Source organism: Ammospiza caudacuta, chromosome 3 (assembly GCF_027887145.1).
Source record: "Ammospiza caudacuta isolate bAmmCau1 chromosome 3, bAmmCau1.pri, whole genome shotgun sequence".
NCBI classification, from domain to species: Eukaryota; Metazoa; Chordata; class Aves; order Passeriformes; family Passerellidae; genus Ammospiza; species Ammospiza caudacuta.
In genome coordinates, this window is record NC_080595.1 from 115,413,122 (window position 1) to 115,925,117 (window position 511,996).

At 44.2% G+C, this 511,996-nt stretch overlaps 4 protein-coding genes across 6 annotated transcripts; 2 read left to right on the forward strand and 2 right to left on the reverse strand.

The window, feature by feature from the left end:
* The first annotated feature begins 1,613 nt into the window (after positions 1 to 1,613).
* PINX1 (PIN2 (TERF1) interacting telomerase inhibitor 1) lies at positions 1,614 to 63,432 on the forward strand. 2 transcript variants are annotated; one of them, XM_058801918.1, is made up of 7 exons: positions 1,614 to 1,739; positions 7,958 to 8,067; positions 9,799 to 9,891; positions 10,211 to 10,289; positions 14,048 to 14,140; positions 16,639 to 16,715; positions 60,513 to 63,432. In XM_058801918.1, the coding sequence occupies exons 2-7, from the start codon at positions 8,035 to 8,037 to the stop codon at positions 61,113 to 61,115; spliced, it is 978 nt and encodes a 325-aa protein (XP_058657901.1). In that variant the 5' UTR covers positions 1,614 to 1,739; positions 7,958 to 8,034; the 3' UTR covers positions 61,116 to 63,432. The 2 variants fall into 2 exon arrangements, with proteins under 2 accessions (XP_058657901.1, XP_058657900.1); XM_058801917.1 differs by having other exon boundaries at positions 1,629 to 1,648.
* Positions 63,433 to 69,336: 5,904 nt separating this feature from the next.
* SOX7 (SRY-box transcription factor 7) lies at positions 69,337 to 73,755 on the forward strand. The gene is made up of 2 exons (XM_058801900.1): positions 69,337 to 69,568; positions 71,524 to 73,755. The coding sequence occupies exons 1-2, from the start codon at positions 69,343 to 69,345 to the stop codon at positions 72,438 to 72,440; spliced, it is 1,143 nt and encodes a 380-aa protein (XP_058657883.1). The 5' UTR covers positions 69,337 to 69,342; the 3' UTR covers positions 72,441 to 73,755.
* Positions 73,756 to 188,205: 114,450 nt separating this feature from the next.
* On the reverse strand, positions 188,206 to 206,217 carry PRSS55 (serine protease 55). The gene is made up of 5 exons (XM_058801524.1): positions 206,163 to 206,217; positions 205,061 to 205,250; positions 203,828 to 204,075; positions 200,784 to 200,932; positions 188,206 to 188,493 (listed from the first exon to the last, which is right to left on the reverse strand). The coding sequence occupies exons 1-5, from the start codon at positions 206,215 to 206,217 to the stop codon at positions 188,206 to 188,208; spliced, it is 930 nt and encodes a 309-aa protein (XP_058657507.1).
* Positions 206,218 to 208,407: 2,190 nt separating this feature from the next.
* On the reverse strand, positions 208,408 to 448,854 carry MSRA (methionine sulfoxide reductase A). 2 transcript variants are annotated; one of them, XM_058801816.1, is made up of 6 exons: positions 448,712 to 448,854; positions 359,837 to 359,905; positions 334,997 to 335,116; positions 306,269 to 306,373; positions 291,404 to 291,510; positions 208,408 to 209,208 (listed from the first exon to the last, which is right to left on the reverse strand). In XM_058801816.1, exons 1-6 carry the CDS (start codon positions 448,851 to 448,853, stop codon positions 209,044 to 209,046), a joined length of 708 nt encoding a protein of 235 aa, XP_058657799.1. In that variant the 5' UTR covers position 448,854; the 3' UTR covers positions 208,408 to 209,043. The 2 variants fall into 2 exon arrangements, with proteins under 2 accessions (XP_058657799.1, XP_058657800.1); XM_058801817.1 differs by lacking the exon at positions 448,712 to 448,854 and adding an exon at positions 430,974 to 431,378.
* Between the last annotated feature and the right edge of the window lie 63,142 nt (positions 448,855 to 511,996).

The window sequence follows — 511,996 nt, forward strand, 5'->3', positions numbered from 1 at the left end:
TTTCCTATTCTATTCTTAGCCAGCCTTCTGATGAAACTTTATCTTCTATTCTTTTTTTTTTACAGTATATTTTTAATGTAATATATATCATAAAATAATAAATCAAGCCTTCTGAAACATGGAGTCAGATCCCTGTCTCTTCCCTCATCTGAAGACCCCTGTGAACACCGTCAGAAACAGGGAACTGTAACATAAATCCAAAGGCAGAGAAGCAAAGCAGTGGAAAAAACTGAGCTGGGGAACTGTAACCCAGATACCATCCAGATGGGAGGATGGATGGAGAACGAGCAGTGGGAAATCTGTCCTGGTCCTCTCCTTGAGGAAAGGCTGGGGAAATGTGGCTTGTTCAGTGTGGAGAAGAGAAGCTTTGGGGTGACCTAATTGTGGCCTCCTAGTACCTGAAGGAGAGCTGGAGAGGCACTTGGGACAGAGTGGAGAGAGAGGACACAGGGAATGGCTTTCCACTGCCACAAGACAGGGTTAGATGGGATATTGGGAAGGAATTCCTGGCTGTGAGGGTGGTGAGGCCCTGGCACAGGGTGCCCAGAGAAGCTGCAGCTGCCCCTGGATCCCTGGAAGTGTCCAAGGCCAGGTTGAAGCAACCTGGTATAGTGGAAGGTGTCCTTCACCAGCAGTGCCCAGAGGGCAAAGAAGGCCAAAGTGATCCAGGAGTGCACCAAGAAGAGCATTCCAGCAGGAAATGCACAGCCCTCTGAGGCACATCTGGAGTGCTGTGTCCAGCTCTGGGCTCCTCAGGGCAGGAGGGATACGGTGCTCCTGGAGCAGGCCCAGCAACAAGGATGGTGAAGGGCCTGGAGCATCTCCCTCGTGAAAAACGCCAATCACTTGTTTTTAAAATTTTAAAAGTTTAACAGTTATAAAATGGTTATAAAAAGAGCAATGTAATTAGAATAATAAAAAATTTGGACAATTTGGATTAGGACAATATGAGACAATAGAAACTAAGTGTTACGGACATTAGGGTATCTTTTTCTCAGCAGCACAAGCCCGAAAAAGGACACACATTAACAAAGGATTAACCCTTAAAACAACAGCCTGTTGCATATTCATACACCTCATACATGATGCATAAATTCCATTCAAACACAGGATTCTGTCTGGTCAGTGTCAGCTTCTTCCTCTGAATCCTGACGGCGTCTTCATAGCTGAGCGAGGCAGGAAGAAGTCATATTCTTCTGATAAGGGGGCAATAAATTCTTTTTCTCTGAAAGATTTAAGTGTCCGGTGGCTGCTATCTGGTGTGAGTACCTCATTCCTTTCTTAAAAAAATATCTCACATATATAGTTTCTGTTTTAACATTATGCTATAACCTAAAACTGTATTTAACACACTATTTTAAAAAAAATCATACAGCATAACTGTCTAATATAACACATATAATATTCATTTTAATATTTGCGAAAAGCCAATAATAAAATACGCATTTTTCACAATTAGAATTGTAGCAAATTTGCAAACTTTATGTTCCTTCTTTTAAAAAAAATTTCCCTATGGTGGCCGCTGCGCTCGCCTGTTTTAAAACTTTTTTTTAATCAGGCGCTACTCTCGCCGCCCTTTTTATGCGCCGGCAGTCACGAAAGTCCCCTGCACGTAGGAAGGCCCCCAAGATGGCGATGCTGGCAGAGCGTGAGTGCCCATCCGGGTGGGAATGCTGCGGGAATGGGACGAGCCGGTGCCTCGGGAGCGTCCTCAGCCCCTCCCCACAGCCCTGCCTGAGGTCTCCGGGCCGCGCTGCCCCTCCCGGTGGCTGCGGGGGGGGGGGGGTCCCAGGGCCGGATAAAGGGGTTCGGGGGGTTCCGGAGTTAATGCAAGGAGCGTGCAGGGACTGGGGGAGGTGGGATGAGGGGTCCCTCTATCCGGGAAATGGGGTTCCCTGTGTCAGGGGAACGGCGTCATGGCGAGGGGAGACCCCGGGATGGCGGGGAAATGGTTCAGGAGCTCCCGATGTTGAAGAAAGGCGGGAATGGGGGTCCGGAGGGGCTCGGTGTGGGATATCTGGGGGTCTGGGAGCGGCAGACCCAGGCTGGGGTGGCAAAAGGGGCTCAGGAGGTCCCCGATGTTGGAGAACGAGGGAATTGGGGTCTGGGAAAGGCGGGATGGGAGTGTGGGGGATCCCAGAGGAAAAGGGGGGCTGGGGGGCTGAGGCAGAGGAGGGAAATGGAGGATCTGGGGGCTGGAAAGGCAGGAAGGGACATCCACAGAGTCCCAGGGTAAGGAAAAGGTGGGGCCTGGAGGATGGGAGGGTGGAAAAGCGTTACAGGAGAACATTGGTGCAGAATTGGGGGTGCGTGGGGGGTTCTCTGTGGGGTCTGTGTGTCCCAGGCAGGGCAGGAGCAGTGGGAATGTCCCTTGGACACCTTTAGGGACAGGTTGTCCTGTCAGTGCTTGGGGCCATCTCTGGCTGTGTGTTTGAGGGGAGACACCTCCAGCACGGGGTGTGGGTGCTGAGGACACCCAGGGGAGGTGGCAGGGCCAGGTGTGGGTGCTGAGGACACTGAAGGGAGGTGGCAGGGCCGGGTGTGAGTGACACTGAAGGGACATGTTAGGGCTGTGTGTTGGGTGCTGGAGACACCCAGGACATATGGCAGGGCCGGGTGTGGGTGCTGGGGACACCCAGGGGAGGTGGCAGAGCTGTGTATTGGGTGCTGGGACACACAGGGGACATGGCAGAGCTGATTGTGGGTGCTGGGGACGCTTAGGGGATGTGTCAGGGCCAGATGTTGATGACACTGAGGGGACGTGGCAGGGCCAGGTGTGGCTGCTGGGGACACCCAGGGGATGCAGCAGGGCTGTGTGTTGGTGCTGGGGACTCTGAGGGGTGGTGGCAGGCCAGGTGTGGGTGCTGGGTTCAGTGCTTGTGTCATTTCTGGGGCAGAGCTGGAGCTGAGCTCCCCCTGTGCCAATCTCCAGCTTTTGGGAACTCTCCAGAGGAGGATTTGAGTTGGGGAAGGGTCTGGAGGGACCAAATGAGCAGTGACCAAGGACACTGGGTTTGTCCAGGAGGGGACAAAGATCAGATGTTGGGGGTGCAGAAAGAGGGGGTTGACTGAAGAGTTTAAAAGATGATTTATTTCAAAATCAGTCATGGAAGGGTGAGACTGTGAGGCTGTTACATCCAAAGCCATCACATCAGAAACCATAATTCTAGTTACAATGCCTTTTATAAGGCATTTATTATCCACATTTCTGATTTCTTATCCAATCAGCTGCTTCCACAAAGTTCATTAACATCTTCATAACCAATTGCTAATTGGCTAATCATTTTACATGATTTCCCCCAATTTATCATTTTCTATCCATAGAAAAAGATAAATATCATATCTATCATTATAGATATCAGAAATATCTATCTATCATTTCTGTCACATAACTACAGAAACTTACTCCTGTATCTTCTACTTTTTATCAAGTCTACAACAAGTTCTATTGTTAAATTTGAATTGTTTTCTGCTACCTTGCTTAGCAGAAAGAGGGGGTGGACTGAAGAGTTTAAAAGATGATTTATTGCAAAATCAGTCATGGGAGGGTGGGACTGTGAGGTTCTTACATCCAAACCCATCACATCAGAAACCATTATAATTCTAGTTATAATGCCTTTTATAAGGCATTCATTATCCACATTTCTGATTTCTTTTATAAGGCTTTTTATAAGACTTTTATAAAGCTTTAGTTATCCAGATTTCTGATTTCTGATTCGTTAGCATCTTCATAACCAATTGCTACATTTTACATGATTTACCCCAATTTATCTTTTTCTATCCATGGAAAAAGATAAATATAATATCTGTCATTATAGATATCATAAATATCATTTATTTCTATCATATAACTACAGAAACTTACTGCTGTATCTTCTACTTTTTATCAACTCTTCAACAAGTTCTATTGTTAAATTTGATTTTTTTCTGCTATCCTGCTTAGCATATTTGTTCACTTATATGAAGCCTATATCTACTTGCTGAAAACATATTTCTGCTTAAACTACAAATCTTTATTCTTATTTTGGGTCTGTTTCACTACTCTAAAGCTTTAAACCTTGTCCAAGGCCTTAAATCAAACTCTGTGTCCATATCTGAGCCTCAGAGCTCCCCAGGGCTGCAGCTTCTGAGGGACAGCTCCAATTTCTGTTCCCTGGGACAGGGACGGGGCCAGCAATGGCTGGGGCTGTGTCAGGTTTGGGTTGGAGATCAGGGAAGGGAGGATGTGGGGCACTGGAACAGCTCCCCAGGGAATGATGGCATTGCCAAGGCTCCAGGAGAGTTTGGGCAATGCTCCCAGGGGGGATTATTGAGGTGTCTGTGCAGGACCAGGGGTTGGACTGGGTGATCCTTGTGGGTCCCTTCCAGCTCAGGATATTCCATAATTCTGGGAATTTTGTTGAAATTTCCCTGATATTGGAAACAAAGAGCTTCAGTTTTGCCTCTGAGGGGATTGAGAATTTGGGCTCCCCATTTCTGACAGGACACCCTTGACCAAGAGCTCAGGGTCTGGTGAATTTCTTTGCTGAGCTGCAGGAAATATGGACAATACAAATAACAAATCTGGTGTACAGTGGGAAATAAAGGTGTGATTTTAGGGAAACAAATCTGCATTTGCACATGGACTCTTAAAGGTATTTTCAGTGCAAACTTTAGTGTAATTTTTTCAGAATTTGTTAATTATTTTTTATTGGACATATCAATGATAGAGCTATTTGTAACGGAAGGGAACCTTAAAGCTCATCCAGTTCTACCCCCTGCCATGGGCAGGGACACCTTCCACTGTCCCAGGTTGCCCCAAGCCCTGTCCAACCCAGTCTTGGACACTTCCAGGGATCCAGGGGCAGCCACAGCTTCTCTGGGCACCCTGTGCCAGGGCCTCACCACCCTCACAGCCAAGAATTCCTTCCCAATATCCCATCCATCCCTGCCCTCTGGCAGTGGGAGCCATTCCCTGTGTCCTGTCCCTCCATCCCTTGTCCCAAGTCCGTCTCCAGCTCTCCTGGAGCCCCTTTAGGCACTCTCAGGTCACCCTGGATCCTTCTCTTCTCCAGGTGAGCACCCCCAGCTCTCCCAGCCTGGCTCCAGAGCTTTGTCCTTCCTGTGCCCCCCAGACCATCTCTGGGCACACAACAGGGGCTTGGATGGGAAATTTCATAAATTAAAATTAAAAACATGCTCCTGGTGTAGAATTCATCTTGGAAAAGGGATTAGTAATGGATCTTTTCCAGATCATAGAATATCTGAGTGAAGGAGTTGTCCAGCCCTGGCACAGCTGCCCAGAGCAGTGAGGATTCCCCATCTCTGGAGGGATTTAAAATCCATGTGGATGTGGCACTTGGGGACATGGCTCAGTGATGGCCTTGGCAGTGCTGGGGGATGCTTGGACCTGGTGATCTCAGAGATATTTTCCAACCTCAGTGATTCTGTGATTCCCTAAAGAAATGTGGATTTTCTCCACTGGATGGTGCTGCTCTCCCAGAGTTCCATCACTGTCTGTGGCATCATTTTTGAAGCAGCCCAGAAAATGTGTGTTGAATTAGGAGCTGAATCTTGTACCCGCTTTCCTCTCCTACTCTAAAGACATCAGTGAACAAATTTACGTTTCTGATAAATTATTGACTAATTAGTGGATTTTGTTGTTTGTTTGGAAAGGAGAGATGATTTTATGTTTTCTGTACACAGCATGGAGCTGTTCCTGGCTTTCTTAAATACTTCTCTAAAGATGAAAGCAAGTTTGTTTGGGGTTTTTTCACCCTATTTAAAAATCAGAGCATGTTAACCTGGCAGAAGCATGAGGATTAATCCCACAGTGTAGCTAAGAAGGTTGCAATGCTTAGATTGAAAGTGCTGGGAAAGTAAATGTCTCTTAATTTCAAGTTTGATGCCCTTGTGCTTTGTTACCAGCAACCTCCCGGGAGTAAAACATCTCAGGGGCTTGTCCATAGGGAGAAATATTCAGGAAAAACCATAGAAATTCACTTCTGAAGCTGTGATTGAAAAGAAGGGCAGCTGCTCAGCTGGGGAATGTAAGATCTGCTGGAAGCCTTGAACCAGAGTCACTGAGGCTGGAAAAGGTCTCCAAGATCACCAAGTCCAAGCATCCCCCAGCACTGCCAAGGCCACCACTGAGCCATGTCCCCCATGTCCCCAAGTGCCACATCCTCAGGGCTCTGAAGTCCCTCCAAGGATGGGGACTCCACCACTGCCCTGAGCATCTGTTTCAATGTCTGACCAACTTTTTCATGAAGAATTTTTTCCCTCATGTTCAATCTAAACCTCCCCTGGCACAGTTTGAGGCCATTTCCTCTCCTCCTGTCCCTTTTCTCTGGGAGCAGAGCCTGAGCCCCCCCCCCCCCCCCCCAGCTGTCCCCTCCTGTCAGGAGTTGTGCAGAGCCACAAGGTCCCCCCTGAGCCTCCTTTTCTCCAGGCTGAGCCCTGTGGTTCTCCATGGGGCAGCAGGGAATCCCAGTTTATTTGGGAGTTTAAAATCACAGACCACACTGCTGGTTCCCCATCTTTTCTTGGCACCACGGGCTGGGCTTGGAGGAGCTGCTGCTCTCAAGGTTTCCTGGTGGGAATAATCACAGAATCCCAGGATGGTTTGGGGTGGAAGGGACCTTAAAGCTCATCCCATTCCACCCCCTGCCATGGACAGGAACACCTCCCACTATCCCAGGCTGCTCCAAACCCCATCCAGCCTGGACTTGGACACTTGCAGGGATCCAGGAGCAGCCCCAGCCCCTGAGGTTAATAAGTTGTTTCCTGTACAGAAGTGAACCAGGCAAAGGTTGGATTCCCCTCACAGCCCTCGGGCCTTTAACCCAGTTAAAAACTGTTTAGGGACCATTTGGAGCTTCAAAGTTTCGGAAGTGGGATAAAAAAAGGTCCCATCTTAAATTCTGACAGTCTCAGTTCCTTAAAAATGAAACAAAACTGGGCAAAAAATGAGTCAAACATCCCTGTAATATTCAATCCCTCTGGCCCAAATCCCAAATCTTGTCTTTTAGGGAACGATGACTTCCTGATTGCATTGAAAACACCTCGTTGGATTTGGCTTCTCCCTGCCTTGTGTGGCCTTGGGTTAAAAAGTCATTTTTGATCCAGCATTTCCCATGGTGTTTAATGAAGTTTGTGATCTTCCTGTCTCCCATTCTTTGTTTGTCTTGTTTATTTAGGTTCTCTTCCTGCCTGGGCTTAGGTGCACACGTGGAGTGACTGTTTAACTGGGCTGGCTGCTCTTCCTTGATTTCAAGGAAGCTGTTCCTGGTGGGAAAGGCAACATGTGGGTCTGGGAATCTGTCATTTCTATAGGAATCCACATGGGACAAAGGAGCTTTGATTCTTCTTTGGATCTCTTAACTCCTGCAATAATTTCTGGCAGCTTTTCAGTTTCCCCATAAATCATTTTTGAGAAATCCAAAAGCTGAAATCCCAGAGTTTTCTGTTCTGTCATTCCCTTTCTCTGATCATTTACATAGATTTTTTAATTTGGCTTTTATTACAAAACTAAATATTAAAATTTCTGGGTTCTGGTTAAAGGGAGTCCTGGAGAATTGATTTTGTTCAGAACTGGGAAAGCAGCTTCATCATTTCCTCCTCTGTAGTCTCCATGTTGAAGCCAGATGTAAAACAAAATTGGAATCAATATGGAATTCACACCTAAATGTTAATCCTTAAAGCTTCCCTGAACTGCAGCTCATCCTGAGGGACAGCAACTTCCACAGCAATCCCACTTTGGCATCTTTCCATTAATAATTAATATTTTCACTGGACTTTTATTGTTGTTGTTGTGTTGTTTCATTTAGTAAAATTAACCCCCAAAATATAACGAGTCTGACATAAGTTCTGGGTGGTGTTTTTTTTACAATGAAGGGCAAAAATTGGACTGATTCAACACCAAGAACTCTCTGGGAATGCCACTAAAGCCTGTTTGAATTTTCCTTTCCTGCTGCAGCCAGGAGAAAGCAGAAGTGGTCTGTGGATCCACGGAACAGCGCTTGGAGCAACGATGATTCCAAATTTGGCCAGAAGATGCTGGAAAAGATGGGCTGGTCCAAAGGAAAGGTAGGGTCTAAAGGAGAACAGTGTAGCTGAAGGGTCTAAAACTGCCAAGGGACAGTTTTGATTTATTCTCTTAAGTGCACAGGAAATTTGAGCAGTGATAGATTTCTGCACTTTGTAACAGTCTTGTTTGTGCCTGTCCTGCTTTCCAGTTTCTCTCCATTCTTTGACAATCTGAATTCCCAAGTGAGAGCAGGAATTGGAACATTTAATCAGGTTAAAGGTTTTAAGCTGCCTTTAAACCCTCAATTCTCTCCCTGCTTTTGATACTCTTTAACTCCAGGACCTACTTTAGTCTTTCAGTTTTAAGATTTTTTTTCTGATCTGTTCCTTGAACCCCCAAAATGCCTTGAGCTGTGTCCCTTCCCAGCTCCAGCCAGGACCTGTGGGTGAGGGGGCTGGTTTCTGGCACTAATAAAGACCTCCAGATCAGCACAAACACCTGCAAACTGCAGGTTTAATTCCACAGAGGTGCCTCAGCAAAACTTGGGGCTGCACATCAGGGTGTTTAGTGACAAGAATCCCCACAAAACCCCCACTACCTTTAATTATTCTTCTAAATTTCCTCTTCCAGATTTCCCTTAAAAGGCATAAAATTAGGATCATTCTCAATTCTGTAAATGCCTTAAAACCTATTTTTGTATTTAAACTGTTGCCTCAGTTATCTCACAATGTTTCCCACTCAAGGTACTGGATCTTCCTGGCCAACAGTTGTACAAGAAGGATTTATGTCTCCATTCCATTACAAACTTGGACAAATGGAACTTTCCCTTGATCAAATTAAGGGGCAAAAGCCCATCTGAGCAGTGAAATTAGGCTGCTTAGCACCAATCCTGTAAATGGGGAATTGGGTTAGGAAAGAATGTGTGGCCAAGTGTCCTGTTTGCTTCCATACTTTTTGGTCAGCAGAAGTTTCAAGGCAAATTTTCCCCTCTATTGACCAAATGAACTCTTTTTTGTTTGTAACAGCAACAGCCTTTTCCAAATAGGCCTCATCCCTGCACATCTTCCAGGGTGTGTCTGCAGGGCTTCTTTCCACTGCAGCACCATAAAAATATTTATTAATTCCAACACATTTGGTGATGATTTGTGACAGATGAGGCAAAAAGCAGATCAATACCAGGAACAAAGTTTTAAACCCAAAGCTTTGCCTTTTAATTTTTTAGCCTTGACCATACAGTTGAGAAAGATAACCCTGGACCTGAATATTGCTGAATATTAAACAACCCCAAAGTTGTTTGCTCCAATATTTTCATCCACTTATGAGGTGGAAGGAGTTGTGAATGCCCTGCTTCTCCCCTGCCTGCTCTCCTTCCATATAAATTTGGTTTGGATTGTGTGCTCTATGTAGATCTGCCTCGTTCCCATTACCCTTCCCAGTGACAGACACATTTTTGGGGTGAGGCAGGTTCTCCTTATGTAGAGTCTTGTTTGAAAACTGTAAACAATTTGGGCTTGCATAGGAATGTCAGGTGGCTTCCTGATTAATCACCCAGCCACTTAATGTTGTTGCTATTTTAGTGTTTATAATGCTTTGCTGGAGGCTTAAGTAGTAAATTTAAAAAAACTTTGTGTGTTGTGTGGTAATGCCTGTGAATGAATTCAGCTACAAGCAGGCAAATTAACAGGAAGTTGTTATTTTTTTGCTGTATTTCCTTGTGAACTGTCTCACAATCCAGAAGCTCTAATTGCTGCTGTGAAATCCTTACATTTTTACCCTCAAATCCTCCTTAGGGTCTCGGGGCTCAGGAGCAAGGAAATCCAGAACACATCAGGGTTAAGGTGAAAAACGACGTGCTGGGATTAGGAGCTACCATCAATCACGAGGTGAGCACGGCACCCAGGGCAGGGAATGGATCCCATTTCAGCAAAAGCACAATTATTTGAATGGAATATTAGTGAAAACTGTAGTCACAGCTGCTGGTAGCATGTACCAAACAGGATCGTTTAGGATTTCCAAGACAACCCTTTTAATTTCATTTCACTTTGGGGTGACCGTAGGGGCTGTGGTTGGTGTTACCACTCCCACCAACAAGGATTGGATATAGCCAATTAATTTAGTTCTAAGAGTCTTAATATCTGTTTTGTAAAACTTGTGTTAGTCCTGAAGACTTCTGCCTTGTATTCATGTGGGTGATATTTACAGGACAACTGGATTGCTCATCAGGATGACTTCAACCAGCTTCTGGCTGAGCTGAATAACTGCCATGGACAGGGTGAAACAGGTAGGTTCATGCTTGGCTCAGTCAGATGCTGGAAGCTCAGCAGTGTTTCCATTCTGTATCTTAAAAAAGTTCCTGAGGCCCAGTTTGTGATGCAAATAATATTTTGGATAAGGTTGAAAACTCCTTCCCCAAATCACTGGGAAACAAAGGATGTGTTGCCATCCATGAGCATGGATTCATGGATCTCATTGGATCACTTTTGCTCTCAGCACTCAAAGAAAGGCTTTTTCTTGAGGAAAGAAAACATAACATGTTTAACCTGTTTATTTCATCCAGGATCACAATATTTGGGATGCTTTCCCTGGGCTGTACCTAGAGGAACATTTCCTTCATCCAGGATCACAATATTTGGGATGCTTTCCCTGGGCTGTACCTAGAGGAACATTTCCTTCTTTATAAAGCACCCAAAATCTGTCTGAGGGCTCACAATCACTCAGCACTGCAATGTTTTGCCTTCCTTTTGCTGATGGACTGTCACACTTGGCTTCCATGCTCCAGTGGCTTCTTAAATACCTCCTTTTCCTGTCCTTGGAGAGCTGCTCTGTAGCTTTTGCCTCAGAGTTCTACGTCTCTGCTTTGAGTGTGGCATAAAGTGATTTTTGTAGCCCTGGTGTTGAGCACACAAGTGGGAAAACTTTCCCAAAAGGGCTATTTTTAAAATCTTCTATTTTTGAAAAGCTTCTTACAAACTGACCTTGCTTTGTGCAAATGAAGTTAGGAAGTTGTGGTGGGTGTGAGCTTAGAGAAGGAATTGGTTTATCACATGATTTATCATCTCTCCTTTAGTTAAATGCAGTTTAAACTCTGGGTTTGTGTCTGAACACCTCTCTGGAGTGTTGTTAAACCAAAGGCTCCTGTTTGGACACAGCTTGTCCTTGTGCTGCTGGGGCAGAATTGCCAGATTAGTGAATTTAGCAACTCTTCATTCATTCATTCTTAACCTTTGAGCACTGACTTTTCTACGAGAGAAAAATGTAGAAGGAAGAGGAGGAAAACCAGTTAGCAAGGAAGCTTTCTAATCCTGGAGTAATAGGATTAAAATTTTGAGCCTGATGCCTCAAAACATCTTCTTGAACTTGCTGTGCAAGATGTCCTTGTGAAATCATGAGGCCACCCAGGACTCAGTGCTGTCACTCAGCTCCTGGAGAGGTAGGAGAGCATTTCATGGGGAAATTCCACAAGTTCCTGTCTCCCTGGAGAACTAAATCCTGCCCAAGTTGCAACTTGAGCCCTGGGAAGATCAGGGAGGTGGAACTGGTGGGAAACCTGCAGATGAGCAGGGAGCCAAAATGCCGAGGGCCGCAGTGAGTCAGCAGAGGCAGGTTCAGGGAGCAAGGCTTGGCCCTGAGCTCTGCTCCCTTCCCTGGGTCACCTCATGCAAAGTGACCCTTGAGAACTCTAATTTCTCCCTGTTTCACTCAGTTCTTTTGGTTCTTTTAGGAGGTGGGACAAGTTTTCAAACACTGAGAACAAATTTGGGTGCACCTTGGAAATTCCAGGTCAGAGTCACATTCGGTGATTTACAGAAAGGCATCGCTCTGAAACTTGTTTTTTTGGCAATTGTTGAAGCTGGCAAAACTCATCCAGGAAAAGACTCTCCCTGCAGCTGTGCTGCAGGAGCAAATGTAACATTATTGGCCACCCTCCAGTTTCAAACTGCATTAAAAGTCAGCTGAAAAACTTCATTGTTCTTAAAGAACCGGTGCAGTTGCCAGAGCTGGATTGCAATTAGAGGTTGGAAAGGAAGGGCCCCGTGGGGGTTGATGCCAACATTCAGATACCCTCAGTGTCTGTAGCTTTAGCTGTCCTTTCCTTTTTTTTTTTCCCCTAGCTGGGCACTGAGTCAGGGCAGGTTTAGATTAGATTAAATATTAGGAAGAAGTTAATCAGCTGGTGGTGAGGCCCTGACACAGGTTGCCCAGAGAAGCTGTGGATCCCTGGAAGTGTCAAAGGACAGGGCTTGGAGCAACCTGGAAAAGTGGAAGATATTTGGGACTCCGTGGTCTTTTCCCACCCAAACCATTCTATAATTCCTGGCTTTTTTGCTGGGATCCTCTGTGGTGGTGACTGTCCCTTTCCCATGGATAAAAAGTGGGAACAGGACCCTGCAGTGCTTTGGCACATCCACCTCGATCACATTTCCTGCAGAAATGCCACTTTGGTGGCTTTGTTGCCCCCACTAAATTGCTTTAAAAAGCACATTAATACTCCTGCAGCACTTGCTCAGTTTGTCAGAGGATTTTCCAGTGCCTGGAAGACAGGGATGTATTTCCCTGCCCACTGCAAGTGCCAGCACGTTCTGTAGTGAAGTTCCTCCCTGCAGGCAGCAGGCGGTGCTGCTGCCCCTTTCCCTGTAGGAATAACGTGGAGGAGGAAAGCTCTGTGGAAACCTTTTGCTGTGTAATGCTCCTTTTGCTACCAGGAGATTGGAAACCAGGCTCAAAGTGCTGCATGGCTGTCAGGATATTTTAGTTGTGATCCTTGCTTTTCCCACAGACCCTTTTTATTGAGGATTTTTTTGTTACAAACTGGATTTGCTGGTCCTTTCTCTTCCCATTATTGTGGGAGAGTGGGTTTCAGCCTGCTGGCCCTCACCTCTCCCACTGCAAGCTGGGGATTTTAGTTTTAGTTCAGGGATTTATCAGCTGGCACTGCCTTTCAAACAGGGAAATGCTGGAGTTCCAGTGTCAGAAAAGCTTGGGCAGCAGAGCTTTCCGGGGTGGGATCATGTGAAAAAGGTGACTCAACTTGGCCCTCAGGGTATGGGTTGATTTCCCTACCCATCCCACAGGCAGGAAAAAAACCACCTCACCATAGTAACCCTCTGTGGAGTTACAGAGCAGAGACTCCTGTGGTGCCTCTTTTCAGGACTAGTAAGGCAGTAATTAACTGTACAACAGGTTAGTTCTCTCTTTCTGGCAATGTTTTGTAAATTAGCAGGTTTTGTGGCTGCAAAGAGAACATTTGTACCCCCAAAATAACCTGCCACAGCAGAGGAACGTGATCTCTGTGCTGTTTAATAGTGAGCTTAATCCTTCACGTGGCCTTAACCTGCTCACAGTCTCCCAGAGTAGTGCTGAGTGACTCTGGGACTGAGCCAGCCCCAGAAACCATTCCTAGAGGACAGTTTAGATGCAGTCCCTCTTCTGGAAGCCTGGAAAATGAGATAATAGGGATGTGGCAATTTGTTCTAGCTGGCCTTAGGGACAGAAAAGCTTTGTCACCATTCAGTTTCCTTACACAGATGCATCAGCTTATGTCCAAATAAAGGTATTTTGTGTAGGGTTAGAAATGAAAATCCTGTGCTTCCCCCCTTTTTATTTCTGCTCAGTCAATATTTCTAATGTTTCTTACATCTTTCTCAGACTCTGATGCTGGAGGTACTCTATGAAAAACATCGCTATTATTATTTTCATACCACAGAGATGGATTTTCCTTTGACCTGGAGTACCTGTATCTGCCTTTTCAAATTACATTTATTGGAAATGGGAAAGAAAGGGGATGGGGCAAAAAAAAATCAAGCATTGACATATTTCAGACAAAACTTAGAGTGCTTTCTTCAGTAATACTTTATGATATGTTGTTGACTGGATTTTGAGAGAGGGCATAGGGTGGACTTGATGATCTTTGGGGTCTCTTCCAACCTCATTATTCTTTGATTCTGTGAGAAAGTTAATTACACTGATGTTTGAATTTAGTGCTTAAGTGCCTCTAACAGAACTGGACCTTCTTTGCTTGGGATTTGGTTTTTTTTTTAGAGTCCTCAGTGAAAAAGCAGAAAAAGACATTCAGCCTCGAAGAAAAATCCAAATCTTCCAAGAAACGTGTCCATTATATGAAGTTTGCCAAAGGTAAGAGGAGTTTTGTTGTTTCATAAGCCCTGGCCAAGATTAGAACAAACCCTGCTCAAGGTGATCTGTTGCCTTGTGCAGTCTAAATTTGGCAAGTAAAACCTGGGTTTAGAAACACTCCCCTGCAGCTACTTGCTTAAAGCTCTAATGTTGCTGTTCCTCTTTATTTTGGGCAATTTTGGGTGGCCTTAGGCTGCTGATGTTGGGAATAAAACAATTCCCTGGTGAAGGAACTGAATAAAGGAGCAGCAAATATTCCAAGTGGGCAGGGATGGGAGCAGAAGGCAAAGGTGAGATGGGAGTGACTTGGGCATCTGTGTGGCACTAACCCTGCAATCCCCAGTAACCCCTGCTCAGAGATCATGTGGATGGGATCAGGGATCAGATTAAACCTGCGTGAAGGAAGAGGAAAGCCCTCTTACATCAACCAGGTACTTCATGGGATAAATTAGGGCAGCCAGAAAAACTGTCAAGAATTTGTAGAGTTTAGTAATTTCTTTTTTTCTTAGAGTGATGAGATTATTTCAGTCAGCCCAGGTTCTGGCCCTTGACAGTTTTGAGTCCTTTCCCTTTTGCTCTGTTCCCCTTTCACACGGTGTGTTCCCATTTCAGGGCATGGATAGGATCAGTTTCCACTAATGGCTGATTTATTAAACTGAAAGCCCTGTGTAATGTTTTCTGACAGCAAATGCCTCTGCTAAAACAGAGCTAATTGATACCTGAATGGAGGCCAAATTTTCATATCAGGCTTTGAGATTTTTGGTGAAATAATTCGACCTTGAAGTCCAAGCTGTTAACATGAGCCTGCCACTTTATGACATTAAACAATTAAATTGGTTCAGGGCTTGCAAGTACAAAGGCCATGGCCTGTGTGAGCAAAGAGGATTTATTTTGATTTGGATTTAACCTTTTACTAATTATAGAGGAAAAAAAAGAACTGTCTTTTGAGCATGTAAAATACAGCTCAAGGCTTTCATATTCACAATATCCCCAATTTATTTGGTCACATTTCCACAAGGCAGCTTCTCATTTGCTTGTACCTTCTGTGGCTGACACAGGGAAATTGTCCTTTTTCAGGGAAAGAGGAAAAGTTATTTGAGAAAGGCTCATGGTGTCATGGCCCTTGTTGTTGAATCCAGTCCTGCTTCCTTTCAGACTAAACAAGACAAGCTCACACAAAAGGGGGAGAAGGGAACAGCGACGGCACCGAACGCGGCTTCCGCTCCCGGGGCTGGTTTGGAGCCTCTCTGCTGGAGGAACAGCCACCCCTGGGTCTGGGAAATACACCCCAAGCTCAGATTAAATCAGCTGCTTTTCCAGTAGCTGCTCCCCTGCGATGCTGCAGGAGATTGGGGCTGTGAGCTGAGCTGGTTTTCTGTTAGAGGAAAAATGGGGGATACGTTCAGGGGGAGGCACGGAAAGGAAACATAGCTTGAAAATGGGAGCAGGAGGAGTTTAGGTGTCACATTCCAAGCCTTGGCCAAGAGAAAGCTGAGAGCAGCCCCAGTCGCTTCCAGCTTGCTTGGACAAGGCCATTTTGAGGCAGTGCAGTGAGGCAGCAGGAAGCTGGGGAACACTTGCTCCTCTAAGCTGATGTGTCTCTTTACCCTCCAGGGACAGTTAAGGATCCCAGAAAAAAGAAGAAGTCAGATTTGGGAATTTTTTGGGTTTTTTTTTTTTTTTTTGTGTATTTTTTTGTTGTTGTTTTTGTTTTGTTTTGTTTTGGGTTTTTTTGGCCATTACAAGATTCATTTTGAGGTCACTGATTTTCAAGTGATTGAGACCCCAGCAGAGTCTTAACAAATTGACCTGTCTGGGTTAATTTTCTTCAACTTTTGCTGACCTTTTCCAAAAGAATTTTCTGACAGAGTCAGTGGACAACTCAACAACTCATGCACTGTGCAATTGGCTAAATCTTTGCATCTCTCAATCACATCACCCTCTCCTTGCTCCATGTCTGATATCCAGCTCACCACAATCAGATGGCAATAATGGCCCTCCTGGAAATCTTTGCTTCACCCTTGAAACACTTTTGAGTTGGAATAACAGTGGGTGGCAGAGGTGGAGGTTTTGCTTTACAGGAGCAACATCAGAAATCAGAGAAAGGTCCCCACTGAGTAAAAATGGATTTTTTTTTCATAGGATTGAGAAGTTGTAACTCCCTAGTTCTGTCAGAAATGGGGAATCCTCATGAGAATTCAAAGATCCCAATGCATACACACATTTTCTCTTGTGTACCTTCATTTAGTGGCCTTGGCATAGAACCACAGCATGATTTGGGTCTGCAGGGACCTTACAGTTCATCTAATTCCACCCCCCTGCCATGGCAGGGACACCTTCCACTATCCCAGGTTACTCCAAGCCCCATCCAACCTGGACCTCCTGATTTTTGTTTATGTCCAAGAGCAGTTCCTCTCTGTCTGTGGGTCACACTGTTACCAAAATGCATCCTCAGGTGTGAAGGTTTTGGGTTTTTTCCCTCTCTTTCCCCCTTCCAGGTAAGGATCTCTCATCTCGCACTGAACAGGACCTGTCCTGCATTTTTGGGAGAAGGCAGAAGAGTGCCAAGACCCAGGTAGACAAGAATCTTCACCTTTCTCTTATTTCCTTGTTTATTATCCCAATAACAAAATGTCCAAATGTCTTATGCCAATTTGTTTTTTGTACTTGAAGTGCTGTGCTTGAATACTAAGGAAATAAGAGTAAATTTAATCCCTGTTTTTGTGGATTACCATGATATAACTTCTTTGGAGGTGGAGAACTCCAGTATTTTAATTTTTTAGTTGGAAATATACATCACAAAGAAGAATTTTGCTTGACCTGAAAGTCAAAGGTTGGACTTGATGCTCTCAGAGGTCTTTTCCAACCTAAATGATTTTGTGAAAGATCCATGAATCTCCAAAATAAAAATTGACATTCAGTAGCAACTGGGAAATCTCCACAAACTGCTCTTTTTTCACAAAAATTGGGAAAGGCTGAGTAGCTGCAAAAGATTCAGAAGTGGCCTGAAAAGTGATAAATATTTGATTAGAAGACCTTTCCCTGGACTTTGGATAATGAGATCCAAGTTTGGACCAGTTTTTATTTTATTTATGTGTTAATTAGCATTTTCACTTGCAGAGCACACACCAGCTCTATCAGTGGATAAAATAACTGTGACATGACCAACATATCCAGAAAAATTCTTTGGAAAAAATAACATCTGGAAAAGCACAAATGAATATATTGCAGGAATTACCCAGTTAGTTCCAAGTTCTTGAAAATCTCTGGTTTTAAGGGAAAGATGGGGCTTGAAATGGAGTGGAAATTTCTGGAATACCCTGTAGTGTGTGACACCTTGCTCCTTGTGCTCTTGGAAGTTGTTGTGGAACTTCACTGCAGGTCACTGGGAGCTGAAATAAGGATTTGGGAATTTGTCTGTGAGAGCTGTTGGAGCTGGGATTTAAAGGGACAAACTGGGATTTAAAGCAGCTCAGCACTGCTGGGGTTGAGGGAGCAGATTTTGCCCACTCATGAGTTGTCTCAAGTAGTTGGTATTGTTTTCTCTCTATGTTCTACATCTTTTGAAATTCAGAGTTGGAAAGTTGCTTCTTCTGGGACTTTTTCCTGCAGATCATTTGCTCTTTTGTGGATAAACACTGCAATTCACATGGATTTTATGAAGGGTGTCGAAGCTTGTGCATGTTTTTGCCAATCCCTTGACAGATGCAGCGGTTGGCTGTGCAGATTTCCTGAAATGGTTCAACATTCTGGCAGAAAAGTCACAGACTGTTCCCTCCTTAGCACCCAAATTTCCTCATGCAAATCCAGGCAGGAGGGCACAGAATTTGGAGCTGCATTGTTGTCTTCTGGGGAGGAAGCCAGAGGCAGCACAATTGCTTCCCCCAGCTGCCCCTTCTCCTTCTCTTCATGGATCAGAGATCTGTGGAGTTTGCACAGAACAGAAATGCATTGCTCAGGCCCTCCAGCTCTGAGCAGTTTCATTGCACTGCACCCATGAACTCTTATGATCCCTTCCCATCATGTGCTGGGGCCTGCTCCTTAAGGTGGCACTGAGGGAAGTGCCCTGTAAGGCTTTGCAGGAATTCTCTGTTTGCCTTCTGGTTTGAAATTCCTGAGGAATTTCCTTCCTGCAGGAGCAGGAAGGTGCTGCCATTCTCCTGGAATTGAGTTGTTCCTACATGGAGATGCGGTAGGAAGGGCCCTGATGCCCAGCAGAGCCCTGGGTTTTCCTGCAGGTTGTAGTGGGCTCCAGTTCCCTTCAAATTTCAGCTCCTACAACCCTGGGCTGCTTTCCCTGGTGACAGGATAAGGATTTCCACACTTCCAGAGGAGCCAGAGCTGCTCCTATCCATGAATCTGATTGCAGGTTCCCAGCTGTGGGTGCAATGGAGATGATCCATGGAAGTTCCCCTGTTGATCCTGGAAAAGCTGGAGCAGTGGCCACAGGAATCTCATGGATTTAAAATGACCAAGTGCTGGTGCTGCATCTGGATCAGGGCAACCCCTGGGATCAATCCAGGCTGGGGATGAAGGAATGGGGCAGCCCTGGAAGAAGGACTTGGGGTGCTGGTGGGTGAGAGCTGGACATGCCCCAGCCCAGAAACCCCTGGAGCTGTTGGAGAGAGTCCAGAGGAGGCACCAGGATGATGAGACGGATGGAGCAGCTCTGCTGTGGGAAAGGCTGAGGGAATTGGGATTGTTCAGCCTGGAGAAGAGAAGCTTTGGGGTGAGCTAATTGTGTCCCCCCAGTACCTGAAAGGAGCTACAAGAAAGATAGAGAGAGACCATTTACAAGGACCTGGAGGGACAGGATACAGGGAATGGCTTCAAACTTACATAAGACTGAGTTGGATGGGATATTGTGGAGAAATTCTTCTCTGCAAGGGTGGGGAGGCCCTGGCACAGGGGGCCCAGAGAAGCTGTGACTGTCCCTGGATCCCTGGAAGTGTCCAAGGCCAGGTAGGATGGGGCTTGGAGCAACCTGGGGTGGTGGAAGGTGTCCCTGCCCATGGCAGAGGGTGGATCTGGATGATCTCCAAGGTCCCACCCAACCCAACCCATTCCATGATTTTTTAGCTTGAAGTTCTGTCTCTGAGCCTCTTTCTGAGGCACCATCTCCCTCCTCTGTTCTCAGAGATGCAGTTTCAGCACACATTTGATGTGCACTGAATGACCCCAACAGAGCTACCATTTCACTCTTGATCTTTTGACAGAGATTTTCATCTTAATTCTTTTTCCCCTATTTCTATTTGTTTCAGTCTGGGATCACAAAAACTTGAGTGTAACTTCGCAGGAAAATGCAGAAGCTGCTTTTTACAGAATTACAGAATTGCTGAGACTGGAGGAGACCTGGAGGTCTCCAGAGGAGTCACCTTCTCAGAGCAGGATCAGCCATGGCAACTTTTTCAGGAGTTTGTTCAGACTTTTGATTATCAGCCTTCCCTAAAGCCTCCAGTTTAAACCTATGACAAAATTTCAGTGGGTGGATAAAAGAGGTCACTTAAGGGGCAGAAGAGATCATGGAATTGTTAAGGCTGGAAAAGACCTTTACAATCCTCAGTTCCGAGCCTGTTCACCACTTTGCTATGTCTTCATGTGCTATAGCCATGTGTTTCTTGAACACTTCCAGGGATGGTGACTCTTCCACTTTCCTGAGCAGCCAGTTCCAGTGCTAGACAACGCTTTTCATTAAGAAATTTTTCCTAACTCCAATCTAAGCCTCCCCACTGTTGCACTAGGTCTGGCTGGTTGGCTGCTGTCACACCAAACTGCCTTTAGAAGTTAGGAAAAGAGAAGAAAAAAGCAAAACAGAGGGAATTCCATCTGTGCTTATGCCCCAAGGGGAATTAGTGGGAGAACTCAAGGCTCAGTGATGGTCTCTGGACCAGCAGGATAATCCTCTTCTGAAGAAAATCTTGTCCAAAATCTATCACCCCTGAACCGCTGCAGTGATAAACAGGGTCTCAGCAAATGAGATGTCATTGTTCCAGTCATTCCTGTCCACTCTTTTCAGTGTGGTCATTAGCAATCCTTCTATGATCTTGACTGTGCAAGGAGCCTTTGGCAGGAGATGCTCTGTGTGAGCTGAGTCTGAGCTCTCTGAGCTGTGGGGCTGATCTCAGACTCCCTTTTTATCTGTCTCAGTGGCCAAGGATTGGTCTGGTAATGGATCATTTCTCTGGTTCCACACCAGCTCTGCAGCAGTGAGTGGGGAATGCTGAAACTTGGATTATCTACCTTATCAAAGGAAGAGGGAGTTGGCCAGAGGACTGTAAAGATTGCAAAAGAGGGGAATTGCAAAGGATGTGGAAGGAAAAGCTGTTTGCCCCTGAGGGTCAAAAGAGTTTCTCTAGAAGTAATAAAACTACAGTGCTGTTGTTTTGATGGTTCTGGGATATGTGTTACTAATCAGAGGCAATTGCAACCTTTAATTCTCCTGAATGTTCAATGTAACAGTCCTTTTTTTAAAAATTATTTTTGATAAATCATGTGTCCAACTCAAACCTCCTTAATAAACTACACAGGGACCTTTGTTTAAAACAGAAAAAAAAATACAAGTCAAAAAAACGAGGTGGGGAAGAAAACAATGGCTGGGCTTCAGAGTGGACCTAAATTGAAAACGTCTGCAGTTTTTCCCAGGGAGAGCAAATGATCGAAAATATTGAATTGTAATTATGATGCTCTCTGGAGACCTGCAGTGAGGACCTGTTTTGCAGGCTACGATCTGCCAGACTTGTTTTTTTGCCACCACTTTTCCCCGTGATTTTCTCACTTGCTTAGGAACAACTTGGAGCTGGGGAGACAGAAAAACAAATTCCATTAGTTCCTATCTGGTTGAACTTCCTGGAACCCCCACTATTTTTTTTTTTTTCTTCTCAGAATTTCCTTCCTCCATCCAGCTGTGTTTCCTGATGGAGCCTTATCACTGGAGAAAATGCTCCTGAGTGAAGCTGAGGATTTGGGAATGAGTTGCAGACGGTCCCAACTTGGTTGCTGAACAACATGATTCTGGCACTGATTTCACTCTGGGGGCTGGGGGGAGCAGCTCTGATTTGCTCAAACCCCTGTTGGAGATGCATAAAAACCTGAGTGTTTTGCATCCATCTCACACATGCATGGCTCAGGCCATTCTATGAGTAATCTGCTTCCTCCAAGTTTGTGTAACTTGGATGGAAACCTGCGTAAGTTCCCTTCAGCCACCCAATCCAAGTAGCCCGAAAGTCTCAGGCTTGCAGTGATTTCTTCCTTGTTAGGCATTAGAAATGAAACTGTCCACCCCTGGTGCTTTTTCACTTTTTTTTTTTTTTAATCAGGAAATTGTCTTCTGACACATTTTGCAGAACTTCCTCAACTGATTTATATTTCCCAGCACTTATCAGAAAAGCATGTTGGCTAATCTTAAGGGACATAGCTGAAAATCCATTAAAGTCTGGCTTTGCCCTGGGCTCCCTGAAGTTATGGGTGAACTGATACCATTCCTTGCACCTCAACTTTTTCTCTGCAAAACACCAATCATGATATTGGTATTTGTGGGGTTTCACAATTGTGAGTTTTAGGCAAGTTGCAAGTTAAATATTTTTTTTTTTTTTTTTTAATCTGTGACCAAATTTGTTGCAGGGTTAGCACATAAATTAATTAGCTGCACCCTTCTTTGGCAATGCCAGGGAAGGGAAGAAAAAACCTGCAGAAGAGGAAAATGAGTTACAAATTAACACAGATTTTTCACTGTTCTGCTTTGGAGACCACAGTTAGCATGAGGTATTTGGGACTGAGAAGCAGAACAGAAAAAAAAATACATCAAAAACCTGGAGACAGTCCAAAAGGATTTAGTAAAATGGGAGACAGGGTTAGAGGGCATGTCCTAGAAGGAGAGAGTGGAGGAACTGGATACGTTCATCTCAGAAAAGAGGCAGAAAAAAGATGACCTCTCTGCCTATAAATACCTGGGGGTCACGGGGAGGGAGGAGCAGAGGAAGGGAAGGGACAGTAATCAGAGTAGGCAAAAGCCAGGAATGGGACTGGGGGGTGAGAACTTCAATTAGAAAAAGGAAGACTCAGACTTACTCTTGAGCAGGCTTCCTCACAGTGATGTCAGCAGGGCACTGGAGGAGTCTCCTGAGGGAAATCCCAGCACCTCAGTGAGTGACGCCAAGAAAAAAGATGAGTTTAACACTTTTAGACCCGTTGGGATGGGCAGAGATGGATCAGTTTAAGTAAAAGAGCTCCCAGAAGCTGTTCTGTGAGTGGCTCCAGTACTGAAGTTGGATTCCTGTGGTTGTGTTTGGATTCTTTGTGGGTAAAGGAGTTGAGCTCATGCAGGAATCCCTGTCCTTGTGCATGTGGATCTCTTGGCCTTCCCTGTTCAGTCATGAAATATTTTAGTCTTAATATCTTTGAAACCTCTGCTGCTTCAACCAGCATGTTTTACTTGCTTCAGAATTTTAGTCCCAAGTGGTAGGACAAGGGGGAATGGTCTTGAGTTGAGGCAGGGGAGGTTCAGATGAGATATGAGGAAAAATTGTTCCCTGTGAGGGTAGGGAGGCCCTGACACAGGGTACCCAGAGAAGCTGTGGCTGCCCCTGGATCCTTGGAAGTGTCCAAGGCCAGGCTGGACAGGGCTTGAGCACCCTGGGATAGTGGGAAGTGTCCCTACCCATGGAAAAGGGTGGAATGGTTTAAGCTCCCTTCTCACGCAAACCATTCTCTGATTTTTATCAAGGGATTTTTACAGCTTCTGGAGTATTGCAGGAACTTTGGCCTCTCCAGTTCTGCTCTGCACCCCACCATGGACTCTTTAACAGCCAAAAGGGTCAAAAAGAGGAGAAAAAAACAACTCCAAACCAGATTCTGCCAGCACTGAGCAGTGCAAGTCATTTTCGGGTGCCTGAGGAGCAGCCAGGACAGGCTGGTGACACAAAGTGACAAGGAGGACAACAGGACAGTACAGCTGAAGGGCTAAATCACAGAACCACAGAATGGTTTGGGTTGGATGGAACCTTAGAGCTCATCCAGTTCCAACCCCCTGCACAGTTGGTATAGATAGAGCAAATCTGGCAGCACAGACCAGTGGAAAGCTGATCTAAAGCCCTGTTGCTTTGAGTTGGTAACTTGCAACATCCTACATAGCAAATCAGAAAATTAATTAGGCTCAAGGTGTTAATTTGGGCCATATATTTAATATTTTTCCATGCAGATGAGAGTGTTTCAGGAACACCAGGAAGAATTTCTTTTACCCAGCATTCTGTCCTAGTTGTGCTTTTGATAAAAAAAAGAGGAAGAGCAAAGTATTGATATTTTGTTGCCTATTCTATAAGCACCTTGTTAATCAACTGGAGGATAAATTATTGCTGTCCAGATATCAGGAGAGAGGGAGAGGAGGAGATATCTTCCAATCTGGAATTAAGGGTGCTTTTTCCTCCTCTCTTCATTGGAGAAGTCGTGCCTCCACATTTGTTCCTTGGGGGGGTTGTTAAGGAACAGAAACAAAACTGGGGGGAGCTCTTTTTGATTTATCTTCTCTCCTTCCCTTTTGGTCACTTCCAGAGGCTTAAAGAGCCAAGTTGGCTTTAATGTGTTACCATTAGAGACCAGGCATTAGCTGGAATAACCCATCCTGCCTCACAGTGAAAAATATCCCTTGATTGGCTAATTAATCAGTCAAAGGGGAATGACATGGCCCTCTGCTTGAGGGACTCTGCTGCACAGGTAAACAGGTCATTGATAAATGGTTTACCCACAAATTCATATATCAAGAAAACTTAGTCATTTTTTAACTACACTTGGTGTGAAAGCTGTGCTGTGTGTTTCTTGGAGGTGGATTTTTGCTGCCTTTGCTTTTTTTTTGCATCTTGGAAGCTTTTAGGCTGTGGGAGTTTGTGAGAGGAAAAGGCCAATCAGAACTTTGTCACAATTGGAGTACTTCTGGGTGTTTTTTTGGTTTTGTTTTTTTTTTTTTTTTCTTTTTCTTTTTGGAAGAAAAAAAAAAATCAGTAATTTTTTTTCCCCTCTCCAAAAGAGGAAATCATTGACATGGCTTTGTGTTGAGATTGAGTGGGTCTGAAATCAGGATGGCTCAGTTGCTTTTGTCATTTAAATATCCTGAGGTTGCTCAGTTGGTCATATCCAGTCCTCAGGCACTGCATGGACAAATAAATATATCCATAAATGGATCTGATGAAATAATTGGGGAAAATCTGTGGTGTAAGAGGCAGATCTGTGTTGGTAGAAGGCTTTAACTGAGCTGATTTCCTATTGGCTTTTGGCATTTCTGTGCTGGACCTTGTCATCTGTATATTTTATAACACTTTATCCTGCAAAGGTGGTTCTCCAGTGGGATTCTTCACTGAGATTTAGAGAAAAAATGAGGGAAAAAAAAAAAAATTAAAAGGGGAGGAAGGAAATCCAGCTCTAAATTAAATTGCATAAAAATGTGATTTAGAAACACTTTTATCCATGAGGTAAATAGGGTTAAAGCAGTGGAATCATGTAAGGGACCACAAAACAATGTTTGGCTTAGCTACTTAACTGGGTGCTCAAAACAAATCCTAATTGTGCTTTTTTTCTTGCAATTGTCTCTTTTTTTCCTTTTTTTTTCTTTTTTTAACTGTGTATTATGTGAGAAAGTAACACACCAGTACCTAAGAATATGGGTTTGGCTTCTAGGGAATAAACCTCACCTTATTTTTTGTCCTATGTAATCCCTTCCCCCCAAGCAGCCCTTGCCATGAGCCTGAGCTTTATAGACCAGCTTTGTTTTGTTTTTCCTTTTAAAAATATTTGTCTGATCAAAGAGCTTTCCTTAAAAATAAAAAAAAAAAATTGAAAAAAAATTGCAGTGCAGCAGTTGAAAACAAGGAAAAGTACCTTTTTTTGATCCTATCATAACAGGATTTGTATATGGAAGTGTGAAGTAAGCAGGTGGCTTCCTGTTGATTTTTAAGCCAGGTGGGCAAGTTCTTGATGATGAGTTGTTCTCCCTCCCTGCCCTCTCCTATAAGTAGGAATTTACTTATTCCTGTGTCTGGAGGAGTGGAATTTGGGCTGACAATTTGTGGGGATAATGCTGCTGTGGGAATGAGAAGGAAACAGCAGCTTGGTCTCTCTCAAAAATCAGGGATTAGGATACATTTTATTACCTCCATCTATTCAAGCAGCCTGCAAGGACTGGGTGTTCACAGCAATCTGATTTTTGCTGACTTAGTGTCATTAAATGGTGTCTAACCTTCCTCCAAGGGTGTCTTCTGATTTTTGCCTCATCAAACTGGTTATGAAACTGCTGGTTGGTTCAGATGGGTTAAACAAACCAGAAGCTGGAGCAAAGGAAATGATTCAACCTGACAAAGTGCTTAAAATCTGAAGAAACAAGCTTTTCCACTCCCAATCCAGTATTTCAGCTTCTCTGCTGGATCGTTCTTTCTTCAGCTGTGAAAATTTGCTTTTTTAACTCTCTAGTTAGGAGAAATATCTGGTGCAGGACAGTAACTTGGTGGTAATATTCCCCACCAGTGTCCAAACTGGTCCTTTGTCTCTCTGAGCTCTCTCCAGCTCCCTGGCATGTTTGCAAACTTGGCCATTTGAATTTAGTTTGGGTTTATTTGAGTTTTCCCAAGATTAGGACAAGGTTAAGAAATCCATTGTATGTTTTTCACTAAATCTACAGCCTCCCTCTGCAAACCACCATCAATCCCAGTGTGTTTCCTTGCCATTCCTCTCTATGGCAATGATGGTGTTGCCATAGAGAGAGGGACAAATGTGACAAAAGTGATGATTAATGTCATTAATTTGACCTTCTGTTAATAATTGTGCATAACCCTCAGCTAAGGAAAGAGGAAGAGGATGATGGGGAAGACAAATCATGCAGGGGGAAGGTGGTGCCTTCTGTGCTCAGGTGGCTTCAGCATCAGCTTTGAAAGATGTGTCCCATGTCAGGATCCTGGTGATGAGAACTTGCTGTTCTCCCTCATGGGATATGCTGTGGGAAAGGTCTCAGATTTGGAATTAAGGATGAATATTGTCCTGGTTTGATTTGTTGAGAGGAGACAGCAGGGACTTATGGACCTGTTAGAATGTTAAAGTCACAAGGATGCTCCAAGGGCTGGAGCCCCTCTGCTCTGGAGCCAGGCTGGGAGAGCTGGGGGTGCTCACCTGGAGAGGAGAAGGATCCAGGGAGAGCTCAGAGCCCCTTCCAGGGCCTAAAGGGCTCCAGGAGAGCTGGAGAGGGACTGGGGACAAGGGATGGAGGGACAGGACACAGGGAATGGCTTCCCACTGCCAGAGGGCAGGGATGGATGGGATATTGGGAAAGAATTGTTCCCTGTGAGGATGGGGAGGTCCAGAGAAGCTGTGGCTGCCCCTGGATCCCTGGAAGTGTCCAAGGCCAGGTTGGAGCAACCTGGGACAGTGGGATGTGTCCCTGCTCATGGCAGGGGGTGCAACTGGGTGTTTTAAGGTCCTTTCCCACCCAACCCATTCCATGATAACAACTGAAATCAGCCACAGAAAACTCCAGAGTTTTGCTGAGTTGGACAGAGTTTGGATACTCTGCTGAAAAGATCCCAAAATTTCCATGCATGCAGCAGGGTCTGAAGTCTTCCCTGCATGGATTAAGGGATGTGATCCATCTCTGGTGTGTAGTTTGTCCCTTCTCTTTGGGGACAGTTGGTTGTGCCCAAGGGTGTTTGGATTTGCAGACTCACAGCCCTACAAACTTAGTGGGTGTGGGGAGTAGAGGCTGGAACTTGGTCTGGCTTTGGAGCACGAGGTGCTGCTGTCTGTGATCATTAATTCCTCAGAAATTTTTGGTTGTAGTCTGGGGATGGACCTCCAGAAGGTTCTGCTTTGATGATCCTGGTGGAAAGTTCTGGAGTCCCTCAGGATCCAGAATTCACAGGGTGGCTTGGTGGCATCTGGAGTTAAAAACCATCATGTGTTGGATAAACTTTCAGCTCCCACAAAAAGTCAGGATCAAAGATGATTTTACCATAATAGTAGAGTGGACAGAGGCTGAGAAGTGTGCCTGCCCACAGCATTCAATTTTTCATTTTTTATTTTCTGGGATTTATTTTAAACCTGCTCTGTTTCACCAGGAGCTGACTTTTTCCAAGTACTAGGAAGTGTTTTTGACAGCAGAATCCAGCCCAGCTCAGGGTAACACTGATCCTGTGTCACCTGTGTGGTACAGGTTTTTTTTTAACAAATGAAGGGAAGATCAAAAATATTGCATGCCCTAAAATCCTGTTTTCCAGAATATTGAAGAATTTAAATGTCACTCAGTGTTTCAATACTTGAAAGAAAATTATTTATTCTCAATATTTTTTACAAAGAAATATCTGAGCTTGGGAGCAGAAGAAAGTTTCTGTAGTACAAGGTAGTCAAAGGCTAATGCTAATTAGGAAATGTTTTCTAGTTCACAGAAAACACAATTTCTTTTTCTTAAAATTTCTAAAAGAATATATTTTAATTTCAAATTGTCAGCTTGTGTATTTTGCAATGGATATTTGCAGTTACAAAAATAGTAATTGCTACAAACATCTTGCTGTGGTCAAGTGCAAGCTTGAAGGTGCTTTTTTATTATTCATTAAACCATTATATCTCATAAGGGAGTAAAAAATCTTAGATGAGGGAAGAAATCAAGCAATTTTATTATTTTAGGAAACCCTTTATTTATATATTTATTCTTTGATGTCTCATAATATGGATATGGGGTTTATGTTTTGTGGAGAAAAAGAGGAACAGTTTAGGTAAATAAACACAAGGTTTTTGTTGGTTCTCTCGAAATCTCATCTACTGCTTAAACTTAAAAATATTGAAAAAGCGCCAAACACTCCAAGTGCCTGGAAAAATTCTCAGGTTTCATGAAATATTTGTGAAGTCCTCTGAGTGTCAGTGGATGTGGAATTTCTCTCCAACTACTAATGGCTTAAACCACTAGGAAATTTAATATGAAATATGTCAAAGACAACATCCCAAATTCTGTCTTGGTGCATTTTGGGGTGGCTGATTGTCCATGTCTCTGCTGTCACATCCAAGCAAAAACTGTTCCTCCAACAATTCCCAAATTATTATAGAGCTTCAGATCTTTATTGACTTGCCTGGCTCAGCTCATCCCAGTATCAGCTCCTTAATCAGTTTGTAAACACCACATTTAGCCCAGTGGATTATTAAGTTTTCTAAATATCTCCCTTTTCTAAGGACTCAGTGCTGTGTAGCACCAGCTCAAAACTCCATTTGTTCCATGAAGACCACCCTAATATATAAATGACATAAATTATATAAACTTCCAGGTGCTGCTCAGCTCTAGTCTGGGGCAGTGATATAACAAAACACGTGACTGTTGAGTTATCCAACTCTCAAATTGCTTTCCCCTAAAAATATTTCTCCTCCTGACTTAAGGAGTGAATGTTCTGTGGGGAGCAATTCAGCCTTGGCCAAAGTGACCTAAATTCAGCCTTTCAATATCTGTGTCTGTGCTGATGCTGGGAGCTTAAGCATTCATTTACATTTCATCTTAAGAGCAATGAGAATGCTGGGCCAAGCTTTGAGGTGATGAGAGAAAATTGGGTAATCCTACACGTCAGCAAGCAGCTGGAAGAGGAAGTTTTTTGTTGGAACTTGCACACTGAGAAGGCACAATGTCCCTGTTTTAACTTCTGCTTGCTAAGCCTCCTATTAATCACTGCTTTTGAACTCCTCTCTGCCAGCCCCTCTGGATTTGGAGGATGGGATTTGTCTGTAGTGGATCCCAGGAATCTGGCTCAGGAGTTGGTTCCCTTTCACCACTTGCTGTGCAGCCTTGGGTCAAGTTTGCATCCCAATTTCCCAGCCATTAAACCTGAGGATTATTCACATGGTATCAGCCTAATTTGTGTTGTGTGTGGTTCTTCATGAAGTGCATTGAAATACTGAGATGATAACTGAGAATTTTGAAGTGCAAAGTGCAGCATCTAAGTTTCTCCCAATGGTTATTTCTGGCACAGCTGTTGGAAGTGTTCTGTGCTTCCCTATTTACCTTTTGAACTTTACAGCCACGGCGCCCATATTGTGGTTTTAAGACATTGCAGCTTAATTAAACTTTCAGAGAGTCCTGGAGCGTGACTGTCTCCAGCTTTCCTGAAATCCCTGCCGAAGCAGGGCTGTTTACATAGAATCTGGGTGGGAGAGGGGTGCTGTGCTCCAGAGCATTCCCTGAGGGCACCGCTGAGGGTGAGGGTGTGTAACCCCAGAGATTTGTGGATCTTGGGAAGCTGAGCTCAGGCAAGAAGTGCAGAAGCATCTCACCTGCAGGAGTGTTTGTGTAAGTGGTCAAGTGGAGCAGCAGCATTTTTGGACAGCCAGGACTTTCTGTGTCCCTTGTGCTGCTGATTCCCTGCCCTCCTCTCATTCCAGCAGTCCCCTCTGCCCAGCCTTTCCCACCTGCAGCACTGCAGGCTCAGGGATTTTTCCCCAACAGCAGGGTCAAGTTTTTTTCCCTTTTTTTTTTCATAAGCCTGGTGTTTGTCAGTTACCAAATGGCAAAGGAATGCTGTGTGTAGCAACTGTGATGGATGTGGTCCAAAGGCAGGGAGCGTGGCCCGTTCCTTTTTCCGGCGTTGTCGTAGGGAAATGGGCGTCTCCAAGAGACGCCCAGCGCTGAGCCCTCGCTCCGCAGCTCCGCCGGCCCGGGGCTTCTGATCTGAGCCCTTGCTCCTGGAAAACAGAGCTTTGTCACTCCTGGCAACTGGCTCTACAAAAACACTGATAACAATAAAGGGCTCCCTGCCCAGGCCAGGCTTGCTCTTGCTTTCTGGGAATCTTCCAGCTTAGAGGAGATGCTGCCCCTCTGTTTTAACCCACAGTGGGTTTTTGTAGGGCCCTTCTGCTCCCAAATTCTCAGACATAAAACCTTTCAGGGCTGTGGCAGATCCTCTTCCAATCACAGAATTTTGAGTCTTGAACTCCTTTCTTTCCTGTATCAGCAGAACAAATTGCCCTTCACCTTTACAGAGTGTCTGAAGGGATGGGAACTGTTCACGCTCTCAGAGGAAGCTTGGGAAGTAGGAAAAGTTATCTCAAGTTCATGTCAGGCAACAAAATATTAGAATTTTGCCATGACATCTGTAAAGCACTTTTGGTACTAATTTTCCAATAAGTTTTTATTGTTGAAAGTTTTGGACTGAAAGCTACAAAACTCTTTTGTCCTAATTAGTAACTGATTTTTCTGGAACCTAGATTGTCAGGCTGTCAGACTCTATTTTCCTGGGTCTGAAGTCCTTAAAAGAAAAGATGAGGTTGCAGCCAAGGGGGAGTTGTGGGGTTTGACACCACTTAAGAGCCCTGAAAAAAAGCACCTTCATGTGATGCAGGAGATGCCCACTTGGCTTCTTGTTTTGTCCTTCAGGATACCTTGTTGCTGTGGAGATTTGCTGATCCTGATTGATTCAAGGCAATATTCTCCAATTGTTTCAGAGTTAAGCTAAATGCCTGAAGGAGAGGGAGATTAATCCCCACTGAGAGGTTAAATACAGTGATGTAACATCTAAGAAGCAGGGGAAGAGAAAAGCTCCAGTGAATGGCCATTTAACCTGCTTAAGGTGTGAGCTGTGCATTTGAGGGTCACCTCTCTCCATTGGATATGAAGATTTGAGACTCCACATGTAAAGCTTCCACTAAATATTAAATATTTGTTTTGAGCTTTAGGTACAAAGCTCTTGGTTTATAATCATATATTGCAAATATATAAAAGCTTTATATTATTTTTATTTCCGTATAGATACTTAGCAAGACAATATGCTTTTGACAGTTTCTGTCTTATATTTTTGATAGAGCAGAATGATTTGGGTTAGAAGGGACCTTAAAAAATCATCCCAACCAACCCCCTGTCACAGCCAGGGGTTCACATTTTTATTGCTTCTAAAAGGATTCAGTCCCAGAACATGGCTAGGACTTAAGGAACATTGGAAGGGATCACATGTACAGAAATTATTCTGTAGATTAATGCCACTTCCTAACTTATGCTTAGATAAATGATCTTTCTGTCACTTCTGATTGCTTTCCTTTCCCAAGTTCTGCAAATAAAAATACCTTTCTGTAGGAGATACAAGCAGAAATCCTTTTTGAGGCAGGAGTTTTATGTGTCCAGGAATTTATAGGCACCTTTTCCCCAGTGTGCAGCTCTAAATCGGTACCTGGCTCTTATTTAGGAGGGCATATTATTCACTTTCCTCCAATATTTGGGAAAACAGGACATGCTGCTCATTTGAAAATCATACCAGCTCCTTTATCACTGCCAGTCACAGTCAGCAATGCTGCATTCCCAGCTTGACACCAAGGAGGAGGTTTGCCCTGAATAAATAGAGGAGATAAATGGTCTTTCTGTTCCTCAGAGGAATTTGGGCCACTTCTCAAAGTTGGTGCCAGGAGTACAGTAGCAGAGTGGCATGGTTAAAGTTAATTGCCCTCAGATTTTAGTTAAAAGTCTAACTAGCTTGTCAGCTTTGAATTTATATTTTCACAGTTCACTAGGGAGTGATAATAGGGAGGCTTTGATGTAGCTGCCTGGTTTTTGCTTTGTACGAAATGCTCCCAAGTTTAGTAAATAAACTTTTATTGAGAGGGGGCAGGATTGACAGCTTAGAGCCAGCCAGGAGAATCACAGATATCCCCTCACTGAGGGGTAGAGGGGCAGGAGGACATCGGGGCTTCGTGGCTGGAATGCCAAAGGAGATTTTCGTGGAGCACTGTGCTGAGCTCTCTAAGAAACAGCTCATCAGAGATTTGTTAATTAGGTGTCACCCGAGACTTGCTGAAACAGTGAAGCTGCATAAAGCACAACCTAATTAACTCTTTAATAGCCCTGGAATACACTTGCCAGTTCCCTCCACCAGGGAAAGTAAGGAATGCTGGATGAATCCCCTGGGGCTGCCCAAGGCTGTCCTGAACAGCATTAGAGAATAGAGAGACTGATTCAGAGCTTGTAACAGAAGACTGTGGTTTCTAAACCAAAAAAAGCCTCACCAAATTAATTGATTACAAAGATGTTCATTCTGGCTTTAACTGGAAGCAAAATATGTTTTCTTTTTTTTGTTGTTGTTGTTTTTTTTTTTAATTTAATTTCTGATGACTCTTGCTCTATACTGTACCTCTGCCCTATAGCTGGGTGGGAGGGACCTGAGCCGTTCAGTCATCTTTCAAGTACAGAAGCAAAAAGGCACATTCAAAAGCATTTAAAGGATTTGCTACACTTTATTCTAATATTATTATCTTATTCAAGGTTACCTAATAATGTCACTCAGAGGGTGCTGAGGCCCTGGCACAGGTTGCCCAGAGCAGCTGTGGCTGCCCCATCCCTGGAAGTGTCCAAGGTTGGATAGGGCTTGGAACAACTTGGGATAGTGGAAGATGTCCATGGCCATGGTATGGGGCTGGAAATGGATCATTTTTAAGGTCCCTTCCAACCCAAACCATTCTGGGATTCTGTTATTGGTTAACTTTTTAGTCACAACATTATTGGGGTTGATACCTTCCAGGCAGCTGTTCTCTGGTTGAAGGGCAGATCAACTCCAAGAAATTGGCGTGCTTCCCCTAATTCTTGCTAAAATCATTCTTGGGACACGTTTTAATTTTAATATATTTTTAATCCTTTCATATTAAATGAGTAGGAATAACTTAACTCTCCTGTTTCACCTGGTGATGTGTGATCAAACCATTGAGCTCTTTGGAGGTGCAAGTGGTTTCCTTGGCTCTGCAGCCAGGGTGGATGAATTCCATTGCCAGGATCTTGCTGCCATACAAACCTTGTCTCAGTGGGCTGCTGGTTTTTGTAATCTTTTTTTTTGAGCTGCTCTTTTCACTGCAGGTGGTTCTGCAGAGAGAGCTGGCTGCATTTGGACACAGAGATAAACTTGTGCCTTTGTGCCTGAGCTTACACAAGCACAGATCACCTGCTGGCCACCAGGAATGTGGTCTGATCTTGTTCTGGCTGACCCCAGTGAAAATGGGAACTTGCATTGCCAAAACTATTGGAGCATCCAGTGGCTCCAAGGAGTCCAACAGGCTGCAGACAGGTTTGAACCGTCTGAGTGGGAAGGGACTTTATTTTTTTTTTCTTTCCTTTTTTTTTTGCAAGCCCTGCAATACTGATTTCAGCACTGCCTGGCTGGGGCAGAGGAAATGTCAGCTCCTGGAGGAATAGTTGGAGCTCTGTCTGAAGGAAAACTTGGGGGTTTTCCACTCTTAAACCATGAGAGTAAAAATGTTATTTCCTTCAGAAAGTTCTTAAAGGAGCATTTGGAGAAAATAATCCATTTGAAAAGCAAACAATGAAATAGTTAAATGAAAAAAGCCATTATTGCTTTTACATAAAATCATGGAATCACAGGAAGGTTTGGGTTGGAAGGGACCTTAAGTTAACCAGTTCCACCCCCCATGGGCAGGGACACCTCCCACTATCTCAGGTTGCTCCAAGCCCCATCCAACTTGGCCTTGGATATAAATTTCCTCCTAACTGGAAAATTACTAATTTTTAGTAAAGTGTATGTTTGAGTTTTGGTTGAACTCAAAATTCTGGATTGTTTCACAGTTTCTGCCTGGTATCATAAGCACTGTATTTGAAAATTATTTGTTTGAGGGAAGGATGTTGCCCTTGGGTTTTTATGGCAAATTTTTGATAGACATATCTCTCTAAATATGCCTTTGGGCTGTCTTGAAAATACTTGATAAATACAATTCTGGAGTCCTGGAATGGTTTGGATTGCAGGGACCTTAAAGCTCCTCCAGTTCCACCCCTCTGCTGTGAACAGGGACACCTTCTGCTATCCCAGGTTGCTCAGGGCCTCATCAAGCTGGGCCTTGGATACCAATTAATAAAATCCATCAAAATTTTGGGGGATTTTCCTTTCATAAGGATCCCATACAAAGAATATTTAAACCTCTGAGGTTTTCAGTGCTTGTACTTCCTTCAGGCTGGAATTGCAAGTTCCCCCAGAGAGGTTTTGGGCTGCTTGTGCTGGAGTTGGTTGAGTGGATCAGGCCATGTCTCCTAGAGGCCTTTATACAATGCCCTTCTTGTACAGTCAGGAGTTTAAGGTTTATTTCATCAATTTTTCTCCTCTCTGTAATGTCACTATTCCACATATTATACTGAACCTCATTCAAATACCAATTTGTGTAAAAAAAAAAAAAAGTAAAAAACACCAAACAAAAAGTCCCCTAGAAATGCTGAATCTGAGCTTGATCGTGTAACTCGACTCTCTCCAACCCTACAATGAGATTATTTAGACAATCATAATTGTTAATTACATAATTATGTGCTGTTCATTTCTCTGGAAATGGTACTCACATCATGAACAGCTATTGAGTTTTTTGGGGTTTTTTTCATTTTGGGTGTGCCCTTGGTCTTTATTTACTACATTCAATTCAAATGCTGTTTAGAAGACAGGATTTGGAATATTCTTGCTAGGAGTTTGGGAATATTCTTTCTATGTTGTTTACTGCAGTTTTATCTTCATCCTTTCTGGTCTGGGAGTGGTATCAGGTACTTGTAGAGGACAGTTTGTTAAGTGCTGAAGAACAAATCAAAATCTGGAATTTGGGTCCAGCTGCCCCACAAGACAATGTAGATGTTTACTGATTTTAGGTTTGCAGGTTGAGATGGCTGAGAACTCAGCTCTTTCTTCAAATGTTTGAGTTTGAGCCCAAATTCACACATCTGGAACTGAAAATTTTTTATTTTCACTATCAATCTCTGGTGAGATAACTGAAGTACTAAAGAGACAGTTGCTGATGTCAGCCCTGCTGTTTTGCTGTTCGTTTGTCATACATGGGGATGCTTTTCTCATCCTTCCACATACTCCTGGATTAAAGGAATAAGCATTACTTCAGGTGATATTATTCATGACAGCACAGTGGGAAGTTATTGTTTTATTAGAGAAGCAAATTATACCTCAGGGAAATATTCTGGTCATATCACCTTCCATTTAGAAGGCTACTGCATATCTGACATGTCTGCAAACAAAACAGACAAATTTGGATTTTTTTTCCACTATTAAAATCAATTTTTTTAATGTATTGACACTTCTGCCTTTTTTGGGAGGGATTACAGTTTCTTAGATCAGTAGAGTCAGCTGGCTCACAAGGAAGGGATATAAATACCTGGCTGGGATCTCAGCCTCTGGAGTTGCTCTATTAATTCATGCCATCCATCTGGGATGCTGCTGATGGATGTCACCTTGTGAACAATGCAGGTGGGAAAATGGAGCATGAGAGCTTCCCAGACAGAGTTTCCTGTAAAAATACCAGGTGATATTTTCAGAGGCCTTTGGCTACCTGAGCATAAGTCCTTGTGTGTAATACACACAAGCCTGGTGCTTGTCTGTGTGCCTGGAAGTGCTTGTGAGCACAAATTCACAGCTTGTGCCTTGCTGGCATGTTTTATTAGTCAGATCCAATTGATGGCACTCACTGGGAATTCTCTGTGAGCATTTCAGAGTGCTCCATGCACAGATTTGAATTGCTTATACTTTCATCAGGCTGGAATTGTGTGTGTGATTCCTGGTGCATCCCATGTGGTGGTGTGGCCTGAAGGTTTCTGGAGTCTGCAGAGTTCCTCATTTGGGATGGACAAAGGTGCTCAGGTACAGAGGGATTCTGTCCCTCTGCCCCACTCAGGTGAGACCTCACCTGCAGAGCTGCCTCCAGCCCTGGGGCCCAGCACAGGAAGGACCTGGAGCTGCTGGAACAAGTCCAGAGGAGACACCAAAATATTTAGAGGGATGGAGCAGATCTGATGTGGGAAAGGCTAAGGGAATTGGGCTTGATCAGGAGAAGAGAAAGATTCAAGGTCACCTGATTGTCCCTTTCAGTCCCTGAAGAGAGGCTACAGGAAAGATGGAGAGAGACTTTGGACAATGGCATGGATGAATGGGACAGAGGGAATGGCTTCTACTAGCAAAGAACAGGGATGGATGGGATAATGAGAAGGAATTCTTCCCTGTGAGGGTGGGGAGGGCCTGACACAAGTTCCCCAGAGAAGCTGTGGCTGCCCCATCTCTTAAAATGTTCCAGGCCAGGTTGGATGGGGCTTGGAGCAGCCTGGGATGGTGGAAGGTGTCTCTGTCCATGGCAGGGTGTGGCACTGGGTGATCTTTAAGGTCCCTTCCCACCCAAACCATTCCATGATAAGTTTTGATTCCATTTTTTGACTATTCAGGGCTGTGCTGAGAACTTCTGATGGCAGAGGGGAACCGAATGGTTTTCAAAGTCACTTCCAACCCAGTCCATTCTGGGATACTGTGATTCTGGGATTGATCCTGTGATCAAGCAAAGCACTTTGCTTGATGCACTTGGGTTGCACAGAGAAAAGCATCTCTGTGTGTTTGCTCAGTGGTCTCTTCCTACTCTGGTTTCCATGGTTGCAACCCAAACCTTTTTCGAATTTCCCACCTTACCCACATTTCTAGCATTCCAATCATTGTTGATGTTCTCATTTAATATGAAACATGTCCCAGTGGCAATGTAACAATCATACAGAGACTTCACTGAAATACCTCAAAATACCCATTTTTGTGGATGCACAAACCATTTTCTTGTTATGAGTGTGGAGTATTTTAAGAATAGCAGAAGGAGGAGTATCTGTGGGTCAGGTGGAAGTTTCTTGTGCCAGGGTGCAAAAGCATCAATGATTTGTCAGTATTATGAGATTCAGTATTCTCTACTGTGTTACATTCCTGTGCCATACCTTGTCCTTTTTTCCAGCTCTCCAGCCTGAGCTCTGCTTTTGGGGTGGATCAGGGCAGAAAAGGACAACTTTGTGTTTCTTGGAGAGCCATTAAATTGACTCCTGGAGAGGCAGGAGCTGTCCAGGCTTTCTCCACTTCAGATACATGTTATCACACATTAACTTATCTTGATTAATTCTGCAGCAGATATGGGAGCAGTTCCCTGGAGTTCTTGTGAAAATGAGAGGGACCTGCTATCTCCCCATCATCCTCCCTCGGCGTCAGAGTGTCTGTCTCTGGCATGACTGGGAGCCAAGGGAAATTGCTTGACATCACTTCAATTTCTGAATCTCAGTTTGGCACTGGGAAGGTGAATTCCAAAGCCAGTTTTATCCATTGGATGGTACAGATCATGTTGACACACTTCCTTTGCTCCTGGTACTAAATCTTCCAGGAACACTTCCCCAGGTGAAGTTGCAGCAGCTTGAAAAATTGAGAATTTTCTCTTTTTTACCCCTTTTTCCTCCTCTGTTTGTTTTTTTTTTTTTTTGCCAGAGGTGGGCAGATGCCACTCCTCTCCCATCTAACCCCTGACTATTTCTGAGCATCAAATTTTGATTCTGGTCACTGTAAGTTCCAGATGGTTTTCCCAGTCTGAGGTAAAACCTCTTCTGCGTAACACAAGCAAATTAATGAATTTTGGATAGAAAATCATATTTCTAAGCCATGATTTCAGTATCATATTCAGGTAATAGGTCTGCATGTCTTCAAGACAGAATTTATTAAAACATGTCACTTTTGGCTCATTTTAGTTGATGGAAGCTTCCTTTAAAAAAAAATTCAAATAGCCTAGTTTCTGCTGGGGAAGCTTTCTTCTGAATTGAGCATGAAATGCTTTTTTTTTATTCAGAAAATCTGTTTCAGATGTGTTTCAGACTTTTCCTTTGATCAACAAATAACTTGCCAATCAGCCTATTGAAATTCACTTTTCCAAAGGAGACCAAAAGAAAATTTAAAAAAAATGTTTTAGGAAGTTCATTCCAAGTTTTGCTTCTTCAGACAACACCTCAAAGCCACTTTACCAAACAGATTCCCCCTGAAATGGCTGGTGTCTGTCTTGCCTGTCTTTTTGTCCTTTTTTTTTTTTTATTTTGGCTTTTCATTCTTGTTGTTCTTTGACAAGATTATCTCAGCAGTGTCAGAAAGGACCTGACTTACCCAAAGCAGCAGCAGTTAACAAAATCCAGCCTCTGATCCGGGTTTTCCTCCCGAGACTGTGCTGAGTTTATTTTGCCATTCTTGAGAGGTGGTTGCTTTTCCAGTCAGCTCTGCCTTTGATATCCCAGCTAAGTAAAGCTGCTAAATTTGTCCTGGCTGTGTTTTCTTTTTGAGCATTTTCTGGACAAGTGTTTCAACTCTTCCTTTCCTGTCCTGTCTGATATCCAGGGATAAACACACCCAGACACACAAACACACACACACACACATGCTGGTTTATCCTGAATCCTGGACTCAGTGCTGCTTTCATGTGATTAGAGTCTTAAAATACTTCTTTCATTCCAGTTTGAAGGAATATTTGACATTTTTGATGCCATCACTATAATTCCTGTTTTGCCCAAAGAGCATTATATCATAATTTCCTTATTTTTGTATTATTTCAGGAGGTTTGAGTGAGGAATTTTTTCTTTATTGTGGTAGAACTTAAAGAGAAATGGCAGAACAAAGTTGGAGAAATGCTGAGATCTCATGATTTGCCTTTTGAATTTTTTTACTCAATAGCAGTAGGAGTAACATAAATTTTGGTGTGCCATGTATACAGAAAAGTGTTTTTCATTTATTGGAGACGCTAAGTCATGTTTAAGGGTAAAATGTATCACCAACACAATTATTTTAAAGCAAAACTTTAGAAGCTTCTTTTAAGGAGGAGAGGGAGCAGGAACTTCTAAGAGGAACGTTCTACTTTGCCTAAAATGCCAATAAATTGATTATTTCTTCATTGACCTCTGTTCATTTTGGGTCTCCATATGTTCTTCTGTATAGATACAGAGTAAACTCTTTCAATCATCTGGAAAACTAGTATATTTTTGGATCTTGTGTGCTTTTAGAAATGAAACTAGACTGTTCTTTTAAATGTCTCCCCAAACACCTTGTCCTAGAATGAACTGATAGCAGAAATAAGTCCAGAATTTGGGAATCTTGAAGTGCTCAAGAACTTTCTCTGCCCTGTCACATCCATGAAGTCCTCCCCCAATTTTTTGGCACCCTGTGACATCTGTGACATGGATTTAACAGCTGCTGCAGTTACATGGGAGGTGTTTTCTAAAATTGTTTCAATTTATAAATTGACAGTGCAGACATGATTTCAATAATGATATTGAGGGCTGGGAAGGAACACAGGAGCAATTCTTGATGTTTCTAAAACAGCCATTTGGGAATTATATGTGGGTATTTGCTAGATGGTTTTTGGTTTTTTCTACATCAGTAGATCCAGGTGGGGCTTTGTGGAGAGCTGGACACTTGGTTTCCATCTGGAACATTTATTTATCACCTTTATGTTCAAGTCTTACTTGAAGGTGCCTCCTAAAATGATGTTGAGTCCATCTCACTTATGCCTGATGGTGTTTCAACAAGAAGTAACTCCAGTTTATAGAGGGTGGAGGCTGAGGCACCCATAAATTAAATCCTATGTGGGCAGGAGATGGAAAGATGGGAGATAACCCAAAATCCTTGGAGGCTCTGTCTAGCCTGTCCTCTGCACACTAAGAAAATGAGGTGGCAGGAATGAAGGAGCATAAAGAGAAGGAGGGAGCAGAAAAAAGAGAAGGAAAAGCAGAAGAAACCATGAAATAAAACTATTAATTTATAGAATGGGCTTTGGAGCAAAGGAAACCATGAAATAAAAATATTAAATGTATAGAATGGGGCTTGGAGCAACCTGGTCTAGTGAAAGGTGTCCCTGCACATGGCAAGGGGTGGAACAGGTTGATCTTTAAGGTCTCTTCCAACCCAAACTATTCTGTAATTCCATTATCATTTCCATATGAAGGGAATGTCCTTTTGCCAGCTAATTGGTTTTATTTGCAAGGGGAAGAATTCTCATGTAGTAAAGATTATTTAAGTTCTGAGATATCTTTTAAACCCTAAGTCATCCTGGGTGTGTCACAGTAGGTCAGTTTACACTGAGAATACAGAAGATTTTAGGTAGTTTTCAGTACTCTTAAAAGTCCTTGCACAGTTTTTTTCCCAAAACTTCAGCCTTTTGAATTACAGTTATGAGAACTAATTCTCTTTTTTTTTTTCTTTTTTTTTTTTTTTGTCCTCCTCTTGCTTAAGTTTAATTTTTACTGCCAGCCTTGGTGGTGTCTGTTCTGGAGAGTAGCAGGAAAAGCTGATAAGGGCATAGGACAGAAATCTTTGTGCTTATCTCCCTGCAACACATGGAGTTGAGAGTGCATCCTTTTCCTGTCCTAGGACAGGAGACGTAAACTGACCATCTCCTGACAGCAGGGACTTCAAACAGAGCCTCCAGCGTCCACAGGGTAGGAATCTTCTCTCAGCTTCAGAGGCCAGCTAGGTGAAAGTGGGTCACTGGCTGTTTAGAAAGCTGGGTTAGTGCCAAAAAGAATAAAAATAAAAAAAAACCCCACCACAGTTCTGATAACTGCTGGGTCAATAGCCATCTCTGTAGATATTGTGGTGATTTTTTTCCCCCAAAGGGCATAAATTCAGCCTGACTTCTAATTGTTTGTTTAGACTTTCACCAGAAGGTAAATTAAGTTTAAAAGTAGGGAAAGAAAAAAATGTACTCCAAAAGAGTTTTGTAAAATCAGAATTTTGCTGTCAGATTTGGAACAAAGGTCAGACAGAAATTGTCCTCACAGAAGGGGTTATTTGGACAGTGTTGTCACAGATGAACATTCTTTTATGCATTGTCTTTTTGATAACAAAGTGACCTAAAACTGAAGGGTCTGAGCAGAGGGAGTGGGAATTGGAGCAAAGAGAACCTTCCACCAGATATGTCTCGGTGTGCCTGGAGCTGTGCCAAGCCTGGGCTGTGACTCCAGGTTGGGAACCAATTCTTGGAAAACTGTAAACGCAGTTAAGAATTGGCTAGAGCAACTTATTTTTACACTTAATAACAGTTTGGGTTCATTCCTAATTTTCACCATTAAGAGAGGCACAGAAAGTTCCAGCTCTTCTGGCTCCATGTGAAAATCTTCCTCAGTGGCCAAAGCCCAGGAAGAGAAATGCGGGAAGAAAACCAGGAGTCCCCAATCAAATATTGGTGCTGAACAGTTTGGGACAAGCTGCTTCAGTGCTTCCCAGGCCTTGGTGTCCCTGCTGTAGGACAGCCCAAGAACTCCATGGCAATGCCAAGTTCAACACAGAGGATCACAATGGCAAAGAATCTTTGGAAGTGTTTTTCTTTTCATTAAGTGCCTGCCTGGCAGCCTGACCCTTTCCAGAGTGGCTTGCTCTGGAGTCTCCCTTCAGGGGAGCTCAGCACCAAATCTTCATTTTCCCAGAAATCCTGGGACTCTGCAGGTTTCCCAGCTCTGACAGCAGCTCCCATCAGCTGAAGGTGCAGCCTCATTCTCTGAACATTTATTTATTGCTCTGACATTGGCAGGCCTTGCTGAGGCAAGTCTCATCTGCTTCATATGTTCACTTGGAGACCTCACCAAGGCTGAAGAAACAGCGATGATCTCATCCTTTCCCTTTGTTTCAGGATTCACAGCAGTTCCTCCAGAATGATTGATTTGTTGTATTTTTTTTAACAGTCACTTCTAGTAAATGTGAGGACTGGAGGAATTAGTAGTGTTAAATCTCAAAGGTTTTCAGCTCTAGGCTGGGATTTGAGGTTTACTACAGTCCTTAATCTCAGCTCGTGGTCACATAACTTTGATAAAGGCTGGCTTTGAGTGGAAAACCAGTTAACTTTTATCTCTTCCCTCCTTGCAGTCTGATATTCCTGTCCCAGAAAACCTCAAATGACTTCCCAAATGCAGCTCAGGCAGTGCAGAGCAGCTCTAGGACCCTTCAGCATTGGGATGAATGGGATCCCTGGAGTCGTGTGATTAATCCCATTATAATCCAAACTTCCTAGTTCTCTTCCAGTCCCTGTGAATCAGATGCAAATTGTACCCTGTGGGGTTGGCTAATCTTTCATCAATAGCAGGCTCCCAGCTGCCTCTGCAGGTCTTTTGGTATTTCCAAAATCATCCTCAAACCTTTACACTGCTGTTCTTCCACAACTTTCTGCTCTCCAGGATTCACATTATTGTCAGCTCTGCTTTAAAGACAAAGCACAACTTCTGGGGAATGTTGTAAAAGCTTTTCCTAAAGTGCTGTGAATCTGAGACCAGGTTAAATTTGCTGAGATTTAGGCTTTTCTGCAGTCTTCAAACTAGTGATGGACTAAAGGCCAAAATTTTAGATTCAAAACCCAAATATAGAGATGCTGAGTTTTCTGAGAAGCAGAGGAGCTGGAGCTGGGAGTTCAGCTCCCAGCTTACACCCACATCCCCTTTTCTCCAAGGCAGGAAAACTGGGAACTGGTTTGAGCACAGAGTGTGAAGATCCCAGTCTGGGAGGGAACATTCTTGTACACAGCTCACCCTTCCCCTGGACTTGGCAAAATGAGCTCAGCTTCCTCCCTCTGAATCACTTTTACCTTCTGCACTGGCACAGAGTTGCCTGGTTAGGTGGTGAACTGGGGTAGAAGATGCAGAGGCAGAAATTAGAATTATGGAAAGTTTAGATTGGAAGGGATCTTAAAGATGATCTAATTCCAAATCCCTGCCACGGGCAGGGACATCTTCTACTATCCCAGGTTGCTCCAAGCCCCATCCAGTAACTCTTGTGTAAGAAATTTGCCATTTGCTGTCAAGCCTGAAGAAAAATTCTGTAGCTGTTGGTTCTGCAAAAATTTCTGTCCTTTTAGAAGGACCCTGACCTGCAACTGGAATTTATCCCCAACCTTCCACATCACTTGGCCTCCGCCTGAAAGGCCACATTACCCAGTAATTCCTGCTGGATATTGCAGAGGCTGTCACTCATCTCTGGAGCTGCCCAGCAGCGTGGTAGGAGCCGTTGTTACGTGAGTCCCATCAGCTTTTCCGTGCCCCGGGACATTTGGGAAGCAAATCCCACCACCTGCCAGGGATTTCAGGGCTGTCAGTAAATTCCTTAGTTCCTGGAGAAGTGTTGCCATGGAAGGTGGCCTTTTATTCCTGTTTGTGCTGGCTTGTCTGCATGAGTGTCAATAGCAGCATCAGACTGGGCAAAATGAAACCTGTCAGTAGCTGCCTCCCGATGTTAACGTTGGCAGCAGCTCCTCGGAACTGTTGCAGGGAAGTAGCTCTGGTGGCCAAATTCTTTCAAAATTCAGAGATTACCTGTTTGAATGGTTAACTCCTTCAGGAGAGCTCTCAATCCTTTTCCAAGCTGGTTTCTTTACATAGGAGGTAATTTGGGAAAGGATCTAAGAGTTCATGAAATCCATCACCTTTCCTCTGAGAGGGATCAGCTCTGCTCATGTGAGTCTTGACAGATGTATTGAAAAATCCCACTATGGTGCTCTTTTACATCAACCCCACAGGCTTTGCACAGGCTGTTGTGTGCCTGACTAAACTGGGAAAAGCTTCTCCAGCTCTATAAAAAATGCATCTCTGCTGCTTCTGTTTACAATCATTATTTCTTTACCACAGGGAGTAGAACATGGAGGTGAGACCATCGTTCTCTCCCAACCTTTGACATTCATGTTGCTCCAGGTATCATAAACCCCAAATCATGCATTCCTGCCTGTGTCCCTGGTTAAGGGTTTAATAGCTGCTGGCACTCCAGGCAGAGATGAGGCTGGCAGATTTTCAGGTTTTCTCAATCATCAAGGCTAAATTACCATTTTTCTCCTTACAGTGAGTATAACCTGACCAGCCCTCAGTGTGAATCATGGCAGGCTCAGACTCTGAATCTGTAGTCTGGCATCTTAACCATTACTGTGACCCTGAACCAGCAGATTGTTGCTGTGTCTGACCTTTCTTCTGAACATATTTTAGGGAGTTAAACCGGAAAAGACATTTAATATTGTTTAGAAAGTGTGTGAGGGAAGAAGGTGGGGGAGAAGGTGGGTAGGGCAGGTTGAAAGATGAAGGTGCTGGAGCACCAGGAGCAGCTTGGGGAGCTGGGAAAGGGGTTCAGCCTGGAGAAAAGGAGGCTCAGGGGGGACCTTGTGGCTCTGCACAACTCCCTGAAAACAGATTGTAGCCAGGTGGGGGTCAGGCTCTTCTCCCAGGGAACAAGAACCAGGATCAGAGGAAATGGATCCTCCATAGAAGTAAATTCCCTCCCTAATTCTGCTTGGAAGTGAATGAGGAAACCCCCTCTGAATTTCTGGAGACAGTGTCAGGAACCCATCCCATTCCAGCCATATGGACTAGACTGAACCAAGTCTGGCTCCTTCCACCCTTCCAGCTGTTCTTTAATTCCCAAACGTGGCCTTTCAGAGGATGTTGAGCAGGTACCTTCACTTCCACGTTGGGGAAGCAGTGATGCCCGGCTGTGCTGGGTGGGCTTTGCAACAATTACACTGTTATTAATTGAAAACCAGCTTGAATACACACACACAGAATTTGTAACAAGAATTCCCACAGCATCATCCCATGGTGAACTCCCTCTGAGCCCGAGCAGAGAGATAAATCCAAATTTGTGCTTTTTAACTCCTAGAGATGTGCAGCAAACAAGGGGAAGACTATTAGGGAATGAAGAATGTGGTCTCTCTCCAGGGAGTTTAATCTGCCCTGGTGACTCCAGGCTTAGCAGGAGATACAAATGGTTCTGTTTCACTGCTTTGTTTTAATGTTGATTTGTTTGTAGTCTGCCCGAGGTACTAATTGGTGTTTTACAAGTAGAAATACAAAGGTGTCTGCCCTGAAGAACTCACTAACAAAAAGCACTGCAGCACCGTCTTAATGACAGTGAAATTTTCTGCCTAATGAACCAATCGCTTTGATAAAATCTCTACCTCCTGGTGAATTCCCTGCTTTGATTTCCCCCTCGACTCCCATCTCCTTTTACACCTCACTTTGTATTCTTTTTTCCACTCTGCTTTAAATTTTGGGGGCGGTTCTCACTCTAATCAACATTTTACAGTGCAGCTCCTGGAAAGAAAGTGAATCACCTCTTTCATTAGGAACAAACGACACAGGGCTGATGTTGCAACTGTGGATATTTCAGCTGAGAAAGTGGAAGCCCCTGGCCTGCCACTGCATTTTAAGAGGATGGTGGCCTGTCATTAGCTTTTAATCCCTTCAACATGCTGCGGTCCCCAACAGGTTGTAACACGGATGTCAGTGCCTGCATTTGCAATGCTCATACCCAGGATAATCATTGAACAATTCCTCCTCTTTAGTGCTGTGCTGGCTTCTTACCACCTATGACTTAGCATGGATTCTTGCTTTTTTTTCTTCAGGAGGTGTTGATTGCTGCAAAAAATAGTCATGTTAATGGTTGCCATCCTCACCTTACTCTCACTGCTTCCATTTGGATGTTTCCACTTTTCCAGAGGTGATTTCCTATCTGGAAGAGGGTCTGTGGCTGTTTCTTGTCTGCTTCAGCACCAAATATTATTCTAAATGGTCTTTAGTGGTCATTTATACTGTTGTTACTGTTTTCCTGTTTCTCATTGAGCCTCACTTCCACCTTAAATCAACACCTCCTTTTAGCACAAGTCCTGTTTGCATGAAGGTGGTGAAAAATGTCTGAGAAATCAGATTAAGGGTAGTTGGAATTAAAGGTAAATAGTTCTGGCACACTTGATTTTGGGGAGCTTTGGACCAATTGGCATTATAGGGATTTCTTTTTAACCTCTATCTGTGTGATGTCTTGTTTTTAAAATTGTCCAGCTTCTTTTAGATATGATATTTTAGGCATGCAAGAAGCATCAATAACATCCAGCAACAGGGTGGATGAACTGCTGAAATACATCCTGACTTTTTAATTTTATACTGTTTCATAGTAGGTTCTATTTTACCCATGTGCATTTTTTTTATTTATGAACACTGAATTATTTTGGTTTTATTTCAGCTGTTTAAAGGACTGCGTCATTTTTAGCCTGACTTTCAGGTCAGTTAAAGAATAGATGTTTTGTTTTTTTTTTTTTTAACACTTACTGTCCTTGGAAGTGTTTGGAAGACATGGATGTGGCACTTGAGGATGTGGTTTATGGGTGAACATGGTGGCACTGCTGGATTGAATTTTCCAACCTTAATCATTCCATGATTCTGTAATTTTTTTTGTTCTATTCCATCCTCTCTCACTGATTTGAGGCACAATCCACAGGCAGACAAATCTGATGTTCCTACTCTTTGTGAAAATAAATTATTGCATGAAAAGGAAAGACAAAGCATTTTCCCAGCTGGGTTCAACTGTGTCATTCGACATCAGAGAATCCACATGGAGGTGGATTAAAGTGTTAAAAACTCCATAACCACAGTTACATCTTCTATCAAAACCTGTTAGAAGCTTTATCAGGTCCAGGATTATCCAGCCACAATATCCAAAACACAACCATCCTTTCCTAAATGAAAAACAGGGCTCCCACCTTCGATCAGCCATGACCTTCACCTGTGCTTCGAATGAGTTCTTGGAGAACTCCATGGCTCCACCCTCCTGCTTTTCTCAGGGCATTAAGTGTGGGGTAATGAAGGGAATGAACCTGAGCTGGCATTGCTCAGTCACTGCAGGGATCTGAGATGGGATGACTTGGTGGTGTTGGGACCACCCAGCTCTGGAGGCAGCAGGAGGGATCAGCTGAGAGCAAAACCAAGGAAAGAGCAGGGCAGTGGAGGATTAATTGGAAGGAGGCAAAGCAAAATTAGCAAGCAGATTTAAGGTGGATTTTAGAGTGTAACTGGGGGTAAGCAACATCTCTTGAAGCTTCTGTGTTCCTGCTAAACGTGGGGCCACTCAGGTCTGCTGGATGAGGGAACGCTCCCCATCCCTGGAAGTGTCTTAGCTCAGGTTGGACGAGGCTTGGAGCAACCTAGGATAGTGGAAGGTGTCCCTGCCCATGATTTTTAAGGTCCCTGCCAACCCAAACCATTCTGTGATTCTTTATTTCCCTTTTTTCTACACTGTTTTAGTGCTCAGCATCGAGCAAGAATTTCTTTGCTCTTTGCAAAGAAATTTGCTCTTTGCTCTTCTCTTTCTTTGCTGGCATCTGGTTTTTTTCTCTGCTTCAGGACACTTAGAACTTCTTGCTGAGCTCTCCTGAGCCTTCCATGATGGATTTGAGACCCCAACCAACAGCACTTACCTCTCAACAGAACAGCTTCTCACAGCTGAGGAACAGGAGCGGTCTGGGGACAGCCAGCTCCATGTTGGGCTGATACATCCCTGACAGGAGGGTGCAGCCACGTGGGGTCAGGTTCTTCTCCCAGGTGACAAGTGACCAGAGGAAATGGCCACAAGCTGCACCAGGGGAGGTTTAGATTGGATATTAGCAAAAATGGAAAGGGTTGTCCAGCCCTGACACAGCTGCCCAAGGCAGTGGTGGAATTCCCATCCCTGCAGGGATTTAAAAGCTGTGTGGATGTGGCACTTGGGGACATGGGTCACTGGTGGCTTTGGCAGTGCTGGGGGATGTCTGGACTTGGTGATCTCTGAGGGCTTTTCTAACCTCAGTGATTCCTCAGACCGCAGAGCATTAGGAGCAAACGAGACGTTGGGAACAAATTGGTTTTCCCTTTAATCTGACGTTTCCTCTTGAGTCTTCATTTTGCTGCTTATTCCTGGAGCAGTTTGCTGCTGATCTGTGATAAGCATCCCATTCCCACTCCTTTTCCAGAGCTCCTGTGCCAGGAGACTTTCCGGCTTGGAATGCGCGCGCTGCCTGCGGGGTCGCCTACCTGGCAATTATTTGTATTGCTTTGTACCCACTCAGAGCCTTTAACCTGCAAGTCCCTTAGGGCACAGATTCTGTGTTTTGTGTGGTTCACTGGGCAACCAGAGAGCTCTTCACTCCCCTCAGGGCATTACACAAAGTGTTAATAATAAAATCCTAGGAAATCTATCTGGAATTGCGGGCACGGGGATTTTCTCGTTGGCGGTTTTTTGCATTGCTGCAGAATCTTTATGCAGTTCCATAAAGCTGGAATGAAAGAGAAGTGAGCCTTTAAAACTCAGCCAGGTCAAAACCAGGGATGCAGTCATCACCAAAACAATAAAAAAAAAAAGGGAAGACACCTCTGCTCTGGAGCCAGGCTGAAAGAGCTGGGAATGTTCACCTGGAGAAGAGAAGGATCCAGGGAGAACTCAGAGCCCCTTCCAGAGCCTAAATGGCTCCAGGGGAGCTGGAGAGGGACTTGAGACAAGGCATGGAGAGACAGGACACAGGGAATGGCTTCCCACTGCCATAGGGCAAGGATGGATGGGATATTGGGAAGGAATCCTTCCCTGTGAGGGTGGTGAGGCCCTGGCACAGGTTGCCTGGAGAAACTGTGGCTGCCTCTGGATCCCTGGAAGTGTTCACAGCCAGGTTGGATGGGGCTTGGAGCAACCTGGGATAGTGGAAGGTGTCCCTGCCCTGTCACGGGATGGGATTGGATGAGCTTTAGGTTCCCACCCAGCCCAAACCATTCTGTGATTCCATGAAAAGCAGAACAGAAACACAAAGGTTGGCCATGGAAAGCAGCCCAAAGGCAAAGAAGTCCAAGGGTGGATTTGAAGGTGGAAAATGAGGCTACTTACTGTCAGGAGAAGAATTCAGTGTAAACCCAAGAGCAGGTTAGACAGATATGGATGTGAAACAATAATAAATCAAATATTTTTACCTTTAATGCCTGGGAGATCAGGACTCTATTTCCCATGAGCAAAAAAGCTGAGATAAGATCCTGATTGTGAGGCTACAAAGTGGCTCAACATTATAGGATCAGAGAATCACAGAAGGGCTTGGGTTGAAAAGATCCCTAAAGATCGCCGAGTTCCAGCCATTCCATGGCTTTTTATCAGTTTTGAAGGACAAGACCTCTCCTCTTGGACATTTAAGACTTCCTTTACCACTAAAGCAGACCTGGGAAATTTCTATCCTGTATGTGCTGATCTGAGCTGTTCTCTCCTCAAATGACCTAAGGTTAAAGCAGGTGAGTTGTTTTGCAGGTTGGCAGAGCCAAAGTTGTGCCAGGGATGGCAGATTTCACCAAGTGACCATGAGGATCCTTTGTCCCAGGTCACAGCAGACGTGCTCTGTCTTGCTCAGGCTGCAGGGCTGGGTGAGACATTCTGGCACTCTCAGGCTCCAGGGATTATCCATTAGTTTGTGCCAGCTGCTCCATTACAGGTTTTCCAGCTGCTTTGTGGCTCAAATGTGCTGTTCACTTTCCTGTTCTCAGTGGGGATCACCTCTCAGTTTGGTGTTTCTGGACAGGATCAGTGGTGGGTGGATCTAAAATCAGAATTTCAGAGTGTGGTCATCATTGTTGACCTACTCAAGGCTGTAAAATGTAGAGATTTAACCACATACTTCCCCCCTCTCCTTTCCTCAACATTATTCCTTCTCTGTACATTCCAAATGCCATCTTTCTCCATCCCAATAACCATTCCAAACTGATCATTTATCCTTTTCTTCCCCTTCTTCATCTTCCTTTATGCTTCCTTGGCTCCCCAGCAGCATTCTGCTTCAGCCTTATTAGAAACCTTTGTCTAATTGCTTTGGGACCTTATTTTTCAGTATTGAAGGGATACCCAGGATTCATAACACTCCTTAGGAAGTGTGCAGGGGCCTAGAAGAGCTGTCTTACAGTAGGAAGCCTCAGGAGTTGGAAATATTTTATTTGCTGCTGAAATAAGAGCGAGTTTTTAGGCTTTCCCTGATAATTGTTACCATTCCCTACAGGCTGTTGTGGGATGTGTGGATGGAAACCCAAGAATAGGTTCTGTCCTTGTCTCCTCCAGCAGTTTTTTTTTCATCCTGAATGATGTCATGATGTTGGTGTTGCATCTTGCTCATGGTTACAGTCATCCTGTCTTTCCTTCCTTCGGTGCTCCCGTTGCCAGAGTTAATTTAGAACCAAACTGTGTAAATACTCACAACTGGTCGTGTTAATGAGCAGGGAAAAGCAGCAAAACCTGGAAATCCAAATAAAGTCAGAACATTTTATATCTCCTTTAAAACACAGAGTTCACCTTTGCTTTTGTGCTGCCTTGGAGGAGAATTTGTGCCTCCAGGAACTTGGAAGCTGCAAGCGAGCACGGAACAATGCAAGTCTCTGCAGAAATGGGGCTGTGATAACTTGGCTTTTTTGGCCTACATTTCTCAGTGGTTATTATTTGTTAATTATGTTGTAGAGTGCTCACAAGTGGGCTAATTGCTTCCCCAGAGAGCTTGCAAGGAAATGATGGACAGAACAAGGGCAGGATGTTACACATCTCAGATAGCGAAGAGGGTAAGGTAGGACACGGGCAAGATGGGTAGGGAAACACTTGGAGCAGCATTTTGAAGCTGAGAGGAGAAGAGTTGTGTTGGTTTTTGGAGGGGAGGATGAGTCCCAGTTGGAACTGATCTGAGGAGCTGATTGTCAGAAGAGTTGTTTAAGGAAGCATCGAAACTAAAGGCAGAAATGAAGAAGAAATGCAAGAATTTATCAAAGAAAAGAAAAAGGCTGCAGAGAGGTTGTACCTGTCTGGGTTGTAGTGAATCCTTGAAAACAAGGATAAGATCTTTATGAGCAGTAGCCACACTGCATGAGTGATCTTCCTTAAAAAATAAATCCCATTCCTCAGACCAACTCTTTTCTTCAGACCATTATAGATGGGAAAGAAGGAAAAAAACCTGCATATACAGCCCTGCTGTTGTATTTCAAATTTAAGTCTCATTCTTGCTGGTTTTGTTTCTGCATCTTTCTTTTATCCTTCACAGGAGGGTATTTATGGTATTTAAGGTATTTCTGGTCTGTCCTGCCCCAAATTGGGAAGTTCTGATTCATTTCCCTGTGCTCTGAGTCCCCCTTTGCACCTGCTTAGAGGAAAGGAACCAAGCCTGAGGAAGGCACACTAAAAAGTGACAACAAAGTGACACAAGGTATTTCTCAGGCTCCTGGGCCACTGCTGGTGATGAAAAACAGGAAATGTCTTTCTGCTTCCCCAGAGATCTGAGCTGGTTTGGATCCATGGATCAGCTCTCCCACAAATCACTCTCACATCAGAGGAACAGAAGAGGCTCAAGTGTTGATTTTCCTTTTGAGAAGCATTTTCTGAGGGGAAGGGGAAAGGAGCAAAGCTTTGGTTTAAGTTACCTGCTTCAAATGCTCCTGGAAGCACTTTATTTGTACACAGATCTGCTTTTCTAAATTTATTATTAGAAAAGAGCCAGAAGAGGAGTTTGACATAGGCAGGTGTTGTTTTCAGATTTCAAAGCACATGCAGTTTCCTCTGCCAGAAGCCAAAGCTGTGCTGCTGTGACTGTGCTTGCTCTTGGAATTGCTACCAGAACTCCTTTCTCTCCTCTGGGTGCTTCCAATGGTTTTTATTCCATTCTTGCTCTCAGCATCGCAAATCTTCAGAGCCCTCATTGATACCTTTGCTTGTATTCACAGTCTGGCTGGCCAAGCCCACTTGTTGCTTGTTTTGGGGTTCTTCTCTATCTGTAGAGCACAGGAAGAAATCCTGAACTCGAGAATCAGCAAGGGTTTGGTCTCCTGAATTCTTAATAGCAGTTGCCCATTCCACACACATTGCAAAGGGATAATAAAAAGTGCCCAGGACATGTGGAGAAGGCTTGGATTGCTTCTGGGCATGACACAGTAACCACAGAACTGGGGACAGGGATAGAGATGACTGTCCTGGACTCTTGAAGAATTTTTTAGACATTTAGAGTCTGGATTCAGGATTAACAAAACAATCTGCACTGATTTGCATCCTGGGCTGATCCCCAGTGTGGGCAGCAGGGGAAGGGAGGATTCTGCTGCTCTGCCCTGCTCAGGTGAGACCCCACCTGCAGAGCTGCCTCCAGCCCAGGGGCCAACAGCAGAAGGATGTGGAGCTGCTAGAGAGAGTCCAGAGGAGGCCACAGAGATGCTCCAAGGGCTGGAGCCCCTCTGCTCTGGAGCCAGGCTGGGAGAGCTGGGGGTGCTCACCTGGAGAGGAAAAGGATCCAGGGAGAGCTCAGAGCCCCTTCCAGGGCCTAAAGGGGGTCCAGGAGAGCTGGAGAGGGACTGGGGACAAGGGATGGAGGGACAGGACACAGGGAATGGCTGCACACTGCCAGAGGGCAGGGATGGATGGGATATTGGGAAGGAATTCTTAGCTTTGAGGGTGATGAGGGCCTGGCACAAGTTGCCCAGAGAAGCTGTGGCTGCCCCTGCATCCCTGGAAGTTTTCACAGCCAGGTTGGACAGGGCTTGGATCACCCTGGGATAGTGGAAGGTGTCCCTGCCCATGGCAGGGGGTGAAACTGGATGAGCCTTAGGTTCCCACCCAACCCAAACCATTCCATGATTTTTCTCTGCCCACTCCTTTAAAATACAGTATCTGAGACTCCTGGTGGTTTGATTCCTCACACATCTGTCACAAAAGTGCTGGGTCGGGGCTGTGTTCAGTGTCCCAGCCCCAGCTGCACATGAGTGGAATTCCAGGGTTATTTCCATCCTTGTTCATCTGGGATACCTCTGTGAAGGATCTCAGAGCACCATACAAACACTTTATGAAGCTCTCAGCCCTGCTCTGAGTTTCATGCAGTTGATCAGGCATGTTCTGTGCTTTGATAACCTGTGCCAGAGCTGGAGGGAATAACTTCTCCAGGGTTTCCCAGCAGCTGGGAAGAGAACTTGGGAAACGTGACCTTCCCAGTCCTGTGCTTGCTTTGCTGGACTGCACTTCCTCTGTTATTCAAGGTGAGAACAGAACAGTTAGAATTGATTTAGGTGCTTTTTGGGGAGATGAAGTCACTGTGTTTGGATCTCTGCTTCGTGCCAATAGAGAGATCCTAAGGGAAATCTCTCCTAGTAGTTTTGTTTATATCCAGTCTTAGGCACAGATGTAATTTGCAGGGAAATGTGAAGGAAGAGAGGCTGTGCTGGCCTCAGCAGAGGAGCTGGAGTGGAATGAGATGTCACAGGGATATCTAAGTGTCTCTCAAGATATGAAAAAGATTTTCTCTGCCATGTGCTGAGGTTTTTTAATTCATTCCTTATGTGCTTTCAGCCTTCTGCACCTCTTGGGAACTATCCCATGGTGTGTATTCCCCCTTAGCCTCAGCTCCTGGACTTTTCTCTCTGCCTTTGTTGTGCAGTAACTTCAATAAATTGTGTTCTTTTTCCTGAAAAGTGTAAGAACAGTAGGAGGAAGTGTATGTGTGTGCCCTGTGGGACACAGTGCCAGGATTCCCAAGCTGCCCTTGGAAATACAGGTGCTGTGGCCTGACCAGGATCTGCTCAGGACAGCTGGAATGAATCCCCAGGACTATCCTTGCAATCACGTCCCTGGCCAAAATTTAATCCGTTGCACTTTTGCAACCCTGTTGTTTCCTGTTCCTCTGGTGTTTGCAGGCTGGAGGCAAAACCTGGCTGAGTGTCACAGCTTGATTGTGAAGCTCCTGTTTCACTGATGGGATCAGGCTGGGCTCCAGCTCATCCTGCACCCCTGGAAATGGATTGTTTGTGTCACAAACAAATGGCATTTTGCATACCAGGACTATTCAGCAAGAGAGATAGGGGTTTTCTGGTGTGTGAATTGTAAGAATGAATGAAAATTGCTAAAATTGGCCACTTGCTGAGGTACAGGATGAGCTTTTGACAAAAATATAAAACAGAAGGACGAGACAGGCTGGGAGAATTTGGATGCGGTTTTAATAGAAACGCATCACCACAGAATTTAAAACTGAAATAAAAATGGAATCAGCAAATACAATGCAAATGAAAATCAAGCACCTGTAGATTGCTGCAGTGGGGTGAAATGGGTGTTATTAAGTGGTGATAAAACCTCCTCATTAGGATGTGTTGCCACATCCAAGGCCAGGCTGGATGGAGCTTGGAACAGTCTGGGATAGTGGAAAGTGTCCCTGCCCATGGCAGGAAGGTGGAATTGGGATGGGCTTTAAGGTCCCTTCCCACCCAAACCATTCCATGATCCTGTAATCACAACAGGGATATCCTGAAGGATGGTAAAGCCTCTGTCTTTGGAGATTTAATTCCAAAAAAAAGGTTTAACTCCACTAAAAAAAGTGGAGCTGGTCTAGCACTCACAGTAGTTCTGCTCCAGAGGTCAATGATCCTATTAATAACCTCCAGATTATTTTAGGCATAAATATACTATAATAAAATTCCTCAGCCTTTTGATTGCTAGAGAAACAATCTGCTCTTTTGTAGTTGCAAGTGTAGCAAAAATGGATCTTCATAATTCCATGGAAAACATTTTTCCTTGTCCCCTTTCCATTAATTACTTCCTTACCTCTCTTCTTGTCCTTGCTGGGTTAGAGACAGCCAATGGCTCATGTGGAGTGTAGAAGTTAATATCAACTGCAAGTTAATATCAACACAGCTGATGTTTCAATATATTCTGGCACAGAATTTATTTTAACAGTCAAACAGGAAAGTGCTTCTCTGTAGTTATTGGAACTTGTCCTTTTAACAAGTGTCATGTCATCCAGGTATTGGACATTCAGGATTCTCATTCCATTTCCCATCAGTGGATTCATTGTTCTATTGGTACTCAGGATAAATCACAGTAAAATCGAATGAATATGTGGCATGTCCTGGTGATTACACCACCATGGCCAACAGAAGTTGCAGGAGATCTGAATTTTTACCACTTTTGTCCAGGCTGAGAATCCCTGCTTCTCATCTCTTTCATTAAACCCTCATTTATTTTAACAGGCTGCCTATGGAAGTGGTGGAAACATCATTTATTTTAACAGGCTGCCTATGGAAGTGGTGGAAACATCATTCCAGGAGTAATTTAAAATATGTGTGGTTATGGCACTTGGGGACATGGGTTGGTGATGGCCTTGGCAGTGCTGGGGAATTTTTGGACTCAATGGTCTGGGATGGATTTTCCAACCTTAACAATTCCGTGATCCCCAGGAGGTCAAATTGCGTCCCTGTTCAGGTTTTTGAAGTATTACAGGACTGAAAGATGCTTCTGGAGTCCAGATCTTGCATTTTCCATTCCAAGCAAAAATTAATTCCCCCTAACACTTCCCTGGTAGCTGAGTTGTTTTCAGTGGTTGAGACTCCCAATGATTGTTAAGGCTTCACAAAGATACTGATTTCTCCTACTGGCAAAGTTTTCCTGTGGGTAATTTCCACCTGCTGCTTGTCCTTTTCCTCATGAGCACCAGGGCAATTGTCCTGTGTTCCCTCTGCATCAGCCTTTTCTGTATTGGGAGTCTGTTCTCATCACCTCTTCACAAGATGCTGTCTGCAATAAACCAATTTTAATCAGGTAAATTAAAAGCATTAGAGCCTCCTGGGTACCTGTTCTGATGCCAGAATCAACTGCAGAACTGCTGGTATGTGGCCTTATTTATGCATGTATTTATTTTAATCCTGCTTAAACTCATCAGGCTACAGGTCTTTGTTCACCCTCTCGCCTGTTTGATCCCAGTCCAAATGTTAATGCTTGTACTTAGCTCGAAGTTGTCAGCTCCTTAAAGCCAAACTCTGTCATCCTTGATGTCTGCAAAGCTCCAGAGTGACTCTTCAGGAATCATCTGCAGCCATTCCTGGGATGGAGAGATACAGGGATGCCCTCAGCTCTTGCCTCTCAAGTTTTGTGCACTGCATGAGGGTCCTACCAACCTCTCAGTGAGGATCTGAAGCAGCAGGAACAGAACAGGATTATTTTAATCTTATTGTTACAGTTTCTCAGCAAGGAAGTTGGTAAGAAAGGCGGAACAGCGGTGGCTGCAGTTTAAAGCTGAGTGATCCTGTGTTTTCCATGGAACTCAGGCTCCATGTGCTTCATCCAGCCCACTTTTTGTCATTTAAGTGAGAGCCTACTGAAATAGTTTAGCTTTATTCTGCCTTTTTGCTCATCCCTTCTGGACTTTGCCTTTTGTGTATTTTTTGTGAATCAGATTTCACAAAATCATTGTGAATTAGTACCAACAAAGCAGAGTCGTGTGAAATTACTGGGCTTGAGTAATAGTAGTTCATATGTAGCAGACAGAGATGGTATAAGAGATTATTTTATTCCCCTGTTTTATGATTTTAAGTGTGAAAAAGGAAATACTTGAATTCTGAAGAGGAGGGAAACTTCTCTGAATTAATCCAGGCTGCTTCTCTTGCTCCTGTATGTTGCCAAAGAACCCTTTGCTTTGCACATGAGTTCTGTCTCACTTTCCCTCCCAGGGTAACATGCAGGTGCAGCTCTTATTTTTGAATATTAATTATAATAATCCCAGAATGGTTTTGGTTGGAACAGACCTTAAAGCTCATCCCATTCCTATCTCTGCCATGGACACCTTCCACTAGACCAGGTTGGGTTTCAAACCCATTTGATTTCATGATGTGTGTAAATCCTTCCCACTTTTGGCTTCTTCTCTTCTTGTTTTCACTGATGTGAATTCCTTTGATAATTGTCCATATCTCCCTGTTTTTTCCTTTCACCAAATAACTGAAAGGTGCTCTGAGAGTGGAATGCCCTGGAGATGCAATCCTGATCCTGCAGGATTCAAGGGAACCAGGATTTCCCTTTGTAAGTTTAGTGTACTCCCTTAATGATTTAATCAGCAAGCAAAGAAAGGCAGAGAAAAACACGGTGGTACATGGAGTGCTTTATGTCCTTTAGATTATTTTCCATACATTTCACTAATTACATAAACAGATGATATTTACAGGGAACTTCTGCCTGTAATTGACCTTCATCTCTTCCTGTGCACTTCCCAACCTCTCCTTGAATTTTCCTATTGTTTCCTCTTACTCATTCCACATTTAACACCACGTTTCAAGCAGTCCTTTTGTTTTGCTTGGGACCATCCTACCAATTCTCTATTCCCCATTCCTTTTAACTTCATCTCAGGCAATTTTGGAACTCATGGCATGGACAAACATAATTTCCAAAGCCCAGTCTTCAGGTTTCCCTCCAGTTCCAGCCCAATTGCTCTTTTCCTTTTACTTGATCATCTGTTCTCTGGAGGAAGAATATTTCTTTCTGTCTTTTATCTGGTGAAAATTTTGTCTTTCAGAATATTTGGCAGCACAATCCACTTTCAGGGATATCTGCCTTATTTTTCTTTGAATTTTTTCTCTGTGTTGGGTCAAGCAGGGGAGGAATTACATAAACTTTGAGGGGTTAGAGAAAACCCCTGGTTAGAGTTCAACAGTGTTCCCATGGCTACTGGGACAGGTACACCACAGAAGCAGGAGTACCTTGGCATTTAACAGCCCTTCCAGGTGATTTATGGTTTTACATAAGCTTTTCCTAAACTCAGAGGTTTTCTAGGGTTGGCACCTCTTTGCTTGTCTCCATGCCCTGTTAATTCTGTGCTCAGTGGCCCGTGGTTATTAAAATTCTTATCAATAAAGGAGTTTCTGAGCAAGGTTCTTATTTTCTAAACTCGTACATACTTTTGGAACTCCTCTGCTTAACCAAAGGAACATTTGTTTTATGCCTAATGTACTTCATGAAAAGAAAGAAATGTGTAGAGTTCAAGTAATATTTGCCTTCAATTACAGTAATTAAGTTGTCAGGACTTGAAGTCACCAAGGCAATGAGAAAATCCTTTCCTGGTTGGCCAGGGAGCAATGGGTGTTCTGGACCCGAGTGTGTTTTACACATTGGGGTGGGGAGGGAAACGGTCCTGGCTGAAAACCTGGGAGTCTGTTTGTCCTTTTGCAATCCAGGGTGTCAAAGTCCTGCTGTGGGGGGAAGGAAAATAACCCTGTTTGCCTGGGCTTCAGCAGGACCAGGGAAGTGATTGTCCCTCTGTGCTGGCACTGCTGGGGCACCTCCAGTGCTGGGGACAGCTCTGGGACCCTCCCAACAAGAGAGACCTGGAGGGACTGGAGCATGTCCAGGGGAGGGAACGGAGCTGGGGAATGGGCTGGAGCACCAGGAGGGGCTGAGGGAGCTGGGAAAGGGGCTCAGCCTGGAGAAAAGGAGGCTCAGGGGGGACCTTGTGGCTCTGCACAACTCCCTGACAGGAGGGGACAGCCAGGGGGGTCAGGCTCTGCTCCCAGGGAACAGGGACAGGAGGAGAGGACAGAACCTCAAATTGCACCAGGTTGGACATCAGGAGGAATTTCTTCATGGAAAAAAGTTGTTAAACATTGGAAGGGGCTGCCCAGGGAGGTTTGGAGTCCCCATGCCTGGAGGTGTCCAATGAAGACCTGTACATGGCTCTCAGTGCTTTGGGCTGGGTGACAGGGATGGTCCCAGGATGGAGTTGATGGTGTTTGAGCTCTTTTCCAACCTAAATGATCCAATGTGATGACATGGGATTCTCTGCTTGTTGGGTTAGGTCTTACTAAAAAAAAAATTAATATAAATATAGCTCAACCCATTTATCCTTGTAATTCTGTCTTGTTAAACTTCTGCTGCAGCTCCCCTTTCAAAGGTAACCTGTGTGGATACATCCTGTTTTTCCCCATGTTCCACATCCCTTTTCAGGCTTCTTTGCCAGAAGTCAAATAGTTTCAGTTACTTCATAACCCTTCAGGAACACTACAACATATCCCTACAAGAAAAGTCCCTAATTTTGATAAGTGCCCACACAAACATCACTGGAATCTCAAGTGCTGCCTTACTTTCGTTCCACTGGAATAGCTCTCTTGAAAGCAGATGGATGAGGAAATCACCACTCATAATGCATCACTAATGACACCAATTTTTGCATTCTTGCTCATGGGAGTAAAGGTTATGGATGCATAAGGAACCAGATCTGGAAAACCTTACTCACAAACCCTAATAAACCCAGCTTCAGCCAGCAAGTTTAATGATGCCCTCAAGAGAGCCAGGTCCCTTATCTGCAGCATCACACAATAACTATAAAATGTTGAGATAAGTGGGGTTTTATCTCCCAGCTCTTTGCTGGCCTTCCCTGAGTATCAGGTTATGGCAAAGTGGCTGTGAAATCTGACTGCTCTGATTTGGGCAGGCAGGATTCAGGATGTGTGGGCAGAGTGGATGCTCTTACCCATCTGTGCATTTATGAATGGGAAATCAGGGAATTATCTCTGACTGTAATCTCTGTGGATCCCCTTTCCTTCAGGAAGGGGTTGTAGGGCAGATGTTGGTGAGGATTCTACATCAGCTTTTGAGGATCCTTCCCAGCTTTTCCCATCCACAGGAGGTACCTGGTTCCCTGTGGTTTGTACAAGGCTTTAAAAAACAATTAATGAGCTGAGGGAGCTGGAAAGGGGCTCAGCCTGGAGAAAAGGAGGCTCAGGGGGGACCTTGTGGCTCTGCACAACTCCTGACAGGAGGGGACAGCCAGAGAGATCAGGCTCTGATCCCAGGATGAGAGGGAACAGCCTCAAATTGTGCCAGGGGAGGTTCAGGTTGGACATCAGGAGGAATTTCTGCATGGAAAGGGTGGTCAGGCATTGGAAGGAGCTGCCCAAGAAGGTTTGGAGTCCCCACCCCTGGAGGTGTCCAAGGTGTGACTGGATGTGGCACTCAGTGCTCTGGGCTGGTGACAAAGTGGGGATCAGTCACAGCTTGGACTCTATAGTCTTGGAGCTCTTTTGCAACCTGAATGATTCTGTGATTCTATGAAAATTTGGGACATTTCCAAGAGTCATTTGTGACTTTTGCCAAGCAAAAGGCTATACCACAAAGGCTTTGTTTTGAGTGCTTTGGTATGTATGTGAACAAGCCTTAATTTCAGCTGCCTTTCTGGTTTGTTTCTTTTGTAAATGTCAGATAATTTAACAAATTATACATTTCCATCTTGTGGCATTTGTTGCTTTCTCAGTCAATTCTCTTCATGCCATCCATAACATCCAGCTCCAGAGCTGTACTTTGCTTTCAGTTTGGTATTTCTTAGTTTGATATTTCCTTTCTAGAAAGGAGACTCTTCACCTGCAGCTGGAGATGAGCAGCTCTTTATTTCATATCTGTAGAAACCTTGTAAGATGTAACCTGTGATGTTGTTTGTGCCATCTGATAACGTGTGATCAAATGGAGCCTGTTTAAATAACAACATCTGGGACACCCTGACAGCAGAGCAGCTCTGAAACAAACATTTCCAAAGATCAGATAAGATGGGAGAGATGCCTCAATGCTGGATTGCTCCCTGGATTACAAGTTCTTTGCTGAAGAGTTATTCCAGGCATGGGATTTCCTTTGTGCCACAGGCTAATGGGTTGCAGTGGATCATTTTTCATGCTGGTTTATGTCTTGCAGAGACATGTACTTTGTAAAGTCTGTGTAATGCACTGAGTATGGCAGTGGTAGACATGAGTTATGTAGGAGTAGGTAAACTAAGGAACTCAAAACAACTGAAAATTGGCTTGGTTTGTGTTCTCTTGCTGCCTTCCCTCCTTCCACCTCTTTTCCCTAAACCTACAGCATCTTTCACATTAAGGGCTGCCTCACTTCCACCCAAATCTGTACTTTCATAGTTAATTTTCAAAGCACCACATTGCTTTTCAGTATTTTCCTTATTAGTGTGCAAAAAACCAGCATTATGTTTAAAGCCATGACTCCTGGACTCACTCCTGCTCCTCTGTGTTCTCTTGCAGGAGGATATTGCTGATCCTGACTCCCAAGAAGAGGAGAGGAACAAGTGTCTCTCCAGCCCTGGAGATGGTTCCAACACAGTGAAGAGTGCTCTCACTGTCCAGGAATATTTTGCCAAGCGCATGGCAAAGCTGAAGGGATCCCAGCAGGAAACAGAACCAAAGGTGGATCATTCCAGCCCAGCAGCTGAAGAAGCTGTGGAGCCTTCAGAAGAGCTGGAAACCAAAGTCAAAAAGAAAAAGAAGAAGCAGAAGAGAGATGATGAGGCAGAAAGGACAGAGGACTGTGAGAAACCAGGGAAAAAGCCTAAGACAGGGAGCTTGAATGGAAAAGAACTGGATGATCCACTAGATGAATGTCACAAAAGGAAAAAAAAGAGGAAACATAAAGAGGAGAACGAAGGAGAAAACATCAGTTGTGATGAGAATACAGGCAATGGAGAAATTTCTGTGGGAATGTCTGAGGGGGAGGAACTCAGCACAGAGGAGCAGGAGGAAAGGCAGAAGAAACGCCACAAGAAGAAGCACAAAAAGCAAAAAGAGGAGACAGGGGAGTGTGGGGAAGGAGCACCCAGAAAGAAAAAGAAGCACTGCAAGAACATTTAACCCTTTCAGGCTCAGGGGTGAGTCTGTGTTGTAGGAGGCTCTGTGTAAACACAGCACCAATCCAGGCTTGGACACTGCTCCAGCTCCAGGTGGATCTAAGCACAGTCTGGATCTAAACTCAGACTGGATTTAAACTCAGACTCTATCTAAACCCACCTTTTCCAAGGGAAAACCTGGTGATGGGCCAACAGGAGCTTCAGTCCATGTTCAAAAGGGATCCACATGGAGGATCAACACATCAAGACTGTGAAAGGCAGGGAATGACTTTCTGCTGCTTCACCTGACTGTGTTTTTCTCAATCCATGAAAAAAAAATTAAAAATCACCCTAGTACTGCCTTTTTTATTAAAATTGTTTTCACTTGTGAGAGCCCAGCTCTGCTTCTGGAAGCAGGAGGGGGTTTGCAAAGCTGTTTGTGTTTTTTCCTTGATTTTTGAAAAGTGGTGTCTAATTTTTACATTTATCTCTTTTTACATATAAAATGAATGTTGTTTCTTCCCAAAGTGCTTACTCTGATTAAAAGTTTGCTCAAAAAAGTGTCAGCACGTAAGGGTGAAATAAAAAGACCTCCCTGTGCCTCCAAACCATTGTCAAACAGTTGTAACTTTGCACCAAAGCTAAAGGAAACATGTATTTACCTTATCATTTAGTAACCATACCTAAATCTTTGATTTCCAGGCAATATTCAGGATCTCTTCACTGGTACCTCTGAAATCCAGAAAGCTGCCTTGGATAAAGCAAGGCTTTTTCCTGAAACTGGGAGACCAATAGATTTTAAAAGCACTGTCAGATTGCTGTTGCCATTCACACATTGAAAACTTGCAATTTGGATTTATAACCAAACTAGAGCTTGTTTCTCATTGTAAGCCTGGAAATAAGGAATGCTGGAACTGGGCACTGCCACAAGCAGTTTTGTGGGAGATCTGAAGCATTCAGCATGAATTTTGGCATTTTAATGTCATTTAGAGCTGTCATGAGAGATGGGTGGGCTTGGAAGTGGTGGAATGGGAAGAAGGATTCCCCTTCCTGGTGTCCTGTTCTGATATTTCTTTGGCCACAGCAAACTGACAGCACAACCCTGAAGACCAGAGAGTTATCCTGGCAGAATCCAGAATCCAAATCCATGAGCTGCTCATTTCATCCAGGCCTGGCTGGGTTTCATCAGTGTAAATATAAAACATCCCATTGGCTGCTCTGCTGAAGAAAATGGGTACATTTTTATATTGTCTCAGCTCAGTGGAGTTGCTTAACACGGTCTGAGGAACATTGTCAAGATGCAGATGTTAATAGGGAAAAAATTTCCTTAAGCTGCCTTCATTGTGCAGTGGAGGAAGCTCCATCTGCAGCACCCAGACCACATGGATGGTTTGGTTGCAGCTCAACTCTGGTTTTTTAAGATCTCTTGGTTTCCAAAGCACCTTTTTTTCCCGCTGCCTTCAGGACATGCTCATTCACTGCAGCAAAATGAAATTTCATTTCTTGTATAGGAGAACAAGATGCCTTTCCCTGGATTTCACATGCCAGGGATTTTAACCCTTGTTGCATCTCCTTTTCAGGCTGTACAATTATTATTCACCATAATCTGCTTGTCCCTGGCTGCTTTAAATGAAATACCACCAAATACCATCAGTTATTGTCAAACTGGGAGGAAACTCCATGCTTGAGGTGAAAAAAATCATCTTCTCAGTGAAAGAAGACAGCAAAATAATGTTTTATGTTAAACTGAAGCATCCCTCCTGATTTCTTGCTCACCACAAGTTGGAATTTTTGTTATTAAAATCCAAAAGCCTGATTGTTTCCAATTATTATTTTTTAACTCTTAAGCCAACGAAACTTTACAGCCTCTCTGGGATTTCATTTTAAAAAGGTGCTACTCAAGGAATAAGGTTTCCTTCCCCAAATACTGCTGGGCTAGTTTGTTTGTTCCCTCTGTGAATTTTCATGTGTTTCTGTGTGCTAATTCTTGTGGGTGCTTGGCCACATTCCAGTGTCAGTTACAGGAAGAATAAAACCAGGAATAAACCTTTAAATTTGTGCTGTTGCTCCTATTAAATTCAGGATACCCAAGACTTAAATCTGGTTCAGATGGAAGTATCAGCTACCAATGGAAGATTCTCTATTTCTGCAATAAATACACAGCACTTTACCCTGGGAAATGTGGAATTTTAATGTGCCCCAAGCTCTGCATGTGGTTGTAGGAGGGGAAAATCATAATAAATAAATAATCATAAATCATAAATTGCTTGTATTTGACAGAAACAATTGATTTAACTGCTCTGCTCTGTGTTTGTGGTCAACATTACTCAGTGAAAAGCTCTTCTTACCAGATACTGTCCAGTGAAATGGATGATTGGAACAAGAGAAACATGTCTCAGAGTAATAAATTACATATATATTTTTTGTTTGTTTGCTTCTAGTGGGTTTTGAGTTCTGTTTTAACCCAACTCTGGGTTTGGCAAGAAGGCCTTTTTTAGAAAGCACAAGAAAAAGAATTACGTCAGTGCCCAGATGGTGGAATTAGCAGAATGCGAGCACAAAGGAGCGACTTGGTTTCATTTCCGCGAAAATCAGACTTTGAAACTCCGAGGCCTTTTGTTATAAATTCATCCATTGTCCTCACAGAATGAGGTGGCTCCCAGTGAAATTACCTGGACACCATGGAAAATGAGAATCCCCTGCTCTGCTGTCGCTCCACAACGGGGAATGAGGCGCTTGCAGCACAGATATTAAAATGTTTTCAGTTTTGGTAACCCCGGGTCAGCAGTGACTGGAGGAAATTTTCCTTTTTGCTTTGGGAACGTTCCAACACTGGTTCTCCTGAGCTCTTCCATTCTTTGCAGGGATAGGGCTGTTCTTGGCTTTGAGGCTCGGAATTCACTGCGGGATCCACAGCCAAGGACATGATTGGCAAGTGGAGTGTTAGAGCAGCAATAATGGAGGTTGAATTGTGCTTGTAAGCACCTGCAGGCACCAAACCACCCTGGGAAGTAGAGACCATGGAAAAATAGTCTTGGTACCACTGTTGGACCCAAATCTGCATGAACTTTGTGGGCTTTTGGAGTTTTGTCTGACTGTGGAGCTTTCCTTGGAGCCAGGGATGGGAGATGGCACTGGAGTACCTCAAGTGACAGCCCGGACATGTGGAAAAAGCAGAATTCCTTGAATTTCCTCCCAAGATGTTCCAGCTTTGATGCTTCACACAGCTGCTGTAAAGCAGAGGTAGAATTGTAAAATCATGGAATCATTAAGGTTGGAAGAGCCCTCTAAGACCATCGAGTCCAACCATTCCCTCAGCACTGCCAAGGCCACCACTGACCCATCTCCCCAAGTGCCCCGTAGTAACAACCAGGGTTTTTTAAGGCATAAATGCAAGACACCATTAAAGATTTCAGAACCACCTGTGCTTGTGTTTAAGTGAATTTGAGTGCATTGGGATGCAGCTGCTTTGTGACTTTTGTGAATTGAAGAGGCTGAAGGCTGTCCAGGGAAGGGAGCAGAGCTGGGGAAGGGGCTGGAGCACCACGAGCATCTGAGGGAGCTGGGAAAGGGCCTCAGCCTGGAGAAAAGGAGGCTCAGGGGGGACCTTGTGGCTCTGCACAACTCCCTGACAGGAGGGGACAGCCAGGGGGGTCAGGCTCTGCTCCCAGGGAACAGGGACAGGATGAGAGGGAACAGCCTCAAATTGTGCCTGGAGAGGCTCAGGTTGGACATCAGGAGGAATTTGTTTGGAAGGAGCTTCCCAGGGCAGTGTTGGAGTCCCCATGCCTGCAGGGATTTCAAAGCCCTGTGGATGTGGCACTTGGGGACATGGTCAGAGGTGGCCTTGGCAGTGCTGGGGAATGGTTGGACTCGATGATCTCTGAGGGATTTTCCATCCTAAACCATTCTGTGGCTCTGTGGAGTGTTTGGGGACAGCTCAGCATCGTGCCCATGGCTGCAGTTCTCCTTTCAGCTGCCCTGGTGCTCTCTGCCTCCAGCTCCTCAGCTCTCAGCAAGGACAATTAGCTGCATTCATCAGTGGAATTAACCAATTTTCTCCTGTTTAAATACACGAGACTGAAGGTGTTGCAGCATCCACCTTGAAAAGACACAAGTTACGTCACGAAACCTCCAAACCTGCCAACACCAAGAGAAGGAAGGAAGCTCCAAGAAGAGAGGGAAACCACACAAAGTCTGCTGGAAGCACTGCCCAGCATCACACCTGGCTGGAAAAAAAGATCTGGGAATAGTTTTGGATACAGGGTGAGGATTGTGGGCATCCAAAGCCATCCTTTCCTAATTCCCCCTCACTCCTGGGCAGGAACCCCCAGGAAGGATCTGAGCTCAGAGAACTTGGGGCAATAACCAAGACTTTTGTTTATGTACCCATTCTATCCAATAATAAACCAATTTTGTCTTGGATCAGCAAACTTTAGTGAGGTAGGACTGGGAAATGCAGCACAAATACATAATTTGTGGTGGCAGAAGTGGGAATATTGTAAAACAAATGGAAGCTTCATTTCTCAGCAAGTCAAAATCTGCTTCTGAATCACACAAATACATTTTTTTATCTTTATCCATCTTCATAAATTTAAAAGTGTAAGAGGGAAACTCCTCCTAGTTCCTTTTAACCTAAAGGCACTAAAATATATATTTTTGTAACCTTTAAACTGCATTTTAAAAGTAGTAAGGGCAGAACTATTCAGCACAATGTTGAAAAATTTAGCATTTCAAGGGGTAGGGGAGGGAGCTTTTCTGCATTTTTTTGTATAATGGGAAAGCTCTGGGATTTTTTACCTAGAAAATAAATGGTCCAGGTAGCAATCCCTGGGGAAAACCTGGTGGAATCAAGGAGGATGGGCAGTGGGCAGAGTTGGGAACTGCAGCACTGAGGGAATCTTCTGCTGGGAACCCCCAGCTCTCTCTGCAGAAACTTCCCTTGGGAGCCAAGAGTTTCATCAATAATTAAGGAACATGTGAATATTGAGCTAATTTAGGATTTGCACTTTCTCACATATTTTAATGTCCCTGAAGGTTGGTGGGGTGTGAGATGGAGGGGGGGAGTAAAACTAAACCCTCCCTTTGCAGGGATAAAATTCCAGATGTCGGATCCACCCCCCCCAAAAAAAAAAAAAAAAAAGAGGGATATTTTTAAAGAGGTGGTCGTTCCATATAGGGTTCAGCCACTCATTTTCTGCCTGGCCCATGGGAGTTGTTGCCACTGTTCCCCATCCATGAAAATGGGGGAGAACAAAGCTTTCTTCCCCCCTTTGTCTGCTCCATCTATTTTCGCTCGCGGCTTTTTCGCCGTAATTTCCCTGTTCCCAAAGCCCTGGGAGAGCTCTGCTGCTTCCTGTGCCCCAGATACAGGTGAAGCCTCGCAGCAGAGAGGGGAAGGTGAGCACACACACACAAAAACAAGAAAAAAAATGGTAATCCCGCAGTTTTTCCAGACTAATTACCCCGATCCGGTGGTAATTAAGAGGTGGCATTTTCACATGGCCCCAGCCTCCTTTATGTAACGTGGGAGCTTCTGACAGGACAGGTTTGACCAGCATTTTAGGCAGGGTGCAGAATGAAACCCTCCTTACTAATGCCATCAGAATGCCAGGTGCTGCAGGAAAGGGGGAGAAGGGAAAAAAATTGGTTATTAATAATAGTAGCAGTGTTTGCACTTAAAATTCTGTGTGGGGGCCCTGGGAAGGGAGGAAATCCAAATGAGGAATATTCTGCTGGATTTCTTTGTGCTGTAAGCACACAGGAGCCCCAGATTGGGTCTCAGGAGGGTCTGAAAAGCCACAGAGTTGACCCCTGTGATGCCTTTGAGAGGTCAAATGTTACTCCCAGGATGTGGAGGGAATAATGAGGATCGGGAACACCCAGAGAGGTGCTCTGAGAGCTTCCAGGCTTTGGCAGCAGAGGCAGGAGAGGGTGCAGGTCCTGTCCTTGCTCAGGGTTTTTCCTCTCCCAAACCTATCCACCCATCCTGCAAAACGTGGAAACAGTGCAAGCTGGAAGCAATCCTGTAAAAGGCCTCAAGTGGAATCCATCCATCTCTTTCCTTTTCCCAGAGAGGGAAATTCTGCTGCTACTACTAAAAATTCCTGGCCTCTGGGGCCTCCACAGAGGTGTTTTTATATTCATGATAGCCAGGTCCTGAGCATCCTGAGGGTTAAAAAGTTAAAGTGAGCCATGCAACATATTCACCATACCCAAAGTACCATCCTGTTCAAAATGAAACCTTTGCAACCCTGGCAGCCTCCTTTACAGAGCACTTCCACCCTTCCTAAAGGGAGCTAAACAGAATTAAGGTTTTCTTCCCAAAATATCACTGCCAACCTCTGCAGCAGCTCCAGCCTGCAAAATGCACCCGGTTGACCTGTGCAGGGCAGGGTGGGGAGTTTGACATCCTCCCTCCCTGTCCCATCCCGGCACTTCAAGGCGTGAGACAGGATTTTAGGAGAGATCTGGAGCTGCTGGGACAGAACAGGCTGTCCCCAGGAGCGTGCCCAGCTCCAAACCCCAGATAAAAGGCAGCTCCTCCATATGTGTGTGTGTGTGTGTGTGTGTGTGTGTGGAAAGGGTTTATAAATCTGTCCCGAGACCAGGAAATCTCCTGCGCCTTTTAGATTTAAGAGAAGTTGCCTTCCTGTTGTATTCCCAGATAACAGCAGCTCTGATGGAGCCCACTTGTAAATAGCTTAATAGATTTAATCAGTTCCTTTGGAAAATGTTGCTGCTTCCGCAGGGTTTTAGTTCAGTCCCGGGGAAAAGCTCGGGCAGGGCAGCCGCTGCTTCTGCTGCGAGCGAAGCTGGCGGATTCCAGCTCTCCTGACCCCAAAATCGCTGCTACCCACAAGAAACCAGAACCATCCCGCTCCTGTGCAGAGGGAAAGGGAGAGACCAGGAAGCCCAGGCGGATCCTGCCCGGCTCACATTTACATGAGCTCTCTCCATCACTCCTAATCTGACAAGAGTCAATAGGAACACCCAGGCACGTGGGAAACCTGCCCGAACGCCCCGGCCTGGGATCCGCGCCGGGGTTTTCCCCCCTGCCTTGGGGTCAGATGGGGCAGCCTCGGCCAGCCCCATCCTGCCCATCCCAAAACTCCGTCCCGCTGCTTTTATGGCAGCACAGAGAGGAAACCCACGGTTTCCCTGCAGCCCCATATCTGCGGATCAAAATCATACAGGAATCCAGGCACCAAATGCATTCCCCAGCGCAAATCCCCAAGGGCATTTTCGGTGCCATCACCTTCCTGGAGATCCTTTGTCCTAGTGAGAGGAATGCTGCTTGGATGATTTTCCCACCCAGTTGGGGTTAGTGGGGAACACCGTTGTGTGGCTTTGGGACTTCCATCCCATCCTGCCTTTTCGGGTTGGAGCAGCATTCCATAAAATGCAGCAGCAAGGAAAAGATCCTTTGTCTCCCAGTGTCCAGCGGGGACCGACTGGAGATGTTTCATCCTCTTTGAGCTCCATCCCTGCCTTGTTTTCCCCTAAAAGCTCCCTTAGGAGTCTGGCCAGGCTGGACAAGCACCCACCAGCATGTTCACTGTGTCCCAGTTTCCATCCCATACAAAGGGATCTGGAAATTTGGGGTGAAAACCCACATGGGGTGGGCAAAGCACAGCCTGGCCCGGTGGTTTAAGCAGAAGTGGGGAAAAGTTGTCTCTGCTTGTGGTATCTGTGCCTCGATTTCCCTTGGCAAACAGGGTTCCTGCAGCTTGTCAAAGCCTGGAGAGGGGACTTTTGCACCCCAATGGGATCTTCCTTTCAGTGCCATTTTCCTTTTTCCCCCCAGTTTTCAGTGCCTTTATCGCCTCTCTCTCTGTGTTACCCCCCAGCCTTTAAAGTTTGAAGCTCTCTGAGGTGCAGGAGGGCAGCGGGGCTGTTTGTGGGCGGGACATCTCCAGCTCTCTCCTCACTCCCTTTCAGCGAGCAAAATAAAGAAAAAATAGTAATAAAAGAGGTGGAGGGGGGAGTGGGAAGGAGAAAAGGGGGGTGCAGGGGGTGCTGCTTCCCCGGGGGGGGTGCCGGGCAGAAGGGGTGGGGAGAACTTCCCTCGCAGCACCATCCCGGCCGGGGCTGAGGAGTTTGCAAACAAGGAGGAGCAGCGAGTCCCTTCGGTGTCATTGGAGGAGGCTTTTTCCAAGGAGCTCATAAATACGGGAGAGGCCGGGCAGGAGGCTGGGACTGCGCGGGGACCCCGAGGGCAGCGCGGCGGGGCCGGGGGGGCCGGGGGGGCCATGGCTGCGCTGCTCAGCACATTCCCCTGGCCGGAGCGGCTGGAGGGCGACACGGGCGAGGGGCTGTCCCCAGGGCCACCCCCCCGAGCGTCGCAGGGCGAGAAGGGCTCCGAGAGCCGCATCCGCCGGCCCATGAACGCGTTCATGGTGTGGGCGAAGGACGAGAGGAAGAGGCTGGCGGTGCAGAACCCCGACCTGCACAACGCGGAGCTCAGCAAGATGCTCGGTGAGCAGCGCGGGGGGCGCGGGGTTGGGGAGGGGGGAAATCGGGGACCCAGCCGGGCATCCCCGGGGGTGCAAACCCTGCCCGGATCCGGTGGGAGCACACGGGCACCCACTCGGCAATCCAGGGGGGATTCAGTGCCCAGGGGCACCCAGCGGAGATCCCTGCGGGTGCAAACCTTGTCCGGATTTGGTGCCAGTGAGTCCGGCAGGACATTCCCGGGGGTGCAAACCCTGACGGGATTCGGTGACACCGGAGATCCCTGCGTGTGCAAACCTTGTTCGGATTCGGTGCCCATGAGCCCAGCAGGGCATTCCCGGGGGTGCAAATCCTGCCCGGATCCGGTGGCACGGGGGATCCGACACCCACCCGGGATTGGGATGCACACCCTGCTGGGATCCAGCGCTCCGGGCTTGGTCCCCAGGCACCCACCTGCGGTCCTGGGAGTGAAAACCCGAATTCAGTGCATTGAGGTGGGGATCCAGGCACTCTCTGGCCGTTCCTGGGGTGCAAATCCCACCCAGATCCAGCGCCCCATGTTGGTCACCATGCGCCCACCCGGTCATCCCGGGGTGCAAATCCTACCCAGATCCAGCGCCCCGGATTGGGAATGCTAGCTCCACTGGCCATCCCTGGGGGTGCCAACCCTGCCCAGGTGGGGACCCGGTCTGGCACGCAGCAGGAGGGCACGCCTGCACCTTTCTGGGTGGTTTTGGGGTGCAAAGCCAGCCCGGGTGCAGCACTCTGGGGCTGCAATACCTGATGGAGTTTAGCAGCACCATGCACCCACTCTGTCACCCACGCGGTCCGGTCCCACACTCCAGGTGTGCAGCCTCTCCTCGGGGTGCACAGCCCGATGGTGTCCTGCACCCCAGGGCACAGGCACCCTGCCACCCCTCTGCTGCAAGCCCTGAGGGTGCTGCCCTGCTCTGCAAAGAGGGACCCCCCCCCCCCCCAATTTTCCTGGCCTGTCCTTGCTGTGCCACTTTGTATTACATGGCTGGAGGGGGTGTGTGTATATGTCTGCTGTTACTTTTGGGGGATCACATTTTGAGCACACATTTGTTTCCCACTCCCCATCTACTATTTCTCCCTTCCTCCCAATCCCCATTTTGATGTGAAACTGAGAGGGCAAACCAAAATTATCAGCCCAGGCAGCCTGAGAAAGAGCTGCCCGAATTGCAACAGAGCTTTGCTGCCCAACCTCTTATCCAAAGTTTGTGTTTCCCTGGACAGTTCTGTGGTGTTTTCTTTGGTGGTTTGGGTTTTCTCCTCTCTGCTTTACCATGCAGCATCTCAGCTTATTAGTGTTATTTTTGCTGTCTCAGGCCATGGGAAGGCATCAAAGGCTTCGATGTGTATCCTCATTTCTCCCCCTTACCCTGAGGAGCAGCCTGGGACAGCCTCACTGTGGGATAAAACCCCCCCTACCCAATGCTGCTTCTCTGTGCTGTGTCTTGAGGACATTTTATTTCAAACAGGGAGGCACGAGGTCATAGGATTACAGAATCATGGAATGGTTTGGGTTGGAAGGGACCTTAAAAAACATCTAATCCGTAGGCAGAGACACCTTCCACCATCAAGACCAGCTGTCACAGTGCCCAGGTCTCCTTGTGCCCTGCTGCAAGCCCTGGCACAAACTGGGGCACCTTAAAGGACAGCACGTCCTGACCCTCTGCTCAGCCAAGCACAGCCTTGGCTGTCCCTGCTCCACAGGGAGCTGGGAAAGTTCGTCTGCCTGGATTTATTTACTAACTCCAAACCCACCTTGTGTGGGTACTTGGGATGAAGGGAGTCAGAGACCCTTTAGCAGCCTCGATTCCCTCCTTCTTCTCCCACCCACTCCCACCACATCCCTCTGCGGGGGTTTTTGGGATGTGTCCTCTGCATGTGCCAGGTGGGACACTGGGCACCCTTGGGAGGCTGTGGGTGCTAAGGGAGCGTGTCCTCCGTTTCAGGGAAGTCCTGGAAGGCGCTGAGCCTGTCGCAGAAGCGTCCCTACGTGGAGGAGGCCGAGCGGCTGCGGGTGAAGCACATGCAAGATTATCCCAACTACAAGTACCGGCCCCGTCGGAAGAAGCAGGTCAAGCGCATCGGGAAGCGGGTGGATCCCGGCTTTCTGCTGGGCAGCCTCACACGGGGCGACCAGAACTCTGTGCCGGAAAAGCGGACCTGCAGCCGGGCTGGGGGGGACAAAGAGGGCCCGGGTGAGTACCCCCCCCGCCCGGGGCTGCCGGCAGTGCGGGCGTACCGGGAGCCTCCAGGCAGCAGCGGCGGCAGCAGCACCAGCGTGGACACCTACCCCTACGGGCTGCCCACCCCGCCGGAGATGTCCCCTCTGGATGCCATAGACCCCGAGCAGAGCTTCTTCTCCTCGCCCTGCCCCGAGGAGCATCACCGCTCCCACCTGGCCGGTGCCACCTTCTCCCCACCGGAGTTTGCAGGTGGTTCCCTGCCCTGTGGCCACCACGCACTCAGCCCCATGCCACCACAGCCGGCCACCTGCATGATCCCCCCGGCCTCCAGCTGCCCTTCCCTTCCTCCTCCTCCTCCCAGCTACTACACACCCGCCTTCCCCTCCCTGCCCCCTCCCAACCTCCATGCCCACCTGGGCCAGCTCTCCCCACCGCCCGACCACCACGGCTTTGACACCTTGGACCAGCTGAGCCAAGCGGAGCTGCTGGGGGAGATGGACCGTAATGAGTTTGACCAATATCTCAACAACCCCGGCCACGGTGACCACCACCACCACGGAGGGGCCTTGGCCAATGGGCATATCCCAAGCTCTGGCAGCTCCCACAGCTCTGAGAACAGCCTCATCTCCGTCCTGGCTGATGCCACAGCCACCTACTACAATAACTACAGCGTGTCTTAGGAGCCCAGCCGGGGCCGCCTGGAGCGGCCCAGGAAGGACCCGACACTGTTCCGAGGCGTTGCTCCCTCAGGGTGACCGAAGCACAGGGCCCTGGAGTCTCCTCGGTGCTGTAGGTAAAGGATTTGGGTTGTTGGGTCACCACCGTGCAAAGCCTGGAGTGCTCTGCTCCCACCGTGGCCAGGGGCACTTCCCGATGCCAAAGCCCTTTGGCCAAGTCCCTCTTCCAAAGCAGGGATGCTCCTGGGAGCACTGGAAGGCTGCCCTTCATTTTGGGGTATCCCCAGCTCTGCTTTGGAGTCAGGAGTGCTGCAGCACCCCACAAACATCAGGTCTGAATTCCCCCTGGAAGGGGGAAAGGCAGGGATGGGAGAAGGGAAGATTTTGGTGAAGGTCCATGAGCTGTGTTTGGGTTCTGGTGGTGGCATTGCTGCCTGACCACCCTGACCTGCCTGAGCACTCCAATGGGGATTAAAGCCCACATCCCCTGTCCCAAAGCATGGACTGGGGGTTTCATCCCTTGGGAAACCCCAGAGAGGATGGGACACCAGCCAGGAGAGGGTTGAGCCTGCTCTGGAGTGGGGTAAGATCAGGGCTTGGAAAGGCAGGATCCAGTCGGCATCCACCCCGGATGGGAGCAGGTCCTGGGATGAACATTTTGGCCAAGAGGTGATGATGTAGCAGACACTTTTTTTATCAAACATCCTTTGAAGGGGAAGGCTCCGTATTTGGAGCCACAGTGCCCAATGCCTCTCCTAACTCTGGTGTTTTATTGCTTGTAATAAAGCTGTACATCGATTTATTCCTTCCATTACTCCTCCCACCCCCCCCACCTCGGATTTTGTATTGCTTGAGTTCTCTTCCTTTCCATAAAAATGAAGCTTTATTTTAAATCAGTTATATGACATGATTAATCTTAGTGTTTACTGTATGGCACTTGGTAATGATTAGTTAGTAACATGGTTATGATTTCCTGGTTTCAGTCCCCAAAATGTATTAATATTAATTGCAAAGAAAACTTTTAAAAAACCCCCAAAAGTTCACTGGTTTTTAAGCTAATACATTCCATCTCTTTTGTGTGACTCTATGCATTTTGAATGAGTGTAGATACGAGTTTGCATAAAATATTTAATTTAAATAAATGTTTTTATATGATGATTGTTCAATGATTTAAATTGCTGTCGCTATTGACAACAGTTTTCAAAACAGAAACATTTCCCGTGCAAGTGCTATTTTTTTATATTTTTGTTGTCATCGTTGTTGTTGGTATTTTCAGCCAAATTTTTCTACTTCCATTTTTTTATAAATAAAACAAAGATCTGTGGTTATCTTTACAAATTGTGGATTGCTTTCTAACAAACAGACTCAGGGCATGATGAGTGCTTACCCTCACTTTTCATGGAGTGTCTTGGAGCTCAGGTCACTGTGCTGGCCTTGATCCTGCTTCTGCCATCTCTCAGATGTGATCTTTGTAATCCTGTTTCCATATTACAGTGAAGTGAGGAGCTTTGTCTTTGGTGTCTTGGTGAGCACAGATGATGTTGCCAATTTATGGAGTGAGTGCCAGTGCCTGGAGCGTGGGTTTTAGCTGCATTTAAGTTCTCTTTTCTTTCACAGTTTGGGTAATTCACCTTTTAAGGTGCTCCACAGTGTGGGGACCTTGAAAAGAGTCCTCATTTCAGGTGTAGATCAAGGCAGTGAGGTCTCAGAAATATGTGGGGGTCAAATTTGGGGAGGCACATGAAGATGATGTTGAATGATGGTCTTCAGGCCTGGCCAGCAAAGAGAAAACTTAACCCATGTTGTTGTGGAAAAGCATCACAGCCTGCTCTTGCCAGACATTAAATCAGGCTGTGTCCCTGCTGTCCTTGAGGTTAAGCCAGGCACAGAGAATCCCAGAGTTGTCAGGGCTGGAAGGGACCTCTGGAGATCCAAGCCAGGGTAAACATCTCTCAAAGCAGTGTCCTCCCAGGCTGGGTCCTCCTGCTTGGCCCCAAAAAGTGGAGGAGCACGTTTCTTAGTGCACTTTATGGTGATGCCACCTCTGTTTGGTGGCTGGGAGGGGTCTTCAGAGGTCACCCACCCCAATCCAACCCAATCCTGTCCCTTGTCTCCCATAAATTACGTCACTGATCCACAAACCCCATGATCCCAGAAGGTGGAGGCTGTGTGAGTATTTGAGGAGGCACAACATGACCCTGTCCTGTTCTCCTTCATCCCCCACTTGTATCCCCTGGATTCAGCTCTCCCATCCTGCCTCTTCCTTCTTCCATCTCTCAGGCATCCAAATTCACCCTTGGTCTTTCCTTTCAGAAAGGAAATGGATGCCTTGGGGTGTCCTGCCAGCCCCGGGTGCTGTGGTGGCTCCCTGATTGGGTAGGCTCAGCCCAAATGTGACTCTTCCAAGAGGATTTTGGAGCTGGAGGGAGGGAGGTACCAGGATCCTGTTTGGCCTCTCTGCCCAGCAGCGTTGATTCACGTGGGACCATGCCAGGAGCAGGAGTGGGGCTGCTTTGCCCTTCTCCATCTCTCCCTGCAATCCCTGTGGTGCCCCAGGCCTGAGAGACAGCAGAGAATGGTGAAACTGCCCTGGGAAGGAGGCTCAGCTGTCCCAGCTTCCTCAGAAATTCAGCTCTGGGTATTGCCACCAGCCTGATGTGGTATGTCACATTCTTATCCTATAGGACCCTTTCTCCAGGACATTGGCTTCTCCTTCTGGTCCTTCTCCTTATTCCCATGCTCTGAGCAACGATGGGATCAAATACACAATCCTATGGGCCTTTTCCCTCCTTGCTTTCATCCCATGCAGGGCTGCTGGAAACGAACCCAGGGTCTGATTTCCCCAGGAAAAGGGGTTTCTCCACACACCCCATCCCCAAGGAACCCATCACGCCCGGATGAACGGAGATCCCCGCCAGCCAAGCCTGTCCCCACTTGCTCAACCCAGAGCCACGTGAGGAGAGCTGGGAGCTTGTCCCTGTGCTCTCTGCATGCCAGGAACAGCTACAGGCCCCAACCAGGAGCTGGGGCCCCCCGAGGGCGTTGGGAGCCGCAGCCAAGGCGAGGTGCGGCTCCCTGGGAGCCACGGCCGGATCCGGGCACACGCCCAGCGCCCGGAGCAGCCGGCTCCCACCTCCAGGACACTGCAGCTGAGAGCAGATTCAGGAGCTTTCCATCCCTCTGGGGAGATGGAAAATGAGGTACTATGGGTCAATCCCCCCTCTACCCACAGCAATTTTTTCCCTGGATCCAGGCACGCACCCAGCACCCAGAGCAGCTGGTTCCCACCTACAGGACACTGCAGCTGAGATGAGATTCAGGAGCACCAACCCTTCTCTGGGGGGATGTAAAATGAGGTGCTATGGGTCAACCCCCTCTACCCACAGCAATTTTTTCCCTGGGAGCCACATCTGGATCCAGTCATGCACCCAGTGCCTGGAGCAGCTGGTTCCCACTGCCAGGACACTGCAGCTGAGAGCAGATTCAGGAGCACCACCCCTTCTTTCCATCTCCGGGGGGATGTAAAATGAGGTGCTATGGGTCAATCCCCTCTACCCATAGCAAATTTTTCCCTGGATCCAGGCACACACCCAGCACCCAGAGCAGCCAGCTCCCACCTCCAGGACACTGCAGCTGAGATCAGATTCAGGAGCTTTCCATCCCTCTAGGAGGATGGAAAATGAGATTCTGTGGGTCAATCCCCTCTAGCCACAGCAATTTTTTGGGATGCAGGGCATTGCTGCAGGGAGCAGATGGAAAATAAGTGGCTGGCAGAGGTGGGAAGGAGTGGTTTTTCTTGGAGAGTGGGCATCCATATGAAAGACTGCTGGCCATCACCGTTTATGGATGTTGGAGGGTGTCTAGACCTCAAGCAGGACTTGTTCTGCATCAGTCCTGGGCATGTTTCTCCTCCCTCCCCATCCCAAATCCAGGAGCCATGGCTGTCTCTGTGCTTGCTGAGGAGTATTGTGGTTTATGGCCTGCTGTCCCCAACCTGGGAACGAACAGGAAAATCAAATCAGGGCTGCAGGAAGGGATAAAACAGCCTCACACCACACTGGGCTCCTGCTCAGGGGTGTCAGCTTGGGCCAGGACAGGGGTACCTCACTGCCATGAGGTGAGCAAGGTGTGGCTCCCTCTGCCCCTGCTGTCCAGTGGCCTTGGCCAGTCCTTGGCCCCTGTGGCTGTGCAGGTCATGGTGGGAGGCATGGGGAGCAGGGATGAGGTCACCTTCCTGGAGATATGGAATTTGGGCTGGTCAGGAGCTGCCTGCCCTGTGTGTCATGCCCTGGGTAATTTCCCTTGCATCCCTTGAGCAGGTGTTGACTCCTCTGTGCTCTCTCTGCTTGTCCCAGTGCCACTGGACAGGGGTGGGCTGTGGTGACAAACAGCCACGTGGATGCTCCATGCCTCAGTTTCCCTGTCTGTAAAACAGAGATAAGTCTTCCTTCCCTCCCACCCTTCTTCCAACCAGTGTCAGGACATGACCCGTCTCTTCCCCAGAATTTGAACAGGACCATGTGCTTGTGCTGCCTTTAGCACAAGGCATCCCTGCCCTATTTGAGAGGTCTGGATTCTGCTATGAAATCAGCTGGGAGTTAATTTTCCCTGATTTTTCAAAGCAGAACCAGGTGAGGGAAGTAGAGGCAGAGAAGGGGGTGAGGTGACTGGACGGGGCTCACACTTCAAATCAGCAACAGAGCCTTGAGAGACACATCCAACTCCCCCAAACCCCCACATCCTAAATCCCTTTTTCCCCCCCTTTTTTGCTCACCTTCCCCCTCCATCCCTTTTTTTCCCCCCACCCCACCCCAACTCCGAATCCTGCTGCACCCCACGGCGGGGAGGGCAGGATCAGACCCTCCCTCCTGTCTCTCTCTCCCGAGGAGGGAATGAGACAAGCTGCTGAGTGGTTTCCTGCCCAGCACTGCCAATGGGAGCTGCTTGGGGTGCCGGGAGCAGGGGAGGATGTATCCGGAGCTGAGTGTTTCCTGGCAGATAAGGCCAACCCCTCCTGCCGGATGTTATGAGTCCAGGTCCTACCTCCACGTTTCAAGAGAAGGGGCCGAGGAAAGGCTTGGATGTTTATGTCAAGGAAAAATAACTTCTCCCTCTGTGTACAATCCTCTGGCTCCCCCAGGGCTACGTGCGGCAGGGTAAATGCTGGGAATAGGAAAACGGGCGAGGAGGAGGGTGATGGGGAGCAAGGAGGGATGTGGGCAGGCTGTGGGTCTCTCCCTGCTTGGGAATGTGCCAAAGAGAGGATGGATGTGGGGAGAAGAGCCTGAGGATGGATAGTGCATGGTCAGCACTGTGGGGTCAGGCTCATCATCAATCCAGAGTCACCGGGGCTGACCCCCACGTGTCACCCCAGTGTCCATCTGGAGCAGATCCAGGCCCAATCAGAATTTCTCCTCATCCTTCAGGTGAGCCCCTTCGAGGCCAGAGCCAAGGCAGTCCCCATGGCCAGAGACCAGGGTTATCCTGACATCCAGGGAATCAGAGATGCTGGCAGAGGGAGGCAGAGTTGGGTCTGTGCAGTGGGTATGGAGGGAAAACACGGATTTTCTCCATATTTTTCGTAATGAATAAGTGGAATAATCCAATGCTGGCCAGAGCCTCCTCTTTGACTTGTATCTGTGCTATCTTAACACCTTTCTGGGAACATCCCCAAGGCTCAAGCCTGTGCTCTGTGCACTGCCTGAGGGCTGGTGCATGTCCAGGGCCACCTCTGGATGATAAAAGGAACATGGAAACACCTGCACTAGACTTAGATTGATGAAAAAATTAGGATAGGGAAGACTCTCAGCCCCCAGGCATTACCATTTCCACTGAAATTAAGCCCGATTCCAGCACAGCCGTGCCCAGGCCACAAATCCTGCCCCAGGCCCAGGACAGGGGAAGTGAGAACATTCCTGGTGAGGGTTTGGATGTGATCAATATTTGGATGGGTCCTGACATTGAACAGCCTTTCACGGCGTTTTGTCTTCATCACCAAAAAGGAGAAATTAGACAAAATCTGGCAATCTCCTGTCCAGGATGATTAACAAGAGCTGAGCTGCCTCCTACTCCCATCTCAATCCAAGAGGGACTGCTGGAGGTCCCATTCCACACCCAGTGGATCCAAGAGAGGACTGGAGGACAAACTGAGAAGAAAGTAGAGAGGGAAAAGCCCTGTTTTTCCTCCTTTGAGCTTGAGGAGCTCAGGGAAAAGCCCTGTTCTTCCTCCTCTGAGCTTGAGGAGCCCATGAGGGCTCCCACTGATATCTGAAGGGCATCCAGGGAGGGCTGCTGCCTTCAGGGAGAATTTTGGGACAAGAAGCCTGATGCTGGAGCCCTGACCTGTGCCCTCCTCCAGTGCCCCTCTTCCCTGAGGCCCTGGAATTCCCCCTAGTCCCATCCAGCCAGGACACCGCCTCAGCCAGGCCCGAGATGTTGTTTCTTTTCCCTTTGATTTCCAGGAGCTCCCACTCGGCCCCCAGAGCTCCACGGCAAACAAAACATCAGAAGGGCAGGCCTGGCGGTGCAGGAAGGAAACTGGCTCATGTGGGGCTGAGTCACGATCCCGCTGCTCCTCCCGGCATCCCAGGGAGCGGGATTGGGATCGGGGATCAAGGGATGCCAGGTCCCACCGACCCCTGACCGGCTGGGGCACCAAAAATCCTCCTGCAGCACCATCACCATCACCCTGCTCTGTTTGTTTTGATAAATAAAGAATGGCTTGTGGGCTTTTTTTCCATTAAGTTGCAGTGGGAAAGGCTGGATTTGCTTCCCTTTTGAGGGAAAAGTCTCCACACTGCCCATTTGGGCCCTGGCCAAAATTCAGGGAGGCTGCCAAAAAGCTGAGTTTAAAAGAGGCTCCTCAGCATCCCTGACCTGGGACCAGCTAGGTGATTTTCTCCTCTCAGGGCCAGACTTCATGTCTAGAGCTTCACATGGCTGTGATTGACACCACTCAGACATTTCCAACTCTCCCCCTCAGATTAATGTAGATTTAAAAAAAAATTAAAAATAATTCAAAATACACACACACACACGCGCGCGCACACACACACACACACACACACACACACACACACACATATGTGTATATATATAATATATATAATATGTGTGTATATATATAATATATATAATATGTGTGTATATATATACCTAATATGTATATATATATATATATATATATATATATATATTAATGATGAATACTCCCAACTCTATGCCGCTCATTTACTGGAGATACCAAACATAATATAATATAATATAATATAATATAATATAATATAATATAATATAAATATATGGATAAACATAAATATACAGATAAATATAAATATATAAAATTATATATAGCTAAATATAACTATGCATAAATATATAAATATAAACACATACAGGAGATATTACATACATGTACATATATACATGTATAAGAGATCCTTGTCTATATATATATATTAGAAAAACTAGTTCAAACTTTTTAGCAAGGCCAGTCATGATAGGTTAAAGTGTAATTGTTTTAAACTAAGAGAAGGTAGATTTAGATTAAATATCAGAAAGAAACCTGGTCTAGTAGAAGGAGTCCCTGCCCATGGCAGGGGGTGGAATGAGAGGAGTTTTGAGTTCTCTTCCAACTCAAGCCATTCTTGCATTCCATGATTTTATGATTTTATAAATATTTATGCATGTTCACACAGAGGACATAGGACACATGGCCTAGAGACAGCAGCATCCCTTGGTCTCCTTTGCAATATCTCTCAGCACAGTCTGGTGGAACTCTCAGTAGAGTCCATGTCTCATGTGCCCTATCAGGGTGGATATCAGGGAAAGGTTCTTCCCCAAAATGTGTTTGGGCACTGCCCAGGCTCCCCAGGGAATGGGCACAGCCCCAAGGCTGCCAGAGCTCCAAGAGCATTTGAACAATGCTCACAGGGTGGGATTGTTGGGATGTCTGTGCAGGACCAGGAGTTGGACTGGATGATCTTTGTGTGTCCCTTCTAAATCAGGATCTTTCATTATTCCAGGATTCTGTGATTTTCACCCTCTTCTGTGCTGGCCAGGGAGAGGTGACAGCCTCTGGTTGTGCCCCGATGGCCTGGTGGTTCCAGAGGCTCCAACGCCCTTCATGGATGCACCTATGCAGGAAAATGAAAGGATCAGCTCTGAACCCCACTGGTCCATCCTCTCAGCCTCCCAAAAGAGGATGGCAGCACCCAAAAAGTGTCCTGGGAATGATCTCTGGCCTTTGCTCACCTTGAACCTCTGCCACTTGGTCTGGGCCAAGATCACCCCCAACAACTGGAATGTCATTGGGAAGCCTCTGATCCTGTTCCTGTTCCTTGATGGGCTCTTCTGGAGCATGGATTTGTCTGCTGGGCTTTTACTGCCTTAGATAACATTTCTGCTTCCCTCCTTCATGCCCAGGGAGATGGAAGGTGTGTTGCAGTTGCAGAACTGTGTGCTCCAGGACTAGGAAAGGCCCTTTGTGCAACCTCCCTGCTCCTTCCAGGTGCCAGGAATTGCAGGAGAGCTGGAGTTGCAGGAGTTCCCAGGATGTGACAGTGCATTGGAAGACACTGGTGGATCTTGTGGTTGCAGGACCACAATGAACTTTTCTCCCCCCTTGGACAACTCTCAGCTCAGGCAGATTTGGGTGCATCCACTCAACATTTAAATTTCTGCCAGGTTCTTTCCCAGTGACTGCACTGGGAAAGCCTGATCAGTGATTAAAGGTGGGATTTAACTCTCAGGTGTGCCCAGCTGTCTCCACTCTGATTTGGAGGTCAAATCCATCCTGGTGCAGTTTTCTCAATTGGTTCGAGCATGATGCCAATACTGCCATGGTTGTGGGTGTGATCCCTCTGTGGGAAATTCCCTTAAAACTTGGACTTGACGATGCTTGTGGGTCCCTTTCACCTCAGAATATTCTGTGATTCTGTGATTCTCACAGAAATGCTGAGGTTCTAAAGCACCTCTGGAGATCCCATATGGGATCTCTGATGATCTTTTCCTAGATGGAGGCCTGGCTTGGAGGCAGAAGGAGGTGGGAGTCTCCTGGGGTTGGCTGTCCCTCTCCGAACGAGCATGGCATTCCAAAATGCCTTTTCCTGGTGGCCTGGAGACCCTTCACTTGAAACAGAACCCACATCTCCACTAACAACACACAGATTGGGTATCTCAGTACCATGGTCCCATAGAGGATCCATGGAGGTCCCAACTCTCCCAGCATCTCCCATGCCAGAGCTCCTCCCAATCCAGGCTCCTCTTCCCTTTTTTTACTCAAGGGAAAGAAGAGAAGGAAACCCACACCACCCTGCCTGTCCTCCATCCCCAACCTCCTGAAAAGCACCAAAATCCACTCCAAGGGAATTTCCCCAAGGCATGGGGCTCCCCTGTAAAGGACCTGCTGTACTAAATGACCCATCAGACCTTCCTCGTTGCTCTTCCCTGCTGCCTTCCTGGGTTCAAAAGGTGATTTGGGATGACATGCTCTGCTCCGCATGAACTTACCAGCTATTGCCAGCTCTTGCCAGCAGCGTGACGAGACACCCCTTCACTGTACATTAATTCCAGCAGGCGTACGGCCCAGCAATCAAAGTGCCTCATTAAACTTTAATTAAATTTCCCAAGTGATTTGCTCCCGGGCGGAGAACCTGCAAGGCAAGCCCAAGCAAGTCTCTGTGTGTGTGTGTACATGTGTGTGAGTGTGTGAGTCTGGGCTTTTGGGGTCTTTTTTGGTCTTTTTTTTTTCCCCAAAATGTTATCAACATCTCATGGCTGGGGTATGGAATAAAGCCAGAGGTGGAAATGCAGGCCAGAGGTGAAAATCCAGGTCAGACTAGGGAGAAAAGCCAAACTGAACAGACATTCTGCTCCTGCCACTCCTGCTGAGTGCTGATCTCCTGGAAGGAGAGTCTCCAGGGCCTTCTCTTCTCCTGGCTGAACAATTTTAACTTTCCCTGCTGTTCTCCTGGAAGACCAGGAAGATTTTGCACTACAGTCCTTTTGTAGGATATAGAGACAGGAGATAGAAAGGTCAGGAATTAGAATTCAGCCTCAGATCAGTTCCCACAATCAAAGCTTGGCAAAAAAACAGAGGGATGAAAGAATTCCAAAGTTGAAATGGATGGAAAACAAAACTAGATCTCTTTCTATCAAAGCTTGGTGAAAAACCAGAGGGAGAAAGGAATTCCAAATTTGAAATGGATGGAAAACAAAACTAAATCTCTTTCTATCAATGACAAGTCTTAGGATCAGAGGGTGAGAGTTAGAAGGGACCTTAAAGACCATCCATTTCCAACCCCTGCCATGGGCAGGGACATCTTCCACTATCCCAGGGTGCTCCAAGCCCTGTCCAGCCTGGCCTTGGACACTTCCAGGGATCCAGGGGCAGCCACAGCTTCTCACATGAACCTGTGCCCATCATCCGCCTTCGTGACCAGCTGGCCTGGTCTGGTCAAAACTCTTTCCAGAGCAAGGTGGCTGCACCTGAACACCCCAGGAATGGCCCTTGGGCCATGCTGACTCCTGGGATCATTTGGGCTCACTCCAGCAGACTCAAACCCAAGCCAGGAGCGCAAACAAGGGACGTCCAGTCCACATCCAGACATATCCAGGTTGTCTCTGTCATTTCCTGCGAGCTGCAAGTTGATCTCCAGATTCAAATTCCCTGAAGGCTCCAGCAGGAGCCAAACCCAAGGCTGTGTTCAGGGGACTGCACAAAACTGACCCAGCACCAACTCCACAGGTCCCTGTGCTGGGATCCTGCACAAGGTGAAATTTCCCTGTGTTTTTCCTTGGGCTGGAGTGGATGGATAGCAAACAAAAGCAAATACTGGAGCACTTATTCCCATCGAAAGAGGCACGAGCACAAAACCCAGTCACCCCCTTGAAACTTGGAGTGAGGTGGGGATTTCCATGTATTGCCTGTGCTTCCAGATCTGCAGATAAGGGTACAGCTGGTCAAACATTTTCCATTGATGATTTCCTTGCAGAAAACATCCTTCTAAGGAAAAAAAAAGGCCCTGTAACTTAAAGAAAACTTAGAGTTTAGATTTGTTTCCCTTAAGCACACTTAAAAAGAAAGTGCATTTTATGCAACTTTTCAGGTTTTTCTCGTAGAAAATAAAAATAAAAGTGATGAGGGATGAGTCAGAGTGAGATTGTTTGATTTTTTCAAAATGACAAGATGTATATTTTTTTAGTGTTTTTCATAGCAATATGCAAACTCTCCCAAAACATCCATAGAAAACAGACCTTTTTTTTTCATGTTCTGTGCTTTTTCTTTTCCATTAGCTGTATTTACCAGTTTCTTGGTCAAGTTTCATCCTCATCACCAGATTCTACCAGTCTGAAGACCTATTTAGTTTTAAGGGTCAGAATAGATGATCTTCAAAAATCCCTTGCAGCCCAGTAATTCTGTAATTTAAACCCTTTCTACTTTAATATTAACTATATTCAGGTGTATAACTGTGAGTAAAAACAAGAGATTTTTCAATAAAATTGAAAGATTATTACTCTCAATTAAACAAAGATAAAACTGAAATAAAGAAGATGATTTTCACTATAAAAAAAGATTTTAATAAGAACTTTTTTTTTTTTTTACAAAAGGCAATTTTTTTTATTGAGCATTTAAAGATGAGAATCTCAGCTGGGAAAACAACTGGGATTTTCCAGTTATTTGTTGCTGATTTTGTCCCTCCCTTCAGTCAAATAGGATAAAAAATATTATTATGAACATTCCCTATTTTCTAGAAATAGGGAATATTCATAAAAAGTATGTTTGGAAGTTGAAGGGAAACAGGGATCTAACTCTGCAGCCTGCATTATATTAATGGAAGAGAATAATTAGCAATGGAACCAGATCTCTGCATTTACATGGTTTTGCTCCTGCCAGCAAATCATTCCACACCCTCTGCCATGTCCCTTAACCCCAGTGAGCTCTGTCTAACCTGTGAGCAGTGCTGGGATGATAATTCCTCTCTTAAGGGACCTGGGAACATCTTTTATTCCCTGCAAGACCCTAAAGCGAGCACAGGCTCCAAGGTGACACGAATGAGTTGGAGAGAGCTCGGTGTCTTGAGGGAGAGATGATTGTAGGAATAGGCTGAGCCCTGGGAGATGAGGCTGAGCATGGAAACATTTGTCTGGAAAGGCAAATCCATGGCAAAACCCTGGCAAAAGCCCAGCCCAGCCCACTGGGGAAGTGTTGGATAAACTGATGTGATGATTAAGCCCAACATTCCCTCGATGCCTTTTTGGTGGGGAATATCTGAGACAGCTTAATTAGAGGAGGCTGGAGGAGCCTGATGCCCACTGATTCCACTTGGAGGCTCATTCCTGGGCTTTTTTTTCAGGCTGGATGTCCAAAAATGAGTCATGTCCCGGGAATGGGGTTAGGGGGTGAGACCAGGAATTGACTGGGTACGCCTCGTCCTGCCTAGGCATGAAAAATCTTTCAGGGATCCTGTGGGATGAAGAGGAACAGGTTATTGTTGTGCAAAGTGCCTGGCTACCTCTCTGCAGCCTTTTGCAATTATAGGTTCAGTAAAAGTGTGCAAAAGAGTAAAAGTGGAGTCTGCATCATTTGTGAGTTTCTACAGGAAAAACTTGCAGGAATGAAGTCCCCAAATCCTGCAGCTTTGAGCACATCTCCCAGCAGACAAGGAACAATATTATTTCTGGGGAACTGAAGGCCAGAGAGCCACCCCCTGCTTCTGATTTGTGCACAGCATTGCTGAATGCCCCTGCAGTGAAAATGGCAGGATAACCCTCAGCATATGTCTATTGATCACAATTTTGGAGGTCTTTTCCAACCTTAAGGATGCTATGGATTCTGTGAGCACAGAATAAAAGGCAGGGTGCTGTTTTTCCCACCTAAACTATGGAAACTCAGAACTTAATCTCCATTAGTCATCTAAATATTCTAGGGAAAAGTATCCCTACCTATGGTCTTTATAGTTTCTTCCAACCCAAACTCTTTTATGATTCTATGAGTTTAATATGATTATTTCCTGCCCCCAAAAAAATCATAATATTAAAGATTTTAGGATGGTACACATATTTTGCCTGTTGGGAATCAACCTAGGAAATGCAAACTCCCAAAATCTGCACAGGAATACACTGGATTTGTGCTGGTTTTCCAAGAAAAAAACATTTCAGTGCCTTTGCTCTGTATCAGACAGGACAGGAGTGCTCCAGCACTGTGGCCTTGGGACTTCCTGGTTTGCTGGAAGATGAATAAGCAAAAAATCCAGGTCTCAGCTAATTTAATTTGCCTCTAGTCCAAGAGGAGGACTGACAACCTCCAGATATGATAAGGGTATTTTATACAGCTATTTTAAAATAAAACAACTTGTCCTTTTGAAAAGCAAAAACTAAGAATGTTGTCCTTACTCTATTTTTCAATTTTATTCTCCGGAAAGTATAAAGGGAAACAAGAGCTTGGATTTCTCCAGCTCCAGGCTGTTTCCTGCAGTTCAGTCAATCCCAACAACACACAAAGAGCCTGGCAGCCTGTGCCAGGGCTTGACAACCCTCTCAGGGGGCACATTTTCCTAATACCCAATCTAAACCTCCTTTCTTCCCAGTATCCCATCCATCCCTGCACTCTGGCAGTGTGCAGCCATTCCCTGTGTCCTGTCCCTCCATCCCTTGTCCCCAGTCCCTCTCCAGCTCTCCTGGAGCCCCATTAGGCCCTGGAAGGGGCTCTGAGCTCTCCCTGGATCCTTTTCCTCTCCAGGGGAGCACCCCCAGCTCTCCCAGCCTGGCTCCAGCTCTTGGAGCATCTCTGTGGATCCTCTGGACTCTCTCCAGCTGCTCCACATCTCTCCTGTGCTGAGAACCCCAGAACTGGACACAGTTTAATGAGCCTCAACCCAGAGACTGACTATCCTGCCTTTTCCTTGCAGGAAAACATGACAGATCAGGGAATGAACCAGAAATGTTGTTTTTCTACTTCTCACTAATTTCCTTTTTCGTCCAAGTTCATCTGAACGTTGGCTGCTGGAAGCTTTGAGCTTCTTGTGCTCCAGCTGACTTTGCTCTTCCAGCCTCTCGCTGGAGATTTCCCTCACTGGAGCAAAGCAGGAAGAGCCTTTGTGCTCTCTAAATATGAAATAATTTAGGGTGGCTTAAAATTCCCATCTAATCAAAGCCATACACTGTGGTTACAGCCATTAACCTCAGGATTTCTGTTAAAAAACCCTTCTAGAAAGGGATAATTTCAAGGCTTGCAGAGGGAATACCCAAGCAAGTATTGGGTATTGGGAGCTCTCCAACCCCCAATTTTCATTGCTCCTCACCCACCAGAGCTTCTCTCAGTCCCCCATTGCCCCCTCCACTGGTCCCTGTGTTTGTGGGGATGTGTGAGAACAAGATTTGCCTCAGGATTTATTTTTGAGTATTAATTTTTCTGTTACAGGAGAAGTGCAGGACCAGTGTGAGAGCCCAGAAGGCAGTTTCTGAAATTACCCCCTCAAAAAATGCACCTCCAGAAATTCATCAGGAACTTACAAACCCCTCAAGGCTGTGCTTTCTATCCTCATTTCTTAAACCGAAATTATTTTTTTTTAAATTGCCATCTCCCCACCTCCTCTCCAAAAGGAGTTGTGGAAGTACATCCTGGCTCCTCTGCAGGACTTTGGATTGTCATTAGCATCTCATGCATTATTCAGTGAGCTGATTATGAATGAATCAGCATAGATCCCTCCCCTCGGAAGGCTGAGAAAAGCTGCAGCTCTGTCAGAATGCCCCATGGCCCTTCCTGACCCAGCTGGCTGCAGAGGGAGATGTAATTTCTTAGTGACGTTTAATTAAAATTTAATTAATTTGTGAAGAAGCAGTGGATGTCCTGAATAGATTTCTATTTCAAAGGGAATGCTTGAGAATTGGTGCCCTGATCCTGTGTAGTGCTGGGAAAGTACTTAATGGACACTTTTTTATTAGGACTTCGAGATCAGTGGGGCAAAAAGCAACCTAAAGGAGGGTTGGATGTTTGATCCATGGCTGAATTTGTGTTATTTGCAAAATAAATAACGGATGAATGATTATTTAGCATCTTCTGATTAGGAACATCACCAAGAAGCAAAGATCCCCTCCAAGTTATAAAGCCTGGGATAAAGTTCCCCTAAACCCAGCAAATACCACAGTGAAATCCAGCTGCTTTTCCATTTTCCTCTTTCCTCCCTCTCAAAATTCAGCCTGTGACAATTTCCTCAGCCGGAGAGCTGATCCCCGTATTGAATGTGCTGAATGGATAAAATCTGCAGCAGCAACAAGTTGTCTGTGGGATTAATTTGTCTCTGGAATCAACATTATGCAAACGGGACCCACCCTAATTTGTGTGAACAGGCTGTGTATGTTATCTTATGATTAAACCGCTTTGTAAGCATCAAAATATCTCACCTGGCTTCCCTGAGCAGGGTCTGATCCAGGACAGGATCTTCCCTTCAGCTCTGCTCTGCATCTCCAGCCTGATCCTTAGGGCTTAGAAGGTCCCAGCACTTTTTTTAGGGAGAGGAACCAATTCTGGGTAAAGTTATAAATAAGTGGCATCTTAATTTTATTTTGGAGGAGCCCTAAAAGCCTGGCGGGCAAAGGTTTAACCAGCATCAGCACAACCCCCTGTTATCCCTCTTTAGCCGTGACCACCTCCCAAACGTGGGTGAGGTGGGAAGAAAACCAGAATATTGTGCAAAATTCCATGGTAGTGTAGCACAAGTCCCTTTTTTCTCTGCATTGAGTGCTGGAGATGTTTTCTCACCCAGCTGTTTTGTGGAAATCTTTTGAGTTGATTGATGGAGCCTCACTGATTCCTCTCATCATTTGCTCTCTTCTCATTCTCCATGGAGGCACAAAGGGAAAATGGATCATCCTCATCCTTCTCTTAGCTTAGATCTGATTCCTGCCTTACATGCTTCAATTCAAATAAGAAAACAAATCAAAAATACCAAAAATATGGATATGGAAGAGTCCAAGAGGAGGAGAATCCTTATTACTCCTTCTGGAGTGCAGTGGGGTGTAACAGAACAACACCAGTGTGTCAGAGAGGACTTTTCTCCTTTTTATAGGAGGCTTAGGTGGGACACGTCCAGAAATACTGTGCCTGGTTGGAGACTTCCCAGTTTTGAGCTTTTCCACAAGGAGGGCATTGACAAACTGAAGAGAGTCAGACAGAAGGTCAGGGCATTTACATATATTTGTATTCATATTATTTATAATTGTATTTATAGTTATATGTATATTTCTGCTATAAATTATATTTATAATTTATATATTTGTATTTATATGAATATATTTATATATATTATTTATAATTATAAATTATATTTATATTTGTATTTTTGTTTTTGTTTTTTATATATACTGCCATGTTTAGGGAAACAAAGAGCAGGATTTAGAAGCAGAGGCTGAGGGATCTGAGTTTGTTCAGCCATTGGAGGGTATAGAGAATATAGAGTCAGATTTTCCTTGGATATCCAGAGTAAAAGGAGAAGAGACAATTGGCTTTAATAGCAAGAGCAGAAATCCCAGTTAGACATTAGGGGATTGAAGAGAATAAAAAATGGGAGGGGTGATCCAGAGATGCTACAGGGGGTCTCCATCCTTGGAGATAAAATATTGCTGAGTATGACCCTGAGCAGTCTAATTTTGAACTTGCATCTAACTTGGAACTGGGTTTTGGATCAGACACCTCCTGTCTGTGAGGAGCCTGGACATGGCTCCAGCTGCAGCTGTCCTGCCCAGTCCTGGAGGTGAGGGAAGCTCTAAGGAAGCTCCCACCAGGCTCCACGGTCACAGGTGATGTCCCCAGGTGAGGGAAGCTCTACTAAAGCTCCCACCAGGCTCCATGGTCACTGGTGATGATGTCCCCATGACCACAGAGAGCCAAGTTGGGGCACACCCTGTGCTGTGAAGCTGCTCTGTTATCTCACAGGCAAACAAGGGAAGTGTTAACTTGGGATTATTTCTTGGCAGAGTGTGCAGGAGAGAAAGAATCAAACTGATGATGGTTTTAAATGGCCCAATAATGCAGATACTTCAAGGCACTGAAGGACTGAGTGGGTTCAGCCTGAAGCCATTAACACAAGAAAACTGAGGCTCTTGCAGGGGGAAGCCCTCAGGATACTCTTCTCTGTCTGTATCTAAGATACTCTTATTCAACAACCCACAAACCAACAGAGGCAGCATAAAAAACCTTCATTGCAATATCTATAGATCAAACAGTGCCTCTTCCATTCTCTGGGACTTCATCCACCTGACATGGTTTGGACATATCCATCCTGTCAAGTTCAGCCTTCAAAACAGGGTGGACCTGTGCTGACTCCTGATCCACACCTGGGATTTGTTCCTGAGAGTGGTGCAAGGTCATGCTGAAACCCTGCCAGGGATTTGACACTGGGTTTGGAGGTAGCCAAAGTTCCCATGACTCAAGTCAGCAGTCAGGTTATCCATGCACAGGCAGGACACACTGCAGGGCTAATTAATTCCTTAAAATTACCAGTGCATTCCTGATGATCCTCAGGGATCACCACTGGAAGGGAGTAGAAAATGCTCCATTAAGAGTCATCCCACCTCTCATTAAAGAGTTGGGACCACTTCAGTGGAGAGCCAGAGCTGGGCAAGGTGGTGACATTTGTACAGCACCAGGGGTGGAGGCCCAGCAGATCAAGACATGGGGTTTGGAAGAGAAAAAGTGCAAAGGCAAGCCTTTGTTCTCTGAGTAAAAAATGCAAATGCAAGCCTTGTTCTCTGGGAAGAATCCATCTGCACTGAAATTTGGAGCAATGGAATAGCCGGGCATCTGCAAACTCCCCCCAGCAGAGCCAATTTCTCTCCTCTGGACAGACTGTAATGCCCAACATGAATATAATGATCAGCATCAAGTGAGGGGTTGAATTCTGGATTTATTTTAGTGATGTAAACCCACAGTAGCTCCTTCATCTTCACTCTGATCAGATCAATGCTGCTCTGATGGAGAATCTGTATCCAGACCTGATGCCCAAGCATATCTATAAGTCCAAAGCAATACAAGATACAAGTAAAATCAGTAGCAATATTTTTTACTGCCATACAGGGGGATAAAGTCTCAGGGTTTTTAATTAATTTTTCATTTCTGATGAAATGAAAGAAACAATGAAATGAAAGAGACAATGAAATGAAAGAGACAGAAGGTCTCTCATCTCCTGTGTTTGTGTTGTGCAGCGCACCCTTGCATTTGCTGCACCTTGTGAATGTGCTCTGAAAAGGCTGGGACAAGGAAAGGAGCTGGATAAAACCCAAGACCTGAGTGCAAAACTGGAGTTAAAGAGCCAGTTTAGCCAGGAATCCCCACAGAGCTCTGTCTGGGAGGTTTGTGTGTGTTGAGTAGAGCCCCACAGGTACCCAGAGTTGTGCAGGGGCCGTGGGCAGGACCCCACCAGCCCAGCACCACGGGGTTGTTTTCCCTGCCACTCTCAGATCCCTGCTTGGCAGGGCACAGATGGATGTTGTCATCCCTGTTACAACACAGGGAAGCTCTTCACAGCTCACTGGGAGGTAGGGTGAGGGCAGGCAGGATTTCATGCCAGTGTGAGCACAGCAGCAACCCCACCAGACTCGTTCTGCTGGGCTGCGCTCCCAGACGCTTCACCCAGAGCATGACTGCTCCTGGTGTCCCCAGCAACCACAGATCCAACAAACCCTTCCCTCCTGGGCTTATCCCAGCCTGGGGCCACTCTCAGCCTGCCATGGAGCCTTTCTGCCTGTGTTTACACTTCCTCTCTGAAGCAACACTGGATGGTTTGGGGTTAGGACAAGAGGACACAGATTTAATGTGCATCAGGGAAGGTTTAGGTTGGACATCAGGAATTTCTTCATGGAAATTGTGACTGGGCATTGGAATGGGCTGCACTGGGAGGTGGTGGAGTCACAGACCCTGGAGGTGTTTAAGAAAAGACTGGATGTGGCACTCAGTGCCATGATCTGGTTGACAAGGTGGTGTTTGGTCGCAGGAGGAACTCGATGATATCAAAGGTGTTTTCCAGCCTGGTTAATTCTGGATTTGAAGGAGCCTTCAAGACCATCTCATTCCACACCCCCTCCACCTGCTATGGCCTGGATTTTGGGCTGAACACCCCACATTCTTTATGTAAAACCTCTCTGGAGGCATCTTTCCTGTCTGCTCTCCCCACTTCCCCTCACCTCAGGAGACACAATGAGCAAACAGCTCATGCTGGACCACACAATTCAGTCCTCTATAGGCTTGAGGAGCTTTACATCTTCCTCACTGCTGTAGCAAAGGACAGCACTGAAGATGCCAATTCTGTTTGCAGTGGCACCTTTTGTGCTTGGGAGGGGTCTTCAGGCTCTGCAAGAGGCTTTGGAGAAGGTGCAGCAAAGATCTGGAACCCCATTAGAAAATTATAGTAGATGATCCCAATGTATTTTATTTATCCCAATGTATTTCATAAATTACAGTAGATGATCCAGAGTAGCCACTCTTGAGTACTTCCAAGGAAAAAGAAAATAAATTCATTCCTGAAGGTGAAAGAAAAGTGAAAGGGAGGGGAAAAAAGAGGAAAGAATGCCTGGGAAGAGCAGAGTGAATTAGCTGGGAGAGTGGATTTTGAATCTCAAAAGAACACATGGCCCATCCTGTAACATTGTCATGTTAGGAAGTTTTAAGACATTTCCCTTTTCAGCAAAGCCAGGAGAAATCCAAGCCACTTTCCCTGGAGCTGTCATGTCCCACAGTTGTGATTAAATCTCTAAATCTCATCCCCTGAAAGTTTTTCCAAGAGGACCAGAGTTGGGTGGTGGGTAGGGAAGGAACTTCCACTTTGCACACAGTGTCATTTCCTTGGGGAAGCGTTTCTGCCCTGATTCACATCCCCTCCAGCACTTGAGGGCCTGAGCAGAGCCAGATTTCCTTTTCCTCACGGTTCTCCACCCTCTCCATCATGCTCCTGGCTTTCCTTTAATCTCCAGCTTTTTCTGCTCTCTGAATCCAGCAAAGTGATGATGCTGAGAAGAACAGTCAGGGACAAGCAGTGGGTTAACAGGTCTGTAAAAGCTGTTTGACCACAATCCCAGGTCTGGCCCAAACTGGTACCAAAACCCATCCCTGATCCCAGACAGGAAGCATTCACTTCATTTTGGAGGAAGTTCAACACTGTGGGCATTGCCAGCCTTGACAATTGTTGACAGGACCAGAAAATTTCTACAAGCACTGGTTGGTTTCCTGGTAGAGACGTTACCTTCCTGTCCTGTATCAGCATCTCAATCCTAAAAACTGAGGTATGAAAATTCTAGAGTGAGCAAATTGTGGTTGTCATCACCCATCCTCTCTAAATGAAACAAATCTGTTGTGGTTTTAGCTGAATTCTGAGATTATTACCCACCTCTCCCTTCCCAGCCTCCTGTGGTCATTTGTGGGACAATCCCAGAGAACACAGGACATGCTCCAGCATTCCCCAAAGGTATCTTCAACTCCTATGTCCTCTGGTTAACCATGGCAGCTGATCAGGTGAGATGAAATAAGAGTCTGTGTCCCAGGTTTAGAGGATTTGCTAAAGCATTCCCAGCCTGTGGCACAGCCAGGAGAGCACCAGAGCTTTAAACTTCCTCCTCATCATTTCCATCACTGTATTTTGGACATTAAAGTGTTCAAACAAACAGCTCCTGGATGAGTGGGAGAGGTTTTCCCATGTGCTGACACGACAGGCCAGATCTTCAGTTTAAGATTTAAGGAAGTTGCATCATTCCTCAGAATACAGAGATTTCCACATTTCTCCCACCTCCACCTCCCCTGCATGGCCTGAGATTTTTCCCAGCAAATATCTCGCCTAAGAAAGATCTCCATCTACTCTTTAAGTACCTACAGCTTGGTTGGGTGAATTCAGGCTGATGCAGCTGAAATTGTGGGAAAAAAAGAGCCATGAAAAGCTCTGCTTTGCAGAAATTCCCTTTGGATTGAAGGCAAGGCCTCAGAGTGGAAGTGTTGGGTTATGGCTACAGCAACGAAACAAAGCAGCTGATTCCTGCTGGAAAATTGTATCACCTGAGGAGAATGGGAAATACTAGGCTGGCCCATGGCTGTATTTGAGTGCAGCTGCAGATTGGGGGTGATCCAGTTGAGGCCTTCCAGAACATGAAGGGAGCCAACAGGAAAGATGGAGAGGGAATTTTTACAAATGCATGGAGTAACAGGGCGAGGAAGAATGGCTTTAAACTGCCAGAGGGCAGGATTAGACGGGATATTGGGAAGAAATTCTTCCCTGTGAGGGTGGTGAGGCCCTGGCACAGGGTGCCCAGAGAAGCTGTGGCTGCCCCTGGATCCCTGGAAGTGTCCAAGGCCAGGCTGGACAGGGCTTGGATCAGCCTGGGATGGTGGAAGGTGTCCCTGCCCATGGCAGGGGTTTGGAAAGAGATGAACTTGAAGATCCCTTCCAACCCACATCATTCCATGATTCTGAAGCTCTACAAGATGGGAAATGAGTGCTGGAAGGCACAAGGAGCAGGCAAGGATGGAGCCCTTTAAAGGCCGGGGGCGTGGATGTTGCATCATTAATCAAGTCCCTAATGCTCTTAGTGCTAATCCATTAATGCCTCAGCATATAAAGCAGTTACTCCTCTCTTAGACCAATTTTGGGCCCAAGGGGATTAGGATAGAAGGTCTCTCATCTCCTATGTTTGTGTTGTGCAGCACACCCTTGCATCTTGCTGCACCTTGGAAGGTGAAAAAATGCAGTTCTGAAACTGCATTGCCCATTGTATGTGCAACTGTGGCAAGGCCAGACATTTATCCTCAGATGGCTCCCAAAGCAAGGTGAGACCCTGATCTCAGAGTCCCCCACATTGAGAGCATGGTCAGGTTGCATCTGCTGCTCCTGTCCCAGCACCCAGAGATGGAGGCCTGAGGAGATGGCAGATGATGATCTCCAGGTGAGATGAGTGCAGCCAAGGTTAGCAAAGCTCCAGATCTCCTTCAGGCTCACCCAGAAGAGCTGTTGCTGATCGAGGGTTCTGCTCAGACCACTGTGAGGAGCCTGGGGGTGCTTTTAAAGAGGGGCCCAGGCAGGAGGTGAGGTCTGGAAGATGCTTGAGCATTTCACAGTTGTCTCTTACATCTGTGATTGGCCAAAACAAGATAATAGCACTGTCCTGCCAGTCAAACCTCCCCACAATCTGTGTTTTGAGACCAGTGCTTTTGGCCTCTTACTCCTGATCCATCCCAACAATCCCACCCTGTGCCCCAGAGCATTGTCCAAACCCTCCCAGAGCTCTGGCAGCCTTGGGGCCCTGGCCATTCACTGGGGAGCCTGGTCAGTGCCCAACCACCCTTCTTTCATAGCTTAATGCTTTCATACAGCTGCATTTCAGGACAAAACACAATTTTCAGGCTTGTTCGGCTTTCAGGTGTTTCTATTTTTATAAAATTCCAGAGCAAATTAAGAGCTCTCTCAAGTGACCCTGCAAGGCTGAAGCAGGATCTGTGTTTGGTGAGGAAAGAGGAGAGATTTGGCAAAGAAATTTCAGTCTGCTGAAGCAGGATGTGTGTTTGGTGAGGAAAGAGCGGTGACTTGGCAAAGAAATAACTTCAGTCTCAATGGCAAAGAGGAGTCTGCCTGCAGCTGCATTTCTCAAGTTTCTTGATTCTCCTCATGCAGTCCTATACAATAGAACCATGGGATGGTTTGGGTTGGAAAGGACTTTTAAAGTTCATCAAGTCGAACCCCCTGCAACAAACAGGCACATTTTCAACTAGATCAGGACAGTCTTGGTAACACTCATGCTTTTAGATCCCCTAGAAGTTGGTCCCACACCATTGAGACCATCTGAGCAAAGCAGTCCTTAAGTGCAGTCTGCCTAATATGGTACAATTCTCATGTGTCACCATGCACACTGTGAGAATTTAATTTTTTCTGGAAATTATTTTTTAGAGAGCAGAAACTGATAACTGGCACAGGGAGGTCTAGGCTTGTTCTCTTTTCCTGGGCAGCACAGTCACCTCTTGATGAACACCTCTGGGAGGTTGAGGTCCTTTCACTACATGGAAAATAACTCCATGGGGAGAAAGTGAGGCCCTTTCAGAACAGAAAAACACAGGAGGAGGTTAAATACTGCCTGGAAATGAGGTGCTGGCTCATATTCCTATGGGAACTAAGGGGCTAAGTGATTTCCCCAAAATAATCCCAGTAGTAGCACACTCAGTTTTTCTGAGTGAGACCCAACAGCCTTGGTAATTTCACTGTTGAGTGTAAAGCCTTTCAATAATGGATTAGAAACAGGTGCTAATCATAGCCAAACATAAGGAGGGGTTTATGGGAGTCAAAGGGATTAGGTTCTCCCTGTGTGTCAGTCAGCAAATTTCTCCTGTCTTCTGCTAAATTGCTCCTCGAGGGGCAGGAGGTGTTTAGTAGGGGAGGAGGGGATTAGAAAAGGAGACCCCTGGGTTAGTTGCTGCTGTTGTCATGTTCACTGGGTGTTTGAGCTCAAAATCTTACAGAATTCTTTATCTGGGGAGGAAATAGGGTCAGAACAGCCACTGTGGTGAGGAGCTGGGACCTACAGCTTTAATTTATTAAAAAGGCTGGAATCTAGGTTAGCAGTTATGCACTCTGGTTCTTCTCTCCCCTGTAGATTTTACTGGGGTTCAGCCTTGAATTTGAGCAGTGGTCCCTGCAGGAGTTTTTTTTCAAGCCTAACACATTTTCCAAAATGCCTTTTCCCCCCCTGCATTCTCCCTTAACACTTAATAAAAGCTCCTCAGCCACCTTCGTGGGTGAGTCTATTTTCATTTATGCCTTGAAGTTACACTGAGATTTGCAGGTAAAATAGTCCAGGGAGGTTGCCAAAATGTAATTAATTATAATAAACAATTAATTATTGAGACGGTCTCGGAGGAGAAAAGTGCTGGAAATCCCACTCTGAGCAACTCTGTGTAATCTCCTTTTGGAAAAAACCCCAGTCAACCACAGCAGTGTGAGGTCAAGCTGATCATGTGTAGCTTTAGGTGATGAAGACATTGCACGGGGTAAAGCTGGAGAGATTCCCTCTGTTCTGATGATAAACAGCCACCAATCCCTGGGGAGATTTAACATGACACCTGCCTGCAGTTACAGCCTGCAATGTGTAGAATCCTCGCACATGGCTGAAATCAGCTCCATTTTTTGGGTCTCAGAAGGGATGGGGTGAGGAAGGAGGTGGGAGTGCAACGCACCAAGGGAGAATCATTTTACACCACAGTTCTTGTGGCCTTGTCTTTTGGGGTGTAATTTTGGGCCAATCATGCAGAATTTCAGATTTTTCTCTGATGGAATTTAGATTTTTGCAACTATTGAATAATTGCAAGTAGCCTCTGGCCTGTCATTAGTGGGGCAAGAATTACTGTAATTCAGAGCTGGCTGAGCTTTCCCTGTTTCCCCCTAGAAGAAACAGAAGCATCTGAATGTAGGTAAGAACTGAGACTTTTTATTTACAGCCACACCTCATTTAGGATTATAGGATTCATTGAATAAACTCAAACATTGAACTGTTTGTGCTTCCACTGCATGTGTTTTGCATCTGATGATATTCCTCCTGGATGAGAGATGGTCAACAGGGCCTGGAAAATGGTTAAGCTCTTTCTAAAGTAGGGATTCCAGGGCTGTCTGTCCTGCCCTGGAAGGAATATTACCACTTGTTACCTGGCTTGGAGTAACCTGGGATGGTGGAAGGTGTCCCTGACCATAGCAGGGGGTGGAACAAGACGAATTTTAAGGTCTTTCCCAATCAAAACTCTTCTTGGATTCTGTGATGGCTGTTCTGTGCTACAGTCAGTTTTCCCTCTAGGATGAAGAAAGATTTTGCAAAGTGCTTATCCTCCTAAATGACTGGGCATGATGGGAGGATGCGCCCATCTCATGTAATTCCAGCTGTCCATTCCAGAGGTCAGTATCTGAGCAAAAATCTCAAATTTCACTTATTCCCTGAACTGATGAAGTCATTCTTTAGGGTGAATCATGGAATCACAGAATATCCTGAGTTAGACAGGACCCACCAGGATCACTCGGACCAACCTGACCCTGCACAGACACCCCAAAAATCCCATCCTGTGCATTCCTGAGAGCATTGTCCAAACACTCCTGGAGCTCTGGCAGCCCTGGGAATGTCACCATTCCTTGGGGAGCCTGATCAGTGCCCAGGTGAGAATGAAGCCTAAGAAAACACAAGAATTTTGGCATGGAGGCATAATCTGGGATGGGGATGTTGAGCCTGGCATTAGGACATTGGAGTCTGCACTTGGCCTTACTGTGGGGAAAAATACAAGAATGTGAAGATGCCTCTTCTCCATTGAAAGGATGAAACCAATGAAGGAAGAAAAACACTCACCCTCACCTCTCCGGTGTTGTTTTTGTCATTCCTCATGGCTTATAATACAATTTTAGAGTCCCTGATGAAATATTTGAAACTTTGTCCTGGGCACTGAATTTTCCTTTTTGTCATCCATGAGAGTTTTTCAGGTCGGGAAAGGCTTTTGCATTCACTTAATCTGATTTAATTATTGCATATCAGAGGCTGGAGACTTAAAACATGGGCTTGGTGATCAGAGAAGGCAAGAAAGCCTTTGCCAGCAGGAGCCAGCTTTTCCCTGTGCTCCAGCTCCTGGCTGGAATACACATGGACAGAGGAGGAGGAGGAGGAGGCACTGGGTCAGGCTGCTGCTCACAGTGATGCAAAATTCTCCATCACCAAACCTGCATGGGGAACAGGGGGAAAAAAAACCCCCCACAACTTTAAAACCTCATTAGCTAATCATCGTCACCACAGATGGTGCCCAGCTGTAAGCTCCTTTCTGCTCATCCTAATCCCATTCCAAGCAGCTCCCCTTGGCAGAGGAGCCTGCTGGCTTTGTTATCTGCAGAAGTGGCTGAGCATGGGAGCACCTGGCACTGGGGAGAGCTGCAGGAAGGGGAGAGATGTAAAGATTTAGGAAGGGAGGTGGGGGCCCATCTCCCTGTGCAGGCAGGGACTGAGCAGAAGCATCCCACCCTTCACTTGCAGAGGAGCAGCAGTCAGAGGAATTCTCTGCTTGGCTTTTGATCTCCACAGTCAGTGATCGAGGAAGGCCTGGCCTGGGATGGATTATTGACCTGAGCAAAGCTATGTACCTGGATTACATTTGTTGTGGTGAGTGGAACCTGCTTCAATCTGTGCCTCTACGAGCTTTTAAACCAACACTGGGGAAAGGAGTGACGAGGGAGGTGCTGGAGGAGTGATGTTAGTACTACTTGTCTTTTTTCAGCAGCTCTGTCATCCTTTTTAATCTGTTTCTTACTAGGAAATTGAGGTGTTGTTGGTTACGTGGGAGACATAGGTGCCTGTGATCAACAGGAATTCTGCATGCAGGGAAAGGTTCTGATGGGAACAAGCCATAGCTGGTGGCTGTGCTTTGCTCTGTTGAGCAATGCAGATGTTATTCCTGGAAAGCCTCCAAGGGCTGTGTTTGTGTTTTCCTGGGAGGCTTTGCAGGACTCTGGGTCCATCCTTTTTGAGGCATTTCCCAGGCAAACAGGTCTCCTTTCTGACCAGAGCTGGATTCTGCTTTTCCTGATGGAACTTGCGGCGGCCACTTAAAGCCTCTGCTGCTATTTAGGGACAGCAGGAGATTGAGTGGATCAATCCCATAAGAAGATCCATGCTCCTGTGCACAAAGAGGGGACTCCTGACCATTTTAAGCAGTGCTGCCCAGGCAGGGAGCCAGGTTTGCTCCAGGCCCTGATGGGAGAGATGTCACTGTCACCACAGCCCCAGCTGGAGTCTAAACCAGAATTTTTGCTCTGATTTTCTCTGTAAGAACTGAATAACCACAAGGCCATTTTTCCCCTCTTCTCTTTTTCTTTTCTTGGCAGCCCCTCAGTCTCTCTAAGCACAAACAAAAAGGGGGGGCCTTGTGTTTTTCTGGCTAATGTGAGTCTCAGGTCATTAACCCTTGACAGTTCTTTAATGAATTACTATTAAAAAATGAATTGATTTCTTGGGCTGAAGAGAGATTCATACTGTTGGTCACATAAGGGTAATTTAGATCATCAGACATGACTATTTGTATAGAAAATGGCATTGAATTTCATCCTGTAGCTCTTTTGCTTTCTAATCTCTTCACATTGTGTGGAGAAACACATGGCAGGACTACATTAACTGAATTAATACAGAAGGGGAAGGGAGAACTGATATAAATTCACCAGGGGGCCACAGGTCAGCATCCCACTGAGCTTTGAAGAGAAGAACCTGGCAATCCATGGATGTTTCTGCTGAAAACCCAGCTGGTTCCACCTGCCTGTTATGGGAGGATGTTTTCTGGTGGCCATGCCCCTCATCTGGGAATTTCTGCACCTCTGTGACTCTTCTAGGGTTTGGATCAAGATTTGCTTTTGAAAATGTGAAACTTGAGTAGGTTCTTGGCCTGGCTGCAATCACTATGAACTATTTGTTGTGCTGGTGATTGTTTTCTCTTCATCTTCCACATCTTCTACTCCCCCCAAATTGCTCCTTACAGCAACTGAGGGCACAAGATGGCATTTACATCTCTTACTGCTTTTTTGATTTTGGGTTTTTCCCCCCTGCTTCATTGGATCTCCCTTGGCTCTCCTTTGGAACTTCAATAGGTCTTTTTCTCCTCTCTTTTAATTTATTTCCCTGTAATGCTGGCTGTCTTCTTATTTTGCTTTGAAGAAACACAAACCTTTGGCCAAGAGGTGAGTTTTATTGCTATCAGTTGTTATTGTAACTGTAATTTGTGCCAATTAATTTAGAAGAGGGACAGACTGCACATTTAAGTATAAAATGACATTTATAAGTCTTTGTGGTATAAATATATTTTAAATAATTTTTGAGAGATAAACAAGGCATCTTTTAATCTCTTCCCGTCACAGTGTGATTCTTTCCCCCCCGCCAGAAAACAAAACAATCTCTTTTTTCCCCATTTAGTCTAGTTTTAAATAACCTGTGGGAAGGGGCTTCCGCTCCCTCATTTGAAGATTATTCCAATCTCAATGACCTCACTTGCCCTTTTCTCAGTTTTATCCCATCACATCTATTTTTACCCTCTTGCTCCTCTGCACGCCTGGGAAGAGGAAGAATTAGAGCCTTAACATTTTTGACTACTTAGAGAATAAAAAAAATACAGGAGAAAAATCAAGACCCAGGTGCCTGGCTGCTGCCAGAAATATTCCAGAAGAGACTTGATTTCATCTCTCTGTGCAGTGCCTCCATTCCTCAGCTTCCCCTCAGCCTAACTTATCTCCTGGCTCCCAGTCACTCCTCATTGTTCACTTCCAAGGGCTGTGAGCTCTCAACAATGGAGATCCTACTTCTTCCTTGGCTCTTGGCTCCCTCCTGCCTGCCGGCTCTTGAATTTTCCCTTGGGCATTAGCTGGCCAAGCAGTGTATATTTAGTTCTTTCAACATTTTGTTTTCTCCCTCCTTCATCTCACCAACCCCTCAATCACTCTGCTGGTTTTCCCCAAAACCTCCCAAAATTGGCGGCATCCTGCAGGCTTGTGGTTGTCCAGCACTTCCCTCAGTCTTCCTCCTCCTGCAGGGCATAGAAATTGAGTTTGTTGCCTGGCTTTTTTCAGTGTTTCCACTGATGCTGGTGCCCTGGATGGTGTGCTCAGAGGGAAAAGTGGGCTATGGAGAAGGGAGAGCAAATCATCCCATGGCTGTTTCCAAGCAGCTCACCTGGAGACAGTGGAATTGTGTCAGATATTGGGTTTGTGTCACTCTTTGCTTTTATGCAGAAATGTAAATCAAAATATTGCAGCCAAGGGGACAAAGGTCATGTTCCTATTGCTGTCCCAATGACCAAGCAACTGGTACTGACCACATTAGTTGATCCACCAGAACCTCAATTTTCCCTTCAACCTGTCTGTCTTCTGTGTCATGCTCTGAGAAAATGTGGATACCCAATCCTGGAAGTGTCCAAGGCCTGGTTTAACAGGGCTTGGATCAGCCTGGGATAGTGGAAGGTGTCCCTGCCCATGGCAGGGGGTGGAATGGGATAAGCTTTAAGGTCCCTTCCCACCCAACCCGTTCCAGGATTTTATGACTATCTCTTAAGTTTCTGTCTCCACAGCTCCGAGATGGGGAGGCCCAGAGCCCTTCAGGCTCCCCAAGTTTTTTGCAGTATGTGCTGGATCTCAGCTGGGTCTCAGCATCCACCATGTCCTTGGAAGGATCCATGCAGGAACTTGGAGAAGAGAAAGCTCCAAGGAGATGTTAGAGCCCCTTCCAGAACCTAAAGGGGCTCCAGGAGAGCTGGAGAGAGACTTGGGACAAGGGCCTGGAGGGACAACTGAAGGAAAATAGATTTAGAGTAGATGTTAGGAAGAAACTTTTAGAAGTGATGATCAAGAACTGGCACCGGTGCCCAGAGAAGCTGTGGCTGCCCCTGGATCCTTGGAAGTGTCCAAGGCAAGGTTGGATGGGGCTTGGAGCAGCCTGGGATGGTGGGAGGTATCCCTGCCCATGGCACGGGGTGGAACAGGATGATCTTTAAGGTCCCTTCCTACACAAACCATTCTGATTCCACAGTCTGAACAGGAGGTTCAGAGGGCGCCTCATCACTCCCTCCAACTCCCTGACAGGAGGTTGCAGTGAGGTGGGGTCAGGTTCTCCTACCATGACTGCGCTGAGAGGACCAGAACAAATGGCCTAAAGCTGAGACAGGGGAGATTCAGATTGGATATCAGAGAAAACAATATTTTCACTGTTTGGCTGGTCAGATGTTGAAAGGGGCTGTCCAGAGTCACCATCACTGGGGGTGTTTAAGAGGCATCTGAACTGGTGGCACTGATGTGGTTTAGTGGTTTAGGTGTTGCAGTGGCAGTGCTGGGCTGATAGTTGGACTGGACCTTGAAGGTCATGTCCAACCTGGCCTTGAAGACTTCCAGAGATCCAGGGGCAGCCACAGCTTCTCTGAGAATCCTGAGCCAGCTCTTGATCAGCACAGCCAAAAGTTTTGTCCTAACATCTAATCTAAATCTACTTTCCTCCAGCTGTCCCTCCAGGCCCTTGTCTCAAGTCCTTCCCCAGCTCTCCTGCAGCCCCTTTAGGTACTGGAAGGGGCTCTAAGATCTCCCTGGAGCTTTCTCTTCTCCAAGTTCTCCATTCTCCCTGTATCCATGGGTCCTTCCAAGCAAGACCTGGATGTTAGCCAGCAGAGGGAGGTTTGCTCACGCTGTGGCACCTGGGGAGCAGAGGTGACTCTGTGTGTGCTCAGGCCTGATCACAGCAAGTCTGCTCCTGCCAGCAGGCCTGGGCCTGTGCTGCCTGGCTGTGTCCATGTCCCAGTGTGTGCACTCCCCATCCAGCCTTGAAGCACTGCTGGAACCCAACCGACCAATAAATCTGTGGAAATTGTGCCTGCTTGCTCAACAGATACGGTGCTCATCCCAGAGCCATGTTGTGCCAGCTCTTCTCTTTAAACAAACATGGATTTTTTTATTTTTATTTTTTTATTTTTTTTACCCAGGTGTAGCTAGTAAAGCTGTCAGAATTAGAAAAGGACTCTTTGCTGCCTGATGGAATCGTGTGTACAGATGCCAGTTAACCTCCAGTTTCTGTGCTGGGTTGAACTGGGTTGTTGAATTTGCAGGTCACTCTGACATGAGAAGAGATGAGAATGTTGACTTTATGTTTCAGAAGGCTGATTTATTATTTTATGATATATATTATATTAAAAGAAAATTATATACTAAAAGTATATATTAAAAGGAAATTATATACTAAAACTATATTAAAGAATAGAAGAAAGGATTTAATTAGAAAGCTAGAAAGGAATAGACTGGAATGATAATAAAATCTTGTGACTGACTAGAGAGTCTGAGACAGCTGGACTGTCATTGGTTATTAATTAAAAACAACTACATGAGACCAATCACAGATGCACTTGTTGCATTCCACAGCAGCAGATAATTATTCTTTAAATTTTGTTCCTGACGTCTCTCAGCTTCTCAGGAGAAAAAATCCTAAGGAAAGGATTTTTCATAAAATACGTCAGTGATGCTGGGTGATTCTGGGAGTGACAGCAGAGGAGACCCTGCCTCAGAGCCCAGAGCGCAGTGCGGCTCTGGCAGGTAACAAAAATAACCTGCAAAGCTGTAAACTGGGTAAGGGGCTGCAGCCCCAGGAGTGGCTGAGGGAGCTGGGAAAGGTTAAATCTGGAGTAAAGGAGGTTCAGGGGGCACCTTCTGGCTCTGCACAACCCCCTGAAAACAGATTGTAGCCAAGTGGGGGTCAGGTTCTGCTCCTGAATGAGAGGGAGCAGCCTCAAGCTGTGCCAGGAGAGGTTTAGGTCAGAGAATAGGAACAATTTCTTCTCCCCACAGGGTTGTCAAGCCCTGGCACAGCTGCCCAGGGCAATGCTGGAGTCCCCATCCCTGCAGGGACTTAAAAGCTGTGTGGATGTGGCACCTGGGGACATGGGTCAGTGGTGGCCTTGGCAGTGCTGAAGGAATGGTTGGACTGGATGATATTTGAGGGCTTTTTCCAACCTAAACGATTCTGTGACCTAAATGTAGAATATTTAATCAAGAGGTATTAGGAAGAAACACATTTGCAGCAACTTTTGGTGCTAAAACTGCACCTAAGAATAATGAGGCCACCACAGCTGCTTCAATAAGTTACAGCACTCTGGTAGAACATTTTGTCCTACTTCTGGGAACATTCCCAGCTGCACCAAAGTTTGTTTAAAGTTGTCCCATACCAACTGCTCCCAGGTTTCTCTTGCATTTCGCATTCTTTCTGCATTAGAGGACCAGACTTATTCACCAGGTGTCATCCTGGATTCTTGACTGCACAAGCCAATCTCGTGTCACTGAGATGTGGCCATGAGGCCTGGCAGGGAGGGAGTTCTGACTTGCCCTCCACGAACACCTCAGCAAGCCCATGAGCACATTTGGCAGGTGCCCTTGCCATTTAAAGTTCAGGCAAAGTGAACACTGAAGTCAGGAAAACGTGGCCCTTGGCCAACCCATGGGAAAAAAAAAAGAAATCAGCACAGATAATCCCAGGTATTTTTTTGCTGTACTTTTCCAGATCTGTTCCCATACTGCTGGCAATCCACTCACCAATTTCAACACACTATCACTTTCAGGCTTCCTCAAAGACATGCAAAGCCTCTTAATAAAGAATCTTGCTATTCCTTATCACATTTGCTTTTGAGTGAGAGGCAGGACCAATGGAACAGCATTCCCATCTGAATCCAGGTCAGGATCAGATATCAGCTGGGAAATGGTGGAGTTGAAGAGCTGAGTGATCACTGCAGTGTTATATAAGCTTTGCTTTAACTCCAACATGTTTTAGAAGATCCGTGATTTTGGGATGAGTTTGGGGCCAGGGAAAAGAGGTGAATGACAGCAAGGACTGTATCTCTCCCTAGACCTTCACTTGCTGCCCATTCCCATGGTATGAAAACAATTCCTGCTCCATGGATTGAGAGGTGTGAGTGGGACTGGCCAACACTTGCAGTCCTCAGGACAGGAAGAGAAGAAAAAAATCTTCAGATCAGCTGAGCATGGTAAGGGCAAAGGTGAAAACATGGAAAAAAGCAGGAGGTTAAGCCCTGGAAGGGGCTGCCCAGGCAGGTGGTGAACTCCCCAACCCTGATAATGTTCAATGAACCACTGGATGTGACACTCAGTGCTGTGGTCTCCGTGATGAAATGGTGTTTGGTGACAGGTCTTAATGATCTTGGAGAGGTCTTTTCCAACCTAACTGATTCTGGGATTCTGTGACTGCAGAAGTGAAGAATTTTATAGGCAGGATTTTGAATGGATCTAGTATAATATTGTGAAAACTGATATAAGTTTATGTAAGCTTAAGTTACTCAGAAACAGGTGTTATACCAGAAGAGATGGCAGGGAGTTTGGGAGCAATTTCAGCCAGGAATCTGTAAGATTTGGCAACATTCTAGATGGGAGTGTTGTGTGTGAAGCAGATGAAGGTGTTGAATATGACATGGAGGTCGTGAGCTTGGGTGTTGTGTGAGTGAGGGTTATTCCAGCAGGGAGAGAGGGGCTGTGCTGGGAGATAAGGAGCTGTTCCTTTAGCTGTGATAAAAGGATGCCCAGGGATTTCATCCAAACCCACCTGGATGAGTTCCTGTGTCACCTGCTCCAGGTGACCTTGCCCTGGTGGTGTGGTTGGACTGGAGCATCTCCAGAGGTCCCTTCCAACCCAGATTATTCCGTGATTCTGTGAAAAGCGTTGACAGGGCCACATCTGGGGAAGCTCAGGAAGGAAAGGAGAGACCCAGCAGTGGAGGGTTGCTCCTGACACCGTGAATATCAAGGCTGTGGTCACCAGATGACATCACAGGGATCACAATGTCAGAAAAGAGGGAATGAGGATGAGGAAGAAGCACCAGGACATTCAGATCCTACCCTGGGGTGAAGGCAGCAAAGCAGAACTGTGGTGGTGTTCATACGGGTCCCAGGATGAGGGAAGAAATGAGAATCTTGGCTCCACGTTTCAGAAGGCTGATTTATTATTTTATGATTTATATTATATTATATAATGTTATGTTATATTATATTATATTATCTATACTAAAAGAATAGGAGAAAGGATTTCATAAGAAAGCAAGCAAGGGAAGGAATGGAATGGAATGGAATGGAATGGAATGGAATGGAATGGAATGGAATGACAAGAAAATCTTGTGACTGACCAGACAGTCCAAGACAGCTGAGTGTGATTGGCCATTAATTAGAAACAACCACATGAGACCAATCACAGATGCATCTCCTGCATTCCACAGGAGCAGATAATCACTGTTTACATTTTGTTCCTGAGGCCTCTCAGCTTCTCAGGAGAAAAAACCTGGCAAAGGGATTTTTCAGAAAATATCATGGCTACACAGAACAAGTGTCAAAAACACAGTGTCCATTGCTATGTAGGAGAAATGGATTTCAACTACAGCTAACATGGAGGAGCAGGAGCAGGAGATGCCTTTTTTAGCTGTTTTGGTTTTAAATCACAAGTTCAAATGTGGAATCTTTTAAAGACCCCAAACCATGTCTCAATATTACATTTCTATTCTTTTTCAAGCATTCTTTCAAATGCTTTGAAAGAGTAATTAAGGGGAAACAAAACTTTTAATTTAATGTAATGTATTTTTTTTTACTTTCTCATCTCTCAAGAATATCAAAGGAATTTGAAGGGTCAGCTCAGGAGGAAATACAGTGCTTTTGGGGGGCTTTTTCCCCCTTCCTTCTCAGTACTTCAGGTGTTCACTCTCAGTAGTCCTTTTCAATTCAATTTAAAAAATATTTTAAACATGTTCTTTGAAGGGTTAACAAGGAGCCATTCAAGCACTCATTTCTCATAATTTAGATCCAGGACATAGGGAAAGAGACTCAACAGATGAAGCAACCTTATTGTAACCCTCTGTGTTCATCACCTTGAACTTCTTCTCCAGACAGTGGAGAGAAACAACAGTTCTAAGACAGAGTTAATTTGAAACTTCCAGGGAAGGATTAAGGATGTGGAGCTGCTGGAATGAGTCCAGAGGAGGCCACAGAGTTGCTCCAGGGAGTGGAGCCAGGCTGGGAGAGCTCGGGGTGCTCACCTGGAGAAGAAAAGGATCCAGGGAGAGCTCAGAGCCCCTTCCAGAGCCTAAAGGGGCTCCAGGAGAGCTGGAGAGGGACTGGGGACAAGAGATGGAGGGACAGGACACAGGGAATGGCTCCCACTGCCAGAGGGCAGGGATGGATGGGATATTGGGAAGGAATTCCTGGCTGTGAGGGTGGTGAGGCCCTGGCACAGGGTGCCCAGAGAAGCTGTGGCTGCCCCTGGATCCCTGGAAGTGTCCAAGGCCAGGTTGGACAGGGCTTGGAACAACCTGGGATAGTGGGAGCTGTCCCTGCCCATGGCAGGGGGTGGGACTGGATGAGCTTCAAGATCCCTTCCAACCCAAACCATTCCATGGGTTGAACACAGCCTGAAGGACATTCTATCATTCTGGTGACTCTCAAGGAGAGCTGCAGTGACATTCCTGGTCACATCCACATCCAGCCTCGAGTACCCTGCCCAGCAGGATTTATTTGCCTCACATTATCCATGCACAGGCTGATCCTTGTCCCAGTTCCCTGGATGCACAGGATCCCCCTGACCCTGTTTAGGGTTTGAGCAGTTGTGGGACAGTGACAGTGTTCACAGGGGTTTCAGGTTGACGAAAGAGACAAGAATGTTGGCTCCATGTTTCAGAAGGTTTGATTTATTATTTTATGATATATATTACATTAAAACTATACTAAAAGAATAGAAGAAAGGATTTCATCAGAAGGCCAGCTAAGAATAGAAAAAGAGAGAATGATAACAAAGGCTTGTGGCTCGAACAGAAAGTCCAAGCCAGCTCACTGTGATTGGCCATTAATTAGAAACAACTACATGAGACCCATCACAGATGCACCTGTTGCATTCCACAGCAGCAGATAATCAATGTTTACATTTTGTTCCTGAGGCCTCCCAGCTTCTCAGGAGGAAAAATCCTAAAGAAAGGATTTTTCATAAAAGATGTCTGTGACATGGGACCATCGGACTGTACAACCCCACCAGGACATTTTGTTCTCCCAGAAAATGACAACCCCACCAGGACACTTTGTTCTCTCCAAAACATCTGGAAAGGAGTGTTTGTGTCAGAAATACCCCCCATTGTCCCACAGCTGGCAGCGGAGGGGAAGCATTGTCCCTTCTGCTCCTGCACAGTGCCCGAGCAGAGCAGGTGTTCAACCCCAAGGGATCCCCTGAGCTCTTGCTGTCTCATCTGATCAGAGAGTCTGGCACTGGGATTCAATAGATGGGGGAAATTAAGAACAGTTTAATTGTGCTGAAAGTGTAGGCAAGCAAAAATCGCAGAAAACACCACATTTAGGTTTTGGCCAGGGTACCAGTATTAGCAATGCTACTCTGCATGAGAGGTCAGAGTTTTGCTGACATGAACTAAAATAGAGGATAAGTAAGAACTGGAAGGATATAAATCTTGGGGGTAGAGGAAAAGTAGCAGAAAAAGCAGGACTAATAATAAATTAATAAGGAGGACAATAATTCAAAAGGGCTGAGTCATTGAACACCTTAAAAAAAATCCCCTGAAGAAGAAAACTATAAGAGAGTGATTTGGACAGGATTTGAAGTAAGGAAAGAAATCACTATAAAAAATGCAATTGGTAAAGAACAAATGGAGGAATCCTTGGAAAAAAAAAAAATGGAAAGAAGACAGATCAGATTTGCTGATCTTGACAAGTTGGATGTTAGAAAATGAACTGAGAAACCAACTCTCACTTCCCAAAGGCAGCTGATGTGAACTGGGATGAATAAAGGAGAAAAAACTGGGATAATTTCCCTGATAATTTTTTTCTTCCTATTACCCAAAACCAAAAGGAGTCACTCCAGGTGAGAAATTGTGTCCTATAATACAATGGAGCTAATGTTGAGGCCCAAATAAGAGTACAGCTGCATGGCAGAAGAATTCCAGACAAAAGGCCAGATAAACAAATTATTCTAGAGAAATTTGACTCTTTCTACTGTTTATCAGATTTTATGCAGTGCTGGATTTGGCTTGGAAAATTATTTAAAAGCATTTTTAGAAAGAGATATTGTTGGATGAATAAATGCTGTCCATGGATTCAATAATACACATTGAAAAAGTGAGAGAGAAAGGATATATGTGTTGGATTGTGAAGGGAGCTGATTTGATTTAATATATTGTAAAATAACTTTTTTTTAAGAATGTAAAAGACACATTAATAAAAATCAGAATTGATAATCATTTGGAAGGAGCTGAGAGTATAAGAAAGGAAAGAGAAATCATATAAAGGGGCCTGGAAATGTTAACAATGGTCAGAAAAATGAGATCTGTACTGAGGAAAAAAAAGCCAATGTTTCATTCAAATGTTTAATAATCTCAGGTAAATGTCTTACTGGGAGTGGAAAATAGGGAAATGATGGTGGTGTAGAGGAAATTGACTCATGCCTTGTGGAGATGGAAACTCTGGGATGCAAATGGTTGTTGGACATATGGAGAACCACATGCTGAGCTCCAGAGGTCTGGGCACTAAAATGTCTGTGTATTTCAAAAGTTGCCAGTTGTCCTGAGGAAGGACTGGAGTGGTTTTTGTGGAAACTGGGGGAAAAAGCCTTCCAACCCCTGCAGTTTCTGTAACCCATGGTGAGTTCCTTCTCCTTATGTACAGCCTTAGCTGCCAGGCCAGCTGCAGGTGCAGACTGGAACCTCTCCAAAGCTCACAGGGACTCTCTCAGAAATCACCTTCTGGGTGGCAATTTCTAGGCAGGGCTTGCCTCAGGTCCTGGGTTTTGTGCATATTCCTGGTTCTTCAGCTTCTCACTCCAATCACCTGGTTTGCAATCCTGGATGCTGAACTTTCTCAGCCTCTTCCACGATTCCCTGTTACAGAAAAGAATTCCCTCTTAGAGGAATTCCCTGTTACAGAGGAGCTCACCAGCTCAGGAGAGCTCAGCTCCTTCTCTACAAACTCCTTGTGTGCTTGAGCTTCCTCCTCTGAGCTGGAAACAGCCCTGGGAGGAGAGGTGGGAGGTACAGGAGCCACCTTGTGTGGCTGTAATTAAAGGACATCCCTACCAGACAGTCTCCATGGAGAGGAAGAAGATCTGCTAACATCTGCTCAGACCATTCCTGATCTTTGTAATCCATGTGTGTTTTTGGAATCATGTTCCTTTCATGTAATTAATTGTACAATTTCAGGTTTGAGTTGGGCAAGATGCTCCAGTTTTGCCATGCTCTCTCCTCTCTCTGATGTGATGAATGGAATCAGGAATCAGAGAATCTCCTGAGATGGAAGGGACCCACAAAAGGCATTGATCCAATTCCTGGCCCTGCCCTGGACTCCTCCACAATGTCATCCTGTGCCTGAGAGCGTTGTCTAAATGCTCCTGGAGCTCTGGCAGCCTTGGGGCTGTTCCAGTGCCCAACACTCTCTTGGAGAAGAACCTTTTCCTGATATCCAACCTAAACCTCCTCCTGACACAGCTCCAACCATTCCCTCAGGTCCTATCCCTCATTATTAGAGAAGAGAAATAGCACCTCTGTTTATCAATTTTCTAATAAAAACATGCAGAGCAAGTTGGACATCAAACATCACCTCAGAAGGAAATACCCAAGTTATTTTCCCCAATATTGCCAGAGATGTGAGTAAAGAGCAGTGCTGATTGCCTATAACAATATTTATGGGAAGTGCCTGGACCAGCACTAGAAACACCCTGTGAAACAAAAGCTTTGTCCCTGATCCTAGAGGTATTTCTGCCCTGTTGCTAGAGCTAAACTTTGCAGACTCTGAAACACCCAGATGTGGCCATTGCTGTTGGATCCTGTCACTGGGGCTGTGTCCCAGCTAAATGGGCTGCCCAGGGAGGCATTGGAGTCCCAATTCCTGGAAGTGTTCAAGGAATGACTGGATGTGGCATTCAGTGCTCTGGGCTGGTGACAAGGTGGGGATCAGTCACAAGTTGGACGTTTTGGTCTTAGAGGTCTTTTCCAATTCAACCATTCTATGATTGAGGGTTGTTCTTTCAATAGACCACAGGTGGGTGTTGAAGAGCAAGTGGCAGAACTGGCCTGTCTGCCTCTAGTTCATAAAACCCTCATTTTCATTTTAGGAAAGAAAAATCCTACATTTATTTAGGAAAAGAAAACAGTTCTCTTTGAGTTAGGTCTCGTTTGGTGGGAGACTGCTTTAATCTCACAGTGGACTATGCTTATCAGCATCCTGGGGGAGATGTCACAGTGTGATTAAATAGAGGGACTCTGAGATGGGGACAGCAGGATGTGTAGGGAAGAGGTAACAAACAGGAATCACGGTGTCCCTGTTCCTGCTCACCAAAAATCACAGTTTTTGAGGTTGGAAAAGCTCTATAAAGACCACCAAGTCCAAGCTTTAACCCAGCACTGTCACTAACCCATGGGCCCACACATCTTCGTGTCTCCTGAACATTTTCAGGGATGTTTACTCCATTATTTCCACAGGCAGCCTAAGCAGGAAGCAAAACTCACCACTGAGGAGTTTGAACCAAGTCTTGGTTTAGAGCCAGTCCTGTCTGAGGTCCTGATCCTGGAACAAAACCTTTAGGGCTCAGTCCCTGCTCTCTGAACCAATACCAGGAGTTTGGTCCTCAGCTTCATGAATGCACCTTTTATTTGCATAGTGAAGCCTCCTCTTGCCAAAGGAATAACCACAGAATGGTTGGGGTTGGAAGGGAAACACCAGCTAGTTCCAAATCCCAACCTCCAAAATTTCTCAACTCTTGTATTTTATTGCATGTTGAAGGCACTCAGTTTCATGATTTAAACCCATGGAAAATTAGGTATCAACTGTAGAGACCTTGTAACAGAATAAATACTTTAAAAATAAGAAACATTGGGAAAAAATACCCTGATTTTTCAGCAATTTCAGTAGATTTTCTTTCTTTGCACCTGTTGCTGATGGCTGTAAAATGAACTAGGTAATACATCTAGAACAGCAGGGAGATTTTCTGTAGATGAATCTGATCCCTGAGACTAATTCTTATCCTCCAGAAGGCTGGGCTTCTTTATTACCTGGGTTAAGTGCACTGTAATCCTTTGCTTTGGAGGTTGCACTTGGAAATGAAACTTGGGTTGCTGTGCTTTGAGATTTGACTTGTTTCAAAATTATATGGACCCAAGTAAAGAAAAATAAGTACATTCTTAAAAAAAAAAAAAAAAACAAAAAACGAAACTAATAAAAAAGCCTACCTACCGTTTAAAAAATTACACCAATTCCTTACACCACCAAAACCCAGAACAACAAAAACGCCACATGTGTAAATGAATATTTGAATTTTTAGAAGGAAATCCAGTGATCACAAAAGGGAAGAGCAAATAAGAGCTAAAGAAATTTGAGGTGGAACATTCCATCAGATCACAGAAATCATCTCTGATGACAGAACAGTTCAGGTGGCAGTAAAGGATGGATCACATTAAATTGGCATTTAGGTGGATCCCAATTGCCACAGGAGCCTGACCCAGCACAGGCAATCTTTGTAGAAGCTGCCTTGCCTTTGCTAAATCACAGAATAAATTAGGCTGGAAGAGATTTCGGAGGTTCTACACTCCCAGTCTCAGTAGATCAGATGAGCTTCGAGTATCCTCAGACTTGGGTCTACCTCTGATGTCCCAGCCTCTGATCATCATCACAAATTATTTCTTTCTGCTATCAAAATAACATTTTTCCTGCTGCCACTTGTGTCTGCCATGTCTTAATGCTTTCTTCTTCTGGGAAGAGTCTCTATCCCATACCCACACCATGCCCAAGGCAGTTATAGACAAGGATGGGGATGTTTCCAAGTCCTTCTCCATGTTCAACAATTCCAGTGCTCTTATCATCTCTACCCACATCATGAACTCCTAGAATCATATATGGGAGACCTTCAAGACTACTTAATTCCACCCCTCTGACATGGGCAGGGAACCTTCCACCAGACCAGGCTGCTCAGAGCTCCATCCAACCTGCCCATGAATGTTTCCAGAGATGGAGCCTTTACCCATCCATCTACCCTGCGAATTCCAAACAAAATCCCAGAAGAGAAGGAAAAGAAATTAATTATATATTCCAAACCCTCCTAGGAAATAGTTTATGAAAATGTTCTTAGCTGTAGATACTGTCAAATCGAAAAGGCTTTTGGCACAGAAGGCAGAGTTTGCATCTCCAGCTTCCTTTCTGATCCAGCAGTGAGGTTCAAGGAATGGTGTCAATCCCTGGAATCTCCAACACTGTTCCTACCTGGAGGTGATTTTCCATGGGTTTAAGTCCAGCTCTGACAAGGACCTGGGTGAGGAAAAGTGAGGAATGGTTTAAGCTCATCCACCCATGGAATAGAATGACATCTCCTTCCCAAATAATGAAAAACTTAAAGCCCTTTTGATAACCCTTTCCAAGTAATTTAAGTAACAAATTATTTGAGGAGAAAACATACATTCTATCCATTTTAGTCTCCTTTTTCAGATAATTATTAAATATTCATAGGGAAATGGGTAATCTGCTTTCCAATTCAATGCTTTTATCTTTTTATGAATCAAATTTCTCAAAGTTTGTAATTTTCCTTACATTACTTTGTCTTGGTCAGACCATAAACACTCCTTGTTAATTAAGATCACTTTGATATATTAAAAATATTTTTCTTCATCAAAAGGAGCATGGAGCAAATTGAAATGAGCTTTTTTTAGAAAAAAACATGGTTAAATCTTCAAACTGATTCATCTTCCTAGCTAGAAACTCTCACCTGCTCTGGGAAAAATTCCACATGAAATCATTTTGTTTATGATTTCTCTGGAAGACAAACCTGGAGTTTTCAACAGCTGCATTCCCAGTGTTTTGGTGATCTGTAAATTTTTCTTCTGTCTGAAAGAAATTACTTTGCAGAAGTAGAAGCTGCAATAGCTTGTATGGATAGAGAAATTTCCAGCAAAATTCTGCACCCTGATAAATCAAAAGAAGTCATAAAAAATTAACACTGGGACTGTTCAGGTGAGAGGAAAGACACAGATTTTAGTATTAATGAGCTCATTAGTGAGATTAATGAGCTGTCACTGCTGGATGGAGTGGATTCTTGATAATTTAAAGTATTTAAGTCAAGTCTGGAATCTCCTCATAAAGGTCTTGAACAGTGGTGCTGAATTCACGGAGTCACATTCCCTGACAGCTCTCCTGCCTTGGCTCAGGCACCTCCTGGATTCTTCTACTTCTTCTACATCCCCAGCAGAGAAAAGGAGGGAAAAAACTTTCCAAGATAAGAGCAGTGCAAGGGACAGAAGGAAAAGGGTGACGTGAGCAGATGTTAATGCTGCAAGTGAAGGGGCCCTCCAGGAGAGCTGGAGAGGGACTTTGGACAAGGAACAGGAGGGACAGGACACAGGGAATGGCTTCCCACTGTCAGAGGGCAGGGATGGATGGGATATTGGGAAGGAATCCTTCCCTGTGAGGGTGCTGAGGCCCTGGCACAGGGTGCCCAGAGAAGCTGTGGCTGCCCCCGGATCCCTGGAAGTGTCCAAGGCCAGGTTGGAACAACCTGGGATAGTGGAAGATGTCTCTGTCCATGGCAGGGGGTGGAATGAGAGGATCTTTAATGCCCCTTCCAACCCAACCTATTCCATTAGGTTTTGGCTAAGAGGTCACACAGCTCTGTGTGAATTCCAACAACAGAGGTTTGAAGTGTTGAGAAGTCCAGGACTTCCCTGCCTGTTATACTTCAGTCTTCTCAAGAGTTCATTTCAAACTGTGATGGGAAATTGAAAAACAGGACCAGCTCCATGGCACAGCTCTGAATGTGTAGAAAGGCCTCCATGAGGGGTTCCCATGGATGGACTCCTACAAATTTTCCTGTAGAACTGTGATCTCTTATACCCAATGCAAGACTAGAAAAAGATGACCTTGGTCCTCCGGGTGAAGGATCCCACAGGAATGGCCTCTGGACCCTCAAAGATGTGTCCACAGCTGGAAAATGCAGTACAAAGAGGACTGTAACAGCTCCTACACTGACATTACATTTAGAAGATTCCTGTTAAGGATCTGAGATGTAAACCTTGCTGGATTTTTTCCTGCAGGATCCCCAAATCCCTGCCCTTGTAATAGAAGCCCTTTATGACCCAGATGTCCCTGCATGTGATTTGTTTCTACAAAGGAATGTGCTCAGTGCTGGGAGTCAGAGAGGTGCACGGGCTGTGTAAGCAGTGGAATCACAGAATCACAGTCACTAAGGGTGGAAAAGACCTCCAAGATCATCAGGTCCAATCTTCAAGAATTCCAGTCCATGCAGAAGTGAGATTTCTCACTGATTTTGCACCTAAATCAATCTGATTTTTTGTTGTTGTTTCCATATGTGTCCTTTTTTTGCAAGTAGGAACTGAGAGACAAAACAGGAAGGTTCTTACAGGTGAATTATGACAAAACAAGTAATTTCCAATTATTTGTCATTCATGTTCTTGTCTGTCTGTATTTCATGCTCAAATCTCAGTGATCCAGCTGCTGAGCATCATTCTGAGAATGTGACTTTGCCATCTGCCATAAACTTGAAATTTTGGGGTTAGGGAATCTCTAGATTTTCCTGTTAATATTTTCCTGAAAAAGTTTTTATGGATCTCATCCATCCCTGTCCTGAGTAAGGGATTATCATCCAGGCGAGAAGTGACAGATCCATACAAACCCTTCAGAGCCATCATCCTTACTCCAGTCCCACTTATTTCCCTGGAGTCCAAAAGAGAAATAAGATTCCAAAGCATTTTAATGAGTGGGTTGGATCAGGAAAGTCTTCCAGGTCCCTGCAGGCCTTTATTTAAGAGATGAATTGCATTTCCAGTTGTACTGGTGTGATTTCACAACAGAGTCAGATTTATGCTGGAGTTACATGGCCACAAGGAAAAGAGGGATTGGACAAATTGTGGCTAAAGCCCCAGTGGATTTGAGAGCCTTCTCCAGCAGCTTAGGTAGCTTTTCTTTCTATCCTTAGCAACACAGCCCTGCTTAACCCTCCAAGCTGTGGTCAGTCATTTTGAGGCCAGTTTGATTGACAGCAGCTAACCTGTTAACATTTTTCCCTGCCTTTTCCAGTGTGTTTGATCCTGCAGGTGGCTGGTTGGATGTGTTGCTTTTCTAAATTATTATTATTATTTGGTTGGTTTTATTTTTAATCCCTTGGATGTTCCGTAAGGAAAAGTCATCTTGAGCCAGGGGGATGAAGTGTTTCAATGTAAGTACAAAAAATGGATTGAGACTTCTCTCTTTTCTCTAAAAAGGTGCATTTGGGCAAGATTAGCATTTTCCTCTGCAGAAGAACAGTAGCATTCCCTTCCAACTCTGACCCTTCAAATGGGTAATATTAAACTTCTCTGTATAGGAACTGTTTATATTTTCTTTTTTTTTTTTTTTTTGTGGATATATGGCTTTGTAAGAGCAGATCTGACAGACTCTCTAGGCTGGGGTGGGTAATCAGCTCTATCACCCAAAACTCAAGGAATAATATTCCTTTAAATTAGTCATCCCATAACAATCCTATGAAATTATTCCCCAAGAAAAATAGTATTGGGAAAGCGTGTTATCATTTGTTCTGTATTTAATTTTTTTCTGTACTTCTGACAATATTTTTATAGTATATTCTGACAATATGATTTAAAAACTTGAAAAATGTACAATAAATCCTTGGGAAGCAGTTTAGATTTCTGGGAATGCAGTCAGCATATTGTGGATCACCATTTGTCCAGTGACTACAATTTGAATAATGGCTTTGTTTGGAAATGATGCTGCGACTGTTTGAAAGCTCCAATGTGGGGCTTGTGGAGAAAATTTGAACACACCTTTCTGGAAGCTGATGGAAAATAGAGAAATGAGATATTTTTTTCCCTGGAAATGATGAGTTGTAGTAATGGATTGACCTTTAACTGGGAAATAAATAAGTGAATAATTGCTTGGTGAAATGTGTACATGGAAAGAATAAATCATACTGAAATCTTTGGGGTGTGCCTGGATGTAAAAAAAAGCAGGGATTTGTCACAATAATGGTTTTTCAAATGGTGCCTAATGTCTCTTCTCACCTTGCTGAGCTCAAACTTCCATTTATTGCAGCGTTTGCCATAGTACAACGTGCAGAAATATTTTACTTGAGGGCACTGTGGTAGGCATATAATGGTTTTGTTCCAAAATGCAGAGAAATTCAGCATTTACAGCTTTTTGAGTGCTCCAACAGTGACAAAATTCCCATTAATGGCAGTGGGCACCAGATTGACTCTCCAAAGGATAAATTGTGATTATCACAATTATTCAAGCTAGAACTTCATTCAGCTGCTGCAAGAGAGATACCCAGGAGCAAACTGAATGAACCGTTCAATTATAAATACATTTACTGTTTTCTAATTCATTTGTGAGCACTAAAAGAATTTCCTTTCTTGTAAGATATTTTTTGAAACTTACCATAGAAAACTGATACCAACTAAGAACAGAATTTGGAAAATAAATTTAATGTAGGAGTTTGTGGCCAGAACCCCCTTCTGCGAGTTGCAATTCTACTGATTCCTTATTAACAATTCAAATTATTTCCTATCTGTGAGCAGATAAATGACCTGAAGATGACATATCTAAGTGCCATTTTTAGAGTCTCCATTGAAGTCTGAGTAATTAACTCAGAGTAAACTGGAGAATCACTGCTTGTTTCATGAAATAAATATACTGTGCTCTTTGCAGCCAATATTTTACCAGTTGTAAAAATAGTGTTATTTCTTTTATTTTTTTTCATGTCAAAATCAAGTTGTCTTCTTTTTGGGCATAATAATTTCAATCCACATGAGGTATGAATTTTTTAGCAACTAGCTTCCACGGCAATGGATTTAATAAGGGCAAGTAATAAGGAGTCTTGTCTTCATCAGGACAGTGACATTAAAACCACTCGTGTTCAAAATGTGGCATGTAACCACCAGACTGAAATACCAAAATCAGTTTATCTTTTAAAAATTGGGCAGATTATCCCAACCAATCTCCAATTACCCACCCTTTAGCAGAACCAAGTTTTGTAGTTCTATTTGATGCCTTGTGCTATTTGTTATTTGTTTGTATAACTGCCAGAAATTTTTCATCCAGAACTCAGCACATTATGGCATGACCTGTTCTAAAACCAGACTGCTCTGCTGCTCAGTGAGCTCAGGACTGATTGTGTGCTACAAAATATAATCACAACATGAAGAAATTCAGCTTTGTTTTGGTTTTTGTTGTGCTCCAGTCCACAGGGTTAAAGGGTTACATGAGAATCTCAGTGCTGTGCTTGTAAAAATAAATTCTAAGTAATCACTGGCTCTGATAATTTCAGAGAAAACCTCAAAAATATAAGCAAGGAAGACACAAAACTCCAAAGGACAACAATACACTTTTTGTGGGTTTTGCTTGGGGTCTGACTCATGATTTTGTGCCTCTGGGGTGACTGACAGTGGCTGGATTCCCACTGGAATCTGCAGGACCAGGAGGGTTGGACTGTGAGGAGCAGGGTTATGGATGCTCTCCCTGCTGTGCTTCCCTGTACCTGTCTGATCCATGAATTCCTAAGAGCCCTTGGTACAATCTGCTCATGATGGAGCTGTTGTGAGGAGCACACACCAGCAATCAGGCTCTGATCCTTCCTAACTCCAACAAACCCCACTCTGTTTTTTCCCTCTCTTTGTAGTTACCTTTAAGCAAGCGGGATGACTCAGGTGCCTGCTGACTACCTGTCAACCACCAGCTCCTACAACTATGAGCCACCCCTGCCCTCCGTGGCTCGGGCCAGCACCCTCACCAAGGTCCCTCCAGCCAAAAAAATAACCTTCTTCAAGAGTGGAGACCCTCAGTTTGCAGGAGTCAAGATGGCCATCAACCAGCGGAGCTTCAAGAGCTTCAACGCGCTCATGGACGACCTCTCCCATCGGGTCCCGCTGCCCTTCGGGGTCAGGACCATCACCACCCCACGAGGAATACACTGCATCAGTGAACTGGACCAGCTGGAGGATGGAGGGTGCTACCTGTGCTCCGACAAGAAGTACGTGAAGCCCATCAGCATCACCTCGGGGGGACACAGGCCGGCCCAGCCGCGGAACAGTCGCCCCTCCAGCACCATGAGGAGAGCGGCTCAGGAGGGCAAGATGGAAGATTATTCCACACCTTTCACCCACCACGGGCCCAGAATACCCAAGAAAATCACTCTGGTTAAGAATGGGGAAAGTGGATTTCGGCGTTCCATCATCCTGAACCGTAGAAATGCCCGGAGTTTCAAAACGCTCCTGGATGAGATCACGGAGATCCTGCAGTTCCCGGTGAAGAAGCTCTACACTATTGATGGGAAGAAGGTAAATATCTCTGGAGCTGGTCGATTGCTCAAACAGGAGTCATCACGTTCCTCATGATGTAAATCCTTTAGCTCATGGGTCCAAAAGTTTATCCACCTTACCTTAATCCTTCAGGCTTTATCACATTAATCACTTGCCCATTAATTACACAATAGTTTGATGTAGAAGAATCTTGTTGAGCCACTCAAGAACTTCATGACAAATATTGGTTGGAGTCAACAGGAGGTTTAATGTTTTGCAGTCAGGCATAAACCCCCTTCTAGTTATAGAGTTTCTCACCTTTTTTGGGAAGCATGTCCGAGCACAGGTTCAACTTTTCCATACCTGATCACTGGGAATTCAACAAAATAAGGTGGCCCTTAGGTAGCACCTTGTGGTTGCACAGCTCCCCACAGAACAGGGTCTTGTTCATGATGTGGGATCCTCAACAGAAACAAGATAAGATAGCCAATGATGATAGAACTTCATGACAAATATTGTTTGGGGTCAATAGGAGGTTTAATGTTTTGCAGTCAGACATAAAACCCCTTCTAGTCATAGAGTTTCTCACCTTTTTTTGGGAGGCATGTCCCAGCACAGGTTCAGCTTTTCCATACCTGACCACTGGAAATTCAACAGAATAAGGTGGCCCTTAGGTAGCACCTTGTGGTTGCACAGCTCCCCACAGAACAGGGTCCTGCTCGTGATGTGGGACCCTCAACAGAGACAAGATAAGATAACCAATGATGATAAGATAAGATAAGATGTGGTGGTTTCAGTTCAAAACTGGGCAGAACATAACAGATGATAACATAACCAACTAATGCATAAAAAATTAATGTTTGAGTGGGATCAAGACACACTTTTCTATTGATGAATTAGTGAATCTGCTGTGGGGGAAATTCTTATGATAAATTCAAGGCATGGCAATCCCTTCATTCCTCTGTTCCCAAAGGAATTTCTGGACAAATTTGAGATTCTCTTGACTTCTTCTCCATCTCTTTTTAGCTAATTAACCTTTACCTCCATTTTTTTGAGAGGGATCCCGTGAGTTATCCTGACTTGTCCCTGTTCCTGCAGTGAATGGAGATTCCCAGCTCCTTTGCCACTTTTCCCACCTTTACAGGGCTGAGTGCCAGCTCCTCAGTGATAAAAACACAACCATTTGTGGTGTCACTTTCTGAGCCAGGTGACCTAAATGACCTGGGTTAAAATGGCCCATTATCCAAGAGGGGAAAAACGCAGGAATATTTTGCAATAAACTAATTTTTCACCTGGCACAGGGAGAGGAATGTGCAGTAGGAAGGAGAGAGGGAGGGGATAATTTAAGCCATCCTTCCTGGTGGAAGCCCTGTGTCCTACCACAGAACTTTCTGCTATTCTCACCAGTCTGGAAAGAGCTTCCAACCAAACCAAATGCACCTGCCAAGATATTTTATAATCTATGGAAAACTAACTTATTTCGCCACTGATTTCTCCAGTTTTCAAGACTTGGACTCCTGCTCAGTCCAAGATGAACATAATAATCTTGTGAATGGATAGCAACTTCCTCTTCTTGACTTTTTGAAAATTTTCATTGATTTCTCTAAAGAAATGTTCTGCTTTCTACTTCTTAGTACAGTCTTAATGTTCCCCTTGTAATTCCTAAATGAATTCCCCACAATTTTCCTTCTAGTTACTATAAACACCAATATTTTAGGTGAGATATGTGTTAAATATGCAGTGTCTTGACACAATATCCTCAGCTCGATGTTCTTGGAGGTCTTTTCCATCCTTCCTCTGTTTTGCATCAGCAGAAATATGGGTGTGGGTCAAACACCATCACTTAATCTCTCCAAGGACCCTTCAGATTCTATTTTTTTAGTATGAAAATTTTCATTACTGTTTTGTCAATAAGGAATTGATTTTTATACCTAAATAATTCAATTTTCACACCTTTAATTCCTGTGCAGAATATCACAGTGACAAGGGGTCCAACCTCAGCAACATCATCATCTTCCACATAATTAGATGTGTGATTATCAATACCTTTCCTGGGAATCTTTTACAGTGAGTTTTTTGGCCATTATTAATTTTAGTAATTTACCACCAGCTTTCAAACTGTTCACTACTGTTCATTTAACAACCATTTCTATTAGGGCTTCTTGTTACTCTAGGCTTGGGTGCAAAGCATTTAAACCACAAAAAATTCACTCTGTCTTGGATTTTCCAATCTTTTTACTTTCACATGTATTCTCTGTTCTTCTTCCAAGTTTTTTTTGTCACATCTCAGCTTCAAGACCTCTGTTTCTGATACAGAGTTGGTTGTGTCTGAGTTTTCACCAGATACAACTGTTTCATTGAAGAGTCAAAACTGGGAGTTCAGCTGACAGTTTTGAGTTTTCCTGAAATAACCTCCTTCCACTGATGCTGGACTTAAATTTTATTTTAATACTTAAATTTGCATTTTCTGTTAAAGACAATTGAAAGAATCTTCCATTCTTCCATGATCATTCAAAGGTATCTGGATGTTTCATATTTCTTGGATGTTTCCTTTTTTCTTGCATTATTCTCTTTGAAGAATAAATAAAATTCTCTTTAAATAATCTTGTAAACTTCTTTTATCCCAATTATCTATGTAATTTTTTCCCCCATGACTTAGCACAGAGATCTTTCTGAGAAAGAGGGCTGGGATTGAGTGGAACAGTAACATTTGATATTTATTCCCATATTTTGACAGATTAGCAGAATAATTCCTAAGCAATGTGTCTGGACAACTGATGGATTGACTTCATATTTGACTGGCTCAGAATAACAAAATTCACACCATTTAATAGCAGGTTCAGAATGTCTCTTTTCCAGCCAGTTTTTCCTTGAATTCTTGAAAACCAAACACAAAAAAAAAAAAAAAAAAAAAAAAAAAGGGGAAAAATTTCCTGTCCTATATGTTAATCAATCTTTCATTAGTGAAAGAGATGTTCATAGACCTCAAAGTGTTTGCTCTTCAATCCCCTTTTGTTTCTTCTACTCTGTAATTCCAGATCTGAGCTTAAATCCAAAAATGAGTTAAATCACCTCTATCCCAGTGGCTCTCTTTTCATCTGCTGCATTTTAATAGTTTCACCATTTTATAGAGTAAATTCAGGATGCTTCAAGATTACAAATCTTTATGTGGGTACAAGCTTGGACACACATGGAACAGGCTTGTTTTGTGTTCCTTTCACAGAGTACTGATTTGAGAAAGTAGAGAAAAGGGATTTGTTCCTTTTGTAGTCCACAAATTTTTCCAGTACCCCTCTAAGTTTAATTCAATCATAATTCAAAGTTAAATCATAGAATCTGAGAATTTTAAAGCCCTGATTCCCACAGAAGTACATCCAGTTTGGTTCTATTGGTATTTGCATATTTGTGTTTTCATTCTAACTCCTGAAGGCTTGAGTGAGGGTAAACCAGTATTTTGAATTCCTAAATTTCAAAAAGTTGGGACTAGGAAATCCCAGTCCTACTGAAGAAAGTAGATGTGAAGTGTTTGAACACTCATTTATAATGGGCAAATAGCCCATTTTCCCAGATTAACCAAGATTTTTCTTGCCTAGAAATTTGATGACTATGGGACTGGAGAAAAATTTAGTTCAGTTTTAGGTAAGCAAAATCAGTTAAATTTTCAGCAAGAAAAGAAGTGTAAATCATAAAGTTTTTTTCAGGTCAAGACACTCTTTGGTGTTTTCCAGGTGATTAACTGGAAATAATTGGATTAACTGCCCAAATAGAGAATTTGTTATTTAGGTTAACATTGACACGCAATCAACTGTCCAGTGAAACTCTGTGCACTGGACTTTTCCCACTAAAATACAGACAATTCTGGATGTAATTCATTAATTAATCTAAATCTGATTGTCTTACAAGGCATTTGGGATGGAGGGGACATTTTGCCTTTTGAACCCTCTTTATTAATTATAGAACAAAGGAAGAATGACTGAGACTAGTAATTTAAGCTAGGCCCAAGTTTTCATACACTAGTTGCAAGTATTACAGATATTTAGATATTGGCAAACACAAGTATGGGACTTTACACACATTAGCTGATGAGATGGTTGGAAATCACGTATTTCCTAGTTTATACTGAGAACACCAGTTCTACACTAAAAAAAGAACCAGGTGTGCAGATATCTCACGAAAAAGAATAATTGTAGGTTATCTTCTCCATCAAATGACCTTTTGACTCCATTCTGGGAAGTTTTTGTACCACATAGTGGCTTCTCTTCCTCATGGTCTAAACCTCAGGAATGCACCTCTCTTCAGATCCCAACCACCCGCCTCTGGAGAGGGAAGGATGTCTCTGGGGGCAAAGAGACAGAGATCACAGAAAGGGCAGAAATCCTCCCAGGCTGTAAGAAATGACGTGTAGGATAATGAGGCAGCGAGAGAGGATTTCCCTTACAAATGGCAATTATCCAGGGCCCACCAGCTGAACAGCCATTAAGATGTTGTTAAGTCACAGGAACCCAGCACCATGACTGTGTCCAGGCACAGATGTCCTGATTCCTGAATCACCAGGCCTTCCTTTTACTGGCTGCCCTGAATTAAAACAAAAAACCAAACCAAACTCTTCCTTAAAATCCAACGTTCCTCCTCACATGGCGTTCGAAACCACACTGTGAGATGGCAAATACTCTACATAGTTTATGGCTGCTGGTGGCAATTACCAAGAGCAGCTCAAATGGGATTTATCAGCCCTCAGAAGAGTTTTCCAGGGGATGTGGCCAGTTTTATGTTTGTTGGAGTGAGGCCAAGGCTGAGATGTATTTTTGTTTGGGCTCACTCAAGGCTGACCGTAAGTTGTTACATTGAATGAGTGAATCTGATCCGGTTTTGTTGTGTGGAAAGGTCGAGTGGGAGACCAGAAAGACTCGATTTTGCCTCAGATTCTGCAAGTGAGAATGTTGCAGAAGGAACACTGTGTGCCACTGAGTTTCCTTGAGGGATCAGAGAATTCCTGTACGGGTTAATCAGGGAGCAATCACTGGGGAGGAGTTAAGGAATGTTTCCTCAGGCACCACAAAATGGGGACTGTAAAAAATTAGTTATTAGAAACTCCTTGGGGTAAGAACCCCCAGTTTTCTATTTCTGTGTTTTTGTTAAATTTGGCATGGGCTACACTTCAGCAAGACTAACCATTCTGGGACCATCTTTGTCAAATCAAGCCATCTTTGACCACATCCCAGTCTTGGAGAAAGACAAAATGGTCCAAATGAAGTGACTCCTTCCCTGGTGTATCTTCCCAGTCTCCAGCAACCTGTAGGATAAGATCTTCAGCCCAAAGCAGCACAATGAGCCTTCGCAGTTATTTCAGTATCCAGGAGAGTACCAGAGCACAGACTCTGGCACCAAATGGCACCATCTGTGGATAATCACACTTTGTAGCAGACAAAATAGGGTCTAATTCCCACAGGGGTGGCCACGTTCAAGCCACTTCTTAGAAAAACTCCCTGGTGTGTGTTAACTCCCAGATCTGCCCAGGAATTGTTTGGGAGAGTGCCAGCTGATCCAGGCTTTAAATGCTCTAAAAACCACTCTAAAAAGAGTGGTAGAGGCAACTCTGTTCCAGTGCCCTGGATCCAGAACTGATTTCATTTAGCAGTAAAGACAGAACTTTTATTTTTAGATTTTACTAGCCAAGCTGGTGGCCTAACTATTATTGCTGAGTGGTTCTTGATAATGACTGTATTTACAGCGACCTAGGGGTGCAAGGCCAGGAAACAGGCTTGTCTGACATACTTCCTGACTCAGATTTACACATCCATAGAGCCATTCCTGGGACATCTGTAGGCTGCCCGCAGGCATCCTCTCGGCCACTCATGTGGCTTTCTACCAAGATCATCTGTCTTAATGACAGGTGTCATCAAGAAGCTGATGGAAGTGCAGGAGGAAAACGGGATACGTGGAGGCAGATAAGCTGGTTTAAAATGTGGTGTGTGTATATAAACAGTGGGAGAAGCGAGTTGATAATTTGCCCCCGTGGGATCGTTAATTTTCTGGTTGCCTGTTGACATATTCACTGTGACATTCAGTTTCTGTGCTCAGGTATGAAGGATTGCAATGAATTCCAGCCCCTGATCTGGAGCAAACTGTTGTTATTGAGTGAGCTGTGCCACTTTTCCACCCACCACGTGTGTGACTCACGGTCTAAAAACAAACCACAGGTTTCAGGTTCAATATTCTCTGATTCCATGCCAAAACCACAATGACTCCAACGAGATTTACACAAGCGATCTGTAAACCTCAGCAAAACTTTCCATGAACCTCATCCACAAGAAGATTCGTATCCAGGTGTGTTCTGTGAACCTTTGAGATGCCCTGAGATCATCTGGCCAGGTGCCTTACAAGGCAGAGTTAAAGGGACCCCATGTTTAGCGACTTTCTTATCTAACATCCAGCAAATCTGATACTTTCTTATCTACCATACACCAAATGCAGATGATTCCTTTAGCCTGAGGAGGTTTTGTTCTTTCAGTAATAATGGAGTAAAGTGTAATTGCTTTCTAATCCTTTTGAATTTAATCCAGGGCAAATACATTTCAAATAATGTTATTGACTCATGGAATCATGGAATATCCTGAGCTGGAAGCGGCTCCCAAGGATCATGCAGTCCAACTCCTGACCCTGCACAGGATCCCAAAAATCCCACAGTGTTCCTGAGAGTGTTGTCCAAACCCTCCTGGAGCCCTGGCAGCCTTGGTGGTATGGCCACTAATATTTCCTAATTTTTCCTAATAGCAATTTAGGAAATTCTACCACTCATTTATCTTGTCCTTATGGACTTCAATTATCCAGCCAAAAGTTTCTGCCATGCTATGGGTACCTCCTACAGCTATTTTTGGCATTTCTGGGTTTTCCACAGAACAAATGATTTTGTTTTCAAATGCAAGTGATTATTTTTTTTAAAGGAATTTAATTTTTATAGGTACAATTTTGTCACATTTAGGTTTTTTTTTTTTTTCCCCATCTTAAACAAATTTTAGAAAGTACTTAGAGGAAAATTATTTCTATACTTACCAACATATAGAAGATTAGAACTCTGGAAAGATTACAGACAGTTAATGAAGAAACAAAACACCCCAGACTTATAAAAGGCAGATTGGCCAATGCAACAAAGGGCACAAAAGTGCATAAAAGTAATTTTAAATTGATATAAAAATCCTGTATGTGGGTTTTATTTATGAAAAAAAATGTATTGAGCCAATAAAAACAGCTCTGTGTCAGTAACAGGTAAATTGCTGCGAAAAATCAGGGTTCATCAGAAAAAGTTGTGTTGCAAAATATATTAGGAGGAATGTGAAGCTTTTCCTGTTGATGGTTCTCTTTATAGTCCAGAAAAGGAGCACTAAATAAAAGTGGACTTCAGGAGAGTTAAGATTTGTCAGCATGATCTCTCTATTTATTCGTTTGCTGAGAGTACAAAAAATAGCAGAATTCCACCCTCTCCTGGAAAAACTGTGAATTTTCTGTAAGTACTTTCAGTAGAAATCGCTGTTTCTTCAAAGAATTTTCATGGGGAAGACTGTGGGGTTTTTAGTTAGGGAAATTAGGTTTTACAAATGCAGACTTGGGAGTGTTTAGCCAGTAAAAGGAGAGGAAAAGATAGGATTTTTACATTTGCATCAATTTTCTCCTTCCTTTTGGGCCTTGAACATGAAATTCAAAGGATTCTGCTGCAACTCTTAGCAAGGTCTGGAAGTAAAAGTAAAAACCTTCCCACTTTTCCCATTTGTATCATGGACTTTGCAAAATGAGAGTGAAACCTGGACTCAATAACAAAAAAATACTCAATTAAACCAAAATTTTCAGCTGAATGTGTCTCTCTTTGTGCCCAGAGCTTCTGGAGATTTTACCCACGGTGTTTGTGCTAAGAGACATCCAATATGGCAAGACTATGGATCAATTCCCTATGGATCTGTGAGCTTGATCCAGGAGGGCTTTTATCCTCAATCGCATCTCCTAGAGATAATTGGAGCACAACTGTGTTGTCCTTCCCTCCTTTCCCCCACAATTTCCTACTGGAATAGCTGCTCATCCACAATGCAAATATTCTCCATATGCAAGGAGTGAGTTTTGACAACTTCTGGTCATGGGGAAAAGCTTGAACTCCCAAACTGGAACCTTCCCACTGACTCAGCCACCACAGGGCTGAGCACAAGAACCAAATGTTTCACATTTTTTAAGGCACGTCAATTTTTAAGCTAATCCTGCCCCAGGAGAGGATCAGGGCAGGCTCTTGGGGTGGAGTGGATGTTACTCTGAATCATCATTTTCAAAGGCTGGTGTTGGATGGACCAGATTTAATGAACCCAATGCCAAAGGGGCAGGTGGGGACTCTGATTTCAGTCAGAAGGTGAAAAACATCAGCAGCAAAACTTTTCTAGAAAGGCTGTCCTCTCTTCTCAGTTGGAATTTGCACCTTTAACAGCAGTTTGCTCTTTCTCTGGCTGCTTCACAACTTGAACACTCTCAGACCTAATTTTGAGCTGGCAGGATGGGTGGGGACAGAAAAGGCCATCAAAACTTGCCTATAAGGCCAGGGCAATGTGGACAGAGGCAGAACTGGTGGCATCCTCACACAAACAAAACTTCCAAACTGAACCATGCTAGAAATCACTTTTCTTCCCATTTATATCCTCTTCACATGTTCCTTAAAAACAAGCTTTGTTCATGCCTTTAATTTCCCCATCAATCCTCTTCCCTTCCCCTTTTCCCATGAGGTGTTTCTCTTCTGCTGCTACCCAAGTGATTTCCAGTAGCCACTGATTTTCTGATAGCAGTATTTCTCTTGGAATGATGAAAGAGTTGCTCATCCAAAGTATTTTCAGGGCAAAACCCAGAATGTTTATTTTAAATGTGTGCAAAGTGTCACACAGAGGGAAAAACATCCATGAGTACTCCAGGAAAAGCTGCCAGCAGAGCAATAGCTACACATGATCTTTGCTTGTACTTGACTGAGAAAGCAGAGCAGGGAATTATTGCATTTTTCCTCTCTCTTTCATGTATTTTACTTGGCTCATTGAGTGCTTCATGGCCTTCCAAAACTCTCATTTTTTCATGGATCTTTACACTGTGGGCAAACCTGAAATCTGAACAGGTCATGTCTGTAAAAATCTAGAAGATGCTGATGTTTGGAGAAATGTTGGAATGGCAAATTATCTTACATTGATGCATTTCTGCACGTGGAGCACTGGACTTACACATATTCTCATTAAATAAGCATCAAATAAAGGTGGCAGCTTGTAATTACAAGAGCCTTGGACACTGGAATCTGTCCTGATATATGCATCTTTCTTTGGTAAAAGAAGGTTTTGGGATGAGTCTTCCAGTACCTGAAGGGAGCCTGCAAGAAAGATGGAGAGAGACTTTGGACAAGGACATGGAGTGACCTGACAAAGGGAACAGTTTCAGAATGACAGAGGGCAGGGTTAGATGGGATATTGGAAGGAATTGTTCCCTGAGAGGCCCTGGCACAGGGTGCCCAGAGAAGCTGTCCTGCCCCTGGATCCTTGGAAGTGTCCAAGGCCGGGTGGGATGGGGCTTGGAGCAAACATGGATGATGGAAGGTGTCCCTGCCCGTGGCAGGGGTAGAACTGGATGATCTGTGAAGCCCCTTCCCACCCAAATCATTCCATGATTCTGTGTGGCTCTGGGGATCTGATATTCAATTAAGTTTAAGAAACCATGTGAGTTTTGATCTGGGAGATGCAAGGGATGCTGTGTGCTCTTTTCTGGACTATAATTTGGATGCTACTATTTCCAGAGGATTAGATCCATTTCCATGCAGCATTTCCTCTCTCCAAGTTCAGTATTGCCTCTTGTTCTGTGCTCCTCCTGATGACAGGGACGAGTCTTCTGACCCCTGCTAAAGTTAGAGAAAGAGAGAACAAGTCATGCACTTCCTGATCTCTTCCTCCTCCTTTTCTTCCACTACTTTACTAATTTGTATGTGGGCATGGAGTGGCAACACCCCATGATTCACCTTCTGACCACAGATTAGCCAGCCACTCCCCAGGAGAACCACTCTTTAATTCCTCTGGTGCAAAGTTTGGGGAAGGGAAGGGCACATGGGTTCTTTGCATGAATAAAATGCAAAATTTATTATCATTAAACAATGCATCGGTTCAGAGCCTGGATTGGATGTGGCACATCCACAAAACAACTGGACTGTTCACACTCCAAGGAGGTTTAAATGGGAATGGGAGACAAAATGGAGCAGATGTAAGAGCTCTAGGAAAGGAGGCAGTGAGACAGCACAGGACATGGACTCAGCCCATTAGCTTGTTCCTCTGTTTCCAGCTTTTCCTGTTTCTCCCATGCATTTTTGCACTCCTTATAGATTTGTCCTCTGAACCATGTCCTGCATTATTTCCAGATTCTAAGTCTCAGATGTCTTTGGCTGGCTGGCAGCCAGCAGAGGCAGAGCAGGGGTGTGTCCTTCACTCTGCCTTCATCAGAAGCTGACATCTGTGCTCAGCTTCTGAGGTGAGCAAAGCTGAATGGTTCTTCTTTCTCTGGGAAGAGCCAGAGGGTGGCAGGTTCTCCACAACAACCAGCTGCTTCTGTATTTTAGAGGTGTTATGTTTGCCTTGCTTCTGTATAGGTATTGATAACATTTTATTATTAATTGTGTTGCAGTAGCAGCTCGAGGTCCTTGCTGAGATCACAGCAGTTGGTGGGTCCTGTACAGCAAAATTCATGGAGACAATCCATCCTCAATGGATAGCAGCCAGACTGCAAAAAAAAGGAGTATTTCAGAAGAGAGGATGTGTTTTCATTTATACCTCACTTGTTATGACCTACCCAGTGTAGCTAAATGTCTGTAAATCATTTTTATCAAAAGAACATTGAGATTTTTGAACCAATCTATAAATGCCATGTCCCACTGGGACAGGGAATTCCTCTGGTGGGGGATAATGAATCATAAACCATAGGATGGTTTGAGTTGGAAGGGATCTTAAAGATCATATTGCTCCAACCCCCTGCCATGGGCAGGGACACCTTCCACTAGACCAGGCTGCTCTAAGACTCATCCAAGCTGGGGTCTTGTCCAAACCTTCACTCACAGCATCCATAATCCTCTTGGATCCTGATCCAGAGTCTGTGAAGGTAACCAAAGTTCTCTCCCTCTATTACAGTGGGACTTGGATCAGGTTTTACAGTCAGATTGAGAAATTTTATTTAATTTTCAGGTATTACACAATAAAACTTTTATGGGAGTCTATTCCAGCCCAGCAAGTGCCAACTTATAGAGACTGATCCCATGAATTTTTGTGGATTTTTGTCTCTGATAATCCACAGCCTCAACTGTGACTGAGTTACATCAAGGGAACTCCAGAAAGGCCCTGAATGGATCCTGAGTGATCCAAAGCAACTCTTTGCTAACCCATCAAACACCTTTATCATAAGCCATTATTTCTCTTCCATTTTATTCCTAATTGTTCACTTCTAATTAAAATATTCTTGAGGTTCCCATGTTTCGGGACTCAGCTTGCAAATGAAGATACCTCATTTTCTAACTTTATCAATGTGGTTGATGATTCCTGTTGAGCTTTCTGGTCTCATATTTATCTTTTATCCTGTCAGCCATCCTCAGGCACATATTGGATACTCTAGAACATCTCAAATTGTTCTGTGAATCTACATTTAGACAACTGAGACGATTGACTATGTCATCAGTGAGAATCAGGCATGTCCAAGGGGAAATGTTGACCTGCATCAGGTGAAATTACCCGTCTCCTAAAAATATTGGCTGCTCTTCACCAAGTAGCCTTGATTGTAGATGATGAGTTACAATCCTGTGGGATGAATTAATGCAGAAATATTAGAGCAGGGCATTCTCTTCTCCATCACATCTCCTTCAGGTGACCACCAGATTTTAAAGATTTACAATCCATTACCTTTGGGTGTATTTTCGCTAAATTGTGGTGGGATTTAATACTGTTTTCTCTGAATATCCTAGCATGGTTGCTCAGGAATCTTGCTGTGGCAGCCTGAGGGAAGTAGGGAATCTGTTTGCCAGAAAAATCTGAGGTTTTACTATTGCTTTAAAATCATAGAATTACATGGGCCTCAGCCAGGACACACCGAGTGAGCTGCAAGTTGTTAAACACGCAAGAGGGGATGTGCTCTTCAGTGACAATTCAGCTCTAGTAAAAGATTTCATATTGATGGCTCTGAAAACAGATGTTCTCTGGAAATCCCAGGCAGTGTGTTGAGAGGATGGAACTCCTGCAGCAGCGTGGGAAGGCTCTGTATGGAGCAGATGGAATGAACTGTTATCCCAACCCTGCACTGCCCTGAAACAGTGGATGCTGCATTAAATCAATGTGAGAAATGGCATTTATTTAACCCTCAGAAAACATTCAGTTGTATTTCAAACTACCAAAATGCTTTTTGGTAGTCTGGAAGCATGACAAATATGAATCTCTGGAATTATTAATTCAAAAAGATTAATCTTGCAAGACATTAGGAAGAAAAATTACATTATAGACACAAACACAGCTAAAGTGCTGCTGATGTCAGAAACACCCCGTACTACAAATACAGACTATTTGAAGTGACATAACACAAGTGTATTCCATATAAAAGAATGTATAAATTCCCCTAACTCAGCTGATTGAGCTCCATGGATCCCTGACTCTCTGTCATTGGCACCATCTATTTTCTGCACACACAGCACAGCAAGCAGTGATGAGTGTGATTGAAATACCTACACCCAGACATGGAACCACGTGAGAAAATGTGGGCAAAAATAGCTTTCACTGAAAAAAATGCCCTTTACAAATAGAAGAGTTCCTAAACTTAGTGGGGCTTGAAAGACAGATTCTTTTACTTTAGGGACAGAACATGTTTCCTGTCTATTTTTCTTTTTTTTTTTCTCTTCCTATTTTTCCTTTTCTCTTTCTTCTTTTTTATCCTCACTTATTTTTTCTACTTGTATAAGATCAGGGGAAAATAGAACAGAAAAGTAAAGAAGGAAATTAACAGAATTTCCTTTAAATTAATAAAGAAATTAACAGAATTTCCATTAACAGATGGCAAAAACCTACTCAAAATATTGGATTTTTTAAATTCTAGGCTTTCTATAAAGTTTTAAAGTGAGCTAGAAAGCTATTTTCATCAGGACTATATAAAGATTTTTTTTTAGTAATAGATGGACAGAAGTGGAGTGAACAGAAGCAAACTGGGATTTGTGGGATATTTTTCTGTCATGGTACCCATCACATGAATTTGGCAGTTTCTTTGCTTTGCAGAATTTAATGAAAATTTCATTGAGAAAGGCTCTCTTATTTTAGGTTTTATAGCAAACTAGATGGGCCTAAAACACAAACATTGTTATAACACAAGCACAAAATATAAATTAATGGGAAGACAAAGGGTTTTTTTACTGTATTCCCATTAAAAAGTTGGTGCCATATGTTTTATTACAAGAAATGCTTTCAGAAGTGATTAACTGGATCTAGAATGTTCTTCCATTTATCTCTGTCTTGCTCTTCCACCATCCATGCATTTATTTGCACCAGATCCAAGACCAATCCCTTAGTGCCTCCCACAGTCCTGGTGGGACATCTTGGAAAACCTCAGGAGCATCTCACAAACTGAGGGCTTGGGCTCCAAAGGGGTCCTGGTGGTTCATTCTTTGGCTGTAATAATATTTAGAGGCCGAGGTCTTTCCTTTACACACAGTTATTTCAGGCACATGTGACAACTACAGAACTGTCACCGCTGCCCCTCTGAGATTCCTTTTCTTGGTTCTCTTTAAGAGGATGATGATTTAGTGACAGGGTGAGGTCGGGGTGCATCTTGATAAGCCCAACACCAGTGCTGGCTTGGTAACCCATGGCGTGGTCACCTCTTGAAGGCTTCTCTATGCTTTAGAGTTGTTTTCCTGAAGTAGCAGGCTGAGGAGGAAGGGACATCCCACATTGTGGAGATGCACAAAGCTGCCAGAAATTGTCCACTCTAAAGTCCTCTCACGTGGTGGTCTTCACAGGGGTCCCAGGTCAAGAGAAGAGACAAGGATCTGACCCCATGTTTCAGAAGGCTTGATTTATTATTTTATGATATATACTATATTAAAACTGTACTAAAAGAATTGAAGAAAGGGTTTCATCAGAAGGCTTGCAAAAGAAAGGAAAAAGAATAGAATGATAACAAAAGCTCGTGACTCTCAGACAGTCCAAGACAGCTGGACTGTGATTGGCCATTAATTAGAAACAATCAACATGGACCAATCAAAGATCCACCTGCTGCATTCCACAGCAACAGATAATCAATGTTTACATTTTGTTTCTGAGGCCTCTCAGCTTCTCAGGAGAAAAAAATCCTAAGGAAAGGATTTTTCATAAAATGTGTCTGTGACACTCTCAGAGAGAAAGAGAGTCTTCTCTTTCTTTTGAAAGACATCAGGTATTTCACCTGAGAACTCAACTTCTGTTTTTCAAATGAGAGGTTGCAGAAACAAGATGGAAGATAGGTTCAGGGTCTGTCTGCCCAGTGCTTCCCACAGGACTGATTCCTGCTCTTTGAGAGACACAAATGTATTTGGGTAAAAGCTGGATGGGGATCTGAGAAAATTCAGCTGAAGATGTCTCTGCTCATTGCAGGGTGTTGGACTGGATGGCATTTAAAAAGTCCCTTCCAAATCAAACTTTTCTAGGATTATACAGTTCCATGAGAAGTGACTTGTGAAGGACTTGGTGTGTGATCCAGGAACAGGCCATGTGGTGAGGACCAAGGGTACAAACCTGAGTTCTTGTGGAGGAACTAAGATTCCTTCACAGGCACTTCCCAGGCTGGGGACAATGTCCCTACTTGTCCAGCTCTGAGGCAATACTTGGGGGTATAACTGAAGCAGTATTTGAGGGAATATTAAGGGAAGTCACAATTCTTGTCCTTTTTCCTGACAAGGATCAACTAAGGGACAAGAATTGTGACTTCCCTTAATATTCCCTCAAATACCAAAGGAATTTTTCAGATAATAAAAGCTGCCCCATACAGAAATTAGAAGAATTTAAAGACATTTTTATAATTCTCTGTAAAACAAACTGAAACACCTCCAGTTCCACCCTCTTCCTCACTACCACATGAAATATGCCCGAAGTTTTTCCAGAATATGTAAAATTTTGTATAATACATAATAAATGAGATATATTCTCCCTTAGGCAATTTCTCCCAGACTTTCCCTATTTTAGGAAATCTGATCAAAAACATAGCAGAGCTTCTCTTTCAGTGGAGGAACTCATCAACAGGCTTGGTAGACCCCAAAGTTCTCCAGAACCATGTTTATTTTCATTGAATCACAGAATATCCTAAGCTGGAAAGGACCTACAAGGGCCATCAAGTCCAGCTCCTGGCCCTGCACAGGAAAGCCCCAAAAACAACATTGCATGCTCGAGACCATCATCCAAATACACTTTTATTTAGGTGGCAACACATTGTCAGTTGATTGCAGGCCTGGAAGAACCAAATTCTTGTGTCGGGGCTTATGGTGCTCCCCTTGCTGTTCCCTTTGCAGATCGACAGCATGCAGGCCCTGCTCCACTGCCCCAACGTGCTGGTGTGCGTAGGCCGGGAGCCCTTCAAACCTGTATCCATGGAGAATCTGAGGAAACACTCGGTGGAGAAGCTGCCCAACCTGCCTCCCCGCTCCAACAATGGCAACAATGTCAATGAGAACAATGACAGTAAGAAAAACCTTGGGGCCGTGTGGCGTGGTCCTACCCACAGCCTGGGGACTGCAGGTCCCCATTGTGCTGCCCCAATGTATGGATTTCATGTGGAAAATGCACTTCCCTCTCCCTGCCTCCCAGGCCTTTCCATCCTCCCCTTCTTTTTCTCTGGTTTCCTTCTAGGATTTCCTCCCTACACCCCCTAGTCTTTCTTTTACATGCTCCCCATGTCTGGCTGACTTCCCTTCCTCTTTCATATCTCTGGGTCTCCTTTTCCTTCCAGAACTCCCTCCTTTCCTGTGTCTGTCCACCCAGACTCTGGAGATTTCCCACGAATCCTCTATCCCATCGTTGTCTGTCCTATCATGCTTTCCTTAATGCATTTTCCTGCACCAGGATCAGAGGATGCCCAGGTTCTGCCAGCAGGAGATTCAGTTTCTCCTGCAGGTCACAGCTGGCCTTCTGCAAACAAACTGTGTTTTTATGGGAAAGATTATATTCAGGAAGATATATGTTATGGATTATTCAGGATTATATTTTTTTGGCACCCCATCATGAGTTATCTAAGGTCACAGGTAATTAAACCAGCCACCCTCAGCCTGGGAAAAGAAACTTCCCAATTCCAAAGGGCAATTCATCTCACCTGTATTAAGGATTTATTGTGGGATGAAATTAAGTGTGCCCTGGAGGTATGTTTGTTTCTCTCCATTGTCAGTACCAGGAGCTTGGAAAGATTCATTTGTGTGTTGCCAACAAGTTGTAGAAACTCAAGGACAGAGGCATCTTATGCTCAGTATCCAAGACATAAAAAATTGGAGGGAAACATGGGAATAATCTGGAGTTTTGCCTGTCAAGAAACTGAGCAAATCCATCAGTTCAATCATTAGGATGGTCAGGGAAGAGCTATTTAATGTAATTTGGATGTGCTCCTCTTCAGCACTTCCTTCCTAAAATGCCCTCCATTCAACTGCATATCCATATGCCCATGGAGGATTGTCTGGATAAATGTACAAGGAAATTTTGGACAAACATATACTCAAAATAAGACAGATGAATGTCTTGCAAGACAGTCTGATAGCAACATATTCTGCTTGAAATGAAGGGACCTACACAAACCTATGCAGATCACTGCACGGGCCATAAAGATGTTCTTCCAATTGCAATTCTTAAATTCCCTTATTCTAATTCATTTATTCTACAACTCCCACCATTTCTCTTTGCAATTATCACCAGCTTACAATTCCTTTTTTAATTGTTTATGTTTCAATAAGAATTATAATTACTCCTAGTGGCACATCCCTGCAGGGACTGAGTGTTGCTTTGGTCTACATGGCCACACATTTCCTGGAATATGAGTGGAGAAATGAATGTTACACAATAAATATGTGACCAGCTAAGGAAGAGGGTCACTTCTCCACATATTTTTCCCTAGTAAAATAAGAAAGATGAAAACTTTCACAGTTAAATGAAGGAGTATTTGTAACATGAAAAAAATGCCCGAACTCAGAGACTAAATTGCTCGATATGTATATATATTTTTGATTTTTCTTAATTTTACTTCCTGACATGCACTAAATAAAACAAAGTGTTTGTGTTCCAATTTATTTTTTAAAATAAAGTTATGGTGTAGAAGATTTTATTACAGATTATTAATTCAAAACTTAAAATGTAACAAGGAAGTTGGACTAGATTATCTCCAGGGGTCCCTTCCAACCTTAACTATTCTATGATTAGTGGGCATCACTCAGTCAAAGACAAATTTTCAAACTATGTAAATTGGCATAGGCTTGGCTTTTGAATGGATGAATGGAATAATGGATGAATGGAATAACACCAGGATTCACTAGTTTGAGGGTTTGGCTTACATATCTTCTGTCATCTTTATGTGAGTTAACATCTTTCTCCATCTTTCTCTTCTTCACTCCTTTAGTGAACTTTGGACTGAAAGCCAAAAAAAGCGTTATCCATCCACGGTCAGCATCCAGCAACAGGTCGATGAGATTTTCCTTGTCATCAGAGAAGTCATACCCCAATGGCCTCGCGGCCTCTCCAGAAAACGGGGGCCCCTTCTCCAATGGCTGCTCTCACCCAAAAGCTGGGGACCTGGTCCAGTCCCTGGTCAACGATGACATCGAGAAGCGGGTCCATGTGAACAAGGATGGGAGCTTGTCTGTGGAGATGAAAGTTCGCTTCCGTTTGCTCAACGATGAGACTTTGCAGTGGTCCACTCAGATCAAAAAGTCCAATCTGATGAACCAGCTGCCTTGTGAAGAGTCAGGAGTGGAGGAGGACAGCGGAGCAGATCCCCTGCAGAAAATGAACCCAGAAGCCAGCTCAGAGGCAGATGATTCCTTATATCCCTGTGATATCGATTCCTACATGTCCAAACTCGAGGAATCAGAATATGATGAGGCCCACTGTCACAGCTGTGGAAAAAAACACCAAGACTACGACATTTGGAAGAACCCCATGCACATGTCCCAGAGGGAAGAGCCTGGCATGCGAAGCACCTGGCACACACGCTCTTCGTGTTCCAGCACATCTTCCCGCAGGAGAGTAGTCCACAAAAAAATGACATCTGTGGATAGCATCCACACCACATCCAGTGAGGAATTCTCTGAGCACATTGTGCGAGAGTCCTCATCCTACTCAGAGACTATAAAGAACAGAGTGGCGTATCGATCTATTAAAAAGTGTGTGTGCCGAAGTGATTTATCCACCGGTGCTTCCAATGGAGAAGAACAGCAGGAACATACCAGGACAAGCACAGGAAACAGCCAGAGGCCTTCATCCTTGGGCTTGATGTCACATTCAAGCTGTGAAAACAACCTGGATACTCAAGACAGCCCTGAAGACCAGGAGATCACCAAAATCATTTCACAGAATGAGGATGCAAATTGTTTTGAAGCTTCCTCTGTGAAGTGCTTGAAGGATGACCCAGAAGAGGTTGAAAGCAGCAAAGTTGGGAGTGTCATGTCCAGGTCATCCCTGCAGTCTAGGCAGAGCAAGAAGAATGTGTGTGATGAAGTGAGCAGTGTGGGCAGGAGCATGTCCTCCTCAAGCCTTCAGAAGGCAAACCAGGGAGAGAACAGCCAGTGCTCCACCCCTGCCAACAGTGTGCACAGCAAGTCCAGTAACTGCACCACACCAAAAGAAAAGGCTGAGCAGGGTGACGCCTCTGATGACAACCCAGTGGTGTCCTCTTTCTCCAGCGAGTCCTGCCCCAAGAAGGAGGCTGAAGAGGTGGAAGCAGAGCAGGAAGAAAGTGAAGTCAATGAAGTCAGCTCAGTGTCAGCAAAAACAAAGCCAAGCCAATCAATCAGGGGTGAGAGCAGTGAAGGGGAACGATGCTCTACGGAAGGAACCCACCGTTCCAAGGCTAGCAACAGGAGCAGCAAGAAAAGTGGCAGTGAAGAGAACGTTCCATGCAGTGTCTCTTGCTCTTCCAGAGGGTCCAAAAAGAGCAAACGCAGCCACGTTCATTTGGATGCACAGTCTGAAATATCTGTGTCTTCACTTGAATCCATTCCGAATAAAAAGAATTCCCTACATGCAGATGATGTGAGATCGGGCAGCAGAGCATCAATTTACTCCAAAAGCTCATGTGAAATCAAGAAAAAATCTGCTGGAGACACCATGTCTCATAAGTCAGGATCTCTTCACTCAAACATTTCATCTACCAGTGAACCAGAGGCAGCTGCGGGTCCTGCTGAGGAGGAGACCTCAAAAAGTACTGCCAATGGCTACAGTGAAAGTTCAAAAAGCTCAAAGAAAAGAAGCCATAAAGAAGAAAACAGCAAGTCATCATCCCTCTGCTCAAGTCTTTCAAGTCCTAATGGAAAATCTGGAAAGGGTCATGCCAAGATTAGTTCTGAACCCTCTTCTTCAAAACAGGGAAGCATGAGTGGGAGTGTATGTTCAAAAGTTGACCACCCAAGTGAGGATGGGGTTAGGAATGGAAAACCCACAAGTAGCTCCTCAAGAGTCTCTTCAAAGTCAGAAATAAAAGATAAATGCGTGTTGACCCAGATATCCCAGGAAACTGATGATAAGTGTTCACAATCAAACATGTCTCTGTCTTCAAAATCAAGACCGACAAACAGGAAAAATTTTCATGTGAAGGTGTCAAATTCCAGCCGGGCATCAGTGTCAGAGACTATGTCAGTGTGCAGTCTGCAATGCCCTGCCCCACCAAAAGGGAAGCCAAAGAGAAAAAATATCCGTGCGACCATTTTGAAGAATTCCTCCATCAGCAGCATCGGCACCGAGTCCGTGCTGACCACAGGGAGAGAGCAGAAAGAAATTGTGGATTCCTCCAAAGCAACTTCCTACGGCTCTAAATCCGCTGCAACCGAAGGAAATGGTCAGAATAATAAAGAGATTGATGATTCTTGCAACAAAAAAACAGAGGAAGAGGTAGAAGACGCAGGTGTTCAGGAGGAAGGAGGTGATTTAATGCCATCAGCTCTACCAAATGCATCTCCAGAAGAAGTTGTGCAAGAGTGGCTCAGGAAAATCCCTTCGGAAACATTGCTCATGAAATATGAAATGGAAGATGATGGAGAAGAGGAACATGCAGAGTCAACCACTGAGGTTTCACACTGTACAAATACCGAGGAAGCCCCGGAGGAGGAAAAAGCTGAGGAAAAGAATGAGGAGGAGGAGGAGGCTGAAAAAGATGAAGCAAAGGATGAAGAAAAGGATGAAGTAAAGGATGAAACAAAGGTTGAAGCAAAGGATGAAGTGGAAGAAGAGAAAGCAGAAGACACAGCTGTTGTTGAAGAGGCTGAAGAATGTGTGAACCAGGAAGAAATCTCTGAGGTTCCACCTGAAGCTGCTGAGGCTGAGCAGGCAGAATGCAACAAGTCAGTTACATCCAGCCAAAACAACAACAAGAGAGACCTTCCAACCTCTGTCCAAACGTCTGTCCAGATCATGAAGGCCTTGCTCAGTTCAAAGCATGAGACCAAATTTGACCGATCAAACAGTCTGCCTGAAGTATCCCCCACAATGGGGAGGAAACTGAGTAACTCTGCCAACATTTTGATTACTTGTCTTGCCAGCCTCCAGCTCCTTGATGAAGAGTCGGAGGATCCATCAGAAAACTCAAAACATTTGAATAAGTCAAGGTATACAGAGCTGCTAAATATTTTTCAAGCCCTGTGGTTTGGGTGCACTGCTGAAAGGAGTGGCCCAAGCTCAGATCAAGAGGCAAGCAAGGTGGCAATGCCAGTGTCTGGGTCTAAAGCCCCCAAATCCATGGATCACGCCTTCACTCCCATGTCCTCCTCTGGGGTTGATGTTTGCAGTTGCTCTGGTGGCTCAGGAGAAGAGTGCACAGCTGGTGCCACGTTGGTGGCACAGAAAACCATGGAATGCAAATCAGCCGAGCAAATGGAAAATGCAGAGACTGGCACAGAAGTGACTGAGGTCGAGGAGCAAAGTAAAGAGGAAGAGCAGCCATCCCGCCCTTCCACAGCCTGCTCAGAGGCAAAAGGTGAGGAAAAAGCAGAGTCTGCTAGAGAGCAGTCTGTAATCCAGGAGGAAGAAGAGAAAAATGAGGATCAGGGCAGTAACTGTGAGCATGATCAGGGGGAAGGAGGAGAAAATGAAAACGAAGAAGAAAACAAATTAGCTGAAACTGGAGAACAAGAGGAAGCTGAAGCTGTGAATGATGAAGTCCCACAAGAAAACCCTGAAGAAGAGGCTGACCTGCCAGAGGCCACTGGTGATGAAGAAAACCCTGAAGAGGAAGCTGACCAGCCAAAGACCACTGGTGATGCAAATGTTGGTGATGCCGATGTTGGGACGGAGCTGAAAGAGGAGGTGCAGGAGCAGCCCCAAGAAGAGTCACCAAATGACCCCGAGCCCAAAGTTGATACATCCACCAGTGTGGGCACATCCCTTGTCCAGCAAAACTCCGTGGATCCAGACCCAACCTGGGTCCTGAGACTGCTCAAGAAAATCGAGAGGGAGTTCATGGCTCACTATGTCAATGCCATGAATGAATTTAAAGTCAGGTGGAACCTGCAGGACAATCAGCAGATGGATGCAATGATACTGGAGCTGAAGGAGGAAGTAAGTAAAAGGATACAAAAGAGCATAGAGAAGGAGTTGAGGAAGATCAGAAGCAGAGCAGGAAGGAGGATGCCGAGACCTCCAGAGGGGCCACCCACACGTGAGTCCAAACTCCAAACCGAGCAGAGGAGATGGAGACTGCAAACTATGCATAAAAAGTCCCTCTTTGGGGACAAAAATGGTGCCCAGATGAGGCTGGAGGAGACATCAGACTTATCATTTGATGTAGATAATGACTTCAACCTCAGTGCAGCTTTGGAGGACAGCATGAGCAAACAATCCAGTGAGGAGGAATATTGTCCATGTGACTCTTGTGTGAGGAAAAAACTGGCTTCCAGGCCTGCCAGAGCCCCTGTGGTGGCTACCAATGCCCCAGTGATGAAAGCCTTTGATTTGCAGAAAATCCTGAGGCTGAAGAAGGATGGCAATGAGGAAGCCGTTGTGGCAGAAGCAGCCCAGGACACCAAAACACTTCCCAATGGTTCTGTGGAAGAAGGGGCAGAAAATGAGAAGGATGAGGAGCAGCCTCAGGCAGGTGAAACAGAAGCAGAGGAAGAAGAAGGAAAAGAACCAGAATTAAATGAAGATGATGGCACAACATTGAATGGAGATGGAGAAGAAACGGAAGTAGCAGAGAGTCAAAACACTGAGTTGGAAGATGAGGCCAAAACTGAAGAAACTAAAGAAGAAGAAGCAGAAAAAGGAGGGGAAGAAACAAAAGAAGGAGAAGAAGAGGAAGCAAAAGAGGAGGAGGAAGAGAAAGAGGAAGAAGAAATGGCTAAGGCTGAAGAGGAGGGGGAGGAAATAAAAGAGGAGGAGGGTGAAACTAAAGAAGAAGATGAGGAAGTAAAAGAGGAAGAAGTAGAGGAAAGTAAGGAGGAAGAGGAACTAAATGAGGAGGAAGAGAAGGAAGTGGAAGAGGGAGTGAAGGAGGAGAAAGAAACAAAGGAGGAGGAAGGGAAGGAGGAAGATGAAGAAGGAAAGGAAGAAGAAGGGAAAGAGGAAGAGGAAGGGAAGGAAGGAGAGGAAGAAGCAGAAGAGGAGGAGGAGGAAGCCAAGGAGGAGAAGGAAGAAACCAAAGAGGAGGAAGAAGAAACCAAAGAGGAGGAGGAAGAAGCCAAAGAGGAGGAAGAAGAAACCAAAGAGGAGGAGGAAGAAGAAGCAAAAGAGGAAGATGAAGAAGCCAAACAGGAGGAGGAAGAGGCCAAAGAGGAGGAGGAGGAAGCAAAAGAAGAGGAGGAAGCTAAAGAGGAGGAGGAGGAAGAAGGGAAGGAGGAAGAGGAGGAAGCAAAAGAGGAGGAAGAAGAAGCAAAAGAGGAGGAGGAGGAAGGAAAGGAGGAAGAGGAAGAAGCAGAAGAGGAGGAGGAGGAAAGGAAGGAAGAAGAGGAAGAAACAAAAGAGGTGGAGGAAGCAAAAGAGGAAGAAGAAGAAGCAAAAGTGGAGGAGGAGGAAGGGAAGAAAGAAGATGAAGAAGCCAAAGAGGAGGTGGAGGAAGAAGGGAAGGAGGAAGAGGAGGAAGCAAAAGAAGAGGAAGGGAAGGAGGAAGAAGAAGAAGAAGAAGAAGAAGAAGAAGAAGAAGAAGAAGAAGAAGAAGAAGAAGAAGAAGAAGAAGAAGAAGAAGAAGAAGAAGAAGAAGAAGAAGAAGAAGCAAAAGAAAAGGCAGAAGGGGAGGAGGAAGTAGAGGAGGGAGATGAAGAAGCAGAAGAAGAGGAAGAAGCCAAAGTGGGAGAGGAAGAAGCTAAAGAGGAGGAGGAGGAGGAAGGGAAGGAGGAAGAGGAAGAGGAAGAAGCCAAAGAAGAGGAGGAAGAAGCAAAAGAGGATGAGGAAGAAGCCAAAGAGGGGGGGGAAGAAGAAGAGGAGGAGGAGGAAGAAGCAAAAGAAGAGGAGGAAGAAGGAAAGGAGGAAGAGGAAGAAGCCAAGGATGAGGAGGAAGAGGAAGAAGCAAAAGAAGAGGAGGAAGAAGGAAAGGAGGAAGAGGAAGAAGCCAAGGATGAGGAGGAAGAGGAAGAAGCAAAAGAAGAGGAGGAAGAAGGAAAGGAGGAAGAGGAAGATGTCAAAGAGGAGGAGGAAGGGAAGGAGGAAGAGGAAGAAGCCAAAGAGGAGGAAAAAGAAGAAGGGAAGGAGGAGGAGGAAGAAGAAAAAGAAGAGGAGGAGGAGGAGGAAGGAAAGGAGGAGGAGGAAGAAGCCAAAGAGGAGGAGGAAGAAGTAAAGGAGGGAGAGGAAGAAGCAAAAGAAGAGGAGGAGGAAGGAAAGGAGGAAGAAGTGAAAGAGGAGGAAGATGTGAAAGAGGAGGAAGCAGAAGAGGAAGAAGAGCAAAAAGAGGAAGAAGAAACAAAAGAGGAGGAAGGAAAGGAGGAAGAGGAAGAAGGAACAAAGGAAGATGAGGAAGAAAAGGAAGATGAGGATCAAACAAAAGAGGAGCAGGAAGTGGAAGAGGAAGAAGCAAAAGAGGAAGAAGAGGGAGAAAAAGAGGAGGAAGAAACAAAGGAGGAGGAGGAAGAAAAAGAGGAAGAACAAGAAGAAGAAGCAGCTCAAAATGAAGAGCAAGAAGCTGAAGAAAAGTCTGAAGGTGAACAAGAAGGTGAAAATGAAGCTGAAGAAACAGAGGAGCCAGGGGATGAGGAAGTCGTGGCTGATGATGAGGCAGAGACATCAGAATGCAGAGGAGATGCTGAGGGCTCTGGAACTGAAAACAATCCTCAGGAAGGAGATCAAGAAGCTGAGCAAGATGAAGCTGAGGCAAAAGAAGATGCAAAACCAGAGTCAGGAGATGAGGCTGAGGAGAAAAGCAGTGAAAGAGGTGAGAATCCTGATGAGAATGATGAAGAACCCACTGGGGATGACCCTGAGAATGCACAAGAAAAACACGAAGACCAAGGCAACAACAAAGTTTCTGAGAAAGCCTCAAAGATCAAAGGCAAGAGAACCAACAAAAGGTTAGAGACTCTGAAAAAATCCACAGCCTTTTCTTGTTATTCTTCTGTCGGAAACTTCTCACAGCAATCCCAGAAGGGGTCTGATGATGAAGAGGAAAGAGTAGATGAAGAGGAAGGAGGAGTCAAAGAGGAAGGAATAACTGAAGAGGAAACAGTTGAAGAGGAATGCAAAGGTGATGATAACCCCACCAACGACCACCCAAATGGAGAGGTTCGAAGCGATGAGAGCTCCAAACCCTCTCAGATGTATCCTGACAGTGACGAAGAAGAGGAGGACAAAGAATCTTCAGGTTCTGATCCCGTGGGAGATGAGGAGCAGCCAGATGCTGAAGGTGCAGATCCAAAGGAGGCTGAAAACACTGAGGAAGTTCAGGCTTCTAAAAAGAAAGAAAACTCTGATGAGATTGACCAGGATGACCTGGACTTCTAGAACTGTTGACTAAAAACTGACTTTTTTCTTTCTTTCTTTCTTCCTTTCTTTCTTTTTTAAAAGTATATTTTCATTACATATCTCAGTATCTCCGGTGAGTTGAGCCCTCGTAATCGGCTTTTCTTCTGAGCTAAATGTGGTAAACTCAGTCTTGAATCCTGTGAGTATTGTTGCAATTACCTGCCCTCATTTCTAGAGGGCTAGTAGCTCATTAATATCCTGTGGTCTCAATAGATAGGTGGTTTGGGGAAAGGGAAGGCTGTTTTGTTTCGGATACCTTCTAGCTCCCACCCTTTAAGCCATGCTGTTTGCTGCTGGAGTGATCTGTGGCTCTGCTGGGCATCGTCTCTGGGTGACTTTGGGATGCCTTTCACCTGCTGCACGCCATTTTCCTGGAGAGATTGCCAATCCACAGAAACACGACAAAATCAGGATTCATTGCCAAAGTCTGGTCAGAGCCCACAGAGATGTACATTGATGTACATTCATGTTCCTCCCTATCCCCCCTTCCCTATACCCTGTATATTTATCTTGTCCTCACCTACCCCACCTCCTCTGTACCCAGAAAAAAAGAGTCTGAGATAGCAAAGATTTACCCATTTTCCCCTTTTTCCCCCCCCTTTAGTTGATGTTGAGCTCATTGCTCATTTCACTGGAAGCCTCAACATGGAGAAAGGTCTTTCCAGTAGATCCTCTTCCAGACCCCATCTCTTTGTACTGTGCTCATCACTATAGTGGTAGATAAAAAAGATGAGTTTATTCCCTGTCAGGTGTCTGAGAAGTGGTTGAAGTCAGTATTGACCAAATTAGGGATAGATCCAATCCCTTGTGATGTCCTTTTCTATGCCAATGATGGTATTGAAGCACTTTACAACCAGCTGGGATCCCTCACACAATTTTGCACGAGGCCCTGTTCTGGAGCTGATGGGATTTGCAATGGCTTGATGCCCCATCCTTGCACATAAAATTTAAACTAATTTCCCCTTTAACATGGAAAAGCTTTGGGCATTTGTGCTGCAGCAAACGGCTGGAAGAGGCTGAAGCATTTATTGAAGAACTTGGACTTTACAAACCACAATAGAACTGCAAACGTCATTTAGCAAATGTTTTTTACCAGATTGTAACTTTTTTTTTTCTTTTTCCCTTCCTCTGGGAAAATATAAACATTTCTGGATGAATGCCCAACTAATGCCAGGAGAAGTTTGACCATACCTCAGCTGCATACTTGTGTAAAGCTCTTAGGGACACAGTTCATTTTATCAAAAATTTGCAGGGAGAAGAAAAGAGAGGGGTTGAAAACAAAATGCCTTAAATTGTATGGAGAAAAAGTATGTGTGTAGTGTTGTGTTGGGTTTGTGAAGATGTATGCTAACATGCTTAAATAATCAGTATTCCAAATTAAATAATTCCTGTGGTTTTCATTTCTAGAATCCATTTCTTAAACTTGCAGCCAGAGATAAGATTCATTTCACTCAAATGAAGAACTAGGTTCAGCTCCAGAGGCAAACACCTAATTTTGGGTCTCTGAGGAGTAGGGGTGTTTGGGAGAAGCCAGTGGAGAGCTGGATCTCAGATGAGCTGTTCCCACAAAGGCTGACCGTGCCTCCAGGAAGATCATCCAGGGACAACAGCACCATCCTCTAGATGGAGAAGTTAAAATAACCTTCCTCAAAAGAAGGACAGCCCTGTCTGTGAGCCTCATGGAGTCACAGAATGGTTTGGGTTGGAAGGACCTCGAACATCATCCATTTCCAACCCCCTGCCATGGACAGTGACACCTTCCACTATCCCAGATTGCTCCAAGCCCTGTCCAGCCCGGGACACTTCCAGGGATCCAGGGGCAGCCACAGCTTCTCTGGGCACCCTGTCCCAGGGCCTCCCCACCCTCACAGGGAAGGATTGCTTCCCAATGTCTAACTTAAATCTCGTCTCTTTCAATTTTTATGCATAAAGTAATCTAGTCCAGAGCATCAGGTCCAGCTGTTAACCCAGCACTGCCAAACCCACCACTAAACCATGTCCCCAGATTCTACATCATGTATAGAACCCTTTTGGTTTCATAATCATCTTTGTGACACATCAGTCCATGCAGGATTCCAAAAAGAACTGCCCCTGGTAGTCACAGCTCTGATCCTGACATGAGGAAGTGGTACATGTTGAGTGAACTCTAAACATTCCTGGTGAAATGTGTCCCCCTGAGACATCCAGACTCCCACCATAACCAGCAGAGAGAGAGGGGCAAACCCTGTGATTCATCTCCAGCTCCCTTAGGAGGAGGGGGACTGCACTGCCAGCAGGCACATTTCCACCTGCAGAGTGCACAGGGAGCCTAGACAGCTTCCTCAGGTGAAAATCACACAACCACAGAATTATTAAGTTCTAAAAGGCCTCCAAGACAATCAAGTCCAATCTGTGACTGACTCCACCTTGTCACCCAGACCAGAGCACTGAGTGCCTCATCCAGTCATTCCTTAGAGACCTATAGGAGTGGGGACCCCACCACTCTCCTGGGCACCCCTTCCAAAATGTCCCAATGGGAAGAGCTGATCTCACTGCAGCTACTCTAAAGCATCTTCATTACTTTTAGGCTGTCAGACAACAGCTCAAGCCAGTCATCCCATGGAAGTTTTAAAAGTTGGGGTTTTTTTGGCTCCAAGATAACAAGGGGAATGGCTTCAAACTGAAAGAGTTTATGTTGGATATTGGGAAAAAATTCTTCCTGTGAGGGTGGTGAGGCCCTGGCACAGGGTGCCCAGAGAAGCTGTGGCTGTGCCTGGATTCCTGGAAGTGTCCAAGGCCAGCTGGACAGGGCTTGGAGCAACCTGGGATGATGGAAGGCATCCCTGCCCATGGCAGGTGGTGGAACTGGGTGATCTTTAACATCCCTTCCAACCCAAATAATTATGGGATTCTATGACTGCCTTTCTGTGCTATTGCTAAAAGCCACTGTTGGAACTTTACAGGTTAGGGAAAGGGCAAACATTTCCCAGGATTTCTCCTGCAGCTGCTGACTTTGATCACTTTAAAGCTGCTTACACAGTCAACGCCACGCCCTGCTCATGTTGAATCAGTCAGTTCCTCACCTTGCAGCACGGGCAAGGAGAAAGAAACTAAAAGGAACACAAAAATGCAGCTGTCAAACCATGAAAACTGAAATCACCTAAGGTCCTGCCCAGCAGACCTGTCCCACTCACATCTGTGTTTGTCACCATGTCTGGGCAGTGACTCACACATATGCCAGTCACAGTCAGGGCAGAGTGAGCTCTGCTCACCAAAATCCCCACTCAGAGGGGCTGGGGAGCAGCCAGTGGGGATCCAAGACAGATGTTGCTGAAGGAGGTGTCTCCTTCCTCCCCTAGTCTCACCCAGGATGGCCCAGAGAAGGAAGCAAGCAGCTGGAAAGGATCCCTCACAGACACATCCCTGGTGCTCCCAGCGTTTGCATTTCCCCTTGGCTGCGGCGACTCAGGCGCCTGTTGGGTCTTGCAGCTTCCCCTCTCCCTCTGACAGCACAGGAACACGTGTTCCCAGCCAGCTCCAGGGCTGTCACGTTCAGAGGGGCTGGGGAGATCACTCCTGTCACCATCTGGGAGGGATTACAGCTGCTGTCTTTCAGCAGGGCTGAGGAGGAGGAGGAGGAGGGAGCAGAGGCGGCGTGAGGCTTGCACGGCCGCATTTCGTGTTTTCCTGTGATCCTCTGCCTGGCTTTGGGGTGGTTGTTTTTGTTCCTTTACCAGCCAGAAAAATTGCTTCTTGATGTGCCTCAGCTTTGTTTGCCTGCTTGGTTTTTGAAATGGGAAATATCCAGTGAAAGATGAGGAGGAGCGTGGTGAAAATTCAAGTGCAAATCATGGAAATGAAGGAAATGTGCTTCCCAAAGCTGAGGTCTTTGCAGATGTGTGTGAGCAGACTCCTCTCACTAATGGAGAGCAATAAACCCCCTTTCCTGGTGGCTCCTTGTTGACACAGTGCCATATTTAGCTCCAGCCACTTGAAATCCCAGCTGCCTGACAGGAAAGGGTGGTTTGTGGTTATTTCTGGACCTCAGGCTCCTCCAGTATGTTTTGCTCTGGAGGGCAGGGAGAGTTTCCAAGCTGATTGTGGATGTGCCCTGCAAGCTCCCTCTTAACTGGAAGGTGGAGAACTTTGCACTGCAGGGCTTGATGGCTCCTTGGCAAAGTGCAGGAATCAGTGCTCCTCCTGGATTGGATGGGATGGGAGCACTCAAATCCATGCACACATCAAGCTCCAGGTGTTTGGGAGGTGCAGTGTTTTGCTCCAAAAGTGTGACACTCCTTTCCTAGGGGTAAATCCATCAGTCCCACTGCTCCTCCAGAGAGGCACTTCCTCAAGGCTGCAGGAAGAGTGATGAGGACACGGGATAAAAAACACACAAAACTGGTTTAAACTTGGACCATGCATTAAATCCTTGGTCACACTCAGTCCCTGCAGCTTGCCCTGCTCCAGCTGGGATTCCTTGAACCAAACACTTGGGAAAGGGTGTTTAAAGAAGGCTTGAAGCAAACACAGGCTGCCTGGGGCTGTGGGATCTCTCACCATCTCTGCTGATGAAGCTGCCCTGCTTTTGGTGAAAAATCTTCCCAGAGCTGCAGGATAAACTCAGCACAGAGAGGGGCTCATTCTGCACCTCTGAATGGTGAATGACCCAGTCTTTTACATCCCAGAAAAAATGCCAAGACATCTCCTGAGCTGTGTCCATCCAACACAGCTTTCTAGGAGGTGACTCAACTGGGAATTCCCTAATTATTCCAGTCCTTTCCTTTTTGGTGTGGTCAGCTAGGTGTGTGCACATCCTCTACATGCCAGGGAAAGGGAGGGATTATTTAGGGATGAATTCCTGGTATTCCACACCTCCTGCTAAAGGCAGAAGAAGAGGTATTTTATGTAATCCTCTAGAAAATATGAAGCCTGGAGAGGGAAAGAGAGGGATTATTTAGGGATGAATTCCTGATATTCCAAACCTCTTGCTAAAGGCAGAAGTAGAGGCATTTTCTGTGATCCTCTACAAAATATGAAGCCTGGAGATGTTTATTTTCTCATGCCCATCAGCCACAGCCCCCATGACCTCATCAGGCTCAAGGAGCAACCTCCGTAACCCCGTGGCCACTTCTAATTTTAACTCCCTGCCCTCTGATCCGAGCACCAGGGTTTGTGCAGCTCCAACAGGAAACATCCCTTGCTGACCTTTCTAATTCCAGGAGCCTGATGCTTGCTTATCCCTGCAACCCACAGGAAAACCCCTACCTAAGAGCCACCTGCGCCGTTCGCAAGGAATCCCATTTTGCTGCAGCTGAGAGGATCCAGCCCCCCTGCTTGGAAAAGGATGTGTTTATTCTCAGCCCTCTGGTGTGAAAGTGGGGCTGGAGTGTGAGGGTGGAAAGGTCAGGCCGTGACAGCCTGGTGGGTTTTTTATTTTCCCCTCAGTAAAAAGGGCTCTGCCTATTGTAGAGTGCTGGCCCACAGACGTGACATGCGTTAACCTTTCAGCTCTTGCATAAAGGATGGTGCTGGGGCTCATTTTCCAGTTCTAAAAGAGCTGAGCCAGGCTCTTTGAGGCCCATGACAGAGAGGGAGTGGGCGTAGCAGCAAGGTCAGGGCAGTGCCTCCTAAGCGGATGGAAGCGCTTCCCTGTGGTGCCTAATTAGTTTATTCCAGCACAGAAATCCTCCCCCTGCACCGGGCCTGACCTGGGGGTTCTCCCTCTTCCCAAGGGCAGTCCAGACTTGGGGCAGTGCTTACTTTGGGTCCTGTTCTGGTTCTCCTGATCTCATTGCAGAGAAGGCTGTAGGACTCAGGCTCATCCAACAAACACCATCCTTCCCACTGCTATCCCAAAGCATCCTCTCCATCACAGCAACCTCAGCCACTCAAGGCTAATCCCATGTTAAGTTTCATGAGTGGCACGGGTAAGTCTCTGCAAAAAAAACCTCTTTGTTGTGCACTAAAACATTTGAAGAATGATTTGTGAGTTGCTAAATATTCAAATTTCTGTATTTCTTTTTCAAGTGTCAGTTTCTTCCCACGTTATCCAGAGCAGGAACTCTGCTGAAGAACAAGGAAACAACTCCTGCTCTTGAGTAGCAGGACTCACCTCACCCTCCTCAAGGAGTCAGGAGCAGGCAAGGAATGCAGCCAGGTTTGGCTCTCCCTCAGTCTGTCCTGGGCTGCAGTCCCTCCCTGGCTGTCCCTCCTTGCATCAGACACCTGATTCATCAAACCCCAGGGAGGGCAGGCACAGCCCAGTGCTGCAATCCCTGCAGGAATTCACCGAGTCACAGAATGCTTTGTGTTGGGAGGAACCTTAAAGCTCATCCAGTGCCACCCCCTGCCATGGGCAGGGACACTTTCCTCTAGCCCAGGTTGCTCCAAATCCCATCCAACCTGACCTTGGACACTTCCAGGGATGGGGCAGGATAATGCTCTGCTCTGGGCAGGATAATGCATCAAGTTGTCCTTGAGGAAGGACAAAACCCTTCTGCTCTCTCACCTTGTGGGCTGCACAACCCTTGCTGATGCCATGCACTACCTAAGGTGTATTTGGGGAGTTGGGGAGTTTTAATCTTGCCTTGATCTTTATGGTGACATCAGACGTGTTGGTTGGTTTGGGCTGATAAACCAAGTCACGTGATGGAGCAGAAAGGGAGCAGGGGTTTCACATTAAAATCTGCAATGATTTGAAGAATGGAAGGCTTGCTGTTAATAAAAATATCCTTATTTTTCTGAGAATCCAATTTATATTTTATGGCAAAAGTCTTGATCTCTTCCCAGTCTCCCACCTTGTCCCAAACCTGACCTTGAAGGCAAACATCCATGCTTTATTTCACTTGGCTTCTCAAGAAACCTGAAGAAGAAAAATAGATCCATAGGATCATAGAATGGTTGGAAGGGACCTTAAAGATCATCCAGTTCTGACCCTCTGCCATGGGCAGGGAATAGAAGGACACTAAGGAGTAACCTGGGGACAGAGCTTGTCCCAGAGGTAAGAAATGTTTCATTACACCTGGCACCAATTGAAAATTCCATCCCAAGAATACAAATTCACATCAAGAGTAAAATTTTAGAAGTTGCTAGAGTAGTAATTCAGCTTTCTGAACAGTAATGTAGTAACTTTTGTTTTCAGCCCTGGGGATGCACTTCATAAATAAGAAAACTTAAGGAATAAGACCGAGCTAGTGAGGGCTCTGGCAATATCAGCCCACCACAGCAACACGTGCTGGGAGGGAAGGAGAACTGAGGAGCCAATTGCACCTCTCACATGTGAGAGATGTTTCTTATCTCACCCCTGCCCACGCTGCAAGGATTTGGTTACATCAGAAGTCTTTTGGAGCTGTCAGCCTGTCCCAGCAAGGGACCACATCTAATCTCATCAGGTTTCACCTTCCTGTGACACCCCTGAGCAAGGAAAGAGGATTGTGCATCTCTGGCCACACCCTGGGTTCACATCACATGTGAGAGGGCTCTGCTGGAGAGGGAGGACAGAAAATGGGGAGAAAAATGAGCCCCCTGTCCCTGTCCCTTCTGTCACTTTCCTGTCACTCCTCCCTGTCTCTTCCTGTCTGGGGATCCTGGCAGACACTGACCTTTTCCCAGCAATGTGACAGGAATCCAATGTCCCTCTTGGAGCTGTTCCCTGCCAGGGAGACAGGGAAGGCACCAAGGGGAGCTGGAAGAACCCAGAACCCACAGCCATAAAAGAAAAGGAGAGGAACAGAGCATCCATCCTCAAACAGGGAAACATGAGCAAGCACAGGAGTCTGATTCTCTTTTCCAAATCAGGAGTAGTTTGAGCAATCCTGCTTTTGCTTTTTGCCACCATTTTTGGAGCAGACTACCTCATGGAGAATGAAAGGGTGGATTTGTTAGTTTCATTAACAATCATTCATTAGAATTCATTTCTATACTAATTACTTCTGCATTTGGTGCTAAGATGGGAAGTCTTTTACAGTTTCCTGACCCTCAGGATCACAAGAGAGAACTCCATGAGCTGGGTGTCCTAAAAGAGTTTTATTGATTTGTGGGGAAGATACACAGAGAGAGGAAAATCCATTTTGCTCTGGCATGGATATTCAAACCTGGAGAGGAATTTGAAACAACACCACTGCCTACATGTTATCAGGAACACCTACAGGCTGGTATTTCTCCAGTTAACATATCCATAGGCCTTGAGGATCACAGAATCATGGAATGGTTTGGGTGTGAAGGAACCTTAAAGCTCATCTTGTTCCATTAGAAGGAACACCTTCCACTATCCCAGGTTTCTCACATGTCCAGCCTGGCCTTGGACACTTCCAGGGATGGAGCAGCCACAGCTTCTCTGGGCACCCCAGGCTTCTCACCACCCTCAGAGGGAAGAATTTTTTCCCCAATATCCCCTCTAAAGATCTGGTCAGTGTTTTCAGAGCAGGCTATGCCATGCATAGCCAGCAGAAACAGACACAGAAATGTTTTCCCAAGTCCCACCAGTGTTTTTCAGTCAGGGGTATAAGCAGGGAACTAAACTCTTGAGTGGTCTCAAGATGTCCCATCTGGAAGGCATTTTTCTTGGCATAACTTATCCATGGGAAGAACATGATCTTCCATGGCAATGCCCTAACTTCTGGAATATCCAATCATTGCCATGCACCATTGGATAATTTATTGGCAGAGATTCAGTGCAGAGCACCTATGGATTAGTGCCCTTTGCTATAACATAGAAAATACAGGTTCAAGCTCCATATGGAGCTATTTTAACAAGGGCACCCTGGCAGTGAGGAGAGAGGGTCTAACTGCTCAAAAGGCAAGAGGTTTCTTCCTCCTGCTGCACAAATTTTTGCAAGGAACAAGCTGGCACCCTCTGTATGCACCCTCTGGATCAATCCCCAAAGCCAAGCAGGCAGGGACACGCTCAGCTGGTGAATCCCAGCAGGGTTTAGGGGTGAGTAAGCTCCTCACTGATCATCACTGCTGAGAATCAGGCAGCTCCAAACACGTCCTGAAATGGAGAAATTTTATGTGGTGAGGACTGGACTGATGGGAATAAAGAGCCACCGATGCATCTCGGGGTAGGTGGTGGCAAAAAGTTATTCCTTTTGGGAATTAACTACTCTGAAGGTTTGCAGCACTGAAATCCCAGGGGAGATGAATAGCACAGGGCCTTTGTTAAGCTCAGGGAATCCAGAACACCAATTTTTTGAGGAGTCAGACTCACTAATTTTCTTCATCCCTGATAAAGCAGAAGCAATTGACTCAGCAGAACTGGACATTATCCTCTGCTCTTTGGTGACCAGGGACAGGACACTGAGAATGGCTGGTGCTGTGCCAGGGAGGGTCAGGCTGGATGTCAGGGAAAGATTCTTCCTTTCCCTGACAGGGAAAGGTTCTTAAGAGTGTGATGGGCACTGAGCAGGCTCCCCAGGGAATGGTGACATTCCCAAAGCTGCCAGAGCTCCAGGAGCATTTGGACAATGCTCTCAGGGGTGCACAGGGTGGGATTGTTGGGGTTGGGAGGCCAGGAGCTGGACTGGATGATCCTTATGGGTCCCTTCCAGCTTAGGATATTCTTTGATTGCACAATTTCCTGTGGCAATGAAGAGGAGGGGAGAAAGGCCACTACAAAGACAATGGAAGTTTCATCTAAAGACTAAGGAATTGCCTCCCAGTTTGGGGAAGGCTGGGTGAATGTTGATGGGTGATGAACTGAAGCTTCACCATGCCTTCCTGGAGACCCTGTCACCCTGCTGGAGTCACCCAATCACAGATGGACACAGCAGGGAAGGAGCAGAGCAATCCTCATCCTCACAGATGTAAGGGCGTGTGTAACCTCAGGTCTGTACCAATCCCTGCAGCCCTTGGACATCCGTGCCCACATTCCATCACTTCCTTGCATCCATAAACATGTGCAGCCCTCTCACCTCCCTTCCATTTTGATTCTCCTCAGCAGCAAAAGCTGAAATTCAATTTACCAGGGATGAATGAATTTGGGTTAAATTGGTGCCGCGTGTACAAGTGGCAGCTGTTTTGTCATGGATGTGATGCACAGCAAACTCTGCTGAATATTTGCCCAAACTCCACTGACAGGAGGGGTTTGCCCTCTGCATGTGGGAACCAGAGAGCAGCTCAAGTGGCACTTGCCACCTGTGTAATGACCGATGAGTCACCCCAGCTCCCTGTAACTGGAATTTAGCAGGAAGTTCACCTGGGGACACCTGCAGGTGTCCTGGCTGCCCATGCCCATAAACTGGAGCTCTCTGTAAAGTGAGGTGAAGCCTGCCCTGAGCATCAAGGAGAGAAAGGATAAAGTAATAAAATCCTTTAATGGTTTGGGTGGAAAGGCACCTTAAAGATTATCCAGTTCCACCCACTGCCATGGGCAGGGACACCTTCCACTACCCCAGGTTGCTCCAAGTTTCACCCAACCTGGTCTTGGACTCTTCCAGGGATGGGGCAGCTACAGCTTCTCTGGGCAGGTACTCACAAAGTGAGTCAGAGACTCACTGAGGGAGAAATTTCACCTTTACTGAGCAGTGCATCCCAGAAGCTCATCCTAAATGAAAGAGAGCTGCATTTTTTCAGGAATGGTATTACAGCTGCAGTAACTCTCAGACCTGGGGGAAAAAAAATATAATCCAAGCATAAAATATGAATTTTGGTCACTGCAGTGAGTTCCTTGCTGCTTTTACTTTTTCTAGGAAAAAGGTGTTGCATTTGGATCTGCATCTTCCAGGTGGGAGAACCTAGCAAAAGACCACCCTGTCTCCATGTTTGCAGTCCCTTCCTCCTCTGTGAGATCTCTGTGGAGTTTTCCCTCAATGCCTAAAGAGAGAAAAGATAAAACCCTGCATCATAGGACAGAGGAGAAATCAGGCAACTGTACTGAGACACCACTGGAACAATCCCTGTGATTATATTTAGTGGTCATATGAAGATATATTAATGATGAAAATCCCAAGAAGCCCAGCAATTTAAGAAGGTTGGAGTGGGGCTTTTTACAAGATCATGCAGTGACAGGACAAGGGAGAATGATTTTAAGCTGACAGAGGGCAGGGTTAGATGGGATATTGGGAAGAAATTCTTCCCTGTGAGGGTGGTGAGGCCCTGGCACAGGGTGCCCAGAGAAATTGTGGCTGCCCCTGGATCCCTGGAAGTGTCCAAGGCCAGACTGGACGGGGCTTGGAGCAACCTGGGATAGTGGAAGGTGTCCCTGTCCATGGCAGGGGGTAGGAACTGGATGGTCTTGAAGGTTCTTTCAAACCAAACCAATCCATGGTTCTGTGATTTTGGAAGAAGTGAGTGTGAACAAGAAATGACAGATTGTATCCCAACCCTTCAGAAATGGAATCACAGAGAGTGTTGAAGCGAAGGGAGACGACCCATCTTTGTTGATCAGCATCGAACTCCAATTTATTGATCTCACTTACACACTTTTATAGTGGTGTTAATTAAGCTCATGCATATTGCAAAATCCGAGATCATCATAGGTCACAGATTACACATTAACCCCTCCTTTTGTTTTCAATACCTGAGGTTTGTTATTGAATCCAAGATTTATTTTCTCACCCTGTTATGAAAGTTCTCAAGGTCTCCATGTTTGTCAACTTTTGCTTTCCCAAAACTTATCCAAGGACAAGATATTTACTTGTTATTAAAAACAACCTGAGAACTTCTGCTGTTTACATAAACGTGCCTGAGAACTTTTATTGTTTACAGAAACAGGCTGTGAGAATTTGCTCCTCACAGCTGCCTTTTACTTTTCCATCAGCTGTATATGATTATGGCATGTCTGAACAAACTCTATAAGCCATTTCTGAGCAAAATCCTCCAACAAGAGAGACAGACTGAGACAGGGAAATGGGTTAAGTCAAAGAAAATTAGAAAAATGGGTTATAGAAAAATGTAAAAAGATCAAAAAAAGAGAGGGTGACAAGACAGAAAAATTGACATGGAGGGAAGTACACCACCACTACAGACAGCAGTGTAAATAGATCAGGTGTGCCAGAGGTAAGTGAAACTACCACATCATCATCCAGTTCCTCTCTCTACCCTGAAAAAGAGTTTCTGCCTGTCTCTTCTTGTCCAGGCAAGTTTTAAAACCTCCTGAGGTTGGGTTTAAGGAGTGTGAGGTGTGTTTTCCTGCCTTATCCATACCTGCAGCTCTCCAGTGAACTGCAGAAATAAACACAGGTGGACAAAGCACAGGAATACTGCAGCAGGAAAGATGGGAAGAAGGAGCAGGGCAAAGGGAGGGAGCAGTAATGCAAAAAGGCAGCAGGGAATAGCTGGGGATCAGCTGTAAGAGGAAGGCTTCAGTTTGATATATGGTGCCAGAGACATTATTAATGATTTGCTGGGTTTTACCTTTAAAAACTTGGGGGGGATTATTTATTATGTCACCACAGAGCTTGTATGATCTATGAAAGGGGCCATAATATGTACCTGTTCCTGGCCTCTCAGATTCACTGTGTTTTTAAAGTCTTTAATTAGGATTTAATTCTGCATTCCTGGAACAGAGGAAGAGTCTGTGGTGTATTTAAAGAAAAGAAAAACACTTTCCCCCCTTGCTTAAAATATCCCATTTGACCATGAATGAACAGCTCTGCTGAGAGACATCACAGCGTTTTCACAGGCCAAAGGATTGATTTTCCTCTGAAAATAATGAATAAACCGGGGACACACAACTGGACTAGAAATATTGCTAAAGCCCTTCCTTCAGTGAAGTTAACCAGGAAAGCAGTGAGCATTATCTGCATTCTGAGTGGGAATCTCTGCAGCAGGTATTCTGCATTTGGGAGAAAATGCCTGTGTTTTGGGTCCATAATCATCATTTGAGGCTGGGGAGAGGCAGGAGCTGCATATCCAACTCATCCAACATCCTCACTTGCCATGCACAGACAGAACGGCAGATAACCCACAGTTATCTGTGTCCTCAGCACCATCTTGGAAATCCTTCTCTTCTCTTCTCTTCTCTTCTCTTCTCTTCTCTTCTCTTCTCTTCTCTTCTCTTCTCTTCTCTTCTCTTCTCTTCTCTTCTCTTCTCTTCTCTTCTCTTCTCTTCTCTTCTCTTCTCTTCTCTTCTCTTCTCTCTTCTCTGGTGGTCCCAGATGGGTGACAATGGCTTTTCAGAAGCCAAAATCCCTCTTGGCCTCTGTCTCCTGTCCTCAAAGCTCACACTGCAGACTCTGGGCATCCTCTCTGAGGCTCCAAAGGGATTGTTCTGGGCATGGCACAAGCTGGCAGTGAGTCAGCCCGAAATTGCAAGGGCAGAGAGGAAAGTGATGGGTGGCAAGGAATGGGGTGAGTGAACTGTCAGGGAAGAGCAGCTCAGTGCAGGCACACCCAAGGGTGAGGGTCAGTGCAGAGGAGGCGGATGTGAAGGGCTCCTCCCAAAGCTCCAGGATGAAGAGTGCCTGGATCACTCCAGCTCTGCCTGGCACTGAGATCTGGGGTGAATTCTGGGGTGAATTTTGAAGCTGTGTTATTGAGGAAAACAGATTTTTCTGGCTCCCTTGGTTCTCTGCACACACTGAGAAATCCCATAAGCACTGCACCAGGCTGAACTTACTTTTGGGCAGGAGAAGGCTCCAAATTTGTGAGTGGGATGTAGCCATGGCATTGAGGAGAAGGAGACATCAAAAGCTGGTTTATTACATTCCTGTTCTCCTCCATGAGCAGAGCACCTATTCCTGGTGGTTTGGAGCAGAAAAATAATAAAACAATCAGAATAACTATTCTGTATTGTGGGAAAGCGCACTTTTATCCTGCTCCTGGCCTGATTCTTCCCTTCCTCAATGCCTCACTGAGTGCCTTTGTTGGTTGATAGTTTCAACATGGGTGTTCATTCAATAAATACCAAGAGCACTTGCAATGGGCATTTTCCTGCCATGGGGGACCCATGCTCCTTAATTCCACCCTCCTGGGATTTGGGGGGTGGGAATTGGGTATTGGGGAGGTCAAGAGGGAATTTATCTGTGGTTGTCTCATGGTGGTGATGGCAAGTTTCTAACAGAGGTAGAATTTAAAAATCCTGGAATGGTTTGGGTTGGAAAGGACCTTAAAGCTCATCTCATTCCATCCCCATGGGCAGGGACACGTCCCACTATCCCAGGTTGCTCCAAGCTGGCCTTGGACACTTCCAAGCATGGAAGATCACTGTTTCTTGTGTGATTTTATACATTTAGTGCTCATCACTCCTGCACCAGTGGGATATAACCTGCAAATCCTCACCCTGGACTGTCCCAGGATGAGGCTATGAGAAAGAGGAACAGGGATGGCCCAGGTGTCCCAGACTCACCCTCAGTGATCTTTTAGCAGGAAAGTGAGGTACAGACAGCAAAATGTGAGGAATAAAGCTCAGGACAGAGCTGATATGGGATGAGAAGAGCCACCAATCATTCAAAATGATCATTATTATTTTTATTAAACTTCAAGGAGGCATTGAGGGATCATGGATGTGATGTAACATTCCCAAAACCACCCCAGGCACAAACCAATTCTTGTCCTCCAAGCTGCATTCCCACCATTTCCCATCCTCTCTGCAAGCAGAGCCTCATATCAGCCCCAAAACCCAGCTGCTGCCAGTCAGGAAAAAAAAAAAAAGAATTAAGAAAGGGCAATCTGAAAAATCCAGTGGTCCTTGAACAAAGCAAGGGGTCTCCATATATCCTGGTGGTTAGACTTTAACCGAAATTCACATTTAAACAGAAATAAGACATGGAGCCTGCTCAATTTAAAGCAAACATTTGCCATTAAAACATGCTTCAGTTATTAAAATTAATTATATAAACAAAATTTATTGAATTAAAATAATATTTTAAAATAAATTTAAAATTGTATAAATTACTACATAAATGAGTAGCAGCCTGAATTAACTTTTGGTTGAACCATTTACCCAAGCTGAGAGACTCTGAGCCTCATTTTTCAGTTTCAGTCTTGCTGGGGATGATCTAAAGCTCCCGATAACCTCTGTGGCCTGGAAGAAGCCCCGCTCAGTCAATACCCCCTTAGAATGACAGGTCCCAAATCCCACTGCAAGCTGTGATGGATTGTCCTGGGGTGAGATTTCATACATCTCCTGCTTTCAGAGGGGAGCTGACACGAGTAATTGGTGTCACTTTTGCTGGGGCCGTGCCAAATGCTGACAAAACAGTTCCTAATCAGAAGTTCTGGGATTTGTGACAACAGGGGAGGTGTCATTGTGGCAGTGAGCCCGAGGGGTCTCAGCTGGCTGGGACAGAGTGGCCTCTTGGCTGCTGTAAAAGCTTGGTGTTGTGACAAAGGTTGGTGGCACCAGCTTGGCAAGAGCTCTGCAAACATGGAAACAGAGCTAAAGTCTCACCCTGAGTCCTGGAGAGCTCAGGAGTTCAGGAAAAAGGGCATCAGCCACTTTTTCTGCAAGTCAGCCCTTAATCCTCTCTTGGGAGACCCACAGGATGCTGCCATGCAGGACGGGGAAACATTCTCTGCTGCCCTAAGTTGCTGCATCGCTGTATATGGTTTCAACCCTAAAAATCTGATTATTTCTACAGTCATTCATGACTGACAAGAATTAGTGGCTTTCTCAACATCCAAAGGGAGTCTGGATCCAGGGCCTGACTCTGTTTTCCCACAAAACTCCTCCTGCACCACAGTCCCCACCACTTTGTTGCAGCCACTGTCTCCCACCTGCTTTTCACTGACTCAGCCCCCAGCACCAGCAAAACACATCAGGGATGGGGAGCTGTTCCCTGGGAAATTGATCCATCCTCAGGCTCCTGGGATAAATCAAAGTTATCCCCACTAATTCAGGGGGGTGACTGATACCACAGCACAAGGCTCACTGAGTTGTTCCAGTCTGTAAGAGAGATTCACCCAGTAAAACAACCCCCATTTCCATCTTTAAGAACCTGGATTTGGAGACACATGAATAGGGGGAGGGCTTTTTTTCCATCTCCCCAGGGCTTTCAAACCCTGCTGAATTGTCCCGCTCCTCTCCCACTTTTCCTTTGCCGCATTGTTAGCGTTATCAACAATTCCCATGCTCCAGCACCACGCAGGAAAATAATTCCACACCTGGCACTGGGCTCGCATCCTGTCTGCGGGGGCCACGGGGCGAACAATCGGCTCTGCAGCTCCCGCATGGCACCGAGCACGGAGCGGGGAAGGAAACCCGGGCCAGCGGCACAATTGGCGGGGAAGCATCGGCCGCGCTCCGAGAAATGTTGGCCGCCGTCGGATTTTGCTGTTGGAGCAAATCGGGATTTAGGGACACGCGTGCGTTGGACGCCCTCTGCTGCTGATAAATGTGAGGTTGTGGTGTTTCTCTTCTCAGGGATGGAGTTCCGGGCCAGACCCAAGGTCGTGGAATCGCAGAGTCGTAGAAATGTAAGATCATAGAATCACAGAAACGTGGGATCGTGGAGTCATAGAGCAGCAGGATCATAGAGAGAAACATGGAATTATGGAATCATAGAGCCAGGACATCACAGAATCATGGAAACATGATATAATGGATTCATGGAATAATAAAAATCATAAAATCATAAAATCACAGAGCCATGACATCACAGAATCATAGAACCATAATATAATACAATCATGGAATCATAGAGCCAGGACATCAAAGAATCACAGAACCATGATATCATGGAATAATGGAATAATGGAATAATACAGCCATGACATCATAAAATCACAGAGCTATGACATCACAGAATTATAGAACCATGATGTCATGGAATCATGGAATCATGGAATAATACAGCCATGACATCACAGAATCACAGTCATGACATCACGGAGTCATAGAGCCATGATGTCATGGAATCATGGAATCATAAAACCATGGAACCATACAGCTGTGACATCACAGGATCACAGAGCCATGACATCATGGAATCATAGAACCATAATGACATGGAATCATGGAATCATGGAATTATAAAATCATGGAATCATAAAAATAATAAAATCATAAAATCACAGAGCCATGACATCACAGAATCATAGAACCATAATATAATGGAATCATGGAATTACAGATAATATAATGGAATCATGGAATCATAAAACCATACAGCCGTGACATCATACAATCACAGAGCCATGACATCACAGGATCATAGAGCCATGATGTCATGGACTCATGGAATCATAAAAGAACAACAGAGTCATAAAAATAATAAAACTATAAAATCACAGAACCATTACATCACGGAATCATATAACCATATCATGGAATCATGGAATCATAAAATCATAAAATCAGAGCCATGACATCAGAGAATCATGGAATCTTAGAGCCATGGAATCACAGAATCATGGAATCATAGAATCAGAGCCATGACGTCATAGAATCATAGAACCATGATATCATGGAATCCTAGAATCACAAAACCATGATATCACAGAACCATGATACCATGGAATCATAGAACCACAAAACCATGATATCACAGAACCATGATACCATGGAATCATAGAATCATGGAATTGTGAAATCACAGAATCATACAATCATAGAACCATAGAATCACAGAATCACAGAGTCATGGAATCATGGAATAACAGAATGACAGAATGGTTTGGGTTCAAAGTGACCTTAAAAATCATCTCATTCCAAGCCCCTGCCATGGACGCCTCTGTTTTCACACGAGCATAAAATAATAACAAGAATATGGAATGGAAGGGCCCTATAGGTCATGCCCTACTCCCCCAAAAAAATCATTTTTGCTTGAATTCTGATTGTTGCAGCTTTTCCCATCTTCTTCTTAAACCTACTCAGGACATCTTCTCACTCAAATTTCAATACCTTGTGTCCACCCTGCCCAGCTGTGTCCCCCCTGCCAAGGGTGTCCTCTGTTTTACACCCCCAGCCAGCTCACACAGGTGACTTACAGCTCCCGGACCCCACCCTTGGGGGTTTGATTTTCAGGAAAGCCTGGGTACTTTGGTGTCACAGACATGTTTTATGAAAAATCCTTTCTTTAGGATTTTTCCTCCTGAGAAACTGAGAAGCCTCAGGAATAAAATGTAAACATTTATTATCTGCTGCTGTAGAATGCAACAAGTAGGTCTGTGATTGGTCTCATAGAGTTGTTTCTAATTAATGGCAAATCACAGCCCAGCTGGCTCAGACTCTTTGTCCCAGCTGCAAGCTTTTGTTATCAATTCCTTCTTTTTCTATTCTTAGCCAGCCTTCTGATGAAATCCTTTCTTCTATTCTTTTAGTAGAGTTTTAATGTAATATATATCATAAAATAATCAATCAAGCCTTCTGAAACATGGAGTCAGATCCTCGTCTCTTCCCTCATCCTAAGACCCCTGTGAACACCGTCACACTTTGGATCACTGGGGTTTTTTTTTTCCCCAGTGAGAGGAAGCACAGTAAGTTTTCCAGTCAGGAATCTGAATGAGCCCCTCTACTCCCAGGGGTAGCTGGATGCCTCCTTCATCTCCCAGGGATGGAGGCACTTCCAAGCTGTGTCCCACAATGTTCCATGATGGTGCCAAACCCACTCCCGTCACTCTCTCCCACCTGCACCCAGATGTGGCAGCACTCCAGGCTCCCAAGCCCTGATGAAAGTGTGGAGATTTACTTCTGGCTTTGGGAAATATTTCATCTTGACAAAACAACAGCCATGTTTCCTGTATCTGTACACAAAAGAAATAACAGGCAAATGTGTATCAAGTGGATTTATCTACACAGGATTTTGCCTTACAAGGAACAATGGAAACTCAAATCCGTGTGGTTGCCCAACCACAGCAGAGTGTTTGGATTTTTTTTTCTTTTTTTTTTTTTTTCTTTTTTGGAAAATAATGTGCATAGGGGAGTTCCTTAACACAGCAAGACAGCAGGCAGCTTCCTGTTATGAAAACAGTCAACAACCTGACATTGAGCAATCTGACATTCCCCGCACCCAACGTGATAAACAGGGCTGATAAAGATCTGCCACGATAGGTACAATAGCACCCCCCATAAAGGAATAGGACGTGGACAGAGCCTCAATACACAAATATCCCAAGCCATCTCTTCCAGCTTCTTTTATACAGTAGATAATATCATCCTGCTTTCCAAATTTTCCCAACATTGATTCATTTCCCCTCAGGCAGGGGTCAGAGTGGGAGCTGGGTGTTTGACACCACTTTCTCGCGGGTCTTTGTAGTTCAGAGGCAATGGGCTGAGATCTGAAAACTGTTTACTGGGTTTCCCTTCCTCTCCTGCAATTCATGATCCCTGCATTTCAATGCCGCAGCTGCTGGAGTCCTCTGGCTTGTCCCCAGAGTCACCTCCTCGATCTGAATTAAATCCCAGAAGCAAAACAAAAAATAGTGGGAACCTCTTCCCCCTTCAGTGACCCTGGAAATGGATGCTGGAGCTGCCTTTTTTTCCCTCCCTGATTCCCTATGTCCTCCACCACAGTGATGCTCTGAGTTTCTCTGCTAAGGCTGCAGAAGAAATATCAGATAATATTAATTTCCCACCAAGTAAGTGTTGGTTGAACTTTTCCTCCATCTGAAAGTGATTGCAAAATAAAAGAAGAGGATCTGCTTTACAGCTACTCAGCTCCTAGGCTGTCCAGAGAAGCTGTGGCTGCCCCTGGATCCCTTGAAGTGTTCAAGACCAGGATGGACAGGGCTTGGAGCAACTTGGGATAGTGGGAGGTGTCCCTGACCTTGGCAGGGGTGTGAACTGAATGAGCTTTCAGATCCTTTCCAACCCAAAACATTCTGGAATTCTATGATTCCCATATTTATTTTAAAAGGTATTTGGCCATTTTCCAGCCCCTCCACAAAGAGGTTTAGTGGAGCATCTCCCAACTCTCCCCCATGGAGTGCAATTCCTTATCTACATCCTATAGGAAAATAATAAAGACTCAGCTGCTGTGTACTAAGAGCCTTTGGGTCCCTCCCAGCCTGCAGAAACAGGAGGGACACAGCCCAATCCTCACATTTTGCTCTCACAGAAAGGACAATCTCTCCCTGGCTGGCAGGAGCCTTTGTGGAGGGGAGGATATGATCTGTAATATGGAAAATTTTGAAGCACTCCTTGGAGGCACAAATCAGTCCCATTGGCCCCTGATTTCGCTGCTCTCTCACAAAGAACCTTCCTTTGAAGCTTCCTTTGAAGGCAGCATTCCCACCCAGCAGGAGATGGGAATGAGGCTGGGCATCATCCCATGCAAACTGGGCACAGGAAGATTGTGTCCCATGTGCAATAGCTGGTGAAAGGTGTGGTGGTGTTCACAGGGGTCCCAGGATGAGGGAAGAGATGAGAATGTTGACTCCATATTTCAGAAAGCTATTATTTTATGATATATAATATATTAAAACTATACTAGAAGATTAGAAGAAAGGATTTCATCAGAAGGCTGGCTAAGAATAGAAAAAGAAAGAATGATAACAAAGGCTGAGACAGTCTGGACAGCTGGACTGTGATTTGCCATTAATTAGAAACAACCACATGAGACCAATCACAGATGCACCTGTTGCATTCCACAGCAGCAGATAATCAATGTTAACATTTTGTTCCTGAGGCTTCTCAGCTTCTCAGGAGAAAAAATCCTAAGGAAAGGATTTTTCATAAAACATGTCTGTGACACAGAGGCAGCATTTATGCTTTAGTACAGAATTTATGGCTTTTAAAGGTATTTGAGTTCTTTCTGCCATTAAAAGAAGCTGTCTCAGGCTGGTCTTGCTGGTGACTTGAGACAAGGCCAAGAGCTTGTCCTGCTGCTCCCAGACACCTGAGGAATCCCTCTGAGATGGGTGTGCACAAACTTCACCTCCCTTGAGCTCTGGAGCCTGTGCCTGCCTCCCAAGGGATGCAAGGACCCTTTGAAAAGTGGCACCTTTTGAAAGCACAGCTGGAGGAGGCACTTGCTCAGCAGGTTGTTGTTTCCATGAGGATGCTGAAGCACCTTTGTCACTTCACCACAAGGTCAGTGCCTGGAGAGGTGGGCCCTGACATCAGGGAATGATCCTTTGTAGCCAGGAGTGTCCTGGGTCATCCTTCTGCCTGACACATCTGGGAACAGGCTCCAGCTTTTCCCTCTATCACATGGACCTGATTCCTTTGTGCACCACCCCATCCATGAAAAAAGGACAGGTGGTGGTCAAACCACCAGTCCTGGGGAGGTTTTTGATGGGTTTTAGGAAAAGATTCTTCCCCCAGAAGGTGGTGAGGCACAGAACAGGATCCTCAAGGAATGGTCACATTCCTGAGGCTGCCAGAGCTCCAGGAGTGTTAGGACAATGCTCTCAAGCACAGGTGGGATTATTGGGGTGTCCTTTGCAGGGCCAGGAGTTGGATTTGGTGATCCTGGTGGGTTTCTTGCAACTCAGGACGTTGTAGTCTAGTCCAGTCTAGAAACTATCTGTGAATCCAACTCATATGACAAAGCATTAGGTGACATCTGGAAGTATTTGTGTCACCTTTCAAGATCAGTCAAGAACACTCAGAAAAACCATCCTGAAAGCCAAGGAGAGAAAGAGAAAGATCAAACCCATCTGCTCAGAGAAGCCCCTGCTGTGCAGCAAAGTCTCCTTGTGTGGCTGAGCCTGCAAGGAAAGGAGCTGTGCTACCTCAGGTCGTGGTGACACTGTGTCTGGCACCACTTGGAAATCACAAGGACCAACATCTTGACCCTGGGGCAGCACTTGAGAGCAGCCTTGGCTCAAACCTTGCAGGGGAAGAAATGTGAAGAGCATCGAGGGCAGTGAGAGCTGCACTGGGGATCTGGGAACCAGAGCACGTTTTCCTCCTGGGGAAATGTCACTGCCATGAAAACACTCTCATTAAAATGGGCTCATGCTCATTAAAAATGGGCTGTATCTCTACCAGCCACTGCCAGGACTTGCTCCTAGCCATGGACCTGTGGAATTTGCCCTCTAATCCATGGGACAGGGGTCCCACACAAAATTCCCAGCTGGTCACTGCTCAGTGCTGATGCCTGAGCTGTTCCTGGGCTGGGCCAAACCCATGTCAAGGAATGCTCAAACAATCCAGTGATGGGGATGAAGGAATCCCTGTCTGGGATAATTTATTGGTGTGATGCAGCCCTTGAGCCCTCCATGATCTCGTTTGGTCACAGTATCTGATTTATGCACTGTTAATTGATATAATTCACTGCAGTAATGGCAAGGAGCCTCAGGCTGGGGAAGAAATGCTTGTGCTGGGTGCTGTTCAAGAGCAGAGTAGGCCATGTCTGCTCTTTAAAGGGTCTGCAAATCAAAATATAACCTGTGAGAAGGAGAACCAGCACCCACAGGGGCAGGGGAAGGTGGCTGAGGTGGCAACTCACATCCCTGTGATCTCCTGAGGGGGTGGGAAAGGGCTTTTAAAGCCAAAAATGAGACTTTTAAGGACTGGTCAGAAGGAGAATCCCGTGTGCATGCACAGGAAGGTCCTTGCTCTCCCAGGGCACAGTGAATTTGTTAGAGAGCACCCAGTGCTGCCTCCCAGGCACCCACCCTGGAGGAGGAGGGTGCAAAACCTTCCCAGGCCACTCAGGGATTGGGTCATATCCTCATTTCACAGGTGCAAAATGACCCCAAAGCAAACACTCTGGTGCACGAGTGGCTCATGTGCTGCCCTTGTGTTGTTTGCAAACCCTTCAGCTTTTATGTGCTCTGTGCCTGGGGGGTGTTGAGCTGAGCAGCTGTGTTTGGCCAGCAAACTCCCCAGTGCCTCCTGGTCCCTCATCACTGCCTCAAATGGTCTCAGCATCAACCCCAAAAGTTGCTCTTCCACCAACCAAAGGGACTTTCCCTCTCCCTTTCCATTAGAAATGGGAAAAAACTTCCCTCAGCTTCTGTGCGCACCAAAGTGGAAACTGCATCATTTATAGGTGGGTAATACAGATTTAAGAGGAATTACAGCAATTTTTACATCTTTTTTCTTCATAGTTGAGCTTTATGGAGAGCCTCACTCACCTCCTTTGCTCCTCGTTCCTTGAGAGGCATTTTTTGTTAGCACAGAGCAGGCAGGATTTGCCCTTGTGCCCCGTCCAAGAAAAAGAGAGAAAAATAACCCCAAACAATTGCAAAGCTTTCATTTGAGAAATTAATCCTCAAGGGAGCAGGGTTAAAAATAAAGTTCTTTGGCCAGGGCCTTTATAAGCTGTAGTCATATTCTCTGGAATATAATTCATAAGCACAATATGTTTTTTTGTTGTGAATGAGTGTGAAGTACCAGAAAAGGAAAGAGGAAACCCCTAATGTAGTCCTGAATAGACCTGTGAAAAAGGATAATAAAACTTGTCCTGGATTTCCTTTAGCAGCAGGTGCTTCCTTTGGAGCTTCTATTCATTCAGACTTTGGGCAGACACAGCCTGCCAATTTTTTTTTTTTTTTTTAACTTTTTGTAAACACAGCACTCAGTTGATCTGAATGAAGGTGAATTTGTCTTCTTGGCCACTGTCAAGCTCATGGGCTCACAAGGTCAGTGGCAAAGCTTCTACAAGATTTTGGAGTGGGTTCTCCTCCAGATTTGCCAGGTAGAAAGGTGCTGCCTCAGGTCAGGAGGTTTCCTCAAGAATCCAAGGCTGGAAGGCCCCAAATTTCCATTTTAAAAGGAGCATCCCATCATTTCTGGTGAGACATCCATGCTTGCCCATCCACAGCAAGACATCAGCAGGGTGAATGCAGCTCCTCAGCCTCCCAAGGCTCATTTCTGGGGAAAAAACAGAGATATTGAGCACTAATTGATGTCCATAAAACCTTTAATCAGAAGATTAAATTGCACAGCATGTGAAGGCCTACATTGTCCAGACCCTTCAGCTTTCAGCATCTCCATAGTCAATACCAGGAAAACCCAACTTGTCCCTGTCAAACGCAGCCTGGCTTCCCTCCCAAGCAGAGACAGCACCACAAGCTCCATTCATGGAATCCTAGAGTGGTTTGAGTTGGAAAGGGACCGAAATTTCCATTTTAAATAGACCATCCCATCATTCCTGGTGAGACATCCACACTTGTCCATCCACAGCAAGACACCAGCAGGGAAATGCAGCTCCTCAGCCTCCCAAGGCTCATTTCTGGAGAAAAAAAGATATTGAGCACTGATTGGTGTCTATAAAACCTTTAACCAAAGGATTAAATTGCACAGCATGCGAAGGCCTACATTGTCCAGACCCTTTAGCTTTCAACATCTCCAGCACCAGGAAAACCCAACATGTCCCTGTCAAACACAGCCTGGCTTCCCTCCCAAGCAGACACAGCACCACAAACTCCTGACATTCTAGAATGGTTTGGGCTGGGAAGGGACCTTACAGCTTGTGTTGCTATGTACACAGACAGAAAAAGGCAGTTTGCTCCAATGAATTGAAAATCTAAATTCACCTTTCCAGAAACTGCTGAAACAGCTGACACTTCCATGAGGAAAATACTGAATATATTACAATATATCACAATGTATTAGAAACCTTCTTGTCTGCCTGAAGGAAGGAAGGATTGGAACAAGAGGATCTTTAGGGTTGCTTCCTACCCAAACCATTCTGCACAAACTGTCAGAACTGCTGGGTTTTAGGTATATAAAACAAATATATATTATTTTAAATATTTATTTATTTATTTATTTAAAATATTATATTTAAATATATTATATTTAAATATATTATATATTATATATTATATATTATATATTATATATTATATATTATATATCATATATTATATATTATATATTATATATTATATATTATATATTATATATTATATTATGATGTACTATTTATATTTAATTTAAATATATTATATATATAATGTTTATATTTATTATATTTAAATAATATATTTAAATACATATATTAAATATATATATTAAATATATACATATTAAATATATATTTTAACAAATATATATTATTTTCTGTAGTTGCTTTGTCTTGCCAAACATCCTCACTACCTGCTCCAGCTCACTCCTACTGAGGAAAACACAAACAGCTCATCCTATTCCCTATATTTAACACACCAAACCTGGCACAGATTTGTACCAGCCCTGGTAACAATGGCATGCAACACCTGTCAGTGACTGCATTTGCCCAGGGATTCACTCTGTTCCATGCTCTGTGTGTTTAATAATTCCTGTGAACAATGGGACAAATAAACTTTGTTTTGTTTTGGTTTGGTTTTTTTTGCTCAGCTCTTACTCAAGCCAACACCAACTGTCCAAATTGTACATGAGGGGCCTGCAGAGGCTGGTGGTTGTTTCCTAGACTTGAGGCCTCTTTCCCTCAAAAAAGGTGCTGTCAGCAGCTCTGAGCTCAGAGAGGGCATTTTCCACTTGTATGGAAGGAAGGAAGAGGAAGAATGAGCAGGAAAGGGGCAGTGTCCTGCAGGGCTCTGAAGGCAAAGGATGATGAATTTGAACTTCAGGCAGGGGATGACAGACAGATCTTCTGAGGAAGATCTGAGCACAAGGGTGAGGGATGTGTGGAGGGCATGGCCAAGACTGGAATAACAAGGGATTGCAGGAGCTGGGAGCTGCTGACCAGAGGGGCTGAAACAATCTGCAGCTCTGCCCTGGAACAGTGTGTAGGGAAGGGGACGGGGAGAATGTGGGGCTGGTGGAGAGAGCCCAGAGGAGGCCACAGAGATGTTCCAAGGGCTGGAGCCCCTCTGCTCTGGAGCCAGGCTGGGAGAGCTGGGGGTGCTCACCTGGAGAAGAGAAGGATCCAGGGAGAGCTCAGAGCCCCTTCCAGGGCCTAAAGGGGCTCCAGGAGAGCTGGAGAGGAACTGGGGACAAGGGATGGAGGGACAGGACACAGGGAATGGCTTCCCACTGCCAGAGGGCAGGGATGGATGGGATATTGGGAAGGAATTCCTGGCTGTGAGGGTGGGAAGGCCCTTGCACAGGGTGCCCAGAGAAGCTGTGGCTGCCCCTGGATCCCTGGAAGTGTCCAAGGCCAGGCTGGACAGGGCTTGGAACAACCTGGGATAGTGGAAGATGTCCCTGCCCATGGCAGGGGGTGGAACTGGATGATGATTTTATTTTTCTATGGCTCAATTCAGCCTCTTCATCCCAGCATAAAATTCACCCCTCCAGATCTTATGTCTCCTTCCAAACATCATTTCCCATCTCTGCACCAGCCCCTATCCCCAGAGCAGGACCCCAAACTCACAACTCTCCCATGTCCCCTTGTCCCCATGTCCCCATCATTGCCCCAGGGGTGCCAGTCTGAGCACAACTGCCCTGAGTCTCAGCAAACACCACCAGAACACACCCCAGGAGAACTTATCACACAAGAGTTGTCATTTGAGGTGTCTCAGCCCTCTTTAAACAGCAAAAAATCCATCCCAGAGCTGTACTTGAGCACCTAGTGCAGCTCAGCTGGGGACAGGTGATGCTGGGGGACATCCCAGCCTTGATGGATCTCCAAAAACAGGAGCATTCCTTTAAAATGGGCTGCTAAAGGCTGTTCTTGCATGAAAAACAAAGTCTTTTTAGGTCATTTAACCTATTCCCAGGGTTCAGCAAAGCTTCTTGCAACCTTGTTACAGATATGATTCACACAATGATATTTCAATCACTTCCTCTGGGAGACTCTTTCCAACAATGCGGGTTTCTTGGCAGGAGAAGAATTCCCAGGGACTGAGCTGAAGCTTTCCTTCACCCTTCCAATGCATCCTCTCAAACAGCTTCAAAATGAGAATTTCCCTCCCTTTTCATTGCCCTCCTGAGGAGCCACGTCATTCCCCAAGGGCATGTGCCAAGCCCAGGGAAAAACTGGGATGAAAATCCAAAAAATCAGAACTAGAGTGATCCTAATCCAGTTCAGAGAAACCCACTGGAGGTAAAATATGGCAGGTTCTCCACAACTCCCTGACAGGAGGGTGGAGCCAGGTGAGGTGTCCCAAGGAACAAGGGATAGGACCAGAAAAAACAGCCTCAAGTTGCACCAGAGGAGGCTTGGACTGGATATCAGGAGTAATCCAGGGAAGTGTTGGAATCACCATACATGGAGCGAATTAAATCCTGTGGATGTGGCACTTGGGGACTTGGATTAGTTGTGCCCTTGACTCTGCTGGAGAATGGTTGGACTCAATGCTCTTAAAGGACTTTTATGATCTAGAGGATTCAATTTTTAGTCCTTTTCATCATTTCCCAGCTCAAAGGTATTTTTATTTTGGACCAGGAAAATCCCAGTGACACACCCCAGGTCTATCCCCTGGCTTTTCTGCAGGTGAACCCCAGGTGTCTGTACAGAGTCTGCTAATCCATGAGTCTCAAGAGTCTGACAGGACAAAACTTTGCCATGTTGGACTTCAAAAATTGCTGATTTCTGAAGATTAAATATGCTTGAATGTTGTGCAGCTCAACCTCAGAATCCTGGAATCACTAAAGCTGGAAAATCCCATCAAGATCATCAAGCCCAACCATTCCTCCAGCATTGCCAAGGCCACCTCTGACCCAGGTCCCCAAGTGCCACATCCATAATTTAACCTCTGCAGGGATGAGGATCCCCCACTTCACTGCCATAAAAGCCACCCCCATTTTACCAGAAATGAGCCCCCAGGCCTGGATCTGCTCCTGGAAAGAGGGGACAGAGCAATGCAGGATGCAGATGAAATGAGAAATCATTAAATTGTCTTTGAGCAGGGGTGTGGGAGAGGGAGGAATCTTGCCTTGAAGACACCTCTGTGTTCTGCAGGTGAAAACTGAAGTAGAAAAGTTCATTACCATGCGTTAGGTTTTCTTGCTGTATCAAATGATCGTTTGGCCATGATTTTCCTCCCTCTTGCAGCTCAGTCTCTCACTGTTTTTTATTTTGAAGAACTATCTCCCAAAAAGTACAGGAAAATAAACTTCTTATCCCTGCAAGTAATTGTGGAAGGGATCCAGTAGACAAAGCAAAAAGTACAAATACGGCCAGATTTGTGGTTTTGCAAAATATTAAATTGCAAAGAAACGGGCTTTGTATTAGACTTGTTTGCTATTATCCATCTCTTGACCATCTCTGAAAACAAACCTTCTCCCCTAAGAAGGGATAACTCATCCCTTTTAATTATTTTTATTATTATTACGGTGCTCAAGACACCGTTGTGGAAGCGCCGTGGTATCAGATCAGTTATCAAAGATGAGCAGTTTTCTCTTGTTTTAAGTGGTGTGGAAACATCATGAGACAGCCCCTGATGCTGCAAATTTGCAATTTAAATAACAGAGCACTGGGGAAAAACAAGAAGGAAACTGAGGCACAGGAAGGTGTTTTGCCTGCCCCCAGTGTTATTTCAGCGCTTCTGAGCAGGAAACTGAAGAGATTCTGAGGATTTGGGCTGTTTGAGGTCACATAGAGAAAGTTTATGGTGAACTCAAGAGGTGAAAGATTTCCCAATGTTTAAATCCAGCAGTGAATCCATGTTTGCTGGAAAAATGGGAGAAAAACTGTTAGGAGAATTATTGCTCATGTCCATCTGTCCTGACCAAAGCATGAAAACATGGAAACAGGGAATGGCTTGGCTTGGAAGGGGCCTTAAAGTTCACCCCAACCCTTGCCATGGGCAGGGACATTTTCCACTGCCCCAGGTAGCTCCAAGCCCCATCCAGCCTGGATAGGCTCCCCTGTGTGATGTGGGCATGCTGAGATCTTCCTTCCTGCATCCCACCAGACCCCAGAGCCATTGCAAGGCCCTGGAAGGAATCCCAAAGTTTAGGGAAGGTTCTGGTGAACCCTGTGACACAAAATATCCCGATTTGGACAACAACCTTCAGGCAGGACCCACAAGCGTCATACCAGCCTGTGCAGGTGGCAGGGAAGACATTCCAGGTGGGTTAAATCCCCAGGTATAAGGTCATTGGCACCCACTGGATGATCCAGAGGAATTATTTTAAGCAATGTGTGAGGTGGAGAAAGTCTCAGAACTTCCCAAGCCTGGAGTGCTGGTGATTGTCCCACCTCTGGAAGCATTCAAGGCCAGCTTGGACAGGGCTTTGAGCAACTAGATCTGGTGGGTGACATCCCTGCCCATGACAAGGGGTGGGATTGGGTGACCTTTAAATGTCCCTTCCCACCCAGACCATTCCATGATTCTCCCATCACATTCCCTGCATGTCACCCCCCTGAGACCCCATCTCAGGCTTTATCCCACCTCAGGATATCCCACCTTGCACAACCTATCCTCTTCCCATTGCTTGTGCACACACACACAAAAACCTATTTTTCCATGGGCCACAGGCATCCCAGCAAAGCCTCTGAAAAAAGGAATCTGCCCACCAACTTTTGGGATCTGCTCCCTACCGACCTGGGAAGGGGATGCGAATCCCTTTAGCGCTGGGTCGCGTTTGGTTTGTTATGAGTATTTTTTTCCCTCTTTTCTCTGTGTCTCCCTGGATCGGGATCCCAGGATGAGGCCAGCATGAGAAAGTGGGGGCTGTCCGTGCAGATGTTGCCCGGGGAAGCCGAGGTTCCCACAGCGGGTAGGAAGCGGGGCCTCACGGAGCCGGGATGGGGCTGCGGAAGTGGCAGCAGGGCTGGTCCAGGGATGATGGGAGAGAGGAGAAGCCAAGCAAGGGGGGGCCCCGGCCTGGAGGGGGGGGGGGGACATCTATTCTTGGAGAAAAAGAGGGGCCCTGGTTGGGGGGGTTTTATTGTAAGGCTTTGTTTACACCCCAAGCTGAATGAATCAAATGACCTTGTTTATTGTCGGTCGCCTGAATGGACGGCACAGGGAGAGGGGGGAGGGATGGGGACGGGGGGGGGGGGGGGGGACGGGGGGGGGGGTTGTATTATTGTTAATTCTGCCATTTACAACTTCTTCTTCTTCTTTTTTTTTTTTTTATTTTTTTTTTTTTCCTTACCATGCATTGTTGCCGTGATAAAAGAATAAAAGGTGAAACTCTATTCCTTCCTTTCCCCATCTCCGCAGTATTCTCCAAATCCCCAGGCAGGAGCCTGTTGGGATGAAAGTGCCAAACCACGGAGCCATGGATGAGATGCAGGGCCTGATCCTGCTCATTCCTTCCCAAAATCCTTTCCCATGGGGTGAGACCTGTGAGACCTCACAGGGCTCACTGTGTCCCTTCCCACAGCAAACCTTTTGCCACCACCATTGGATGGAACCCATTTTGCCCCTGGATAGATGCAGCAGCATGCCCACTGCTGCCACATGCAGGGACATAATTCCCAGGGAATAGCAATATCCAGGCATGGTTCTTGACACTCCTGCAGTTTTTGGGAGCTGAATTGAAGCCCACCTTGAAGGACCCAACTTTGCAGCAAACCACCTGCTCTTGGTGCCAGCTGCACGGAGATATTTTGGTGCAAGTCCTGATTCTGGTTTATTTTACCTTTTAATTAGCCCCTGGCGATCCTCACTGCTGCTTGATAACTCCCCAGCCAAGAACTCAGCAGTTTTTTGTGATATTTGACTTTGCAGAGCTGTGGAGATCCAGGTTTGAGGATTAACAGGATTGCTGAGGGCATGAAATGGTCCTTATTGGTTTGAGCATCACAAAAACCCTCAGGGAAAAGGGCAGATGATTATATTGGGCTTGAAATGAGAGTTTTCCCTCCTTGTCACAATTTATAAAGATTTTTACATCTCTGGGATGAAGAGAAAGGAGTGAAATGTTTCCCAAATTCTGACCCCTCCAGGGGGCATCCCTTGGAGTACCCTTGGCTCCACATGGAATTCAGCTCCTGCAGTGGGATTTGCCATATTCATGGGTGTTTCCTCTATCCCTTCATCTCTTTCAGCTTAAGACATTTTGATTCCTTCAGGATCATATTTTAATTTCTGAATGACCTCTGGATTTTATTAGCACAATGTCAGAGATTCTCACTGGAGACAAGTTGAAACCTCATCCCAAAAACCTCATCATGTCTTCTTCCCCTCTCTACCAGCGACTTGCAGGTGGTGATGGAGCTTTTCTAGCTGAGAAACATCAGTGCAACAAGGAAAGCATCCTGAGTAGCCTGTACAACCAATCTGCTGGGAATTCAGCCCTGGAAAGCTGATTTTTCAGGGGGTACAGGTGTCTCAGGTGCTTCAGGGCAGCTCAAATGTCACCGAGCACCCACATCCTGTGTGGGCAGCTGAATCACACACCCGTGGCACAGACATCCACGTCCCAGGAGGGTGTTTATCCCACAGAAACCCAACCAGACAGTCCATGAAGTGACTCAGCAGACCACAGGGAGGTCTCTGATTTGCAGGGAGGTGAATCACTGCCCGGGAATATTTGCCAGAGATCCATAGGCAGTGTAAAGCTCTAAAAACCAGAGCTGATAAAAAGACATAAACACTTAGAGGCAGGTGAGATGAGTTGTGGCATTTAGGGCATCCACCTTGGGAAATGCACTTTCCCAGGACAGAACCCAGAGAATTCCTGGGATGGAACTGGGGTTGTGCTGAAATGAGCCTGACCCTGTTTCCCCAGGCTGGCTTACAGAGAAGGACAGAGATGGACATGAAATCCCAGACCTGGACCCACAGAGGAACTCAATTTTAGGTCCTTTCTGGCCACCAAAGCTATGGATTTATTTTTATGTCAAGGAATAACAAATAATCCAGCCTTTGCAAAGGCACCCTGGCCACAACTCACCATTGGAAGAGACTGGATGGACTCATCACTAAAGTAATTCAGTCATGACTTTTTATTGCTTTATATTCTGCTTTATGAGCTTTTTCCATTATTTATTTACCTCTCCAATCCTTGCTTGATCACAGACTTCTCATTAATTAACATCAAGGATTAACCTAGGTTCTTTGGTCAGTGATGAGCCATAATGAAGGTTTTGGTCCTTGGCTTCCTTCATTCATGTGCTCCATTTTACTGGCAGACTCCTTTTTTTTGCCTAATATCCTTCAGATTTCCCCATGGCTGGAGGCAGGTGGATGGATTTAATGAATTTAATGCAACCTGTGAGTGTAAGACACACTGTCAGAGGGTACAGGATGGCCCTAAATCTTGAAAATTTACATCAGCATTAGAAGAGCACATTTTGGGCCAAGGTCAAGAAACCCTTGGCTGAGAACAGAGGTAGAAAAAGAGAATTAAAAACATGAAGAGGTAGAAATGAGCAAAGAAAAGCCCTGTCTGTTACCCAGAACCAGAAAAGGGGATGGACAAGGTGTATTTTGGCTGTGACACCACAGGAAGGTGGATAAATAAAAGCCCTTTTTCCCTCTCAGTGGCCCAGCCCATCTTTCAGTACCATGTGAACACCCTGTTTGCCATCCATGCCATCACTTCCCAGCCTGTGCAGCCCCAGATGGAGCTGGGAATCCATAAATTTCAGCAAAGGAAGGCATGAGGCTTCAAGAGTGCAGGAGTTGTGGTCCTTGAACAAAGTGGGTGTCCCAAGCAGGGGGAATTAATCACTTGTCTCACTCCATGGACAGCAAAAAACAACCATGAGACCTCCTCAATCTGGATTCTGAACTTTAGGGAAGCAATTTTTACCCCCTAACTGGATAATTGTATCAACAGGACTGTGCCAGCAATTCTGTAATGCTCCCATTGCCTCTCCATCTCTGCACCAATGCATCCAAATAACCCAATATTTCTATTCTGAGCTCATTCATTCTATTCAGCTCATTTACACTGAAGGACTGGACACCAAAAAGCTCTGGGATCTGTCTGATAAGAAGACAGGGAGATGCATTTTGGCATAAGATTTGCAGTTTGATCAGCAAAAGCAATTTTGGTGGGGTTTAAAATCCACTGATGTCACATCATGGAATGAGATCCTGGATGAGGCTGAGTATCATAAATACTGACACTTGAGATTATCCTATGCAGGGATTAAAAGAAACCAAAACACCCCAAAAGAGGGACTTTCTGCCATCTAGGGGTTGTGTTCTTCAATTACAATCAGGACTGAAAAAGGAAAACTGTGATTTCACCTTTCTTGAATCTATGCACATAAATATATCATTACATAAAAAATGAATAGACATTCTTTCCAAAAACAAGTTTTAAAAGAGAAGAAGTTGAGAAACTCCCTTTTTTTTCTGTGAATATCCAGAAAGAAACCCCATTTAATTTCTCTTCTACTGCAACATCTCAGCATTGTTTGTGTTAGAAATGTGCTGGATAAGGCACATGAGAAAACACAGTTTATTTTCCACTTCTCAACTGGGAGGAAAGTTTTTAGAAAAATCCACAAAAGAGGAGGGAGAAAATCAAGAGATCTTTTCTTTTTTTCTGCTTTAAAACCTCAATTTTTCTAAGATATCCAGTAGCACCATTAGCACCACATATTTTTACATTTAACACCCACAGCTAAGCTCAGCCTATAAAAGAATTCAACTAATGCTTTAAAAAGTAAAAAAGTGATTTGATATTTAAAGTGTGCCCCACTCTTCACTGATCAGGCATTTTGCTGAGGGATTTAAAATCTTTTAAAGCTAATAAGAGAATAATATTTTAATATTTAAAATTTCATTTCTGTGCTACGCAGATGGCAAAATTATGAGTTTAGTTTTTGGGTGATGGCCTGGAGTGCCAGGACAAGGGGTAATGGCTTCCCACTGCCAGAGGAATACATGGGATATTGGGAAGGAATTCTTGGCTGTGAGGATGATGAGGCCCTGACACAGGGTGCCCAGAGAAGCTGTGGCTGCCCCTGGATCCCTGGAAGTGTCCAAGGCCAGGCTGGATGGGGCTTGGATCAGCCTGGGATAGTGGAAGGATAGTGGAAGGTGTCATGTCCCATGGAATTTCACAATTCCATGAATTTCCCATTCCTGTCCCATGGAATTTCACAATTCCATGAAAATCCAACATGCCCACTTTATGACTGGTCACAGTTTCCCCGTTCCCATCTCACATTGACCAAACTTTGCCATCTTACCTGGCTGATAAAGATCCAAAATTTAGAAAGCACATGAAAAAATTTGTCTTGTTTTCATAACATTTCATTTCTCCCTGCAAAGTGGCAACTGAAGGAAGGAGTGCCTGGAGTCAGATCCAAACTGCAGCTGTTTGGCCCAGTTTTGTGTCTCCAGACTTTGTAAGTGGACAATGCCCAGGGGAAAATTTTAAGAGATTATAAGGTTAAAATAATATTTTCCTTGTAGCTGAGCCATTGGAGCATCCCCAGCCAGACTCAGCTGACGAAATCTTTGAGTTTAGCACTGTAGCACACCACACTACCCACCAATCCAGGATTTTCCAAGAGGCAGCTGGATTGAGGGCACCCGTAGGGGAAGGAAAAGTTTTTAAAGGCCTGGAGATTGCCAGACTGGGACACTTGGCTTTGTGAGGTTGCCATCATTGTTGGCACCGTTGTTTATTGACATTAATGCACCTACAGTGGCACATCTGGGATTCCTACAGCCCTGCCTGGGCTCTGCATCAGGCTGGACCAGGAGGTGCCTTTGCTTCCCCTTCACTCCTGCATTTAACTTGGAACTTTTCAGAATTCTTCAAAAAGTATTTTACAGTTTTACAGGCCCTCACTGCCAGAAGGACATTGAGGGGCTGGAGAGTGTCCAGGGAAGGGAATGGAGCTGGGGAAGGCTGGAACACCAGGAATGGCTGAGAGAGTTTGGAAAGTGGCTCAGCCTGGAGAAAAGGAGGCTCAGGGGGGACCTTGTGGCTCTGCACAACTCCTGACAGGAGGGGACAGCCAGGGGGGTTGGGCTCTGCTCCCAGGGAACAGGGACAGGATGAGAGGGAACAGCCTCAAGCCACACCAGGGGAGGTTTAGGTTGGACATCAGGAGGAATTTCTTCATGGAAAGGGCACTCAGGCATTGGAGGGGCTGTCCAGGGAGGTTTGGAGTCCCCATCCCTGGAGGTGTCAAAGGAATGATTGGATGTGCCACTCAGTGCTCTGGGCTGATGACAAAGTGGGAATGGTCTTGGAGGTCTTTCCCAATCCAAATTATTCTGCAATTCTTTGTCTCTTACCCTTTTATCCTTGCAAATACTCATTTACAAGATGCAGAGCAGCTCCCACAGTGACTCCCACCAACAGCCCATGGAGTTGTGCCCTGGATCACACCTGGGGTGGAAGGGGATGTTCCTCCCACCAGGCTGAAGCAGGTGACAGGAAGGGGTAATCAGGTTGGGATTCTGCTTCACAGCATCGTGCCTGGACACTTCAGGATGCTTTTCTCAAAATGCAAAAGCTTCAGCTGAACCACAAAGCACAACAGGAGAAATCCTCATCCTTTCCAACATGATCCTGAGATGGGATGCTCCTTTTCCACCAGGGTCTAATTGGGATTTCTCCTGCTGAAATCATCTGAGGCTCATTATGCAGCAAAGCAGAAACCTATTTACCTTTATTACAGAACAGTTCTGCCTTTCTCCATGAGATCACAGTGGGATGGCACCATTCCCTTCCCTTTTTTGTATTGTTAGCCTGTAATTGTGTCGTGGATTGCTTTGAAACTCTGGCAGCAGAGCAGGGGCGTGGGTGGCATAGAGAAGTTTGGGATGCAGCCCCTTCCCAAATCCGCTGGCAGCAGGATGGCCCAAACCCTTTTCAGCAGTGACTCAGGGTGCCCCCAAACACAGTGGGGGGAGCAGAACACCAAAATGCATCTTTTAAAGCCATTGGAGGATCTCAATAATGGCTTTGTGACTCCAGCGAGCCTGACAGGCTGTAGGAGGATGTTTGGGATGGCTGCAGAGCAGGAATCATTGGCAGAAGAGCTGGGAAAGAAGCAGGGTTTGGAGGAGGAAGCTAATCCTGGGTACAGGATTTTTCTACCAGCACAGAGCAGACATGGCTGAAACCAACCCAAACACCAGCCCAAACACAGGCCAGGGGCCTTTGCCAGCAGGCAGTTTGGATCAGCCACCCTAAAACAGAGGATGTCACCAAATGGATCCGGCAAGACAGGGCCGGTCGGTTCTTGGGGTGGAAAAGAGGTTTTGGTACCATTTAGGTTATGGGAGGTGTGAAATACCAACATCTGTGTGCTGGCAGCAAGGAAAATAAAATAGAGTCACCTCAAGCTTCTGTAATGACCAACCTGCAGAGGTGGTTTTTAAATGAGTCTTTGGAGGTGTGTGAGTTTGGGATTTAAAATACCAGGAAAATGGTAGTGCAGGGTCCAGTGTAAAGGCAAAAATCCTACAGGGTAAGCTAAAGGCATTTTAATAAGTGAATCAAAGGTGTGTGCAAGCAAAGAGGCACAAGAATCATGGAATTACAGAATGGATTGGGTTGGAAGGGACCTTAAAATTTAGCCCATCTCAACCCCTGCCATGGACAGGGATACCTTCCTCTATCCCAGGTTCCTCCAAGGTCCATCCAACCTGATCTTGGGCACTTCCAGGGATCCAGGGGCAGCCACAGCTTCTCTGGCCAACCTGTGCCAGGGCCTCCCCACCCTCACAACCAATAATTCCTTCCCAGTATTCCATCTAAATATCTCCACTTTTAATATAAAACCTTATGGAAAGGCTGAAACACGCCCCCTTTCTCCTGGTTTCTCCAATATTTTACTGCTGAGCATGACACTATGGGGTTTAGAATATCCCTGTGGTAATTTGGGGTCACGTGTGTCCCTGCTTAGTTCTTTTTGCCCTCCCAGCCTCCTCACTGGTGGGGTGGTGTTCTAGATTGCAATGCAAATTGTTTTCAATTACCATCTGTATGGCAGTTGTCTTTTGTCAAGTGGGCAGTTTGCCTTATCTCTCTCTTTGAGTGACCACATTCACACCTCCCTCAGCAGGGGACATCTGCTGATAACAGCTATTGAATGTCACTGCATGGCTGATAAGAACTACAGCATCCCATTGGAAGATGCTCTGTCCAGAGGGAGGAGCCGAGCATTGCTACCCGGATATAATCCAGAGGTTTTTGAGACACCAGCACGGCTTTCTCCACGGGATTCCCCAGAGGAACAGCAGCTGTCTCTTCTTTCCCTGGATCTTCAGAGGATAAATACATCCTTCTCTCTTTCTCTACAGGATCCCTGCTCCAGCAGAACCACACCTGACACTTCAGGAGGGCTGCAGCCACATTTCCAATTGCACTGCTACCAACACTCTGACCCACTGGGTGTCAGGTTGGGTTCTGACTCTGTCAGTGTTGTTCTAGTGTGCTGCATTGTTTATTGTATCCTTTTATTTTTCTTCCCTAATTAAGAAATGTTATTTCCTGCTCCCGAATTTTTGCCTGAGACCCCCTTAATTTAAAATTTATACCAATTCAGAGGGATGGGGAGGGTTTACATTCTCCATTTCAGGGGAGGCTCCTGCCTTCCTTAGCAGACTCCTGTCTTTGCAAACCAAGACAGGTGGGGTGGCAAACAGGGAAAGTTTTGATGCTGTGTGAGCCCTGCCCAGCAACAGCAAAATCACTGACACAGATCTGAGGACAAGTCTAAGACAGAGCACCACCTGCTCTCAAAGAAAGAATGTGAATTCCATCCCAGCAGAGCCAGTGCATGGGGCAGGAAAGTTCTGGCCAAGATCTGACTCCTCCTGACAAAGGAGGAACAGCCAAAAAAAGGACAGGACAAGGTCACACCCAGAGCATGGAGCATTTTGGAGAGAATTAAATTTTCCTGAGGGATGGGGAGTGCCAGGGTTCCCTGGGATACAGGTTCAAATGTGGGGCACTGGATCTGCAAGTGGCACCACACCCTGAGCCCACAGCCCTGGCCCCTTGAATGTGATGACCAGGATGGGAGGTCCTTCTGCACCAGAGCCTTCATCCCAATATTCCAGCCGTGCAAACTCAGCCACAGCAGCTCAGCCATCCACAAAACAACTCCCTTGTCACCAGGCATCAACTGGACCCACCTGAATTAACACTTTGGGAATCTTTGGGCTCCCCTACACATCCAGCTCCAGGTTCCCACTCCTGCTCCTCCTCCCTGAGCAGAGCTGAGCAGGGACAATGGCACTCAGACAACTGGAGTTTCCCAAAATGTCCCTTAAGCTCCTGCACCACTCCTAGAACCAGAATATCCTATATTGGAAGGGATCCACAAGGACCATCAAGTCCAAATCCTGACCCTGCAAAAGATAATCCCCAGAATCCCACATTGTGCATCCCTGAGAGCATTGTCCAAACACTCCTGGAGCTCTGGCAGCCTTGGGAATGTCACTATTCCCATTCTTGGGTCCCCTTCCTTCTTAACAAAGCCCTCTGCTCTGCAGAGCATCATTTTCACCTTGAGTCTCTGGCCAAAAGTTTGTACAACAGGAAAAATTATTAGTGTAGCTTGGAATGGAGGAATACATGGAGCTCTGGCCCAGCAATTCTGGATTTCAGGGGTTGTTTGTAAACTCATGCTCACAGTTAACAGATCACTTCCTATTTTTCCCTGTGCCTTTCCCATGATTCTGTTCAGACCAAGGTGATCCCAGATTTTTTTCTGGGATCTCAAAGTGTTGCTGCAGAGCTCCACTCCTGTGTCTGCCCTCAGTGCCTAAATCCTCCTTTTCCCCACTTTATTTTCCAAGGCAAATCATCCTTTCCACCACTTTATTTTCCAAGGCACAGGGGCAGCTCTGGAGTTGTTCACATTGCTGTCAATGCCTGCAGAAGTGGTATGAAAACACATAAGTTCAAAAGCCTTAAGGAAGAGGAAACTTTACAAATTTTTTTGTGTTGAAGCCCAAACTTTGCAGCAGAGGAGCCAAATGCACTTTGGCAAATCATTTTGGTGGTTTGGTCTGTGGGAACAAAGGGAATTCCATATGGAAAAGCCCTTGGAACAATGAGTCACCATGGGACAGTTGTGAATACAAGAATTGTAAGAGAGCACAGGACACCCCCCAGAAAAGGACATGGGAGTCAGAGAGTTGGAAATACCCAAAAAGAGGATGTTTCCTGGTGCTGCAGACTGTTGTAAGCTCAGCTGCTGCAATTTTACAAACCCTATTACCCACCAGGAGCAGTGACCAGTGACAGAACAGTGAAGGAAGAGGGGTCTGCCCAGAGGTGGCCAAGCTGCTCCTCTTGTTGCCCAGAGAAGCTGTGGCTGCCCCTGGATCCCTGGAAATGTTCCAGGCCAGTTTGGACAGGGCTTGGAGCCACCTGGGATGGTGGAAAGTGTCCCTGAGTGTCACTATGATATTTTATGAAAAATCCCTTTCACCAGGATTTCTTCTGGCAAGATAAGAACCCTCAGCTTCTCCATGGTTTGCTCCTCTGGAATGTGATTTGGAGAATTGTTTACCCAGCATGTGAATTGTTTTAACTTAATGACCAATCCCAGTCCAGCTGTGTTGGCACTCTGGTCAGTCATGGGTTTTTATTATCATTTCTTGTCTAGCTTTCTGATATCTCCTCTCTCTTTCTTTAGTACAGTTTTAGTATATCATTTTCATATCATATCATATCATATCATATCATATCATATCATATCATATATCATATCATATCAGCCTTCTGAGAACTTGGAGTAAATTCTCATCTCTCACCTCATCCTGGGGACCTTCACAACAACACCACAACACCTGAATGTCTTCAGCCTGCCACCAGAAATGTTCACCAGTTTGGAGTTTTTTCAACAAATCAAGGAGTTCCATATTGTCAGTGGTGTTTTCTGTCCCAGAGCCACCTTCAATTAACATCAGTGATTAATCACTCTCACCACTGGTGCATCCCAAGGGACATCCCTGCTCTTTAATTATTCCCATGCTTACAGAAGGATAAACAGAGCCCTCACTCTGAAAAATGCCATGAAAGCCATAAGGGAAAGAGCTGGGAATTGTGGGAATAGGTTCTGATCCTGTGCAGCCTCCAGTCTCCACCTCAAATCCTACTATATTATCAATAAAAATCACATTTCACTCAGTGTAGTGCATAAGGAGTGACAAAAGGGTGGCAGTGGTCACAGGCAGAGCCACATGTGCCCTCTGCCTCCTCCTCAGAGGGACAAAGAGGTGCTCAGGGTGTGTCACCATCATATTTTCTGAAAAATCCCTTCGCCGGGATTTCTTCTCCTGGGAAGCTGAGAAACCTCAGAGAAAAAAGAAAACAATAATTATCTGATCTGCTTCTCCTGTGTTTTGCTGCTTTGGAATGTGGTTTGGGCATTGTTTACCAACAGGTCATTGTTTGATTGGTTTCATGTGAATTGTTTTGACTTAATGACCAATCACATGTGTTGACTCTGAGGAGAGTGATGAGTTTTTAATTATTATCTCTTAGCCTTCTGTCTGTATCCTTTCTCTATTCTTTAGTATAGTTTTAGTATAGGATAATATAATATATAATGTATTATAATATATAATATAATATAATATAATATAATATAATATAATATAATATAATATAATATAATATAATATAATATAATATAATATAATATAATATAATATAATATAATATAATTCTATTCTATTCTATTCTATTCTATTCTATTCTATTCTATTCTATTCTATTCTATTCTATTCTAGCCTTCTAAGAACATGGAGTCAGATTCATTCCTTCCTGCCACAGGGGACCACAGAAAATACCTCAGGGGTGCTGAGGGAAGCAGGAGAAGACAAACCTGGGCTTTTCATTGTGTTTTACCCCTGTGAAGAAATCCAGGCTGGGAAAGGAGGAAATGGGAAATCTCAGTCCCCTACAAGGACAGCTGCTTTGTCTTCAGATCACCCACGTGACATGGACTGAGAAAGAGCTGGGTGACAGGTGTGGGATCATCCCCTTGAATCACAGAATCATGGAATATTTGGGGTTGGAAGGGACCCTAATGCTCATCCCATGGGCAGGCACACCTTCCACCAGGAGCATGAGTAAAGGCTGGATTTCTCCAGCAGCACTTACCTGTGACCAGGGATTGAATCACAGATTCATGGAATATTTTGGGTTGGAAGGGACCCTAAGGCTCATCTCATGGGCAGGATGGGATGGGTGGATCCCTTCCACCAGGAGGATGAGTGAAGGTTGGATTTCTCCAGCAGCATTTACCTGTGACCAGGGATTGCTGCTTTTCCCACCTTCCTTCTCTGGAGTGGAGCCACACAAACGTGCTTGGAGCCCTCCCCACCCTTCACCTCCACCAGCTCTCGCTGCCAAATTTGCACAAACATCATCATCATCTCCCCGAGCGCCCTGCTCCAGCTGGGATTGGGCAGACAGGGAAACACAAAGTGGGTACACAAAGCCCTTAATCTCTGCAGAACTAAGCCAAAATTACTTTGATGTATTGGCTTTTAAATTGCTGCCTTCAGTGCTCAGGGGGGCTTTTCTTCTTATCTCCTCAGCAAAATGTGCAAGCAGCTCCTGACCATCTCTTTTCTCTGCTTGAGTACTCATATCCTCCTATTTTTTTTTTCCCTGAATCCTCTTACAGATGTTTTCCCAGGTCTCTAAGCATTTCCATATCCTGTTTATTTGCTGCTAAAGGTGTAGTGATGCAAACAAAATCCGTCTCTGGAAAGAAGGGAGGGGCAATAAGAAATGAGCTGTAAGTTAGGACAAGAAGTGAGCTTTGCCAGCTACATACTGAAACATAGATGTTGAGGTCCTTCAGCATGGAAATGTTTCATTTTGATGTTCTAAACCCAAAAAAGACAAAAAAAGCTGCGGCTGCCCCTGGATCCCTGGAAGTATTCCAGGCCAGGTTGGGCAGGGTTTGAAGCAACCTGGGATGGTGAAAGTTCTCCCTGTCCATGGCAGGAGGTGGAATAAGGTGATCTTTAAGGTCCCTTCCAACACAAACCATTTTGGGATTCTACAAATACAGAATACTATAACATAATGAACATTTACACCAATGCTGGAAAGCTAAAACAAATAATGTGTCCCATTGAACAGCTGCATTTTGATTTTGAATGACTCCAAAATATTCCTGTCAAGTCCACAATCAGAACACTCCCTGAACACCCAAATACCCTCAGAAAAAAACACAGTATCAAGATGTTTTCATCAGACCTAATTGCAGCCTGGAAAGTTAAACAGACGTGTCCTTTCTCACCCTAATTATTGAACAGTGGAAGAAGTAACAGAGATGAATTCACTTTACTGAGTTTTATGATGTTTTAAATAAAGAGGGAAAGGTTTTTCCTGTTTATTTCTTTGCTGGTCTGAACTTGCAGAAGTGATGCTCCACATAGGAAAGCAAGCCCCTTTCATGGTCTCAATTTACAAGCAGGGAAATTGAGGCACCAAGCACAAAGTTATCCCCAAATCCATTGAATAAATAAAGAGCAGGATGAATCAAAGCCCAGAGCAGCAGTGCCCTGCCTTCATTTAGCACAGGCCATGATCAATTTGCAAATGCTTCTGATGGAAAAGACCTACTGGGTCATTTTGTACGCCCCTGTAAGCCCAGGCTTTTTCCCTGCCATGTGCTGGAGACAAAAGTGCTTTATACAACCCCTACATTAAAATAATTTAAGCAGGAGGACTTCTCTCATTTCCTCTGGGGGAAACAATTCCGCAGCTGAAGAGATTGCAACATTAGGAAATATTTCCTGACGTCCATGGCTTCCAGAATCTGTTGATATATTATTAATAGAAAGGAAAATAAATATAGGTATTAATGCCAGCAGACACTGTCTGCTACTAATAGCTGTTAAAGTAATATATTCCCCTTGTTTTTAGCTCTTATTAGTCTTTTTGCAAAGGGTTACAAGACCCTTATGCATCCATTAGCCAGTCAGCCATGTGAAATTAATGTGGAGCAATTTTCATAAGCATTACTCAGAACTAATAATAATTAAGCATTATTTTCTGCTCAGATAACACAGAAAATAAAGCCTGACTTTTATGCCAAGATGGGTTTGCATTAGCTTAAGGTAAATGAATTAATTCTCATTTACAAGGCTTTTCTGCCAGCTAGCCAGAAAATATCAAGGTAATTAAAACCAATTTGTGAGGTTCTGTCCCATTGCACATTCACTGGGTTTTATCATTGCTGCAAATTGCAGGTGCTTTTACGCAAAGGTGGGACATGAAGGGGACTTTGCTGCCTCTCTCCTTCCCCATCACTTCCAAGAAAAGCTGAAACCTCCTTGTGAGCAGCAGAACATGTTGGGAATGCTGGAGATCAATAAAGGAAGGATGGAAGGATGTGAAGGACCAGCTCAGGCTGGGATGTGGAGCTGGGATGTGAAGCTCTCAGCAATTCAGAAAAAAACACACTTCTAATAGAGTGGGGGAACAAATCTCTTTCCTTTTGCTTTGCCATTGACTTGCAAGGGATTAATTCTGATTATTTATAAGACTGAAGGGTTTTTGTAGGCAGCATTTTCTGGACAGCTCCCAAATATTTCTCTCATCACAAAATCCTAAAATTATTTGGGTTGGAATGAACCTTAAACCCCATCCCAACCAGAGCCATGGGATGGGATTTAAGGTTCCACTATCCCAGGTTGCTCCAAGCCCCATCCAAACTGGCTTTGGCCATTTCCAAGGATCTAGGGACAGCCACAGCTTCTCTGGGCAACCTCTTCCAGTGCCACAGTGGTTCTGTCCCAGAAGTTTGACAGCACCTGAGCAGGGGCTGAGCTCTCTGTGGGTGCTCTTAGTAAAAATAAAATCCGTTAAAATCAGACTTAAATAAATTAGTCCAGCTAATCTGTAAGATTGAAAAGCCCAGAGCTATCCTACAGCAACTAATGATAATGAGTGAGTGGATCTCTTCCTTTGGGTTTCAACTTTCCAAGGGGATCAGCACCTTCAGATGCCACATCTTCACTTAGCGAACAACCGTGTCCAGTGTGACCCAGTAGTGTGGAATATCTGTGTTTTCCAGAGGATTATGGCCATTCTAGCCCAAATTCTGCCTCCTTCGTTTCATTTCTCCTCCCTCTGCCTCCCTCCCTGTCTCATTGTGACACCTCCTGTTGGTCCCTGTGTCCATGTCAGTGACATGGAGCAGGTTGGCCTGAGGAAAAAAAGAATGAAGTGGGAGTTCTGACTTTTATTTTCAAAAACCTTCTCTCAGGGTAATTTAATTGCTATTAAAAAGATGAATAAAAGGAGAAAATACCCCAGAAATACCACCTGTGTTCCAGCCCTGGAACGAACAACCCTGACATGTGTTCCACTGTCCACACCCTCAGTGAAGAATGGTTTTCCCCTTATGGCTGTTTCCTTCTCAATCCACTCCTGGTAGCTGAAAACAGGTGTCAAAATCCTGTGGTTTGGGTTTCCTCCACTGATGATGCCAACCTGGAACCACTTCATGGTATCCCAGTAGCTGCAGACCACAGGTCCTCCGCTGTCCACCTGTGGCAGAAGCAGGAATGTTACAGCAGGATCCAACCTCAGGTCCCTCAGAGCAGCCTGAGTGGGAAAATCAGTCTGTGTCCCAGGTTTGTGAGGATTTGGGGAAGGGAAAAAAGGGAATTTGGATTCGAAATTTCACAGATCCTGCAGAATAAATAGATACAGGAGACAAGAGGAGGAGATCAGTCCCAAGCTCTGGCTCAGTGTACTGAGTCCCTGTCATTCCCAGCCTTTTCCACATGCTCCTGTGGCCCCAGGAGGACACCTGAGAGCTGTCAGCAAGAGACACCATCCCAGAGAGAAAAGGAACATTTGCTGTGACTGCAAACTCAGTCCTTGTCTCCTCTGCAAAGCTGCTGCTGGAGGTGCTGCGTACCTGCCACTGTGAATTCTGGGGGCTGGCAGCCAGAAACTGGGCAGCAGATGAACAATAATCCTGACAAATCCCTCTTGAAGCCACAGTAACTTGCCTGAAAACTTTCCTGCTGCTGCAAGGACCACTCACTCAATGTGGGCAACGCTTCAAAGTCAGGTTGCAGCCACCTCAAAAAGACGAATATTCTCCTGGTGGCTTGTCTTGGTTTGGAAAGAGAGGAGTCTGCTAAGGAAGGCAGGAGCCTCCCCTGAAATGGAGAATGTAAACCGTCCCCACCCCTCTGAATTGCTATAAATTTTAAATTAAGGGGCTCTCAGGCAAAAAATATGGGAGCAGGAAGTACCAGGTTTTTATTAGGGAAAAAAAATAAAGCATAAAATAAACAGTGCAGTACACTAGAACAACACTGACAGAGTCAGAACCCAACCTGACACCCTGTGGGGTGTGGGTGGCAGTCCAATTGGAAATGTGGCTGCAGCCCTCCTGGAGTGTCAGGGGTGGTTCTGTTGGAGCAAGGGGGATCTGTAGAGAAGGAGAGAAGGATGTATTTATCCTCTGAAGATCCAGGGAAAGAAGAGACAGCTGCTGTTCCTCTGGGGAATCCCGTGGAGAAAGCCGTGCTGGTGTCTCAAAACCCTCTGGATTGTATCTGGGTAGGAATGCTTGGCTCCTCCCTCTTGGCTCACATCTCCCAATGGGATGTTAAAGCTCTTGTCAGCCATGCAGTGACATTCAATAGCTGTTATCAGCAGATGTCCCCTGCTGAGGGAGGTGTGAATGTGGTCACTCAAAGAGACAGATAAGGCAAACTGCCCACTTGACAAAAGACAACTGCCATACAGATGGTAATTAAAAACAACTTGCGTTGCAATCTTCAATATGGCTGCTGTAGCTGGAGCACCAAGAGCACATCCAGCTCTGGAATCTCTGGACACAAACCCAGGGATAAGAGAAAGCAGCACAAAATCCACCCAAGGCAGGTGTATCACTTTTCTGAGGAAAAGCTGTGTGAGACCTGGGGGCGCTCACCTGGAGAAGAGAGGGATTCAGGGAGAGCTCAGAGCCCCTAAAGGGGCTCCAGGAGAGCTGGAGAGGGACTTGGGACAAGGGACAGAGGGACAGGACACAGGGAATGGCAGAGGGACAGGACACAGGGAATGGCTTCCCACTGCCAGAGAACAGTTAGATGGGATATTGGGAAGAAATTCTTCCCTGTGAGGGTGGGGAGGCCCTGGCAAAGGTTGCCCAGAGAAGCTGTGGCTGCCCCTGGATCCCTGGAAGTTCCAAGCTGGACAGGGCTTGGAGCTTGGATAGTGGAAGGTACTAGAGGATTTTTAATATCCTTCCAAGCCAAACCAGTCTGGGATTCCAGGACATCTTCAGTCCCTGCTATAAATAAATTTACTTCCACAGTGGCCTTGAATCTTTTTTCCACCTTTCCTAACCAGCACTTGTGGTAAACAAATTCAATACAAATCCATTTCCCAAGACAGCAAACTTTACTGGGAAATGTTGTCCTTCCCTGTTTGCACACTACTTTGGGAAACATCTTTGTCATTAATGGATGGAACTCCTTCTGCCAGCAGCTACACTGAGCTAACACACATTAATTAACAAGCAAGGAAGGGGCTGAAGTTCCCTGTGCAGCTCATCAGCACTCGCTCAAGTTTATGGCTGAATTCCCACTCCAGTAGCTGGAGGGCTCTGGTCATTAATATTCTTATCTTTTCTTTTTTTCCTTTTTTTTTTCTAGTTCAGTATTCATTCAGGAGTTAAAAATTAAGATAAATGCAGAGGAAATGTTTGTAGAATCACAGAATATCCTGAGCTGGAAGGGACTAACAAAGACCAGAGATTTAGGCTGGAAAAGACCTTTCAGATTATTGAGTCCAAACATAAAACCAACATTGTTAATTGTTATTATGGCCACATCCTTGCACCTCAAGCAGTGCTGCTGGACCCTCTTCAGACTCAGCATCTAAAAGAGGTTTCCTGACCCCATTTCAGCCAAGAATTCCCGTGAAAACCACAGAGGTGACCTTGGAGCTGCAGTGGCATCCTGTTGGGATGTTGGGATGAATGAGCATCCACACACGATTCGATTCCCGGGGATTTCACTGCGGATCCCCTCAGGGCAGGAATGGACTAAAGCATTATCCTGATTATCTTGGAGGCGAGAAGAAGGTGCTGGGAGCCTCCAACACTGGAATAACCAGCAGAGTCTGGAGAGTGTGAGCTCAGGATGCTCCGCTGCAGCTTTTGCCAGCAGCAAAATAAAATAAAAAAAAATGAAAAAAAGAAAAAAGAAAAAAAAGGAAAAAAAAAAAAAAAAGAAAAAAGAAAGAAAAAAGAAAAAAGAAAAAAAGAAAAAAGAAAAAAAAGAAAAAAAGAAAAAAAGAAAATAAAAACCAACAAAATAGAGGAGATTTTCAGCACCAGCCGAGCCCCTGCACAGATCAGTTTTAGCTCCAATTTGGAGGCTGTTCACACTTGTAAAGGATCTTCTATCTCAGAGCAGCAGAGAATTCCTGATGCCCTGTCTCTGTCCCCATGGGAATTGTCACATCGCGGTCAGGGCAGGGATGCGGACCGGAGGCAGAGCCAGAGATCCCCATTTAAACCCTGCTTCCCTCTCAAACCAGATCTGCTCTTCCCTTCTTTTCCTCTTTAGCCACGTCCGTTCGGTTCCCTGTCCAGTTGGTGGAAAAATGGGGATGTTTGGGGGATCGGTGATTGAAATCTTGGGCAGGAAGGGAGTTCAAGAATCCTCTGAGCAGCCCAGGCAGCAGCTGCAAATCCATTTCCCTAATCCACAAGCCCTGGCACCCAAATCCAGATCTCTTTCCACACGGGCTGAGCTGCTCTGCTTCCTGGGTGCTACTTCTCACATGCCATTTCTCTTCAGCTATTTAACATGAGGATTTTATCACAAAATGGGCCAAATCATCCTCTCCGTGTGATAATCTCACATCATTACAGCAGCAGCATGCATGAATCAGGAGCTTGGTGTTTATAGGACTAAAGATGGAGAGGATAAACTCAGTCCTTGGACATTTCTGAATATCCCTGTATCCACCTTAAGCCTTCAGGAATGCCGGCCCAAGGTTTTCCATCCTTGTGTAGGAGAGGGTGTGGGAGGAGCGAGTTTTTGAGTGCTGGGACAATTATCTCAGCTCTGTGATGCTTCCAGTAACGCTAATTTAATGAACGCTCAGGGTAATGACTCTGAGGATCGAAGAATTATTAAAGGCTGCTTTTTCAGGCTCCTGCATCCTGGTGCTGAAGCAATCCTGGTCAGCAACCCACACCAGATACCTGCTCCTGCTTTTCCTTCTAAGTGCCAAGTTTCTGGATTGGAATAACCAAACTAAAAATAGCAGCTTTGCTTCTGTTTCATGTTTCTTGTGATCTCAAAGATGAGTGAAAAGCAAATGCAGCAAATCAGATCTGGTGCTGAATTTCTGCCTTAAACATGTTAATCCTCCCATTAGGAGAGGTGAAAGCAATGATACATTCACTGATAAATAGCTGTGGGTTGCATAAAATCTGTCACTGCCTAACAAGGTGCTTTGTTCACTGAAGCTGACCAAAAATTTCATCTTTTTCACTGCGACCAAAACCTCTTTTTTTTTTTTGTGAGCATCAGGAGCCTTTCTGCTGCCTTTAGTGGGCTTTGGATCAAAAGTGTAATCTCTCTTTTACATTTGTACTCGTGTCTGCAGCACAGTCATTGATCAGAGCAAACATGTTCAGCCACATAAATCTTCCGAGGTGGGAGAAGCTCTGGGGGTGGGAGAACAACTCATCTGATCCTCATTAGGTGGATGCACAATCCCTGCAAGTCATTGCTCCTTTCATTTTCATGTTGGTGAGCTCTGTGCAAATTGGAGACAATCAGCAAAGGAATAACAACACTGGGAATAACAGCAGTGCCCATCAGAGCTGCTAGAGGCAGAATATCATTTGCCCAGCTGTTTCCAGCTGTTTTTCGAGTTGGAGGAAGGAGGTTGTGGCCACATTAATGTTCAGGTACCAGAAAGGCACCAGGTAATACAGGGCAACTGGACTGCTCTCACACAAACCCTTTGAGAGCCTTCAGCTCCTCTGTCCCTCCATCCCCTGGCTGGAAAATGGGAGAAGATGACCCAAATTCACCCAGTGTGATGTCAGCAGGGCCATTAGTGACTGCAGTGGCACAGACAGAGCAGATGCCTCTGGCCAAACCCCTGTGGCCCAGACTCCTGTCTCTGGCTGTCAAGTGCTCAGGCGAAGAGGAGGAGGAGGAACAGGACCAGTATTTACAGAGTTGTATTTACATCCCAGTGGTTAATGGCCTCAGAGAGATCTTCATCCAGGAAATTGCCTAATTGCTTTTTGAATCCATTTATCCCTTAAGGATAAATACCCACAACATCCTGGTCAGCGACTCCCATAGTTTAATTATCTGATGGAAGAAAAAACACTTCCTTCTCTTTGTTTTTAGGTCTGCTGCCTGATGAGGCCATCTGACACCATTCCTTCATGTGCTTGGAGCAGCAGTGACACGAGGACAGCTCTTGACTCCTCTCCATGGTGCCCATGAGGCTGGGAATGTGTCCAGTCCCCATCAGACATCTCTGCTGAGAGCCTCAGAGTCTTGCTCTGCCAGGAGCTCTTCCATGTCCCTGTTCATCCCTCCTGTTCCACTCTCCTCCTTTTCTGAAATTACCACTCCTTTCTCAGATGGAGCAGACAGGAATCACACACAGGCAGGCTTCCAGGAGAAGGGCCCCGGCACAACACATTTGCTTTGCCACTTATTCCTGCCCTAATAATTCCTAATGCTCTCATTGCCCTTTTGACCTCCCCAGAGCCTCAAGCTGATGTTTTTGAAGGACTAGTCATAGTTCTTCTGACATGGTAATAGCTAAATTAGAGTCTATTATGGCCAGTGTACAGCTGGAATTGCTTCTCCATATATCCATTATTTTTTTTCCTTTATCAATGATGAGCTGCAGCTGCTGTTTTAACTCCCAGTCACTCAGAATAATGGGACCTGATGCACCTCTGCACAGCCACCTTTCACTTTGGTCCCTTTGAAAAACGCTGTGGCATTGGCCAACTTGGTCATCTTGGCATTTGCCCTCCTGGAACATCAAAATTCCTTGCATGGATGCCAACAAAAATATCCCTGTAAGTTCTTTCTCTGTCCAAGTCCCTTCCACTTCATGACAGCCCAGTTTCTCCATGAACCCCTGGTGAGGAATCTCCTTGCAAGGGTTTTGGGAATCTCAGAATGTGTTAGATGGTTGAACCACTCTCTTCCACAGGGTTGGCAACTCCTTTAAAGAATTTGGATGTGCCTGTGAGTCACAGCTTCCCCTCAGAGCTGTCAGTGAATGAGAAATGGCTCCTCTGAGTCATCACAGCCATTCCCCACTCCCAGGGCAAGCTGGGATTTTGTGTTCAGCTGGATCCAGAGGAGTTCTGCTCCCCATCAGGCACACAAAGCCAAGCTGGACTCCCAAATAGCTTCGGTCTAAGGGAATAAAATCTATGACCCAGAGAAAGAAAGCACAAGAGACACTCAACATCATCCTCATCATCATCACAGGGTCTTGCATTGGGAATTAATTTCTCACAGATTAAAGAATGAAGCAATCAGAGCCTGCATGTGCTCACTTGTCTGCCCACACCATAAAATGATAAAGTGATGAAAGCCCTAAAAAAATGAAGGAAAACTGTTCTGATTCTTGTGAGCTGCACATCAAAGGACCCTTCAGAAGAAAACTGAAGGGACTGCAAATGCAGAAACACCTCTCCACTGCTTTGTTCTGGGCTTCCCAGGACACCTTGCTGCTTGAAGCAATCTGTCCCTCAGGGAAAAGAAACACCTCATGGTGGTAGCAATAGATCAGTGATGGGAAATCCATGACAAGGGTGAGGAGTGGATCACTCTCTTCCAGAGGAAAAAAAGAAACAGCCTCAAATTGCACCACAGGAGGCTTACATTGAATATTAGGAAAAATGTCTTCACTGAAAGGGTTGTCCAGCCCTGGCACATCTGCCCAGGGCAGTGGTGGAGTCACCAACTCTGGAAATGTTCAGAAAACAGGTGGATGTGGCACCTGGGGACATGGTTTTGTGGTGGCCTTTGCAGTGTTGGGGGAATGGTTGGACTCAATGATCTCAGAGGGCTTTTCCAACTTCAGTGATTCTGTGATTCTATTTTTAAGGTAAGATACAATAATAAAGTACTTTTGTGCAGTTTGTAATGACTTTGGACTGAAATGTGGATAGTTTTGACTCCTGGCCCCAGGGAACATTTGGCTGATAGGCAGATGTTCCAGGTTGCAAGGTAAGATGGATTCTATCATCATCTGTATGGCAGTTGTCTTTTGTCAAGTGGGCAGTTTGCCTTATCTCTTCCACAATCACTCCTCCCTCTGGGGAGACATCTGCTGATAACAGGCTATTGGATGTCACTGCATGACTGATAAGAACTACAGCATCCCATTGGGCGATGTGAGCCCAGAGGGAGGAGCCAAGCATTCCTACCCAGATATAATCTGGAGATCCTGGAACACCAATATGGATTTTCCACTGGATTTCCCAGAAGAACAGCAGCTGCCTCTTTCTTCCCCTGTATCTTTGGAGGAAGAATACACCCTTTTTAACAGGATCTCTGCTCCAACAGAACCCCACCTGACACTCCAGGAGGGCTGCAGCCACATTTCCAATGGGACTGCTACCAACACCCTGACCAAGAGAGCGTCAGGTTGTGTTCTGACTCTGTCAGTGTTGGTTTAATTTACTGCATTGTTTATTTTATCTTTTTATTTTCTTCCCTATTAAAGAACTGTTATTTCCTGCTCCCATATTTTTGGTCTGACAGCCCCTTAATTTAAAATTTATAGCAATTGGAAGAGAGGGGGTTTACATTTTCCATTTCAGGGGAGGCTCCTGCCTTCCTTAGCAGACTCCTGTCTTTCCAAACTGAGACAGCAGAAGGACCTGAGAGCTCCTGTGGATGCTCCCCATCCCTACAGACTGCAGCCAGACCATAATTTAACCACCTCTGTTCAGGTTTTTTGAGCAGCTTCAGGGACTGACCACACTATCCTGGTTTGTGCTCTTCTCCTTGAATCCATGACAACTGCCTATAAAAACACAGTTTTCATTTGCAGGATTCTTTCCTTCAGAAAATTCTATTTCACTAATCTTTCTTGGCAGTTTTGAGCCCATGTTTGGAGCAGCAAAAGGAGGCAAGACCTTGTGAGAGGATGCCAGACCTTTTCCAGTGCCAGTGTCAGGCTCCCATTGCAATCACTGGAGCAAAGGTTGAGGTGGGAGCAGTGGGATACCAGGGGATATCCTGGGGTGTCTAATAGAGAATTAAATGTAACAACTGTCATGCCTTAGAGCCAAGTACCCCTCTGTCAGCTAAATCCCTTCAGCTGGATTTCAGTTCATGGGGAGCAATAAACACACACAAAGTGCTTGGTGTCATTTTAACACACACAGATGCTTAAAACAACCTCAGTGACTCCCATCACCAGGGGATGGGTTTTTCTCCCTGTTGATGGAAAGATGGTTCTGTAGATGCTGATGGTTATAAAATAGACGTTTGTAAAATGGCTGGAAAACCCCATCCAGGTTTGCACAAAAACTGCTGCTTTTGCTCCAGCTCTGTGGGGTGAGAGCCTTGAGCACCCCAGAGGCTGTAAAGGGCATTTTTAGACATGGGACTAGGGGGAATGGCTTTAACCTGAAAGAAAGCAGGGATAGATAGGATATTGGGAAGGAAGTGTTCCCTGGGAGGATGTGGAGGCCCTGGCACAAGGTGCCCAGAGCAGCTGTGGCTGCCCCTGGATCCCTGGAAATGTCCAAGACCAGGCTCGACAGGGCTTGGATCCACCTGGGATAGTGGGATGTTGGAACCAGATGATTTTTAAGGCCCCTTTAAACCCCAACCACTGTGTGATTTATGGCCAAATCCCTGCCTACTGCAGGCTGTAGGAGGGGGTGGATACCTGCAGCCCAGGACTCACCTGAGCTGGAACCACCCCACTGCTCCTGGGGGTCACACAGCAATCCCTTCCCCTGGAATCAGAGCAGGGCCTGGCCCCCCTTCATGTGCTGCTGAACTGTGGGTGACCTGTGACTCCAGCTGAACACACTTTGTCCTAATCATCACATCAGAGCTCCCCCCACAGCCCCTCTGAACTATAATTGGGCCATTTACTGAATTTTGCCTGGGCAGGGAAGGCACTGAAGGAGGCATTTTCTTTGTGAGTCCCTTATACTCTAATTATTGTTCAAGTTATCATTGCATCAGAGCCTAACAAAAGATGCTTAAGAAAGCAAGGAATGAGACATCAATTGTGGTTCATGGGGTCATGGAAGAAATGTAGCACACAGAAAAATAATACATAGGCCATCTCCAGTGTCTGTTCTTTAGCACTTGTACCCCCTGAACATCCATTAATGTTAATGTTTATGACTAAATAGAACTATAAGTCAATTACAGCTCCTGGTAGTGTTAATTCCCAGCCAATCCATATATTTGTCTGTAGAACTGCCAGGGAATTGGGATAGAATAGATTTTTTCTTTTTAAGGGAATGGATTTTTTTTTTTTTTTTTTTTTTTTTTTTTTTTTTTTTTTTTTTTTTAGGTACAAATACTTGGGAGCTCTGCTATTCAATCTCCTTGAGTTATTGGAGGAACATGGTCAGTTTTCCACAAATTAGGCTGGTCTGGTATGAGGGCAGCTGGTGAAATGTCTGAGCCTTTTCATTCTTGGCTTTTCTATTCATGGGGTGGCCCTCAAGATGCACCAGGGGAGGTTCAGGTTGGACATCAGGAGGAATTTCTTCCACTATCCCAGGTTGCTCCAAGCCCTGTCCAGCCTGGTCTTGGACAATTCCAGGGATGGATCAGCCACAGCTTTGCCTATGCCAGGGCCTCACCACCCTCATAGGGAAGAAGTCCTTCCTAATATCCCATCTAAATATCTATTCTCCTGGTTTAAAACCATTCTAAATTGTCCTGTCACTGTGTCCCTGTGTGAAAAGTTGTTCCCTCCATAACAGTCACACATCTGGATCCTGATGTGGATCATGTGGATTTACAACCTCTAGTCCAGCAACTTTCCTGCCTTAGCCTGGCTCTGGACATGAAAGCATGAATCCTGATCCTCAGAAAATCCCAGGAAAGGTTAATACCAGGCTTTTATCTCCTCTGTGTCCAGACTTCCTTGGGCTGCAGCTACTGGAGCAAACTCAGCCTCTCCAGGGTTTGTTCCCTGACCAGGAATCTCTGACTTGCCCAAGCTTCTGATCCTTCCTGGCCTCTCCCCAGGGACTTGGGGGGGGCTCCTGGAGCCTGGAAGTTCCCCAGGAGACAGCTGGATGGAGCAGAGCAACCCTATTCTGCTCTGTCTCCACCACAGAGATGAGGATGTGAAGGATTTGGGCATTTTGAAATCTGGCCTCACTCTCATCTGACACAAACCCTGCAATCCTTACAGGCAATCCTTACACTGTCCACAGTGCAGATTCATTGTCCAGTTCTGTCCCTCACTCCAACAGGGACATTGAGGGGCTGGAAAGTGTCCAGGGAATGGAATGGAGCTGGGGAAGGGGCTGGAGCACCAGGAGGGGCTGAGGGAGCTGGGAAGGGGCTCAGCCTGGAGAAAAGGAGGCTCAGGGGGGACCTTGTGGCTCTGCACAACTCCCTGACAGGAGGGAACAGCCAGGGGGGTCAGGCTCTGCTCTAAGATAAGGGAAACCAGCCTCAAACTGTGCCAGGGGAGGTTTAGATTGGACATCAGGAGGAATTTCTTCGTGGAAAGGGCTGTCAAGCATTGGAGGGGTTGTCCCAGGGAGGTTTGGAGTCCCCATCCCTGGAGGTATCTGAGGAAGGTTTGGATGTGCCACTCAGTGCTCTGAGCTGGGGACAAGGTAGGGATTGGTCACAGGATGGACTCAGTGATCCTGGAGGGCTTTTCCAACCTAAATGTCATGGATATGTTTTATGAAAAATCCTTTCCTTAGGATTTTTCTCCTGAGAAGCCAAGAGGCCTCAGGAACAAAATGTGAACAATGATTATCTGCTGCTGTGGAATGCAACAGGTGCATCTGGGATTGGCCCATGCTGGTTGTTTCTAATTAATGGCCAATCACAGCCCAGGTATCTGGCCTGTCTCAGTCAGTCACAAGCCTTTGTTATTCATTCTTTTTCTATTCTTAGCCAGCCTTCTGACGAAACCCTTGCTTCTACTCTTTTAGTATAGTTTTAATGTAATATATATCACAAAATAATAAATCAAGCCTTTTGAAACATGGAGTCAACATTCTCATCTCTCCCCTCATCCTGGGACCCCTGTGAACACCACCACACCTAAATAATTCTGGGATTCTGCCCAGTGGTCCCTGCTGCAGAAGAAGCATCAAGTTCAGCCCTGTCCTGTCCCAGGCCATGACCAGGACAAGCCACTGGGTTGCAGACCCAGACTGGTGAGGTCAAAATGTGTCCCCCATGGCTTTAATGAGCATTTCTCAGAAATCCAGAAAACCATCCAACAACAAAATACTTCCCCTCCAGCAAAATCTGGTGGCAAGTCCTGTCACTTGTTTCATCCCTGAAAAGTACAGCTTCTATCCTCAGCTCTGGTTTTGTCCTGTTCCCTTCATTCCAGTTTACAAAGCATTCCTGCCGGGTCAGGATCCCACTAAAATCAGAGAGACACTGAATTCTGAGTTCTATCACCCATGAAAAGGAGAAAATGGAAATCTCACAGTCCTACTCCATTCCTCAGACAACTCTGACATTATTGTGGATCTAAATATCTGCTTCTTCAGCTTTCTGAGTCCAGGAGATTCATTTTGCTGGGAACAAGTGCTCCTGCTATTTCACCAGCATCATTCACCCACAGAACTTCAGGCTGGGCTGGGCTGGGCAGTGCATCCTTTAATCATGTTAATGTTGTCCTGTGGCAGGTTTCTTTTAAGATTTTTTTTGATTTAATTTAATAGAGGTGAAAGCCACTCCTTGGATGGTTTCAGAGGTAGATGCTCTCTGGCTAATCACAAAATCTTTTTGCAAAGCAAGCTTTCCTTTGGTGTCCCATACTGCTGGTGCCCCCAGCCTGTGCCTAAAGGTCAGAGGATCCCTCTCTGTCCTGGGTGCTGATTTAGCTCCTCCAATGAGTAATTCCTACAGGATGGAGCTGTCCATCCATGTGTCTCTCCATCCAGACCCCTCCAAACCCATGGGCATGTATAAAACACACCTGGATGGGGCTTGGAGCAACCTGGGATAGTGGAAGATGTCCCTGCCCATTGGAACTGGGTGAGATTTAAAGCTCTGTCCTACCAAACCCCTCTGTGATTCCTAAAAAACCACTTCCCAGTGGAAGAGGGGAATCTCAGTCTGGAACCAGAGGCTGCAAGAGAGCCCAGGCCCTGTCAGTCTCTCAGGAGAGGGCTTGGAATTTGGATGCCATGAAAGACAAGGTGAATTTTTGGCTTCCATGCCTCATTTGACACCAGGCCAGCGATCCTGGGGGTGGAATGTGCTGTGAGGGCACAAGTTGGGAGTTTGGTTTGCCTCATTTGAGTGTCTGGGTGTTTGTGTCAGCTCCCTGATATCAAATGCTGCTCAGAGTGTAATTTAGGCTTGAAAAGTCCCTCATTCTCTGTCACCAACACACTGCCACAAGATGTGACTCATTCTGGTACACACAGACCAACCAAACCCATTTGGGTCAGAGCCAAGACCTCACCTGAGAAATGTTTCTTATCTAAATTAAACATCCCCAAATTAAACTTCCCTCCCAATTATTTTGCCTTGGAGCTCCTGGACAATTCCTGTCTCCTTTCAGGCTGTAACCTGGCTGTGAAGCAGATCAGGATTTGCTGATGGTCCCTTTACCTGGCAGCCTCTTCCTCCTCCTCCTCCTTTTTCTCCTTCTCCTTGCTCTGTCTCAGCACACATCACATCCCCCACGAGGTGTGGGATGTGCTTCAGGCATTCCTCCCTGCTGATCAGCTTCACCTTTGTTTTCTGCAGCACAGGGGATGCTGCAGCAAATGAAAAGAGAAGGATCAACAAAGCTGCTGGAGATTTCCCTTGGGAAGAACCTCAGCTGGATTTCTAAAGCGTCTCAGGGCAATGGGGGTCTCTGGGCAGAACTGTAGGGTTTTGGGGACACAGGGGACCCCCAAGTGTTGGCAATGATGAGTTTATCACAGAATCTCAGAATGGTTTGGGTGGAAAGGGACCTTAAACATCATCCAGTCCCACTCCCTGCCATGGGCAGGGACACCTTCCATTATCCCAGGTTGCTCCAAGCCCTGTCCAGCCTTGCTTTGGATACTGCCAGGGATGCCAGAATACTGGGAAACCCCCAAAGGGATGGATTTTCCTGCTGGTGGTCTCAGTGATCACCTGAGATGAGCTGCCCTGCACACCCGGGGCTTCTCACTCGTGGATTTTTGGTAACTCAGTCTGAGGGACTTTTCATGGGATCCTGTGCAAGCCCCTGCAGATCAAAGTCCACTGAACCTTCCCCAGAACTCTAATCTTAGAATTAGTGAGTCATGGAATAGTTTACATTGGAAACAACCTTTGAGATAATTCAGTCCAACCATTCCCCCAGCACTGCCAAGGCCACCTCTGCCGCATGTCCTCAAATGCCACATCCACAAGGCTTTTATATTCCTCCAGGTTTGGGAACTCTCCCACTGCCCTGGGGAGCTGTTCCAATGCCCAACAACTCTTCCAGGGATGATTTTTTTTTTCCTAATATCCAATCTAAGCATTGTTCTCCCCAGGGAGGGCTGCAAGGCCATACCTTGCCCAGCTGTGTCTTCCCAAAGTGACACAAAGGAAATATCTGCTTTATTCTTCCCTTGGGTTGGGAATGCAGAAATCACAGCTGGCACCTGCAAGTGACAAAAAGACTGAAAAATGTGCTGGGCTACTTGGAAACCCCAATTATTTCACCCACGTTTCTCTCTAAAGTGAACCTGGGACTGAAGGGTAAAACTGAGACCTTCAGATTGTTTGGAACTCACTCCTTGTTTCATTTTTCACTGTGCCAAATCCTCCCAGAACCTCCAGGAAACTGACACTCAATGACAAGATCTAAAAGATGGAAAGTTGTTGCATCCCTTTTCCAGCTAAGATGGAATTGCCCAAAGATGAAAATGCTTTGGTGAAGCCCTCCTGTTATGGAGAGAAGCTGGGGATGTTCATCTAGAGAAGAGAAAGCTCTAGGAAGACTTTAGATCCATTTCCAGAGCCTAAAGGGGCTCCAGAAGAGCTGGAAAAGGTTTTGGGATATGGAATGGAGGGACAGGGCAAGGGGGAATGACTTCAAACTGGAAAAAGGAGATTTTGATGGGATATCGGGAAGGAATTCTTGGCTGTGAGGGTGCTGAGGCCCTGGCACAGGGTGCCCAGAGAAGCTGTGGCTGCCCCTGGATCCCTGGGAGTGTCCAAGGCCAGGCTGGATGGGGCTTGGAACAACCTGAGATAGTGGAAGAATTTCCCTGCCCATGGCAGGGGGTGGCACTGGATGGATTTAAAAGTCCATTTCAAATCTAAACCATTCCATGAGTCCATGATCCTGTGGATCAAGTTCAATGCTATGTAACTACTCAACAGAAAATAGGAATATGTTACCTTGGTGAAGGGGGAGAGCTTCACAACTGTGAGAGTGTTGTGTGTTACTGCTTAGGGAGGAAAATGAAGCTTAAGAAGGCAAATGCAGAGTTTCATGAAGAAAAAAACCCAGAATTGAAGTAGAATAGCAGGGATTCAATGGAATATTCACTTACTGCATCCTGGGAAGGAGCACACAAGCTCCAAGGCACCCCCCTGCCCTCCCAGTCCTGATTAATTCTTTCCAATAATGAATCAGCTCATTGGCTAATTAGTGACATTTGTTCAGGACAGACATTTTGGGTCACAATCAGTGCTGGAACTGCTTTCATTAGGGCTTAAATGAGATCAATTAGCAACAGCAATCTGCAGTCCTAAATGAGTGAAGGAAGGAGTGGCCAGAACCAATAAGTCAATCCAGCTCACAGAGGCATTAAGCCAAAACAGCCCCAAATCCTCATTTCCTTTGTTCCAGACCATTTTAGACCCAGCCTAATTGGGTAATTCATAAAATATCCCAAGCTGAAGATACCCACAAGGATCCTACAAAGTGAAAAGTGTGCAAGACCCAGTTGGACAGGGCTTGGAGCAACCTGGGATAGTGGAAGATGTCCCTGCCCCTGGCAGGGAGTTGGAATGAGATGAGCTTTAAGGTCCCTTCCAGCCCTAATAATTCCATTATTCTGTGCTAATTTACCCACCAGGGTGGAGCTTGTCTTAATCTGGCTGTCAAAATGAGGTCCAAAGTTTGGATGTGGTGCCAAAATGAGGTCCAAAATTTGGATGTGGTGCCAAAATAGGTCCCAGATTTTGCTCTGGGGGTTGTTGGTGACTTTTTCTTGCCCTGAACAGGGAATTGGTGGATGTGCAGAGGCTGGGGGGCTTTGGATGCATAAACCATCGTGACATTTTCAGTGTCATGCTCTCTATAAGCTACAAGAACATAAAATTTGGTGGGTGATTGGTCGATGATTTATCATCATGGTTTGTATTTTTGTTTGGTTTTTTTGGAGGGGGGAAGTTCTGGGGTTAATTCTATGTCTGTTTAGGGGTGGTTGTGGAGTGATGATGATGGTTGATTGTTGTTTTTGATATTAGGAAATATAGAGGAAGGTTAATTGAAGGTGTATTGATGACCAGTGATTTGGATAATGTAGGGATATATGGTTTAATTATTTGACCAAAAAAAAAAAAAAAAGTCAAGATAGAAAAAAGTGGGGAGTGAAACTTTGTCTGGGAAACCCCTCGAGGGAGAGGACGGCCACAAACCCCATCTTCCATCAGCAAAAGCATCTCGCCCAGCGCCTCACCTGCACTGGTGTTCTCCCAGCCAGAAGCCCAGCAGTGCTGCCACTTGTCCCTGTCATACACAAAGGGCAGGCAGACAGGAATCTTCTCCGTGCTGAACTCGATGGGGTTGCTGAGCAGGATCAGGGCAATGTCGTTCTGCAGGCTGGTCCTGTTGAACTCCTCGTGCAGGATGAGGCTGTCTGGGTTGCACTCTTCCAGAGGGAGGCTGAGGTTCACTCCCCCCACTGCCACCATCAGGTCTGGTGGCCTTAAAAATAAAACAGGGCATGGGGAGCATGAAGGATTTGGGTTGTGAAGGTTGGTGGCTCCTCCCCAGAGCAGGGCATGTTGGTGGCTTAGGCAGCTCAGCTGTAAATATCCAAGGAATTTACCCTCACTCCTAGGAAAGGATGGTTTCCAGGGCAGAGGAGTGCAGAGGTAGAACGTGAATGAAGGTTATAAATAACCCAGTCTCTACCAAGCAAATGGAATGGTCTGGATCTTTTGGATCTCTGTGCCCTGGGCTGGCTGCTCAGACCCTGCTGTCCCCAGCCAGCTGCTCCAGGCTGTCCTGCCATGGGTCATTTGTCACCAAGCAATTCTCAGCTGCCACATTTTGGAGGGGACTCACAGAAGGTTGGACATTGCATGGAGTTGATTTACCCAGAACTCACTGTTTTAAACTAAAAATCTCCATGAGGTGAAGGTATTTGGTGTGTGAAAGCAAAGGTAATTTGGGGGATACAATGAGCTAGAATGGAATACATCACCTTTTACAAGGTGCTGGTACAGGTGTGGATGCACAAGAAATGCTTGGGGCCATCAGAAAAGCATCAGGGGCATTTATCCAAGGCTGCTCAGGCCACTCCTCAAAGTATTGAGGGATGAACCCAACCACACCCCTCAAAGTATTCCCCTTCTACTTGAAGCCAAATCAAAGCTCTGGGAACACCAGGAAATTTATTAACCCAAGAAAATCAAAAAGTCCAAAGGCATTGGGAATGGTTATGCAGATTCCTGCACATTTCTGTATTCAAATATGGGCCTGTCTCCCCCAGAGGAGACAACCCCTGTTTTTAGGGTTCAGTCACACCAATGGTGGCACAGGAGGAGATGCACACCCTGCACCCACCAGAAGGAATTTCATCCCCACAAATGGTGGCATGGGAGGAGATGCACACCCTGCACCCACCAGGAGGAATTCCATCCCCCTCCCCATGCCTGGGCTGCCCTCCCAGCCCCGGAGCACTCACGGCTCATCTGCAAAGCAGTGTGCTGCAGTTAGAATCCACAGGGCACTGATGATGGTGCCTCCACAGATGTGCTTCCCGTGGCTCTGGATGCTGATGTGCCACGGGAATTCCCCAGGGATGACGTCTGTCCCTGTCCCAATCCTCTTGCCAGTGCTCTGTAAGGACTCGTAGGATGGTCGGAGGCCACAGCCTGGGTACAAAAAGGGACATTTTGGACACATTCAGCAGTGTCACAGCCTGTGCTGGACAGGGGCAGGACACCCCTGAGCACTGAAATAGAAATATCTGTGAAATTAGAGAAACAGGGAATCACAGAATGGTTGGGGGTGAGAGGGATTTAAAAATAATATTCCCAACTCCATTCCAACTTCCACCAGATCAGGTTGCTCCAAGCCTCATCCAGCCTGGCCTTGGACACTTCCAGTGATCCAGGGGCAGCCACAGCTTCTCTGGGCACCCTGTGCCAGGGCCTCACCACCCTCACAGCCCAATATCCCTTCCCAATATCCCATCCATCCCTGCCTTCTGGCAGTGGGAAGCCATTCCCTTTGTCCTGTCCCTCCATCCCTTGTTCCAAGCCCTCTCCAGCTCTCTTGGAGCCCCTTTAGGCCCTGGAAGGGGCTCTGAGGTGTCCCTGGAGCCTTCTCCAGCTGAGCACCCCCAGCTCTCCCAGCCTGGCTCCAGAGCAGAGGGGCTCCAGCCCTTGGAGCATCTCTGTGGCCTCCTCTGGTCTCTCTCCAGCAGCTCCAGGTCCTCCTGCTGTTGGCCCCAGGTCTGGAGGCAGCTCTGCAGGTGGGGTCTCAGCAGAGTACAGGGTGAGAATGCCTTCCCTGGATCTGTTATTTGATCCCTCCCAAAGTGACATCCCGGTCACCTCCCCAAACCTAAACTCTGCCAAACATTGCCCAGGAATTTGGGGTGGGAGGGACCACTGACCATGTCCCATAGGCAGGTGGGATAAAATCCTTGTTAAGGGGTGGAAGGTGCAGCACAGGCCACACCTTTATTCCCTCAGCAGAAGGAATGAGCCCAGACCCGTTTCACTTACCCACATTTAAATATTCTGCAGCTCTTCTGTGCTGAGAATGCTGAGAAACAAAACCTGCCTGGACACTGCTGGTCAGTGAAGCTAAACAGGAGAGGGTGAGGAGCAGCATCTCTGTCCAGCCTGGTCCAACACTGTCCCAGAGCTCTCAGAGCAGTGATGCCCCTGCAGGTGCCTCAGGACACGGCCTGCATTCCATGTCAACACAACCCAGGTGACATCACAGCATCACAGCACCCGCTCCTTCCTGGGGGTGCCACACTTGGATTCTCCTTCCCGAGGCAAAAGGGTCACTGAGGGCAAGCTCAGGGATTTCCAAAAGTTTGTGGCTTCCTCTGGCTCTCACAGGGACATGGAAAAGTGGAATTCCTGTCTGTATCCCAGGCTAACCTCACAGGATATGGCAATGGAGGGTTTCATGAGCTGGATCTTGAAGCATCTTTGAAGACCTCAGGAGCTGGTCCTCTATCAACTTTCAACTTCATCCCAAAGCCTATCATCACATTAATTTTCTCATTTCCTCGTAATTTTCTCTCCATTTAGACCATGCCTGGGGTATTGACTTGAATGTACTGAAACAGGAGAGTTTCTCCATCAAACTTCAACAGGAGAGTTGCTCCATCCCTGGAAATGTTCCAGGCCAGGCTGGACAGAGCTTGGAGCAAACTGGGATAGTGGAAAGTGTCCCTGCCCATGGCAGGAGGTGGGAATGGATGATCTTTAAGGTCCCTTTTTCACCCAAACCACCCTGGGATTCTGTGTTTGTAGAAAAAAGCAGCAGCTCTGTCAAAGGACAATTTTCAAAGAGCACCCAATCAAAACCCTCAAATCAAAATCAAATCAAAGGTTTCAGTAAATAATTCTGTGGTACCAAAATATTTTGGTGTGGGCCAATTGTAGTATCAATGGAACCATTATGCTGATTTTTAGACCAAGACATCATTTCCATCAGGACAGGAATTTAAAAAATCCTCCGCCAGGCTCAGACTTGAAGATATCTATAATAAGAGTTTTTCCCAAAGACTTTCCAGCTTGTTTCAAAACAATAATTACAGTATGGAGTGGGAGGCGAGGGGAGAGAGAGGAAGGGAAGGGAACCAGGAGACATTTTGTGAGCCCTCAGATGATTCAGCCCCTGAAATGCTTTGCCTTGGAGCACATCAGGAATTATCCCACTGGAGTCTGGATTTCACAGGAGCTGACAATGCATAGGATGAGGGTAAAACTTTATTTCACTCTCTTTGCTTCTCTGTCACTTCATGCCAAGGAAATAAGACACAAGTGCTGGTTTACTTGGCTGTGAGCACTGAGAAAACTCCATGGCAGGACAGGTTAGGGACAGGATCACTTACCACAGAAACCAAAATTCTGAGTGTGCTGTGGGCACATTTTGGGGCATCTCCAGGAAGAGCCTAATGGGGCAATCCTGCCTGAGGCAGCTCCTGTAAGCCTGGCCCAGGTGCAGTCTGCCAAGAGGACAGATTTCCTCTGGGTTTTGAGGCTGAGATGAGCTCAGCATCAGCTGAGGAGCATGAGGGAAGATGGGGAGCTGATTTTTCTGGCACAGATTTACTCCCCATGTTTGGAAACAGTGGGCAGGGCTGCAGCACTGGATGTACAACCCCAAACACTGACTTTGTGGGGAGCATTTTCAGCCTCTCCAAGCTTGGAGCACGATCTGCTCTGCTGTGTAGGTACAGAAGATGTTCAGGAAGCTGGTTTGGGCCTTTTTGAGCTTTAATGTTGAGCTGGTGAGCAAGAAACATCAAACCAAGCTATGGAGAGCAATGCCATGGAGAAGGAGGTGCTGTGGATTTGTCTCTATGAGTCCTACCATCTGTCCCCCAAAACTGGCTCCCTCCTTGAGCTCTGGACCCACAGGATCCCATTTCTATATGGGATAAACTGTGCATCCCTGCATCCTTTGTCTGCACTTTTGAGTCTGCACTCTGAGATCCCCATGAATAAATCCAAAAATTGATTTTTTTTCCCCCCTTTCTGGCTGGCCTGCTCTTTTGACTGCACACTCACTGGAGACTGCCCCAAGTTACCTTTTCCATGAGTCTGCTCTTGGTGGGGGCTCCCCAAGTTATTAAAGTAATAATTAATCATAGGGGTAATTCCACTCCTCTGTACTGTCATGACTGATGATACAGATTTAAATGCCCTGGTGTTTAATTAGAAAGCTGCAGCATTTTATAATATTTGATAATTTTGTTTTAGATCTGCCCAGATATCCACTTGGAACACACCACAGACAACACTGTTCTTTTCTTGTTCTGTCATTTATTGCAGAGCAGGAAACAAAACTGAATTCTTTTTGTGTTTATTCACTTGGAACTGTCAAAAAGAAGCATCATATTACAATTTTATTTTTTATGGCTAAAATAATTTCAGAAAATAGGCACTAAAGGTGGTACTAAATGCTGTGAGAGTGGAGTTGTGGGGGGAGAATCACTGATCTGATCAATTCCTCATTCCCAAAGACATCACATTCCAGGGTTGTGACATTCCCAAAGACATCACATTCCAGGTAAGGAACCCAACCACATCTCCAGAAGTCAAAGCTCTGGGAACGTCAGGAAATTAATTAACCCAAAAAAAATCAAAAAGTCCACAGGCATTGGAAATGCAAAGCAGCTACAGGTGCAACCACCTCCTAATTCCCCCTTTTAACAGCATTTCAAGCCAAACTTCAGAAGTTTGGATCTCTTTCCACCTTTCCAGATGACAAGGAAACCCCAGGAGCTGCACAGAGCAAGAATGGGAGCAATTCCTGCCTCTACTTTGGCTTTTGAAAACTTATAATTATGGAAAGCCTCCCCAGCAGATTCCCAAATCTTTATCCACGGATGCTGCAGGAACATCCATCAGGGTTCCTGGTCTTTTTCTTCCCAAGCTCCCTACCATGAAGAGGAGGTGGTAGAGCAAGCCCAGGCTATTTCCTGACGCCCATGGGGCAGGAGACCCCCGTCCCTCCCAGGCCACAGTACCCTCCAGGGTTCTTGCTGAGGTACTGCTGGTGATATTCCTCAGCGTAATAAAACTCAGGAGCCTCCCGGATCTCCGTGGTGATGGGGCCAAAGCCCTCCTCCTTCAGCACCTGTCGGGAAAGACCATGGAAAGCCATTAGTGAATGACCTTAGGATTCCTCCCTGAAGGAGCCACAGGCTGTCTCTCAGTGCTCACACTCCCAGCCCATCCCTGAAAGCTTTTTCATCCCTGCTCTCGTGGTGTTTTGCTTTGCTCCGAGGCGTTGTGGGCACAGAGAGGGAGGGAGCCATCAACCCCTTTTAATGGCTCATTTGTTTAATCTGCCACGGCCACGGGCCACGCTTTTATTCTCTTTATTAACCCAGCCAGCGATGTGGAGCCATCAATGAAAGTGGAAAACAAAGGGAGAACACGCTGGGATCCACCCCGGGAAGCTGCAGTGTCCAGGAACCTTCCCTGGAAAGTGCCTCGGCCTCAAAATCCACCCCCAATGTCCTTGTCCAAGAAGAATTTCTGGGTGAAATTTCAACCCCAAGGATGTCCTTGGGAAATCAGAGCGCTTGGGCTTTTTTTTTTTTCCGCAGAGTCACTGCAATCTCATTCTTCAAAGAGAAAAGTTCCATCTTGACCAGAAAGTTTTAAGTTTTAAGGCAAATTATGGCTCATTTTGGAAAGATTTGCCAATACCGTGGACCAGGAGCAATAACCACTTGGCAGGAAGAGAAGACAGAATGTGGGTGGGGATTTTAAATTAGACTTTAATTGCTTTCTGATATCTCCTAGCTGAATTTGAAACTCCTGAGAGGTTTCTGACAGAGGGAATTTCTTTTTAAGATGAATTGCTGTGACATTTTCCCCATTACATTGTCCTTTCCTAAGGAAACTGGTAAACACCAACATTTTGGAGCCAATTCTCTTCTCAGTGTGGACATGACTCGTGCTCTGAAGTCTGTGCTAAAACCTAGTAAGCACTTTTAATTAATGACAGAATCCTGTTGCAAATTGTAGTAATAAATACAGGTGTGGATAGAATTGATTGAAGGGTCAGCATTTAGGATTCCCAGAAAAATATTTGTTATCTATCATACTATTAAATATATAAAATAAAAATAAAGGGAAATCATTGGAATCACAAAATTATGAATCTGCCATCAGTTATCAAGTTCATCCTCAAGTTCAGCCTTGATCCCAAAAAACATTGGTTATGGAAGATCTTTGGCAATGGAGATTGTCATTCCAATATTTTCCATTCTGTGAGAGAATCCCTCCTAATCCTAGCCCAGTTAAATCCAGTACTTTAATTTAAACCCAGCATTGCTGGGTTTACTTATCCTGGAAGTGGAAAGGAAATCCTTCTGTTCCTCTTTCATCTCTGACATGGCTGGGCAGAGGCAAGGATGACATGCAATGGAAATACTTCATTTAAACAACAGGTGATTATTTGGGACAAAAAGTTTCCAAATTTCCCCCACTGGGTTTTCCAGATCCTGCCCCAGTACAGCCAAGCCCTGCCCTTAGCCTGACAGCAGCTGCTGGGCTTTGGAGAGCACTGCTCTGATTTATTCCCACAATTTCATCATCTAAAGGAGACATTCTGCTGTGTTCAGTCTTCAGTCAGAAATGAAGTGATAAGATGGACGCAAAATCCATGATGGACCAATCTGGAGAGCCCTGAGTTCCCAACCCTACACCAGATTTATCAGCACAGCTTAGGAAGGTGCTGACTCATTAATTCCTTGTGTTTCCACACAACAAATTGAGATCACAATCTCAATTTCACAGGAACCTAGCCTTATTTTCCCATGTAAAACCACCAATCAGCTTTTTTCCATCTCTGGGACAGGCTTCATCCCAAGGGAAGCAGTTTATGCACCTGACAGACATGTGAGTAAGGAAGATAAAACATGTGAAGCTTTGCACTACAACACATCAACAGCACCAAACACAAAGAGGTGTCAACACAGATCCTTTTACAAAGCACTGTTTCACTTTCTAACCTTCCCAGCACAGAGAAAACACTTTGGAGTGATCTTCACTGCTGAAAGACGGCACAAACTCTGCCATCCTGGGCATTACTCATTTACCTGCAGCTGTAAATGCAGTCAAAATTGGCCTCTCCCCCTTCCCTGAGTCATGAGGATGCTGCTGGAGCAGGAGAGATTTTTCCACTGTGTTTTCCACAGTGTTTGTTACAGATTTTTAACCTGGGACTTTTCCATTATTGGCTTCATTTTGTCAGTTAGGGAATCCATTCCGTTCGATGTGGCACCACAAGAGGGCATAAACATCATTTATCCCTTCCCAGGCCATTAAAACCTGAATAAAGCAGAGCCCAAGATGAGTCCTTATATTGCACTTTGGTGCTGTTGTCACTGGGAACCCCTGGCCCTGACACTCTGCCAAATCCCACCTTGGATGTTAGGATTTTAAAAGGAAAATTATTTTCCTCGCACTGGCAAGGTTGATGTGAAGATAAAAACATCACTGGGAGACATGGGAAAGTTCAGGATGTTCAGCTGGCTCTGGCAAGTGTAAATCAGCCCACTCTGGATTGATTTCCTGCCACTGAGGCTGATATAATTTGATGGTAATCCTGTTCTAGAAGAATTTTTAGTCCTCTCTGTCTCAAAATTCCTGAGCCATCCAATGAGACTTCTCATTACCATGCTGCATTTAACCCTTGGGATTTTTAACTCATTGCAAGAAATTTTTAAGGAACCATTGGATCCTTTTTCCCTCCAATATTCCACTGCAATTCAAAGATAATTTATTCCTTCAGAGGATTTCTGTGGCTTTTGTCATAGAAGAGATCAAAACCCTGAAAGATCATTGATTGTTAACCCAGCTGTGCCAAGTCACTGCAACATCACAAGGGGCCCTTTAACTGCTTATAATGCAGCCCAAAAATCCTGCCAGATTCCACCAGGGAGGGGCCAAACCAAACCAGAACCCAAATCTCACCCAGCTGCAGAGGGGACACTGGAACAGGAGCAAGGAATCACAGAATCATTGAGGTTGGAAAAGACCTCCAGGATCATGGAGGTGTCAAAGTCAGCACTGGGAACCTCAGCACTAAAAGTTTGCCAGCCAGCCTGTTCTTTCAGCATGTAAAAGATGTGTTTGATGATTTTCCTAATTCTTTGCAGATTGTGAAAGTTTATTTGCTGTTGTTTGCTTTAAACCTCTGCCTGACCACTGATGACCAGATTCGTCATTTTATCCTCTGTCACTAAACACTGGATCTCAGAATCCTCAGCTGGATCTCAGAATTCCAAGTGTGGGGTTGGAAGGGACTTTAAAGCTTATCCTGTTCCACCTCCTGCCATTTTCAGGGACACTTTCCACTGTCCCAGGTTGATCCAAGCTCTGTCCAACCTGGTCTTGGACACTTCCAGGGATCCAGGAGCAGCCACAGCTTCTCTGGGCACCCTGTGCCAGGGCTTCATCACCCTCACAGGGAAGAATTTCTTCCTAACATCCAATCCAAACATACTTTCTTTCAATTTGAAGCCCTTCCCCATGTCCTGCCACTCCAGGTTGTCATAAATTCTCCCTCTCTACATTCCCTGTAGGCTCTTTCAGGCACCAGAAGGTCCAAAATTCACCCCAAATCCTTCTCTTCTCCAGGGTGAACAACCCCAATTCTCTCAGCCTTTCCTCACAGCATCCTCCATCCCTCTGATCACCCTGGTGTCTCCTAATGCAATTCCTTCTCCCCTCTCTCCACAGAAATCTGGATTTTACCCCTCAATCCTGCCCATTCATGTCTTCAGCCAGACCCACAGCCTTTCACTCCCAATCTATAACCCAGGATTGTGGGTTATGGACTCTCACCCTTTTCCTGCATCTCTCCAGCTCTCCTTCCCCACCGCAGTCACCGGGGTGACTGGAATTCCACTGTGCTCAAGAGCCCCAGGGATTTATTCAGCCCTGCACTTACATTTCCTCTTTCATCCCCCATCCCTTCCCCAGCAATTCTTTGCATTCCACTTGCCTTCCTGACCTCTGCTGAGCACGGAGCAGATGTTTCCAAAGCACCATCTGCAATGACGCCAGAACCTCTTTCCCGGGCTAATTTAAACCCTCTCATTGTGCCTGCACTTGACTTTTATTGACATGGAATTTCAGCAGCTATTTTCTGTATTGTTGTCGGATTCTTCTGCAACTTTTTTGTAGCCATGTCTGCTTTGGCTCACCTGGAATAACTCCAAACCCTCAGCGGGTTGTGGTGCGTCACCATCCTCTTTTTTCCAGCCCTTTTGTGAGGATATTGAACTGCACAGCTTCCCAAGACAGGTTAATCTCTTTTCACTGCAGCAACTGCACAGTTATTTGTACCTTTTATTTCCTATTTGTACCTCAGAAGAGCAACTTTCCTCTTATTCCACATGTGGCACCTCATTGTGCACCCTCTCTCTTAAAAAAAAACCTGTATTATGTGTACAAGACATGAGTCTCCTCATGCTAAAGTCATTATAAATTTGACAAAAAGGCTTTAAAATTGGTTTTGCTAAATGAAACCATTTAATTTTACGAGCAGAGGCATTAGTAAAGCAGGGGAGTATTAATTGGCTTCAAGCATTTTGTGGCTTTTAATAAAAATGGCATCATCCTGTGTTTGATTCAATAGACACTTTATAAACCAGTTTATATGAACATCCATCCACTTTGTCTCATGTCCCAGTGAGTTGCATGAAGCTGCTGCATTTCTAAAACCTCCTTGAAAAATCCCTGATGTTGGAAACACCCCAGAGCATCCTGCCATGTGTGACAGCTCCTGCACCATCACTCCTGATGTCAAACTCTAACAACAATCCCACCAAATAAAATCTGCCAGGCTCTCCCTTCATTGCAGTGTCTACTCAAATTTCACACCAGCAGCAGCAATCCTGAATTTCAGCTCTTTTTCCAAAAGTTCTAAGAATTAAAGGAGCTGCACTATGGAGAAGAACTGCAGGAATTAGTTCTGTGAACTCTTTATGATGGGAGACTGTGGGAATCCTAGACACTTGATCCCTGTGATATTTTTAACTGGAAAACAACTTAACTGACTTTGCCAGGTTTGTGGATTATTTCCTGGCAGGTTTGGGGGCAGAAATCCAGCCCTACAGCCTCGCTTGATCCAGAGAAATAAACTTTGGTCCAGAGGAATGAGCAATCACCAATGTTTTATTTTCTCCTTCATTTATTTTCTCCTTCCCTTCCCTCTCTGTTCTGGCAGTTCAGCCCACTCTGCTGTGTCATCAATGATATATGATGTGAAATTGTTTCCTTTGTGCTGCCTTCAGTTGGCTGGAACAGCTCAGTTTGTCACACCGGGTCCAGTCTCCTCCATGTCACTTACTGATGTTGGCTTTTCCAAAGTAATTGATGCCAGCAACCTCTACAAGTGCTGGAATGGGCTGAAATCCTGATTATCTGGTAAAACTTACATTGCCAGGCTGTAGGTGACCTGCTTTTGGAAATCATGTGTTTATGACAGGAAGAAGGAGCCTGCCAAGGGAAATGTGGGAGCAGTGGCTGGTGAGCGCTGAAGTCCAGCCCCAGCTACCACATGGGCTGGGACCAGATATCCACATTCCCCTGCTTGCAGCTGCCTCTGCCCTGTGGATTCCATGGCACTGATGCATTTGATAGGTGGTGCTGGGATTGATTAGCAAATGCTTTTCCACGGGGCTGTGGAGTGCTGCATAACGAGCTAATGCTCACACAGGCTTTGGAGAGCTGTGTAATTCCTGAGTGTTGCTAATATCCTTGCAGGGAAGCTGTCTGCTCTCAGAACTCTCCTTGCAGAGTATCTCTGGCAAATCAGGCAAGATCAAGACTGGGAATGATGGAATCATGGGGGTATAAATTCTTCATTTTTCACAGAATGGTCACATGGATCTAAGAGCAGAAATGGTGAAATCCACAGACTCTGCATTGGGAGAGGAAAGCAGCTGCTGTGGAACTAAATTTGAAGAAAAATGTCATAGATTCATGGAATGCTTTGGGTTGGGAGAGACCTTAAAGACCATCCAGACCATGGCCAGGAACATTTCCCACTATCCCAGGTTGCTCCAAGCCTTGTTGAACCTGGCCTTGGACACTTCCAGTGATCCAGGGGCAGCCTCAGCTTCTTCGGGCACCCTGTGCCAGGTCCTCATCACCCTCACAGCCAAGAATTCCTTCCCAAAATCCTCTGGCAGTGGGAAGCCATTCCCTGTGTCCTGTCCCTCCATCCCTTGTCCCCAGTCCCTTTCCAGCTCTCCTGGAGCCCCTTTAGGCCCTGGAAGGGGCTCTGAGCTCTCCCTGGATCCTTCTCCTCCCCAGCTCTCCCAGCCTTGCTCCAGAGCAGAGGGGCTCCAGCCCTTGAAGCATCTCTGTGGCCTCCTCTGGACTCTCTCCAGGAGCTCCACATCCCTCTCATGTTTGGGATCCCCAGAGCTGGACACAGAGCTCCAGGTGGGGTACACCAGAGTGGAATCAGCTCCCGTGACCTGGTCCCACAGCTTTAGATGCAGCCCAGGATACATCCTACAGGGATTACCTGTTCCCTGGTCAAAGAGGAGCAGTGCTGCTGCAGGAACCTGCAGGAATTTTTCCTAGGAATGTATCCTTCCAGTGCAACACAGAGAAAATGCAGGTAAGAAGGAAATAGGATAGAAAAAGAAAGATGGTACAAAATCTAAGCTTAAGAATCCTGATTTTCATCCATAAAACTGCAACACTGACTTTGTCCAAGCTTCTCCCTGTTGACAAATCTCCCACACAACAGAATACATCACTGAAATGGAGAAACTGATCCTGGCTGGAGATACATCTCCAGGAGCCTTAGGGGAAGCTGTGTGTGTGTATAAAGTGTGTTTTGAAGATTTGCTCTCTCTGAAATGTTTCCCTCTTAACCACTTAGCTTGGAGCAAGTTGTTTGGTCACTCCTCCCTGCCAGAGGGGAAGGAATTGCTGGGCTTGGATATCCATCAGTCCTGCCAAGGTAAATCACAGTTGGATGAGAGCCTGGTATTAACACAGCCCCAAGTGGTTGTGCTCAGAGGGTCTAGGGAGGACCAGGAGTGCAGTTTGTCTGATATTTCCTCCTGTTTTACCTCTGAGTGTAAAACCTGAGTGTTGCCCACAACAATGAGCTCTGCCAGCTGAAATATCCCATTTATCCAGCCAGATTTCATGCTACCTTCTCCCACAAGAGGAAAAGAGGAGCTTTGAATTTGTCCTAAATCATCTTAAAGGCAACTGACAGTGAAATAAAATCTGCAATTCTATTTTTTCCTGTTGGATGCTGATCCTGTGAACGTGCATAGGAAGGAAGTTGTATCCTGCTCTCCATCATATCCATCTAATTCTGGATTCAAAGCTTTTTAGCTCCAGATACTGCCTGGTTTAACAGGATCAGCTTGACCCAGAGTCTTTACAAGCTTGACCTTCAGCGTGGAGCTTCCTGAACACCCATCCTGTTTTCTCCTGAGGGAAGAGAGATGAAAGTGGGGAATGGCACGGGCGGGTATTTAAGAGGTAGAGGGAGATAACATTAGCAAAGATAAAAGACATCTTGCTCCAGTAGCATCTGGGAGCTAATTAGGTGTTGAAGGAGCCATTGAGAGAGATGGAAATTCTGTTTGTCTGGCCAATTTGAAGGCAGCCAAACAGCCTCTTACTGCACATCCTGCATGGATAATTGATGATGCCTAAGAAAACTCCTGCCCCGTCCTGACTTCCAGTGATCTAAAGCTCAAATCTCCTCCGTGGCTGGAGACAGCAGAGTCTCCTCCCCTAATCACTCATCCATTACTCTCATATTCCTGAAATAACAAGGGCCAGGGCCAAGCTGGGATGGGGGAAATGACCCACACACAGAGCAACAAAGCTCAGAGCAGAATGCTGGAGACCACAGGTGGTTTGGCCCTGGATGACTCTGAGAAACCAACTCAGATCCAAAAATACTCTAAGATCAGGCAGCCCCAGCTGCCTGTGGACAGAATAAAATCCTCCACATGTAAATAGTGCGTTGACAAGACTTCCCCACCTCCATTAGCTCAGGTATCTCTGGATCACGTTTTGTTCCAAGTGCAGAGCAGCTTGTGGTGCTCCCTTGAGTGTGAGCCCTTGGCAATGAATGTAAGGCTCTGCAATTATTTTTTATTCAGGGGAGCAGCAATGAAGAAGTAGAAACGTTCATTTGCCATATCAAAACCAGAGGGCTCAGGTCAGCTCTGCTGTTACACTGCCATCATTTTATTTTTCTCTCTGGTTTTCCATCAAGTATTTCTTCCATGATATATAAGCATGAAAGTTTCTCAGGAACACATATGAGTTTTGCAGAGAAACAATTTATCTTTACCTAAACTCATCCTGAAAAAACACAGAAATTACTTCTGTTGTGATTGGAGGAAAAATCTTCCAGACAAGAGACCATGCACAAATATTTACCACTAAAATAATAAAATTTGCTATACTGGAATAACTTAAATATCCTTGCACTGGAAATCATTGGGAAACTTGTCATCCCTGTTAACTATTTTGCCTCTAATAACACACTGAGATTTTTCCCTTCAGCCTCCCATGACCATTGGTTTATAACCCTAAACCATTTAATCCCTTCAAAAAGCTGGGAGGTGGTTTGTATTTTGCTGACCATTCTCTGGAGAGGTGAACAACTCACCCTGAACACCCACCATGAGCCTCACCTGCTAAACTCAATCCTGTCACCTTTATTTTCAGTCTGTATTGCTGGTTTCTTATATAAGGAAATACCTCAGAAGGATCCAACATGGGTCTAATATTCCCAACAATTTACAGCAAAACTATTCATGTTACACATGGAATGTTCCAGCAAAACAGCATTAGAAAGTCACAGAATCTTTTTGGCTGGAAAAGCCCTTTTAAGACTCTGAAGTCCAACCATCCTCAGCACTGCCAAGGCCACCACTTATATATGGCCCATCAGATATTGCCTGTGCTCTAATGCAGTTTAAGGGGAAGGAATGATAAAGGATGGTCCTGGGAAAGGGAAAAATCAACACCATGTTTTTCTGGTTTTTTGGATATTGTCCCCTTTTTTTTTCCCAATGGACACACCTTCTCCAAACATCTTTAATCCCCCATGGCTGCCCTCTCCAAACATCATCAAACAGAGAGGAGATGGATCCAGCATGAGACTGACCTAAACACCACAACAGTGCACATCAAATGAAACAGAAAATCGAGGTCCCTTTGCTGGATCTCAAGGATCACTGCAGCTCTGTGAAATTTCCAACTAAAAATCCCACTCTGGTTTAAAACAGAACGCAAATTCTTCTGCCCCTGCCCAATGTCAGGCAAATGCTGCATTTCCAGCCTAGGTCTTTCTGACCTTTCTGTCCAGCTGATTTCAGTGGAATATTTGCTGGATTTTTAATCCACATAGCAGATCAGAGAGAGGCTGAATACTTTAAAGCAATTTGGATCCTTCAGGATGACAAATTGTTTCTGTTATCGAATATATGCATAATTACTACTAAAATTATATTTGAAATGGCTACCAAGCAATACAATTTTTAGCCCATTCCAAGGACTGAAAAGTCAAGAGAAAATTAACAGAGCACGTTTTAATCAGAAGATAAGTAGTTTTCCAGCCACTATAAATAGAAAAGGCTGGAAGAACCCATCCAACAAGCAGGAGAAAGCGCGAGGAGGGTAAAATTCCACAGTGTTTTGGCTTTGGACTTCAGAAGGTAGTGAGTATGAGATAGTGTGAAATACAAAGAAGTCTTTGTTGTTTACATCTGAAGTTTAAAAGTGGCACAGTGTGAATAAACAAAGGATGTTCCATGAGACGCTGCAGCAGGGATGCGCTCGCTCCATTGGAGCTCCGCGTAAACAGAGGCATCGCCTCCGTGCTTGAAAAAGAGAGGGAGGTAAACTTGAAAGCTTTGCCTTCCAGAAAATCTCATTTACCAGGATCCTCAGGCTTTTAAGTGGTAGGGAAAACACACACAAGCTTAATAAGACCAAGATCTGGATCATTTAGCATTTGCTTTCAGGTTGGTTAAGCTCCTTCCTAACGATAATGGTGCACGTGCTCTGCAAAACCTGAATTAGCTGTTCCTTATCTTCCCAGGGAAAATAAGTTTTGTCCTCAAGAACTGGGATAATATCAAGCAATTTCTTTTCTGGCAGACAATAAAGAATACTGCCTTGATAGTTTCACGAGTTAACTGATTGTTTTCCAGGAGGGTGTATAAGATAATTGGTAAGGACAAAATTTAAAGATGCCCAGATTCAGTTCAATAATCATGACAATATTTCCTGTTGTGGAGTTACATAGCATTGAACTTGATCCATAGGATCATGGAGTCATGGGATGGTTTGGAGCTGAAAGGGATCTTTAAACCCACTCAGTTCCAACCCCTGCCATGAACAGGGACACTTCCCACTATCCCAGGTAGATCCAAGCCCCACCCAGCCTGGCCTTGGACACTTCCAGGGATTCAGGGGCAGCCACAGCTTCTCTGGGCACCCTGTGCCAGGGCCTCCCCACCTTCACAGGGAACAATTCCTTCCCAATATCCCATCCATCCCTGCCCTATGGCAGTGGGAAGCCATTCCCTGTGTCCTGTCCCTCCATCCCTTGTCCCAAGTCCCACTCCATCTTTTTTCCAGCCTCCATTCAAGTACTGGGAAGCCACAATTAGGTCATCCCAAAGTTTTTCTTTTCCAGGCTGAACAACCCCAATTCTCCCAGCCTTTCCTCACAGGAGAGATGCTCCACCCCTCTGATCAACTGGGGGGTTCAATTTAGTTATGGTACCTGTATATATCTTTCAATGCAAAAGTCTCCCCCTATTTGACAAATCTGACAAAACTTGAATTTTATTCAAAACATTTTCATCTCTTCCTGTGATGTAGAGAGAGGGTAACTTTTGATGAAGTTAAAAATAAAATTGTAATGATTTCCCCTGTCCCTCCATCCTTTGTCCCAAGTCCCTCTCCAGCTCTCCTGGAGCCCCTTTAGGCTCTGGAAACGGCTCTAAGATTTCCCTGGATCCTTCTCTGCTCCAGGTGAACACTCCCAGCTCTCCCAGTCTGTCCATGATTTAATACAATTCCCTTTCCTATACAATTGTGAAAATTGTTGCAGCAAGACCATTTTACCAGAGGAGGAGGAAAAGATGCACTTGGGTGGAACAGCAGCTGCAAACCCAGCACTGTTTCACAGCTGCCAAAAGTGCTGAGGGTTCAGCAGCAAGGGTGAAAATAAAAATGCTTCATAAGGAAACAGGGTGAATCCTACAGCTTCAGCTCCCTCCCACACCATCCCTACTCCTGGGCACAACAGGGAGTAATTGTGTGTACAGGGCACCTACAATCACAGAATTACAGAATGGTTTGGGTTAAAAAGCATCTTAAAGCACATCTAGTTCCAACCCCAAAACTTTTTTTTTATCTGACCCTATCTTTTATGAGCAGCAGATTTCTTTCTCAAGCTTCTTGATCAGCTCTAGTGATTTTTTTATTAAAGGGGTGCACCTCAGGCTTCCAGAAAAGTATCAGTGAAGGAAACCTCCAGAGCTTCTTTAGCTTTTACACCTGCCCCAAGCTCTGCCTGCTCCTAGAAGAGTTTAGGTACAAACAATTCTGATATATTTGATTAGTGACCCTCAGCACAAACACAACCCACGGGGGCTGAGCTTTGAATGAGACTTACAGTCAACAAGTTAATTTGTTGGGAAGCTTAGAAAATACAAGACCCTTTTGAAGTTCAGGGTCAAATTCCACTCATTGTATAAATCACCCACCACCACAGGAATGGATTTATGCGTCTGGAAAGGAGATTTGAATTTGGCCATTAGTAAAACAAAATACCGAGCTGATTGAGGCTGGAGAGGAAGCAAAGAAAATGCAGGGAATGCACTTTACATTTCAGAGAGAACCTGGCATTTGCAGCACATCATCTTCCTGCCAGCTACAGAACAGCAGTGACTTGGCAGAGGCTCCATGGCCAGATGTCACCCTCATCTGGTTCTCTTGGCTCAGGCTGCTCCTTTGAAATGAGCAGCAAAGCAGGGCGAGGATGGCTCTGCCTGGTGCTCCCTGCACAAGGAATAGAAGGAGGAAAAGTTCCCCACCTCCCCAAACCTGGCACTGCTCTGCACCATTTTGACAAATTCACAGCCCTCATCAGGCATAATCTGGGAGGTGGAAGCAGAGTCAAGAACCAGAGAGATTTGTTTGACAGCTGCCTCTCGCTGGGTGATGGATACAGCACAAATCCTCTCTGGGTGCTTTCCCTGCAGCTTCAAACACTTCAGCACTCAGAGCCCTGGTGCATTTCCCAGGATAAAACCCTGCACTTGGATTTCTTTGTTTAAAGGCATTGCTGTGTCTCTATTTCACTGCACCTTCCTAACTGGTTGTTTTATTTAAAGAGAGAGATCCTTGAAATGAGATGATCTTTAAGATCCCTTCCAACACATCCTACTCTGATTTCTGCATTTCTATTATATTACCACAACCAAGAGCAAGAAGAAAAACACCAGGGTATTCCCCACCTAAAACTTGCCTCTTTTGGAGTTAATTGCTATTTAGGCGATTAAGGATTTATGATAGATATGAAGGGACACAGCCTAACACCACATGTTCCTCCTAAAACACTTTCAGATACACCAGGAGATCTGAACTAATGGCCAAATTTTGGTGGGGTTTTGACATGGCAGCAAAGTCCCCAAATGCCTTTAGACACAGGGAACAAAAGAGACAGGCACAGACCATCCTGGATAAACCCCCCACGTGAGTGACCTTCCCTCAGAAGGAGAATTCCTTTTGAAACCCAACACCTGATAACACGTGTGTGTTTGTATACACATCAATATGTGTGATAAGAAGGCTGCTCCGTGGCAGAACCTGCCAACAAACCCATTTTTTGTCACCATCTGCTAGGAAGAGAGCGAGCACCTGTTAGGAGCAGCTGCCTGAATGCAGAATGTAGGTAAGAGAGAAAAATCAGTTTCATTTTGGACTTGGCCTGCTGCAGGTAGCACATGGCTTCCACCACCGAGGATGCCAAGTGGTCCTTTTTAAGTTTGTCCTAATTAAGAGCGTTATGAAACCTCCAAATTGTTCATTTATAGGCTGTTACAGCAAGTAAAAGAAGTGATGGGGCCCCCCAAAACACCTCCCCACCTCCACTGGGGTCTCTGCCCTGTTCCTTGCCTTTTTCTTTCTTGAAGCCAACGGAGCATTTGGAGGAGCCGCGCGTGGCTCGGTGCCTCTCCTGGCACAGCAGCTGCCCCAGGACGTGTTGCTCTCAGGAATCCCAGCATTAGCAACACCCCTTGACTCCTTCCTTTGGAGAACAACTGCTTCCCTTTGGCTGCCTCCTTGTGTCCATCTCTGTGGGGGTCCTGGGAGGGATTTTGGAGGGATTTTGGAAGGAACTGAGGGCGCTCGGTCCAGGCACTCGCTGTGATCAAGGCACCAGCAGCTGCCAGCCCTGCCATGCTGTCCTTTCTCCAGGGGAGCAACGGGGTTGCCACCACCCAGAGAACTTGGAATGGGCAGGAAAAAACACATGAAAGGATTTCCCACCCTCATCCAAGCGACAGATCCAAGTTCACAAGTCAGCATGGCCTCTCCCACCGCTCCTGACACCACGGATGGTCTCAAATCTGCTGCCCTTAATCCCCACTTGTGGCATCTGTGTATCCATGGAAGGAATGAGGTCATTCAGTTTGCTCTTTCCCAACCTCCCAAGCATGGGCTGTTCCTCATTCTCTTCAGCAAGCAATGCTTTGTGTACCATGGCTGACTGTGTGACACAGCCACTCACCCAGTGACAGCCCCAGCACCTGCCAATCCCTGGGTGTGAAAGGGATTTTAGTCCTAAAAATCAGCCATCCTGCAAGGAATCTTCCTCTTCCCCTTTACCACACAGCCCTACATCTAAGAACCATTTGGGGAGGAACTATAAGACTATAAGGAACTCCCGTCTCCATTACCAGCAACAGGAGGCTTGACTTGGAGAGGGAATATTTGAAATGGGCACCAATATTTGGGAGCCCTTTCAGCTCCAAACATCTTCCCATAATGTTTTTTTTGTTTCCCTGTTTCCTCATTCCTGTCTCCATTACCTTCCTCATTCTTGTCTCCATTACCAGCAACAGGCTTGCCTTGCAGAGGAAATATTTGAAATGGGCACCAATATTTGGGATCCCTTTCAGCTCCAAACATCTTCCCATTTTTTTTTTTTGTTTCCCTGTTTCCTCATTTTATCTTCCATTTCTTGTCTTCCCAACAAGTCGCAATCCCCTGTTATGAGGAGGATAAATATTTTTTATAAATCATCTCTTCGACCCATTAGACCCCAGAAATTTGTATTTTTTTAAATGGAAGCAGAAAACTGGTGGGACTGTCACATCCTGTGAAAACCCAGAGGCTTGTGCACACAGGCAGTGCCCTGAGGAATAAGGGAGATTCCCAAAGTGCTTTTGCGGCTCCAAGCTCTGTGATGTGCTTTACAGATCAAATGCTGATCCCCAAAAAACCCAACCCTGACTTCCAGGTGTGAAAACAACTGTTTACCTGGATCAAATGCTGATCAAAAAAAAAACAACCCTAACCCTGATTTCTGCATGGAAAACACCCATCCAGCTCGAGAACGAGTGCACAAGGCTGAGGGAGAAATCCCATTTCTCCTGCTTGTAAAGGAGTAAATCTGCTCTTGCTGCAGAGAAACCCAGCTAAAATCACACAAAGCCATCCCACAGAGTCCCTTCTCCCTGCAAAGCTGCACCTGCAGCCATGTGGTTTAGCACAGATCCGCCGGTCAAGCAGGAATTCTTTTTCCTAATGCAGATTTCTCTCCGTGAGCACATCTGTAAGCTATAGATCCCTCCCTCCTGGGACAGGCCTAATGGGCTCTGCATCCACTCTGCCTCATTTCTTTGGGAAGTGTTGGCTCTGCATGGGAGGGCTGAAGAGGGGCTTGCACTGAGGGATATTTGTTCATTCCTGAATTTAAATGTACAAACAGAAACCGTGGGTTGTTATTGCTGAGAGAAATATCAACAGAGGGCTCAAGAGCCACAGATTGGGGTGTCAGTGACACAGAAGCATCCAAGGACAGGATGGGGTAGCTAATTAATGCCCTAGCTAATTAATGTCACCCCTGGCCTCTAAATTGGTCATATATTTCCTTAAGAGCTTCTGCTCCCCACCAGCCAAAGGGCAGCAATGCAGGAGTACAGAGAGGGCAAGTTTCAGCCAGGAATCTCCTCCTGGTTCATTTCCTGTGATTCCCTGATGGATTTGGGATGTCTGAGGAAGGCAGGGATATTGAACAGCTCAGTGCTGACTTTGCATGCAGAAGAGAAGGGGAAGAAGCTGGAGTTGAGCTCAGTTATGAATCATGAGAGCAGAAATAAGAAGTGTCCATGCCCAGGTGGGAGGGGATCCTCCACCAGGAAAGCTTCCCCTCAGAAGAAACATGGCATAAATCCATCCTTGAGAGCAGCCCAGTGAAGCTCTGCTACAAAGCAACCTCCCTTGGGGCACCCTGAAATACTAAAATATTAAAATTCTCCAAAATTTTACCACCAGCACATGCTCAGATGAAGAACCTCAAATCAAGAAGAGCTCAGTCTTAAAAACAATGTGGTGAAAAATCCAAACTCTCCTGCCTTATTAAAAAAAAAAAAATCCAGCAACTGAAAGAAAAAAAAAAAAAAGAAAATAAAAAGGCTTGTTCATGCTGTTACAGTTTAGGAACTGCTGGCATCCCTGTCTCTGAGAGGAAGGGATGGGGAGCTGACTGCTCAGCAGCTGAGAACGTGTGTTCTGGAAGCAGCTCCCGGAGCAGATGGTGCAATGATTACTGCCAGTAAATGTTAGAGCCCTCTTTTCCTTCCTTTTTTTTTTTTCTTTTTCCTTTTTATTTTTTTTTTAAACTGAATTCTGAACAACAGGGGAAAAATAATTACAAAGGATACATGAAAGCAGCTTGATTTCCTTTCTTTTTCCCCTCTCTGAGTGTGCCTTGCTCCTTCTCTGACACCTGACGCTGCAGAAGGGGATGTTCCCTGGGATTGCTGGGATGATGGAATCCACCTCCAAGCACTTTGTTCTGGGGAGTTTGACATGGCTTTTGTGCTGCAAGCTGTGTTCCCTGGGAAATGAGGAGCTGCAGGATCATGTGCTGTGTATGGGATGCTAAAAACAGGGAAAAGGAGAAGGGATGCAGCTGTGTATAATGGAAGGTGTCCTTGCCCGTGGCAGGGCTTGGAATTGGTGGCCTTTGAGGTCCCTTCCAACCCAAATCATGGTGGCCTTTGAGGTCCCTTCCAACCCAAATCATGCTGGGATACAATGATTCCATGATTTGAATTGTCACCCTGCTGGCTTGTGGTGTGATAAACAGTCCTTGGGCCAAGAAATGGGAATTATTTTTCCCTTTATCATCAGGGTCTGGCTCCCCCAGCCCATCTCTCTTTCCAATGTCTCTGAGCAGCCTTAAAACATTTCTCCCCCATTTCCTCTCTTGTTCCCCTCTCTTTGTCCCAACATTCTCTTTCTTTCCCCCTTAAAATTAGATTTTTTTTTTTTTTTTTTTTTTTTGCTTTCTAGTAGGGCAGCTTGTCCCCCAACACTTTAAAATCACTTTAAACCTCCAGGAGACTCTGAGAGGTCTTTTTAAAAAAAAAAAAAAAAAAGTGATTTTTTTTTTTTTTTAATTTGGCACCCAAATTTTTAAAGAGCAAGCATCAGCCAGGATGGGAAGGATCATCCCTGTCATCCTGGAAAACACACTGTGGTGGTGGAGCAGACACAGCCAGAGCAGCACAACACATCCCCCTGCAGCATCTCTTGAGGGCTTCAGCTTTTAAATGCTGTGACATCTCTCACATCTCTCCCAAATGTGTCTTGGGGGATTTTTTTGGGTTTTTTTTTTGAGTTTTTTAGTGTCGATAAATTAAGAGAAGCCAGGGAAATTTCCATTGGGAGATTAAAAAAAAAAAAAAAAAAAAAAAAAAGCAGGATATGCGCAAAAAACGCCTCCTTCCTGAAATTCAGATCCCTGCTCTGCAGCAGGGAGGTACCAAAGCCTCTCATAGACAGGCTGGGAGAAATATTTTAGAATTGAAAACAACATGTTTTTCTCCAGCTTCCTGCTCCCAACAATTTTGGCTGGAACTTTAAAAATATCAGTCTGAGGAGGCAGAAAACTGGCACAGAAAATGTCACCCCCCCACCCCAAATTAATGTTTGCTGAAGTATCAATCAACTGAGAGAAGAGGCTTCTGAGAGGAACTGTCAGACATCCCTAAAATGGGGAGCATCCAGCTCCACTGGCAACACTGAGGTGCCAGAATTCCTCAGTGTGATTCCAGGTCAAAGCAAATCACATTTTCAATTAGAAAGCTGAGGTTTCTTTGTGACCATACAGGGAAAGGAATGGTCAACATCTGCTAAATTATCAAATTCTTCTTGCTATTAGCCATGAAATTCCTCTTTGAAGGTCAGGCATGGTTTTTTCAAGGTGAAGCCTAACAGTAGTTAAAGAATAACATTTTTTAATTTCAGTTATAATAATTTTGAGGCTTTGTTGGGATGTTTTCAATTACAATCACAGCTCTCATCCTTTGACAGATTCCAGGGAAGAAAAGAGGGGAGTAAATGAAATGTTGCATCTTCATTCAAAGCCTGCAGCACTCATCAAACAAAACTGAAATGAAGGGTTCCAAGAAAGTCAGCACTGGACCATCCATGAATACTCCTCTCCTTGAGATGCAGCACTTGTATCAAGGACACAAACCATCAATAATGACAGCAGCAGTGTTTGTTCTGCAATTTGTGGGTATTCAGAGCCCACTCCTCAAATCCCTGCTTAAATTGTGGCAGCACAAATGGAGTTGGACAGAGCCTGGTCCTCGAGTCCTACACCATTTTCTGGGTTCAAAGGCTGAGCGTTTTAGCTGTGTAATAATGGGTGGTATTACCAGGTATTGTGATGAAAATAAATGTTCCTTGAAATGAAAATACCCTCTTCCACAGAGCATGAACCTGGCTTTCTCTTTCTTCTCTGCTGGATCAGTGGTATTTGCAGAAAAACTCTTGTGCCACTTGTGGGATAGCACTTCATGCTGAGCTATCAAGGAACAGGTCAGGCTTGGGGGTGTTTTCTTTTAATTTGTTGTTCCAGCTAACTGAGGACACCAGATTTAAGGCTGGCAGTGCAAACACAGATGCTGCATCTCTGACACACCTGAGCATTTCTTGTCTGATTGATAAATTGAAATCAGTAACGGTGAGGAAATGTGCAAGGGATTTGATTTATTTTTAATATTTTTGTTGTCCTCCCCAGGCTGGATGGGGCTTTGAGCAATGTGGTCTAGTGGAGCCATGGCAGGGGTTGGAAGTGATGATCCTTAATGTCCTTCCCAAACCAAAACATTCTGTGATTCTCTTTCAGAGTACATTTGCTGAAACCCCATTTTTCCTGCATGTTAAAAGCATTTGCCCCCTGCTACTGAAGAGTTTTATTATCTTCTCTCAGCCTGGCTTGGTGAAGGCAAATCTCTCCCCATCTCTTTCTTTATAGGGTTCATAAAGAGATCTTGTGGTCGGCAAGAACAAGGCCAAACTGCACTCCAAGACCCCTTTACAGCCCCAGAGGTGTGATATTGTTTTCATGATTTTCCTGACTGTCTTCACATCCTGCCTGATGCTGATTTCATGGGATTACAAAGAGAGGCTTAGAGATTTCACTAAAAATACCACCCAAGAAAATTTTGTCTTTGGAGAAAAATTGATTTGTGATCCTGTAAAGTCAACTCAAGATTTATGAGGCTGCAGAATGAGAGGCTGGGGAAGGTCCCTTCCCTGCCTGTCCCTCTATATGCCTGCTTGTAAAGCAGATGTTGCAATATCTGTACTTGCATATCACTGAATTGTGTGATATGAGGGCACTGCCTGACCACATGGGAGCCATGGCATTGCCTGACCTGGTGAGGGGTCCCAGGAGATGCAGCCATGAAGACCATGGTGGGAAAACTGATAAGGAACTGGCACAGGGTTCCCAGAAAAGCCCTGGATCCCTGGAAGTGTCCAAGGCCAGGCTGGAGCCACCTGGGATAGCGCAAGTTGTCCCTGCCCATGGTGGGAGGGTGGGAACAAGTTGGTCTTTCAGGTCCCTTCCAATCCAAACCACTCCATGATTCTCATGCCAGCCCTTCATTTATCTTCCCTCTAGTTTTTAAACTTTCAGCAAAGCTCTGCTCCTCACCTTTACCCAACGAGTGCCTCTGAAGTGCTTTGGAAACCTGAGGCCAAAAAGTGCAACACAAAACTTTGACAAATCCCACGCTGGCCTGTTGTTACCAGGACTCTTAATGAGGATAATTTATAGAATTCCACTACCATAAATGCATTCCAGCCATCCCTGCCCCCCCCACCCCACCCCAAACAAGGAATCAATTGAGGGAAAATGGCCCATGACAGGAAAGAAGGAGAGGTGGATTAAATATTTAAAGCGTTACTGTAAACGAAGCCAGGTCAGTAATGAGCTTCCCCCGAAGCCACTGGGAGCTCACATTAATGCTGCACTTGACTCCTGCAGGTCTCTCCCACATGCCAGCAAAACTCTTCCAAGTTGCCAAGCAGACACATGGAACAAAGCTCTGTGTTGACTCTGTATGTATGTGCAGGATGGGGAGACAGTTTTAACCCCTTCCGTACATCCAGAGCCATAAAATGAGACAAGAATCAGAAATTGTTCTCATTTGGATCTGGGGTTGACTTTAAGAAATGAGATAATCAAGTTCCCATGAAGGACTGTGATTCTGCTGAAGAAGTTGAGCCAAACATAGAATAAATGGATTCTGTAGGTTGAAACTGAAGTGTTTGCAGAGGAGAGGTGCTGGAAATAGAATCACGGAGTGGTTCTGGTGGGAAGGGACTTAAGGATCATTTAGTTCCAACTCCCCCACCGTGGTAATTAACACTCATTTCACCACATTTTTCCAAAAGAATTCATTCTAGTAGGTGTGTAAACTGGGTCCTGCACTTAGTATTGTCCAATTACCCTCTTGGAGCTCATTTAGGCATTGCAAGAGCTCTAAGGTCTCCCTGGAGCCTTTTCTTTTCCAGGCTGGACAACTCCAGCTCTCTCAGTCATCCTACTGTCCCACAGCAGAAGCAGCTCCATTTCCAGCCTTCCAAATGGATCTTTTTTCCCAGTCTTTTCCCATGTCTTCCAGCCTTGCTGCTTTCCACTCCAAATACAATAGTTATATTCTTTTGCCTAAACCAGATCCCTGTGAGCTTCATTCAATGCAATGTTCTCTTTTGACACAGAACAGACATCAAAACTCTTGTTAAATTCTCTGACTTCAGACTTCCAGCAAATTTCCTGCTGACTTTCCAGCGGTTCCAACTTTCCAGCAGTTCCTTGTAGACCTGGTCACCTTTTCTTGCTTACAAGAATTTTGCAAAGGCTTTGATTATTTGTGCCAGTATATTTCAAGGAATTAGTATGGTTGATGTCTACACTGCCAGGTCCTCCTTTCCCATTAAGACAGGAGCCAAATATTCCTTATTCCAGGCCCCCACTACCTCACCCATCTCCTGCAAGTTCCAGCCACTTGGAAGTGCCAACAGCTCCAAGATCAATATGAAGAGGATTGGAAAACCATGGAAAAACCACCAAGATCTTCAAAAACAATTCTTGATCATCAAGAGTCAAGCACTCAGAAATGGATGAAAAAGGAAGATTTAAATCCACACACGAAAAGCAAAATCTTCAACTATTAAAAAAAAAAAAAAAAAAGGCTAAAAAGAGCCCTGAAAGGATTGCACAGCCCAGGACAGTGGAGGAGTCCCCATCCTTGGAGGGATCTAAAAGCCATGTGGATGTGGTACTGGGGGACATGGATCAGTGGTGGCCTTGGAAGCACCAGGGAATGGTTGGACTCAAAGGTCTTGGAGGGCTTTTCCAACCTCAGTGATGGGCACAGGTAGAAGAACTTCATCATCAGAACTGAAAGGGTTTAGAGCAGTCCATGGCATGTTTTTATCCCACTAACTCCCTTTCCCATCCTTTCCCAGCACAGTTTCAAAGATGGGGGGCCAGGGATCATTCCCAAGGGTGGTTTGCACATGGCCAACCTGTCTCCAAAAGTAAATTAAGAGTATGTGTAGTAATTAATACCATGGATGAAACCAGGCACTGCCCTTCAAGCTTCACCCATGAAGCACCTCTTAATGAGGCAAGTAGAACCCAGGGACAGAATCATCCAAGAAATCTCTTGGATGGAGACATGGACATTAACCAGAGCAGGCTGGCAGGCTGGGACTGTCCAGAGCATTTCCTACACGGTTCATTCACATTACAGAACTTTTACACTGCACAATTTCTGAGGCTGTTTGGGGCATCTCTTAATCTGTTTCATATTAATTAGCGCTGTTGTGCTGCTTTTTTTTTTTCTTCCACCTGTACATTATCAAGCAGCTGAAAACATTATTCCACTAATTTATCTGCTGATGACATGAGCTGGGGTGAGCAGTCTTCAGTCATTTGTCATTTGGATGGCACTTTGGCTCTGGCATTTCCATCCATCTTCTCCCACTGGATGATATTTTGCAGATAAATCTTTCAGAATTAGGTGATTTCTACCTCCATGATATCTCTGAGCCTGAGGAGCTGATCTCTGCTGTGCTGCTGAGCGAGAACCTGCATGAGCCAACCTCAGAGTGGCAGGGTGCTGAATCTTTCCAAGATTTTGGAAAGATTTCCAAAGAAAGATTTCAAAGATTTTGGGATCAAACTGGCTGTCAAAATAAGCTTTTTTTGGCAAGCCAGTGGGACCTATCCAAGGATCTCCCAGGATTCTGCCACTGATCCTCTTCCCTTGCTCCTTTGGCAGCAGAGCATTATGACTGGATGATCACAGAGGTCTTTTCCAATGATTCCATGATTAAACTTCAGGACAATTCACCCCATCCTGGTGCCTGTTCATCGCTCCATCCCCATATTTTTGCTGTGTTGGGAATCCACAGCCTCAACTCCTGCACTGATGAAAAGCTCACTCAAGCTCCAACATGAGAAAATCCCTAAATCCTCCATGGTTTCAACCTCCCAAATCATCCATTATCAGCTTTGTTGTAGTGGTTGGCACAAGGCATAGGTCCAACAGGCAATGACTGACAGTTTTCTCCTAAAAAATGGCACCATCTGGCAAAGCAGAATTGCCATTCCACGTTATCCCGGTCCTCCAAAGCATTTCTGTCCCCTGTCCAAGGCCCATGAGCAACCAGCAGATGTGGACAGGGTTGGAGAGAGAATCTGAACCACAGCTGTGGCTCAATTGGCCATGAAGACACGTGGAAATTAAATAAAAAAACATTACAACCAAAATCTTCTACTCTCGGATAAATGAGGTTATTCCCCTCACAACGGGAATATCTGAGAGAAAAACCTCACTAGGTGTTAAATGGTACTTGATCCATTTTTATGGGAAGGATTCTGTGAGATGGTTGCCCAGAATAACAAGGAACCACATTAGCTGACCCAAGGAATCCTTTCCAGACCCAAGTTTCTGTTCTCTTTTAAACTAAATGAAAGGAAAATGCAGTTCTCATCTCTGAAAGGAAAATCAGTTTTCCTGGAGCCCTGACATGCAAACAGGACTTTTTTTTTTTTTTCCATCTGCAGCAGTTCAGACAGATTTAATGTGATTAATGCTGCTAAACTATGTCACCTATGGCATTTTTCTGCTTTCCAGTAGATGAAAAAGCTTCTGTTCAAAAAGAAAACTGCAATATGTGCTGCATGAAATGCCAGCTGGGAGTGGAGGAAGAGAGTGTAGCGATGGCAGATACTTGATTTAGCTCTGCATCAATAAAACATCCACATTTGTAAGAGAGAATGTGATGGAAAACATCTTAATTGAGTGCTATTTGTACCAGGACATTGGGCCACTCACCTGGAATCACTTCCAGGATGCCCTGAATGCATTCTGAATTCAGACTTAAATCTCCCCCATTCAAAGCTGTCACCGAAAGCAATGTCACAAAGAATGAACTGAATGGGTCTGAGGCAAATTTTCATCTGATTTGGGTAGGAAGGAAGACCCATGAGGACTGGCCTAGCAACCAAGTTCAACAAGCTTGGGGGTGCTCACCTGGAGAAGAGAAGGATCCAGGGAGAGCTCAGAGCCCCTTCCAGGGCCTAAAGGGGCTCCAGGAGAGCTGGAGAGGGACTGGGGACAAGGCATGGAGGGACAGGACACAGGGAATGGCTGCACACTGCCAGAGGGCAGGGATGGATGGGATATTGGGAAGCAATTCCTGGTTGTGAGGGTGGTGATGCCCTGGCACAGGGTGCCCAGAGAAGCTGTGGCTGCCCCTGGATCCCTGGAAGTGTCCAAGGCCAGGCTGGACAGGGCTTGGATCAACCTGGGATAGTGGGAGCTGTTCCTGCCCATGGCAGGGGGTGGAACTGGATGAGATTTTAAGGTCCCTTACAATCCAAAACATTTCATGACACTTTGACCTCTGAGTCCAACAAGTCACTGAGTTACATAAAAAAGCAATGCACCAGTATAACAAGCTGAGGTGTCCCCTGGCCAAAGGCACAAGTGCTGCCGCAAGGAACCTGCTCAGAGCTCCCCAATCTCCCCAGGTGAGTGCTGGAGCTCTTGCTGCCTTCTGGACAACTTGCCATGGGAATTGTATCAGTGGAAAACTAACCCACAATATTTTGTGCCAGTTTACATCTCTGAAGTGGCTCAGCACAGGAATGCAACCATGTGGGAAAGAATTGTGGAAGGGGGCAGCAGGACAGAGAAGAAGCCAGGATCTCCTCTTTTCCCAGCCGTGCAACTGCACCTGAATCTGATCCTCCACCTCCTCCTCCTCCTCTTCCGCCTCCTCCTGCAGCTCAGACTTTGATGCCAGAGGAGCTATTTTGGTGCAAACTGGGTGTGAAGGGAACACAAACCGTGGTGTCCTACATAGCAGCCTGCTGGCAGTGATGGCACAGAGAGTCCTGACTTATGTCCCCTTCACGGAAATTCCTTCTCCAAAGTTTACATCACCTGGCAGCTTTTTATTATTTTTTTATTTGGGTACCTGGCAGTCAGTGTTTGCAGCTCCTCTCTCTGTCAGGAGTCCAAATACAGCAGAAGACAACATCCAGGATGCTACCAGTGATCAGAAATTAACTGTGGCTTTATAAAAGGCAGGATTATTTTGTTCCTATTTATCCTGATGAAAGGATGTTGCTGACAGGGGGTGTTTTACTTTGTTCTCACTGTTGGGGTTTTTTCACATTATCAGAGTTTAGCCTCTCAACCAACTTTTAAAGGTTTGCAGCAGCAAAATAATCTGAAAAACTGTCTTTTTTCCACAACCACATCCAAGCAGGGTTCAGGATATTCTTCCCCCAGTCTGGCTAAGCTTCCCTGCGGCATCCAAATCTCTCTTTGTTCCATGCCATAAGGTCTTGCAAATCCTGCTGAGGAGTGGCTCCAGATCCTCATAGTATGGAATTTTCTGATCTTCAGCACAAGCTCTGAGCTGTGCACATGCCAAAACACACAGGAAGACCCCCAGAGGCTGGGATTTGCCAGTGGGCACTGGAGTAGATGGCTTTGGGAATCTGGCCAGAGCAAGAGCTCTCCATCCCAGCCTGGTCAACCAGGTGGGTCATCAAATCTGTTCCACTGTCTGAAAAGTGCTGGATCAAAGGTATCCACAAAGAAGGATCTCAGATTCCTTCTCAAGTCTGTTCTAAATCTCCAAGACAACACCTCTTCTCTGCATCTTTATTCTTTGAAGATAACAAGGAATGACATCACAATCTTGCAGTACCCAGAGCTTGTCCTTTTCCTCCTAATACCTTCTGAAAAGGAAGGAATTGTTCTAATCTGGAGGTCTCATCTACTCCAGTCACCTTATCTCCAAACGTGACTTGTTTTGTCTGAAATAGGAAGGCTTGAGCTATGCTTTTCCCACACCTCATTATGTTTAAAGTAAGATTAAGGCCCAGCCTAGGTGGCTGCCATGGGAGCAAAGGGCTGGGTGGACCTTTGGTCACCCCCAGCAAACCTGGTCCTGTGTTTTCATACAGTTTGCACAATTTTCAGTGTTCCAAAATAACAGATTGTGTGAAGGAAAATTTGCCTCGTGATGGAGAAAGCTGCTTGCAATTCCCTGCCCACAGAACAGACTTGGGTCTTAATCTGATTCCTGCTAGATTTGGGTCCACATCCACAAACAAAATTATTCCAGGTTTGCATCAGTAGTGCCAGGGACTGTGAAAATGCCTGAAATGTCCATTAAACCCCATTTGTGCACATTCCAGTCTCCCCTCCACACCTCTCCAGACATTTTATTGAACTGATAAGAATATTTATTATGGGGAGTACCTTTGGGAGACAGATGTAAATATGTTCTACAAGGGTTTGTCCAACTTTCAAAATAAATGCATTAGCTATGTAACTCCTGAAGTTCCTGAAAAAAAATGACCTAATTTACATTTTGTCAAGGCACTAATGCCTCTAGGCCAGTCCTGCTAGGTAACACAGGGTTAGTACTTGGATAGAGCCTTCCTTGGGTGTTTGGAACACAGAGAAGGTTCAGATGGGAAGGAAAAAAGCCCTGATTCTCTGAGAGCACAAGGATGAGAGCAGGATTTCATGGAATCACAGAATGTCCTGAGCTGGAATGGACCCACAACATCATCCAGCCCAGTTCCTGGCCCTGCACAGACACCCCAACAATCCCAAACTGTCCCTGAGAGCATTGTGCAAATGCTCCTGCAGCTCTGGCAGCCCTGGGGCTGTGTCCATTCCCTGGAGAGCTGTTTCACTCCCCAAACACCCTCTGGGGGAAGAACCTTTTCCTGATTTTCAACCTAAATTTCCCCTGACACCACTCCAGCCACCCAAATCTGATGGCAAGTCCAGGGTATGAACACCAAGAGCTGCCATTCCCCCAGCATCACCTCAATATTCCACTTCCTCTCCACCTCCAAGTGCTGTGCATTAATTTAGGAATTTATTATTTAACATGATCTTCCATCTGCAGGGCTGTGCAGATTTGTGACTTTGACACCAGAGCTGGGAGGTGGCAGCACAGCCAGGCAGACACATTAAAGAGCAGAGCAGTGACACTGCCTGCTGAGAATTCAGGTTTTTCTCCTAAGAAGTTACAAGAGGAAACATTTGTAGTGTGTCTCGGTGACATCTCTGGGAATAATCCCCACTGAGCCCCTTCCCCTCTGCTTCTTAAGAAGTCACTACCCACCCTTATGTTTGGAAATCTGTTTCTAAGCAGCTTTACCTCATTTCAGCTCAGTCTTACAATGAGGGAGCTTCCACCATCCCCTGCAGCAAAACTATGAATATATTCTAGGTGACTTCCCCAGCCTGGCTTTCCACCCCAGTTCAAACCAGTTGCTCTAAGGAGCAGTGTGATGGTGTTCACAGGGGTCTTAGGATGAGGGAAGAGATGAGGATCTGACTCCATGTTTCAGAAGGCTTGATTTATTATTTTATGATATATATTACATTAAAACTATACTAAAAGAATAGAAGAAAGGATTTCATCAGAAGGCTGGCTAAGAATAGAAAAAGAAGGAATTGATAACAAAGGTTTGTGGCTCGGACTCTCTGTCTGAGCCAGCTGGGCTGTGATTGGCCATTAACCAGAAACAACCACAAGAGACCAATCACAGATGCACCTGTTGCATTCCACAGCAGCAGATAATCAATGTTTACATTTTGTTCCTGAGGCCTCTCAGCTTCTCAGGAGGAAAAATCCTAAGGAAAGGATTTTTCATAAAAGATGTCTGCGACAGAGCAGCACATGCAGAGAAGCAAAACGGCCTCAGCCTCTTCTTGTTTCCATCAGGACAAAACTATTTCAGGAATTTCAGCTCCAACCCACCAGCTTTCATGGAATTGCCAATGTCTAAAGGCTGCCCAGAGAAGCTGTGGCTGTTGCATCCCTGAAAATGTCCAAGGCCAGGCTGGAGCAGTCTGGGATAGTGAAAAGTATCCCTGCCCATGGCAAGTGATGAGCTTTAAGGTCCCTTCCCACACAAACCATTCTGGAATTCTGTGATTTCAAATTCAGCCGATGTCTGTCAGAAAGCAGCACGTCCTCTGATACTGGAGAGAATCATGCACAGCCCAATTTATGAATATATTATAAATTAGAATTATAAATGTGGCTCGCAGCTGATGTCACTTCAATTCACATCATGCAGATCCCATCAAAACAATGCATCTTCCGTGAAATAATTCAGCATCCTCAAGCAGCAGGAAAGGGGCTCTGTGCCTATAACGTGCTCCTCTCCTTTATTTTAATATAACATTAAATATGCACAGTTAAGCACTCAAAAGTCAGGAAATGAGAAATGCAAGGCTCATAGAGCTTTAACTCTGCCTCCTCGAGGATATTAATTATGTTGTCATCTTTTATCAGATCATTGCATACTGTTTCTTAAATAATCTTTTTCCGCAACCTTTCCCACATCCATACATTCCAGGGCAGCCCTCGATGGCCCTGCTGGAAACCACAGGGGTTCATAATGAGCAGAGGACACACTGAAGAATTCACATTTCCGCCTTGGACTTCCTTGGCTTCCCAGAGTTAAAATGTGCAACTTAAAAGGTTAAAATCCCGCTTGGTTTTCACTGTTGTTCATCCCATTGCTGCAAAGTGTTACCATAGAGTCAGAATTGTGGGATGTCCTGAGTTGGGAGGAACCCACAACTGGATGATTCCAGTCCAGCTCCTGGCCCTGCACAGACATCCCAACAATCCCACCCTGTGTATCCCTGAGAGCATTGTCCAAACATTCCTGGAGCTCTGACAGCCTTGGGAATGTCACCATTCCCTGGGGAGCTGTTCCAGTGTCCCAGCACCTTCTGAGGAAGAACATTTTCCTGATATCCAACTCCAACCTCCTCTGACACAGCTCCAGCCATTCCCTGGACCTGTCCCTGGTCAGTAGAAGTCCTCCCATTGTTCCACCCTCTGTACTGAACAGTAACGTGTTGAAACTGGTCCTTCCCAGTGCTGAAAAACATTTGAGGAAGTAATAATTCCATTTTATACAGTGAAATTTCCTTCATTCCTGCAATATCATATATAATGTATAGATATATAATATAGAGATATGTATCTTACATATAAGAGCATCTTGTCTTTATCTACAGACTAATTTTCCATACACAATGGGAAAAAATTGCAAATTTTGCACTTAATGATGGAATCAGAGTACCCTGAGCTGGAAGTGCCACACAGAATAATGATGGGTACAGAGAGGCCACTCTTCAGGAAAGGCACAAAATTTCCCACCCTTGAAAATTCAATATTAATATTCCACCTCCTTTTTAGTTTCACACTGTCTTCCCAAGACATGATCCCATCCCACTGACCTCCACTGGAGCTGAACTGCTCCCTGGCAAAATTACCCCTCTTTTCTTTTTTCCCCTCACCTCTGATTGTCTCCTTATTGAATATTTAAGGAATAGAGCACACAGATAAAACAGCATCTTCTCACCTCCATGCTGGACTTTTGAGGTGTCACTAAGAATTACAGACTGGCTCTTCCTGCAGGAGAGCCCCAAACCCCAAGAAAAAGCCCAGGTTTGTTTTGGGTAAATTATAAATAAGCAGGTCTTATTTATTATAAATTTTAAATTCTAAATAAAATGGTAAAATAAATAAATAGAGTATATAAATTAATAAATATATAATATAAAATAAACATATAGATTAATATTATATTTTATTTATATAAAATTAAATATAATATTAATATAATATATAATATACAATATATTATGTATAATACATATAAAATATATTATATAGAATATAAAATATTATATCAAATTAATAAATTAAATCATTTTACTTTATTAAAATTTAATTATAAAATAATATAAAATATAATATAAACTTATAAATTTTCAGGGCTGCAGGAAGAGCTGACAGCCTCTGGCAGCCAGGTGAGGTCCAAAGCAGGGGGATGCTCCCACTCTCCCCAAAAAAGCAGCTGCACAACCTTATGGAGAGTTTTTGCCTCCCCCAGGGGTGGGGTGGATGCTGTTACAGATAAGGTAAGTGGTCATATGGTTGATAGAAATAAGAGTGAGTCTGTGCATGAGCTTAACTGCATTACAGCAGCTTTCAAATCACCATGACAACCCTGGGTTTATAGGCAAGATGATTTTATACATATATATATTCATTTAAACATATATATATATATATATATATATATATATATATATATATATATATATATATATGGTATATATATCTCATATATCACCTTGTATCAGCAAGATGTGTATGGCCTTTGTTGGGATAATAAGGAATGATGGGTTTCTGTCCCAAGGAACTTTAAAACTGAATTTGTTGCATGTCCACTCTGTGCAGTTGGGAGGGTGGAAAACAGACCACAGATATTTTCTGCAATGATTTCAAAGCTCAGCCAGATGAATCCACACTACACACAAGTGATTTCTTATCTTTTAGCAGGAAAAAAAGTGAGGGGGAAAAAAGAAATCTCTTCTTCTAAATAATGCTTCTCCATGACATTTTTCTCCCACATAAAGAGCTGAGTTGCAGGATTGTTTAATCCCCTGAGAGCAAGGTTTGGTTGGAGGTTCCAAAAGCACTGGGAGTGCATCGCATCCCTGGCCTGTGCTCCAGGCATGTGGCACAGATAACCAGGTTATCTCCCAGGCAGGGAAATCCCAGGCCATTTCCATAATTTATAGATAAGCTCAGCTGAATGAACCCGACACGAAATTGTCACCGTCTGTTGAACAAACTGTGTGGAACTGTTGAACAAAGGGACATTTTCGCATCTGGCATCGCACAACAGAGGCCCCACACGAGCAGCTGTGCAAAGCTGGGGCTGGTAATTGTGTTGCAGCAGGAGCATTTCTGCTCAAAGATGTCTATTCCCAGCCTAACGCCAACCAAACACTATTCTTGCTAATATGCGTATAAAGGTAAACTAATAATATCTTTTCTTGCAGAGGATGTTTACAAGAAACCTTCTTTTTGTCGGGGAAAATCACTCATTGATTCCTGCTTCTCACAAAATGCACCTGAGGCCTTGCCGTGGCCCAGAGGCTTAAATGTTACAGCCCAGCTCACAGCCATCCATTAACCTCTCTCAGGCCCTCAAGGTGGGTTCCCATGTGCTGATTCCACACTGGGAATGTTCCTAGGCCAGGAATTGCCTGGGATAATGCCAGAGCCAGCCTCACTGTGCCAAGGACATCCCCAAAAGGTGCTGGTGTGGATGGGCCAAGGGGCATCTCCATGGCATAATTTAATGCACAAGGACAAGTCAGGCTGTGCTTTATGCTTAATTTCCACTGCCAGAGGGCGAGGTTAGGTGGGATATTGGGAAGGAATCCTTCCCTGTGGAACTGGGGAGGCCCTGGCACAGAGAAGCTGTGGCTGCGCCATCCCTGGAAGTATCCAAGGCCAGCTTGGAGTAACTTAGGATTGTGGAAGTTTTTCCTGTCCATGGCAGGGGGTTGAAACTGGATGAGCTTTAAAGCTCCCTTCCAGCCCAAATCATTCTGTCATTCCATGATTTACATTGGGCTTATTTCCCACTCCTGATGCACAGAGCATTTCTAGATAAGTGATGGTATCTCAGTTCCTCCGGATGATGCCTTTCCTGGGTGCTATTTTTTCCACTAATGTGTTAAACTATTGAAGCATTGCTACACTGGGGGAGAGAGGCAACGGGGAGTAGAACTATTTTAAAACTTTGCTCTTCCTTCTCTCTGTAATCATGGATCTCTTCTGCTTTTCATTGCTATGTACAGCTCAGTATCCAGGCAGTTTCCCTCTCCATCTGCCACGAGGAGCTGCAGTTCAGGGAATTACTTCAGTTTAAGATGGCTGCTCTCAGAGAAAAGAAACACATCCTGTGTCCTGCCCTTGGATTTGGACTTCCTGTGTCCTTTTGCCTTCATCTGAAACCAAATGCCTTCACTTTCCAGGGATGCTGCTGCTCTTTATTTGTGAGCAGGTGCAGCAGCTATGACAGGAGGCTGTTCCTGCTCTGTCAGAACTCACTTTTTGGATGAAGGGACCACAAAGGGAAATTCCAAAACTTCTGTTATTCACAGACTAACCAGTCTGAATATCTTGTGAAAACTTGTGCCACCAAGCTTCTTTAGGAGAAAAGGAAAAATCTTTTTCACCTCAAATAGCCCTGACAATAAACACAGAGACAACACCTGTGAAACCATCAGGGTTTACCTCGACTTCCTGCTGCAAAACCTCAGACTCTTTGCAAAACCTCAGACTTTTTGCAAAGGGCTCCAGAAAGTTCTCAGCCAGCTCCACCCAACCCTTGGACCTGTTAACCTGCCCCATACAAAGCTAAATACATTTTTACTGCACTGCAGGTGCAGGTTGGAAAGGCAGAGCTGCTGAAAACGCATGAAAAATTCCACCTTGCAAACATGGAAACAGCTCCTGAGAGACAGAGAAACTTCAAAATAGCTCCTTGATTCATTAGGAACAACAGCAAGGTTGACACATCCCCCACGTTTCATCCCACCCGTGGATTCATTACAGGCACCAGAGAGATGCAGGCGCTGAGGAACTGAATTCCTTCCCCCACCTTTCTTCCCCACAAAGCCTCTCCCTGGATTTTATCTGTAACTTCAGCAACAGCTTGAAATGCTGGGGAACTTGACAGGGTGATTTATCATAGCTTGTTGCATTTTTCTCAAAACATCCCAAGCAGATGATATTATGATATGAAGGAGGGGGGGGGGGGGGGGGGGGGAAGAACAAGATGTAGTCATTGTACATGACAAAAGCTCATTATTAGGGCATCACAAAACAAAATAGAAAAAGATTGGGGCAAATAATGACAACCAGTGCTGAAGACAGACAAAAAAGGGAGAAAAACAGGCAACTGAATAAACAAAAACAGTGTAAAAATAGGATGGGAAGGACCTCTAACCCAGCCTTCCCCTGGAGGCAGGCTGGGCTCTACCTGTGTCAGTCCCAACAGATGTTTGTGACAGAGTCCACAGCAGCACCAAAGTCCTGTGCTAAGTAACCACCTGCAAAAACATCAGTGGAATTCTGAAAAGCCCCACACTGAGCCACAACTGCTGATGAAACAGAATTTAAGAGGGAAGAAATAGCTTGCAATATTGCAAAGGAATAGGAACCCCTTGGTGATACAGGAAGAGCTGACTCTACAGATTCCAGGGGCTTGGGGAGGGGGGCCTAGGAAAGAAAATACTTCCTTTCTCCTCAGAATGTCTCTGCTTTGGAATATTCTTCTCCTCTGAGCTTGCTTTGGGATGGCACATGCTCATGACATCATTTTACAGCTATATTAGAGACAACAATACTGAATAAATAGATCTGAAATGTAAAATTATAATGTTTTCCCTTTTTTTACACATCTGTCTGAGAAGGGCTTCAAAACATCCATGAGCAACACAAGGATTCTGGAAATGTCCTTCAAATTCCAGAAATCTGGAGGGCAGGGTGGGTTTGAGCTCACACCTCCGTGGTTTGATTTATTTATTTGGGGTGTGAAAGCCAGCTCCAGCTCCAGCTGTTCAATCAGCTCAACAGTTCTCATTTCTGATGACCCTCATGGAGACCTGGAGCCCATCTTTTATGAAAGGCTGGGAAATCACAGAGCTATGAGTGAAAAAGCACTTTAAAACCTGTAAGGCTTTAAAACTTGTAACGGGCGGGTGACCTACAAAGCAGAGGCTTTTTTTGGCGCTTATTGCACTAAACATCAGGGAGAGAAAAATAAATCTTTTCTTGAGCCAGTGGTGAGTCAGAATGAAACAAAACCCTCACACTCCACCTGAAAGATGCCTCAGAATCCACCTGAAAGCCACGATGCTTGAAGGTGAAGTTATCCCTGTGTCAGGGACAAGGTGACACCTGAATTCAGCTTCAGCCCTTGATGGGGTTACACGAAGTTCTGAGCCACTGCTGTGACCCACTTGAGAGTACTTCATCATTCATTTCATAATACAAATTTCACATTGGCTCTGGAGTCAATACAGCTCCTCAAAAAGGAGAAACAGGCACAGAAATGTTCAATCTGTGACCAGCAGCATCTCCTGAAGGTGCAGGTTAGTCTGCCCCGATTTGCCCCAGCGCAGGTGAGAAATGGCAAGAAGGATAAACTTAACAGCTCTTTAAAATCTGTGGAATAAATTCTTCTGCATATGACATGATTGGATGTCAATTGAAGCAGAAACAGCACAGAATCCCACAATCACAGAATTATCTGAGTGGGAATAGACACACAAAGCTCATTTGTTCAAACCCCTCTGCCATGGGCAGGGACACCTTCCACCATTCCAGACTGCTCCAAGCCCTGTCCAACCTGGCTTTGGACACTTCCAGGAATGGGACAACTGTCCTGGTTCTGTTTAAGGACATGCAAAACAAATACTCCAAAACAAGAGGCCACATCCAAATGTCAGTTTGGTATCTGGCATGTGCTACCTCAAGCCCCCATCTGGGAAAGGCCCAGTTAATCTGGCCAAAATTGTGTCAGAGGCTTTACTAAAAACCCTAGGCCAACATCTGAGCCCGTGTCCTGGCTGCATTTAGGTTCCTAATAGAGATGTATTTATTAGGCTCCAGTTGGAGCGTATTAAAGTGGTGGGGGGGGGCTGTGGAATCCAGCTCTGCTGGGCTTGGCTCACAACTGGGCTCAGCTCAGTGCAGCTGGAAGTCAGCAACCCTGCCTGGTGTCAGCTCAGCTCCTGTGGGCTTTTTATTCATCCAAGGGGCACTGCCAGCACCCACTGCATATGCTGAACATAATTAAAGCCTCTTTCTTCAATTAAACCTTTTGTCTTTGTCTAATAAGGCAGAATCTGGTCAAATCTCTGTGTAACACAGAGAAATGTGTAAAGAAATGGCTCAGAGAATTCCTGTGCACACGTGCATCTTGAAAATTTAATTTATTTCACAGAATCACAGAATCACAGAATTTTCAAGACTGGAAGAGACCTATAAGATCATCTAGTCCAGCCGATGTTCTAACTGTTCAGCTAGATCATGGCAGCAAGTGCCACATCCAGTCTTTTTTTAAATTCTTCAAGGGATGATGCCTCTACCACCTCACTGGGTAAATGATTCCAGTTTCTGACCACTCTTTCTGTGAAGTATTTCCTTCTTACTTCTAACTTACATCTAGCTTGACGCAACTTGAGACTGTGTCCTCTTGTTCTATCCGTTCCTTTGGACCTTTACATTGTGGTCAGGCCCTGGCCACAATGTAATCCCTTTTAATCCTGAAGGTATTTAAAAGCAGTGTGGATGTGGCATTTGGGGACATGGCTCAGTGGCGGCCTTGCCACCTGGTCACAGGTTGGGCTTGATGGTCTTAGAGGTGTTTTCCATCCTGAATTCTATTCTATACAGAAGATAGCACTTGACTGCAAGACACTGGGCTCTCTCTGAGGCTTCTGTCCTCAGGCCTTTCTCCACTTTAATTTCAATTTTTTATTATGATTTTGGATCCCTATCACTGTTAATAGACATGGAATCAAAAACGTCTTAACTACAAAATGTGCCCGGATTAAAATACCATGAACAAAACCAGTTTAGGAAAAGCCAGAGGGAAATGTGTCCTTTAATCAGCCAGTTTATTAATAATGTAACAAGTTCTCTCGAAGTTCTCTCAGGGCTCACGACTTCCTGATGGAAGATTTTGCTGGAGGGATGTGAAAGGATCTTGTGCTCAGTGAGCCAAACCACGCTTGAGGCACGAGCTGGACTGCTGAAGAAAAACATTTCAAACTGGGCTTTGTGTCACCTTCAGGGGGGAGATGTTTAAGTCAAATATAAATAAATAATTGCAGAGCCCATGGGAAATAAAAGGATAAAATAAATACACCGCAGAGAGATTTGCCCACTTCCAGAGCAGCAAACTCCCAGGGATGCTCAGGAAGTGCTTCTGAGTTGCCCTAATTAAAGGGAGATTTAGGACATGGCCATCTGTAAATCTATTTTGTCAAGATGAGGCGTTAATGTAAAAGGAAAATAATTTGGAGAAAGCTCTTGGCTAAAAGCTTCCTATATATACCCACCTGTTCTTATAAAGGTTTTCTATAGCAACCATCAACAAAGGGCTTTTAGAGCAACAGCATCACTGAACAGAAATGTGGAAGCCATTACATTTTCTTCTGAAAAAAATGAATTTTGCCTGGAAATGAAAACTTCAGTGGGAAAGCTGCATTTTTATGAAATATTCTCATTTTCCTAAGAAATCACCATTTTTGAACTCTGAATTAGGGTTGTTCTGGTCTTCTCTGTGCATCACAATTATGTTCACCTTTGTCATGCTTTTTATCTTTGTCTTTTTGCCTCCCTTACCATCAAAAATAATAACAAGTAAATAAAAGATGGCAAAGAAATAATGAAAGTGTAGCAAAGAACTACATCTTTTATTATATTACAGGTCAAAATGGTGATAACAACAAAGTAAAGACAGCAAAATGTGATTTCCTCAAAATTGTCTCACAATGGAAAGAAATTTCATTCCTTTCATACAATGGAAAAGTGTAACTTGAAAATGCCAACATCTCAATAACTTGCCCCCTCCTTTCCACCTCCTTCCCCAAAATAGCTCAACTGAGAACTCACAGATTGGAGGAGCTGTATTAGAGAATCCTGGATATACAGAATGCACACACACACACATGCACTCAACATCTCTGACCAGCCTCAGGTTCCTGGCTGTGAATTTCCACTTTCTCTCACTAAATTGATGAATTTATTCCACTCTAGGAATGCGTGACATGCAACAGGTGTTTCAGTTTTTTAAGGAAAAACTGAAAACACCTCCAGGAAGAATGGTTCAACCACTCTTTGATGAACCAGACCAAGGAACTGATTCAAACTAAAAGGAAAATCAGCAAAAAAACCAAGAAAAGCCTTTTTTTTTTTTTTTTTTTTTTTTTTTTTTACAGCATGAGGAGTCTTTTGATCTGGCTTCTTGCATGTCTCCATCAACAACTTCTCTGTGGTGTAAGACTCAGCCATGGTGCACAACCTTCCTGGGCAGCCTATAGTATTGCTAAATTATCACAGAAACAGCAATTCAGGAATTCAGACACAGGTTCTTGAGAAAGATATCTGGTGTTGAGGTAAAAAATTTAAAAAATTTCAAACTAATGCATAATTTTGTCCCTGCCTTGAAGGTCACTGAGATTGTTAGTGACCTTCCAAACACTGAGGGGGTTTGGAACACATCAAACAAAGGAGGGGCTGAGAATTGGGTTCCTCCAACGAAGGGAATGCTGATGGAGATCCCACTTCTTTCTTTCTTTAATAGAGAGGGTACAGAAGACAAACCCAGACTCCTTTAGAGGTGCAGAGTGGATGGGTGAGAAGCACAAGCTGTAACAGGGAAAATCATTTCACTCTTTAAAAATTCGCGTGGACACATCCTTGAGCAACCTGAGGTATGTTGTACCTGCTTTAAGCACAGACCTGGACCAGAGAAGTCCAGAGGTTCTTCCAGTCTAAATTATCTGAGTTTCTACAATCCTAATATTCAATTATCTTCAATTTCACTATCCCAGGTTGCTCCAAGCCCCATCCAGCCTGGCCTTGGACACTTCCAGGGTTCCAGGGGCAGCCACAGCTTCTCTGGGCACCCTGTGCCAGGGCATCACCACCCTCACAGGGAACAATTCCTTCCTCAGAGTTAATCCAAACTCACCCTCTAATATTCTATTCTATCTCATTTCCATGACTTTCATTTCCAAATGGATCCAGAATTGAACAAAGGGTATCAATGACTGTCTCAAAATCACAAGAAATTCCAAGATTTCTCCTCAATACCCTCAGTCATGCCACATCTGTTACCTTTGGATCAGACATAAGGCAGCAGCTCACTGAGTAAATAATTTTTTATTGGATTCTGGCTATTTTTCCAGGATATTGACTCCACAACTTGTCTTCTCCATGGCTGAACACCTGCACAGTCTTTGTCTCAGCAAACTCTACATGACATGAATGCTATTTTTGTGGAGAGGGTCAAGGCCTGTCAAGTACAAAGATCACAAAGAGCACAGAACTTTTGAGGTGGAATTCAGTCCACAGCCCCCATTCTCAGCACAGGAGCTGAACATTTCCTGAATTCCACCCTCCCACAGACAGCATCTTAATGCAGGATGAGTCTCTCAGAGGGAAACAAAGGAATGGCTTTTCTCTGACTAAAAACATTCCTTTCTGCACACAGCAGAGATGCTGCCCAGGCTGAGAGAGGCTTCACTGAGGAATGAAAATGTAGAGGGGAAAAGTTCTCTCCAGCTTCTTGCCCTTCAGTGATCCTCTCTCCATCATTCTTATGAACATTTCTACCAACTGCTTTTCAGTGGCATCACTCCCATGGCTAAATCTGACCTCAGCAGCTTCCTTTGCCCAAGTTTTATCTATTTTGGTCTTATAAATGGCCTATATACAGACCTAGAATTAATTCTGATGGACTTTTCTTTTTTTCTGTTCTACAAAATGGACAAGTCCATTTATATCAAGATGGAAATTAACTTCCTACCAATTACATCCTATGCAGCACTTCTTCTCAAAATGACATAATTCAGATGACAACAGTCTGAGAGTCCTCCATGCATTAACTTGGGCACCACACCAAGCACAGGGTTGTTCATTGTGCCTTTTTCTTTTAAAAGTTTGTTTTTCAGTTAATCCACCTACCATTCCTGTGCTTCCTTGGTTTCTTACAAATAACAGTACAGGGGTTATTGACACTAATATTTATATCTCAAATATTTTCGTTGATACATTTATTTGGGCTTTAAAAGCTTGAAGTTATTTAGAGAACTGGAAGAAAAATATGATGTTTGATCTTCTGTGGATAATTCAATCACTGATGGCAACAGCACTGTGAAAATACATTGACTTTCACAATTTTTTTTCCCTATAAAAAGTTCTTTAACAGACACATCAAAGAGATTAACAGTCAAACATAGATTTATTTTCCAGAAACCTGAAGGAGTTGGATTCACATGGCCTGAGCCCACCTAAAAAGTCCACAACTTCTCCCAAAATAAGAGCAATTTTTGCCAGGTGCTATTTCTTGTATTCCCTTTTTCCTTTTCCCCCTGACAGCTGCTGAGCATTTTTGGTGCCTGACCTTCAGCTTAGGCACAAAGAAGAAACCACAAGATTTGCCCGTAAATGCATTTACTGATAAATGCAAATCACAGAACATGATCTAATCCTTCATCCTCACTTTTCTAAAAGGAGAACTGTTTTCAAGTGTTTCTGTGAAGTTTAAGAGCACTGGATAGCTGGAATTAAATTCTGATGAAGCGTCTCTGAGACCTTGGACAAGGGGAAACAGATTTTTTGCTAATCCTCAAACACAGCTGGCAGGTGAAAGGATTAGCAGGGGCTGAGCTTCTCAGTATGAATGAGATGTGACACATCAGCAACCAGAAGAACTCAGGGTTTGTGTTGATGGCTTTAAAACACCTACTTTGCCTGTGAGTAGGTTGAATGTGCCAGCCTGAAGCTCAACATGGGTAATTTTCCCTGTTCAGAGCCATTTTGGAAGGAGTTTGGGTATCAATATCCTCCACTAGTTTTTCTGGAGCTGCAGTAAAGTCACATCTCCCAGCTTGAGCCTTGCCACCCTCAAACCCCAACTGAAGTTATTTTCTTGAGTTTTAGGAGTAGTTTTAACCTAAACCACCTTTTGTGAGACCTTTGGGAAGGAGGCACTGAAGGAAATTCATCGAATACCTTCACTAATGGATCTCTTTGTTACCCTGCATTGCCACCATCTGTTCCTTGAAAATATTTCCTACCTCTCATCTTATACAGGAAACAGAAGTGGGTTTAGAGACAGGACAATCCTGTGCTGTGTGGCAGCAAACACTTGGCCTACATGGGTTTGGGGCTTGTAGTGGCTACTGAAATATGAGAATATAAAAATGCAGGAAATTCCAAAAGCAGTCTGGGTTCTTGCCTGGTCCTGAGCAAACCAAGCAAACCTTGGGCTGCTCCAGGTCCCTGTTTAGATTTTACAACACCTAAAATGCAGGTGCCTGGCAGGAATTCAGAGCGCTTCAATTAAGCACACTTCAATCAAGAGACTCCAGCTACCACCTAGACTGGCAAAAAATGGGCCAGCTCCCATTTGCTGCCCCTGAGGCTCAAAAAACATGGCATGGCTAAAAACCTTTTTCCTTCTCAAATCTGCTGGTTGTATCCAAAGAGCCAACTGGGAATAGCTCCTTGTCTGTTTTCTAACCATGCCTGGTCACTGTCCAGGTTCAAATCTGTCTGATTATACCAGGAACCCTGACATAATTTTAATAGTGTGGAGAATGACTTTCCAAGTGTCCAAAACTCTGCTTGGCTCTTCAACAGAACAATACTAACTTGGCCCCGGGCACTTCTGAAGAGTAATTCAGTAGTTCTAGACATGAAGATGGGTCAATCCACTTGATTTGAAGCTTAAACATCTGAATGAAGCATTGCCACCACAGACATCCAGCCCTGACTTGGAATATACAGTGGCCTCCTGAGGCCAAATGTTCAGCTGAAAAGAGCTCAGCCTTTTGAAAATCAGTGAAAAAAAAATTTCAAATGCATCTGTTGGATCCTGGCAGGAGAAAGACCCAGTGTGTCATTTCTGGAACAAAAAATGGGAAGCAGTGTCTATTTCAGTAGGATTCATTTAAAATATAGTCACAGGATCATGGAATTCCAAAATAAATTGGTTGGAAGAGACCTTAAAACTCATCTAGTTCCAACTCCTGTCATGATCAGAGACACTTTCCATTACTTCAGGTTGCTCCAAGCCTTGTCCAGCCTGGCCTTGGACATCTCCAGGGACATAGGGATTGCAGACAGGTAGTTCTAGTTAATTTTTTAAGTTCAGCAGAAAGGTGGGGGGAAATTGCCATTGATTTAGACTGACTCCAGACCAATCCTGGGACATGTTGGATTGTTCCCAGGAGGAGCTGCTGTCTTTCCATGGATATTGGAATGTTTAGGTTAAGGCCATTACACTTAAACAGCCAAAGCCAAGTAAGATCAGTCCCCCTTAAGTAATCAAATTGATGTGCTGCTGTTCTTTGGCCCAAAACACAAGTTCCATCCAGGTGTACAGATCCCAGAGGAGAAGCTGCTGGAAAGGAGTGTTCCTGAGTGTTTAGCATGTCTTAGGCACCACAGAAAACCCATCTGACTCTCACAGGGTGCCCCAGGCCGAGATAGAGACATGTTCGTTCTGTGATGATTCCATATGAAAGGATTAATTAGCTATTAACAAATGGATATTGCTCCAAATGCACCTTTCCCACAGTTCTGAGAGATGGCAATAGCCTGCTATTATCCCCTGTGCTGGAATAGGCACTTATTTCCCCCTTTACAAGAAATAAATATATCTTGAATGCATCTTGTGGGCTGACATTTCCACACATTCCCTATGTCTATGTTCCTGCACCTTCCATTACTGAAAGCAACTGATTTAATTGGACTTATCACTACCCATGATTCCTTCACCAATGAGGATATTTACAGCACATTGCCTGAAGAAACCACCACATTAAAGCAACTTTTTAGGGCTCAAGAAATTTCAGAAACCTGTGGAAGGTTTGGAAGAGGAGAGAGAGACAAGTCAAAGACTCTTGGTGATATCTTAACCCTTTTTTCACTGCCTTTCATAACAGGCCACAAGTTGGATGTGCTGATGGACTATTCCAAGCAGAAACATTGGCTGAAATTATGGTTTAGATCCCAGGAACCATGACTGATCAAAGGAACCATGGCCAGTCATCAGATCTTTTATTTAAGAAGTTTTACAAGCAAACAGCACCTGCAGAAACTTTCACTGCAGGTACAGAGTGTGGGTGTTGTTTGAGTTCAAAAGACTTCTCAGGGCCTTGTGACTAAGATAGAAAATGGTACCATTGCCTTGGAAGGAACCTTCAAGATCACCTGGTCCCAACCTGACCCCTGTGGGCAGGGATATGTGCTAAAACCTCATAATTTATTAAAAAACAGGAGAATGTTTTTAGTAAATTAGAACATTTTTAGTAAATTTATTATTTTTCCTCATAATTCCTCATTCTTAATCCTGAGATTTAGAATTTGGGCAATTTAGATCTCCACAAAGTTAATACTCTGCTACAATGGCAGGCATTCATCTCTTCTGGTGACCAGAGACAGGATCCAGGGAATGGCTGGAAATGTGCCAAGGAGGTTTAGGTTGGATATTAGGAAAAGGTGCTTCCCCCAGAGGGTGTGGAGCACTGGAACAGCTCCCCAGGGAATGGTGACATTCCCAAGGCTGCCAGAGCACCATGAGCATTTGGCCAATGCTCTCAGGAATGCACAGGGTGGGATTGTTGAGGTGTCCTGGGCAGGGTTAGGAGCAGGACTCAATGATCTTTGTGGGTCCCTTCCAACTCCAATTCTGTGATTCCATGAACAGTCTCATTAATTCACAGTTACTCATGTAGTCATGAAAATTGTACACACACTGTACACTGAAGGCCGGGAACTTGTGAATATTTAATTTGAAGTATTTGAAGACAGAGAAACTGAGGCACAAGGAGTGTGCCACAAAAAAAATGTCAGAGGGTACCAGGCTATGCACAGAAACCAGTCCTGGATCCTGCTGCTCCAATCCACCAGCTCCTATGAAATTGCCTCTGTCTGAAAAAAGGAACAGGTTGCCCAGAGAAGCTGTGGCTGCCCCATCCCTGGAAGTGTTCCAGGCCAGGTTGGACAGGGCTTGGAGCACCCTGGGATAGTGGAAGGTGTCCCTGCCCACAGCAGAGACAGGTGACTTTTGCTTGTAAAACCCAAACCATTCCCAGATTCCATGATTATCAAGGAGTTTCCTTTTTCAAGATTAAAATTCTCAGCCTTGTCATCTCACTCCCAATCAGGTAACCAGCAAATTCAAAACTTTACCTCTCCAACTTTCCCCCCCTGACTCCCGTCCCCACTCCTTTCCAAGGCACATTTGGTATTTGTTTTGAATCCTGGCCGATTTTCAGCGCGCAAAACCTGATGCCGAGAGTTACTTGATATTCCGAAGGCGTTATTTTAAGATGAAACAATGTAAATTCTGCCTCGGATGGCAGATGGCTGGCAGTTCACTGTTTGGCAAACCAACTGGTGGGGTATGTTGGAAAGTCGGAGCAGCAGGTAGTACAGCTCAATTTGAAACGACCACAGATGCTCAGAGAGGCGCGGGGGAAGGGCACAAGCTGGTCAGGAAATTAAGAACAGTAGTCAGAGCTCACAGGGGAAAAAAAAATTAAAAGAAAAAAAAAATGACAGTAATTAGCTGAAAGTTTTCTTCTCCCAATCAGCACTTTTTGGATGGGAGTTAGCAGAGATGAGAGTGAGCGCTGTCGCAATTCACGCGAACGCGGCGCTCCCTTGCTGAGGGCTCCTTTCTGTGCTGTGCCCTGGTGGCTTTAAAGCTCTGCACCACTCACATCCCACATGAGGGCTGTGGGTTGTACAAGCCTTGTGCAAAGCTGCTCTTTCCAAAGGGATGGATGTCATCCCTGCTGTCCAAGCCGGCCAGGTGCTTGCTCCTCGGTGCAGGCCTCTGGTGCTTCCATCTGGATGGACCAAGCCTGAGGCTGGACTCGATGATCCTGGAGGTCTTTTCCAACCTTAATCATTGAATTGTACAATTACAGAATAGGTTGGGCTGGAAGGGACCTTAAAGTTCACCCAATTCCACCTCCTGCCGTGGGCAAGGACACCTTCCAGTATCCCAGGTTGTTCCAAGTTCCATCCAGCCTGGCCTTGGACACTTCCAGGGATCCAGGGGCCTGTGCCAGGGCCTTGAAAAATTCCTTCCTAATATCCAGACTAAACCTACTTTCAGTTTAAAACCATCACCCCTCGTCCTGTCATGACAGACCCTTGTAAATAAACTTGCTCCATCTTTCTTGTGCACTCCATTCAGGTACAGGGAGGTCATCCCAAAGTTTTCTCTTCTCCAGGATGAACAATCCCAACTCTCTCAGCCTTTCCTCACAGCAGAGCTGCTCTGATCATCCTGGTGCTTCCTTAGGACTCTCTCCAGCATCTCTGCATCTTTCCTGAGCTGGGCTCCCAGAGCTGGAGACAACTCTGCAAGTGAGGTGTGAAGAGGGGCAGAATCCCCTCCCTAGGATTCCATGATCTCTGCTCCCATCACTTCCCACAGAAGGAATCTGGCCTCCCCTCACCATCAGCACCCGCTCTGCCACGAGATGGGAAGGCTCTGCACCCCCTGCCTGTCTTTCCCAAATTGGTAACTAAGTGGGATGAGCCACCCTTTGGAGAGCCCAGCTTTCTGCACTCCCGCAGCTTTGGGAGCTCAGAGCAGCCATCTCACTTTGTGGTAGCTAAAAGTAGCTCTGCTGGATCCTGATGCAAAGGGTGGGAGCTCTAAACCAGAACTTCACTCCAAGTGAGGAGTGAGATTTTACACCTCCACAGCTCAGCTGACCCAGTGCCAAGGGCCAGCTGGCACGGGCTGGCCGTGCCCATGATCTTCTCTGCTCCAGAGCTGGGTAGCAGCATCCAAACTGCCTTTTGGGAATGGTCTCTGGAAGGTGCCATCTCCCAAAAAGTGCCTGGGAAGGGTCTGGAAAGTTCACCAGGGCCAAAACTGTGCCAGGATCAGGCAGAAAAAGCACCCCTGGAAGTGTTTAAGGCTGGGTTGGCCAGAGCTTGGAGCAACCTGGCAGAGGGGAAGGTGTCCCTGGACAGAGCAGGGGGTGGAATGGGATGATTTTTAACGTCCCTTCTAACCCAGACCATTCTATGATACAATAATTAAGGTTGGAAAGGACCTCCGATATGATTGAGTGATTCCACCACTGCCCTGGGCAGCCTGTTCCAGTGCCTGACAATGTTTTCAGTGAAGAAATTGTTCTTAATATCCAATTTAAACCTCCCACGATGCAACTGGAGGCTGTTTCATCCCATTTTTTCCCAGAGGACAGATAATCCAGCTGTAACACAGGCTGAAGCTCTCCTGTGAAAACAACTGCAGGATCAGCCTGCTGTCAGCCTTTAGTCTTGACCTCACCTCAACCTTCCCACAACCCAGTAACACAAAGTGGTTTTGGACACACTCCTCAACTCTTAGCACCTTGCAATAAAGAAGAAGCATTAGGGAAGATAAGCTCATTACAAGGGAGCATGTTAATTAACTGATCACATGCTCAGAACTCTGGATCCTCCTTCAAGCTTTCCTGTGTGATCATTTCCAGCCTGGATGCTTCCTCCAGGTATTTTTGAACCATGCCCATGTTGCTTGCTGTGTATCGCTGGGTGCTAACGAGCTCTGAGTGGTGTTCAGTTAAAGAAATTCCACTCTGAGCCAAGTGTATGAGGAGTTTTTTTTGCAATTAAGCAATCAACAAAATCAGGAAATGCCACCTGCACACTCCCCCTCTGGCCCTCAGACAGCACACATGGTTCCTTTCACCTTGGAAAGGACTTGGAGCAACCTGATCTGGTGGAAGGAGTCTGTGCCCATGGCAGGGAACTGGAACTTGATGGTCTTTACAGCCCCTTTCATCCCAAACCATTCTGGAATTCTATAATCTTCCCTAGATTTGTTCTGATCCAACTCCCCTGAAATAAATGAAGTTATTTGTAGGAGGAAAGTTTGTTTTTTAAGGTGATTCTGCTGTTTTCTGCTGTCTATAATTTCAGGGACCTGCCTCCAGTGCTGGTGTATTTGTAAGGGTAGGCAGCATTCCTTCATGGATACTTACTCAGTTTAACATCACCTTAATCGACTTTAAATGATCTTTCCTCCCTCTATGGTGTGGATTTCAATATTTCAGCAAGCAGCAATCATGCAACACAAAGCTCTACAACCCCTTTCTGCCAACAATTCATGGAAATTAAGCAGTTAAGCACAAAAGCAATATACCTGTGAACACACACAAATTGCAGACTGGCAGATGAGGTAATTAGATACAGAATTAATTTATATGAAAAAACTCAGCAGAGCTGGATATTTCCTCAGCTGTACATTGGTATTCTACAACATTCACATGTAGAAGATTATATAGGAGAACAGTAATACTTTGCTCATATCATGCTGGAATTTTTTTATAAATTGTAGAAAATGTTTGTAGAGAGCACTGGATTACTTGGAAACCTGTCTGCAATCAGGAAATTAAAGATCCCTGTAAACCAAAAAGAGTCAGGGGAAGCATTAAGGCTGCTTGGGAAACATGAGCCTGAAATGACTCCTGAATGTTTAGAGGTTGATATGGTTCTTGAGGGAATTTATTGAGGGAATTTCATAGGGGCTTGACACCACAAATTAGAGAGCCAGAAGAAGGGAAGATCATTGTTTCAATGCTGGGGAGAAGGAATAATTCACAGGGCCCAGGTTCAGGCAGGAGAGAACACTGACATCCTTCAATAGGCTGCAGAGAGAGGAGGCAATTCCAGGTGTCCAAGTCCCAGATCTACTCTCTCCATTAACCCCAGCAGGAACAGAGACTGCCCAGCTGGCTGAGTTACCAGCCCATGTTTGCCTCATTTTTACCCTTTTTTTTAAAGGGATTTATTGGACAATATTGACCAGTAATAAACATCACAAGCATCACTACTCCCCATTCATCTGCACCACTGAGAACCTGAGAATTACTCCTACACACCCCCTGCTTCCCACTGGCTATAAAATAAACCACTCCAGCCATTTCCCAAGTGTTGCATCACCTTTTAAAGGCCTTCTCTTAGGTCTAACACTATTAAATTTTCTTTATGGGAGCTGGAAATAAACACAAAACCACTGCTGATAACATTTGTGAATGACACAAAGTTTGACATCATAATAAGTACTAAGGAGTGTGAGGTGGCCATAAAATCAGCTTGGATTCCTTAGTACATTAGGCTCAATCAGCAAACCCATATTTTAATATATGAGTGTGTGTTCAGCTAGGAGAGCAGGAAAGCAGGAATGGAGAGAACAAAGGATTACATAATGGAAAATAGCATCTGAAAGTAATTTCGGGGTCACAGTAGCCAAAAAGCCTAGCACTAGGATCCATTAGGATGCTGTGATGAAAAGCACTAATGCAATTCACGGACATGTGCACAGCAGAGGAGGAGTGGGAGGAAAGAGTGACTTGATTTTCATTTACGGCAGCATCGAGACTAATGCTGGAATATTAAATCCACTCCTGCCAACCACGTTTTTAAGAGGATCTTGAAAAACTGGGGATGCTGTCAGAAAGGCCTACAGTAGGAATGGCAGGACTGGAGAGCCTGTCTTTGGTTCCCAGGTGATTTCAAATTCTGCATGTCAGGAAATACAAATTATTATCAAATCACAGAATTATTTAGGTTGGAGGGGACCTTAAAGTTCATCTCATTCCCTCTCTGCCATGGGCAGGGAAACCTCCCACTATCCCAGGTCACTCCAAGCCCTGTTCAGCCTGGTTCTGGACACATCTGCTGTGATAAATTTTCCTCTGGCAAAACGAAAAGTGACTGAACTGTGCACACAGGGGAATTGATGAAAATTTCTAAGATGAAAAAAATCCCAAACCCTGTTCAATTTGGTGAATGATCAGTCCCAGAGCTTGGTACTTCATCAATATTTGACCATCAAAATTTGAGAGCAGCAGCTAATGAGGCAAATGAAAAACTTAATGTTACGTGTACAAAGATTATTAGGATCCAACTGCGGTCATCAAAAGAAACTGCCTTGGAAATGAATTCCTTAAATGTCCTGAGGAAACCAGGGAATGCTGCCCTCCACTACACTGACATATGCCTGGGACTCATGGACTGAATTCCCTTGAATGACAGATCACAGAATATATTCCTAACTAACCTGAGTGACAGCCAGGATCAGGATCAGAGCCCTGAGCTCAGGTATCCACATGGACTGGGATCAGTTACCACACATCCACACCCAGTGTCAGCCAGATGCCATCCAGAGGGACCTGGACAAGCTGGAGCAGTGGGAATCTCATGGATTTAACAAGAACAAGTGCTGCTGCTGCACCTGAGTCAGGGCAACCCCCAGGGTCAATCCAGGCTGGGCATGAGCAGATGGAGAAGCCCTCGGAGAAGGATTTGGGGGTGCTGGACATGACCCAGCCCAGAAACCCCCATGGGCAGCAGGAGAGGGGAGGATTCTGGATAGCTTCCCATTGCCAGAGGGCAGGGTTAGATGGGATATTGGAAAGGAATTCTTCCTTGTGAGGGTGGGGAGGCCCTGGTAGAGCTTGCCTGGAGAAGCTGTGTCTGCTCCACCCCTGGAAGTGAACTTGCAAAACACATTTTATAGTAACTGTATTTTTAATTAGCCCATTGCTACAATAATTCATAATGAACTCAGAAATATGGGGAATGCTATACTAAGAAAACACTGGGGTTTTTCATCAACATCTGCCTATTTTGGGTTGCATCAGTGAGAAAGAAAATGGTTTACAAGAAAAAGAGCATTTGCTTATCTTTCTGGGACCTGCACAAATCTGTCTTTTAAAAAATCTAAATTAAAATTGTTTGTCAGAAATCAGGTTCCCCCTTTTCATGCTGTCACCTTTAGCACAGAAAACACATCCATTAGGTTCCCTTTTTACTTTTTTTTTAAGATGTTTGCATTCAAAAGTGAAGAGGAGAAAACACAGAGGATTGGATTTCCCCCACCCAATTATGAGACCCAACAAAGCACAGCCTTTGAAGAGTGCAACTGCAATGACAGGATGACACCCTGTGACATTGGGAGTTGTTTCCCAATGGGCAAAGAAGTGAGAGAGAGGATGAAAAAATAAGGCTGGAGTGGGACTTAGCTAAAGAGGATTAAGAGAATATTTTTTTTTTCATTGGGAAAGGGATAATAGAATCCCAAAATGGCCTGAGTTGGAAGGAAGCTCATCCCCCATGGGCAGGGACACCTTCCACTAGCCCAGGTTGCTCCAAATCCCATGAATTTTCTGGTGGCAGAGGATGAACACTTTGTTTTCCTCTAACATTTCTATTCCCTACTGCTTTGAGATATAAACAAAAGAAAGGGCTGATCATCAGCAAAATCTCATTATTTCTTTCGACATTTCTCAGGGTTCAGGGGTCTGTCCAGCTTCACTTCTATTTTGGGAGCAGGCTAAGAGGCTTCACTCCTATTTTACTGCAATCATTCTCTGCCTTTAGCACCTTCCCCTAAAAAGTATCACCCCCAAACTCATTATCCTTTTGCACTAAGGGAAGTAAAAAGAAATTGTCCTTGAGAAGGTTTTCAGAAGATAAAATGATTTTTCTCCTGATCCAAGGACAACACAAAACTCTCCTTTGGAGAGACCCAGCACAATGCCCTGTGTGACCAAAGTCCCCTGTGAGTGCCCAAAATGCAGATTTCCCTCTGCTGCAGCCCCCAGTGAAGGCTCAAACCCCACTGGTGCCACAGGTGAGAACTGGTTCAGAACCACATGGGCAAGTGACACAGAAGTGATGTCCTCAGGACACAGGGCTAAGCTTCAATTTCAATTTCCAGACTCCCTGCAAACCCCAGGGAATGGATAAATTGCCTCTCCTGCTGCTACCCATGCCATGCACTTGCAAGAGATTTTTTTCCTTGATTTAGTCTATTAGAGATATACAGAGTTTAAAAGTCCAGAGTCAGCACCTGGCTCTTGCAATTGGGCATTTATAACACACAGGCAATGGCCAGAAGCTAGGAATTACTGATAAAAGTGGAGCTGGTAGGAAAATTCTTTCCGTTCCCCTGAAGAACTCAAATAAAATAAAATAGAAAAATCACATTTTAATCTATTCTTACCCCACTGATTTTTATAACTGTCATGAAAAAAAACCAAAAATTCAGATAATGGCTGTTTATACAGCACATACACACACCCATATGTCAACACACATATACACAATCAACAGTCTAAAATGGATTTTTGAGAGGCTTCAGTATCCAAAGATTTTTAAAAAATCATCCTAATGAGACAATTTCCCTTAGTTAAAAACCCACATTTTTGGTCAAAAAAATATTTCTGAGCAAAATTTTCAGGGAAGTCTAATTTAAGGCTCCAATTTGCTGATGGCTGAAATCCTTTCTAGTCTCTTTTTTCCCTCAAAATCCAAGCTTCAGATGTAAAATGGATAATAAGGCTTTTCTTTTAAGGAATATGCCTGGAGCTGAGGGTTTTAAATTTAAATCTCAGGAGCTGTAACACTGCTCCATCCAAGAGGGGCTCATGGTAGATGTGGCAACCCTCACCTGGTGTTTATTCAAGTAGGATTCAGAGCAGACACCAACCCAGCATTTCTGCTGCGGCAGAGGTAGGGAGAGAAGGGGATGAAGAGAGAAAATGCTGTAATTCCAGCATGAATCCCCCCCAGCACTCTCTGGTTAAGAGGAAAGGAGAAGTGAAGGATCCAGGGAGAGCTCAGAGCCCCTTCCAGGGCCTAAAGGGGCTCCAGGAGAGCTGGAGAGGGACTGGGGACAAGGGATGGAGGGACAGGACACAGGGAATGGCTGCACACTGCCAGAGGGCAGGGATGGATGGGATTTGGGAAGGAATTCTTCCCTATTAGGGTGATGAGACTCTGGCACAGGTTTCCCAGAGAAGCTGTGGCTGCCCCTGGATCCCTGGAAGTGTCCAAGGCCAGGCTGGATGGGGATTGGAGCACCCTGGGATAGTGGGAGTTGTCCCTCCCCATGACATGGGGTGAAATGAGCTTATTTTCAGGTCCCTTCCCACCCAAACCATTCCATGATTCTCTGATTGTGCCACATGATCCCAACACAATAAAACAGCTGCAAAGAGCTGCCCAGATGTGAAGTCCAACTCCTCCAAAAGCTGTGGGACACCAGCCTGGCTGCAGCATAAACAGAAAGGAATCTCTGTCACTGTTCTAGAAAATGCCTGAATTATGTTTGCATAAGACTCTGACAAACAGAATTAATACACAAAAGGTGAATGAAGTCACTTATCTGCCTCTGAGTTGCAAAAGCAATCTGTTAAGAACACAAAAAGAGAAGTTTTTTCTTTTTTTTTTTTTTTTCCCCCATTTGCATCTTTTATTTTTAACCCTAGGAATGAAAACAGTTTAAATCTACTCCTGTAAGCACTGCCCAGGCAGAGGAGTACTCACTCCTTCTCAAACAAGGAGTCAGTCTGCATTCTTTTTGTACTTTGTCTGTAGAAACTTCTGGGTTATTGATAACGTGAGGACAGTGTAGGCAAATAAAAGGTATTAATGCATCTCTTTGTATCTGGAAAGACACACCATGTTCCCTCTCTCCACAAAGAACCCCCCTGGAAAGTTCTGGGGTTTTATCTTTCTCTATGTATGCACTCTTGAGAAATGAAGTAGAACAAATGCATTTTCAGAGACTTTTGGACTCAGTGTCATGAAATCAAAGTGAAAATTATTTCAATAACATCACCCAAAGCCTTCTCATTGTGGTGGCAGGGAACCATCCCTTGCTAAAGGACTTACAGGGAGCTGAGCACCTATTTAGACACCATTGTAAATGAAGACAATGCATTTATTTCATTGCTATGGTTACTGAATCAAGTCTGAAGTATAGAAATATGGTGCACAAGGAAAAAAAAAAAGGAGATGAAGGAAAATAAATGATACACTGCTTTAGAAATGCAGAGGGAAGATCAAGCAAAACAGGCTGCACAGTTTAAGAAACAATTAATTATTAGAACTTTCACAACACATTTGATACGATCTCATTGTAAACTGATTGCAGCCATTCTTACCCCGGTGTTATCTCATCTCCTCACTTGTACCCATCTCATCTTTTGTCCTGCTGCTGGTGTGGGAAAAACTGCTGGTTTTTATCTGTGAGATGGAGAAAATGAGAGATCACTGCAAACCTAAAGCTCTGTGGGGAGGTTTCTCCTGGGATGGGCTGGGATAGACCCAGAGCCAGACCAGCTCCTCCTCTCTGGCATCTCCACAGAACCTGTTTGGCACAAATGGGCTCCTGGTGGGGCTGAAGGGCAGCACAGGCTCCCTTCAAATTCTGGGGGATTTGAACACACTCAAAGTGTTTCCTGAGGGACGGCTCAAATCACAGAATCATGGAATGGTTTGGGTGGAAAGGGACATTAAAGGGATCAAGTTCCACCCCTGGCCACGGCAGGGACACCTTCCACTATCCCAGGTTACTCCAAGCCCTGTCCAACCTGGCCTTTTCCATGAAATGGAAAGCAAATTGCAGCAACCAGCGGTCCGGGTGAAGGAGGCACAATGTGCTCAGGAGCTGGGAGTTCTGCTGGGTCAGATTTTGGTGGCTTGGGAGGTTTTATATGTCTTTGTGACACTTGGGGACATGGTTTAGTGGTGAACACTTTAGTGGTGCTGGGTTAATTCTTCGACTTGGTCATCTTGGAGGTCTTTTCCAGCATTACTTCCAGGGATGGAGCAGCCACAGCTTTTCTGGAAATTCTATTCCAGGGCCTCACCATCCTCACAGTCAGGAATTCCTTCCCAATATCCCATCTATCCCTGCCCTCTGGCAGTGGGAAGCCATTCCCTGTGTCCTGTCCCTCCATTTCTTGTCCCAAGTCCCTCTCCAGCTCTCCTGGAGGTACTGAAAATGCAGAAATTCTGAAGGCCAGTGGGTCAGAGCTTTCTCTCAGTGTCATCACAGCACCCAGAGTTCTCCATCCAGCCTGGACACATCTGACAAGGGATTCCTGCCCAGCAGGTCTGCTTTGGACATTTCCCCACCAAGAGAGCAGATCCAGGCCAGAGATGGGATCCAAAACTACCAAGATCAGACAAGTAACCAACAGAAATGGTCAACATCACATTTTAATGCTTGGGAATGCTGCAAAGCTGCATTTTTTGTATTGTCCAATCAAGGTGTTTAAAAGGTTTTCTGAACAAAAATTTTAAAAACTACTGGCCTAAAGACTCTAAATCCCTCTCTCCTTTCTTTAATAACACACAGTCAACAATTTAATTCCCCTCACTCACCCACTGGAACACCCCTGGCTCTGGAGCTGGCAGTCAAATTCTATTTATTTCACAGGATCCTCATCAGAACAATTCCAAATTCAAGGCTAAAAAGGCTGCAGTCAAACTCCTGGGCACAGTGAGTGTGAGGCACAGGGATGACACTCTGAGACAGGATGTACAAAAACCAGGATTAATCCACCTGACACTCTGCTGCCGACTCCTCAAAGCAAATCCAAACAAATTCAGGACAGCAGTTGCAGCAACAGCCTCTCTTATTTAAGCAAAGCCGACCACTCAGGCCACAGCGTGCACTTGGCACGCTGAGAAATCACTTTGCCACAGCCAATTAGGAAGAGATCTGATTAATTAGGACTTCTTCATCCTTCTTTTCTGACCAACACATAGCAATGGATTATTTAGTGCATTAAATGGGGTTGTTCAGCTACGCTGCCTCAAACAAGAGCTCTTGTGGGGCCACTGAATGGAGCCAAGAAGATCCAGATGGAATTAAAGCATTCAAATAAATGCTGTTCCCACACAGCCCCGTGCAGGAGCACAGCTGTACCCCAGCCATGGCTATAAAGGAGGACAGGCTGGCTCTACCCTGTCACTTAATATCGTGCCACAGCTCCATGACATGGCACTGGCATCACTCCATGGTGCTGGCACAGCATGTGACAGTCATTGTCCCCGTTAGATTCCAGAGGAACTTGTCTGAAATTCCCCCAAGTGACTGAGGAGCCTGAAATTCGCTCAGTTTATTGGGGCTGAGACTATTCAGCCACTTCCTACTCCAAAAGGTGAGAAAAGAGATGGAATCAGACTAATAACAAGGACAAGAAACTCAATAAAATTACTTCTTTTTAATCTCTGACACAGGATGCAGTTACCAAACAGAGACCAGAAACAAGGCAAGTGCAGAGCTCTGAAAATAACCTTGTTGTATCCCTTACAGCCCCTGGGATCTCTGCTCCCAGAGATCAGCAGTTCCAAAGTCTCCCTAGGAAAGCACAAGTGAGCATCTCAGTGAAAAACAAATTGAAAACCACTTTGCTGCGGTATTTCAGTCTGATTGAGCGTTGCACCAAACCATGTAATTTCCATGAAATGGAAAATAACTGCCTGGTGAGTCGCAGTGAGGAAAAGTGTGGAGAGCAAATTGCAGGAACCAGCAGTCCTGGTGGATGAGGCACAATGTGCTCAGGAGCTGGGAGATCTGCTGGGTCAGATTTCGGTGGGCTTGGGAAGTTTTATATGTCTTTGTGACATTTGGGGACATGGTTTAGTGGTGAACACTTTAGTGGTGGTGGGTTAATGCTTCGACTTGGTCATCTTGGAGGTCTTTTCCAGCTTTAAAGACTCTGTTTATATCTGCTCAAGGAAAGGCAAGGTCAAGATCTGTAATAAACACTCAGTTCTTTTTGGATAAAATCTGTGAACTTCATTTTCATCTTTGCTAAACCTTGTTGTGAACTTGCTTCAGTTTCTCTGAGCAGAAGCCATGAAGTGAGGATAAAAAGCTCATGGAATTACAGAATCACAGAACATACTGAAGGGACTCGCAAGGATCATCAAGTCCAACTCCTGGCCCTGCACAGACACCTCAGCAATCTCAACCTCTCCCTAAGAGCATTGTCCAAATGCTCCTGGAGCTCTGGCAGCCCTGGGGCTGTGACCATTCCCTGGGGAGCCTGGTCAGTGCCCCAGCACCCTCTGGGGAAAGAAACTCTTCCTAAAATCCAGCCTAACCCTTCCCTGACTCAGCTTCATGCCATTCCCTTGGTCGCAAAGAGCTTAAGTGAAGACAGGCAATAAGAAAATAATCAGAATCCAGAATTTTATTAGCATCCAAAATCCAAACTGAAACATTGAACTTGAACTGAAACATCCTTGAGCCTGAAGGAGGAGAAGCAACCCTACAGAGAAATTGGTGCAACTTGGAAACAACTTTTAGTAGAAGCTGACAAAGAATCACCTCAACCTATGGAAAAAGTTATGTGAAAAATGAGCCATTAGAGCCTGAAAGTCACCCATTATTTTGCTTAAATGAGCATGAACTTGTGTTTCTCTTCCTGGAGGTGGCCCAAAGGAGCAGCCAACAAGTGCATGGAGAGAACTCCAAAGACTCTGGCACAAAGTACTGAAAAGAGAGGTTTCCTTGGAAGGTAAACTCGCTCTCCCAAAGGGGATGAGTAAGCAGACATTTACCTTGCAGGCAAATGAAAGCTTTCAAAGATGTCATTCACAAAACCGCCCTTAATGGGAGAGCAGAGTGACTGAATCCAGGCAGGAAATTAAGAAACGGAGCAGGGACAGTCATTTTGATGAGAAGACTCAAAGAGAACAGAAAAAAGAAACAAGCGGCTCTGTGCAGTGCTGTTATCTCCTTTGACTGGGTCCCATTAATACAAATCATTTAAGAGACTGATGAAAAGAATGGGAATCTTTAAATAAAGCACAACTCTTTCAAAAGTATAACTCTGAGTTTCTGAATTTCTCTTCCCAAATACACCCAAATACATCCCAGCAGGACAGACAAGCTTGTGCTGTATGGATTATCCAGTGACAGGGGTATTGTCATGGAAACATGAGCTTTGTTCAAAAGTGATCACTAACTCCTGCTCGCCCTTCATATCTTAATAATAGACTTTTTTAAACTTTTTTATATTATTAAATCAGTGACAGACTATGGGCCCAAATCTTCTCCTATCTACTGTATGGATTTCTTGCTGGATTTCAGCTGGTTTTTTTCTCATTTACAGCCTGACTGCAGCAGTGGCCCATGGGCACAGCCCACAGGAAAAACTGGTCTGATTCAGGAACACCCCATCATGTTCATGGATGGACACAACTTCTTTAGTCTAAGAGCCAGTGAACACATGACAGATGTGAAGAATACAACTGTCACCTCAGGACATCTAATAAAATAAATGAAATGGGATTCTTCTCCAGAAACTTTGCACCTGGGATTTATAGGAAGAAATGCAGATGTGGCCCTTGGGGACAAGGCTCAGTGGTGGCCTTGGAGGTGCTGGTAGAGTGATTGGTTTTGATGATCCTGAAGGGCTTTTCCAATCTGAGTTAATCTGTTGTGAACTCACAAAATTATACAGGTTTGTGAGTGCAGTCTGGTGACTTTGGACCATCTCTTAATATGTGTGGGTTTAGAACAGGCTTTTCTCCACATTTTGGGCCCAGCCAGCCATCACTGCAACCCCGGACAGGCATGAGGTTGGGAGAGATGAAAGCAGAGGCCACAAAAAAAAAAAAAAAAAAAAAAAAAAAAAGGCAGGAAGAAGAAAGTCTGGAGACATTTAGGTGAGAGATGTATAATGTCTGCCAGGTTGGTATCTGAAGCAAAATTCATAAAATCATGGAATGGTTTGGGTAGGAAAGGATCTTGAAGATCATCTCATTCCACTCCCTGCCATGGGGAGGGACTCCTTCCACTATTCCAGGTTAATCCAAGCCCTGTCCAACCTGACCTTGGACATTTCCAGGGATCCAGAGACAGCCACAGCTTCTCTGGTCAATCTGTGCCAGGGCCTTCCCACCCTCATAGGGAAGAAGAATTATTCAGCTGGAAAACATCTTTAAGATAGAATCAAAGCCTTTAACTACAACTTACTTTTCCAAAGTTTTCTATGAAACTCTCAAAAATCCGATCCTGTTACTGAGCAGAAACATCAGTGACTTCCACCAGTGCAGGCCCAGAAAAACTGAGCTCAGATTTATTTCTCAGTTGCATCTGTGTAGCTGCACCCTCCAGATGCATTATTTTAAAATGCAGGGAAATGGTTCTGTTTAATTATTTTGCACACAAAATAGTTGGGATGGTGGGTATTGTTACTTTAATGGCACACGAGCACCCTGAAGGCTGCTGGAATGGTCACTGACGAGCTTGGAATGGAGTTTTACAACAGTGCAACATTAAGAGCAGAGTTAATTTTTAAAAAGAGTGTGAAATCTATGTCCACCACCCTCTTCCTCCTCCCTCCACCCCAAGCCCCCCAAACCCTGGGTCTGGCTGGTTTTTCTGATCCCTGGAGCTTGATGCATGTTTGATTCACAGACTGCAGCATGTCTGCACCAGATGGCCCCGAGTTAATGAACACAAACTCATCACTTTTACTCACGAGGGAAATGTGCAGCTCAATCTGACTTGTACTCGACAACTAAAAATATTTGAGTATTTTTAGTGAGCGTTTTACTGTTACAAAATGGCATTTGAGGAAAGCAGTAAAAGAACACAGCCTCCCCAACAAATGGACTTGCACAGATGAAGAGCAGCGCTGCTGCCTTTTGCCCTTCCCATCCCAGCTAACATATTCCCAAACCTTCCAACTGGGAGCAGCACAGAAGGAAAGCTGTAAGACCTGGGCCTCCTTCAGGCACCATTTGCAGAATTTCTCCTGAGCTTGCTGAAAGCAGGATTGGGATCTGAGTTTGCTACCACAGCAGGTTGGAAAGGATATGGGCCATAATCTCAGCATAAAAGAAAGGGAATGCCTGGAAAATCCCAGAACTGTGATTTTTTTTTTATGCTGGTAAGTGAACTGTCTGCTCAAGGTCACTGTGACCATGAAATCCTGGAATGTTGTGGGTTGGAAAGGACCTTAAAGCTCATCCCATTCCAGCTCCCTGCCATGGGCAGGGCACTTCTCACTATCCCAAATTTCCACAGTTGTGCACAAGACACAACACTTTGAGAACATAAAACACACACAAACCCCAGCATTACACTGCCATGATATTCAACAGATTTTTCTCCGAGGAACCAAGAGCTGTTTGTCAAAGCATGGAACCCAAATTCCTCAGTCTACAATCCAAAAATGGATTAATTGTTTTCCTTAGACTCAGCAGGCACAAAATCAGGATGGCAAACATGTGAGTGACATTCCCAGAATTTAAAGGAATATTGGTTTCACTTTTACTCAAAAAGCTGTTTGGTATGCCAACAGTTTAATTGAATTGTAGCTGGAATCTGACTTCCTGACTACTCTCAAGCATTTGATTTTACACAGAATTGTTTGGTTTGGAAAAGCCCTCAGAGATGACTGAGTCCAACCAGTCCCCAGCACTGACCCATGTCCCCAAGTGCCTCTCCCAGGTGTTGGAACAAGATGATCTTTAGGGTCCCTTCCAACCCAAACCACTCCATGATTTCATGATTTACCAAGTTGATATTAATTTGTGGATCCCAGCTCCCACTGGCTTTGTCTCCCATGAAAAAACTGCTACAGAATAGATTTATCTTTGCAATGGTGTGGCATAATGACATTATGGAATCGCAGAATCATTAAGGTTGGAAAAGTCCTTGAAAATCACTGAGTCCAATCATTCCCAGCCCTGCCAAGGCCACCACTGACCCATGTCCCCAAGTGCCACATCCACATGGCTTTTAAATCCCACCAAGGATGAGGACTCCAACACTGTCCCAGGCAGCAGTGCCAGGGCCGGACAACTTTTGGTGAATAAATTGTTCCCAATATCCAATCTCAGCCTCTCCCAGCACAACCTGAGGCCATTTCCTCTCATCCTGTCCCTTGTTCCCTGGGAGAAGAAAGTGAGGAAGTCCCACTGAGCCTCCTTTTCTCCAGGCTGAGCCCTCCCAGCTCCCTCAGCTGCTCCTTCCTAGACTTGTGTTCCCACACCATCATAAAATGCAATTCCTAAAAAAAAACCCATATGGAAAACTCTGGAAACTTGTCAGAGGCTCTGCATGTTGATGTAAATATTTGAGCAGCAGTACACAAAACCTTCAGGTGTGCAATTCCAGCTCCACAGGTGTATTCTCACAGAGTGTGTGGATTGTCTTGATGGCATTTTACTCTCTAACTACAAATATTCCCAACTAATCCCATCTCCATTGCACACTGGAGACGAATTATGAGTTATTAAAGAGCAAAGTACCAATCTAACACCAGTGTCAAGCAGGGTATTCTCAATGGTTGAGCTGATAAAAAAGAGAGAGGAAAACCAGAGGATGCTGAGAGGCCTTTGTTGTCTCCTAAGGCATGGAAGAACTATCCAAGGGAAACACCCATCAAGGTCACATTCATCACTAGGTGCTGGAGGAAATCCCAAAGCTTTGCTTCCTGCTCTTTGTGCTGTCTCAGTCAACCTTCTTCTCTTCCACAGTTCTCCAGTAAAATCCAAGGAATATTTGCTGCTTGCCATGCAGGGATCAGCTGCCATCAGGGCATTGCACCATGCCAGGACAGGAGATCCCATCTCATCAGGATCATACAGGAATCAGTGCTGGGGTGCAATCTCACAGCCATCACAAACTGGGCAGGATGCACAAACCCTGCTTCTCTCAGGATCTCTGTTCTCTCTCTCTCACACACACAAATCAAATAATTCTAAATCTTGCTTTAATGTGAAGCAAAAGCAAGCACAGAAACCTTGACAGCCTTAATATTTTCTAAGAAACAGAATTTGTTTTCTGACATGCCCCACACAAAGGCTACAAAGCATAATAGAAATATTGGAAATAAATCTGCTTTAATCAACTGAGGGAGTCAAAATTCAATTTAGAATGGAATATTGTGACTTCACCACTCCAATAATTCCTGTTGATATGCACTGTGATGCAGTGAAGCTACAACCCGGACACATTCTCTAGTTGGAATTCTTTCATTCAGACTCCTCTAAAGACTCAAATGGCTCTAGGAGGTACTTCTTTATCTCATTTATCTCTCCTCCAATGCAAACTTTCTGATGCACAAGTTGTTCACTCTCCCCATCCTCTACAATGGGGTGGAGTGGAATGGATATGGAACCTGAGAGGTCTTTAAGGGAACGGGGACCATCTATCACCTGTGACAGGACAGAGTAATAGGACAAGGGGGAATGGTTTCAAACTAAAAGAGGAGAGATTTAGATGGGATATTGGGAAGGAATCTTTCCTTGTGAGGGTGGACAGGCCCTGGCACAGAGTGCCCAGAGAAGCTGTGGCTGCTCCTGGATCCCTGGAAGTGTCCAAGGCCAAGCTGGAGCAACCTGGGATAGTGGAAGGTGTTCCTGCCCATGGCAGGGGTGGGAATGAGATGGTCTTTAAGGTCCTTTTCAACCCAAATAACTCCATGATTGTATAAAGTTACCAGTATTTCCTACACACTGATTTCAGCTCCTTGCAGAGCAGGATTGCTCTGCAGTGCTGGGCTGGTGTCTCTGCCATCAGGAAAACTCAGCACATGTTCCTAAGGCAGATTTCCCCCTTCACCTTCTCATTCTTTCCTTACTCACCCCACTTTTAAACACAAGCTGAGGCAAAAAAAATGATATTTTAGCCTATGCCCATGCACCATTAAAAATAGGCATGCAGCACTTCCCATGCATAATTCATTCTTCCTGTATTTCCAGTCAAGACGTCTTCACTTTGCAAGTGCAAAGTGACAATTCTTGCAGATTTGGGAAATAATCCTTTACATCTGTTACAAGCTAGCAGACACCATTTGGCAAGTGTTAAAAAATACCATATAGGACCAGGACTGCGGTGTCTGTTTGGTTATGAGCACTCATGGTCTAAAGTCTGTAGGAAAAAAAAAGAAAGAGATGGCTTGAATGTTCTTTCCTTCTAGCAGACATATTCCAGTTTTCCAGCTATTTATCTCTCTTTTTGTGTTATATCCTCCTTATTCCTCACTCTCTTTCTTATGTGTCAGAGAATCTCCTGAGCTGGAAGGGAATGATCCACAAGGATCATCGAGTCCAAATCCTGGCTCTGCACAGGACACCCCCAAGGATCCCACCATGTGCCTGACAGCATCATTTCCCTGGGTTTCCTTGTTTTGTAGATTTGGGGTTGGATTTTTATTTAATTTTTCAGTCTTTAATGCCGACCCTTCAGCCACCTTTATTATGCCAGACACAATAAGTTTCAGGTTCTGGTGCCCTGTTCACGCAGTCCAACTCCCGTGGGCCTCTCCCCATCTCCATTCCTCTCCCCATCAGCATCATTTCCTTAGGTTTCCTTGTTTTGCATATTTGGGTTGGATTTTTATTAAATTTTTCAGTCTTTAATGCTGACCCTTCAGCCACCTTTATTATGCCAGACACAGAATAAGTTTCAGGCTCTGGTGCCCTGTTCACGCAGCCCAACTCCTGTGGGCCTCTCCCCATCTCCATTTCCCTTCTCTCTGCCTTTCCCACCAGCCCACGCTTTTCCATCAGCCCAGCCAGTCTCTACCCCTGCCTTCACTTCCCCATCTCCCTAATTTAGCTCTGCTTTTAAGTCTCATTAGCCCTGCCTCAAAGCGTGAGCAGCAGCGCTGTCACAACAAAAGGAGGGAGCGCTCGCAGCCCCGCTCCGGCAGGGCGAGGAGCATCTCCCTGCATACTAATGCTGCTTTAATAACGCTGCCCGAGCACCCCGAGCCTGTGCTCGCACTCTGCAGGCTCGGGAGGAGCTGGGAATGCCGGATCTGCCTGCACAGGGGGAGTTGAGATGATGGGTGAATGCACATTTCATCCGAGTTTGCCGTCACAGCAACATCCCCCAGCCCCGACTCTTCTCCCCGCGTCTCATTTGGATGTTTTCTCCTACTCTAACACCACCCTTTCTCTCCCTGCGCTTAAATTGTCTCCATTTGCATTCCAGTCCTCTGCTGGAAGCGGTAATAGCAGCGGTGCCATCCGCACAGCTAAGTAAAGCAATATATTATTTAATTAAAATGATGCTGACGCTGCAGCCGCGCTCACGCTCCGCCTCCGCTGCCGGCAAAGTCGGGTCAGCAAAAAACGTCCCCGATGCTCCGGGGACACGATCCCGCCACCTCATCTGAAACTGCAAAAGCTCCTTGAGCATCCTCTGAGGTTCCCCCTCGGAAAGAGCCCGGGACTTGCAAGCGCTGCCTCGGGCATGGCTGGAGGGAGCCCGGAGCACGCAGGGAGCGACAGAGCCTCGGCTGCGCTGCCCAAGGAGGAATTGGCTTTTATCGGGGTCGTGCCGGCAGAACAGCTGGGAAAAACACACACCCAGAGTCGCAGCCAGGCAGGTTCTAAGGAGTCACATCAAATCACGGAATCACAGGATGGTTTGGGGTTGAAAGGGATGGTAAAGATCGTCTGGTTCTAACCCTCTGCCACGGGCAGGGACACCTCCCACTAGAGAAGGTGTGAAGGGGGAGGAATAGAGTTCTAAGCTTATTTCAAGTTTCAGAGGTGAAACTCTAAAATATCTTTTTTTTTTTGTTTGTTTGTTTTTTTTTAAACAAGGGAGGGCAAAAAGCCACTCTTAACCTGTCCTTTTTCAGGTTGAATTTGAGGAACTTTAGACCTGCTGGATGAAACATATTGATTTTTCCATTTGTGGTTTTGATGGGAATTTAATTGCAAAGCGCTGTAAACAGGGGCTTGAAAATTGTCTGCAGTGTGTTCCACAGGAAAAATGTGGGAAAGGGGGTTAAAAAAACCCCAAACATCCAAGGATTTTTTTTTCTTATCTCCCATCTCCCAGAATTTGAAATCCTAAGCACTTCACTCACTGCCTATAGAGAGACACCACATTTTGTCAGCACAGCTCATCATGAAACTTGCTGACAATTAATTTTTCATCTTTTATTTTCCTCATTTTTATGTAATTGGAAATGATCAGAAGGATTTACATCAGCAACACTTCAATAAACTGAAAAAGGAGGTAACACCCCAGCCCTCTCCTTTAGGGTTGATTTGCTTAATGTGAAACATCGGGGCAAACAAAATCCAACACTTCTGAAGTTGCTCCACAAACCCATAATGGGTTCAAATACCCTTTATTGTTTCTAGATCAAAAAAATGCCAAGGAGAAGCCTGGAGAAGGAAGGAGTGACAGGGTGGCAATGCCACATGGAGAGATCTTTTTAACAGCAAACAGGAAAGAGTGACACATCCCACAGATTTCCTCTACTTGTTTTTTAGAGAAAAATACCTGCACAAGGCTTTGGTGGTGTCACTGTAGGAACTTGCCAGTGTGTGAAATGAGCTTTTAATTTAGTTCTGGCCTGGAATGTGAGTTTTTTCCCCAAAGTTCTCCCACTAGTTGCAGTCCCTGCCACAGCAAGGCTCACAATGGGAATGTGCTCTCCCAGAACTGGAGCCCAAGCTCAATTCAGGCCTGAGCTAAGGGATGACACAGCTGTCTGTTCACTTAGTGACAATTCCACATGTTTTGCTTTCTCACCTGGAAGCATTTCCAGTTTGGGATGGTAGTTAAATATTCCCTTTATCTGCAAAGCCTCAGACAAATCTGGATGTGTTTCTGTGTTACCCTGGCAATAGAATCATGGAATCATGGAATGGTTTGGGATGGAAAGCACCCTGAGGATCACCTCCTTCCACCCCCTGCCATGGTGAGGGACACCTTCCACTACCCCAGGGTGCTCCAAGCCCTGTCCAACCTGGCCTTGGACACCTCCAGGGATCCAGGAGCAGCCACAGCTTCTCTGGGAAAACATTTCAGTGCTCCCCACCTTTGTCTGCACCAGGAGATTTCATCTTTCAGCTTCCCAATGCCCAGGAGAAAAGGGTTGCTTTTTGTTAGATTTGAGGAGGATCTCAAGAAAATGAGGATATTTTCATCTGACAGCGATACCTTCTTTTCTCAACTTTCCAGAAAGCTCCTGGCAAACTTCTCCACGGATACAATATTAATTAAACAGATCTAGCAGTGGGATGCAGCATTTTTTCCTCTCTCTAAGCTGTGCATAAAATAATATCATGTCCCTCACAGCCTAATAGTGGCACATAGAAATGGAACAGCATTATCAGTGCAGTGTGAGGATGAGAAAGCCATCACATGGCAGGCAGTCCCAGGATGATAGTATCTGTCCCACATTGTATTATTTTGGGAATAATAAATATTATATGTAGGAAAACACGATGCCAAAAGAAGCTTGGTCATCCCACAGAGCTTGTGACAGATGGCAATTCCAGCTCTATAATCAAGGCAATAATTAACCTCCTAGGTTAAAAAAATCAAAGTGCATTTGTAATCTACTTCTCCACATCAGGGATATGCTGGAATATTCTGCAGTGTTTTAAAATACTCTGATAACCTGAATTAAATATGGTTCCTGACAGAAAAGCTCTACTCCTGCAGCAGACACCATGCACCACCAACATCTAGGATTTACTTGATATCTTTTGGAAAAATGGAGCCTGAAATTTGAAAACAGGATCTGTTCAAAAGACCTAAATCCACTTTTGCATCCATACACAGACTATCTATCATTTTGCTCCATGAATCACAACTCTTTTTATTTTATTTATTCAATGCCTGAAAAAGCTAATTTCTGTCCTTTAGCTGCTTGTGATCTGTATTCCCTCTGAATTCAGTGGTGGTAATAAATTCTGTGTCTATCATTTGCGGGTAAACTGGTTGGACTTTCTGTTTATGTTAATGTTTATAATTTCCAATAACATTTTTAAGCTGAAAATGGTAAAATTAATTTTCAAAATAAATAGGATGTGTGTGAGTTTGTATCAAATACGACCTGCTGGAGTGAATCCTTGGAGATGCTCCAAGGGCTGGAGCCCCTCTGAGCTGGAGCCAGACTGGAAGAGCTGGGAATATCCAGCCTGGAGAAAGGAAGGCTCAAGGGAGTCCTTGGAGTTCTCCCTGGCCACAGAATTTGCTGATTTTCTGTTGATCAAAATGTTTCAGTCCATCTGACTTTGCAACTTGTGGTGTTGTACAAACAGCTGGGAATAGTGGGACACACAAAACATAGGGCCCAGGAAATTGAATATTGATCTACTGGCTCCCCCAATTAATCTATAAATTCATAATGGCTGGGCACAGAATGCAGTACAATGGTTTAATGTAGTCACAGCTTTTTTTTTTTTTTTTTTTTTTTTTTTAATATGGGGAAAATTGAGGAGAAATAAGTTCATAAAATAGTAGCACTCTGTAGTGATGCGGCCACAAGTCTGGAAAATCTCTTCCCATGTTATCCAGCTGAGTTTCCTGCCACTGGAAGCTCACATCCATCCTTTCATGAACTTTGCATACCCTGTGGCATAAATTGTCAGATTTCTCACCTCTTCTGTTCTGTTTGGGCAGCTGTTCCTGAGCCCAGCTGCTCTAATGATTATAAAGCAACTGATTTCCAATCCTAAACATAAAGATGGGCAATTTATACCCACCTGCATTTGTGCTACCATTGTACTTCACCCTGAACAGCTTTTTCCCCTCTTCCTGAAATTTATTTTTACTATTTCTAAGGAAAAAAACAAAACAAAACAAAACAAAAAACAACTCTTTGCTTGCTCAGCTTGTTTGCTAGGTAACAAATCACAGTCTCACAGTCTTTTTGTGTTCAGTACTTTCATGTTCCCTGATCACCCCATTCCTCAGTTCTACAGAAAATATTTTGGCCAGCAGATCCCAGATTTACCCAGTGCCACCCAGTGCCTCACAGTGTCACCCACAAGTGTCCCCAGGTCACAGAATCACAGAATGGTTTGAGTTGGAACGGACCCTAAAAGTCCATCTGGTCCATCTCCCCTGCCATGAGCAGGGCACCTTCCACTGGACCATCCAATGGTCCTTGTCTGCTTGGATAATTGAGAATCTTCAACCACCAGAGAAATTTTCAAATTTGATCATTGAGAATCTCCAACCACCAGAGAAATTGCCAAATATTCCATCAGTTTTCTCAGCAGACATGATGACACCCATCTGCATGAGGTGGATATTGCAGGAGTATTCCTTGATTTCATCGCAGTTCAAGGAACCAGTGTAAATCCTTCTCATTCCCAGAAGTAATTCCGTGGAATGACTTCATTCATCCTGGGAAATGGAGCATGCTGAGTCATCCATCAGTCCCTGTGGTCCAGAAGAGCAACTGGGCTCACATCCAAGCTGCCAGACCCTGCTGCTCCCAAGGGTCTGGTCCTGCTGGAACTGTCTCTTGGGAAATATCCCCTGACACCCTCAGACCTCTCCTGGGCTTTGGAGCTCCTAAGGCTAAAACCATGTTTGGGACCACTCCAGCAGCTGAGGATTGTGCTCAGGGCAGGGCAGCACCTGGGCCCAGCACACCATGGTCAGCCTGGCTTCCACCTGGACCCATAACAGAGAATAAAACAGCCCAAACTGGGGTCCAGTAACTGTAGCTCACCCCATGACCCAGTTCTGGATGACTCTTCTGTCGCAGACATCTTTTATAGAAAATACTTCCCTTAGGATTTTTCCTCTTGAGAAGCTATGAGGCTTCAGGAACAAAATGTAAACAATGATTATCTGCTGCTGTGGAATGCAACAGGTGGATTAGTGATTGGTCCATGTTGGATGTTTGTAATTAATGGCTAATCACAGTCACCTGGTTTGGACTCTCTATCCGTGATGGAAGCTTTTGTTATCATTCTTTTCTATTCTATTCTTACCAAGCTTTCTGATGAAATATTTTCTTCTATTCTTTTAGTATAGTTTTAATATAATATATATCATAAAATAATAAATCAAGCCTTCTGAAACATGGAGTCAGACCCTCGTCGCTTCCCTCATCCTAAGACCCCTGTAAATGCCGTCACACTCTTCAGCAGAGAGATCTGCTGGAAAACTTCAGATTGGATTCAGTTGCTCAAATTCAGATTTACTTTGATGTCCATCCACTGTCCCAGAAGGTCAAAGGACTTCTCCAAATCCTTTCACCCTACACAGCCCCACACAAATGGCACAGATACCCTGAAGAGTCACACATTGCACCACGTGCAATTTTTCCTCTACCAATTTTTCCTCTACTATCCCCTACAGAATTCCCAAGCCATCAGATATTTGTTTTCAAGTTTTAGAAGCTGGAGTAGCTCATCCAGGGTGGATCAGCCAGGTCAGGGCACATACTGGGCTGTTGTAGAGGAAAAAGGTTTGGGAGTTCTACATCAAGGCCCACTAACCCAACACAAAGAGGGAAGATGGCCAAAGAAAGAAGAATGAGAACAGCCATGGAGATAGAAAAAAAGCCAGCAGGGAGGTGAGGACCATGATGGAGCTGCTGGTGAAACTCCAGAGGAGGCCATGGAGATGCTCCAAGGGCTGGAGCCCCTCTGCTGTGGAGCCAGGCTGGGGGAGCTGGGGGTGCTCACCTGGAGAGGAGAAGGATCCAGGGAGAGCTCAGAGCCCCTTCCAGGGCCTAAAGGGGCTCCAGGAGAGCTGGAGAGGGACTGGGGACAAGGGATGGAGGGACAGGACACAGGGAATGGCTCCCACTGCCACAGGGCAGGGATGGATGGGATTTGGGGAAGGAATTGTTCCCTGTGAGGGTGGGCAGGCCCTGGCACAGGGTGCCCAGAGAAGCTGATGCTGCCCCTGGATCCCTGGAAGTGTCCAAGGCCAGGTTGGATGGGGCTTGGAGCAACCTGGGATAGTGGGAGCTGTCCCTGCCCATGGCAGGGGTGGGAATGGGATGGGCTTTAATATTCCTTCCAATCTAAACCATTCCTTGATTCTAAGATAATTAGCAACAATTAAGGCTTCACTAAAAGTGAAGTCACTGGACTTTTTCCAGTCCGTGCAGGGTTACAAAACCACACTAGAAACAAAACCTGCTGACCAAGATATACTTTGTGGTTTTTTGCTCAGAGATTGAATTATTTCATTTTTGTCTTTTCTAGCATGGGCAAATTCCAAAAGGATAAGTTGAAATGGAAAAACACTCCATGGCTTTTTTTTTTTTTTTTTTTTTTTTGCAGGCTGCATTTTTCCATTGACCCAGCAGCATTAATAAACATTGCAGAGCTTTCTGAGGGGAAGATTTCCCATCCCCTCTGTGCTCTACCTCATTACCTTTTCATTTTGTTTTGTTTGCTTCTTCCTGTCAGGATCAACACGAGGCACTGTCAGGCAAACAGAAGGTCGGGGGATGACATTTTTTAATGTTCACAGAACAACCTGACCTCCTGCTCACAGCCACTAAAAGGGAAATAAGGAAACCCCCTGTTTTAAGTCCTAAATGCTAACGAGGTTCTCTATTTGATTTGTTTCTCCTTCCCAGCAACACTAATTTCAAATTACACCACTGACTCAATTAGCAAAATGTTGAATTTGGTGAGACTTTGTATAATAAAATGTCCCAGTAACAAAAAGGAAGCCAGCAGTGGTTTGGTGTCAGTAACTAAATCCATTTTAATGGGCTATTTTAATTAAACAAATTAAATTAATGACGGCCTCTGCACCATGATGAATTACACAATTTAATAGATCATTGCTATGTGCTAATCCCTTTTTTAATATTATCTTCTAACACGGATCCACACATAGACACACAAGTCATAAAATAAACTCAAGTAAGAAAAAAAATCAATGGGTGCAAAAGGGCCAAATAATGGAAAATGTGGGATGATTTTAGTTCAAAAAAAAACCCCCCAAACATTTTTAGTTGAGGTTATGGCAGTTATTCACCATTATGGGATAATGGAAACCAGGTGGAATCTACAGTGGTGTTCAGGTTGGATATCAGGAGGAAATTCATCATGGAAAGGGTTGTTAAACACTGGAAGGGGCTGCCCAGGGAGCCATCCTGGAGGTGTCCAGGGAAGGTCTGGATGTGACACTCAGTGCTCTGGGCTGGGTGACAAACTGGGGATCAGTCACAGCCTGGACTCAATGGCCTTGAAGGTCCTTCCCACCCTCAATGATTCTGTGAGGGGGAGGACCCAGATAATTTTATCATCTTTAATGGAGATCTAACTTTATTTTTTGGCTATGTTTAGAAGGCAATGGTAGAATTTAAAGATTGGAATTGGTGACATTGGAGGATTTTTCTGACCTAAATGATTCTCTGTGTGATTTACCTGATCTGACACCTCGAGGGATTCAAGTCAGAGCTGAGCCAGTCTAGAGGCTGTGAAGCCTTTCTGTTCACAGGCAAAAGGGGGGGAAAAGGGTTTATAAGGACTGCTAATGACAAATAGAAATGGAATGTCCTTAGAGATGGTTGGGATTTCCATGCAGCTGGAAGAGGGTCCATAAAACAAATGGGAACACGAGCAAGACTGAGGATAAAATAGGAAGAAAAGCAGCACCTTAAAGCTGACAGACAACCATAAATACTAGAGATTGTGGCAAAGGCTCCTCTTGTGCCACAGCTTTCCATGAAAAATCCAGTTTGCCATAGTTTTCCATAAAGAAGTCCCATTTGGGCTGTTTCAGAACTGCACCAGAGCTCCACAGACACCAGGCTCCAAATGATTTTAGAGGATTTATTTATCATGTCATTGACAACTACTGAGGCTGAGGGGATCTGAGGTCTGGCTTGCTGACAAAGACTCCAAGAAAGATTACATGGGATTAAATGGGAATAAGTGACAAATGGAGTGAAGAAAAAGATGCAAGGTGCAAACACAGCTGGATAATAAAATCATACAAAGTACAGCAGGAATGCTGAAGATGTAAAATATTCTTCACAGAAGATGAAACATTTGGCTTTAGAATCCTGGAATTCCAAGGATTACAGGAAATGGAATAAAAATCGCTTTTCAATGAAAATAAATAAAAGAAGCATGGAGCTGAAAAGAACCTGTTCATGTGTCACAGAGAGAGCTCTTCAGAGTTCTGTAAAGTACATCCAGTACCAAATTCCCCTCACCCAGGCAGGACCTGTCTGTCTGGAGATATGTCAGAGATCAGGATCATCCATGTGCCCACACATGGGCACAGGAGGCACAACCTTCATCCCTGACAACCTGTCCTTTCCCAGGTGTTGGGACAAGATGATCTTTAGGGTCCCTGCCAACCCAAACCACTCCATGATTTCATGGTTTACCAAGTTTATATTAATTTGTGGATCCCAGCTCCCGCTGGCTTTGTTTCCCATGATAAAACTACTCTAAAATAGATTTATCTTTGCACACACGGGCACAGGAGGAACAACCTTCATCCCTGACAACCTCTCCCCTCCCAGGTGTTGGAACAAGGTGATCTTTAGGGTCCCTGCCAACCCAAACCACTCCATGATTTCATGGTTTACCAAGTTTATATTAATTTGTGGATCCCAGCTCCCGCTGGATTCATCTCCAAAGAAAAAGCTGCTCCAGAATAGATTTATCTTTGCAATGGTGTGGCATAATGACATTATGGAATCGCAGAATCATTAAGGTTGGAAAAGCCCTTGAAGATCACCGAGTCCAACCATTCCCATCACTGCCAAGGCCACCACTGAGCCATGTCCCCAAGTGCCACATCCACGTGGCTTTTAAATCCCTCCAGGGATGGGGGCTCCTAACACTGCCTTGAACAGCTCTGCCTGGACTGGACAACACTTCCCATGAAGGAATTGTTGCTAAAATCTTTATTCTGATTCCAGTCTACAGAGAATGTTTAAAAATTAAGAAATGGGCTCTGTATTTTAGTCAACTCCCTTTTAGCTGAAGTTGAGAATCCTGGCTCAGAATCCCGGTGTTTGTACCTGAGGGGACAGAGGAGTGAAGAAGCCCCAGACAATGTGGCAGGATGTTAATTCAGGCTTCCTAATGAATTCAGAGCCAGAACAAATCAAAGAAGAACTGCATTTAAAATAATTATTAAAAAAAAAAAAAAAAGCACAGCTACAGGTGTAGATTGTGAACTGGCATTATCCTCCCTTGTTTAAAAAAATGACATGGTAATTCTAATGACAAACTCTGTTATAAATAGACACTTAATTACAATATCTTAGGTCTGGCATCTGCATTTTCACCACCTTAAAGGCAGAAGACAAGGAGGGTTCACTGCAAACTGAAGACCTGAACAAGACAAAAGGAAATGTGAAGTTCAACCAAACCCAAAATCTGCTGCTCTTCACACCCTTCATTCACTGCTGGCCTGCAGGTTCTTTTCCCAGGAGAAGGAAGGAAATCACCCTGGAATGTCCTGGATGCTGCCACCCCTGGGAGCCCTTCTCTCCAAACATCCCAGCCCTCTGATCAAGCGACAATGGACATCCTGCACCCGAATTTGGCCACTTTGAGCATTTTTTTCCTGCTCTCCCTCCCAGTCCATGGGTCCAATGGCTCCAGCAGCTGCCATAGAAACCAAAGTGCTGCTCTGCAGCACAAGGAGCAGATGTCACACACGGAGCAGCAGCAATGGGAATGTGGGGAGGGGGGTGGATGCAGGAGGAGGAGGAGGAGGAGGAGGAGGGAAAGCAGCATCACACATTCAGAATGAAATGTTCCCACCAGAGGGAGTGAGTCATTCCTGAAGTAAAGCGCAAAGCTGCAGGAATTTTTTTTTCCCTGCTGCTCTCAATGCACATCTGCAAACACAGAGTACAAATCTCCACCCTGTGCTGGATGCAGGGGGAATGGAGCAGCAAAGGATGAGGAGCAGGTGGGGGGGACTTAATGTTTTCTTTGCTTCATTCTTTAACAATCAGACCAGTTGTTCTCCAGAGAGAAACAGGGAGCAGAATGAATCCTGTAATCCAAGGCTGTCATCAACCTGCTACAAGCCCATGGGGTGGGGTGGGATCCACCCAGAGATGCTGAGGGAGCTGCCAGAAGCACTCCCTGAACCACATTCCATCATTTCCCAACATCCTGGCAAGCCAGGGTGTCGCAGACATCTTTTGTGAAAAATCCTTTTCTTTAGGATTTTTCCTTCTGAGAAGCTGAGAGGCCTCAGAAACAAAATGTAAACAATGATTATCCGCTGCTGTGGAATGCAACAGGTGGATTTTTGATTGGCCTATCTTGAATGTTTACAATTAGTGGCCAACCACAGACCAGTTAGCTTGGACTCTCTGTGCGAGCCACAGATCTTTGTTATTCATTCCATTCTATTCTTAGCCAGCCTTCTGAGAGAAAAACCTTTCCTTCTATTCTTTAGTATAGTCTTAATGTAATATATATATCATAAAATAATAAATCAAGCCTTCTGAACATGGAATCAACATTCTCGTCTCTCCCCTCATCCAAGAACCCCTGTGACCACTGTCACACCAGGGAGATTCCAATCCACTGGAAGGCAGCAAATGTGACTCCCATCACACCAGTGGACACAGAGCCATCATTTGTGGACGGTGAATCCGTCACACAGGACAACAGGAAATGGCTTCAAGATGCACCAGGGGGGTTTAGATTGGATATTAGGAATAATTTATTTCTCAAAAAGGTTGCCCACCCCTGGCAGAGCTGTCCAGGGCAGTGCTGGAGTCCCCATTCCTGGAGGGATTTAAAATCCATGTGGTTGTGGCACTTGGGGACATGGGTCAGTGGTGGCCTTGGCAGTGCTGGGATGGTTGGACTTGATGATTTCTGAGGGTTTTCCATCCTAAAAAATCCCATGATTTCATGATTCTAAACAATCCTGCTTTTGCCTCTTGCACAGGTGCTTGACTCCCTCGTGCTCTGCTCTCTGATGAACACTGTGATTTCCTCATGATGGAAATTAATACCTGACCTATCCCAAGTATCTCAGACAGAATTATGCTGTCATTCCCAAAATGCCCTTTAGAGCTTTTTCCCCTCCTCTCTTTCCAGGACAGTGCAGAAATACAACTTTGTATGAAGCCAACATATATTAAACAGGGATTTTACACCAAAAAGTCACTCACTTTATAAGAGCAGCAAGCCATAATGCATTACGATATACTATACATTGGTAAATTGTTTGCTAATTCAAAATAAAAAAGAATAATAACCAGTTTGGAGTCGTGTTTGATTTCCTTTGACCTTGCTGTTCACAATTCATCTCTTTGCCTCAAGGGATGGAGGGACAGGACATAGGGAAGGGATTTCCAGTGTCAGAGCGCAGGGATGGATGGGATATTGAGAAGGAATTTTTGGCTGTGAGGGTGGTGAGGCCCTGGCACAGGGTGCCCAGAGAAGCTGTGGCTGTCCCTGGATCCCTGTAATATTCCAAAACCAGGCTGGACAGGGCTTGGAGCAACCTGGAACACCTGGGAGGTGTCCCTGCTCATGATCCTTAAAGTCCCTTCCAACCCAAACCATTCTAGGATTCTACGATAAATCACAAATAAATGGGATGGAACAATTGCCAAGCCCTCCTTCAGCTGGAGTGTGGGATGAATTCACAATGCAACACAGCTACAACAGCAAAAAATTATAAAAACCTGATATCTGCCTCTCCAGATTGTAAATATTTCACTGACAGCCCAACATATACAAGTGTCCTCCCCAAAACTCACTTGGGGAATGTTCATTTGGGAAATGCCCATCTCCAGCTTCCCACAGCAAAACACACAAAGCACAGAATCCTCTTTTGGTCATCATTTATAAACCCCAGCAGGATAATTCTGCTCTATCTCATCCGTGAAATGATGCTCCAGGAATCACAAAAATATGACAAACAACTGAAATTACAGAAAACCTGATGGTTTGTGTGGCACAAAGAGAAGGAGAAAGCTCCTCATTCCCTGCCCTTGCAGAGGAGCTCGAGCCCACTAGAGGGCAATGAAAGAAATCAGGATTTCTCCAGCCCTGGAAAAGCCCCCTAATTTCGCGCTGAAGGTTTTTCCTGTGATAATAGATCACGGGATAATGGGGAAATATATTTCCTAGGATTGTTGGCACATAAAATAGCAGCCGCATACATATAACGGCAAAAAGAGCTGGATGAAAAATCACCACCCAGGATATAATTAGCTGATTGAGATAAAAATAAAAAATGTTACAGAAAATAAAATGATGATGATGTTAAAAGTGCACATTTGTGTATGTATGTGTGTAGCAATGCTACAATGCCTCGCTGCAATTTTCCAGCTCCTCTTTTTTTTTTCCCCATAATTTTTCTTTGGGTGTTTTAATCTCCACAAAACTTCATTGGTTTGGGCTGAAAGTTGCCATTGCTGGAGAAAACTGATTTTTCTAAATTTCTAGGACAGCCATTTGTGGTAAATACAACAGTGCTTATTAAATAATAAATAAATATATAAATTTAATTATTGTGCTTTCCATATTAAAAATATCTAGATTATCTAGAAATATCTGGAAAATACCTTTAAGGAGTGCAAAAACCATTACGTTTGGGTGTCCTTCAGCATGAAGCACTGGCCAATAAAGCCAAATTTGTCTAATTTTTTAGCTTTTTAAGGAAAATGTGGGTTTCACATAGTTAATAGATTATTAATATTGAAAATTTTAGAAGAGTGAATGAGCACCAGTTCCCTGAGCATTTCAAATGGGAAAATACAAACAACACTGGGCCAATTTTTATGTGGGTTAAAACAAAAAAAAACAAAACAAAACCAAATGAAACAAACAAACAAAAAAAAATCTAGCCCCCCCAAAAAAGAAATAACGTTCAAATGATAGGGAATAAAATTAGTGCCAATCAATGTTTTTGTAGAAAACAGGTCAAATATAAACCCAACATCTGTCTTTGATGCTATTATAAGTTCAGCTGACACAGGAAAATTTGCAGATCCAATGCAGTGAATATTTTGTGTTTGATTAAGTATAATAAAATTATTTTAATTAAAAAAAGAAGTGCAAAAAAAAGTGCAAAAATTAGGGAATGAAAACTGGATTAAGATGGACTTTCACCAGAATTGTTGTGAATTGCAGTGATCAAGGCCTAGAAATAATTTTAAAATTAGTGCTGGTACAACTGGGAGATCATGTGAAGGTCAGAGTTACTGTCCTGGACCACTGAGATCATTGGAATGGAGGTAAATCTCAAACTGCCTCCATGGCTTCCCTGAAAAAATCCAAAATTCCACCTTCACCCATTGTCTGGATACAGCTCTTCCTCCTGCCCTTCTCCATCACCTCACAAAGGGTCTTGATGTCTTGATGTGAAAAAGAGTTTTTTTCTTCTGTGAACACCTTAAATACAACTCCTTTAAAACCTGAAAGAGACCTGGTTTAACTGAGCCAACTAAAAATAACCAAAGCACAGGAGAAAGGAGAAGCCACGATGGAAGTACATTAACCCCAAAAATCCATAGGAGGCTGCTTGCTCAGGGAAAGGTCAGGATTAAAAACTGGATTTAATACTGGGGCTTGAAGCAGGGATTCACTGAAAGTGATTTCTCACTCTTTGATGACTCTTCCTGCACAAAATTCCATGGCCCTGCCCTAGAAGGTAGCTTGGGATGCTCTAGGCAGCAGGAAGAGAAAACATATTTTGTCCACTTTATGTTGGGTAGTCGGATTCATTTTCAGGTTCAGTGAGCAAATGACACCTAGTAAGTGTCAGCTGGAAAAAATACAAGTTTATCTTATCTGCAAGGACTAAAAAAAGGGAAGGATTTTCAGAAAAACAGGCTTGAGGGAAAAAAGTGGAAAATCAGAGGACTGGGGAAAATGTGGGAGAAAAGGATGAGGGACAACATCCAATGACAGAAGATTCTGCCCTGTGAGGGTGGGCAGGCCCTGGCACAGGGTGCCCAGAGAAGCTGTGGCTGCCCCTGGATCCCTGGAATTGTCCAAGACCAGGCTGGATGGGGCTCGGAGCAACCTGGGATAGTGGGAGCTGTCCCTGCCCATGGCAGGGGTGGGAATGGGATGGGCTTTAAGGTCCATTCCAACCCAAACCATTCTGGGATTCTGTGTTTCCATGATAAAACAAAAGGAAAGACCAGTCTACAGGGGATTTGTGAAAGTTAATAAAGGAGGAAAAACATTAGATCAGACCAGACATGACAATGTTGCTGGCTCAAGCATCCTCTGATTTTTCCTTTCAGGAAGCATTGACTTATTTTCCCCAAAGCTGAAAGTTCTCTTTGATGCACACTTCATACAGAAAATAAAACACACAATCCTGTGACAGCTCTTTGGGCAACAAAAATACTGAGAGGTACAAAACTCCGGGGCCAGATTTTTATCTCAATTGCATTACTGGGAATCCAAAGTAATTCCATGGATTCCAATGGGTGTTGCTCTGGATTTGCAGCTTATGGATGATCTGCACTGGGTCCTCTGAGGGAATCTTGAGACATCAGCTGGAAAACAACTTCAGCAGACATGAATTGTCAACAGAATTGGCTATCAACCATCTGGTTATCAAATCATGGGCACCTGAGTGTTTAAGTAGACCCTCCTCCGTCCATGTTCAGAGGCCTGAGCAGGATAATTGATAAATGTTGAGTATGTGCCATTTCCACATGAGAGCTTTGTGGAACTCAGAACTTCCCTGAAGTGTCATCATGCTCAGATACATTTTTTCCTTTCAGAGTGTTTCAGAGTTGGGTAAACAGTGGGGAAAGTGTTCCATGAGCATTCATTTGAATCCTGGTTCAGGCACACTTCTGTCCCTGAGAAAATGAGGTTTGAGGAGTGTTCTTGGATGCCATAGTTCAGCACTAGGGGTAAACAAACTGTTTGGAGAGCAGAAATAATGCTCCCATGCTCATTAGAAATGTCAATTTAAAAAAGGCTTTTTCCTGAATTTTTTAATGTGTATGGAAACCTCAAACCAGGCCAATCTCTCTGCCCCTCTCAGTCCATGCAGAGATCCCCACTTCAAATCTTATCCTTCAGCTGGACATGGATGATCCAAAGGGAAGAGCAGAATTAAGACACAACATTTTCACACATGATGAGACTGAACACATCTGCAGATGATTCTTCAGGTTTATTTCTTGAAAATTTTTTCCTTAGGTCAGTTTTAAGGGCTGTGTTTAACCCAAAGAACAGCACCAGCTAATGACCATCATGTTCCTTTTACTTTGACTTTTTTCCATTTTATCCTGTCCTCGTCCTAACTAATCTCTCAGTTAAACTAAACTCCTTGAGAGCTTCCTGAAGAGAAAGAAATTCCATCCTATTCCCTGTAAATCCCGTGTTCACTTAAACCACCATTACTCAGGTCATCATCACATTTATGCACCTGACATTTAATGTGCTTGTGACACCTTCAGAATGCTGTAACAGATGCATAATCAAGACCTAGAAAGTAGAAAGTCTGGACTAGAAGCTCTTCAGAAGCACCCCAGATACCACTGAATTATGTTAGAGAACATTTCCAGGCTGATGGGAACAGATTTAACCTCTGTGTTGGTATCAGTGCACATTCCAATACTTTTCCAACTGGAGGCCAGGTCACACAGGGTAGGACCCCTCAAACAACAGCTCAGCCCTTTAAAATCTTCATTTTCTGAAGCAACAGGAGGATCTGCCCTGGAGATTGAGAATTTATATGCCTAAGGACATGAAAATGGGATGTCTACACAAATCCAGTGTGTTTTTACATTAATGGCAGGCTGAACAGGGCAAGCCACACAAAGCAGGAAATGTTTTATTTACAACCCACTCTTGAAGTCAAATCCATTTGATATTTACATTAGTTTATTACAGGGCAATTTCTAGCATTAGTTTAAATGTCTAATATAAACTTCACATTCCCAGTGCAATAAAGCAAATGGCTCCTTCAGTGACCCCCATGACCTCCCAGATGAAAAAATGATTGCAAAATGCAAAGTCTGGTTTCATCCTGCTCTTCCTAGTTCTAAATCCAAATACAGCATCAGGTGCATTTGCAACAGTCAAAGGGCCAAATGAAATGCCTGGCCTTTATCAAGTGAAGACAATAAATGCAGAATTGAAAGCTATATATATAAAAAAATCTTGCTTTTCTCAGCATTAATAAAAACAAGAACCATGTGCTGCATTCCTGGGGAACAGGAAGAGTAGCAGGATGCACTCAGCATGGGATGGTGGCAATTTTCTGCCTCAGGGAATGCCCCTGGATCCCTGGAAGTGTCCAAGGCCAGGCTGGACAGGGCTGGAGCAACCTGGGATTGTGGGAGGTGTCCCTGCCCATGGCAGGGGGTGGAATGAAATGGGTTTTAAGGAATCCACCACCTCCCTGGGCAGCACCTTCCAACACCTAATCACCTTTTTCATTAAGAAATTTTTCCTGATGTCCGAACTAAACCTCCTCTGGCACAGCTTGAGGCCGTTTCCTCTTGTCCTGTCCCTGTTCCCTGGGAGCAGAGCCTGACCCCCCTGGCTGTCCCCTCCTGTCAGGGAGTTGTGCAGACCCACAAGGTCCCCCCTGAGCCTCCTTTTCTCCAGGCTGAGCCCCTTTCCCAGCTCCCTCAGCCCCTCCTGGTGCTCCAGCCCCTTCCCCAGCTCTGTTCCCTTCCCTGGAGATGCTCCAGCCCTTCAATGTCCTTCTTGTCCCAGAGCTGTCCCCAGCACTGGAGGTGCCCCAGCAGTGCCAGCACAGGGGACAGCACTGCCCTGGCCCTGCTGCCACTCCAGAGCTGCCACTTTGGCCTCTTGCCCACCTGGGCACACCTGGCTCATGTCAGCAGCACCCCCAGGGCCCTCACCAGCCCCTCTACCCCATCCTGGAGCTGCAGGGGCTGTTGTCACCAAGTGCAGCATCATTCCCCAGCTCTCCCTGTGTCCAGCCATCACCAGTCCTTACTCCAGCCCATAAAGAACCTGCCCAGGCCATGGCTGCTGGATTTTCCAGGAATAAGCCATGGGAGATGCTGCCAAAGGCTTTGCTGTAGTCCAGGTAGACACATCCACAAGTTCATCCTAAATTCATGCCATTAATGCTTTTATCTTGCTGCCACTGTCTTCAAGAAATGGATTAGGATTAGTTTTGAGAGATTTCCCCCATGTGAGGTGCCTGAATTTTATCAGAGTGGCAAAGTCAAATTTTCCGCAGTTACAGTAACATGAAAAGAGTTCACAAGTGCTCACACAAAAACTCCTCATGCATAGCCAAATGCAGCTTTCTCCAAGAGGCATGAACATACAAAGGGTATGTCTGCAGCACAGAAAAGTGATTACAACCCAAAGAATGGCTCAGCTTATCAGATCAGCTTTGCTTGTCTCCACAAGAGCCACCACTATCAATCAGGAATCAAGTCCTTGCCATTCACAGCAGAGTGAAGCAGAGATAATTTGACACATAAAGCTCTGAATTAGACATAATTTGAAGAGGAGTAAGCAGGTGTTATTTTTTTATTGACTATTGTATTGCTTTAATAAAAACAATCTCATTTTAAAAGAGCTGTTTAACTTCTCCCAGCCAAAAATCACATGAAAAACGATCTCCCAGGCAAAGCCTGCTCTAATTTCACACAGCAGTCAGATAAAACACAGATGAAGGTTGTGAATTCCCAGTGCCAGCCATTCCTTCATGGAATTAACCACTCAGAACTGCAGATCCCAGAGGTCTGTAAACAGCCCTGCCTCCAGCTTTGACAAATACAATCCTGAGCACTTCACCTCCTTACAGGTTGCTGCTCTGTTGCAGACATCTTTTATGAAAAATCCTTTCTTCAGGATTTTTCCTCCTGAGAAGCTGAGAGGCCTCAGGAACAAAATGTAAACAATGATTATCTGCTGCTGTGGAATGCAACAGGTGGATCTGTGATTGGTCCATGTTGGATATTTCTAATTGATGGCCAATCACAGTCCAGCTGGCTTGGACAGAGAGTCCGAGCCACAAACCTTTGTTATCATTCCTTCTTTTTCTATTCTTCAGCCTGCTGAAGAAATCCTTTCTTCTATTCTTTTAGTATAGTTTTAATGTTATATATATATAATAAAATAATAAATCAAGCTTTCTGAAACATGGAGTCAGATCCTCATCTCTTCCCTCAACCTGAGACCCCTGTGAACACGGTCAAACTGCTCCAAAGCTCATTGCTTTTGGAATGCTTTAGGAAACTCCAGCTTTTCAATCTCTTTCCTTGATAACAAATGTAAAGGCCTTATTTTTGCACCTGAGGGTTTTGCTGGTTCGCTCCCACATCATGTCTCAGAAAGCTGATGGAAGATTCCCAGTGTCTGCTGGGCAGCAGGGATTGCTGCATCTTTTGCTAATTCCTTGTGTTCCTGATTCCATGGAATGCATTCACCTAGAATGTCTGTCCAAAGGCTGGGAGAGCAGGGGGTGCTCACCTGAAGAAAGAAGAGAAGGATCCAGGGAGAGCTCAGAGCCCCTTCCAGGGCCTAAAGGGGCTCCAGGAGAGCTGGAGAGGGACTGGGGACAAGGCATGGAGGGACAGGACACAGGGAATGGCTTCCCATTGCCAGAGGGCAGGGTTAGATGGGATATTGGGAAGGAATTGTTCCCTATGAGGGTGGGGAAGCCCTGGCACAGGGTGCCCAGAGAAGCTGTACCTGCTCCTGGATCCCTGGAAGTGTCCAAGGTTAGGCTGGACAGGGCTTGGAGCAACCTGGGATGGTGGGAAAATGTCCCTGATCATGGCTCATGGATGATTTTTAAGGTCCCTTCTAACCCAAACCATTCTGTGATTCCATGAAGGGGAGACGCTCAGTGTATTGTCAGAGCCTTACAACCCAGTGCTAGTGCTTGACAGAACAACTGCAAGGTCTGACTCCGAAAAAAAGAAAATAATACAAACTTCTTCCCACCCTTATTTCATTCTCTGGATTACAATTGCCTCAATAATTCATTTGAAAACTAAACCCAGCTGAGCAACTGTCTTGAAAATTGAGTAACCTCAGGTTCACCTGTATTAAAAAACCTCAGCTTCAGGCAAAGCTGCTCATTCACAGTGATTTCACCAAGGCCTGGCCCTCATTTGATGTTTTTCTGATTACAGTTCCATTGTGTCACGGTTTAGCAGCAGCACTATTGTATTACAGTCTGTCACCAGCAGCAGACTGTGACTCCTGCACTCAGCTCCCTCAGCAGCTCCAGCCCCATGGCTGGATGTGAATTCAGTGCTCTGCTGCCACTTCTCAGCTCTCAAAGCAGCTGCAGGAATCAGCAACAAGTTCCACAGCTCAAAATAGATGTTACCTTGCAGGATACCTGGGCTCAGGGTATACCCCGAGGGTCTCACTCACACCCAGGTAATAAATCTGATTATTGTCACTTAAAATTGAATCCCAGCATCACTGAGGTTGGAAAAGCACTCTGAGATCATCAAATCCAAGCATCTCCTAACACTGCAAAGGCCACCACTGATCCATGTCCCCAAGTGCCACATCCACAGCTTTTAAATCCCTGTAGGAATGGGGAATCCACCACTGACTTGGGAAACCCATTCCAATGCTTGTTCACCCTTTCTGTGAAGAATTTTTCCCTAATATCCAATCTGGACCCCACCTTGGCACAGTCTGAGGCCATTTCCCCTTGTCCTGTCCCTGTTCCCTGGGAGCAGAGCCCAAATCCCCCCAGCTGTCCCCTCCTGGCAGGGAGTTGTGCAGAGCCACAAGGCCTCCCCTGAGCCTCCTTTTCTCCAGGCTGAGCCCCTTCCCAGCTCCCTCAGCCCCTCCTGCTGCTCCAGCCCCTTCCCCAGCTCCGTTCCCTTCCCTGGACACCAGGAGCCAGTTAGGAAAAAAATCCAAACCTCATCTAGCAAACCCATCATTTTCTGGTTCAAGGCCATTTTTAGGGCTCTTTCAGGCCCTCAGCTCAAACCACATCTAAGAGCACATGCACAATTATTCAGTGAACAAAAAAATAAATGACATTTTGATTTTATTTTTCTTCCTTTTCAGTGCCAAAAAATGCTGGAGTCACCCATGCACACTGCTGTTATTGTAATATTTGTTAGTCCTTCCTCCCTTGCTGCAGGCAGCACTGCTTATCACGGAAAAAAAATTGTGCCATTCCCACATTTTTATCCATGATTATCTGGCATGTGTCACTGCCAGAAAAAGCTTGATATTTATTTTAAATTGCTGCAATAATAAGGAAAGTGGCTGTATTACATTTACATTAAAATAATGGAATGCACAGCATTTAATATGAAAAGGGATTCCTGAACAAATTGTTTGCTCAGTGTGTTTCCCACACAGCCATTCCACTGCTCCTGCAATACCCCAGTAGATAATATTGGAGATATTGTTGTTAATAATACATGGGAAACACACATCCCTGAGGAATTTCAGTACATATTTGCTGGGTTTCCTTAGCTGGCAACACCGTCCCTTCCTTCCCCACTTCAGTGCAAAAACAAACTCTACATGCGCTCACTTACAGTTGTGCCTAATTATATAAATGTACTAATTACACACACTTTTCAAAGTAGGTAAATTTTAAATGGTGCCATTAAGGAAATCTATTTGATGATGGAAATTTCTGTAATATCATATTGCAATCTCACACATGGCAATTTTGCTCTCATGTCAGTATTTATTTAATGACAAATAACAGCAGAGGATAATAGAGTTGGGAAAGCAAATTAAAGCTGTAAGATTTGCAGGGTGATGTTGGTCAGCAGATGCTAAAGGAAAGGAATAAAAGGAATTTGGAAAAGCAGTGGATCTGAGGTAAATAATGAGTAAAAAGAACTTTTGAATGATAAATGTCTTCCAAAACCACCAGATAAACACCTGCAAGAGTGACTTACCCCTATCAGAAACAAATAGAAGTCATTGAGCACTTCATTTACACACACAGTTATCAGATCTGGAAATCACTTACCTGCAGTCCTGAGGACCTCTTTGCACTCAAAATAATTCCAATTTCAAGTAGCAACCAGTCCTAGGAGCTCACCCAGTCATACCCACACTGGTAAAAAACAATCTGCTGCCTTTTGGGGCCTTCTGGCTGATATAAAAAGTGCTTTTTACTTTTCACATCAAATATTCACCCAAATTCCTGGTTCTTAACATAACACCTGTGAGGTGATTGTATAATTAAATATAACGAACACTGGTTGTCTTTTGGTACCATTAAAGTTTACTGCCCTGATATCCCAGGTGAATGGAGGTTTTTGTCATATAAATTAGAATAATTTAATATTTTTCTGCTGCAGAATCTGGGTTTTGCAGAGCACTGGGCAGCACCACAGTGCAACAGCACTGCAGGATGCTAATCCCTCTGCCTTTACTTAAATAACGAAGTGGCAGGGAAGAGACAGAATCCATTCTCCCCAAAAAACAGGGAAAAACTCAGTGTAAGAAAGGGAATTGGTGGATGTTCCCTCACACAAATCCTTGTGTCACAACAAACACTCTCAATAAGTCACAGGCTGTCACACCTCACCCAAGACATTTATGGAAAGGCTTAATAGAACATCTTATAAGCATCAGGTGGGTGATCCTGAGTTATCCAGCTCAGTGATTGATCAGCAATGTTCAGGAACTCTTGGATCTGGGATTTTGGGTTCACCCTTCAGGGTTTGGGGTCCAGAGAAGTTTGAATAGCTTTAAGTTCACAGATTTCTGTTCTGGTGAACCCACATTAAATAAATCTGTAGAAGAGACTCAAAATATCTCTGCACAAGGAGCTATTTCTCTTTCTGCATGGTTATAAAATTACTCACACCATAAAAAAATTCCTAAAAGTTTGAATTTAAAGCAACTATGATGTAAGTTGGGCATTGGACTGAGGAGCTGCAACAGCAGCATGGAGAGTGCAACACACAGGGAGTGATTTTGTGTTAATTGGTGCCATCTGCGACCTTGTGCTCACAGCTGAAACCACTCCACCCCCTGCCCAGTGTTACCTTCTGATATTCTTCCTTGGATCTCAGGGCAGCTGCCATCTGTTCCTGGGAATAGGTGTAGATGGCCGAGCGGTACTGAGTGCCGACGTCATTCCCCTGCCGCATCCCTGGGGGGACACAAGGCAGGGGGATCAGCTTCCCTCCTTCCCTGGGGGCTGGAAGAGGTCCAGAACCTCCCCATCCCACAGAATCCCTGCATGGGTTGGGTTGGGCTGGATTGGGTTGGGTTGGGTTGGATTGGTTGGATTGGGTTGGCTTGGGTTGAGTTGGACTGGATTGGATTGGATTGGATTGGATTGGATTGGATTGGGCTGGGTTGGGCTGGGTTGAGTTGAGTTGGGTTGGCCTGGGTTGGGTTGGGTTGGCTGGGTTGGATTGGGTTGGCTTGGGTTGAGTTGGATTGGATTGAATTGGATTGGATTGGGCTGGGTTGGGTTGGGTTGGGTTGGGTTGGGCTGGGTTGAGTTGAGCTGGGTTGGGCTGGGTTGGGCTTGGTTGAGTTGAGCTGGGTTGGGCTGGGTTGGGTTGGGTTGGATTGGGTTGGGTTGGGTTGGGTTGAGAGAGACCTTTAAATTCATCTCATTCCAACCCCCTGCCATGGGACACCTCCCAGTAAATTCAGCACAGTTTCTGCCATACACACTCAGCAGGGAGTTTTAGGGAGTCCAAGTCTTTGGTTAAAGAGTCCTAAAGGGATTCAATGCTGATATCTTCTTTTACATGTCATGGAAATGAAATATGAGCATTTTATGATTTTGTTCCATCACACAATAGTCAAATACAGATGTCAAACCTTAAATAATTAATCTGTAATCATGGTGCTCTTAAAAACCTCTGATTTTGGACCATGCAAATGGTTACCCAGAAAAATGTTGATTTTATCAAGAAAAATAGTTATTTTTGGGACAGGCTCCCCAGAAAGTTTGTGGACTTCCCATCCCTGAAGGAGTTCAAGACCAGGCTGGATGGGCAATTTTGGCACCAGGATTCTGTGATATTTCTGCTGATATGTGTAACCCCTTCAAAAGGCCCAATGTATGAAGTTGTTCATGTACAAATTTGCAAAATATAGGGTGGATTCTCCCTGCAAAACTACAAAACACTGGGCCAAAGCAGAGAGGTTACAACTGTCCCCTCAGGTGACCAGCCCAGATCTGGTTTGGCACTGCAGTCCTGGGAAGCCACTGCTGATTCTCATTCCCATTCCCATTCCCATTCTCTCCAGCCAGCTTTGCTGTGGATCATTCCCTAAACTCAAACAACAGCCTCAGAGCAGCTTTAGCATCAAGAATTCTCTGGACATGCACTTCTGCAGCTGCATTGGCAGCTTTGTTATCACTGCCTTTCTCCCCTTCTTCCCAATTTTGTGTTCAAGATCCCAACTTTACGCTTTGCTGGAACAAAATGTGTTAATTTTGACTTTGCTTAAGAAACTCCAACTTTTTCACTTTCCCATGTGAGGAAGGTGAAGGGAGACGACCACATCCGATTGATGAACATTGATCTCCAGTTTATTGATCCAGCTTACACACTTTTATAGTAGTGTTAATTAAGCTCATACATATTGCAAAACCCGAGCTCATCATTGGTTACAGATTACATGCCAACCCCTCCTTTGTTGTTAATACCTGTGGTTTCTTGTTGAGGCTAATACTTGTTTTTCTCATCCTGCTGTTGACTTGTTATTGAGCACCCTTCAAGGACTCCATGTTTTCCACCATGTTTTTCTCATCACTTAGCAAAGGACACGGTGTTTATTGTTTAAGGAAAAAGCCTGAGAACTTGCTGCTTACAGCTGCCTTTTACTTTTTAACCAGCTGTATATGATCATGGCCTTTTTCTATAAGCCATGTCTGAACAAAACTCTCCAACACCCATGTCCATCCACACCAGCAGACAGAGTCCTCCCAAAAAGCTGCAATCCAAGAAAAATTGGAAATCATCAGGATTGGTGTTAGGATTGCCACCAGGCTGCAGATTGCCCCTCTGAGGATTCCCATCAAGTGTCAGGATTGCGGAGATGAAATGGAAAAGGAAATGGATGTCCTGATACCCCCCTGGCAAAGGACAGAGGGTGGAGATAGAGTCTGGGGTACTGGAGGGAAAAAATGCCATCAACTCACTACTCCTCATTAAATCATGGATTTATCCCTCTTGGACTCCCCAGGGCAACAAAAAAATTATTTAAAGGGACAAACAAAAACTGCCTGAAATATTCATGAAAAACAAGACACAAAAATATTTTAAAATATGTATAAGGACAAAAATTCCATTCAATGACCAACAGTTACATGAAAGAATCTAATTTCAAGACATCTTCTGGAGTTTTCTGATTATTTGGGTTATTTTTTAGCTGTTAAAATGTATTATTACAATAAAAACAATAACAATGTTCTTCATCAATACTTAATAGTGGCAAGTGCCACCAGAGGATATTTTGCTCATTCCTTTGGAAGTTCTTCCAGGGTGGCAGGGAGCTCTGGTAAAGCCAATTTGGGATAAAATGAGGACAGGCCAGGAAAGCTTTAATTTTGCCAGAATATGTTAATGCTGATTGATGCTTGAGCTTAAGCATTAACATTCTGCAAATCTATTTATTGCTTAACAAACTGTTTAACAACCAACTAGGGAGGAGATTACAAAAATCTCTCTAAATGGAGGATCACTACAGAGGGTGCTGGTTTCCAGCATGAATTTAGGAGTGCAAGTTTGGTATGAGCTCAAGTGCACAAGCTCTGAGTGAAAAAATCAGATTATTTAATATCTGCATGTGCCACCATGACATAATATCTGAGAGCCAGTCAGCTTAATTAATTTATTGAAGAGAAGGTTAAGAGGAGAACTGACTCTAAATTAAAAATATATTTCTAGAGGAGGAAAAAAAAAAACAGAGAAATGAGTCTCTTCAGTCTTGCCAAAGTTGTTTAACTTGGAAGGGCAATTGAAAGTCAAAGTATCCAAAATCCAGGTGGGAAATAAGACAACATCCAAGCAATAAAGAGCATTTATCTCTTGAACAATGCACCTAAAGCCACATTCCACTCCTAAGAGCTCCACTTACAGGAAATACATTTTCATAGAATCATGAAACAGTTTGGTTTAGGAAGGACCCTAAAGATCACCCAGTGCCATCCCCTGCCATGAGCAAAACCTGCCAGTTTAGGGATAGGTTTTAGGGTAGCTCCAGGAGATCAATCTTTTCCTCAGGGATAATAAGGAAATCTTTCAGTAGGACCTGAACCTTCCTTTCATTCAGGACTGAGATGAAAAATAGATTCCTTCTTAAAGTTGGTAAGAAAATTTATTAACCCCGAGGAATCAGAGAATCGCTGAGGGTGGAAATGGCCTCAGAGATCACCAAGTCCAACCATCCCCCAGCACTGCCAAGGCCACCACTGATCCATGTCCCCAAGTGCCACATCTACGTGGATTTTAAATTCCTCCAGGAAAGGGGACGCCACCCCTACCCTTGGCAGCTGTACCAGGGCTGGACAACCCTTTCCATGAAGGAATTGTTCTCATCCAAATCTCCTTTAGTAATATCAGTGGGGTGAGACAGAGACGGGAAAAGGCAAATCCTGTGTCCCTGACCAGGTGATCAGGAACACATCCAGCACGAAAAGGGACAAACAGACCTCTGAGGAAATAGCCTGGCAGTCACTGGTGAGGCCTGGAACAAAGAAAATCAGCTGATGTGCCAGGAACAGCCAGAAATCCTCTTGTCAAAGAGGTGCTTTGACGGAGAGGCTGATTTTAGAACAGAGAGAAAAGCAGAGAATTTGCACCTCTCTGGCAAAAGACAAAAAACTGTGGGGTTTGGATATGGTTGTGTGGTGCCAAAGTATGAAAAAGTCCAAAATCCAACAGCCCAGATCCTGTGTGAGCATTGAGTTGTCGTTGTAAATTCTTCTCTCTGGAGAATCAGAGTAGATGAGGGCATCTGCAGCTCCAAACATGTTCAGATGTTGGGCATGGATCATATTCAGGAATTTCCCTCTGGCTGACCAAAGCGTCTCAGCAGAGCTCGGCCCTGACCACTCTGGAGAACATAAAATGTCCTCACTGTGCCAGCAGAGCCCAGGGCACCAATTAACCACAAAAAGCCCCCAAGAGCTGAGCTCTGATGTATATGAAATGGAAATTTGTGTGAGGATGGTGGCTGGAGAGAAGAGGGCTGTGATGAGCTCCCAGATCCTATCAAAGGAACAGTTCCCAGGTTGAGACTGCCATGGAATACAAACACACTGCCACTGGGAAAGCTGATATTTGCCCAAGTGTAGATAACAGGCAAAGAAATGGCTCTAAAAATTCCTTTCTTACCAACACTTTGGTATCTTCTGATGCACCTGGGTAGGAATTATTTCGTTTTGGTCTTTTTCACATTCTTTGGCATCAGAGCAATAAATTCAGTCTCTGCTTTGGTTTGTATTACTGGAATATTGACTGGAATATGGAATCCCCATCCCTGGAAGTGCCCAAAGCTAGACTGGACAAGACTTGGAGCAACCAGGGATAGTGGAAGGTGTCTCTGCTCAAGGGCAGGGGGTGGAATGGGATGATCTTTAAGTTCCCTTCCAACCCAAACCATTCTGTGATTCTCTGATTAATAAAAAAACATATTTCCCAGTACTGGTTTTTTTTTCTTCAGAAACTGCAAACAAGCAGATTTGTTTCCAAAAAGCCGATGTTTAATACATTACCTACAGAAAGCTAAAGCAAAAGACACTTTATTTCATTGGCTAAATCAAGGAATTCTTTCAAAGACTCAACCCTCTAATGACTTGAAAGTAACACTTATACACCACTCCTTATCTTGCCTCCATTTAAAAATAATAAAAAAAAGGTAATGGCATCATCCGTCAACTTTGCTATTCTCGGAGGATCCCAGGCATAATGGAGATAAATGGCTGAGGTCTCTTCGACTCTTCTCTGCCATCCAGTGAAATTTTAAAGGGCAGTTCATAGCTCTTATTTTTATCATAATTTTTCCTGTGATTTATAGACTTTTCTGCAGCTGTCACTTATTTTCTTATACCTGCAGCAACCTGAGATACAGATTGGTCATTTTCTTCTCCCCAATCAATCCTTGCTGAGTTAAGACTAATAAAACTCCTTCTTCCAGCTCATCATATCATTATTTAGTAAAAATCAATGGCACCATGTCAGCCTGGCTTGATGTCATCACTCACTCTAATGATTACATCCATACAGCTTAAAAGTTGCCAGGGGAAAGTAAAACTCTTTATGGCACATGATTAAAGGAGAAAAATGTTAATAGGAAAGAATTTCGTTACAGTACTGTGCATTGAGAGCTCTGGATGATTTTCAAGGTGCCACGGTGCAGGAAGTATAAATTAAATAGAAAATAGTTTCTTCAGGAGGTTTAAAAGAATTAATGAGCTTGTACATAATAAAGAGAAGTTTTGCACTGTCAACAAGGTTTAGAAAGTTTTCAACATACACACTTTTTAGTGTCAAGGAGGAAACACTGATTTTGGTCCTCTTTTGGCACTAATAGATCTTTGAGGTCTTTTCCAAGCCAAACCATTCCATGATTCACATTGCAGGGGCAATACTGCTCCTCTAACACTTCAAATATTTTATACATATTTTTAAAAACTAGAAATTCTCCAGGAAGACTTGGTTTAGAAGAAAAGTTCCCTGTATATTCATTATTTATTAATTCCCTCAGATATAACAATGTACCAACGCATTTTTGAATGCTCTTTGACCTTTGAAGGAAGCGCATCATCAACCTGAACCCAGAAAAAAACCACTCATAGGTTTGCTTTGCATGAGTGCAACAAAGCTCAAGTGTTAGCTCAAGTACCACTGGCAGGCAAAAGTGTTAATCCATTTCTAATTGTTAATTGAAAATTCATATTTACCAGTAGTGCACAGAACAGATGAATAGAACAGTGAATTATGCACATAAATCATCCTTAATGGCACTAAACTTATTGTAGGGGACTTTTGCTTTAATCAAACTTGAACTTCACTTTAATCAAAAGTTAAATGATTTGGTTTAGGCAGGATTTTAGACATTTTTCTGCCATAAATAGGCACTAGGCTTTTTCAGAGGTACTTTCTCTTAAAAATCTGCCTGGGAACTGGATGAACCTCAACTTGTTGGTGAAACTCCAGAAGAAACCACAAAGATGCTCCAAAGGCTGGAGATCCTATGGATCCAGGCTGGGAGAGCTGGGGGTGCTCACCTGGAGAGGAGAAGGATCCAGGGAGAGCTCAGAGCCCCTTCCAGGGCCTAAAGGGGCTCCAGGAGGGCTGGAGAGGGACTGGGGACAAGGGATGGAGGGACAGGACACAGGGAATGGCTGCACACTGCCAGAGGGCAGGAATAGAGGGATTTGGGAAGGATTTCCTGGCTGTGAGGGTGGGGAGGTTCTGGCACAGGGTGCCCAGAGAAGCTGTGGCTGCCCCTGGAAGAGTCCAAGGCCAGGTTATACAGAGCTTGGATCAACCTGGGATAGTGGGAGGTGTCCCTGCCCATGGTAGTGGGTGGGATGTGATAGCTTTTAAGATCCCTTCCAACTCAAGACATTCCACAATTCTATGAATATGGGAAGGGAATGAAATTTTTATTCATATTTATTGGTGAAGCTGGAACTGAGGTTTGGTTTATGCTACCAAAACTGACCAAACATTGATGCCTCATTTGAGTCAACTGTGTTGTCCAGCTCTTCCCACACCTGTGGCAGCTGAGCCCCTCCATGCCCATGGAAACATCTAAATTTAAGTGGATTTAGCTTAGCATTTATCCCTCCAGGCTGTGCTGGTGAGACAAGCCTGCCTGGAGATCCTGATAGCCTGCAATCCCCAATAAAATGCATGCAGCAGGGATGTGTGGAAGAGACTGGAGGATATGACAGAAGGCAGAATTGAGCTCCACATTTTCTAACTGCTGGAAAACAGGGATAATACCCAAAAGCAGCTGATATGGCGAAGGCACTTCTGTTTTGGCACCAGAATTGGGCCCTCATTGCTGATTTTCTTCAGGGCTTAACTTTGCTGTGATGTTACAAAAAACTGGGCAACAACTGATAATGGGGAAAAACATAATTAAAAAATGCAGGGATTCAGAGGAGTTACCACATGGGCTCAGCTATGGAACCACACAGATTTGCTGTTGTTTTCTTCATGTGCCTTCTCCTTTCTCTTCATTTATGTGCTGTTCATTAGTGCCTTGCCTCAATTTAGGCATTTGCCAGCACTACGAATCCAAACCCACTCTGATCCACCAGGTGCTGTTGCGATAGTAATAAAAATAATTAGTGATAATAAAAATAATAGTGTTGTCATTTGCTTTTATCAGCAGATAAGCTCATGGGACACTGCTCTCTCAAAACACAGACAAGTGTGCTCCTATAAATATGCACAAGGAAATTGCAAGCAGAGAAAAACAGTCATTCATTGAAAATATTGTTGTTCAGAAGAGAGTCAGCTTTGACCTCTTGTACCTAATTATACATGAAAACAAAGATTAAAAGCCTACTAATAATCACCATAAACTATGATTAATGATGCCACGCTTCAGTGCCTCAGATTTCCAGACCCAAGTACTGTAAATTCACTATTATTTGAAGAAGAAAACAATGTTTGGTATCTCTTTGTTTTGACTTCATCTATTGTTTCCCTTGCCTAAGGATTAGGAGCAATCCATCAAAAAATTCTGCAGAAAAAGACTTTCTAAGGTTGCCCTCTCCTAATTCTACAAACACATGAAAATTTAGATGCTGTTATTCCCATCACATTCCCATTGGCTTCATGGATAGATCCACGGCATCATGGAATGGTTTGGGTTGGAAAGGACCTTTAAAGATCATCTAATTCTTATATCACAGAGTCACAGAATATTCTGAGTTGGAAGGGACCCACATGATATTTTATTTTATATTATAAAATAAATATCTTTATTTTATATATATATATATATATATATATATATATATATATATATATATATATATATATATATATATATAATATAATCTCATTCTTCCAGTATAAACCTCACCTCCCTCAGGTGGATTCATGTTTCCCACAGTGTCAGAGTTTTAGTTTTCAGTAGTTCTGGGGGAATGGTCCACACATTCTTGTCAGGTGTAAAATAAAGAACCTAAAAGCAGTTGAATGAGGAATTCAGAGCCCAGAAGGACTTTTGCCCTTGAGCCAGAATTGATTCAGCAGCACTCACTTCAAAATGCAAAGTTTTCAGCCCACCTCAGCAAACCACTGCTCTGGTTAATAATCCCCTTCATTAAGAAAGATGCAGGGAAAACATCATCTCCTAAACTGCAAATATAGGTCAGGAAAAGTCTATTCTAATTTATATGGATAAGAAGAGTCTAACGTGCAAATTAGGGCACAGCAGCTGAAATTCCTGGGGATGCAAAGCAGCCTAATAACACCAATTTATTTTTAATGCCTGTTTACTCCTGGAGAAACACAAAGAGTGGGAACAACAAAACACAAGACTTCAGTTCAGGAAGGAGATGAAGCTGCATTTCCAAAGTACAACTCTGGCAAAGACTTTGCTACTTTAGAAAAACCCAGACCACAGGTATTTTGGAGGTGGTTTTGGGCAGGGGACTAAATTCATAGCTGGTGGGATGAATCACCATCAATCAACTGTCCCACCACTGGGATTTCATTGGAAAGAGAAGGAATTAGAAGAAGACAACAGAAAGACTCCCATCAAACAACCCAGTTCTACTCTTGAGTGTCCATCCCTGCAGGAACCACCTCACATTTATCTTTATTGTGTCCTGGCACATCGATTTCCATGGCTTTTGGTAATTTATTCACACAGGGCTGTGCTTTATTCGCTTCCTTCAAGAGCCTCCCAGCAATGTCTGTACCACTGATTTAATTAGCATCCTCTTCACTGTATCCTCCGAGTCATTAATGAAAATATTGAGGAGTATTGGACCAAGAATGGCTCCCCGAGGGGCTGGTAATTCTATTTTGAATATATTTAATATGCCTGGTGACAATAGATTTCGTATTTCTACTGGTTTTTGTTACACCTTGTAATAATGCTGAGACCATCAAGGCTCTTTATAACGTTTGAAATACATGACAAAGGTGCTTTAATCTGAGACTCACAAATCTCACTCAAATTATAAAAGGGAAGCGAGTTACAAAAATGTAAAGGCAAAACATAAAAATGAGAGATTCTTTTTTTGCCTTTAATCTCCAAATGGAGTTCCAGGCCTGTAGCAGAATACCAAATGTTGGTTTAGGGTGGCTGCAGCGTTTTTTATGTGTACAGCTGTTCTTCCACTGGTATAAGTAGACACATCTGCTCATTAGCAACACAATGTCATTTCTAGTGTCTAATTTTAATTATTTGCAGATGATAGATTCCTTATGCAATGTCTAAAAAAAGTACAGGCCTTCAAAGCTGGGGAGAAATAAATATCCCCTCTGCAAGCAAACTGGGTCAGCACAACAAAAAGCAGATATTAATCTGGATAACTCCTGTATCAGCACCAAGGGTAAATGCCAGCATGTTTGGAAGGTCACAGGGAGGAGAAATGGCTCCTACATTTCTTCTTTGTCATGGATACATAAGACATATGGACTGAGAGATGTTCTGAGCAAGTCTGGCAGGTGATGAGTTTGTTGTAGGACAGATGGTCCTCAACTGCTGGAAAAACATCAGCCCTGCTTACATTTCCTGCACAAACACAGGCAAGATAAGGGCTTGTCCCTGACAGCAAAGGGGGAATGAGATGCCCTACAATGACTTTGGTTCTCTGGGTATTCACAAAGGATCCACAAGGCTGGAGAGGAAATTCCAGCAGCCCCTGAGCAGCAGTGGCCACAGGTTTGTCCTTCACCCTGTGGTCAGAGTGACCAAAACTGTGGAGTGAACCAAAACTGGCTTCCTCTCTGCCACTAACTCAAAAATCCAAACAGAAAGGCAGAAGGAATGAAAAATTATGGGATTTATGGACAACAGGCACTCACCACAAGGAATTGTAGCTGTACCTGAATTGTTTTCTGTGGGCTGGAATGATTGGGTACTTTTGAGGAATGTGGGGAGCAGAACTACCCAAACAAACAGAAATACCCAAACTGTGCTCAGGAAGGAGCAGAGCTGAAGGAGACAAGTGGATTTTTCATTTCTCCCAAACACGTTTTCACAGCATCACAGAATGGTTTGGGTTCAACAGGACCTAAAAGATTACCTTGTTCCATCTCCTGCCATGGGTTGGGACACTTTCCACTAGACCAGGCTGCTCTTAAAAGAAATTAGTTTTGTTGTCTGCTTGACTTTGGTACAGACCATGAAAGCAAGAAGGAGCCTTTCTTTAAAGTCACCTTGAACTGGCTGAAATCCCTGACAGATAAAGGGCTTCACCCACACACAGGTCAGGAGAATCTCAAGATTAAAGCTCTTTACAGGACTCATATTTGCACCACACCAAACACTCTTCTCTGGTATCAGATTGATTTTTACAAAGGTCTGGGAGAAATAGTTTCTGACACCCCACAAAGAGCAGCCAAACTTCCTGATCTGATGCAACATGACACATTCCTCCCCAGCCAGGAGCACAGCAGCAGGGTTTGGAATTGGCTCAGGCACTGCAGGTCAGTGCTGATGCCAGACGGGTGATCCCACCAGCGTCCCTGCTCCTGGCAATTTAAATCCTGGCTGGAAACCACGTTTCACTTCCATTCATGCAGGGTTAATTTTCAGCCTGAGCAGAGAACTTTGTGATTGCCAGAGTCAACACAAACAAAGAGCTTGCATCTGGCTGAAAGGTCGGGGAGAGAGGAGAAAATCACCCTTTTTCCTAGCAGGGAAGTCAAATATTACTTTACAGAAATTGTGACACGACAGAAGAGGCACAAAACTGATGGGCTGAAAGTACAAGTCCCTGTGTATAGGCAGCAAGGATGTGACAGCAGGACCATGGTCAGGGTGCAACTTTAAGGAGATAGTCAAGCTTACAATCTAAAAAATCTGGAAAGCTCTGAGGATGGCCCCATTAAAAAAACAGGCAATACAGACTTTGCCCTACACCTCTGCAAACATTAAAAAATAAAATTACCTACAAAGATTTTTTTGGTATCATTTTTTGCATATCCCATTCATCCCCCTTTTCTGTATCAATGACAGAGAAACAACATCTCGAGCCCTTACAGAGCCATCCAGAGCAATCCTCTTATAGATCAGCTCATCCCTGGGAGAGCAGAAATGCTGAGCAGGGCACTGGAGGCTGAGCAGAGATGACAGCCATATGCCACTTGGCAGAAGTCAGGGGGTTGTTTGTTGCTTTTTCAGTCTCCCAAATCTAATGAATTATAAAACAGAGCCTAAATTAACAGTCAGGAGGACTTTGTCAGGGCCCCACACTTTGGAGATGCTCATTGGGGAGGATCTCTTTCAACCGTTTGATTTGATCAAAGGTTCCTGCTTTTCAATTGACTTCTGTGCACTCCAGAGCTTCCCTAAACAAGAGCCAGGCTCCTTCCCAGGGACAATTTGAATCCCAGTGAGGTGTCAGTCTCTTCTAAAGGACAACTGCTTGGAAAGAAGGAATTTTTGAATATTAATACACTCATACAATGATGAATGATGGGACTGGTAATCTGTATTCTTCAGCAACCTGGTACCAACTAAACCAATACTGAAAGGTCTTAATCTGCCACAGAATGTACACATTTGATGTTTAATGACATCAGAACAATGAGATAAATCCATTATCTGTGCTGGAGGTAGAAGAGGTGAAATGGTGTTACCCCAAATTCTGGAAAAAGATAAAACACACTGAGCTTCTGTATTTTTGAATGATAGCTGTACTCAAGAAGTTCAGCACTTGCTGTATGAGACACTGGATTCACCCAAAGATTGTGTGGGATTTTATGAATAAGAAATCATCTCATTTACCTTCTTAGTCAAAATCTTCTCATTGGAAGACTGAGTCCTGCATTCCCACAAGGCTGCCTGAATGAAACTCACTGTGGGCACACAGCTCAACCACAAAGGAGAAAAACATTGCAGGTCAGGGAGGGAACTCTCACTTCCAGTGTCTTTACATAAAGCCACATTTCCCACAGCCAGCTAAAAGCAGGGAATAGGTACAAATCGAGGCAAAGAAACAATCCCAACTTAGAGATCTCCCACCATCCCCACCCTACAAAACAGAAATTTGACATTGGGACCTTGTGGTTCAGGTTTTTCTCAAATCAAGAAATATGAATGGGGTGTGAAGAGCTTTGCAAAATTCTTGGACTGAGATTAGACCAACACTTCCAAGGATCCATAGCAGCCACAGCTTCTCTGGGCACCCTGTGCCAGGGCCTCAGCACCCTCACAGCCAATAATTCCTTGCCAATAACCCATCTAAACCTACTCCCTTTCAGTTTGCAGCCATTCTTCTTTTCCTGTCACTCCAGGCCCTTGTAAATATTCCTCTTCATCTTTCCTGTAGGCTCCCTGTAGGTACTGGAAGGCCTCAATAATTTCACCCTGAAGATTCGCTTCTCCAGCCTGAAAGAAAGAAGCCACCCTCTGGTGATGGCCAATTTCTGATAATCCAAAGAAAAAAAAAAAATTGCAACAAAATGATCTAAAACCAAGAACTGGCTGGACAGGAAGAGAAACTCTTTCATAAACTCTACAAGAAAACCAGGAAGGCCCAGCAGTGTGATTTGAGGGTGGAGATTGTCTTAGAATCACACAATCCTGGAAAGGTTTGGAAGAGACTTTAAAGATCACCTCGTTCCAACCCCCAGCCACAGGAAGGGGCCTTTCTCAAGGCAGAGCTCCAAATTTTTCAGGAATTGTGCAGATGAATTATCCTGAACACAGCTCTAAAGGAGGGGGCTGGAAAGGGAGGCTCATCAATCATCAGCATGGGCCACTGCATTTGACAGATTCTTAGGATGCCTTCCCCTGACTGGGATCAAGCCCCTCTTTTAAAATGATGGATTATCCCATCTGAAAGGCTCGAAAGGATGGTGATGGAAAAAGACTCCAATGTTTAATTACACTGAGGGATGTGAAGCTGCTTCATTCCACTGTGGAGCTTCCCAAACTTCAGCTCCCAGCTACTGCAGCTTGCTCTGGTTTATCGGGGTCAGGTGCTCAACCTGTCACAAGGTACCTGCAGGGATGACTTGATCATAAAATCACAGAATATCCTGAGTTGGAAGAGATCTACCAGGATGGTTGATCCAATTCCTGGGGTCTCCCAGGACACCCCAACAATCCCATCCTGTCCCTGAAAACATTGTCCAAATGCTCCTGGAGCTCTGGCAGTCCCAGGCCTGTGACCACTCCCTGGGGAGCTGTTCCAGTGCCCAACTACCCTCTAAAATAAGAACATTTTCCTGATATCCAACCCACCCCTCCATGACATGGTGTTCTCCCTCTTTCATGTGTCTATTCCCAGGACTAGGGTGGTTTTCTGGGCTCTATATCCTTTTTTTTGCCCCTCTTCAAACCCCCAGCAATATTTCCATAGATCCTTGGGATGGCAACAGAGGAACTGCACAAAATGTTCTGATTTCCTGGCCCTGCAGACAGAAAATTCCTGACTCAAGCCCTTTCCATACAGCAGAAGTTGCAATAACCACTTTGGGCTCAGTGGAAGACACTTAATCCACAATAGTCCCTGGGTCCCTCTTTGAGTTTCTCTTTCCTGGGATGGCATCACATTTTGGAGGTATCATCTGCAATTTTTTTGTTCCCAGATGCGGTAACAAGTGGCATAATTACGATGGCTGTTCAAATATTGAAATGAGTTACTTGTGTGCAGCGTTTCTGGGAGATGGGAGAAGGGATGAGGTTTATTGGAACTCTATAAACATGCAAAATGTTTTCTGCACACAGTTTCCCATTTCTGTTTGCACAGATGTGGGTCTTGTCAGCACAAAAACCTCTGCCAAATAGGATAAATTAAATCCAAAGGTTTGGATAAGGCAGATAGGTAGAATGATCCACTGGTGCCTCTGCACAACATCTCTAACTCCTTTTTGCTCCCTTTTTCTAATCACAAAATATACTCAGTACTGTTGAAATATGTAAAATCCCAAGTTATGATGAAGGATAAAGGGCCTGGGTAGAAATGAAATAAAGTGAAATGAAATGAAATTAAATTAAATTAAATATAAAAATAAAATAAAATTAAATAATAAAATAAGATAAAATAAAATAAAACCAAAATAAAGCAAAAATTTGGGGTTTTTATATTTTAATTAAAAAAAAAAAAAAAATTTTTTTTCAATTTTTATTTTGGTTTAAAAAACCAAAATAAAGCAAAATAAAATAAAATAAAATTTTAAAATAAAATAACAAAAATAAAACAATAAGGTAAAATAAAACCAAAATAAAGCAAAACTTTTGGGTTTTTATATTTTAATTTCTCTTAATTTTTAAAAAAAATTAAATTTTTATTTTGGTTTAAAAAATCAAAATAAAGCAAAATAAAATAAAGCAAAATAAAATAAAATTTTAAAAATAAGGTAATGTAAAATAAAATAGAATAGAATAATAGAAATTTTGAAGATGCAAAGAAATACACTCCAATTGAAGAGACAAAAGAAATTACAGAATAAATTGTCATAATCAAAGTTGAAGAGAATTTTCCATTGTTTCCCGTGCCACTCTGTGGGAATTTTCCCAGCCCAGGCAGCTGTAAGGGAGGAGGGGCACTCGGAGCTTCTGTGCTCCCATTCTCCCTCTCCCTCTCTTTCTCTGTCAATAAATGTCTGCAATCATATTCCTGAGCTCCAGTGTGATTTCAAGGTTCATCTCTTCCATGCAGCTCAAACACTAATTATCCCAGCTGTAATTAGTAAGATAATTAAATACTGGCTCGCTCATCACTCTACCTTGTGTCGGGTCATGATTCTCCCAGAAGACCTTGAGCAGTTGCTCAAAGCTGATGTTTTGTGGCTCAAACACCACCCGGACGGCCTCGGCGTGCCCAGTTCTGCCTGCAAATTCAAAATAAAATCAGATTTTAGCAGTGACAATTAGCCAGGGCACACTCAGGGTTTTGTCTCTGCGATTCCAAGCACGGTCCTTTGGTTTTGTCTCATGTTTTCCTAAAAATGCTTGGATTTAGCACCATTTGTACCTGAGCTTTTTTGCACAATATTATATATTTATGTCAACTCTACTAAATCTGTTTGTTCAGACAGGGCCATCATGAAATAAACTGTGTAGAGAGACAAAGAAAGGAAACAATGATGTTATTACAGCAGTTTGTTAGCTTAAAGGAGGAAAAATTAAAAATTCTAACAAATATATAACTGAAAACCAGCAAAATATTTTAAATATTCTAAATAGAGTATTAAAATATGAAAACTCTTATGTCTAAGCTGTCTTGATTGGATTTTCTTTCCGTGGAGATATGGATAATATTATTGATTATTAAATAATTATCATTACTATAAAATTATAGTAATGATAATCATTTAATAATTGGTGATGATTATTATAATATTGATGATGATAAAAACATATTGATGTTTTTATATCATATTGATGAGATAATAATATCACTGGTAATAATATCACTTGGTAGCATTTTTTGCATATCCCATTCATCCCCCTTTTCTGTATCAATGACAATAATATTGATGATGATAAAAACAAATGTCAAGGGTGTGTTTACACATGAACATACAAATAACTCCAAACTGTTTCACAATATCCAACAGGCTCAAAAGTGTCAAAGAAAGCCTGGTGGCTGAACTTCAAATTTCATGACAGCAGAAATACAAGGAAGATTAGCAGATGTTACAGCACTTACAAAAATATTATACTTATTTTTCAGTTACACTCTGGACAATTTTTTTTTCATATCTGACTTGTTTATGACTCACAATATTATTGAAAAATCCAACTTCTGAAGGATCTGGCCACATAATTAATTTCAATTTTAATTGTGATATTGATGAGTGCTCAGACTTCTCAGGTGAGAGTCCACTGAACAAAGTGCATTTTAGGTTTTATATATGTTTTATATTTTATCATTTTAAAATTAGATATTCATGAATGGGGAAAAAAATTTCATCCTTCAATTAAATCATAAGAAGTAAATATCAAAAGAATAAACTGGATCTGTCTTTTAGTGGGGACATATTAAGTTCCTTGATCACATTAGGGAGGTTTCTATTTAATTGACACCAGAACAAACTCCAGATTTATTCCACTGATTTCAACAGAACCAAGGAATTCCACAGAGGGTGAATCTGGCCCAGGGCTGGCTCCAGAATGAGCTGTCACCAAACAAGAAAAATCAGATTCTGTGAGTAACTGAGGGGAGTTCAATAGAGGCATGAGAAGAAATTTGAATTTTAAAAAAATGGAGAGAAATAAAAAGGATGCTGGGAAATACTAAAGAGCAACAATGGGTCAACGTGTGACAGAATTTTAACAGTTAACGGGGCAGGTGAAACAAAACCTAAACAAGGCACAGAGAGCTGATAAAAGGGATTTGAAAGATTGGGATTAAAATTAGTCTGGAATGCAGAGGAGTAAAGGAGGACACATCTGAGACACCTGTAGTCTAAATCTGATAAAATCAAATGGCTCCCTATCTCAGTGCAGCAAAGATCTGCTCAGTGAGATGAAAAGAGACTATCCAGATTTCCTGGGAGCTGGAGTGAAGCCAGGTCCCCCTGTCCTGCAGGATGTCCCCAACTGTGACCCAATTCCTCCCTGCCTTTTACAGGCCAGGGAAACATCTCATTACCTGAAGCCAAATGCGGATGGTGGAAAGCAGGAAGGATCACCCATTCAGCAGAATAAAAACACAACTTAGAGATAATTGGCTTAACAACGAAGTGAAATGGTCTTCAACAAGAACTGACGGCCAGCTTCGGTCAGGGATGGAATTTATTCCAGATGTCGTGGTTTAATGTCATTGATCAGCAAAAATAATTAATTTGGTGGAGCCCAAATTGGGACTTTTGCTGTAGCTTGAGGAAAAAAAGGAGAGAGCACAACCAGTGGCATGTCCAGCTCACCCAAACCAACATGGTTCTCGTCAGTCACACAGGCACAGAGTGGGCAGGGCACATCTCTGTGGGCACGTGTCCTAGGGTGACATTGTGATGCTTGAATCCCCATTTGTGTTTTCTGTTTATGCTGGATATTTTGTTCTGTGCCTTCAAGACTAGCTCTGAAGAGCAAATGTTTTGTTTTGGTTTTGTTATCGGCCATTCCCCCACAGCTGGCAGGACACACAGACAGGGCAGTACATTGTGTTGCTTTTGCTTTTTGCTTGGCTTTTTGCTTTGCTCTCGCTTTTTGCTTCTGCTCATTACTTTAGCTAAGCAGTCTGAATTTTTGCCTGGACTGTTTTCCCTTTCCCATTTTTGGAACCACTCGAACCTGCCCCGGACTGAGACCTGGGAACACCGAGAGTTTGCACCTTAAAGAGTGGCTTCTGATTTCAGTATTTTTATTTTTTGCAATATTAAGCTTATATAAAGTTTTTATCACTAAGGAGCAAATTACTTGCCTAAGATGAACAGGTTTAGATGACAGGAAAGTTTCCTAAAGAACTTAAAAACAACAGAGGTTTTACCTTTTCTCCTGACTGAAACAGCAATTATACCTTGTCAACACTGCCTGCTCCTGCTAATCCAGAAGTTCAAAGGATCAGCCTCCTTTTTTTCCCAGAATAAGGAAATAATGGTGCTCCTCTGAGAACTATAGCCTGACCTCATGAAAAATATCCTCAGATGTGTGGCTAAGAGACTGTTAGAATAGATTTCAAATCAATATTCACCCTCAGGGGAAAAGAAAGGAAGTAATGCTGCTGGTCCTACCAGATTCACCTCTCATTTTCCTCAAAGCCTTTCCACAATACAGTGGATTTTCTTTCTGCTGTGGCTATTTCTAATAACAATCTCAGCATTGGTGACTTTTTGCATTAGGCTTGAGTCTGACTATGAAAACAGAATAATCCCATTTCGTTGGTGTCTCACACACTTGGTAAATCCAATGCCAAAAGAACACAGCATCAACCCAGCTCACCACTCCTCTGTATGGTGAAAAAAACAATTGAAATATTTCTAATCAAACCGTTTTTGTAAGAGCTCTTAAAAACGGAGAGGCAGCAATCAAAGAGAAACAATAAGCCCACTTGTTCTCCAAAAACCTGCGTGCCTTTAACATTCAACAGCCTGACACTGAGGAGCTGCAAGGATTTCAAATGATGTGAGTGGGAGATGTGATTCTCTCAGTGACATGCAGCTCTTCACCTCAGTGCCTCCTTCAGAATTCCTCCTGAAATGTCCACTTATATTGTCAGAGAGTCACGGTGTCCTCAGTTCACCCTCTGCTTTTAATTAGAGGATCTTTAATATCCCACAGCAAAAGTTTGAACGAGCACAGACATTTCTAGAACCCTCAATGTCTGGATCACATTTTTAAATGATTTATGGAATTATAAATATAATTCCATGTGCTGCTCACTGTGCAAACAGAAACCCTTTCTTGATCAGAGCCATTATCAGATTTCCAGTGCTGGAGCTCGGTTCCTTCAGCTCTGGAAGGGCTTTAACCATTGAAGCACCTCCCAGCAGAAGGAAAGACTTTATTACACCGAGGCAAGAGGGCTGAGCGCCAAGAGCAGATTGTCTGTTTATCCTGGATCCGTTTCCCACTTAGAAAACACGGCCTCTCCCAGAGGATTAACTCCGGCGAGCTCCTTCAGTGGGGATTCCAACCCTGGCAAAAACATCCCCCCCCGCAAAGAGCAGGAGAAAAAGATGTCTGAGTGACACATTTTCAATTCCTTTCCTCCCTAAGAGCATTTAGACTCTCACCTTCTTAATCATGTCCCAGGTGAGTGCCCAAGCCGAGGGATTAGGGAAGAGAACTCATTCTTTTTAACTGGCTGGATCCAGGGAGCGTTTAATTATCTCTGGGAAAGTGGAGCAGCTTCCTAGGGCTGGCTGGAGAGCTCCTCACCTGGGAGTGTCCCAGCAGCCACCTCCACCTGGCCCTGCCTCAGGTGAATTAAATTCTACAGCACAAAAATTCCAAAACTGCTCCTGCTTCGGCTCTGAAATAAAAAAGGGCCTGGCTCTTTTGAGAAATAAGGTCCTGACTCCAGTAAATCACAGAATCCCACAATAGTTTGGGTTGGAAGGGAGCACAGAGATCCTTTTTTCCCATTTATTTGTACTCAGATCCATTTAACAGCTCTTCATTACAAGAATGGCCCAGAGTCTGAGGAACAGCTTACCCATTACAGCTCCTGCTCCCTGTGTGTTCCACAAAGAGCAGATAATGACTTCTCTCACATTTTCAAAGAGTTCTCAGAAAATAACTCTCTCTTTTCTCACCTCTTCCAGGAATCCTTGAACTGCCCCTGTGCTTGTCACACCAACAATACATCATCTTTGGGATCCCAGATTGGGTTTGGGTTGGAAGTGACCTTAAATCTCATCTCATCCCATCCTCTGACATGGGCAGGGACACCTTCCACCATCCCAGGTTGCTCCAAGCCCCATCCAACCTGGCCTTGGACACTTCCAGGGATCCAGGAGCAGCCACAGCTTCTCTGGGCACCCATGGGCACATGGTGCCAATGTGAAATATAAAGAAAACAACCAAGCTTCAGCACTCACCGATTTGGGAATTAAACCAAACTGCTATCCAAAGTCACGGCCCAAGTGAAAATGCAAAATATTGGTCATGGGAAGGGCTTTTGAGCATCTCTTCCTCCAAACCAGCCCAGGAATTTTTATTATGTCGTGGTTATTGCTTCCAAAATTTCCAGCACCTTCCTATTCATTAAATGAATAAACCAAAGGTTCAGCACTAAAATACTGAAAGCCCAAATTTTGAGTGTCCCCTTCCCTTTACATTATTGCCTTCACATCAATGAGGATAAAAAGAATGGAAATAATACCAGATTCATAGATTTTTAATAAGGTTCCATTAAAATATTATTATTTGAATTCCTGCCCCACACTGAAAGAATTTAATGGAGCAGACCATTATTTTGTACTTCTGCACTGGCGCTAACATGTGGCTAATTTATTTTACCTCCTTCTTTATATTTTAAACCACTTTAATGACTTTACCAGCACTGAACTAGTAGGTAATGCTTGGTTTATTAACCACTGTGAATTTCTGCTTTAGAAAATATCATTCTTTAACTTCTCAGTGTGATCCACACTCTTTTTTCATCCAGTTTTATCAAAACATGTCAATCCTCTCCAGCAAGAAGCCAATTTATCACTATGGGCTGGCCAGTCCTGCAGTTCTAAATCAAAATAAATTGTCCATAAATTCTAGAAACTTCCCAAAACTTCTGCCTGGGCCACAGAAAATCAAGTATTTTTTAATACCTACAGAAAGTACTTCATGCAGCAGCTATGGTGTGGTGCCTCTGCAGAGAAAATGCTATTAAATTTTGTTTATTTGGTTTATTAGAGGATTGGTGGATTACCCAGTAAGAGGAAATTCATAAAGATAAGAAAATTTGCTGATAAAACAATGAACAGCTATTTCTGGTGCCTTCTAGAATGACTTCATTTTTTACCCCTTAGAAACAAAACCAAGAGAATAAAACTGCCAATAAAAAATGGGCTTGAACATGCTGCTGTTGTTACTTTTCTTCACAGAAACGCTCATATTTTTCAGTAAACTACTTGAATTAAATTAAGAAAGATTGGCAGTTTTCACAAAAAATACTGATTTTTTTTTTTTTATTTGCCAAACAAAAGTACTAAATGAACCTGTTTCTTATTTGCAAGTATTTAAAATTTCTGTGGCAGAGCTGTAAAAATTTTCATTGTTGTTTGCTAAAAATCCTGTCTGTTCTTTAGCAGCAAAATGGGTTTGATAAACAGAGTATTGATTGGTTTTGCTGAACAGAATATCTGGAAGCGAGACCACTGCTATAAACCCTTTTTATTTGTAAAATGGCTGTACATTGAACAGCCAATAAAAGGGGAAAAATAAATTATATAAACCTGTAGGAAAAAAAGGAGATGATAAAACTTTCCTTATTCACTGTACTTATTATAGGTTATGTTTTTATAGGCTGAATGTCCACACTACAAGCCATTAAAAGGGGATTATTTTAGACTCCGCCTGGCCTGGTCCTGTGGATCAGATCCTGTTCCCAGTTGGAATGTGCTCCTAGAAAAGATATTCTGGTTTAATTTCAGCCAAGTGAAGGAAAAATGTCGAAGATGAGTTTATAATTAACACCATGGTCCTATGGAATACAAGGTCCTGTCAGCCAAACTCCATTTCATCCTCCCATGAAATTACAAGTCTGGCTGTAATAAATGTGGGATGTAATAGCATGGATGGAACTTAGGCTTTATTAGTGCATTTGACTTATTACTTCATGACTGATTAAAAAATTAACACTCCCCCATATCGATAGTGCACATGTTAAGTGGATTAAGAATTGTCTAAATGACATCTCTAAAAAAAAAAAATGGTCCAAAGGGAGCAAGGCTTGAATGGCAGCATTTTTATCTGTCCTCTGCAGGGACTGCTACAGAGCCTGCTGCTCTTAAAGCCCTTCATCAGGAATTCCAAAGAAATATAAGGTCTCAATTTATAAATTCTGTGGATAACTCAGATGAGGAGCTGATGGGATGGTCTTACAAAGACATTTCTTGCTGTGCTGGGGCCACTGAATCAAAAATGTATTAAAGAAGTCAGAGGTAAAATCTCTGCTGGAGGGAAAAAGTGACACACCTGGTACCTGCAAGTGGGGAACAACCTTTGAGGTAAAGGCAAGGGTGGAAATAAACATGGAATTTCATTGCCACACTGCAATAAAAGGAAATAGGGCCTGAATTGGGATTTCAGAGAGAAAAGGGGTTGTAGGAATGGCTCTGGTGAGATCAACCTTGGCACTAAGGAATCCTGAAAAGTCGTTTCAGTGACAGCCACCAGGTTCCAGATGAATTTACCCTTTCCAAAAGAAACCCCTGGAGGTTTTTAACTCAAGGAGATGAGCATGGAATGGGAAGGGGATGCAAAAGGGGCCTTTAAGAAAGCAATGAAAAGACAGATCAAGAGTCAAAGGTAGAGATGGAAACCAGGGAATTCCAAATGGAAACCAGCCTTTCAATGTGGATATGGAGAATGGTCCCTGCTCAGTTGCACCACTGGATCTTGGGATGCTCCTCTAAACCTATGTCCTGTAAAACACCTCTCCATTTCCTGACATTTTCAAATCAGATCAGATTTCCTTCTGGGAGAGACTCTTCAGTCAAATATCAGCTAAACTTAAAGGGAAAAAGTGATAGGTCTTGATAAAACAGTAACACAATGAAACATAATGATCTATAATATAAAAATGTCAAACTAAATAATGCAAGGAGCTCTTACCAGCCTTAAAGGCTGGGAATATAAGAGTGGATTTTCTCTTTTTCCTTTATTCATTTGGCTTTAACGAAGCTTTTCTATGCCAAACTCATCTGTGCAAAGAATTGGGACTTTTCAGTTATCTTCTTTTCATCATGGTTGATGAGGAAGACTCTGACCCAACTACAAGTTCTATATAATTTTTATATAGTGGAGTTGAAATCTTTTAGCTATGGAGTTGGGGAACAAATCCATATTCTCACATCAAAAAAATTCTCATTTAAAGCCCAAATTTGACCCTTAACTGACACATTCAATGGATGGAGCCTTTATATTCCAATAAATTGCATTTTCTGGCAAATGGGTTATGCAAAGGTACTCCCTGGAAGTTGTATGGGGCTTGAAGCCTAGAGAAGCTGTGGTTGCCCCTGGATCCTTGGAAGTGTCCAAGGTCAGGTTGGACAGGGCTTGGATGAACCTGGGATAGTGGAAGGTGTCCTTGCCCATGGCAGGGGATGGCACTGGATGAGCTTTAAGGTCCCTTCCCACCCAAAGCATTCTGTGCTTTTATGCTTAAAATTTTCACATTACAGGAAAGATTTAGTGACCGACAATTTCAGATTCCATGTTTGGGCAGAATTCAGTCTTGAACTTCTCAGTTTAGGTTCCTGTTGGATCTTTTGGGCTGAAGGAACTGTTTCCTCTGGGAAATACTGGAATGGTTTGGGTGGGAAGGGACCTTAAAGCTCATCCAGTGCCACCCCCTGCCATGGGCAGGGACACCTTCCACTGTCCCAGGCTGCTCCAAGCCCCATCCAACCTGGCCTTGGACGCTTCCAGGGATTCAGGGACAGCCAGAGCTTCTGTGGGCACCCTGTGCCAGGGCCTCCTCACCCTCAAAGGGAACAATTCCTTCCCAATATCCCATCTAACCCTTCCTCAATAGCCCAAATATTGAGTGTTACCCCTTTGCTTCAACTGTGAGTCGTTCTGAAGAAGGCAAATGGAAAACATTAATTCCCTTTTGGCTGGAAAGGGAATGATATCCCAGGACACAGCAGGAGCAAAAGAGCCAAATCTTCAGAAAATAATTTTAAGGCATGATTTATTGCCAAAAATGGGTCCAATATCCCAAACCAAAGCCATTCTGGGGGTTTGCTCTTGTACAGAGAAAAGCTTAGATTTAAAAATCAATAATAAATACATAAACAACATACCTGGATTTAGTAACCCAGCTTCAGTCTAGAAAGGGAATTGCTTTCATGTCAATATAACAGAAAACATGATTGATATTTTTCCTGAAAACTTTACAGCTTTTAGCTGCCAAGCCTCTGTGCCACTGTTATGCAACGCAAAGAATTTCCTTAAATAAATGGGTGTAACAGAAAGCAAAGAATAATAGGAATGTGAGGAATATGTCATATGAGAAGAGCTTTGAAAAGTGATAAATGGAGGTAAATATAATACCTGGGAACATCTATTAATAGCAAGCTGAAGAGTTGGAAAATAATAACTATTCTGGAATTTGAAAAACAAGAAATGAGAGTAAGATATTCTAATATTTAATATTTTCTATTAAAACTACAAAAATTGTGGTTTTCTCCTTGTCTCTCTAGAATAAATCCAGTAAGAGAATACTACTTGGAGGAGATCTCTGATTAAAAGGTTTGGTTTCTGAAATGTGACAGTTTTGACTCTTTCTGAAGCTGGAAACCACCAAAGAGCTTAGAAAAAAATGTGCAGATCTTATACCTGAGAACTTTAGACAGAAACCCATAACAAAAAAAAAAAAAAAAAAGATTTTTTTATTTACTCTGAAAACTTCTCCTTCATAGACAATTTTTATTAAACTACTCTGACAGTTCTATTATAAATATAAAGAAGACAGGGATCATTGTTTCCCTCCTGATTTCCCCAAAACAAATCTGCAAAAAGCAGTAGAGGTAACCTGGTTTCACCAGAGAGCATCAAAGTGCAAAGACAAGGCAACAGAGCAAAGTTTGTGATGATAAACAGACACTGAGAGGGCAAAAAGGGAGCTGGGATGAAAATTTAGAATTAATTTGCACTAGACAAATACTTCTAAGTCCATCAAAATTAATAAAAGAATTCTAGAAAGTTCTAAAAATGCCCAATGCTGAAAAACTCTTTAGGAGAAACTATTAAAGAGATTCAAAAGATAAAATTTTGACAATTTATATATCTAGAACAGCTATAAGACACATAATTAATTAAAATTATATTTAATAATTTCATTTAGAGTACTTTCCCTCAAAGAGCTTTAGAAACTCTGCTATTTCTTTTAATTATAAATACAGCCACTGCCCCTCTTCAAGTGATATTCCTGCAAGGTTATTGAATGAGGGGGCCAAGAATTTGCCCAGTAGAGATATTGAAAATTGAAGTAAGGTCAGAAACTGGGAAATCAGGAATTTGCAGTCTTGGGTGTGTGGTATGAATGTCTGCAAAGAGCAAAAAAGGAGAGTTCAAATCACAAAAAGTTAAAAAATTGGTTGTCTGGTTGATAAAAAGATATTTAAACCCCTGAAAACTCTGTTAATCAAAAGAGCTTGGAACAGAAAATCATCCTGTGAGTTCATTTTTGCTTCAGCTCCTTGACTGTAAGTTTATTTTTCCCAACCACCACCACCTTTCCCAAAGGTCCCTGCAGGGAGAAGAATTTGCTCCATTCCCAGCATCATCAGAGGCTTTATTCCAGAATATCCCATTTCTCATGGTGGAGAGAGGAATTCCTCATTCCTGGAACCTGAGCACAAACCCCCACTTAGTGATGAGAAGAATTTTCTGAAGGACTTGTGAGAAACACACTCCACAAAGCCCATTAAGCACAGAACCAGATCAAACACCAGCTGAGAGACTTCTACAGCGGCACAACCCAGGTCTGAGACCAGGTTTAAGAAACAAAGAGGAGTAGATCAATCACTGGCCTTTAATAAATCTTTACAGATATTTCTCCCTTTTTTGTTTTTTTTTTTTTTTGTGGCCAACTTTTTAGACATTATTAATTCTCAATTTTAATGAATGGCTCTGCAAAGCTTAACCTCAAGAAGTCATGTAAAATGAATTATTACCATGATTAATTATGCTGGGATAAGCCAATAAGAGCAGCCCTTTTTTCAGCCACTAATACAATTAATTAAAATTAGTTCCAGTAAACAGCGGAGTGCTCACACACAAAACAAAAAGTATTTTTGCTTTTTTTCTTTTGCTAAAATGTAAATATCATCATTCACATTAGACCAGTAAAACCATTTCCCTCCAGTTTAAGCCTAATGAACATTCACTGTATTTGATTATCCATTATTTCCCTTCAACCAGCCCCAAAACAAGAGTTTTCAACTACACACCACTTGTATCTTTTTTATATTCCCATTCAAAGAAGATCATTTCAGCAAAGAAGGGATTTTTAACTCAAGTGAAACTAGTATTCTGTGACATTTACTCCTCCAAAATGAATGACCAATTTGGATGACCCAAGAAGACAATGAGAAAAAAAACCCTATTGTTAATTGATTAAAAAGCCCAAAAGTCATGGAATTAATATATGGAAATAATGTGGATCACTGTGCTCTAATTTATGGATTTGTACATCCCTAATACTTGGAGAATTCCTTGGAATTTAGGAACAACAACTCTGGCAAAAGGAGGGGTACAAATTTCCTTTCTCACAGCTAACAAGCCTTGAAGATTTTCTTTCTCATATGGAAATGAGCTCTGGTTTTGTTGCTGCACAGGAAAATCCTGTGGCCAAAAGCTGAGGTTACATAAATCCCACCTGGAATAAAATGCAATTTTCTAACACTGAGGGAGAAATGCTTGACATTATTTATCTTCTTAGGATATAATGGAATCATAGAAGGGTTTGAGTTGGAAGGGAGAATGAAGATTACCTCATTTCACCCCCTTCCATGGGCAGGGACACTTCCCACTATCCCACGTTGCTCCAAGTCCAATCCAGCCTGGCCTTGGACACTTCCAGGGATCCAGGGGCAGCCACAGCTTCTCTGGGCACCCTGTGCCAGGGCCTCAACACCCTCACAGGGAACAATTCCTTCCCAATATCCCATCCATCCCTGCCCTGGGGCAGTGGGAGCCATTCCCTGTGTCCTGTCCCTCCATCCCTTGTCCCCAGTCCCTCTCCAGCTCTCCTGGAGCCCCTTTAGGCTCTGGAAGGGGCTCTGAGGCCTCCCTGGATCCTTCTCTTCTCCAGGTGAGCACCCCCAGCTCTCCCAGCCTGGCCCCAGCCCTTGGAGCATCTCCATGGCCTCCTCTGGATTCATTCCAGCAGCTCCACATTTTCTTTTTTTCAGCAGGGATAGAGAGCCCAGCAAATGACAACAGCCATATCCCACAAGGTGGAAGGCTCAAACAGGACATATGGAGAACCTCTATCACCAGGAGGACCATCCTGCAGTGCATCCCCTCTGTAACCTCCACCCTGGAGCTGTTCCTGAATTGCCTGATGGCCTGATGAGTGTTGGAGATTGTCCTGCTTCCCATGAGAACTTGGAGTGAAAACCTCCAACCCCGATCTCCAGGAACCTACTCCTTGACTCTAATTATGGCCACAAATCACAGCTCATTCTCATCGTTCTCCATTTTAAATCAGACATTTATTTTAGGTGAATCAGACCAGTCTGAACATACCAAGAAACTCTGGCATCTTAAATAACTTTAGCAAATTTTAGGAGTGATTTTACTCGCAAATACACAGTTCTGGGAGCTGTCCCAGGTACTGGGATTTGATGTCTTCATTTGTCAATTGTTGGAATGGTCAATCCATGGTATTGGACCATCCTGTAAATGCCTCTCTCCCTACACACACAGTGTCCAAGGCTGGGCTGGACAGGGCTTGGAGCAGTCTAGGATAGTGGAAGGTGTCACTGCCCATGGCAGGGGGTAGAATGGGATGAGCTTTAAAGTCCATTGTGGAATTCTGTCATTCTATTCAACGATTTTTTAAAAATAAAAGTGTATATATATATATATATATATATATATATATATATATATATATATATATATATATATAATTTTTTAATATTTTTATTATGATTCCACATATAAATGTGCATGGATATAATTCCTGAGTTGGGAAATAAGGCAAGAAAAACACGAACCTTCCCCACAAATGGGGTGTAAGTGTGTGAGAGATGGTCCTCCTGCATTATGGGCCATAGAAGAGCTCTCACATGCTCCTTCGGCACCTGGAATGGTTCTAGGATCAGAAATGTGTGGAAATAATCATAACAAATTATCCTCTCTTATATTTTATCTCTTCAAGCCTTCCAGAAGTCCCAACTCCGCTGTGGCCTGGCCCAGCTGTTATCAGTCACATGAGAGACTCTGCTTTACAAATCTTCAGAATTAAAGTTGGGATTAAAAATAAAAATAATACAAAAGAAACCCCACCAACATGCATTTAGCAAGCTTATAATAAAAATTAAAAGATACTAATAAATACTGTGCTTATAAGCTGGTCTAAATCTATCCAAAATGCCCCGCAGTGAAGTCTTACATCAGTTATTATTGAAACATTAAATGCTTTTCTTCCAGGCTTCCAGCAATCAATTTAACTTTCAGTCATCTTGTCCCCATATGTGCTGCTCCTGTTGATGAAATGGCTATTAATAAAGGAATAGATGGCTATGAATCAAAGCAAGCTCTACTTAATCACATTAATCCAGAGTATGTTAAAGGCTTCAATTTTCTAAATAATTTTGGGCTTAATGCCTCTGAGATGGGCAGACTGCTCTATTGATGCAGCATCTGGTCCAATTTAAGCTGCATTGTGAAGGAGGAATTGTTAGGCCCTTGCAAAATTAAGGAAGACTGACAGTTTTAGGGATGCAACCAAAACTGCTACGGCTGAGACAAAAGATCCTGCAAGATATTGAAAAAGGGCCCGCGACAATTAAAAGGCAGCCCCTGCTCTGCAAATGCAGCTCCAGTGCTCAGTGAATTGTGTATGATTAACTTACTCCTCCTGATGGGATGAGCACTCCACACACTTCACCAGCGCCGTATTTTCCAGTCATTGAACATCCAACAGCTGCTGCTGTGAAATATGTTCACTTACCCATTACATTGGGATACCAATTAGGGAGGAATTATTTCAAAGGGAATGGCAACACCACCAACACTACCCTTGCAAAAGCAGAAATTTCTGGCTTTGGGATTTTTTCCCCCTGACAAGCGTATTTTTTTATTATTATTATTATTATTTTGTAAATGGAGGAATTCTGCAATGAAATTAGATTTGCCTTGGCTTGTAGCACTGAAATGCTGCTGCATTCAACTCAGATTTTTTTTTTTTAAGTATTTTAAATAATTCTAAGGGGAATAAAAACCTTCATTGGAGAACTGGTTTAAAATGTTTTTCAAATACTTCTGTAGGAGAATGAGTTTTAAAACCCAATCTTTATAGAAAGTTGTCAGTGAAGGAGACAACATGGTACAGTCTATCTACATTTTAATATTAAAACTAACATTACATTTGCTATTACATTTTTATAATATTTAATATTAAAATTGCAAGAGCTTCAGGGGCAGATATTTTGTCAGTAACTTGATTAGAAATTAAAAGTAAATCCAATGAACTTAGTGAATATTCACTCCATATGTAAGGAATGAATGAAGCCAGAAAGTCACATTCTGCAGAGCTGTAAAGATCTGTCTGAAACCTTTAATTTAAATTAAAATAATGTTTTAGTTAAATATACAGAGCAGTTTAGGGGGCAGATATTGAATGTAGTTTGTAATATTAAATTTTGCAAAATGTGGACAATTATAAGAAGATTTTTTGTTATACACTGGAGCATCTACTTCATCTTACAGGATTGGAGAGGAATCAGAACTTTAAAATAGAGCTTAAAATTAAGCAAAATATTCAAATCTATAGTTCCTCTTCAGCTGAATAACATAATTTAGATGCATAAATGTTACCATAATATTTTCTGAAAAATCCTCTTTGCCCAGGATTTCTCTCCTGGGAAGCTGAGAAGCCTCAAAGAAAAAGGAAAAAAGGAAAACAATATTATCTCATTTGCTTCTCCTGTGTTTTGCTGTTTTGGAATGTGGTTGGAGATTGTTTATCCAACATTTGAATTGTTTTTATTTAATGGCCAATCATGGTCAGGCTGTGTTGGGACTCTGGAAGGAATCATGAGTTTTCATTAGTATCTTGTTAAGCCTTCTGTAAGTATCCTTTCTCTATTCTTCATTATAGTTATAGTATAGCATTCTTTTATATAATATAATACCATAAAATAATAAATTAGCCTTTAGGAATATGGAGTCAGATGCATCTTTCCTCCCCACGACAGGGGACCCCGAAAATACCACATATAAACACCAAAATATATCACCTAAAATTCTCTATGACTCCAGGAGACAAAACAGAGCTTCTGAGTTCCTTCCCCTTGCTGCCTGTGCTTTCCTCCAACACTCAGTCCCAGAAAAATCCATATATCCATGGATTTCAAAGCCCCTTAGAAGATAAGATAAACTATCTCCCTTTTTTTTATGAATGAGGGCAATTGGCAGGAAGGGCTGAAGGCTACCCAAGTCAGCCTTGGAGCCAGGAATGAAAGGGAAGGAGCTGAACCTGCAGGTAACAGCCCAGCTGCCCCTGCTCTGTCACCCTGATTTTTTAAGATTTTCTGAGCCTTCTGATGTTTACATTCTTGTAATGGACTTTCTCATACACTTTCTGTAAATAACTTATTGTTTTGCATTCTTTTATGGAGGAGGAGAAATCTGATGGTTTGTCCAGTGTCGTTGGAGAGGTGGCACTTTCACCCTCCAATCCACTGTCACTTTTGGAAAACTATAAATGTTGGAGTCAGAAAATAAACTTCCCTTTTTTCACCTTGAGAACAGCAGTGCGTACTCGTGTTGTTTCGTGTCCTATAGCGACACTGCTCCTCCTCCCATCCTGCTCCAAAGGGCTGCCAGGCAAATTCCAGCAGGGAACCACTGCTGAGGAACACCAGAGAGTCAGGAGCAGCAAAGGGCAGGAAAACAGATGCCAGCACATCCCCTGAGACACCTCTGCTTTCCTCGGAATGGAATGGGAATCGCTTTGGCTGCAGCCAGGGAGCAGCTCCATTCCTAAAAAAGGTTTCAAAAGGAGTTTTATGACAGCAGGGGAGAGGGGGATTCTGCCCCTCTGCCCCACTCAGGTGAGACCCCACCTGCAGAGCTGCCCCAGCCCTGGGATCCGATATCAGAGGGACCTGGAGCTGCTGGAACAATCCAGAGGAGGCCACAGAGATGCTCCAAGGGCTGGAGCCCCTCTGCTCTGGAGCCAGGCTGAGAGAGCTGAGGATGCTCACCTGGAGAGGAGAAGGATCCAGGAAGAGCTCAGAGCCCCTTCCAGGGCCTAAAGGGGCTCTAGGAGAGCTGGAGAGGGACTGGGGACAAGGGATGGAGGGACAGGACACAGGGAATGGCTGCACACTGCCAGAGGGCAGGGATGGATAGGATATTGGGAAGGATTTTTTCCTTGTGAGGAACAATTCCCTGTGAGGCACATGGAGTGCCCAGAGAAGCTGTGGCTGCCCCTGGGTCCCTGGAATCATCCAAGGCCTGGTGGGACAGGGCTTGGATCAACCTGGGATAGTGGAAGTTGTCCCTGCCCATGGCAGGAGGTGGGATGGGATGAGCTTTAAGGTCCCTTCCCACCCAAACTATTCTGGGATTCTGTTGTTGGCGTGATAAGCACAGGGGCAGTTCGGGGATTCCTGGAAGAGGTGAGAAAAGAGAGAGTTATTTTCTGAGAACTCTTTGAAAATGTGTGAAAAGTTGTATCTTCTCTTTATGGAACACACAGGGAGCAGCAGCTGTAATGGATACGTTGTTCCTCAGACTCTGGGCCATTCTTGTAATGAAGAGCTGTTAAATAGGCCTGAGTACAAATAAATAACCACTTGTCGTGCCGCTGATTTATAAAGAACTCATTTCTAGGTGTAATTCTATGGCAACAGCTTTTGTAAGGCACTCTTTGACACTGCAGCAGAGCTCCTGTTTAACAATTCAAATGCAGAAAAGATGGGAATAAAGGAGGCAAAAAGCAACTCCGTGAGATCCCTGCTTGCAGCTCAATTGTTTTGATGAATTCTGCCCTCACACGTTATATGAACATCTCATGTGCAGACAAATCCTGTTTCATGGGAACAATGGGTGTGCATGGAGAAAAGTCTATTATCATATGGAAAATAAAGGAATTAGAGGAGAATCAGAGGCGATAAATAGATGAATATGCAGGGAGACACTTGGCTTTCCACTCAGTTGGTCTGCAGGATTTGCCTTCCATATCTGCTGTGACTGATTATTCCTGCACTTGGGTGGATCAAAACTGCCTGGCAGAAAAGCAGAAGCAACAAATGCAGTTCTGCTGCAAAGCAGTGCCATTTTTAATTCACTACTTTATTTTACAGAGCTGCCTGAAATAGTCATCCCTCAAGCAGGCCATAGAAATGATTCTCTTTATTATGCAAAGTTCCATAAATCTCAACTGCTGTACATGAAAGATACTGCTAATCTTTAGAGACCTTGGGTTGGAGTCTGTGAATTTTTTGGGAAAGACCAGGAGAAGTATTTTGCTCTTCCTACTTAATTGGATCTGGAACTGTGGAAGCTGGTAGCAAAATATTGCCAAATTTTGGTGTGACAGCCCTTGGTTCAAACACCTGCCCAGGGAGTTTGCAGTCAAGATCCCAAAGGACTCTCAAAATAAGAGAATAATCTGTTGGAAGTCTCCTAACTCCAGGTTTAGAGGAAATGCTCAGGAAGCACATTCCTTACATGTCCTGGTAAAGCCAGGCCACTGCTGAGACCCAAGTGTGAGATTATAAAATTATAAAATCATCAGGGTTGGAAAAGCCCCTCTGAAATCATCAAGTCCAACTGTTCCCCAGCACTGCCAAGGCCACCACTCATCTCTGTCCCCAAGTGCCACATCCACGGGGCTTTTAAATCTCTCCACCACTATCCTTGGCAGCCCCTTCCAATGTTTTACCACCTTTTCCATGAAGAATTTTTCCTAATAATCATCCTGAACCTTCCCTGGCACAGCTTGAGGCTGTTCCCTCTCATCCTGTCCCTGTTCCCTGGGAGCAGAGCCTGACCCCCCTGGCTGTCCCCTCCTGTCAGGAGTTGTGCAGAGCCACAAGGTCCCCCCTGAGCCTCCTTTTCTCCAGGCTGAGCCCCTTTCCAGCTCCCTCAGCCCCTCCTGGTGCTCCAGCCCCTTCCCAGCTCCGTTCCCTTCCCTGGACACCAGGAGCCAGGTGAGAAGTTTGTTTTCTTCTACTGCTTGGGGCAATCTTGGCAGGGAGGAGAAGAAGAAGAGACAGAAAGGAAAGGTCCTGGAATCCATCCCCAGAGTTAACATCTGGGCTGATGCACCTGGCAGCAGCTTCATGCCAGGTACACTGTGGGAAGCCAAATCTCCGCTTTTCCCTGTGCAAGAATCTCATCTTGTTTGCTTCTATTTCCACATTTTGGATTATTTGGGTTATTTGGATATGGATTCCATTTTCCCCTTTGGATTACATATTGCTGCACGTTTAGGAGAAGAGGGAAGAAGGTTCTCTCTCCACCCAAAATCTGACCTAGTTAATACAAACTGGATCCTACTTTCCTTTTGCTTCCAAGCCTAAATTCAGCTCAGACTAAAGACACCAGATCCCAGCCCATACATTTCCATTTAATTTTAGCTTCACCTAAAGACTTCTGACCGGCTCACAAAGGCAGCTGGGACATGAGGGGAGAGCTCATTACACATTGCTCCTGCCTTTGAACACCTCTGAACACCTGCAGAAGGGTTGAGCTGGCCCTGAACACAGAGCAACGAGGCAGGAGAGAAAAGGAAACCATTTGTTAAAACAAAATAAATGAAGCGGTGAAAAATAATGGTCCCATCTGCACCTACCACTGGTTCAGGGTCAGCTCTCCTGGAGCCAAAAATTTCAAAGGAGGAAATGGAATAGAATCCTGACCACCTCCCCCACCATCACCAGCCCATTCAGATAATAATAATAATAGCAAAAATGTCAATATTTAGCACTCTTGCAATGCTTTGTAGCTTCAAAACATTGCAGAAACAGGGCAGGATCAGTGAGAGTGGAACTTCTTTTCCCAAGGTCTGTTTGCTCCTTGGTAGCCACATTTTTATCTTATCATCCTATTAACAGGCTGAGAGAAATTTCTTCCTGATGTAACACCATTAACATCAGCAGAATTATGTCTAGGATCAGTTTGACCCAATTTATTACTTTTTTAGGAGATGATAAGTGTGCTATAATGGTGTTCCATTTGACTTGGAACAAAGAATTTTCACAGCATTCAGCAGAGGGAATGACATGATTAAGGCTTGTGTCCTTTCCAAATAAAAATCTAAGCCATTATAACACAAAAAAATCCAGTAAGTGAGAAAAAAAAAGGAAAAAAAGAAGTAAACAATGTGTAATTATGACAGTCAATAATTCAAATTTTCAGTTCAGCCCATGGTACCTGTCACCTCTCAGGATGAATAAAGCAAATTTGTGGCCAGGATAAATCAGGATCTCCTTAATCCCAGGTCACGGATCACATTTTTGCTTTCTACAAGACACTGACAGGAGGATGCAGGGAGTTGGTGTCAGACTCTTCTGGATGAGACAAAACAGCCTCCAGGTGCCTCAGGGAGGTTTAGGCTGGATATTAGGAAAAACTTCTTTATGGAAAGGATTATCACACACTGGCTCAGGCTGCCCAGGGCAAGGGTGCAGTGACCATCCCTGGAGTGCCCAAACAATGTGTGGGTGTGGCACTTGGGGACATGGTTTGCTGGTGGTGCTGGTTGATGGTTGGACTCAATGACAATCATATTTTTTTCCAAATTTTCCATCTTTTCCAGCTTTACTGATTCCATGAATGGAGGCCCCAAAGTACCAGCAACAGGAATGCAGCTCTGTCTTTCATAGCTCACAAGATCCCTGAGAGGAACGACCAGCCCCATCCATATCATGTGTCACAGACATCTTTCATGAAAAATCCTTTCCTTAGGATTTTTTCCTCTTGAGAAGCTGAGAGGCCTCAGGAACAAAATGTAAACATTGATTATCTGCTGCTGTGGAATGCAACAGGTGCATCTGTGATTGGTCCATGTTGGATGTTTGTAATTAATGGCCAATCACAGTGAGCTGGCTCGGACAGAGAGCTGAACCACAAACCTTTGTTATCAGTCATTCTTATTCTATTCTTAGCCAGCCTTCTGATGAAATCCTTTCTTCTATTCTTTTAGTATAGTTTTAATGTAATAGATATCATAAAATAATAAATCAGCCTTCTGAAACATGGAGTCAGATCCTCGTCTCTTCCCTCATCCTAAGACCTCTGTGAACATGGTCACAATCATGCTCCAGTGAAACCCCAGTAACAGCCTGGGAACCCAGGGACAGCAGAATTAAAGCTGATTTCCCTTCCTCTCTACTCCAACCCAGGCAGTGACATTTCTGTACACACTGAGATCATGGCTTTTCATATTAATTTTAATTCTCCTAAGCTTTGATTTCTCCAACTGTCTGCACAATCTGCTGCCTTCTCTCTCAGTCTAGCACAACACTTTGGGAGTAAAGGACCTTCTTTTTTTCCTCTGCTTTCCCCACCAAGGTCCCAGTCCACGCCAAGTCCAGCATTCAGAACATTAAACCCAGTTTTTTAGCATTTTGTTGTTCTGCTGCTGCACTCTCTTTGCAGAAAGCAAAGCTTTCCTAGATTTTATGGAAATGTGACATTAGGAGAGAATCACTTGAAGGCATTTCAGCTACAATTAACATTCTTCACTCCTCAGAAAGAAAATAAAAACAGCTCCTAATTGAATCACTTGACTGAGTAAACACTGGATTAAACTGAGAGGGGAAAGGAGTCGACAAAAAAACTGCAATTGGACAAATGTTGGGATTTGGGTTTGTTTTCCCAGGAACATTTGATGTGTGTGGATACACTGTGGGAACAGATACTGCCACTGCCACAGAGCTTTTCTGGGCTCAGTAACAGCCACAGAAATATCTCCAGGCAGATAAATCTCATCATTCCTTCCTGATTCTTCCCAGACAGAGCACTCCTAGGATCCATGGATTTAAAAGGGGTGGTTGGGAATATCAGTACAGCCAAACACCCCAAAAGGATTGAAAACAAGAGCAGGGCAGTGCAAAGAGTGCACTGAGCTCCTCAGAGCAAAATATTCCTTGCTAAATACAAGTCTAGGAGGAGTCCTGGCTATGTAAAATAATGGAATTAGAATGGTTTGGGTGGCAGGAGACTGTTAAATTCCCACCCCTGCCATGGCTAGAGACACTTTTCCCCATCCCAGGTTGCTCCAAGCCCTGTCCAGCCTGGCCTTGGATGCTGCCAAGGATCCAGAGGCAGCCACAGCTTCTCTGGGAATTCCATCCCAGCTGCTCAGCACTCTCACAGGGAAGAATTTCTTCCCAGTATTATCCCATCTAAACCTACTCTGTCACTGTAAACCCACTCCCCCTTGTCCTGTCCCTCCAGGCTCTTGTGAAAATTCCCTCTCCATCTTCCTTGTAGGCTCCCTTCAGGTACTTCTGAGTGTTTTCCTTTTGCTTTTAACAAAGCAGCTGCTTTGGAAGACAAAGAGGACAATCCTTCAGCTGATTTTTAAGAGCTCCAAGAGGGTTCCATCCAAGGCAGGCAGCTTCTCCTCCTTTGGAAGGACAAATTTAGGGTCAGCCTGGAGATGTGGACAAAGTGACCAGCCTGAGGTGACCTCATCCAAGTAGAAATCAGGTTTGCTCTGAGTGCTGCAGGAACTAGATCACCTTAAGGTTCCTCCCTCATTCACAGTTTGGTAGGCTCAGTAAGTGGCTTTATAGCTTGTTTTCACTTTACAAGTGTCTCCAGAGCAAAAACAAGGAGTACTTCAAGTACAAGAAGCACAAGAAATACAAAAAGGAAGAGACCCCACTGGCTGCCATAACAACAGTGAACTTGTTGATAACTTCATTTTCACTAACACACCAAACTGTTCTAGTGCTGGTGGCCACAGTTCACATCACAATGTTAATCCTGAGTAGATGAATAACAGCAACTACTTGAACTGTTGGGTAAGAAACAACACGTCCTGACAGCAGCCTTGTGCATAAGTGATATTTTCAGACCTCCTATGGCAGATCTGTTTTTTTTCCCCCACTACCTTGTTTTTTCATCACTTTCCAGCTCTCCTATTGCTCTGAGCCCTACTGATGGTACAGAGGTACAGCACATTACTATGGAATACTCATAAATAAGGGAAGACTATCAGTAAAGGAAATTTTTCCTTCCTCCTCAGAATAAATGCTTAATTTCCAGACACGTTGATTTGGAGCTGCCAAGAATTAACCTTTAATAAAATATCCTTTAACAAGTTCTCTTTGAAACTTCCTGCACGGGCTCAGTACTGGAGTTAATGAACCCCCAATTTCCCCTCCTATTTGTGAATGCCAGGAATGAAATCGTATTAAAGAGGTGGATAAACAAATTAATACGGAAAAGGTCATCAGTGATGATTAAAGACTAAATCATTAATACCTGGAAGCTGGGAGGTAAATGAAGACAGAACTTGGTCTGGTTTGGGTGGGAAGGAACCCTAAAGTTGATCCAGGTCCAGTTGACCCTAGCCCAGGCTGTTCCAAGCCCCATCCAGACCAAGCCATGCTGATTTCTGCTGCAGTAAATTCTTAGATCAGCTGCATCCTTGGTGTGAATCAGCACAGCAGGTACATTCCAAACAGTCCAATGTCCTCCCTTCCTTTTATTCCTTTTCTGAGACTCTATACCCAAGGAATTTCCAGAAAAGTAGCTTAAATAAAAAGGGGATGTGGTGCCCAAGTGAAGGGCAAAATAAACTTTTGAGTGACCCAGTTATCCCAGCAATGGCCAAGGTATTCCTTAAACATCCTGGGGTCAGGAGAAGAGTGATCTACTCTCCCTCCTGCCCCTGTTCTAGGGGGATCCAGGTCCCAGACACAATTTTTGGAAAGGGTTTTGAAGTCAATGAGCAAAAAGCAGCAGGAGCCTCAGCTGTACCTCAATTATCTTTTGTCAGAAGCATTTTGGGTGCCTTGTGGCTGATCCCTGGGGCTCTGCAGGCAAAGATCTCTGCTGCAGTGTTAAAAAGAATTAACTGAGTCCTACAAATCATTTAGGAGGGGTGTTGCACCCTATTATTGTGGGGAAGTTGCCCACAGATGGAAATGGTGGAACTTCCATCATTCTGGGTGTTCAAATAAAAATTGGATGAGTCTTTTCCATTGCTTACACCCAGGACTTCCAACCTGACAGATACAAAGGGATGGATTCTACTTTGCAATGGGTTTTGATGTTTCATCCAGAAGTTTGCAGGTGCTACTCTACACCTTCTCTAATCCCAGCTCCACAATCTCCCCTTTTTTAGTGCACCAAACCTTCTGAAAGGCTTTTGTCTCTTTCGTCTCTTTGCAAAGAATTCACCTGCAATGGATGTGCTCAAATCTTAGCCCAGGAAATCCAGGAACACCCCTGAGCTCTGCCTTTCCCCAAAATCCTTCTCTAAATATCCTTTAGATTGTTGTTGCTGCCATGCATCACAGCCACGAGGATCCAAAGGTCTTTTGCCTTTCCTTTCACTGGATGGAGTTCTTGTCTTCCTCATGGACCAAATTCTCCTCACCTGGAGGAAGCTGAGGTAAAAATGAGTGTCTGCAAAGGTGAGACAGAGAACAACTTCTCTATAAAAAATTACTTATCGAAAGCTGAACTACAACAGCTTGGGCATAGCTGAGCAAATAGAAGTTAAACTCCTGTGGTTTGATAATTTCATTATTCATCCAACACCTAGAAACTGTGCAGGTCACTTGCAGAATTATTCAAAATCTTAATTACCTCTGTGAGACAAGAGTTAATTTCTAAACTTTTCTATGCCAGCACAGGAAGATGTTCCATAAAACAAGCAAGTCAGAGGGGGTGATGTTTGCACAGAGTAATTGCAGTGCTCTCCCAATTTCAGGAAAAATACATTATCAAACATATCCACACTGACACCACAGCATTTCAGTCCTGTGCCTGAAAGGAAGGAAGATTTCACCTGGGGGAATGAGCAGCAAAAGAATAGGAGCACAACCAAATAAACAAGAAATGCAAGGAAAATACCAACATGTTCTATCACCTGCTTTCATTCCAGAGCCATGGTCTCCCAAGAGATGCAGCTTCTCCCTGGTTTCACAGACAGTGGTTTGGGTGGGAAGAGATCTTAAAATCCATCCCTTTCCACCTCCTCTGCCATGGGAATTATCCCAGGTTGCTCCAAGCCCTGTCCAACCTGGCTTTGGACACTTCCAGGGATCCAGGGGCAGCCACAGCTTCTCTGTGCCAGGGCCCCAGCACCCTCTCAGGGAAGGATTTATTCCCAATACCTACCACCTGTAGTAACCATAAATTCTGGGAGCACAGTTTGAGCACAGACTAACTGCCTTTGTAGCTTATTTTTTTCTTAACAAGGTCTCCACAGCAAAAAGAACAAAAAAGACAAAAAGTAGGAAACCCCCCACCACCAGCCTCAACAACAGCACTGAGGTTTTTTACAACACCATTTTCACAAACACAACGTGTTGTGATAGTTAAAAAGAAGCAGCTCTGTGCTGCATCCTCTGTTTTCAGGCCCAGTGACATGGGGAACATCTCAGCCCAATCCTGCTTGGAATCTCCTGTGAAATTGAAGCTCCTTTGGGAGCTTCCTGCAGGCTCCAGGTCAGAAGATTTTGCCTTTGACTTGCTCTGTAATGGCTCTTTCAACCTCTGGGGCTGCCACATTTTCATCTTGTATATATCTTTAATAAAGCAGGAGACGGGGAAGATGGAAACAACACATCTCAGTGGAATACAATTCAAATAAAGTTGTTAATAATAAATAATATATTTGGAATTTATATTGCTGCTGCTACAACCCAAGCCTGTGATTGTGGGCAATGCTGGGATAAACAGATGAAAGGAGCAGAGGACAGCAGTGAGGCTATGAGGATTTTAAATTTGCTACGAGGCACAATCAGGTATCTAAATAATAAATATCACTTAGGTTTCTTCAAGCCTGAACCAGACAAGACATTGACCCTGAGAAGTCAAATTCTGAGATGGAAAATGAACTCAGCCTTGATTACAGATGGAGCAGAGCTCCCTCAGCAGAGCTGCTGCCATCCCTTGTGGGCAAGGAGCTTTTTGTTTTTCAGGCAATGGCAAATTTACTTACCATTTCTTTACCATGAAAAACATCTATTTATTCTGCCTTTCATTTTTAAATGACAAATCTACAGACTCCATTCCTGCATCCTGGATTTTAAGGTACAATAAAGTTTTCTTGGTCAACTTCTCAGCTGAAAAATAACATGTGTCAGGAGTGTCAGCTTTGAAAATTTGGAGGTAGAGCTGCAGAGGAGCAGGTAAGTGAAATTCAGTGCATCTGTTGGGTTCTTGTTGCCAAGGTTTTATCGTTACAGCAGCATCTGCCATCACCTTTCCAAATGATTTTTGAAGTGAAATTGCTACATTCATTTTATTTCATGACTTAGCAATTCAATGGAGGACAAATTATAGTTTCTAGGGTCATATCAAGGTTTAGATGCACATCCAGGAGGATCCTAGGACGATAATCTCATGATTGCAGAGACACAACTTGTTCCAACTGTTCTAGTTAACAAAAATTACAGATTTTCTACAAAATCCTGTTCTTCAATGGCTACAAAAAATACACAAAACAGTAATTCCCGCATTTCATGACGTTAACTTTGATTGATGCAGTATTTTGTACTTTGGCTGACCTTTCCTTCCTTTCTCACAGGTGAACTGGGGTGGGGGGGGGGAAAGGGGAGAGGTGGAGCAATTGGCCAATCCTATCAAGGCACAGATCAAGGGCATGGTGAACACTGAGATTCTTCACAGTCATTAAAATTCCTATATCCTGTTCTTATAAGGATTAAAATAAAGAAAAAAAAAGACCAGACAAAGGCACAACAGGAATCTGTTCTCTTGACAGCAATTTAATAACATAAGAAAATGTTCTGAGCCACTCTCATTACTGCTTGGAAACTTTAATCTTGAGGACTCAGTTCCTGTCCATGGAAACCTTCAGATCCCTTTTTACAAGCTGCAGAAAGGGAAGGGAATATTTGTAGTTTAATTATACATTTAAACACTTTGGAGAAGCCAGAGCCACTTTGGAAGAATGCTGTAGTGTCCAGCTGAAGGGTTCTCCAAGGAATGTAAGGCCATGCCTGAGCATCGGGAGAGTCCCAAATTCATGACAGCTCTGGGGCCAGGCTGGGAGAGCTGGGGGTGCTCACCTGGAGAAGAGAAGGATCCAGGGAGAGCTCAGAGCCCCTTCCAGGGCCTAAAGGGGCTCCAGGAGAGCTGGAGAGGGACTGGGGATGAGGGATGGAGGGACAGGACACAGGGAATGGCTCCCAGTGCCACAGGGCAGGGATGGATGGGATATTGGGAAGGAATTGTTCCCTGTGAGGGTGGGGAGACTCTGGAATAGAATTTCCAGAGAAGCTGAGGCTGCCCCTGGATCCCTGGAAGTGTCCAAGGCCAGGCTGGACAGGGCTTGGAGACACCAGTCTGATTTAGGTGAGGAACCCAAGTCCAAGAGCTCTGGTGATCTCTGTAATTAAGGGACAATAACTGCAGTTTCATCCTCAATTTATATCTTCTGCAGGACACAGGGAATGGCTTCTCACTGCCGCAGGGCAGGGATGGATGGGATTTGGGAAAGAATTCTGGGCTGTGGACCTTGAATAGAATTCCCAGAGAAGCTGTGGCTGCCCCTGGATCCCTGGGAGTGTCCAAGGCCAGGCTGGATGGGGCTTGGAGCAACCTGGGATGGTGGAAGGTGTCCCTGCCCATGGCACAGGGTGGAAATGGATGAGCTTTAAGGTCCCTTCCCACTCAAAATCATTCCAAGATTCCAGGATTCCATGAAAATGCTGACAGTTTGTCACAGGAGTTTCTTCTGCATTTTTACGCAAGGGCAAATCCAAGAAACCAAGAACTTTCCAATATTACATTTATTTCTCTATTGCTATCAACAACTCCTGAAAAATTCCCATCAGATTTCCCTCTGTTGCCTTTTATATCAACAGTTTATGCACAAACATGTAAAATTAACCCCACATTACTCAGCCAAACCCTCCCCACACCTTTCCATCCTTAAATAACAACATCCCAACCACCACCCTGCTCTGGGCTTGTGGAATTAACTTGGGAAATCACCAGCTGACCACAGGGACAGGAGGTAACAGAACAAGAAATTAATTTTCCCTTTCTCCACTCTCCTCCATCAGCTATTTAGAAGCCTTCCAGGTGACCTTTGGGAGCCAAGACATTTTAAGGAGAACTGGAAATCCAATATGGAAGAATCAGTCAAAATAATAATTCTTATGGAAGAAGCTGTAGTATTTCTCAGAAAAACATGGATTTTCTGCTTAGGAAATGTGAAACAACTTCACAGCCAAATATTTTACATAACTCAGAGCAGAAACAAAGTCTGTGTGGCACATTGTTATATTGAATTGTTAACTATTAGAAATTGTGATTTGTGCATGAGAGAAAATGCCTCAGAAAGATGAGAATTGACAAGATTATAAATTGGTTTAATTCACTGAATCTCAGCCTTCTAACTAATATCATACAATAACCAGACATGCTTTATTTTTCTCTACATTCCAGTCACTGAAGATAAACAAAGAAAACAACTGAAAGCAAACCCAAATGACCTGCTCACATGTGAACAGCCTGAACCACAAGCCTATAAACGACCCTGTTTTTAAGGAAATCATCGTTAGCTGCGTATTTTATATGGTAATTGTACATCCCCAGTTTATGCATAACAACAGCAGAGTTCTTCCCTTCTGATTTCAGTGCCACTTGAGCTATGCAGATTTCTAAAAGCTTATGAATATACAGAGCAACAGAATTGTTCTGAACATCTGTAAGCAAAATATGAAAAGATGTTTGGTGCTGAATGAACATCCTGGGTTGTGTAATGCTGGCCAAAAATGGTGTATTTATGTATTAGGAGAACGCACTGAAAATAGCTCCAAATCCTGCACACCCTCCAGAAGGCTTTTTCAGATTGTCCTCTGTATGGCTGTCACCAGAAAATGGAAAAAGAATTTTCCATTCCATTCTAATCAAATTTAATTTCCCTTCCCTTCTCCCATAAAGTGGAAAAATAATTTTCCATTCAACTCAAATTTAATTCCCTTTCCTTGCATTTTCTCTTTCCTTTTCCTTTTCACTTTCCCTTTCATTTTCCCTTTTTCTTTTTCACTTCCTTTTCATTTTTCCTTCCCTTCCCTCCCCTTCCCTTTTCATTTTTAATTCTATTTCTATTTCCATTCCATTCCATTCCATTCCATTCCATTCCATTCCATTCCATTCCAATTTAATTCCCTTTCCCTTCCTTTTCCTTTTCCTTTTCCTTTTCCTTTTCCTTTTCCTTTTCCTTTTCCTTTTCCTTTTCCTTTTCCTTTTCCTTTTCCTTTTCCTTTTCCTTTTCCTTTTCCTTCTATTTCTATTTCCATTCCACTCCATTCCACCTCAAATCATCCCTTTTCCCCACTTTTCACAATTTCCAGCAAGTTTCTGCCTTTTTGGCTGCCTTGCAGCACCTCTGCACAGGGCTTCAAGTGCCCATTATTTGTCCGTGTCACTTTTCACACCCTTTCCATGAAGCCCATGTGAGAGTTTGTCACTAAGAACAAGCCCCAGTGTCACCATTTGGCATAAAAATGTCAACAAGAAAATAAACCAAAGGAAAACTTCCAAGTGTGTCCAAGAAAGAACAGGATTTTCTCCTCCAGCAGCATTAGGTGGCTACCAGAGTTTCTTTGGTTTAGATCACAGAAAGAAACTGCATTGGAGTTTTGTAGTGCAGAGTAAAAAATAAATGCAAGGGTTCGGCCTGGAAATGACAAGATGCTGTGCACTGAAGTGTGTGAAGAATTAACAGATTATTAATCAGAATAGAATATTTGTTCATACACTGACTCATTAATTATTAGGAGACAGCAATGGGATGGGCATTCATAGATTTCAGTACAGTTTGGGATGTAAAGTCAACCCCAAATCTCCTCAGTCACAGACACGCATTTCACTCTTCACATTCATAATTCAGGAGTCCACTCCTGATCCTTAAAAACCAAAGAGGAAAGACTCACCTGAGCAGACCTCCTTGTAGGTAGGGTTTGGGGTATGTCCTCCTGCATAACCCACTTGAGTGGAATACACTCCTTTCTGCCTCCAGAACTTCCTCTCAGCTCCCCAGAAACACCCCATACCTGAAGAGGGCACAAAATACACATTGAGAGGTCAAAATCTGCCAATACTCAATCACTCATTTGCATATTAATTGATACAGGGCATAGTGGAAGGAACATCTATCGGCAGCACCTGCTGGTCAAGTGTTGTCCAAGTTTATTTATAGAGTAACTATAAAGAGAAATCCATTCTGCATCAGAGCACGACTCAAGCACAGCCTGATTTATGCTTCTGAATATCAATTTATCACAGAGGACAAACCTTGAAAGGGTTTGAGGGCCCAAACAAGGAGAAATCTCATGCACACACCAAAAAATAATTTCTTATAAGGCAATTGTGCTGTTTGTGCAGCACCATTTTTACCTGAAGTGATTAGGAAGCTGTCAAAACACAATAATTTGTATTAATGCCAAACAGTTATTTAATTTTCTGCTTTCAGGCAGAGGTGGAAGCAATAATGGATTATATTATATGTTATAAAAAGGGAAAAATGCTTCAGCTTAACAATTTATGCACAGAGATATTTGATGTTCAGACAAGATTTTTGTAGTCATTCGCCCCCATGGCCAATTATCAAAGGACATCAGACTGTTTAAGGGTCTAAATTAAAACCTCTTCTGGTTAAAGGAATAAGCACCACCTACACTGACAATTCTCTGATGGCTTAGTTAAATAAATGTTTAAGGGACTATTTATTAAAGTTTTTATTTAGAGTGTCATGAAGATTCCAGTATTGTCAAATTAGAGCAATGCATTTTTCTTTTCAATTATAACATCCTGTTGCTATTCCCTTTCTAAAACAGTTGAAATAAAGGCAGTAAAAATAAACATTAAATACACTATTTCTGTATACACAGAAATTAGTGATTCATGAGAGTTTTCTCCAGGTAACCCTGCAGATATAACAGGGTAAAAAGTCATAGAAATGATCCTTCAAAGCACAACCAGAAGAGCAGAGCAGCCCCTCCTTGATGCCTCACAATGTTCCTTCTTTGAACCTTCAGAAATTACCTTCAAATTTAAGTTTTAATTCACCAAAAAGTACGGAACTGGGATTTCTACTTCTAATTCAGATGCTTAAGCAAGCTGCAGCAATTAAAAGCCAAGGCTGCTCCTGGAGATCCTGGAAATAGGCAGGAACTCTTGAGGACAATTCCTGCAGAAGATACAAATTGATGATGAAATTGCAGTTATTGTCCCTTGGTTACAGAGACAACCAGGGCTCTTGGACTTGGGTTCCTCACCTAAATCAGACTGGTGTCTCCAAGGCCCATCCAGCCTGATCCTGGACACTTTTAGGGATCCAGGAGCAGCCACAGCTTCTCTGGGAATTCTATTCCTGGGCCTCCCTACCCCTACAGCCAAAAATTCCTTCCATCTATCCCTGCCCTCTGGCAGTGTGCAGCCATTCCCTGTGTCCTGTCCCTCCATCCTTGTCCCCAGTCCCTCTCCAGCTCTCCTGGAGCCCCTTTAGGCCCTGGAAGGGGCTCTGAGCTCTCCCTGGATCCTTCTCCAGGTGAGCACCCCCAGCTCTCCCATCCTGGCTCCAGAGCAGAGCCAGGAACTCCCATGGAATTGGGAATTGGGCACACCAAGACTGTATGAAACTCCTTCCAAGGGTGATTTAACTTGTTTTGGGTTTTTTTTTTTGCTTAGATCCCAAGTCTGGATCTGCATGAGACACATGGAAAATAAACTCCTGCCCAACTCTAATACTTCAGTGCTTTGCATCCTTAATATTCCAAGGGAAGTTTGAGCTCCAGCTGCCTAAAATTCTAGCTGTGCCCCCACAGCAGGTGAGGCTGAGCCTCTCACAGGAAGCAATTTATCAAACTACCACTGGCTGGACAAACACACTGAGGGGAGGCCAAAGAGCAACATCATCCATGCCAAGGAATGGGGCAGATCCACATTTTCTTCCACATTACATTAAGAAGACAACCCAAACTCAGGTTTGAGCTCAGATCCAGGCCCAACTCAAAATACAAAGCAGAAATGCTCATTCTTACTGGTTTTTTTCAGGGATTTTAATGCTCAATAAATCACTAATGTTGCTGTTGAAATCCCTGATCATCAGGGCTGTGGCCAATGACCTGATCAATAACTATTATTGGGGATTCTCTCATTGATAATCATCTCTGACCCCTCTTTCCAGGGGCAGGGAAAGAGGCTGAGGCTCTCATAGGAGGCAATTTATCAAACTACCACTGGCTGGACAAACACAGTGAGGGGAGGCCAAGGAAAAACATCATCCATGCCAAGGAATGGGACAGATCCACATTTTCTTCCACATCATATTCCTAGGCCAGTACCTAGGAATGCGTGAATGAGCAACCCAAGATTAAGAAGACAACCCAAACTCGGGTTTGAGCTCACATACAGGCCCAACTCAAAATACAATACAGAAATGCTCATTCTTACTGTTTTATTTCAGGGATTTTAATGCTCAATAAATCACTAATGTTGCTGTTGAAATCCCTGATCATCAGGGCTGTGGCCAATGACCTGATCAATAACTATTATTGGGGATTCTCTCATTGATAATCATCTCTGACCCCTGACCCCTCTTTCCAGGGCAGGGTGGATTCCTCATCCCTGGTGGGATTTAAAAGTTTTGGGGATGTGGCACTTGGGGACATGGGTCAGTGGTGGCCTTGGCAGTGCTGGGGGATGGCTGGACCTGAACTATTTTGTGACTCTGTGGATTTCACCAGTGACCTGTGTCCCCATCATGGTTCCTCCATCTTTCCCTCTTCCAGCTGATCCCTGAGTTTATTGTGCCGCCCTTTCCCGGAGAGAAAGGGATTTTATTCTCCTGAAGAACTGCTCTCATCATTTTCTCAAGTGTGCTGCCACCTCACACAAACAATAAATCCTCCCATCCCCGAGAACAGATAAAATTGAAATCTTTGTCATAATAAAACAACCTGCTGGTAAAGAGACATCATTTACAACAATCCAGCACTAAATTGCTTTCCCCAGCATTAATCCATTCAGCTGATGTTTGTTATGCTGCTAAAGTGGTGCCACGTTCGACAGAGAAATTGTCATAAGGAGAGAAATATTAACAATAAAATCCCACATAATATTCTGGAATTAGACACGTGAGCTCATGGAGTGCCTGTTTTCCAGAGCACTGGCTGCCTCTAGCCATGGTTAATGTGGACAATTATCACCAAAACAGGGCAATAATTTCAGTTCAAGGTTTCGCGTGGTCGTGTAGTACAAAAAAAAAAGTTTACATCCTTTAATTATTACTACTTTAGTACGGAAACTGAAGAAGTAAATAATTCAAATAATAAATTTAAATAATTAAATAAAAACGCAAAGGGGGAAACAAATAAGTAAAAAAAAACAAGGAGGTAAAGAACCATAAAAGCAAAATAAGCCACCCATATTATAATTTAAAACTCAAAAACATGAATGTGATTTTAAACTATTCATGAAGAGATTTGCATAATCCCCAATAGTGGGGAAGTGAGTGCAGCTTTGGAGTTACAGAGGGACCTTCTGGAGGCATTCCTAAGAGGAAGAAAAAAAAGAAGGAAACAGGGAAACACTCATGCTTCTAGAAAAAATAAAAAGTCTTATTTGAACATAATGGGTATTGCAGAGGAGTGTTTCAGCACTGAAGACATTTGTCACTTTTTAATTGCTAATTTGCAAAACAAAAACAAGAATAGTGATGGGTTTTGACTGACTCTTAATTGAAATTTCAAAAGGCGTTTTAATTTCTTTTTTTTCTGGTTTTGAACTTCAAACCCAAACAGATTCAGACAGGAATCTTTAAATTTTCAAGCATCCCTATGAAAAAATATTAATCAAACAATTGGGGATTAAATTATAGAATCTATATTCCATTCCAGCATCCACATCCATTTTCTCCAGCTATTCTCTTTATGGATCCACACTCCTATAGATCCTCTGAACAGGGTTTTTTGTCACCAAGGACCCTGTGTTTCCATAGGCAACCCTGTAATTTGCATATTCTTAATAAATAGTCAGCATAAGCTGAAATATTCTTCTAAAATAATGAAAGCAAAGTGCTACTCTGATAAGAGAGATAAGCACTCCATTTGTAGAGATAAAAAAAATTTGAAATATTCCGAGACAAACAGAGCAGAATGGAACTTCAGGTGTTAGCAGGGATGAGCAGCTTTTATGGATTAACCACATTGACCAGGTCTGCACAGGAGCTTCAACATCCAGGGATTCATTTATTTCCCTAAATGGAGACATTTGGGATCATTTGAGATGCCTGAGGATATCCAGGACATCTGTGTGCACAAGGCTGACATAAATGACACAGAATTCAGGAGAGACACGTGAAAGGGCAGGGTAAACACTCCTGGACATGGCAAATGGAAGTCATGGAATCAGGGAATGGTTTGGGTGCGAAGGGACCTTAGGGATCACCCAGTTCCACCCCCTGCCATGGGCAAGGACACCTCCCACTGTCCCAGGGTGCTCCAAGCCTTGTCCAGCCTGGCCTTGGACACTTCCAGGGATCCAGGGGCAGCCACAGCTCCTCTGGGAATTCTATTCCAGGGCCTCACCACCCTCACAGCCAACTATTCCTTCCCAATATCCCATCCATCCCTGCCTTCTGGCAGTGTGCAGCCATTCCCTGTGTCCTATCCCTCCATCCCTTGTCCCCAGTCCCTCTCCAGCTCTCCTGGAGCCCCTTTAGGCCCTGGAAGGGACTCTGAGCTCTTCCTGGATCCTTCTCTTCTCCAGGTGAGCACCCCCAGCTCTCCCAGCCTGGCTCCAGAGCAGAGGGGCTCCAGCCCTTGGAACATCTCTGTGGATTCCTCTGGTCTCTCTCCAGCAGCTCCACATCCTCCTGATACTGGGGATCCCACAGCTCCAGTTGGGTCACACCAGAGTGTCCCATTTGCATATCTTAAGACAGGAGAAACCAGTCCCTACCCCAGACACAGACATTACAAAACCCTGAGAGTCCCTGAATCTGAAGTTGAATCAAATCTCCCTAAATACAGTTATTTGTGTCTGATTTTGTGTCTATTTCTCTTCCACATCCATAAAAAATGACCAGCCCTACAAGCTCAGTAGGACTCTGTGCTGCAGAGATGAGTCCCAGACAAAATTACTAATTCCAAAGTAATCTATCCTCATAATAATGTTCACAGCTTGTAATATTGTTAATTCCTTTTTTGTGTGTACTGTGTACAGAAGCCATCAAACAGCACCAAAAAATCAACTGGAAAACTTATTCGAAAATTATTCAACATTCCAGACATTTTCTCCAATCCCACAAGAAGCTCCACAACCTCCAAAGGAAACCTTTCCTCACCTTTGTTCTGATCTCTTCTCCAATACCTGTTCCTATCATATCTGAATGATCCTTGGTCTCCAAGAAGATTCCCTGATGCAAATTCCTATTTATGATTCCATTATGCAAATGAGCACAGGCAACAAATTTGCATAAGAAGGGTGCTCCTGACCCAAACTCCAGCCTCACAAGCGGCACCCATTCTGTGCTAATTAACACCCATTAACTCCGGAGCTCAATGGAAGCTTCGGGGACCCTCAGCCTCCCATTTATTCCATTTATTTAAAGAAAGTCACAGGGGTACATTGTGTTCTACACTGGCCAATTTTCATTTCTTATCATGTACAGATATAAAATGTTTTCATTTGGGCAATATTTTTAATGCCTTTTGTCCTTTATTTTTGTGGAATATCCTTCTCTGGCAGCATCAGGTGCAGACACACCTGACTTCCCACCGACCTTTCCCTCCTGCCAGCTTTATTTCCAAGCCTTCCCTCTCTCCCTGCCTTCCCACAGCAGATCCAACAGGACATCCAGAAGACTTTTTTTTGTCATATTTTGAAGAATGAATGCATTATTTCCTTGGCATGCCAAGCCTCTCCTGGCCCGCCGCCTGCCATCCCTACACCCACACTCCAAGGCACTTTTCCATGCAACAGACTAAGGAGCTGTTCCCATGCCAGCAATGCCTCGCTGAGGAAGATGAACTGCAAAGGACACGGATCCTGCTCCTCCTTCTGTTAGCGGGATTTTGGGATGTGTTCCCCCAGCTGGGAGGGGTGTGTACGGTGGATGGAGGGGGGGAAATGTCAGTTTTAAATATAATAAAACGTGCTGGGAGAATAAAGAGCAGAGGAAAACCTCTTCCCAATGCCCAGAGGAGGGGAAGGAGTGGGACAGGATCTTTCCAGACTCTCGTGCCAGGCTCTGCTCGGAGTCCCTGGGAGCAGTGGCTGTGCCAGCTGCTCCAGTGCCACAGGATCCAGCCACAGGCTGCTCCCATACACTGAGGAAGCAAAGGACAGCCAAGAGCACATCCCACCGACTACCTCAGAGCTTCCTGCCCGAGCCAGCATCTCCGGGAGCTGCAGGCACAGCTGCCAGCATCCTGCTTCCCTTGGCCAGCACAGGACTTGGCCCAGATTTTGAATACTATTGATTTTGTTCCCTCTAAAAAATCTGGAGAAGGAAATGCTCAGCTGCTTCGACCTGAAATGATTTTTTTGTTTTTTGTTTTATTTCTCCCCCTCCCCATCCTTCCCTAGCTGGAATTGAGCCTCGGCAAGTTCCATCCCTATAGAATAATGCTCATTCCATACATTTCAGCCAAATGCCGAGTGTGATTGGCATTTTCCTCCTTAAAAAAAACTGTGGAGAGCAGTTGGTACAGCTGATTGATTGAAGACAGTCCAAGTACTGATATTTCTGAGCACGGAGCCAAAGGGATATTGATGCTCTGTGCTCTGAAATCGTGGCAGCCATTAATTCTTAGAGCTCCTCAGGCCGAAGAGGGGACCTTGGCTTCACCAAGGAAGGTCAGGATGAGATCTTGGTGAGCACCATTGTGTTCCCTCCCCAAAAAACATGGGCAAGGAAGCTGTGATGGGAACCTGCAGATCTCTGGAGGATCTGCTGGGGAGAGTCCACAGGAATCCACAGAAATCCACAAATGTTCCAAGGGCTGGAGACCCTCCAGGCTGGGAGAGCTGGGGGTGCTCATCTGGAGAAGAGAAGGATTCAGGGAGAGCTCAGAGCCCCTTCCAGGATCTAAAGGGGCTCCAGGAGAGCTGGAGAGGGACTGGGGACAAGGGATGGAGAGACAGGACACAGGGAATGGCTTCTCACTGCCAGAGGGCAGGGATGGATGTGATTTGGGAAGAAATTCTTGGCTGTGGACCTTGAGTAGAATTTCCAGAGAAGTTGTGGCTCTCCTGCATCCCTGGAAGTGCCCAAGGTTGGACAGGGCTTGGAGTGCCCTGGGGCAGTGGAAGGTGTCCCTGTCCATGGGAACTGGATGATCTCTAAGGTCCCTTCCAACCCAAACCATTTGCTCCAAGAGCAAACTGGATTCCAAATCCCTTGGGAAGGGATACAGCTTTGTTGTGCTGTATCCCTCAGATAGAGCTTTGCTGAACACTTTGATACTGTCTGTGCACTTACACAACTCTTATTAAGGCCTTGAAAATCTAAAATGATCAAAGCCATGTCCTCAAGATAAAAATTCAGCATCAAACTACCCCAGAGCCTTTGTTCTGAGTTTCTTCAAGTTCTTGTCGAGGATCTGGAAAGAATTCCAGAGTCAGATTGAAATGCACTCTCATCTTTTGCACAGCACTGAGACACGTAGGGTGCTTTGGAAGCCATCTGGATCCATATAGGATTAATGTTATCAATCAGGATTTAAACAAAATTGTACCACTGATACCCTCAGGGGTTTAACATCCAACAGTCCCCGAATATCTGAGCAATCACAGAATATTTGAGATCACTGGGAAACAATCAGCTAAGAAATGGTTGGGAGGAATAGGGAGAAAAAAACGGTGAAACAGAACAAGTTGAGCTGAAAGAAATGAAACTGCTGATGACAGATGGCATTAAGAGGATGATCTTCCTCGATGAGCGTTGGCTCTAATGCTCCAACAGGGTTGATAAATATGTTGAACAGCTTGCCTGGGGCAAGTCAAACAAAGCCCTGGGCAAGAAATTTAAAATGCAGTTTGCCTAACAGAGCAACTAAAGAGGAATTTCTTGGCTCACCGTTTTGCCAAGATGTGTTCTGTTCACACTGCATGAATTCCCAAGTGAAACTGTTGGGTTTGCTTCTTTTTTTTCTTTCCATAGGAGAAGCAGAAGCCTCATGTTCATTCAAATTAACAAATGCCCAGGAAATTGGTTCCTGCCTGTGGCTGCTGACGTTGGACGCGGGCGTGGGCACGTGTTTGTGTACGGATGGATGTTTGGATAAAAGCTGCACAACAGATTATTGCAAAAGGAAAAGCAGATTATCATCAGAGGGAAGGAATATTTTACTGTCAAGAGAAAAAACTGCCATGTTTTCAGCATGGGAAATGTGTCAGAAGGATGACTTTGGAAAAAAACCCTTGAAGACAACAGCACTCAAACTGGGAAAAGCAATGGGGAGATACAGAAAGCGACTTCAAAATGTGTTTATCAAACCCATTCTAAAGCATGTTACAAGTTATAAATAATACAAACTCAACAGGATTCAAACAAAGCTGAAGCCAATATCCAGAATGTTAATAAGGCACAAAGCACAGTTGCTCTGAACTTCCCAGGCAGAACACAAGAGGTTTCATATATTCCTATTTCAATGCAATTTTGAGCTTAACCAGCAGAGAGCAGGGACAGACCCAAGTCAGTGAATCCCAGCACTTCCCAGGGTGGCCTTAATCGCTGCCTCCATATCCTTCCCACCCAAAAAGCAGGGATATTTAAACCATTTTTCTCCTGAAAATCCAGAGAGCTGCTTTCTGGTGACTCCACACAATAAAATTCCATCACCAGAATTCTCTATTGGAAAACTTGCATCTAATTCCCAGAAACTGGAAGATACAGCCCAGCCAAAAAATCATTTCTGGTGACCTGAAAGGTTCTCACCACACACTGGAAGAATATGGAAAAGCAGCAGAAGCCAAAATTTGTGACCTTTGAGAGCTGGCCAAGAATGTCCCTGTGCCTATGACACTTCCCCAAACCTGGTAGAGCCAGGAGAACAATGGTGCACCTCAGGTTCCACCCATGAGCAGCACTTGGACCCTCCAGAATTTCACTGTGGACCTGAATAATCAGAATCTCAATAATCCACTTTTCAGGAAGAGAACTTGTGAGAGTGAAGAAAACCAAGAGCCTTGTCAGTTCTTCCCTCTCTTTTTCCTTAATCTTGAGATACAGAGTTTGTTTCTAATCACTGCAAATAATCAAGCCAATATAAATTATAATATATTAAATATTATTTAAATACTCCACAACTGAGGTATGAGTGGTACCAAGGCAAAACAAAAGAATCCTCTTTGGAAAAATACCAAAGGATCCCAATTACAGGTTCTTTGTTAAAAATCTCTTTTTCATGCCTTGCCTGTGACTTTCAAAGGTTGGACTCGATGATCTGGGAGGTCTTTTCCAACCTTATTGAATCTCTGATTTTGTGCCTGTTGAGTAAGACAAACACCACTTAATAAAATCTGTATTTTCAAACTTTTTCCTTCCCATATTTTGCTTGGTTTGTATTTTTCAGTAAAACTTGGGATGAGTCAAGGGAATTGTCAAGGTCCCAAGGTGGCCAGAGCTCCAGGAGGGTTTGGACAATGCTCTCAGGAATGCACAGGGTGGGATTGTTGGGGTGCCCTGTGCCAGGTCATTAATTCAGTCAGTGATCCTGGTGGGCCTCTTCCAACTCAGGATATTTCATGATTCTCTGAAGATCAAGCATGAGAGAATAGGAATCAGAAATGTCAATTCATCCAAAAACCAGTTCAATGTCTTACTCCTGTTTGGTCTTTGATCATGGAAACATCACGGACCCCAGAATGGTTTGGGTTGGAAAGGACCTTAAAGCTGATCTCATTCCAGCCCCCTTCCACTAGACCAGGTCAAGGTCCAGTCTAATCCATCGATTAGATCAAGTTTCATTCATGAAAATTCACTAAAATCTGTCTACTTGGCTTTGTATAAATCATCAATCCAATCATATATAGACAGGTGGAGCACTGGGAAAAACGAGATGAGCAGGAGGCTTTGGGAATTCAAGGCTGAGCTCAGACTCTAAAAGGTTTTCTCTCTGAAGCTGATTTCCATCATTAGTGGTGTTGCTATTTTCAAACCCACAGCACACAAAGCCTTTGCCACAGATTTGAATTCCGCTGTGCTGGGTTTTGGGTACAAACACAGAACAAAAGAGAAACATCCCCAAAAGTTGACTTTTTCTATTTACAGGGTCATTGATATTCCTACGTTCCATTAACATCAAAGAGAACTGTCACAAAAGTGTAAAATTCAGGAAGGGGAAACCAATAAACACCTGTTTCCTTTCATGTTTGGGGATTTGGTAATGCAGCTGATTGAATGTTTGTGGCTGGGATCAACAGGCAGCATTTTCCATGAACAACTGACTGACATCCAAAGCAATATTGCACCACAAATGGATCTGACCTGAAGGAAAGAAGAGCTATCCACAAAGCAGGGACAATCAGCCCTTAAGTGCAAAATGTTGGGATTGAAATTGCTTCTGTTTCATGTCTAATCCATTATAGAGTCATCTTGAGGAGTCCTGTAGACACCTGATATTTCTAGCCCACAAATATGATGCCTGAAGCATCCCAAGGACACAGAAAACAATGTAAAAGTTTATGGTCAAAAATCTAGTTCCTTGAACTATTTGTTTACTGCTTCTAACTTCTCTTACCAAATAAATTATTTGAGCACTGGAAATATGATGAATAAAAGCATCGGAAGTTCTTAGCACAGCCCTAAATTGTACAAAAATGGAATCAAAACTTATCATGGAATGATTTGGGTTGGAAGGGACTTTAATGATCATCCAGTCCCACCCCTTGCCATGGGCAGGGACACCTCCCACCATCCCAGGTTGCTCCAAGCCCCACCCAGCCTGGCCTTGGACACTTCCAGGGATCCAGGGGCAGCCACAGCTTCTCTGGGCCCCCTGTGCCAGGGCCTCCCTTCCTGGACATTGGATAATTGGATATTAGCAAGGAATCCACCATCCCAGGGAAGAATTCCTTGCTAATATCCAATTTAAATCTGTTCCCTGTCAGTTTGGAGCCAATCCCTCTTGTCCTGTTATTCTAGGTCTTATTTCAAAGTCCCTCTCCATCTCTCTTTCAGGTTCCCTTCAGGTATTGGAAGGGGCAAGTAGGTCACCCTGAAGTGTCTCTTTTACAGGCTGTACAATCCGAATCCTCTCAGCCTTTCCCACAGCAGAGCTGCTCTATCCCTCTGATCATCCTGGTGTCTCCTCTGGACTTGTTCCAGCATCTCCACACCCCTCTGATGTTGGAGCCCAGGGCTGGGGCAGCTCTGCAGGTGGGGTCTCACCTGAGGGGGGCAGAGGGGCAGAATCTCTGCCTCCCCTGAGGTTTCTGAGCTGGGTCATGTCCAGCTCTCACCCACCAGGACCCTCAAATCCTTCTCCCAGGCCTGTTCCATCCCTTCATCCCCAGCCTGGATTGATCCCAGGGGCTGCCCCACCCCAGGTGCAGCACCTTAATCTGAATGAGCACAGCAGAATGAGCCCACAGATACTGTCACTAATCATGCCTCAACCTGGCCACCCTCCTCTGTTCTTTCAAGAAGAGAGCAGTTTCTCAATATATTATGTTTCCAAAGTCTGTTAGGGATAAAAAGAACCTCTGCTACAATAATGTGGTGAAGAGATTAAGATAGAGCTACACGGTCCTATCATCAAGCTGATTATTTGCTTCATTGCAAAGCATCACATCTTTAGTTCAGCCATTGATTTGAGGCTTTCAAATCATTTTGTGATCTTCCTTCACTCTGAGCATTCCAGCGCTTGGCAGAGATTCATTTTAGATCATCCCCGGTCATTTGCCACACTTTAGTGCTCCACTACTCAAGTAGAACTTGATATACACAGAAAATAAGAGATGTCATCAGGGCTGTGTAATCCATTTCATATAAATCCATCTCTGCAATAACACCGAAGCCTTACCCTTGTCTTGTGAAAATCTCTCTTATCTCCCAAGCCACCTCGGGGAGCTTGAGATAGAGAGAAGCAAAACAAAATATATTCTACTCTTATAAAAGCAAAGAGCCACGTTTTGTTACCAGCAAAATAGGAATCACTTCTAGGGCCTTGCTGCAGAAAACAATAACTTGTTTACAAGGTTTGTTTACTGCAAGGAATAGAAAAATTGACTTTTCTTTCCTTTTTTTTATTTTCTGATGACTATTGCTGAGTTAAACGAACTGCCACAGCCACATTCAGCAAAAGTAATCTCATATTCCTTATTATATTCGTAGCCTTAGATTTCAAACAACAACAGAAAGCTGTAGGCACCCTGACAATTATTTAAACCTACAATCTATAATTGCTCAAGAGCAAAAAAATAATTACGTTCATATAACAAGCAATTCAACAAGCAGCCGTTTCGTCCTCCTTTCCCCTTAACCCTTTTCCAAACCAATAAATGCCTTCCAAGAGCATTCAAATGGATCTATTTTGAACCATAGCTGTCCTTAATGGAAATATGGAAGTTCCAAGAGTTATTTTCTCATCTGTTGCAAGGCAATGCAATGATGGTGAGTTCTTACTTGCAAAAGAGAATAACTCTTCCTCCCCATCTCCAAAAAAATAAAACCCAAAAGATAATTACTCAAGAAAATACCAGAGTAGATTGTTAGAGAAAAACTAATTTATATCCAGAGGGTCAGACAGAGGCCAAATATTAATGTGGTCAGTCATTTGCCCATGTGTGCAGCACAATCATTCCCAAGAAACCTGGACTGGCAGCATTGGAAATAAAGAAACTATAAAAAACTCCGAGGCAGAGTGGCACCAATGGCTCAGCAAAGGAATTGCCATCATTCACAGCAAAGTCCATGACCTGCAGCTCTCCAGATCCATGGTTTCCTTAGGCATCCCATAAAAAACCACCCAGTGCCCTCCAGACTGAGCTGAAGGGCTGTGGTAGCACAGTCCTGCTGCAATAAACAGCCTGAGCTGGATTTTGGGGAGCCTCTGGCACAGATCCTTGTGGGAACGTGTTTGGATAACTGCAGCTATCCAACCAGGCTGGGATAACTTGGGATAACTCCACAGTTATGGGGAATGAGCTGTGGTGCTCCAGGATGGAGCTGGATCATTCCATGCTCTGCACCCAGCCCACCTGAGCCCAAGCACATCTCCCATATCCATGTCGGAACTCAGGACACCCCTCTGGCTGTCCTGGACTGCCAAGACCCCTGCCAGGGGGCTCAGAGACCCTGGCACAGAGCCCAAGATGCTTGAGGTTTTTATTATGACCCATGGAGCAAATTACCAACCTTATATGAAGATCTCCAAGCCATGACATTTAAAGTAGAATGATAGTGAATTTATCACAGGGTGAAAAATAGATTTTTTGGGGTTTTTAGAATGGGGGTTCAGGGGCGCAAAATGGAGGGATCTGGGTGTGTCCAGCCTTTCTCCTTCTTTTTCTTCTTGGCCTCCATCTTCTGCTGTGATGTTGGCACTTTTGGATTGGTTTAGAGTAGGAACTCACTGTCTAACATAGGTGATAGGTATTGGGAAGTTATTGTAAATATTGTACACGTGGTTTTCAGTATAAAAAGATAACACTGAGGCAGGCAGTGCCTCTGACTGTCTTGCTGAGCGGATCTTGGCTGGACAGGAGAAAAAAATTTAAAAATAAGAAACAATAAACAACCTTGAGACCAAGAACTAAGAGTTCTGACTCCTTCTTCAAGTGCCAGGCTGGGAAAAGAGACTTTCTAACCCATCTCGGGGTCACTGTGACCAGCTAGAGATCCCAAAACATGCCAAGCCACAGACACATCCACAATAAATTGTTGTCTCATTTACAGCATCATTGTGCGATCAGCCACTTCATCTCCTTTGGAATTCTGGGGATTTTTATGGACATGCAGCTTCAAGGCAGGTCAGGGACTGTTATTGGAATGTTTTATCAAGTTTGTAAAATTTGCCCAGCAGAAAAAGATTCACAAAATATCTTTAAATCATTATTTCTTGTGATTAATCATGGAATGAAAGGATGGGTTTGGGTTGGAGGGGACCTTAAAGATCATCCAGTCCCACCCCTTGCCATGGGCAGGGACACATTCCACTATCTCAGGTTGATCCAAGCCCTGTCCAGCCTGCCCTTGGACACTTCCAGGGATCCAGGGGCAGCCACAGCTTCTCTGGGAAACCTGTGCCAGGGTCTCCCCACACTTCTAGCCAGGAATTCCTTCCAAAATCCCATCTTAATCTACCCACTAGCAGTGGGAAGCCATTCCCTGTGTCCTGTCCCTCCATCCCTTGTCCCAAGTCCCTCTCCAGCTCTCCCGGACCCCTTTAAGCACTACAAGGGGCTCTGAGGTCTCCCTTCTTTTTCCACAATACCCAGGATGAATTACTCCCAGATTCACACAGAGGTGACCAGCAAATTACACAATGGTGTGAAGAGGGAACCTGTGAGTGACCAAAAATCCTTCTACATCTGAAAAACATGCCCAGATCTTTAATGCAGTAAAATGATCTTGGGTTTGTTGGTCTCCAGAAAGCAAAGCAAATTAAAATCTCTTTATCCACTGCAGGGATAAACCCCATCCCATTGGGTGAGTCTGAGTGTCACCATTCTAACACTTAAACCCTTGCACTTGTCTTCTCTTGGATTGTCAGAAAAATCCCAGAGAGTCACCTAAATTAATCCCATCCTGCTGTGCAGCTGGATGTCGGAGTCAGGGATTGTCTGGAGCCTTGGGAAGTCCTCACTGGTGCAAATTCAGAGACTGAGGGCGCATGAGGGACGGACACAGTGACAACAACATTCCTCACCACACTCTTCATCCCAGAAGAGTCAAAAAAAGCTGGATAACCAATATACAAACAAGGCTCCATGTCACCCCTTTGGACATGAGGAAGACACCCTGCCCTCTCTCCACGCCTGTCTGTAGATGCCATCCCTAATTCCAAACACATTCCAGCTCCATCCCCTCGACTCGAGCACGTGTCTGCTCCTGCATAATTCATTACATGACTCTCAATAATTTTCAGTCAAGGTTCAAGCAGGAATATGTCACACCAGGATTAGATTATTTATGAGCATAATGTTGGATTTAAGCCAATGACACACCAATAAATTTTATCTCCAAGCCTGGCATATCTCATGCTGTTTTCCCTGGCTCACAAACAAATAACGATGCCTGTCTCAGAATTACTCGCATTCAACTTAAATCAGATTTTTTTTTTTGTGGTTAGCTCTTATCTTGCTTGAAAAACTGATCATGTTGTTTCTTTCTTTCAGAGGCTGAAGTGTGGTTTTGCTTTCATTTCCCAAGTGTGTCCTGCACAGAGAACAAAGTCAGGTGTTCCAGAAGAAAAATCTGGAATAAGGAGCTGTTTGAGCCTCTTAAAAGATGAGGTTTTACTGTTTTCTAAAGACCAAAGACCTGTGTCACCCAGGAAAAACAGAGCCTGTACCAGCCAGCACTAATTGCCATTGAAAATAATCTAATTTTAGCACTACCCAAAATAAAAGAATAAATAATGTTTAATACATAATACATAAATGCACATTATATATACGCTTAATACATATATATGTTTAATACATAAATACAAATTATATATAAATGTCTATTAATATAAATATTGTTACATAAATAGGTATTGAGAAAGAAAGGATTCTCTGAGCAATTCTAGGAGCAATTCTTCCCATCCAACCTCATGCAAACTTGGAACAACTGCACTGAAATCTCCACTATTTGTGTTCACATGTGGCAAAAGGTGCCCAAGCTCCCATGACACTCACATTCCAGTTGCAATGGAATAAAATGACCTTTAAGGTCCCTTCCAACCCAAACTATTCTGGAATTCTGAGATTCTATTCCAATTAAGCCCTCCACATTTCAGGAGTATTTCTGAGCCAGTATTTAAAAAGTTGGTGAAGATTTTTGTATCTTTGATCTGGAGCAAAGTTATCTAATGATACATTTTTTCAATAACTTCATCAGGTGAGAAAAACTCCTGAAAATCAGGAAAATCACTCTAAATTCTCCCAAACTCAATAACTCAGGAGCAAGCAATCCATATTTTTTAATATAGAACCCTCTTTGCTCAGTCTCACATGCCCAGATCTAAAATTTCTAGGCTGTGCCAGCAGCCTTGTGAAGATAAATCCATTAGGATCTGCTGACAACACTTTGTGGATGTCACAATATATCTCAAATTATCAAAACAGCACAATTTTCCCCCTCCAAAAACCCTCTTATATATATTTTTTTTTTGTGGCTGAACAGAATAAATCATCAGCACTCCATGTGTTTTATTCCATGTCACCACTCTCTTGTGCTTTACTAGCAGAAATCCAAGGATAAATCTGATGGCAAATGTGCCCATCCCAGCACATAAACAAACACATACACAAATATATCTCCTGCAAAGCAGCATCAATCTGATCAGGGCAGCCTCCAGTCATTAACAGGATAATTTACTTCTATTTCCAACTTAAACCAACTCAGAATGATGCCAAGCATATGTTCCTCCTGCTCATTGATATACTCCTATTTATCACAGGCAAGGAATTACTTCTCTGCAAGGCTTTTGCAATTGCTCAAGGTGCTTGTGCTGCCTTTTTAGCATGGGAAATAAAAAAAAAAAAAATTTTAAAAATTAAAACCCTAAATAAATACAATATTACTAAATTTTCAAAATTAACATTTAGATAAATAAGAAAATAATTATCTTCTTCAAGAAAATTCCTGCTGTTGGAGATCACTGAGCCATATCCCAGAAGTCATGGAAATTAACTGTGTCTCTACTCTTTTCTGTGGCAATATCCCAGAATTAAAAGGTTGTTTTAAGGTGAATGATGCTGATTAAAAAGCTGCAATCTGACTTTTAAAAACGCCCAGATCTTCCCTAATGTGCAATAGCCACTCCAAGCAGCAATCCACACAAAGCTGAATTCTTCATTACCTCAAGAAACCTAAATTAACATAAAAAACTCCCTGATGGAGGAGCACAGAGATTGTGTTTGAAGGCCACATTACTTTAGTTTTCTGAAGGAAAAAGAGATGTGGCTCCTTTGAAAGCAAAGGATGTTTTGAAGGGTTGTGCTCATCAAGGACATCTTTCACTTTGTGTTAGGGATATTTTATTGTCCCTTATTAGTGTTTATAAATGTCAGGAAATGTCTTTGGTGAGGACTAAGCAGAGCTGTAGCATTTTGTTTTTATCAGGGTCTCCTTGCCTGGTGCTTTGCCCATTTACATTCCCACAAAGCTGATGCACAACTCCATCAAATCAGAGCAGCAGCATTTAAAGCACAATCCTCAGGATATTTCACAGGACAAGAGAAACTGAGCATTGAGATTTTTATTTCATAAGGTACCAGAGTTAAAGTTTTTTCGGTGTTTATTACCTTATTGTACAACAGGTTCAGGGGTAAATTTTCAGTTCAGGGCTTTTCTGCTTAGGTTTTAAAATCTAAACAGAGAACATGCCCTGGCAATGATTTAAAACAAAACCCTAGAGGTTTGACCAGCAAACCATAGCATCTCACTTCAGGCAAGGTTGTGAGGAAGAAGATGATCTGAGGAGAAGGATTTGGGGATGGTGGTGAAGGAAAAGTTGGACACACCCTGGCCATGAGTACTTGGAGCCCAGAGCCCCCCATGCCCTGGGCTGATCCCCCAATGTGGGCAGCAGGTAAGGGGGGGATTCTGCCCCTCTGCCCCTCTCAGGTGAGACCCCACCTGCAGAGCTGCCTCTAGATCTGGGATCCAATATCAGGAGGATGTGGAGCTGCTGGAACAATCCAGAGGAATCCACAGAGATGCTCCAAGGGCTGAAGCCCCTCTGCTCTGGAGCCAGGCTGGGAAAGCTGGGGGTGCTCACCCTGGGGAAGAGAAGGATCCAGGGAGAGCTCAGAGCCCCTTCCAGGGCCTAAAGGGGCTCCAGGAGAGCTGGAGAGGGACTGGGGACAAGGGATGGAGGGACAGGACACAGGGAATGGCTTTAAACTGCCAGAGGGCAGGGATGGATGGGATATTGGGAAGGAATTGTTCCCTGTGAGGGAGGGGAGGCCCTGGCTGTGGTTTCCCAGAGAAGCTGTGGCTGCCTCTGGATCCCTGGAAGCGTCCAAGGCCAGGCTGGATAAGGCTTGGAGCAGCCTGGGATAGTGGAAGGTGTCCTTGCCCATGGCAGGGGGTGGGACTGGATGGTCTCTAATGTCCCTTCCCACCCAAACCATTCCATGATTCCATATTTAGGCAGTGGCTTCAATTATGATGAACCAGGGCCACACAGCAGGGGTTGGGAACTGGGCCAAGTTTCAGACCTCTCAAAGAGGCAGCCAAAAGACAAAATCAGTGTCTGGAAGAGAGGAAAAAGGAAAATGGGAAATAAGGGTAGATTTCTTTAATAAACACCCTGGAAAGGTAAGAATGGCTCCACAGTTTGGTTTAGGGACAGAGCAGCCTCCCTTTAGGCCACTCCCTTTTGTTATGCCATGATTTCCAAAGCTTTTTCTCTCATTCCAGAGCTGCAGAAATGCTGTGTCCACTTTCTCATCACTATAAAACAGGCAAAAAACCAGGACAGCATTAATTCCTGAAAACAGGACAGCATTAACGCCCCAGAACTCTGCAAAGCCAGCCAATTAATACACTTCCTTCTCTTTTCCACATGCTGAAAGAGAATTAACACAAGAGACATGAACCCCTTCTGCAATACATTCCCTCTGGCTCTCAATTTTTCCACAATGTGATCCTTGCACCATGTGATGATATTGCTGTGGATGTTTCTCCTCCATTTGGGTCAGAGCAAACACGCCTGCTTCAACATCATCAGGTCTTACATTTTCTTCAGATAGAGATAAAACATCTTCTGATGTGTAGCATTGTTTTAAGGTTTCTTTTTTTTTCTTTCAAAAAAAATTGCTTGTTCTATTTTTACTGTCTACAGAAAAAAAAATAAGAAAGAAGGAAAGGGAAAATAAAAAGGTGCTTCTCTTGAGGGCCAAACTTTTGATCCCTGTGGTTTTCTTTTTCTGGTGAAAAATAGTCATTGAAAATTCAGCTGGACCAAAAGACTTCCTGACACTGGTCCTCCTCTGACACAGCCACCAGCAGCTGTTCCGGGGGGACAAAAAGAACCCTTGTATGGATTTATCTGTTCTTGAACCCATCACCCCACTTCCAAGGGAAATCATTTTCTTTTAGTTGAGAAGTTGCGCTAATGAGGCCTTTATCCACAGAAAGAGAATGGTTTGGGTTGGAGGTGCACTAAAGTTCATCCTGTTCCACTCCTTGTCATGGAAAGGGATAAATTCCACCACCCCCGGTGGCTCCAAGCCCCATCCTGTCACTGTCATATTTTCTGGAAAAATCCCTTTGCCCAGATTTCTTCTCCTGGGAAGCTGAAAAGCCTCAGAGAAAAATGAAAACAATAATTATCTTATTGCTTCTCCTGTGTTTTGCTGCTTTGGAATGTAGTTGGAGATTGTTTATCCAACAGGTGGTTGTTTGATTGGCTTAATGTGAATTGTTTTTATTTAAGGACCAATCATGGTCAGGCTGTGTCGGACTCTGAGGAGTCCGCCATGAGTTTTTAGTTAGTATCTTGTTAAGCCTTCTGTAAGTATCCTTTCTCTATTCTTTAGTGTAGTTTTAGTATAGTATTCTTTGAGATAATATAATATAGTATAGTATAGTATAGTATAGTATAATATAATATAATATAATATAATATAATATAATATAATATAATATAATATAATATAATATTTAGCCTTTTAAGAACATGGAGTCAGATTCTCAATTCCTCCTTTGTCCTGGGGACCCAGCAAATACCACACTGTCCAACCTTTATGGGAAGGAGCTGACACCCCCAAGGGAAGGAGGTGAAGCCCCCAAGAGCAGGCTGTGTTGGAGGAACTCTCTTTTCCAAGAGCCCCAAGGAACAGCTGAGACCTTGCTGGACAATCCTGGGGGATCCTGGTTGATTTTTTAAATAACCTTTGGAAGCAGTGGGAATGCAGTTGTGGCAGGACACAATAACTCACAATAGCTCACGCAAAACACAACAATAATCCATAACAATCCCATAATCCATGGAATAACTGGAATGTGCTGCTGTCTAGTAAGTGCAGAGCAGAAGGTGACCAGGCCTGGATCTGTCTGCCAGCTCCAAAATATCCATAATTAGACCTTATCAGTTCCTTAACATCCTATTTCTGCCTGCACTTTGTTTACATCAAGAAACCAATTATCGCATTACAAGCCAGTCTGTGTCAAGCAAATACAGCTCAATGTGCTCCTACATTCTAAAAGTGTTGTAATTACAAATCTGAGCTGTTGCCAGATTTCACTGGAGGTAAATAAGAGCCCTTCTATGCACACACCATATGCACAATGCTTCCTCTTGGAGAAATCAGGTGACATAGAAATCCTAGGGAATACAGAGGTGCTCTGGGATTAACTGGAGTCTTGCAGCAGCAGCTGATAAGGAAAAGGACTGCTTAAAATTCAACAGAAACCTGATCAGAAACATCTCTGAGCATAATTTACCTGCCTATGGCAGGGGGTTGCAATGAGATCTTTAAGGTCCCTTCCAGCCCAAACCACTCCGTGACGTTATCATAATGCAAAAGTGCATTTAAATGTGTTTAAAATATGCAAGAGTTACAATGGTGCTGAGGAAAAGACTAATTTCTTGAAGTTGTGAATGTTCTGGAGCTTTCAGGCATTTGGGGTTTTTTTACCCCTGGGAAATAAGTTGAATTTAAACCCTAAACTGCTTCTTGTCAAAATATTATCATCCGCCCTTATATATATATTTGGATTTTGAGTTTTGATTAGGTTTGGGGTCAAAATCAGTCTCTTAAGACAAGGAATTTTTAACTGAATATATCCATGGGCACAAAACTTCCAAGAAAACTTTCTGGACGGGCATTTATAAAGGGCTTCTACTTTATCACTCATAACACAAACATGTAACATTGAGTTCCACTTGTTCCATGGAAACACAGAAAGCCAGGATGGTTGGGGTTGGAAGGAGATCACCCAGTTCCAACCCCTGCCACTGTCTCAGGTAGCTCCAAGCCCCATCCAGCCTGGTCTTGAACACCTCCAGGGATGGGGAGTCCACAACTTCTCTGAGCAGCAGTCAAGGAATTTGGAAATAAGGAATTTTTGACACAGCATTCCAGTGTCTCCAGTCAGGCTGTGCATGTGCACATCATGTTCCCTTTGTGCTTTAATCATAGCTGGGAGCTGGATTACGAGGTCACAGGATGGGGAGCATGAAGAGATTTCCATTAAAGAACTACCCTCACCCTTGAAACGTGGCTTTTTTCCCCCACTGCAGAAACAAGGACACATTTCTTTATCCTGCTGAAAAATAGGTGCACCTCCAGCAGCTGGGTGATGCTGAACAGACAACAGGAGAGCCTCGAGATAATTTAAATAATCCTTTGAAACCTGTGAGGTTCTGCTGTAGATGGGAAAGCTGCAGGAACAATGCCCTGAGTACATTCACCCTGTCCCTTGATCCAAACAAGCAGTCACACCATCATGTGAATAATGCACCATTAGGAAAAGCATCTTGAGGAGGTTTTGCAGGAGGGGGAGCTGTGGAATGAAATCCAGCTGCGTTTTGCAGCAGGTAGAAGGCTCAGTGTTTACAGCCCTGCATTATATTTCATTCTGCTGGTTTATTGGTGCATCTAAAGCTATCCAAGCAAGAGGAAAATTCACTGCAAATTGGCTTCTCTACACAACCAACTTTTGGGTTTTGCAGATCTTTTTAAGCAATCACAGGATGGGTCAGGTTGGAAGGGAGCACAGTGGGGTCATCTGGTCCAAATCCCTGCTCCAGCAGGGTCATCCCAGAGCACAGGGCACAGAATTGTGTCCAATGGGTCCGGAATAACCCCAGTGAAGGAGACTGGGATAACCCCAGTGAGGGAGACTGGGATAATCCCAGTGACAGAGACTGGGATAATCCCAGTGAGGGAAACTGGGGTAATCCCAGTGACAGAGACTGGGATAACCCCAGTGAAGGAGACTGGAATGACCCCAGTGAGGGAAACTGGGGTAATCCCAGTGAGGGAGACTGGGATAATCCCAGTGAGGGAAACTGGGGTAATCCCAGTGAGGGAGACTGGGATAATCCCAGTGAGGGAGACTGGGATAATCCCAGTGAGTGAAACTGAGATAATTCCAGTGAGGGAGATTGGGATAACCCCAGTGAGGGAGATTGGGATAACCCCAGTGAGGGAAACTGGGGTAATCCCAGTGAGGGAGACTGGGATAATCCCAGTGAGGGAGAGTGGGATAACCCCAGTGAGGGACAATCAACACCCTCTCTGGGCAGAAAGAAGGATCTCTTCTAATCCTGCTCTTCCCTGTGAATCCCAAGGATTAAAGGATCTTTCTGGAAGAGGGGTATGAAAATCCTGTCTTGGTGAGATGGAGTCAGAAATTCAACTGGCTCAGGCTCTCTCCTGAGTTTACAGAGTCCCAAAATACAAAGAACTTGCAGTCAACAGGATCACACAGGGATAGGATGAGTAATAATCCCAGGAGAGGAATTCCTAACTGATCGTTTTCTTCTTCTAGTGCTTGTTTTAGAATCAGAGAATCCTGGAATGGTTTCATTTGGAAGGGACCTTAAAGCTCATCCAGCTCCATGGGCAGGGACACCTCCCACTACTCCAGGTCGCTCCAAGCCCCATCCAACCTGGCCTTTCATTCCCATTCACATGGATTGAAGGGAGGAAAATGAACTGCAGATCCCTTTTCCCAATCCCATCTCCCCCAGACTGGGATGCCAGCACCAACAAATGCCAGGGATTGTCACCAGAGCTGTGTTTGTGCACTATTCCAGTGCAGGTCTAATAGCAAAAATCAGGATGTGGAAGCTTTCTGTTCCTTCACAGCACAGATGGCACCAGCCTGAGCTTTCACCACTTCACTGTGTGCAATCACAGCCTAGTGGAAAATCTAGGGCAAGTGAAAAACTATGGAAGTTCCCAGCATTGATGGGAATGTTACAGAGTTCCTCAGGAATGCTTCAAAGTGTGCTGTTTAATAAGATTTTACATTTTTCCAATTAAATTCTCTTGCTTTCTGTGATTTTTTGCAAATTGTGTACAACAATAGAACCAACACCCATCACAAACACTGGAAATCTGATCTGATCGTGACACAGAAAATAAAAACAATTTTTTAAAAAAAGGAGCTTATTTTTTTAAAGAAAATATCTAAACAGCACAGACTGCATCAATATCAGACTGTACCAGAACCCTCTGACCCTCCCTGCTGTAAGAAATTCAAAAAGAATCTCTAAATCCATCTCAGCCTTGGAGATTAAAAGGTTAAAATCATTTTCTGTTTGCTCCAAAAGAAAATTATGAAACAATCACTCATTCCACCACTCCAATAATGTGTTTATGTTCCCAAAATCCACAAAGAAGGAGACTGACAGAAAGGATTGGAGGAACTCTGAAGAGAAGTTGAATAAATCATGTTGGAAACTGAAGGGTGACACCCACAAACCATTTCTCCTCTTCATCCATGAAACTACACCAACATTAATTCCACAGGAAAGATGACACTCACCAAGATTTTTTGCTATCATCAATTTAAAAGATCATTTTGGGAGTATTAAATTAATGTATAAAGGAGTGATTTAATATTTACTTCAGCATCACAGAAAGAGAAATATTTAATAGAATATAATACATTTCCTAAGGCATTTTGGACCATCTTGCACATGTTAGTAGAGAAATATATCCTTTGTAAACAACTTAGTTGTATCAAAACAGCATTAGGAAATTTTTCATTCTCTGTAGCAATTAATTTTAATAATAACTGCCATAGAAATCCACTTTTTTTCTTCCCAGCAAATCCCAAAGGCTTGCCTTAAGGACAAACATCAGCCCATCCCAAAAAGAGAGCTCTGACAATTCCCAGGTTTGGGTAAAGTCCAGATCCTGGTTGGAAAGGGTGATTTTGATCCATTTTAGGATATTTATTACTTCCAGCAGTAATTAATTTCTCTGAAGAAACACCTTTTCAAGTCTTCAAAACAGGCTCAAAGAATGACATTTTCATAGAAAAGAGACAGATAAAGAGAAACCAAACTTTTTCATTTTTCCAGCTGGCCCCTTCTCCAGCTCTGATGGCTCCTGACAGGAATTCCACAGGAATTCACAAGGTCAGGCAGAAACCAGCAGGTTTGGTTTGGTTTGGGGCATGTAAAAGGTAAAAACCTTCCAAGTCCAGGAGATCCCAAACAGCTGGAGTTCCTTGCATGGCTTAAAGTGGGGAGAATCATAGATCATCTTCAGAATTTTGTTTAAACTAATGAATGAATGATATTAGAGAAATTATCATACATTTAAAAAGGCATTATTTTGGATTTTTTAGGGAACATTTGGATTTTTTAGTATTTGCATTTACATTTTCTGTTTGTATAACTAAGAAAAAACATTTTTAGTGTATTTCTTTCTAAGAAAAACATTTTTAGTGTATTTCTTTATATGGAAATGACATATAAAGGACATCTCCAAAATGTCAAATGGCTTTAGCTGGTGTCAGTGATTGGAAAATGGCAGGAGCAGCCCAGGTTCTGAAACTCAAAGGAGTCAGGCTGAAATTAAGAAATTTGGAATGCAGCAACACCGCAGAGTTTTGAGCTTTTATTTTCAAACTGATGCCTTACCAAACAGAGCCATCTGTGTTCCCTCTGGGAAAGGTTCAACCATTCTGTTCCCATTGACATGATGTTTATCTAGAAGGGGGGAAAAAAAACCAAGTTAAAATGTGATAGAGTATTTGCTTTGCATAAAAATCAATTGTTTATTTCTCACAGATCCATTGAAACCTGAACAATTCCTATGGGCAGGGACAACTTCCACAACTTCCAACTATCCCAGGTTGATCCAAGCCTGTCCAGTCTGGCCTTGGACACTTTCAGGGATGCAGGGGCAGCCACAGCTTCTCTGGAAAGCCTTTTCCAGGGCCTTCCCACCCTCAAAAGGAACAATTCCTTCCCAATATCCCATCCAACCCTGCCCTCTTGTAGTTCAAAACCTTTTCACTGCCATCCCCACATTGATTTTTTGCTGCTAAGGCACATTTTAAACAACAGCGGCAAGAAACGCAACTGTCCGAATTCAAAATACAACTTTCTGTTCACAAAACATTTCCCAGGGAGAAAATCAAGATGTTTTCTCAATGCAGGCACTGTTTTAATTCCTTTAGTCCTGTTGCTGGTGAGGAATAAACCAGGTCAGATAAGGAATGTGGGCTCACTTGTGAATTCTCTGGAAACAACATTTCTCATTAGCGGGGAGGCACATTCCTAATCCCAGCTGGCATCCAGCATTTACCAACAGTCGGTGAGAAAGGAAAATCAGGGTCATCTGCAAGTGGAGCAAGAGGTGCCACAAGTCAATTGGTGGCATTTAGGAAAATTGATTGTCCTGTGCCACGGGAGAGAAGCTTTGGGAAGAAAATTGTTGGGAAGCTCCAGAGTGGGAGTAACACGACCAAGGTTTCAACCTCGTTAGCTGTAGCTGCTATTCCCAACATGATCTACAGCCACGGGAGAGGAGTGAACAGTCAGAAAAATTACAGAACATCTTGTAAGATCAAATAAACTAACCCTGCCCTCGCCCTGATAGCTGCCTTCATTTACAGAGTGAGTGACATCCATGATGTATGAAGCAGTTATCATTTCAAATGGCCAGGCTTTCAATATATTAAAATTAAAATTAAACTTTCAGAGGTGAGACAGGCTTGAATGAAAGTAATATTTTCAGAGTTCCCAAGTTGTCTCTCAATGTCTTCATACTTTAATTTCTAAGATCTCAGCCAGATAAAATGATTCATTTTCCTGTCATTCATACTTTGGCTCACTATTTTTTCCAGTATTTCCTGAACAGATGCATTAAATAGTAAAAAATAAATCCAAAACCCCCCAAATTTAAACGGGCCTTAACAAAATACACATTCAACCTTAGGCAGAAAGTAACAACACCTAAATAGCAATGTATAAGTAACAACAACTCTGCCCAAGGAGAAGAAAAGAATGTCCCACTTTAGGGCTTTTTACTGAACAGTTTTCCATGTGAAAATATTTTCATTCTCACCTACAAATTGGATTAACTAACTCCAGAAAATCAGGAATAGTTTGGCCCCACAGAATTGGTAAAAAAAACAGGACTATCACCGCATCTTGCCAACAGAAAGAATAAATTACTTTTCCAAGCTCATTGTCATTCCAGAGACAAGGGATTGCAGTAAGTAGGATAAAACCTGGTGTTACAGAGCCATGGAGAGATTTCCAATGAGCACTGGACTGGCTGTGAGTTCATTTCAGATTTCTGGGGCTGAAAACAGCACATTCCACCCAAATACTGTCAATTTATGGAGGCAATTCATTAATGGGTGCAGAAAAGCTGAATTAGAAGGACATGGATCATCAAATCCCAGAATGGTTTGGTCGGAAGGGACATTAAAGTTCATCCAGTCCCATCTCCTGCCATGGGTAGGGGCACCTTCCACTATCCCAGGCTGCTCCAAGCCCTGTCCAAGCTGGCCTGGAACACTTCCAGAGATGTCTCTATATCACTTTTTGTTTAATCTCCTTGATCCTCATGGTTCCCAAGTAAAGTTAAAGAATAGATTCTTACTTTTATTTCATTGATATTCACGCAGTCCGAATTTTCATAAACATAAATTCATGAATAACAACAACCTCTCAAAACTTCCAAATGCTGCTCCATCATCAACTGCCAAAACTCTAAATTTTCCAAGCTAAGAAAGAGAACTCCTGTGAAACACTGATGAAAAGAACCAGTAGGAGCTGAAAGCAGCACAGATCCTGGAGGACTTGACATTCAGTTTCAGCTTCAGGCAAAGTCTGCTTCAGACAGGTGCAGTGTCTGCCCTGTGCTCCTCAGAATATCTTGATTTTAACAGAAATAATCCTTCACAGATCCAAAATACATGGAAAGATAATCAAAAGTTGCTAAACAGATCCTCAGTATTTCTTAGGCATTGCTCAGTTTTTGTGCCTGTCACTGGATGGTTTCTAACATGGTCCTACAGCAGCCCTTGGCTAAAGAGTCACTGACTGCCGGTGAAGTTCTGTCCACACATGGATTATCACAGAATCATGGAATGGTTTGGGAAGGAACCTTAAAGACCATCTAACCATCTAAAAAATCCAACCCCTGGCATGGGCAGGGACACCTTCCACTGTCCCAGGCTGCTCCAAGCCCCATCCAGCCTGGCCTTGGACACTTCCAGGGATCCAGGGGCAGCCACAGCTTCTCTGGGCACCCTGTGCCAGGGCCTCCCCACCCTCACAGCCAAGAATTCCTTCCCAATATCCCACCTATCCCTGCCCTCTGGCAGTGTGCAGCCATTCCCTGTGTCCTGTCCCTCCATCTCTTGTCCCCAGTCCCTCTCCAGCTCTCCTGGAGCCCCTTTAGGCCCTGGAAGGGGCTCTGAGCTCTCCCTGGATCCTTCTCCTCTCCAGGTGAGCACCCCCAGCTCTCCCAGCCTGACTCCAGAGCAGAGGGGCTCCAGCCCTTGGATTCCAGTCCATGGATTCCTCTGGACTCTCTCCAGCAGCTCCACATCCTCCTGATATTGGATCCCAGATCTGGAAGCAGCTCAGCAAACGGGGTTTCATGAGGCCAAGCAGAACCATCTCCCTCCCTGCTGCCCTTACCATGAGTCTGTATCACTAAACCACTCAAACAGACAAGTTCTTATCTACAAACTATCCAAAAGTTAATTAACCTGGCTGAAATCACGTTTGATCCTATCCCAGCAATTTATCAGCGTGGGCAATCGAGTTCCAATGCCCAGACCTGTTTCTCTGGCACATTTTAATTTGTTAGGATGCATTTTATTTATCCTCCCTGTTCCATGGGTTGATGTTATCACACCCATGATGGATAAATTGAACAATGAAATATGTTCAAACACGAAAGTTCTGTAAAAAATATTTCCTTTCAAACTAGCCTGACTTAGGTTCCAAACAGACTTACAAGTCCAGGGAAATTTAAAGAACTCAGGGTTAAGATACCCCCAATCATTTAATGAACATCACTTCTCTTTTTGTGGACCCAAATGAAGATGCTTAAAAAAGGTTTGGATTCAGAGAATGCTTATCCAGCAGTGAATGAAAATCAGGAATTTTCTGGTCTCAAAATATTCAATCTCTAGCAATCACAGCAAAGATTTGAGAACATTTAAATTCTATTAACAAGAGATTCATATGTTCTTCATATTTGTCTTTTGATATTTTTTTTAAGCCATTAGGGAATATTTAGATTACATATCCAAACTTGTTTCATCAGAGCAGCCAGAAAGTTATTATTTTTAAATGAAAACTGAGATTCTCGCATAATCAAATTAATCCAGGAGTAGGGGTCATATTTATACGCAAGGACTGTTAATTTTCCATGGTAAGTACAGCCAGGAATTGAATTGAAAATAGCTGATTAACCAATTACCAGAAGCCTCCTCCATCTCCTAAAGCACAGTCACAATGGGAACAGGGGAGAGGAGGAGGAAAAGGGAAAAGCAGGGATGGGAACATCCCAAAGCAAATCAACTGTTACTTGAAGGACTCCCTTCCCCTTTCTTTTTTGCCTTTTCTTACATTTTTCCTACATTTCCTGTCACACCACCAAGGTGGAGGATTTGGGCTACAGGGGGGTTGGGAATCTGGGAGAAAAAACAGATCAGGGAACATAAGAATTTTCTTAAGCAGTTATAAAAGGATCTCACAGGTTACAATTTCCAAAAATGGAATATACAGCATAATATAACTTAATTATATTTCACTCACTTGCTTTAGAAAATAGGAATCTGACCTTGGTTTGTGCCTGTGTCTGAGTAAATTAACTGATTCTAGGAACTTCAGGGCTCCAGAATCTCTGTTCACTTTTCACTTGTGAAAGCCACAACTGGCCAATACTTCTATAAAATAGATCATTCATTTATAGGCCTAGATACCTTCAGACCTGATTTTTTAAACCTCAGGATGCTTATTTATTTTTTCACTGTTTCCTAACCCAAGAGATATTTCCTTAAAGAAATGGTTTGTTTCTCTAAAAAGGTAGCTGATGTGTGTGCCAAGAGAAGTCACACCTGTCTCATGTACCAAATTCTGCCAAGAATGAGGATTTGGTAAATTGTGCAAGGATGGGATTGTTCCCAATCCTCACTAATCAGAGAGTAAAATAATTCATTTTATTTATATCCATCCCTCTCCCAAGTTCTCCTGGACACCAGAAAATGCTTTTGGGATGGTTTTCAAAGAACAGAGGGAAAGTTTGGCTGCTAAAGAGAAAGATTGAAGGAAGTGCTTCTGAAGGAATAGGATTTACTTGCTAAATGCCCCCTTTTCCAACCTAAACTAAAGACCCTTCCATTTTAACTTGTTTCTGAAGGAGGAATTCAGATTTCAAATTCTAGGATTTCAAAAACTACAAAAAAAAAAAAAAAAAAAAAAAAAAAAAAAAAAAAAAAGGGGGAAAAAAAGCAGGTAATCAGAGATTCACCGGGGCTCTTGGAGGACTAGAGAGAGGCACACAAGGGAGAGGGCTGCTCTCCTTGAGTGGGATGAGATTTTTGATTTATGGCAGAATTTCGTCCATAAATCCTTCCTAGCTGGTGATGAAACAGAAGCTCTTCTTTCTTTTCAGGTCTAGTTCAACGAGCAGAACTGTCAGTTCTAAAAGCTCCTGTGCAATAAGAAAAGCTCCTGTCATCTCAGATGAACTCTCAAGTGTCACAGTTCAAACCCCTTTGTCTCCCAAAGGATATTTTCAGCACAGAGACACCCATCCCCAATCTTGGTCATTTATGTCTCCACCTCTGATGAGTCTTTTGGATCCTCAGCATTGGCAAAGAGATGGCGAACAGGATCTGCTGGTTTTCTTTCACCTCTCACTTCTCCAGTTCCATCCTCTCCATCAGGAGAGATCTGCTCATGACAAATTAAAAGGAGAGGTGGCTATGTCACAGCAATTCAACAATCTGAATTTTAAATTTTTTTGATTATTTGACCCACAACTCTTTGTAGTATTGTGGTGCTGTCCTGACATGAGGGATCCTAGCTATTATTTAAAAAAACCTGATGTCACTCAATGGAACATTTTCACAAATGTTGAAAAATATGTAAGTTTATTTATCAAAACAGATCAGGAAAGGAAGAGTGGCAGCTGAAACCAGCTTGGAAATGTATTCTGGAGATGATGTCCCACAATGTGACACGCTGTGCTCTCTGCATCCAGGCCATCAAACAGATTGGGACACGGGAACTGACTGATGGCACAGAATGTGATGTGTCCTAGCACAGAGTGTCAGCTCAGCCTCCAAAACACATGGGCCCCTCAGAAAACAGAGGTGCTGCTAAATGAACAAAGGCCAGAAATCACACACTGGGTTTGTTCTGCAGCTCCTGCCAGGAAATGGACCAGGAGCGACAGGAAAATGAGATTTTGGACTGAAAATTAATACATTTCTTAAAGAGAGTGGTGGAGGTGCAGAGGAGGAGAAATAGTGATTGTGAAATTCCCAATCCCCTGGGGTAGAGGTTCTGGGGGAATGAATTCATGGCAGCTGGGACAGAGGAATGGGGTGTGACAGTAAAACATGAGGATCAGGGATATATTAGGGGATAAATAAAGGAAAGTGTCCTGTAAAGTACAGTAACACTTCCTGCTGCTGAGGAGTCAAGGTCACAAACCACGGAGGGGCTGAGGGAGCTGGGAAGGGGCTCAGCCTGGAGAAAAGGAGGCTCAGGGGGGACCTTGTGGCTCTGCACAACTCCTGACAGGAGGGGACAGCCAGGGGGTCAGGCTCTGCTCCCAGGGAACAGGGGCAGGAGGAGAGGGAACAGCCTCAAGTTGTGCCAGGGAAGGTTCAGGTTGGATATTGGGAACAATTCCTGACTGAAAAAGTGCTGTCCAACCCTGGAAAAGCTGCCCAGGAGAGGGGTGGATCCCCTTCCCTGGAGGGATTTAAAAGCCCCTTGGATGTGGCACTTGGGGACATGGATCAGTGGTGGCCGTGGCACTCAGGAATGGTTGAACTCAGTAATCTCTGAGGGCTTTTCCAACCCAAACAATTCTGGGATTGTGAGATTATGTGACCCATCACAGCCTGATTGTGACCATACATTCTATTTTGTCTGCTCTCTGACTCTATAGATGCCAAACTTTGCAGGTCTGGAGTACAACAATTAAGGCTAAAATAAATGTTCTTAAACTTTGACCCGTTGGCCAACTTGGACACTTGGCTTTCATCTTCCACGCTGGATATCTGCATCTGAGTATTCAGTCTTGAATCCTCCTGTACTCTGGAAAGAATGAGACATTTGTGTGGTGATTCATTTGGCATACTATTTTCTTCAGGATAAAACCAATCATACTTAAAAATGTCACTTTCTGAGCACTGATTATAAGGAAAGTAGTGACAAACTTGGATGAATTCCACCTATAACCCTGCAGCAATATCACAGAGATTCAGGATCTGTTCAGGGGAAGGATTAGATGTACCTGTGTGTACACAAATATTTATTAAAATATTGCCTTGACACTGATGGAGATTATGGGTTATGAACCAGAACAAACGTTAACAGTAAAATACATGATCAAAACAGCAAAGGAAACAATGGCAGAGGAAAATAATGACACCAACCAAAAGGAATCTCAGATTGTGTAAGAATCCTGTCTAGAAGGGCTGCCAAATCAGAAAGATAACATAGACAGATATATGAGATACACAAAGACAAAGTAATCAACTCTTGTGGTATTTTTGAGACTGTGACATCATTTCATTTCCCAAAAGCCTAGCTCATGGAGTTCTGTCATAACACAATGAGCAATTCTCATTTTTAAAACTTATTCTTTTTAATCTCCCAGAGAAGATGTGGCTGCCCCATCCCTGGAAGTGCCCAAGGCCAGGTTGGATGGGGTAACACAAAAGAAAATAATAAAAATACAGACACCTTCCACTATCCCAGGTTGCTCCAAGCCCTGTCCAGACTGGCCTTGGACATTTCAGGGATGGGAAGTCTAAAACTTCCTAAAATATAAAACTAAAAAGAAAATAGAAGAGCCTTAAAGCTGAAGCAGGACCTATCATTGAGGTATCCACATACCACAGACTATCCAGGCCATCTCTGCCATTCCTGCTTTTCACGGAGCCTCTTATTAGCACAGGAACTGAATGAAGATGATAAAACACAACTGGATTTACTTCACAATTACAGACAACACCTCTCAAAACCCCACTTGAAACCCTTATATTAACCAGCTTGGGTAAGAATGGCATCAGACAGGCTGGAAAACCAAGAGATCCAAACAAAGGATGGTGATAAACAGAGCGTGAGGGAGCTGGAGGAGATGTCCAGTGGGGTGTGGCGAGCAGGGTTGTTAAGCCTGGGTTTATTTATCAGCTTTATTAATGATCCCAACCAAGGGGTGAAAAGCACATGAATAAAACATGGCCTGGATGCTCATCTGGAACATGGTGTGTGCACCGTGAAAAATGGGAAGCAGCACAAAGCCCTGGGCAGGAATTCCAGAAAGGAGCATGGAGAGAGGCAAAGCAGCTCCAGGAACACTCTGTTCTCCTGCTATGGAATATGAGTTTGCATCCCATAATTATTGAGGAAAAGACTGTCTACAAAGGGCAGGAACAACCTGAGGGGAGGCCTGAAAATTCATGGGAGAAATAAACTTTTATAAACTCTGGAAAGCCACGGGCTGGGGTCTGATCTCTGCTGGTCAGTGAATTCCTGGCACTGCTCAGTTCAGCATCCCCTCACTTGGGAATTAGCACCAGAAATGCCAAATTCTAGGGAAGCCTCTGCAATGCAAAACAGTGCAGACCTAAAAAATCCCCTCCCAACTGCCTTTAATCCTGTTGTTTATTAACAATTTCCTTTTACAATCCTAATCCTTCCCCTGAACAGATCCTGAATCTCTGTGATATTGCTGCAGGGTTATAGGTGGAATTCATCCAAGTTTGTCACTACTTTCCTTATAATCAGTGCTCAGAAAGTGACATTTTTAAGTATGATTGGTTTTATCCTGAAGAAAACAGTACGCCAAATGAATCACCACATAAATACCTCATTCTTTCCAGAGTACAAGAGGTTAATATTTCCTCCTAAGTGTGACTTTGGATTTAGACTGCTCCCTTTCTGAGGGCTCACCCTGAGAGCAGTTAAGTCTTGTGGCATGTAACACCGATGAGTTGCTATTGATTTTTATGTCCATGGCTTCTCAAAATGAGGCTGAAGATAATTTTTGCTGGACATTCACACTCATATTCAAAGTGGGAAAAGACCTTTGAAATTTGTGGCTAGCTGGGAATTTGTAGACAAAGTGCAGAGCTGTGTTGTTTCAAATCTTTAATTACATACATGGAGATTGGAACTGGACCATCTTCTAAGTCCTTTCCAAACCAAACCCTTCTGGGATTCTGCAATGCTATGATATTGAAACTTTACAACATCCCAGAAAGGTACTTTTGGGCAGATTATCCCAGTAAGAAAATGACAGGGTAAAGAACCTCACAACACCATTGGTAAAACATGTCTTGATTCATAAGGCCCTTATTCCAAAGGGTTTGTCCAACTCCCTCTTCAGCTACTTGGAAAAATGTGTTTACTGGGCTAATAAAACCCAGTGGAGGGAATTCAAGAGTCACTCTCTATTAATGAGTTAACATCACTCAGTCACCTACAATTTAATTTTTCTGAGGCCCTGAGATTTTAATTTGGGTAATACTTCTATTAATTACAATGTCTAATAACAATGTCAACTTCAGACATCTGTTAAAAACATGTAATGTTAATTTATTGGAAAATCTCCAGCAGTGCTCAATTAAAATGTTCCCCAGTTAAGGCAATGCATATGATTTGTCATGAAAAGCAAAACGGGATAGAGTTAATAAAAATAACAGCAAATTCAAAACAATAAGTTTTGAGTTGCAGATTGACCAAATTCAAGATGCAAAACTTTTTATTAGGTGGCAGAGCCAGAGTTTTTGGAATCTGGATATTCTCACACTGTCTGGGGAGCCTTGCTCTAAATTAGCACCTACAGGAAATATTTAATGGAATTGTGGAATGGTTTGGGTTGGAAGGGACCCTTAAAGTTCATCCTCTTCCACTCTCTGCCATCGGCAGGAACACCTTCCACAATCCCAGGCTGATCCAAGCCCTGTCCAGCCTGGCCTTGGACACTTCCAGGGATCCAGGGGCAGCCACAGCTTCTCTGAGAATTCTATTCCAGGGCCTCCCCAACCTCACAGGGAACAATTCCTTCCCAATATCCCATCTATCCCTGCCCTCTGCCAGTAGGAAGCCCTTCTCCATGCTCTTGTGAACATTCCATGTCCACCTTTCTTTAGGCTCCCCCCAGGTACTGGAAGGGGCTGCAATTAGGCCACTCTGAAGCTTCTCTTTTCCAGGCTGAACAATCCCAACTCCCTCAATCTTTTTTTCCACTGAACATTGCAGAAAATATGTATTAACCGTCCCTTATCAGATTTTTCCTGCTGCAATTTCAGTTTTCTATCACCAGACATTTTTCTGGTTCTTTAAAATATTTAGATTCACTGAGGCCTGTATTTGCCAGGGGGGGTTTTGCCATTTTTAAATGGACTTCGTAACAGAAATAAACTGAGATGTGAAACACCCAACCCTTTCCATCCCATTATCATTCCCTCCCCACACATCTCCACCACTCCATCCACCCGGATTCACAAATCCACAAATCCACATCAGCGATGCCCAGCCCTGTTTTAGCCACACATCCCAATTCCCACCATCCCTTAAAGCCCTGCTACTGTTCCCTTTTGTCAGAACCAAAGAAATTCCTCTGGCTGCCCTAGAAGACTCGAGCCCCTGCTCAGGGGGCTCAGAGACCTTGGCACAGAGCCCAAGACCTCTGTGCCTTTGATCTTGACCCATAGAAAAACAATTACCAACCTTTATATGACGAATTACAAGCCAAGAGAGTTTAAGTAGAATGATAGTGAATTTGCCACAAGGTAAAAAACAGATTTTTAGAGTTTTAGAGTTTTTTAATGCTCATTTCTATGAATAGCCCCACAAATTGCAGCGGATTTCAGCTGAAAATGAGAATTTATTTTTTTAGAATGGGGGTTCAAAGCCCCAAGACAGAAGAATTTAGGCGTGCCTTGTCCTTCTTCTTTCTTCTTGTTGGGCTCCATGTTCTGGGTAATGCTAGCACTTTTAGATTGGTTTAGAATAGAAGCTCACTGTCTAAAAAAGGTGATAGGTATTAAGAAGTTATTGTAAATAGTTTACATGTAGTTTTTAGTATAAAAAGGTAACACTGCCCCAAGGATGAGAAATGTGCACCACCCCAACCTGCCAGACAGACCTACAGCAAGTCAGAAAAAGAATATTATAGTTAAGAAATAATAAACAACCTTGAAAACGAGAACAAAAGAATCCTGACTTCTTCTTCAACAGCCGGGCTGGGAAAAAGAAGCTTGTGTGTATCTCAGAGTCTCTCTGACCAGCAGAGATTTTGGGATCCTTTTGCCTGATGGAGCCATGGGGAACAGTGTGGCGCTGGTGATAGAGTATCTCCCTCGCACACGTTCCCTCCCCACGGCAGATTATCTTCCCGGAGGTTGCGCCAGGCTCCCGTCAGCTGTCACTGCGCGGATGAGCGCGAACGCTCCAGCGCCTCGTCCCCCCTGGCCCCGCTGACAGTGATAAATGACCAGCCCCAACGCTCAGCTGAGCCTCCCAATCTGCTCCAGCCTTTCTCTTGGTGATTTCCCCCCTCGGCACAGCGAAGGGAAACCGGGAGAGCCAAGTTGGGTTTTGTTGAGAAAAAGGGAATTGTGATTTTACCGCCTGAAGCAGCTCAGAAGCTGATGGCAAAATGAAGGTGAGAACGGCGTTACCAAGCACTGGTTTGGGTTTGTGTGGCCAGGTTTGGTCACACAGATGATCTTTAAGGTTCCTTCTGAACTAAACCATTCTGTAATTCCACCAATTTGGGTTTTGTTGAGAAAAAGGGAATTGTGATTTTACCGCCTGAAGCAGCTCAGAAGCTGATGGCAAAATGAAGGTGAGAACGGCGTTACCAAGCACTGGTTTGGGTTTGTGTGGCCAGGTTTGGTCACACAGATGATCTTTAAGGTTCCTTCTGAACTAAACCATTCTGTAATTCCACCAATTTGGGTTTTGTTGAGAAAAAGGGAATTGTGATTTTACCGCCTGAAGCAGCTCAGAAGCTGATGGCAAAATGAAGGTGAGAACGGCGTTACCAAGCACTGGTTTGGGTTTGTGTGGCCAGGTTTGGTCACACAGATGATCTTTAAGGTTCCTTCTGAACTAAACCATTCTGTAATTCCACCAATTTGGGTTTTGTTGAGAAAAAGGGAATTGTGATTTTACCGCCTGAAGCAGCTCAGAAGCTGATGGCAAAATGAAGGTGAGAACGGCGTTACCAAGCACTGGTTTGGGTTTGTGTGGCCAGGTTTGGTCACACAGATGATCTTTAAGGTTCCTTCTGAACTAAACCATTCTGTAATTCCACCAATTTGGGTTTTGTTGAGAAAAAGGGAATTGTGATTTTACCGCCTGAAGCAGCTCAGAAGCTGATGGCAAAATGAAGGTGAGAACGGCGTTACCAAGCACTGGTTTGGGTTTGTGTGGCCAGGTTTGGTCACACAGATGATCTTTAAGATCCCTTCCAATCCAAACCATTCTATAATTCCACAAAGTTGGCCTTTGTTGAGAAAAGGGAATTGTGATTTTACTGCTTGAAGCAGCTCAGAAGCTGATGGCAAAATGAAGGTGAGAGCGGTGCTACCAAGCACTGTTTTGGGTTTGGTAATACTGGTTTGGGTTTGTGTGGCCAGATTTGGTTGCACAGATGATCTTTAAGGTTTCTTCCAACCCAAACCATTCTATAATTCCACAAAGTCTGGCTTTGTTGAGAAAAGAGGAATTGTGATTTTACCGCCTGAAGCAGCTCAGAAGCTGATGGCAAAATGTAAGTGAGAATCATATTACCAAGCACTGGTTTGGGTTTGTGCAGCCAGGTTTGGTTGTACAGGTGATCTTTAAGGTCCCTTCCAACCCAAACCATTCTATAATTCCACAAATTTGGGCTTTGCTAAGAAAAAGAGAATTGTGATTTTACTACCTGAAGCAGATCAGAAGCTGATGGCAAAATGAAGGTGAGAATGTTGTTACCAAACACTGGTTTGGGTTTGTGTGGCCAGGTTTAGTTCTACAGGTGATCCTTAAGGTCCCTTCCAACCCAAATCATTCTATAATTCCATAATTTCATGCAGATTCCAGAGCTTTTCCCCATGTATGTACATGGCCAGTGGTGCCTGGCCTGGGAGAGAATTGGCCAAATGAACACAGCATTTATTAATGAAATAATTCATTATTGCCAATGTAGCACCTAATTTCACTTTAATTTTACAGGGAATCCAGTAGCCAATGAATCTCACTCCTCTGAGGAAGAAAACAACCTCATCAAGCTTGGTAAGGGCTGACTGTGTTATGATAGGAGTGGCTGGGGAAGGGATTTTAATAAAAAGCATTTCTGAAGTGAAATGGGAAGTAATTACCCCAGTTCTAAAAATTGTTATGACTTCATCATGAGCAGCTGACACAGTTTAAGGCTGATATTCTATTTCTCAGTGATGATAACTGCAAAATAAAATATATCATAACCAACAATTTTTTCACTTTTACCTTAAGCCAAATAAATCACTCCAAAATTTAAGGTTCAAACTCTGTCTCTTTACTGAAGCTGTGACCATCAAAAACCAAACCAGCCACCAACCACTACAGAAAACTGCACCTACAGGATCCATCCTGAAGGGATGGCTCATGGTAAACTCCCAGTTCCCATTTTGCACCTTCCCAAGTGTATGAGTGATTTAGGACAGGATGCAAAAGAGGGTTTGAAATAAAGGAGGATGAGTTTGGCTGCTCAGCAAACCTCAGTAAGTGACACAAGCTCTCAGAGGGAGCCAGGGCTCGGCAGTGAACCACAGAATCATGGAAGTGGATCCACAAAATATCCTGAGTGGGAAAGGACCATGAATTCCAGCTCCTGGCCCTGCCCAGGACACCCCAACAATCCCACCCCGTGCCTGGGAGTGTTGCCCAAATGCTTCTTGAGCTCTGCCAGCCTTGGAGCAGTGAGCAGAAAACAATTCAGACAATCTAAAATCAGGTTTCAGCTTTGAACTTCCTTCTGGATAAGGTTTTCTCCCACTCTCTGTGTCTCCATTGGCTGTGGAACAAGAAACATGGGAGGTTTTAGCTCCCTCATGCTAAAATTAGCTTCTTTAGGCTCATTTCTATGAATAGCCCCACAAATCACAGTGGATTTCAGCTGAAAATGAGAATTTATTCTGAAAATCATCAAAATTAACATTTCGACCTGCTATGGCAAGAGAGATAAACAAATAAAGCGTGGAGTGTTGTAGGCTGGAAATTCTAAACATGATTCATCTCATCCTAAAGCCATCAGCTAAAATATTCCAATCATCCCTTGAGGACATTTATCCTGTTGTGATGTGATGCAGCCAGGGGTGACTGGCCTGGGGTGAGATTGGCCAAATGAATCCAACATTTTTTATTATTTGTAAAGAAGTGATTTGTCATCTCCAATGCAGCACCGAATTTCATTTCAATTTTCCAGGGAACCCTGTATTCACAGCAAATTTCACTCCTCTGAGGAAGAAAACAATCCTATCAAGCCCAGCAAGGGCTGGCTGGGTTATTATGTGTTAGTAGAACCCCAAAATTTATTATTTTAGTAGATAAAATTCCTTAAGTAACAGTGAATCCACTTTCCTTACATAACAGAAATCCAACCTTTCCCTCAATCAAGAAATAGAAAGTACTTGTACACAAGTATCCACAACCCATTCTTTTTTTCCTAAAAGTTTCCTCCTTTTATTAACAAATAAAGGTATAACCAATAAAGTGCCTTGTTTAGAAGTTTCACGTTCTTCCCAGTCTTTTTTTTCCTCTGAACAATCATAATAACAGAATTTAAATATTAAGATCTGTCATACACTGAAATTATTGACAAACTGAGCTCATGCTTGTGGTTTCATGCCAGCCAAAGCAAATTTTTGGGATACAAAAGAGATGTAGGGGTTTTAAACATTTTTTTCCTTCCTAAAATGACAAAACTAATTATGGTTTTAGTCCTTTAATCTGTCTTGATTTACAGAAATAAACATAACAAAGTGCCCTGAGTTTTTAAAGCCTATTTAACAGAAAACCACAACAGTTCTACAACATTTTTACCCTTCTGTTACTGAAACAGTGACACAAATGTGACTCCAATTTTGCACTGACTTTTCTTGCCTCAGCTGCAGCTTCTGGTGCTACAGAATCAAGGATGCTTTTCCACAATGATTCAATAGCTCCCATTGAACTGATGGCAGCTTTTCCTGAGAGCTCAGCACTTAATACTGTAGGATCTTTCAAAAAACTGGCTCCTGGGTATTATTTCAACTGGTATTCAAGAAAAATAATTGGATTTTAAGTGGGTTGGTGCACATTTAATCACATAACCAAGAGGACCTTCCTCGTGATGAGGTTCAAGTTTCTTTTTAAGCTACAACTTCTCACCAATTATCCAGGTGCCAAATTTTATGGCAAGCAATTCAAAAGAAAGATCTGAGCCTGGAAGTTAGGGTTCTGAATTTGTGCTATTTTTGAATTTAAACTTTTTTGGAAAGAGGATGAATCTTTATCTTTGTACAAATGGAGATGGAATAGGGTTGAGCTGCTGCCAAAATTCAGACAGCAAGTTTTGCCTGCTCCTGACTATCAATGATTATGGGGTGATGCCCACAGAAAAAAGGCTCTAAATGACATTACCAGAGCTCAAAAATATCCAGTTAATTGGTGAAAAAAATCCTATAATTAAGTTTCTCTGACCTTCTCACATTAAAACATTTCCAATAATAATTATGTTTTTCTCAACACTTTATAATACCTCTCAAAGTAAGATAATGTTTATTGCTCTAGATCCATAAAACACTCCAAACCAAATTTAACAAGCAGCAAGGGAATAATGAAAATATAATTACTGTCTTTATTAAGTTACTGCTGAACTTTCCCTGGTATTTGAAAATTGGCAACTAAAATTGTGCATTCAATATAAATATATAGAGAGAGGGACAATGATTTATCAGGTAGGGTAATACAAGTTAAAAAACAGTTTTGAGTCAGAAATTACAAGGGATCCTAAAGCTCATCCTGTTCCACCCTTGCATGGACAGGGACACCTTCCCCTATTCCACGTTGATCCAAGCCACTCCAACTCCTTGCTTACTTGAAGGCAAAGTTTCTCTTCCAAATGAAAAAGTATTCAATTCTCTTTCAGGAAAACCACTTCAAATTTTATTTACTGCAGCCATGGGATTCTGGAAGACTTTATTGTGAAGGGTTAGAATCGCACCATAAAAATGGGAACTTGAGGAGAATGACAGGCTCTTTGTTTCTGAAATAATCAGGCTGAGCTCTTTGTGACACTGATGTTCAAAAACATATTTCATATTTCAGGAAAAGACCACAGAAATGGAGTCTCCAAACCAAGCTCTATAGCAAAACACAAACCATCCTTCTCATCTTCCCTATTTTTCTGAATCTTTGCAATCTCAAGATTCTTTCTGAGCTCAGGGTCATGTCTCCCTTAATGTTCTACATTATCCTGCAGAGTGGAGCACCATGTTCTCAACTTGATGTGTCAGTTAAATCAAATAATTATTGTTATTATTGTTATTTTATTTAACATTGCAGCAGCAGAACTTTTAATAAAGGACTTTTCATGATGACGAATGAGAAAATTACTTTGGGGGATAATAAAGGAATCCAGGTCTACACCTGCAATGATACTTGAAAGTTTAAAGACTGGTAGAAAAAGCAGAACATCATATTCATCTGAAGAAAAAAAAGGAAATTTAAAATACCAGTGGTCACTTTATACAGGTTTTGTTCCCTTAAACCTCCCCAACAATGGCAGGTAAAAAGGTTTAAAAATATTCCAGAAAAATATCTGGAATTCTGAAACAACTTGGAACAACATCATTCATGTAATTAATTTTAAACCCTCCTATACCACTATTTTAATTTCTTTGATACAAAAAAAAAAAAAGATATATAAATTGAGACACTTGTCTTTCAGACTCTAAGTTTTCTGCATTAAACACAGCTTTTCATTATTCCTGATCTAATAAGTCCTATTCTCATCTGGGCTATCAGCAACTCAATAAGTAATTACCATCCACCTTGGGCTGTTCCAGTCCATTAGACCAGTGCTGATGACTCAGCGGAGGCACAAAATGAGGAGCACAGGGGCTGACAAAGGCACAGAAAATAAGGAAAGGAAATGCTGCAGCTGGAACTCCTCCCTATGGCTGGGTTTACTGAGAAACACTCAAATAAAATAACATAAAATTGATATGATCGAAGGTAGACTGAATTGGTGTTGCACAGATAAATATAAACGCTGTCCTCCCTAATGAGGGATGTGAGGGCAGGAATTTATTCCTGATCTAAGCATTAGGAATTTATTTCTGCCTAAGAGACACCACTGGAAGCAAATGGCACCGATTCATCTCCACATAGCACAGGTTCTGCTGCCTACCCTGAAAACCTGGAGTTATTCCATGGAGTCAAAGAAGTTTGGAAGTTAAATTAAATCTGATTCTTTTCTCACCCAGACCAATCATTGTGGCCTTCCACTACCTGAAGGGAGCCCACAAAAAACGATGGGGAGGGAATTTTTTACAAGAGCCTGGAGAGACAGGACAAGAGGGAATGGCCTCAAATTGAAAGAGACTATGGTTAGATGGGATATTGGGAAGGAATTCCTCTCTGTGAGGTTGATGGGGCCCTGGCACTGTGGCTGCCTCATCCCTGGAAGTGTCCAAGGGTAGGCTGGATAGGGTTTGGAGCAACCACAGAATCACAGAATTGTTGAGGTTAGAAAAGCCCTCTAAGGTCATTGAGTGCAATCCCTATCCCAGCACTGCCAAGGCCATCACTGAGCCCACAGAATCACACAAGTACAGAATAATTTTGTTGAAATAGGCCTCTGAGATTATCAAGTCCACACCATTAAAAGTCAGAGGCATTACCAAAAAAATTGCTGTTTTTTTCACTACTTGTTGATCTATTAAAGCAGAGGGCGATCACTTAAAATCCTGCTAGGCAAAGGAAGGAGCAGGAAGCTGGATTTCTCCACTGAGAGCATCCATGCCCCCAAATTCTTGGGTTAATTTCAGCTTTTTCTTGCTTTATGTCCCAGATGGACACACTTGGGTTTAAATCCATGTCCCCAAGGGCCACATCCACACAACTCTTAAATCCCCTCAGGGATGGGGACTCCACCACTGCCCTGGGCAGCTGAACCCTTTCCATGAAGAAATTGTTTCCAATATTGTGGGATCTCAGCACCTCAGGACTGAGGTGCAGAGTGGCCGAGACCACCCTTGGGGGGCTCGGGAGTCCTGGAATGTTGCCAGAAGTGTCTGGTGGCTGGACTTTGATCCTACACAGGAGATGAGACCTGTATGAGGACTGGGAGGAATTCACTGGGTGAATGGTGAAGGGATAAGTTAATTAGAGTGTAAGACACAGGGTTTAGGATTTCTGTACAGGGGGGTCTAAAGAAGTAAGATGGAGGAATTGGAGCGTGTCCTGTTCTTCTTCTTCTTCTTCTTCTTCTTCTTCTTGGCCTCCATCTTCTGTGGTGGTGTTGGCACTTTGGGATTGGTTATTACTAAAAGTGCACCGGTTAATAAGGGTAGAAGGTATTGGGGAAAAATTATAAATATTGTATACGTAACTTCGAGTATAAAGATAGGTGACCGCTCCGGGGGCTCTCAGTGTGCCCACGGCTGACATGCTGTGCAGACCTCTGTCGGGCCAAGAGAAAATCTTTTAGATAAACAATTAATAAACACCGAGACCGAGAAAAGATCTGAAGTCTCTTCTCGTCCTTTGAAGCGCGAGCTCTTCAAGGCCATCCCTGGGCCTTTCCAGGCCACCTAAATCAGCCAGGAGAAACCAACACAATATCCAACCTAAACCTCCCCTGGAACAACTTAAGGCTGTTTCCTCTTGCCGCAAATTGGGAGGGAAGGTTCCAAGGGGATGTAGGGAGGATTTGACGATGGAGGATTTGAGGGTGAAGCCCTGGATCACTTTGTACCAAGAGATTGTCTGACCCTGCTTTGCCCTGAGACCTCCTCAGGTCCCTCCAGCCTGAGTCAGTCGTGTTCCTACCAGATGATTTGTCCTGCTGAAAAGAGAAATTTCAGGAGATGATTGAGGGGGCCACCTGTGTCAGGACAAACAGATTTATAGGCAACATCAAGTATCCAAATAAAACCACTTGGTAATGAACTTCACACCGAGTTTTCAATCCCAGCTCTTAAATTAAAAATTGCCTGACACAGCCTGTCCAGGGCTTGTGACTCACGGATTTGTTCCTCACTGGTGTTTATACAAATGAATTAAAATTACATAACTGTCAACAAAACCTTTACAGAGGATTGAGATGGTTCTGCTGACCAGGGTAACAGCACAAAAACCACTTCTAGATAAGTGTCTACAATTAAAGGGACATCCAAATATTGAAATAAAAATGTAGTTCCCAAATGCAGGAAAAAATATGGCCTGTTTTGTGTGAAGGCTGTTTGTCATTATACAGATAATTTTACATTTGATTTCTCTACTCAGGATGGCTCCTTAGTTTAAGCAAAACGAATGCTCAACATTCATTTTATTGAACTCTGTCTCATCAAATCAAAATCAGAGTTAGAGCAAAAATGCTTTCACTGTAATTGTATTTTTCTGGAACATTCCAATTCAATCTCTAGTTCACAACAGCAGTTGAAGACAGGGTATTTTTAATACCAATATTTCTAACAGATTCCTTTCATCAAAACAATCCTCTGACCATTTGGCCACCTCTGTTCTATCCCCATTTTACAGACAGAAACCCACAGAATTTTACAGGATCAATCACAGCCACTTTACAGCCTTGCAGATGACACGCACTAGAAAATTTTTAATGAGCTGATCTGTAAGGAAAAATGTCTTTATTAAGATGTGTTGTTCCTCTCTCAGTGGCTAAATGATTGTTTCCAGAAGCAATAATCAGCTACTGATATGAAAGCACCCAGTTAATTAGCAAAGGGTTGTACTATTCGAGGAAGCTGCATTATTCAGTCAACCATAGGAAACAGTTTTATTTTACAATATTATTAAATGCAGCTTTTGAAATTGTTTAGCTGGTAATGCAATTTTTGAAACACGATTTTCACTAGAAAAATATCTCTGTTGGTTAATAACTGCAAAAGAAAACACACAGAGTCAGGCAGCCCCATTGTTGTGCAACAGGATTATTTCCTTTTATTGCTTTTCATCTTTTAATTATTGTAGTAGAGATTACAATAATCTCTAATAAACAATTATATAAAATTCTTGGACAGTGAACTGAGAATCAAAATGCAATTAAATTGCTTTCCCTGTTGTATTTCATGCAGAAAGTGGTGGATAAAGTCTTTCATATCTAACTTTTTGGAACTCCAGCAAACCACTAAAATATTACCTTATGTGTCAAAGATTGGGAATGAAACTTGGTTCAATTACATAGAGAGAATGCTCACACAAAGATGAGGGACTGCTTTGTTTGTTTCCTCAAAAAATAAATCCAGATCAACTGAACAGCAGGAAAAGAAGATCTGTCAATTTAAACTATGACATTTATCCAGTCACAGAATCACAGAATGGTTTGGGTTGGAAGGGACCTCAAAGCTCATCCAGTTCCACACCTTCCACTATCCCAGGCTGCTCCAAGCCCTGTCCAGCCTGGCCTGGGACACTTCCAGAGATCCAGGAACAGCCACAGCTTCTCTGGGAAAACCATTCCAGCATCTCTGATGGAAGGTTCTGGACTGGACCTCACCAGTAGTAAATGAACTTTGTAAGGGGAGATGTGAAGGCACAAAAAAAAAAAATCACCAGGACACAAACGCAAAGAGAAAAGGGAGCATTTAAAAGGCAGAAAGGAAAATTACCCAAATTTCCTAAAAAAAGGGGGGGTTGGCAGTGGGACTGACAGATTCCGAGATATCACAGTTTAACAAAGCGAAAAAGGAGCAAAACAAAAAAGATGAGCCTGGAGAGAGGTTACAGGAGCCCCATCTCCTCCTCTCCTCCCTGCTCATCCAGTCCAGCTGTTTTATATGGATTTCACTAAAAAGAAATACATTAAAAGATAAGCAAAGTGTAAGAGAAGATTCTCATTAAAAAGTGAGGATGAGGAAAATTTTATTTATTGACTGTAAATTTGGGCTAAGGAAGCAGCAACTTTCAACCACAGCACTTCCAGGCACTAATAAGGATCAATAATGACAAAATGACACTTTGATTACAGCCAACCGAGAGGAAAAAAAGATTTGACACAGTTCATGGCAGCAGGAAAAAGTAGGGACTGGAAAAATGCCAAGCCATTTAATTTAGAGCCTGATTAGGCCACCTTCCCCTTACACCCCTCCACAAACAGCAGAGCAAGATAAGGGGCAAAGCACTCCTTGAACTGGAAGAAGGAGACTTGATTTAATATCAAATTCTGGGAGATTTCCAAATCTGAAATAGGCTGTCAGCTTGTTGATAAGTTATAGAACACCACAAGCAATATTTAGTTTGGGAACTGCTCTCCAAAATTCCTCCTTCTTTAATCTCTCTCCCTCCTTTTTCACTAATCCTGCCTCACCACCACCCCAGGCATGCAAGGGTTGTAAGGAGTTTTTTAGGGCCATTACTTCAACTTTCAGCCAAAAGAGTGTCTCAACAGCAATTCAAGGCATCCTCAGAAGCCTCCAAGTGTTTTCAATTTGCTTCTGTTCAGTGTTTTCTTTTTTAAAAAAACTTGATTGATTGTTTGCTTATCACCTCGAGCACATTCAGTGAGTGCTCTCCTCATGCAGGAGAAAAAAGGGAGAACAACTGGAAAACTCTTACTCATCCTGCTCCTCTCCAAAAGACCAGGAACAGGCACAAAACCTTTGGAAAGACACTCTGCCAGATGGAAGACAGCAAGTGGCCAGAAACACGGAGTTCAATTATTTGCTGCATTGTTCTCCAGTGTTAATTCAGAATTTGGGAGAGCTGCTCAGTGGCTCTGGGCCAAAATAAGCATCAGCAAAAATCCCACCCTGCTGAGGGAATAACTCAAAGCAGGCAAGAGGCTCCACAGTGTTGATACCTATATTTATAAATGTATATTTACTGTAGTAAAAGAAGAAAAAAATAAAGAAAAAAAAGCAAGGAATTTAGTGAGTTACCATACACATTAGAAATATTCAGGCACTTAAATACAGCTGATGTTATTTTATAGGCCTGAGGTCTCTGAGATACAAAAATGAACAAGAGTGAGAGATTTACAGTGATGTTGTGGTTATTACAGTTCATGGGACACATGTGGAATTCTACATGCCCAGGAAAATAAGAAAAAGCCGCTAGAAAGAGGGAAGGCTTATTGCAGGAAAGTGGCATAAAGACACACTATTAAAAACACCAATTCAATCATATTCAAGCTCAAGAATCACAGAATCATGGAATGGTTTGGGGTGGAAGGGACCCTAAAGATCACCCAGTTCCACCCCCTGACATGAGCAGGGACACATTCCACTATCCCAGGTTGCTCCAAGCCTTGTTGAACCTGGCCTTGGACAATTCCAGGGATCCAGGGGCAGCCACAGCTTCTCTGGGCACCCTGTGCCAGGGCCTCACCACCCTCATAGCCAAGAATTCCTTCCCAAAATCCAATTAAAATTTCCCCTCTTTTAGTTTAAAGAAGATGACCATGAACAAAAAGTCCTGTTTAGAAAGGAAGGATTCGCAAAGATGATTAAATGATAAAATGGGAACGTGGTCATCCAGACTGATTAATTAGCAGACCATTGCTTTACATTCAATTATTATCAGAGTTTTTCCTCTATTAAACCCAGTGGAATATTTATCACAGCCATCAAATGGAATCCATCATCCTTGCCAAGGAGAAGTCTGCAGGTAGAGAGTTAGGACTGATGAACAAGGAGGGAAGAAGATGGACAGATCATGGAGTAAATGAATGTACTGGGAATGGACAGGGCTCCAATTACCACAAAAAATATATCAAAAAAACCCCATTATCACCAGCCAGGGGAACAAAAGAAGGTAGGGGAAGAAATCCCTCCAAGCTCTCCTCACACTTCAGGAAAAATGCTGCACCAGAAGTTGTTTGTGCCCTCGTGATCCATAACAGATCCAGCACAGCCCAGGTCAGGGGGAAAACTCCAAACCAGAGCCATTAATATTTGTGCTTGATTAGTGGTTTTGATGTTCAAATCAGTACTAAATGTTAACGACTTAATCAGCAACGGAAAGAGATATAATTTGAATTAGTGCTAGATCTTGACAAGGAAACAAATTTATTACAGGGAAATGAAGTGACTCAAGTAAAGAAGTCACAGTTGTTACAATGGAGGACATAAAAGTGTGGGAACTCTAGAGATGCTGAAGTCAGACTTGTAAGATTTGGATTCTGCTCTCAAGTGTCTCACAAGCTTTCTGAACTGGGACAGGACAAAAATCACTCCAGTTAAACATTTGTAGCTGGTGAAAAGCAGAGGGCAAGACTTGCAAGAGAAGCCCAACTCAGAAATGGAAATAAACGAGCTGCAAACCCAAGGCCCAACCCCGTGAAACTGAACCAAATCACTGCCCCAGTCCAACTGAACTCTGTTATAGGACACATAAAATTGTATCATGGAATGGTTTGGGGTGGAAGGGACCTTTAAAATCACCCAGTCCCACTCCCTTGCCATAAGCAGGGACACTTTCCACCATCCCTGATGGGGTCTCTAAGGTCGAGATGACCCCAAGGTGTTGGAAAGTCTCTTTCCCAGCCCTGTGACCGAAGAAGAAGTCGAGATTCCTTGGCTCTCGTTCTCAAGGTTGCTTATTTGCTCTTATCTATTACATTCTTTCTCCAACCTGCTGAGATCTGTCCAGCAGGTTGGGTTGAGGCACTCTGCCCGCCCTCAGGGTGGTGTTAACTTCTTAGACTAAAAACTATGCGTACATTATTTACAATAACTTCCCAATACCTATCACCTATGTTAGACAGCCTGTCTCTACTCTAAACCAATCCAGAAGTGTCACCATCACAGCAGAAGATGGAGGCCAAGAAGAAGAAGGACAGAACATGCCCAGATTTCTCCATCTTGCCTCTTGAACCCCCAATCTAAAAACCCCAAAATTCTACTTTTTCACCCTGTGATAAATTCACTATTATTCTATTCAAACTCTTGTGGTGTGTAACTCTTCACACAAAGTTGGTAATTGTTTCCATGGGTTAAAATCGAAGGCAGCAGGTGTCTTTGATTCTGTGCCAAGGTCTCTGAGCCTCCTGCCAGGGTCTTGAGCCATCCAGGGCAGCCAGAGGAATGTCCTGGGTTCCGACACATCCCTGGCTGGTCCAAGCCCCATCCAACCTGGCCTTGGACAATCCAGGGATTCAGGAGCAGCCACAGCTTCTCTGGACAACCTGTGACAGGGCCTCCCCACCCTCAAAGAGAACAATTCCTTCCCAATATCCTATCAAAATCTACTTTTTCCGGTTTGAAGTCATTCCCCCTTGTCTTGTCCCTCCATCCCTCATCCCCAGTCCCTCTCCAGCTCTCCTGGAGTCCCTTTAGGCCCTGGAAGGGGCTCTGAGCTCTCCCTGGAGCCTTTTCTTCCCCAGGTTGAGCCCCCCCAGCTCTCCCAGCCTGGCTCCACATAATTGATGCACAAAACAAACTCCAGCTAAGCCCATTTATGACATTACAAATCTCCAGACAGTAATTAGTGATGGAGAAAAACGCTCACCACAGGTACCACTCTGCATTATTTTATAGTGTGTGACACATTAATGCCTCATCTCTCCCTGGGTGAAGGACAAGAAGAACAAAGGGGCTCCTGGGGGGGTCACAGGATCTGGGAATCCTGCACTAGAGCTGACCCCAAAACATTCCTGTGGGAAGCTGGGTTGAGATTCCAGCAGGATGACAACCCTGGAATCTGCTCCATTTCTGCTCAAGCAGAATTTGCTGCACAGGATTGTGCTCAGGAGCTGGGATTTAACAAATTAATCACACGGGAAGGTCTTTGTCAGGTGCAGCATCCACCAAGAAAAGGGGCAACACAGGAGGAATAGTTTGCAAAAGGCTGATATTTGCTGACCAAACTTCAATCTCAAGTAGCAAAATATTAGAAATCACTCCTAGAAACCACAATCATTCATTGTGAGGAAAATATGGGAACAAAACACAGGGATTTTCCATCAGGAGCTCAGTGGTAGCTGCAGTGTCCATACACTGATAATTGAGCTTGACCATTGCTCACAGTGGATTTATTTCACATTCCCTATAAAACTTCCATTGATCAAAGAAAAATTTTGTGTTTCATTGTGTCTATCCAGTTTTTATAGAAAATTTTCCCATTTCAACATCTCCATCTATTCAAATTTTATAAATTCTATATAACTTTAATTCAGCTTCTTCCCAGGACACATTTTAAGAAAATAAAGGAATATTTACCCACATTCAGAATAAAAATCTTTACAAAAATTTGAGAGTTCAAATTTGCCCCCCCCTGTTTTAAAGCAGGAATTTGTAAATCTTGGCTTACTCAGTGTTAAGTATTCATTTGGATTTCTCAGTCTGGAATTCAAAGCAGAAGCCTCAAAGCTCACTGCTCTCTTCAATCAATCTAAAAACTGTCAAAATCATCTGCTCTCAAGACAGGCTGGGAGAGCTGGGGGTGTCCAGCCTGGAGAAAATGCTCTGGACTTTGTTATTAATTACCACTGACACATATAATTTGCATTTATTCCCTCACATGTGTCAGTATCCCACATTAAATCCCAGAAATTCCCAGCTCAACAACCTTATTTGGAAGATTTTAAACAAATAAAATTTATGACAATAAATAAAAAACAAGCTTCAGGTTTAAGCTGATGAAAATTCCTGCCTTAGTGAGGAGATTATTAATTAAGTACAAACACCTATCTTAAAGAATTAAGCCATTCTAAGATTCTAATTAATTTTATGGTAATAATTTGCTATGACATCATGGAGTTTCTCTCCATAATTTTTCCCAAGAAAAAGAACAAACAGTAGCACTTGCCAGAGCTTTGGTGAAGGTCGTTATCTTATGGTTTGTTTCATTTTGGTTTTAATTTGTAAAAAGGTTCAATTCTTTGTACACTGTAAATCAAATTAAGGCCTGCCTGGGGACTCATCAGCCCAAGCATCTAATGAAGAAAATACATCAGGGCTGATGCAAATTTATTGGCTGATTTCTGCACAAAGGAAACAACAAAACAGCCAAGAAGAACCACATATTAATGAGGAAGCAGATGATATTTAATTAAATAAATATCCTCGGCACTGCTCCAAGGAATGGCATTACAGGGGTGTTGGACAGCCAAATTTTGAAGCAGGTTACTGAGATTTAAATTACATTCGGTTTTTTGCTACTTATAGAGCAAATGAAAAGTTCCTAGAAATCAAACAAATGAAAGCACAATAACAGCACGGGTTCTCTGCTGACGTTTAATTGCTTCCCTGAAAAGAAAAAAACCTATTTTTGTTAACGCCACATTGATACTTATTGAAAGCACTTTCATTCCTTCCATGAAAATAATTCATCAGGTTAATTATTCTATTACTAATGGAATCTCAAATGATACACTGAGAATAGGTTAGAGAATGGAATCTCAGGTGATACACTGAGAATAGGTTAGAGAATTTTAAGAATTCCTTATTTGGATGACAGATGAAGGAGGGCTTTGAGGAATAGGTATCCTCTGAAGTGTTTTAGGAACAGCACAGCAATTTAACCCTGACAAAGAACCTGGGCTGGGATGGGGATGAGAGAGAAGATTCCTTTCACCTGAGTGAGGCTGAGACACAGCCCCAGCAAAAGTTCCTTCAATTGAACCCATGCAATAGAAGGGGCTGGAACTGGATCACCTCTGAGGTCTCTCCCAGCCCAAACCATTCCAGGATTCCATGAAATTTAAATTCTGTTGATCCCCATATCTATTTCAGTCTTGGACCCTCAACAGGAAAAAGGTGTAATAGAATCAGGTCTCCATAACAAAACAAAATATTTGGTATCCTTTGTTCATATGGAATGTGTTTAAATTTACTGGGAGGGTTTTGCTATGGTTTTATTTTAATTAGTGAGATGGGGAGGGAATGAAGTTTTAGTGGATGACTAAAATGGTTGGTTCTCCTAGAGGAAACTGAGGTTTAATAATGGACTTCAACTTAATCCTACTTTAGTCTGAAAGTAAGAACATAATGCAATCTCTACTGATTTTTGACCTGTCCCATTTGGGATCTCAAATCCCTTCCAGATCCCAAACACCATCAACCACCAGTAAAAGCTGACCAGTTCTAATGTCACTTGTGCCCCTTTTGGCAGCCAAAAAAGTGAAATTGCCTTCAGTGCAATTGCAGGGAATTCTCTAGAGTATGTCGGGTTTACTCTCACTTTTTAATATATACATTGTGTGATGTCTCCCAATTTTCTGTTTCTCCATTTTCTCTCCCCTTTCATCCTATATCCATTTAGCAAGGGACAAAAATCCACTTTTTATGCTGATGAGCAAACTTTGATTATTACTTTCATCCCTTACATGTTCATTAGCAAATACAAACCCAGATAAACATAAAGGATTCCATAATCTGAACACAGTCTGTAGTTCAATTCCATGCAGGATTTCATTACCCTCAACAAATGAGAGCTGTTAAAAAGTCTGAGCAGAAAAATCATACAGAACTAATATCTATATATCTGCAACATCTACCAGGGTGTTTCTATCACTTCCATTAAATTATGTAATGCTCTCTTCCTCACCATAATTCCACCAACAATTTTTTTTCCTGGACTGTTACTGAGCTTTGAAGATTTAGCTGACAGGTTTGTCAGCAAAGCAGCGATAGTTTGAATCTTCCCCAAATCACTCTAATAAACCACAGCTGTACTTTGAACTAAAACATCCCATTATCCCTCTTTTTGCAAGATTCATGTTGATTAGTCCTCAACTAAAGGAGAGTGAACGCCTCTTGAACATGTTTTACAGTGAAGAAACAAGCTGTGTGTGTGCATGGGAGATAAAAGGAACGTTCATCTCGGGAAAGTTATCAATAAACTATCTAAAAAAATGCAAATTCTAGCTTTCATTATTATTAATCACTGATTTGGGCCCTCTCTCTTGCTGGGAGCTGAGCAATCTGGCTCCAAGCCAGCAAAGTACTTAAGCATTTTCTTATCCTGCTGCACTGAAGACGATATCACCATTCACACGCTCCAAGTTAAGCCTGTGTAAAACAGAATGTTCAGCCTCGCTCCAGCCTGAGCACCCCAGAACAGTGCAGCTAATGGAATATGGAAATGGGAGAATCAAATCCTAGGCCAGGATGTTCTAATGATTGAAATAAAATGCTCGTTTTTAAATAGCTCTATTCCTCCAAGATCTGCTCCGTTTCCTCGGGTTGACGGTGTCTGACGGAGCAGAAGGATGGAGGATTACAATTCAAATATTATCTTATCCTATTTATCCCTGTATCCTATAAAAGTGTAATTGCTGGGGACTCAGGCCATGGCTGGTGGAGCTCTGGCTGAAATCAGAGTTGCAGCAGGGCTGAAACTCTCCCCATGTGCTTTTTCTGTGAATGTTGGGAGACTTCAGGACATTCAAAGCTTTTGAAAACCTCCATTAAAGAGCTTTTATGAACTCCTGTTGCAGTTTCCATAGAAACAGCTGATCATAATTTCAGGGAGAATATAAAACCTTTTTCAACACATTTGATAGTAATTTTCTCCAAATGACCTCCAGGTAATTAATGTGATGGTTTGACCCCTGCTTTAACATTATTTTCTAAGAAACAAGCTGCAATGCTCCATTAAAAACCTGAATGCATTGTTCATACCAGGCAAAAAAGACCTTGGAAGTTTGGGATCTACTCAGGCAGGGATTGTGTACATGGTCAGCTCATGTTTCTGGTTCTTTTAAGACGTTTTTCTGATCTTGGGAAAGATCACATTGATGTGATAACCTCTGTGTGTGCCTTTGCAGAATTTGCAGTCAGAAACCATGACTTGAAACCAAATAAAACCAGAGTTGTCCATCTGTCTAAATCTCACTGGGAATCTGTGATGTCAAACTTCAGGATTTACTGCATGACTTGCACACAATATAAAACATTTTCACACAAAACATAGAACATCTATCAGAGCAATGCTGCCTTTCTGGAAATGCTCCTGCAGCACCAAGAGAATAACTCATTGTCCAGAATTTTCTTTATTTTCTCGAGATGGAAAGCAAATCAAGTCAAAAGTATTTTCCTGTACTGCCAGAAACTTAAATGAGCTGACTGATTTCTGTTTACTTCAAGAATTATTTAGGAATTGGTTCTAATGGTGATATTAGACATTTACAATATTGGAAAAGTCATCAAATCATGGAATGGTTTGGATTGGAAGGGACCTTAAAGCTCATCCAATTCCAACCCTCTGCCATGGGCAGGGACAACTTCCACTGCCCCAGGTTGCTTCAAACCCTGTCCAGCCTGGCCTTGAACCCTTGAACTTTTTATTGCCCCCAATATTTCACTTTCCCAGATGAAATCTGTTTATCCAATGATACTTCCAGTTCCGCCTACAGTCCTATATTTACTTTTGTTTTTAATTTCACTTTTAATTCCATAAGAAAGTGTAACAGATCACCTGTCACTTTTCAGAGATCTCATCCCTGCTTATGCACTCCTATCTTTTTTAATCATTTTACACAGAACAGCACCTTTGCTCAAAAATGAGTAAATCTAAAAAACTCAAAGGAAAAAGTAAAAAACTCAAATTGAAAGGATGCTGCTTTCTGTATAAAAATTTTGCAGTCTTCTCCAAATGGGATTATTAGTAAATGGAATCATAGAATGCCTGGAAAAGGCCTCTCACACCATGGAGTTCAATCAGTATGATCATCAATACATGAAAATACCAGCTGATCAAAAGGATCCTGACAAATAAATCCATCAGAGCGTGTCCTCAAACAATCTGGGTTATTGTGTGCATTTTTTTAGAGATCTCTGCTGAGGTACAAAATAGACACCACTGCTTAAGGGAGTGTTAAATTGTGCAGAGCAGAAATCTGTGTCTGACTCAGATCCTTAAATTGTTCAGCTCACGTGGATGTTTTATTTTCCATTGGGTTCTGTTACCATTGGAAACGCTGCTGCTCTCCTGGACAGAAATTTAAAATACAGTTATGATTATTTGCCATGGATCTCAGACACCTCCTAGCTAGCACAGGAGGAATTCTGACATTCCTGACATGGATGATTTGAGTTGTTTGCTGCTCACTCCAAGAAATGGGAATTCTCTCTGCATAACCTCCCTAGATCATCTCTTTCCACAACCAGAGACAATGTAACTCTACTTATAAGGAATAAAAAGACCTTTGTACAACAAAACCTACTCTAATTGACTGTCGGGTGGAAAAGGAAGAAAATTTATTTCAATATTTCAGTGGTTTCTCCACAGCTTTCAGGATTTGACCAAAGTTTCCAACTATTCCAACAGGTTCTTCAGGCTCTGGGGTGGAAACCAAAGGTTTTTCCTGACAGTGGCTGTGTGACCCGTGGGTGATGCTAAAAGAAACAAGAGGTGAATTCCTCCAGAGCTTCTCTCTCACATAAGAGACTTTGGAGTTGTATTTCCATAAAAAAAGGAAGAAACCTCTGCCTTTTCTTCTTGGATTCTGCATAACCTTGTAAATGTGCATTTAACCTCATCAATTAGCTGGAAGGGACAACATAATTTTAGTTTTGCAGAGATGCCCTTACTGCTGTCTTCAATCTCTTTTTCTGCCATCTGAGTATCCACTGGTTTATTTACTTCTCTTCCTTCACGATTCTTTTTTTTTTTTTTTTTTTTTTTAATATTCCACTTTCCTGGAACTTTACACACCAGGAAAAATCATTACCTCAAGTTTCATGCTCCGGTATTTATTGCTACAGGACACTGATTGCTGAGTTGGCTGTCCAAAGTCACTACTGTCCTTCCCTAAGGGTCAAAAGCTGCTCTTTGTTCCCTTGAAAAACTGCAATGGGTGCAAAAGTTGTGTAAGGTGATCCTGCTACAGAAACTGTTCTGATTCAAAATTTTACTGTCAATAAATTTTCTCTATGTCTTTATCGAGGAGGAGCAAAATCATGGAATAATGGAATGGTTTGGGTGGGAAGGGACCTTAAAGACCATCCAGTTCCACCCCCTCTGCCATGGGCAGGGACACCTTCCACTATCCCAGGTTGATCCAAGCCCTGTCCAACCTGGCCTTGGACAATTCCAGGGATCCAGCAACTTCTCTGGACACCCTGTGCCAGGGCCTCACCACCCTCACAGGGAACAATTCCTTCCCAAATTCCCATCCATCCCTGCCCTCTGGCAGTGTGCAGCCATTCCCTGTGTCCTGTCCCTCCATCCCTTGTCCCAAGTCCCTCTCCAGATCTCCTGGAGCCCCTTTAGGCACTGGAAGCTAATTATTTTTAATCTTGATTTATTATATTCAGTGTTGTAAAGAACTTTTTCTCTCCTTGTTAGTCTTTAAAATGCAAGAGGGAGACTGCATTTCCACTCCACCAGAATTTGTTCAATTTCTGGTGTGCTTTGCTCAGCTCCAGCTTCTTTCTGACATATGAAATTGAACTTTATATCCCCAAATGATCCTTAACACTGTTCAGGATTTCCAGTAGAAATGTGAAATGCTGAATCCACTGCTCTGTTGTTAAATGAGTGAAAAAATTCCCTTCTTTGCAGGCTGTGGACCCCCAGCTTCCCTCAGCCTTTTTACTGAGGGGAAACACTTTGAGTCCTATTGAAATCTCTGTTGAAATTTTATTCTGCAAAATTCAGTGTATTGGTTGATTACAGACACAGCCAACCCAGTTTGTTTGTGCTATTTTTAAAGGAGTGTCCAAAATAGAACACAGCACTCAAACCAGGCAAGTAGGGCAGAGAATAATGACCTTATTGGAGATGTCTGACAGTTTAAATAGGATCACATTGCTTGCTCTCTGAAACTTCTCAGCTCCTGCAACCGTGAATTCCAAACCTGCAAAATCCAATTTTCTAAGACAATTCCAAACCCTTTATGTATTTTCTATATACCTCACACAGTTTATTTGCACTTCAGCTGTCATTTCACCACTCTGCATGGCTTTAACACCTCAATCCCTTTTCCCCCTGCTTGCTTCAAGGTTCCTAAAACTTATCTGCAAATTCTCACGAGCGCACTCGCTGGAAATTGTATTTTAGATCATCCAGTGATAATCTCTTCTACCATCAAACTGTAGTTGCAGTTTGGATTAAGAACAACTCAAAGAGAAAACTGGATTAAGAACAACTCAAAGCCCCAGTTTAGGACATCTGGAATGTCCTCTGGAAGTTTAATGTTCGGGTTCACTTCCCTGCTACAGTGAATGTTTATTTATTAAGTGAAAAAAGGTCATGGAATAACTTAAATTGGAAAAAAAACCTCTGAGATCATCAAGTTGAACAATTAAAGGTCAAAAGCATTACCTAAAAAAAAAAAAAAAAAAAGTGTTTTCTTCGCTGCTTGGTGATCAAGAGAATCCCTTAGAAAGCAGAGGAAGATAATTTAAAATCCTGTTAGGCAGAAACTGGATTTCTCTCATCTGCTGAGAGCATCTTGTCCTAAAACTTTTGAGTAAAGTTCAGCTGCTTCTGCTTTTTATTTCCTAGAGGTGTCCCAAATATGGGACACCCAAAATGGTTGGGTTTAAACCAGTTTTACCCGGTTTCCTTCATTCAACAGGAATATTCTGGATTATGTCATAGAGTCACAGGAAATTTTGGGCTGGAACGGACCCTGAAGCTGATCCAGTTCCACCCCCTGCCATGGGCAGGGGCACCTTCCACTGGACCAGATTGCTCCAAATCCCATCCATAATTTCTTAAATCAAATTTGTTAATGAGACAGAAGAGCTGATTGGCTGCACAGATCCATTTCCACCTCCTTGTTTGTACCCCCATTAATCCCAGCAGGGAAAGCATTCCTTGCCCAGGAGCAGGACAGGGACACCCCCCACATGTCACTGCAGGGCCAAGAGCCACCAACAGCCACTGCAGTGGGAGCTTGGAAAGAACTGCACTTAAACACCCCCAAATTCAGGTGTGTAACCCTGAGCTGAGTCCAAGCCCTGAAGGCGCAGTTTTATCTCAGCAGCTGTTCAGATTTTTGGCAATTCTTCCCCCTCCTATTTCCCACCTACTCCTGTGGGGATCAAGTTGATATTATGCTGTTGCTGCTCATTTTTACACTAATCACTTCAGAAAGAGGTTTGTAAAGTGTCCAATTTCCATTTATTCTTGAGAGCTCCATACTTAACTCCCTTTTGTCTTCTTAGAGACATTCACCATAGTTTAGAGGTAAAAATAAGAGGGATACTGATACAAATTCTTATTATTATCCAATCATTTCCCAAAGAGGAAATTATGATTTGCTGGCACTCGTCAAATAATAACTGAGCACACAAATCTTACTTTGCTCAGAGAACAGGTCCTGCACAAACACATTTATCCTGCTGTCAGCTGTTTGCCACTCGCTGCCTAATTCTCTCCAGCACTTCTGTTTTCCTAAAGAATATTAAAATATTCAATCATGTCTTAAAAATGAGATGATAGAAACAGCATTATTCAAAATAAATTTTAAAAAAGAAAGAAAAAAAAGAGGCAGATTTGGCAGTATCACCTTGAGGCCACCCTAGGATTGGGACACTTCCAGGGATCCAGGGTGAGCCACAGCTTCTCTGGGATATATAAATCTATATAAACACACAGATACACATTCACACACATAAAGAGATAAAGTCCATCTCTCTAACAAGAGCAAATTGACAAATGACAGAAAAATTACCATTATTTCTTGGTGGCAGGTTCCAGAGTTCATTTGATAAGATCATGAGGAACATGATTACTTCACATTTTTTACATTCTTGGATATGATGTAATGTATCCACACATTAATTGGACGTCTGGTCACAATTAGCATGCAATAAATTCCTGATTAGTTGAACTCATTTAGAGGACTTTAATTGGTTTGTTTCCATTGAAAAAATGTAATGTGGTTTAAACTCTGTAATTTAGAGGTTGCAGTTAGTTATCATTGATTGGCTCATCAATAGCATTGTCACAAGTGTGGGAGGGCTGCCTTAATTGTGGCTGCAACTCCCATTTCTCAGGAAACAAGTGATGTAACAATTTTCCCTCTGGCTGTGTTAGCACTTCATTTGCTGCTTTTATTAAGTGCTGTGGATTCTAAGATGAGTTTGCATTCTGTCCCTTTTTTTTTTTTTTTGTGAAGCACTTGAAATGTCTCCCAGCTCAATTCCTGTCATTAATTTCTTGTAAACTTGTAACTCCAGTGCTCAGAGGAAATATTTACCACACCTTCACTGCAGAGAAATGAAAAGTTCACTCGGCACAGATTGGAAAACTGGCAGCCCTCTAATCACAAATTCTGTTTTGTTTTGAAAGGTTGTGTAGGGTTTTCAGGATTCTTCATTGGATTATGACTCTAAAAATGATACTTAGGCACATTTTAAAAATACATCTCTTTAATACCTATCTCTCTACTTCTACTCTGAGCTCTTTTTGCAATTCTCAATTGAAAATTGATTTCCTCTGTGAATTTACCCTCTTCCATTTATTTTGTTTTTCTCTCTGATTTCAATGGAACAGAAATCTTGCTTAACACTAACTTCAATTATTTGAGAACTATGTTACTTCAAGACATTCTCATACAACTATTTCAAAGTGTTACTCAGCTAATTGTGAGGGAGATCATAAAATCACAGAATCGTGGAATAGTTTTGTGTGGGAAGGGACCTCAAAACTCATCTTGTTCCAACCTACCACCATCCCAGGCTGCTCCAAGCCCTGTCCAGTCTGGCCTTGGACACCTCCAGGGATCCAGGAGCAGCCACAGCTTCTCTGGAAATTCTATTCCAGGGCCTCACCGCCCTCACAGCCAGGAATTCCTTCCCAAATTCCCATCCATCCCTCTGGCAGTGGGAATTTCCTGAGTCCTGTCCCTCCATCCCTTGTCCCAAGTCCCTCTCCAGCTCTCCTGGAGCCCCTTTGGCCACTGGCAGGCCACAATAAGGTCATCCCTGAGCCTTCTCTCTCGCATTTCTTAGTAAGCAAATACAGTGACAATACAATGAGCTTTTGAGGTTGTACCAAAATCCCAGCAATAAATCCCCACAACAGCTGTAAAATGTCTGATCCAGAATTACCAAATTCACTTTGCAGGCCTGAGGCACAGCAGAGAAACAAACCTTGCTGAGTTATTTCCATTTTTCCCTTGACTCCCACGTCAGACAGGCCAGAAGTGACCCCCGAGTTATGACTTAGAACCAAGGAACATTTTAAATGTTCCCTAAACCACCACAGTAAATTTCCAGGCGCTGAGTTTAATGCTTTGGCCTCACGGTCATAACATAGGCCAAGACAGTTTAGAAATTGCAAAATAAATATTCCCCAATGTTGGAAATATTTCCAGTGGGGGACCACGAGGTTGCATCATTTCATCTGGATACCAAGGAGGTTTTGGGAGTCACACAGCAAGGCAAGGGCTGGAGTGGGCCTGGTTCATTCCAGGTCATCAGGAGACTCCCATCAAGATTCTCATCTCAGTATTCAATATGGAATGGATTCCTGGAATCCATACATCTGAGAACATTCATGCTGGATCTGGCCAAAACCACATCTGGGTTCCTTTCTTTGATGGTGCTTTAGATGTTTCCCACTGCAGCAGCACAAGGACATTGTGGAAATCCTCCACAGATCTCTCATTCACTGCTGCATGAAAGGCATCTCCTGGAAGCTGTAGCTGCTGTTTAACAGCTTTTCATTGATTTTTCTTCTCTGAATTTCTCAAACTCCTGGAATTCCCCTCAGCCTTTGCCAGTGAGCTCCATAGGCTGCGTGAGCCACCGAACCAAGAAATTCCCAGCATTCCAATAATGAAAACAGCATTTTCTTGGAGTATGAAGAGACCTCCAAAACAGCAGCTGTCCTAACTGCCTTTTAAAGAATAACCAAGGAATCTGGTTTCAATTTAGGGGTGTTTCAGATGGAATTAGCTGTAATTACCCTGTTCCTCTGCGGCTGATGCAGTTCTATTAAAGTCATGTCCAAGTGCTCAGCCTTTCAAATTAGCAAGATAAAAACACTCCAATAAGAACTTTCTGCACAGAATGTGTCATCCAGCAAACTCATGATTTGTTGTGGTACAAATCCTTGCTAAGTGCTTGATTTGGATGTCTTGTGCTTCTCACTAAACACTTGGCCACTCAGAAAGAACACGGCCAGTTCACATTCCTGTAAATAGAATTTTTATGTCTCACCATGCACAGCTTGTGCTCTCTTCTTGCTGCTCTCAGTTGTCCCAGTGAACCCAAATGGATCTTGACCCTCTGCAAACTCCAGGTGAATTGTTTAAAGAATCAGTGAAAACAATTTTTATTTCTTTCCACCCACAAAACAGAGACAGTTACAGCATTGTGCCTGTGACTAATAAAACTCCCATCTTATGAAAACATTTAAAGGTTAGGCTGCTCAGAGAATGCAAAATGAAAGATTTTCAAACTAAGGGAACAATGTGTAAAATTGTAAACAACAAAAACACAAAGAAGCTTGCCTTACAAAATAGTTGATAATACAGATAATCAGAGGAGCCCAAACAGGTACCATGCTTTGAATTATGTGAAAAACTCATAAGAAATGGGTCTATTTTCAATTTCAAAATACAGACATCTTGAGTGTAGAAGAAGCTCTGTAAGGATGGATTAAATAGACACCAATTTCCTTTTGAGATGTCTTTTAAAAAGTTCACAAAGAATGACACCTAATCTGAACCAGGTGACACTTTATCCGTGTGCCAAAATGGGCAAGAGGCCAAAGGCACCTGGGCTGTGCCAGCTCTGGGGTGGCAGCAGGACCAGGGCAGTGCTGTCCCCAGTGCTGGGGACAGCTCTGGGACAAGAGGGACATTGAGGGGCTGGAGCGTGTCCAGAGAAGGGAATGAAGCTGGGGAAGGGGCTGGAGCACCAGGAGGGGCTGAGGGAGCTGGAAAGGGGCTCAGCCTGGAGAAAAGGAGGCTCAGGGGGTACCTTGTGACTCTGCACAACTCCCTGACAGGAGGGGACAGAAGGGGACAGCCAGCGGGGTCAGGCTCTGCTCCCAGGGAACAGGGACAGGATGAGAGGGAACAGCCTCAAGCTGTGCCAGGGGAGGTTCAGGCTGGACATCAGGAGGAATTTCTTCATTAAAAAGGTGACTAGATGTTGGAAGGAGCTTCCCAGGGCAGTGGTGGAGTCCCCATCCCTGGAGGTTTTCATGTCTGAACGTGGCACTCAGTGCTTTGGGCTGGTGACAAGGTGGGGATTGGTCACAGGCTGCCCTCGATAGTCTCAGAGCTCTTTTCCAACCTCAATCAATCAGTGAACAGTTTGTTCAGCAACACCAGCTCTGCCTTAGCTCCCCACTCACCAAACATTTCAGAATTATGTACTTATTTATTTCTGTGTTTCTGGTAACTGGGAGGATGGCACTCCAGAACTGCACAGAATTACATCACTCAGTTCCCCCTCAGTGACATCCCTTCCCCCTCTGGTGCCACTTGATTCTTGACTGAGCTAAAGCACTGAAAAATTAGACTTCATTTCAGTATGCTAATAGCAATCTATCCAAAACAATGTAATCAAGGCCTCATGTGCTCCTATAATTTCATTCTTGACATAAGTCTGACAGCTATTTATTGTTGGAGTGAACTGTGGGGAGGGGAAGAGAAAAATTCCTGTAATTTCCCCTCCCCCCCAAACAACAGAACAGCTTTGCAGTTTGAAGCAGGATCTTTGTGAACCACACAAAATGGGAATAATCAGGGGGTTTACATATGTCTTGTCTTAAGCAATCAAGGCCCAGAGTTAACGGAGAGGCACATTCAGATGTGCCAATTCCCAAACTGGCCACCTCTGATGAGCCAGCTGTGAGCTTCAATTGTCACATTATAATTTAGGCAAGGAGGAGGAGGAGGGGGGGGGGGGGGAGAGAAAGGCATCCAGCTCCACACTGGATGAACATAATTATTCACAGCAGGATGCTGCAGAATTAATTTAGCCAATCAGAATTATAGCGGGGGGCTGGGCATTGGCAGCAGAGAATGGGGGAAAAAAGGAGAGGAAAGGAGAAAAAAAATCAGGAGAGGGATCAAAACAATGTGACTAACACCTTGCTAATGTTTTGATTGTGCATCCCTCAGTGTACTTGGGATACAGTGAAGTGGAAACAAAACTGTGACATAGATGGGCCTGGCTCTACGGGGCTGGTTGGAAATGATAGATGTTGAGAATTTGGTTCATTAAGGGGGGAAAAAAGCATCAGTCTGAGTGGGGTTTTTGTCAAATATCACATGAAATGCTACCTGGCTGGATCATACTGATAATGTATTGCCAGATAAAGGTGAGGCTGGACAGGATTTGGAGCAACCTGGGATAGCAGAAGGTGTCCCTGCCCATGGCAGGGGGTGGAACGAGATGAGCTTTAAAGTCCTTTCCAACTCAAATCAATCTGTGATTCCATGATGAACATAAATCTGGGAACAACACTTGCAATTTCCCATCCTTCTGGGGCAGAACTTGAGAAACTCTGCCAAAATGCCACTCAAGTAGCAGAGGAGGCAGGAAAACAACGCCCAGCCCAGGCTGTGCCCAAACGACGTGATCCTCCCAATTTCAGCTCAAAATCCACCGCGAATTTTGTGATGACAACTTTGGGTTGTGTGAGTGAAAGGAGCTGCCCTGTGGGAGTGAGGAACAGGAGCTCTTCCCTCAGAGAGAAGTGTTTTGTTTAATGATTCCATTAAATTCATCTCGGGCCAACGCTGAGCAATATTGGTCATCACTTCAGCGTAAAACCCCTGCTGAGAGGAACAGGGACTTTAACTCTTCTCATATGGTTTTCTGTGAGTTTTGACTGCAATGTTTCATCAATTCACAATTTACCAACAGCTTATGTTTTTGCTTTTTTTCTGAAGTTAAATTATATTTTATACTTTTGGCAGCAAAGAAAATAGTAGGATATATTAAAAGGAATCAAGCAGAATTGTCTATCTTTAAGCTCTCAGCATCCAGAGAAATATTTCAACATAGGTCACCATGTGAGTAAATTTAGATGGAAAAAATTCTCCCCATTTCTATTCCCCCTACAGAGAACATATCAGGACCAGGGAATTCACACTGACCCTTTGATTCTCCTTTACCTGAAGAAGGATCATAAAGCCTACACCTGTTTGTCCCTACTCCTGCCAACACTTCTTTGCAGCTGCAAAAACAGAGGGAAGATGGAAATGATAGGGAATATTTTAGATACCCAAACATGGAGTGTTGCATCCTCCATAAAAATAAATCTCCCTGTTTTCAAATTTCTCATGCTTAGATGACCTTAAGCTTTAATTCTCCCTTAAGAGATGCTCAAAGAAGGGGTATGTAGACAATGGATCTCCAGAATACTCCGTTTAGTTCCACTTAAATGAAAAATAAAATTATTATACTGCTAGGCAGACTGCAAGGCTTGGTTTGGGTTTTTTTTTTCCTGGAATTGTACAAGTGTGGCAGATGGAATGGAAGCAGAATCCTGGAGTTTCCTGTAAAAGTTAACTCAAGCTTCTGCTCTCTGCTTCTGGTAATGGAGAGGAAAATGCCAGGAAGGTTGGTCAGGTTTTATTTCTGGCGATAATGTTTGATGAACACCACTGTCAACGAGAGCTGTGATTTAATCTGGAAGGATATAAGGCCTTGTGGTAAAAATGGTATAACTACAAATCCTGATTAACAATCACTGCAACAGTAAAATTGGTTCCCATAGCAACGAGAGTGGAATGATACAACAAATGGCAAAGCCACATCGGATAAATTACCCCATGAAATGGCCCTTTTTGGAAGTCATTTGCCTTTCTGCTGCCTTCATCTTTAAGGACTTGCAAATACTACTTTCAATCTCCTGATCCTTGCTGCTCATCCTCTAAATTCCATCATCATTTGTTCTTCTAATAGCCAATGTAAAAGAATAAAATAAAAGTAATAAGATGACAATATGGTATTTAACATCTGAAAGCTCATGGCAGAGCCTGAGAGTTTTTTAAAAATACACATTCCTATATATATTATAAATTTTCCTCCTTTCATCTGCTCCATGTTTATTTTATGGTATTTCCATAACTTAGCTTCCAAAAGCAAATAGCAATTTTAGATATTTTGCATTTGTAAAACAAAGGACTGCAGCCACCTGCTTTGCAGGCATTGCTTAGGGAGCAAACATGGAACCGAGGAAGAAAATAGAACTTAGAGATGGAATTGGAGATTAGATATTCATCACTTAAAACACTTAGAAAGCATCTTTCAATAAGAATGGCCCTTTGAGTTAAAAAATGTGTAGTTCCAGCTGTGTAGCTCATGTTGCCACATCCAGCAACACTTGGACACTTCCAGGGATCCAGGGGTTGCCACAGCTTCTCTGGGCACCCTGTGCCAAGGTCTCCCCACCCTCACAGCCAAGAATTCCTTCCCAATATCCAATCTAACCCTTCTGGCAGTGGGAAGCCATTCCCTGTGCCTCCAGGCCCTTTTCCAAAGTCCTTTATTGCTCTCTGTCCAGCTGGAGAATGTAGGAAAATGAAACCAAACTCTTCTTGCAGGTGTAAGATAAACAGACAAGAGGCAACAAAGAGAAGCTGAAACAGTGGAGATTCCAACTCAGAACAAGAAAGAATAATAAATTTACCACAAACCTGGGCAAGGAAGGGTTTGGAAAGACAGAGACCCCCTTGGTTCTCTGAGGGACCAGAAATCCCTTCCATCCAATGTGGTCCTGTTTCGCCTCGGCCAGAGACAGCATTCAACTTCCAAATTATAGTGATCCATCACTCCAACACAGTAATTTTCTGAAAAGAGCTGAAGAAATGAGTCACCCCATAAAACACCAGGATGCCTTGTGAGCGTCACACAGCCAGAAACAAAAACACCAAAACACCAAGCCAGAAGCTGCTTTAGTGCAGTGACCAGGGACAGGACCCAGGGAAAAGCTGGAGCTGTGTCAGGAGGGCTTAGGTTGGATGTCAGGGAAAGGTTCTTCCTCCAGAAGTGTTGGGCATTGAAGAGGCTCCCCAGGGAATAGGCACAGCTCCAAGGCTGCCAGAGCTCCAGGAGTGTTTGGACAACTCTCTCTGGGATGCACAGGGTGGGATATTTTGGGGTTTCTGTGCCAGGGTCAAGATTTGGACTGGATGATTCTGGTGGGTCCTTTCCAGCCCAAGACATTCCATGATTCACTTTGTACTTGTTTAAAAGAAAGAGTCAAAATATCCATTTATACCAGTGGCTTATAAAATCCTTTATTCCTGATTTTTAGGAGGAGAGCCCTGGACACCTCATCTGCCCAAGGCACCAAAGGAATATTTCTCTGTCTGCTCTGGGGTGCCCTGACCCCCAGGGGAGCACTGACTTTGACCCTCGTTCATGGAGAAAGTTTCCTTGATTTCAAAATAGACTGGAATCCACAAAAGTGTGAAATAGATTATAGAGAGTAGTGTAGGTGTGTCACTTGCTGAGAAATTTAGGTTTTGGGATTTTTAGTATGTTGTGGATGGAAGCAAGATGGAGGGCACAGGGTGTTATCCTGAGTTTCTTCTTCATGCTTCTTCTTATCTCTTCTTCATGGGTTTGGGTCACATTTTGTAATTGGGCAGAAAAGTCAGCATTGTGGGCTCTTTGGGATCAGTTATTGGGTTAAAAGGTAAAATAATTTAGGTGTCAGCTCTTAATTGGATAGTTTAGTCTTAAAAGACCTTGTAACAAGAGATTGTTGGCCATTTTGTGCCTTCTAATGAAAAGCTGCTGAACTCACAGTAGTGAGACTGTTTTACTGATAAGAAATATTAAACACTTGAGTCTGAACATCAATTATTGTCTCAAGTCTCTTCAATCCAGACCCAGATAAACCAATGACTGGTACCCCCACAAGTGACATGAAAGGGTAGCCAGAAATCCCTGCTTCCATTTGGATTTCTGTACCTTTCAGGCCATACAAACCCTTCCTGTCCCCTCAATCCACCCCAAGTTCCTGCAGCACCATGCTCCAGTCCTGGCCTGACAGGAGCTCTCCATGGTGGAGAGTTTACATGAGAGAATTCAAATAACAGAAGAGTGAAATCACCAGGTGTCAGCTCTTCAAAGGGGGAGGTGAAGAGCAGAGCTGCTCCCCCATACCGGGCAATGCCCTCTATAAGGGGATTCCTGCCTTAGTTTAAATCACAAAATCACAAAATATTTGGCTTGGAAAGGACCTTAAAGACCACCTAGTTCCAATCCCCCTGCCATGGACAGGGCCATATGATGCAAATTATTTCCCTGAAAATTAGGAGGGAAAACAGAAAAATTTTTCTACAACACACTAAAATGTAATATTTCAGCATTTAAAAACTAATTTAAAAATACAGCTGATAAAGTTGTAGTTCTGAAGTTACCCAACCCTGTATAACCTCATATTTCTCCCTTCAAAGCAGCAGCTACTTGGAGGCAGAATGGAAGTAGAAAATCAGTTTATTATCAACTTCCCAAATATCCCGAGTGCTGAAAATCCAAGAAGCTTTAAGACCTATAAAAGGATCTCACGCAGAACCATGCAGGTATGACAAGAATCAAAGAATTCAGCAGAAAAGAATGCCAGGAAGGAGCAAAAATAGCAGTTTTAAAGAGCTTTGACGATGAGTTGGCACCAAATAAATAAGCCTGAATGGCAATCAAACAATTTTCTGCTTCTTAAGTCTTCAAAATTTACTTTGTCCAGCTATTATTAGAGCTGAATAGGTATGAAGAAAAGAAAGACAAAAGCTTGGGAAGGAGATGTTTGTTGTAGGCTGCTCTGAAAAGCAGCATCATGAACTGAGCTGGAAATGCTCTTTATGACTCTGGGCAGGAGAACTATTCATACAGAACAAAAAAAAAAGTAGATTATATATAGATATATATATATAGATATATATGTACACATTCAGGTCACTTTATTCAGTGGAGTTATTTAAAGAAGTAGAATATTTTACCAAGGATTTGATCAACAGAGTTTATATAGGCTGAAAGCAGCAGCAAAATATCTTCTATTCATTCCTCCCAATGCCATAACTGGAGTGAGCAGTGTGAACTTGGGAAATAATTCAGATAAATATGAGCATGGAAGTGGCCAAAATAATTCCTCCATCATTGCCTTGAATCTATTTCTGATTCAGTTTTGCAAGGATAACATCAGCACATTTCCACCTGCTCTTCCTGCCTGGGAGAGAACTTCAAGTCTGTTTGCTGAAAGATCCCCTCAGCATGACTTTACAGGTGCTCATTGAGTAAAATTAATAAAATCAATAAATCATGCATTCAGCTACTTGCCTATTGCAATTAACTCAATTTCAGTCCTCAAAATCGTATATTTTTAAGCCCCCAACTGGTTTAAAATGTCAATCACCATATTGAAAGGTCTCTAAGATATACTGGTCCAATTCTAATTAGAATTAAGATGAAATTTTGTGGAATTACTTTGTTGAAGTGAGATTTAATGTTAAAACATTTTCCAGAAAAATAAACATTTATATGCACAACGCAGCACTTTGGAAAAAACTTCAAATACTATAAAAGGAGACAACCCCTTTTTCTGAAAGTTTTACATAAAGAACATAAAAATAATCTTGCAAATGGAGCAGAGTGAATATTTACCACCCCTATGAAACAACAAGGTTTTTCATATGTTTAAAATGTAATCATTTTGCTCTCAGTAGTTACTTAGGCAAAGCAAACAGAATATGCCAGTGAAACAGAAAATTAATATACATCATATTTCTCCATGAAATACAGCATTTCTCCATAATTCCACTGGCTCAAATTTAGAGGCTGATGTACTCAGTAACCCAGAGATTTACCATAAAAGCTTCCTCCATAGAAATATGTGTTTTTAAGAAGCTGAACTGCAAATATTTGAGGTTTTTTTTAGCCGAAGGGATGAGTTAATCTTCATTCTATTAACATTAACTCTTAGAATCTGAGCCAGCATCTTGCTGGCATCTTTAACTTCGGCATTGAGGCAGCCAGAAATCAACAACTGATAAAACCAAGAGTCAAATCAGATCCTTGGTCCTGGCATTTACACTCAGAATTTGCTTTTGAGTCATAACTTGGAGACAGGATTATTTATGATGTCATGTCAAAGAGACACAGACCTTTTCATGAGCTAAACCCACATTATTTGATGTCACACTGGGCTTGCCACCTTCTAAACATTCCCATTATCTGGAAATTCCCTTTTTATGGCAGCAGTTACTGAAGTTCAGATGTTTCACCCCTCAGTAGCTCAATGTCACTCCTGAGGGGGCACATTTACAGTTTTTATTACAGGAGAAAACGAGTACTTTGTTATTTCTAAATATTGTGGCCTTTCCCTTTTCCCCTCTAATTAGGGGATGGGAAGGATTTCATTTTTATTGATTCTTTTTAATTGTGTTGCAAACCCTTTATTCCTTTTCTCTTTCTGATATTAACTCCTTACTGATCCAATGCTTTTTTCTTCCCTCCTGTAGGAAATTCCAACCACAAAGGAGTCCCTCCTGATAAGAGGGACATTGAGGGGCTGGAGAGTGTCCAGGGAAGGGAACAGAGCTGGGGAAGGGGCTGGAGCAGCAGGAGGGGCTGAGGGAGCTGGAAAGGGGCTCAGCCTGGAGAAAAGGAGGCTTGGGGGGGACCTTGTGACTCTGCACAACTCCCTGATGTCACAGACATCTTTTTGTGAAAATCCTTTTCTTGGGATTTTTTCTTCCTGAGAAGCTGAGAGGCTTCAGGAACAAAATGTAAACAATGGTTATCTGCTGCTGTGGAATGCAACAGGTGCATCTGTGATTGGTCTCATGTGGTTGTTGCTAATTAATGGCCAACCACAGTCCAGCTGGCTCGGACAGAGAGTCTGAGCCAGCTGCCTTTGTTATCATTCTCTTCTTTTCTATTCTTAGCTTAGCCTGCCTTCTGAGATGAAACTTTTCCTTCTATTCTTTTTAGTATAGTTTTAATGTAATGTATATCATAAAATAATAAATCAAGCTTTCTGAACATGGAGTCAACATTCTCGTCTCTTCCCTCACCTGAAAACCCCTGTGAACACCGTCACACCTTGACAGGACAAATGACAGGACAAGGGGAAATGACCTCAAGGGATGTTCAGGTTGGATATCAGGAAAAATTTCTTCATTGAAAATGTGGTCAGGCACTGGGACAGGGCAGTGCTGGATCCCCATCTCAGGTGGATGTGGAACTTGGGGACATGGGGCAGTGGTGGGTTAATGTGACCGTGTTCACAGGGGTCTTAGGTTGAGGGAAGAGACGAGGATTTGACTCAATGTTTCAGAAGGCTTGATTTATTATTTTATGATATATATTACATTAAAACTATACTAAAAGAACAGAAGAAAGGTTTCATCAGAAGGCTGGCTAAGAATAGAATAGGAAAGAATGGTTTGTGGCTCAGCTCTCTGTCTGAGCCAGCTGACTGTGGTTGGCCATTAATTAGCAACAACCACATGAGACCAATCACAGATGCACCTGTTGCATTCCACAGCAGCAGATAACCATTGTTTACATTTTGTTCCTGAGGCCTCCCAGCTTCTCAGGAGGAAAATCCTAAGGAAAGGATTTTCCATAAAAGATGTCTGCGACAGGTTAACAGTTGGATTTGATAATGGATTAGAGGTCCTTTCCAACCTAAAAAATCCTGTGATCCGACCCTAAATCATCCTTTACTGCCACATGCCTTCAGCTTTAGGGAACACACCATCCATGGAAATACCAATATCAGAAAGGCTCAGCGAACACCTGATCAAACCTCTCCCACCATGTGGCAGAAGTCTTACCTACAGAAAATAAAACTGCTTCTCCACCACTCTGTCATTCCCTGGGCCAGCACAGCCACACCAGGACTCAGCAGTATGCTCTGCACAGACAACTTGGCTTTTATATTCTATTTATAACAACAATGTGGTCATGATGAGACTTGAGACTCCAGGAGCTGAGAGAAGAAACCTCAGGCAGGGCTTCTGCTTATCCAGAATAAATTCTCATCTTGTTATAGAGGATCTTTGGATGGCTCTTTTGTTATTGCAGAAAGAATCTGACAGGGTTGATAACAACACAACCCTGGATCTTGCAGTGCCTTTGAAAGCTCAGACAGAACCTGTAGGTTCAAAAAGTAACAGAGAAAATCTTCTCCCGACTTTAAATCCTGTAAAGAAATCAACGCCTCCACAAAAATAGAGGAAAATGCCTTGAAAAGCCTTTGAAGGAATAAAGAAGCAGCAAAAAAACCTCAAGAAACAAAATCCTCACTGCTTTTTAGGTGACATACACAAAATCCAGCAGTGCGGGAGCCAAAATGTTAAAATTAGTGCTGGTGCCTGAGAGAACCCTGAGGGAGTTTGCATTAGCACAACAAAAGTTTGCATAGAGCAGCTTTGATGAAGTGAGCAGGCCCTGCTCGAGCAGGAGATGGAGTTACAAGGGTGCCAAACCCGCTGTGCAGACTCTTCTAATGGTGCCTTTCATGGAACTGGGGAAAAAAAGTTATTTGCTAACATTTTATAGCCTCCTCGTGGTGGAGGAAATGCCACAGTACAATGAACCAGAGTAGGTCTTCCCAGGTGACAGAACAAAATATTTCCAGGTGTTTAAGGCAGGTAACAGTCACTGATGAATGGTCCTAAATTCATCATGGAAATTAAAAAAAAGAACAAAAATACTAAGGGATAACTGAGATATCCCAGTGCTGTTTGCAGCACTCCCACAGCAATAATCTACAACACCTCTGCCTTACTTCCCAAGCCATACTCCCCAAACAACCAGGCAGAATCCAAGATATTAACAGAGTAATTAAGACCCAGCTACATCATTTCAACCACTTCCAGCAGAAAAGGATCTTAAATTCTAAGAATTCTAAGGGTGCAGAGACGTGCTGAACTCATCACTGAATTGAAAGCTTCTAAAAAGTTTCGAGGTAAATTAGACCCACAGAGTTGTATTTTAATACAGAAGCACAAGAATGAAGGTGTTCATATTAAAAACACTGAGTACAAGGTTCACCACATGCTCTGAGTCAGACACCCCTGATATTCAAATTACTCAAATAATGGAATGGTTTGAGTGGGAAGGGACCCTAAATCTCATCCCATTCCCCTGCTGCCATGGGCAGGGACACCTTCCACCATTCCAGGGTGCTCCAAGCCCCATCCAACCTGGCCTCAGACAATTCCAAGGATCCAGGGGCAGCCACAGCTTCTCTGGGCAACTTTTGCCAGGGCCTCACCACCCTCCCAGCCAAGAATTCCTTCCCAAATTCCTATCTAGCCCTGCCCTCTGGCAGTGTGCAGCCATTCCCTGTGTCCTGCTCCTCCATGCCTTGTCCCCAGTCCCTCTCCAGCTCTCCTGAAGCCCCTTTAGGCCCTGGAAGGGGCTCTGAGCTCTCCCTGGATCCTTCTCAGAATAAACAAAGGGCTGTCCAGCCCTGGCACAGCTGCCCAGGGCAGTGCTGGAGTCCCCAGGCCAGGAGGGATTTAAATCCCTGTGGATGTGACACCTGGGGACATGGGTCAGTGGTGGCCTTGGCAGTGCTGGGGGAACACTTGGACTCAATGGTCTGAAAGGGCTTTTCCAGACTAAATGATTCCATGATTTGCTGATATGAATAAAAATTCTGTTGGATGCTCTGAGTCACCAGCAGCATGTCAAGAATCCCTTTGTCCCAGCATTGCTCTATTCAAATAATTCATTCAAGTCACGTTAAAATCCTGAAATCAGGTGCTCAGAAGTTTGGAAATGGCAGAATTATTCCTGTCCACATCCATCCCAGCAATCCTGCTGGGTGTCCCCATGCTGCCACCAACTCCATTATGTCATTCCAATTTTCTGGTAGGATCTCAGCCCTGTTTTGTGACCAAGAACTTACTCTGTGCTTCATTTTAAGCCAGCACCTGCCTGTGTGCAAACTCTTTGCAGCTACAACTGATGGTAACCATGGAATTGCTCAGCCAATGCTGCAGGTCCCAGTCCACCTCCCAACCCTCCAGGTTTTACAGTTCACAAGAGCCACCTTTATCCACCCAGCACAATTAGACTTTCATAATTTAATGTACAAAAGCAGAGAGTTATTCCAACTGCTTCATTAAAACCTCTGTATTTGTGATAAATCAATAAATAACTGTATTCTATTTATTATTCAAGCTGCTTTATGAACACGTTCCCACGGACTGGCAAGATCAAAGGAAGTTGCCAAAGCTTTTCAGAGCACAGGATGAAAAGTTGGGCTCCACAATTTAATTGGATCATGTGGAAAATGCACAGAAGCTGAAATTCAAGTGATGATCACATTTTATCTTACCAGGGCAAGAACACCCAGCAGCACAAGGACTGAGGACAACAGGGACAATATCCATCCCCTTCTTCCCGCACAAGCCTGGAAGCCTTGCCAGTCACAACTTCAAGAAATCAAACTGGTTGTTTCTTATTTGCTTTGTGCATGTGGTGATCAATTAAATTGGAAAAAAATGCCATTCATTTTGATTTGACAGAAATTCAGGATTCTGTGAAATGGGGGGTTCAGGGCACTCAGGACATAGATACTTACTCTGAGAAAGGGAGAAGGTTTTTTAAATGTTAATTAGGGAAAAAAAAAAGAGATTTAGGCTCAAAACTGCCAGACAGACTCCTTGGGGAGGACCTAGGACAGTACTAAACAACAGGAATTTGGCACATTCCAATCCCAGAGCCAGAAAATTCATGTTTTGAGAGGTGTGACATGACTCCTGCCAACCATCCCACAACTTCCTTAATGCTGTCTACAAGGCTGGAGGGAATTAATGACAATTGTCATTGTGTCCTCAGAAAATGACAGGCATTACTACTGCAAATCTCACAAATAAATGCCAAAAAAAATCATAAAAGGCATCATCATGGGCTTGAGTCTCATTTTCAGTGTGCAATCACATTTGAAAACCACCCATTTAACAGCAAATGCATAAATACACAAAGTAATAATTTTTATCAGGTAGCTTGCAAGGTATGAGTCTGCATCTTAGACCTGGCTTTCAAATTAACTTGTCATTTTTTTAAAATTACAAAGAGTGGTTTCTGCCATAATTTAGTACACCGTGAATGTTGTATCTAAATAAATATTCACTTCCTGTCTAAATATGAAAATAATGCTTTTCCTATCACATAAAACTAATTATTGGAGTTTTGCATGGCCATTTTTTTCAAAATTGCATTATGAACTATTCATGATGCGGAGTTTAATACAGTTATTTTAATGATAATATCTCATTGAAAAAAAAGTTTTTGAAGAAGAATTAAACACATCTTTAAACAAAAGAAACAAAGGGTATTGAGTTAAAATCATTCTTTTGGTAGTGTCATGGAGATTAAAGTCACAAGCAAATAGAAACTAGGTCTCTTCAAAACCAGGCAGTTCTTTGGCTTCAGGGTGACACTTCAAATTAAAATGTAACAGCTGAGCTAGGAGACAGTACTTGAGCAGAAAATATTTCCTTGGAAGTACTATATTGGATTGGGCAGGTGGAGAGGACTTGAACTTCCACCTTCAGATTTTTGACCCTTTTTTTACAGTGAGAATGAGAGTGAAATGTGAATTTTGGAGACTCATGCAGAAGGAGGGGGCAAAGAAAGAACAATGCCCTGAATGAGAGTTCATTTCACTGCTGTGTGCAGGAAAACCTTTACATGGAAAGCCTGGCTTGGCTTCACACCTTAGAGAGCCACAGAATTCCAGAATGGTTTGGATTATAAGAGATCTTAAAGATCATCTTGTTTCAACCCCTGCCGTGAGCAGGAACACCTTCTACTACCCCAGGTTGCTCCAAACCCTGTCCAACTTGGCCTCAATGCTGAAGTTAAATGTCCCAGCAAAATGCTGTCTCAGATTGGCCTGGAACACTTCCAGGGATGGATTTTCTATTTATTTGCAAACTTTGTTCCTTCTACTTTCTCACTGATGACAGCTCATCTCCAAATGTCAATTGATGCCTTTTTTTGCTGCTGGAGAAGCAAATGGAGTTTGAGACTGAATTAGACACGACCAGGACACCCAGATCCACGTGACAAGAGCCCCTGGAGCAGAGGAACTGAACTTTCCTGCCCCTGCACCAGTGTGAGCCCTCACTGCTCTGTTCCCCTCAGTTCATGCCATCCTTCCCTCAAATCTCCCCGAGGAACAACAGGGACATGTGGAACAACCACAGACTCTTTGTGTGGCTCTAACACAGAGCTACAAGCTGAAAGGATTTTTTTACACCTTATGCAGAAGGAGATGAAGAAGAAATAAGACAGAAACACAACCAAAATGGATATTAAATGTCACAGAATCATGGAATAGTTTGGGTCGGGAGGGACATTAAAGATCATCCAGTGCCAATCCTTGCCATGGGCAGGGGACACCTCCCATAGACCAGGGTTGCTCCAAGCCCCATCCCAACCTGGCCTTGGACACTTCCAAGGAGAAATCTTCCCTCCTTTGTCTTCTCCAAAGTCTTCCCAGCTTTCAGCAGGATAAATGAACAGTCTTGAAGACATCTCAGCAAAATGATTCCTCCATTAGGCTCCAGTGGCCAAGGAGAGAAGGTTCCCATTCCCCCACAAAGAGGAAAAAGAGGATCAGGTGGTCACACACATTCTCTCCTCCTCCACAGCAGTAATTCAAGCCAGTTTTCTGCAATCAAACTGTCTTAGGGCTTTTTTCTTTTAATAAAAAGCTTTTTCCCTCAATTTTTCCTGCAGCTGAACATATATAAAAGATCAAGATATGAGGACCATGGATTGTGTGTTATCTTCTGTGTCATTATATCAGATCTGTCTATCAAAGCTCTCCTTCACCTCTCCCCTGCCACAGTTCATTACAAGGACCTGTTCTTTTATGACTAAACGATGGAATAATATTAATCCCTGCCAAATGTAAAAAGGGAGATATGATAGCAGAATTTAATAAAAATACTTTTATTCGCCAAGGTATTTTTCTGCAACTATCAAATAGAATAATAGCACATCTCAAGGCTCCCAAAGAATGGCAGCGTATTTTCCTCAATGAGTTAAAATTTTATCTTCAGCCCCTAGTTGTACAATTCATAAAGGCTGAAGAGTCAAATCATTTTTTCTAAAAAAAGTCAGATGTTCCGATAAACACAACTCATATTGGTAATTATTTTATATTCTCAGTTACTGTTTAATTGTTATTCTATTAGGAAGGGACCATCTGGGTCACTGAGTCAATCCCATGCTCTCAGCAATATACACTGGCCCTTTAATTTATACAGCATTTACATGATTTGCCTCATTACTGCCTTTGGAAAGCCAGTCCAGAACTTGATGTTTGCAATTTTTGGAAATCCTCTTCCAATTTTCAGGTAATCTTGTTTTTGGCCAGTATTTATTTACTGCTCTGAACTCAAAGAGGAGAGATTGAAATGAGATGTGAGGAGGAGTTTCTCCCTGTGAGGGTGGTGAGGCCTTGGCACAGAATTCCCAGAGAAGCTGTGGCTGCCCCTGGATCCCTGGGAATTTCCAAGGCCAGGCTGGATAGGACTTGGAGCAACCTGGGACAGTGGAAGGTGTCCATGCCCATGGCAGGGGTGGAACTGGATGAGCTTTGAGGTTCCATCCAACCCAAACAATTCTATGATTCTCTGACACCCCAAGCTGCTGCGTTAAAAAGGAGAATTTTAAAAATCATGAAAGTTGGCAAAAGAGGGGAGCTTAAAGGAAAGTCCATTTTTTCCAATAAAAAGTACAGCTATACAACATCCTGTCTAATATCTTGTCTCAAAAAAAAATTATTTATTTCTCCCCTTGGATAATTACTGAGTAATTAATGTGGACCTACGAGGGCATCATCCCAGGGCTTTGCCAACACCCAGCAGAGCAAGGTTACAACTGAGCCTGTCCCTCTTCAACCCCACAACATTTATTTCAGTCAATCACCTCTCCATGTCCTGCTTGTCAGGGAGCAGCAAGGACGGGGCTCAGCCCTGTTTTGGGGGTTGAATTTCCTTGTGTGTGCTTTTCACAGCGTTAAATCTCATGTAGAGCAACTTTTGTACAAAGAACCTCCCGGAGCTGAGGATTCATTAGCATTCCAAAGGAAGTTGTTCCAGCAAAGATGATTAAGCAAATACCCCTGCGAGAAGGGGAGAGTTCTTTGAAATGTCTCTCGTGGTTCAAGGCAGCGTCTTGGAAAAGTGCAGAACGATTTCTGAACTCCCCAAATCTGCAGCAGGAACAGATTCTCGGCGAGCTCACACCCATTCTGACAGGGTTCTTGCTACCCTCATCTAAACCATGATTAGAAACTGGCATTTTTACAGGGACAGAGAAAATCTGCGTGTAAAATGTAAATAAGTACAAAATGCTTTCCCTTAATTAAAAAAAAATCCTCCTCTGGATCGATGAATAGATTTATGTGACTTTGTTTTTTAAAAAATATGCAAAATGGGCAAAAAAAAGTCCCTTAAGCCAAGCATGGCATGAAATGGTACAAAGCTGAGAGATCAAGATTTTTCCAGCATTCGAGTTTATCAACAATAACTTTTTAACATCCCCAAAAGCATGCAGTAACTGCAGGAATCAAATGCAAAGGTTATGTCTTCATATGTGCTGCTTCTGCTTTGTTTAAAATACAGTTTGCTTTTAAATGCAGGTTTAAATAATATTTAATATTAATGCTCACAAGCATGCATTATGCAGGGATTGTGCTGTAAGACAGAGTGGAAACATGAAATAAATTAAGCCAAACTTAAAATCCTAATAAAGTAATGAAATTAATCAAATTAATCTCAAGACCCATTTGGACAGTGAGCAGAAATCAGGAGTTCAGGGGCTTTATAACTCACTGGTATAAAAGGACATTTAGAAGCTTTTAATCTGGTACAAAGTGAATCACAGAATCCCCTGAGCTGGAAGGGACCCACCAGGATCATCGAGTCCAACCCCTGGCCTTGCACAGGACACCCCAACAATCCCATTTAAAAAGTGTTAAAACACTGAAAAGTACTGAGCAAATAAAGAGGAGTGAATATTTAAAAAAAAAATATATATAGCTGCAGTTTTCCCAATTACTAAGAGCATGAAATGAATACATAAGTAGGGAAAAGCAGATTTCTCCATGCACAACCTTTTTTTTTATTGATTTCAGCTGCTAGGACACTACAATTCCAAATCATCAATAATTATGGACATTATATTAAATTTATCTTTATTAAAGAATTATTAATACAACCTGTAACTTTAAAATTATGTGAAATATATATCTTTTAACTCAAAAAAAATTCTAACACAGTAACTCAATGTCTTAATAAAGAATGTGTGATACACAATCATAGAATGGTTTGGGTGGAAGGGACCTTCAAGCTCATCCAGTTCCACTCCCTGCCATGGGCAGGGACATCTTCCACTGTCCCAGGCTGATCCAAGCCTGGCCTTGGACACTTCCAGGGGCAGCCACAGCTTCTTTGGGCCAGGGCCCCACCACCCTCACAGCCAAGAACTCCTTCCCAATATCCCATTTCATCCTGTTGTCTGTCAATTTGAAGCCACCACCCCTTGTTCTGTCACTCCAGGACTTTGTCCAAAGTCTCTCCTTCTTTCTTGCAGGCTGCAATAACAGAATTATCACTGACAGACACAAACCAGAGAAAATTTTTAGGCAGCACAGCTCATCCTTTGCTGTCCTGGCAGGTACGCCCTGCCACAGACCAAGAGTCATTTTAAACAGAAACTACAAAAAAGGGATGAAAGAACCTTTTGGTACTTCTGGATAAGGTGAAGCTACTTAAAGACACTTTAACCTGTCACTTCTATATCATAATCATAATCAAAATTGAGGTTTTGCGTGCATTTACAATGCAAGGAACAAGGTGGGCTGGCTTGGCAACCAGGATAAATCCAGGTGTTTATGGAGTCCATGAAGAAATAGATCTGTAGTTAGCAGAGCCTTCACTACACCAAAAGCCAGAGGGAGGCCATTTGTGCTTGAATTTGTGAGCATGAGGAGCATGAATGTTCCTGGGCTGAATAATGAACCTCCTTGGTGCTCTGGGGCTTTGGTTTATGGTTCCTGGAAGCAGCTGCTTTGTATTCAAATGCAGGATTTTATGCAAGCTTTAAAAAAGGTACTTTTCACATTTAGTGAAACCTCCTGATATTAAAAATGTGGGCACGTCACATGCCCTAATTTGGGGAAGGTACTCATGAAAGAGATAAAATAAAACCTTGCTGCTCATGGATTGTTGGGGGATCTGTTTCCAGCATAGGAGGAATCTGAGGGTCCTGCTGGGGATGCTGGGGGTACAGGGAACCCCAGCAAGGGGAGCTGCCTGCTCATGGTGTGGTCAGTGATGAGGAGGGGACATTCCAGCTTCTTTTGGTGGTTTCCTCTCTGCCTTGCGACCTTAAAACCTGTCCCTTTAACATTCCGCATCTCCATCCTTTTACAGACATCTTTTATGAAAAATCCTTTCTTTAGGATTTTTCCCCTGAGAAGCTGAGAGGCCTCAGGAACAAAATGTAAACAGTGATTATCTGCTGCTGTGGAATGCAACAGGTGCATCTTTCATTGGCCCATGTTGGATGTTTGTAATTAATGGCCAATCACAGTCAGCTGGCTGGGACAGAGAGTCCGAGCCACAAACCTTTATTATCATCCTTTCTTATTCTATTCTTAGCCAGCCTTCTGATGAAATCCTTTCTTCTATTCTTTTAGTATAGTTTTAATATAATTTATATCATAAAATAATAAATCAAGCCTTCTGAAACATGGAGTCAGATCCTCGTCTCTTCCCTCATCTTAAGACCCCTGTGAACACGGTCACACCATCCTGCTTTTCCCAGTTGTGCCACAGCTCCCCTGAAAGCCCCAGGATCTCAGTGCTCACCTGAGTTCTGCAAATCATCCTCCTTCCTTCCCTTCTCCCACTCCTCCATTCAGATCTCCTGGAGCTTCATTCTCAGCCCCTTTTCCAGCTTTCTTACTCCTTTATCACTTTACCTCAGGACACCAGAAGGAATTTCAGCCATTGGAAGGGGCTGCCCAGGGAGGTTTGGAGTCCCCATCCCTGGAGGTGTCCCAGGAATGACTGGATGTGGCACTCAGTGACAAGATGGGGATCAGTCACAGGTTGGACTCGATGGTCTTTGAGCTCTTTTCCAACCTGAATGATCCTGATTCTACAATTCTGCCTCCAATTCTTTATTCTGTCACTGTCAAATTGGCCTCCTGACTGTCAGCCAGACCTTTGGTAATACTGTTGTTTCTATTCTTGAAAGAGAAATAATAATTAGCAGATCTTTTAAATTAACATTCTTACCCTGAGTCCGTAGAGCTAGGTTAGAGCAGACCCATTTTTCCTACAAAATATTTTTTCATCATTTTTTTCGTTTTGTCATTGACATTCTGGCCACTAAAAACTCTCTTAACAGAGACAGGTCAGGAAAAAAAATCAATTTTACTTTCCACAAATAAAACATTTTTGATAGAGAGCCATCTATATTTCAATGGGTGGGCAACTTCACCTCCACAGACCTCCAGATGAATCTTCCAACATACACTACCCTATGATGACCCAACACAGTGTAAACCTTCATTTTTAGTTTTCATTTTAAATGAATTAATACCAAAAATACCCAAAAAACAAACAAACAAACAAACAAACAAAAAAATACTAAAAAAAAAAACCCAAAAAAACCCCTGCAAATGCTTCACAAATATTAGCTGTATGTTTTTGAAACAAAAATAGCCACAGCAAGGAAAACTCCAAAAAGGAAAATATTCTTCACAACAAAAGTAGTTAAGCACAAGAACAAGGTGCCTAAAAATTGGATTAAAACCTTGGAGATTTTCAGAAGTCAATGAACAAGGCCCAAACTTTGAAGGCTACCTTGCTCAGAGCAAGGAACTGAAGTATAAAAACTTCCAGAATCCCTGTCTGTAACAGTATGAAATAATGATATTTTAGTTCATTGTTGTCTGTTTTCAAATTTAAGCAGGATAACAACAATTTTAAATGGATAAAAACACTTCTAGATTTTAAATATCTCAACATTTTTACTTCTTTTACCTTCCTCACTTGATTGCAGGTATTTCTGAACCCTAAAACACACAACAGACACAGCAGAACTAGAAGTCAGTTCAGAACCTGGCTCTCCAAGAGAAGAGCAACTTCCTAGAATATTTTCCACCCCTATTCCATATCCCCCAGTGGTCCTTCCATGAGTTTGCCCAGTCCCTTTTAGGAACGTGGACACTCACAGCTCACAAACTACAGCTGAGATTTATGTCCTGTTGTCCTTTACAGCTTTAAAGCAATTCTGTACCAGGCTGATTTTTTTACAAACACTAAACAATAATTAACTGGAAAATAAAAGCTTTTAGAGAATGTTTTTCCTTAGTCCTAATTCAGTAGGTGGTTTAATATGAAGAAGTGCCTGATCATTTCCCCTGAAGCAGCTGTGTCACTTCCACTCTTCAAAAACCCATTCTCCAAACCTGCCACTGGAATTTCTCTCATTAATCGAGCTCAATAAGTCCTCCAAAGCCTTTGGTAAAACAGACAGTAGATTACATTAATTAATCATTTAAATTTTCTTCTGATTTTGCTTCAACTGCCACAGGCAGCTCTGCCTCTTCAAAGGTACCTCCAGTGCCAGCACAATAACTACAGTTCAGAAGGGCAGCAGGAGAACTGAAGCTGAGGTACATTAAGGGAAAATTTGAGCCAATTTATTTGCATCATATATCCTACCAATTATTGCTCTAAGTGAAGTTAAAATCCCCTCCTGCTCTGACTTCATTTGCACAAAACAATAAGAAATTAAGGGGTGGGGGTGCAGGAAAGTATTTCATTTTTAAGGGATGCCTCTCTTGAGGATACATAAAGGGAAAATATTTATTAACCTGCATGTCTCAAACCAGGTGATGGCACATGAGGCTTCCTCTTTTCTGAATTTAAATTGGTTCTTCATTAGAAACCTTTTCAGAGATTTGCTGCAACCAAAACCAGCAATTCAGCCCTTTAAATGCACAGTAACCTTCTCCTGCTGCTTTCCAAAACTCACCCTCCTACCTGTGCATTCCTCCTAATTCTACTTGTTAGTAAATAATCTCTGTGATAATTAAATATGTTTATCCATTCTACCCAAAACTTAGACACAGTAAAAACAAAAATGCACAGTACAAACTATTAAATAACTGCAAATAATTGTAAATAATACAGCACCATTCATCAGTATGCACTGTTCATAAAAATCCTTTTGATATTGTTAGTGTTAAACTGATTTACATGGGTAAACTGAGAAATATTTAGCTTTATTCTATGGTTCAACATGGTTCAGTGGTGGCTTGGCAGTGCTGAGTTAACAGCTGATGATCTTAAAGGTCTTTTCAAACACCTGAACCATCCTGTGATTCCCTAATATTTAAGAATCAAAGACCTTTGTAAAAGTGAGGAGTCATCAGCACCAATCACTTAAATCAAAGACCTGAAAAATTCTCATTTCTTGGGCAATCACACCTGTTACCATTTCACACAGAGAATGGCAGACTCTGTGAAGCATCCAAACATAAAGAATTTCTAGAGGTATCATGAATCCCTTTAAAAACAACACTGAGGATCAGACACCCAAAATCCACTGTCACCATCAGGTGGTGAATCATCAATGTCTGATCTCAAACAAAATCCAATAGCAGGACACAGTAATTTCCCATTCATGTGTCTATAACACCATTTCTAACTGCCTGTATTTATAAAAACCACAAAAAGCAGGGCACAGAATGTCACTGTGAAACCTGTGCTCTCCCTTATTGGCTGAGAAAGAGGAGTGACCCCACCAGGAGTTAATAACCTCCTTGTAATCCAGTCAAGCACAAGAGGTTCTTGCATATGGAGTGTCAAAAAAAATAGTGTGAGCTCAGTGTGTGAGGTCACTGAGCTGTCAGGAACAGAAGCAGAGACAAACCAACAAAAAATCATGAAACTGAGGAAAAAAGAAAAAGGAGAAAAATTCTAATTTAAGGAAATTTAAACATTAGATCCAAGCTGGTCTCGTGGAAGGTGTTCCTGCCCATGGAGGGGGTTTGGAAGGAGGTGATCTTTCAATTCTCTTCCAGTTCAGGCCACTCCATGATTTTGGGATCCAAGAGAGTCCTGCTGTGCATTTTTCTACTCAAAAATTGTCAGTATGGACCAGGAACCTCCCCAAAAGCTGATTTGGGTGTTGCTGTAGTGCTCTGTCAGCTGAAGGAGTTTAACAGTGGTCAAACTGACTCAAAATCAGAAAACTCATTTTGGTTCTACATTAGAAACCTTTTCAGAGATTTGCTGCAACCAAAACCAGCAATTCCGCCCTCAAGAAGTGGAAAAAGACTTAAAAAACTTATGGGAGAGCCCAAAAAGGTCAGTCAACAATATTTAGGGGTTCAACACCCATCTTGGTCCTAACAAGAGTTATATATTATAGCCTATCACAGACAGAAATGTGAGCTCCTTTCTGTGAAGTATTTGAAAAGTTTCTAAATATTCCCCACTGTATTCTCACCTCACAGGGGAGGTGTGGATTGAGAGGAGCTGACTCCACAAAGCTACTCCACCTACATTTTGAAAACATTAAATGGAATCCCACTGGGAAATAAAATGGAAATGTCACCTCTAATACTGGGAGAGCCCCTAAAACCAAACACTTGTGCTTGTCCCACACACACAAACCCCAAGGATGGATTCTCCAACTTATCCAGAAGTTTCTCCACATGGAGAAACTGCCCAGTTCGTGAACTTCTAAAGCAGGAGAGTGAGAAGATGGCTCCCACAAGCAGTGAGAACACAGAAAAGCTGTCTGACATGGAGGAAATTCACTGGAACCCACAGCAGCACCTCTTACTTTCAGTCACTGAAGGATGCAGTGTGGAAGGATCACTGAGGGGTGGTATCAGAATGAATCATTTGAGATCCTATTTTCTTCATGTAGGAAAAAGCCCATTCTTTATTCACATAACTATTTTTTTTACAGTTTTCACAGACTCTGTGTGCAACACTAATTGGTTAGTAGCTTTCTTGCCAATTACTCTTTTGGTTAGTAAAAGGTATTTTACTTATCCACCAAATCTCTCTATTCTTAAATTGTTTACAGATTTTCTTCACTGATTCTCATGGGATAGATCTATTGTTTATGCAGGTACCACTCTTTTTTCTCCTCAAGAACAGATTGTTCTCCTTCTCAATTTATTTTCACTTGGGAACTTAACTAGCAGCTTATCTGCACTTAGAAGAAGTGACAGGCTAGCTGGTAATCTAGCAGAGCAAGGCCTGGTTTTATGAGGCCTTTCTTTTATAATTCTTTTACCTATCATGACAATGTGGAGCCCAAACCCCCTGCTCACAGTGGAACAAATCCAACATTCAATCCAACTGCTCAGGGTCACCTCCAATCAGGTTTTTGAATTCTCCAAGGCTGGTGATTCACACTCTGACTATGAAGAATATTTTCCTTAATGCAATCACGCCTTTCCCTGTCATGGTTTTGCTGTTCATCAGGAAAACAATTGATAATCATCACTGATGTAGAGCTGGAGGTGTGATAAATCCTCCGTATCAAACACGGCTCAGGAAGCTGATGGTCACACACAACAGCTTCAGCTTCCAAATTATTTTCAAGCAGAGTGCCCATTGTATGGAGGCTGATACATAAATAAATCAGGAGTGGTGATGCCAAGCACAAATCATAAATGTGACATCCAAAAATATCCATTCCCTCATTGTGCACTGAGCAAACACCCCTCGAAAAAGACATCAGAACATTATTCACACTCCTCTTCAGCACACAAATTACAGGTGATGTTACAAATCCCATAATTTTCCAATTTGGACAGGGCCTATCAATTTGGAACTGTGCCTGGCAACACTTCTAACTTGACTGTCCTGCCAGCTTACCTGGAGTTTGGGAAATGTCCTGCCAGCAACCACCTGAGCTGTGAATGGCTTCTTGTTATTTCAGCTATTTCTGGACTGCTCCTTCCCACTCCCAGAAAGCCTCGGGAAGTGGAAAAAGACTTAAAAATTTTATGGAAGAGCCCAAAAAGATCAATCAACAATATTTAGGGGTTTAACAGCCATCTTAGTGCTAACAATGACAATAGCTTGATGAGGTATCAGCCCACATTCCCAGCTCCAGGAAATTCAAATAGGTGTTAACACTGGAGTTCCTTGCTAACATTTATTTATTGCAAGTTTATACATATCAGTGGCTGCAAAAAAAAAGTGGTAGAAAGTTGAGTAAACTGTGCTTCCCCTTTATTTTGAGAAAATAATTGTGTAACATGCCCATAGAAGAACTCCCAGATTGGAGATTAACGTTCGAGTGCCACAAACTGAGAAAAACTCAGCTTTTATTTGTGAATTCTCAGAATGCAGGACAAAGCCATGAAGGAAAAGAACAGGGAATGCTGTAAAACACAAAGTACTCCATGAGCAGAGATTTATAATTAATCAACAAGAGGGATGCAGCACTGTTTTACAAGGCAATAATCCAGTCCCATTCCCTGAGGAAAAGCCTTGGAGAATGAAGGCCAAGTAGCTTTTTCAAACAAGGCAACTGGATTATTGCCCCATAAAGCAGCACAGCTCTGTGATTATTACCTTGGTGCTACATGCCCTTTCTAAAATGGTTTTCCCCCATAAATGTTTAAAACCTCCCAAGTAAAAAAGATCAGGGGAAGGGAAAGGAGACATGGGGTAGAAAGCAACACATTTAATGTTTTGTTCTAATTTCCTGGAAAATACCAAGCACACGATGTTAAAGAAATGCTTTCAATCAGGGTTATTACAAATAGCAGCAATAAATCCTATTAATAAGCAGCATACTAAGATTTTATGTCTCTCTTATTCTCCACATGTTGTTTCCCCTCTCTGTTTGTTCCCTCCCTTTTCCCACTCTATGAAAAGCAGAAGCATTTTTCTTTATTTACAATTTTTTATAACATTTCAGTTTCACTTTATATTTGATACACCAACCCCAAAACAAGGCATAGACTCAAATATCACCTGGAATTTTATTAGTAACAGCTAATAAAATTCAAGCCACAATTAGCCTTTGTCCTATACTAAAAATAAGATTTTTTTTTTTGAGAACACAGAGTCTTGTCCCCTTGGCTGAACCCTGCCTTGACCTGTGACAACTCCACGTGTGCTCAGGGTCAAAAATCACTTTTATTTAGAACAAGCATATCCAGGACAGCCTGTGTATGTCCCATCAGAGCAGTAATGCAACAAAAATTCAATATACCAGCTGAAAAAAATATTCCTGGTCAGAATATACTGAATACTCCAAGGATGGGCTAAATTCTTCACGTGTGAATTAAAAGCAAAGCACCAGCCCCATTCACAGCACTAAATATGCACAATTCACTCAATGAGAACAGGATCAAAATAAGAAAATTCAGCAGACTCCCTAATTCTTGGTTTCTGAGAATATTTAGACATGTCCCAGCTGCCTCACTAGTCTGACATCTATTCAAGGTACTGAATTTGAAAGAAAATAACAAGTGCAAGTTTTACAAATATTTCCTGTCTAAAAACTCTTCTTTCTTCCATTTGAAAAACTTTGCAACTCCTCTCATAAAAAAAATTCTTTGTAAAGGCAAACAAGCAAAACAAATATGATTTCGACTGATGCTGTTTTGAAAACATTCAATGGAATCCCACTGGGAAATTAAATGGAAATGTCGCCTCTAATAATGGGAGAGAAATGATTCATAGGCAGACTCTAACATTTTAAAATATGTTACCTACGTAATTAGAGGAGCCTGATTTTCCAAAGGAGCAGTCTCACACACCGTCCAATAAAATCAAAGCCCAAATACAGGCTGTGAAAGCCACTTTCAACATATGTGCTTCAAATATTTTGTCACAGCGCAGGAATTAAATCTGGGAAGCCCTGGAAGCCTCTTCCTGCCACCTAAGGCATGGAACTCACAGGGTTCCAACTGCTTCAGGAATGTCTCTTTGGAATAGCTGCTGACACCAATGGCAAAATGACAGCTTGGTTTCACAATGTTTTAGCTACACAAAATATCTGTAATCATCTTTATGACCACTTAAGCTTAAGCCATCCCATTAAAGGCACTCAGACTTTGGAATCTGCAACTGCTTGAGCAAAAAAAAAAAATCATCAGATAAAGAAGGTGACACTTCCCAGGTGGGAAGGGGAGAAGAAGGGTTTAATTTCACTTACTGGCAAACAAAACAAATTTGTAAAAGCTCAAGTTTTATGTAATTCAGACAGAAGCTGTGTGGGGATAGCAAATGCTCAAGTCCCACCGGTCCAGTCCAATCTCAGTACAACCTGAGTGAGGTTCAAGTTTTGACTCAGCCAAAAGGGAGTTAACAACAAAGAACATTTTCTCCAGGCTCTTCAATTTCATACAAAGCCAATTTTATCTGAAACTGCTAAGCAGTATTCATAGGTTATGAATAAAACTATTTAAAGGATAATCTAAGAGAGCCTTTCTATCAATATTACAGCCATTGCACATTATATTGAGTTACTGGAGAAGGATATTCCTCTAACTGCTCCCAAAGTATGATTCCCAAACTAGGAATTGCAGCCTGGAATATGGGATCCGCAGGTGATCCATACAAAGCTTTATTTTCAGGTGTATCTCTGACAAGAAATTTGAAGTCCTTTTCTGAGCACCCACAGGAGTGAGGAAAATTCTTTTTTGTATCATTTATTTTCTCATTAAGGAGCCAGGATCTGGGGTTTTTTTAATACATCAAGTGTAGTTTATTTGCAGGAAAAGATGGGAACATTTTCATCAACTGCATTCAATGTCTCAGTTCCCCCTTCTGTAATTGCAGCATCTCTTTGGGGTGGAGCATCATGGAATGGTTTGGGGTGGAAGGGACCTCAAAGATCATCCAAACCCACCTCCTGCCATGGGCAGGGACACCTTCCACCATCCCAGGTTGCTCCAAGTCCCATCTCCAAGTTGGCCTTGGACACTTCCAGGGATCCAGGGGCAGCCACAGCTTCTCTGGGCAAGCTCCCCACCCTCACAAGGAAGAATTTCTCCATATTCACAGCAAAGCCTCACAGCTTCCCAGTAACAGGAAGGAATTCTCCATGCTGCTGCCATCTCTAGAGGATCCTTAAGGAAAAGAACTTTGAGATGTGAGTGTCTGATCTAGGAAGACAAAAGACCACATCTGGACAGAAAGTGGCAGGAGAAAACTCAGGCGACTCCAGCAGAAATCCCAAATGAAGCAAATTGTGTAGGAGCCCTCCAACGCAGCAGAAAGACCAGTGGAGGTTCTGCCTTTCGGTTCATGAATGCTTTTAGGATCACAGGAAGCACACTCCAAGTTTTCCATCAGGTATTTTTGACTTATGGGTCACACAAGCCTCCCGGTCTCATCCTGAGACACACAAATGACATATTTTATTTTATTTTATTTTATTTTATTTTATTTTATTTTATTTTATTTTATTTTATTTTCACGCGTCCCTCAGAAAGGTGAGTGAAGGATCAGCATGTCCCTCGCTGCAGCATTAAACAAAAGCCAGCCTGAAGCCCAAAGGCACTTTTTAAATCTAATAACTGCTTTCACTACCTAAATCTATAAACTTTTTACACATAAAAATGACTTGTAACAAAAAAAAACCTGTGTATTTGAGGCAACATGAGAAACTGCAGCTCCCACCACAGGCTTTTAAGGAAATGCTTCACTACAGGGTGGGCAGACAAGGACTTTACACATTTCCTTGGTTTATTTTTAACTATTATAAGTGAAATTGGAATTATTTGCTAGTAAATAATTACAGAGTTTTTGGTCTAAATGTCACCCAGAAACTCAAACCGAAGCAGGTGTACAAACTGAGTTGAACACCAGAATATTTGGAAAAATTATGAGAAAAACAAAAAAATCTTTAAACAAACTTTACGATTCCCGATTATAATGCAAAAATGTAAATGGTTTGATTATCTCAAAGAAAAACACAGGCAAAAAGTCTATTACTACACAGATATAGATATAGATATAGATATAGATATAGATATATAGATATAGATATAGATATACATATACATATACATATACATATACATATACATATACATATACATATACATATACATATTGTATAGATGCATACACACCCCTCTCATCATTAAAAAATCTTCTACATGAAAGATTAAGTTTAATAAAACACACCAGTAAGCTAAGAATAATTTTTAAAAATGCATATAAAGACATTGCAGTTACCCAAAAACAAAGGAAAGAAAAATTTCTTGAACATAAAGAAAAATCCAAATATGCTAAAAAATTCCAAGCAAGTAGAGAGTGCAAATAGCTTCAAGTGACATGCAGCCATAATACAATAGGATTACTGACTCTTAATAAGCTGTCCAAAATTAAATTAATTTAATGGCTCTGTTCCCTCATACCCCAGGAACACAGGACAAAGTTAAAACTCTTTCCCTGCCAGCACAGGAGGTTGGTCATTTGCTACAAAGCATGGAGGGCAAGGAAAATCAATGCTGCAGAGTAAAAGAACTCTGTGTAACCAACAGATTTCTGTTCCTAACATCAAAAGAAAAGTGACCATGTAAACTTGTCTGGAGTCACTTCTTGGCAAGACTACACCTAAAAGCATTTTTCTCATCCCTCCTTTCTTTACTTGGTTTCCTTCCTCCTACTTTTGTAGTTTTTTGCATTTTTCTCACTGTCTCATTATGTTAATTTTTTTTTTTTTCAATTTTAAACTACCTGTGGCTGCTGAATACCCAAAAGATTTGTTTCAATGAGTTCCTTGCAAAGGAAGCCACAAAGAAATCCAAGCCTGACCACTCCAGGGGCTGTGCCCTTTCACAATGAGACACAGTCAGGAATGTTTTCCAGTAATATCAGGCATAATTCCTGCCAGTGGGATTGTGCCACTACAGTCAAAAAATTTTCCACTTTGATGCAATTTAGCAGAGAAAAAAACAATGTTTTTATCATGCTTCTTCTCTTATTCTTTTAATATTCATTTATATGGAAGATCTTTTCATTGTAGTTTAGTGAACTCAACCAAACCATTCCAGTTGCCTCTGGCATTCAGTAAAAGTGTTGTGTCCGTATGAGGGAAACACTCTTCTTGGGATGTGATTAATTCCTAAAATGTGGATCTGGAAGTGTCTGAACCATCAGACATGAACCAGGGAGGTGCCTGATCCCAGAGGATGGAACAGGTGAGAGGAAATACCACAGACAAAATTCACATTTCACAGACAGCTCAGAGGGGACGTCTGCAGCCAGGAGCACTGAGATTGTGATAATGACAATTCTGAGGACATTTGTCATGCAAGGGACACACAAGTTTCATGTGAAAAAAGGATAACAGAGCACAGAAAACACTTCCCTTTTTAAAAGTAAAAAAAGTAGAGGAAGAAAAAATCCTAAAAGTTCACAAAGAGTGATCAGAGCATAATGAACTTTGTGGCACTACAAGGTCATAAAATCCAGAGACACTGCTGGATGAAAAAATCCTAGAATGGTTTGGGTCAGGAGAGACCTGAAAGGCCCACCCCCTGCCACGGGCAGGGACATTTTTCATTATCCCAGGTTGCTCCAAACCCATTCAAGTGGACTTGGACACTTCCAGGGATCCAGGGGCAGCCACAGCTCCTCTGGGCACCCTGTGCCAGGGCCTCACCACCCTCACAGCCAGGAATTCCTTCCCAATATCCCATCCATCCCTGCCTTCTGGCAGTGGGAGCCATTCCCTGTGTCCTGTCCCTCCATCTCTTGTCCCCAGTCCCTCTCCAGCTCTCCTGGACCCCCTTTAGGCCCTGGAAGGGGCTCTGAGCTCTCCCTGGATCCTTCTCTTCTCCAGGTGAGCACCCCCAGCTCTCCCAGCCTGGCTCCACAGCAGAGGGCCTTCAGCCACTGGAACATCTTTGTCCTCTTGTCTCCAATCTTTCAAACATGTCTGTGTCTTTTTATGCTGCTTTTAGGAGAAAATTATTTAGAAGATTCTGTGTTTTACTGGGAACTATTCCACCTGCAGCTCCAACAGCTTGGAATTAGATAATGACCAGAAGGGCCCAGCTCTGGCTGCTGACTCTGAGGCAAAACAGGAGTAATGAGTCCCACACATCCACACTGCAGATCCTGATCCTGGCCAATTCTCTCATGAGAGTCTAAAGAGACCATTTCAAGTTAAAAATCTTACAGAGTAACAGCTAAGACCACAAGAAAATGAATTTATAAGTTGTTAATTGAGCGTCCATAAAAAAATTCTCCCTTTTCATCAAGACACATTGGGCAAAGTGCATCACTCTTAAAATTGTTGCCTAAAAAGTTAGAAAGGTTGGAGAGAACTAGCAATAGTTGGGCCTTTACATTAGCATAAACACATCAAATATTCATTACAGCTGAGCACTCATTATGTCAGCAGCTGAATTAAATAACAAGAATAATGTTTCCCAACTATAAAAATAAGTGCCACAACAGTCTCCTGCACCACAGCAATTTTCAAGAGGACACAGTGAGACAGTGTTGCAGGAACCACATTGTTCTCTCTGCTAAAACTGCTTCATTCACTACAAATATACTGGCTTTTAACAGTTCCTTTTCAGATAAATTTCTACCAAAGAGAAAGAATTATGTACTGCAGCATGTATCCATATGAAAGGAAAAGCATTATGCTGGGACAATGGGGTTTATTGCAACAGCAGAATGTATCTTAAATGCAAAATTATACCAACACTACGAGTTTACCAGTTTAATCATAGCTTAAAAAAATAAATACAGCAGACATTACAAAAACTCATTTATATGAAGTTCTTACACTGGGTGCACAAAAACAGAAAAGTAGAGCCAGAAGTGTAATGGCAGCAGAACAAAACATCTCAAGCCCTTGAAATGCATCACAACTGTGAACAACTAATGGAAAGTCTTATAAAATATAAATATAAAGCCATAGATATAAACAAAAGCCATATAAAAGGTAGGTAATAAAGCCATTAGGACAAGGAGAAATGGCTTTAAACGAAAAAAGGGTGGATTTAGATTAAATAGAGGGAAGGAATTGTTCCCTGACAGGGTGGGGCCCTGGCACAGGTGCCCAGAGCAGCTGGGGCTGCCCCTGGATCCCTGGAAGTGTCCAAGGCCAGGCTGGACAGGGCTTGCAGCCACCTGGGATAGTGGAAAGTGTCCCTGCCCATGGCAAGGGTGACACTGGATCAGTTTAAGGTCCCTTTTTAACCCAAATGATTCCTCACTTCCTGATTCCATCACGTCAATGAACGCAACAAACCTTAATCAAGTAAAGAAGAGATCCTCTCTTTCCTTGAAGTCCTTCCTGCCTTCCCACCTCTATTTTTCAGAAAGAAAATGGACAACGAACAAAGATTTCACAGCCAAGGACAGACCAACACAACTCTCTCCAGCTGGGAACAGATTATATTGGAAACCCATGGGCAAACACCAGGCTGGTCTTAAAAATGGGAAAACTGCCAAAAACAAGAGGAGGCTACAAATGCCTTGGAGAAGATTTTATCAGTGGATAAAATCAGTGCAAAACTTCCCAACTTACCATGTTCAACCATTTCTCCATTTCTACCAAAACAGGTCAAAACAAATTGAGATTTTTCTGAGTATGCTCTTCCTGAACCTACACATTTTCTCACAGTCTATCCTCTCCAAAGCCTCTGCAGGTGCTTTAATCTGGAATGGAATTTTTATTACCAAAATCACTGCCTGTGGAAAATGAAAATTTGAATCTTCTTAATTAACGCTGTACTGTCTGTAGAGTTCTTAGTTTTTACTTGCTGTGCATTAGATGAACAAGAAAAGACTTTATTCCTATTCCTATCTGTAGGACTGGAAAAAACACAGCTCTGGGGCTTCCAAAACAAAACCACACAGAAATCTTTCATGGAGCAAAGCACTTTTACTCTGAGTTTCCTCTTACACTGCACACTTGGTGTTGTGCTGAGGCGTAAAAGGGATGAAGGTTTGCATGGAAAAATCAATACAATGGAAACTTCTCGGTGCTGAAATCCGAAGTTGCATTTGGAGAACAAGGACTAAACCCTTGTTATGTGTCAGAAAAAAAGAAGGAACTCTTACATGCATTATCCAAGAAGATGGTCAAAGAAATTTTCAACTTTGATGTAATTTAGCAGAGAAAAAAAACACAATGTTTTTTTCATGCTTCTTCTCTTATCCTTTATATATTAATTTACATGGAAGATCTTTTCATCATAGTTTAGTGAACTCAACCAAACCATTCCAGTTTCCTCTGGCATTCAGTAGAAGTGTTGTGTCCGTATGAGGGAGACACTTTTCTTGGGATGTGATTAATTCCTAAACTGTGGATCTGAAAGTGTCTGAACCATCAGCCATGGACCAGGGAGCTGCTGGATGTCCCATCCCTGGAAATGTCCAAGGCCAGGCTGGAGGGGACTTGGAGCAATCTGGAATAGTGGATGGAAGGTGTCCCTGCTCAAGATCAGGGACTGGATATTCCCTGATTTCTCTTCTATTAATCTGCTGATTAATAAAATAAGAGTACACAGAGCAAACAGTGCTGCAAACACTTTGCATTTCCCGTCCTAAAACCCCAAAATTTGATAGTACAGAAGCTGTAACTTCAGATAAACCAGAATTGGACACAGGCTGAAGAGGTCAGCAGCAAACAGGAGAAAATATGACACAAAGATTCTACCCGATCCTGGCAAACTTAGCAAAGATAGGTGATTAAACAAATGTAAAGGAAAGACAATAATCGGAATTTTTTGTATGACCTATGATTTATCCCTAAAAACTTTTACAATTCCATAGCATCCAATAAATATGGAAAAACTGCTGTATTCTCAGAGGAACAGATGTACACTGGGCATAACTTATTTATAAAGAAAAATAGTAAAAACATTGATGTCCATAATTATTAACAGTAAAAGCTTCTACTATTTCTTTAAAAATTTAATTAGGAAAATTATCAGAATCAGTCAGATCCTAAACAACTATTTCTCATCTATAAATATATGACAATATAACTTAAAATTACTACAAATTAATATTTTTATATTCTCACCATTTTTTCTTCTATTTTCCAATTATTTATGGTCAATAAAGAGAGTGACTCACAGGACTGATAGGACAACATCCCAAATCATCTCCTAAAGGTGTTTATGCCTCCACAATGACTACAAGAGTTACTCAACTCACTTAAATGACATTTTCAGAGTTACAGTGCATGAAATAATATTGACTTTGCTCAAATTTTTTGTGGCATGGATAAAGACTGTGGCTTATATGGAATAAAGAAGTGGAATTCCACCCAAGACAATCCCACTGTGCCAAGAGGAAACACCTTGGAATGGTGGACTACAAAATAAGCAATTATTCTGGATTAATGGTAAAGAATAAATGGTAAATGGAAAGAGCCTTAAAATATATACATCAAATATAATTTTAAAAATTTTTTTAAATATTGTTATAGATGCTGAGGACACATCAGCACATGGAGTTGTACCATATGCAGAATCTCAAGATAACCTCCCATGGCTATAGGAAGGCAAAATAACACCCCAAACCTCTATAAACTGCATTTTAACATTTGTATTGTTGTCCTACAACCATTTTTAGGGAGAATCCACAGTCATACTGAGAATTGTTCATCTCTTCCTTGGCCAATAACCGCAGGGGTTCAGAGTAAGCGCTGATTTTTTAAAATGCTTTGATATATCAATATAAAAGGCACAAACTAAGCCCATTCCAGGCCCATTTTGATCTCAAACTACTTTGACACTAATTAAAACAGGAGAGTAAACCTTGTTTATGTCCTATTAATCACCACAAGTGAAATCAGACATTGGCCCATCACAGTATCAAATGTGATGCTCTAATGTGAAATATGATCTGTGATTTAATAACAAAAATGAAGTTAAACCCCAACCACCAACCCTCACCTCCACACTGAAATATGCCACGTTAAGGAACTGTACAATCCAATCTAAAATAGATGTTAATGATTCATTAAGAATTAAACACAAATTGTTAATTTATGAAGTTATTAAACCTATCCAATAATTAAGGATCATAGATGAATGGTGGCAATGAATAATCAGATTAAAGTATCCAGAAAAGTCCAGCTGATAAAGAAAATACATAAATACAATAAACCATGTCAAATTACACCAGAAATTCCATTTGCATGCAATCCAACCACTGTTCAGGTTCCAACCATTTAAGCCTTGCTATTCCAATTTCATTTTTAAATTACCAAGTTGGGATATTTTCCAAAAACTTAGCACTTAGATGAACTTTCAAAATCAAAGAGTTCATCAGGAAGAAAAATATTTTATTATGTAGGCCAAAAGAAATGTGCAGTGATGTGTATCTCATTTAGGAACCCAAAATGTACTGACGAGATATTTGAGAGATGAACAGTGTTTCCAGCATTGTAGGAACAACTTCAAAATAACTTCAGTGAACACAGATGTTGAAATATTTGTACAAATATTTCTCTTTATAAATGCACTGCAAGCGCCCACATGTTGATCATGTCATGTCTAAAACCTGAATTTATGAAAGTATGTAGGTACTTGGGAGAGAAATACAGTTATTTTAATGTATCACTTAGAAATGCAATGGTCATTTTATTATTTCCCTTAGAGGCAGCACCATAAATGTTTTCTGTTGTTTTCTGAGTTTTAAGAGGGGCACCCAGTAAAGATTTGGTTTGGAATGCCACAATTAAAGAAAACAGCAAATGCTTTGAGAGACTGCACAGGATTTCTGAGGAATAATGAGAATTCCTTCCAGAATTCCCCACGGACAGGCAAACTTAGGGCACTGTTGTGATGCAAACTCAGCCCAGCACATCCCCGTGTCCCCAGGCACATCCCATGGCAATGCCTGCGCAGGAACAACAGACAAGAACCACACAGAGAGCAGAACTCAACTCCTCCAAACACTCCCCTTCCACCCAGGATCCATTTGAAATCCCCCACGGCACACCTATTCCCACACTGAGCTGCTGAGGATATCTTTTAAGGATTTAGAAAGGCAGAAGAATAGAATTTTTTCCTTCAAAACTCCCTAAGAAACCCTATTAAAATGTTTCAGTGCACCAAATATTAATCACAACAGCATCTTACCCACTGTTTAACTACAGCATCTTTCAAAAGGCTCACTGATGTAGTAAAAAAATCAGACAGATCTTGCTAAGAAACCAATTTAATGTAATATTAAGTAACCCAAGTTTTTGACATCATCAAAAAGGCCAGTTAATTTTAGCAGTCTCATAATCCAAATGCAACAGTTAAAACACAAACACATTCCTATTAAAAACCTTTCCATTAATGTTGTTTCTTCCCTTCAGCAGGGAAGAATGAGGGAAATGCACTTGTGCAGCATGCCAGGAATTGCACATCTCAGGCTGAACAATCCAGTTTTTAAGGACAGGGTAATACTTACTCCAAGCGAAGCCGATCCATAAAAATCTACAGTTTACAGTTACTCCCTGAAATAATAATGCTGATTGTCACAGCAGCAGGAGGATAATCCCAGCACATCCAGGCCTAATAGGCAGTGTGATCATATTTGCTCCCAGGAAATCAGAAGGCAAGTACCTCTCTCCCTGAAAAACCAGGCACCTTTGGAGAAAACAATGGACTTTTAGGTCCTTCATTTTCTTGAAATGGTAAAGCGTCCACGCTTCAGCCATCACTGACTTTTTTAGTCCATTTTCTTTTAATTCCTGAGAAAAGAGCAGATTTTTTTCACTGTTTGCAGCAAACAGGTCCTGTAACTACAAACTGAAGTTTCCGTATCCAGTGCCATCAACCGTGTCATCTTCAAACATCCCTCACTTGGCAGCAGCTGATATTTTTCCATCTCTTGTTGCTTCTAAAAGTAGAAAATTCAGCGATTCCAGAGGCTCTCTAGGAAGATGCACTGAAGGGAATGTTTGAGAGCAGGAGCAGAATAACCATGCTCTGATTTTGCCCTTCAGGCACAGCCTGGGTATCTTCGGCGTGTCCTGCTGGGTCTTCAGGTTTGTCCCCAAAGGCTGGGACATGGAGCCAGGACAGCACCAAGCAGCAAAAACAAACGTTGTGGCTTTAAGAACGTACTCACTTTTCTATTGAAGTCACAACTTTCCCTCTACTCTTACTTCACTGCTGGGTCAGATGAAATCTTTAAGGAGGTTCCATTAAAAGTTCGTTTCTTTCGAGAGAAACGCCGGAATTCCCGTTCCGAATGTATTCCGAAGGAGGTCAGGTTCGGTTTTAAAGCATGTTTGTGTCGATGAAAAGTTTTTGTTTTGCTGCAAAAAAATGAAAATTCTCCCTTTTATTTACACATTCCCTCTGCAATCTTCCAAGTTACTCGGCTCCCTTACAGTTTAATCAGACATAGGGAAAAAAAAAATAAAAAATCACCAAATATCGTATTTCCCATATGTACAAACTGACATTGTGAAGGCTCCATTAAAAGCTTTTATTTCTCTGCTCACTGCTAACTGGACGTCATTTAATGTCACCACCACTTCCCAAGAGCCCAAGAGACTTAAAAAGCGACGGAAGTTTGAAAACCAAAAAAAAAAGTTGTGAGTTTTTCTGTACCCCAGGACGGTTTTCTTTCGCGAAGCTCAAGCCGAGACAGCAGACAAAAGAAGCTGATTTGACTGAGCCGTGCCAAGTCTTGCCTTTTTTTCTTCCCTCGCCTCGCTCGCTCTCTCGCTCTCTCGCTCGCTCGCTCCCAGCATGGCAACCTTCCCGAGCAGTCTTGGCGGAGCTCCAGCCTGTGCCAGCCTGTCTGAATCCTTGTTTTCCAAAAAGATGCTCTTTGCGAATCAATTAATAGATTTCCAAACAGGAAACTGTGGGTCAGTAACCAAATCTTGGCACCAACAGCAGCTTCTCCTGCCAAATCGGCTTTATAGATTTCATGGTTGCCTACCTTTTACAATGGATGCAACGTTTGTGCTCCGGGGATCGTGGAGCACTGGAAGCCATTCCCTGTTCTCGCAGGGATAAGAAATCTGCTCGCTAAAAATGTCCGCATGCGACACATGAACAACCTGCAGTAAATCAAGACTCTTTGGAAGGCGGGCGTTATGTGTAATTTTAATAAGCACCAAATACTCCTTAAAATAATGTGTTTTCATTCTCTCCTCCCCAGAATCATGGGAAGGTGCCAGGAGCAGGAGACTTATAGATTTGAATTAAGATCACACTCAGAAAGTCACGCACGTTTTAACTTTATCCGAACTCCAGCTTGAAAACAACCAGTCTTCTCAGTTCCACCATTATTAAAAATCAGCTGAAAATTAATAAGAAATCGGATCCCAGCTCACACACAAAAAATCTCCCCACATCCATAGATCCAATGATGTAATCTGTTAATTCAACAGCTCAAGTTCTTGTGGCAATCAGAGCAGAAATGGCTCAGCATTAACAGTCAACTCTGGTGGGAAATTTTCTGATGTGTTGCAAGACTTAAAGGATAGAAAATTATATTTGGAACTTCATTCAAGATATTCTAAATGACAAGAATTCATGTGAGGAAAATTACAGGAATAAACTTTCTTTTATCTTCAAGCTATTTGCCAAGGCAAAATGCCAACTTTTTAAAATACATGCATTACATTAATGAGCTAAATAGAATATTCTGAGGGAAAAAACCTTCCTGAAATGTTTAATTTTCTAAGTTTATTCAACAGAGAGTCTCAGAAGTTCACAGGATCATAGAATGGTTTGGGTAGGACACTAAAGACCATCCAGTTCTACCCCCTGCCATGGCCAGGGACGCCTTGCACCATCCCAGGTTGCTCCAAGCCCTGTCTAACCTGGCCTTGGACACTTCCAGGGATCCAGGGGCAGCCACAGCTTCTCTGGGCACCCTGTGCCAGGGCCTCCCCACCCTCACAGGAACAATTTCTTCCCCCAGTATCCAAGGAAATCCCTCTCTGTTTCTAAAGGTTCTGTTCTGTCAGAGATTGGGTGACCTTATCTAATGTTTTTTTTAAATAAAAACAGGTTCATTCTCTGCCCTTCAGACCTCAGACATCCACACAAGGTTCCCCCTGTGTGACTGTAACAGACCCATCCATATTTCTCCCATTAGGCTACCAACTCCAGAAGAAACACCATCAACGTAAAAATCACCTTTCTGCCTCAAAATATTGCACACACTCTCATTTCCATTTGCACCTTGCATCCTCATGACAGGGCCAACTTGGGAAAAAAACCTGTGTATAATCTTTCTATTTCTTTTCTTTGTGCACTTGACAGCAAAATCTAATGTGTGGCTTTGCCTTTACTGAAAGTCCATCAAGCATCAACACAGGAACAGAAAGATCTCATGGAAATTATTGAGAGTGGAATTAACTCTGAAAGGCTACACCACTGCAGCAGTCACTATTAAATGCACAGCTTTTAATTAGTTTTCCTTCAAAAAATGTACATACTGACAACAGGGGACTTCAGCAATACTAAAAATATATAAAAAATTCCAATAGACATGAACTATTTTAACTATTCCTTCATTACTCTTAGTGAAATTTAAGGGAGTAAAAACAAATATATTCCCTGAGCAGCCAAATGTTTTCCTGAAAAGAATTTGCTAACAGGATGAAGATCCTTATTTTATCCCTCAAAATACTGCTCCAAAGGCAGTGGATCCAGCAAAAGTGGATTACATGTGCAGGAAGGAGTCCACTCTTCCTACCTTAAAGCCTTTTGTCTAAGGTGTATTTTACTGCAGCTCTCTTAATTCTCTTTTTCCTCTTAAGGACTCCAGCTGCACCAGTCCACTGGAATTGCTTCCAGCTCCTCTGTGACACCTTCCAAGATGCATCCTCCAGTCCAAGGTGTTGATATCTCTCAATGGAACTCATTTCTCCTCCTTCACTTCTCCTCCTTCACATAAGAAGTGAAGTTTCCAGCCCAATGAATTGAGTGTTCAGTAACCTCCAGACAGGAAGAAAACATAAAACTTTCTCCACACCTTGTTTTGGGCCCTTTTTCCATGTTTTCTGCCTGCTTTTCACTGTGCTCCCCCTTCAGTTTCTCCAGTTTGCTCTTCTTCTTGTTGTCTCCACAATTCTGAAGTCAGCCCTTTCCTTTCCCCTTTCCTTTCCTTTCCTTTCCTTTCCTTTCCTTTCCTTTCCTTTCCTTTCCTTTCCTTTCCTTTCCTTTCCTTTCCTTTCCTTTCCTTTCCTTTCCTTTCCTTTCCTTTCCTTTCCTTCCCTTCCCTTCCTTTCCTTTCCTCGAAATTTCATTTCCTTTAAATTTCCTTGAAATTTCCTTTCCTTGAAATTTCCTTTCCTTCCTGCACAAAGTCAATGGATTTTTCCTTGGAAGGCTGCACTAATCCAGTACTCAGCTTCCAGATAACTGGACCTGACACCAGGTTCTGTATTAGTGGCTCCATAAAGTGCTTTTCTACCCTCACATGCTTCTCCTGAGCATTCTCCCCTCTCTAGGTGTCCTACTGATGTTTCTTTGATGTTATTCTCTTCCAATGCACAAAAAATGGAAAGAGTCAAATTCCTCATCATTCCAAGTATTTTCTTATCCATCTCCCGTCCAAATTTGACCACCTTTGATGTTTACTATTACAGAACCACATGAAGCTCTGTCCTTCAACACCATCTATATCCCCATGTTCAGAGAAAAATCCCCAAATTTGTCCTTTTGCAGTATCCTAGCCATCACTGGTCTTTCTTTGAAGAATTAGGAAAAAATTAATATTGATCTGTGCCTTGGTCATCATTTACTTCAAAATTTTTTTCCATCTTGGACTTGATGATCTTAGAGCTCTTTTCCAACCTTAATGATTCTGTGATCTTTTATGCAGTTTTCCCTTCATGCCCCTGGAATTTGTTCATTTAAAATTCTCCCAGTGAAAGCCTCCTGATGTCATCACATTCCCTTTTATCAAGGTATTTTTCCATCTCTCTCAAATGCCTCTGTGTCTCCCCAGTGTGGTACACCGGGACACCTCCCCTGTGCACCTGTGAACTGAGAATGATTTCCCTCCTCCCAAGTGGAAAACTTCAGAATAAAAGTAACTCATTAATTTAAGCTGTTCTGTTTGGAATACAACCCCAAAATGTTACTTTCAAATGTCAGGTATAGCTTTTATTTCCATTTTTCTCTTCCTTGCTGGACACCTCAGTGTCATGGACCAATGAAAGCTGTGTAATGCTTCATTCAGACCACATGACACGAGGTCAGTCTGGCTGTGATGGTCCCCAAAATATTTTATTTTAAAAACAAACACATTGGAATATCTGGTATATCAGGGCTAACTCTATCAGTCTTTCTGCTACCACACTCCTGTTATCATCTGTGGGCATTTCCATTAGAGATAAGTGAAGCCAATGCCTCTGAGGACAAGCCAGAGGTTTTTAGGAGTCTAATTTTGGAGCCAGATGCTTTGCTGATTTATTATTGAAGGGTGAAAGTGCATCATGTGATAGAAAAAGGCTCCTTTTACCTGGGCTGTTCATACAGAGATGATGGCAAAGAATTTCCTATTGACTCTCTACTTTCCTGGGTTTTGTTATTAAACATCCAAACACTGGGGAAGCTCTAAGAACATATAAGTGACTGTAGCTGTTACATAGAGACCAATAAAATGAGAAGGAATACTGAGAGAAGGAAAAAAAGAAGGAATATTGCAGCCACCCAGAAGAGGCAAGGGAAGACAGTGAGAGCTGAAGTCAACATTTCAAGAATTAACCAAATAAAATGAAAAAAAAAATACAAGAACACAAGAATGAAGGCCTATAAATGCATGAAAAAAATGGAAAATTAAGGACTAGACCTGCAAGGGCCTTGAGTCCTGCAGATTCCCAAGGTCAGTCAATACAGTGACCACCTTTGGCAGCTTGTTTTGCACAGTTTTGCACAGTTTTGCACAGTTTTGCACGTACCCAATTAATTCTGGTCCAGGATGGGCTGTGCCCTCCTGGCAGCTGCCCCCCTACAACATGCACTTATCATTTATCATTTTGACAACATCATGTATGCCTGACTGTGTTCTTTCCCATGCCATGGAAAACATTAGCCCCAGGAGTGAAGAGTTCCAGCAGAATCCAGGTGAAAATCAAAGCAGTGGATCCGTGAGCCCGGTGGGTTTAGGGCTGGCACTGTCACACTGTGGGGTGGAGTCCTCCAGCTTTGCAAAGTGAATAAATGACAAGACCAAACTCTATGGGAAGCTGTCAACAACTTCCTAAAATCACTGTGGGATTATCCTTCAACTGCTCATCATGTGCTGGCATTCCACCCCAATTTGAAATTCCAAATCCATGGGTCAATCTCCACTAAATGTGCTCTTCTTCAGTTCTTTTAAGACCAGATGGTTTCCAAACAGAATTTGCATTCCTAGGTTAAAATATTTTCCCATTCTCTCCATCCAGTACCACCCAGAACGCTTCCAATATAAAGTGTCACATGGATTTTTAAATACCATTGGTACCATTGTTTATTACCTCCTTTTAATTCTCAGGAGAAAAACAGTTACAGGCAGGAATGAGTGGCATTTAAAAAGTGATTGCAATACGAAAAATAAATGCACAGAACTTGAGGTAGAAATAGTTATTCTTAATAAAATCCATTTACAGTTAACTTGGGTGGAGTGAAAATAGACTTGTGGCTAGAAATTCTCAAATATCTTCAATTATTATGAGAATGGAAATTCTAAAAAATCAAATAACTAAGAGAATTCATCCAAAATTTGGTCCAGTTAGGCTCTCATAATTCCAGATATGAGGAATAAGAACATATTCTTTGTTTTGCACTAATAAAGGGATTTATTGTAAAATTCAGGTACAAAGTGCATTGTGTTCAATAACTGAATTTTCACTAATTAAATATTTTAAATGGTTCTAACAGGATCAGTATCTCAGAATTCCTCATCTTCACCCAGCCATCAGCTCAGAGGGAGCTGGGTTTTCCTCATTTTCCACTTCCATTATACTTAATACTTTCACAACAGGAGTACCCAGGAATGTCTGCGCACAGGTATCCAAAAGGATAAAATACCCATTTGGTGACTTTTTTGCCTCTCATTTAAAAAGTTTGCTTTTACTTATTGTGAACTAAGTCAAACACAGAGTAGGTTTTAATTGGTGTGTGAATGTTTAACATGAAGATGACTCCTTAAACAAGGACTTGAGGAGAAATGAGTTGATGCAAAAGGGTGGGAGTGTGGGAGTCTGCAATTCCACACCACCAAGGACTGGATGGAGGGACACTCAAATCCTGCTGATGGCTTCTTCATATCCCATCCTCTGGACTTGTGTCACCTGCCCAGGCACAGCCAACAACATCCAAAACACAAAGTTGTGCCCAAGTGTCAACTGGGAATGGTACCAAATTTGATATTTGGTACCAAATTTGGATATGTGGTACCAAATTTGGTATTTGGTACCATTGGATATGTCCTTTCCTTGGTTAACCAGTACATTCCTCTGGGAATTTCAGAGGAATGTACTGGTTAACCAAGGAAAGGACATATCCAGGATCTCTCCAAGGATTTAAGGATGATCTGAATCATCTCCATGTCCCCAGCCAGGGGCACATTCACAGTCACTGAAAGAATCTGCAATTCCCACCCTGGAATGCAGCGTTAGGCTGCATCCAGCTCTTCCTGAGTGGGATGGGATCCTCCTCCAGTACAAGACAGCATCTTTCAGGTAATTTAAAAATCAGTTTGATGGCTAAGAATGGCACAAGTGACCAGGTTACATCAAACAGCAAGAAATGTAGACAACTAGTAAGAGAACAAATTCATTAAAACCACAACAGGAAGATACGAGGTGTGAGATCATCTTCCAAATCCCTTTAGTGCTCAAAACTCAGGTTTTAAACAGGAATTGTGCTCAGCTGCCAACAACATGAGAAGATCTTTCAGAAGCAGAACTTCAGAACTGAATGTGGCAAACAGACGGGCTCTTGGTCTTGCTGCTCCATTCCAGAGGATGCAGCTGGACTACAGAGCAGTTATACCCATTCATGACTGGATTTATGAAAAATGCTAACAACAAAGTGGAGGGTCAGAACATCCTAAAACTCTTTAAAAAAGGGATCTTCTCTAAGTTCTGACTTTCTCAAATTAATATCTTAAGAACCAACTATAAATTTATCTCCAAGTCATCTTATGAGTATTTTTTTCTTCATATAAAGACATATTAGAACATATCAGGACATTCTGCTTAAGAATCCACCCTCTACATTTGGTTTGCATGCTCATTTCTTCCTTTTCCTGTTCCCTTTCTGAGTGGTAGCTTGGAACACTGTCACTCAAGATCCTACTGAAATGAAGCAAACTTCTTCTATTTTATTAGAAGTTGTCTAAGTGCAACCTCTTCAGCATGAGATTTTATCTCTGCTGCTCCCCAGGACAAGCTCAGTAAGTACAGAATAAGGTTTGCATATCCTTGTTTAGGGTAAGAAGAAGAATCCTTAAGGAAGAACATAAACAAAAAAAAAGAAGAAATATAAATAGTCCACATAGACCCCATATATTGTCATGTTATCTCTGGTGCATTTATTTTCATTCTGATGATCATACATGAAATCTTATTGCAGTTTGCTAAATCAGCCACTGATTCCTTGACTTGGAATTTTGCCCTTTTTTAAAATGTAAAGTCAACATTTGGGAGGAGCAGATGATAGCAAACATTTTTTCTCCAAGAGGAGCAGATCAGCTGCCAATTTACCGATCCCAATCTCAATGATCCAACCTGGATCATCCTGAGATCTCATTCTGCCATACACAGGTACCAGTCCATGCCAGTCCCACCAGGGAATCATCCCTCTCCTCCCTCATCCTGTTAATTCATCAACGCCAGACTCCCTCAAATCCTGCTCCCACTTTAGGAGTTCTGGGATGAAATTTTCAGGAGCTGAATGTTTGATGAACCAAAAACTACATTTCCAAGCCTGCAAATGGTGATGGGCAATGTCAGAAACCAAAAGACATTTCCACTGTCTGTCCCTTGCATAACACGGCTCATTCCTCACTGGATTCCTAAAAGTTTTGAGCCAGAGGCTCAGGCACCAAATCCCTATCCCCAAAGTCCTCAAGTCTAAACAAATGTCCTCAAGATGAGGGATTTCTGTCTCACTTTGAGGACACTAAAAAAATTCATTTCTGCTGGAGTCCTGCTTCTCAACCATTCCTGAAATGTGGGCATTCCTTAAAGCATCTCTGGAGGCTCTCCTACAAAGTCAAATTCCTGACCAACCAAGCCCAAACTGCAGTAAAAATATAGGTACCATCTGCCTGGCCAAATTTCTCAACAGAAAATAAGATCTTATCTTCAAAATAAAGACCCAAACAATCTCCACTAATTCCAATTTTGCCTTATATGCAACAGGAATTAACTACAAGCAATACATAAGAAACTGCAATAACCGTCCCTGGATTGTGATGGGTTTTATTTATCTGATTTGTACTAAGGGCTTACTTATGTGCATTATTTTAATTGTACTGGAAATTTAAATGCAAGTTTCATACCTATCATAAAAATTTGCAACAAAATAAGTGCAATAATCAAATGTATCCATATCACAGAAATTCCATACATAATAATTAAAAGATAAGCACGGAAGGATAAAGCAATGCCTATCACATAATAAATTACAAAACAAATAATTAAATGATTGCAAAATAAAAATAAATTCAATAAAAAGTACATAAACCTGAAGTTAAGGCAATGTACACCACTGTAATTTGAAGGTATAAATTTGACAGGAAGACATTAATTAAACCAGAGAAGCTTTTAAAGCTGAAAAAATTCAAAAGGAAGTACTGTACATGAAAGAAACAGAGAAAGACTAAGACACAGGAATTAGTACCTGAAATATCAAGCTACCTTAAATCTGCCTTAAGGACTGTTCTGCACTTATCTTCTCTCAAATCAATTAAAGTGAAGAGTTTTATTATTTACTCCTTGTGTGTTCTGAAGGAACTAAAGATGCTGCACCTCTGCAGCTCCATGTGTAAACAGCTTCACTCTCATTTGGATAACCTGACTTTGGAAATTCATTAATTATTACCAGTATTGTATACGAGTATGAACCAGGAAAATTAAAGAACATAATGAAATAAACTTTGATTCTGTGAACTGGTATTTGGTGTAGAGAGTTAAATAAAAATATAGCTTTTGACCCTGAGTAATAAATACATTTTTAAAAAATTAAAGGCTTTATACTGAATATCAGCTACATGGGCAGGTCATTAATAGCAAAGCCAGGGCTCTGCCTGTGGTTGGTTATCACACAGACACCTCCATGTGAGCTGGTCACTGGACCCTCCTGCAGCCAGTGGAAGAAAACAGCATTTTGGGCACTATTTCCCTGATTTAAATGTCATTTGATGAACCAAAAGCACCAGTGCCTGTTCTACCTGTGACAGCCAAACTCTGGATATTCCTGCAGCACCACCCAGCCCCTTCCAGTGCTCTGTCCCACCCTGTTCCTGCTGCAATGGAAAGTCTGCCCCACGCTCTCCTACCTGCCCTGGAAAGAGAAGCAGTCAGAAACCTAATTCCATGTTTGCACCTGGGATATTCATTCATTTAATTATGGAGGAACATGTGGGATCCAGGGCACAACGTTACCTAAATGTGTAGTGCAGTGTCATTCCTGCACCAAAGATAAATGGACACAATCAGCCAAAGCAGCCAAATGTATCCTAGGATGTTGGGAAGGATGAAAGTTTGACAAGAAAGTCTCACAGATATGTATCTTTAGCAGAAAGATTTTTAAATGTACAGTCTGATGAAGGAATAGAGATGGAAGCAAGTTTTGATATAGAAGAAAAGAATTGCTGAGTCTCACTGGATAACCAAGGAGGCAAAGGGTGTGTTAGTTAGAAGGGGTTTTTATGGCTTAGAGCAAAGGATAAACCCACCTCAAACAAGAAGATGTTTTTACCGAGCAGAAAGACAGCACAGGCAAACAAGTCAGCAAATGTTGCAAGTAGAAAAAAGGTCTCAGAATTTTTCACTGCAAGAAAACTGAAAAACAACTTCTAGCTTAAACTGTGATGTACTGACTTTTAGTGACTGGAGAATAGTAACATGAATATGGTAATTACAGGAGTTATGATAGGCTATAGATAATAGTTAAGGTATAGATTGGCTCTACTGTATTAAGATGCTCAGCAAAGTATAGAATGCACTGTAACCAAAACCAAAGGGTCTCCAGGCCTGCCTGCAGCTGGAGCACAGCTGTAGGCACAGCTCTGTCACCCACCACCCTGGGCTGCTGTAACCTCTTAGACAGAATAAACTGCATTTTGGAGAGCCCCTGGAGTCCCACATCCCTCATTTCGGTTCTTACACTAGGACTCAAACAAAATCAGATACAATATTCCTAGTCAGGAAAAATAACCTGAGTAAATATAACCTTGCATTTAACACTCATAACTGATAGGTTTAACACCCCAAATCTGGCAAATTCACACATTTACATCCCTTTTCAAAACAGCAGCAAAGAGAAACTTCTGCACCCTGCGTACCACAACCACCTTCACCCAGGAATAATTACCCCCTTTTATTACACAACTCTGATCCCCTCAGAGCAGCATCCCCACACAACCCTCTAGGTAAAGATCCTCTGCCATTCCTTTTTCATTTCGGAGAGGGAAATTACAGCACGAGCACGAGAAGCCTCCAGCAAGGCTCATTTGGATGCACGAGGCTGCCAGTTGGGTGAAGTTTCTCCCCATTTAGGCGCTGCTGTCTCCCAGCAACCCAGGCTGTTGCCAGGAGAAGCCCCGGGAGCGCTTCCTCCGCACCCCCCGGCTGTGAGCCGCATGCTAAGCAGAGCTCCAGGAACTCCAGGGACTCGAACAACGCATTTTTATTTTTTTTCTCCACTTTTTTTGTTGTGTTTTTTGAGGGGTTTAGTGATGAATGATGTCACCCTTCCTCTTGGGATGCAGTGAGAGGTGATAAGTAAGCGCAGGGTGATTCCGTCAAGGTTATTCCACCTCAAAAGCAGCATTTGGCAGCTCTGTAAATATATTTCCTGTATGCTTTCCATCTCTCCAGCATCCTCTGTGCCTGTTAACTTCCTCTGGGTTGTTGCTTCCCAGCTGCCAAGAGCATAAACCACATGCAAACAACAGAAAAAAAAAATCTCTTTATGTTGACTTAAATCTTTGCTTCTTCTTGCAGCACCTTCCAAAATCTAAAATGCAACGGGGGGAGTTAAAAGCAATTTCTGTTTTTCCAACAAGAGCACAATATTTACAGCTGTACAGTTGGCTTGAAAATTAGGTGTTTAGTGTGTGAATATAATTACCTGAAAAGCGCACAAAAAAATTAGAGAACTGAAAAAAAGCCATGACAGGCAGGATTTCCAAGGAAATTCATCCTGGTTGTACCCGTAAAGAAGTTGTAACCACAAATTTGAGAAGTCTTTTCAGATAATAAACAATCACTGGGGTGAGGTGTTTTCTCTGCTGTGCATTCTGCTTTCAATCTTGGCATACACAACAAAATTGTAATGAAATTTAATAATTTATGGAAATTGATGGCTTGAGTGTGTTTGAGGCAAAAACTGTCTCCCAGAATGAAGAAACAAGTAATTAACTCTTCTGAGTTAGAAAGGTAAATTGCAATTTGCAAAGTGCTAAATCACATATGACATTGTTACTCAACACATTCCTGCAATGGAAGTCAAGTCTCTCATTTTTTTGGCCCATATTTCATAGAATCTCAAAATAAAAATGGAAAACTAATTAATTCATTATGTAGAATTGTACCACATAAATAAAGTGGTGGAAATTCTGAAGAAACAAATCCTCCTAAACCTTAAGATGCACTTTATTTTGAGGTTTTGTCCTGAGGTATGATCTCAGGAATCTTTATTTTAGACCTAAAATACAGCGCTACTGAATTCATGTCTGAAAAAATTTTGTATTTGCTCATTATTACAAATTCTTTTAATCAGTAAAGGAAATGAACATGAATATTTTTCTTTTTTTTTTTTTATTTTGAGGACATAGTTTAATGGTGAATGGAAGTACCAAACCATGGAAGTACCAACCAAACCACAGGCCACTGGTTTGACCACAATAATTTCTGTTCAGTGTCTTAAGAGTGGTAAAAAAGGACTAACAGGGAGAACATGTGGATCTTCTGTCAAATGACATTTTTAATCAATGTTTTCTTTGAAGAGCGTGATCTGATTCAAGCAAGAATTAATTCATGGCAATGCTGTGCTTTTTTTTTTTTTTACATAGAAGGTCAGACTAAAATTCACCATGACCTCCTTCACATTTGTAATTACTGCTCTATTAATCTTTAGCTATAAAGCTAAGAGGCCTAATGGGTTTAGACAATCCTAAGGCTCTCTATCCATGAGCTGGACTTTCTCTGCCTCAAAAAAGTCACTACAAATGTGTAAGAAGATATTCTCTGACATTGTTCATTAGGAACAGTAGGAAAAACATTATTTTAATTTATTACACATTGGTACCTCAGGATATTTAGCAGAAAAAACCTCTATGTGTGTGTGTGTGTGTGTATAAATATATATATATATATATATATATATATATATATATTACTCAATGTCTACATTCCTAGGCTCCTTGACTACTGCTCCTACCACTGTCATAAAATAAAACAGTTCATTAAATAGTGTAAGCAATAAATCCTCACATACTCAGAAAACACAGCCACGTTTCAGCAGCAATCAAACTAAAATTAACTCTGAAAAGTAGAGTTACACTAGAAAGGTAGGAGCAATAAATAATGTGTGTTTTTACTATAAAGCACAACATCTTATTGCACCATTATACGAGGATATGAAAGAAGTAATTTAAAAAATGAATGCAGATGCTCTATTGCAAGGAAAGAAAACTGCACAACAAACTAATTCCCAGTTAGAATACAAGACCTGATAAACTCAACTTGCTTACAAAAAAAAGTAAGTGATGTTTGCTAATGTCTGTACTCCTTTCAGCTAATGCAGAGCAGTTTATCCAGGTCAAACTGCATGATTTTTTTGGATCCTCAGTGTGCACTAACATCTCTGGAACCTCAGCCTCCCTCCAGATAGACTCTGGGAAGAGCCTGGTCTCCTCCACAGGGATCGCAGCAGGGGCAGCAGCACTTTTAGGAGCTTTGCTGTGGCAGATGGAGTTGCTGCAGCACAAAGGAGCTCCAAGGATGTTTTATCCCATCAGGATGAGGAGCAGGGAATCAATGGGATCTCCAAGAGACAAGGAGCTGAATGTTCTGCAGCTCTTCACCTAGGAAAGCAAAAGGCTGCTAGCACCACTGAAGCTGAAGAGGATGGACACTGCAGGTCTAGAAAGCTCTGGAGGAACTTTTCCTCAAGTGTCTGCACCCTAAGGCAGAGCTTGGCTCACCTGGATGTCCAGCTGTGGTCACAGACCTCTGATGTGACAAGAATCAGAGACTGGCACAGCACACACAGCTGGAGCAGGGATCAGAACAGGTTTTGCAGGATGTAGGAATTATTCTTCCTAGCACAGAAAGACTGGATGGGGAGCTGCACTCTGCTGAAACACAACTCCTTGAGAGCACAGGGCTCCAGAGGGGAACAGTCCTGACAGTACCCAGAAGACAGTGGAGATGGGGATCCAGAGGAAGGCTGGAAAGGTACACAGTTAGCATTTTCTACCTGCAGAACTTTGGCTTATACAGGGAATTATCACAGAATAACAGAATCTCCTGAGCTGGAAAGGACCCACAAGGATCATTGAGTCCAATTCCTGCCCAGGACACTCCAAAAATCCTGAGAGTGTTGTCCAAACACTCCTGGAGCTCTGACAGCCTTGGGAATGTCACCATTCCCTGGGGAGCTGTTCCAGTGCCCAGCTGTTCCCCCCCTGGGGGAAGAACCTTGCCCAGATATCCAACCCAAACCTGGCACAGCCCCAGCTGTTCCCTGGGCCTTGGTCACAGAGAGCAGAGATTGGACAGGTAGAAGCCCCTGGGAGGCTATCACAGGGAGAAAAAGGCTCTTCAAGGTGGTCTGAATTTGGAAAAAAAAATTTCTAAGAGAGTTAAGAAACAAAACACCATGTAGAAAAAGTGGGAACTTCATCAGAAACACAGAGCTACTTAAAGGATTAAAATACAGAGATCAAAAACAAACAACAAAGGAGGCAAAGAAAAGCACCACCTCAGCATTTAGGCACAAAATCAGCGAGGCCAAAGCTGGAGTTCAGCCTGGCTGGGGACACAAATGGTAATAAGAAATGAATCCACAAAAATTACTGGAGTAAAAAGAAGCTCAGAAAGAATCAAGGTGCATTGATGCATACAGGAGACAGCCTGGAAGTGTGTACAGAAAAGACTGAAGTACTCAAAACCTCTTTTGCACAAGTCTCCAGAAAGAACAACTGCTCCAAAACCTCTCCCCGCTGGTACAATTAGAAAGAAAAGCACCAAACAATGAGAGGAAAATTGGGTTGTGGTTACTTAAAGAAGCTAAATGTGTTTAAATCCAAGGAGCCCCATGGAGTTTTTCCAGAGCTGGGAGGGCAGGTTTGCTGGTGAGGCCATCAGAAATAATGAAAAATCAGATGGATCAGAAATAATGAAAAACAACAGAGATTGGGGATCTCTCATGATGAGAACTGGTCTACAGTAACAACTGCTTTTAAGAAAGGGGAAAACAGAACTGAGGGGGTACAGGATGCTCAGCTTCAGCTCAATCCCTTGAGATATCATGGAGAATACTCTCCTAGAAATTATTTCCAATCAGGGAACAAGAAAGTAATCAGGAATAACCAACACATTTACCAAAGGCAAATCATGCTTGTCCAGCTGAGCTGCCCTTTCAGGCTGAAATGATGCCTGTAGCACATGTTGACTTCAGCAGGCTTCTGCCACCCTCTCTCCCAGCATTTGCTGTGGAAGCTGAAAAAGTCCTGGCTGGAGGAACAGCCTGCATGTCAAAAATGGGCAGGAGCAGCAGGCTCCAAAGGCAGAGGGATCAATACCTGCACGTCTGGTGGGCAGCAGGCGACCCCAGGGGCTGGTGCTGGGGCCAGAATCATTGGATGGCTGAAACAGCAAAGTGAGTGATGTGACAGGAAACACGCTCAGCAGATCTGAGGGCAGCGTTAAACACACAGCCAGAGCAGACACAGCAAACAGCAGAGGAGAGCTGGAACAGCTCCAGGTCTGAACCAACAGAAACCTCAGGGAGGTCAACAGCAAGAGCAGAATGATCTCAGAGCTGCTGGGAAGGAGCTGTGCTTCTGCTGGATGCCAGGTTAAATGTGCCCACAGTGCACATTTTCACAGAGAAAGCAAACTGTGGCTCTGGACAGCAAAGAAAAATCCCTCTCTTCTGTGCTGTACTGGTAAGAATTCACCTGGAATACCAGGTCCAGCTCTGGTTCCTGACTCGCAAACAGCATTATTAACATGGCAAGGGTCCGCAAGTTCAATCAGCCTTGAGTTGATCATCTGCCTAAATTTTAATTGCTATTCTTTTCTGAGCAATTTACATCTTAACACTGACAGTTCTCTGGAGGGCCATGCTGTTAATAATACCACATTCAGCCACAGAAAAACATTTTAAAAATTGTATTTATTTTAATGAGGATGCTTTTTCTACAGCAGCCCAAAATTGTTCTACCTGTGCAGTTACTCAGTATGAAATGAGCTTGGTGTGGCTTCTGTTTTCTCAACAAACAACATGAAGCTGCCACTTTAATCCAGGCAATGTGCTACTGTTGGTGACATGTCTGGCACTCCTGGCATCATCATCTCTGGAGTTCACTGCTGTGTTTGCACAAACCCCACCTCTGCACCCCTCCTTTGAATCCACTTTCTCTGCAGCAGAATAAGTCTTCCTGCTACCTTTATTTCACCACTGCCTTCAGCTTTTTACTAAGTATCTATAACATGCAAGATTTTATTATTCTCTTGACCACTGGGCCTGTGCCATCATCCGTTTATAATTCTTCCACCAGCACTTATGCACTTAAGGTGTTTAAGTATTACTTATTTTAAGCCCTAAGTTCTCATACTTTGTTACAGCCCGTAGGACTCTGCAGAAAAGATCCATATAAATAACACCTTGTTCAATAAACACCTCAAATGTGAACTATTCAATAGTTAGAGCACCTCAGTGCCACTAGAATTCCTCCTGAACAGCACTGACAGTCATCTTGGAACACCTTCAATTCCTAGGAGGACTGTCAGGAAGTAAATTAATTAATTCTGGGTTGGTAGTTTGCTTACCTGACAGTACACATCCACTCAAAGGAGAAAAGTAATAGGAAGAATTATTAAGAATTCAAAAGCACTTTGCAAACAGAATCACAAAATTTATTTGGGTTGGAAGAGACATTAAAGCTCATCTCATTTAATCCCCTGCTATGAACAGGGACACTTTGCACTGTCCCAGGCTGCTCCAAGACCTGTCTAACCTGGCTTTGGACAGTTCCAGGGATCCAGGGGTTGTCACAGCTTCTCTGGAAAACCTGTGCCAGGGCCCCAAGACCCTCACAGAGAAAGATTTCTTCCTAAAACACCCACAGAAGATATAAAGCTTGTCATGGTTTTATTTTTAAGTATTATTGTTTAACAAAAGCAGTAACGGCTAAGGAAATCTGTTTAAAACCCTGTTGCTGGCTTCAGTAAAAAATAAAAGAAAAAATTTATATATAGCCAAGAGAAATTATGGAAAAAAAACACAGGATGGTTTGGTTGGAAAAGAATCTGAAACCTCATCCAATTCCATCCCCCTGCCACAGGCAGGGGCCCCTTCCACTATCCCAGGTTGCTCCAAGCCCCGTCCGGCCTCGCCTTGGACATTTCCAGTGACGGAGCAGCCACAGCTTCTCTGGGCCAACACGAGCCGCACTCGCTGGCTACTCCATCAACCCGTCCATTTCTATTCTTACAGCACACAAGAAACGTCACTGCGAAAGCGAACCTCGACACGAACCCCTTGCAAGCCACATTTAAGCCCTGTCCCCGTCCCCCCTCACGGGACGCGCCCCCCTCCGCCGCCGCCATGTTCCTCCCCACGTCCCCGTCCCGTCCCTCAGCGCGCACGCGCCGCGCCGGCCCCGCCCCGCCGCCGGGGCACCGCGCATGCGCACGCGGAGAGCGGGGAAGGGGCGCGCGGCTGAGGCGGCGGCGGGGCACGGGGAAGGAGAGGAAGGGAAACGCAGTTCGCACTTACCTGGCACCGCCATGCGCTGGCTCCTGCCGGGCAGCGCTTCGCTCGCCTGCGGCAGGCGGGAGGCCCAGTCGCCCATGCCAAAGGCAGAGCCGTGCAGGGTGCGGAGGAAGAGCAGGAGGTGGAGGCGGTGGCGCGGCAACATCGCCCGCTGGGGGAGATAAAGGAGCCCCGGGGAGGGAGGGGCGGGGAGGGCGCCCCCTACCGAGCGGCACGGGCAAGGCAACGCAATTCGCCTCGCCGCCCTCAGGGAAACGCCTCAGGGGCCCTCAGTGACTCTTGAACCCGAAATGTTCCTTCCCATGGGCTCTGCCCGCTGCTGTGAAAAATGCGTATTTTATTATTGGCTTTCCGCAACTATTCAAATGAATATTGCATGTGTTGTGTTAGAAAGTAATGCTGTATTAATTCTCTTAAGTAGTGCGTTAAATATAGTTTTAGGTTATAACAAAATGTTGAAACCATGCTATGTAGGATACTTTTCTTCTAAAGAAAGGACTGGCACTGAGATAGCAGCCACAGGACACCTAAATCTTTCAGAAAAAGAGAATTTATTGCTCCATTATCAGGAGAGACGAACTTCTTCCCACCTTGCTTGGGCAGGATGATGCCATCAGGATTATGAGGAAGAAGCTGAGGATGACCAGACAGAATCCTGCGTTTGAATGGAATTTATGCATCATGTATGAGGTGTATGAATATGCAAGAAGTTATTGTTTTTAAGGGTTAATCCTTTGTTAATGTGTGTCCTTTTACAGTCTTATGTTGCCCAGAAAAGGTACCCAGACATCCGTAACTCTTTGTTTCTATTGTCTCATATTGTTCTAATTCAAATTGTCCAAATTATTATTACTCTAGTTGTATTACTATTCTTATAACCATTTTATTACTATTAAACTTTTAAAATTTTAAAAATAAGTGATTGGCATTTTTCACACTGGGAAACACCTCTGTGGAATGCTGCTTGCTCTGAAGTCTGCCCATGCCGTTGTTCCCAAGGTTTTGGGACCCTCATGGAGTCCACGTCACCTCCACCTCATTCCTCGTCCGTGTCACATCCACCCTCTGGCCTGTCCATGCTCCCAGTTTTAGAGGGGGTTTTGCAGACTCATTTAAGAAAACACACTACACATTCCTTTCATGCAGAAATGTGTTTTATTTGTACAATTACCACAGAGTGGTTTGGGTTGGGAGAGGCATTTAAGCTTATTTTGTTCTAACCCCCAATAATATATATATATATTTAATTTTTTTTCCATGGCTTTTGTGGCTGTTAATTTTGACAGCATTCTCCTGTTTTGGGTTTAGCTAATGTACGGTACCATCCCAACTTTGCAGAGTATTTTTTCACTGAATATATTTCAGATAACATAAATCTCTCGGGAGAATTTTCTGTACCTATATTTGCAATAGAAAGACATAAAAAGTGGTCAGAGTGTGAGTGCTTGTGGAAAATACCCTCTGTGGTTTTGGGGGTAAATACAGTGTAAATTCCTACAATCATACAATAATTTGGGTTGAAAGGGACCTTAAAGTTTGTTTCATTCCACCACCTTGTCATGGGCAGAGACGCCTCCACTGGACTATACATGAAGCAGGATACTAATTGATTAAAAAACTCATCTGGAGGGGTTTTGAAAAAATTGAGTTGTTGGCTGAATAAAGATAAAAAAACAGACTGATGCCTAGTCTGAGAGGAAGGTCAGATAATTCTCTCAAAAAATTGTCTATGACTGATGCAGTTCCATTCAGTTTATAATCAAGCTGGGTTTTGCATGGATACTGCTGAGGCCTGGAATTTAATTCATAAAGGTGTTGGATATTTACAGCAATACTGAGAATTCCCAGGTGCTCTTGAAAGAATCTAGAGCAGTGGGAAAATCATGTTTTAGGAGTCAGGTTTTCTTCCAAATTAAAAATTCAGATAGGAACAGGAGAAACAAAACTGTCCCACCTCAGCTTTTAGGTTCCATGTTTTGTGTTTGAAAGGTGAACTAAATCCTCTCTGAGCACAGGTGGTCCCAGGATTGTAGTCAATTTTTCAGGTTTTTTTACATTAATAAAATTTCTGATTAATGGTAAGTAGAATTACTGAGGTCAGGACTGGAGAGGATCTCAGGTGACCTGAAAAAATACCTTGTAATAACCTGAAGAAAATCCATGGAATAATGAGTGAGTGTAGAGATATTTGTATAAATATATGTGATATTTTGAGAGTACAAGTCAGTAAGAACAAGAAATGCTCAATAACAAAGTGTGAATTTCATTTAAAATGTGTTTGCCTAATTAGTTACTCTCTCATTATGGTCCTGGTGTCAATTCCCAGCTCTTTCTTTATAAGAAACCACTAAAGATGACGACATCCACTGGTTTTACACTGCCCATCTCTTCAATTTCACCACACTCCTCTGCCAACATGTTCCTAAAAATGCACTGCTCAGTGTCACGATGGATGGCAATGGAATTTTCCCCTCAGAATTAATGTCTCCACCTGCGAGCTTGAATTTTTTTTGCCTCTTAGTGACCAGTTTTGTTTTTATTGCCATCTTTCCTGCGTGAGCTGAAGGCAGTCAGAGGTGAGGGGCAGAAAAATAGGCTGCTCAGCCTCACAGGTGAAGGGGCTGTGGTGTTCCAGATGTGCTCCAAAATTCCAGCTGCTGAAAAGCCAGCCTTGCTCCACTCCAGTGATCCTGGCTGAACGTGCTGTCCTTGGGTGTTGATATTCTGTGTATTCCTCAGATCATGGGTGCCTTTTCCACTGCTTCAATTCCTCCAGGAAAAATTGCTTCGTCACCCATCACCCAGTCGAGCTGCTTTGTTCCTCTGCTGAAAGCAGCAGAGGATTGGGATCCAGAGCAGTGACAGCAGGACTGCTGATGCTGGAAAATTACAGCTCTTGGGGGCAGGAATCAGCCTGGTGTTCCCTGTTTGTGTGGCACTTTACGCGCCCTGTCCCTGACTTGTCACTGAATCCCAAGTATTAAATGGTAATAAGCCACCGTGCCACTTAACAAATAAAAAACTGATTTTCACAAGGGTTTAGTGCTTGTTGGCTCCATGGAAACAGAAGACTGTTTAAATTAGATAAATCCCACTTATATTTCAGGAAAGTGTGGGCTATCCCCTCCTCTTCTTGCTGAGGGTGAGGTCTGGGTGAGAGACTCTGAAAATTACACTCTAACTTTATTTAAAGTTTACTTATTTTTTTACCTCTCCAAGCAAGCAGTAGAATGTGATTATTTTTTTATTTATGGTGTATTATGCTTCACACTTAAACATAGACTTTCCATGTACTAACAGACTGAATTAAGAAATATATCAGGGAAAAAAGCCTGGATTATGGCACCTACACAGTGCTTGCATTCCTGTGTAATTATCACAGTATTCCCAGTGCAGCAATTTTATGGCAGATGCTAAAAAATTTGTGTGAAGATGGAAAAAGAGGAGAGAGAGAGAGAGAGCAGAAAGAAAAGGGATGTGGGCTTACCTCTCTCCTTTCAGCCAGGGCTTTGCGCAAATTCCTACTCATCCAGTCCTAGGAACTTGCTCAAAATACAAACAATTATTTTTTCCAGGACCTGACATTTCCTATAAATAATCCATCAGAGTTAAATTTCCTAGTCTTTGTGGTTTGGAATAGATGCTTTTTTTTCCCGTGTAACAAAATCTGCCGTATCTTGAAACTGATAAAGCCCTGTGTGGCCATCTCCGTGGAAAAACAGGGATTGGGAAGGCAGGTTTGTGCTGCAGTGTGCATCTCCTGGAAAAGCAATCTCTTTTTTGTCTGAAAACATGCAGTGAAAGAAGATCCTCCACAGGCTTTAGTGGATTATTCAGTGCTTGATTACTGTTAAAAATATGCAGCTTATTTTTAGGTTGGCTTTGGCTCCCACCCGTCACAGCTTAGCTTATCTTCCCTGGAATGAAGAGATTGCTTTTATCCAGGTTTTGTTATCCAGACTTAGTGCTGCAGGCTGCGGTCATCCCTCAAGGAAAGATAAACAGGACTCTGGGAGTTCATCACTGTCAAGGATGTTTTCTAATTCTCTTAAGTCATTGCACATCTCTGGATGCTATTCAGGTTTTCAAGTGACGTATTTCCTGATTTTTTTTCCTGCTTTGATGACGATGGGAGTAAGGAATTCACCATTCTGGTGCGGCTCAGACCAAGCAAGTGCCAGTATAATCTGGTTTCTTGATTCCTGGTTGGATGTGCCTTGATCTGTCCAAGAGCAGTATTAGACCTTCCAGCCTCACAGATGCATTGCTGTGACTTCCCAAGGGTTCCCAAAGGAATTGATTACCAAAGTATAGAAATATAAAGGTGATTAGGGCAGATATGTAGAAAATTGAGTTCTCTGCCTGGACCTTGTCATCATTTGAATCATTAATCTAGGCTTGTTGCAATCCCTTGTCTTTGTTGCTGTTGCTGCTGCAGCTTCTCCTAAGCTGCTGACAGAAATCATTTTCCCAGCTCTTCTCCATCGCTGATAAAACTGTCAAATAGTGAATCACAGAATCACAGAATATCCTGAGTTGGAAGGGTTTCAACAACGATCATCAATCCAGCTCCTGGCCCTGCACAGACACCCCAACAATCCCACCCTGTGCATCCCTGAGAACGTTGTTCAAATGCTCCTGGAGCTCTGGGAGCCTTGGGAATGTCACTATCCCCTGGGGAGCTGTTCCAGTGCCTGACCACCCTCTGAGGGAAGAACCTAAAGCCCCAAAAGGGGAGAATTGTACCCAGAGTGTGCCCATGGCTGCTTTGGGCACAGGGCCATGTCCATGAGTCTGTCACGGCCCTGCCTGTCCTGGCTCCTGACTTGCTTCTCCTGGGGAAGGGCCTTGGGAGAGTTCACCCTCCAGGACTGCCTGCACTGCTGGAACTCACTCAGATCTGGGGACTTCTTGGTGCCCTTAGGGGCTCTGCTGTGGGGCTCAATGATGCTTTTGCACCTCTTGGCTGCCATTTCCTGGGGCCCTCTGCACTCCCTTCCCAGTGCATGCAGACACAGACAGGTTATGGATGGAATTGTTTTGATGGAAAAGCAGAACAGTGAACATCACCTTCTACATCTGAATCTACAGCTACATCTATAGCTACAGATACATCTGAATCGACATCTGAATCTATGTCTACATCTACATCTACATCTACATCTACTGCTACAGCTACAGCTACAGCTACAACATCAAAAACACCCTGGCTCCATCCCCAAGCAATGGGAGCTCTCATAAAACCTAGTCCCACATTTCTGCTCCAGCTCTGCCTGTGGGAGCCTTGAGCTTTCTGTCAGCTCTGGGCAGAGGGTCCTTCTTCTTCTTCTTCCCTCACCTTTCCAGCCTGGTGCCATGTGTGGACACGCTGCCCTGGGGTGGTGGCACGTCTGTCCCTACATCCTGCTGTGGCTCCTGATGATTCCTGCCAGTGGCCCTGCCATGCTCTGTGCTCAGGATGACTTTGGAGCTCTGTTCAGTGAGGGGCACCTTCCCAGGCAGCCAGAGCTGGGGGGTTTTGCACTGGAGCTGGTGCCACCGGTGCCTGCAGAGTCCATGGGGGCATGGGGACACATCTGGGGTCATCCAGGGCCCCCAGGGCCTGGCAGAGGAGCTCTCAAAGGTCTGTCCTGGGCAGATGGGGCCCAGACAAGGCCAGGGGTGCTGGCTGTGCCCTGCTGAGCCCTCGGGTCACAGCTGGCAGGGGCACAGGGCTGCTTTGGGGCTTGGCTGATCCTGTGGGAGGTCACGGCCCAAGCTGGGGATCAGACACTGAGGGCCCTGAGAAGGAGGAGGGAGAGGGCAGGAAGGGCTGGCAATGTCCCCACACTGCATCCCTGGGCTGCTGCACTCAGGATCGGGCCCTCCCTGTGCTGCAGGAGGCCTTGGGGGAGAGCAAGGGCTGCAGGAGCTGGGCCATGGGGGAGCTGCGGCTGCCACAGCGGTGCCACAGAGCTGACAGGACCATGGTCACTCGGGACCTCTGGCCAGTCTGCTCTGTGGACTGGACACACGTCTGGACTCTGCTCTTGGAACCTCTCCAGGGCTGCAGTGTTGGGGTTCCCATTTTCTCTCACAAAGCCAGGAGTGCTGGGGATCCCCTTGTCCTGCCCCAGCCACAACAGCTCTGACAGCTCTTGGTGGGGAGAGAAAGGGTGAACCACAGAACTGGAATTACAGGATATCCTGAGATTCATGGGACCCACCAGGATTATTGATCCAACCCTGGCCCTGCACAGACACCCCAACAATCCCATCCTGTGCATCCCTGAGAGCGTTGTCCAAATGCTGCTGGAGCCCTGGCAGCCTTGGGAATGTCACCATTCCCTGGGGAGCCTCTTCAGTGCTCAGCATCCTCTGGGGGAGGAACCTTTTCCTGATATCCAACCTAAAGCACCCCTGGCACATCTCCAGCCTATGCCTCAGTTGGTAATGGAGCTGAGGATTGATGCTGATATTATATCACTATAAACACAGCAACCCCATGATGAGTGTCTCATTGCAATCACATTTTGTGACTAGTCAGAAAACAAGACCTTTGAAAAAGCTCAAATTTTCACCAGGACACACAAATCATTTTCCCAGTTTTAGCAAAAAAGCCACAAGCTAGTTCTCAAGGGTTTTCAGTCAAGGGCCTCAGAGACTTTAAGTGTCACAGTTCTTTTTGGAAACATGAATTCCTGTATCAACAGCTGTATCTGTTACTCAGAAGGACAGCAAAGATGATAACACAGTTAAGGAGCAATGTGAGAGAGAGGAGGGAAGATTAATCAGTCATTCATCCACCTTCTATTTGGGATCTAGATGAGCATTGAGATAGAGATTAAGCTACATAAATTATCCTAAAAATGGAACTGACTTAGAAGAGCCATCAGCACTGTACCTCAGGATAATGCAATGGTTTGGGATTTACAGAGGGATGTCAAAAACAATGGGCAATTTCATGGAACACAGTCTACCATATGTGCCAGGCAGAAGATGAAAACACAGGATTCAAACAGTCTCTTCACACAGGTTCTTTATTTTTCCATGGCACTATAGCAATGAGGGAGAACATGCTGATACAGGATACAAACAGTCTCTTCACACAGGTTCTTTATTTTTCCATGGCACTATAGCAATGAGGGAGGACGTGCTGATACAGCACAAGCTCTCTGCAGGGAGAACCTTTGGTTCTGTCTTCCCTTCGCTGGAGTTCAAGGTACACTTTTATCACCTCACAAGCCCAGGTTGTGGCTGCCCCACCCCTGAAGTGTCACGGGCCAGGTTGGATGTGCTTTGGAGCAAACTGGTCCGGTGGAAGATGTCACTGCCCATGGCAGGGGTGGAATGGGATGAGCTTTATGGCCCTTTCCAACTGAAGCCATTCCATGACTCTGTGACAGGCACCTGGTGGCCCATCTGCCTGAAGTCAGAATTCACACTTTGCAGCTGGGTACCCCCAGCTTTAGCAGAAATCTCCTTCAACAGCATGGCTTCTCATAGCTCCATAGATTTCCTAGGATTGAATTCCAAGCAGCTGAGGCTTGGCCCTGCAGCTTTTAAATCATAAATTCCTACTGTGGTATAGAATACTCTGTATGTCATTTTCAGGAGAGGTCAAATTCCTGGGCACATAGAGTGGCCAATGCTGTGCACATCAGGTTAGATAGTCACTGCCAGTGAACTTGCCTAAAATCTGTCATTTTAATACAGATTTCACTCGTTTGTGTCATCATGACACAGTGCTTTTTTTGTTCAACTGTAATTTTGGTAAAGAGATTTCTCAATAAATATTTTTGATTCAGTTCACCTTGGGGTTTCTATGGTTTTGTCACCACAAGCTCTGTTTTTGCAGGACTGACTTTATGAACATTTTTTCTTTTATTTAACTAGGAAAAATTGAAGACTTTTAAAGCAAATTTTAACCCCATAAAAATATTGCTCATATTACACATAACAATTCCAAAATAAATTGACTCTTTAGCACAAAATCCTTCACATTCTCCATCCTAAGTAGTATTTTACATTCCCCCCTCCTGATTTTCCATATTGATTTCATAGTCCTCAAGATTTCATTCCTCCCTTACTAAAAACCTTTTTTCTTTCTGAATCCCAAATTCCTATTTGCTCAAATATTTGTTTTTAATCACTGAAAGTCCAAAGTCCATTCACAAGCAAGTGGCTGAAGTATGTTAATGACTTTTATTTACTTAAATTACCATTAGTGGAGAAATAAGCATGATATTAAATTATCATTAGTGAAGAGATAAGCGTGAAAACAGATAAACTGTTAACTTTGGGGTAACATTTCACCAAGGCAACTGCTCTGCTAGAGGTACTGGTGGGATTGAGCTGGAAAATACAAGGGGATGGTGAATAACTGGGTTTCCTTTGTATCTCCCATAGTAAGGAATGATACAAAAAAAATGTAATCAGTTATATTTTTTGGTGGAAAATTAGGGATTACACCCATGCTCTGGTGGTGGTTCTAAATGCATTGCCTCAACCTCATCAGTGGGTGCTGGTTTGTGTTCAGTGGCACTGATGACTTTATAAAAACAAATGACAGAGTTGTTTACGCTGCCCTGCTAAAGAAAATAATCTGATTTAATGGTGCTGGTTTCCCAGTTTAAAAATAAAAAAGAAAAAGAAAGAAAAAGGAAAAGGAAAAAAAAAAAAACCCACAACAACTCCTGTGCTATGTGCTGTAATAAGCTTTTTATAAATGTGCTCATGTGGTGCTGAGCGGAGCCCGCTGTGCCGACACCATAAAACCGAGAGGGAGCTTCATCAGCTCTAAGTGCCATCGTATATTCCCTGCAGCAGCATTCCCCGGGATTAATAAAGTTTGTAAGAAATACACAGGCAAAAGATTAAAAATACATGCGTGATACTACCCGTGGTAATAAAAGCTGATGTTGTTTGGACTGCTTGTTTATTGGCTTGCCCTAGATGAGATGTTTTAAGGTGAATATGATTGAAGAGATGAGCTTTCCCTCAAGGCCCTGCTTTTCCCTGCCCAGCAGCCTCCCAGGGATGCTGGTCCAGGGCTGCTTCCCTGGGCCCTCTCGTGGGCTCCTTCCTCCACTGCAACAGCACAGCCTGCAAACGAGGCATTTGCTGGCCTCCAGGAAGGTGATCTTTATGGAATGTGAGCTGTCTCCTCATCTCCCTGCCTCAGGAAACATGTAAAAATAAAGCAAAATTAGTATTTCATTAAAGGCATGAGAAATGTTTATGGTTTCGACCACAAATACCTTGTTTTTGTTGTGGCATCCAGCAATAACAGTGATTATGGAATTGCAACAGAGGATGCTCTTCTGGGAATAGATCTGCAGCGCAGCCTGTCACTGCTTGGCAAAATGCACTCAGGTGCTGATGGAAATTGAAAGGTTGTGTATTTGAGGTGGTTTCATTGAAAAAATCATAATAAAGTGGATTAAGAGACACCTGAAATGCCTCCTGGCTTTAAACAAAAATATCAGGACAATTTCCTGACAGCATCTGGATCCTTGAGGGAAATTAAATGCCAGGTAATATTCTGTTCGGACGAAAATAAATTAACATATATATGTAAAATATATCTGATGCCCATTAGATTATCTTTAATCATCCATGGGATGTTGTGGCTTTTGATTCCATTCTCTATTGGAGTTGCTACACTGGGTGTTGCTGTGCAGTGCTTACAGAAAGGCACAGGTCCAGATCATTGAGTCACAGAATGGTTTGGTTGGGAAGGGACCTTAAAGATCATTCAGTCCCACCCCCTGTCATGTGCAGGAGCACCTTCTACTATCCCAGGTTGCTCCAAGCCCTGTCCAACCTGGTCTTGGACATTTCCAAGCGTAAAAGATCCTTAGGTATTGGTTCTGTTGCTATGTAGATATTTTAGTCCCAGGGAAATCAATGGAACTTTGTCACCTACTCTGACCCCCAGGAAGTTACATTCCAAATGAGACAGAACATCCCAAAGTGGGGCTCTGAGCAACCTGGTCTAGTGGAAGGTGTCCCTGCCCATGGCTGGGGATTGGACTGGATGACCTTTGAAAAGCTCCTACCAACCCAAACTCTTGTATGATCCTGTGAAGGCCATAACGAGCCTGGTGCAGATGTTGCTTATTGAATTTGTTTTTCATTGTGGTGGGGTAGAATTGTGAGGCTGGCTTGGAAGCAGGGGCATGAAGAGTATTAAAGTACAAACCATCCACAGAAGAGCGTCACAACAATTGTGGGGTGTAAGGCACCAAAATGAGCCTGAGAGGGTTGGGAACACAGAGGGTTGGACTATTATCAAACCAGATTGGAAAGAGGAATAGAACATGGGAGATTGGAATATGGAGTGCGGCAAAACTGGGCATGACTATTAGGGGCTGTCAACAGCAATATTTTCCCAGACAAAGTGGGCAGAGCATAACTTGCAACCCATGTCCATGGATTAAGCAAAGGTTGTGACTTTCAGCAGCAATGTGCTTGAACAACCAAGTGTCCTGCAGCTGCTGTGAATAAAAATTCAACATTTGTCATATCTCAGTAATTGCAATCCCTTGGTACCATCTATTCTGAGTGTTGGAGGTTATAAATATTGTTGATGACTCAGCATTTGCTTTAGACTTCTTGGGCTTTACCAGCCCTGTTTGCACTCCTTATTCCTGTTGTCACTGTTTGTCAGTATGAACCTTCACCCAAGTGGAGGAGATTTACAATGAATTCTGGGGGACATTTGTCTTTAGTTCAGCTTACACCAATTTGGACCTTTCTGTCATAAATATTTCTAAAATTTATTTGCTTTTCATTGGACGATGCAAAAGAGGAACAAGATGATGCTGTTTTTACCTCACTCTGGGAAGGGCATGTTCCTTCAAATATTTTCCAGGATGGCTGGAAGGATACAAAAATCCTGATTTGGGGATGAGCAGTTCTGGCACAAATACCAAGAGACGACACTTCCATCCTTAAAATAAGCCCCCCGACATAAGTGATAATTTAATATACATCATGCCATCTGCTTGCAGAACTGTGCAAGCTGCTCCCAAAGAAGTCAATGGGAAATGCATTTTTCCTATTATTTTAAACATTCTGGGATCAATCTTGATGTCACAAAGGCAGGCAATAGTCACCTTTCCCCAAAGACAAATACAGCTTGTCACTAGAGAGAATAACCACTGCTGCAAACCCACCATTTCTACTCCTCCTCCTCCCTCTGCCATTCCCAACCCTCGGGATGAAAACACAGAGTGCTCTGCCAGTTAAAAAAGCAGATGGGGAAAGGAGAAGGTTTCAGAGCTACAAAGCACAGGAGCCCTGGCAGCAGCTTTTCCCTTTATCCCCTGTGAGCTTCCGTCTTGGAAACTTTTACTGATGTTGACCTGACCTACAGAAATGTGTCAGCAGCATTTGAGGTTGGAGGAAGGACTCATTTCACTGTTTTCCCTTTATTCCAGTTTATACAAAGGCTGGGTCAAGCCTTGCAGATGTATTTTTGTGCGTGGGTCTTCTGCTGCTTTACTGCAGGCTCAGTGGAACTTGGGAAGAGAACACAGGCTCCACTGAGGAGTTTTCTCTTTCTGATGAAATCGTTCACAAACATGTAGAAAAATGGGAGATTGTGGTCGATTCTTCCCTAGCTCCTGGCTGCTGGTGAACCTGTATCTCAGGCATTTGCTCAGATGTCTCTGGATCTTGGGCTATGAAATTATAAATGTTGCCTGCTCATCTCCTTATAGCAAAGGAACTCCCTCCCTCTTTCTTCAGCTCAAGTGGTGCTGTTCCACCACTCCCATCATCCTTATTCCTGTCATTCATACTTTTCCAACTTCCCAGCATCCTTTTTGAGGGGAGAGAAAGGAGACACAAGCAGCTCAGATTTTTCAAGGTGCAGAGGCACCAAGATCTAGAGACATGCAAAGCAGTCCTGGCTGGGACAGACATTTTGATGTCTCCACTCAAATCGTAGAATCATGGCATGATGGTATGGTTTGGCTTGGAAGGAGCCTTAAACCTCATCCAGTTCCACTCCCTGCCATGGCCAGAGACAACTTCCACTATCCCAGATTGCTCCAAGCCCCATCCAGCCTGACACTTCCAGGGATCCAGGGCAGCCACAGCTTCTCTGTTATAATTCCAAGCAACTTTCTCTGCCCAGACACTTCAAATTCAAGTTCTTTTGGTGTTCTTTGATCCATCCACTATGGCCTGCGGATCAGAAGTTATTCATTTTACACCCTGCTCCTTTCTTGGCCCTCCACACTGCCTGGCAGGCTTCCTAATCCACTTGTGTTTGTAAAAGGATTGATAATTCAGTCCTTCTCTTAGAAAGTAGTTCTTCAAATCTCTTAGTCTACCTTTTAATAGAATGCCTGCTCTCTATTTTTTCAGTGTTTGAACACGAAGTCTTCTTACTTGTAACAGCCTCCTTCGCTCTGATCTTTAATTACAGTAGCTTTCTTCTGGTCTTTTTAAAAGTCTTTTTTGATACACTCTGAGTATTTTCTCTGAGCCTCTAATATGGTGTCTTTAAACAATATCTCTGCTGCTTGCAAACATTTCACCCCGTCGTGGCTCGTATTAATTTCCTTTGAACGAGTCGCCTCATTTTTCATAGGGCTCCTTTTTAAATCCAGCGCTGTGCTTGGTGATATTTTTGGCTGCCTTGTTCCTATGACTATACTGGAGCTCAGCACATTATGGCTCTTCTCCTACAGAGTCTCTCTTTGATAACACCATAATGATCCTTGGCTGCACAAGGAGTTCTTTCTCCAATGGCTTAATCTCCAAGGAGTGTTTGTTCACAGGTATATAAACATTTACCCTCAGTAGCCATTACATTTATCCATTGTGCATGAACAGAAAGGTTTCCCCCTTTTATTGCATCTTGTGTACCCACAGTGTCTTCGGGGTCCTCTAGGACACTTCAGGCAGTGGCACTGCCCTGGCCAAGCCATTGAGGAGTAGCTCTGTTGTTGTCCTATTCTTGGCTCTTTCCCAAAGAGATCTTCACCAGTTCCCACCGTGTCTTTCTCACCTTTCATCATAGCCTTCACTCCAGAACAAACAATCCTTGGCCGAGATTCAATTTCCAGACAAACACCATCCTTTACACTCACACCAGGGCACTTGTACAGCCAGGAGGGAGGAGCTGAAGGTCAGGAGAGCATCTTCACAGCTGGGAGCTGGAGTCTGGACTCTCAGCAAGGAAAGGACATTGCCTGGAGGGTGGGAGATGCTGCTTTTAATACACTTCATGTAATAACTCTGAAAATTAGGCTCTGAGCAGACTGATGTAGTGGAAGGTGTCCCTGCCCATGGCAGGGGGTTGGAAGAGGATGAGCTTTAATGTCCTTTCTGACCCAAACCACTCAGTGATTCCCTGATATTATACCATACATCTTATATATCTTTATATTCTTTTATGTCTATATTTGATCCTGTTTTATGTGCATTTGCTCATGTTTTAGGGGACTAAATCTTCCCTCAGCCCTACTTTTTGGAGGGGACTGCCACCAAACCCCAGTGGCATTGTTGCTCTGCAAATTCTGGAGCAGCAGGAAGCCCTGCTGGGATCCAGGCATTGTCCTCTGCATCCTGTAAGAGTGGAGCTGCTGGTCTGGGAATGGAGTTGGAAAACATTCCAGCGCTGGGAGCTGTGTGTACTTGCTGCAGAGCTCGTACAGGTGTGCTAATGAGAGACTGCTCATCACAATCCTGAGACCTTGGAGAATATTAGTAAAAATGCCAATTTGCATGTCTTGGGGTTAATTGAGGAAATCTCCGATGGAAAAATCTCGCTGTCACTCTGGAACCTGTTTCTGAATACAAATTGTGTGTCTCCATTGGATATCGCAAAATCTTTTCAACTTCTTTGCAAACCTGTAGGAGCAAGGAAAATTGTTGGCTCCCAGAAGTTTTCCTCAAAATTTCAGACATTTTTTATCTGTGTTGACATTAGCATGGGACTCCTACACCAAGCATGGAGAATATGTGGGATCCTCCACCAAAAAAAAACAAGAAAGAGGCATGAATATTTTCTCAGATATTCCCCAGGCCACGTGTTTTTAATAGGAAAAGACATTTCTGCATGCAAAATACCAGTTCTTTTCAAGTGGGGCAACACTCTTATTTTATGCCTGTACTCTAATCCAAGTTTCTTGCATATAAAAATAATTACTGGATGTTTTTATCTTTGCTTGAGCTGAGCAGTTGTTTGACAATATGAGTTGTCTCATTGAGAAACAGGGAAGCAGAGAACTGCTTCATTCACCTGATCCTGATTAAGAATCAGTGCAGGTTTTTATTATCCTCAGATCATAATATATTTTCTCATCACCTGGTCTTCCAGGGGGGTTTCTTTCCTTTACAACTGTTTTATTATATGCCATTTTAAGGTTATCACCAACAGTGCAAATCACAACCAGAAATCCTGAATATTCCTCTGTTTAATTGCAAATGTTTTGTGATGCTCTGATCATTCCATCAGCCATTTGGGGATTTTATAAATGTCTTGCTCCACATTATGTCTGTATAATTAACTACTCTTGTTGAAACACCTAATTTTTGGAGGAGTTTATGGAAGAACACGAGGGAGAGGCATGGGTTTGATGCTGATTTTAAATGAATTATTCCTGGGTTTTCGAAGTTTGCTTTTAGTAGTTTTGACATTCAGTCTTTCTTTTTTTAAACTAGCATGTCCTGTGGAACAAAAAGATAAAAAATTAATTAGAAAAGACAAGAAAAGAGAGCAAAAAGGCCAGATTTTCCCCTCAGCAAAAGTTTCTTAAAACCAAACAGTTTCTGAGCGTCCAGCAGAACAGGAAAGTTTTACCAAATTCTTTTCACTTCCCTTTCTCCAGTTTTCCTTGTTTGAGCATTCTGATGGGGCTGTGCGACGCTGCTGATTTCAATGTGTCACAAGGGTTGTAATTAAAAGCAGAATTCTGCCTTGATTATGGTTCTGGTACGTGCCCTTCCCAGCAGTTGGAAGATGATGAGCTCTAAAACCAAGGAACCATGCAAAGCACTGCTGCATGGATAATGCTGCATGCCGTGGTACGGATGAGTGACAGGACACAAGGACATGGCCTCCAGCTGTGCCAGGGGAGGGTCAGGTGGGACATGAGCAGGAATTTCTTCATGGAGAGGGTGGTCAGACATTGAAAGGAGCTGCTCAGGGAGGCTTGGAGTCCCCATCCCTGGAGGTGTCCAAGGAATGACTGGAAATGACACATTGGTGTGGGTGACAAGGTGGGGATGGGTCACAGCTTGGACTCAGTGGTCTTGAAGGTCTTTTCCAACCTACACATGCCCTCCTCTGGGGTGGGTTTCTATTTAATGTCACAGAGGCACCTGTGGAGGCAGAAAATCTTGGGATGAAACCCCAAGGGGGTGCCAGAGCCATGTCTGGGATTGGCATCATTGCTCCTGTGTTCTCTCTTTAGTGGGTGAGTCCCAATTCTGCAGGCCCAAGAGAAGCTGTGGCTGCCCCTGGATCCCTGGAAGTGTTCCAGGGCAGGCTGGATGGAGCTTGGAGCAGAGAGTGGAAGGTGTCCCTGCCCATGGCAGGGGTGGGATGAGATGATCTTTAAGCTCCCTTCCAGCCCAAGCCACTCTGTGATTCTGTAGAACACCACATCCATGAAGTGGGGACAAGCACACAGTGTTTCTCCCCTTGCAAAGGCAAGGGGTGTTGTGAGGATAAATAAAATTAATTACTGCCTGAAATAGTAAAGATGCACACTACATTGGGGAACTGTACAATGAGGACAGGTTTCAAGATCTGTCACAGGCTGCTGAAGGAGAAATAAAAATCTATTTTTTTCACCAGGTTTAACATGGGAAAAGAAACCCAGGCAGTCACTTTTGAAGAGAAATTAGGAACAAAAGAGAACACATGTGGTAAAATGTTATAATAGTCAGAGCCAGAAGATCCTACTCATTTCCTGTAGGAGGAAAGTCACCAAGAATTGGAGAGGGGAAAGCCCACATGATTAAAGGAAGAACAAGATTGACTTCTCCCTGACTGACAGTCCCTGCATCAGTGCTGTTCTGTTCCAAGACTCCTGTTCCCAAGGTAGTACAATCCAGCCAAAGATAAAGCTGCGGGAAGGCAGAGGGAACATCAAAGATTCGCTTACTGATGGAAGAAAGAGGCAGAAAGTTAAATTTCAGGTGGCAAATGAGGTTTCCACCCAGGCTAAGATTGACCAGCAAGACGACCCTAGATATGAGATATGAAATAGCAAGTGCAAGACTGGGGGAAATGGGGTGTTGTGGGTGTGTTTTATGTGTGACACACACAGTTCTGGCAGGGTGTTGAGCTCCATTTCCACCTCTAGTCACAATGTGGATATGAGTTGGATGAAGCCACAGCAAAGCTGCTGCATCCTCAAGTTTTATGGTAAAATGAATACTTTCAAAGACACATTTTTCCTTATTTACTCTTTCTTGTGAAATGACTTTAAAGTTTCAATGTTTCTGTGTGTGTGTGTCAAAATCAGCTTAAGTAGTTGTGTTTACATACAGTCAAATATAAAGATGTGCAAATATTTGTATAAATAGATACTTGTACTTTCACCCATCTCTACTTTTACGTACAGCTCTATGTGATGAGCCTCATACATGGAACTCATTTCTTTGCCAGACTATCATTTTCTCTGACCACAGACCTGTGAGCAAATTTTCTAGGACCAGAACTAAATTTTCCAGGATCAGAACTGAATTTTCAAAGGATGCTTGCCATGTCCCAGAACCATAAAGCCATGAGCAGGAGCTGTCTCAGCACCTTGGTGTGCTGTGTCTCCTGAGATCTGCAGTGCCCCCCTGCACTGGGTCAGGGCTGGGATGAGCAGCACCAGCCTCTGCAGCTTTCCTGTGGCATCAAAAGGGCACTTGTTTTTCCATATCTTATATAGGAGCCTTCCCACTTATAGATTTCACAGTTCAGATACTTGAGATTTTGCTGTCATGAAAAAATATGCAGTTTTCTTTTCAAACTCAACAAAATCAGTGCTGTTACAACACATCCACTAATCAGTAAATTGGTGGGATGGACAAGCAGGTTTGCCCTCACATTTCTTCCTCTCAGAGAGGGAAGCCTTTTAACTCCTTGTGCTGAAGCTGTTGAGATGGGTCTCTAGTGGGCCATATGTTCCTGGAGCTGCTGGGAGAGCCCTGTGACCCAGCCCTTGCTCCACCATTAATCCCTCACCTTCCTTCTCACTGACAAACTAAATGGGAATGAACAAAGGCCAGGGAATGGCTTTTTGCCCTGAGGCCAAGTGGTACAACTGAGCTCCCTGTCCCCAAAACAAGGCTGGCCAAGTCCACACCATTCCCTGGGAATGAGCCCTGGTCCTTGGCTATACCTGAGGAATTTTTGGGTCAATGTTAGTTGGCACAGACCAAAACTAGGCCAGGGAATGTGCTGGCCATTTTTCTGCCCTCACAGCCTTATAGCCCAGCACCACAGACCTTACCTGGGCCTCCCTTCCAGGCTAAAGGGCCATGTTTTCTTTAGTTTAGTATTCAAATGCTAAGTAAAGCTAGAAAGCTTGCAATTAAGAAAGATAATGCACATAAACCCCATCTTGGCATCAAAGCTCTGAAGAGAGATAAGGGCTGAAATTCTTCAGAGAAAGGAGGGCATAAATCCCTGATATCCAGCATTCTCCTAGAGAAACCCATTCCCAGAATTAATGGAATAAAACCATCCTCCAATTCTCTGGATTGTGCTGGTCCTGACTTGCTAAAACCTTCCTACAAGATTGAACCTCTGAAGTGGGATTGATGGGGGAAACCTAAAACATGAGCCGTGACAGGTTCAGTGCCCAATTTCATAGACTGGATTTAGGAATAGCACATCTAATAAAACCATGAGACCCATGGGATTTACCCAAATCCCTTTGAGAGTCTCATTCACATTTCCCCACTCCCCACCCCAATGAGAGAATCACACAAATAAAGACAAGGCATTGCTGGAGGCTGAGGCCTTGTAGAAATGGCCTTCTCCAGGCCTGTCCTGTTTACAGAATCCAGAGTCCCTGCAGCAAGGTACCTCTTTCATCAACCCTTTCAGGTGTGCCTGGAGAAATCAGGTCGGATATCAGGAAAAGGTTCCTCTCCCAGAGGATGCTGAGCACTGAAGAGACTCCCCAGGGAATGGTGACATTCCCAAGGCTGCCAGGGCTCCAGCAGCATTTGGACAATGCTCTCAGGGATGCACAGGGTGGGATTGTTGGGGTGTCTGTTCAGGGCCAGGGTTGGATCAATAATCCTGGTGGGTCCCATGAATCTCAGGATATTCTGTAATTCCAGTTCTGTGGTTCACCCTTTCTCTCCCCACCAAGAGCTGGCAGAGCTGTTGTGGCTGGGGCAGGACAAGGGGACCCCCAGCACTCCTGGCTTTGTGAGAGAACAATGGGAACCCCAACACTGCAGCCCTGGAGAGGTTCCAAGAGCAGAGTCCAGACGTGTGTCCAGTCCACAGAGCAGACTGGCCAGAGGCCCTGAGTGACCATGGTCCTGTCAGCTCTGTGGCACCACTGTGGCAGCCGCAGCTCCCCCATGGCCCAGCTCCTGCAGCCCTTGCTCTCCCCCAAGGCCTCCTGCAGCACAGGGAGGGCCCGATCCTGAGTGCAGCAGCCCAGGGATGCAGTGTGGGGACATTGCCAGCCCTTCCTGCCCTCTCCCTCCTTCTCAGGGCCCTCAGTGTCTGATCCCCAGCTTGGGCCGTGACCTCCCACAGGATCAGCCAAGCCCCCCAGCAGCCCTGTGCCCCTGCCAGCTGTGACCCGAGGGCTCAGCAGGGCACAGCCAGCACCCCTGGCCTTTTCTGGGCCACATCTGCCCAGGACAGACCTTTGAGAGCTCCTCTGCCAGGCCCTGGGGGTCCTGGATGCCCCCATGGACTCTGCAGGCACCGGTGGCACCAGCTCCAGCGCAAAACCCCCCAGCTCTGGCTGCCTGGGAAGGTGCCCCTCACTGAACAGAGCTCCAAAGTCATCCTGAGCACAGAGCATGGCAGGGCCACTGGCAGGAATCATCAGGAGCCACAGCAGGATGCAGGGACAGACGTGCCACCACCCCAGGGCAGCGCGTCCACACATGGCACCAGGCTGGAAAGGTGAGGGAAGAAGAAGAAGAAGGACCCTCTGCCCAGAGCTGACAGCAAGCTCAAGGCTCCCACAGGCAGAGCTGGAGCAGAAATGTGGGACTAGGTTTTATGAGAGCTCACATTGTTTGGGGATGTAGCCAGGGTGTTTTTGATGTTGTAGCTGTAGCTGTAGCTGTAGCTGTAGCTGTAGCTGTAGCTGTAGCTGTAGATGTAGATGTAGATGTAGACATAGATTCAGATGTCGATTCAGATGTATCTGTAGCTATAGATGTAGCTGTAGATTCAGATGTAGAAGGTGATGTTCACTGTTCTGCTTTTCCATCAAAACAATTCCATCCTTAACCTGTCTGTGTCTGCATGCAGTGGGAAGGGAGTGCAGAGGGCCCCAGGAAATGGCAGCCAAGAGGTGCAAAAGCATTGCTGAGCCCCACAGCAGAGCCACCAAGCCCCTAAGGGCACCAAGAAGTCCCCAGATCTGAGTGAGTTCCAGCAATGCAGGCAGTCCTGGAGAGAGACTCTCCCAAGGCCCTTCCCCAGGAGAAGCAGCCCTTTGGCATGGGAGCCAGGACCACCAGGAATTTTAGTTTGAATATCAAATGTTTTTATTCACCTCCTACTTTTGCAAATGCTCCATGTTTTTCAAGACTCATAGAATCCTAGACCAGTTTGTGTTGGAAGAAACCTTTAAGATCATCTAGTTCCAACCCAGCCCTCCATGGGGACCAACTCCTGCAGTATCTCTGCAAGTGCAGGTGATAAAAAGTTTCTTCAAAAATGAAAGTTGGTTTCCTCATGCAAGGAAATAACAGATAGTTCTTGGGAAAAGGTCCCAGGATTATCCTTAAAATTGTGAGATGTGCAATGAAATCATGGGCGGTAGTGACCTCACCTTTCTGCCTGGGTAGGACACTGTGTGTTTTTCATATCCTAAAGGTACAACAGTAAAATATTTCAAAAAGAAAATAAATGTAATGTATTCATAATTGCTAATGTGATTGAGAATGTACATTTAAGAAATGTAATGGCATAAACCTGAAGAAATCTAATTCTGAAAGGAAGCTGTCTAAATTTAGAGTGATGTAGTAATAATTAATCCATTTAGCATTCCATGCTGGTTTCAGCCCCAGGAATGACTAAACAGAGGACTGCCCCCAGCTTAGGAGGGGCAAGGAAAATGGAAGAAATTATTTATATAAATATATGGGCACTCTTTCTGCCACATCAAAACAGATCATCTCTGATCATCTCAAACAGAGATATTTTTTCCAGGTCAATTTGCACCCTGGGTAAGATGAAAATGCTATCCAGCAAAGTGAGGGCTAAACTAGACCACTATCCCAGGCTGCTCCAAGCCCTATCCAGACTAAACCTGGACACTTCCAGGGATCCAGATGCAGCCACAGCTTCTGTGGGAAAGCTGTGCCAGGTCCTCACCACCCTCACAGGGAAGAATTTCTTCCCAGTATCCCACCAATGGTTTTGTTGGAGGTGTCCTTGCCTGTGCCAGGGGGTCGGAACGAGATGAGCTTTAAGGTCCCTTCCCACCCAAACCATTCTGAGATCCTGGGATTCTATCTCATAAAGGGAATGCGTGAGGAAGATGAAACTGATCAGCCTCAAGGAGAGAGGATTGAGAGGGGATCTTATCCACGCATACAACTAACTTAAGGGGCAGCTCTCTAGAGGATGGGCTCAGCCTCCTTTTGTGGTGCCCAAAAAGAATACAAGGAGCAATGGACACAAACCAAAACACTCAGAAGTTACATCTGAATATGGGGAAAAACTTTCTTATTCTGAGGGTGAGGGAGTCTCAGGGTTTCTGCTGGTCAGAGTGACCCCAAGATGCATTAGAAAGTCTCTTTTCCCAGCCCAGAGACTGAAGGAGTCAGAGTTCTTCTCTTCTCGTTTTCAAGGTAGTTTTTTGTTTCTTATCTATAAAATTTTTTCTCCTGGCCTGCTGAGGTCCATTCAGCAGGTCAGTCTGTAGCACACTGACGCCCTCAGGGCAGTGTTATCTTTTTATACTAAAAACCATGTGTACATTATTTATAATTACTTCCCAATACCTATCACCTATCTTAGATAGGGAGTTTCTACCTTAAACCAATCCAGAAGTGCCAACATCACAGCAGAAGATGGAGGCCAAGAAGAAGAAGGGGAAAGGCTGGACATGCCCAGATCCCTCCATCTTGCCCCCTGAACTCCCATTCTAAAAACCCCAAAAAATCTATTTTTAACCCATGACAAACTAACTATTATTCTACTTAGACTTTCATAGCTTGCAGATCCTCATATAAGGTTGGTAATTTTTTCCATGTGTCATAATCAAAGTCACAGGTGCCTTGGGCTCTGTGCCAGGGTCTCTGAGCCCCCTGACAGGAGTTCAGGCAATCCAGGACAGCCAGAGGGATGTCCTGTATTCCAACAAGGGAGAACTGGAACAGTCTGCCCAGGGAACTTGTGGAGTCTCCTGCTCTGGAGATATTCCAGAGCCACCTGAATGAGACCCTGTGTGACCAGGGAGGTGGCACTGGGTGATCTCTAGAAACCTCTGCCAATGCCAACCCTCCTGTGATGCCACGGAGAGGGTCTGCTCTCAGCCCTTAGTCCTGGGGAAGAAAAAACAAAACTACAACAACGACGAAAAATAACCAAAACAAAACCAAGCAAGAAGAAAGAGTCATTGGGATCATGGGACATAGAGACAGAGATAAAATCCATTATCATTTCTGGCCTTTGAATTATGGAAACCATAATATAAGCAATGCAACAGGAAGTTCTTGTTTAATTCAATGGATATCAATGAGTTCTTCTCAACTGAACAGAATCAAATCCCAGTCCTTTTGCTTTCTGTCAAATATTCAGCCCGTTGTTTAGCTATTTTTATTATTTTTTTTTCTTATTATCTTTTCTATTTATTACCTTATTATTCTTATTTATTTTTCCCCCTGCTCCTTATGAAAAACCTGAAAACTGTTTTCTAAACCTACTTAAAGTCTGAGCCAAAAAGTTGGTGAAATGTTGAAATGTCATACAGATCTCACTGAAACACACACAGCTTCATTCTCCACGAAGCTTGCAGTGAAAAGGAAGCAATTACATTACAGGATTGAAGACTAAAGCATCACCTGAGTGTCTTGTCACACAGAGCAGGCAATGTGGAGACCCCAGAGGAGGAACTGTCACCTGAATTGAAAGCATTCAGTGTCAAGGGACATTACCCTGAGGGATGGGGGACAAGGGAATTTTTCTCTCTGTGTTGGTCAGACATGTAAAGCTGTGGGGCCCTGGCCCAGGTGTGCAGGAGCTGGTGAATAACAATCAGGCTACACTTGAGCTGTCACTGGCTCTGGGCAAACTCTCCCCATGAAAATATCCACTGGGAAGCCCCAGGACTGGAACCATATCAGACACTGTGACAGGGAGGTCTCCTGGGGGACTGCCATGCTGGGATGAGCATGATCCTATTGGCCTCTAAAAAGAAAAAGGCTTCGAAATCTAAAATATAATACATATATTTATAAACACATCCATCTCACTCTGTTTGTATAAATAATATACACCTTTTTTTTTCACATTAAACCCTTTCTTCATACCCAGCCTGGCCTTCAGGAGCTATAAAGTGGTGTGCCAGGGCTGTCTGAGCTCTGCTGGCTGCAGACATGAAGCCACAGGGAGAAGGGAGCAGCAATGAATGCAGCTTCACTGGAATTACGTAATTACTTTCTTCAAGCTAAAAGTATTTCAAGTGTTTGATTGCCAGTGCTACATAACAATCTGGAGTAATTATATAATTAGCAAGAAATTGCAGCTCCCATTAGGTACTTAGAAGAAGTCAGATTTAGGTTTGATTTTTTAAAAAGGTGGGAAGTTGTGCACATGTGGGTTTTTTGCATAACGATATGACCTCGAAGAAGTGAGGGAGTTGATTTTTTTTTTCCCTTTCCATAAAGGAACATTTCAGTGTTCATTGTGAAAGTAGATCAAGTAAGACTTGCTTGAGAAGATTGAGAAATCTAGTGAAATTGGTGATTAAAAAGTTCATTAGGATTAATTGCTTCTAATTGTTACCAGAAAGCTTGCCAGGATAGGTAATATTGGATTTCAATACCCCTCTGAATAGCAAAAGACTTGGATTAGCTCCAGGGACAGTCTTCCTGGGGAGAAGGCCAGAGAGTGGTTAGGGTTGGAAAAGACCTTGGAGATCACCTAATTCCAGCTGCCATTGGAGATGGGAGAAGAAACCAGGTCTGACACCCAGATTGTGGTTGTTCCCCTCTGTTGGGAGCTGCCCTGTGACACAATGGTGTTATCTGGTACTTCATACCCAGGGCTGGAGAAAAGGGCTATCACATCCCTGCCATATTGCTGATCCTGTTGTTCAAATGATCAGCATTTCATTCATTAAAGCCACTGGAGCCTTGCCATAAATATCAGCCAAATTTCCTCCCGGAGTGAGCTCCTGACTCTTCCAATGATAAACAATTTTATACAAAAAGAAAAACCAACATGAGAGAGGGAAAAAATACCTATGCATTTTCCACCAGATGTGCAAAATGAAGATCCTGCCTAAGTAACCTCTTTTAAAGTCTTGAGCAAGGCCCAGGAGATATAATTGATTTGGATTTTTTAAAAGCCGGTGCCAATTTCATCAGAAAGATGCCTTGTGCAGCTCAAACCCACCGGGAGCCGGCATGAAATAATGGAATGGTTAAGTAACTTATTATGGACAGCAAGGAGAATTTGTAGCAGAAACTGTCGGCATGTCATTCCAGTGCCAGGGCAGAGAAATCAGTTCTAAAATTGATTTCATTTGGTGCTGATGCAAAAACACAGCGGTGCCAGACAAAGGGAGATGGGGCAAGTGGAATATTCCTGTTGCAACACCGAGCTGCTGAAGGGGGAGAGAGCAGGGAAACAATGGGAGAGGAGGGAAAATGGCTTGAAGAGCTGCATATGAGACTGAAATTATGCTGCAAACTTTGGAAGCTCCACTGTCACGTGGAAAAGTAATTTAATAGCCAGGCAGACAGAGGACTGAGCCTCGGCTAAATGCAGGGCTGAGCAAGCCTCATTGATTTCCATGGAAGGCAGCAGTGGATGCAGACAGGTCCTGCACTGGGGCCACAAAAATAGGGAGCATCCTGGCACAGGGATGGGGTGGGGATCAGCATCCCATGCCACTTGTGTAGCACCAACCTTTCCCCACCACCAAGCCTCAGCAGTGGGATTGTGCCCGATGTGGGATGGGAGCTGCTGCTGCTCCCTGCACAGATTTTGCAGTCAAAAACGGGGCGGGGGGAAAGCAATAAATTCTACCCAGGACAAGGAATTTGATGGTGGAGGTGGCAAAGCGGGGAATGGCTTTGGGAGATAACCGGTGTCACGCCGTAGCCGATGTAAATCCCCGCAGCCGGCTCTGGCCGTTTACACCGTGAGGATCCAGCCCTTTGTTCCCCGCAGACTCCGGGATTAGGGAAAATGAAAAGGATAAAGAACAGCCCTCCTGAAGCTGCGATTCACCCGCACGTTAATGTATGCGCATAAAGGAGCGGCCACCCGGGCCAGGCTGCGCTGAGAAAAGATGCGAAGGTCATTCAGGAGCAGATGTCACCTTAGCAGAAAACAAAGCAGTAAAATGAACAAGCCTCAATGGACCAAATGCCTTTTCAGGCAGGCTCCAGAATCCGTGTTCCAGTAACAGAAATAAATGTACAGGAGGAAAATGTGTGTGTTTGTTTCTTTTCGCTCGCCGCAGTAGAATCACGTCCCCGCGTCTGGGCAGGAGCTACTTGAAATAAAGCTAGAACAACGCTTATCTCTTATCAGCACTCGGGATTTGCAATAATGAAAAGATTTGCATAACAAATGCTTCTTCTCCTTCGGGTTGGGATGGAAGTATTAATTTCCCCTACTTTTCTACCTTTTTTTTTTTTTTTAAATATATCCACCTTCGAGCCAAAACACAAAGCTTTCTACTTTATAACCACTGCCTCAACCCTTGTCTATGCTGACTCTCTCCTGCTGCAGTTTGGGGATTGAAAGAAACCCATTTTTGACCTCATTTATATCCTTACAGCCTCCTTATGGCTTCTATGCACTTGCCGAGAAAATAAAGACAAAAGGCCTCATTCATCCCTCGCGTGGCCCCATTTTACACCCGTGCCACTCCGCTCCTTCAGAGCCGGGGAGGTGAGAGAAGGATCCTCCCCGCGCAGTCAATTAATTATGAAGTCAATCAGGAGGTAAATATATGCATTAGCATCGGTGAGGGCTGGAGGGGATCTCTGGTGCTGTATCACAGCGTCTCTCTGCACATCAGCCCGCTCTGCCCTTTGATCATTTATGCTGCAGCCGGGGCCCTCCTGCGAGCGCGTGTTGGAGCTCCCGAGCTTTGTGCCTCGGCGATGGGATGGGCTCGGTGCTGCTCTGAGGGCTGGGAGTCAGAGGGATGCATGGATGGATGGATGGATGGATGGATGGATGGATGGATCGACGGACAGACATCTGGAGGCTTTCCATGATGGTGGTCTGTCACTTTAGTTTTTTAAGATTTTCTAAGCCTTCTGATGTTGACATTCTTGTAGCAAACTTTCTCACACACTTTCTGTAAATAACTCATTGTTTTGCATTCCTTTATGGAGGAAGAGAAAGTTGATGAACTGTTAGTCTGTCCAGTGTCATTGGAGAGGTGGCACTGTCACCCTCCAATCCACTGTCACTCTTAGAAAACTATAAATGTTAGAGTCAGAAAATAAACTTCCTTTTTTCTTCACCTTAAAATCAGCAGTGTAATCTTGTGTTCTTTCGTGTCCTATAGCGACAGTGGTCAGACTCCTCTTGCCCCAGAGTGGAAAGAAATAGGCTCAGTGAATATTTTACTCATCCCTTCATCCCACTAAAGGCTTTCCGGGACCTTCCCAGGCCATGTACCAACACAGAAGCATGGGAGAGTGATCAACACAGAAACGTGGGAGAGTGATCCCCTGCAGCCAGGACCTGTGTGAAACTTGATGTGAGTCATGTCAGATCCATGAAGTTCCCCACTCAAGCCACAACTGCTTCTTGAAAATGTCACAATCATATTGATGCATTATTTTTTTACCAGGTTCTTGGAAAATGTCTTCTTCCACTCTTAGAGTGGAACAGCTTTTCTAATATCTAACCCTAAATCTTAATTCTCCAAATAAAGCCTTTTTCTACCAGTCCTTTTACTGGGGAAGAGTTTCATTTGCTCCAGAAGTGCATGCACACTGTGCATGCCCTTCTCATGCCACATCATTGTATTTCTTGTTTGGTAGCAAAAAAAGCCCTGAAACCTTTTTTCTCCCCTTCTCTTTCTCTTTATTCCTGCATCAGCAAAAAGTACAATTCAAGTGTCAACCTAAACTGACAAAGCTGAATTACACCTGTAGCCTCCTGCAAAATCATCATTTTACTGACTTTATAACCAAGGCTGGCCAGGCTGACTGCAGGAATTTTGAACTGTTTTCAACCCCTCAGGTCACTCAGGAAGAACATCCATGAGCCTCCTCTGGAAAACTCATTAGAATTTGTAGCATTGATATTGTTTTCCCAAATAATGAGTCTGCATTCTGAGATGCCCACAAAATCCAAGTAAAGGCCAGAAGTCAGTGTATCACCCATGTGAACATTACTGTGGAAAAACATCTATTTCTCCCCGAGAGAGGAAATTAAAAATTTTACCATTCTTTCCAGTTCATTGTGCTGGAACAGTCCATATTAATGATATCCATAGGTCAAAAAGGAAAAGGGCAATGCTTCCTCATTCATGGATATTATGGAGAAAAATTTAGCAGGCCTTTTATTTATTTCTTTTTCTTTATTTAGGACATTCATGCATGCCATCTCTTATTTCAGGGTGCAGGACTTTTTAATTAGGGCATAGGCTTTGAAACAAATGCACTTTGGAATTCCTGAAGAAACAAAACCAAAGGACCTCATACTAAAATGACAAGGAATTAAAAATTTGTATGATTTTCCCCAATTTTGAAATTGTTGGGCCATCACCATCACTTTTTTAACTTAAAATAGAAGAAACTTTTCTTTCCCTGATAGGGTGGTGAATCTCTGCAACATAACAAGTAATTGTTGGGGTTTGAAATTCCACACTTAGTTAAAGTCTAATTCAGTATCCAGACACCATTCTGCCATGACAATGTCCATGACTGACTTCCACATTCCTAACTACTAAGGAAAAAAAAAGTCAGGTATTTCTATCTCCAATGTTGGTCATACAAGAAATGATGCCTGTCTCCCTCAATTTCTCCTCTTGACAGTGAAGTGCCGAACAAAAAGCAGGAACAAAAAGGATCAGCATTAAAAGTTAATGCTGTAGGATTCGGCTTTTGTGTCTCACTTACAGGGGAGGAATTACAATGACAGGTGAATTGATCTGGTTTTCCTGCCCAGGGATGGGTGACAAGTTCAGAGAAGTTATGGATAGTCTAAGGATCTTCTTCCAGAAGTCTTCAGAGTAGAATCACAGAATGATTTGTGTTGGAAAAGCCCTCTAAGATCATCCCAGCTGTTGACCCAGCACTGCCAAGCCCACCTAAACCATGTCCTCAAATGCCACATCCAAATAGCTTTTAAATACTTCCAGGGATTGTTGCAGTTGTGCAGTCTCAATCCTTGGGTATTTTTAAGACCTAACTGGATGAGCAACCTGGTCTAAACCCTTCAGGGCTGATCCTTCTTGGAAAAAGAGGTTGAACCAAAGACCTCATAAATGCCCTTCCAGCCCAAATTCTCCTACAATCAAGCAAGACAACACTTTGTTAATTTTCCGTTTTTAGCTTGAACCCCTCACACTCAAAACTGTCCTCCCCTTTAAACAAGACACTCTGGTACTGGTGGATGACCTGGGATATCCCATTTCAATCCCTACTTCACCTGACTTTCCTAAAGGGCTCTCCATGTCTCCATCTCCATCCGCAGAACAGAGAAATTTCTCTGTCTGCAAAAGGCAGCTGCAAGATGAATTTGTTAGAGATCAACGGGTCCTGAATTCAGTGGTAATAAGGGCCATAAGACAGACAAAATACAGGGTGGGAAAAATCTGACAAGATTTTGATATCTGGTCTAGTTGCCTGGATACTCTCTGCTGGCACAGAAAACTCATGCGCCACAGCCACCGTCACATGGTGTGAGCTCAGAAGTTGATTCACTTCAAGGCAGGAGGAATAAACAGAAAATAAAATGTCTTCCACGATTATTTCAGGGCCAGAACATTAGCAGTTATAAATTGCTTGGGACCTTTAGCTTTCACACCTAAGAGTACCTTGGCTGATGCAGAGGAGCAAAATTGTCTTTTTGCCATGAGGCTTGGGCTTGGAGCAGCCTATGGGTGCGTTGTGTCGGGAGCATGATTTTGGAAAGTGGAGTGTGTTAGACAGTCAAGATCTGCAGCCTACTTCCATATGGCCACATTAATTTCACGGCAACTCTGTGGAGAGGAAGATGATGCACCTCCCACCATCCTTGTGGGGGAGAAGCAGTGCTCCTGCCAAACAGTTTGCACAGGACAATAATTCTGAGCACTGTCCCCTCTGTTAACAGCCTCAAATGGGGCTGCTGAATCCTCCCATCACTTCTCCCAACCACTGCCAGGGCAACTCCTTGTAAACCTTCTAAGAGCCCAGAGAGTTTTTTTTCTTCCTGGGCCACAGCAGAGTGAAATGAGAGACAAAAAGTGAAATAACTTCCCTTTGCTAAGGAAGGAGACAAAGTGTAACTGTGGTTCTGAAAAAGCTTGAGGAGCTTCCAAAATGCAAGGGTTGGAAGTATAGCCAATTCAGGGAGATCCTTTTAAGGGCATTAAGGGCATTATGATACTGAATCACCAAGAAATGTAAATGTAGATCCAACTTGAAGACCTGTGGTTCTCTCATGGCAAGGAATGAGCCAGAACATGTTCTGGAGCACCACCACCATGGAGGCTCCCTGCCAGCTCTAAGTCAGTGTGCATCATCCAAGGAGAGACACCAGCCTGCTGTAGCCCATGAAAATGCCAGGCTGGGATTCATTAAAGTTAGGAAAGTCTTTCAGGAAGTGGGTTATTGGCACAGTATTCTGGTGCTGTGGGCACTTATCGTGAAGAAATTGCTTCTTCAACATTTATTTTTCCCCTCATATTTTGTTCCATTGGAATTCCTCAGTGAAAAGTTTGATTCCCATCAACGTGGGTCAGAATTTGAAGATTTAGATTCAAAGTTTCAAGTTCTGGATCCACCGTGGAAAGGTCCTGACCCAGTCACTCCCTCTTTGTGGCTGGACAAGGGAGGTGAACAACAGGAATTTGTAACAAAATTGGTTTATTTATTGGATTTACTGGATGGGGCCCTGAACAACCTGACCCAGTGAGTGACATCTCTGAGGGGGAACAAGATGAGCTTTAAGGTCCCTTCCAACACAAACATTCTGTGATTCTTTGATTACAAGGATTCTTTCAGAAGACTTTATGAACGTGTCACTTTGGCTTGGCTCAAAATTTAGGATCCCACAAAAATGATCCAGTTAATCCCAGCAGAGCACCCATAAATACCACACTGTAGGAAAGGTTTTAAAACTCCAAAGACTGATCATTTTAATAATATAAGGGCCACACCTCAAGTGCCAGCTGCCCATCCACAGGCCTGGAACACGTCTGTTCTTGGCTGCTCAGCACTACAATTGCAAATGGCCCATTCTGCTGCTTCCCAACCTTAGCCCAGTGAGAAATAAACAGAAAAAAAAATCAAACAAAAAAAAAAAAAAAAGAAAAAAGAAAAAAAAAAACACCAAAAAACCCAATATATTTATTTTGCAGAACATCTGAAAAGGCATTTTCTGTTCATTTAACAAACTGCCCAGTGCCCAGTGCAAAACCTACAGGCAGGAGGTGCCTGCTGGGCGGGAGCTCCTCTGAAATTGCAAGAGATTGGCTTTGGCCAAAAAATGGCAGGAACTGGAGTGAATCCTTCTGTTTGCTCCCTGGAGTCCCCCCATCACTGGGAGACTTGTCAGTTGTAGATGAACAGGATGGATGGATGGACAGAATACTCATATCAAAACCCACATTTCAGCCTCTGGAGTTAGCTCACATTCATCTTCCTCAGAGCAAATTAAATATTTTTTAAACAAAAAAAAGCAAAAGGCAACCACTCCTCCAATAAGTTTACAATTTAAACCAGGAGGAGCTTCTCGTGTTAAAGACTCTGGGTTATCAGTACCAGAGATAGCAATTAATTTTCTGGAAGACTGCATGACAATAAAGCCCAAATCAGTCCTGGCACTTGGTCATGCTGGACAATGTGCTGGTGTTATTAAAAAGCCAATTACCATCAGCTTGTGTTCCAGCTGACAGCAGGAACAACTTGGATGAAGTGGAGTGTTCCAGGGAATCCTGACATCCTTGCACCATTCGTGATAGTTGCAGCTCCCACCTAAGTAATCATTCAGCTGCAAAAGCAACCCTGATTAAAATGTTTATAGAAGAATTTCTGACAGGAAAGGAATTTCATCCTCACCCACTGATAGATACCTTGCTCCTTTATCTGAAACGTTCAGCAGCAGCATCACAGGGGTCAGCTTCAATCAGCTAAGATAACTCAGATATTCTTAAATTAAAATCCAGGAGAAAATAGTATATTTCCTCTTGACTTCCACCTGGCAAGTCAAATGAGGACAATAAAATAAATTAAATTTAATGATCAACTTGATTTGGTCTCTCTTGCAGGGGGGAAGGAAGACGCATCTCATGGGTTTTGATAGGAACTGTTACAGAGGTAGGACTATGAATATCAAGGATATTTTCCATTTCAAAGATCCATTTTGGAGAGAAAACGCTTCCTAAATTCCTTAACATCTGTGAGTATGGATGGAGAATGCTGTGATGGCTGGATCCGTATCCTTTCAGGACAACTTCTGAGAAGGAAGAGGGTGTTCTCTCTCATTTTGTTGGTCTGTATTGGATGGACATCCCTATCCTATGACAATCCCACAAGTCCTGGCTGCACAAAGTTGGGATCTGCAGCCTCTGGCTGACACAGAACATTGCAGGTGGCTTTTACTCCTGTTCTTGAGCACCCCTGGGTGTGTCAGTGCCGCTCAAGCTTGGTTTGTGACCACTGGTGACATTCACGGTGCCAGCACACGTGTCCTTCTGAACAGAATTAACTGCAGTGTTCTGCCGAGCTCTAAGTTGAATAATGATGGTCTGTCCTGCAATTTCTCTTTGAGAAACTGAGTTTGGTGTTCTAAAGAAGGGGTTCTTCATCATGAGCATGTGAGATCCCATTTCATGGCTGTTCATGGCTACCTCCCCACCACAACGGGCTGGATTTTAGCCTGAGGTTGTGAATCTTTGTGTCCATGACCATAGAATCATAGAATCACAGAATTGGAATCATCTGTGTTGGAAGGAACCCACAAGGATCATCAAAGTCCATCTCCTGGTCCTGCAGAGGACTGCCCCAGCAGTCCCACCACATGCCTTACATGATGGATCGCAAATCACCTTCTGAGGCACTTGCTCAGTCCATAAATACAGGACCAGCTCAAGGTCTGGGAATTGTGAGAGTGTAGGTGCAAGAAAAACATGAAAACCATGGATGACACCTCCCACCAGTTTTTCCCATGACTGCTTTAGGGATGGACTGTCCTGTGGTCTGGGAGACAGAATTACATATCCTAATGTCCCCAACTTACTCACAGAGGACTTCAATGCACTTTCTTTGATTAATACTTGTGAAGGGCTTTCAATAGAGGCCCAGAAAGGGTACGAGGTTTGTGGCACTAATCATGGAATCACAGAGTGCTTTGGGTGGGAAGGGACCCTAAAGCTCATCCCATTCCACTCCCTATCATGGGCAGGGACACCTTCCACTATCCCACGTTGCTCCAAGCCCTGTCCAGCCTGGCCTTGATAGCACCAAGGATGGTTATTCTGCCTTTTATCTGTTAATTTTGTCTTGAACTTTGATTTTTTACCAGGTTTGAGGACACCAGGTGGGAGATGGGCCAGGCCAGATATATGCAGAGATGTTTCTCTTTTATTGTCTGATATTTGCACTCTTCCCATAAACAGGGAGATCTTGTTTCCTTCCCAAAGAAGATACATCCTACAAGAGGCTATTACAAAGTGCAAGGAATAACTTCTGGTTGTCAGGTTTTCTCCTCTAATTGACTGGCAGAGAAAAATATAATAGCAGCAGCAACAGCTCCATGCTGTCTTTCACTTGAGCTTTCCCAAGCACTTTGAAATCCTGAGTGAAATAAACTTCCCAGCCTCTCTTGAGGCAGGTGGGGAGAATAGGAGCGAAGGTGGAAGGGAAATAATTTCCTGAGCTTACCCAATAAATCGAGACATGGTTTCATCTCTCTGGACTCACTGTGATGAGATGGCTACAGGATGGGACTCAGCATGGAAATCAGGGTTGGGTTTGCTGGGGAAGACGGGGGAAGGACCCCCTGATATGGAAAAGAATTTTGATGCTGGAAGTTTATTCCCTGTTTTCTCCCTAATAGTCAAACTGACCTAATTGGGATTCAGTGCTCTGCATCCGATTCAAACCTGTAGAAAGGAATAATCACCATTCATCCCTCCTCCTTGTGTCCTCTGCAACTTTCTTAAAGCAAACTCCATCTCTAGAAGCATCACTTGTTTGCGGTATGCCCTAAAACGCCGCATTTTCCCCCAAAAAGCATCAAGCACAGAGTGAAGACTGCAGCTCCAGCTCTTTGAAAATCCCAGCTGGGCACAACCCCAGTGGAGTAGCTGGCTCTGGGGGTGCTGTGTTCCCTGGGGGAGCTGCCATCCCTGACACAGAGCGGGGCATCAGCTGCTCGCCGCATGCCAGGGCTCGACGTGCCGAAAGTGGAGGAGGACGAGCTGCTGCCGCCCTCTGGGAGAGCCGTCAAAACATCTGTGATATTTGGGACCGTTCCAGGGCTGGGGAGTCAGAAGTGGATCCTGGAAATCTGCCTATTATCCTAATGAGGATGTTTCTGTGTGGTGGCAGGGAGGCTGATGCCGGGGAAGGGTTGGTCCAAGTGACCTCCTGCTCTCCCAAAGGGTGGCCCAGCATGAGGGCGTCCCTGTCCTCCCCATCAGGATCACTTACAGGGTTGTGTCGTGTGTTATTGCCTGTGTAACTTCGGCTCCCAGGAGTGTTTTCCCATTAGGAAAAGGAGGGGGGAAGAAAAAAAACCCGACCAAAAGACAAACTAGAAGCTTTGCACGGGCTTTTAAGCAAACAAAATGTGGAACATGTGTGCACACAAGATTTCACACCCACGCACAATTTCCCTTCTAACGTTGCAAATGGCTCGTGCACAAGGACCTGGCGTAATGCAAGGCAGGGAAAAGTGGGAAAAACAAGAGGGAAAACAGGGAAAAAGACAAAAAAAATTTCAGTTATTGTTTTATTTTTAGGGAAACCATGTACATTTTCAGCAATGAAAATCAACCCTCATCCTGTTTTGTCTGATAGTTGGTCAAGTTGAAAACCCTTCCCATGCTCTACCACAGGGGTACTGTAAAGCAAATAAAAATTGGGAATAATAATAATAATAATAACAACACACCTGGGGTAGCAAAGTGATTTTATTTAGCACTTATTGCCATCAGTCACTCAAGGTTTGCTAAATTCTTTTGGAATTTCAGGTGAGAGCCATAGCCTGGCTCATAGGGCAACCTGAGGAAGATTCTGGATCATAGTTAAAAGCTTCCCAAGATTTTATGAATGACAATGGGGAAGAAAAGTCCTGCTATTCCCAACATTTTTTTTTCAGGGAAAGAAAAAGATAAATGAAAGCCACAATTTCTCTGTGCACATCCAACAGTGGCACTTTGCAGACTTTTCTGAATCCTAAAAATATTCCAGTTGATTGGTGGTGCTTTTTGGCCATCATTCCTCATGGCCTTTTTTGTCAGTGAAGGTTTTCCATCGAATGATGCATAGAATTTTGGGAAGATATTAGAAATTAGGAAGAAATTCTTCACTATGTGGGTGATGGAACAGGTGTGGCTGCCTCTGGTTCCCTGGAAGTGTCCAAGGCCAAGTTGGATGGGCTTGGAGCAGCCTGGGACAGTGGAAGGTGTCCTTGCCCATGGTAGGGGGTGGCACCGATTCAAGGTCCCTTCCAAACCATTCTGGGGTTTTATGAAAATTACTTTAAGCCAAAACCACTTGCAGGAAAACATCCCAAATGAAGTCCTGGCCAGGAATCCCTCATGCCTCATCCCTCTGATCTTCTCAGAGCCAATTTCTCCTGATGCTCATTGAGTGTCCGAGTGCTTCCTCCCCACCACGTCAGAAACACAAATGTGAAACACGTGCTCTGCTTCATTAAAAATTATGCTAATGGAAGGCATCATTTAAATTGCTAATAGGGTTGGCTGTTTCTAGTAAGACATGACAAACTGTCTGGAAGGAATTTTTGCATTTTTAAAGATCCCCTTTATTCCCAAAGGGAAGCGAGTTGTTTTAGAGGGGAAAATATATATATGTATTTATATACACACACGAGCACGCACACAAACACACACACAAAGACAAACAATTATTATTTTTTTTTTCCTCAACAAAATGAAGTGCTACAAATTAGCTTTTCTTTTGTGGATGCACCTTTTTTAAGGTGCATCCCTTTTGGGAAAAGGGGTGTTTGGGTGCCACTGCAGCAGAGGCTGCTGGAAGGGTATCCCTTCAGCACCCCACCACCTCCCCACACCCTGCACACACCAACTCCTGCTGCAGATTAGCAGCTGCTCTTTGCAAGGAATGCTGATTAGCAGCAGGCAGGGGAGGGAAAAGCCGCAGGGATGGATAAAAGATGAAGCCAGAAGAGCAACCAGGAGTTCTGCTCCCTCCCGGGACCGGCTCGCCTTGGAATAAGTTATTTTTGTGACAGATTGGAGCAAACCCTACAGCAAAGGGGCAGCCTCGTTTTGTCTTCACTGGGCAGGGCAATGTCTGTCCCGTTCTTGGGCAGAGTTTTGAGGTGCCTGCATCCCACCAAGAGATATTTGCTCCCCTCAGCAGTGATAGGAGGGAAAATCTGACCCCTGGAAGCACTCAGGGAGTCCATCCCTGCCTCTGGATTGTGCTGGCGGGAGGGGGACAGATGGCAACAGGGCCACTGGGGACACTCCCTGCCACACCACCAATCTGCCAGAGGGAAAGGGCTTCCAACAGGGAGCAAAGGAGGACAGGGAAGCACTGGGAGGTGAAGCCAGGAAATAAAGTCAGCTGAGGACCTCTGGCAGGCACAAGCGGCTGCTGAGGGACCGCAGCTGAGCTTCTCCAAGGGATCTGGGCGCCTTCCACAAACTTCCCAGCAGCCCTCCAGCTGCATGGAGCATCTCCACGTGGTGTTTCTGACATCACTGGCCCGACAGAATAACTCTGTTTGCATCCTCGTAATAATAATTTTTTTGGTCAAAACCTGAATCAGCTCTTGCCCCTCACCTGAGATGAGCTGTCCAGCAGCAGCTCACGAAAAGCCATGGCTTAAATGCTGCTATTGGTTGTCACTTCATCATTTCAGTGGTTATTAATGAATTTAAGCTTTGATAGGGATGTCCATTAATTAATTGTTATTTTAGATGACTTTCTGTCATAATTTGACACTGGCCCAATGCCATCTTCTTTCAAAGGCATTTGTGTTGAATGTACCTTGTTCTGTGGGGGTTCCTTTCAATCCTTCAGTTTTATCTATTTCTCCTTAGAGCTCCATATTTAAGAGCAGAAACAGCCTCAATATGTGGGTTTTCCTTGTGCTTCAAGCTCTCCATGCAGGTTTGGAAAATTACCTTAGTCCAGATAATTTCACTTTGTGCTGCTTGGGGTTTCTCTGGGATTTTTGGCAGAAATGGGTGCAGAGAGATGTGGATTCAGCACTGCCCTGAGCTGATGGGAACTGGGAAGGGAACCCAGCTATGGAAGAGCAATAGGAGGTGACTTTCCCCCTTCTGCCAAGGCTGCCACATCACCTAAAGGTGATATTATCTCAGGACTATAAGAAAAGTGACCATTGTGCCCATGGATAGACACAAAATCTCTTTGTTTCTCCTCCAGACTCAATTCCAACATCAGCTCCTCTTCCTCTCCCAGTCCTGGCACAATATTTATTATTAACAGCATGACAACCACAAGGCTGAGCTTGTGTGATATTTTATCTCACTGTTATTTTAACTCACCTAAAACCACTGCTTGGCCATTCCATCTTGGCATTTTCACCTTTTCTTTTGCCATCCTTTTTTACCAGCATAACTCAGCACTCCAAGGCCCACAGACAAGAGTCCAAATAACAGTATTTACATGTGTCATGGAATAAATAAAGAAAAAAAGCAAAACAACAAACAAGGAAGGCCAGTGGGCCTGTGCTGCACTTAGCAATGAAGGACACACTGGTTAATTCTGTGTCTGATGGAATATGATTATGTCTGGCACACCATACAGAAGAGCTGCCCAACAACCAGGCAGCCACTAAATTAAATTCCAAGACTCCAATTGCAACTTTCTCACTGCACAGCTTCAGGAAATGCAGATGAAGCTCATGATGCAATAAATACCCAACAGCACAGAAAAATGGCTCCTCCAATAACAGGCTGGGATTCCAGGACATTTGTCCTGGTGAAATGAACAGTGCCAGGATCTGCCCCTAATCTGGGTTTGAGGACTATTCCACAAAAACATCAAATCACAGAATAGTTTGGAGTGTAAGGGACCTTTAAGGTCAACTAATCCAACCCCCCTGACAAAAGCAAGGACATCCTCAGAGCCCCTTGGCTTGGCAAAACTTATCCCAGGCCAAAACCATTCCAGAGTCATGCTGCTGATGATTTCTGTGCTCAGAAACACTTCAGATTGCCTATTTCTGACAGATCCTACTGTAAGATGAATACTGGTCCTCAAGGACATGAGGTTTGGGTCTTGTATCTGATTTGTAAATAATGGCCTGGGGTAAAAAAAATGGCACCTTTAAGGTCATCTAATCCAACCTCCTTGACACAGCCATCCATCTTCAGAAACTCTTAGCTTGGCAAAACTTATCCCAGGCCAAAACCATTCCAGAGTCATGCTGCTGATGATTTCTGGGTTCCAAAACACTTGAGATTTCCTGTTTCTGACAGATCCTACTTTAAGATGGATATTGGTCCTCGAGGACATGAAGTTTGGGTCTTATATCTGATTTGTAAATAATGGCCTGAGGTAGAAAACAATGGAAACAGAGATTGGATGAGGCAATCCTGGAATATCAACCCGCTTTCTTGGGCCCCTTTTCCTTCCTGGGCATTATCCCATGGGACTGACCCAAAAAGATCCCTGGAGAGACTGAAATTTACCCTCCTGCAGTCCAGGGTAATGTGCTTGCTCTGCACCCTCCTTGCAGCCCCAAGGGTCCCCAACTCCACCATTCCATGGTCCAGGCTGCCTTTGAGCTTCACACATCCCACCAGTCCCTCCTTTTTGATGGGAACAGGTCCAGCCTGGCCCCTCTCCTCCTTGGCTCCTTATCTCTTAGAAGAGGAAGTTGTGGTAGCACATTCCAGGAGCGGGATGGATCCAGGTTCTGTTTGTGTGAGCGATGCAGAAAATATGATACACACTTGAGTAAACAGGTGAAAGTACTTTACCTGCCATGTTTCAAGGGAATTTAGTGAAGAAATGTATTTTTTAACATGAAGAGGCTGTTCAGGAAGATCTTGTAGCCTTTTTTTTGTTTTTTTTTCATGAGAGAAGAGTAAAGTGTCAGAACCACCTTCAAGGCTCACAACAGGAGCATTGAGAAGATGGGAAATAGTGTTCAGCCCTATAAAAAAAGTCTGTAAGATCCTCTGCTGCAGCCAGAGGTGAAATAAAACAACACAATTGCTCCAGGTGGAGATGGTACTCCGAGTTTTATAAGATTGGGATCTAAAGGAGTACCTCAACTGCAGATTTATTTCAGATGTTAGATTGTATCAGCACAAGTTTACACCAAGAGAAGGTCCCAAAGGAGTGGGACTATACCAGAAAAAAAAATCCATTGCAGGCCTTTAAAAAGATTTTTAAGGTCATTAAGAGATGTGAACCTCGTCCACTTCTGTTCTCTTCTGGTTTGCTGTATTGATATTTGGAATGTGTCTGAAGTTTAAGGCAGGACAAGGGGGAATGGCTTAGATGGGATATTGGGAAGGAATTCCTGGCTGTGAGGGTGTGGAGCCCTGGCACAGGGTGCCCAGAGAAGCTGTGACTGCCCCTGGATCCCTGGAAGTGTCCAAGGCCAGGCTAGATGGAGATTGAAGCAACCTGGGACAGTGGAAGGTGTCCCTGCCCATGGCAGGGGATGGGGTGGGGTTTAAGGTCCCTTCCAACCCAAACCTTTCCATGATTCAGTTTTTATAACCATACAGAGCCTGCAGTAGCATGGATTCTGCCTCTGATGGAATATGATTATGTCTGGCACACCATACAGAAGAACTGCCCAACAACCAGGCAGCCACTAAATTAAATTCCAAGATTCCAATTGCAACTTTCTCACTGCACAGCTTCAGGAAATGCAGATGAAGCTCATGATGCAATAAATACCCAACAGCACAGGAAAATGGCTCCTCCAATAACAGGCATTGGAAAATCATAGAAGAGTTTGGATTGAGAAGGACCTTTAGAGGTCACCAATCCTCCTGCCATGGGCAGGGACACCTTCCACTATCCCAGGTTGCTCCAAGCCCTGACCTTGGACCACTTCAAGGGATGGACCATCTACCACCTCTCTGGACAACCTGTGCCAGGGCCTCACCATCCTCACACCCAACAATTCCTTCCCAATATCCCATCTATCCCTGCCCTCTGGCACTGGGAAGCGAGTCCAGGCTGCCCAGGAGAGGGTGGCTAACCCTGAGTGTGTGTGGCACGTGGCACCACTTGTCCCTAGCGCTGAGTGCACCCTCCTGGCCTCCGTTTTTGTTGTATGTCCCACTAATCCTCCCTCCCAATGCCTCCCCTAATCTCTCCAAGCCTTTCCCGCGTTGGCTGGCACCCCTTAATCCTATTACAGAGACTTCTATTCTAAAAGTTTGGCTGAACCACCCTCCAAGCCCTGCCCAGAGCTTCACCTGGGTTTCTGAGGAAGCCGCCAGCCCTTCGGCCGCTCCTGTTCTTTCGGGAATGATGCATTGGAATGTTGCTCCTGAAATAAAGCCTAAATCCCCTGTCTCTTCTTTAGCCCTTGCTCAGCACAGCCACTCTCAGGGTTTGTCCTGAGAGACCGCTGGGGAGATCAGGGAAGGCTTGGATTCAGTCATTTTGAGGCTGGTTTAGTGATACTGAGATGGGAAAGAATTGAGGATGAACGGCGATCAGGATCGCTGGGCTCAAAACCCATCCTGGCCTATTAGCATTCCTAGGGTTAGACCCATTTTTTTGGATGATCCCAATTCCTATTGCACCAGCTTTCCCCCAAAATTGTAGGGGGCCTGACTTCAGCACAGTCACATCACGGAGGGGAAAATGTGATGAGTTCTCATTTGAAATGCAACCTCCTAATCTCACCTTTTGCTGCCTGCTGTGGGAGGAGTGATGAGACAGAAAGCCAGGAGACCTGGACCCACATCTGGTGTAACCCCAAATTTGGGCACATCACACACTGGGTTCACCCTCACATTCACTGTCTGAGCAATTGGGGATATTTTATTTACAATTCAAATAACTCACAGGCACCTGTGTGGGCACAAATCTCATCTAGCTGAGGCTGGTTTGGAGACAGGAAGTTTAGCTCCTCATCATCAGCCACTTCTCTTTCATACACTTGTTGATAAATAATTCTCAGACCCCCAAAATTTCATTTAAAAAAAAGATCTCCATTTGGAGACAATAGCATTTAAGTGTTGTGGCCCTTGCAAATTCCCTCCCCAAAAGCCACTGACTCCTCCCAGCTCTGTGTACAACAGAAATGAAACATCAACTGCTTGAATTTCCCTGTTTCAGCCAACAATTGATCTCCAGAAATAAACCCCAAAATACTCACCAAGTTTTCCTCCCACATTGCCTAATTTTCTGCTGACATTGCTTACTTTTTCGGATTAGTGATACTGAAAATAGTCAAACTTGTAATTACATAATCTAAACAAGACTGGTTTCAGCTCCTCTTCCTATAGATTTACCTTCTGGTCTCTCACTAGGACATGAATGATAACAAGTTTGTGGGCTTTAAAAGTTGTATTTGGTGCTTATTTCGCCTCACAGTGGTGTGTTCTCGTTACCTCAATCCTTCTTTTTGTAAATAAACTGACCAGTGGTTGGGAACTGCTTCCAGAATTTCTTCCTAAAGCACCAGCAGGGGCATTTTCCAGGACAGCATAAACCAGAGCAAATTTGGGTGAACATTCCTGATGCAATTACAGCAAATCCCACCCTGGCCAAGGCAATGCTATTCCCAGGCACCCTAATCCACCCAACACCAGCCCTCTCCCACTGCTGGAAAATCAAAAGAAGGGTGAAACCCTCTCCTTCAAATGTGACCATCACCTGCAAATCTCCTCAAGGTGCCTCCAGGAACCTTCCATGTGATGTGAGCTGTCCCTCCATGCAGAGCAAGGCAGCTTAAAAATAGGCTGAATATATTAAGTGGTCAAATCAGGTTATAAATATTAAACCGTCTCTGCTGCCTGCTGGCACATTGAGCTCAGCTGAGCCAGCCCAGCGTGGCAGGGGGGGCTTCATTTGCAGGTCTGTGCTCTACGGGGCCACAGCTCAGCTGTGGGGTGGCAGGATCCCAGCAGAACTCCGAGGTAATCACAGCCCTCCCAGAGCTGACTCCTGAATTTCTGCTCCTGTTTGTAGCATTCATCAGGCTTCAGAAGAAAGGAGAGAGCAGGAGCACTCCATTCGCTAATGAGCTTCCTCCCTCTCTAATTTCCTCGCTGCTTTATTCTCCTGTCCCACCAGAATCCAGGAAAGCCAAATCTAAGAGCATTTGAAGTGTAAAAAAAGTGTCTTTTGCCATTAAACATGGCTCCATTAGCAGGACAGAAGAGGAGCACCTGGAGAGAAAAGGTCCAAATGCATCTCTCCATCCAGAGCAAGCTGGGATAGTGGACGTTGTCCCTGCCCATGGCAGAGGGTTGGAATGAGATGATATTCAAGGTCCCTTCCAACCCAAACCATTCTGATTCTAGGTTGTGACCCAGCACTGACAGTAGAACAAACTCCTTCATGTCAACAGCACAGCACATATTTTACAGAATTTAAATCCACATTGCAAATGCCTTCCAGACATGCCACAAGTGACCATGAATGGATCCTGGTCATGGATCATAGATCAGGCCCAGAGCATCCAGCATTCTGCAAGATCAAACCTCAGGAACACTGTGCTTCTGCTCAGAGAAAAAAAATCAAAGTATGATTGAGTTAATTCTAAATCAGCTTGTGTCACAAGCAGCTCTTTGCCTAGATACAGGAAGAAGAACAAGTTAAGAGTCTCTTCTGCTTCAGGAACTGCACTGGTGATTGAATTCTGACAGCCAAACTCGGTATATGGTCACAGAGCATGGAAGAGAAACAAAGAGAAGATATTTTGATTTCATAGAATCACAGAATGGCTTGGGTGTGAAGAGACCTTAAATCTCATCTCATTCCACCCCCTGCCATGGGCAGAGACACCTCCCACTATCCCAGGTTGCTCCAAGCCCTGTCCAGCCTGGCCTTGGACACTTCCAGGGATCCAGGGGCAGCCACAGCTTCTCTGGAAAACCTGTGCCAGAACATCCTCAACCTCATAATAAAAAAATGTCTTCCTTCACTCTAGTCTGAATCTCCCCTTTTTTAGGTTAGGTTTAGATCATTACCCCCATTTTAGCCAGCAGTTTTTTTCCTCCCAGCTCCATCTTCTTCCCACTGGCAGAAGTACCACAAGACACAGGACATGGTTGTGGGAAGAAGAAGCCAAGGCTTCCCCATCCCTGGAAGTGTCCAAACCCTGGTTGGACAGGGCTCAGAGCAATCTGGGATAGTGGAAGTTCTCCCTTCCCATGGCACAAAGCAGAATGAGATAATCTTGGCATCCCTTCCAACCCAAACCACTCCATCATTCTGTGTCTGTAAGAGCAGCCCCAGCAAATTCATCTTCCATATGTGCCCAAACCCTTCAGGGAAAGCAAAGCACAAGGATAATCATATGCTGCCCTGGAGGAGGAGTCATTTTGTGTTTCCTAAAGGACTTTCTGGAATATTGGGGTGACACTGGAGAATGAGTCAAAAAAATCTATGTTTTGAAGACTATGAGGGATTTACAGAACACTGAGCCTTGGTGGTAAGAGGAGGGTGATCCCCCTGTACAACAAGCTGGCACCAGTGCTTGGAGAAAATGTGGGATGCTGTGGAATAAAACCTGGCTGGGGCCTGTCAAGATGTTTCTGCATTAAGGGGAGGGCTGCTTAATGGTAGAATTGAGTGCTGGTATTCAAAGTGTGACTGTAAATTGGTAAAACACACAGATCTGCTCTGTTGGGCTGTCTGTGATCGTGAAATCACGATCAACAAACAACTGGTGGAGGAATAAACCTGTTGGGAAGAATTGATGCACCTCACACCAAGGCTGAGCATTCCCAAGCTCCTTCTTGCACCACAAGAATTGATTAGCGGGGCAGAGATCATTGCCAATCCTGTAAATCTCAGATTAGACTGTTCAATCCAGCTAAATTATGTCTGTATAACCCTCTTTAGGCACTCTGGAAAAAGTCATGGCTCTGGGATAGATCCTGACATCCCTTTTCAGGTGCTTTAAGGAATCCACATATTACAATTCCTGGTTAGCCCTGGCTGTGCAAGATTTGCCTGATGCATTGGAGATGGTTGTGTACAGATTTTCAGATTTATTCCCACATGGGCAGCAAGCCCCACATGAAGCAAATCCCTCTGCCGAAAAGGTGAGCCTTGAGTTGTGTCCTGAGCTTTGTCTTGAGGAGGCTTCGTGCTCCATCCCCCCTGGTTTGGCAGCAGTTTTCGTGTGCTGGGCTCAGCACTCAGGCCCTGGCATAGTGGTGGAAGGACAATTTCTGCCTCACATGGTGGCATCTTACCCCTAAATTTGTCCCTGGGGTGATCAGGCTGAGGGGGTGAGGAGGGCAGCAGAGTACACAGAGCAGTTTGGGGGTCTCCAAGCCATAATCAAAATATAATTTTGTCAAAAATGGGGAAATGCTCCCCTGCAATTTGATTTTTCTCCTCTGGTTAACTGAGCCAAGATGACATTGAAGTGGGAAGTGGAATAAATACACACAAGAAGTCTTTTCACCTAGTTATTTAATTCACCAGAAGGGACACTTAACCATACAGCAGCTCCTTATTTACATCGAACTGCTCTTTATGCATCCTGTAAACATCAGAAGCAATTTCTAATAAATTACAATCCAGGGAGCAGCAAATCAACAATATCACTGAGTTGTTTAAACGAATTCATTACAAAATATATTGCCTTTTTCCCTGTGACTTCATTCAGACTGCACTTGAAAGCATTATTCTCCTGAATTTTCTGTTCAGGATATACATGTGCAAAAATATCTCCAAGCAAGAAGAGATTGTGTTTTAAACTTCATTGCCCTTGACCTCAGGTCCTTTTGAGTCTGTTATGTTCCAGCCTCTCTGGCAACACCATCACTGGTGACATCTAACAACAAACAGCCCCAACAGCAGGTCCCAGCTAATTCAAATTGAGATCACAGATTCAGCCATGTAAGAGTCTGAAAAAGAAATCCCTAAGATATCTATAACCTCTGGGCTTCTCTTTACCAGAAAGGATGTTCTACACAAAGTAATAGGAAAATGTAATATTGTTTGCCAGTTTAATTGGATGTGCTCCTGTTATGAAAGAGATTGGCTCTTGCTGACCGTGTATAAAACACAGGATGAGAGCAGATCCTGGCTGTTCAAAGTGACAAAAAAGCCAGCTTTGATTTGAGATGATGTGACAGCAATGGGGACATTTTCTTGGCCTCCATTCCAAGTGCAGGAGGAGGCTTTGAACAGGTTCTTTGGGGTGGACATCACTTGGTGGAGGACAACCCCATCGTCTGCCTGTTTAAAATGAGGTCCAAGGCAGCCCCAACAGCACAATTCCTTTGTGGGAATTTGCTTTGATTTTTGAGGTTAGTGGTGGTGGTGCCCTGCATCCCACTGCCCCTGCCCATGCAAAAATCCACTGTGGAAGCAACATGGATTTCAGGGATACAATGGAGAGCAGGATAAGAGGCCATAGGGGACTGTTCTCACTCATCCCTCACAGCCCTGACCACTATTTTATTATGAAACCAAGGGCTGGAAGAGCAGAAAAGGGAACCTAGGCAGAGATGGCAAAGCAGCAGGAGGTTCATCTGTGGCAGAAAAGCCTTGTCCCAGCATTCCCACAAAGCTCTTGTAGGCTAGGACTCTCCGGGTGGAGTGGTTCGAGTAGCTGCTGTCTGCCTCGCTTTCTCTGCCTTTACTTACGGAAAGCCACGAGAAATATTTCATCCTCTTTGTTGAGACAGTTTCCTTGCACTTAGAGAGGCAGAACAAGTGCATTTATGCTCTCACTCCAGGACTTTGCTGATGGCTGTGAGAGGCAGCTGGGGACCAGGACTGGGCTTGTTACAGCTTCAGAAATTCAGTGCCCGAGTGCCTTTGCTCTGGGTGAGAACGAGGAGAGCTCTGTGCTGCCTGACCTCAGCTGCCCTCCTGAGCTGCCACACGAACAGGAGAAGGTTTCCTGCCAGAGGAAGGTGGTCTCCAGTTAATTCCCAGCATCAGAGAATCACAGATTGTCCTGAGTTGGAAGGGACCCACCAAGATTATGCAGGACACCCCAACAATCCCAGCTGTGCATCCCTGAGAGTGTTGTCCAAACACTCCTGGAGCTCTGACAGCCTTGGTACCGTTCTCATTCTTTGGGAAGCTGTTCCAGTGCTCATCTACCCTCTGGGAAAAGAATCTTTCCCTGATATCCAACCCAAACCTTCCCTGACACAGCTCCAGCTGTTCCTGGGCCTTGTTCCTGGTCACAGGGAACAGAAATTGGAGCTGTCCCTCAGGAGGAGCTGCAGCCCCCGGTGAGGCCTGACCTCTGTCCCCTCTTTTCCAGGCTGAACAAACCAAATGACCTCTGCTGCTTCTCATAAGGCTTCCCCTCCAGGTCCTTCACCATCTCTGTAGCCTATTTTGGATGCCCTCTGACAGCTTTAGATCATTCTTACTTTGCAGTGCCCAAAACTGCTCACAGTGTTCAAGGTGAGGCCGCCCCAGTGCAGAGCAGAGTGGGACAAGCCCTTTTCTCTCCCTGCTGGGCCTGGGACATCCTGAGGGACATTCCTGTCCTGATGCCCCCAGGACACAGATGTCCTTCTGGCTACCAGGGCACTGCTGCCCCAGATCCTACCTGCCATGAATCATGGAATGGTTTGGGTGGGAAGGGGCCTTAAACCTCATCCTGTTCCAACTCCCTGCCATGGGCACCTTCCACTATCCCAAGCTGCTCCAAGCCCTGTTCAATCTCGCCTTGGATACTTCAAAGGATTGATAAATTACAGGAATAAATAAACCAGTTCCAGACTCTCTCTCCTTGGCCATGAGGCCTTGTCTTTGGGGTAGGGGAGCTGTCACCACAGGGTGCATGTGCAGTCTCAGCCTTCCCTTGGTGCCCCCAAATTGCTGCTGGTTCAGAGACACCTTGGAGAAGATTTTGGCACTGGGCAACAACATTCCTGAAGTTTGAGGGGGTGAATCCCACCTCACCAGACCTGGGTGTTTTGTAAGCCTTGTTCTTTCACTCTATCAAAGAGCTGAAGCACATTTTGCTATTTTTAAATAAATTAAGCCCTGAAGAATTGTCTAAGAAGGGTTTTCTGTGCTCTCTGGTGGGATGCTGTCAGCAGCAAGCCTTGCCCATTCTCCATGGAGCTGGTGTCAAACCTAGTCCAGTGGAATCCTTTTTGGTTTCTTCATCCATAAAATGCATTCCCTAACTTCCAAAAGGAGAAAATCCCTGCACTTTGGTGCACCTCTGCAATCAGTCATCCCAAGATGGAAGATATTTCCTTGGCTATAATTATAATAAATATAATTATATAATAAAAATTATTTATATTATATTATATTATATTATATTATATTATATTATATTATATTATATTATATTATATTATATTATATTATATTATATTATATATTATTTCCTTGGCCATGGTAGACTCATGCTCTACTTATCTCTCTGTAAGTATTGGCATCTCCTGAATTTTGGAAAAGGTGCCATTGTTTTTTCTGCCAATCCCAACAAATGGAGGTCACAGCTGAAAGGCTCAGCCAGGGATATCCCATAAATGGACAATGGTTTATCCCTTTTGGGAGAGGACATTTTCTCCACAGAGCTGGAATTTGCAGTTTGGGTGGTGACAGGAAGGATGCACCTCAGGGATTTGGGCTGTAGTGGGAAAAGTATTAACAAATAAAAGCAGATTCTAATTGTGCCTGAAATACCAGCTATAAACACCTAATTCAGCTGAAGAAAATGCTGAGAGCGGGAATGGGGATGGAACCAACTGCATTTTCTGCACATGGAGATGGGAGAACTTCTGGAAATGGATAAAATTGGGCAATCTGAGTGAGTCCATTTTTGGAAACCAAACCCATTAACCTCGGTCTTGGCACAGGGTGGGATTGTTGGGGTGTCTGTGCAGGGCCAGGAGCTGAGAATCGATGATTCTCATGAGTCCCTTGACACTCAGGGTATTCCATGATTCTGTGGTTCTCTAATAATTACTATGAATTCCTGTGTTCTGTTAATGACCTGGGTATGATGAGCTCAGGAGAGGACCAGATGAGGCTCAGACCTCAGCACAGGGCTCAGACTGTGAAGGTGGAGCTCAGTTCTTGGTGGACTCCCTGGGCCACCCTCATCCAGGTGCTTCTCCTCACACCTTAATTCCACATATGCAAAATAGAGCTAATTCCCTGTAATTTGCTCAGCGTGTGAGCCTTAATTAACATTTTTAGGAGAAACCCCGGGCAGACCTGGGCTGGGGAAGTGGTTGTTGCCGTATCAGAGCAGGCACCATTCCAGGCCTGGGCCAGCAGCAGGAGCTGGCTGGGATCCAACCTCCCTCTGTTCCCCACACTCCGGGTTTGTTAACATCCCAATCAGTACCACCACGACACAAAATCCACCTTCAACTTTCCAGCTGCACCACGGGCCGTGGGGGTTTTTTATATTTTTTGTTTTCCTTCCCATCACACACCCTAAATCCTATTTTTCCAGCTCTTTTGAGCCCCGCTGGGAGATATTAAGGTGTTATTATCGTTCCCCGTTGCTGCGGGGGAACAGGGGGAATGCTAACGAGGGAGATGCGTCCTGTCCTCTCCATCAGTTCACCTCTCCCACCGCTGTGAGCTTTTAAAAATAACAAATTGCGGGTTATCCTTCCTTTCTTTGGGAGGGTGACCTTTAGGGTTCGCAATGCTCTTCGCCGAGGGATAAAGAAATTTATTTTCCAGGAGAAAAAGGAGAGGAAAACTGCGGTTCTCAAAAATTGGACCTTGAAGAGAGGGGGGAAAGAGTATTTTGAGGAGCTTGATAAATTTAAGAGCTGCTGGAATGTGGATTTGTCAGGAGCAGGTCAGTTCTGGCTGGCGTGGGAACCAGAGGGATGAGGGATGTGGTCTAAGCAAATATGAGCCTATTGATAATCAATAACTGCTCACAGGACAGGGATGATTCAGGCCAGGTTGGTGTCTAATTGCCATTATTGTTATTCTGGCTTAAACCCCGTTCCTCTCCGCTGCTGCCACCAGTGATCTGAGGCGCTGTATTTTTAATTTGTTCCCAGGCACGGCACAATCCATCACATGCCTGGATCCAAATGCCAGCGCCGAAGCAGCAGAAGCAGAGAAACATTTTTGTTATTTAAGTTACTGTATGCTAAGTTTATGTTGATTGCTCTGAGTATCATCTCCCAAAGTTAACTAGCGTTAAAGTGTTGATAATGTCCCACTTTCGCAATCAGATTTGCATAGTGCACAATGGAGTTTAGCAGGAGGAAAAAAATTAGCTTAAGTGCTGTTTTTCATCAGCCCTGTCAGTCTCACACTCTTTGCTTCATCTGGGTGCACGGGGCGTTTGGTGACAAATGGTTATGACATTTTCCATCTCAGCATTACGTCATTACAGAATCGCTGCCGTCCTCTGGCTCGAGGCTGCGTCCTGGCCTGGCAAAGAGGGAGAAGGGGTGAAAATGGGGGCAGAAATTGTCTTTGGGATTTTTAAAGTATTTTATTATTTACTATTTTCATTCTCTCTGGAAAAAAAATAATAAAAAATTTCTACATTTCTCCCTTCCCTCCCCCTGCTTTAGGCAGCGTCCAGGAATATTCCCATGGGCAGAAGGGAAAGCATCCTGTTCCCGTTGAAGCCAGCGGCAAATCCCTGGATGTGCAGGACCTGGATACAAACAGGGGTGACCTCTCTTTGTTTGGGGTGCAGATCCAGGACCACTCTTCCCAGAGGCCTTTCCTGGCTGACATCCCCCCCACCTTCCCATTCAGCCCCGAATAAACGATGGAGAATCAGGCTGGAGATCGTCCCTGCGACACTGTTTTATAAAATATAATTCAAATGTTTCCTCGGTGTTAACAGCTCTGAAATAAAATCCCCGGAATGCAGGAATATGTGATATACATAGCAAGTTTTGGTTTGGTTTTGTGTTAAACTTCCCCCCCACCCCCATCCCTTACTTTTTATCTGGGTTTAGTACCTAAATTAAGGAGCAATTTATTCAATTTATTCAATTTATTCCTACCCTGGATCAGGCAGAAGTTTTCACCTGCATTTTGCGGGGTGTTAGGTGTCAATTCCTCGTTTTGGGGCTGTGGTTTCTGTTTCACCCCCTTGCTTTAGGGGTAAATACAGTGCTGTTAAAGCCCAGCATTATCCTGGGATGTGTTTTTTTAGCCTGAGCCCCCCCTCCATACATTAAGTAATTCATCCTTATTGCCATTAGGAATTCAGATGTTATTTTACGGAGGGGGAAGGGAGGATGGATGTGCAGAGCAGAGCATAGCTTATATTTTACAGATATTCCTTTCTGCTGTGCGCGTTGCTGATTTACTCTTGGAAACCTGCTGGAGGAAGGTTTGAGGGACACTTTATGGGGGAAAAAATAGGGATTTTTGATGTAATTCAGGCTTCTCCCTGCTCCCGTGCAGCTCTCGCTGTCTGGGTGTGCAGAGCCGAATAGGGAACGGCCTCCTTTGCATTAATAATAGTCCAATAAAACCAGACAATATTCCTGCTTAAACGGACTGAGTTATGTAGATCCTAATTCTAGCACATCAGCAAGGAAAGAAAAGCAGATATTTCGTCCTCGCCACAACAAATTCCGTGATACAAATGCGAGCCGACATATGGTAAAAATTGCCCGCAGCCCTGCTGATTTACAGAACTGTTTTCACTCACAGATAATTCATTAAAAATCATTTCATACTGCCTGTATATACATAAAAAATATTTACTTGTGTAAATATCAGTCAGGAAGGTATTGCTTTTTTTTTTTTTTTGCCTTTTGTTTTGGTTTTTTTTTTTTACCTTTTTTCTTTTCTTTTTTACATTATTGACAGCTGCTGGGGAGGGAAAAAACAAATCCAGTGATGTATGATGGACATGGGGGAAAGCAAAGGTATTCCTGGCATCCATCCGTTCATCCTGGATATAGGTCAGGCCTGGGGGTGGGCTGGGACAGCTTTAAATCCGCTACCTGAGCCATCTGCTCCTCCATGCCAGTGGAATCTGCGTTGGGGAAACACATGCTAGGCAGACGTGGATACTGTAGGATATGGCATTTACCTGATTCAGGGCTCTCTGCTGACCTGTGGAACAATAGGGGAATGCACACCCTGGGAGATGTCGCTGGAAAAACGGGAGCAATGGGATTCCAAGGCCGCTGCTGCTGCTGTGGCAGAGCAGCCTAGAAAATAAAGAGCAAATCCCAGCAAGGCAAAAGGAGTTTTGGGGGTTTAATCGGTTTTTCAAATTGTCCTAAAATTATGGAGGCACCAAACACAAGGGGAACAAATGGCATAATGGGGTTTGTGGCTCCTAAAGATGAACATTCCAGGTATAACCGAGACAAGCCCTGAAATCTCCCTCCCAGCCCCACATTTTTCCCTCTAAAACACTACTCAAAATGCTGAACAAGGCTCCAGCCCGACACTGCATCTTCCCCTTTTTCCCCGTGCTTGCTCCAGTAGATTTGCCTAAATACGATGTATGTTTTAAACCTGAAGCTTGGAGACCTTTTGATGATTTTTTTTTCCCCCTCAATGAAAATTCAGAAATAAATCATGGAGTACAAGAGATTTGGGGTGTTTTGTTTGCTGGGTTTTTTTTTCTCTCTACAGCCAGTAGGTGAAACAACATTATTTAAAGTACGGAAGGGAATAAGTACTTGGAAGAGGGATCTGGTCCATCAGCTTTCATCCTCCATAAAACCCAGTGGTAAACAAAGCAATAATATTTGGGGGCTTGGAGAGGGCAGCTCTGGAGAGAGCTGGGATGTTGATTAAGATGGAATGGCTACGTGGGGAAAGGGGGGGATGCTGGAATTGCATCCCACGGCTACACCCAGCATGGCAGCGAGGGGAGAGAAAGTTTGGGCCCTTTTCCTCTGGAATTTGGTGCCATGTCTCACTCCATGGAGCTGCTGCATCAATGGGAAGCTTTCCTATCAAGCTGAACCCAAAAGGGAGGGTAAAATCAACTCTCACTTCCCCATCGGAGCGTCTACAGCACGAAAGCCTCTCCCGCTCTATTTATACGCTGGATAAATCAGTCTCCAGACTGTTACCATAGATAACAGAGTTTTTCTCCTGCTGTTGTCTCTAACAGCTTTTTTTCCCCCCCACTATATTTTGCACGGTTCCTACCTATCACCTCAGTGAGTAATTCCCCTGCTTTAAGTCAAATCACTTGGGGGAGAGACGGGTTTTTAAGGCACAGGGAGATTTTTCATCCCCCTCTCGCCAAATTTCGCTCCCAGTTCTCTGAGTAACCCTGAGAAATCTTGCAGAAAGGGGAGCTATAGGTAACTGCTTCTGATCCTGATACATATTTAACCTTCTCACAGTCTCCAGGAATTAACTATTTAGGAGGTGAGCAGCTGGCGCAGGCGTTGCACCAGGATAACACGGCCAGGCTGGTTCGCAGCGACACCGAAGCTTCCCACAAAAATCCCTAATTCTCATCACAGAATTTCTGCAGGAGACATTGCCATGGGCTGTGATCTTTATTTGAAATAGATAACTCAGTCAATGCTGCAGGTCCCTGTTTCAGGGACCGGTGGATGCGGAGTTTCCCCTCCCAGGGATGGGGTGTTAATGGGATTTGTTGCTCCTGGCTGGGAGCGAGGGGGGTTAATCCCTTTCTCCATGTATATCCCTGCTGAGCTGGTTTAGGTCATGTTTAGAGCTAAGTTTTGTGGTGCAGGCTCTGTCCACCCGTCCATCCCACAGTGCCAGGCACAGGGATGAATCCACCTGCCATCTTTGCTCCCCTCACACCTCCCAGCGCTTAACAATTCGAGTGAGCCCCAGAAAGAAATTAAAGGAAAGGTTTAAATCCCACCAAAGTGGTGAAAATGCCTCTAGAGGCTTTTAGAAGCCCTGCGTTGTCGCTCAGAGAAAGCTCCCAGCGAGGCCCAGAGCCTTTTGTTTGCTGCAAGGGGATTTATCCTGGAGTGGGTAGGGAAGGAAAGGGACTTTTTCCCTCCACCTGCCGGGACCCATTCCCCCGGCATCACCTCTGCCATCATCCCCAGCAGAGGCGAAGCTGCTTGTGGGGAGGTGGCTCTGGGGATTTGGCATCATTTTCTAAAGCCTTTGAGGAGGCTGCAAAGCGTTAAATAGCCTCACCTGACCTCCTCCAGCAAAGCCAGGCTCTGCATCCTTATTTAGGGACATACATCACCTCCACAGCTTTCCCTCTGGCGCTGGGGGTGGAGCAGAGAAGTGAAATGTCGTGAGAGGAGGGAAAAAAAAAAAGAAAAAAAAAAAAAAAAGTAGCTCTGAATCCATCTGAATTTGCCTTGAAACCCCTTTCCCAGCCCAGCGTGGCCGAGCACATCCCGGCCGAGGGCCGGACACATATGCCGTGCCATATGGAGCGGCGCGATCCCAGTCAATCGGATCTTTGGGAGTTTTATCGTTTAATTTCTTAATGTGCTAATAGTGCACAGGGAGGGGATGGATCACCGCTTAAGTCCGAGGATTTATGTTTTTAAGGGAGGGTAATGTATTTCCAAGCGGGCTTTAAATATCCTCGGCCAACGTGATGGGCGGCGGGCAGGAGAGGAGGGTGAGCTGGAAAAGGCCCTGGAAGAGCCCTCTGAGCTTTAATCCAGCACAGGTTTATAACGTGACATCCAGCCCCGTGTCAGCTGAAATTCAGGCGGAAAATCCCCGTGTCCATTTGACAAAGTCATTTTGCCCAGCCCTGAGGGCTGCAAGCCCTGTTCTGGGTCTGTGTCTCCCTGCTGCTCCCATAATTTCCATCCATGGGTCCATTCCATTTGAAGCCATGAAGGATGGGTGGCAAAATGTCCCCAAAGCCCCTGATCCTCAGTTTCCCGTCTTAGAGAGAGAACTGCATTTCCTTCCTTCAAATTGCCATTGGGATCAGGGCTTTTGCAGACTCCCAAGGTGCTTTCGGCTCCTCAAAAGGAAAGGTCTTACAGAGAGATAAAAAATAAATGTTCATAAAAAAACATGCAGAAGTAATTTCAGGGGAGTACTGAAATTGCAACCGTTCACCTCCAACCTGCCACGGAACTCATCTATTTATTTTTAAATAAACCACCTCAGCTCTCCATAAATCTCCGGGGCAGGGAACCAAGGAGGGGATGAATTAGGCAGCACCGTGACCCCATCCCGGTCCCCGCTGGGCAGCTGCCTGCGGGGCAGGGACGGATGCTCGCGTGGCCCTGTGGCTCCAGCTGCGGTTGGAAGCGTGGCATTCTCAGAGGGATGCTCTGGCTGTTGGCTTCTGTCAGCCAGACCTTAAAATCTGCGCTGTTCGAGGCCTTATTTGAATTGCAAACGGCTCAAGGGAGGTGTACTGTGGAGTTGCTCTCTCAGGGTAAATAGGGTTTGGGGTTGTTTTTTTCTTTAAGCTAATAATATTGTGTCATGCTTTGAGGGGGGTGACGGTATAAAGGGCAGGTGGAAAGATTTCTGTGGCTGAGCTGGTGGCTCTCCCCAACCATTTTTGACAGCTAATTTCTAGCTTTTCCTTGAAAACTCCTCAGATCTGATGCGTTAGGTGAAATGTCATTAAGGCAATGGGAACACAAACGGTAGGACTGTGAGACAGCACTAAGGGGAAAGGGTAAAGGCTCCCAGAGGTTTCCAGCCACATGTTTTGGACCCCCAATGTGCCCAAGGTTCTTGTGCTTACTCAGAGCTGGACGCTCCTGCCCCTCTCTGAGCACGCAGACCCACGCTCAGGGTACCAAACACCTTCTCACGCTTCCATGCGGGTTTTTCTCAGCAACTTCTAGGCCTCGACTGGGGAGGGAAAAAGGAAAAGAGGAGAGAAGGGATGTGTTTGTGTTCGTGCAGTGGGAAGGGATGGAAGGAAGAGACGTGCGCTGTGACTCGGTGCAGCGCTGGAATGATCTCAGGAGCTGCAGCTTGTGCAGAGAGATCCCAGGAGTGGGCACATGCCCTTGACACCAAATCACCCGGCGAGTAATAAAGGATTTCCTGCCTTCAGAGCCTGCTTGAGCTGGGGTTTTAGCCTGGGTTAGGCTGTGCAGCACCCTGACAAGGTTACAGGGTCTGACAGAGTGCTCAGCCAGGGCTGGTGTGATGCTGGGAATGTGTAGATATCCCTGGATATAGACGCGTGGATAACCACGGCGTGCGCTCCTAGCCACAAACAAAAACTGCGCTCTTCTCCTTGAAATTCACCTTGAACGCGGTGAGATGGGGTGGGTTCGTCCCTTGGTTTGGGTACTATTATTATTATTATTATTATTATTATTATTATTATTATTATTATTATTATTATTATTATTATTATTATTGTTATTATTATTGTTATTATTATTCCCCCCCCTTCCTTTTCCCTGACAACTGTCAGCAAGAGAGGCTGCAAAAAAAGCTGAGGAGCCACTGCAGGCTGCGCAGCGCTGGGAGCTGTCAGCCCCACGCCACTGCAGTGATGTCAGCCGCAGCCACAGCCACTGCCACCCCCAGCCCCTGCACACACGCGAGTCGCAAGAAGAAGAATTCATAATTACAGTAGCGTAGCCATGAAACCAGCAGTGCTGGGGGTGAGGGAGGGAGGGGGAGAGAAAGCGAAGCCTCGGCCAAAATTGGTACTTTCTTTTTTTTTTTTTTTAAATACCTTTTTTTTTTCCTCTCTCCCCCTGCAAAGCTGCACCCAGCTCTGCAGCATCCTTTCTCCGCAGCGGGGTTTGGGGGGGCCAGGGCAGGGGGTTCCCCCCCCCAAGCCCCCCCAGAGCGGGTGGAGGGTGCGGGGGGCTGCGGGGGGAGCTGGGCAGGGCTGGAGGCTCTTTCCCCGCGGGTCGCTCCTTGTTTTAAAAGGCAGCATTTCTGCGGACAACACCCGGAGCATCTCTGCGGGAGCGGGGCTGGGGGCGAGGGCTGCAGCCGCCTTGTTTGCGGCGCACGGAGTCAGCAGCTGGGATTTTTTTTTTTTTTTTTGGCTGAATAATCCTTTACGGGGAGGGGGTGTGCGGGAAAAAACGGGGGGGGGGGGTGGTTGGGGGGGGGGGGCTGGGGGAGGAGGGAGGGAAAGTGAATCAACATCACCGAAGGAGGACAGCGAGCAAGATTAGGGCTGGCTAATGATAAATGAGAAGGCGCCGCTGACAGCTCCGCGCTCCGCGCAGCGCCCGCCCGGCTGCTCCGCGCTCCCTCCGCACCCTCCGGCCGTCCGCTCCGCTCTCGCCGCCGGCCTGGCTCCAGCCCCCCCTTCCCTTTTCTTTTCTATATATATTTTTTTTTTATTTATATATATAATTTTCACCCCCCTCCGCATAGCGCGGGCGGGGCGCACATCCCACCCCCTGCCTCCCCGAGCATCCTCCGCGGGATTACGCGCCCGGCCGCGCTCCGCACCGGCTGCAGGACGGAGGGACCACGGCGGGGCTGCAGCAGGGGGTATTTCCTTCGCTCCTCTTCTTGGGGGGGGTGGGTTTGGGTTGGGGTCGGGCCGGGAAAGGGGGGGTTGGATAGACAGGACACCCCTCAGCACCCCACGGGGGAGGGGGGATGCAGTGGGGGCTGCGCTCCCAGCGCCCCCCCCCGCGCCCTTTCTTCCCCCCTGGAGGGCTGGGGTGGCGGGGGGGGATGAAGGATGAAGCCAGGGCGGTTTATCCGTGGGCTCTGCCCGCCCCCCCCCTTCATCGTACCCGGGTGACCTTTCAAATCAAAGCCCGGCTCGTACCTACCAAGGTGCATTGGGCAGCCAGGGCTGGGGGGTGCTGGGGACGGGGGGGTGATGCACCCGGGCTCTCCCCCTCCCTCTGCCTTTCCCCCTCCCTCCCTCCTCCCTCCTCCCTCCCTCGCTGCTCCCTCCCTCTCCTCTCTCTGCTGCATTTTGCATGAGCTATCTAGGTCATTAGCATTTTAGCGTATGCAAGACTTGACAAAGCTGATGAGAAGCCAGATGGGCCCCTCTCCTCTTTTTTTTGCACCACTTGGGATCTGAGCGAAAGGATTGACTGCAGCAGGCGAACGGGGGAAGGTTTATTGCGCTCCTCCAGACCCCCCCCCCCCCCGCTTATAGCAGCGCGGCGGGGCTCGGGGCAGGCGGCAGAGAGCGGGCAGCGCTGGGCAGAGACGGAGGGCAGGTAACGGGGCCCCCCCGCCGCCCCCCACCCCACAGCTCGGAGCTTCTTTGATTTGATACAAGGGTGGGTTTTTTCCGACGGCGGGGCTGGGCGGGGGGTGTTAGGTTGGGTTTTGTCCCCCCCCTCCCCCCCGCCCATGGGGAAGGGCGCGCCGAGCCTCCGCGGGGCGCGGAGAACAAAGGCTGGGCTCCGCGGGGTCCCTCTCCCCCCTCCCTTCCATCCCCCCTCCCTTTTTCTTCTTTTCTTTTCCCCCGTTTCCCCTTCTCCTTCTCTATATTTTCTTCCTTCCCGAGGAAAGGCCCCTCTCTCCGTGTTCACAGCGGACCTTGATTTAAATGTCCATACAATTAAGGCACGCGGTGAATGCCAAGAACGAGGCTGACCAGCATCGAGGCCGGAGGCGGCTCCGCGGCTCTCCGCACCCGCGGAACCCCCCGCACCCCCTGGCATCCCCCCCGCCATCCCCCGGGCTCGGCCGCGGGGCGCGCAGGCAGCGCTGCGCAGGTGGCACCGCAGCGCGGGGAGGGGGCGGACAGGGATGCGCGGCACGGGATGGGATGCGATGGGATGCGCTGGGATGGGATGGGGACGCACGGCAGCATCAGGGGGGCTCTCCGGGGTGAAGGAGAAGCGGGTCCTGGCGAGCACAGGAGCCCGGGGTGTGAAATGCGGAGCTGTCACTCGGGGGTGCCCCGCGGGTGGGCCCCGGGGGGACGCGGCTGCTGCCCCCGGGGCTGCTCCGCTGCCGCCGCTTTGTGCTTTGCCTTTTCTCTCGCCTTTTCTCCGCAGAGCGATGGGGTTTTTCCCTGCTAAAAGCAAGGGCAGGTCTTGGGGTCACCGGGGCTCACGCTGCTCCCCCGGCGGAGGGGGGTGAGGATGCTGAGGCAAAGCCGCTTTTTTTCTTTATTTTTTTTAAAGCTTTATTATGATTTTTTTTTTCCGGTGGCTGTTTGTGTGTTTTTCCCCTCCGCCCTCCCTCTCCTTTTAATCCTTATAATTTAAATCAAAAGTGCCGGGTAGAAGAAGGGGGGAGCGCTGTGTCTGCAGGGCGAGGCCGGGCGTAAATCTCTCGGAGGGATAAACATGTCATTTGTTCCCTTTGTATGGTAATGCTGTCCCCCCCCCCAGCTGCCCCCCCACCCCCCAGCAGCTGCCCCAGCCATACATCCTCCCTACAAAAGATCCCAATTACCCATCGGCTGCCTCATTATACTCCTTACACAGCCCCGGCGAGAGGCGTGTGTGTACGAGGAGCCGAGGGGAGGGGGGGGGAGGATGAAGGAGGGGGGGCGAGAAACAGCACCTGAATTATTCAGAAAATAAAATAAAATTCAAAAATCTGGAGGCGGCTGGAGGGAGGGATGCTGCGACCCCGCAGGGATGCTGCGACCCCGCGGCCTAACACGGAGCAGGTGCCCCCCAGAGCCTTCTGCAGCACAGGGGCTGCTCCCCCCTCCTCCCCCCGACACGCCATTGGTTTCTTTTTCCCCTTCTTTTTCACGCTTTTATTTTTATTTCGGGTTTTTTTTTTTCTCCCTCCACCCTTGTAGCCATCCCCACCGCTCTGCCCTGCTCCCCGCTGGGGCCCTTCACCTCCTTTCCCTTCTCCCATCCCTCTCCTCCCCTCCCTTCTCTTTGCAGCTGGAGGCCGCCCCGCATCCCTTCATCCCGGCCCATCCCAGTGCTCCCAGCAGGTGCCTGGCACTGGGCGAGGACAGGCCTTACTGCAGGGGACAGTCCCCCACCCCTCAGGGCATCTGCAGAGCTGTCCCAAATTCGGGGGGCCCTCGGTGACAGCGCGGGCGGTCCCATCTCTCTTTGCATCTCCGTGCACAGAGCCTCAACTCTGGAATGGTGCCCTTGGGAACGCTGACAGCAGCCTGGGCTCCCTGGGACGCCTCTTTGCAGCCGCCGAGGGGTTCTGCAGGTATTTGGGGCCATCCCTCCCCCTGGGCTCGCATCCCGGCCGGTGCGGATGCCGCAAGGAGCCCGTCGGGTCGTGCCAATAAAGCTCTTTCCTTGCGGGTTCCTGCATCCTCTCCTTTGTTCCTGGAGGTTTCTCGCCCGTCTCTTTGCGGTGGCGGAGGCAGGACCCCCCTGAAGGACCCGCGCTCAGCACCAGGTGGGGGATGAATGTTAAAATCCGCCCCAAAATAAAAACCTCAGCCTTGCAATTCGGCAGCCCACGGTCGGTCGCCTGCTCAACCCTGGGTGTGCACTGCTGCATCTTGGACCTCCAGGAGGGTCTGAACTGCCAGAGGGTTCCTCTGTAGTGAATAAAAAGGGGGGAAAGAAAGAGATTTGGGGTGCATTCTCTCTGGGATTGCCCCCATCCCGGCAGGCAGATCCCTGCCATGCCGCACTACATGCAGAGCATCCCTCTGCGGCACCGCCGGCCCCACAGCACCCAGCCCTCACAAACAGGATGGATTTTCTTTTAAAGCTGCAGCAAGGGAGAGGAAAACAAGACCTAAATAACCCCAAATAAATACACAACCTGTTTTCTGTCTTGTGAAATGGCTGGGATGAAGAGACGCCATGACCATGCATCCATCCGAAGGCCTGGTACCCACGGCGGGGCCCGGCTGCCTCCCTCGGGCTCAACCCAGAGGGATGGAGAGGAGGGTGCAGGAGGCTCTTATTAATACTAATCCCAAGAAATATTGCTGTGCCCTGAATAAATCAGGTCGGGGGTTCCTGCAAGACCTTTGCCCCCTTGAGATGAGCTGCAGTGCAGCCCCTCCTCTTCAGGGTGTACACTTTGGGAAGGGAATAGGCACGGGGGAGGGGGGGTTGGGGGGGTGGACAGATGCATTTGATTTTTTTCGCTGAGGGATGGAGGAGGAGGTGGCACGGTTTTATTCCAAGCACGTCAGCTCCCCCCTCCCTCCCTGTCCCCTCCTCCCTCCCTCCACCCGCAGTCCGATGTAAACATAACGGTAAGGACCTGCCAGGCTCCATCCCCACTTGGATTATGGGGGGGAATTAAGCAGCTTTGATTAACACAGCAATGCCCCCGAATAACCTTCAGGCGTCTGGCCCTCAAGGTCATGCACTAGAAGGGGCTGGGGACAGAGACCCCGGAGCACCCATCCCATGGGCAGGGGGAAGGGGTGGATGGAGAGGATTCGTGGGGAGCAAAGATCCTTCCATCTGCAGTTTTATGCTGGTTTTTTTCTCCCTGCCCACGCCCACCCCTGACCGATTCGCTCGCCACTGCAGCGCTGGTTGGGCTGGAGATGCTCGGGCTCCAGCGGGGAGGTGGAATGGAAGGTGTGGGAAATTCCTCTGTTTCCCTCATTTCCCAGATCTCTGTCGAGTGCCAGCCCCACTGTTCACCCAGTCCCAAGCAGGATGATGCTCTCCATGTAGAAAGATCTTTTGCTTCATATCCCTGCAGCATCCAGCTCCTTTTTTCTGTTTATTTTTATGCCGTGTACCTCCATGAACCAAAAGCCAACACATCTCCTAGCAGCAGCAGTCAAAGTGGGCGTTTTATTGGGAAATGTAATCAGGTTTCAAGGGGAAAATCCTTTCCTAATGTCTCAGCTAAGCAACAAGCTCAATTAAATTGGTTAGACTATAAAAAGGGCCGAGAGTCCCATCTCCTTTTTCCTCCCTGCTCTTCCTGGACAGCGCTGTCATCTCCGCGCTCCACTCCACCGTCTTTAAAGCCCAAACGAGCCTCAGTGACACAGGACTCACATGTCATTCCCCGACATCCCCCCCCTGCCCCGCCTCCCCCCAGCAACAGAGTCACAAATCATCTCAAACACTCTAAATTTAGCCCGGCAGCGCGACCACGAGCAGGGATTTCAGTGACATCACTACTGGAAATTAAGGGGTCAAACAGGGAGGCTGAGCGTGGCACCGTGAGGAGCGGGGACAGCGCTTCACTGATCCTTCCACACAACGAGGCCACCCTGTCTTGAGACATCTCAAAGCATCCCCTCAACATACATTTCTCCCAAATGCCCAGAGTGGAGCAGGCATTAGATTAATTCCCATCAGGAGCTGTGCTGGAAGGCCCCGATGGATCAGCGCTGCGGAGATGCGCAGTGCGACCGCGAGAACCCCAAGGAGCAGAGCCAGTGAGCTTTTCTCCCCCAGAGTGTGGGAGAAAGGGGGACCCACATCTCACCCTGGAGCTGGAAGGTGGGTCCAGCACTCCCTCCGTGGCTGGGAATGCCAGGCCAATGTTCCCATGGCATTTGCAGAGCTGTGTGTGCTCACGGTCTCCACTGGTGCTGTGGTTATGGGGCAGGGGTGATGCTGTGGTATCCCAGTGCCTGGAGTGATTCCTGCCTGCTTTGCGCTGCCGAGCCAAAGAAATGTCTGCACATGGGGAAAAGGGAGTCAGGGCTGAGTCCTGAGGTGGGAATGGGGCTGATCTCATGCACAAGGTCCCATATTCCAGAGGATGAAGAAAGAACAGATTCCGATGGCTGGGCTGCAGTTGGAGGGGCAAATCCTGAACTCCTCAACGAGATTGGATGGATTCATAAACTCACACAATCACAGGATGGTTTGGGCTGGAAAAGACCTGGAAGAGCATCTCATTCCAACCCCCTGCCATGGGCAGGGACAATTTCCACTATCCCAGATTGCTCCAAGCTCTGTCCAGCCTGGCCTTAGACAATTCCAGGGATCCAGGGACAGCCACAGCTTCTCTGGAAATTCTATTCTAGGGCCTCACCACCCTCACAGGGAACAATTCCCTCCCAATATCCCATTTATCCCTGCCCTCTGGAAGTGGGAAGCCATTCCCTGTGTCCTGCCCCTCCATCCCTTGTCCCAAGTCCCTCTCTTGGAGCCCTTTAGCCACTGGAAGGGATCCTAAGACTTTCCAGTGCCTTCATTTCTCCAGACTGAACAATAAATTACTGCTTGGGGGGCCATAGCCAGAGAAGCTGAGATTATACTTTTAGGGGCCTGTTAGTCACAGCACCTACATCCTTTAGTGGTCAGCAACCCTTCACTTCTGCTGTGGTTTTTCGGCAGCACAAAAAGGCTGGAAAATGCTGCCTCTGCCTTTTGAATGTCATGTTCCCCTTGCCCCAGTAGTGAGCACTGAAAAATAAACCAACAAGCCAATGTCTCCTGCAGCATAAATTCCTCCTAGAGGCACAAAATATGATGTGGTGGGGAAGAGGGAAGAGGTTAGGGGCTAAAATTTGTTAGAAATCCCTTAAACCACAGGAGCGCACGAGGATTTCTCTGCCGTTGATGCACACGGAGGCAATTCTGCGAGCATTCACTTATTTTTATGGAGATTTTGCCTTTTCAGACCAAGTGTTTCCGTGTGGCACCAGCTGTAGGGATGAGCTAATGCAAAGCTCAGTCATTTCCCTGCTCACCCAGGCCTTCCTCCGCAGCCACAGAAGCTCTCATCCAGCGAGAGACAAAAGTGATGCGTGTGCATGTGTAATTTCCAATGTCAATGTGTTCAGCCAGGAGTTGGAATCATAGAAGTTATTTCATTTATTACAATCATACATAAAGCCTCTTAGAGCTGCAGACTTGGAATAGGCAATTATGCCCATAGGTTAATAACACGCAGCGATTTGACTGACAACCGGAATTAGATTTAAACACGGCAGAGTGGCAGCTAAAGGCACTTTATTAAAGCTGTGGCTGGGGATTTGTTCAAAATACCAGTTGCATACCTTTTCTGGTAAAATATTTATAGGTAGCGCCATATTGTGGCCCATTATATTGCATTTTCTTCTCCTTTCCCTCACCACTCTGCTGCACAAGGAATTTCTCTGGTCGGATTTTCCTGGGAGGGAGGGAAATGCCTGGGGTTGGTTCTCATGTGATGGGATGTGATTCACAGTGGGAAAGGGCCCTACAGCAGTGATTAACTCCAGACCTAGGAGAGACCTGGATTTACCTCTCCATCCTCTCTCCTTATCACTCCCCAGTGCAGCATCCTCTTAACGCTGCCCTCATTAGCCCAGAGTTAATGACCCAAACAGCCCAGACAAAACCGGGGTCAGTGACTGATAAAGTCAATAAAATAAATATTGTTTGATTCTGTTGATACTGGGAGTTTTTCCTGCTCCCAGGGGAGATTCTCCTTGTGAGATTAGTTTAGTGTGGGATGGATTGCCTGCAACCAGGATGGAGTCCCTGCTCCTGGGGGACTCCTTGAGATCTCCTTGAGATCCAAGTCGGAGAAATGTGTGACAGGAATGACAGGAGAAAACACTTGATCCTGCCTTAGGACAAGGGGCTGGTTTAGACCCCAGTATTTCCCATCATTCTTGGAAAAAAACCACTAAATTGCTTTAAAATAATAGCTAAGGACCAGCTGGGGCTGGGCCAAGTGTGATCCAAAGGTCTTGTTCCACCCTAATATCAGTCCATCAGTCCAGCTAACCTAAAAATAACAATTAAAATCCCAAAGGCTCTTTGTGTGCCACTTCCTTCACTGGCAGCCAATGGAAAAGAGAGGTGACACCTGAAATGCCCTTAAAAATAACTCCCAGTTCCCATCTCTTTCTTTCTTGCCTCATTTGTGTGGTGTGAAAAATCTCTGTATCATAAGAGCTGCCTTGCAACCATCCGTGAGCCAGGGGTTAAAATTCAGGAGCACTGTATGGGATTCAAGGATTTCACTTTAAAATTAGCAAGGCCAAAATCAGCAGAGAAGAAAGGGCAATTCAGTGTCTGGAGAGGGAAAACTGACAGATTTTAGCCCACTGAAGGATGGTATGAGTAGATCTCCAAGCTGGTGGCCAAATCCAGCAAGGTACAAGGAGAATTCTGCATGGATTTAACAGAGGGAAAACTTCCCAGCCAGCACCTCACTGGCAAACCAGAGAGGTGTTTGTACACTCCAGACCCCCAGATTCCCATTCTTCTGCTACAAAACCTAAGTGCTCAAAATCAGAGTTTAATGCAAAATACTTTCTTTAGTTTCAGGGAAGGAGAAGCTGGAGGTGCGCTCAGGTGAAAAAGGAGCTTGAATCCACCATTCCATCATCATTCCATCATTATTCCATCATCATTCTCTGCCTGGCTCCAACATATTCCAGACCAGGAGCCATCTTCTGGCTGAAGATGTCCCAGCTCCTTGCAGGGGGCTGGACTAGGTGACCTTTAAAGGTCCCTTCCACCCCAAACCGTTCTGTGATTCTATTAACCATGGGGTCCCCAGTGGCCCCTGGTCCTCAGGATAAGGAATTGGCTCCAGCAAAGCTCTAACTCCACATTTTGATCCTACAGACCTCTCCTGCCAACCTGGGGGCCCAACCCCAAATTTCAAACCCCTTATTACCCAGCAATTAAAATAAAACAAAGTCTGAGAGCACCAGCT

What these genes read in the sequence shown, in the direction of transcription:
- SOX7 (XM_058801900.1), top strand. Translation starts at nt 69,343, where the DNA reads ATGGCTGCGCTGCTCAGCACATTCCCCTGGCCGGAGCGGCTGGAGGGC. An exon ending in GGAGCTCAGCAAGATGCTCG is followed by an intron (nt 69,569 to 71,523) that starts GTGAGCAGCGCG and finishes CCTCCGTTTCAG; the next exon opens with GGAAGTCCTGGAAGGCGCTG.
- PINX1 (XM_058801917.1), top strand. An exon ending in GAGCTACCATCAATCACGAG is followed by an intron (nt 9,892 to 10,210) that starts GTGAGCACGGCA and finishes TGATATTTACAG; the next exon opens with GACAACTGGATTGCTCATCA. An exon ending in CCATGGACAGGGTGAAACAG is followed by an intron (nt 10,290 to 14,047) that starts GTAGGTTCATGC and finishes TTTTTTTTTTAG; the next exon opens with AGTCCTCAGTGAAAAAGCAG.
- PRSS55 (XM_058801524.1), bottom strand. Translation starts at nt 206,217, where the DNA reads ATGCTGCTCCTCACCCTCTCCTGTTTAGCTTCACTGACCAGCAGTGTC. An exon ending in GACCAGCAGTGTCCAGGCAG is followed by an intron (nt 205,251 to 206,162) that starts GTTTTGTTTCTC and finishes TTTTGTACCCAG; the next exon opens with GCTGTGGCCTCCGACCATCC. An exon ending in CTGGGAGAACACCAGTGCAG is followed by an intron (nt 200,933 to 203,827) that starts GTGAGGCGCTGG and finishes CATTTGCTGCAG; the next exon opens with CATCCCCTGTGCTGCAGAAA.
- MSRA (XM_058801816.1), bottom strand. Translation starts at nt 448,853, where the DNA reads ATGTTGCCGCGCCACCGCCTCCACCTCCTGCTCTTCCTCCGCACCCTG. An exon ending in AACACAGATGGCTCTGTTTG is followed by an intron (nt 335,117 to 359,836) that starts GTAAGGCATCAG and finishes TGCCCTCTTCAG; the next exon opens with GTATGGGGTGTTTCTGGGGA. An exon ending in GAATCATGACCCGACACAAG is followed by an intron (nt 291,511 to 306,268) that starts GTAGAGTGATGA and finishes GTGTCCCCCCAG; the next exon opens with GGATGCGGCAGGGGAATGAC.